General features: G+C 35.2%; 46 protein-coding genes, 16 long non-coding RNA genes and 1 pseudogene across 105 annotated transcripts; 25 read left to right on the forward strand and 38 right to left on the reverse strand.

Moving 5' to 3' along the window:
* Positions 1-745: 745 nt before the first annotated feature.
* On the forward strand, positions 746-5,525 carry LOC124444060. Its single transcript, XR_006947812.1, has 3 exons — positions 746-909; positions 4,348-4,427; positions 5,105-5,525. It is a non-coding gene; the product is annotated as an uncharacterized LOC124444060 (long non-coding RNA).
* Positions 5,526-6,148: 623 nt separating this feature from the next.
* Positions 6,149-94,796, reverse strand: LOC124444168 (MMS19 nucleotide excision repair protein homolog). 2 transcript variants are annotated; one of them, XM_046994747.1, is made up of 37 exons: positions 24,601-25,339; positions 24,475-24,523; positions 23,467-23,570; positions 23,104-23,189; positions 22,550-22,624; positions 21,790-21,859; positions 21,507-21,568; positions 21,369-21,432; positions 20,944-21,005; positions 20,753-20,839; positions 19,920-19,994; positions 19,755-19,832; positions 18,826-18,855; positions 18,693-18,749; positions 18,573-18,621; positions 18,400-18,483; positions 17,415-17,485; positions 17,237-17,309; positions 16,076-16,221; positions 15,162-15,223; positions 14,948-15,048; positions 14,703-14,861; positions 14,542-14,607; positions 13,560-13,652; positions 13,397-13,478; positions 12,904-13,006; positions 12,090-12,161; positions 11,897-12,023; positions 11,241-11,350; positions 10,467-10,523; positions 10,268-10,381; positions 10,120-10,192; positions 9,530-9,612; positions 8,983-9,150; positions 7,795-7,854; positions 7,167-7,267; positions 6,149-6,471 (listed from the first exon to the last, which is right to left on the reverse strand). In XM_046994747.1, exons 1-37 carry the CDS (start codon positions 24,680-24,682, stop codon positions 6,447-6,449), a joined length of 3,060 nt encoding a protein of 1,019 aa, XP_046850703.1. In that variant the 5' UTR covers positions 24,683-25,339; the 3' UTR covers positions 6,149-6,446. The 2 variants fall into 2 exon arrangements, with proteins under 2 accessions (XP_046850703.1, XP_046850704.1); XM_046994748.1 differs by lacking the exons at positions 23,467-23,570; positions 24,475-24,523; positions 24,601-25,339 and adding an exon at positions 94,704-94,796.
* LOC124444175 lies at positions 25,733-27,487 on the forward strand. 2 transcript variants are annotated; one of them, XM_046994764.1, is made up of 4 exons: positions 25,733-26,091; positions 26,209-26,557; positions 26,636-26,798; positions 26,870-27,487. In XM_046994764.1, the coding sequence occupies exons 2-4, from the start codon at positions 26,398-26,400 to the stop codon at positions 27,210-27,212; spliced, it is 666 nt and encodes a 221-aa protein (XP_046850720.1). In that variant the 5' UTR covers positions 25,733-26,091; positions 26,209-26,397; the 3' UTR covers positions 27,213-27,487. The 2 variants fall into 2 exon arrangements, with proteins under 2 accessions (XP_046850720.1, XP_046850721.1); XM_046994765.1 differs by lacking the exon at positions 26,209-26,557.
* On the forward strand, positions 30,479-31,356 carry LOC124444177 (THAP domain-containing protein 1 A-like). The gene is made up of 3 exons (XM_046994767.1): positions 30,479-30,712; positions 30,932-31,157; positions 31,279-31,356. The coding sequence occupies exons 1-3, from the start codon at positions 30,645-30,647 to the stop codon at positions 31,324-31,326; spliced, it is 342 nt and encodes a 113-aa protein (XP_046850723.1). The 5' UTR covers positions 30,479-30,644; the 3' UTR covers positions 31,327-31,356.
* Positions 31,301-33,082, reverse strand: LOC124444179. The gene is made up of 2 exons (XR_006947869.1): positions 32,862-33,082; positions 31,301-31,557 (listed from the first exon to the last, which is right to left on the reverse strand). It is a non-coding gene; the product is annotated as an uncharacterized LOC124444179 (long non-coding RNA).
* On the forward strand, positions 33,324-34,574 carry LOC124444178. Its single transcript, XR_006947868.1, has 2 exons — positions 33,324-33,455; positions 34,043-34,574. It is a non-coding gene; the product is annotated as an uncharacterized LOC124444178 (long non-coding RNA).
* LOC124444170 lies at positions 35,706-44,045 on the forward strand. Of its 3 annotated transcripts, XM_046994754.1 has the most exons (6): positions 35,706-35,827; positions 37,100-37,326; positions 37,713-38,750; positions 42,235-42,486; positions 42,640-42,965; positions 43,034-43,202. In XM_046994754.1, exons 2-6 carry the CDS (start codon positions 37,203-37,205, stop codon positions 43,058-43,060), a joined length of 1,767 nt encoding a protein of 588 aa, XP_046850710.1. In that variant the 5' UTR covers positions 35,706-35,827; positions 37,100-37,202; the 3' UTR covers positions 43,061-43,202. The 3 variants fall into 3 exon arrangements, with proteins under 3 accessions (XP_046850710.1, XP_046850708.1, XP_046850709.1); XM_046994752.1 differs by having other exon boundaries at positions 42,640-44,045; XM_046994753.1 differs by having other exon boundaries at positions 37,138-37,326; positions 42,640-44,045.
* LOC124444174 (polycomb group RING finger protein 1-like) lies at positions 45,261-53,389 on the reverse strand. Of its 4 annotated transcripts, XM_046994760.1 has the most exons (11): positions 53,296-53,389; positions 52,834-52,933; positions 49,935-50,031; positions 49,430-49,485; positions 49,168-49,242; positions 48,733-48,844; positions 48,635-48,659; positions 47,803-47,901; positions 46,565-46,645; positions 46,073-46,484; positions 45,261-45,438 (listed from the first exon to the last, which is right to left on the reverse strand). In XM_046994760.1, exons 1-10 carry the CDS (start codon positions 53,299-53,301, stop codon positions 46,110-46,112), a joined length of 1,026 nt encoding a protein of 341 aa, XP_046850716.1. In that variant the 5' UTR covers positions 53,302-53,389; the 3' UTR covers positions 45,261-45,438; positions 46,073-46,109. The 4 variants fall into 4 exon arrangements, with proteins under 4 accessions (XP_046850716.1, XP_046850715.1, XP_046850718.1 ...); XM_046994759.1 differs by having other exon boundaries at positions 45,261-46,484; XM_046994762.1 differs by lacking the exon at positions 48,733-48,844 and having other exon boundaries at positions 45,261-46,484; positions 47,803-47,890.
* Positions 53,583-72,661, forward strand: LOC124444167 (leucine-rich repeat serine/threonine-protein kinase 2-like). The gene is made up of 17 exons (XM_046994746.1): positions 53,583-53,687; positions 53,839-54,043; positions 54,748-55,028; positions 55,483-55,837; positions 57,408-58,094; positions 58,734-59,376; positions 60,009-61,530; positions 62,253-62,643; positions 63,403-63,607; positions 64,544-64,778; positions 65,062-65,248; positions 66,199-66,497; positions 67,268-67,489; positions 68,685-68,879; positions 69,676-69,930; positions 71,132-71,362; positions 71,660-72,661. Exons 1-15 carry the CDS (start codon positions 53,667-53,669, stop codon positions 69,763-69,765), a joined length of 5,538 nt encoding a protein of 1,845 aa, XP_046850702.1. The 5' UTR covers positions 53,583-53,666; the 3' UTR covers positions 69,766-69,930; positions 71,132-71,362; positions 71,660-72,661.
* On the forward strand, positions 78,388-80,013 carry LOC124444184. Its single transcript, XR_006947873.1, has 2 exons — positions 78,388-78,575; positions 79,786-80,013. It is a non-coding gene; the product is annotated as an uncharacterized LOC124444184 (long non-coding RNA).
* A 4,140-nt stretch (positions 94,797-98,936) lies between the features above and the next one.
* On the forward strand, positions 98,937-102,739 carry LOC124444171. Its single transcript, XM_046994755.1, has 3 exons — positions 98,937-99,636; positions 100,339-100,590; positions 101,484-102,739. The coding sequence occupies exons 1-3, from the start codon at positions 99,162-99,164 to the stop codon at positions 102,542-102,544; spliced, it is 1,788 nt and encodes a 595-aa protein (XP_046850711.1). The 5' UTR covers positions 98,937-99,161; the 3' UTR covers positions 102,545-102,739.
* Positions 102,740-107,240: 4,501 nt separating this feature from the next.
* LOC124444585 (uncharacterized protein K02A2.6-like) lies at positions 107,241-107,744 on the reverse strand. Its single transcript, XM_046995196.1, has one exon. The coding sequence runs from the start codon at positions 107,742-107,744 to the stop codon at positions 107,241-107,243; it is 504 nt and encodes a 167-aa protein (XP_046851152.1).
* Positions 107,745-112,902: 5,158 nt separating this feature from the next.
* LOC124444586 lies at positions 112,903-114,135 on the reverse strand. The gene has a single exon (XM_046995197.1). It carries the CDS (start codon positions 114,133-114,135, stop codon positions 112,903-112,905), a length of 1,233 nt encoding a protein of 410 aa, XP_046851153.1.
* Positions 114,136-114,278: 143 nt separating this feature from the next.
* On the reverse strand, positions 114,279-115,058 carry LOC124444587. Its single transcript, XM_046995199.1, has one exon. The coding sequence runs from the start codon at positions 115,056-115,058 to the stop codon at positions 114,279-114,281; it is 780 nt and encodes a 259-aa protein (XP_046851155.1).
* A 4,577-nt stretch (positions 115,059-119,635) lies between these two features.
* LOC124444180 lies at positions 119,636-122,257 on the forward strand. Its single transcript, XR_006947870.1, has 4 exons — positions 119,636-119,763; positions 120,801-120,856; positions 121,161-121,220; positions 121,981-122,257. It is a non-coding gene; the product is annotated as an uncharacterized LOC124444180 (long non-coding RNA).
* Positions 120,381-133,213, reverse strand: LOC124444169. 2 transcript variants are annotated; one of them, XM_046994751.1, is made up of 4 exons: positions 133,053-133,213; positions 125,358-126,409; positions 122,245-122,502; positions 120,381-122,085 (listed from the first exon to the last, which is right to left on the reverse strand). In XM_046994751.1, exons 2-4 carry the CDS (start codon positions 126,394-126,396, stop codon positions 121,013-121,015), a joined length of 2,370 nt encoding a protein of 789 aa, XP_046850707.1. In that variant the 5' UTR covers positions 126,397-126,409; positions 133,053-133,213; the 3' UTR covers positions 120,381-121,012. The 2 variants fall into 2 exon arrangements, with proteins under 2 accessions (XP_046850707.1, XP_046850705.1); XM_046994749.1 differs by lacking the exon at positions 133,053-133,213 and having other exon boundaries at positions 125,358-126,599.
* A 4,328-nt stretch (positions 133,214-137,541) lies between these two features.
* Positions 137,542-149,802, reverse strand: LOC124444172 (MMS19 nucleotide excision repair protein homolog). Of its 3 annotated transcripts, XM_046994756.1 has the most exons (23): positions 149,307-149,802; positions 148,415-148,476; positions 148,201-148,301; positions 147,956-148,114; positions 147,795-147,860; positions 146,812-146,904; positions 146,649-146,730; positions 146,156-146,258; positions 145,319-145,390; positions 145,126-145,252; positions 144,464-144,573; positions 143,698-143,754; positions 143,499-143,612; positions 143,350-143,422; positions 142,767-142,849; positions 142,235-142,402; positions 141,049-141,108; positions 140,756-140,876; positions 140,419-140,519; positions 140,087-140,111; positions 139,257-139,355; positions 138,090-138,170; positions 137,542-138,009 (listed from the first exon to the last, which is right to left on the reverse strand). In XM_046994756.1, the coding sequence occupies exons 1-18, from the start codon at positions 149,466-149,468 to the stop codon at positions 140,856-140,858; spliced, it is 1,713 nt and encodes a 570-aa protein (XP_046850712.1). In that variant the 5' UTR covers positions 149,469-149,802; the 3' UTR covers positions 137,542-138,009; positions 138,090-138,170; positions 139,257-139,355; positions 140,087-140,111; positions 140,419-140,519; positions 140,756-140,855. The 3 variants fall into 3 exon arrangements, with proteins under 3 accessions (XP_046850712.1, XP_046850714.1, XP_046850713.1); XM_046994758.1 differs by lacking the exon at positions 140,756-140,876; XM_046994757.1 differs by lacking the exons at positions 137,542-138,009; positions 138,090-138,170; positions 139,257-139,355; positions 140,087-140,111; positions 140,419-140,519 and having other exon boundaries at positions 140,748-140,876.
* A 760-nt stretch (positions 149,803-150,562) lies between these two features.
* LOC124444588 (MMS19 nucleotide excision repair protein homolog) lies at positions 150,563-157,713 on the reverse strand. Its single transcript, XM_046995200.1, has 15 exons — positions 157,451-157,713; positions 156,899-156,973; positions 154,981-155,050; positions 154,698-154,759; positions 154,559-154,622; positions 154,134-154,195; positions 153,942-154,028; positions 153,102-153,176; positions 152,937-153,014; positions 152,006-152,035; positions 151,875-151,931; positions 151,755-151,803; positions 151,583-151,666; positions 150,683-150,753; positions 150,563-150,586 (listed from the first exon to the last, which is right to left on the reverse strand). The coding sequence occupies exons 1-15, from the start codon at positions 157,619-157,621 to the stop codon at positions 150,563-150,565; spliced, it is 1,059 nt and encodes a 352-aa protein (XP_046851156.1). The 5' UTR covers positions 157,622-157,713.
* A 30-nt stretch (positions 157,714-157,743) lies between these two features.
* LOC124444182 lies at positions 157,744-159,183 on the reverse strand. The gene is made up of 3 exons (XR_006947872.1): positions 159,102-159,183; positions 158,978-159,024; positions 157,744-158,059 (listed from the first exon to the last, which is right to left on the reverse strand). It is a non-coding gene; the product is annotated as an uncharacterized LOC124444182 (long non-coding RNA).
* A 4,572-nt stretch (positions 159,184-163,755) lies between these two features.
* Positions 163,756-173,751, reverse strand: LOC124444176 (polycomb group RING finger protein 1-like). The gene is made up of 11 exons (XM_046994766.1): positions 173,685-173,751; positions 173,406-173,467; positions 173,276-173,339; positions 169,325-169,421; positions 168,590-168,645; positions 168,329-168,403; positions 166,955-167,053; positions 165,784-165,864; positions 165,283-165,706; positions 164,037-164,140; positions 163,756-163,956 (listed from the first exon to the last, which is right to left on the reverse strand). Exons 1-7 carry the CDS (start codon positions 173,719-173,721, stop codon positions 166,998-167,000), a joined length of 447 nt encoding a protein of 148 aa, XP_046850722.1. The 5' UTR covers positions 173,722-173,751; the 3' UTR covers positions 163,756-163,956; positions 164,037-164,140; positions 165,283-165,706; positions 165,784-165,864; positions 166,955-166,997.
* Positions 173,752-174,473: 722 nt separating this feature from the next.
* On the reverse strand, positions 174,474-176,252 carry LOC124444185. The gene is made up of 3 exons (XR_006947874.1): positions 176,022-176,252; positions 174,991-175,092; positions 174,474-174,712 (listed from the first exon to the last, which is right to left on the reverse strand). It is a non-coding gene; the product is annotated as an uncharacterized LOC124444185 (long non-coding RNA).
* A 1,643-nt stretch (positions 176,253-177,895) lies between these two features.
* On the reverse strand, positions 177,896-178,779 carry LOC124444181. Its single transcript, XR_006947871.1, has 2 exons — positions 178,651-178,779; positions 177,896-178,483 (listed from the first exon to the last, which is right to left on the reverse strand). It is a non-coding gene; the product is annotated as an uncharacterized LOC124444181 (long non-coding RNA).
* Positions 178,780-184,641: 5,862 nt separating this feature from the next.
* On the reverse strand, positions 184,642-185,866 carry LOC124444126. 2 transcript variants are annotated; one of them, XR_006947844.1, is made up of 4 exons: positions 185,324-185,866; positions 185,186-185,251; positions 184,933-185,047; positions 184,642-184,825 (listed from the first exon to the last, which is right to left on the reverse strand). It is a non-coding gene; the product is annotated as an uncharacterized LOC124444126 (long non-coding RNA). The 2 variants fall into 2 exon arrangements; XR_006947843.1 differs by having other exon boundaries at positions 184,933-185,069.
* A 7,761-nt stretch (positions 185,867-193,627) lies between these two features.
* LOC124444575 lies at positions 193,628-194,378 on the forward strand. The gene is made up of 5 exons (XM_046995188.1): positions 193,628-193,702; positions 193,786-193,884; positions 193,954-194,022; positions 194,094-194,162; positions 194,232-194,378. The coding sequence occupies exons 1-5, from the start codon at positions 193,687-193,689 to the stop codon at positions 194,363-194,365; spliced, it is 387 nt and encodes a 128-aa protein (XP_046851144.1). The 5' UTR covers positions 193,628-193,686; the 3' UTR covers positions 194,366-194,378.
* A 5,446-nt stretch (positions 194,379-199,824) lies between these two features.
* On the forward strand, positions 199,825-206,347 carry LOC124444117. Of its 5 annotated transcripts, none has more exons than XM_046994701.1 (6): positions 199,825-200,639; positions 201,610-201,688; positions 201,778-201,837; positions 202,473-203,662; positions 204,450-204,701; positions 205,099-206,347. In XM_046994701.1, the coding sequence occupies exons 4-6, from the start codon at positions 202,621-202,623 to the stop codon at positions 206,160-206,162; spliced, it is 2,358 nt and encodes a 785-aa protein (XP_046850657.1). In that variant the 5' UTR covers positions 199,825-200,639; positions 201,610-201,688; positions 201,778-201,837; positions 202,473-202,620; the 3' UTR covers positions 206,163-206,347. The 5 variants fall into 5 exon arrangements, with proteins under 5 accessions (XP_046850657.1, XP_046850658.1, XP_046850656.1 ...); XM_046994702.1 differs by having other exon boundaries at positions 202,547-203,662; XM_046994700.1 differs by having other exon boundaries at positions 201,610-201,683; positions 201,778-203,662.
* A 568-nt stretch (positions 206,348-206,915) lies between these two features.
* LOC124444033 lies at positions 206,916-208,719 on the reverse strand. Its single transcript, XR_006947801.1, has 2 exons — positions 208,385-208,719; positions 206,916-208,180 (listed from the first exon to the last, which is right to left on the reverse strand). It is a non-coding gene; the product is annotated as an uncharacterized LOC124444033 (long non-coding RNA).
* A 1,016-nt stretch (positions 208,720-209,735) lies between these two features.
* Positions 209,736-215,417, reverse strand: LOC124444589 (MMS19 nucleotide excision repair protein homolog). The gene is made up of 10 exons (XM_046995201.1): positions 215,393-215,417; positions 215,123-215,190; positions 214,116-214,242; positions 213,458-213,567; positions 212,725-212,781; positions 212,529-212,642; positions 212,385-212,457; positions 211,798-211,880; positions 211,255-211,422; positions 209,736-210,122 (listed from the first exon to the last, which is right to left on the reverse strand). The coding sequence occupies exons 1-10, from the start codon at positions 215,415-215,417 to the stop codon at positions 210,072-210,074; spliced, it is 876 nt and encodes a 291-aa protein (XP_046851157.1). The 3' UTR covers positions 209,736-210,071.
* Positions 214,176-218,437, reverse strand: LOC124443690. 2 transcript variants are annotated; one of them, XR_006947721.1, is made up of 9 exons: positions 218,269-218,437; positions 217,356-217,417; positions 217,142-217,242; positions 216,897-217,055; positions 216,736-216,801; positions 215,602-215,857; positions 215,123-215,224; positions 214,309-214,363; positions 214,176-214,242 (listed from the first exon to the last, which is right to left on the reverse strand). XR_006947721.1 is itself a non-coding variant. In XM_046994187.1 (6 exons), exons 1-6 carry the CDS (start codon positions 218,395-218,397, stop codon positions 215,751-215,753), a joined length of 624 nt encoding a protein of 207 aa, XP_046850143.1. In that variant the 5' UTR covers positions 218,398-218,437; the 3' UTR covers positions 215,425-215,750. The 2 variants fall into 2 exon arrangements, 1 of the variants encoding a protein (XP_046850143.1); XM_046994187.1 differs by lacking the exons at positions 214,176-214,242; positions 214,309-214,363; positions 215,123-215,224 and having other exon boundaries at positions 215,425-215,857.
* Positions 218,438-220,257: 1,820 nt separating this feature from the next.
* LOC124444590 (MMS19 nucleotide excision repair protein homolog) lies at positions 220,258-222,829 on the reverse strand. Its single transcript, XM_046995202.1, has 6 exons — positions 222,629-222,829; positions 221,834-221,903; positions 221,551-221,612; positions 221,412-221,475; positions 220,462-220,491; positions 220,258-220,385 (listed from the first exon to the last, which is right to left on the reverse strand). The coding sequence occupies exons 2-6, from the start codon at positions 221,868-221,870 to the stop codon at positions 220,258-220,260; spliced, it is 321 nt and encodes a 106-aa protein (XP_046851158.1). The 5' UTR covers positions 221,871-221,903; positions 222,629-222,829.
* Positions 222,830-223,867: 1,038 nt separating this feature from the next.
* On the reverse strand, positions 223,868-225,862 carry LOC124443697. The gene is made up of 3 exons (XR_006947730.1): positions 225,810-225,862; positions 224,581-224,684; positions 223,868-224,302 (listed from the first exon to the last, which is right to left on the reverse strand). It is a non-coding gene; the product is annotated as an uncharacterized LOC124443697 (long non-coding RNA).
* A 2,644-nt stretch (positions 225,863-228,506) lies between these two features.
* LOC124444591 lies at positions 228,507-231,821 on the forward strand. Its single transcript, XM_046995203.1, has 11 exons — positions 228,507-228,616; positions 228,729-228,870; positions 228,940-229,041; positions 229,462-229,526; positions 229,943-230,252; positions 230,373-230,558; positions 230,625-230,760; positions 230,870-230,989; positions 231,085-231,237; positions 231,416-231,524; positions 231,612-231,821. The coding sequence occupies exons 1-11, from the start codon at positions 228,614-228,616 to the stop codon at positions 231,819-231,821; spliced, it is 1,536 nt and encodes a 511-aa protein (XP_046851159.1). The 5' UTR covers positions 228,507-228,613.
* Positions 231,822-234,148: 2,327 nt separating this feature from the next.
* Positions 234,149-235,179, reverse strand: LOC124443691. Of its 3 annotated transcripts, none has more exons than XM_046994190.1 (5): positions 235,072-235,179; positions 234,851-235,001; positions 234,675-234,747; positions 234,480-234,541; positions 234,149-234,193 (listed from the first exon to the last, which is right to left on the reverse strand). In XM_046994190.1, exons 1-5 carry the CDS (start codon positions 235,158-235,160, stop codon positions 234,170-234,172), a joined length of 399 nt encoding a protein of 132 aa, XP_046850146.1. In that variant the 5' UTR covers positions 235,161-235,179; the 3' UTR covers positions 234,149-234,169. The 3 variants fall into 3 exon arrangements, with proteins under 3 accessions (XP_046850146.1, XP_046850145.1, XP_046850144.1); XM_046994189.1 differs by having other exon boundaries at positions 234,459-234,541; XM_046994188.1 differs by having other exon boundaries at positions 234,149-234,541.
* Positions 235,180-235,192: 13 nt separating this feature from the next.
* On the reverse strand, positions 235,193-236,611 carry LOC124444592. The gene is made up of 6 exons (XM_046995204.1): positions 236,446-236,611; positions 236,185-236,334; positions 235,977-236,105; positions 235,795-235,886; positions 235,434-235,673; positions 235,193-235,366 (listed from the first exon to the last, which is right to left on the reverse strand). The coding sequence occupies exons 1-6, from the start codon at positions 236,579-236,581 to the stop codon at positions 235,193-235,195; spliced, it is 921 nt and encodes a 306-aa protein (XP_046851160.1). The 5' UTR covers positions 236,582-236,611.
* A 3,002-nt stretch (positions 236,612-239,613) lies between these two features.
* Positions 239,614-241,076, forward strand: LOC124444593. The gene is made up of 4 exons (XM_046995205.1): positions 239,614-239,998; positions 240,095-240,461; positions 240,577-240,698; positions 240,816-241,076. The coding sequence occupies exons 1-4, from the start codon at positions 239,717-239,719 to the stop codon at positions 241,074-241,076; spliced, it is 1,032 nt and encodes a 343-aa protein (XP_046851161.1). The 5' UTR covers positions 239,614-239,716.
* Positions 241,077-241,495: 419 nt separating this feature from the next.
* On the reverse strand, positions 241,496-242,212 carry LOC124443694. Its single transcript, XR_006947727.1, has 2 exons — positions 242,042-242,212; positions 241,496-241,971 (listed from the first exon to the last, which is right to left on the reverse strand). It is a non-coding gene; the product is annotated as an uncharacterized LOC124443694 (long non-coding RNA).
* Positions 242,213-245,217: 3,005 nt separating this feature from the next.
* Positions 245,218-263,543, reverse strand: LOC124443686. 8 transcript variants are annotated; one of them, XM_046994177.1, is made up of 6 exons: positions 263,507-263,543; positions 262,429-262,502; positions 249,194-249,253; positions 247,372-248,423; positions 245,921-246,172; positions 245,218-245,524 (listed from the first exon to the last, which is right to left on the reverse strand). In XM_046994177.1, the coding sequence occupies exons 4-5, from the start codon at positions 248,408-248,410 to the stop codon at positions 246,078-246,080; spliced, it is 1,134 nt and encodes a 377-aa protein (XP_046850133.1). In that variant the 5' UTR covers positions 248,411-248,423; positions 249,194-249,253; positions 262,429-262,502; positions 263,507-263,543; the 3' UTR covers positions 245,218-245,524; positions 245,921-246,077. The 8 variants fall into 8 exon arrangements, 6 of the variants coding, with proteins under 6 accessions (XP_046850133.1, XP_046850131.1, XP_046850134.1 ...); XM_046994175.1 differs by having other exon boundaries at positions 262,424-262,502; XM_046994178.1 differs by lacking the exons at positions 262,429-262,502; positions 263,507-263,543 and adding an exon at positions 254,496-255,172.
* On the reverse strand, positions 257,538-261,490 carry LOC124444595. The gene is made up of 3 exons (XM_046995206.1): positions 260,449-261,490; positions 259,411-259,662; positions 257,538-258,502 (listed from the first exon to the last, which is right to left on the reverse strand). Exons 1-3 carry the CDS (start codon positions 261,488-261,490, stop codon positions 257,538-257,540), a joined length of 2,259 nt encoding a protein of 752 aa, XP_046851162.1.
* Positions 263,544-264,653: 1,110 nt separating the features above from the next.
* On the forward strand, positions 264,654-273,263 carry LOC124443688 (polycomb group RING finger protein 3-like). 5 transcript variants are annotated; one of them, XM_046994184.1, is made up of 12 exons: positions 264,654-264,895; positions 265,827-265,949; positions 266,205-266,290; positions 266,774-266,848; positions 267,629-268,068; positions 269,406-269,461; positions 269,646-269,720; positions 270,041-270,152; positions 270,227-270,251; positions 270,978-271,076; positions 272,235-272,315; positions 272,393-273,263. In XM_046994184.1, exons 6-12 carry the CDS (start codon positions 269,419-269,421, stop codon positions 272,657-272,659), a joined length of 702 nt encoding a protein of 233 aa, XP_046850140.1. In that variant the 5' UTR covers positions 264,654-264,895; positions 265,827-265,949; positions 266,205-266,290; positions 266,774-266,848; positions 267,629-268,068; positions 269,406-269,418; the 3' UTR covers positions 272,660-273,263. The 5 variants fall into 5 exon arrangements, with proteins under 5 accessions (XP_046850140.1, XP_046850138.1, XP_046850139.1 ...); XM_046994182.1 differs by having other exon boundaries at positions 265,827-265,930; XM_046994183.1 differs by having other exon boundaries at positions 265,827-265,930; positions 267,629-267,721.
* Positions 273,264-273,800: 537 nt separating this feature from the next.
* LOC124443696 lies at positions 273,801-274,880 on the forward strand. The gene is made up of 3 exons (XR_006947729.1): positions 273,801-273,829; positions 273,938-274,041; positions 274,690-274,880. It is a non-coding gene; the product is annotated as an uncharacterized LOC124443696 (long non-coding RNA).
* An 8,857-nt stretch (positions 274,881-283,737) lies between these two features.
* Positions 283,738-285,317, reverse strand: LOC124443698. Its single transcript, XR_006947731.1, has 3 exons — positions 285,289-285,317; positions 285,077-285,180; positions 283,738-284,429 (listed from the first exon to the last, which is right to left on the reverse strand). It is a non-coding gene; the product is annotated as an uncharacterized LOC124443698 (long non-coding RNA).
* A 386-nt stretch (positions 285,318-285,703) lies between these two features.
* LOC124444596 (polycomb group RING finger protein 1-like) lies at positions 285,704-324,374 on the reverse strand. The gene is made up of 11 exons (XM_046995207.1): positions 324,352-324,374; positions 324,236-324,284; positions 323,084-323,147; positions 319,010-319,106; positions 318,273-318,328; positions 318,013-318,087; positions 288,953-289,064; positions 288,854-288,878; positions 288,036-288,134; positions 286,803-286,883; positions 285,704-286,725 (listed from the first exon to the last, which is right to left on the reverse strand). Exons 1-11 carry the CDS (start codon positions 324,372-324,374, stop codon positions 286,459-286,461), a joined length of 948 nt encoding a protein of 315 aa, XP_046851163.1. The 3' UTR covers positions 285,704-286,458.
* On the reverse strand, positions 290,419-294,410 carry LOC124443695. Its single transcript, XR_006947728.1, has 6 exons — positions 294,291-294,410; positions 293,135-293,238; positions 292,771-292,856; positions 292,221-292,295; positions 291,006-291,445; positions 290,419-290,761 (listed from the first exon to the last, which is right to left on the reverse strand). It is a non-coding gene; the product is annotated as an uncharacterized LOC124443695 (long non-coding RNA).
* LOC124443693 lies at positions 294,897-298,496 on the forward strand. 6 transcript variants are annotated; one of them, XR_006947726.1, is made up of 5 exons: positions 294,897-295,554; positions 296,556-296,629; positions 296,724-296,767; positions 297,490-297,900; positions 298,280-298,496. XR_006947726.1 is itself a non-coding variant. In XM_046994191.1 (2 exons), the coding sequence occupies exons 1-2, from the start codon at positions 297,565-297,567 to the stop codon at positions 298,301-298,303; spliced, it is 360 nt and encodes a 119-aa protein (XP_046850147.1). In that variant the 5' UTR covers positions 297,138-297,564; the 3' UTR covers positions 298,304-298,496. The 6 variants fall into 6 exon arrangements, 1 of the variants encoding a protein (XP_046850147.1); XR_006947725.1 differs by having other exon boundaries at positions 294,898-295,554; positions 296,556-296,634; XR_006947723.1 differs by having other exon boundaries at positions 294,914-295,554; positions 296,724-296,783.
* Positions 303,816-407,055, forward strand: LOC124443684. 4 transcript variants are annotated; one of them, XM_046994172.1, is made up of 6 exons: positions 303,816-304,554; positions 305,543-305,621; positions 305,711-305,770; positions 402,733-403,826; positions 404,841-405,890; positions 406,672-407,055. In XM_046994172.1, the coding sequence occupies exons 4-6, from the start codon at positions 403,682-403,684 to the stop codon at positions 406,956-406,958; spliced, it is 1,482 nt and encodes a 493-aa protein (XP_046850128.1). In that variant the 5' UTR covers positions 303,816-304,554; positions 305,543-305,621; positions 305,711-305,770; positions 402,733-403,681; the 3' UTR covers positions 406,959-407,055. The 4 variants fall into 4 exon arrangements, 2 of the variants coding, with proteins under 2 accessions (XP_046850128.1, XP_046850129.1); XR_006947718.1 differs by lacking the exons at positions 402,733-403,826; positions 404,841-405,890; positions 406,672-407,055 and adding an exon at positions 309,875-310,245; XM_046994173.1 differs by lacking the exons at positions 303,816-304,554; positions 305,543-305,621; positions 305,711-305,770 and adding an exon at positions 402,523-402,583.
* On the forward strand, positions 324,737-325,408 carry LOC124444597. The gene has a single exon (XM_046995208.1). It carries the CDS (start codon positions 324,737-324,739, stop codon positions 325,406-325,408), a length of 672 nt encoding a protein of 223 aa, XP_046851164.1.
* Positions 325,496-327,019, forward strand: LOC124444598. The gene is made up of 3 exons (XM_046995210.1): positions 325,496-325,645; positions 325,692-326,466; positions 326,571-327,019. Exons 1-3 carry the CDS (start codon positions 325,496-325,498, stop codon positions 327,017-327,019), a joined length of 1,374 nt encoding a protein of 457 aa, XP_046851166.1.
* On the reverse strand, positions 346,389-352,766 carry LOC124443683. Of its 3 annotated transcripts, XM_046994171.1 has the most exons (6): positions 352,687-352,766; positions 352,290-352,372; positions 350,978-351,037; positions 349,735-350,829; positions 347,728-348,780; positions 346,389-347,629 (listed from the first exon to the last, which is right to left on the reverse strand). In XM_046994171.1, the coding sequence occupies exons 4-6, from the start codon at positions 350,669-350,671 to the stop codon at positions 347,622-347,624; spliced, it is 1,998 nt and encodes a 665-aa protein (XP_046850127.1). In that variant the 5' UTR covers positions 350,672-350,829; positions 350,978-351,037; positions 352,290-352,372; positions 352,687-352,766; the 3' UTR covers positions 346,389-347,621. The 3 variants fall into 3 exon arrangements, with proteins under 3 accessions (XP_046850127.1, XP_046850125.1, XP_046850126.1); XM_046994169.1 differs by having other exon boundaries at positions 349,735-351,037; positions 352,292-352,372; XM_046994170.1 differs by lacking the exons at positions 352,290-352,372; positions 352,687-352,766 and adding an exon at positions 351,132-351,170 and having other exon boundaries at positions 349,735-351,037.
* Positions 378,821-385,211, forward strand: LOC124443682. Of its 2 annotated transcripts, none has more exons than XM_046994167.1 (4): positions 378,821-378,867; positions 379,654-380,709; positions 383,518-383,775; positions 383,931-385,211. In XM_046994167.1, exons 2-4 carry the CDS (start codon positions 379,668-379,670, stop codon positions 384,956-384,958), a joined length of 2,328 nt encoding a protein of 775 aa, XP_046850123.1. In that variant the 5' UTR covers positions 378,821-378,867; positions 379,654-379,667; the 3' UTR covers positions 384,959-385,211. The 2 variants fall into 2 exon arrangements, with proteins under 2 accessions (XP_046850123.1, XP_046850122.1); XM_046994166.1 differs by lacking the exon at positions 378,821-378,867 and adding an exon at positions 378,897-378,997.
* A 2,439-nt stretch (positions 407,056-409,494) lies between the features above and the next one.
* LOC124443685 (polycomb group RING finger protein 1-like) lies at positions 409,495-417,557 on the reverse strand. The gene is made up of 10 exons (XM_046994174.1): positions 417,461-417,557; positions 416,999-417,098; positions 414,176-414,272; positions 413,683-413,738; positions 413,421-413,495; positions 412,991-413,102; positions 412,893-412,917; positions 412,070-412,168; positions 410,826-410,906; positions 409,495-410,740 (listed from the first exon to the last, which is right to left on the reverse strand). Exons 1-10 carry the CDS (start codon positions 417,536-417,538, stop codon positions 410,312-410,314), a joined length of 1,152 nt encoding a protein of 383 aa, XP_046850130.1. The 5' UTR covers positions 417,539-417,557; the 3' UTR covers positions 409,495-410,311.
* Positions 417,558-418,916: 1,359 nt separating this feature from the next.
* Positions 418,917-436,871, forward strand: LOC124443570 (leucine-rich repeat serine/threonine-protein kinase 2-like). The gene is given in 17 exon segments (XM_046994037.1): positions 418,917-419,196; positions 420,038-420,392; positions 421,910-422,596; positions 423,236-423,294; positions 423,297-423,871; positions 424,491-426,012; positions 426,745-427,135; positions 427,864-428,068; positions 429,075-429,309; positions 429,592-429,778; positions 430,739-431,037; positions 431,808-431,952; positions 431,955-432,028; positions 433,193-433,387; positions 434,200-434,454; positions 435,361-435,591; positions 435,870-436,871. Coding segments are annotated over 17 exon segments (6,618 nt in total). The 5' UTR covers positions 418,917-418,962; the 3' UTR covers positions 436,839-436,871.
* Positions 436,872-438,479: 1,608 nt separating this feature from the next.
* Positions 438,480-446,036, forward strand: LOC124443565 (rho-related BTB domain-containing protein 1-like). The gene is given in 5 exon segments (XM_046994034.1): positions 438,480-438,913; positions 439,272-439,875; positions 439,878-440,668; positions 444,462-444,669; positions 445,241-446,036. Coding segments are annotated over 4 exon segments (1,770 nt in total). The 5' UTR covers positions 438,480-438,913; positions 439,272-439,340; the 3' UTR covers positions 445,477-446,036.
* A 1,617-nt stretch (positions 446,037-447,653) lies between these two features.
* LOC124443566 lies at positions 447,654-458,556 on the reverse strand (annotated as a pseudogene).
* Positions 453,495-455,611, reverse strand: LOC124443567 (cathepsin Z-like). The gene is given in 5 exon segments (XM_046994035.1): positions 453,495-453,927; positions 454,115-454,315; positions 454,528-454,671; positions 454,674-454,762; positions 455,400-455,611. Coding segments are annotated over 5 exon segments (927 nt in total). The 5' UTR covers positions 455,540-455,611; the 3' UTR covers positions 453,495-453,574.
* Positions 456,164-458,568, reverse strand: LOC124443568 (cathepsin Z-like). Its single transcript, XM_046994036.1, has 4 exons — positions 458,362-458,568; positions 457,279-457,514; positions 456,843-457,043; positions 456,164-456,701 (listed from the first exon to the last, which is right to left on the reverse strand). The coding sequence occupies exons 1-4, from the start codon at positions 458,499-458,501 to the stop codon at positions 456,352-456,354; spliced, it is 927 nt and encodes a 308-aa protein (XP_046849992.1). The 5' UTR covers positions 458,502-458,568; the 3' UTR covers positions 456,164-456,351.
* Positions 458,569-461,410: 2,842 nt separating this feature from the next.
* LOC124443820 (inhibitor of growth protein 4-like) lies at positions 461,411-470,593 on the reverse strand. 3 transcript variants are annotated; one of them, XM_046994351.1, is made up of 10 exons: positions 470,305-470,588; positions 470,204-470,230; positions 468,870-468,941; positions 466,352-466,518; positions 466,036-466,132; positions 465,863-465,950; positions 464,745-464,865; positions 463,285-463,323; positions 462,218-462,279; positions 461,411-461,855 (listed from the first exon to the last, which is right to left on the reverse strand). In XM_046994351.1, exons 2-10 carry the CDS (start codon positions 470,226-470,228, stop codon positions 461,816-461,818), a joined length of 711 nt encoding a protein of 236 aa, XP_046850307.1. In that variant the 5' UTR covers positions 470,229-470,230; positions 470,305-470,588; the 3' UTR covers positions 461,411-461,815. The 3 variants fall into 3 exon arrangements, with proteins under 3 accessions (XP_046850307.1, XP_046850308.1, XP_046850306.1); XM_046994352.1 differs by having other exon boundaries at positions 464,745-464,862; positions 470,204-470,593; XM_046994350.1 differs by having other exon boundaries at positions 470,204-470,587.
* Positions 466,094-466,817, forward strand: LOC124443821. The gene is made up of 2 exons (XR_006947757.1): positions 466,094-466,224; positions 466,653-466,817. It is a non-coding gene; the product is annotated as an uncharacterized LOC124443821 (long non-coding RNA).
* A 189-nt stretch (positions 470,594-470,782) lies between the features above and the next one.
* LOC124443819 lies at positions 470,783-477,007 on the forward strand. The gene is made up of 3 exons (XM_046994349.1): positions 470,783-471,508; positions 475,594-475,891; positions 476,205-477,007. The coding sequence occupies exons 1-3, from the start codon at positions 471,226-471,228 to the stop codon at positions 476,446-476,448; spliced, it is 825 nt and encodes a 274-aa protein (XP_046850305.1). The 5' UTR covers positions 470,783-471,225; the 3' UTR covers positions 476,449-477,007.
* A 7,898-nt stretch (positions 477,008-484,905) lies between these two features.
* Positions 484,906-498,924, reverse strand: LOC124443941 (kazrin-like). The gene is given in 10 exon segments (XM_046994490.1): positions 484,906-485,327; positions 489,016-489,157; positions 490,091-490,257; positions 491,174-491,275; positions 491,514-491,567; positions 492,154-492,334; positions 493,944-494,244; positions 494,887-495,045; positions 497,825-498,583; positions 498,586-498,924. Coding segments are annotated over 10 exon segments (2,280 nt in total). The 5' UTR covers positions 498,860-498,924; the 3' UTR covers positions 484,906-485,186.
* A 2,116-nt stretch (positions 498,925-501,040) lies between these two features.
* LOC124443942 (nmrA-like family domain-containing protein 1) lies at positions 501,041-506,360 on the reverse strand. Its single transcript, XM_046994491.1, has 5 exons — positions 506,338-506,360; positions 505,899-506,280; positions 503,575-503,793; positions 503,304-503,422; positions 501,041-501,656 (listed from the first exon to the last, which is right to left on the reverse strand). Exons 2-5 carry the CDS (start codon positions 506,269-506,271, stop codon positions 501,462-501,464), a joined length of 906 nt encoding a protein of 301 aa, XP_046850447.1. The 5' UTR covers positions 506,272-506,280; positions 506,338-506,360; the 3' UTR covers positions 501,041-501,461.
* Positions 506,361-513,186: 6,826 nt separating this feature from the next.
* LOC124444599 (melanopsin-like) lies at positions 513,187-514,116 on the reverse strand. The gene has a single exon (XM_046995211.1). It carries the CDS (start codon positions 514,114-514,116, stop codon positions 513,187-513,189), a length of 930 nt encoding a protein of 309 aa, XP_046851167.1.
* A 7,380-nt stretch (positions 514,117-521,496) lies between these two features.
* Positions 521,497-523,920, reverse strand: LOC124444600 (zinc finger MYM-type protein 1-like). Its single transcript, XM_046995212.1, has one exon. The coding sequence runs from the start codon at positions 523,918-523,920 to the stop codon at positions 521,497-521,499; it is 2,424 nt and encodes an 807-aa protein (XP_046851168.1).
* A 1,161-nt stretch (positions 523,921-525,081) lies between these two features.
* LOC124443986 (endothelin-converting enzyme homolog) lies at positions 525,082-570,534 on the forward strand. The gene is made up of 19 exons (XM_046994547.1): positions 525,082-525,499; positions 538,200-538,384; positions 539,096-539,341; positions 542,694-542,753; positions 548,065-548,175; positions 550,941-551,021; positions 551,706-551,839; positions 552,878-553,100; positions 553,420-553,518; positions 553,699-553,776; positions 557,618-557,721; positions 562,327-562,385; positions 564,409-564,460; positions 564,774-564,841; positions 565,914-566,038; positions 567,365-567,430; positions 568,095-568,190; positions 568,889-568,965; positions 570,207-570,534. The coding sequence occupies exons 1-19, from the start codon at positions 525,211-525,213 to the stop codon at positions 570,289-570,291; spliced, it is 2,238 nt and encodes a 745-aa protein (XP_046850503.1). The 5' UTR covers positions 525,082-525,210; the 3' UTR covers positions 570,292-570,534.
* LOC124443987 (zinc finger MYM-type protein 1-like) lies at positions 528,800-531,387 on the reverse strand. Of its 2 annotated transcripts, XM_046994549.1 has the most exons (3): positions 531,059-531,387; positions 530,319-530,466; positions 528,800-529,918 (listed from the first exon to the last, which is right to left on the reverse strand). In XM_046994549.1, the coding sequence occupies exons 1-3, from the start codon at positions 531,209-531,211 to the stop codon at positions 529,818-529,820; spliced, it is 402 nt and encodes a 133-aa protein (XP_046850505.1). In that variant the 5' UTR covers positions 531,212-531,387; the 3' UTR covers positions 528,800-529,817. The 2 variants fall into 2 exon arrangements, with proteins under 2 accessions (XP_046850505.1, XP_046850504.1); XM_046994548.1 differs by lacking the exon at positions 528,800-529,918 and having other exon boundaries at positions 529,934-530,466.
* Positions 570,535-576,716: the final 6,182 nt, after the last annotated feature.

Below are 576,716 nucleotides of genomic sequence, written 5' to 3' on the forward strand. Positions count from 1 at the left end.
ATCATACTTATTCAATTCAGCGCACGCTTGTTTGTGCGGAGAACCGATGAGGCGATGGTTTTTCCTGCCCACACGGAAATGAAACCGGCCTCTTTACTTACCCATGAATGCTTAACATGCCAGTACGGTGTGATGTAGATGTGATTAGATGCAATTCGTTATTTTATGATACTTACATGATACAAATAGGCATTAAGTATGTATTTAGTTCCCGATGTTTGTGATGGTAACATTTTAGTGGTCATAGCAAACATTTTTCAGATCGTCTTTGGCTACAAAGAGTACATTCCAGTGCATGCATAAAAATGGAAGCGCAGTTAATCTGAACTTTACTTTTTTTTTACCGAAAAGCAAAGCCGGTTTTAAGCCTAGATAAGTTTTTTAACTGCGACTGGCCACCATTAAACTTGAAATATTTATGTTGTAAGGTCATTGTGAAGGCCACGCCCAAAGTTACGCTCTATTTGTCGCTCTTGCTTAAACATTTGCAAATTAGTCGAAATACCAACACGAAAGTTCAATTCTTGAACTTTTGACGCGATTTACTGTCGTGATACAACATAAATATTTCTTTCATCTTTCGACTGGCTTCCTGTCTAAGCAGATATAAATGACTTTAGCTAACTTTGTTTATATTTTCGGTGATTACCGACAACAACTCTCTGTTGTAAATCCAATATAACTGATAATATTGTTCTATTTGTGTAAGATATTAATTGGCTGTTTGTTAGTCACCAAACGGAAATCATCACCAGTACCTGCGTGCTGTACATCAGCTTTCATAAAAACTTTTAATTCCACCGTTAAGTGCTATTATAAAAGAAGACAATCTTTGAGAATATATCCAAACTGCTCTGACATTGCACTTGGAAGCTAGAAGCTTTTGAAAAGGAAGTTTCAGGGTGAGAGGTACAGTGACTTTTACTATTGCAGTTAAAATGAGCTTAATACATCAATCTGTTTCAATTCTAGTTTGCATTGATTCATTGCTTTTGCTACATGTTAAATTTTCAAAATTATTCGTTGGAAATATTTATTCGTTGCCGCTGCATGCTTAACAATCCTATCACACTATGTATCATATATTTGATACAATCTGGTATATAATAAAGGTCTCAAAACATGGAGAAAATGATCTTTTTAGAAGAGCAATATAATGTCGCCCTTCATCATGTAAATTGCTGCTTGTTGGACAGTTTATGTGTGTTGGACAATTTATGTGTGTTGGACAATTTATGTGTGTTGGACAATTTATGTCTGTCGGACAATTTATGTGTGTTGGACAATTTATGTATGTCGGACAATTTATGTGTGTTGGACAATTTATGTGTGTTGGACAATTTATGTCTGTCGGACAATTTATGTGCGCTGGACAATTTATGTCTGTCGGACAATTTATGTCTGTCGGACAATTTATGTGTGCTGGACAATTTATGTGTGTTGGACAATTTATGTCTGTCGGACAATTTATATGTGTTAGACATTTTATGTCTGTCGGACAATTTATGTCTGTCGGACAATTTATGTGTGTTGGACAGTTTATGTGTGTTGGACAATTTATGTCTGTCGGACAATTTATGTGTGCTGGACAATTTATGTCTGTCGGACAATTTATGTCTGTCGGACAATTTATGTGTGTTGGACAATTTATGTGTGTTGGACAATTTATGTGTGTTGGACAATTTATGTGTGTTGGACAATTTATGTCTGTCGGACAATTTATGTCTGTCGGACAATTTATGTGTGCTGGACAATTTATGTCTGTCAGACAATTTATGTCTGTCGGACAATTTATGTGTGTTGGACAGTTTATGTGTGTTGGACAATTTATGTCTGTCGGACAATTTATGTCTGCTGGACAATTTATGTCTGTCGGACAATTTATGTCTGTCGGACAATTTATGTGTGTTGGACAGTTTATGTGTGTTGGACAATTTATGTCTGTCGGACAATTTATGTGTGTTGAATAATTTATATGTGTTGGACAATTTATGTGTGTTGGACAATTTATGTGTGTTGGATAATTTATGTGTGTTGGATAATTTATGTGTGTTGGACAATTTATGCTTGTTGGACAATTTATGTGTGTTGGACAATTTATGTGTGCTGGACAATTTATGTCTGTCGGACAATTTATGTGTGCTGGACAATTTATGTCTGTCGGACAATTTATGTCTGTCGGACAATTTATGTGTGTTGGACAGTTTATTTGTGTTGGACAATTTATGTCTGTCGGACAATTTATGTGTGTTGAATAATTTATATGTGTTGGACAATTTATGTGTGTTGGACAATTTATGTGTTGGATAATTTATGTGTGTTGGATAATTTATGTGTGTCGGACAATTTATGTGTGTTGGATAATTTATATGTGTTGGACAATTTATGTGTGTTGGACAGTTTATGTGTGTTGGACAATTTATGTCTGTCGGACAATTTATGTCTGCTGGACAATTTATGTCTGTCGGACAATTTATGTCTGTCGGACAATTTATGTGTTGGACAGTTTATGTGTGTTGGACAATTTATGTCTGTCGGACAATTTATGTGTGTTGAATAATTTATATGTGTTGGACAATTTATGTGTGTTGGACAATTTATGTGTGTTGGATAATTTATGTGTGTTGGATAATTTATGTGTGTTGGACAATTTATGTTTGTTGGACAATTTATGTGTTGGACAATTTATGTGTGTTGGACAATTTATGTGTGCTGGACAATTTATGTCTGTCGGACAATTTATGTGTGCTGGACAATTTATGTCTGTCGGACAATTTATGTCTGTCGGACAATTTATGTGTGTTGGACAGTTTATGTGTGTTGGACAATTTATGTCTGTCGGACAATTTATGTGTGTTGAATAATTTATATGTGTTGGACAATTTATGTGTGTTGGACAATTTATGTGTGTTGGATAATTTATGTGTGTTGGATAATTTATGTGTCGGACAATTTATGTGTGTTGGATAATTTATATGTGTTGGACAATTTATGTGTGTTGGACAATTTATGTGTGTTGGATAATTTATGTGTGTCGGACAATTTATGTGTGTTGGACAGTTTATGTCTGTCGGACAATTTATATGTGTTGGACAATTTATGTGTGTTGGACAATTTATGTCTGTCGGACAATTTATGTCTGTCGGACAATTTATGTGTGTTGGACAGTTTATGTGTGTTGGATAATTTATGTGTGTTGGACAATTTATGTGTGTTGGATAATTTATATCTGTTGGACAATTTATATGTGTTGGACAGTTTATGTCTGTCGGACAATTTATGTCTGTCGGACAATTTATGTCTGTCGGACAATTTATGTGTGTTGGACAATTTATGTGTGTTGGACAATTTATGTGTGTTGGACAATTTATGTGTGTTGGACAATTTATGTGTGTTGGACAATTTATGTGTGTTGGACAATTTATGTGTGTTGGACAATTTATGTGTGTTGGACAATTTATGTGTTTTAGACAATTTAGCATGTCTGCGAGATCAACCATGCACTATGTGACGCAGAAACGGCCAATCCAAATAGTTTAGTGTGTGAGTTTGCACGTGTCGACGCAATGAAAACCGGAATGCAGTCTTTGATGCATGGTTAATGAAAAGTATTTTCAAGCACTTTTCTACAAACTGGCATGAGTACTGCTGTACTGAGAAGAAAGAACGTAGATCTCATTGTGAAGAACGAAATTGGCATTAATTGACAATTCTAAGTACCATTTTCATACACATGAAATACTTATTGATTTTGAAAATTCTTGCTCGTTTTCTACCACTGGCAACTACTCACTGTTCAATTGATTATTCAAACTCAATCATCCTCCATGCTTATCCACAACCCCACAAATAATTTCATCATGCAAACGCCACGGATATATTAGAAAACATGTATACATCATACATACATTCAGCGAATACTTCATTTAAAGCATGGTGAACTTAAGAATTTAAAAAGGACCATAGTTTCTTCCTCGCATAATCGCATTTGTCGTTTAAGCTGAAACTCGTAACTAAAGAAAGCAAAATATGGTCAGCTGCTGGGCTCCATGCATCTCATGTGAGGGCATGATACTAATACAAGCGAAAATTTAATCATAGACAAAGAATGAGGGTTATTCATGTGTATATCTGTGCAATAGAAACTTGTGCTGATAAATATGTTAGTACCACATAGTAAGTACCCCATCCCACCAAAAAATCAGTCTTCTACCGTCAAACAGTCGAAGACTATTTAAAGTGCTGGAAAACATCCCTGCTTGGGTTGTGCAATAAAATTTTTTTCTTAAACGTATATAACATTGCATTTCATTAATAAATAATGAGTCAACTGTCCTTTACTTATAGAAGAATTCGGCACGTCTTGGTGAACATGATGAAGACTTTTTTGCTTCTCTTTGTGGTGATGGCCCTTTTCGCGTGCAAAGGTGATTCCAAAAGACATATATACAGCTTATTTATTAATCAACATCTTACCGCTAATGATTCCTGGCTTCGGGTTTGCATCTTTGAATCAAAGACTTTGATATATATTCAACGGTAAAACCTGATATCCGTGAAACGTTTTAATAGCCTGTTATCGTGATAACATTCTTTTAGGAGAAATTCACCTCGATCCTTTCGAGCTTCAAAACACCTCGGATCAGTCATTTGTTTGAACAACTATACTTCGGCTATTTTTGTCGATTATTTCTGAAGACAGTTTAAATATACCCCAACGCATAACATGCACGACAACTTACGGGCAGTTAGCTGGCGAGGGCTGTAATCGACTAGATGCGAGTTTTGCTTCATTAACCCTTTGCTGCATGGTGTTGCTCCAGGGCAGCAACCAACGAACGCGATGGGCCTTGATCCGCGAAAAAATTCATGCAACAAAGGGTTCATCTCATCAATTTTCTAGGCATTTCAAAATGCTCTTGTAATTAAGCCTGATAGCAAATGAATTGACAATTTCAACCATGCACGATGATTGATGAGAATATTTCAAAAAAACATCACGAAGACAATCATGTTATAGAATGAAATAAATTCAAAATTCGCGTGAAAATTAATTCGCAATTCGCATTTTTGTCTTAACACAGACTGTTATTGCTTTCTTTAGGTCACACCTTAACCGTTATGATTCCTTGTAGTAAATTGGCTTACAGGAAAGTTGTGAACGTGGGTACCAAGGTCGCTTCTTCACCTAGTATTTCAACAGTAGTTCCGTTGTACGATAAAACTTGCTACAATGAATGTTTGACAATCTGTAGCAGAGAAGGACAAGGACGATGAGACAATCGTGTTTGACAAATGCTACGCTTTCTCTTCTTTTGTTGACCCTTTGTGCTATTGCTTTGGATGGACTGGATGGGGTGGATTGGATTTACCCGACTGGCGTCATGCTGATGGCTTCGAATCGGCCTACTGCAAAGCATAGTTTTCAGGAACAATCTCCAAAGTTTTACAAAAACACTTTCATGATGAATGTAGTTAACTAATACCATTAGTAATATTCAATATTATAAAATAACACAACCAAACCGCGCAAATACGGGTAATAGCAAAAGTGGGTCGAGCAACAGTGTGAATTTTTCAACTTATGAGTTTCCGTGGCTCGGTCGACCTTTTATTTAATAAGATTGAACGAGACTTACCGTTATGTCGAAGTTCGATCATGTTTCTGTCATGTCATCAGTCAGGATTATTGAGTTACAATATAAATTATGAGTTGGGAAAATGGGTCTGGGGCAAGCGCGGAGCCACTATTTTTCTTCCTAACTGCACGTGAAACTAAGGGCCTGTTCATATGAGCACGTTGGCGAGACATCTCGCCTATCTATGATCATGCTTTGCTATAAATTTACTATCAATATTTACTTTGCGTTCGTAAGAGAAAGCGTACTGGCTCAGTTGCCGAGATATTGGCTGTATATAGCCACTAACCCCTCGCAAGAGCGAGCTTCGGCGAGATTGGACAAATAATATTGTTTTATTGTATCGATTACAGGAAGTTAAAAATTAAAGATGGCTGCCAATTTGCAATTCCTCCGTTTGCTAGTAAAATTTGCCGAGGGAGTCATGTTTATTTCATCGTGGCTAGTTTACGTTAATTTGTTCGTCACGTGGGCTAAACGCGGGGAGCACACGCGAAAGATACAAAATGTCAATGAATTCGATGTAATATATTTCAATTCAACAAATTACACAACTCTAAAAAAGTTCCCCATTCTTCGTTCATTGTGATTTGTCGAGATTTCCCTTAATTTTAGCATTTTATCTTTCCCATTGAAGTGAAGCATAGTGCTCCTGCATCCAGCAGATCCCAATGCTGTGAGGTACTCATCCAATTCGACGCAAATATGGAACGCCTTTACTATAGGAGTGTATAGGTTTTATTGAGGGCAAGAACGGGGGGGGGGCACCTGGAATGATTTTCTTCCGTCTGACGTCTGCATGAACAATCAGTCATTAGTGCCGAGCAAAAACCTGCAAACCAAAAGCGAAAACAACATTTTACGAAAACCTCATTTTCTCTGCATGAATTATTTCATTAAATGACCGCAGGACGAACAGCTGTAAACAAGGTTCGTTGATTCTCCAACTAAGATTACACGTTCAAGTCAGCCGCCGGGGCGAAACTAGAACGTTAATTAGAATGGGACGGCTGAATTTTCATGCATTCAGCTCCACATAACTGAGTTGTTATGAATGCGATTGTGATTTAAAAAAAAGTAAGTCGGGCAGAGCTGAATATATGAACACTCCCGGTTTCGCCGAAGATTCAAGTACCAGCTTAAAGAATCGTTATCAACCACAATGCAACGCGCGCTCCATCACACACAGTTTTGAATAGTTATTTGCCCATCCAAACAGATACGCTTATGAAAAATATCACGAGCAAGCTACTGAAAATACACTTTTTCATCCAAAAACGGCACAAATTTTTATACATTCACAAAAGATGCATGGAATATCCACGGAGTACAAACTGAAACAACGTTTGTCTATTTATTCATCCAAGAAATGGCCGTGAAGATCGTTGGAACGCGCGTTGCATTGTGGTTGACAACGATTCTTTAACAAAAAGGAAAGTGTTACAATCACAAGCAATATGAGACAGGTGCGACAGGAAATGACTAATCGATTCCCAGAGTGGACAAGCAAAGGAAATAAGATCCTACCATTCATTTCTACACAGCACTGCCTCTTTCCTCACCAATCTTTTGGGATCGTCCAAACATTTTGATAACGACTTGATAATTTGGTTTTTGTACGGATACAACTTGTGCAATAAAATGGCAAAAAACAAACTTTAGAAAAACGAAAAGTCGTCATAAATTATAAATAACTAAATTAAACAATGCTACTCTGATCGAACAAAGCAACCGCTGCACAGGAAAAGTATTTCCAAGAGCCGATTGCGTGTTCCAAAAAAATGTAAAAATACACGATATTCGTAAGGAAAACGTCATTCTTTCAGCGTAAAACATTGAACTTAATGTAACTGGACGGCTACCTCACGCAAAAATTTGAAGCCAACAATTCAACAGGTCCCAATCTTTCCGCGCGCAGCCCCCAAAAAACTTCATTTACGACGATAAGCTAGAAAGCGGGATTTAAGCCCCAGATACGCGTGTCTGGGGGTGAATTTAGCTTCAAGCAAGTATAAGCATGTTTTTATAAATAAGGTAACCTTCCAGGACAATATTTACTTCAATGGTATAAAACGAGACATTGGTCACGTCAACCAGATAATTTCTTAGCGTGGTTGCTTATGAATAAGAAGAATGTGTAAATGTGTCAACTTACTTCGTGATAAGGTAGGACAGTCAAAACACCGAGACATTTTAAAGACATAGAACGCATTTGCTAAAAAAACCAAAAAATAACGTGTACATGTAACAAGATGAGCGGGGTATATATAGGATCATAACTGAGTTAAAGAACGAGTCTCGTGGTAATGCTTTGCGCGCTTAGTCAGATATATGGCCATTCTTGGGGCACCTAAAAATGGCGACATAATAGGTTGTTGGTGCTGCAATTTGTCTACGTCTATCCCCAAAACTGGAAGATCAAAGTAAAATAGGCCAAGAAATGGAAAAGAAGCAACGAGACTTAGCAAAATATTTTATTGCCGTTATTAAAACAAGGACTAATTTCTTACGCATCAGTAAATACAGTTTTCGAATCGCCTTTTATGGCGTTCTAAAGTTGCCTTTCAACGGATCTTGTTCGTCGTAGCATAAATGCCAGTCTATGCAAATTCTGACCTAGGTAGATGGTATGTATATATATTGCACTGACGAGTCCCTTGAATGACGTCACAAATGTAAAACGTTCCAAACGACAGACAATGTCCATCAAAATGCCAACTTTCAGCAAGCATTAAAATGGAACGATAAGACCAAATCATGAACTTTTACACCGATGTGTTAGAAATCACACCAGATTTAATGTCGCCAATGAAAATTTTTGCTGAAAGGGGAACTTGAAGTATAGCTAAAAGCCTTTCACACTATCCAATTGTTTCGGTTACGACTCTTAGTTGCTTGTTCAGACGGTCCGATAATTTTGTTGATACTTATGTTCGTTTGGATATCTATAGTCATTTGAACAGCGATTTGTGTTATCCAGTACATTTATCGATAAGTTTTTCGTATTTTTGTTCTTGTTTCTCAGTGTTTTTCAATTCTATGTAATTTGACTAGTCGGCTTCCTTTGATCTTGTCGGATGAAAATAGAGCAAGCTCTACTTTCATCTGATTTTTTAGATTGACGGATCCGACTATGGGAGGCTTACTTTATATGTGTTCACACGTTCCGTTTTTAAGATCCCACTGAATCGGATCCAACTGAATCGGATCGTGTGAACGGGCCTTAAGAAAGACGTTATTTTACAAATGGTTAGTCAGAATGTATCTCTGTATCAGACATGGAAAGTAAACACAAGCGCGCAGAGCCTTACCGTGAGACGAATTCTATATAAAGACATCTTACCAAGGATGGTGCATTCCTCGCCAAGTGTAAGTACCTCGGTACGAGTGACGTCACATACTGCGATAAAACTGTGGGCAGCTCGTGCGTCAGGGAATAAAAAGTCTTCAGAGTGGACAATTGGATGCTGCTTTCGTCACATGACAACGATTGAACCAGTAATGGAAATAACTACAGAATGTAAATGACGTCACATGACATAGCTACACAAGCGTCAAAGACATCAAGGACAGAAGCTAAAAGCAGAGAATGTCGCCCTTCATTGCGCATGCAGCAAGGCAGTTAACAGGGCGAAACTAGAAAGCTAATTGGATATTCATAATATACGAATATTCACCTACCAATCAGCGTTCTAGATTCGCCCTCGGCAACAATTACGTCAGGCCGAGTTACATAAAAGCTGTGGGTAAACGGGTACCAACCATCGCGAAGGTTTCCCTTGAATGGGGTTTGTGAGGAAAATTCGAAGTTGAACACTCCAATTAACCACACGCATGTGCCGAAAAAACAATACATCGCCATCAACAATGTGACGGTGATATCAACATACCGTTGGTATTTCGCTGAGTAACACCTGTTTTGGAAGCCCGTTCATGATGTGAGAAAGAGCACATAGATAGAGATGCTTCGTTTCTAAAAATCAATCAAATACGACAACTTGAGCCAAGGTTCGTACAATGCCAAAGTAACGAAGTTTGAGCACACAGAGCAAATGAATTGCACACAAAGTAAAAAGCGATAAGACTTTACCAAAAAATACAAAAACTAAAAAACGTTTCGAAAGAATCGAGAGATAATGGTGCGGTGACATATAACTTGAAAAATATATCACGTTGATCGGTTAGTTATTGTAAAGTTCTGACATTAGACCTTTAGGACTCGAGTTACTTTTTTGAGCAATAAAGGGTTAAGATACAATTTCAACTGCACTTTTGAGTAGAAAGTAGTCAAATGACATGTTAAAAATAACTCGATGAAAAAATATGAACGCAAACACATTCAAGCACGTCTAAATAAATTCAAGTGCTTTCAATGCCTTGAATTTTTCAATTTAAATTCACGGACATTCGAGGACATTCAAGTTCCTCACGTGTTGAGCACGTGCATCTTTACCAACAAGAGAGTGTTTCTGCTATTTACCTTTTCTACTTGAATGAAATAAATTAGTAAGCAGGGGCGAAACTTGAACAAATATTCTCTGCTTGTACATGAGCTGATATGAAATAACGAAAAAAAAAGATCAAATAACGGTTAAAGATTGGATGACGCTTTGTATATGAGTCCGGACCTTCATATTTGCATACGACGCATTGACCATTACGTCATCAGAATCCAACATGACGACGTAAAAACCATCCGCAGCGCATTGACCAATGACTTGATCGTCGAATAACTTAAGCAACTGCGATAAAAGAATAATGATTGCACAAAAAACGTTGTATACTGATCTGGAAGTTCTTATCCAACATAACTTCATCAAAACATACCTTATCAACGAGTTTCAGCCCCAGATTATGACCTCGTATCAGCAACGCTTTAGAAATCTATGAATGAGATCATATCGTCACGTTACTAACTCTTTCCTAAGTCATAGTTTCTCAATTTGGGGATTTTAGCCTAAAACCACTATTTTGTCCAGCGGTCTGTTCTGTATTTATTACCGAAGTCAATTGACCAATCAAAAACGACTCAATAAATATTCAATATATGATGCTCAATAAATACTATGACTGTTTTTAACAGAAGTGGATAAATAAAGAGGTGCACAGTGGTGCTCATCCGTGTAGGCAAGGGTCAACAGGGGCGCATAGAGGGATGCAAATTGGAAAAATAAAATTAAAACCCATCCTTCTTTTAACGGAAAAAGCTTCAATGACTGTATCATTTTAGTTTATTGACTGATTTATTTTTTTAATAAAAAGGCGTCGATAATGTCTATTTTGTTGACCAAAACGGGAACTAGTATCCACCTTTTATAGTGAGTACGTTAATAAATAATTGCTTTCTGACCGCTGAACTTTAGCTGATTACTAAGCCAAGAACACCCCCCCCTAAAAAATCCCTGCTGCATCCAGAACTGACTTATAAAATTATATATTAATTCTTTTCTCTTATCCAAAAATGACTTGGCATAAAAGTTAGTAACGGGGCGATAATAATAAATTCTATTTTTTATCAGAACGTCGCCAGGGGTAATGATTAGCGGGAGGGGCGGGGGCGGGTATTCATTTAACCTTGCCATGATCCCTAAAATTGCTTACCCATATGAGAGAAATGGTTGCTCTCCACTTTTCGTCTTCAGTGCGATCTTTTTCCAACAACGGATCCAGCTTTTCAAGACACTTTCCTACTTCCACGTCGACTTCATTCTCTACATAAAACCCGCTTGCCGTGAAGAGCATCGGAAAGCTACGAAGCCCACGCATCCGCTCCCATTATGAAATATGACGGTTGGAATTGTAATGGTATTTTAAAAGTTTATCAAATACTCAGACTAGATCACATCATACGCAGTAAGATGTTTATATAAAAGAGGAGTTCTTGTGTAAAATTGCCGATATAAAAACAGAAAGAAAATTTTTAAAATCCTCTTAAGAAGTAGAGGACTACATAAAACATTCCCAAGTGTTTGGATCAGGTTATCTAAACACTTGAAACCATTTAGTAATTGTTTTTATAAAAAAAAACATAGAAGAGCATAGCGTTGTAAGCTTTATAAGCGAAATTTCGAAAGCTAAATACCAATGTTGATCTACGTTCGCATTTATTCCGCCAGAAATGCATTCCTAAAATAATTTAGGCGAGAAATCGTCTTTGTTTTCAGACATTTTCGAAATTCTCACATGCCCTGATCCAAGCACGGGCATCGACCAATCAGAGCACGAGTTTTTAATACGTCATTTCATATGATCCTTACCATCTTGTATTCTGTTGATTAGACCAGCCAAGCATTTCGAAGCTTCAACATTAGTTAGTCGATGACGACATTCCACAGTTACGTTAAGCAAGCGTGAATACAACTCTGGAGTACGAGGATGCATGATCTATTAGAAAATGAGCATTTTCCTCATGAAAATTAAATACAAGACGCCGTATTGGATAATATTTACCTTTTTGGGAACGTTGCATAATACGGATTTTAACAGAATGACTAATTGTGTGCGTTGCCACGGCGACGATGTCTAAACAACGAGTAGTAGAACTGAATACATGAAGCTATTCCTATTTAGGGAAATAAAAGATGTTTACTGTGTTTGCACAGGCTTGTGGAAACAAAGGAGACCTTTGGAAGAACTCGAGATCAAATCAATGGAAAACGAGGGTTAACATCTTCTCCAGAGTTTCCGCAAACGTCTCCGAGGTTTGCATTTAGCAAGTGCAAACATAGGCGGCCCAGAAATCTGTTTTACTGTTTAGGCTTTATATGCAATCAATTTAAATAGTAAATATATTCTTGATTCATATGCAATGTTTATCACGCAGGCTATCTCGCGCGACTTCCACGTTTGCATAGTCTGAACAGTCTAATATTTTAACAAGGTTGGCAACTCTCAACATAAAATTACCGACCGTTAACACAATACATTCACAAAACTGTAAATATCTCATAAATACATAGCAAAACACGAAAAACAACTACATCTCGTAATTAACGAATAATTTTATGATATTTTTGCAGTTTTTTAGCATTCAAATGTATTTCTATGCATTTGAAAAACGTGAATGTTTTTAGGGTTTGTGGCAAATATTTTGCAAAACCCACTTATCTTGTGATTCGTCATATTTTTGAATACTCAAACGCAAGGCAGATTGGTTGAATTTGTTTTCGCATACATTCAGATTGGCTGCAATTTTTTTCAATTGTTTTCACATAAAATTTTGCGGAAATCAAACACAGAAAATACATTGACGTTGCGATCTTACATCCAACATGTTCAACATATCATGATCAAATGCTTCGTCGATTTTATCAAATTTTGCATCTACCAAAACTTCAAACACGATGGAGATGATGTCATTACAGCAACTACAACAAGATATAGCTTCAATTACTTGAGTGATAATAAGAGAGTCACATGTTTGTGGATGTAGATCGTCCAGGTTAGTAGAGTCCTGAGAAGGACTGTTGTTATTGATGTTGACTGACGTTTCGAGAACCTTAGTCAACATCAACACAAAGTGTCCTTCTCTCTCAGGACTCTACTAACCTGGACGATCTACATCCACAAACATGGATTGACATAACCGGGTTCAAACCATTTACTTTATTAAGAGAGTCACTGCAATCTTCAATCACAGGAAACCTTCCTCATGAAGAGTATTCTTACATTTTTGTGCAATTCTTTGATCAGTTCCGTTGAACTCCAATCTTGAACTTATGTAATATACAAAATTCAAAACACGCAATAAAACTCACCGCTCAGGCAACTTAGACGAAATTATCCGCAGCAATTTGGAAAATGTTTCAAGTACTGTCGAAGCGAAAACGAATTCCTCATCTTATGAAGAAAAAATACCAAAGGAGGTTCAAGAAAATATAATCAGCATTCGCCAAAACGACGATCACTATATGAACATACTTGCCAGTGAATTTGTGACGGCAAGTTTTAACACGCGAAGGAAGACAACGTCTTTGTAATAATCAAGAACGTTGAATGATTTCTTTAGAGAATCTAAAACACAAAATTTCGAAAGCATTGTTTCAAAATTGGCAGGCAAAATCACATACAATAAATGAACAAAAAATTTTTTTCTTGTACAATCACAGGTCACTGGAGAAACGTCTCACATGTAATTTTAAAAGATGTAGGTAGTTTAGTTGAAAATTAGGGTCTTGCATTATTCGAGTGAAAATTATTTGCTAATGCAATGCTAAATGCTTCGACAATGTTTCGGCCATGATCGGAAAGCATCGCATATTTGCCGAGGTATTTTTGCAATTCACGTTCTCTTTGGTACGAATTAGTGGGCAAAGTAATTGCTTCGAAGAAATCATTTTAACAGACAAACTGTTGACAAGTAGTTTTCAATCAACTTATTTTATCTTTCAATTCGAAAGCTGTATTGAGAAACCAGTCACCATGGTCGGTTTTTTTTTGGAAAGCCCGCTTGGTTACTAAATCATCACGTTCCTATAACTTTTTCGCCTAAGTCATATTTTTTCAATTTTGGGATTCTTGCCTAAAACTACTATTTTGACCTCTGGTGTGCTTTGTATTTACTGCCCGTGCAGAATACACCAGTGTCCACTGGTGTATCAATAAAAAAACGACTCAATAAATGCTCAATAAAAAGTTTGGCTTTTCTAAAGTTATATTGCCTCTTTTCTTGTTTTCTCAAAACCACCAACAATGACTTAAACATAAAAGTTAGTAACGCAAAGAAATTTTGAGCAACGTTATACCTCGGAATGATACTAGATGTTGATATCTATGTGTCGAAGGCCGTAAGCAAAACAGGTGGGGCTACATACGCTCGATTGACCCAACTTATAGAACTAAGCATACATTTTTAACTAAATTTGGTTTTTGCAAGCATTTAAAATCATAGCAACATCGTCACCTTCAAGAATTCCAATCAAACAATCAATTAGCCGGCCGATGCTTGTTTCATGAACGGAGTTTTCATCTAAAAATTATACAGACACGCTATGACAACGATGCATTATGTAATACTAACGATTAAAAAACAAGAAAATAACATTCTTCACAAAGTAAACAAACCTTTACACAACTTTGTAAGATTGTCAACCAAACAGGGTAAAATACATTCAATATTTTCTTGTTCGGTACAAAATATGGTCAAAGTGTCTATAAGGTCTTCGTGGGTGACACAGGAGCTTATGGGGACTTTGTTCATTCCATTCGGGATCGGCAAATCGTCTGTATCGAAACAAATAGTCATTATAGAAAATATAGGTCACGTGATCAAACGCATAGATGTCGCCATTCATAAATGGACAAAGTACCTATCGCAGAAAGTCTATCCACAAGGTTTCCTATGACGTGACGACGAACCAAGAAAGAATATCGGGAAGAAAGATAAGCCAATGCTAGTTTAGTTTCATGCCTTAAAATACACGAACGACGCAGGTCAAAATCCAAGTGCACTTTTTAAAATAAATCGGAAATTGTTGAGCACAAATTAATCCACAACTCCAGCGACATGAGCCATTGACAAACCTCACGATTTTCTCGTCATCTTGAAGCATTATCGCGAGCAAATGACCGAGGAACGATACCAACTGAAGAGCAAGAAAAATGAAACAAGAATAAGAAAGAAACGATTTACAGACATTTTTTGGTTTCTGATGTTCGAATGCGTTGAACCTTTTGTTGAACATAGTACGATTATACATGACGTCCCGAAAAAAACGGAACTCACATAAAGTAATTATGCAATCGCTAAATTTATTATGCACAATAATGCAACTAGCATTCAAAACTGTTCAATGAACTTGACAGTTCTGCGCCTGTGGAATTCAGCACGGTTTGTACAGTATTAGTTAAAGTAAAACAAGTTAAAAGTATTGTCATACACTGATTTTCATCTTAAAATTAATACGCAAAACCTTTGGAAAGGCAAAGCGACATTAACTGAGTTATGATCGTATTTTCCATAAGTTGCAACGAGCTTCGACAAGCGTACGACTAAATCTAAACAGGCCGTACAAACAGCCATCGCCGATTAATAATCTTATGCAAATTTCATTTTAATGCATGCATAATTATTTGTACATGTTCCGTTTTTTTTTTGGAAGGGTGGAGGACACGTTGTATTTTAGAATTGAGATAAGTAATTAAGACTCACAAAGCAATGGTCAAAAAATGGCATACAAATATTATGCAAAAAAACACCATAAAAATGATGGCTAAATGACAACCAAACAACAAGTAGTAATGAACTAAAAATGGCGATAACCTAAAACACAAATACAATGGTCCGCAAACTGAAACACCAATAATAATCTCTATTCATACAGCACAAATAATGTTCGAAAAAAAACTTTACAAGTTGCCTTGAAAAGTGCAATTGACATGGTGGAAGGTCAAAATGCCTATATATTACTTAAATTGTACAATTTAATTTCCAATACCTCATCTTCCACCAGAATTCCACTGGCTGTCATGGCAACAAGGCCGGCTATTCCGGAGCTACGATGAAGAGGATTTTGGTTGACGAGCAACGAGAAGAACAATCCGAGAAGATTTTCTTTGAATTTCATCAGACAATTCAAAGAATCTGCAAACAAAACCATACAGAAACGCTAGCAGGCGTATCAATGGAGAAAATCAGGTAAAACCACAAGCTACAGCTGCAGTTGTATTTATGCTTTTGGTTGGTTAAGCTGCAAGGCTTCTTTCAACTGTGTTATATTCAATCAATGAATCTCAAGATCACAGGGACGATGTCTACTTTTGTATTGAATTGCCTTGTAATGACCAAATACTGAGATTCGTAGTTCGGTTAAACGCATGTCAACAAAATGCGTCATTGCAAATTTTTACCACTATAGAAGATACATGTTATAAACAAACGTATGGACAAATTTGTTGAGTTTTTGAAAAGGAACAACCATGCAGGCTCTTCAATTCCGCAGCTATAAGTTTTTTTCCAGAAACCCGTAAGATAATGATCAAACTAATAAATGGTTTGAGCCCTGGAGTATCGTTAAATGTTTGTAGATGTAGATCGTCCATGTTCGTGGGTCTCGAGGATTGTTGGTGTTATTGTTTACTGACGTTTCGACAATCTTGACGGCAGTCACTCTTAGAGTCAAGTGGGGAGTAAACTATTCGCCGTATTCGTTGTCTGTTTAATTTTACTCTCTATGGCTATTTCGTCAACATACAGTACGATGACGTATGAGCCATACAACAAATAGGACAAACCAAATAGTAGAGTAGAGTGGAGTGGAGTGGAGTGGAGTAATAGAATAGAAATAGTAGAGTAGAGTAGAAAAGAAAGGAAAAGTATACAAAGTAAAGAAATAGAAAGAAAAGTATAGAGAAATAAAATAGAAATAAATAAAGAAACAAATCAAAAGAGATAAATCAAAAAAAAAAGAAAATAGATCAAGAGCAGTAAAATCAAGAGAGTAAAGTAAAGCAGAGTAAAGTATAGTAAAGTAGAGCAGAGTAAAGTAGAGCAGAGTAGAGCAGAGTAAAGTAGAGCAGAGTAGAGCAGAGTAAAGTAGAGTAAAGTAGAGCAGAGTAGAGCAGAGTAGAGTAAAGTAGAGTAAAGTTGAGCAGAGTACCTTTTCCTTCAAATTCTTTAGCGACTTGTAGGAAACCAAGCATCGCATCCAAGATGGACTTTTGATGGCTGACCTTCAAAAACAATAAGACAAAAGCAAGTTAGATTTGGTCTCGACAAAGGAGGTCTTATGCAAACGAGAACTTTTCCAAGCCATACGATTGGATGATAAATCAAACCTGTTTGACCATTTCAAACTGCTCCAGAAAAATTGGAATAACTTCATCCAAAACTTTCCCGCAAATCACATCTTGATAAAAAGAGAGAAAGTGCTAGCAACGACAATTGCTGATGGAAAAGACTAACTTATTTTGCATTCAATGACGAAAAAACCCAACAAAATAAAGAACTAGTTCTCAGCCATGCCAAAGCCATTTGCATACAATTTTCACAACAAAATACGAATTTTATTCGTTTATTCAAGTGTTTATTCGCTTAAAATTTAGAAAGATTTTCAAGCACAGAAAAGCACATGCACTATTGCGAAGAAACATGGAGCTCGTAGACTTAACATGAAAACGAACCACGAAATGTTTAAAATGACAGTTTGTTTGACAGCATGTGCAGATTCTATTGAGACAAAAACATTTTTTGTATTCAAAAAAGACAAACGAGAAAAGTTGCACAAAGATGTTGTGTGGAGGATAGCATCAGCAGATGGATGAGCAAGGAGTATGTTGAATTTCGGTGACGAATCTGACGTTATAAGAATTATTTTGCTCTATTATTGACCCAACGTAGGACCATATAAAATCCACTTTCGTTTTTTCAACAAATTAATATACACGTGCTAGATGCTAGATTGAGTAAACATGCGTCGCGTTGCGTAAAAATTTACAAAGATCCCCTTTATCAACCACAATCCCACCTAATTATTCACCTTAAAAGCAGCAGAAAGCAATGAACCGCAGGGTTTTCATTGAGGAAATACGTGGCAAGTTAGGTTTGAAAATTCTTTACACTGAAAAAGGGGGGTTGAAGACTTTTCACTTTTCCGAACAACTTACTTTTCGAATTTTAAGCTTTCGATATCTAAGTTTTTATCGATGTTTTTCGATACAGCCTTTACGGGCCCTTACGAGGAAATACGAGGAAATACGAGGAAAACGAGAAGAAAGTCAACATTTTGTAGCTACACACAAGCGTAATCTTTAAACTGCTCACCTGAGGCCATCGACGCATTCTGAAGTATACTCGCTGAAGTTTTGAGTATCTTTTGATCCTGCTTCAAAAAATTTCCTTTAATATCTAAGTTGAAAAAAAAAACTCTGAGACAATTTTTCAATTTTCGATATGTTCGCGACGCACTCTAAACCACATGTAACAAAAATACGAACCAGAAAGCATCTTCGTTAAAATGTTGTTCAAAGTGCCACCATGATTTAGCTTAAAAAGTAATATTTAGCATGTTAATGAGTAAAAAATTATGTTTTTCATCACAAGAAACACAACGGTACCTCTTCGGCCAAAGCTATATTTCGCATAATACTCCGAATCGCCTCCAAGCAAGCTGCCTAATTAAAAAACAGAAAAATGTTAGATAACAGCTTTATATTGCAGGCAGGTTAAAAAAGAAATTCATACTCAAACCTCGACGGACTGTTCGGCTGCCATGAATATCTACATAATCAACAGAAAAAGAGAGCAACGCTATAACTCGAACGATACAAGGCTTGTTTATCACGTCACAAGCAGCCATGTTGGTTGAATTTAACACAGAATTTTGCAATTTGGCGTTGACAATTGCAATTTCAACCAACATGGATGAATATTTTTTTGTTTTTCGATTCATGCGAGCCACCTTTCACAGAATTTAACAGATGAGGACTCTGCTTCAATATCGTTGCCTTCAAAAAGCGCAGGAACACACATATCTTCAAGTTTAACGTGAAGACAATACATGATTTGACCGACAATGTTCACGCCTCGAATAAAAAGTGTTTTTTGAATACGTTTGCTTCGTTTCAAAGCACTGTGTAAATCAGGGTTCGTACAAAGCTATAAGAATGAAATTTGAGCACTTTTCAATGACTTTCAAGCTCATCTTTTAAAAAATTCGAAGACGTGGAAGACCTTGAATTGCACACAAAACACAACTTAAGTAAGAAATCATTAAAAACATCATCAACATGAAAGCAAAACAACTTTTCCCATAGCAAATCGAAAGCAAATGGTGTTTTTCCATAAAACTTGAAAGCTTCCAAGATGGTAGGTTACTTCGAACTTTCTAACATTAACCCTTTAAGACATGATTTATTTTTTCGTGCATTAAATGGTTAAGATACAATTTCAGCTACACTTTTGAAAGAGAGTAGCGCGATGACATGTTTACAAAAACTTTAAAAAAATTGAATTCAAGCACATTTTGTAAATTGGTTCGAGTCGCAAGAATCTGGGAACTTTAGTAATTATTCTAACAACAGGAGATTGATTATTTCGATTCTTGTTTACCCCTCGAACATAAATGCAACAATCTCTTATTAAATGCTAGCACATATAGTTTTAACATTACAAAATACCTCTTGTTTTATATGATTCCACAAAGATGGCACCTGCTCGCTAATGAACCGCGCATCGTAAACATTTGCACACGATGCCTTAGAATGAGAAAGTAGTCACATTTCGAAACTCAGATTTTTCAACTTTCAATAACATTTAAGATAACGTCGGATGAAAATACGTACTAGGGTCAACAAAGCATCTTTCTTGGCATAAATCACATCGGAGGATATCTTTTCAATCAGCAACGGAACGCAAAACTAAAAGGAATAAGAAAAAATGAATGAAGAGTCAAAGCGAAAATATCGCTTCGAGAATAGGAAATACCGTAAAGTCTCGAAAGTAACCACCCGCAGGCAACTTTCAAGAATTAATAGCCTCAAAGGTCGGCCGCTTTCAGGAAGGGGGCGCTTAATTTAGAGTTGTTATTTTCGGCATCACTTAACTCCGATGGTTGACTATTAATCTACGCTTTAAAAACGGTATTTTTCAATGTATTCAAAGTTGGGTAATGTTGTGGTAGTTGACACAAATGTACATGATGAACGTTTTATTTGGATAATGAAGTTTAAATGTGATATAGATAAAGAGCGCGGTTACTTTCGAGAGAGCAGTGTCTTTCGACGGAGCAGTTCAGTGAAGTGTAATATTAACTGGAACGCTAACTCCAATACTCGGGCCTTCTTGAAGCCACCCATGATGCCTTTTTGTCTGCGTTTTTAGACATATTACCAAATCTCGTGAGGTAAAACTTATCATGGCCATTTGTTCTACTTTACTTTAATGTATATCGTCGTTAATTTGTTAAAATAATATCACAGAACTTCTAAAAACGCACAAAAACCCTTCAGAAAAACTAGCATGAGTATTGGCTTCAAAGATGGCGGCGTGGTAAGCGTTCCAGTTGATATTATAGTTCACTGAGGCGATTACTTTCAGGAGTGAGGCTACTTTCCACACTCCACGATAATATCGTGGATAAGCAATATTAAAGATGGATTGGTTAAAATGTACTTACAGGTGCAAATATGGATGTGGACGCCAGACATTTTCGAAGCGCTAAAATAAGCTGCTCTCTTGTTATGGAATGGGGATCATTGGGAGGCTAAACAGTTAATGCAAGTCAATTCAAACTAAAGTAGCCGTATAATGATAGTAGAAGTACGATTATTTTATAGATATCTTGGGGAAATATCGAGAAGAACTCACTGGAGTAAAATCAATAGGGAAATAGCAAGATGTCACTTCGAACAAATCTTCGGCCAAATGGTCTAAAAGAAACGTTCTCAGTAAGTTCGCATGATTTTGCAGCAAATTAAAGCGGTGTACACCACATTATTTGAACCACGTAATGTCAACTTCATTTATTTGCTAAGCCAAAATTGTGACTGTCTAATGGCTTTCATTCTTATAGCGTGTATTCCAACAGTCGATTGAGGGACAACTATGGGAATGATGCCCAAGAAAGCTCTACGAGCCACCATATTTTTCTTAGAATGCCTGAATGTGCTTCAAATGTAGTAATCATGAGACGGACATAGCTCTCATGAAAAAAGACAAATTAGCAAACCGCTAAGGAATACAATAGCCCGCACTTAAGGTTTGGAGTACGCTCACATTCGTCTTTTTCATACCAATAGGAAATCTCTTTACGATGATTTGAACAAGCTCGAAACAAACCAGTAAGTTTCTTGGATCCTGAAATTGACGGGACATAGTCGTTAAAATAATGAAAGCGTTCATAAAAACAACGAAATTGCGATAAATTAGACCTTCTCTCCGTCCATGGCTTGAATATAACCAAAAACAAAATCCGTTCCAAGTGTTTGGAGCTCTAGAAAATTAACACGAACGAATCTCAAAACCAAGATAAACCAAACTTGGATGAAAATAATTAAAATCGAACATAATAGAAAAGCCAAAACAAAGGTTTATTGAGTTGACAAACGACTGGATGAACTGGGTCATTGCACAAATCGAAGGAGTTTGCATGTTAATAAGATTTAAAAACATGATGGCGCGATAAAATACAGAAATTTTATTCATTTTATTTACCAGACATTTTCTTTTCAAGTAGTACAGTGAATAACATGAAAACGTTATATCGATCTGCCTGTAATAATGACTAAAAAATTCACAGAAAAACAAGTTTCAAATCACAGAACATGAGTTTTATTTGAAAAAATACATTATGATAAAACACAGGAACAAATAACATAAGCTAGAATAATTTGATACGTTGTTAGTGAAAATGTTATGGCATTGCTACATTTAAGAAATGCACGAAAAACATCTTTTGTTTTTTTATATAATAACAATTATGCAACAAAAACAAATTGAAAACAAATAACATGCATTCATGAATGATTTGCAAATTGCCTTAATTGATTGAATTGATTGAGCTACTATGGTTAAGCTGTAAGATCGGTTTGCACTGGTTGATATAAACTCAGCTATGGACCAATCAGCGAAGGCGTTGTACTGCTGTATAACTCCAAATGGCGCTCCCTTTCATGGATAAATATCCTGGGTCCATGGTAAATGGTAAATGTCATCGTTCTTCAGTAGCTAGAATTTGCAGGCTTTTTAAAAATAAACAAATGGCAATAACGATCTTATTCCATCATAGTAATTTTTGAAAAAGCCTTCATATTCTACTGATGAATACATGTATAGTACTAGTCGAAACGTTTAGAACAAAATTCCTACTTTTTACAGAGTGTGTCAATTATCTTGTGTTTTACAGAGTGCGTCAATTATTTTGTGTTTTACTAAGTTTGTATTTTGCAGTCGTAGCTAATACACACATTGTTACCTGTACGTGAATCTCTTTGAAAATTGCTTGAACTATCCTAAGAGCTAATCCCTCTTGAATCGCCTGATAGCTTACCTAATTGTAAACATACATGAATAATGTTTGGTAAAGGCAGAAATGAGAAATCGGATGTTATCAGCGTATCAATCCCGAAGTACTATATAAAGTAATAATTAATCCTAAAGTACTGCGCTGCATCCCACAATTATCATAACACAAAAAATCGTAATGTTACAAGCGCAGAGAAAGTTGCAAACAATGACTGATGAAAAACGCAAAAGAAAAAAAATTCACAAAGAAACTGCAATTTTGTCAAAAAAACCTTTTTTTCTTGGTTACCAGCTCATATTACTTTACATGGAAACATTATAGCCTTGATAACAGGCTTTTTATACTCACATTGCTTGCTTTTAAATGTTACAATCTGCAGCCCGCAGTAAGAATTAAATGTGCCACATGAAATGTAAAGGCAATAAAATGCATTGCAATAAGATAACAAAAATGCATGATCTGGTTTAAATATTCAGCTTCACACCGATACAATAAAAACATACCAAAGCCAGTAAACCAGAAAAGACGTGAGGAACCACATAGAAATGATCCTTCAGACGATCACAAAAAAAATCCACCAAAACAGTAACTAATAATAAAGTGTAATAACAGTTGTGATTTTGGAAGAAGTATTTTACAAACAGATAAACTCCCTGTAACCTGCAGCAATCCATTCAGAAACTCAAGTTTATCAATTATTCATGTATGTAGCTTATGAATATTTGAAACACTGTTTCAGCCACCAGATTGTTTGTGTGGACAAAAATCCTACAATAGTCTGTGACCTTGTAAATATGAATGTTCAAAATGGCAAAAATTTGTATAAGAGTAAAGTGTGCTTAGTCACTAAATTATCATAAGCATACCTTCTTTGTCGAGGAGTTCCTTGGTTACAAGTCGACAAAGCAACAAGGACAGCAGTTGTGTTCCCTTGCATCTTTTATCTGTTTCTTGATTGGTAAGATAGGGTCTAAAATTGAACAACAATTCAAACATCTCACATTTTACTACAGCCACAATACATCCAAAAGAAAGTTGAGCAATTGTCTTACACAAATAAATGATAGAAACATATATGATATAAATGATGTTGGAAAAAATCGAAAAGTAAATCGTGCAGCATTAAAACACAGCACCTTACATTTAATTTTACATTTGTTAGAGGAAAAAATGAGAGTTCAATCACCAACTGACAAGATTGTTTTGTTCCTGATAGTTTGGGTAGTTGAATCACATATTAAAATGAAATGTAGAATAATTTCTCTATTCAACCCTTTGAAAACATTAATAACTGTGAAGTTATTGTTTGCTATAAAAGGAAATCAATTTATTCTGTATAGCAATTGACCTTTATGAAAAAAATGCCTCAATAAATCATATGATTACATTCATTTTCATACAAAGCAAGAATTCATATGATATTTATTTTCCAACTACAATTATCAACAATAATAAATGTCTTTCAATTTGATGGTGACCAATGTAAACAAACTTAGTTCATGGTTAATAATATCATGCTTCCAGATAAATGATCAAATAATCATGCAAATCTATCACATCACATGTATCAAGTGCAAGTCACTAAATCAACAAAATTGTGAGAAGATAAACTTATACAAAATGGGCCATTTAGTTATGTTCTGGTATATCACCAGTGATACATAGTGATACACAAGTGATACATTTCTGGGAACGTAACAAAATTGCTATTACTTAAGTGAAAGGTGCAAAGTCACATACATTATGACCCCTGACACTATCATGTCAGCCTTGCTAACTGTAAGAGTTAGACTAATCTTTGAATCAGAGATAACAAATTAAATTCTAACTGATAAAATCAATTTAATAAACATTCAAACAAACGCATAAATTACCCTAACTTTTCCACGATCTGCAATAAATTAACCTCTTTTGAGAGAACAGCTAGAATTGGAAAATGAGATGTTTCAACGATTGCATATTCAACTCTGATAGAAACTTGCACTTAAGAAAACTTTAACCTTTGTTAAACTTATTGAGGACTGCACCGCGTTCTTCCTCCAATTCTTCTTTCATATAATGTTCGATTAGCTCGTCGGCCATGATCTTTTCTAAATTCTAATAAACTGATCCAGTGAACGGACTGGACAGTGGACAGGGACGGTCAAAAAGCACTTCTTGAGGGGTGGGGGGGGGAGAGAGATGATATTTGACATGTAATCTCAACATTTATGTTGTCATATCGATTACACAAGTGGTTCATTGTTGAGACAAACCCGATTGCGAATTTTTTTGTGTTGAAAGCATCGGATATTTTTTAATATCTTAAATTTGAGTAAAGTAAAGTAAATTTAAGTACCGTATTTATACCTCATATGTAAACGCCCATAAAAATATCTTGAGTATTTCTTTATAACAGCGATTTGCCGGACGGAGTGAGAGCAATTCCTTGTGACTTTAAAATTTTCTTTCTTGTGACTTTATTTTTACGAATTTTATGGCAAGCCATTTCGGAAAAAAGGTGGTCGAGAAAAAAATCTCCTTTCAGAAAGCAAACCAAACTTGAGAAACACGTGTTTATCATTGAGTATTTGCAGATGGTAGTTCAGTAAAGCGAATATATTGTGAGAAAAAATTCCCGGTCGAGAAAAAAATCTCGGTCGAGAAAAAATCCCGGTCGAGAAATAAATCTCGGTCAAGAAATAAAATGCAAGTCGTAACAACATAATTCTACTACGTAATTCGGCAAAATGCATTACTTACAGTACTGACTATAAACAACGGCTTACATTAGAAAGTTGGTATACCAACTTGGAACAAACCCCCCTGAACGGATCACAGCAATTACCGGCACCTTACAAACGACTTATTCACAATACAAACAAACGATCAACTAAAAACATTACACTTCACACTAATTCACAATGACAATACACAATTGACACCCACACATTACAAAAAAATACATCACAGCTAAAGCCTAGGCCACACCATCGTCCATATTGACGAAAATTAGAACGAAAACTGCCGCAACGAAAACTTTGAACGAAAACTCGACGAAAATTTCGTTTTCGTGCATATTAGAAGAGTTGAATTTTTGACCTTTTTCGTTGACGAAAACGCATACTATTGGCTAATAATACCTTGATAATATTAAGCCTAGGCCACACTATCGTCCATATCGACGAAAATTAGAACGAAAACTTCCGCAACGAAAATTTTGAACGAAAACTCGACGAAAATTTCGTTTTCGTTCAATATTAGAAGGGTTGAACTTTTGACCTTTTTCGTCAACGAAAACGCATACTATTGGCTAAAAATATCTTGATAATATCAGACTTTGTTCTCAAACATGGCGGAGTGGCAAGAGGTTTTGATAAATCTGATGCGAGAAAAACCAATTTTGTATGATAAAAGTCACCCGGATTATAAGGACTCGAGGAACAAGAAAAGAAATCACTGGCAAGATGTTTTAGATGAATTTAATAAAATTACGGACTTGGCGTGGGATAGTGAGTATTATTGATAGTCCGCCGACAAACTTTTTATATCAAATCATTCATTTCCATTACTTTTTAATCATTTTAGCAGTAACTTTTTCTTAAGAAGAGGTAATCTTTTTCTTTTAGAGATCGCCATTGTTTCTAATCCGTCAAAAATGCCGCTTGCTTATTGGCCAATAATGTTTTGGCTTTGCAAACATGCTTGAAATTTTTCGTCGTGTCTGGCATGCATTTCGTGCACGAATTTTCGTTTCGTTTTCGTTTTCGTCAATATAGACGATAGTGTGGCCCAGGCTTTAGACTTTGTACTCAAACATGGCGGAGTGGCAAGAGGTTTTGATAAATCTGATGCGAGAAAAACCAATTTTGTATGATAAAAGTCACCCGGATTATAAGGACTCGAGGAACAAGAAAAGAAATCACTGTCAAGATGTTTTAGATGAATTTAATAAAATTACGGACTTGGCGTGGGATAGTGAGTATTATTGATAGTCCGCCGACACACTTTTTATATCAAATGATGCATTTCCATTACTTTTTAAACATTTTACAGTTGATACTATTATGAAAAAGTGGGCTAATCTGCGTGATTCATTCATGGAGTACAATAGACAGTACGATCTTAGAAGAGCTAGTGGTGCTGCTGCCACTGACGAGCCGAATTGGAAATGGTGGCGACACTTTGATTGGTATTTGTATTTTAACAGAAAAAGAAGGTTTGCTCTTTGTTTAATATCATTTCAATTTTTTAATTATACAGGAAGTTCATTTAATTTTTTAACTACAGCACGTCATCTAATCTACATAAACGAACAAATGCGCCTTCTCCAGTCAATAAATTGGATGTATTAAATACTCCAACAACCTTTCCTGCGATTACATCAGCTCAGTCATCAAACGAACCATCTACATCATCATCTCTTGTAAACTCACCCAGTTTACCCTCACCCATACCTTCACCATCACCATCAATAACAACACCAACTTCAACAGCTCCAACACTTGCACAAAAAACCAAGAAAGCATGCAAGTGGAAAAACTCCATGGATTATGATGAGATGCTTAAGTCCATTGACCAGCAGTTGAATCATGAGGACAAATGGCATGGGGTTCCCAGTTTCATGAGGTAGACGGACCAGTGCTGGAAGATTTATCTGTCCAAGAAAAGATGAAAACATGTTAATATTTTACGCAAGCTTGCCAGTGCAAGATTGGGGTGCCAATAAATTGGAATGAATTTCCAATTTTACTAGAACCATTCATCTTGATTTAATAAGACAAATCTTAAGTTAGCAAAATGATATTATTTGAAGTTTCTCTCTTCTTATTATTTAAAGAAACATAACATAAAAGCACAATACTTGGAATGACATACCTAATAAAAAAGCTTTTCCAAATTCTGATACTTCAAATGTGCCATCATCACTTTGACTACCAGCTTAACCAATATCTACCAAGGTGAATTTGTAGTTTGCATCACAAACAGCTAAGAGAACTATGCTTTCCCTTTGCTTATAGTTGTGAAATTCTGATCCACTGTGTTTTGGCTGAGAAGATTGGCGTCGACGGAAAGGAGAATGCTTAGGATGATGTGTGGTGTAACGTTGATGGATAGGATTCGAAGTGAAGAGATTAGAGAAAGAGTTGGTGTTGAGTGTATCGAGAATTGGGTAAGGCGCCAGCGTTTGAGGTGGTTTGGGCATGTGGAAAGGAGGGAAGAAAGTGCTGAAATTCGTAGAACGTTGCATATGAATGTTGATGGAGTCCGCAAACGAGGTAGACCGAGAAAGAGATGGATGGATGCTGTGAACAGTGATATGAAGGCGATGGGTATAACGAGAGATATGGCGAGAGATAGAGACGTTTGGCGTGGAAAAATTCATGGACCGGTCAACCCCCCTAGCGGGGATTAATACTGGCTGGTATATAAATGTTGTTTGTTTGTTTGTTTTGTTTGTGTTTTGGCTTCTGGATAGATACATGCTTCCCATCGATGCTTCCAATACAATTTGGAACATTCCACCTTTCAAAACTATTGTGTACACAAATTTTATACCCGTGTCATATTTTATTTTATATAGCATAGTTTGATTGTAATTAGTTAGATTTTAGGAGGGCCACTGGTTTACCAAATTAACTAAATTAACATTCCACACGTCAAGCACTTACCCTTTGGCAATTTCTTTGGAAATTTCGTGCACGAATTTTCGTTTCGTTTTCGTTTTCGTCAATATAGACGATAGTGTGGCCCAGGCTTTACTCCTCATTTGACTCTGAAGATGACTACCGCTAAGGTTGTCGAAACGTCAGTCAACAACAACAAAAACAGTTCTTCTCAGGACTATACCAACCTGGACGATCTACATTTACAAACATAATTCTATACGTCATCAGGCTAGGTCGTGTCAAGTTGCAAGAGAGAGCACACAATTGCGCAAGTTAGCTACTTGCATAGAATAGAGAATAATAGAAGGGCAACTCGCAGGTGAAACCATTGAGTTCTATAATAACTCAATGGTTATTATAGAACTCAATGGGTGAAACCAGAGCCCTCTATAGTATAAGAGTTGGGACAAACGGTCTGGGGCGAGCGCGGAGCCGCCATTTTGGTTCCTACTTGCAAAGTGAAACTATAATAATACTATTGGAAATTGGGTTTATATGCAAAAGAAGAAAGCAATTTAAGCTTATTCCATGGTAGTATCAAATATATTAGGAATCATAGCAAGCTCTTTGCGTTTTTTAACGATTTGCGGCAGACCTGATTTAATTTCATTGGTTTGAGCTTCGTTTGCGGTTTACTAGTTCGTGCTTCAAATTGATCGTGACCCATTGTAAGAAGTATTTTTCGTACGTGAACGTGTTTTCTCGGCTTATGTTCCGACTCTGTAACAAGTTTTCAAGATCTTTAAGCTTGGTGGCAAGCGGCAATGTTATCCTGGCATCAGTGTTATCAAATACTTGGACAAGACTTTGTTCGAAACTTCGAATCATAGTAATCATGCAGATTTGGTCCGGAGAGATTTGTGTTCAAGATTTGTAACAATTTAATGCGAGTGAGTGGTTTATGCCCCCCAATTTAATCCAAGCATGATATTTTTTATTCTGAAAGATGACAGACTTATTTACTTTTTAGTTATTGAAATATGCAATGATTTGACCAAGATGCATTTGGCCTTAAATGTTTTATTCCTTTATATGAAGTTATTTCGCCTTTATCACTTTATAAAGAATTAAAGTTTATTTCTAATAAAGTTTGTTATGGATTCTGCTGAAAATTTTGGTGAAGCATTACTTTAAAATGAATACATTATTTCTATAACATGAAACATTTCTGTTGTTGAAGAACAGTCTGTTTGCTATAAATGGTACTGTTTGTAGTCTTTTATACAGCATATGAGTCTGATCCAATCTTTAATTTAGCAAAGAGTTAAATTTATTGGTTGAGGAATGACAAAACTTCTATATGTGTTTAATGATCAAACAGGGGTGTGTTGGAGGGAGCTCAGCCCCGTTTGTTCAAATTCTATGCCTTGTATTGCCAGTGAAATATATATATCAAAAAGCTAGCAGCACCTAAATATATATCAGAAAGCCAGCAATATTTTAATATATATGAGAAAGGCAGCAACAGTTGTAATATACATTAAAAAGCCCAAATAGCTGAAATTATGGAGATATGCCTCTGTGATCTTATAAACCAAAACCTACAATTAAAATATCATCAACAAGTCTAGAAGAGAAGTAATGTTCTACTTTGAGCTACAGAAGTAGGTACATTTGTACAATTCAATACCAAAATATATTGTACTCAGCTGTTTCAGTGAATATCCTAATTATAATTACTTCATTTTAAATGATGAACTAAAATACAAAATACAACATGGAAAATCATAAGAGTTTCTGTGATTTGGTGTAGTTGTTTTAGTGTGGAAGTGGCTGAGAATTGAGAGGTTTGTAGATTGAGCAATTTCAGAACATAATGAGAAATCATCTTCGATTAAAAACAAGCTTTGGAGTAAGAAAACTATTGAAACTGCATCAGCACGAACTTTGCAATGTTATTTGGCCCAAAATGTTTCTCTACTTGAGTTAAGTTAATTCAACCTTATATCAAAAGCAGTTCAGCACAATCACCATACGCATTCAAATTTCGTAAGTTCGACGTAAAGCATTTCTTTCATTTTTTTCACAATCCTAAAATTTCAGATCTAGGGAAATGGCGGAAATTGATCAGGTGATCAATATTGCCCAATCAACGTAAGCTAAACGGATAACAATAGATGTCCCAACTCTTATACTATAGAGGGCTCTGGGTGAAACCATTGAGTTCTATAATAACTGGAGCGGCTATCTTTACTGGGGCGAGGTCGCCAATAAAATGGCGGCCAACGGACGTATTTCCGCTGAAATGATCGCTTTGCAGAAAAATAATATTCTCGACCTCCCCCGGATTGATGTTATTGATTTTCCCGCCTTCAGTTGAAAATTTCAAATTCAATTGCGAGCTGTATGATAAATAAACAATATTTTTCAAGGCCAAAACAATATTTTTTTCAAAAATGCCTAATCGATGTTCAATCGTAGAATGTCGTAATGTTGACAACACGAAGGACATCGCTTTTCACAGGTGAGTTATTCGCTTATATTGTTTGTTCCTTAAAGATTGAATCGGCATTTATACAATTGAAAGCCCCAAAATCTGTTAGGCCTTATGAAAAAAAATTCTCTTAAATACTGCATACACTGATGTTTTCATGTGTGTTTTTTTACAAAATTCAACAATTTTTTTTATTTATTTGTTGAATCAACGCATGAAGCAATAAATTTACTAATCTATTTCAAATAGTTTTCCTGACGAAGAAAAAAACCCTGCACTTTTTTCGGAATGGGTAAATAGTATAAAGAAATGGTCGCCTCTCACAGTTCTAACTAAGTGGAGCAGAGTTTGCTCAGATCATTTTTCCGATAGCATGAAGAGAACAACAGGTAACAAAGTGTGTCTAGAAGATAGTGCCGTGCCCACATTATTTCAACAGGTGCAGGATGTTGAATGCACGGAGAGCACTGAAAAGGTGAGTGGTCATTTTTCTATTCATGATCACTCATATTGTCTTAAGTCTCCCAGGAGTAAAAAATTTGTTTTTGTTTTGAAAACTGAAAATCACTCAAATAGTTCAATTGCATTCAAAACAGGTCAGGAAACTGAAGAGGAATATAACGAAAATGCAAGTGTGTATTTAGCCAAAAATGGTTATACTGTTTAATGATTGTTTTTTGCTTTATTACACAATACAACAATGCATCAAAATGTGCTAAAAATCTACTACTATTTGAGGTGGCTCCAATTCTGAAAACCAAAAAAATAAAGAAGGTAAACAGTGCTTTGTATACAATACTGTTCTCATTCATATATGATATATGCCCATCAGCTCTCTCATGATACTTTTGTCTTTTCACCAAGAGTCTTTTAACCTGAAATTTAATCATACACATAACAAATCAAACAGCACCTAACAAACGATTTGTTTATTTAGAAAGCAATGTCGAAGCAAAAAGTTCATTTAAAGGTGTGGTATAGTGTATACATGTACTAATTGCCTTTGATGCCTGGCTGATAATTGCCATTGCTTTTTAATGAAGGAAGATGTTATAATTGTGGCCACAAAGGCCACAAAATGAATGAATGCAAGAAAAGTAATGACAAAAATGAAATAACATTTCTTTCATGACCATTGTAATTGACAATTATATACTTTTTTTGTAGAGTTTAATCATTATGAGAAGAATTAAGTTTGATTGACCTAGTGATAAAACATCAGCTGATTAGATGGTTGAAAACTTCAAGTTGCATGCATTATTGTTAACAGAAATAAGCTAATGACACAAACAAATAAAAAGTGTCATGAACTACAACTTCCTTATGAATATTTAACAGGAAGACGTTGCTACATATGCAAAAGATTGGGCCATGTTGCCAAGCAGTGTAGGGAGGAAACCCACCAGTCAAAAAGCGTGCTGAACAATTGCAGCAACTGTACAATAAACCTAACAAGGAAATAAATTTTAAATATTTTTTTGACATTTAGTCATCTTTAGCAGAAATACAAAAGATTATTTATTGTTTTTCTCAAAACTTCATTAAAAGAAAATTCTTATTGCAAAATATGTTGTGTAACTTAGTCTGATTTCACTATATACATTACCACATGACATAAATATGACTATAGAGTACTCTTTAAGAGTTAAGTAAAGAACAAATTCTGAAGAAGAGATGAAATGTGAATCAAAACAAGACATGAACTGTAAAATTTCGATTTATTTCAAAGTCATCCACAGACAGAATGATAATCAAACCATGCATACATATATTAAGAAATGGTTTCTTAACACGGGACTTAAGGCTAGCAAAGAATTACAACTCTTCTCTTAAATTACAATACACTCATTCCACCAGTCTGGTCTCTTGTTTCAATTCATCCTTTTAAAATATGACAGCTCTTCCAACTCCGCTTTCGTAAATATCAAACTATTTAATTTCTATTGCTTGACTTTCGTTACTTAATTCATTCATTGTAAATATATATGTGTATGCATGGTTTGGATTATCATTCTGTCTGAGGATGACTTTGAAATAAATCGAAATTTTACAGTTCACTTCGCGTTTTGTTTTCATTCACATTTTTTTCATCTCGAGATATCTCGTTTCTTCAGAATTTGTTTTTTACTATCTTTTTTTAAATTGTCGGCTGGACATGGCTTTAAGACTTTCTCCTTACCTTGAAAAGAGACCACATCGTCCACATCGTCCACATCGTCCACATGTACATTAGACACGACGTTTAAAAACGTTCAAACGCAGCCAACAAAGAGTTCTTTCGTACATAGTTTATAGTTAATATCTTTCCTCGTAGGAGCCGATAACTGGAAAGCTAGGTTGACTCGCTGTTACGAATTGTAGGTTTTTATCGTGATTTTCATCAAAAAATTGCTTGCCGAATCCCAAATACACATATACATTTTCCTCACTCTTTCATCAGGAGGGAGTGGGAAATTGTGAAATTTTCGGAAAAGCGGTCAATTTCGGTAAATCTCAGCGGCAACGGACGAAATCCGCCATTTTTTTGGCGTCACCAGATATCTAAGGCCGCGCTTGAGATAGCCGCTCCAGTTATTATAGAACTCAATGGGTGAAACGCGTGGCATATTTTCAGTGCGCATGCGTTAGGTCCGCCATTACTCTGGGCAGTAACTTGACGCTGGCGTACTATAAAATAATATTGGAAAAGTGCGATTTCGGGATAATAATCGCCTAAAACGCAAACTGTTTTGGAAGATCATGGAATTTTGTGACAAAACGTGAAAGAAATAAGGTGAGAGACCATTATTTAATTGCTAGCAAGTCCGTAAAGGTTTTTTATTGGTAAAAATTACATGTTTCAATGTAGGGTGTTTATGTTACTGCTATAGAGTTGTCAGTATGTTAGGTGAATAGAAGTCCAGAAGTAAAATCTCTTGCGTTTTCGTCCTTTCTGAATTATAAATTTCAAACTTTTGAGATGTTATTATAAATATATTATTTAAAACACAAACTTGTCAGAGTTTTACTTGTACCAACGCTGTAATATTTCAGGTTGCAACTTGCCAACTTGCTGAACTATAAATCAAGTTAATCAACCAGCTAACCAAGTAATCCAATAATGATTCATGATGCTTGTGTGTGAATTATAACTGATAATAATTTGCAACATTCAGTTTCAAACCATGGAGGGTTTGTTTATCATTTTAAGCATGAGTGAAATGTTAATATGTTAATAGTTGGGCATTTTTAATACCAAATGTAGTTTTAGTGAGGTATACACTCTGTTTGCCTTATTTATAAATTTTGCCTTGTTGTGATTTGTGCTCTATTAAATTTATTACAAATAGTTATGATTTATTTTCTGATATTTTTTTCTAGTTGTTATTTTGGCATTCAGTTCTCAAGTGAGGATTATGTTGCAAGTGTCTTGTGTTATGTAGTTTTAGTATGTTGGATTAGATTTTAGTGGCTACTTGTTGCAGTAGCATGTTAAACTTTGTTTGTTAAATTCTATTACGTTTTTATTATGATTTGGTGGTTTTTGTAAGGGTGCTTTATTAAACATTGATCACAATTTCTTCAGCTTAATTGTTTAGTATGCCAATATTTATAGAGAAATTAGCATTTCTTCTGCACCCCCATCTAGCTTAAGCTAGGAGGGCTGCACACCCCTCTCTTATATCCATCTCTGAATAAAGTTGTCATTAAATTTTTTAAATGTAAATATGTGTACTGAATTGCTGTATTTTATTCTGTACATTCTATTGCATGAAATGCACACATTCTAAATTTAAATTGTTTTGTGTTAAAGATTTTTGTGCACCATGTAAATCTTTAATGACAAAGACATGTTTTTAGCCTTGTAACCATTAAGAAAATATAATATTTATTATATTGCTGTTATTTTGTACATATTTTTCACTCAGAAATGTCTTTATCAAAATAAGTTTCCAATGTTATTCAATTCTCAAATCGCCCAAAGCATTGTATATTGGGTTTGCTGTGGATCTTTCTCACGTGTGCGTCTCTACTGCAACTTTTTGATTCGAGATTATAAAGTTGTACTTTTTCCAAAGCTATTTTTAACTGTTTTCGAATTACAAGGAGCCAAATGTTGCTACCAACATAATGAGGGAAAATGCCATTGCATATGTGTCTGGTTTTCTTCTAATGAAGAGTTTCAAACTCCACTCTTGTCTGAAATGCACCAATGCTCTTTCATCTACAGAACTGGATGATAGCAGAAAGTTATTCTGCCACTTTAAAGCATTCGATGAAAAGAAATCTGATTTAGGAGGACTACAATCACCATCTTCTCCTTATCTGGAATACATCATTAAACTTGAAGACACATTTATTAAGACGTTTTCTGTCTACACAAAGAGCGATGGTGTTGGTCAAAGTATATTAGACACCGTCAAGTCCATACCAAAGGAATTTGATTGCTGTACGGAATTCCTATTTGAGTTCTTGCAGAAACTTTTTGTAAGAATGCGTATTTATTACGCCATAAAATTTGCGAACCGCATATTCGCAACAACTAAAAAGAAAGACAGAAAGTACATTAAAGTCACACACCTTTGAGGGCTTTGCGCATATAATTTTTTGTCCTTTATAAAACTAAATTGAAAACAAAAGCATTTTATATCACAATACTATATTTAACATGTAATACATCCAAGTTCATTTAAGTTCTCAGGACTTGTGAACCTCAGAACCTGTTCAAGCTTTCCGACTGAATTTCGCTATAAATATATTAAATAAATGCATTTGTTAAATGATATATACAAAATACTTGCCTTTTTATTTCAATTTCTTTCAAAAAGATGCCAAAAACAGCCAACAGCTCAAAAAATCTACATTTTAACCCACTTTACGGCTTCCACTCCATATATTTTCATAGTTAATGTTGTACACTTTACTGGCCAGAGTAATGGCGGCCGTCACATTTCCGGTATGCGCGAAACAAACTGCGCGCCACGCTTACATCAAAGGTTACCGACGCGAGTTGCCCTTCTATTATTCTCTATTCTATGCTACTTGTATACGTCTTGTCGTGAGGAAAGGAAAGAACGACTTTGAGAAAATTTTTTCTTTAATCCTACTCATCAAGGCGCAAATTTCTTGCTGAGAAACTTCAGAAGGACATTTCACTTCTAAGAGGTAAGTCAATAATAAATTTAGCCATATTTTGTTTGTTTGCGACTTTTTTGTAGCGTATATTATGTCTCAAGATAGACCAGAATCACCGGCTTCTGAGCACGCGGCCTCCTGTTCTTTTACAAACAGTGAAGCAAATTTTCTTTCAGTGCTCACAGCAATACAGGCAAGTATGTCACAAACCAATGACTATTTAAAGGGTATATTTGAGGAACGCAGGACCGTCGAGATACGGTCTCATGATAGCAACACGGCATACTTAGATGAAACCGAAAATGGCGCGCAACCAGCTCCAAAGAGAGCAAAGTACGCCCTAAAGTCTGGGCACAGTCTTGAGAGCAATGACCCGTTAATAATAGAGCAAAATGCTTTAAATGTTAATCATAAATTTAACAAATCTGACGAACAACCTGATGAGATTTCTGACACGTTGAGTATATTTGGGAGGCAGAATTTCAGGAGATACATGATGAGGTTGACAATGACAATCTTCTCGAAAATATAGCTCAAGTTTTGTCTTCTAAATAGCAAACTGGGCCTCCTATTACAGCGTCTCTCGCGAAATTTGGATTAATTCCAAACTTGCAGATGTAATCTATACAAATTTACTGCTTTCCCCAATGGACTCTTTTCTTGCCCTAAGAAAGTTCACTTAACTTTTCAAACCCGTACTAACTTCGCTACGGATGAAAGGGCACATTGTTTTAGTTTATATTGATGGCTTATTTCTAATGGGTCGCACATATGACCGCTGTATTGATAATGTCGTTGAAACATTAATATTATTAGAGAAACTTGATTTTGTCATCCACCCTAGTAAGTTGGTATTTATTCCAACCCAATAAATAGTTTTTCTTGGTTTTCTAATCAATTCACAAACAATGACAGTACGACTTACAACTGAGAAAAAAGGCAAACTTATGTCCCTTACTACAACATTGCTGGCTTCTGAGGTAATTGACATAAGATCTGTTGCCCAAGTAATAGGCCATATGGTATCAAGTTTTCCTACCATAGAATATGGACCACTTTACTATCGCAAACTTGAAAGAGATAAAACCATAGCATAGTTAGGCTAAGCTTATGGAGACTGTGCCCCCCCTGCCTGTACGCTTAGTAGAATATATGAAATATTGGCATTGTGAAAAGGTCTTCTTGAATTAAAAAGGGCCTAAAATATTTATAGTACACCTTACTTTCACAATCCTGACTCCTATGCTTGTATAAAACTTCACACAATCTTATTGGAATTTTTATTTAATACATACGCTATAGGTACGCAAAGCAACAACAACCTATAACCTTTCTGTTAGGTTTTGATAAAGAAACATTAGCAGTGCTGTTTCTTTCAAGTTAAAATCTTTACCATCATTTGATTATGAGTTCTAAGCGGAAATATGGGGAGGCTCTCAGTGATGAAAACTCAGAACAAACTCAAAGAGCATTACCTGATAATCTCATGATGTCAAGTACGCAAATCCAACGCCATGATTTTATTCAAGGTAGGCTTGCTAAATATTATTTCGCTCTTTTGCAAATGTTATATTTGACAATTTTTCGGCATAAGATTTTTCTTTCAAAGTACGACACAAGTAAAAAATTTTTAATTTAAGAAAATATTTTAAAGTTTCAAAATTTTTAGTAATACAAAAGTTCAAAAATTGAAATGTGCAACTTGCTATGGCGTAGCCCGTCACCAAGTTTGGTCAATTGAAGTTAAATGATAATTACAGTGGTCAAAAAAGCCATTTATAAAATGTAAATACTATTTTGCTTAGGTAGAATTTACACAATCTTCTTGGAAAGTTTATTTTGTAAATACATTGAATACGCATTTCATAACAACAATGCTCAACACAGATATTTAAGCGAATGGTGTTTTTGTTAGATTTTGATAAAGATATGGACAGTAACGATTCTTCTCAGTTAAAGCCTTTACCATCATCTAAAGATGAATTTATGGCAGAATTATATGAGGTTATCGAAATGGATGATGAAAATTTAGAACAAAACCCCAGGGCGTTACTTCTTTATTTCCTAATTTCAAGTGTGGAAATTCAACGCCCTTTTCAATTTGCTATGATATTGCTTGTTGGAAGTACAGGATGTGGTAAATCATCTACAATAAATCATTTACTGGACACCGGAGATGGAATCCCAGTTGCTGAGACAAATAGTTATGTATCATCTACGAAAAAAACATCCGAGTATATCATTACTTTTGACGAACCGAAGTATGAAGTGAGTGATTTAGTTTTGAGTGTTATTGATACACCTGGCTTCAACGATGGCGTTGAACAAGATGTATGCAATTTTGTATCTGTGAAAAAATACTTTGAAACACATCCCAAATTTCCTTCAAAAACAAAGTTTTATCCAAATCTTGTGTTCATAGTTGACAAAGCCAATAATAATAGAATGGGAGTCAATAGCACACTTTCAAAATCCTTGAGAGGTGTCAAGATGTTGGATGTTGTTGACATCAGTCATCCCAATCTCGTCGTGATTTTAACACATGCTTGTTCTGTTGGTTACAAGAACGTGAGAAAGTGGCACGAGACGATGCAAGAAAAGATAAATTTTGTGTCAGATCTTGTTTTTAAAATTTTGGGAGTGAGGGCGCCAGTAGTATTGATAGAAAATGATCCTGATGATTATGGACTTGAAAAGGATGGAGATTTCACAATTCTTCCCAATGGTGAAAGACAACCTCTGAATTTATACAATGCTTGCCTTGGCCTACTAAAGGAAAGGAGAGATAAAGCAGATAAATTTGGCCACATGTTGTTGAATGCTGCATTTACACGAAAGAAAAAGGATCGACCAACGAATGGTTATGAAGTTAAAGCCAAAATTGCTGGTGAAGAGCCATTATCAGATGTGGAGTCGAAACTTGTAAAAGATTTTAGCGAAGCTGCAAGAGGAGGTAGGCTTTGCAAAAATTCTTTCACACTTGCGATAATACGTTTTTCTGGGAGAGCGATATTTTAAGCCTGTTTTCCACAAGCCACGTATCGTAACGTATCGTAGCAAAACGTAACACGGCGCATGCGTGCTAGTGTATTTGATGGCTAATAGGCGTATCACAATTTTAATACGCGTATTAAAAAACAAGTTCGCGTATTGTCAACTTTTTTCGTACGAATCTGTAATACGGATATATTCAACCAATCATAGTCGTTCATTTCACGACAAAACAAAATTCATGCTTTCAAAATGGCGTCGCTCGAGGAGCCGTGCATCGAGTTATTTCAAGAAGGGACAGAGGATTCATTAAATAAATCAGATATCAATTTGCAAGATGCTTCGTTTCTGTCAAATTTAATTGAGGAAATACGTAAATATCCTTGCATATGGAATGTTTCTTTAAAAAGTCACAAAGAAAGACCAAAAAAAACTGAAGCCTGGCGTAGGATTTCTACAGCATTGAATGCACCTGGTAAGTTATTCACGAACGAGCTTATACATGATAATGCCATAAGGCAATAAACCCGATAATGAACTTTTCTTGTCGCACAGTTCTTATTATATTCAGTAGTTCTTTTGTTGAAGTAAATATTATAAACTATACTGGCAATTAAAATAACTGCTCACCTACATGTAATATATTAATAGGTTAACATTTGGAAGAAGTGCCAAAACATTACATATAATCATATAGTCACTCAATAAAAAAGAATCGTACATCTAATAAATAGTGGATCCTCCTTTTGTTTTAAATACAGCTTTGCATAACCTTGATAAAAATTGAGCAGTTCTATTTGACTGCCTGTGCATTAATGTTCTTGCTACTACTTTAAACAGCAATCATATTGTTTACAACAACTATTGATATTATATTTGTTAATTAACTAGTTAATATTGTATTCAAAATTCTATTTGGCTGTAAAATTTACAAACATTGGTACTCTACAATCTACATGTGTATAGGTTATAGTATAACATTAAATTTGAAACAGTAAAATTTGTGAGCAGTTTATTTATGAATATTTTACTTTCAATGTAGAAAGTGCATTGAACAAAGAATTTGACAGACTGAAAGATAACTATCGTCGATGCATTCGCAAAAGAGAGCAATTAACTTGTTCTGGAAGTGGCTCTACAAAAAAATTGCCCACCTGTGATTATTTTGTGGAGCTATCATTCTTAAGGGATGTAGTAAGTGGGCGGAAAACTGAAAGCAATGTTGAATATGAAATCATTGATCCTGTGAAGGTTTCTCAATCAAGTAGTTTGTCATTGGATAATCAATCAAGTGACCAGGTTTTTGAACCCAAAACCAGTCAGAAAGCACGCAAGCGAAGATCAGACCAAATTGATGACCTCTTAGCCATCAGTCTTGCTAATGATTTATCCAATGTTAGTAAAACTGGTAGTTGTGAGACAAACAATCAACAAGATGAGGATACACTATTTTGCTTAAGCTTAGTGTCTAGTTTCAAAGGGATGAAGGGAAAAACTAAACAAATGGCTAAGATAAAAGTGCTACAGGTTCTATTTGAGTTAGAAGAAGATGAATGAAATTCATTAGCATCACTGACAAATGTATTACAGAACATTCAATTTGCTTTTTTATTTAAAGTTTGTTGTAACAAGTTATTTTAAGTTTTTGTTTGTGTCTTATAATATATTGATTTGTTCGAACATGTTTAATAATAAGTCTGCCTTATTAGTTATTTTTGTCAAAACAATTTTCAGTGGCATGAACAGATTCCCACTGCCATATAACTTGCCCCTCGTTTGACATAAAATACTTTTTGAAAGCTTCTCTAACTTTTTTTGGCATTACGAGAGTAGTTGTTTGATCCATCTCTATTAATTGATTGCAAGCCTTTGTCGCCTTGCGTTATTTCTCTCCACCGCCCTGGTTGTGTGCCATGTTTTGTATTTTTGTCAATTAGTTCCATGCGAAAATAACTCTCTCCATGAGAGCATGCACCTTCCCTCATGAGATAATTATGAAGGACCACTGCAGCTTGGGTTATCCTGACAACCATTTCAACTCTAGCATGTATTGCACGTCGAAAAATCCTGAAGCGTGCAGCTAGGATCCCAAAGGCATTTTCTATTGTCCGTCTTGCTCGTGACAACCTGTAATTGAACACTCTTTCTGCAATACCTAGAACTTCTCTTGGGTAGGATTTCATTATGTGATGTTGCAGTTGAAAAGCCTCATCTGCTACCATAACATAAGGGCATTCTTCCTGGAAACCAGGCAATGATTTTTCACATGGAAAATTCAAACTGTTGTTTTTCACAGCTTCTCCAATTTTGCTGTAAGAAAATATACCACCATCGCTATTTCTTCCAGCGTCACCTATGTCGACCAGAGTGAATTCGTAGTTGGCGTTGCAAATGGCCATCAACACAATTGAATGATTTTTTTTGTAGTTAAAAAACATTGAACCGGAATTTGCAGGGGCCTGCATGACAACATGCTTTCCGTCCAACGCTCCAAGGCAGTGGGGAAAATTCCATTTTATTTCAAATTCTTCAGCCAATTTAATCCATTCGGACTCAGTTGTAGGTGGCTTTATAAATTTTGCAAGAACAATCCACAGTGCTCTGCAAGTTTTAAAAATGATTCTTCCCACTGTTGTTGGACTCATTCGATAGTTCATAGCTATGGTTGTTTGACAGTCTCCGGTTGCTAAATATCTCATCGTCACGCAAAGCATCTCAGTTGGTCCAATGCAATCTCTAGACACGCAGTTTTTTTTATTTTGGGGGCGACCATAAGTAATAATTCCTCAAATTTGGAAGCGTTCATTCGAAAATACCTGAAAAATAATTCATCATCGAACAAACGTAAATCCTGCACCAAAAGATAAAATTCTCCTTTAGTTTTTCTTTCTTGATAAAGCTTTCGAATCCAATATGATTTTTTATATTTATCTTTCTTCATTCGTCTACTTAAAAGTAAAAGCAAGCGAGTTTTTTTGCTGAGAGGACCCATAACAATAATATTTGTATTGTTTTTGAACTTTGGCGGGAAAATAGTACTACGCGTTGTGCCGAACAATGGAAAACGTTCAACGTATCTGTACTTGCTACGATACGTTACGTTTTGCTACGATACGTTACGATACGTGGCTCGTGGAAAACAGGCTTTACTGTAGAGTACTACGTATCTAAGTATGAACTTAACTTAAAAAAAATTCTCAAGTCTCAAGATTTCTTATAATACAAGAATACGTTCCATTAAAATGTGCAAGACATTGTTGTCGTTAGGAATTATTGTTTTAAGAAACTGTGATTTTTATTTTGAGAATTTTATTCATGAAATGAAAATATATTTTTGTGTAGAGAAAATAACTTACTCCTTGTTGTACATAAACAATAGAAATGTTTAAACCTATGTTTGGTAGCTTTTTTGGAAAGTCGTTCATACAGTAAATCTTTATTCAAAGGTTTTACCAACTCACTTGTCTCGCGTGCAATGCAGTATATTTCTGAGAGCAACATTCAAGAAGAGTCTGTGAAAAAGGAACTTTTAGAGCTGGTGGTAACTATGAATTCGATGGGATTATCGGATGATTCAAAATTGAGGAGTATAACAATTAGTGAAATCAACTGTCGTCATGGCGACGATATCACTGAACATGGCCTTCAAATGTTGGAAAAGAAATTTGGGATAAAATGTGCCGAATCATTTTTTCCAGGTATTTTTAAATGGCTTTATCTTAAATTGTTCTAATAGTTAATTCTAAACAATTATAGCTAATCCAATTCATAGCATATTATTGAATACTTATTTCATCGTATGTATGGTGAATAAACGTAATTTCTAAAAACTTGATGTTTGTTTATTGTAGCTGAATTTATTGGTCAGGGATACAACCTTGTCACGGACGACTTTGTTTCATCTCGGGTTTTGAAACTATCCCTCGTTGATAATAAACAATTTGGCTTTAAAGTTCCTGAATGTGCACAAATATTAAAGTCAAATGAAACTGTAGTTTACGAAATACATCGACATAGGAATGAAAGTTCCATTAAATCGCGCCTTCAAGCCTTGGGCCTAAATGTGAGCATGACACCAAGTATATTGAAGATGGTTCCAGAACTTGATGTAAATCTCAGCTTGGAACGTCAGAAAAATGACTTGGGATCTTCAACCAATACGAAGATGTTGATAGAAGTGAGATTAGCAATGATAAATGTTGGGGAATTTGATTCGACGAAAATTAGTTTTGATGATGTGTTTAGATCTGCTGTGAAAAATCTACCAAGTAAAAATATCAAGAACGAGAAAGTGATAAAGGAGTTCATGGATTTTTTCAATAGATTCGGTCAGTTTATCGTCACGTCTGCTTATGTTGGGGGATCAGTTGAATTTGACAGTCGTGATGATAAGATGGAATTGTCAAACCAAGATGGAAACAGTGTTGACGGTGGTATTGGTGCATGTAATGAAAAAATTTCTGGTGAACGACAAGCATCAGCGAACCAAGAAAGAAAAATTTTTGAAAACTACATCCACTAAATGGAAAGGAGGGCGTTTAGACTTGCAAGATAAAGAAAAAATCTCGGAATGGAAGACATCTGTTGCTAATGATCCAGTGTTTTTAAAAAATATACTAACATTGCAGCCCATTTATACGTTAGTTGGAATGATTGATGAAAAGAAAGGAAATCTTACCAAGGAAGCTTTCCAAAAAATTTTTCAGATTGACATTTCAAATCTTTACAATAATGATTTGTCAAAAGCAAATTTGCAAATTGAAACCAAAGAAAAGCATCAAGAAAAAAGAAATTCCAATACAAGGTTGGAGTGGACGAGAGAGCCGGATAGTAGTGGATTTTGGAAAATATATGATATTCTTAAAAGGCTTTTATCATTTATTGATGTTTTCGATGTCTACGGGACATTGGTTCGATTCATTTCATAAGTCAATCTTTTTTATTTGAAGCATCACTATTGCACTTCTGCGTTGATCTCGTTTGTCTATTTACGTATCATGTATCACATGCATACCATTATAAATTAACCTGTATTTGACTATTTCATTCATTCTGCAATGAAGATAGCATAAGTATACCAAAACATGTACGCATTAAAAACTTTATAAAAAATATGGTTGGTTTTATATTGCGTAATATCACTTTCTGCTTAGCTTAAACACCCAGGATTAGTAGTTTTAGAATGAGAAGGAATTCAGAACATATGTAAAAGCAGCAATTAAATGTTGAAAAGTTTAAGTACATAGTTACCTTACTAGATTTTTTGTAATTTTTCCCATTGTGCATTTTGGTGCTCTTACAGGTTTGGCTCTAAACACCATGATCTGCTTTTTTCTGTCACTACTTTCCTTGCCAGTAGAACGTGTTCTATTGTAAAGGCAAAATTACCTTGAGGAGTTGAGGCAAATAAAGCGACTTTTTAGCCTCCCAACTAGTGATTTGTTTAGATACAGATTTTCTCAGTTTGTCACTTATCCAGACCATCAAAAGTATAGTCAAACATGGACTTTCTTTTTTTATTCATCCTTTAGTCAGCAAGTATTTTTGGAAATGCAAATGTTATTTAATACACAATCATCCAATTTAAACCGTCAAGAGGTATTTCGCTGCGTTAAAATCATCTGCGCTAAACGAAACAGTAACTAGAAATCTTTTGTGAGTTGTTCTTGTCATTGAAACAAATCTCTCGGAAGCCCACCTGTGAAGTTAAATGTGCATTTGATTATGTTTGAAAACGTTTTTGCTTTGCAATTAATTTCGTTTTCCAATTATCGAATAGTGATGAAGCCATGAAGGGTCGCAATAGTTTGTTAGTCATGCATAGGGAGCTTGTGGTGTTTTCCCAATTACTTTTTTAGATGTTACTGTTTTATCTCAGAAAATGCCAATTTGTGAATTAGAGACTTTAAAGTTGAATATATATCATAAACAATCGTTCGTGAAGTCGTGATCATTTATCGACAAAATTCTATTAAAATCTTATCGAAGAACCTGCACCTCTAAGAGTAAACATAAATTCAGCACCCGCAAATCACATTCGCATGAAATGTCTTTGTTTTTTTTTGTGGTTGGTGCGCCATGATGGAATGGACAGTTTCAGCGCCTTGTTACAGTTGTAAAACAGGCGATGTACAAGACAACTGGAGGGGCACCAACCTGAAATTGGAAGAACTGTATAAAGTAAACATTGGAGTGCAAATCAATCGAAGACCATTCAGTTATGTTGAGGATGATGAGATTGAACTACCCGTGTTGACATCTCACCTCGTTTTGTTCCTGAGATGATTAGATCCAATCATCTACCAGGACAAATTCGGTTACATGAAGTATAGCATGCCGTAGATTAGCGTTTTGTATATGCGATGACGTTTTCATCAAGGTTTCATGTGTATCGCACATAATTCAGTTTATCTTGCTTCACGTAACGTTTAGTTTCAATTGTTATTTCTAATCAAGTTATAAAACTTCCAAATTAGTGAAGGAATTGAATTTAATAAAACTTCCAAATTCTTGAAAGCATTGAATTAAACAAAACTAGTATGTCTCCTTAATGTGTGTTAGTTAAATATAACTTGTGAATAGATTTTTTTTAAAAAGTTAGAGTTTTTGCTGCTTTTTTAACCTCTCTTTGCTTGCTGTTACCTTATGTGCTCAGACAAGCAAAAAGGGCAAAAATTTTTCATGAGAAAGATTAGAAAAATCATTGAGTTTTGTGTAAGTTGTATGGATACTACAGTACTGTAAATATTTAACACATTTGCAGTGATGGGCGATATTAAAATATCGATTCGATAACGATTACGACAATACATGGTCTAGTTTATATCATAAGAAAACCGAATTGCTTTTATCGGTTTCTAATCATTTTACAGAAAGCGGAACGTTCAGTGCGGAGGGTAAGGATTAAACTGTGGAAATCGTGAATTCAATCCCTTCCTCCTTGAAAGGCAGATTGCTATCTTTGTAAGTTTAGCCAATTTAGGACCAACAGATTTCTTTCAGTTAAAAATAATGATGAGAGAGAGAAAGAGGGGGGTGGGTCCCCAGGCTCCGCAGTACCTACAATACCTTGCACAAACCATGAGTACATGTTCTACTCTACCCAAGCTTCAGCCCGTAACAAGGAAATACTTGAAGCTACTACAGGAGAATTATTAGTCAACTTCAACCGCAACGTGCACCATTCATTAGGTACACCACACATCCCTATGAGCGGATCACAACTTTCTGGTGGAAATTCATGTAAGGAAAGATAAATGACCACATTAATGTCAAAGGAAATCCCTTGCATAACAGGAAAATCAGTTTCCTTGAACAATCATTACAACCATGTATCTTGCGTCAATGGAGAATGGACACTAGTAGAATTATCCTTCTGAATAATGGAATCTTGCGTCAATGGAAAATAGACAGTTGAAATATCGTTCTGAACGATGGTATCTTGCGCCAATGGAGAATGGACACTAGTTGAAATATCCTTCTGAATAATGGAATCTTGTGTCAATGGAGAATGGACACTAGTTGAAATATCCATTTGAATAATGGTATCTTGCGTCAATGGAGAATGATCAGTTGAAATATCGTTCTGAACGATGGTATCTTGCGTCAATGGAGAATAGAAACTAGTCGAAATTTCCTTCTGAATGATGACGTTGGGCGTTGAATAAACGCGATATTGAAGACACATTGGTAAATCCTAAAACAACAGTTCAAGAATTAAATAAATTGCATAGGAGATCAAAATTCATTCCATGAAAGAGCACAGAATTTCAGCACCTTTAATCCCCAATTCACGACATACAATTGCTTCAATGAGCTTGCACTATTAACCAATTTATTTTCACAGAAAAACTGCAACTGGAAGAGAAGGAATCATTTGAAGAGAACAAGTAGGACAACCGGCTATGATAACTAGCTGGGGGTACGCCCTTTTCAAAAACTTGATCAGATTCAAAGCAATTGAAGAATTTTGATAATATTCATCGACTTAATCAAGATGACTTTCTCCTTATAACAAAGAATTCGTATTGAACAATTAATTAAACATCAAGCAGGGTTTGCACAAGTTGACAGGGAACGCCGAAGATCAATGGTTCAGGAGGCTCACAGGATATTTGAATACATGCATGCTCTACTTTAAAAGTTTCTATTGAAATCAATGGTGATTATGGATTGTAAACAACAATAAAACGCGCGTGCACTGATCGGCAATAGCATGTGCAAACCGTTCTTAGCTCAATCAATTTAATCAAATAGAACTTGCAAATCAATCATGAATACATGTTAGAAGAAAAATTAAAACGTTTGTTTTAAATTTGTCTGTTTCGCATTATTGTAGTTTTATAAAAGAAATAAAAGATGTTTTTCGTGTTTGCACTGGCTTATGAAAATCTCGAAAGAACTATAGAGCAGGTGCAACCCTTGACCTTCGGTCTCGGGCTTACACTGATCTGCTCTCGATAATTTCCACAGGTCTCCACGGTTTGATTAGTCCTGTGCAAACACAGAAAAAATCTTTTATTACTTGATTATAACATGAACATGAGCCCCAAATCATCAATGTTCCTCAGTCCCTCTCTTTTATTACTTGACTACAGCATTTGAACATATAAATATAGGCCGCAAATCGTCAATCTTTCCCAGCCACCTTTTTTATTACTTGATTACAACACATGAACATATGAATATGGTTAGGTGATATTGGTCCCAAATCGTCAATCATCCACGGTCCCTGATACTAGTTCACAATGACATAACAATATCATCAACACCACAAAAATAAAGACAATACGGTGTATATTGAAAAGACAACCTTCAAAAATCGATGTATTGTGATGATGTGAATGCAGGGTCATTATGCTCACGGTGCATAAAATATTATCGACTACGTGGAAATATTACGTATCTTTGTTATTATTACAAAAGCTTTTTCGCTGCTGGTAAATTTCCGAAGATCTTTTTTTACACACCCTGTATACATAGGCACCATTTTGAATGTTCGTGTATGAAATTACCTCTTGTTTTTCCATCAGGTTGATCTTTTTTTTAAACAGTTTTTCAAGGTGCAATATAAGCACACGATGCGAGCAACGTAAATACTGTCTTGATATTACCTTTTTCAAAAAAAAAGACAAAAATCAAGCACCATGAAAACGAGGTTTTTGTAGTCATAACGGGTTAATGACACAAGTGTAATGTGAGACAACTAATGCAAATAAAGTTTTGTCCATTTGGAGTTATCTATAAGTCCATAACTTTGAAACCAAATTCACGACTCAAAGGAAAACAATCGTTGTCTATTATCAGGGAAGTAAAAGTTGGGGGGGGGGTGCACTTGGGGACGGATCCACAGTTCTTACAGCTCAGGGGGCCATCCCCTTTCTACTTCAGAAATCAGAAAGTTATTAATCACAGTTTAATCTGCCGAGCTTGGTCACGTATAGTTCGGTATGAATGTAAGTGTAAGCCTTTTCCCAAAAGTACTAAAGGTAATATTCATACAGAGGTTATGACTTAAAATAACTTATGAATGACGTAATAGTCAACTCAGTGAAATGCTGTGATCACCCATGACGTCATGTATGACTTTTTAAGATTTCGCTGCTTCATCCTTGTCAGACCTTTCCCACGGTAAAACTATTTCTACAGCACTGGCCATAATCAATATAAGTTAATCTTTACTATCCACCAAGTAGTTTGGCCTACTTCGCAAAAAGTCTGCCCAAATAAGATTATGTAATCGCACAACATGCTTTTAATTTCTGCATAATTACCTATGATTTGAAGACAAAATGATCCTATGTATTTTTATAAATTAGCCATTAAAGCGAACATCTTACTACGTACGTGTTTGTAGAGATTTTCCAAAGGTCTAAAAAAAATAAAACGAATCGTGTACGACTTCAAAAAATTGCACAAACAAACGAAATTGCACAACATCATACCCGTCGTACGGCTTGAAGTAAATTGAAATCAACTCATCATCGCGGTAATTGTTCATGTATTCTGTGACGTCGTTCACCAAAGATGAGTGCGATTCCTCGTCGCTTTCGCATTCTAAAACAAAATTACGATGAGGGAGGAGGGGTTAGGAGAGTTGTGGGCTTGTGAAGGGGCTCAGCCGCAGCACTATAACCCCCAAATTTCAACAGCAAATGCAGCCAGCAAAAACCTCAGTTTCATAGTACGCTGAATGTTGTGTTCGGTATAGGCACTGGTAAGGATAGTATTGTCAGAGAGAGTACTTAGCATCTTATAATTCGTGTTTTTCTCCGGGGGGGGGGACCGTACTGAAACCCTAACACTTACTACATCACCGTATTTTGACAGAACTGTGAACATTGAGAGTTTGAACTGCGTGAGCTGACTGTCAGACGAACCTTCAGATTCGATATCTTTCTTTGGCACTGGCATTCCTCTTTCTTCGTAAAATTCATGTTCCCTCACTTCTTCATCTGCAAGATATAGTCAAATTACGTGACGTGAATAACCCAAGTTGACTTAAAACATTTTGCACTGCTCAGAAAAAAAAAACGACTCACTAATCTGGACATTCCACGAAAGGAAAAAAAACAGAGCAAGCTTCTCAGTTTTTCCTTCGGAAGAATGTCGTTCAAGAATGAAAATAAAACATAAGCATACCTTCAAATAAGTTTGGAACAACTTTATAAACAATATCTTGCATCGTCCTATCAAGCCTACAAATAAACAACTCTCAGTCTTACAATATAGGGACCAAAAACCACTGTAGCTAATGACACATTATTAAATGACACGCAAGCGATACAAGGCCATCACATGGTAAAATAAAGAAAGACAAGAGCGTATTTGGAACACTAAAAAGTAAACTTTAATATTATACATTAATTTTACACCACAGGTTAAAGATTGCACATTGGATGCAGCTTTGGATAGCAGATAATACATAAACGTTTGTTTCCAACGCTATCAACAGAGCAACATATATAGCAAATGTAGTTTACAGTTCATGTCTGAGCTGCCGATGTCCATAAACCAAAAACTGGATTCTGGATGCAATTATGAGAAATTAATAGATCGGACGCCATTTTGCTACAATTCAAATGTTTGAACTTGTATATTTAATCCTGTCTTTACGGAGAAAATTATCTAATTTCTTCATTATTACCTGACGTTGAGTAACGGTTGAGTTTCGTGGACTTTCATGTTGCACGTCGGGCAGTATTTGCTGAGTTGCAGGTATTTGATGATGCAACGTCTGCAAACTGGTAAGAAAAATCAGTTTTAATTGAATGTATAGCAAACTATTAACTTGAGCTTGCTTTGCTTGAAATAGTAATGAATGAACAACTTATTTCAACAAGTTAACCATTGTCAACAAGAATTGATTTCCAATTTTACAAGAAAAGTATAAGTTTACATACTATAGCGCGGACTAATTTCCATCAAATAAAGTACGATAAAGCTGGTAAAATAGTTACATTTGCAATCATAAAATTATTTTGGGAAAGTGAGAAGCGATTTTCTCTTGAAAAGACATTGGAGAACTGGACTCTTTAAAGGCTTATTTCCATTCAGTGCAAATTGTCGCGCGATCGACTTTTTGCGATCACTTTCTTTTGAATTGTATGCAATGTGAAACTGTTACCGTCGACAACTTGCAGTTGAAAAGAAAATGATCTCAAAAAGTCGATCGCGCGACAACTTGCACTGAATAGAAATCAGCCTTATGATCAATTAATAATGAGTTCCACGTTAGTGGCCATTTAAACGCGAGGCTTTTTTCCTTGCTCTTTGTTCGTGGTCAGGATAAGCACATTTATACAGACTTGTATAAACTGCAGTACGTGATTTAGGACCCACAACCTGTTTAACAGTTTGAGCATAAGTTTTGCTTTACTTTTGATGTTGAAATAAAGAAAATTCGTGTCGGAAACAAACCGGGAAGGGATAAACACACGAAGATGGCTGCTGAACGTTTGTTCAATGTGGTAAAAGACCACAACAATCCAGTTTTACAGGAAATGTTGGATGCGTCCAACACGTTTTACAGGAAATGTTGGATGCGTCCAACACGTATTACAGGAAATGTTGGATGCGTCCAACACGTTTTACAGGAAATGTTGGATGCGTGCAACACGTATTACAGGAAATGTTGGATGCGTGCAACACGTTTTACAGGAAATGTTGGATGCGTCCAACACGTTTTACAGGAAATGTTGGATGCGTCCAACACGTCTTACAGGAAATGTTGGATGCGTCCAACACGTTTTACAGGAAATGTGGGATACGTCCAACACGTATACTGTTACCAAAAAGAGTATTTGCTGCTTTCCAACACGATCGAGAAGAACTTGACTCCTCCCGCTTGTGACGTCATCACCACAAACTCGTTTAACAGCTGACGTTTATATTGTGAAGGTTTTTTTGCCGGATCTTCGTTTACTTGCTTCTGTTGACGGAGTGATATGAAAATTGAGTTTCATAAATGTTAATCTTCGATATTCTTTTACATTCGAAATTCAAAAAGAATATTGAAGATTAATTAACATTTATAAAACTCAACCTACATACGTCTTGTTCGCAACGTTTGAAATCGTGAACATTTTCTTGCTGTACATCTTCGTTTATCTGCTGCCTTTGACGGCGTGATTTAAAAAGGAATATTGAAGATGGGCTAATTGACGCATTCTTTGCATTTGCAACAAGTCTTCCGTCAATTGAACGTGTTGTTGAATTGCTAAGACATCGTCCGATGTCGGAGTTGTTTCTTGCCGAGCAGTGTGGAAAAGTTAATGCCGAAGATGCAGTATTGACGACGATATTTCAGAACACATCAAACCGCCTTCACCAGCACGAAATTCTTTCATCCATCTCAATTTTTTCTTACCTTCGTCATGTTATAATTGTATGATTATTTTTATGACATCTTTTTTGTTTAGCATAAGAACATTATTTATTCCCAAGAGATAAAGACAACTGAACTATTTAATCATGATATTATAGATAGTATAAAAGCACTGTATATATAACTTTTTCTTTCGCATTAAAGCGTGTCAGTTAAAAACGTTAATTTCTTGCTAAAATATCAACACGTCACGTGCGCGTTCAAGTCGAATGCGAGAACCAACAGAACATCCCACAACGCAAAGATCATCAGTCAAACGTACCCGGAATAGCGTTCTTTATCGTATAAAAGAAATGTGCCGATTTCAACGAAAATATCCTGCTTTCAAAAAGCTCCCAATAGCTTGCTTAACCTGGGCCTATTGCCCATGCATCCATACTAGTCAGGTTGGCCTGGCAATACCTAACTTGTATTCAGGGGAAAAACTAGAACATGAATTGAGTCAGGTCTGAAATTGAAATTTTTTTCAAGTATCCACAATGATGCCAGGCTGTTAGAATTTGATATCCCTCGCTATCATCTAGTATCCCAAATATGAATATCCCCACATAACTTGTGGGCTTTTTTTGTTCCAGGGTCAGATACAACATAACTCTTGGCTTAATTCCAGGGTGACCACACATGAGTAATACATTATCATAAATGCGTTGATCCATGCAGCATACCACCCCCCCTGTTTTAAATGTTGTAATTATTTAATCAATTAAGCTCACCAGAGCGGATCTAGTAATAAAAATTACCAAGTCTTGTAGCATTGTTACTCTCAGAGCATAATGGAAACTGAACCTTTAAGAATATTCCCCCCTCCCCCTAATTAGAGTTCTACTTGCACCCACAGGCGTCAATCCAATTTTAATCTAGGTGACCATATTCATATAATCATGCAAGGATGATCTCTTTTGAAAGTGAAATTCTTCTATTGTTTTGAAAAGAAATTAGCCAGGCATAGCAGAATATATGAATATGGTCCCACACCCTCAATTAACATAGGATTGACGACAATTGTTTTGTCTCCACTTGCATTAACTATACGATAATAAAAAACATCAGCAAAAATCAACGCAAACTTAAAGTTATAATTACAAACAAAGAAATCGACTCATTGGAGCAGATTCAACGATTATGTACAAACATTGCAAAATACACAGTTTAACCTTACATGTATGTAAGCATTCTGTTATCGTTGTAGCATCAATGAAGTATCCGGCACAAAGGCTGCACACAATGTGAGGATTAATCTCTCGGATTTTAACAACTTTCTACAAAAAAATATGTATTCGTTGCCATTGACTGAAAATTTTAACTTTCTAAATAAAATTTCATCGAGTATTAGAAGTCAGGACTTATTTTCCTTCTGATGCATGCCATTGCTTAGAATTGTGGCTTTGTTGAATGTGAAAGATTGAGCAACTGATAGGGAAATTTGTGCATAAGTTATTGAAGTTTATAAGTATGCGTCATAAAGTGAAAAGACAAGTGAAAGCAAAATTGTTATCAAATAAGGTTTGAACACTTTCATTTTAATTTCGTGATGAGGAAACAGCTACATCTGTTCAAAGCGACCGTAAATCTAACAATATTATAAACTTTATAAAACATTTAAAATATATATGATAGTTACATCCATCTTTGCTTTAAGAGATTTGACGAAATATTTGACGAAGTATTGGAGCAACCATTCCACGGAGCCTATCCACCATCCATCTTGAATTTATAATATGTTGGAGGTGTCACGTGAGAAAAAGCAAGCGCCTAAAATATAAAAAAAGCGCCTAAATAAAAGCTGAAACTCTCGTGATTTTTTGAAACTGATGAATTGTTTCGAGTCCTATGGCGAAATACACTGTTTGTTCACAATTTGCCAACGACAATATGCAGTTGAAGTTGTGAAACCGAAGTATGGAAAAGTAGATAAGTTCAGATGACTATATTTACTGTGATTTGCATTCGTATTCAAATTAAAAGCGCTTATGCAGATTATGAGCCTGATTTATGACTCATATCAATCAGCAGGTTTGACGCAAATCTTTGCTTTGTGCATGTTGTTATCTGTAATATTCAACCACCAAAAGGCCTTTGAATCAGACTTAAATAATATTGTGTTAAATATATATAACACAATGTGTTTAGAAACTTTTGTAAGTTAAATAACAAATTTTCTCAGATGGATGAATCAGAAGATAAATCATTTACGTCCTGTGAGGATTCTTTGACGTCTCCAATGAAAAATGACATGGTAGAACTTACCATAAAGATTCTTGGTCAGTTACACAAGGCTGGAGAAAATAAAGCCAAGAACTTAGATGCACTAAAGATACTATGTCAAATCACAGGAGATGTTTTGAAAGATGGTAGTCTGGAAGAGCAAAGTAATTAGATTTTGGTATTTAAGCACTTTTTGAACCTAGACAGAGATTTTGTGGCAGGGAAATCGTGCTAGTTTCAAAAACAACAAAACTTTTTCCTACAATAATATAGCTCAAAGAAATTTTATTTTCAAAACATGAACAAATGAGAATTGTTTTTGTTTTGAAATGCATACCTTAATGATCGGATGTTGATACATCTTTTATGAGACCATGATCTTAGCAAAAATTGGTTTATGACCTGTTTGACTGGCTGGTGTTGAAATTTCTTTGAAATTTGCCAATGAAGGAACAATTTTTTTCACTCGAGTCTTAATTGGGGAAGTCCAACATCACCAATGCTCACCCACACCAGTGGCAAATATAGGGTACCTCAAAATTGATTACTGCAGCGCAGTTTGGAATATATTTACATTTCTAAGGACCTAAGAGACAAGTTCACTGGTAAAATTATATTCTTTAGAAATTCAAAACCAATCATGCTTTTCTGAAAGTACTTTGAATTTAAAATTGAGCTGCAATAATTTATTTTGAGGTACCCTAGATCCGCCACTGACACACACCACACAACACTCTCGGGATACTCATGCTCCACACAAATTTCCCACTTGTCTTTGAACATTTTTCAAAATTTTTATATAGTACATCGCACATTTAAGGTAACTTTATCCTCCATGTAACATTTTACCCTTCTCTTTTATTCAAAGCGCACCATTTTGGTAAAACATTTTGGCTGCAAGATATAGAAACGCTTATGAAAAAATTTAAAGATTCAGTGGCCATTCAAGATGCATCTTGTCGATGTTTGACCATGCTTTTCCAAATTCATCCCTTTTTGTGCGAGTACGTTGGCTCAAAGAAAAGTGAAATACCTCTAGTGAGCGATATTTCTACAGCGTTATCTCGCCATTGTAACGAATCATCGCTAATGAAGAATGCTTGTGAGTTGCTTCATGTGATGCTGTGTAATGCTCCTTCACTAAAACAGGTAATGGCTGTGTTGAAGATCTGTATAATCGATTTTATTGTTGCTTTTTTCGTAAAATAACCCAAAACTGTCTTTGAGGAGTGAGATAAAAAAAAAAACAACAACGAGTGAGGACAACATAAGAGAAAAATGACTGAAAACAATGAAAGAGAACGAAAGAACAACGAGAGAGAACAGCAAGATGCAACTAGCACGCATCATATGAATTGACTCTTTCATGAATATCAATTGTTCATGTCGTGGAGATTAAATGCTTTTCAAAGTAGAATGCACTTGAATCTCCGCATGAATATATTCAGAAATTAATTAAAGTCGGGGTGGGGGACTTGGTGCATGTGTGTCCTTGCGGTGGCTACCTTTGTGGGGACGGTTGAATGCGGACACAGTAGTACAACGACTTTTATCATCTTCCCCTCAGCTAGTAAATTTAACTTCTTTCATTATGTCAATTCAGGAGTTTAACGACACGGATGTACACAAAAAAATTCTCCCAAACGTCTTTTCACAAGACGAGCTGGAGATCTTGAGCGTTTTGAGAGTTCTCATCGACATGTCGCGAGAGAATTTGCCCTTTAAGGAGAAACTGCTTCAAGAGGACGTGCTTTCATCCATGTCGCGTTTGTTTGTTTTGTTTCCACACAACTGCGAGGTGTTAAAAGAGGCTACTTCGCTTTTGGGAACATTAGCGCAGGATTATTCGTTGGTGGTCCATCAATGTATCGTAGAAAAAGTTCATTTGTCTTTATTGTTTATGCTAAAAGAAATGAAGGCGCGTGTTCCTCTTCTGAAAAAGATTATGATCACTATGGGTGAGTACACAATGGGATACGCTGTAGCATAGGGGGGAACCGGGGAAACTATGTTTAGGGAAATGTTATAGAACCAAATCCCCTGGATGTATAAATGCCGTGCGAAGGTGAGGCTGAATTTAACTGGAAGGCTACTTCCAGCCAAAATTAGTAGCCAGCAACCTAACTAGTCCCAATCTTTTCATGCCCGGGGATTTGTGCGCGGGATTTTACATGTTTGGGGGAAAATTTACGTGTTTGGGGGAAAATTTGGCTTGCTGCAAGTACAAGGTAGCTTTCCAGTTATATATTTAGTTCAGTGGGTGAAGCGCTGATGTGAGTCCATTAAGTTATTAGTAAACTGGGACCATAACTCGAATAGTTTTGTCCCGTGATTGGCTGAAGCCGACATACATCAAAGATTTCCTACCCCATGAAATTAAATATATTTTCTTGTGGTGTTTTGACTTTTTAGCGAATACCGTCGAAAAAATTTTTGCCGTTTTTTTTGGACAGTTTTCCTGCATTGTGTCATGCTTAGCTTTTATGTAGCAAGATATTTTCGAAGAGAGACATAATCGGCAAGAATCAAGGTTGATCCGACAAACTATTGTAATAATTTATAAAATACTAGTTTGTAATAGACGGAAAATGCTAAAAAATAGATAAGACGTTTCAATTCAATGAGTAAGGCAAGAACGCCATCTTAAAAGGTGGAAAAAAGCAAAATTCTCATTCAAAAAGAAGTTACTAGAAAGTTCAATCGATCCCTTTAAACATTTTGAAAACAAAACCTAGATTATCAACACTGCAACTGTATATCAACGTAGAAAAGCATATCGTCAATTTTGCCACCTTACAAGATGGCGGCTTGCCTCACTCTTACTGATCAGAGCGTTGTATAAGACACGTGTTGCTCTCTGCATATCGCGTTATAATCGTGATCATTGGGTACATATGGTCACGTGGGTATCTCGCCGCCATTTTTGTGCCAAAAGCGCAAATGATAACCATTTTTTAGACAAATTATAAAAAATGTTGACGATAATTTTATGTTGCGTTATAAGAGTGCCAATCAAAGCGATGAAAAAATAGAAATTTACATGCCTCCTTGTGGCAAAAACAATTTTGGACGATTGCGGACGAAACACGCAAAATTTCGTATTTTATTTTCTAAATATCTCGGCTTCTATTTATTTTTAAGTTTTCAGACTTTGTAAGAAATGTAAAAATTACTTTATCTATAATTTGAGCTCAAGTTGTGGAAAACAAAGACTTCCCCTTTAGTACTGCATACAAATGCTTTTCTACTATTGGCATGTATAAACAACTGAATTCCAAAGGTAGCGATCGCTGCCTATTCATTAATAAGAAAAAAACAGAAAATTTGATATCCCCCCATTTAATGCTCTGTATTGGCTGGCTTTTGGAACAAAAACGGCCGACTCTAAGGCAATTTTACTTCCGGTGTCCTTATTCTTTCGTATGTAGGACTTTTCTAATGAAAAAATTTTGGTAGAGTCTGGTATCTAGTAGACTGGGTTCTAGATCATCGATTCAGTAATATTTTAGTTGTGGGTTTTTTACGTAGGAACGTTTTGCAGCGCTGAGGGAATTTCGGAAATTTTGGTTAATTGTGAAGCGTTTGATATAGTGCTGGATTTGATAAAGACTCACGAAGAGAATATTGACTTTGAAAAGAAAGCGTTGACTCTGTTGCAAAGCTTAACTCGGTCGTCCGAGGATTTTTGCACGACGCTTTTGCCCGTGATAAAGAAAATAATGAAATCGACAAAGTCTGAGGAACTTTTACACCGTTGCTGTGAAATAGTTTACGATTTTGCGAGAAACGATCACGAGACGTCCGTGCAGCTGATCAAACACAGAGTGTCCAGAATCATTTTCAAAATCCTCAGAAATTCGAACGACGATGCGCTGCAAAATATCGCCGCTGACTGCATTTATATGTTGGCACTGGAACACGATTTGAAGAACATGATGTTGAGGAAAATGTGTGCTGTTGGAGATACAGATGCCGTGAACTTACTGCTCCAACTTTCTGCTGACGTCAACTACACCGAAGCTGACGAAAGCCCTCTGAGTTTGGCATGTAAGACCAACAACTTGGATTTGGTGAAGTTGCTGTTGGCGCACGGCGTGTCAGATTTGCACCATCCTCTCACGATATGCTTGGAGAACGACGATCGCCGCAGATTGGCCGGGCTTATTTTGAAATGCATGGGACATGATGAAGCTGCCGGAACCATATCTCTCACAGGTTGGTCGAAATAAATTATAAAATAAACGCAATAAAACGCGTGCGCTGATTGGTCTATAGCTGTGTTTGCACAAGCCTGCGCAAAACACATCTGAGCCATCTGAGCTCAACCACTCTCGAGCAGATGCAATCCTTGACCTTCGGTCTTGTGCTTTCACTGATCAACTCTCAAGTTCTCCCAAACGTCTCCTCGGTTTGAATAATCCTGTGAGAACGCAGTAAGCATCTTTTATTTCAAGTAATGCAGCTGTAGTAATTTCTGGCGATTAAATGGATAGTTGTGTAGACACAGGATATCTCCGTTACTTTTTAACATTTCGGACTTGATCATCTTTGCAGCTGCAATTGAGCAATGCCTACACCAGGGCTGAGTATAGAACACTAATTGGACAATCATTAGAGCCCAATCCCTTAGATGTTTAATTGCCATTTCAAGGCAAGGCAAGGACGCCGTTTTGAAAGGTGACAAAAAAGCAAAACTCAAGCCAAAAAAATAAGCTGAAAAAGTTTCGAAAACCAATCCCATCAACCATTTTAAAAATCAAATTTGGACTATCAACTTTGCAAGCGTGCTTTGCAACTCAGGAAAAGCAGATATTTTTACTGATTATTTTACTGCTATTATCGTACATTACATAGGTTTGAAACTTGGTAGGTTAAAGACGGAATGGCTAGAACCGTCGTTAATGGACGGCGACTCTTTTACATCGCATATTTCAACCACAAAATGGTTGAATTTGATTCGAAGATCTCGGCAACGCTCTTTTGACGTAACAGTGCCAGGCGGAAAGGACGAAAACACACCGCTGGACGTCGGTCCTGCGGACAGAAGTAGCCACGACGATATGACATCAGAGGGTGGGAGCCTAAGCTCGAGTATCATTCATGGCTCGTCGTGTGAATCTATTTTGACGAATATCGACGAGAATCGCTCATCGCCATCAATAAAGATCACCTCGGTGCACAAAACGCTGTCTCAAAGCGTGAGCGATTCTCGCCAGATGACCGTGGAGGAGTGCAATGGTTTTCTCATACCGGACAACAGATTGAATCACGACAAAGCATTTTTGGAGAGGAGTGTCATGACGTCGTCGGCTGGTCAGAGACGTTTTAGTGATATCAGCGGGACCTTGTTCGAAGACCAAGTTTCTCAGAAGTCAAACGTGTCGTTCGTCGCAGGTCAGAAAACAAATCAATCCATGTTTCGAGCAAAATCTGGCAGTATAACTTTCGGAAAAATGAAGGGAGCTTCCTCGACACCTATACGTAAAAATCCAGTGCGGTAAGTTGGTCTTTTACTAAGCTTGAAATGCAGGGATGGATTTTCCGGAGGGTGGGGGTATGGCAACATGTAGATCGTCTACACTTTCCCGGGGATCTTCATAACAATGGACAGGAGCAGCCATATTGGTGTACTTCTTTTCGGGGTATGGCAACATGTAGATCGTCTTCACTCATTTCCTGTGGATCTTCATAACAATGGACAGGGGCAGCCATATTGGTGTACCGAACAAAGAAACTTTGCTGAAATTCTTCTCATTGGTACGTCAACATGGCGGCAATGACGTCAGGGGGGAACGATCTATAACCACCGAAATCTAATCGAAACTAGAACACACGCACACTCTCCCTCCCCCTTTGGGTCGTAGCTAGAACGTTAATTGAGAGGATGTTTGTTCATACATACAGTTGTACATGGCTGATTTTTTTTTAAAAGTGATTTCACTTTCTAAAGAAGTCAGTCAGATACAACTGAATATATGGATAAACACCCCCCAAATTAGACTTCTAGCTTCGGTCCTGCTCACCCCCCCCCAAAAAAAACCCAGACAAATAGCCAATGTGGATCTATCTCTGACGAAATGTGTTCACTTCGTTCAATATTCATACACCCATCGTTTTTCATCTATTCAGTTGCCTAGATTTATCAAGAAATGAAATTATAAACGCGGATGTCCTTGCCGCGCGTTCAACCACGATCTCGCGTCACCTTTTTTCGGTGGAAAATCTCGATCTCAGCAAGAATAAGCTGGTCGAGTTGCCGAGTGGTTTGTACAACAACATGGAACGCTTGAAAAAGCTCGTTCTGAGTCACAATCAGCTGGCTTCCATTCCCAACGATATATTCTACTGCTGCCATCACCTTGAATGGCTCGACCTCTCGCACAACTTCATCGAGAAGGCCGAAAAACCTAAAAACCATTTCAAGACAAGTTTCATATCTCATTTGAACCTTTCTCACAATTCCATCAGAGAGTTTCCAACGTACGTCAGCGAGTGCTTTCCATTGCTGACTCATCTCGACTTGAGTTACAACTACATCAACTTCTTGCCCGAGTCGAAATACGACAGGAGTCCCGCGGGGAAATCCACGATTAACCTCGGCAGATTACAAACGCTCATTCTCTGCCATAATTCCATATCAAACATCCCAGAAAGCTTTCTGAAATACTTGACCAATTTAAACGCATTTTACGCGCGACATAACTTACTGAATCAACTTCCTGATAAAGTTGCCCCATTGTTAAGCAAGTTGGGAATCGTGAAGCTTAGCAGTAACAAATTAACGGAAAAGGCTCCGTTTTACATGACGAAGTTCGTTTTAACTCTTCCAAATGTTCACACGGTCGATATGAGCGAGAACGATTTGAAGTCCATAGCTGCGCCATCGATATGGTCAAGTCAACGGTTGAAGGATCTTAATGTTGCAAAGAACGATATTCGATTCGTTGATCTTACAGGAGGTGCAAGCAAATGGTCTTTTCTCACGCGTCTTGACTTGAGCGAGAATAATTTGAGGGAAATTCCGAGAGGTATAGGAGAAATGAAGTCATTAGGACAGCTCAATATTAGCGGAAATAATCGTATTTCTGCGCTACCGAATGAGCTGGGAAACCTTACAAATCTCTGGGAGTTTTTGTGTACCGATGTAAAATTGGACCTCAATCGATCGCTGCTTCGTGGAAGAACGTGCGACCTCGTCGGTCACCTTCGTGCAAGACTGAAGAAGTCGGTTCCTTACCCGCAAAGGAAGGTCGTTGTGTGCGGCCCGAAGAACTGCGGGAAAACAACTTTACTGCATCAACTTGCTTCGAGTAAAGTGATGAAGAAATCTTTCAAGAGAGAGACGAGACGATCTAAGCCGAGGAACGCGAACGAGGTTCTTCAAACTCAAAAGTGGATCGTGGATAACGTGAAAAGCGATTGTAAATGCTGCCCGCGAAAAAGTGTTTCGCTCAATTTACGCATTTGGGAGTTCTCCGGAAGCGACGCATGCGTGCATCGTTGTTTTTTGAACGACACCGATCTTAATATTGTTGTATTTAATGCGAGTCTTGGTCGAGATGGTTTGAACGCCATACGTCCATGGTTGGCTAATATCCATGATCAATCTCCAGCATCCATAGTTATTCTTGTTGGGACACATGTGGATAAGGTGAGGACGATTTTACTAGTTACTTACGGGCCGCTAAGACAAAACGTTTTCTCATTTAAATTATATTTTCGTTGATGTTATTGAACAGAACTCTTAAAACGACAGCGGACTTCCTGAAACATTTTTGTCGTATCTCCATTTTGAAGTTATTGAATTTTTTATACTTTACAATTCACACGAGCACTGACCTCATATTGCATGATGAGAAAATGGAATAATCTGGAATATTTGCTGGTATGTAGCTTTAACCGTGCAGCGTTCCCGTCCTTGCCAAGTGTCGATGGCATAAAATTCTGCATAAGTATTTTATCCTAAAGTTGTTAGAAAACCGAAGGATATTTGTTTATTAATTTCCAGCTCCAGCAACTTATGCAAAATCACGGCACTAGTTGTGTAAATCGGACATTACAAAAACTTCAATATCTTAATAATGAAACGTCAATAAAATTCTTTCGCTAGAATCGCTACATTATTATATTTTACAATGGCAATTCATATTATTATTTTAAGCTGGGCTTTAATGTTTATAAATAAGATTACGTTTCCCGCCTGGAGAATCTATCGCCACTGTCGTGAAAGGAGATATGAATAAACTGTCCTTGAAGGTACACTGTCATTTTAAGAGTTTTCTTCAATGAAAATACCATTTGAATAGCAAAATCATCATTTTACTGGTCCTTTAGAAACAACCACCTTAAGGAATTCTTCCTTTTTATTTAAAGATCCAAGAATCTCTTAAGAAATCGAGCTTGGAAGATCTATACAGTGAGATTCAGGTAATCCGTAAATCGCCTGGGACACCAGTTATTCACGGCGTGTTTTTCGTCAGCAGAAACAAGACGGCGAACGTGGATGAGCTGGCAAAGAGATTGTTGCTGCTGGCAATGGCGTTCAACGCGGGAGGCAATCAGATTAACCACGCGAATCGTATCAATCATCGCGTGCCGAAGAGTTTCATCACCTTGCAGAATATACTTGAGAAGAAGATGGAGGACGAATTGGCGAACTGTGGTGTTGTTCACGTTGGTTGGTTAAAAAAAATGGCTAAAAACAATAGACTTGAGATTGACGACAAAGAGTTGCGCGAAGCTGTTGCGTATTTGTGTCAGTCAGGTGAGTACATTATATGCTGGGATAGATTTAGGGGAGTGTTGCGGGAATGTGCACCCCCTCTCCCTAACCTTGGTTCCAATGGACGCAGGAGGGGTGCACATTTACCTGCGAATTGTTAATGTATCAAGCAATTAAACTTAGGAAGTTGTCAGCTAATTTCAGTGGAGTACATTTACAACAAAACCTTGCAAATCATGGTGTAAGAGCTCGTTTTCTAGTGATTCGTTTTCCACTGGTATGTTTTCCACTGGTTCGTTTTCCACTGGTTCGTTTTCCACTGGCTCGTTTTCCACTGGTTCGTTTTCCCGCGGGAAGTGAATAACATTTGTCTTGGGTGTAATGTCTCCAAAACTTGTTTGGTAGAATTTTTTTGGTACAATTTGTTTTGTAAGACCAATAATCGGTGCCTTGTCGTAGTGGGATGCGTCGTCGTTTGTCATTAAATAAAATTTCATTGTGAAATGTGGATTGTTACCTTTTGCCTTTAGGGTTTAATAAAAACCACACTTGAGTCTCCAACCCACGTTAAAGTCTGACATGAATGACAAACGACACCAACAAAAGACTACCAAAATTAAATCTTAACTCGACTGATCGATGGACATCTTATGAAACCTAGAACATAACCCACCACCCCCCTCCCCCTCCCGTACAAAATCATTTTGGATCCATCCTTGGATTTTTATTCAAAAATTGCTCGTCAGGAAGTCCTTTCATCCTAATGCACCATATTTACATGTAGTTTTTCTCGTTTTTTAGGAATCTTAGTGAATTACGCAAAGCCAGCTGCCAAATTGAACGAGCTAGTTTTTCTGCGCCCATCCAAACTGGCAGCTTTGATACAAAAGATAGTCTGTTTTATTGTTGATGCTAAGGATCCAACGGAACTCATTAACCGCGAGAAACTTTGCCAACTTGTAATGAAGGAAAATTTCTCCGAAACGCATCTCCTTCAGATATTACGGTAAGCCGTCATCGTATGTCTACATTTTGTAGTTGAACCTCGTGCATTGAACATGTGGTCCATAGTGTTCAACAGTTGAAGTATTTAACTCGTATCTTCAATTGATAGGCTCAGCTATTATATTCTTTGAGAAATAAAAGTTGTTTACTGTGTTCGCACGGGCTATGCAGACCGAGGAGGCCTTTGGGAGAACTCGAGAGCTGATCAGTGCAAACCCGACATTAAAGGTTGCGAGTTCTCGCAAACGTCTCCGAGGTTTGCATAAGACAGTACAAACACTAACAGTATCTTTACTTCTTTTTTAAAATAACAGTAATCTGTAACAGATAAATTTAAGACAAATGTTTGATTTGCAGAATGTTTAACATCTATAAATGATTGATTTGCAAATTCTCTTTAGTTGTATAAAATTGAATGAGCTTCGATCAGTTTTAACAGGCTGATGCAAACTCAGTTATAGATTAATCAGCGCACACGTTGTTTTTATTGTTTTTATTTTATGAACTTATATGAAACGCTATCAATCAATGAAGTTGAACTTTAAAATAAGAAATTTTGATTCGGATCCTTTTCCAGATTGCTTTGGAGCGTGAAATCTCGCAAAAAGCCATTGCACCATTTGTATATCTATAGTTGAAATAAAACAATTCTTCTGCTTTACATAGAAAAGAATACTGTATGTATAAGACAAAAGGAAAATTTACAAACATTTTTGCAAGCAGCCAAAAATAGGACTTTAAAGTTCATCTGAAAGAGACTTTTAAATAGATACCAGTTAACAAGTACCATGGAAATATTAAAAAGATTGTTGCAGTTAACTTTTGCTCTTGAAATCATGGTATATCGACCCCATTTTCCATAACTTTTTACTTTGCAAATGTAATTTACAGATCGTGATAGCAACGCGGCAAACTTTTGGTCTTTCTTCATTTTTAGGTTACTTGAAGACTTTGAAATAGCTTTGCCCGTGAGCAGGTTCAAGTTTTTATTGATATCGAATCTGGGTCGGACTTCGGCGATGCCTTTGGTAGATGTAGAAGCGATGCTCCGTCGTAGATACACAATGCCGTTCGCTCCCGTCGGTTTCTGGCGTCGTCTTGTCACGCATTTGCACGTGCATCGCAAGGAGATGATTTTGGGACAAACACCAGCACTTTGGAAAAACTCAGAGGTGAACTTATGTTTCTTTTTGGAAATGTTTTTGCCAACTTAACATGCTTCTGAATGCATCATTGAATTAAATATATAATTGGAAGGCTACCTTTATAAAATGATGGTAGCCTATTGATCATAAAGTCAAATCCCGCACTCTAGGTCATCGCCGCGCTAAATGAACTTTTTTGGGGGGCCGTGCGTGGAAACATTGGGACTAGTTGAATTGCGAGCTTCAAATTTTGGCGGGAGGTAGATTTCCAGTTATATTCAGTTCAGTGGAATGTATTTATTTTTTACAGGCTCCTTTGTTTAAATTCGCCCGAAATTTTTTCTTCTCATTTTGGACTGCCGAAATCCATTTCACAGTAACCATTGTGGAAAACGTACTCGATATTTTTGTTCCCATAAATCGCGATGGACAAGTTCTTTTGGCAAATCTTGTTTGCCATATTGACGCACTCCTCCAGGAATGGTACCCGAACTTGTGTAAGTATTAGAAAAAAATATATATAGTTAGTTACAAAAAAATATATTATGTAGTTACGAGTAAGGCAACCCACCATCTTGAAAGGTGGCAAAATCAGAGCCCTATATTTTTAGGCCTCTTTCAAACGTCGCATTTTGCATGTGTCCAATAAAATAGTTTGAATTAAGTGCATGCGAAATTTGACGTATGAAATAATTAAATTCGACCGCTTTAATTGAGGTTGACCTTGACTTTAAATTGGACCGGTTTGGTCGCATTATGCGACGAAAGTGCGACGTCGCTTCAAACGCTGAATTTTGCATGTGTCGAATACAATTTGGCTCTCGCGTCGTGTAATAATTGTATTCGACGCATGCAAAATTCGGCGTTTGAAACAGGCTTAAGATTTGGACTCTTATTGTTCTCTGCATTTCGAGGTATGCTTACGGTATTTGCTTAAAATGGTCAACTCATGGGTCACCTGGATATCTAGCTGCCATTTTTGTTCCAAAAGCCCAAATTACTACCATTTTTTTTACATATTAATGGGGAAATTATAATGATGATTTTATATTGCGTTGCCTGTGATGAAGAATAGAAATTTACGCGTTCCCTAGTGGCCAAAACATAAAAAGCGTGTAAATTTTATCCACTGCATTAAATAAATGCTTTTCTATAATCATGACGTCTATAAACAAGTGAATTCCAAAGGTAGCGATCGCTGTCTTCATGAATAAGAAAACAGAACAGAAAATTTGTCTTTCCCCATTTAATGCTCTATACTCGCTGGCTTTTGGAACAAAAATGGCTGACGCTTGGCAGTATAGAGCAATTGCACACTTACGTAATGCAAACCAGATCATTGATGTGGGCGAAGTTTCAGTCAAGATTGACATCGTGGTACACCGTTTGTAATCACACTCGTTCAACCAACTCCACTTTTGTTATAATTTCTGCTTTCGTTTTCTAGGTGGATCTGACAATGATTGGTACAACGTACAAGTCATAAAAAGAACAGCTCTATGTCCGTGCAAGGAGCACGAGTACCAATTGGAAGATTGTGTTACACCTTACATGAAGTGCGAATCTGGTGGCGAAGTACCGCTGGAATTGCTCGCTCCGGATCTATTGCAGTTGCACATAGATCAACGATATGTAATCGAAGAAAGCGAATTGAGGATCGAAGAAGAGAGTGCATCGCGGGTCGGCGAGGGTGGCTTCGGAAGTGTGTATCGTGCGAAGTATAGAAATAAGAATGTTGCAGTAAAGGTGCGATCATCTATTTAACAATTAAATTTCGAGCTCGATATTTCCAAGAGGGGATAGCTGATGACTGATGAAGGTGAAGCCAATGACCTAGAACCCAATCTACTAGATATCTGACTCCGCCGAAATTGTATGGTTACGAGTGAGGCAAGCCGCCATCTTGAAAGGTGGAAAACTGACGATATTTACGACTAATATCTGCTTTTCCTGAGTTTATGTGCAGTTGCAAAGTTGATAGTCTAGGTTTGATTCTTCAAATGTTTGATAGGAGGGGTTTTTTAAACTTTGTTTCATTTTACTTTTCATTTTGAGTTTTGCTTTTTGCCACCTTTCAAGATGGCGTCTTTGCCTCACTTTGACACGGAAGTTGACTGTGGTTAGGTGGTAGTTGGACATCTAGGAGATTGGGTTTGAAATCATTGGGTGAAGCTCAAATCAACTATCTCATCGTGGAAATCGAGATAGAGTAATAACTGGAATAAACTTTTCGTATTCATAAAGAAAAGGTTGCCAGTATAGTTTTCCGTCATTCGCTGTTTCATGCATTTGTTGTTGAACTTGTTGTTGACATAGTTGATGTTGAAAAACGCAAGGCGGTCGGCAGCCATGTTTTCGCGTGCTCTCGCGTGTTCTCCGTGTTCTCGCTACTCGCTTTCCAATGAAAACAATCAAATTAAAGCATTTGCAATAGAATACCAGTATGATTCTACCAACACATCCTATATCATCTTTCTGTCTTTCCATGCTCGATTTGGAAAACCTTTCCACTTTAGATATTTCGTAAGCAGATGGAGTGCGATCCTCGTTTTCATTTCGAACAGGAAATTAGGTTCCTAACGAAGTTACGTCATCCGAGTGTGATCGAATTGGTTGGTTTCTGTTTCAAGTCACGCTACATCGTCGCACTTGAGCTTGCTCCCCTGGGCTCGTTGAATCTCCTGTTTCGCAACAAAAAACCGCTGAGTCGTGGTATTCAACATTTGATTGCAATGCAGGTTTGAAGTTTTCCTTCATCCCTCCGAAATAACTGTCTGTCACTGATGATTGGGATATTTCGATTTTCTATTAGACGAATGTGTAATGTTTTTAAAAATTGTGTTTTCCCAATACGGAGAGCTTATTTTGTAGTTTTACTTGCAAGTTTCCAAGGAATCAATCGTATCTACAGGGGCGTGGGAACCTGGGGGTGTGCCCTTCCCAATAATAAAAGTACCCCCCCCCCCATGATGTACTATTCAAAGTACTTTGGTAGTTTTAGGTAAAATACTTGCTATGTTATTTGGTGATGTTACATTTATTGATACAGTTTGGCATGCATGTACATATTACAGTTGTAAAAGCCGTGGCTTATTTATGATATTTACTGTGTATAATTGATGACGGCGATAGATTTTATTCAAACACGCTAACATCGTCAACATAAGCTGGCTTCCACGAGGGGTGTATAAAATAGAAATTCACAGCACAAAGATAAAATGCATAAAAGCTATTTACAACAACACTAAAATACAAAATGCGCAATCACTTAATTACTAAGTAGTTAAATACTTAAAGACTAAATAGTTAGATACTTAACCATTTAATTACTAAATAGTTAAATACTTAATTACTAAGTACTAAATGCCTAATACTTTTGAAATACAATAGCACTTAAATACATATCAAAAATACAACTTAAGCTCATACTTTTGATGTCGTGTTGTGGTCTCACCCACCCCCTCTGATGTCGGGTTGTGGTCTCACCCACCCCTTCTGATGCCGGGTTGTGCTCTCACTCCCCCGTCTGATGCCGGGCTGTGCTCTCACTCCCTCTGATCCTGATGCCGGATTGTGCTCTCACCCCCTGCTCGGATGCCAGGTTGTGCTCTTCCCTACTCCCTCTGATGCTGGGTTGTGCTCTTCCCCTGATGCTGGGTTGTTCTCTTCCCTACTCCCTCTGATGCTGGGTTGTGCTCTCACCACACCCACACCACCACACCCAGGACTACCTTTTTTCCACGCTACTGACCTATTATTACTACCGTCATCTTTGTATTGAAACGAAAAACTTTAATACAATACTACAAATGGACGCATATAATACAAGTTTATTAATACGAGAATACAAATGGACGCATGCGCATTACATGGAAATGAAACTGGTGCGATCGTTAACTTTTCCACCTCCTCCATTTTAAGTTCTTATTGTAGGTTTGCGATGGATTGAGATATCTTCATCAACATCAAATTGTTTACCGCGATCTTAAGCCTCACAACATCTTGATCTTTTCTTTGGCTGCGGGCTCTCTCATCAACGCCAAGATCTGTGACTTCGGAAGCAGTCGATATGCCACGCCGTGTGGATTCATATCCTCCGAAGGAACGCCTGGTTACCGAGCCCCAGAGGTCTGAAATTTAAGAGATTTTATTTTAATATTTATTTAATGGTGTTGGCGTTTTCACTGTTTAAGGGCCAGTATAACGAAAAATTGGCTTGTGAAATTTTAGTGTCTTTGAAAAAAAAGTCGTAAAATGGCAGTGAACTTTCCAAAACAGTTTATTCATATCGCTTTGCATTCTCAAGATACTGAAGTTTCGCGATTTCCGATTTATGGTGGAAGTAACGAATCGCTGCAAGTTTATAACTATCCTTGCCAGCTTTTGAATAAATCACCCATTCGGAATTTTATACCATTAAGATTCTACAACGATAGGAACTCTGCCCGTTTGTATAACATATAAGCAAATTTTCTTAATAATTCAAGCTCTTGCCGTTGTAAAGCGTCGATGGCATAAAAATTTTCCAGTAAATAATGGAATCGTGTGAAATCATTATGCCGCGATCTTATTTCTTTTGCTAATGGTTTTGCCTGAAGTTTCTAAAAAGAAAATATTTTCAGATTTGTGTTCTACTTTACCTGTAAGTTCAGAATGAAATTGGGTGAATCGTCGTACTAAGCCGCCTGTTTTTGTTGTCATCAAGGGTGCAACTCCTTCGGGCTGAGGGAACATGTCCCGTCCCCTCTCCCCTCACAATAAAAACTTTTGCAACAATCATAAGGAAATCTACTAGTGTACTCTGAGATTCTAGTCCATCACCAGGCCACCTCCTCCCCCCCCACACACACTTTTCAAAGCAAATATGAGTCCTTGGTTGTCATGTCGTCTGAAATTTAGGCGTGCTTTTTTTTCTAACATTCAGGTAGCACGTGGTGACGTCGTGTACAACGAGAAAGCAGATATATTCTCGTTAGGAATGCTACTGTACGAGCTCTCCACGGAGGGCAGATAGCCGTTCAGTGACCTAAAATTTCGTAGTGAATTCGACGAGGCCGTCATCACCGGCCGAGCTATCGAACCTTTGACGTTGGTAGGCGCGCCTCCATGGCCCGATATGCAAAATCTACTGGATGAAATTCTTGTGTCGGAGCCAGATGAGCGACCTACTGCTGAACAGGTCAGAATTTAAGGCTGTTCCTCCTATACTCGTCCGAGTCGTATACGTGTGATTTCGGTTGTGTATACGGAGCTCTGTCGAATGGGCTTGCGTTATATGAAGCTTTGTCAATTGGGCTTGCGTTATATGAAGCTTTGTACAGTGGCTTGCGTTATATGAAGCTCTGTCCAATGGGCTTGCGTTATATGAAGCTTTGTACAATGCCTTGCGTTATATGAAGCTCTGTCTAATGGGCTTGCGTTATATGAAGCTCTGTCCAATGGGCTTGCGTTATATGAAGCTTTGTCTAATGGGCTTGCGTTATGTGAAGCTCTGTCCAATGGGCTTGCGTTATATGAAGCTTTGTACAGTGGCGTTATATGAAGCTCTGTCCAATGGGCTTGCGTTATATGAAGCTTTGTACAATGCCTTGCGTTATATGAAGCTCTGTCCAATTGGCTTGCGTTATATGAAGCTCTGTCCAATGGGCTCGCGTTATATGAAGCTTTGTACAGTGGCTTGCGTTATATGAAGCTCTGTCTAATGGGCTTGCGTTATATGAAGCTCTGTCCAATGGGCTTGCGTTATATGAAGCTTTGTCTAATGGGCTTGCGTTATGTGAAGCTCTGTCCAATGGGCTTGCGTTATATGAAGCTTTGTACAGTGGCTTGAGTTATATGAAGCTCTGTCCAATGGACTTTCGTTATATGAAGCTTTGTACAATGGCTTGCATTATATGAAGCTCTGTCCAATGGCATGCATTATATGAAGCTCTGTCCAATGGCTTGCATCATATGAAGCTCTGTCCAATGGCTTGCATTATATGAAGCTCTGTCCAATGGCTTGCATTATATGAAGCTCTGTCGAGGACCATTTGAGGACCAAGTTTCAGAACGCAACTTTTTGTGACTGGAACCGAGGACGAATTTTCTGTTGGGGGTGCATGGCAGAGGGTTCACTCCTCTGAGTAAAATTTTATCTTCCACGTTTTTTAGCAAAAAAAAAATGAGCAGTTCATTTAAACTCAATTTTTCTGGGCTATATTTCAACTTTCCTCACAACCTTCAATGGCTGCACTACCAGACCGCCACTAAAATTTAGACCCTTGCTTTGTCTTACGTCACTTCCATACCAGCTCACCCCCGTAAAATTTTTAGCACCACCCCTTAAATGTGAAATCCGTCCTTGACTTTTTATGTCGTAATTGCATTTGCCTTCGTAGATTTACCAAAGACTGTGCAACCCGGAGTTCATCGCACTAAAACAAGACATACCCGTGTGTAAGGGTCAGGCGGTAGAATGCATGGCCACACGATACTTCGATGATGGCAATGGAACGAATATGGAAGTGTGGATTGGCCGCGGGGCATCTGATTGGACAGATAAGATAGACGACCAGGCACAAAGTACTTACACGTCCCAGTTGACGCGCGTTGATTTAAGTTCAAAGAAGGTAAACGATAGTCAATAAACCGGGGGATCTGAACTGAAAATATTTTCACGAGTTTTTTTTTCTGGGGGGTGCAGTAAATATTTTCCCCAATTCACCAGACTTTTTGCCTTGATACGTCAGAATCTCTTTGAGAATTTCTTTCACCCTTATTTTTCGCACGAACGACGTTGAAAATTTGCCCAACTTTTCAATCTTCAAATATTCTTGGGAGGGTGCCCCCTCGCCTGCCCCCCTGCCCCCGCCGTCGCCCATCCCGTACGCCTAAGACGCCAGTGGACATTGACAGTTCTTTTGTAGGGCTGTGAAGGTACAGTACTACAAGATGGTTGAATAACATGTATTTCAGTCGTCAGAGAAAATCTTATTGTTGTTGGAACACAAACTGGTCACGTGTGGGTTTACGATGTAACCAAGGCAACGTTTGTTCACGCAATGACTCGTTTACCAGATTCCGTAGTTTCGATGATTTATGTGGAGAGTTTGCAACGCGTGTTTGTCGGTGTTGCGAATGGCCAGTTGGCCATGTACGAGTTGATGGACTTGTATAAACCTCCCATGGCGACTAAGATTCTCGACATTGCCGGATCAATGTGTTGTCGTGATGTTCCGCTCATGTGTTTTGCTCTTTCGAGAAATGGCAAAGACTTGCTCTGTGGTGTTGGCCACAACGTCATCGTGCTGCAACTTGAACGCGATGAGATATCTCCGAAACATCAATGGAGCGTATCACCGGAAAACGAACCACACAAAGGCCTAGTATCGAATATATTGATGGATAAACACGGCGTGTGGACTTCGACGAAAGCCAGCTCGCGCATTTGTTTGTGGAACAAAAGGTCGCATAAACTCGATGGGGTGATCAATTGCGACAGTCTGGCGATTTCCGACGATTTTGAAGACTGGGGCCGAGGAATGCGCGTCGTGAGCATGTTAATGCACAATACGATTTTATGGGTCGGAACAGGCGGAGGCCATATACTACTCTTTGATACTAAAACCACCTCGCTGCTTATGTCGATGAGCCGTCATAAAACCGCCGTTCGCTGCTTGATCACATCGGAGATCCTCCAATCAGATGGCAAACAAATATCGGTCGTGCTATCTGGTGGACTGGGCTTCGTTCCGCGCTGGTCTTCCTCGCATGAGACCTCGTCACGTGACTTCGGCTACGTGCTTATTTGGGAGTCCGGTATTCAAAAAGAAGCCGAGCATTTGCACGAGTACAAGAAGCGCAGGCAAGAATGGCAAAGTCACAATGTGCTTTAGTTCAGTAATAAAGTAAATGGTTTGAACCCGGGAGTATCGTTACATGTTTGTAAATGTAGATCGTCCAGGTTGGTATAGTCCTGAGAAGGACTGTGTTTGTTGTTGTTGACTCTGAAGATGACTACCGCTAAGGTTGTCGAAACGTCAGTCAACAACAACAAAAACAGTCCTTCTCAGGACTATACCAACCTGGACGATCTACATTTACAAACATGTGCTTTAGTTCAATTAATCATTTAGTCGATTTATATTATCCTGTGTGTGGGGTGTCTCAAAAATCGACGATTCAACTTCAACATGCCGTTACGTCAAAACTGATCGTAGTTTTGAAATTATTACGAAAGACCAGGGTTCTTGCTATGAAATTTCATGAACTTGCCCCCTAGCATTGAGAAGGAAAATGAGCAATTGCAAGCTGATTGAGAAATTCTGGTCAAAATTGCATTCTTTCATGCAGATACTGTTTTTGCGGATTCCGTGATGACGTAAAATTGAAGGTGGTTTTTGAGACGGGCAGTTTCTCAACAACGCTGGACGAATTCGGTGAACGTTTTTGTTCTCGGAAATTTTAAGTAATTGGGTGTAACCACGTTTTTAGAATAATGATCAAGTTAAGTGTTTGTATACATGTTTGTGGATGTAGGTCGTCCCTGTTGGTGTAGATGTTGACTGACGTTCCGACAAACCTTAGCGGTAGTCATCTTCAGAGTCAAGCCTCGTGTAGGTGTAATGGCGGATTACTTTTTTGACACCCTTAAAAATCCACTGACCTTAACAAGTTCTATCAATACATGCATGTAATAAATGAATAAGACTGCACTAGATTACCTTGCTGTCTATCTAGTAATTGCCAGTTGCTTAACTGTGGGGATGTTTAGAGGGGGAAGTATTAAGGGTACCGGACAAGAATTACCATAAAGATTTTATTTAATAAATAAAACGCATTTATGAGAAATCAATATTAATACTATCGATAGTATTATGGTACAACTTTGCATTTTAGTGTATGTCAATGAAATCGATTCATTTGTTGAAAAATGTCACTTAAGCTGAGAGTCTTACGAAAAGTTTCAGGTTAGCTGAGACTGACTTAATTTATTTTTCGTAAATTTTGTAAAATTTCCATGCTTTTTCATAAAGGACCCGTGAAATCAAATTTGTTTTTTTGACATCTCATTCATGCTTTCACAAGCCATTCAAAATGGAGTTTCTACTGGTCTACCCATTCTACCAATTGGCTACTTTTTTGCGATTTTCTAATTAAATATATATTGTGAAATTGCTTTGTTTAAATAATAACATGGAATACTAATGCAAAGCTAACCGTTTTACTAAGTTAAACCGTTTTAAAACTGTTCTTTTAGAACAATTGCGTCCGTGTACTGGTTTCAAACACTTCTTTTAAGAACTATTAAGTACAGGGGCGGATCTAGGCCATGGCGAAAGTGGCTTGAGTCACGGTCAGAATTTTTCCACTTAAGTTTTTCCAGGGTTGACTTTTCATGATTAAAAATTTAGCTCAAATACAGCAAAATTCGATCAAAAGCAAAAATTGAATGAATTTTGTAATTTTTTGTCAAAAATTTGTGTTAACAGAACAAAAACGTCAAATTAAACGTCTTGTTAAAATAGTATTATCATCCAGTTAAACTCTGAACTGTAAAATCACCGAAAGCGTCTCGAATCTTGCCGAATACGCCATGAATATGCTCGGAATATGTGGACAACCCAGTCTCTTCCTTAAATTAACTCTATACGCTAATTGTGAAAATACCCTCAAATTGACTCTATAAGTCAATTTAAAACGTCCATTCAAACAACAGGTCTGGTGACTTGCCTGCCTGGTCGCAACCACGTAACCCATCATTTACCGCAATTTACTATCCCGCGAAGTTTTGGATATCCTCAATCGTTTATTGTAAAGTGTATGCTCTTCTGATTGAATTTTTTTTAAAATTCAATTTAAACTTTAATATTAAGTTGCGTGGTTCGCATTATTGCTGAAATGGAAGAAAACAATGGTAGTAGCATCAATATATATGTATGTATTATTGTATTGACTTTCAGGCTTTTGAGAATCAGCTACTGCTGAATCATACAATTTCTAAGTGTCAGCTGATTATAAAAATAAGCAGTTTTTTGTACACCCTATATATACCCATTGCTTTCATTCAAATATGCATGAATCTAATTTTTTAAGTAAAGAACTGATATTTAAGAATTATGTTAAAACTAAAGGAAATTGAAATGATGACCTGTTGTTGTAGTTAAGAAATTAAAAGCAATTACTTTGTTCAACAACTCAACAAGAAAACATATAAATTAGTACAATGCAGGAAATACTGTTTATTAGGTAAGACTCAACGACACACATATAATTAATGCTCTTGTGCTATTCTGCCCCCTCATCGTTATAATATCATCTAGCAAAAGTTTATCACATATCAAACGTCTATAGAGCGTACACTGTGTATTAAAACTGTGTTTTCAATTGTTGCTTTTATTGTGTTTAAATTATGTTTTCAATTGTATGCGTGTTGCTGAAACTGGGTATTAAAAATACACAGTTTTCTTGCACTTTAAGGTTACGTAAATAATGTGATTAGTTTCATGTTTGTAGATGTAGATCGTCCAGGTCAGTAGAGTTATGAGAAGGACTGTTTTGTTGTTGTTGACTGACGTTTCGACAACCTTAGAGGTAGTCATCTTCAGTCCTTCTAAGGTTGACTCTGAAGATGACGACTGCTAAGGTCCTCAGGACTCTACTGACCTAGACGATCTACATCTACAAACATGTAACGATACTCCCAGGTTCAAACCATTTACTTTATTACGATGATTAGTTTCCGTGGTAAAGGAATCACACGACTTGTTACTGCTTGTCTTGTATCTTCACGTCTGTAGTATTACTTTTGTATTACTCGTGTATAAATGAAATTATTTTTTCCTATGAAATACATCCAATTGCCTGAAAGGTTTGTACAGTAATTTTCTGGAAAAAATAATTTTTACCTAATTGGTGGTGCACTTCTATGTTATAGAGGACTAGAATTTTTTTAGACAACTTCTCGAAAGAAAATATGTAGTAATTGCTCTACTGCCGTGGGCAATGCATGTAGCGATGTTCCAACTGTGGACAGCTCATTCCAAAGAAGCCCTCTTCCGTCTCAATACCACAATATTCGACCACGACAAAACAGAAAATGCTGCTGATGAAAAGGGTTAGATTTGTGTTCTTTAATGTATCTTAGGGTATTGGAGCAGATGTTAAAATATCAATGTATAATTTGATTGGTTTCGGAATTGGACTTTTTTTGTAGGCTCAGACTCTTCATGAGAACCACGGTTATCATGTGGTGGTAATGTATTATCACCCATCAACCACTGGAGGTCCAACCGTCTGGGATTATGCTGCAACTCCTGGCTTGGCGACAGATTGTATTAGCAGCAGTGGTGTAATTGGAAAATCAGCCAGAAACTTGTTTCAAACCGGGATGAAGAAGTTATGGCAAGATAGAAATGAAGATAGTCAATCTACAGATCTTTCATCTACAAATACTATCCCTGCCTCTACCTCCCCTTCCGTGTCGTTTTCTGTTCCCCTTCTATTTCAGCATCTTCATCTGTAACTCTTTGTAGCTCTGTTACAACCTCTCTTTCAGTTAGTAGCGCTGTTTCATCATTCATTCCTATACGCAAAGATCTTCATTTTAATACGATTTCCGCGACTTTCGAATCTTCCTTCCTCTCTGCTGCTACAAATACCAATACAAATGTCGTCACTGATTCTTTTAGCACTAATCCCACTCTGGCCTCTTCCAGTGGATGTACCTCGATCGGCAATTCTTCATCTGTTTCAACCTCTTCTTCATCTTCTTCAAGCTCCTTTGTCGCTACAACATCTGTGTCTACCATATCTAACACGACTGCTCCATCTGTCCCTACAGCAACTTTTAGCACAGGTCAGGAATAGTGTGCATAGGTGTTAGCATTGGAATGGTTGATTTTTTAGGTTCTTAGAAGTTTTTAGGTTGTCGCAAAACAAGTTCGATCTTTTGTTGATTAATTTTGTCATCAACATGGAACAAATTTCACAACAATAAGCATGTCCAAACACACATGACTACTTTCAGCTTTAAAATGTTAAAACTTGATTTCGTTCTTTGGCAGCTACGTACATGCCGATAATGCGTAGCAATATTTCTTCTGAAGAATGTTATATGCAGTGCGGTGTTTGAAATTAATTTCAAACACAGCACTGCATATAACATTCTTCATATGACATTCCTTTCACGAGAAAACATGAGCCCAACAAAATTGACCTGCTCTCCACTGTGTGACTTCATAGCTCAGTTGGTCAGAGCACTGCACCGGCACCGCAGAGGCCATGGGTTCGAATCCGTTGAGTCACCTGAATTATTCAGGTTCATGAGACAATTGCTTAAATTGTCCAGCAAAGTGCGAAGATCATATCTTCATTTAATATTTCTTCTGTCATAAATAGTGATCAACGAAGCAAATGGCTATGTCTTGAATTTAAATTGTTTCATGTACACTTAGGAACTGTTGTAGCAAATTCTTCTCAAAGACTCGTCGTTTGGGTTTTTATGCAAAGAAATGCCTGTACTTCTATCTGACTTATTTTACTGCAATCTTGCATGACACAGCGTGTTGAAGGAATGTTAAAAAAAATTGAGTTAAACAACCTTTTAAATCTCTATTTGTATATAGTGTTATATTGTAAACAGCCGCGAGTTAAGACTATGACGTCACAAGCACCTTCCTACATGACAATTCAAATATGGCGCCTTTTAATGGCGGCTTTTAAAGTTCAAGTTTTATCGCTACGTAACTCGAACAGAATTAAATATATTGCGTTAAAATTTCGCCAGAAGGCATTTTTTTACATACACTATTAACCTATGAAAAAAAACGAGAGGCAAAATTTTCGTCATAGTACCACTTTAAGAAATGACAAGAAAGCAATTCAATAACTTGTTATACTTGTGCCATTTCATCGCCCACATTAGTAAGATCTATTGTAAATGGTGTAGATTTTTTTGTCTTGCGTCGTCTGGGAGGTAGGGCCTTATGAAAGATTTGATGGTATTTTGTCTCGGTAACCTTTAATTTTTTTTCACAGGACTCAATCGAAGGGGCAAACCATTTTCTGTGGGAAAGTTTTCTTCAAGAAACTGTTTCAAGCTTTCAGCTTTTTGCACTGCTTCTTGTAGAGTGGTCTCGTTGTCAATCAGGAAGGTCATACTGTGTATTTGGCCCAGTTGTTCTTGCAAGATCTTTCTGAGCCTTTTGGAACTTTTGTTTGAAGTAGTTTCAAACTTAACTGTTTCTTCGTGGGATATGTCGTGGATATATTTTTTGTTATCAGAAGACAACTATTCTTGCAAAACAACGTCTCTTTTGATGGTGCTCCATGATGACGCATTGGCTTCCTCTAGTTCTTCTGGCGTAGTATCTTGTGGCAATCCAAGAGGTTCATTGTCAAGAGTAATGAACACGCTATTTCGGTAGTCTTCTGGAAGACTACCGAAATCCCACTCGTCATAGAAAGAAAAAACTGCGAAAAAATGTTTGCAAGGGAAATGGGTAGTGTGCCATATGTTGCAGGTACAACTTGGTTCTCGGAAGTCTATGAAATGTTTCTTTCCAACATTGCTCTCGCTCTTGACATTGAACGTGCCCTTCTTTAATTTAACCGGAGTTATGTCGCCCTGTTTGTAAATGGCTGAAGCGTATCGATTTTTAAGACAACATTTCAAAAAGTGCGGAGGTCTGTTGTGCAAGTATTTTGGTATTGATGGGTTGTACTTGCAGTAGGCGCTGCTCAGTCGCAGGTTTGCATCCAAATAGTGCTGAAGAACATCGGGAATGAAAGATTCAACCAACATCACCGCAATACCATACACAGATTTGTCAATACTTTGGGGTAAGTATTCGTATTTAAAGACTCTGTTTTGAGCCTCAACGCCATTGTTAGTATTAACAATGTTGGTGACTTGCTGTTTTCTCAAAGCGTGTGCCCATCTGACAGCGCAAGAAAACCGCGTACGGTCAGGTACGATGCGGTTGAGTTGATTACCTGTAACTGAAAAATGTTTATTGCCCCTTGTTTTTGAGTAGTTGTCAGCTTTCACAAACGAGATAGAATCAATTACATAAATTCAAAAACCTCTTTCACTTTTCAAGTATATTAACGCGTGAAATCAATTTATCAAGGTTTACGTATTACGGCCTTTGAAAGTTAACTGTTCAACAATTACAAAAACCTTTTCAAGCCAACAATTTGAAGAATTAAATTATAAAACATACTTCAAAAAACATGATCTTGTAAACTTAGCTATATTAGCTTTATAATGACTTTGAAATAAAGTCAAAATATTGCTTTTAGATTTTGTTTCTTGCTATTATAACTGAAATTTTGAGTTTACATGATAATGTTTTTCGGAATATGTTACCAATTGTTTGCAGTATGGTACAACAATTGAAAACAAACTACGAGACCTGAAACTGTTCAAGAAGTTCTTCTATTTGCTCCACCTTTCCATCAATGTATCCTGTGCAGTAATTTTCCAGAATTTGCAGTTGCGAGTTTTTCTCTAAGGAAGTTTACTTGTTTATTTGAGCATTCTGCAGATTCACGCTGAAGAATTGTCTGCGCCATATACTGAGTATGAAACACGAAATTTGTTCCTTAATATATTTTAGTCTGTTGAAATGTGTAATAATGAGTCAGAGCAAACACTCGAACGCTTATACGTCTTTATATGAATTTCATTCCACGAGCCAGTAATGTGCCCACTATTTTTTTCACTTTTGATGCGAGGTTTTTATATTTTTTCTTAGCTAGGTGGAGTTAAGGCGAGACCTATAAAGCACTTGAAAAGCGAAAGTACCTATACGTAAGAATGAAAAGTGCGCGAATATTCAGCATAATGAGTTATAGGAATTGAGGATAGGCCATTTCCAATGATCTAAGTAGTAGCTTCTAGATGTAATCTCATACGTAAATTTAACGTCACAATGCGCGTTTGAAGCAACATTTGTTATAAAAATGACGACAGGTTTTGTGTCAGGGATGCCAATTTTGTGCTTGATTACTATACCATAAGTAAAATGTGTAAAATTTATTTTATTAGGAGAAATAGTTTGGTATGCAAGATTTGCAAGATAGATGATGGTGAAGACTGGTTGGGATGTGATTCATGTGGGCAGTACTTTCATGCAAGTTGTCTGAATGTTGACTTTGGATAAACTCTGACAGAGTACTTTGCTTGCCCATAATCAGACATGACAATCGTATAATAATACAAAACATAAATTGTAAGATTTAAAAGTGCCGAATAAAAAAGACTTACCGATTAGAATACTTTTGAGCATCATCAATATCTTTTAGAACATATTGCAAGCAAGCTCAATAACAAAGAATAATATACTTCACAATGCGCGTTTGCAGTAACATTCGTTATAAAAAGAGCGCATATTTTGTAAAAGCCAAATGAACATATAATACAATGTGGGCGCTGTGCTGTATACTTTGTGTTGATTTGTGTTATGAAATTTTATACAAGAAACATATTGTACTTATAGCGATTATTATGTCAAGGCCTTTGCCGCTGACCAGGAAGTTAATAGGCGCGTCCCCGATCATCACCCGGTTTATAGCATTCCCCTAAGTTTTTTGGTTTTTTCATTTCGGCAACTGGCAAAGGAGACACTCATGTCACCAGGCCTATTGTTTGAATCGACGTTTCAAATTGACTTATAGAGTCAATTTGAGGGTATTTTCAATTGAGTTCTATAATAACTGGAGCGGCTATCTCAAGCGCGGCCTTAGATATCTGATGACGCCAAAAAATGGCGGATTTCGTCCTTTGCCGCTGAGGTTTACCGAAATTGACCGCTTTTCCGAAAATTTCACAATTTCCCACTCCCTCCTGAGGAAAGAGTGAGGAAAATGTATGTGCGTATTTGGGATTCGGCAAGCAATTTTTTGATGAAAATCAAGGTAAAAACCTTAAATTCATAACAGCGAGTCCACTGTGGTTGTCAGTTATCTGCTCCTACGAGGATGCATTTATAACTATCGATGAAAGACCTATATGTCGGCTACACATGTTTGAATGCAGATGTGCGTCGTTTTCTTACCAGCGTCAAACTTGTTTGATCGATTAAACTCTTTAGTCTATACAAAAAAGTACAGGGTGACCCAAAAAGATTCGTACCCATGAAAATTTCAAGTATGGCTTTAATAAAAAGCTATTTATTTCAAATTACAACCACACATTACGTTTATGGAAGACTATTCACAAGAGTTTCGGCTATTTCTGTCAATTTTTAGTCAATTTATGGCTTTCCCAAGATGTGTTCCAAATGTCCACCATTTCGTTGCAAGCAAACTTGTACTCGTCTGGCAAAGTTTTGAATCAATTTTATACACTCCTCTTTCGGGATGGCTCTTATTTTTGAAGAACTTAAAACTGCCATCACAGCAAAAATAAGAGCTATTCCGAAAGAGGAGTGTATAAAAGTGATTCAAAACTTTGCCAGACGAGTACAGGTTTGCTTGCAACGAAATGGTGGACATTTGGAACACATCTTGGGAAAGCCATAAATTGACTAAAATTGACAGAAACTCTTGTGAATAGTCTTCCATAAACTGAATGATGTGTGGTTGTAATTTGAAATAAATAGCTTTTTAACTAAAGCCATAATTGAAATTTTCATGGGTACGAATTAAGTCTAAAGGCCCGAAGTCACATACATTATGACCCCTTAAACTATCTTGTCAGCCTTGCTAACTGTAAGAGTTAGACTAATCTATGAATCAGAGATAACATATTAAATTCTAACTGATAAAATCAACTTAATACACCTCGATACATTCAAACAAACGCATAAATTACCCTAACTTTTCCACGATCTGCAATAAATTGAGAACTTCTTTTGAGAGAACAGCTAAATTTTGAAAATAAGACGTTTCAATACATATTGAACTCAGATGGAAAATTACATTTAATAAAACTTTAACCTTTGTTAAACATATTGAGGACTGCGCCGCGTTCTTCCTCCAATTCTTCTTTCATATAATGGTCGATTAACTTGGCGGCCATGATATTTTCTTAATGAACTGAACCAGCGAACGGACTGGACAGTGGACCGGGTTGGCCAAACTGGACCCAGTGACTGAACTATCTCGAGGGGGAGGGCGAGGGCGAGGGAGAGTGGAGAAAATTTTTTGACGTGTAATCCATGATGTAATCTAAACATTCTGCTGTCTTATAAAATTATCAAGTTGTTAATTGGTTGTGACAAAGCCGATTGCAAATTTTTTTGTGTTGACACGCAAAGCATTGGCTATTTTTGAAATGAGTTCAACTTGAGAAACGTATTCATACCTCGTATTTCTTGATTTAGGACGTACTCAGTGTGCAGTACATGGTGCAGTACCATTGAATTAAAAAAACATGGAACTCTTACTGTAACAGGGACGCAAGAACCGAAGGCTGAGGGGCGAGGCTGAAGCCTCCCTCCCCACTTATTGCAATGGTAAAAGAAAAAAGATATTTAGACTGAGTTAAAGTTGTTTAGAGCTGTCTTTTAAGACATTATGGTATAAATGAAGACTTAGCCCCTGCAATTCATATGTTGCTCCGTCGTCCTTGTGTAAGAACCAATACTTATACCCAGACACGTAAGATTACAAGCGTGTGTAGTTCAATCAATTTTCCCTTCGCAAGAGAATCTCGAAACACTACACACGCGTGTCTCGGTGTAATGTTGCGTGTGTCGGTGTAAGATTTGGCTTCATTTATTTGCTTCTTCAGATAGCGTTCCATGTATTTTAGTTCAATGTACAGTACCACTCGCACTGGCCATTTTCGAAATAACTTTTACAACAGTTCCCAAACCTCTGGATCCCTTAAGTCTTACAGAACTCAATGGACAGGTAACATGATCGTAGTTGTTCATGTAAAAGTCTATAATAATAACTTGAGTATTTCTTTATAACAGTGATTTACAGGACAGAGTAATTTCTGTTTTCCTAACTTTGTTAATTTATAATCACGTTGAAAAAGAAATCGTTTGAATCAAGAATCTCTGCATCTTTTCGGTGGTTATACCGATTAACATTGCAATCTGACATACCCAACTGACTTACCGCTGGCACCAGTCAGTTGAATAGCACAGTTAGAGACACGTGGGAGTGACTAGCAACGCTGCTTAATTAAACTGTGGAATTTATAGCCATTTATTCGCTCAGCTACAAAAGATGTATGACCATGGCAACACCGCTGGAGTTTGCAGCAGTCATGCCAGTTTCTTATTGCGTGTGATTCTTATCGCAGCTAGAAATATGTTGTCACTTATGACACCTATTTCATCTATGTTGTTGTATTCAATGGCACAACGTGTTTCCTTCATGCACAGTAAATTTTTATTTGCCAGAACTATCTTCTTTGTTCCCGTGTCGTCGGGGTCGATAACACAACTTTGTCACAAATGATGGAGTGGTTTCATGATTCTCATTCCAATCGTTAAAATGGTGGCTTTGAAACTTGAAAGTGTGCATGCAAGCATATTTTACAAAATTCCTCATACACAAGACAGCGTCTCCAGTATTGACGTTTCAACGAGTAATTTTTTCATTTCTATTTGTAGCTATTAATTTTTTTTAGTAAAAAATTATTATATCAGTGAACGTTTGACTGCATTATATATAATCCTGATATCGGATCACGCATCTTTTCTATAAAAGTTATTTCCCACGTTTGCAAATATGTTTTGGAAGCAAGATTTTTCTGTAGAGTACTAAATTAAAAAAAAATACTTCAAACTTCAAAATTTCTTGTCAGAAATACGTTTCATAAAAATATGCATCTTATTTTTAACACATTCTTGTCTTTAGGACTGTTGTTTGTCAGACGCTTACTCTTGAAATAAAAAAAACTTTTTTTAGCAGGAGCAAATAACTTTTTCCTTGTTACATTAACGTTAGAAACTTGTATAGGTAATATAATACCTTGAGATGTTTTTCGACTGTGATTAGTTGACTGAAGTGTAGCTCACTGTGAAATTGTGTAATTGCACTGCAGAAAAGCAATAATTGCACTGTAGATACTGTAACCTGCTTGGCTGAAGAACAGTGAAAGCCAAACGAACTTATTTCAATTAAAAAAAAACTTGGCAGCAGTTGTAAATAAGCGAAGTAAAGAAGATTTTCACAATTGCAATCGTTTTAAAATTAAGAATTACAAAAGAATAAAAAACAGTAAGTAACTACTGTTTTTTTACAAGTATTGCCACACTGCAATTACACATTTTACTGTGCAATTACAGATAAACTGCACTGTATTCAACCAATCACTGCTGAGAAGCACATTGTTATAATTGCAAGTTTTTCTTCAAAGGTTTAACCAACTCTCTCGTCAATCGTGCAATGCTGTATATTTTCGAGAACAACATCCAGGACGAGTCTGTAAAAAAAGAACTTTTGGGGCTGGTGGAAACGAAGAATGTGATGGGATTGTCGGATGATTCAAGATTGAAGCGCACATTAATCAGTGAAATCAACTATTGTCATGACGGCATTATCATTGAGAATGGCCTTCAAATGTTGGAAAAGAAATTTGGGATAAAATGTGTTGAATCGTTTCACTCAGTATTTTTAAATTGTTCTATCTTAGGGCGAGCATCAAAAGCATACTAATAGCCAATTCATAAATAATTGTGCCTAATCCACAGTGGCGTAATTGGGTGTCCAGGTGTCAAGTGACGGGGGCCCCAAAAAATTATAGGCCCCAAACAAAAAATACCATATAAATTTATTAAATAAACAAAGCACATTTATAGGACATCAACAATTACAACTTTGCAATTTTAGTATATAGTCAATGAAACAGAAACATAAATTTGTTGAGGAATCTTTACAATACTCTCAACAAAATAACATGCAGGGTATATTCGTGCACGAAAAAATATCGAGTAAGATGTGAATTATAACAGAAAACACCTTAACTTTTGCATCTGCTCTGTTGACTTATTTTTCATCAAATTTTCTAAAATTTCCATAGCTACTTTTTAATAAAGGACGCGCGAAATGAAAATTGTTTTTAACATTATATGTCTCTAATGCTTTCACAAACCATTTAAAATACAGTTTCGGCTGCCCTTGTGTTTTTTAGCTTGAATTTCTTTTTTTTATAGTTTCTAATTGTGCTGTGGATGCTAAAGTACTCATTCTAGCATAAAAATATGAGATTTTAACTAAAACTATTATATACTAAACATTTAAAATTGGCTAATTTTCTACCCCCACTCTCTATATAACTATACACGAAAAATTGCCTTATTTTTAACATAAGTCATAAGTAGAAGAAAGATAAATAAATGTGTACGATCGTTCAACCTATTTTGTACTGGAACATAACGGGGCTACCAATAGCTATATGACGGAGGAGCCCAAGTGGTTGTATTACGCCACTGCTAATCCAAATCATTGCTTATAAAATACTTACTTCATCGTATATGATGAATAAGCGTAGTTTCTAAAAACTTGATTTTTCTTTATTGTAGCTGAATTTATTGGTAATGGATACAACCTTGTCACAGACGACTTTGCTTTAGCTCAGGTTTTAAAGTTATCTCTCGTTGATAGTAAAAAATTTGGTTTAAGAATTCCTAAATTTGCACAAATATTGAAGGAAAATGAAACTGTAGACAAGGAAATGCATTTACAACGGAATGAAAGTTGCATTAAATCGCGCCTTTCAGCCCTGGGGCTAAATGTGAACATGGCACCAAGTATATTAACGATGGCTCCAGAATTTGATGTAAACTACAGCATGAAGCGTCAGGAAAATGACTCAAGATCTTCAACCAATACAAAGATATTAAAAGAAGTAAGAATCGCAAAGATAAGTGTTGATGAATTTGATTCGAAAAAAATTGCTTTTGCTGATGAGTTTCGGTCAGCTGTGGAAAAACTTCCAAGTGGAAATATCGAAAACAAGAAAGTGATGAAGGAGTTCATAAATTTTTTCAATAGATTTGGTCAGTTTGTCGTCACGTCTGCATATGTTGGGGGATCAGTTGAATGTGATAGTCATAATGACATCATAGAATTGTTAAACCGAGATGAAAATAATGTTGGTAGTAGTATTGGTGCATACATGGCGAGATTTTTTGCTAAACAACAAACATCAGTGAATACAGAAAGCAACGGAGTCTTGAAAATTACATCCTCTCAATGGAGAGGTGGGCGTGTAGACTTACAGTAATGATTCTTCAAAAGCAAATTCGCGAGCGGAGAGAGAGAAACTGGAGCAAGGAAAAGTGTCTTCTTTTGACACAAGGGATCAAGCAAGTGAAAATAATCAACCGAGTTCTGGAGGATTTATTAAAATGGTCCAACTCATGGAATACATTTTATCAATAATTAGTAGTCCTTTTCGACATGCATGGGCAACCTTCAAACAAAAAAATTGAAGCATCACTATTGCACTTTCACCTTTTAATCTACTTTGTCTATTCACGTATAGTATATACCATTATAAACAACTTGTATTTAAATATTTAATTCATTCTGCAAAAAAGGCAATGAAGACAGCATAAGTATGCCGAAACATGTATGAAATAAAACTTTTTAGAAAAATTTTCGTTGATTTTAAATGTCTAATATAACTTTACACATCAACATAATTTTCGAAACTTTATTATAAGTAAACGCATGCTTTCAGGGATATCAGTGATTAAATGTTCCACAAACCGAAGACATTTAATAAACCTTCCTCTCTTTGCGGGACGTGCAATTACTAATATCCCTTAATTAAAGTATGCGTTTACTCATAAGAAGCCATCCAAAACTTTTGGTGGGGACCAAAAAACTTGTGAAGTAAAGGGTAGAGGTCAATACCTTTAATAGATTTTTTGTTATTTTACCCGGATTGCATTTTGCTACTACTGGTTTGACTCAAAATATCATCATTTGCTTTTTTGTGACACATCTCATGGTGACAAATAATCACGTCCAACTGTCCAAGACACCTCTCTGACAAAATTGACAACAATTTTAGCGATTACAATTGTTGGAATGTTATTAAACAAAAAGAATGATAGCACAACGCTATAAACAACAACTACAAACAATAACGACCTTATCTAACAACATTTGAGAAATTAACCTTCCACTCCTCTTCCTTGTAAACGAAACAAGTCTACTCAAAAGCAGAGAGCCTTATACGCTACAAGTCCCGGGCTTGTGACCGCTATACCGGTTATAACGGTATAGCCGTTACCGGTTACGTACGTATTCTAAAAGCTCACTCACACGCACATTCAATGAGTGGGGCTTCAAAGTCACTTCATAATTACTCAAAGAAAATAATTTCACTCAATTGATTGTTTGATTTGAAATATCAAAGAGAAAATTTTGCCATAGATGGAGAAATAACTTTGCCAATGATTACACAGAGCGTGATTTTTACGTCGCACTCAATGAGTGTGAGTATGAGTGAGTTTTTTGAATACAGGTATAACATGTTAATATCTAACTGATCTCATGATCTTTTCTAAATATATTATTATATGTTTCTGTTTATGAGTGAACTGGGCAGTGGATTTGGACGACCAGGACCATCTCTGGAGATGGGTAGAGAAATAGTTTTTTTGACATGTAATGTCAACATTTTTGCGAATTTTTTGTCTTTACGAGCCATGGCTATGTGTTCAATTTGAGACATCTATGTTGTTGCATTCAATAGCACGGCGTGTTTCCTACAGCACAGTAAACGTTTATGTTCCAATATTATCTTCTTTGTTCCCGTATCGTCGTGGTCGACAAAACAACTTTCTCGCAATTGGTGGTTTGGTTTTATGATTTTCATTCGAACAGTTAAGACAGCTAGCCTTTATTATTAATTTGTAACGATGTACGTCACAGATTATTTGTCTCAAACTACACGTTTCCTTCTTTCGATTGTTTTTATTTTGTTCAGCATTCCAGAGGCATGCACACATTCAATACATGTTTTCTACAAATTCCATTTCTCGTTAATCATAATAGCAAGCTCATTTTTAAACACACCAATCCGCTAAAGTCAAATATAAATCTCACATGCTACAGATTCAGATAGCAGCAGCAAAACAAAACATTCCATCTATTGTGGTCATTAAAATGGTGGCTTTGAAAGTGTGCATGCAAACATATTTTGCAAAAGGCCTCGTACGCAAGGGAGCGTATTAGGAGTTAATGACATTTTTCAGCTTTAATGTTTTTGGTCATCATTTATTGATACAATAAAAACGTTAATGAATATGTTTTCGAATTTTGTTTCACAATGTTGACAATCACTATATAGAATGTATAACAACAAATGATTCTATATTGAATGCACACAGGCCTTGTTATTTTAATGACATGCAAATACTAGCTATATTTAGTTTAACTTTACACTGAGTGCTCTTATTTTGCCACGTATATAAATGTGCATTGTTTGATCTCTTCGATCGCTCTTCAAATCAATATTTGCTTTAAGATTCAGGTAACATTGCTTAACGTGTTGTAATATTTTAAAGTAATATAGTTTGTTATTTTATATTTACGTGAGCATTCAATGCTGACATGTTGAATTATAATTCCTATTGCCAGGATTACTGGCTAATTTTAAAGTAAACACAACCACAGCTTTACTAGTTTTTTTAATCATTTATACTTTTTACACTTCATTAAAAGAAAAAGTATTGTCGAAGCTGAAAAAGTTTTAGAAATACTATACGCATTTTTGTGCATGTTTAAAAATAAAGTTCGAGTTGATGTATTAGGCAGAACAGTATAACAATTGTTGCAGAGGGATAGTAGCCGGTTGCGCTACAATTTTCCACAAGACAAAAAAATTACTTTGTCGAAAATGTAATGTTACGCTTTAATAGTCTTTCACGCTTTCTACTAGTGTTTCCTCTAGAGATACAGTAGACATAATTGCTGACGCTGGTGACGTATCGCTGGCGCCATTTCGCTGTCTTCTGATTTAAGTACTTACAAATTAAAATTCATTGCGAATCTTTTTTTCTTGAAATTTGCACTTCTTGCTTATATTTATTAAAATATTCAACGCCAACGTTTTCTTGATCATTGAACAATGGTCATTGCTCACCAACTCACTAAGCAGTTAAGCTGCTCCGTAACTTCTCTCCATGTATAATCAATAATTTTTGTCAAATTTAAAGCTCATTTACTCCTGTACGACGAAAACTGATATTTTTATTCGAAACAAAACAATTGAGAATATCCAATCGTCAGATGTACTCACGTGAGACCGCTTTCTTTATGTAATTTATTGAGATATTAGAACTATTTATTCTTCTGCATGTATTTATTATTTACGAATTGAAAAACTGTGTTATACTTTCTTCATCTTTTTTTATCACGAGCCCTGGTCTATAGTTTGTTTTGTGTTCAAAGCATTTTACATCAAATGATTGTCATGATGCTGACTGCCAAGCAAAGCTAAAATACGTATTTTCATTTTATGTGAAGTCAAAACGACCATGTTGGTAGATTATTTCAAAGCCTGCTTCAAACGTTCAACAGAGCATGTACGACGTGTAGTATTTTAAATGATTGTTTAAATGCACGTTTTAAGAATCATGAAAAACAAAAGTTATCTTTTGACTCGTTTCTTTTTAATTTTTTTGTTTTGTCTAACCTGACGCAGTGGTGAAAAAATGAAATTTCGATGAGAGGTGAAAAAATGAGATTTTTCAACCGGCTCGCATTTGCTCATTTTCTTCCACATGCTTCAAACAATATGATACTCGATAGATAAAGAGCTGGTCTTTAATGACGATGAAATAATATTGTCGTTTATTCAGTAATTTATACACATCAGCATGTTGAAGTTGGATTACCTATTTTTGAAACATACAATGACAGGGTGTATCAAAAAAGGAGATCTTTTGAAATCAACAAATTTTTATAATTTCAATACCTTTCACTACACTAGGTTCACGGGTGGGTAAAGTATTGTCAGTTACAACTGCTACGCAAATATATATTACGTATCTTTGTCACATGCACAAAAGTTTTTGGCTACGAGGATTTTAATATAACTTCAAAAAGCAAAATCTTCACACTAATGCACCTTTGGGAGAAGGTCTTCTTCTGTAAAAAAGAGACCTTCTCACAATCACATTAGGATAAGGGATTTTTTAATACATACGAATAATCTCAATTTTGTTAGGTTTTGACAAAAAAATGGGCATTGCTGAATCTTCCAAGTTAAAGCCCTTACCATCATCTGATGATGAATTTAAAGCTGAATATGACTCTTTTAAGAATTTTGATGAAACTTCAGAACCAATTCCACGAGCGATACTATATCATTTTTTATTGTCAAGCACAAAAATCCAACGCCATTTTAAATCTGCAATGATAATGCTTCTTGGAAGTAGTGGATCTGGTAAATCATCAACAATAAATCATTTATTGGACACTGGAGATAGAATTCTTGCTGCTGAGACAAGTAATTACGATTCAGCTACGAAAAAAACTTCTGAGTATATCATTACTTTTGACGAACCAAAGTATGAAGTGAGTGATTTAACCTTGAGAATTATTGACACATCTGGCTTCAATAATGGTGATAGTGTTGAACAAGATGCATGGAATTTTCTATCTATAAAAAAATATTTGGAAACACATCCCGAATTTTCTTCGAAAACAAAGATTTATCCAAATCTTGTGTTCATAGTTGATAAAGCCAATAATAATAGAATCAAAGGAATCAATAGCTCACTTTCAAAATCTTTGAGATGTATCAAGATGTTGAATATTGTTGACATCAGTCATCCAAATCTTGTTGTGATCTTAACACATGCTTGTTCTGTTGGCCACGCAAACCCGAAAAAATGGCAAGAGACGATGCAAGAAAAGAAAGAACTTGTCTCTGATATTGTTTTTGAAACTTTAGGTGTCATGGCGCCGGTTGTATTGATAGAAAATGATCCTAATAATGAACACGAACTTGAAAGGGATGGAGATTTCACAATTCTTCCTAACGGTGAAAGACAACCTCTGAATTTATACAATTCTTGCATTAGCCTACTAGAAAAAAGCAGAGATGGCAAGGAAAAGAGATAAATTTGGACACATGTTGTTGAATGCTGCGTTTCATCAAAAGAAAAAAGCTCTCAGGAATGGTCATGAATTTAAAAGAAAACAGTCATTAGAAGCGGAAACAAAATTGTTCAATGAGTTTATTCAAGCTACTAATAAAGGTAAGCTTGCTAAATATCATTTCGCTCTTTTGCAATTATTATTTTTAACAAATTTTTGAACGCGACATTTTTCTTCGAAGTAGCTACCATACACAGGAAACTTATTTTTAGAAAATATACACGTATGCAAAAATTAAAGCGTGCATCTTGTTATATAGCATCTTATAAAGCTGCTTTCGTTTTTAATATAAAGTATTTCAATTCATAAAATAATAAAAATATTCTACGGCAATGCATAAGCGATTAAATATCTTTCGCCTTTTTAATTATACTTAATTAGCTACACATAGACACTAGAATTAAAGTTAACATTTGTTCGGCAATCATTGTTCAAAGGGATTACCAACTTACTTGCCAAGCGTGCGAAGGAATATGTTTCCGAGAATAACATTCAGGATGAATCTGTAAAAAAAGAACTTTTTGGGCTGGTGGAAACTATGAATGCAATGGGATTGTCGGATGATTCAAGATTTAAGCACACAACAATCAGTGAAATCGACTATCAGTATGACGGCATTATCACTGAGAATGGCCTTCAAATGTTGGAAACGAAATTTGGGGTAAAATGTGCTGAATCGTTTCAAGAAGGTATTTTTAATTTGTTCTCACTTAATGGCTAACATCAAAAGTATATTAAGAGTTAATCATAAATAATTATGGCTAATCCAATTCATATGATTAATAACTTGATTGTTAATATGAATAAACGTAATTTCTAAAAACTTGATGTTTCTTTATTTTAGCTGAATTAATTGGTCAGGGATACAACCTTGTCACAGACGATTTTGTTTCAGCTCAGGTTTTGAAACTATCCCTCGTTGATATTAAAGAATATGGCATTAGAATTCCTGAATTTGCTCAAGTTTTGAAGTCAAATGAAACTGTAGTAAGCGAAATACACCTACAGAGGAAAAATTCCAATGAATCGCTCCTTTCAGCCTTGGGGCTAAATGTAAACAAGGCTCCAGAGTTTGATGCAAACCACAGCATGGGGCGTCAGAAAAACGACTCGGGATCTTCGACGCAAAAGATGTTAAAAGAAGTAAGAATGGCAAAGATAAGTGTTGATTACGTGAAAATCACTTTTACTGATGAGTTTCTGTCTGCTGTGGAAAATCTTCCAAGTGAAAATATCGAGGACGAGAATGTGATGAAGGAGTTCAAGGACTTTTTCAATAGATTTGGTCAGTTTCTTGTCACCTCTGTTTATGTTGGGGGATCAGTTGATTATGATACTCATGATGAAGAAAGTGTTGACGGAGGGATTTGTGCATCTCTTCTATGTAGGTCTATCCTCAGTTATAAACGCAAAGCAACTCAATGGAAAGGTGGGCGCTCTGACCTACATGTCGATGGTACGTTGCATTCCAATGAAAGATTTCGGGAAAGGAAAATGTCTATTCCTAGATATCCAGCGTTTTTAGCAAATAAGTTAACAATGGAGCCGATTTCTACTTTAATTGGCATGATTGACACAAAAAAGGGGAACCTTTCCCATGGAGCTTTGCAAGAATATTTTCAAAATCAAGATCTAAATCTTGCCCGTGATGATGAATCAAAAACAAAATTGCAAGTGGAAATAAAGCAGTTAAAACAAAAAAAAGAAAAACCCAACAGTAGAGGCGGGTCTATTAAACAACCTGATACTACTGATTGGTGGAAAATGTTTGATGGCTGTGTAGCTAAAAAGAATTAGACCATGCGCATTACAATTAACACAGGCAAAAACGATAGCTAGTTGTCAGCAAGTTTGGCTAGATGCATTATTTTTTCTTCAATTTTTCTTTATGATTTTTGCATTGTTTTTTACACAAGTATCGACGTTAACAAATAAACTTATAATTGCATGACCTTGCGACGACTGACATTATTTATGGTTGTATAAAAAGAACTATTCTGTTTTGATGGAAATACCAGCTTTCTCGAATCGATGCCATACTTCTTTAATATCAGGTATTTTTAGCAGTATCGCTACCAAAGATCGATTCCGTGAAAGCAATTAATTAGACTCATTCAAATTTTGCAATGCTATACCCAAAACGGGCATTTATCATAAGTTTTCTTAAAGCCCATATAAGTAACATAATGACGTGCCAGAATAGCCTATGCAATAACTAATTCCAGTTCGTTAATACTTAATTTTTTGACGCATACAACTTACAAGTTTAATTACATGAAATTATGACATGCGCAATTGCACGTGTCATAGAGATAAGTATAAAAAATTGACTTTATCTTTGAATATAGCTATGAATATCCCCGCAATTAGCGTTCTAGTTTCGTCCTAGCGTCACAATTGTTATCTATTCTATCATTGATACCACTTACTCTTATTTTACGGAAAATAAAACCCTTTTGTGATTTTGGAAACGGTAATAGTAAAATAAATCACCTACAGATTATGGACAATCTCAAATTGATTTAATTATTGAAAAAAGTGAAACGAACTGGATTGCTTAGAATGTATTAACATAATTACCACATTTTCACCGAAAAAAGGCCGTGAAAAAAAAACTTCAAATGATGTCTTCAAGATATATTTGGCTCCAAACATTCAAAAATATAGCTAAGTTTTTGAAATCATGGCGAGAAAGAGTACGGAAGTCAATTGATCACTATAAATTACTATATAATTATGTTGTATCAATCTGCATCAAAGTAAAAATTCACCTGGAGAAATACATTCCATATCAAGAAGAAGTTAAGAAGTCAAAACTACAAGAATCAATGACTTTGGCAGACGAAAATGTCCAAAGGACCGTTTGAAGATATCCATGCTGTTCTTTAAGGTCCTTTACTTTCACGAGCCAGTTGCATGAAGGCTGAATAGCGCTATCGATCGGATAGCTATATTTTTTCGGAACGTTTCAATAATTTCTACGATTTGAACTGGAAAATCAATGAAATAAACTATTGGCTATAAAATTAAAAAAGTTTCATTGTTGTAAAGAAAAAAACCTACTTTTTTAACAATCTTGAAAAATTTACTATCCATTGGGTAACGCTATCCAGGCTTCGTGCAACTTGTCCCAGTTGAGTAACTTTTTGCAGGGGCGTCGTGGGGTAGACACTTCAGGGGGGGCCGACCATAACTTTTTTCCGATACAAGGTGATATATTTCAATAGTATGTATGTATTATATGGCAAGCGTCACTTGCGGCCAAATGGTACAATTTGCTTGGCTCAGAAGCATTTTTGCCGGTCCATTATTTTTCGTAATGGACCATGGGCTAAAACGCGTAATTTTACAGTCAAATGTAATTAAGTTTCGTAAAGCAAACTGCAAAAACACAAGAAAAACGAGACGGAAACCATTTACGAATGTGAGTCGAAGGAAAAAGACTTGAAAAACAGTTTAACTATCCAGACGATACAATTTGAAACGATTTATTTTTTACTTCAAGGACGAGAAAGAAAGCAAGCTTCGTTTCAGGTCAAATAATGCCATGTAATAAACCTTTTAATAACCTCACTTGCTCGGTTATTAAAGGCTTAGTTATAGATTTTGAGGAATTTCGCAAAACGTTGTTTACCTCTGTCTTGTTTTGTAACACTCTATCACTTCCGTAAAACTTCGTTGTGCGAGTTTTATAAACATTTACTGCAAAACAGTACTCACCTTTGCGTTTTTGTTTGCATTCTTTTGTTCTTTATAAATTTCATGAATTGTGTGGACAAAAATCCTACAGTAGTCTGTGACCTTGTGAAGATGAATGTCCAAAATGGCAAAAATGTGTATAAGAGTAAAGTGTGCTTAGTCACTAAATTATCAAAAGCATACCTTCTTTGTCGAGGAGTTCGTTGGTTACAAGCCGACAAAGCAACAAGGACAGCAGTTGTGTTCCCTTGGATCTTTTATCTGTTTCTTGATTAGTCAGATAGAGTCTGAAATTGAACAACAATTCAAACATTTCACATTGCACTATAGCCATCAATACACCTAAAAGAAAGTTGGGAAATTCTCTTACCCAAATAAATGATAGAAACATACATGATGTAAATGATGATTGAAAAAATCGAAAAGTAATTCGTGCAGCCTTAAAACACAGCACATTACATTTAATTTTACATTCGTTAGAGGAAAAAATGAGAATTCAACTGACAAGCTTGTTTTGTTCCTGATAGTTTGAGTGGTTGAATCACATAATAAAATGAATTGCACAACAATTTTTCTTTTCAACCCTTTCAAAACATTAATAACTATGAAGTTATTGTTTGCTATAAAAGGAAATCAATTTATTCTGTATAGTAATTGACCTTTATCAATAGAATGCCTCAATAAATCATGTGATTACAATCATTTTCATACAAAGCAAGACTTCATGATATGATATTTATTTTCCAACTACAGTTATCAACAATAATAAATGTCTTAGATGCATGTCTAGTTAATGGTATTATTAACCAGATAAATGATAAAATAATCATGCAAATCTACCAGATCACATGTGTCAAGTGCAAGTCACTAAATCAGCAAAATTGTGAGAAGATAAACTTATACAAAATGGACCATTTAGTTATGTTCTGGTATGTCACCAGTGATAAATAGTTCTAGCACTTTACAACTTTCTCTAAGCTTAAAATTTTCTGGGAACGTAACAAAATTGCAATTACTTAAGTCTTAAGGCTCAAAGTCATATATTATATGACCCATGACACTATCTTGTCAGCGTTGTTAACTGTAAGAGTTAGACTAATCTATGAATCAGAGATAACTTATTAAATTCTAACTGATAAAACTAACTTATTAAAACCTCGATACATTCAAACAAACGCATAAATTATCCTAACTTTTGAACGATCTGCAATAAATTAACTTCTTTTGAAAGAACAGCTAGAATTTGAAAATAGGACGTTTCAATGCATATTGAACTCTGATGGAAAATTACATTTAATAAAACTTTAACCTTTGTTAAACATATTGAGGACTGCGCCGCGTTCTTCCTCCAATTCTTCTTTCATATAATGGTCGATTAACTTGTCGGCCCTGATATTTTCTAAATTCTAATAAACTGATCCAGTGAACGGAATGGACAGTGGACCAGGATGGCCAAACTGGACACAGTGACTGAACCATCTTGAGGGTGGGGGGAGGGCGAGGGGAGATTGGAGAAAATTTTTTGACGTGTAATCCATGATGTAATCTAAACATTTCCGCTGTCATATAAAATTATCAAGTTGTTAATTGGTTGTGACAAAGCCGATTGCAATTTTTTTGTGTTGACACGCAAAGCATTGGCTATTTTTGAAATGAGTTCAACTTGAGAAACGTATTCATACCTCGTACTTCTCGATTTAGGACGTACGCAGTGTGCAGTACATGGTGCAGTACCATTGAATAAAAAAAACATGGAACGCTTCCTGTAACAGGGACGTCAGAACCGTCAGGGGCGAGGCTGAAGCCCCCCTCTCCACTTTTTGCAATGGTAAAAGAAAAGAGATATTTAGACTGAGTTAAAGTATTGTTTAGAACTGTCTTTTAAGACATTATGGTAGAAATGAAGACTTAGCCCCCGCAATTCATATGTTGTTCCGCTGTCCATGTGTAAAAACCAAATCTTAGACCCAGACACGTGACATTACAAGCGTGTGTAGTTCAATCAATTTTCCCTTCGCAAGAGAATCTCGAAACACTACACACGCGTGTCTCGGTGTAATGTTGCGTGTGTCGGTGTAAGATTTGGCTTCAATTATTTGCTTCTTCAGATAGCATTCCATGTATTTTAGTTCAATGTACAGTACCACTCACACTGGCTATTTTCGAAATAGATTGTACAACAGTTCCCAGACCTCTGGATGCCTTAAGTCTTACAGAGCTCAATGGACAGTAACATGATCGTAGTTGTTCATGTAAATGCCTATAATGATAATTTGAGTATTTCTTTATAACAGTGATTTACAAGACAGAGTAATTTCTCTTTCCTTATCTTTGTTAATTTATAATCACGTTAAAAATGAAATCGTTTGAATCATAAAGCTGCATCTTTTGTGTGGTTATACCGATTAACATTGCAATCTGACATACCCAACTGACTTACCGCTGGCACCAATCAGTTGAATAGCACAGTTAGAGACGCGTGGGAGTGACTAGCAACGCTGTTTAATTAAACTCTGGAATTTATAGCCATTTATTGCTCAGTTTCCAAAGAATGTATGACCATGGTAACACTGCTGGAGTTTGCAACAGTGATGCCAGTTTCTTATTGCGTGTGATTCTTATCGCAGCTAGAAATATGATGTCACTTACGACATCTATTTCATCTATGTTGTTGTACTCAATGGCACAACGTGTTTCCTGCTTGCTCGATAAATTTTTGTTTGCCAGAACTATCTTCTTTGTTCCCATGTCGTCGAGGTCGATAACACAACTTTGTCACATAGGAAGGAGTGGTTTCATGATTCTCATTCCAATCGTTAAAATGGTGGCTTTGAAACTTGAAAGTGTGCATGCAAGCATATTTTACAAAATTCCTCATACACAAGACAGCGTCTTCAGTATTGACGTTTCAACGAGCAATTTTGAAAAACATCTAATTATTTAGAATAAATGATATTATTTTAGTTCCAATCTCTTTTGCTATCATGTGACGATACAGTTAAAAACATTAATGCATATGATTTCAAATTTTGTTTCACAATGTTGATATTCACAATGTAGAATATATAATGAGTGATTCTATATTGAATGAGCACAGGTTTTGTTATTTTAATGACATGAAAACAATTTTGCCACGTATAGAAGTGCATTTTCAGATTTCTGATTTTATTGCTTTTCAAGTCAAAATTTGCCATAAAATTCAAGTAACATTTTTAGCATGTTGTAACGTTTTAATATATTTCGCTATTTTGTATTTATGTGAGCATTTAATGCAAGCATGTTTAATCACCCGTTGCTACAATTACTGTATAATTTTGAAGGAAGCCACAACCAGAGCTTTTCTAGATTCTTTAATCATTTATTTTTTTTATACTTCGTCAACAGAAAAGTATCGTCGAAGCTTCAAAAAGACAATACGTTTTTCGTGCATGTTTAACGATAAAGCATCATATTGCTGTGTGCTAAATGCTTATGTCTACTAACTGGTTCCTATTTCTATAATTTGTTCTATTGCGTGCCAAGAATTTTCATGTTTCATCGCATTAAATTGAACGCTCTGTTTGACTACAGAAATCCCTCAAAGACTTTCTTTCTTAGTATTCAACGCTGTAACATAATTTTGAATTTTTATATTGCATGAATTGAGTTCTCTCCAAAGCGAACATCATGATAAATTTCAATTTGAGGAAAATTGCTGCAGTTAATGTTCTAACAGCACGTCGTATATCGCATCCAATGGTATATCGTGTGTATAAAATTTGTAGTGGTATTGAGCTTTAATTTCTGAAAATGAATGTATATAAAATATGTTTAATAAGGAGTGAGTGACGGGCCAGGTCAACAAGTTTCGTCGATTGCAGTCGTCAAAAAAATCATTTGTAGATTCTATTTAAACTGAAAAAATGCCAAATCTCAACTATAGAAAATCAAAGATACATATTAATTGTCATAATGATTATTGATATGCTTGGAATGTCTATTTTGTAAATACAATAGGTCCGCGGTGTAGAACAACAACGTTCAACACAGATATTTAAACGAGTTGTATTTTTGTTAGGTTTTGATAAAGAAATGGACAGTATCAACTCTTCTCAATTAAAGCCTTTACCATCATCTTTGAATGAAATAGTGGCAGAAATAAATGAGATCCCTAATATGGGTGATGAAAATTCAGAAGAAAATCCCAGAGCTAAACTTCTTTATTTCTTACTTTCAAGTCAGAATATTCAACGCCATTCTCAATTTGCTATAATATTGCTTGTTGGAAGTACTGGATGTGGTAAATCATCAACAATAAATCATTTACTGGACACCAGAGATGGATTCCCAGTTGCTGAGACAAGCAATTATGAATCATCTACGAGAAAAACATCTGAGTATATCATTACTTTTGACGAACCAAAGTATGAAGTGAGTGATTTAACCATGAGAGTTATTGACACCCCTGGCTTCAATGATGATGATGGTGTTAAACAAGATGCATGTAATTTTCTATCTATAAAAAAGTATTTGGAAACACATCCCAAATTTTCTTCGAAAACAGAGATTTATCCAAATCTTGTGTTCATAGTTGATAAAGCCAATAATAATAGAATCAAAGGAATCAATAGCTCACTTTCATAATCCTTGAGATGTATCAAGATGTTGAATATTGTTGACATCAGTCATCCAAATCTTGTTGTGATTTTGACACATGCTTGCGCTATTGGTTACAAGAACGTGAAAAAATGGCAAGAGACGATGCGAGAAAAGAAAAAACTTGTGTCCGACATTGTTTTTGACAATTTAGGTGTCATTGCACCAGTTGTATTGATGGAAAATGATCCTAATGATGAGCACGAACTTAAAAAGGATGGAGATTTCAGAATCCTTCCAAGCCACGAGAAACAACCTTTGAATTTATACAAAGCTTGCCTTAGCTTACTCAAAAAAAGGAAAGATGGAAACCATATCACAGATAAATTTGGACATATGGTGTTGAATGCTGCATTTACACGAAAGAAAAAGGAAAAACCAACAAAAGGTCATGAAGTTAAAGCGAAAGTTGCAAATGAAGAGGAATTATCAGATGAGGAAAAGAAACTTGTAAAAGATTTTACTGAAGCTGGTAAAGGTGGTAGGATTTGTAGTTTTTTTTACATTTCTTTTTGTAGCTATTATTTATTTTTAATAAAAAATTCCCAAATTTGCAAATTTGTTTCAGAAGCAAGATTTTTCTGTAGAGTACTAAATAAAAAAATACTTCAAACTTCAAAATTTCTTATCAAGAATACGTTTCATTAAAATATGCATCTTATTTTTAACACATTCTTGTCTTTAGGACTGTTGTTTGTCAGAGGTTTACTCTTGAAATAAAAAACACTTTTTTAGCAAGATTAAATAACTTGTTACTTGTTACATTAACGTTAGAAACTTGTATAGGCAATAAAATACCTTGAGATGTTTTTCGACTGTGATTAGTCGACTGAAGTGCAGCTCACTGTGAAATTGTATACTTGCGCTGCAGAAAAGCTGTAATTGCACTGTAAATACTATAACCTGCTTGGCTGAAGAACAGTAAAAGCCAAACAAATTTATTTCAATTAAAAAACATGGCAGCAGTCGTAAATAAGCGAAGTAAACAAGATTTTCATAATTGCAATCGTTTTAAATTCAAGAATTACAAAAGAATACAAAACAGCAAGTAGCTACTGTTTTTTTACAAGTATTGCCACACTGCAATTACACATTTTTACAGTGCAATTACAGATAAACTGCACTGTACTCAACCATTCACTGCTGAGAAGCACATTGTTATAATTGCAAGTTTTTTTCAAAGGTTCAACCAACTCACTTGTCAAGCGTGCAAAGCAGTATATTTCCGAGAACAACATCCAGGACGAGTCTGCAAAAAAGGAACTTTTTGGGCTGGTGGAAACTATGAATGCGATGGGATTGTCGGATGATTCAATATTGAAGCGCACAACAATCTTTGAAATCAACTGTCGTTATGACGACATTATCACCGAACATGGCCTTCAAATGTTGGAGAAGAAATTTAACATAAAATGTGCTGAGTCGTTTTATTCGGGTATTTCGATATTTTTCTATCTTATGGCGAGCATTAAAAGCATAATAATAGTCAATTCATAAACAATTGTTGCTAATCCACAGTGGCGTAGTTGGGCGTCCAGGTGTCAAGTGACGAGGCCCCCCAAAAATTAAGGGCCCCAAACAAGAAATACCATATAAATTTATTAAATAAACAAAGCACATTTATAGGATATCGACAACTACTACTTTGTAATTTTAGTTTATTGTCAATGAAATAGAAACATACATTTGTTGAGGAATCTTTACAATACTCTCAACAAAATAACATGCAGGGTATATTCGTGCACAAAAAAGAGCGCGTTAGCTGTGAATGAAAACAGAAAACACTTTAATTATACATTTGCTCTGTTGACTTATTTTTGATCAAATTTTCTTTAATTTCTATAGCTATTTTGCAATAAAAATTTTTTTTAACATTAATATGTCTCTAATGCTTTCACAAACCATTTAAAACGCAGTTTTTAATGCTCTTTTTTTTTTAGCTTGAATTTCTTTTTTTTAGTTTCTAATTGTGTTGTGGCTGCTAAAGTACTCATTCTAGCATAAAAATAGAAGATTTTTGCTAAAATTATAGTATACTAAACATTTAAAATTGGCTACTTTTTTATCCCGACTCTCTAATTAACTATGCACGAAAAATTGCCTTATGTTAACAGAAGCCATAAATAGAGGTAATATAAATAAATGTGTACGATCATTAAACCTATTTTCTATTGGAACATAACGGGGCTACCAATAGCTATGTGACGGAGGAGCCCAAGTGATGGTATTACGCCACTGCTAATCCAAATCATTGCTTATAAAATACTTACTTCATCGTATATAATGAATAAGCGTAGTTTCTAAAAACTTGATTTTTCTTTATTGTAGCTGAATTTATTGGTAATGGATACAACCTTGTCACAGACGACTTTGTTTCAGCTCAGGTTTTAAAATTATCTCTCGTTGATAATAAACAATTTGGCTTGAGAATTCCTAAATTTGCACAAATATTGAATATAAATAAAACTGTTGAGAGCGAAATACATTTACAACGGAATAAAAGTTCCATTAAATCGCGCCTTTCAGCCTTGGGGCTAAATGTGAACATGGCACCAAGTATATTAACGATGGCTCAAGAATTTGATGCAAACTACAGCATGAAGCGTCAGGAAAATGACTCAAGATCTTCAACCAATACAAAGATATTAAAAGAAGTAAGAATCGCAAAGATAACTGTTGAAATTGATTCGAAAAAAATTGCTTTTGCTGATGACTTTCGGTCTGCAGTGGAAAAACTTCCATATGGAAATATCGAAAACGAGAAAGTGATGAAGGAGTTCATAAATTTTTTCAATAAATTTGGTCAGTTTGTCGTCACGTCTGCATATGTTGGGGGATCAGTTGAATGTGATAATTATAATGACATCATAGAGTTGTCAAACCGAGATGAAAATAATGTTGGCGGTTGTGTTGGTGCATACATTGTGGGACAAACATCAGTAAATACAGAAAGCAACAAAGTCTTAAAAATTCCAGCCTCTCAATGGAGAGGTGGGTGTGTAGACTTGCAAGTTAAAGAAAAATTCCACGAATGGAAAAGATCTGTTTCTAATGATCCAGTGTTTTTAAAACATAAATTAACATTGCAGCATATTTATACGTTAGTTGGAATGATTGATAAAAAGAAAGGAAATCTTACCAAACAAGCTTTCGAAAAAATGTTTCAGATTAGTACTTCAAGTCTTTACAGTAATGATTCTTCAAAAGCAAATTCGCGAATGGAGAGAAAGAAACTGGAGCAAGAAGAAGTATGTTCTTCTAACACAAGGCTAGGTGAAGTTGAAGAACCGACATCTAAAGGATCGAGGAAAACGCTCGACTACATCAAATACATTTTATCAAAAATTGGTGATGCTTTTCATCATGCATTGGCTAGATTGAAGAAATAAGTCAACCTTCAAATAAAAAATTTGAAGCATCACTATTGCACTTTCACAGTTTAAATCTTTTTTGTCTATTTGCGTTCAGTATATACCATTGTAAACTACCTGTATTAAATATTTAATTCATTCTGCAAAAAAGGCAATGAAGATAGCATAAGTATGCCGAAACGTGTATGCAATAAAACTTTCGTTGATTTTAAATGTCTAATATAACTTTACACATAAACATAATTTTCGAAACTTTATTATAAGTAAACGCATGCTTTCAGGGATATCAGTGATTAAATGTTCCACAAACCGAGGACACTTAATAAACCTTCCTCCCTTTGCGAGACGTTTAATTACTAATATCCCTTAACAAAAGCATGGGTTTACTCATAGAAACCATCCAAAACTCAAGGTCAAAGAACCAAATAACTTGTGAAGTAAAGGTTAGAGGTAGATACCTTTACTAGATTTTTTATTTTACGCGAATTATATTTTGCTACTGCTGGTTTGACTCAAAATATCATCATTTGCTTTTTTTTGACACATCTCATGATAAAGTAAATGGTTTGAACCCGGGAGTATCGTTATATGTTTGTAAATGATGATCGTCCAGGTTAATAAAGTCCTGAGAAGGACTGTTTTTGTTGTTGTTGACTGACGTTTCGACAACCTTAGCGGTAGTCATCTTCAGAGTCAAATGAGGAGTAAACGTCAACAACAACAAAAACAGTCCTTCTCAGGACTTTATTAACCTGGACGATCATCATTTACAAACATATAACATCTCATGATGACAAATAATCACGTCCAACTGTCCAAGACAGCTCTCTGACAAAATTGGCAACAATTTTAGCGATTACAATTGTATTGCTATTTTTGGGCGGACAACTCGTGTTAATTGTTGTTACTTTTTTCTTGAAATATTTGCAAAAGATTATTTTTGCAACGATTCTACATGTGTTGATTGTGTTGAAAATGATTAATCGAACGCTTGACAACTGATTGCAAAATATTTAATTGTATTTCCTGTTCCAAATTTGACAAATTGAAAGGTGATACGATACTTATTATGTATCACCACAAATAATATTTGTATTTTGTAGTATTTTGTGCAAGCTTCGAACGCTTTAAATATATTCATTTGCTTTTTATGTTTCCTTTAAATTCACCAACAATGTTCTGCGATGAGAGTGAACTAAGCTATTACAAACCATGCTAATATGTATTCACCTTGCACTTAATACCGTTTGCACGAACAAGACATAATTTTAATTGATCTTTATCAAACGAATGTCAAAGAAAATCAAATTATTACGTTTATTTTCATATAAAGCAAGATTTCATGATATGATATTCATTTTCCCAACAATTTAAAACTTGTCAACGCTGATAAATATCTTTCAATTTGTTACAGAGACGAATGTGAACAGATTGTGTTACTGGTAATATTACCATGCTTTCAGATAACGATCAAATAATCTTGAATATTTATCACATCACATCGCATGTATCATATGTAAGACACCAAATTGTTAGAAAATTCACTATACAGCATGAGCCAATTAATCATATTCCGAAATGTCACACCAGTGATATATGGTTCTAATAGTGCGTTCAGACTAAGTGCCTTGGCACGGTGCTCAGGCACGGGCACCATAGTCAACAGAACATTTTGATGATCCCCGAGTGGAAGTGCTCGGGTCTGGGCACCACCAACACACGGTGCTCGAGCACGTGCACCAATGTAAAGGATGACACACAAGTAACGTGTACAGCAAGGCACGTACTCAGCACATGGTTTTAAAACTTGTTTACAATGAAAAATATCAAATTATAAATAGACGAAGCTAGTGGGTACTACGTAGTGTGAACGGCCTGCAGATTTGTGACCGAACCACGGTATCGTACTCCGGCACACAGTCTGAGCGCGTTATAAGTTTCTAACACGTTAAATCTTCGCTATTTTTGGTTTACAAGCTACGTCATGGCCGCCATGTTGGACGATCTTAACAAATAATTTTCATTATTTACGATGCAAATGTCATGCAACGTATGGCGAAGATTTCACTGTTCTCTAACTCCCAGGGGCATGGTTGCACACCACCTTTTCTTAAAAATTTAAGTAAACGAAACAGAATCGCTATGAGAATGAGACTAACGTCTTAAAAAGGGCAAACTGCAAAGTCAGATCATTATCAACCCTAAAACTATCTTGTTAGCTTTGCTTACAGTAAGCCAAGTTACCGGTTACGCACGTATTCTAAAAGCTCACTCACACCCACATTCAATGAGTGGGGCCTCAAAATAACGTCATAATTAATCAATGACCATAATTTCACTTAACTAATTGTTTGATTTGAAATATCAAGAAGAAAATTTTGCCATAGATGGAGAAATAACTTTGCTAATGATTACAGAGTGTGGTTTTTATCTTGCACTCAGTGAGTGTGAGTGAGTTTTTTGAATACGGGTAAAACATGTTAATATCTAACTGGTAAAATCAACCTTAAAAAAATCGATCGTGACAAAGGAACGCATAAATTAGCCGAACCATTTACATTAGCCGAACCATTTACATTAGCCGAACCATTTACATTAGCCGAACCATTTACATTAGCCGAACCATTGTAGTCTGCGTATCGTGATGGAGTACGTATGGGTCGGCTGTATCGGGATGTTTGATGAGGTGCTGATGACTTGTCGGGATTAGGTTTTGACAGCGTTTGCAGGTCATCATAGTTGGTCTTGACTTTGAATGGTTCTTTTGTTGGTAGGAGGTGACGCCTGTTCCTACGGACCATGTGCCCCTTTTCATTCATGACGAGGTATGCTCTAGGTTCCTTACACTTCTTGACTATTTGTCCGGTTTGTGCCCAGCTGTTGTCGTTGTTAGTTCGAATTCGGCCAGTGGTGCCCGGCTCAATATTTGATAGGTCTCGGGCATGATAATCATACGCTGCCTTGACGTAAGAGTTGGAGGGAGTGACATTGATTGTTTGACCTTTTGCTGCGGAAAGTCTTGTGCGTGGGTTCCTGTGATACATTTTGTAGGCGGGGGAACTGCCATCATTTGCGGGTGTTGTATTCAATATTAGTAGTGAGTGAAATGGATCATTCTTAGCTTCCTGGGCTTTCTTCATTGTTTGCTTGACTGTTTGGATAGATCGTTCAACGAGACCATTTGATTGAGGGAAGTGAGGACTTGTTTTGTCATGTCGAATGTCCCATTCTCGAGCAAATTGTTTAAAGGATGAGGCACTGTATTGAGGGCCATTATCGCTGACAACAATTTGTGATATTCCATGTCGGCTGAAGATCTTATTTATGGCACGTACAACTGAAGGAGAATCCACTGGCCTTGGTATGTGAGCTACCTCGATAAATTTTGAGTGATAATCAGTAACTATGACGTAGTCTCGGTTGTAGAGTGTAAAAAATTTTGTGCCAACTTTTACCCAAGGTTGGTCTGGGACTTGATGTGGGATCAATGTCTCCCTTTGATGTCGATTACGATGATTGATGCATGTGGCACATTGAGATACGAGGACAGCTAACTCGTGGTTCATCCCTGGCCAATACACGGCATGAAGGGCCCGGTTTTTGCATTTTTCGATTTCTTGATGCCCTTGATGTATAATCTCTCGGATTTCACGAGGCATCGAGGTAGGTATGATATTTTGCTGTCCTTTTAGAAGGACATCGTTGTTGTACACAATTTCATGACGTTGGTTATAGAATGGTTTTACAGTGTTGTTAATTTCGTCTTTGGATGGCCAACCATTGATTGTGTACTGCTTTAAGATCTGTAGATCTGGATCGACCCGCGTTTCACGTTGCAACTGTGAAAGTCTTGATTCGCTAATTGGAAGTGTATTGATGACCGAGTGGACGTGATGAGCCATTTCCTTCGGATCGATCTCTGGTTTACTGTTAAGAGATGCTCGACTGAGCGCATCAGCAACTTTCATGGTTTTACCAGGTGCATATTCAAACGTGAAGTCGTATTTTTGCAAGCAAAGAAAAAATCGTTGTATTCGTGGGGGACATTGCACAATTCTTTTAGAGAAAACTGCTTTTAATGGTTGGTGATCATTTTGAACCACAAATGCACGACCATAAAGGTGGAATTCGTGGAATCTTTCATATCCAAAAACGACGGACAGGGTTTCGCGCTCTATTTGTGCATAGTTTTGTTCAGACTTATCTAACGCTCTGGAGGCAAATGCAACGGGATGCTAGGTGCTGTTTATACACTGCTCTAGCATTGCACCTAGACCAACTGAACTGGAGTCTGTTCGCATGCGAATTGGGAGGTTTGGGTCATAAAATTGCAGAACCGGTACAGAAGATATGTGGCGCTTGAGTTTCTCAAAAGAGTCAAGCTGAGGCTTTTGCATGACAAATTCGGTACATTCTTTAAGAGGGCTCTGAGTGGTGCTGTTTCGTCTGACAAGTTAGGAATAAATTTTCCCAGATAGTTCACCATGCCCATAAATCGCTGGAGCTGAACTTTTGTAGTTGGAATCGGCATTCGAGTGATTGCCTCATCTTTTTGGGGGTCCGGCTTTACTCCATCTGCTAACATGACATGACCAAGAAATGTTAATTCAGTTGCACCAAAGATGCGTTTTGACTGGTTCAATTTCAGTCCACTTTCTTTGATCTGAGCAAGGACTTTCTGTAAGCGCTGATGATGGATTTCTTTAGTTTCCCCCTAAACAATTATATCATCCTGAGAGTTGGCACAACCTTCGCAGCCAGCAATGATGTTGGAGATTTCAAATTGGGTAATCTCACTAGCTGAGTGAATCCCATATAGCATTCTCTTAAACCTGTATCGCCCGAACGCTGTGCCAAAGGTAAGGAGGTCAGAGGTTGAATCCTCTACTGCTATCTGCCAATATCCATTACTTGCATCGAGTTTACTGAAGACGTTGGCGCAACTCATTTGAGATACTATTTCTTCTGTGGTGGGTAATCGATAATGCTGGCGTTTTATAGCTTGATTTAAGGGACGGGGATCAAGGCAAATGCGTAATTTTCCATCGGGCTTTTCGACGACAACCAAAGCATTTACCCAGTCTGTAGATTTTTCGACTTTTTCAATTATACCCAGTTGTTCCATGTGGTCCAGTTCATTCTTCAGTCGAGCTTTTAGGGCAAAAGGTACCTTACGAGGGGGCACTACCTCGGGTGAGGCACTTTCCTTTAATTCCATGTGGTATGTTGACTTTAGGGTGCCAATCTCTCCAAAGCAGTCTTGATAATCATCAAGAATGGTGTTTGAACTAAATGATTTCTAAGTATTGGATTCTGTTACCTTGTAGACTCGTTTGATCAAACTTAGACGTTCTGATGTAGCCAATCCTATGATGGGTGTAGTATCGGAGTCCACTATGATGAATAAGAGTTGGTACTTCTGTCCTTTATGATTCACGGGAATGATGCATTTGCCATGGACAGGTATTGGAGGACCATTGTATGCAGACAGTTTATTTGTTATGCTTTTTATTGTTGGACGAGGCTTTAATTTTTTGTAAATATTTTTGAGTAAGACATTTACATGGGCTCCTGTATCGATTTTACACATAATATCACAGGACCCAGCATGGAAAGTGACTGACCAGTGTCCTGTCGCAACATCACTGCTTACTGTGTTGACCTGTAGATCATCCTGGTGACGTGGGAAGACATCAGACTTGGTGACAATAATACTGTCTAGTAGAAAGTCATTGTCATCAGAGGAATCAAGTGAAGGATTTTTTTGATCATTATTTATCTTGTCAATCTTCTGTGTACAGCATCTGGCAAAATGATTCCTTCTGTGACATTTGCTACACTTTTCGCCATACGCGGGGCAGTTCCCACGTAAATGACTACCTGCAAAAAATTTGCAGTTTCTGATCAGTTGAGCACTATTTTCTACTGATCCTGAGGAATGAGCCTGGGGTTGTTGTTTCTTATATTTGTTGACGAGTTCAACACGTTACTCGGTAGGACTAGCCAGTTGTCGAGCATGTAGTTTAGTTTGCTCTGCGGCATGACCAAGCTCTACAACCTTTTTAAGGTCAATTTTAGGCTCCCGAGGCATGCGCTCACGAAGCCAATTATCAGTGACACCACAGATGATCATATCTTTAATAAGGGAATCCTTGAGTACATCAAATTCACAGTCAGCACTAAGTTTTTTAAGTTTGGTTACAAAATCATTGAATGACTGACCTTCTGCTTGACGATATGTGAAGAATTTGTGCCTTTGAATAGTAGTGTTGCTACGAGGGTTACAAGGGGCGGATCTAGGATTTTTCAAACATCAGTCATAAAACGTCGGAGGCGCTCCGCACCTGAGGGCGGGTCTGAGGCATTCTCCCCGGAGAAATTTTGAATTTCAGAGCCTTGAGAATGCCATTTTCAGCGTTTTAGAGAGAGCAATACAAAATGTATTTTGTGGGCATCATTTTTACATAAAAACAACACATTTTGCTTAGGTTTTTTTCAAAAAAAATATGAAGTGAACAATACTTGAATGTTTTGCCAAATATTTAGGCTCATTATCACGCCAAATATATGGTGCATTAGCATGTCTAGGAACGTAAAATTCAATTTACAATAATGCTATTCAAAAACAGGTATATTCTTTAAAAATTTCTACCAAGTTGTCAGGCATAGACCCCCTTCAAACCTCTATGTAATGAGTTAAGAAATTTGGTACTATAAGTGACATTTCATAGATATAGAAAAGCTCAGACTTCAAACCATGCAAGTTCATTGTTACCCTTTATCCATCTCCACATCAGTGCCAGCAAATTCACCTTTTGAGAAAAAACTCAAAGTTTTCTTCTGCCAAAGATTAAGCAAAAATTATCAGAGTGAAAATTTGCAGTTAAGGTCAGCTTAATGCCATAAATGTTTATTATGCATTCAACTAGACTATTATCTTCTGCAAGGTGTGCTATATAGCAATCACTAGTAGCATTGTATTTGCAAATACAAACAAAATGTAACCAACATGTCTTTAATTACCGTCAACTGGGTTATTTGGGACAGTGGTGTAAATTGGGACGAATATTTAATGCTTTGCATTCCATACTCTTTGACAAGCACTCAGTTGATTTATTTAAAAAATTCCTTTTGCACAAAGCCAGTAAGCTTTTTTTCTTTGCTCAGTTGAGTGAAACATTTGAATAGTAATATTTTATCTCATGGTTCTTGTATTTTTGATATTTGTTGAATTTGCTACATTTTTCAAGACACGAAAAAAATTGTGCTGTTGCGACGCTTCCAAAATAGTAAAATTTACAAACACTGTAATTTTTGTTACACTACGTATCTCTTTGAAATCTAAGATGAAAGGTTTAGTTTTCTGAGGACTAGTATTTTCGTCAGAGGATAGTTGTTGACTTAGAGGTTTGCACAGGGTAATTTGGGACATCCATGGATGAACCACACCTCTTGTACCTTTTTCTTCAAAGCTCTGCCATGTGGCACTGCTTCGAAGGCTGCCATGTTGTATGTTACTTAGTTGCGACTAAGAATTGAAATACGATAGTTATGCAAATATGAGAACTTACAAAAAGGTGATTGGCTCTAAAAATAAAAGGTATGGCGATTATGCAGAAGACGCTTTAAAAAATGCAGTTGAAGCAGTTCAAGGAGGGATGTCAATTCGAAAAGCTTCTACACTTTTTAACATCCCAAAGTCCACTTTACATCGAAAGTTTAAAGGTATACAAATGAAACCAATCGGACACCCACCAGGATTATCCTCAGAAGAAGAAGAATCTTTTGTCAGACATCTTATTGTTGTAGCAGAATGGGGATTTCCTTTTGCAAATGTTAGTGAAAGCGTATTTGGATAAATCCAACCGTCAGGTAAAACAATTAAAAAATAACACCCCAGGGGAAGACTGGGCTAGAAGCTTTTTAAAGCGTCATTCCAACAAGCTTAGTCGACGAAGTTGCCAAAATATTAAAACTTCTCGTGCCCAATTAAAGCCAGAAGATTTCGAACGATTCTTTGACAATCTTAGTTATGTTGTGCAAGATGTACCAGCTGAAAATATTCTTAATTATGACGAAATAAACTTGTCTGATGACCCAGGACAGGAAAAACTCATATTTAAAAGGGGTAAAAAGTATCCAGAACGAATTCAAAATTATTCTAAAGGTAGCATAAGCATTATGTTTGCAGGAACTGCATCTGGTAAATTGCTACCTAGCTTTGTTGTTTACAAATCTGTAAATCTATGGAGTAGCTGGACAACAGGAGGACCACGAGATACTCGATACAATCGGTCAAAAAGTGGATGGTTTGATGCAGTATGTTTTGATGACTGGTTCAGTACTATTGTGTTACCATGGGCGAGGAAAATTGAAGGCCCTAAAGTAATAATAGGAGACAACTTGTCAAGTCACTTCACCAGTGATGTACTTAAATTGTGTGAAAAAGAAAACATTCGGTTTGTTTGCTTAGTACCTAATAGCACTCATTTTTTGCAACCCCTTGATGTTGCTTTCTTTGGTCCTCTCAAGCGCAAATGGTGGGAGATCTTAAAAGACTGGAAATTTAAGAATCATGGTCAGGCAACACTATCAAAAGATTCCTTTCCTTGACTCTTAAAACAGTTGGAAGGGCATCTGAACCATGCAAACCTGGTTTCAGGGTTTAAAACCTGTGGAATTTACCCTCTGAATGCCCAGGAGGTGCTAACAAAATTACCTAATCAATCACTACCTGGAGATATAAACACTTCTGTTTCAGATGTTATGGTTGAGCAATTGCGATCAATGCGTTCATCCAACAATCCTACCAAAACAGGCAAGAGGAAAAAAGTGAATGTTGAGCCAGGAAAAAGTGTTTCAGCTAAAGACTTCCGAATTGACACTGCTGATGATGAAATATGTCCAGCTGAATCTGATGAAAATGATATGTCTGGTACAGAGTCCACTTGTGATGATGATGGTAAAGAAATGAAAACTGATTCAACACAGATCATTCCCTCTGAACTTAACGAACTGATATACTGTAATGTTTCTATTGGACAATGGGTGAAGGTATTATATGAGGGTGAAGTGTTTTTAGGGAAAGTGTTGAAGAAAGAAAACAAAGAATACTTTGTTTAGTGCCTTGAAAAACCATATGGCATTAGTGAACCCCAAAGTTTAGAAAAAGAGCATGTATCGGCTTTCTATAAGCAAGTTTTTGAGACAGATATTCAACCTAAACTGACAAAAGTTGGAAGAGGCTGGAAATACACATATTAATTAAGCATTTACTGTATTGAAATGGGTTGAAATTAAATTGTTCATGCATTTTTATGATTTCTGATCTGTAATTCACTCGACTAATTGTAGTTAAAGTGTATTTTTCCTGAAGTGTACCCTTTTTCCAATTCACCCCAGTAGCTTGTACATAAGAAAAACATAACTGGGAGATTTGCTTGCACCGTGGCATCTTCTTTAACATGTTGATGAATCTCATTACATAAGCAGTTGTTCGAAGAAGTTTCTTCATGGAGCTATAACGAGTCATGCCGATTGCTTTGTTAAGATCTGGCATGGCTCGTTGTTTGATTTCATTCGAAACTAGTGATCTTACGACATTTGGATGCTCTTTCACAATTTTCCCTCAGAACTTTGTCACTTTGTGATAGGTTGCCAACTGGACGTTTTGGCCACTCTTCTTCGCCCCTTGCCAAGAATTTGGGTCCGTTGAACCATAAGGAAGAATTCGAAAGTAGTTGCCCAGAAATACCTCGTGAGGGTAAATCTGCAGGATTAAGTGATCCAGGACAAAAGTTCCAAGATTCCGTCAACGAAATACTTCGAATCTTGCTCACTCGATGCTGCACGAATGGTTTCCATGCTCGATCGTTTCGTATCCAGTGAAGTGCTGTCATCGAGTCAACCCAATAAAAAACTTCCAGACTCCACTTGAGTGCCTTTAACAAAGACTCTATTAACTTTGCTAGTACAGTCGCTGCCACCAGCTCTAATCGGGGAATCGTTTGCTTTTTCACTGGTGCAACCTTTGTCTTTGAAGCGATTAATTTCACGTCGATGGTACCATTCTCATAGACTATTCTTACATAGACAACAGCACCAATTGCACTTTCAGAGGCATCACTGAATCCATGAACTTGTGTAGTAAAGTATTTCGGTTGGGGTAGATAATAGCACCTCGGTACACGAACATCATTTAGAAACCTTAACCCTGACAATAAAACGTTCCACTGTTCACGTAGATTGCCATGCAGTTCACAGTCCCATTCCAGTCTATCCAAGCACATGATTTGAAACAGAATCTTGAGCCTTATCGTAAAAGGAGACAAGAATCCAAGGGGATCGAAGATTTTAGATGACCATTTCAACAACGATCACTTTGTGACAGGTAATGAATTGGCGTACTCGATTATTTCAGTCAAATTGAACAAAAATGTGTCCTCCACCGTATCACACACCATTCCTAGTACTTTGACTTGAGTGGGTTCCGTGAGCAGTGACTCTTTTGCAATTGCCGACTTTGTAAAGGACTGATCATCTTGAATAACACTTGACTTGTCACTAATCAAGCTCAAATTCTTGTTACCATCTAACGCTTCGATAGACTTCACTACGTTACTGGAATTCGAGATCCATTTTCGCCAGTTGAATCCACCCTTGGCCATCAACTGCTTTGTTCCCTTGTATATTTGCAAAGCGGTTTCATCGGTTTCAGCACCGGACACAAAATCATTAACATATAGAGAATTTTTCAAGTGTTCAACAGTTTCTGGCTCCTGCTTCTCGTGTGTCTTCAAATGATGGTTGATAGTAGCTCCTAGAATTGCTGGCGAAGGTCGTAGACCAAAAACCAATCGACAAAACCTTAGCTTTAATACTTCTGAATGAGGATCCCTAGCATCCCTTAGCCACAAAAAACGAAGCATGTCTCTATCTTCCTTGTCAATTCCAATCATTAAGAATGCTTTTTCAATGTCACCACCCAGCCCAATCTTGTTTTGTGGAAATTTGACGAGCAAATCAAAGATTTGTGGAATGAGGTTCGGCCCGGTCAGTAAGCAATCGTTTAGTGAAAAGTTGCGCAAGTTCGTCGTAGCAGATCCATCATATACAACGCGTAGCTTCGTAGTAACCTTATCCTTTCGTATGACACAATGATGGGGAAGATAGTGAATTTTACCACAGTCCTTATCAGATGCAGGAACCCTTTCGACTATTCCAGCTACCAATTGTTCAGTAATACCATTAATATATTCTTCAAGATTTTGTGGATCCTTTAGCAGTTTTTGATGCAATGATCGCAATCTATTATGACAGAGTTCGTAATCGTCATCAATTTGCACATGATCATTTTTCCACGGCAGACCAACTTCGTAGCGTGTTCCAGTGAATCGAATATTTCGCACAAAATCTTGTTCCTCGGGTGAGTTCTCTGAGTCAAAGGAGTCAATGTCAACGCTCTCACTTTTACAAAAACGCTTCAGTGATATTGTTAACTCATCCCTATCGGTTACGACAGCAGAATTATCAAGGTAGTCAGCTGCTAAAATGAGGCTGTTCAGAGTATGTCCGTCTGATTTTGTGATGACCATCCAGACAAAAGCCATCCCAATTTGCTGCTCATCGCTATTGGACCATTTTTTCCTCGTACGACATCACCAGTGACTACATCCCAATAATGATCAGCTCCTATCAAGATGTCGATTGAATCACAGCTACCATTGCTTTCGGAAGAATCAAAGTCTGCAAGTTATAAACCATGGAGATGTGGATATTCGTCTATATTTATTCTTGTAGGAAGTGGTGCACATATTGTTGGAAATGCGATTGCTTTAATCTCTACTACCTCACCTGCACTCTTGCTTGCAATGCTCACCTTGAACACTTCGCAGCTTTCTTGTTTACTCTTGCTTTGGCCAAAGGTATTTAATTGAAGTGTCTCCTTACCAATTGAATTTAACTTTAACTGACCTTGAAGTGACCTTCGAATGTAAGAACTTTGGCTTCCAGTGTCAAATAGAATTCGTGCTGGAACTGATTTTGATCCATTTGATACGAGAGCTCTGGCCGTCTGCAAAAGAACACTTCTCTTGACAGTTCGTGTGACAGCTGTTGTGGTTGGAGAGGTTACACCTTCTGATACTTTCTGTGGATTGGTGTTATCAATTGCCTTCTCATTTTGGACACCCTGACTGTTGGTAGCAGGATTGCTGCAAATAGATTGGTGATGCCTCCCGGAACAATGTCGACATTTTCTTGTGACGATACACTTGCTTGCTTGGTGTCCCTTTTTCAGACAAATAAAGCAACGGTTGGAGTCCCTTAGAATTTTAACTCGGGCTTCCCTTCCCTTTACCTCTTCACAAGATGCTGAATAATGTGATCCTTGACAGTATACGCATTTAACCTTGAAGCTACAGGCACCACCGTCTTTATTATTTTTTGTCACTACAAATGTTCCAGCTGTCGATGGCTTGTTGGGCTTATCTTTGTTCTGGGCTTTTTCAATCGAACGCGATGACTCCCTCATTTCACGTGCCTCAACTTGAAACTTTATGGTTTTAAGCTACTCGTCAATTTGCCAAACATCACCTTTTCGTAGCTTTTCGTGCGACCTGCAATCTTATTTTACTCGGTAGTTTGGACATAATAATTGGTATTAGCAGACTGCCGTACTGGTTTGCAGATACCCCAAGCGAATCAAGTCCTCACACTTGAACACTTATTTGATCGAAAACATATCTCAATTGCCCAGTACGATTTTTAGAACATATAGATATTTGTAGGATCTTGTCCATATGTGCGGCAATGATCTGTTGGGTTCGACCAAATCTATCTTGCAGAATCGCAATTGCTGCGTCTATCTATCTTGCAGAATTGCAATTGCTTGGGGCTAAATGTAAAAATGGCACCAAGTATATTAACTATGGCTCCAGATTTTGATGTAAATTACTGCATAAAGCGTCAGGAAAATGACTCAAGATCTTCAACCAATACAAAGATATTAAAAGAAGTAAGAATAGCAAAGATGAATGTTGATGAAATTGATTCGAAAAAAATTGCTTTTGCCGATGACTTTCGGTCTGCAGTGGAAAAACTTCCAAGTGGAAATATCGAAAACGAGAAAGTGATGAAGGAGTTCATAAATTTTTTCAATAAATTTGGTCAGTTTGTCGTCACGTCTGCATATGTTGGGGGATCAGTTGAATGTGATAATTATAATGACATCATAGAGCTGTCAAACCGAGATGAAAATAATGTTGGCGGTTGTGTTGGTGCATACATTGTGGGACAAACATCAGTAAATACAGAAAGCAACAAAGTCTTAAAAATTCCAGCCTCTCAATGGAGAGGTGGGTGTGTAGACTTGCAAGTTAAAGAAAAATTCCATGAATGGAAAAGATCTGTTGCTAATGATCCAGTGTTTTTAAAACATAAATTAACATTGCAGCCTATTTATACGTTAGTTGGAATGATTGATAATAAGAAAGGAAATCTTACCAAACAAGCTTTCGAAAAATGTTTCAGACTAGTACTTCAAGTCTTTACAATGATGATTCTTCAAATGCAAATTCGCGAACGGAGAGAAAGAAACTGGAGCAAGAAAAAGTACGTTCTTCTAACACAAGGCTAGGTGAAGTTGAAGAACCGACATCTAAAGGATCGAGGAAAACGCTCGACTACATCAAATACATTTTATCAAAAATTGGTGATGCTTTTCATCATGCATTGGCTAGATTGAAAAAATAAGTCAACCTTCAAATAAAAAATTTGAAGCATCACTATTGCACTTTCACAGTTTAAATCTTTTTTGTCTATTTGCGTTCAGTATATACCATTGTAAACTACCTGTATTAAATATTTAATTCATTCTGCAAAAAAGGCAATGAAGATAGCATAAGTATGCCAAAACGTGTATGCAATAAAACTTTCGTTGATTTTAAATGTCTAATATAACTTTACACATAAACATAATTTTCGAAACTTTATTATAAGTAAACGCATGCTTTCAGGGATATCAGTGATTAAATGTTCCACAAACCGAGGACACTTAATAAACCTTCCTCCCTTTGCGAGACGTTTAATTACTAAAATCCCTTAACAAAAGCATGGGATTACTTATAGAAACCATCCAAAACTGAAGGTCAAGGGACCAAAAATCTTGTGAAGTAAAGGTTAGAGGTAGATACCTTTAATAGATTTTTTGTTATTTTACCCGAATTACATTTTGCTACTACTGGTTTGACTCAAAATATCATCATTTGCTTTTTTGTGATACATCTTACGATGACAAATAATCACGTCCAACTGTCCAAGACAGCTCTCTGACAAAATTGGCAACAATTTAGCGATTACAATTGTATTGCTATTTTTGGACGGACAGCTCGTGTTTATTGTTGTTAGTTTTTTCTTGAATTATTTGCAAAAGATTATTTTTGCAACGATTCTATATGTGTTGATTGTGTTGACAATGACTAATCGAACGCTTGACAACTGATTGCAAAATATTTAATTGTATTTCCTGTTCCAAATTTGACAAATTGACAGGTGATACGATACTTATTATGTACCACCACAAGTAATATTTGTACTTTGTAGTCTTGCTATGTGAATGAGACTAACGTCTTAAAAAGGACAAACTGCAAAGTCAGATCATTATCAACCCTAAAACTATCTTTTTAGCTTTGCTTACAGTAAGCCAAGTTACCGGTTACGCACGTATTCTAAAAGCTCACTCACACCCACATTCAATGAGTGGGGCTTCAAAATCACTTCATAATTACTCAATGACCATAATTTCACTTAACTGATAGTATGATTTGAAATATCAAGGAAAAAATTTTTCCATAGATGGAGAAAGAACTTTGCCAATGATTACATAGAGTATGGTTTTTCGTCGCACTCAGTGAGTGTTAGTATGAGTGAATTTTTTTAATATGGGTAAAACATGTTACTATCTAAGTGATAAAATCAACCTTAAGAAAATCGATCGTGACAAAGGAACGCATAAATTAGCCGAACCATTTACACGATCTCTATAAATTAACTTTTTCTGAAAGAACAATTAGAATTTGAAATTGAGACTTTTTAATGATAGAAAATTCAATTTTGATAGAAAATTGCATTTAATTAAACGTAAACATATTGAGGAAGGACTGCACCGCATTCTTCTTCAAATTCTTCTTTCACATTAAAATCAATTAACTTTAACTTGTGACCAATGCTCGTGATTCCTCAGTCATGATTTTATCTAAATATATTATTGTATAATTCTGTTCTAATCACGACTGAACTGTCGAGTGAACTGGGTAGTGGACTTAAACGACCAGGACCCTCTTTGGAAAGGGGTAGAGAAAATGGTTTTTTTGACATGCAATGTCAACACTATTGCGGATTTTTTGTGTTGACGAGCCATGACTATGTGTTCAATTTGAGACAGCGTTGAGTGATACCGTTTATTTATATATTTTTTGATTGAGGAATGCAGAGTTAGGACGCAGTGTGCAGTACTGTGAACCACTATGGTATCAATGTCAATGTAGAACCAATGGCCATTACCACCTTGGCTTTTACAACAGTTCCCAGACCTCTTGTTCCCTTCAGACAAGTAACCTGATTGTAGTAGTTCATGCATGTAAATGTCTTTAAAAGTAACTTGAGAGTTTTTTTATAAAAGTGATTTACAAGAAAGAGCAATTCCTCGTTTCCTGTCTTTGTTAAAATATAATCATGTTGAAAATGAAATCGCTGTTGAGAGACTCAACCAGGACGTCATAAACCTGCATCTTTTAGGTGGTTGCACCAGTAAACATCTCAATCTGTCGTACCCCAACTGACTTACCGTTTGCTCAGTTGAATAGCACAGTTAGAGACACGTAGGAGTGTCTGGCAGCGCAATTTAATTAAACTCTGAAATTTGTAGTCATTTTCCCGCACAGTTACCAAAGGATGTATAACCATGGAAACACCGCTGGAGTTTGTAGCAGTCATGCCAGTTTCTCATTTCGTCTGACTCTTATCAAAGATAATTTCAAACCCCGGACTTATTACATCTATTTCATCTATGTTGCTGCATTCAATAGCACGGCGTGTTTCCAACAAAACAGTAAACGTTTACGTTCCAATATAATCTTCCTTGTTCCCGTGTCGTCGTGGTTGACAAAACAACTTTCTCGCAATTGATGGAGTGGTCTTATGATTTTCATTCAAACAGTTAAGACAGCTAGCCTTTATTATGCATCTATAACGATATACGTCACAGATTATTTGTCTCGAACTACACGTTTCCTTCTTCTGATTGTTTTTCTTGTTCAGCATTTTAGGGCATACTCAAACTTAATATATGTTTTCTACACATTCCATTTCTCATTAGTCATAATATCAAGCTCATTTTTAATCACACAAATCCACTGAAGTCCAATGTAAATCTCACATGCTACAGTTCCAGATAGCAGTAGCAAAACAAAACATTCCCCATCTATTGTAGCCATTAAAATGGTGGCTTTGAAAGTGTGCATGCAAACATGTTTTGCAAAATGCCTCGTACGAAAGGAAGCGTATTAGTATTGACGGTTTAACCACAGAATAAGAATATACAGAAGAGTCACTCGTGTCGGAAACTTTGATACTTTTGTCTTCGCGCATGTCGTGCTGCGCGTGGTGGCCGCTATTATGCCAGCCAGATGATGAGGGTTTTTGACTTTTTCCCAACCTTTAAAATAATCCCAAGTCATTTCTTGAGTCAAAATATACTCAGATTCATTATTAAGTATTGACGTCATGTAATTTTAATGGTTGGAAACAAGTTAGAAATCCTAATTATCTGGATGGAATAATGGCCGACATGAGGACACGTTGTACACTTGAGTGATCCTTCTGCAAATAATTATTCTGTGGTTAAACGAGCTATTTTAAAAACATTTCTAACATATTCGGAGTAAATGACATTTTTTAGCTTTAATGCTTTTGTTCATCATTTAATGATACAGTAAAAGCGTTAATAAATATGTTTTCGAATTTATTTCACAATGTTGACATTCACTATACAGAATGTATAACAACGAATGATTCGATATTGAATGCGCACAGGCCTTGTTATTTTAATGACATGCAAATACTAGCTATATTTAGTTTAACTTTACACAGAGTGCTTCGATTTTGCCACGTATATAGATGTGCATTGTCTGATCTCTTCGATCGCTCTTAAGGTCAACATTTGCTATTTTTAAATTCAGGTAACATTGCTTAACGTGTTGTAATATTTTAAAGTAATATAGTTTGTAATTTTATATTTACGTGAGCATTTCATGCGGACATGTTGAATTATAATTCCTATTGCCACGATTACTGCCTAATTTTAAAGTAAACACAACCACAGCTTTTCTAGTTTTTTTAATCATTTATACTTTTTACACTTCATTAAAAGAAAAATTATTGTCGAAGCTGAAAAAGTTTCAGAAATACCATACGCATCTTTGTGCATGTTTGAAAATAAAGTTTGAGTTGATGTATTAGGCAGAACATTATAACAATTGAGCAGAGGGGTAAAAAATTACTATGTCGAAAATGTAATATTACGCTTTAATAGGAGATACAATAGACATAAGTGCTGACGCTGGTGACGTATCGCTGGCTGGCGCCATTTCGCTGTCTTCCGATTTAAGTACTTAAAAGTAAAATTCATTGCGAATCTTATAATAATGTTATTTGCACTTATTGCTTATCTTAATTAAATATTCAACGCCAACGTTTTCTTGATCATTGAACAATGGATGAACTCACTAAGCAGTTAAACATATCTGTAACTTCTCTCAATGTATAATCAACAACTTGTTGTCAAATTTAAAGCACATTTACGTCTGTACGACGAAAACCGATATTTTTATTCGAAACAAAACAACTCAGAATATCCAATCGTCAGATGTACTCACGTGAGACCGCTTTCTTTATGTAATTGAATGAGAGAATACTAGCTAATATATTTATGTTTGAACTATTATTCTTCTTCTGCATGTATTTATTTACGAATGGAAAAACTGTGTTCAAATCTTTTATCATCATTTTTCATCGCAAACCCTGGTTTATAGTTTGTTTTGTGTTCAAAGCATTTCACATCAAATGATTGTCATGATGCTGACTGCTAAGCAAAGCTAAAATACGTAGTTTCATTTTATAGTACATGTTGTACATTTTGTAGTACATATTGTTTAAATTCTACATTCGAAATTCAATCACAATAATCTTTAATATGTTCTATCTCATATTAAAAAAGAACAGGTAAATTTGAAAAAAGAAAGATGTCGGATACATAAAGAAGGCGAGAAAGAAGTATGACCTTGTGCAAATTATTTGTTGTGTTATTGTTGTAAATAACATTTCCATTTCCAGGAAAACCTGCTTATAAAAGATGAATAAAAAATAAAAAAAGTCCATGCGTGTACCCTTTGTTTCCTAGCAAATATTTCCATTGAGCTTTCGTGTGCTTCAACATTGTAACATTGAAAATTTTTTTAAATACTTTTTGATGGTCTTGATCATTTTGGACAATATAGGAATATTTGGTTTTTTTCTCGACCCATTTCTTGTGTTGGAATTTCTGTTTGCTTGCTTCTGCTCCTTCCTTTTTTTGTAGGAATCATGATTGTAAACACTTGAAGCCTCAGTATAAAAGATTTTTTGAAACACTTGTTTGGTAAGATTTCCTTTCTTTCCATCAATCATTCCAACTAACGTGTAAATTGGCTGCAATGTCAATGTATTTTTCAAAAACACTGGATCTTTAGCAACAGATGTCCTCCATTCCGAGAATTTTTCTTCTGAATGCAACGCACCATCAACTTGCAAGTCTAAACGCCCACCTCTCCAATAACTCGATGTAGTTTTTGAGACTTGGATGTTTTCCTGGTTCTCTGATGTTTGTCGTTTACCAGAAATTTTTCCAATAAATGCACCAATATCACTGTCGACACTGTTTTCATTTTGTTTTGAGAAATTCGTCGTATCATAGTGACTATCAAATTCGACTGATCCCCCCACATAAGCAGACGTGATGACAAACTGACCGAATCTATTGAAAAAATCCATAAACTCCTTCATCACATTCTCGTCCTCGATATTTTCAGTTGGTAGATTTTCCACTACAGACAGAAACCCATTAGTAAAAGCAATTTTGTTCGAATCAATATCATCTAAACTTATCTTTGCTATTCTTACTTCTTTCAACTGCCTTTTATTGGTCGAAGATTGGAAATCATTTTCCTGTTTCTGCATGCTGAAACCTACACCAAACTTGAGATCAACATCAAACCCTTGCACCATCATTAATATACTCGGTGTCATGTTCATATCCAGCCCCAAGGCGCATAGGCGTGATTTAATGGAACTTTCATTCCTATGTCGATGTATTTCGTTAAGTAGAGTTTCATTTAACCATGATATTTGTGCACATTTAGGAATTTTAAAGCCAAAGTCTTTATCATAAACGAGAGGTAGTTTCAAAACCCGAGATGAAACAACGTCGTCGGTGACAAGGTTGTATCCCTGACCAATAAATTCAGCTACAAGAAACAGACATCAAGTTTTTCAAAATTACGTTTATTCACCATGAACGATAAAGTACTTAATGATATCAATTGGATTAGCCACAATATCATTTATGATTGACTTTTATTATACATTTGATGTCCGCTATAAGAGAGAACAATGTAAAAAAATACCTTCTTGAAATGATTTAAAGTCTGCGCATTTTTTCCCAAATTTCTTTTCCAACATTCGAAGGCCATGCTCAGTTATATCGTTGCCATGACGATAGTTGATTTCACTGATTGTTGTACGCTTCAATTTTGAATCATCCGACAATCCCATGGCATTCATAGTTTCCACAAGGTCTAAAAGTTCTTTTTTCACAGATTTTTCCTGAATGTTGTTATCGGAAATATATTCGTTTGCAGACTCGGTAATTGACTTGGTAATACCTTTAAAGAAAGATCTATAATAAGTAAAAGCACTTTAGTGATATTACTAAGTGATTAAATGTATTTAAAAGCCGAGAGAGATTTTGCAAAATTCCAAAGTACTATGATGGCCGAAATATTTTAGTCAGTGCTTCATACATTATCAATCATGGTGTAAATTAAATTTTTTTGTGTTTTTCGGAATGCTTTGTGATATTTTTTAGTATTTTAAGCTCAAAATTGGAGATTGTTAAAATATTATTTGTAAAGACGCATGCAATGTCGTATAACTTGTAATAATTTCTTTTCATTTAAATAGGCGATTTCTAATTAGGTAAATACGTTATTCATTCGACTCACAAGAACTGTAGAAATTGAGGTAAACTTTGGAACTAGTTTTACTGCAATAATCATTATTTGAAAAAACTATCCAAAAATATAATTTCCAATAAAATACTTTTAAATATTTCTCGACTGTGATTAGTTGATTGCAGTGCAGTTTATTTCCAATTGCAGTAGGAAAATGTGCACAGTAGAAAAGCAGTTATTTAATGTACATGAAAATTTTTTAATTCTTATTGGTTTAGAGCAGTACAATTTAGTAAATATACCAATGCAAAAAGTAAAAAATACTTGCACCAATTTCTGAAAAGAAATTAAAAGCGCAGAAGTTAAATTAATGTTAACAAAATCATTAACAATGGTTGGCGTTGGTTTTAAGAAGATTTTGTTTAATGACCCTGGCTACAGTTCTAAACTTTGCAGCTTATTTCCAAAACTCACTCGCGCAAGTTTTTTCCAATTTGCACTCGAAGGTAATAGCATGGTTTCGAATGAAATTTGGAAAAAAACATGCAGTGAGCTTTTAAAAAACTTAAAGCACTGTACTTTTTTAATGGTCACTGCCTTTGCTCTGTAAAATATAAAGCAGAAAGCCAATTATTGTATTTTCTTGTGAGTCGTAAATGCATTACAAATCTTTTCATGGGTCAAGTGCAGCTTAACTAAAACCTTATGTCGTTAATTAGCAGAAAAGTAACACACGCTCAGACTAATCAAAAAAGGTATGGACATGGTTTATGGTTATGGTCATGGTTATGGTCATGGTCGGGTTATGGTCATGGTCATGGTCATGGTAATATTTATGGTTATGGTCATGGTCATGGTCATGGTTATAGTTATGATCGTGGTCATGGTTATTGTTATGGTTACGGTCATGGTCATGGTCATGGTTATGGTTATGGTTAAGGCTATGGTATTGGTTATGGTCATGGTCATGGTTATGGTTATGGTTATGGTTATGGTCATGGTCATGGTCATGGTTGTGGTTATGGTTATGGTTATAGTTATGGTTATGAGTATGGTTATGGTTAAGGTTAAGGTCATGGTTGTGGTTATGGTTGTGGTTATGGTTACGGTCATGGTTATGGTTATGGTCATGGTCATGGTAATGGTTATGTTTATGGTCATGGTCATGGTCATGGTTATGGTTATGGCTATGGTTATGGTTATAGTCATGGTCATGGCATGGTCAAGGATATGGTTATGTTTATAGTTATGGTTATGAGTATGGTTATGGTTATGGTCATGGTCATGGTTGTGGTTATGGTTGTTGTTATGGTTACGGTTATGGTTATGAATTTAGTTATGGTTATGGTTATGGTTATTGTTATTGCACAAGGTCTGCAAAAACTTTTGGTGAAATAGGTAGTTGGACTTTTAATGGCTTATGTGACTGTAAAATATTTGCACATAGTAACTATTCTGCACATTTTCAGTGCGAGAATAGTGTTATTTTATCGTAGTAATCTTGTGAAATAGTTTGCGCACGAAAATGACAATACTAAAAAGTAAATTAGAGCATGCACTAAAAGGATTGAAGTAAGACACATATTTTTTAAGTTCTGGTAGCCATATGCTTGACAGGCAATTAACCCACATCTCTTAGAATTTACAACTTCCTACTTACAATCGATGCCCTTAATAACCGAGCTCGAGGTCTATACGGAGAAATATCGGACCGTGGTATTTTTATACACACCGAGCCGTAAGGCGAGCGAAAGTGAAGTAATTAAAAGGTTTATCATGTAGCAATATTTCATCTGAAACGACGATTGCATTCTTTCTTGTCTTTGCTTTTTTTTACGCGTTGACTTTCACTCTTCCAGTTTTTGTCAGTAAAAAATAAATCGTTTCAAATTATATAGTCTGGATAGTTAAACTGTTTTCCGAGTGCTTCTCCTGCGACTTACATTCGAAAATACATGTTTTTTGTTTCATTTTTTTCTTGCGTTATGCTGCTCGCATTACAAAGTTTGTTTACATTTGACTGTAAAATTACGCATTTTGGACCGTAGTCGATTACGAGATAATAATAGACCCGCAAAAATGTTTCTGAGCCAATCAAAGCGCGCCATTTTGCCGGAAAGGACGCATGCCATATAAAAATAGTTGGTAATATTATAGTTCCTCGTACAATTACGGCAAAACATGCCATCTTGAGATTAGTAAAGATTGTAAATAGCTCTCGTCTTTCGGACTCGCACTATTTTGTTGCAATCTTTAAAAATCTCACCCGTGTATATTCATTCGTAATTGATTATCTTTATTAATTTCTAATTCTCATGTATTACTGAAAAAAGTTATCTACTCAAGCGTAGTATATTTTTCTTATTAATAAATAAACTTCTGAAAAGAAAAATTACAATTTCTTAAAACAATAAATACTTCACAGCGAGCAAGAGTATCATAAAAAAATTTGCACGTTGAATGAAGTATGTGTGTCTAGCTACTACGTCATACTTCACAGAAAAGTCTCGTTTCCCATAAAAACATTTTTATAAATGTGCGAAATAACTTTTGGTTACTAAGCCTACCTACTTCAGCAGCTTCAGTAAAATATTTTACGAATTTCAATTCCTCAATTGATAATGGCTCTTTTCCTGCAATTTTGGCTTCAACTTCATGATCATTCGTCGGTCGATTCTTTTTTATTCGTGAGAATGCAGCATTCAACACTACATGCCCAAATTTATCTGCTTCAGCTTCTCCATCTTCGCTTTTTGTAAGTAAGGTAATGCAAGCATTGTATAAATTCAGAGGTTGTCTTTCACCATTGGGAAGAACTGTGAAATCTCCATTCTTTTCAAGTCCATAATCATCAGGATTGTTTTCTATCAGTACAACTGGCGCTCTCACTCCCAAAGTTTGAAAAACAAGCTCTGACACAAAATTTTTCTTTTCTTGCATCGTGTCGTGCCATTTTCTCACATTCTTGTAACCAACAGAACAAGCATGTGTTAAAATGACGACGAGATTGGGATGACTATTGTGAACAATATCCAACATCTTGACACCTCTCAATGATTTTGAAAGTGTGCTATTGACTCCCATTCTATTATTATTGGCTTTGTCAACTATGAACACAAGATTTGGATAAACCTTTGTTTCCGAAGGAAATTGAGGATGTGTTTTTAAAAATCGTTTTATAGATACAATATTACATGCATCTTGTTCAACGCCATCAACATCATTGAAGCCAGGGGTGTCAATAATTCTCATCACCAAATCCTTCACTTCATACTCGGGTTCGTCAAAAGTAATGATATACTCAGATGTTTTTCTCGTAGATGATTCATAATTACTTGTCTCAGCAACAGGAATTTCATCTCCAGTTACCATTAAATGATTTATTGTTGATGATTTGCCAGATCCACTACTTCCAACAAGCAATATCGTTGCAGATTTAGAATGGCGTTGGATATTAATACTTGAAATCATAAAATGAAGAAGTGACACCCTGGGAATTTTTTCTGCATTTTCACCACTCATTTTGATAATCTCATTTAATTCTGCCATTATTTCATCTTTAGATGATGGTATGGGCTTTAATTGAAAAGAATCGTTACTTTCCATATCTTTATCAAAACTAAACAAAAACAGCATTAGTTTAAATATCTGTGTTGAACATTGTTGTTATGCACTGCGTATCTAATGTATTTACAGAATAAACACTTCAAAAAAATTGTGTTCAGTATCCCAGCATATTCCTCTCATATGTGTCGTTAATTTTCTCATTGGCATACCTTTGCAATTTGAATAGAATTACAAATATTTTTTTTTGACCACCTTATCAAGTCGATATACATAATGACGTGGTATATATTAGCTTGCGCTACGATGTGTAAATACTAACTTCTGCGATTTTCATCAATTTTACATTTTTCATTTTTTTTGTTCGATAAAGAGATCAATTCATGAAACACTCAAAAATTTTTAAATCCATATGGAATATTTGTTCCCATATGGAATATATGATAGGGTGTACGATTAATATTTTAGGTCCTTTTATACTCAAAACGACCTTATAATTCTCTCTTTCCCAAAGGTGCATTATTGTGAAGATTTTGCTTTTAGAAGTTATTTTAAAATGCTAGTACCAGAAACTTTTGTGCTTGTGACAAAGATATGTAATATGTATTGCGTATCAGTGGTAAGTGACAATACTTTACCCACCCGTGAACCTAGTGTAGTGAAGGGTATTGAAATTATAACAATTTATTAGTTTTAAACGATCTCTTTTTTGATACACCCTGTCATTGTATGTTTCAAAAATAGGTAATCCTACTTCAACATGCTGATGTGTATAAATTACTGAATAAACGACAATATTATTTCATCGTCATAAAAGACCAGTTTTTTATATATAGAGTATCATATTGTTTAAAGCATGTGGAAGAAAATGAGCAAATGCGAGCCGGTTGAAAAATCTCATTTTTTCACCTCTCATCGAAATTTCATTTTTTCACCTCTGCGTCAGGTTAGACAAAACAAAAAAAATTAAAAACAAACGAGTCAAAAGATAACTTTTGTTTTTCATGATTCTTAAAACGTGCATTTAAACAATCATTTAAAATATTACACGTCGTACATGCTCTGTTGAACGTTTGAAGCAGGCTTTGAAATAATCTACCAACATGGTCGCTTTGACTTCACATAAAATGAATTTACGTATTTTAGCTTTGCTTTGCACTCAGCATCATCACAATCATTTGATGTGAAATACTTCAAACACAAAACAAACTATAGACCAGGGTTCGTGATGAAAAATGATGAAGAAGTATAACAAAGTTTTTCAATTTGCAAATAATAAATACATGAAGAAGAATAAACACTCTCAATTGTTTTGTTTCGAATAAAAATATCGGTTTTCGTCGTACAGGAGTAAATGTACTTTAAATTTGACAAAAAGTTATTGATTATAAAAGGAGAAAAGTTATAGAGTTGCTTAACTGCTTAGTGAGTTCAGGGGCGGATCTAGACTATGTCAAATGCGTCGCGCGACCATTGAGTTCTATAAGACCTGGAGGGGAAACGTCGACCAAATTACTATAAATTATCAGCGCGCGGCCGCGTGGTCAAAAACATGGCGGATTTTGGTTGTCAAAGTCAGCGGAAAGACGCGGGCTCATAGAATGAAATTTTTTTCGCCCACCCGGATTTGACAACCACAATTGCAATTATATAAAATATCAATGCCAAGCACAAAAACTGTTAGAAATTTTATCTTTAAAACAGGCTGCAAACTTGTTTGGTGTACGGAGGCTGATGTAATGCCAGAAAAGGAAACATTTCATGACACTGGTAAGAAACGTAAGATTGTTTACTATTTAAAGTGTTCAGTGTTTTGTTTTAAGTCAATACTTGAAGTGTGATGGCATATATTTGTGAATGTTTTTACTCCTAAGTTATAATTTAAGTTATGTTTATCCAGTCTTATTTGTTCTTTACTTAAGTGATTGCTAGACGAGGCAAAGCAACCAGTTCTTATCGAGATATGCATATCTTAAAACTCCTTGTTTCAACTGAGTTGAAATGGAGGATTTTTTCATGATATTTTTCTGAAAATATGAAGCAAATATTAAGGACAGAGCTGTATTGAAATCAAATGCAGTGCAGGATTAATTAATGAGCTCTTTGGTACATGTCGTACAATAAAAATTACCTGTATTAAACAGCTAGCCTGGACAATTTGACAGATTTGGACAAGCATGATGATGGTGTGTAAAGGTTTGCTTTATTCTAAAAGTTTTATAAATGCCATTTGGTGTTTCTGTAAATGAATTGTTTGTTACACAGTGTAGTAAACAGGTTAGTACATCAAAATCAAGATAAAAACTACTTTGTTCAATGTGCCAAATTTTGCTCCTACCTTGAAATATTTGCTCAAGAAAAGTTTATCATGACGTGCATGAAACATTAAATACAGTACTGCATCATCTGACAAAATCCATACGTTTTTCAATTTCAGGTGATTAAAAATTCACATAAGATGCATTGGTTGCAATGAAGTTGAATGTGGAAGAAGCAAAAATTGATGGCAAAGAACTTTTTATGTCTTTTGAAGAATTACGATATCATTTAAAAGAATAAGAGTAGCAATGTAGTAAAAGAAGCCACATCTGCCTTCAACATGAGACTTTTCCAATTATGTATAGTTACTTTGTACAAAATACTATTTTAGATAAACTTGATTTTTAAGTCATTCACTGATATTTTTACCAAAAGACAAAAAGAAAAATTCAAAGGCATAATGTAAAATTCAAAAATTTGTCAAGTTGTTTGAACCTAGAAAAAATTAGTATAGGTAACTGTAATTTGTAAGGACACAAAGAAAAGTAGTGCAAGAAGGTTAGCATTTTTGAGAATTAATAAGTTCTTGACATACATTACACAAGGCCATAATATTATAAATAATGTCTGTATAATAACAATTATACAACATGCTAAATATCTTCACCTACATTATAATTATTTAAACAGGTTTGCCTTCATGCAGCAATAAGAAAAGTGTTATGTCAGAGAAACCAATGCACTTTGATTTAAGAAATAGTATTTTCAATGGGAAATTAACGTAGTTCTGTTCAGTAGTAGATCCATGGTTGTCAATAATAATCCAGTTTCTAATATCTTGGCTTAAAACAGAACCAGCAACATGATTAGAGAATTTCTGAATTTCGTTCTTTTGCTCTCCTAGTTCAAGATATTTTCCTCATAAGTTCTCAGTAGATTTATCAGAACATCATAATACTTTATAAGACATCCAGAATCAATCCTACCAACAAAAACTCAAAAAATTACATACCTACTAATAATATATTTCCAGTCGACTTAAGTCGTAGGGGTAAGCTAACTTTTTTGAACTCCTTTTTGGACATTTTAACTTAGATTTAACCATCTATTCAAGAAAGACAGTAGCACCAAGCTGTTCACAAACAGTCAAAAACACAAGTAATGCGCATGGGATTATGCATTAAAGCTTAACAACACATTGACAGTGTAAAGATTGCCGTTTGATATTTATTTCTAATATAGCTAAAGCATTACTTGAAAAAATATACGTTATTTTACAGTAGATTTACCTCATTTAAATGTGTGTGTCTATTTCACAAAAACCTGAAGCATTATTTTCAATATTTTATGCTTACGGTATCGTGGTTGTCATTATTATGAGCAGTAATAGAGATCCGTTTCGGGAGGGAGCGAATGTTAAAAATTTTTCTCAAAGTGGAAGTTTTGACAACCAAAATCCGCCATTACCGCCATGTTTTTGACCACGGGGTCCAGGCCCCTTTGCCCCTCCAGGTCTTTTAGAGCTCAATGCGCGCGACTGATGTTTGAAATTTAAAAATTACCTATTCATATTAATTAAAAATCGTTAATTATTCTTACTTTCTTATCGCATTTACTTCGTGATAAAAATCCAGCTTTATTTATTATTGAAAACTAATGACTAATCCAATGAATATATCGTTGGTAACCAGATCAGTTGAATTTGAATTGACCTGGAATAACCGACCTATAAGCGGGGTGGCTAAACTAGTTCGACTGATAAAGGAGTCTATGAACGCCAAAAACGCTTATTTTATTGGTCAATGGCCAGATCAGTGGACAGTCTGGAATGGTCTCGACTGATAAGAGGAGTGGCCGAACGTATAAGGGAGTCCAATTGCTATCTTAAAATTGGTTCATTTGAATTTTTGTTTTATTGCGATTGGTTTGACGGATTTCGACTGATAGCCAACTGAACTAACATAGTCAAGCTCACTGTCTGAATTGAATGTTTGATCGTCTCATAGTAATTTTTAAAAGCATGATGGAAACTAAACTACAATCAGATGGAATTTATGGAAATCTTTTACAAATTCATATATTGACATGAATGCTGCTGCTGTCCAAACTGTGAATTTTTTCAAGAGGGTGAAAAATTTATGGATAAATTGTAAATGATTGGCAAAGACGATCTCGCGAGCGACATTTCAGTCATTGATATTCAAAAGAAAGCCAACATTGTTTTGAGTTTTATCAGCAAAAATTTACATCCAAAATCGTAAGTAAAGGACAAGTGAAGTGTATGCATGAATGTAATATATCAAAGTCAATTTGTACGAGTGTGTGATGCGATTAATGTCAATATGGCGTATGGCAAGCAGATTGATGTTTCTAAAATTGTTGTTGACGAAGGACTTTTAGCTATGATTTCTTTAGTGCTTGGGGAATCGTAGCCGTTATATGGCAGCGAAATCCTACATTCATGCAAATATATTTCAATGGACAAAAAATCTGCAGCCAAAAGGCGCCATACTATTATTTACTTTATCATAAACAAATGCTTGGGGCTTTTCAGTTTATGATCATTGATCATTCAATCATTGGACAGTTATACTACATATTGTTTAAGATTTGAGAAAACTAACATTGATTACATGAGAAGCTGTTTACTATAACCTGTGATTTTGAGTCTTCTGATCCACGAAGCTTTTTATTTTGACAATTTAGCTGAAATGGTATTAAACCTGAGCATTTCACATACATGAAATGTTGTCCCATGTCACATATTGTCCCCTTTTCTAACTGAACACCTCATGTAGAGATGTAAAGTTGTGTTAATCTACGACTCATACCAGATTGTTGCCATAAATTCCAAAGGGCTATTGATGTATGAAAAGCATTTTCTATAAAGTAAAAATGTCTTTCTATGTATGCAGATAAACCTTGAAATTTGGCAAAACAGCAAAGTATTTTTCATGATCACTAGGTAATTTTTCTGATGATGATTATAATTTCTAAACTAAATTATTTCAGATTTACATTTCAACGAGCTTTGATCATATGAAAAGATATTTATCATAAACATTAAGCATGACACATGAACCAATTTTAACATTCATGTAATTATATAATTAAAGACATGTTGGTTACATTCTGTTTGTATTTGCAAATACAATGCTACTAGTGATTGCTATATAGCACACCTTGCATATAGGAGATAATAGTCTAGTGAAATGCCTAATAAACATTTATGGCATTAAGCTGTCCTTAACTGCAAATTTTCACTCTGATAATTTTTGCTTAATCTTTGGCAGAAAAAAATTTTGAGTTTTTTCTCAAAAGGTGAATTTGCTGGCACTGATGTGGAGATGGGTAAAGGGTTACAATAAACTTGCATGGTTTGAAGTCTGAGCTTTTCTATATCTATGAACTGTCACTTGTAGTACCAAATTTCTTATTACATAGAGGTTTGAATGGGGGTCTCTAGGGGGTCTATGCCTGACAACTTGGTAGAAATTTTTAAAGACTATATCTGTTTTTGAATAGCATTATTGTAAAATAAATTTTACGTTCCTAGACATGCTAATGAGCCATATATTTGGCATGATAATGAGCCTAAATATTTGGCAAAACATTTAAGTATTGTTCACTTCATATTTTTTTTTGAAAAAAACGTAAGCAAAATGTGTTGTTTTCACGCAAAAACGATGCCCACAAAATACATTTTGTATTGCTCTAAAACGCTGAAAGTGGCATTTTCAAGGCTCCGAAATTCAAAATTTCTCAGGGGAGAATGCCTCGGACCCAGGAGCGCCTCCGACGTTTTATGACTGATGTATGAAAAATCCTAGATCCGTCCCTGAGTGAGTTAGTGACCAATGACCAACGTTCAATGATCAAGAAAACGTTGGCGTTGAATATTTTAATAAGTGATAGCAAGAAGTGCAAATTTCAAGGTAAAAAGTTCGCAATGAATTTTAATTTGTAAGTTCTAAAATCGGAAGACAGCGAACAGGCGCCAGTGATACGTCACCAGCGTCACAATTATGTCTACTGTATCTCCAAAGGAAACATTGATACAAAGCATGAAAGACTATTAAAACGTAATATTACATTTTCGACAAAGTAATTTTTTGTCTTGGGCTACAACCCCTCTGCAACAATTGCTATAATGTTCTGCCTCATACATCAACTCGAACTTTATTTTGAAACATGTACAAAAATACGTATGGTATTTCTAAAACTTTTTCAGCTTCGAGAATACTTTTTCTGTTAATAAAGTGTAAAAAGTATAAATGATTAAAAAAACTAGAAAAGCTGTGGTTGTGTTTACTTTAAAATTAGGCAGTAATCGTGGCAATAGGAATTATAATTCAACATGTCCGCATGAAATGCTCACGTAAATATAAAATTACAAACTATAATACTTTAAAATATTACAACACGTTAAGCAATGTTACCTGAATTTTATAGAAAATGTTTATTTGAAGAGCGATCGAAGGGATCAAACAATGCACATCTATATACGTGGCAAAATAAGAGCACTCAGTGTAAAGTGAAATTAAATATAGCTAGTATTTGCATGTCATTAAAATAACAAGGCCTGTGCGCATTCAATATAGAATCACTTGTTGTTATACATTCTATAAAGTGATTGTCAACATTGTGAAACAAAATTCGAAAACATATTCATGAACGTTTTTACTGTATCAATAAATGATGACCAAAAACATTAAATTAAAAAAATGTCATTTACTCCGAATATTTTAGAAATGTTTTTAAAATAGCTCGTTTAACCGTCAATACTAATACGCTCCATTGCGTACGAGGCATTTTGCAAAATATATTTGCATGCACACTTTCAAAACCACCATTTTAATGACCAAAATAGATGGAATGTTTTGTTTTGCTGCTGCTATCTGAATCTGTAGCATGTGAGATTTATATTTGACTTTAGCGGATTGGTGTGTTTAAAAATGAGCTTGCTATTATGATTAACGAGAAATGGAATTTGTAGAAAACATGTATTGAATTTGCGCATGCCCCTGGAATACTCAACAAAAAAACAATCATAAGAAAGAAACGTGTAGTTCAAGACAAATAAACTGTGACATATATCGTTATTAATGCATAATAAAGGCTAGCTGTCTTAACTGTTCGAATGAAAATCATAAAACCACTCCATCAATTGCGAGAAAGTTGTTTTGTCGACCACGACGACACGGGAACAAGGAAGATTATATTGAAACATAAACGTTTACTGCGCTGTAGGGAACACACCGTGCTATTGAATGCAACAACATAGATGAAATAGATGTAATAAATCCATTATCTTTGATAACAGTCACACGAATTGCGAAACTGGCATGACTGCTACAAACTCCAGCGGTGTTTCCATGGTTATACATCCTTTGGTAACTGTGCGGGAAAATGGCTATAAATTCCAGAGTTTAATTAAATAGCGCTGCTTGTCACTCCTACGTGTCTCTAACTGTGCTATTCAACTGGGCAAATGGTAAGTCCGTTGGGGTACCGCAGATTGAGATGTTTACTAGTGCTACCACCTGAATGATGCAAGTTCATGACGTCCTGGTTGAGTCTCTCAACAGCGATTTCATTTTCAATGTGAGTATATCTTAACAGAGATAGGAAACGAGGACTTGCTCTTTCTTGTAAACCACTTTTATAAAGAAACTCTCAAGTTACTTTTAAAGACATTTACATGCATGAACTACTACAATCAGGTTACTTGTCTGAAGGGAACAAGAGGTCTGGGAACTGTTGTAAAAGCCAAGGTGGTAATGGCCATTGGTTCTACATTGACATTGGTACCATAGTGGTTCACAGTACTGCACACTGCGTCCTAACTCTGCATTCCTCAATCAAAAAATATATAAATAAATGGTATCACTCAACGCTGTCTCAAATTGAACACATAGCCATGGCTCGTCAACACAAAAAATCCGCAATAGTGTTGACATTGCATGTCAAAAAAACCATTTTCTCTACCCCTTTCCAAAGAGGGTCCTGGTCGTTTAAGTCCACTGCCCAGTTCACTCGACAGTTCAGTCGTGATTAGAACAGAATTATACAATAATATATTTAGAAAAAATCATGACTGAGGAATCACGAGCATTGGTCACAAGTTAAAGTTAATTGATTTTAATGTGAAAGAAGAATTTGAAGAAGAATGCGGTGCAGTCCTTCCTCAATATGTTTACGTTTAATTAAATGCAATTTTCGACCAAAACTGAGTTTTCTATCCTTAAAAAGTTTCATTTTAAAATTCTAATTGTTCTTTTAGAAGTTAATTTATAGGGATCGTGCAAATGGTGAGGCTAATTTATGCGTTCCTTTGTCTTGATCGATTTTTTTAAGGTTGATTTTATCAGTTAGATATTAACATGTTATACCGTATTCAAAAAACTCACTCATACTCACATTCAGTGAGTGCGACATAAAAATCTCACTCTATGTTATCATTGGCAAAGTTATTTCTCCATCTATGTCAAAATTTTCTCTTTGATATTTCAAATCAAACAATCAGTTGAGTGAAATTATTGTCTTTGAGTAATTATGAAGTGATTTTGAAGCCCCACTCATTGAATGTGGGTGTGAGTAAACAAAACAAACAAACAACATTTATATACCGGCCAGTATTAATCCCCGCCAGGGGGGTTGACCGGTCCATGAATTTTTCCACGCCACACATCTCTATCCCTCGCCATACTTCCACAAATGAATGTGGGTGTGAGTGAGCTTTTAGAATACGTACGTAACCGGTAACTCGGCTTACTGTGAGCAAAGCTAACTAGATAGTTTCATCTATTTATAATTTCATATTTTTCATTGTAAACAAGTTTTAAAACCATGTGCTGAGAAAATGCCTGGCTGTACACGTTACTTGTGTATCATCCTTTACATCATACTTGGCTACTACTTCTTTTGTGTTGGTGGTGCCTAGACCCGAGCACTTTGACTTCGGGACCATCAAAATGTTGCATTTACATTGGTGCCTGTGCCTGAGCACCGTGCCAAGGCACTTAGAACCATATATCACTGGTGTGACATACCAGAATATGGTAAATTGGTTCCACGACCTTGAGTTTTGTATGGTTTCTTATAAGTAAACTCATGCTTTAATTAAAGGATTTTAACAATCAAACGTCCCGCAAAAGAAGGAAGGTTTATTAAATGTCCTCGGTTTGTGGGACATTTAATCACTGATATCCCTGAAAGCATGCGTTTACTTATAATAAAGTTTCGAAAATAATGTTGATGTGTAAAGTTGTATTAGACATTTAAATTCAACGAAAATTTTTCTAAACAGTTCTATTGCATACATATTTCGTCATAATTATACTATCTTTATTGCCTTTTTTGCAGAATGAAATAAATACTTAAATTCAGATAGTTTATAATGATATATACTGAACGCGAGTAGACAAAATAGATTTAAACGGTGAAAGTGCAATAGTGATGCTTCAAATTTTTTATTTGAAGGTTGACTTAATTTTCAATCAAGTCAATGCATTTTGAATAGCATCACCAATTTTGATAAAATGTAGTTGATGTAGTTGAGCATTTTCCTCAATCATCTAGAACTCAGTTCTTCAACTTCACCTAGCCTTGTGTTAGAAGAACATACTTTTTCTTGCTCCAGTTTCTTTCTCTCCGTTCGCGAATTTGCTTTTGAAGAATCATTGCTCTAAAGACTTGACGTATTAATCTGAAACATTTTTTCGAAAGCTTTATTTGGTAAGATTCCCTTTCTTTTTGAGATGATTAGATCCAATCATCTACCAGGACAAATTCGGTTACATGAAGTATTACAAGCCGTAGATTAGCGTTTTGTATGTGCAATGACGTTTTCATCAAGGTTTCATGTGTATCGCAGATAATTCAGTTCATGTAGGTTTTCATCAATCTTACTTTTGCTTCACGTAACGTTTGGTTTCGATTGTTATTTTTAATCAACTTATAAAACTTCCAAATTCGTGAAAGCATTGAATTTAACAAAACTTCCAAATTAGTGAAAGAATTGAATTTAATAAAACTTCCAAATTCGTGAAAGCATTGAATTTAATAAAACTTCCAAATTCGTGTAAGCATTGAATTTAATAAAACTAGTATGTCTCCTTAATGTGTGTTAGTTAAATAAAACTTGTGAATAGATCTTTTTAAAAAAGTTTGAGTTTTTGCTGCTTTTTTAACCTCTCTTCGCTTGCTGTTACCTTATGTGCTCAGACAAGCAAAAAGCGCAAAAATTTCTCATGAGAAAGATTAGAAAAATCATTGAGTTTAGTGTAAGTTGTATGGATACTACAGTACTGCAAATATTTAACACATTTACAGTGATGGGCGATATTAAAATATCGATTCGATAACGATTACGACAATACATGGTCTACTTTATATCATAAGAAAACCGAATTGCTTTTTTATCGGTTTCTAATCATTTTACAGAAAGCGGAACGTTCACTGCGGAGGGTAAGGATTAGACTGTGGAAATCGTGAATTCAATACCTTCCTCCTTCAAAGGCAGATTGCTATCTTTGTAAGTTTAGCCAATTTAGGACCAACAGATTTCTTTCATATGAATGTTTTATGCAGTGCGGTGTTTGAAATTCCCGTTGAGTCACCTGATTTTTTCAGGTTCCTGAGACGATTGCTTAAATTGTCCAGCAAAGTGCGAAGATCATATCTTCATTTAATTAGATTTCTTTCAGTTAAAAAATAATGATGAGAGAAAGAGGGGGGTGGGTCCCCAGGCTCCGCAGTACCTACAATACCTTGCACGAATTATAAGTACATGTTCTACTCTACTCAAGCTTCAGCCAGTAACAACGAAATACTTGAAGCTACTACAGGAGAATTATTTGTCAACTTCAACCGCAACGTGCACCATTCATTAGGTACACCACACATACGTGCAAACCGTATCGAAACTTTCTGGTGGAAATTCATGTAAGGAAAGATAAATGACTACATTAATGTCAAAGGAAAACCCTTGCATACCAGGAAAATCAGTTTCCTTGAACAATCATCACAACCATGTATCTTGCGTCAATGGAGAAGGGACACTAGTAGAAGTATCCTTCTGAATAATGGAATCTTGCGTCAATGGAGAATGAACAGTTGAAATATCGTTCTGAACGATGGTATCTTGCGCCAATGGAGAATGGACACTAGTTGAAATATCCTTCTGAATAATGGAATTTTGTGTCAATGGAGAATGGACACTAGTTGAAATATCCATTTGAATAATGGTATCTTGCATCAATGGAGAATGAACAGTTGAAATATCGTTCTGAACGATGGTTCTTGCGTCAATGGAGAATAGAAACTAGTCGAAATATCCTTCTGAATGACGTTGGGCGTTGAATATACGCGATATTGAAAACATATTGGTAAATACTAAAACAACAGTTCAAGAATTAAATAAATTGCATAGGAGATCAAAATTCATTCCATGAAAGAGCACAGAACTTCAGCACCTTTAATCCCCAATTCACGACATACAATTGCTTCAATGAGCTTGCACTATTAACGAATTTATTTTCACAGAAAAACTGCAACTGGAAGAGAAGGAATCATTTGAAGAGAACAAGTAGGACAACCGGCTGTGATAACTAACTGGGGGTACGCCCTTTTCAGAAACTTGATCAGTTTCAAAGCAATTGAAGAATTTTAATAATATTCATCGACTTAATCAAGATGACTTTCTCTTTATAACAAAGAGTTCGTATTGAACAATTAATTAAACATCAAGCAAGGGTTGCACAAGTTGACAGGGAACGCCGAAGATCAATAATTCAGGAGGCTCACAGGATATTTGAATACATGCATGCTCTACTTTAAAAGTTTCTATTGAAATCAATGGTGATTATGGATTGTAAACAACAATAAAACGCGTGCACTGATTGGTTTATAGCTGAGCTTGCAATAGCCTGTGCAAACCGTTCTTAGCTCAATCAATTTAATCAAATAGAATTTGCAAATCAATCATGAATACATGTTAGAAGAAAAATTAAAACGTTTGTTTTAAATTTGTCTGTTTCGCATTATCGTAGTTTTGTAAAAGAAATAAAAGATGTTTTTCGTGTTTGCACTGGCTTATGAAAACCTCGAAAGAACTATAGAGCAGGTGCAACCCTTGACCTTCGGTCTCGGGCTTCCACTGATCTGCTCTCGATAATTTCCACAGGTCTCCTCGGTTTGATTAGTTCTGTGTAAGCACAGAAAAAATCTTTTATTACTTGATTATAACATGAATATGAGCCCAAATCATCAATATTTCTCAGTCCCTCTCTTTTATTACTTGATTACAACATATGAACATATAAATATAGGTCCCAAATCGTCAATCATCCACGGTCCCTAACACTAGTTCACAATGACATAATATCATCAACACCACAAAAATAAAGACAGTACGGTGTATATTGAAAAGACAACCTTTAGAAATTGATGTGTTGTGACGATGTGAATGCATGATCATTATGTTGCCACGGTGCATAAAATATTTACGACTACGTGGAAATATTACGTATCTTTGTTACTATTACAACAGCTTTTTCGCTGCTGGTAAATGTCCGAAGATCTTATTTTTTACACACCCTGTATACATAGGCACCATTTTCAATGTTCGTGTATGAAATTACCTCTTGTTCTTCCATCAGGTTGATCTTTTTTTTAAACAGTTTTTCAAGATGCAATATAAGCACACGATGCGAACAACGTAAATACTGTCTTGATATAACCTTTTTCAAAAAAAGACAAAAATCAAGCACCATGAAAACGAGGTTTTTGTAGTCATAACGGATTAATGACACAAGTGTAATGTGAGATAAATAATGCAAATAAAGTCTTGTACATTTGGAGTTATCTATAAGTCCATAACTTTGAAACCAAATTTACGACTCAAAGGAAAACAATCGTTGTCTATTATCAGGGAAGTAAAAGTTGGGGGGGGGACACTTGGGGACGGATCCACAGTTCTTACAGCTCAGGGGGCTATCCAATTTCTACTTCAGAAATCAGAAAGTTATTAATCACAGTTTAATATGCCGAGCTTGGTCACGTATAGTTCGGTATGAATGTAAGTGTAAGCCTTTTCCCAAAAGTACTAAAGGTAATATTCATACAGAGATTATGACTTAAAATAACTTATGAATGACCTATTAATCATCTCAGTGAAATGCTGTGATCACCCATGACGTCATATATGACTTTTTTAAGATTTCGCTGCTTCATCCTTGTCAAACCTCCCCCCCTGTTAAAACTAGTTCTATAGCACTGGCCATAATTAATATAAGTTAATCTTTACTATCCATCAAGTCGTTTGCTCTACCTCGCAAAAAGTCTGCCCAAATAAGATTATGTAATCGCACAACATGCTTTTAATTTCTGCATAATTACCTATGATTTGAAGACAAAATGATCCTATGTATTTTTATAAATTAGCCATTAAAGCAAACATCTTACTACGTACGTGTTTGTAGAGATTTTCCAAAGGTCTAAAAAAAAAAACGAATCGTGTTCGACTTCAAAGAAATTGGAGAAACAAACGAAATGGCTCAGCCGCAGCACTATAACCCTCCAAATTTCAACAGCAAATGCAGGCAGCAAAAACGTCAGTTTCATACTACGCTGAATGTTGTGTTCGGTATAGGCACTGGAAAGGATAGTATTGTCAGAGAGAGTACTTGGCATGTTATAATTCGTGTTATATAAGTGTTACAATCACAAGCAATATGAGACAGGTGCGACAGGAAATGACTAATCGATTCCCAGAGTGGACAAGCAAAGGAAATAAGATCCTACCATTCATTTCTACACAGCACTGCCTCTTTCCTCACTAATCTTTTGGGATCGTCCAAACATTTTGATAACGACTTGATAATTTGGTTTTTTTACGGATACAACTTGTGCAATAAAATGGCAAAAAAAACAAACTTTAAAAAAACGAAAAGTCGTCATAAATTATAAATAACTAAATTAAACAATGCTACTCTGATCAAACAAAGCAACCGCTGCACAGGAAAAGTATTTGCAAGAGCCGATTGCGTGTTCCAAAAAAATGTAAAAATACACGATATTCGTAAGGAAAACGTCATTCTTTCAGCGTAAAACATTGAACTTAATGTAACTGGACGGCTACCTCACGCCAAAATTTGAAGCCAACAATTCAACTGGTCCCAATCTTTCCGCGCGCAGCCCTCAAAAAACTTCATTTACGACGATAAGCTAGAAAGCGAGATTTAAGCCCCAGATACGCATGTCTGGGGGTGAATTTAGCTTCAAGCAAGTATAAGCATGTTTGTATAAATAAGGCAACCTTCCAGTACAATATTTACTTCAATGGTATAAAACGAGACATTGGTCACGTCAACCAGATAATTTCTTAGCGTGGTTGCTTATGAATAAGAAGAACGTGTAAATGTGTCAACTTACTTCGTGATAAGGTAGGACAGTCAAAACACCGAGACATTTTAAAGACATAGAACGCATTTGCTAAAAAAACCAAAAAATAACGTGTACATAAAACAAGATGAGCGTTCGAGACCGGGTACATATAGGATCATAACTGAGTTAAAGAACGAGTCTCGCGGTAATGCTTTGCGCGCTTAGTCAGATGTATGGCCATTCTTGGGGCACCTAAAAATGGCGACATAATGGGTTGTTGGTGTTGCAATTTGTCTACGTCTATCCCCAAAACTGGAAGATCAAAGTGAAATAGGCCAAGAAATGGAAAAGAAGCAACGAGACTTAGCAAAAAATTTCATTGCCGTTATTAAAACAAGGACTGATTTCTTACGCATCAGTAAACACAGTTTTCGAATCGCCTTTTATGGCGTTCTAAAGTTGCCTTTCAACAGATCTTGTTCGTCGTAGCATGAAGGCCAGTCTATGCAAATTCTGACCTAGGTAGATGGTATGGATATATATTGCACTGACGAGTCCCTTGAATGACGTCACAAATGTAAAACGTTCCAGACGACGGACAATGTCCATCAAAATGCCAACTTTCAGCAGCATTAAAATGGAACGATACGACCAAATCAAGAACTTTTTCGCTGATGTGTTAGAAATCACACCAGATTTAATGTCGCAAATGAAAATTTTTGCTGAAAGGGGCACTTGAAGTATAGCTAAAAGCCTTTCACACGATTCAATTGTTTCGGTTACGACTCTTAGTTGCTTCTTCAGACGGTCCGATAATTTTGTTGATACTTATGTTCGTTTGGATATTTATAGTCATTTAAACAGCGATTTGTGTTATCCAGTACAGTTTTTCGTATTTTTTTGTCCTTGTTTCTCAGTGTTTTTCAATTCTATGTAATTTGACTAGTCGGCTTCCTTTGATCTTGTCGGATGAAAATAAAGCAAGCTCTACATTCATCTGATTTTTTAGATTGACAGATCCGACTATGGGAGGCTTACTTTATATGTGTTCACACGTTCTGTTTTTAAGATCAAACTGAATCGGATCCGATCAATCGGATCGTGTGAACAGGCCTTAAGAAAGACGTTATTTTACAAATGGTTAGTCAGAATGTATCTCTGTATCAGACATGGAAAGTAAACACAAGCGCGCAGAGCATTACCGTGAGACGAATTCTATATAAAGACATCTTACCAAGGATGGTGCATTCCTCGCCAAGTGTAAGTACCTGGGTACGAGTGACGTCACATACTGCGATAAAACTGTGGGCAGCTCGTGCGTCAGGGAATAAAAAGTCTTCAGAGTGGACAATTGGATGCTGCTCTCGTCACATGACAACGATTGAACCAGTAATGGAAATAACTACAGAAGGTAAATGACGTCACATGACATAGCTACACAAGCGACAAAGACATCAAGGACAGAAGCTAAAAGCAGAGAATGTCGCCCTTCATTGCGCATGCAGCAAGGCAGTTAACAGGGGCGAAACTAGAAAGCTAATTGGATATTCATAATATACGAATATTCACCAACCAATCAGCGTTCGAGATTCGCCCTCAACAACAATTACGTTAGACCGAGTTACATAAAAGCTGTAGGTAAACGGTACCAACCATCGAATGGGGTTTGTGAGGAAAATTCGAAGTTGAGCACTCCAATTAACCACACGCATGTGCCGAAAAAACAATAAATCGCCATCAACAATATGACGGTGATATCAACATACCGTTGGTATTTCGCTGAGTAACACCTGTTTTGGAAGCCCGTTCATGTTGTGAGAAAGAGCACATAGATAGAGATGCTTCGTTTCTAAAAATCAATCAAATACGACGACTTGAGCCAAGGTTCGTACAATGCCAAAGTAACGAAGAGCACACAGAGCAAATGAATTGCACGCAAAGTAAAAAACGACAAGACTTTACCAAAAAAATACGAAAACTAAAAAACATTTCGAAAGAATCGAGAGATAATGGTGCGGTGACATATAACTTGAAAAATATATCACGTTGATCGGTTATTGTAAAGTTCGGACATTAGACCTTTAGGACTCGAGTTACTTTTTTGAGCAATAAAGGGTTGAGATACAATTTCAACTGCACTTTTGAGTAGAAAGTAGTCAAATGACATGTTAATAATAACTCGATGAAAAAATATGAACGCAAACACATTCAAGCACGTCTAAATAAATTCAAGTGCTTTCAATGCCTTGAATTTTTCAATTTAAATTCACGGACATTCGAGGACATTCAAGTTCCTCACGTGTTGAGCACGTGCATCTTTACCAACAAGAGAGTGTTTCTGCTATTTACCTTTTCTACTTGAATGAAATAGATTAGTAAGCAGGGGCGAAACTTGAACAAATATTCTCTGCTTGTACATGAGCTGATATGAAATAACGAAAAAAAAATGATCAAATAACGGTTAAAGATTGGATGACACTTTGTATATGAGTCCGGACCTTCATATTTGCATACGACGCATTGACCATTACGTCATCAGAATCCAACATGATGACGTAAAAACCATCCGCAGCGCATTGACCAATGACTTGATCGTCGAATAACTTAAGCAACTGCGATAAAAGAATAATGATTGCACAAGAAACGTTGTATACTGATCTGGAAGTTCTTATCCAACATAATTTCATCAAAACATACCTTATCAACGAGTTTCAGCCCCAGATTATGACCTCGTATCAGCAACGCTTTAGAAATCTATGAATGAGATCATATCGTCACGTTACTAACTCTTTCCTAAGTCACAGTTTCTCAATTTTGGGATTTTAGCCAAAAACCACTATTTTGTCCAGCGGTCTGTTCTGTATTTTTTACCGAAGTCAATTGACCAATCAAAAACGACTCAATAAATATTCAATATATGATGTTCAATAAATACTATGACAATTATTAACAGAAGTGGATAAAGAGGTGCACAGTGGTGCTCATCCGTGTAGGCAATGGTACACAGGGGCGCATAGAGGGATGCAAATTGGAAAAATAAAATTAAAACCCATCCTTTTAACGGAAAAAGCTTTAATGACTACATTTTAGTTTATTGACTGATTTATTTTTTTAATAAAAGGCGTCGATGATGTCTATTTTGTTGACCAAAACGGGAACTAGTATCCACCATTTATAATGAGTACGTTAGTAAATAATTGCTTTCTAACCGCTGAACTTTAGCTGATTACTAAGCAAAGAACCTCCTCCCCCCGTAAAAAAATCCTTGCTGCATCCACAACTGACTTATAAAATTATATATTAATTCCTTTCTCTTATCCAAAATTGACTTATGCATTAAAGTTAGTAACGAGGCGATACAATAAATTCTATTTTTATCAGAACGTCACCAGGGGTAATGATTAGCGGGAGGGAGGGGGGCGGGTATTCATCTAACCTTGCCATGATTCCTAAAATTGCTTACCCATATGAGAGAAATGGTTGCTCTCCACTTTTCGTCTTCAGTGCGATCTTTTTCCAACAACGGATCCAGCTTTTCAAGACACTTTCCTACTTCCACTTCGACTTCATTCTCTACATAAAACCCACTTGCCGTGAAGAGCCTCGGAGAGCTACGAAGCCCACGAATGCTCTCCCATTTTGAAATATGACGGTTGGAATTGTAATGGTATTTTTAAGAGTTTATCAAATACTCAGACTAGATCACATAATACGCAGTAAGATGTTTATATAAAAGAGGAGTTCATGTGTAAAATTGCCGATATAAAAACAGAAAGAAAATTTTTAAAATTCTCTTAAGAAGTAGAGGACTACATAAAACATTCCCAAGTGTCTGGATCAGGTTATCTAAACACTTGAAACCATTTAGTAATTGTTTTTACAAAAAAAAAACATCGAAAAGCATAGCGTTGCAAGCTTTATAAGCGAAATTTCGAAAGCTAAATACCAATGTTGATCTACGTTCACATTTATTCCGCCAGAAATGCTTCCTAAAATAATTTAGGCGAGAAATCGTCTTTTTTTCAGACATGTTCGAAATTCTCACGTCAGCATGCCCTGATCCAAGCACGGGCATCGACCAATCAGAGCACGAGTTTTTAATACGTCATTTCATATGATCCTTACCATCTTGTATTCTGTTGATTAGACCAGCCAAGCATTTCGAAGCTTCAACATTAGTTAGTCGATGACGACATTCCACAGTTACGTTAAGCAAGCGTGAATACAACTCTGGAGTACGAGGATGCACGATCTATAAGAAAATGAGCATTTTCCTCATGAAAATTAAATACAAGACGCCGTATTGGATAATATTTACCTTTTTGGGAACGTTGCATAATACGGATTTTAACAGAATGACTAATTGTGTGCGTTGCCACGGCGACGATGTCTAAACAACGAGTAGTAGAACTTAATACATGAAGCTATTCTTATTTAGGGAAAGAAAAGATGTTTACTGTGTTTGTACAGGCTTGTGGAAACAAAAGAGACCTTTGGGAGAACTCGAGAGCAGATCAGTGGAAAACGAGGGTTAGCATCTTATCCAGAGTTCCCACAAACGTCTCCGAGGTTTGCATTTAGCAAGTGCAAACATAGGCGGCCAAGAAATCTGTTTTACTGTTTAGGCTTTATATGCAATCAATTTAAATAGGAAATATATTCTTGATTCATATGCAATGTTTATCACGCAGGCTATCTCGCGCGACTTCCACGTTTGCATAGTCTGAACAGTCTAATATTTTGACAAGGTTGGCAACTCTCAACATAAAATTACCGACCGTTAACACATCACATTCACAAAACTGTAAATATCTCATAAATACATAGCAAAACACGAAAAACAACTACATCTCGTAATTAACGAATAATTTTACGATATTTTTGCAGTTTTTTAGCATTCAAATGTATTTCTATGCATATGAAAAACGTGAATGTTTTTAGGGTTTGTGGCAAATATTTTGCAAAACCTATGCTGGGGACACTCATCTTGTGATTCGTCATATTTTTGAATACTCAAACGCAATGCAGATTAGTTGAATTTGTTTTCGCATACATTAAGATTGGCTACAATTTTTTCAATTGTTTTCACATAAAATTTTGCGGAAATCAAACACAGAAAAACAACACAGAAAATACATTGACGTTGCGATCTTACATCCAACATGTTCAACACATCATGATCAAATGCTTCGTCGATTTTATCAAATTTTGCATCTACCAAAACTTCAAACACGATGGAGATGATGTCTTTACAGCAACTACAACAAGATACAGCTTCAATTACTTGAGTGATAATAAGAGAGTCACGTGTTTGTGGATGTAGATCGTCCAGGTTAGTAGAGTCCTATAAAGGACTGTTATTATTGATGTTGACTGACGTTTCGAGAACCTTAGTCAGTCAACATCAACAACAACAGTCCTTCTCAGGACTCTACTAACCTGGACGATCTACATCCACAAACATGGAACGACATAACCGGGTTCAAACCATTTACTTTAATAAGAGAGTCACTGCAATCTTCAATCACAGGAAACCTTCCTCATGGAGAGTATTCTTACATTTTTGTGCAATTCTTTGATCAGTTCCGTTGAACTCCAATCTTGAACTTATGTAATATACAAAATTCAAAACACGCAATAAAACTCACCGCTCAGGCAACTTAGACGAAATTATCCGCAGCAATTTGGAAAATGTTTCAAGTACTGCCGAAGCGAAAACGAATTCCTCATCTTATGAATAAAAAATACCAAAGGAGGTTCAAGAAAATATAATCAGCATTCGCCAAAACGACGATCACTATATGAACATACTTGCCAGTGAATTTGTGACGGCAAGTTTTAACACGCGAAGGAAGACAACTTCTTTGTAATAATCAAGAACGCTGAATGATTTCTTTAGAGAATCTAAAACACAAAATTTCGAAAAAAATCGTTTCATAATGGGCAGGCAAATTACATACAATAAATGAACAAAAAATTTTTTTCTTGTACAGTCACAGGCCACTGGAGAAACGTCTCGCATGTAATTTTAAAACGATGTAGGAAGTTTAGTTGAAAATTTGGATCTGGCAATTTACAAGTGAAAATTATTTGCTAATGCAATGCTAAATGCTTCGACAATGTTTCGGCCATGATCGGAAAGCATCGTATATTTGCTGAGGTATTTTTGCAATTCACGTTCTCTTTGGTACGAAAATTAGTGGGCAGAATAATTGCTTCGAAGAAATCATTTTGAAAGACAAACTGTCGACAAGTAGTTTTCAATCAATTTATTTTATCTTTCAATTCGAAAGCTTTATTGAGAAACCAGTCACCACGGTCGTTTTTTTTTGGAAAGCCCGCTTGGTTACTAAATCATCACGTTCCTATAACTTTTTCGCCTAAGTCATATTTTTTCAATTTTGGGATTCTTGCCTAAAACTACTATTTTGACCTCTGGTGTGTTCTGTATTTACTGCCCGTGCAGAATACACAAGTGGGCAAAATGAACCAATAAAAAAACGACTCAATAAATGCTCAATAAAAAGTTTGGCTTTTTTAAAGTTATATTGACTCTTTTCTTGTTTTCTCAAAACTACCAACAATGACTTAAACATAAAAGTTAGTAACGCAAAGAAATTTGGAGCATCATTATACCTCGGAATGATACTAGATGTTGATATCTATGTGTCGAAGGCCGTAAGCAAAACGGGTGGGGCTACATACGCTCGATTGACTCAACTTATAGAACTAAGCATACATTTTTAACTATATTCGGTTTTTGCAAGCATTTAAAATCATAGCAACATCGTCACCTTCAAGAATTCCAATCAAACAATCAATTAGCCGGCCGATGCTTGTTTCATGAGCGGAGTTTTCATCTAAAAATTATACAGACACGCTACAACAACCTTGCATTCAGTAATACTAACGATTAAAAAACAAGAAAATAACATTCTTCACAAAGTAAACAAACCTTTACACAACTTTGTAAGATTGTCAACCAAACAGGGTAAAATACATGCAATATTTTCTTGTTCGGTACAAAATATGGTCAAAGTGTCAATAAGGTCTTCGTGGGTGACACAGGAGCTTATGGGGACTTTGTTCATTCCATTCGGGATCGGCATATCGTCTGTATCGAAACAAACAGTCATTATAGAAAATATAGGTCACGTGATCAAACGCATAAATGTCGCCATTAATAAATGAACAAAGTACCTATCGCAGAAAGTCTATTCACAAGCTTTCCTATGACATGACGACGAACCAAGAAAGAATATCGGGAAGAAAGATAAGCCAATGCTAGTTTAGTTTCATGCCTTAAAATACACGAGCGATGCAGTTCAAAATCAAAGTGCACTTTTTAAAATAAATCGGAAATTGTTGAGCACAAATTAATCCACCACTCCAGCGACATGAGCCATTGACAAACCTCACGATTTTCTCGTCATCTTGAAGCATTATCGCGAGCAAATGACCGAGGAACGATACCAACTGAAGAGCAAGAAAAAAGAAACAAGAATAAGAAAGAAACGATGATTTACAGAAATTTTTTGGTTTCTGATGTTCGAATGCGTTGAACCATTTGTTGAACATAGTAGGATTATACATGACGTCCCGAAAAAAAAAACGGAACTCACATAAAGTAATTATGCAATCGCTAAATTTATTACGCACAATAACGCAACTAGCATTCAAAACTGTTCAATGAACTTGACAGTTCTGCGCCTGTGGAATTTAGCACGGTTTGTACAGTATTAGTTAAAGTAAAACAAGTAAAAGTATTGTCATACACTGATTTTCATCTTAAAATTAAAACGCAAAACCTTTGGAAAGGCAAAGCGACATTAACTGAGTTATGATCGTATTTTCCATAAGTTGCAACGAGCTTCGACAAGCGTACGACTAAATCTAAACAGGCTGTACAAACAGCCATCGCCGATTAATAATCTTATGCAAATTTCATTTTAATGCATGCATAATTATTTGTACATGTTCCGCTGTATTTAAGAATTGAGATGGGCAATTAAGACTCACAAAGAAATGGTCAAAAAATGGCATACAAATACTATGCAATAAAACACCATAAAAATAATGGTTAAATGACGACCAAACAAGAAGAAGTGATGAACTAAAAATGGCGATAACCCTAAAACACAAATACAATGGTCCAAAAACTGCAACACCAATAATAATCTCTATTCATACAGCACAAATAATGTTCGAAACCAAACTTTACAAATTGCCTTGAAAAGTGCAATTGCCATGGTGGAAGGTCAAAATGCCTAATTATTACTTAAATTGTACAATTTAATTTCCAATACCTCATCTTCGACCAGAATTCCACTGGCTGTCATGGCAACAAGGCCGGCTATTCCAGAGCTACGATGAAGAGGATTTTGGTTGACGAGCAACGAGAAGAACAATCCGAGAAGATTTTCTTTGAATTTCATCAGACAATTCAAAGAATCTGCAAACAAAACCATACAGAAACGCTAGCAGGCGTATCAATGGAGAAAATCAGGTGAAACCACAAGCTACAGCTGCAGTTGTATTTATGCTTTTGGTTGGTTAAACTGCAAGGATTCTTTCAACTGTGTTATATTCAATTAATGAATCTCAAGATCACACGGACGATGTCTATATTTGTATTGAATTGCCTTGTAATGACCAGATACTGAGATTCGTAGTTCGGTTAAACGCATGTCCACAAAATGCGTCAATGCAAATGTTTCCCACTATAGAAGATACATGTTATAAGCAAACGTATGGACAAATTTGTTGAGTTTTTGAAAAGGTACAACCATGCAGGCCCTTCAATTCCGCAGCTATAAGTTTTTTCCAGAAACCCGTAAGATAATGATCAAACTAATAAATGGTTTGAGCCCTGGAGTATCGTTACATGTTTGTAGATGTAGATCGTCCAGGTTCGTGGGTCTCGAGGATTGTTGGTGTTATTGTTTACTGACGTTTCGACAATCTTGACGGCAGTCATTCTTAGAGTCAAGTGGGGAGTAAACTATTCGCCGTATTTGTTGTCTGTTTAATTTTACTCTCTATGGCCATTTCTTTTACATACAGTACGATGACGTATGAACCATACAACAAATAGGACAAACCAAATAGTAGAGTGGAGTGGAGAGGAGTGGAGTAAAGTAGAGTAAAGTAGAGCAAAGTAGAGTCGAGTAAAGTAGAGTAAAGTAGAGCAGAGTAGGGCAGAGTAAAGTAGAGTAAAGTAGAGTAGAGTAGAGTAGAGTAAAGTAGAGTAGAGTAGAGTAGAGTAGAGCAGAGTAGGGCAGAGTAAAGTAGAGTAAAAGAGTAGAAGTGAAGTAGGAGAAAAGGAGAGTAAAAGGAGTAAAAGTAGAGAGGTAAAAGGAGTAAGAGTAGAATTAGAGTGAGACAGAGTGGGACAGAGTAAAGTGGAGATAAGAGTAGAGTGAATGGAGCAGATTAAAAGAGGAGGAAAGTAGAGCAAGAGTAGAGAAGAGTAAAAGTGAAAAAGTAGAGCAGAGTAAAGAGTAAATTAAAATTGAGCAGAGTACTTTTCCTTAAATTCTTGCGACTTCAAGGAAACTTTCCATCAAATGGACTTTTGATGGCTGACCTTCAAAACAAAAGCAAGTTAGATTTGGTCTCGAGCAAAGGAGGTCTTATGCAAACGAGAACTTTTCAAGCCATACGATTGGATGATAAATCAAACCTGTTTGACCATTTCAAACTGCTCCAGAAAAATTGGAATAACTTCATCCAAAACTTTCCCGCAAATCACATCTTGAAAAAAACGAGAGAACGTGCTAGCAACGACAATTGGTGATAGAAAAGACTAACTTATTTTGCATTCAAGGACGAAAAAACCCAACAAAATAAAGAACTAGTTCTCAGCCATGCGCATACAATTTTCACAACAAAATACGAATTTTATTCGTTTATTCATTCGCAGATTTTCACAACAAACTATTGCGAAGAACCACTTAACATGAAAACGAACCATGAAATGTTTAAAATGACAGTTTGTTTGACAGCATGTGCAGATTCTATTGAGACAAAAACATTCAAAAAAGATTCAAAAAAGACAAACGAGAAAAGTTGCACAAAGATGTTGTGTGGAGGATAGCATCATCAGATGGATGAGCAAGGAGTATGTTGAATTTCGGTGACGAGTCTGACGTCATAAGAATTATTTTGCTCCATTATTGACCCAACGTAGGACCATATAAAATCCACTTTCGTTTTTTCAACAAATTAATATACACGTGCTAGATGCTAGATTGAGTAAACATGCGTCGCGTAGCGTAAAAATTTACAAAGATTCCCATCCCCCTTTACTAACCACAATCCCACTTCATTCTCCTCCTTAAAAGCAGCAGAAAGCAATGAACCTCAGGGGTTTTCATAGAGGAAATACGTGGCAAATTAGGTTTGAAAATTCTTTACACTGAAAAAGGGGGGTTGAAGACTTTTCACTTTTCCGAACAACTTACTTTTCGAATTTTAAGCTTTCGGTACAGCCTTAACAGGCCCTTACGAGGAAATACGAGGAAAACGAGAAGAAAGTCCACATTTTGTAGCTACAGACAAGCGTAATCTTTAAACTGCTCACCTGACGCCATCGAAGCATTCTGAAGTATACTCGCTGAAATTTTTAGTATCTTTTGATCCTGCTTCAAAAAATTTCCTTTAATATCTAAGTCGAAAAAAAAACTCTGAGACAATTTTTCAATTTTCGATATGTTCGCGACGCACTCTAAGCCACATGTAACAAAAATACGAACCAGAAAGCATCTTCGTTAAAATGTTGTTTAAAGTGCCACCATGATTTAGCTTAAAAAGTAATAGTTAGCATGTTAATGGGTAAAAAATTATGTTTTTCATTACAAGAAACACAACGGTACCTCTTCGGCCAAAGCAATATTTCGCATAATACTCCGAATCGCCTCCAAGCAAGCTGCCTAATTAAAAACAGAAAAATGTTAGATAACAGCGTTATATTGCAGGAGGTTAAAAAAGAAATTCATACTCAAACCTCGACGGACTGTTCGGATGCCATGAATATCTACATAATCAACAGAAAAAGAGAACAACGCTATAACTCAAACGATACAAGGCTTGTTTATCACGTCACAAGCAGCCATGTTGGTTGAATTCAACACAGAATTTTGCAATTTGGCGTTGACAATTGCAATTTCAAGCAACATGGATGAATTTTTTTTTTGTTTTTCCATTCATGCGAGCCACCTTTCACAGAATTTGACAGATGAAGACGTTGTTTCAATATCGTTGCCTTCAAAAGCGCACGAACACACATATCTTTAAGTTTGACGTGAAGACAATACATGATTTGACCGACAATGTTCAGGCCTCGAATAAAAAGTGATTTTTGAATACGTTTGCTTCGTTTCAAAGCACTGTGTAAATCAGGGTTCGTACAAAGCTAAAAGAATGAAATTTGAGCACTTTTCTATGACTTTCAAGCTCATCTTTTAAAAAATTCGAAGACGAGGAACACCTTGAATTGCAAACAAAACACAACTAAAGTAAGAAATCATTAAAAACATCATTAACATGAAAGCAAAACAACTTTTCCCATAACAAATCGAGAGCAAATGGTGTTTTTTCGTAAAACTTGAAAGCTTCCAAGATGGTATGTTACTTTGAACTTTCTAACATTTACCCTTTAGGACATGATTTATTTTTTTCGTGCATTAAATGGTTAAGATACAATTTCAGCTACACTTTTGAAAAGAAAGTAGCGCGATGACATGTTTACAAAAATTTAAAAAAAATTGAATTCAAGCACATTTTGTAAATTGGTTCGAGTCGCAAGAATCTGGGAACTTTAGTAATTATTCTAACAACAGGAGATTGATTATTTCGATTCTTGTTTACCCCTCGAACATAAATGCAACAATCTCTTATTAAGCGCTAGCACATATAGTTTTAACATTACAATATACCTCTTGTTTTATATGATTCCACAAAGATGGCACCTGCTCGCTAATGAACCGTGCATCGTAAACATTTGCACACGATGCCTTAGAATGAGAAAGTAGTCACATTTCGAAACTCCAATTTTTCAACTTTCAATAACAATTAAGATAACGTCGGATGAAAATACGTACTAGGGTCAACAAAGCATCTTTCTTGGCATAAATCACATCGGAGGATATCTTTTCAATCAGCAACGGAACGCAAAACTAAAAGGAATTAGAAAAAATGAATGAAGACTCGAAGCGAAAATATCACTTGGAGAATAGGAAATACCGTAAAGTCTCGAAAGTAACCACCCGCAGGCAACTTTCAAGGATTAATAGCCTCAAAGGTCGGCCGCTTTCACGAAGGGGGCGCTTAATTTAGAGTTGTTATTTTCGGCATCAGTTAAGTCCGATGGTTGACTATTAATCTACGCATTAAAAACGGTATTTTTCAATGTATTCAAAGTTGGGTAATGTTGCGGTAGTTGACACAAATGTACATGATGAACGTTTTATTTGGATAATGAAATTTAAATGTGATATAGATAAAGAGCGCGGTTACTTTCGAGAGAGCAGTGTCTTTCGACGGAGCAGTTCAGTGAAGTGTAATATTAACTGGAACGCTAACTCCAATACTCGGGCTAGAGACCATTTTGAAGCCACCCATGATGCCTTTTTGTCTGCGTTTTTAGACATATTACCAAATCTCGTGAGGTAAAACTTATCATGGCCATTTGTTCTACTGTATTTTAATGTATATCGTCGTTAATTTGTTAAAATAATATCACAGAACTTCTAAAAACGCACAAAAACCCTTCAGAAAAACTAGCATGAGTATTGGCTTCAAATATGGCGGCGTGGTAAGCGTTCCAGTTGATATTATAGTTCACTGAGGTGATTACTTTCAGGAGTGAGGCTACTTTCCACACTCCACGATAACATCGTGGATAAGCAATATTACAGATGGATTGGTTAAAATGTACTTACAGGTGCAAATATGGATGTGGACGCCAGACATTTTCGAAGCGCTAAAATAAGCTGCTCTCTTGTTATGGAATGTGGATCATTGGGAGGCTAAACAGTTAATACAAGTCAATTCAAACTAAAGTAGCCGTATAATGATAGTAGAAGTACGATTATTTTTATAGATACTTTGGGGAAATATCGAGAAGAACTCACTGGAGTAAAATCAATAGGGAAATAGCAAGATGTCACTTCGAACAAATCTTCGGCCAAATGGTCTAAAAGAAACGTTCTTAGAAAGTTCGCATAATTTTGCAACAAATTCAAGCAGTGTACACCACATTATTTGAAACACGTAATGTCAACTTCATTTATTTGCTAAACCAAAATTGTGACTGTCCAATGGGTTTCATTCTTATAGCGTGTATTCCAACAGTCGATTGAGGGACAACTATGGGAATGATGCCCAAGAAAGCTCTACGAGCCACCATATTTTTCTTAGAATGCCTGAATGTGCTTCAAATGTAGTAATCATGAGACGGACATAGCTCTCATGAAAAAAGACAAATTAGCAAACCGCTAAGGAATAGAATAGCCCGCACTACAGGTTTGGGGTACGCTCAAATTCGTCTTTTTCATACCAATAGGAAATCTCTTTACGATGATTTGAACAAGCTCGAAACAAACCAGCAAGTTTCTTGGATCCTGAAATTGACGGGACATAGTCGTTAAAATAATGAAAGCGTTCATAAAAAACAACGAAATTGCGATAAATTAGACCTTCTCTCCGTCCATGGCTTGAATGTAACCAAAAACAAAATCCGTCCCAAGTGTTTGGAGCTCTAGAAAATTAACACGAACGAGTCTCAAAATCAAGACAAACCAAACTTGGATGAAAATAATTAAAATCGAACTTAATAGAAAAGCCAAAACAAAGGTTTATTGAGTTGACTAAAGACTGGCTGAACTGGCTCATTGCACAAATCAAAGAAGTTTGCATGTTAATAAGATTTAAAAACATTATGGCGCGATAAAATACAGTAATTTTATTAATTTTATTTACCAGTCATTTTCTTTTCAAGCAGTACAGTGAATAACATGAAAACGTTATATCGATCTGCCGGTAATAATGACTAAAAAATTCACAGAAAAACATGGTTTGAATCACAGTACATGAGTTTTATTTAAAAAAATACATTGCGATAAAACAGAGGAACAAATGACATAAGCTAGAATAATTTGATAGGTTGTTAGTGAAAATGTTATGGCATTGCTACATTTAAGAAATGCGCGATTACTAGCTAGTGCAAACACGAAAAACATCTTTTGTTTTTTTATAAAATAACAATCATGCAACAAAAATAAATTGAAAACAAATAACATGCATTCATGAATGATTTGCAAATTGCCTTAATTGATTCAAATGATTGAGCTACTATGGTTAAGCTAAGATCGGTTTGCACTGGCTGATATAAACTCAGCTATGGACCAATCAGCGAAGGCGTTGTATTGCTGTATAACTCCAAATGGCGCTCCCTTTCATGGATAAATATCCTGGGTCCACCCCTCTAGTAAATAGCTAGATGGTAACTGTCATCGTTCGTCAGTAGCTAGAATTTGCAGGCTTTTCAAAAATCAACAAATGGCAAATAACGATCTTATTCCATCCAGTGTGCGAATTAGTTCAGAAAAAACGATGTGCAATTTTTTTGACAAAAGTGTTTCTTTAGAGGCATAATCAAATCGATATTACGTTAATTATTATATAGCACTAATTGCTAAATTAATATTTTTAAATGTGAACAAATTCATGATTTACGACAGTGTTTTTCGTTAAAACCGCTGATTTTTGCACATCGTTTGAAAAAGTGATGTGCAATTGTTTTCATTTTAGCTAAAACGATGTGCAAATTGCACATCGCACACCGTTAATTCGCACACTGATTCCATCATAGTAATTTTTGAAAAAGTCTTCATATTCTACTGATGAATACATGTATAGTACTAGTCGAAACGTTTAGAACAAAATTCCTACTTTTTACAGAGTGTGTCAATTATCTTGTGTTTTACAGAGTGTGTCAATTATCTTGTGTTTTACAGTGTGTGTCAATTATCTTGTGTTTTACAGTGTGTGTCAACTATCTTGTGTTTTACAGAGTGTGTCAATTATCTTGTGTTTTACAGTGTGTGTCAATTATCTTGTGTTTTACAGAGTGTGTCAATTATCTTGTGTTTTACAGAGTGTGTCAATTATCTTGTGTTTTACAGAGTGTGTCTATTATCTTGTGTTTTACAGAGTGTGTCAATTATCTTGGGTTTTACAGAGTGTGTCAATTATCTTGTGTTTTACAGTGTGTGTCAATTATCTTGTGTTTTACAGAGTGTGTCAATTATCTTGTGTTTTACAGTGTGTGTCAATTATCTTGTGTTTTACAGTGTGTGTCAATTATCTTGTGTTTTACAGAGTGTGTCAATTATCTTGTGTTTTACAGAGTGTGTCAATTATCTTGTGTTTTACAGAGTGTGTCTATTATCTTGTGTTTTACAGAGTGTGTCAATTATCTTGGGTTTTACAGAGTGTGTCAATTATCTTGTGTTTTACAGAGTGTGTCAATTATCTTGTGTTTTACAGAGTGTGTCAATTATCTTGTGTTTTACAGAGTGTGTCAATTATCTTGGGTTTTACAGAGTGTGTCAATTATCTTGTGTTTTACAGAGTGTGTCAATTATCTTGTGTTTTACAGAGTGTGTCAATTATCTTGTGTTTTACAGAGTGTGTCAATTATCTTGTGTTTTACAGAGTGTGTCAATTATCTTGTGTTATACAGAGTGTGTCAATTATCTTGTGTTTTACAGAGTGTGTCAATTATCTTGTGTTTTACAGAGTGTGTCAATTATCTTGTGTTTTACAGAGTGGGTCAATTATCCTGTGTTTTACTAAGTTTGTATTTTACAGTCGTAGCTAATACACACATTATTACCTGTACGTGAATCTCTTTGAAAATTGCATGAACTATCCTAACAGCTAATCCCTCTTGAATCGCCTGATAGCTTACCTAATTGTAAACATTCATGAATAATATTTGGCACATATAGAAATGAGAAATTGGATGTTATCATCATATCAATCCCGAAGTACTCTATAAAGTATTAATTAATCCCAAAGTACTGCGCTGCATCCCACAATCATCATAACACAAAAAACCGTAACGTTACAAGCGCAGAGAAAGTTGCAAACAATGACAGATGAAAAACGCAAAAGAAAAAAACTTCACAAAGAAACTGTAATTTTGTTAAAAAAACCTTTTTTTCTTGGTTAGCAGCTCATATTACTTCACATGGAAACGTTAACCTTGATAACAGGCTTTTTGTACTGTCATTGCTTGCTTTTAAATGTTACAATCTGCAGCCTGCAGTAAGAATTAAATGTACCACATGAAATGCAAAGGCAAATAAAATGAATTGCAATAAGATAACAAAAATGCATGATCTGGTTTAAATATTCAGCTTCACACAGATACAATACAACATACCAAAGCCAATAAACCAGAAAAGACATGAGGAACCACAGAGAAATGATCCTTCAGACGATCACAAAAAAATTCCACTAGAACAGTTACTAATAATAAAGTGTAATAACAGTTGTGATTTTGGAAGAAGTATTTTACAACCAGATAAACTCCCTGTAACCAGCAGCAATCCATTCAGAAACTCAAGCTTATCAATTATTCATTTGTTTATGTAACTTATGCATATTTAAACACTGTTTTTATTCCAAAGCCATCATCAGAGAATATATATAATACATTAATCATAACACGGTTTTAATATGCACATGAAAAACATGCGACTTGGACGAGATTTGAACTTGCACCTTCGAGATAGTAGTCCGCTGAGTAAAACACTGTTTTAGCGACCAGATTGTTTGTGTGAACAAAATCCTACAGTAGTCTGTGACCTTGTGAATATGAATGTTCATAATGGCAAAATGTAGATAAGAGTAAAGTGTGCTTAGTCACTAAATTATCATAAGCATACCTTCGTTGTTGAGGAGTTTGTTGGTTACAAGCCTACAAAGCAACAAGGACAGCAGTTGTGTTCCCTTGCATCTTTTACCTGTTTCTTGATTGGTAAGATAGGGTCTAAAATTGAACAACAATTCAAACATCTCACATTTTACTACAGCCACAATACATCCAAAAGAAAGTCGAGCAATTGTCTTACACAAATAAATGATAGAAACATATATGATATAAATGATGTTAGAAAAAATCGAAAAGAAAATCGTGCAGCATTAAAACACAGCACATTACATTTAATTTTACATTTGTTAGAGGAAAAAATGAGAGTTCAATCACCAACTGACAAGATTGTTTTGATTATGATAGTTTGGGTAATTGAATCACATATTAAAATGAAATGTAGAATAATTTCTCTATTCAACCCTTTGAAAACATTAATAACTATGAAGTTATAGTTTGCTATAAAAGGAAATCAATTTATTCTGTATAGCAATTGACCTTTATGAAGAAAATGCCTCAATAAATCATATGATTACATTCATTTTCATACAAAGCAAGATTTCATATATTTATTTTCCAAGTACAATTATCAACAATAATAAATGTCTTTCAATTTGATGGTGACCAATGTGAAGAAACTTAGTTCATGGTTAATAATATCATGCTTCCAGATAAATGATCAAATAATCATGCAAATCTATCACATCACATGTATCAAGTGCAAGTCCCTAAATCAACAAAATTGTGAGAAGATAAACTTATACAAAATGGGCCATTTAGTTATGTTCTGGTATGTCACCAGTGATACATAGTTCTAGCACTTTACACCTTTCTCTAAGCTTAGAATTTTCTGGGAACGTAACAAAATTGCTATTACTTAAGTCAAAGGTGCAAAGTCACATACATTATAACCCTTGACACTATCTTGTCAGCCTTGCTAACTGTAAGAGTTAGATTAATCTTTGAATCAGAGATAACAAATTAAATTCTAACTGATAAAATCAACTTAATAAACATTCAAACAAACGCATAAATTACCCTAACTTTTCCACGATCTGCAATAAATTAACCTCTTGAGAGAACAGCTAGAATTTTATAATGAGATGTTTCAATGATTGCATATACAACTCTGATAGAAACTTGCACTTAAGAAAACTTTAACCTTTGTTAAACATATTGAGAACTGCACCGCGTTCTTCCTCCAATTTTTCTTTCATATAATGGTCGATTAACTCGTCGGCCATGATCTTTTCTAAATTCTAATTAACTGAACCAGTGAACGGACAGGACAGTGGACAGGGACGGTCGAACAGCACTTCTTGGGGAGAGGAGGGAGGGAGATGATTTTGACATGTAATCTCAACATTTATGTTGTCATATCGATTGCACAAGTGGTTCACTGTTGAGACAAACCCGATTGCGAATTTTTTTGTGTTGAAAGCATCGGATATTTTTTAATATCTTAAATTTGAGTACCGTAGTTATATCTCATATGTAAACGCCCATAAAAATATCTTGAGTATTTCTTTATAACAGCGATTTACCGGACAGAGTGAGAGCAATTCCTCGTTCTCTATCGTAGTTATATACATGTTGAAAATGAAATAGTTGTTTCCACAAGAAAAAAGCACTTTTCAACAAATATAAAAAAGTACAAACACATTCAATGCCATTTAGGCGAGAGCGTACGGACAATAAAGAAAGGTTAAGATAACTGGGCTTATACTGGGCTGTTGAGTTTTGACCAATGGTTGTGACAAAACAGTTGTCTTGTTTGAATTCTTGTTCTGCTACATTGCCGATATCAAGATCGCGAAAAAATAATATTATATAAAAGTAGACGTACATTTTTTCAATTTTCAACCTATTCAGTGATGTCAGATGAAACATTTACAAAGTTTTGTGCATCATTTGGCAGCATTTCTTCACTATCTCGTCTTTTAAAAGGGTGTAATCAAATTTCACTTTCGACCTCTAACGTCATTGAAAATTTGTTTGGTACTAAGCATATTTCACAATCTTGGAGAAACAGAATCATAAAGCCTCATAATATTAAAAATTGCATGAGCAGAATTGAAGGCAATCAATACTAAAATTTATGAAATAGCTGTTTTCAAAAACTTTAAAACATTTTGCGAATGCCATGTGTTATTTTCTAAATTTGAAATTTTCTTTCTTGTGACTTTATTTTTACGGAATTTTATGGCAAGCCATTTCAGAAAAAAGGTGGTCGAGAAAAAAATCTCCGTTCAGAAAGCAAACCAAACTTGAGAAAACCGTGTTTATCATTGAGTATTTGCAGATGGTAGTTTATGGCAAGCCAAACGTGACAAAAGTGTATTGAGAATTCCAACCGCTAGTCGAGAATATCAACCATATGCTCAAAATATGATCTAGCATTTGAGAAAAACAAACTATACGGGTTGAGAATTTTAAGCGATGGTCGAGTATGCGGCGCCAAGCCGGACAAATTTGTCTTTCAGGAAATATAAGTGCTGAACTTCAAATTTGCATTTTCTGAATCGAATTAATCGGTTCTCAACTCAAAATATATCTGATAAACTTAACAATATATGCCAAAATTAAAAAATATAATTAGAGCATACTTTTTTCGAAGAGCATAAATTTTTTAAGTTTAGACTTTTTAAAGGGTATATTTAAGGAACGCAGGACCGTCGAGATACGGTCTCGTGATAGCGACACGGCATACTTAGATGAAGCCGAAAATGGCGCGCAACCAGCTGCAAAGAGAGCAAAGTACGCCCCAAAGTCTGGGCACAATTTTGAGGGCCATTAATAATAGAACAAAATGATCCTTAATAATAGAGCAAAATGCTTTAAATGTTAATCATAAAATTAACGAATCCGACGAACAACCTGATGAGACTTCTGACACGTTGAGTATATTTATGGGGAGGGGGCAGAATTTCAGGAGATAGATGATAAGGTAGACAATGACAATCTTCTCGAAATTATAGCTCAAAGTTTGTCTTCTGAAGAGTAAACTGGACCTCCTATTACAGCGTCTCTTGCGAAAATTATTCATTCCAACACATGCTTGTTCTGTTGGTTACAAGAACGTGAGAAAATGGCACGAGACGATGCAAGAAAAGAAAAATTTTGTGTCAGATCTTGTTTTTCAAATTTTGGGAGTGAGGACGCCAGTTGTAATGATAGAAAATAATCTTGACGATTATGGACTTGAAAAGAATGGAAATTTCACAATTCTTCCCAATGGTGAGAGACAACGTCTGAATTTATACGATGCTTGTCTTAGAAAAAAGCAGAGACGGAAAAGAAAAAAGAGATAAATTTGGGCATGTAGTATTGAATGCTGCATTTAAACAAAAGAAAAAGAATCGACTGAGAAATGGTTATGAAGTTAAAGCCAAAAATGCAGGTCAAGAAAGATTATCAGACGTTACACATAAGCAATAGAAATGTTTAAACCTATGTTTGGTAGCTTTTTTGGAAAATCGTTCATACAGTAAATCTTTATTCAAAGGCTTTACCAACTCACTTGTCTCGCGTGCAATGCAGTATATTTCTGAGAGCAACATTCAAGAACAGTCTGTGAAAAAGGAAATTTTAGAGCTGGTGGTAAATATGAATTTGATGGGATTATCGGATGATTCAAAATTGAGGAGTATAACAATTAGTGAAATCAACTGTCGTCATGGCGACGATATCACTGAGCATGGCCTTCAAATGCTGGAAAAGAAATTTGGGATAAAATGTGCCGAATCATTTTATCCAGGTATTTTTAAATGGCTCTATCTTAAATTGTTCTGATAGTTAATTCTAAATAATTATAGCTAATCCAATTCATAGCTTATTTTTGAATACTTATTTCATCGTATGTATGGTGAATAAACGTAATTTCTAAAAACTTGATGTTTGTTTATTGTAGCTGAATTTATTGGTCAGGGATACAACCTTGTCACGGACGACTTTGTTTCATCTCGGGTTTTGAAACTATCCCTCGTTGATAATAAACAATTTGGTTTTAAAATTCCTGAATTTGCACAAATAATGAAGTCAAATGAAGCTGTATTTTACAAAATACATCGACACAGGAATGAAAGTTCCATTAAATCGCGCCTTCAAGCCTTGGGCCTAAATGTGAGCATGACACCAAGTATATTGAAGATGGTTCCAGAACTTGATGTAAATCTCAGCATAGAACGTCAGAAAAATGACTTGTGATCTTCAACCAATACAAAGATGTTGATAGAAGTGAAATTAGCAAAGATAAATGTTGAGTAATTTGATTCGACAAAAATTAGTTTTGATAATGTGTTTCGATCTGCTGTGAAAGATCTACCAAGTAAAAATATCAAGGACAAGAAAGTGATGAAGGAGTTTGTGGATTTTTTCAATAGATTCGGTCAGTTTATCGTCACGTTTGCGTATGTTGGGGCATCAGTTGAATTTGATAGTCATGATGATAACATGGAATTGTAAAACCAGGTTGAAAACAGTATTGGCGGCTGTATTGGTGCATATAATGCAAAAATTTCTGGTGAACGACAAGCATCAGCGAACCAAGAAAGAAAAAACCTTTTGAAAACTCCATCCACTAAATGGAAAGGAGGGCATTAGACTTGCAAGATAAAGAAAAAATCTCGGAATGGAAGACATCTGTTGCTAATGATCCAGTTTTTTTAAAAATATATACTAACTTTGCAGCACATTTATACGTTAGTTGGAATGATTGATAATAAGAAAGGAAATCTTACCAAGGAAGCTTTCCAAAAAATTTTTCAGATTGACATTTCAAGTCTTTACAATAATGATTTGTCAAAAACAAATTTGCAAAGGGAAACCAAAGAAAAGGATCAAGAAAGAAGAAATTCCAATACAAGGTTGGCGTCGACAAGAGAGCCGGATAGTAGTGGATTTAGGAAGATATATGATATTCTTAAAAGGCTTTTATCATTAATTGATGTTTTCAATGTCTACGGAACATTGGTTCGATTCATTTCATAAGTCAATATTTTTTATTTGAAGGATCACTATTGCACTTCTGCGTTTATTTCAAGTATTCCATGCATACCATTATAAATTAACCTGTTTTTGAATATTTCATTCATTCTGCAACGAAGATAGTATGAGTATGCCAAAACATGTATGCAATAAAAAACTTTGTAAAAATTATGGCTGGTTGTATAAATGCGTAATATCACTTTCTGCTTAGCTTAAAGTTTTCAACATTCAATTGCTGCTTTTACATATGTTCTGAATTCCTTCTCATTCTAAAACTACTAATCCTGGGTGTTTAAGTACATAGCTACCTTACTAGATTTCTAGTAATTTTTTCCCGTAGTGCATTTTGGTGCTACAACGGGTTTGGCTCAAAACACCATGATCTGCTTTTTTATGTCACTACTTTCCTAAACAAAACAGCAACTAGAAATCTTTTGTGACAGTTGGTCTAGTAATTGAAGGTCATTCTCTCAGAAGCCCACCTGTGAAGTTAAATGTGCATTTAATTATGTTTGAAAATGTTTTTGCTTTGCAATTAATTTCGTTTTCCAAATATCGAATAGTGATGAAGCCATGAAGGTTCGCAATAATTTGTTGATCATAAATAGGGAGCTCGTGATTTCGGGAGTATTCTCAACTACTTTTTTAGATGTTACTGTTTTATCATAGTAAATGCCAATTTGTGAATTAGAGCCTTTTGAGTTGAATCCATATCGTAAACAATCGTTCGTGAAGTCGTGATCCTTCATCGGGAAAATTCTATTAAAATGTAGTGGAAGAACCTGCATTTTTATGGCTAAACGTGAATTTAACATCCCCTTAGTACATTCGCATGAAATGTCCGTTTTTTTTAATATTTCCTTACGGTAAAATGTTATCACATATTAGATGCTCCATTCAAGCAACATGCTATTTTTGAACAATAGCGCCCATTATCAAACAGCAGTTTTCATATTACTATATGAGTTGGTATCGATTCAACATCTCAATTTCTGTATCTGTGCAAAAAGGGGGAGGAGTGACAGCCTCATCTTATGCAAAAAATCACAAAAATCAGCTGACTGCTTTAAGGTAATTATCTGGAGTAGTTTGAAATTAAATGGCAATTTACCTAGTCCCAATCCCGTCCCGAGCGCCATGATGGAATGGACAGTTTCAGCGCCTTTTTAGAGTTGTAAAACAGGCGATGTACAAGGCAACTGGAGGGACACCAACCTGAAATTAGAAGAGTTGTATAAAGAAAACATTGGAGTGCAAATCAATCGAAGGCCATTCAGTTATGTTGAGGATGATGAGATTGAACTACCCGTGTTGACATCTCACCTCGTTTTGTTCCTAAGATGATTAGATCCAATCATCTACCAGGGCAGAAGACAAATGCGGTTACATGAAGTATAGCATGCAGTAGATAAGCGTTTCGTATGCGCGATGACGTTTTCATCAAGGTTACATGTGTATCGCACATAATTCAGTTTATGTAAGTTTTCACCAATCTTACTTTTGCTTCACGTAACGTTTAGTTTCAATTGTTATTTTTAATCAACTTATAAAACTTCTAAATTCGTGAAAGCATTGAATTAAATAAAACTAGTATGTCTCCTTAATGTGTGTTAGTTAAATATAACTTGTGAATAGATCTTTTTAAAAAAGTTTGAGTTTTTGCTGCCTTTTTAACCTCTCTTTGCTTGCTGTTACCTTATGTGCTCAGACAAGCAAAAAGTGCAAAAATTTTTCATGAGAAAGATTAAAAAAATCATTGAGTTTTGTGTAAGTTGTATGGATACTACAGTACGGTAAATATTTAACACATTTGCAGTGATGGGCGATATTAAAATATCGATTCGATAACGATTACGACAATACATGGTCTAGTTTATATCATAAGAAAACCGAATTGCTTTTTATCGGTTTCTAATCATTTTACAGAAAGCGGAACGTTCAGTGCGGAGGGTAAGGATTAGACTGTGGAAATCGTGAATTCAATACCTTCCTCCTTGAAAGGCAGATTGCTATCTTTGTAAGTTTGTAAGTTTAGCCAACTCAGGACTAACAGATTTCTTTCAGTTAAAAAATAATGAGAGAAAGAGGGGGTGGGTCCCCAGGCTCCGCAGTACCTACAATACCTTGTACAAACCATAAGTACATGTTCTACTCTCCCCAAGCTTCAGTCTGTAACAACGAAATACTTGAAGCTGCTACAGGAGAATTATTAGTCAACTTCAACCGCAACTTGCACCATTCATTAGGTACACCTTTCTGGTGGAAATTCATGTAAGGAAAGATAAATGACCACATTAATGTTAAAGGGAATCCCTTGCATAACAGGAAAATCAGTTTCCCTGAAAAATCATTACAACCTTGTATCTTGCGTCAATGGAGAATGGACATTAGTTGAATTATTCTTCTGAATAATGGTATCTTGCGTCAATGGAGAATGAACACTAGTTAAAAATATCCTTCTGAATAATGGAATCTTGTGTCAATGGAGAATGGACACTAGTTGAAATACCCATTTGAATAATGGTATTTTGCGTCAATGGAGAATGCACAGATGAAATATCGCTCTGAACGATGGTATCTTGCGCCAATGGAGAATGAACACTAGTTGAAATATCCTCCTGAATAATGGTATCTTGCATCAATAGAGAATGAACATTTGAAATATCGTTCTGAACGATGGTATTCTTGCGTCAATGGAGAATAGAAACTAGTCGAAATATCCTTCTGAATGATGACGTTGGGCGTTGAATAAACACGATATTGAAGACACATTGGTAAATCCTAAAACAGTTCAAGAATTAAATAAATTGCATAGGAGATCAAAATTCATTCCATGAAAGAGCACAGAATTTCAGCACCTTTAATCCCCAATTCACGACATACAATTGCTTCATTGAACTTGCACTATTAACCAATTTATCTTCACAGAAAAACTGCAACTGGAAGAGAATGAATCATTTGAAGAGAACAAGTAGGACAACCAGCTATGATAACTAACTGGGGGTACGCCCTTTTCTAAAACTTGATCAATTTCATAGCAATTGAAGAACTTTGATAATATTCATCGACTTAATCAAGAGGACTTTCTCTTTATAACAAAGAGTTCGTATTGAACAATTAATTAAACATCAAGCAGGGTTTCTACAAGTTGACAGGGAACGCCGAAGATCAATAGTTCAGGAGGCTCACATGATATTTGAATACATGCATGCTCTACTTAAAAAGTTTCTATTGAAATCAATGGTGATTATGGATTGTAAACAACAATAAAACGCGTGCACTGATTGGTTTATAGCTGAGTTTGCATTAGCCTGTGCAAACCGTTTTTAGCTCAATCAATTTAATCAAATAGAACTTGCAAATCAATCATGAATACATGTTAGAAGAAAAATTAAAACGTTTGTTTTAAATTTGTCTGTTTCGCATCAGTGTAGTTTTATAAAAGACATAAAAGATGTTTTTCGTGTTTGCACTGGCTTATGAAAATGTCGAAAGAACTATAGAGCAGGTGTAACCCTTGACCTTCGGTCTCGGACTTGCACTGATCTGCTCTTGATAATTTCCACAGGTCTCCTCGGTTTGATTAATCCTGTGCAAACACAGAAAAAATCTTTTATTACTTGATTATAACATGAATGTCAGCCCCAAATCATCAATCTTCCCCAGTGCCTCTCTTTTATTACTTGATTACAACATATGAACATATAAATGTTGGCCCCAAATCGTCAATGATCCACGGTCCCTGATACTAGTTCACAATGACATAAAAATATCATCAACACCACAAAAATGAAAAGAATACGGTGTATAGTGAAAAGACAACCTTCAGAAATTGATGTATTGTGATGATGTGAATGCATGATCATTATGCCATCACGGTGCATAAAATATTATCGACTACGTGGAAATATTACGTATCTTTGTTACTATTACAACAGCTTTTTCGCTATTGGTAAATTTCCAAAGATCTTCTTTTTTACACACCATGTATACATAGGCACCATTTTGAATGTTCGTGTATGAAATTACCTCTTGTTCTTCCATCAGGTTGATCTTTTTTTTAAACAGTTTTTCAAGGTGCAATATAAGCACACGATGCGAGCAACGTAAATACTGTCTTGATATTACCTTTTTCAAAAAAAAGACAAAAATCAAGCACCATGAAAACGAGGTTTTTGTGGTCATAATGGGTTAATGACACAAGTTTAATGTGAGATAAACAATGTAAATAAAGTCTTGTCCTTTTGGAGTCATTAGTAAGTCCATAACTTTGAAACCAAATTCACGACTCAAAGGAAAACAATCGTTGTCTATTATCAGGGAAGTAAAAGTGGGGGGGACACTTGGGGACGGATCAACAGTTCTTACAGCTCAGGGGGCTATCCCCTTTCTACTTCAGAAATCAGATAGTCATTTATCACAGTTTAATCTGCCGAGCTTGGTGACGTATAGTTCGGCATGAATATAAGTGAAAGTCTTTTCCCAAAGGTACTAAAAGTAATATTAATACAGAGGTTATGACTTAAAATAACTTATGAATGACCTATTAGTCATCTCAGTGAAATGCTGTGATCACCCATGACGTCACATATGACTTTTTTAAGATTTCGCTGCTTCTTCCTTGTCAAACTCCCCCCCCTGTTAAAACTAGTTCTACAGCACTGGCCATAATCAATATAAGTTAATCTTAACTATCCACCACGTGGTTTGGTTAACTTCGCAGAAAGTCTGCCAAAATAAGATTATGTAATCGCACAACATGCTTTTAATTTCTGTATAATTACCTATGATTTGAAGACAAAATGATCCTATGTATTTTTATAAATTAGCCATTAAAGCGAACATCTTACTACGTACGTGTTTGTAGAGATTTTCTAAAGGTCTAAAATGGATAAAACGAATCGTTTTCGACTTCAAAGAAATTGCACAAACAAATGAAATTGCACAAAATCATACCCGTCGTACGGCTTGAAGTAAATTGAAATCAACTCATCGTCACGGTAATTGTTCATGTATTCTGTGATGTCGTTCACCAAAGATGAGTGCGATTCCTCGTCGCTTTCGCATTTTAAAACAAAATTACGATGAGGGAGGGGAGGGGGGGGGTGGGTTAGAAGAGTTGTGGGCTTGTGAAGGGGCTCAGCCGCAGCACTATAACACCTCAAATTTCAACAGCAAATGCAGCCAGCAAAAACCTCAGTTTCATAGTACGCTGAATGTTGTGTTCGGTATAGGCACTTGTAAAGATAGTATTGTCAGAGAGGGTACTTGGCATGCTATAATTCGTGTTTTTCTCCGGGGGGGGGGATCGTACTGAAACCCTAACACTTACTATATCACCGTATTTTGACAGAACTGTGAACAATAAGAGTTTGAACTGCGTGAGCTGACTGTCAGACCAACCTTCCGATTTGATAACTTTCTTTGGCACTGGCAGTCTTCTTTCTTCGTAAAATTTACGTTCCCTCACTTCTTCATCTGCAAGATATAGTCAAATTACGTGATTTGAACAACCCAAGTTGACTTAAAACATTTTGCACTGCTCAAAAAAAAAAACAACTCACAAATCTGGACATTCAACAAGAGGAGAAAAAACAGAGCAAGCATCTCAGTTTTTCCTTCGGAAGAATGTCGTTCAACAATGAAAATAAAACATAAGCAAACCTTCAAATAAGTTTGGAATGACTTTATAAACAATATCTTGCATCGTCCTATCAAGTCTACATATAAACAACTCTCAGTTTTATAATATAGGGACCAAAAACCACTGTAGCTAATGATACATTATTAAATGACATGCAAGCGATACAAGGCCATCACATGGTAAAATAAAGAAAGACAAGAGCGTATTTGGAACACTAAAAAGTAAACTTTAATATTATACATTAATTTTACACCACAGGTTAAAGATTGCACATTGGATGCAGCTTTGGATATCAGATAATACATACACGTTTGTTCCAACGCTATCAACAGAGCAACATATATAGCAAATGTAGTTTACAGTTCATGTCTGAGCTGCCCATGTCCATAAACCAAAAACTGGATTCTAGATGCAATTATGAGAAATTAATAGATCGGACGCCATTTTGCTACAAATTCAAATGTTTGAACCATTGAACTAAAATACATGGAACTCTACATGAAGCAAATAATTGAAGCCATGTCTTACGCCAGACACGCAAGATGACATCCAGACATTCGTGTTTATTGTTTAAAGATTCTTTCGCGGAGTAATAATTGATCGACTACACACGCGTGTCTGGGTGTAAGATTTGCCGCATAAAAATTATTAGGCTTTTCTATTACAGGTAGCGTTCCATGTAGTTTAGTCCAATGGTTTGAACTTGTATTTTATCCCGTCTTGTACTGAAAAATTTCAAATTTCTTTATTATTACCTGACGTTGAGTAACGGTTGAGTTTCGTGGACTTTCATGTTGCACGTCGGGCAGTATTTGCTGAGTTGCAGGTATTTGATGATGCAATGTCTGCAAACTATTAAAAAAATCAGTTTCAATTGTATGTAAAACAAACTATTCATGCGAGCTTGGTTATCCTAAAATAGTAATGAACGAACAACTTATTTCAACACGCTAACCATTGCCAAAATAAAATTGCTTTCCAAATTTACAAAAATAATTTAAGTTCACATACTGCAGTGCACACTAAATTCCACAAAATAAAGTACGATAAAATTAGTAAAATATTTACATTTAAAATTGGTAAAATTACTTTGGGAAAGTAAGCAGCGATTGTACTTTAAAAAGTAACTGGAGAACTACATTCTTTAAAATCAATTGACAATGAGTTCCAGATTTGTGGCCAATTAAAAGCGAGGCTTTTTTCATGCTATTTGTTCGTGGTCAAAGTAAGCACATTTATATAGACTTTAAAAAATACAATACGCGTGACTTAGGACCAACAAGCAGTTTAGCAAATTGAACATAACAGGTTTTGCTTTATTTTTTCCCGTTGAAATGCGTGCAAGAAATAAACTGGGAAGAAGAAAAAACACATAAAGATGGATGATCAACGTTTGTTGAATGTGGCGAAAGACCACAACAATCCAGCCGGACAGGAAATGTTGGATACGTCCAATACCTTTTACAGGAAATGTTACATGCGTCCAACACGTTTTACAGGAAATGTTGGATACGTCCAACACGTTTTACAGGAAATGTTGGATACGTCCAACACGATTTACAGGAAATGTTGGATACGTCCATCATGTTTTACAAGAAATGTTGGATACGTCCAACACGTTTTACAGGAAATGTTGGATACGTCCAACACGATTTACAGGAAATGTTGGATACGTCCATCATGTTTTACAACAAATGTTGGATACGTACAACACGTTTTACAGGAAATGTTGGATACGTCCAACACGATTTACAGGAAATGTTGGATACGTCCATTACGTTTTACAGGAAATGTTGGATGCGTCCAACACGTTTTACAGGAAATGTTGGATACGTCCAACACGTTTTACAGAAAATGTTGGATACGTCCAACACGTTTTACAGGAAATGTTGCATACGTCCAACACGTTTTACAGAAAATGTTGGTTACGTCCAACACTTTTTACAGGAAATGTTGGATACGTCCAACACGTTTTACAGGAAATGTTGGATACGTCCAACACGTTTTACAGGAAATGTTGGATACGTCCAACACGTTTTACAGAAAATGTTGGATACGTCCAACACTTTTTACAGGAAATGTTGGATACGTCCAACACGATTTACAGCAAATGTTGGATACGTCCATCATGTTTTACAAGAAATGTTGGATACGTCCAACACGTTTTACAGGAAATGTTGGATACGTCCAACACGTTTTACAGAAAATGTTGGATACGTCCAACACGTTTTACAGGAAATGTTGGATACGTCCAACACGTTTTACAGAAAATGTTGGATACGTCCAACACTTTTTACAGGAAATGTTGGATACGTCCAACACGATTTACAGGAAATGTTGGATACGTCCAACACGTTTTACAGGAAATGTTGGATACGTCCAACACGTTTTACAGGAAATGTTGGATACGTCCATCATGTTTTTCAGAAAATGTTGGATACGTCCATCATGTTTTACAGAAAATGTTGGATACGTCCATCATGTTTGACAAGAAATGTTGGATACGTACAACACGTTTTACAGGAAATGTTGGATACGTCCAACACGTTTTACAGGAAATGTTGGATATGTCCAACACGTTTTACAGGAAATGTTGGATACGTCCATCATGTTTTACAGAAAATGTTGGATACGTCCATCATGTTTTACAAGAAATGTTGGATACGCACATCATGTTTTACAAGAAATGTTGGATACGTACAACACGTTTTACAGGAAATGTTGGATACGTCCATCATGTTTTACAGAAAATGTTGGATACGTCCATCATGTTTTACAAGAAATGTTAGATACGTCCATCATGTTTTACAAGAAATGTTGGATACGTACAACACGTTTTACAGGAAATGTTGGATACGTCCAACACGATTTACAGGAAATGTTGGATACGTCCATCATGTTTTACAGAAAATGTTGGATACGTCCAACATGTTTTACAGGAAATGTTGGATACGTCCAACACGATTTACAGGAAATGTTGGATACGTCCATCATGTTTTACAGAAAATGTTGGATACGTCCAACACGTTTTACAGGAAATGTTGGATACGTCCAACACGTTTTACAGAAAATGTTGGATACGTCCAACACGTTTTACAGGAAATGTTGGATACGTCCAACACGTTTTACAGAAAATGTTGGATACGTCCAACACGTTTTACAGGAAATGTTGGATACGTCCAACACGATTTACAGGAAATGTTGGATACGTCCAACACGTTTTACAGAAAATGTTGGATACGTCCAACACGATTTACAGGAAATGTTGGATACGTCCAACACGTTTTACAGGAAATGTTGGATACGTCCAACACGTTTTACAGGAAATGTTGGATATGTCCAACACGTTTTACAGGAAATGTTGGATACGTCCATCATGTTTTTCAGAAAATGTTGGATACGTCCATCATGTTTTACAGAAAATGTTGGATACGTCCATCATGTTTTACAAGAAATGTTGGATACGTACAACACGTTTTACAGGAAATGTTGGATACGTCCAACACGTTTTACAGGAAATGTTGGATATGTCCAACACGTTTTACAGGAAATGTTGGATACGTCCATCACGTTTTACAGAAAATGTTGGATACGTCCATCACGTTTTACAAGAAATGTTGGATACGTACATCATGTTTTACAAGAAATGTTGGATACGTACAACACGTTTTACAGGAAATGTTGGATACGTCCATCATGTTTTACAGAAAATGTTGGATACGTCCATCATGTTTTACAAGAAATGTTGGATACGTCCATCATGTTTTACAAGAAATGTTGGATACGTCCAAGACGACGATGAAGACGATATTGAGCAGATTTTACTCTCGCGTTCATCTTGTTTGTGCTGCCTGCATGGTCTTAATCAACTCGCCCGATCATAGATCACAACAAAATGCGGCCGTAGCGCTGTTTGTGTAGGATGGTTTGTTTAGCGAATACGTGCATGGAGTCGCCGGTCGTAGACATGGCCAACACATGTATTTCAAAAAACAACATCTCCCAAGTCATTCGCAAAATCCAACTGGTCATGGTGGGGAAATGTAAACACGTCTTGCGTAAGATGCTAAAAAGAGGGCGGTGCAGTTAGCGTTCCAGTTGATACTATAGTTCACTGGGGAGGTTACTTTCAGGAGTTAGGCTACTTTCCACACTCTACGGTATTATGCAACGTCATCGATGGATTGGTCGAAATGTACTTACAGGTGCAAATTATAGGGGAAATATTAAGGAGAGCTCACTGGAGTAAAATCAATAGGGAAATAGCAAGATGTCCCTTCGAACAAATCTTCGGCCAAATGGTCTAAAAGAAACTTTCTTAGTAAGTTCACATACTATATAGTTTTACAGCAAATTCAAGCAGTATGAACCACTTCACTTGAGCCACGTAACGTCAACTTTATTTATTTGCTACGTCTGAAGCCAAAATTAAATGCTCGTGACTGTCAATTGGGCTTCATTCATAGTGTATCCGGACAGTTGATTAAGAAACATTAGCTACAAGCCTACAACGGGCAACTATGAGAATGCATGATGCCCAAGAAAGCTCTACAAGCCACCATACTTTTTAAGCATGCCTGAATATGTTTCAAATGTAGTAATCATTACATGGACATAGCTCTCATCAAAAAAGACAAATTTGCAAAGTGCTATGGCATAGCCAGGGTATATGCTCACGAGAAATTTGTCCTAATTATTTTTCATACCGATAGGAAATCTCATTACAATGATTTGAACAAGCTCCAAACAAACCAGCAAGTTTCTTGGATCCTGAAATTAACAGGACGTCGACGTTAAAGGCATTCATAAAAACAACGAAATACCAATAAATAAGACCTTCTCTCCGTCCATGGCTTGAATGTAACCAAAAACAAAATCCGTACCGAGTGTTAGGAGCTCTAGAAAAATAACACAAACGAGTCTCAAAAACATGGCAAACGAAACTTGGATAAAATATTTAAAATCGAGCTTAATGGAAAAGTTAAAACAAAGGTTCATTGAGGTGACCAAGGACCTGGACTTGTTCGTTGCACAAATGGATGGAGTTTGCATGTTTATATGATTTAAAAACTATGAGGCTCGATAAAATACGGTAATTTAATTAATTTTTATTACCAGTCATTTTCTTTCCAAGTAGTACAGAGAATAACATGAAAACTTTATATCGATCAGCTTGTAACAATGAATGCAAAATTCACAAAAAAAACAAGTTTCAAATCACAACACATGACTTGTATTTGGAAAAATACATTATTAATAAAACAGAGGAACAAATAAGCTAGGATGATTTGATAGTTTGTTTGTGAAAATATTATTGCATTGCAACAATTACGAAATGCGTGATTACTAGCAAGTACAAACACGAAAAACATCTTTTGTTTCTTTTATATAATAACAACAAATGTTTTACTTTTTGAAAAACGCTTACTTTTTAAGAAATATCGAGTATTTTTTGTTTTACTAAGATACTATTTCGCAGTCGTAATACAATGTTACCTGTACATGAATCTCTTTGAAAATTGCTTGAACTATCCTAACAGTTAATCCTTCTTGAATCATGTGATAGCTTACCTAATTAAACATACATGAATAATATTTGGTACATACAGAAATGAGAAATCGGTTGTTATTATCATTGGTCAATCCCAAAGTATTATATAAAGTATAAGCTAATCCCAAAGTACTGCACTGTATAATACAATCATCATTACCAAAAAACCGTAATTATACAAGCCCAAAGAATGATGCAAACAATGAGGTGAAAAACTGAAAAATCTAAAGAAATAAATAACTATAATGATCTGAGTTTTATCCATAACAAGTCATGCTAGACTGCTGCACAAGCAAATTAAGTGTTTCCAGAATGCAGATAGACTGTTAAACCAGGCTTTTTATGCTGTCATTGTTTGCTTTTAGATGTGTCAACCCGTAGCCCGCAGTAAGAATTAAATGTACCAGATGAAATGCAAAGGCAAAAAAATATGCACGGCAAAAAGATAATAAAAATGCATTCTTTGGCTTTAACAGTCAGTTTCACACAGATACAATACAACATACCAAAGCCAATAAACCAGAGAAGGCATGAGGAGCCAGAGAGAAATGATCCTTCAGACAATCACAAAAAAATTCCACCAAAACAGTAACTAATAATAAAGTGTAATAAATGTTGATTTTAAAAGAAGTATTTTACAACCCGAGATAAATTCCCTGTAACTTGAGGCAAACCAATCAAAAACTCAAGTTTATCAATTACTCATTTGTTTATGTAACTTATGCATATTTAAACACTGTTTTAGCAACCAGATTGTTTGTGTGAACAAAATCCTACAGTAGTCTGTGACCTTGTGAATATGAATGTTCATAATGGCAAAATGTGGATAAGAACAAAGTGTGCTTAGTCATTAAATTATCATAAGCATACCTTCTTAGTCGAGGAGTTCGTTGGTTACAAGCTGACAAAGCAACAAGGACAGCAGTTGTGTTCCCTTGCATCTTTTATCTGTTTCTTGATTGGTTAGAGAGTCTGAAATTGAACAACAATTAAACATTTCACATCTTACTACAGCCATCAATACATTCAAAAGAAAGTTGGGCAATTCTCTTACCTAAATGAATGATAGAAACATATATGATGTAAATGATGATTCAAAAAATCAAAAAGTAATTTGTGCAGCATTAAACACAGCACATTACATTTAATTTTACATTTGTTAGAGGAAAAAATGAGATTTCAATCACCAACTAACAAGATTGTTTTGTTCCTGATAGTTTGGGTATTTGAATCACATATTAAAATGAAATGCACAACAATTTCTCTATTCCACCCATTGAACACATTAATAACTATGAAGTTATTGTTTGCTATAAACGGAATTCAACTTATTCTGTATAGTAATTGACCTCTATGAAAAAAATGCCTCAATAAATCATATGATTACATTTATTTTCATACAAAGCAAGATTTTATATGATATTCATTTTCCAACTAAAGTTATCAACAATAATAAATGTCTTTCAATTAGATGGTGACCAATGTGAACAAACTTAGTTAATGGTTAATAATACCATGTTTCCAGATAAATGATCAAATAATCATGCAAATCTATCACATCACATGTATCAAGTGCAAGTCACTAAATCAGCAAAATTGTGAGAAGACAAACTTTCACAAAATGGGCCATTTAGTTATGTTCTGGTATGTCACCAGTGATACATAGTTCTAGCACTTTGAGCCTTTCTCTACGCTTAGAATTTTCTGGGAACGTAACAAAATCGCTATTACTTATATCTAAAGGTGCAAAGTGACATACATTATGACCCCTGACACTATCTTGTCAGCGTTGTTAACTGTAAGATTTAGACTAATCTATGAATCAGATATAACATTTTAAATTCTAGTTGATAAAATCAACATAATACACCACGATACATTCAAACAAACATATAAATTACCCTAACTTTTCCACGATCTGCAATAACTTAACTTCTTTTGAGAGAGCAGGTAGAACTTTAAAATAGGACGCTTCAATGCATATTGAACTCAGAAGGAAAATTACATTTAATAAAACTTTAACCTTTGTTAAACATATTGAGAACTGCACCGCGTTCTTCCTCCAATTCTTATTTCATATAATGGTCGACTAACTTGTCGGCCACAGAATATATACTATACAGAAGTCCCACTCTTGTCGGAGCCTTTGATGTTTTTGGGGCCGCGCATGCTGCTTCGCGCATCTCGGCCGCCATCTTCCTAGCCAGTCAATTTCTGACAAACAATATAAGGATTCTAAAGACAAGTACAAATATTTGCCTGTATCTCTTCAATAAGGTCGTAGATTTGTTCCTAGCGAGAGTTTGACAAAATTTGAGGTATATTCTATGTCTTTCTTTTTTTACAACGTAATTAAACGTGTTGTAAAGCTCGAAATCTTACATTTCGTTCTGTGACTGTGACCGCTCCTCAGCTTTGTAAACTGCAGTCAATAGAATTTTTCTTATTTTGCCTCGTTAATGACATTAAGTTTGAAATCTCTTGGAATTTTTTACTTACAGTGCTTTGGCACTTTGATGCAGTTTAGAAGTTCAGATGACCTGCATCATAATGTATTGAAAAAGCGTTGAATCTTGACGGTCACTTTCATTTGATTCATCCGAGTTGTATGCGGGTTCATTTATTTTCCTTCTAAAGGTGAGTCACTTTTACGTACTTTTTATTTTTTTTTTGATAGATCACGATGGCTTAGCCAAACTTTGAAAATTGCTCCCCAAATCAGACGTTACTACAACAACATTCAACCCAATTCCTTCAACTTTGTCAATTGCATCCTTCATCAGCTCTTCCATTTCTCTTGTAGGACATCCTCCATTTACCAATACATAACCAAGTGGTTGCTTCCATTTTCCCGAAATGCTTCTGAGCAAGAGGACAAGTGCTGAATTTGCCAGTTTATTCGTTCTTGTGCCACTTCCATATTCTTCAAGGCCAATTATTTTGTCATTGGCTATATCATAGAATAAGTTGGTTTTGAGAGATATCTCGTCCATACACAAATTACATAATTTCTCATTTTCTCTCATATGGTCCACTTTTTTCTTTATGATATTTAGTGCTCCCTGAGATATTCCAGTTGCAGCTGGCATCTTAGAGATGTATCTACACAATGTTGTTTTGGAAGGAAGAATGAATAATTTCGAGAGCATACGATAGGCTCTTCCACTAGCATGATACAAGGACACAGCAATGGACTTCATCTGTGGTGAGTATCGTCTCCCTTTCTTTTTTCTTTCATAAAGCTTAATTTGCATTTGCACAAAATGAGCAAGGTTTTTAGGCAGCTTTTCCAATGCTTTTTCCAAATTTTACGTGTTGATGGATTTTTCTTTGCATGAAACGACTTATTTTCCTTGCCTGGGCTTTTATTAACTTTCGTTGTTTTAGTTTTCTAGGTGTATTATTGGAAAGTATAGCACTTGTTTGGCAAGAAAAATCTGAAGTTTGGCTTTCTGTACTATGTCCTAATTAGTTATATATGAAATTATAATATGATATAATAATGATATTACATGATAGTAGTTGCTATCATGTAACAGACATTAATTAATGTTTGAATCCACAGCTGTTATGTAAAGTTTGCAAGAAGTACTTGTAAATTGTGTTTTCCATATACCACTTCCACTTTGAATTATCATATTTAGGAACAAACTGTAGGAACAAACTACTATTACAGATAAAGCATATACAATCATCAATTCAGCAATGTTGAGCATTGTTTGAGTTTACGAGGAAAATAAAATATGAGCATGGGTTTTCAAGACAATTCACAAAATTAAAGATCATTGCTTTTAATTCTCAGGACAGTTCCGCCATACAGTTTATATTTATTTCTAGTAAAAAACTACAGCAGAAGGATTCTATTAAAATAAAATAAATAGTGGAAATTTGGTCTATGAGATTTACTGCAAGAATACATTACTCAACTACCAACTATTGCTACAACACACAGCATAGATGCCATTTGTCATGGTCAAAGTTGTTTTTTAGTTCAACTAAGATTTATTTGTATACCAAAGGTAAGTAATAAATTATCTTATCATTCAATTAGCTCATGTCTGTCTTTGTAATTGACCAAAATTTAAACAACAGTACAAAACTTCAGTTCAGCCAGTGTGTATGCTCTTATGCAATTCACTATTTCTCAGATACATTATAATGGTATATGATCATTTACAAGATTAATATATCGTATATTTATCTACCTAACCACTGATAAAATGTTAATTACATGTTCAATAAAACTATAACTATATAGAATTTATAGTAATATATTGGTCTTAATGGTATCGTATAATCAGTGCAGCTTTAAATTGGCAGATATTCCTGGATGTTTTCTTCTTAAATAACACAGAAAAATATCCTGAAACACCAAATAAATGTTCTTTAGTTCAATCATCAAAGTTCAGTCGTATGGTGTCATAAAGATTCATAGTGTGATCGTTTGACCAAATCGAAAATGCGATGACGATGAGTCGGCATAAAGTACGACTGAGATTCCTTAAACCTTTCAGAAAAGTTAAAACATACCTTGCTTTTGCTATTTTATAAATTACGCATCAGATTGAACAGCCTCAATTGAAAAAAATCGACGTTTTCCAGTCTTCACTTCGCATCTTACCATATAGTTTTATATACCGCTGCCAGCTATTGACTGGCCAGGAATATGGCGGAATTGGAGCATGCGCATAAAAAATTAGCGACAAGTTAACTCAAGAGTGGGACTTCTGTATAGTATATATTCTGTGTTGTCGGCCATGATATTTTCTAAATGAACTGAACCAGCGAACGGACTGAACGGACTGGAAAGGGGACCGGGATGGCCGAACTGGACCCAGTGACTGAACCATCTGGATGGTGGGGTGGGCGAGGGGAAAGTGGAGAAAATTTTTTGACATGTAATCCATGATGTAATCTAAATATTTCCCAGACCTCTGGATCCCTTAAGTCTTAGAGAACTCAATGGACAGGTAACATGATCGTAGTTAATCATGTAAATGCCTAGAGTAATAACATGATTATTACTTTATAACAGTGATTTACAAGACAGAGCAATTTCCCTTTCCTTATCTTTGTAATTTATAATCACGTTGAAAATGAAATCGTTTGAATCATAAAGCTGCATCTTTTGTGTGGTTATACCATTGTCTGATAATAGACTGGGTATAGCCATTGAGTTCTATAAGACCTGGAGGGGAAATGTCAACAAAATTACTATAAATTATCAGCGCGCGGCCGCGTAGTCAAAAACATGGCGGATTTTGGTGGTCAAAGTCAGTGGAGAGACGCGGGCTCATAAAATAAAATTTTGTCGCCCACCCTGATTTGACCACCACAATTGCGAGTATAGAAAATATCAAAACTATTTATTTTCCTAACATAAACACTTTTTAAAATTTTATTTATTACATTGCCAACTTCTGTGGTTTGTGGATGCTGAAATAGCGACAGAAAAGGGAACATTTCTTGACTCCGGTAAGTAGCACAGTATTAGTTTTACCATTTTGTTTTTAACACGATACTTGAAGAGTGTTTCTACTACTAGGTTTTAATTTAAAGTTATTTTGGTCCAGTCTTGTTTGTTCTTCACTTAATCGCTCGCCAGACGTGTCGAAGCTGTCAATTTTTATCGAGTTTTGCATCCATCTTGTATCATGATCAAGGCATTAAGCTAAATTCTCGTGATCAAGGCATCAAGCTAAACTCTCCTGATTTGAATTGAGTTTACCTCCCACAAATGGGGCATAATTTGTTCATGTTTTTTTTGAAAAGATGAAGGGAAAGTTTACAACAGAGTTGTGTTGAAATTGAATGCAGTGCCATGCAAAATTAATGAGAACTATGGTATATGTTGTATAATAAAAATAACTATTAAACTGTTTGCCTGCTCAATTTGACTGACTGTATAGTGTAGACAATTATAATGGGATTGGAAAGTTGGATTTATGCAAACAGTTTTAAAGTACTACTTAGCATTTCTGTAAATGAAGTGCTTATTGTTATAGTAAACAGCTTACTACTTCAAAACCAAGATAAAAGTAGTGTGTTGAGCAATGTGCTAAGATTTGTTGCATAATATGATTATATCATTAATATGCATGAAAAATTAAACATATTATTGTCTCATCTCATCAAATCCATACTTGGTATGATTCCAGGTGATCCACAAATTCACATTGGATGCATTGGCTACAATGAAGTTGAATGTAGAAGAAGCAAAAATAGATGGCAAAGAAATTCTTTGTGTCTTATGAAGAATTAGTAGAAATCAATAAAAAGAATTCTTTTAACAAATTGTAAACAAATTTAAATTTGCTGATGGTCAAGCTACCTAGTCAAAGAAGCAAAGTCTGTCTTCAACATGTGACCTTTCCAATTATGCTTAGTTTCTTTGTACAAAATACTATTTTCGAGAAACTTGATTTGTAAGTCTTTCATTAATATTTTTTTTACCAAGAGATAAAAGGAACTAATTCAAAGGCTTGATGTAAAATACAAAGATTTAACAAGTTGTTTATCATTTAATTCCCAAATGTTAGTTTGTACATATAAATAATTAGTATTGGTAGCCGTACGTTGTTCAAGCAAAACAGAAGAGTAGTAGTGCTCGAAGGGGTTAGCATTTTTGAAAAATTATATCTTGTTCTTGACATATTACACAATTCCAAAAGACTGTACGTAATACACAATAATATCTATAGAACTTGATAAATTTCTTCACCTACACTGTCAATTAACTATTTTGCCTTCATGCAGCAATAGACAGAGTGTTTTTGTCAGAGAAACCGATGCACTTTAGTTTCCAAGTTTGTAATTTCAATGGAAAATTAATGTAGTTCTGTTCAGTAATAGATCCAAGATTCTGCCAAGCTGTTTACAAAGTACAAATTACCAAGCAACAGTATCATGGTGTTTTGATTTTTTTTCTTTTTTGTAGCTCTTCTAGTTCAACATACTTTCTTTATGAGTTTTCAGTAGATTTATCAGGTAATGACAATACACTTATGACTTATGACACTTATCAATGGTAAATTTTCAGTTGACTTATGTCGTAGGACTGAAGCAAACATTTTATCGCTTCCTTAGGAGCATTTTTACACAGATTTATCCATTTGAGCAAGAAAAATAGTTGCACCAAACTGTTTACAAGCAGTCAAACACACATCAAAATGATACCAATATCTGCAAAATATCGGCGTTCGTGTTCAATTGAAAAATGCACGTGCAAGAATCGAATTTGCCCCATCGTTGCAAAGGCAAGATAATTCACAGCTCATTTTCCAAGTTCAGAGGCAGTTATGATCTAGAATGAGTTTCGATGCTTAAAAAATTCGCTTAGTACCTTTCTTTTATCATTCTTTAATATCTAGACATTGTATGTTACTTTTGCCGTGACTTCATTAGCAGTGTACTGTTGTTGTAGGAACAAGACAAATTTACTAAGCTTTTTTCCTCTCTTTATTCTTATTTTCATTTCTGTTTTTATTTTTTAAAAATAATAAAATCACCACACCTTGCTGTAGCATTTGTAAATGGCCATGAATAAGAATGGTTGTTATTAACGAAAGTATCCAACATTTTTATCAGTTGCAGTCTATACCGTAGCATCAGGAATTGTGGTAATGTGGTAAACTGCCATCTGAAGTTAAAAGCACCTTTCTGTAATTCTGTTTTATTGCATACTTGAATAACAATAGCTGTTCGTTTGAATCAAATTACTCATGTCTTTTAAAGACAGGAAAGCAGATTCACTTTAATATTTTTTTTTCAACCAACAGCTTCTTAATAAGTAGGGCAGGTGGTTTTCTTTGGCAGCATCTGCCTATAAAATTAGCCATGTATGGTATAGCAATCACTTTAAATTCAGAAACAATGGAAAAGCAGTGTGCACTACTATAATCTTGATAATCATCACAGTATATATTTTGTCTACAGAAGTAATTTGTTTCAAACCAACAGCTATCGTTATATCAACATGAAACAAGGCAGCAGGGTGTTTACAGCTTCTGATGGTGGTTTATTTCATGGGAATACAATATCTGTTGCTGAATCTTAGTATACAATGCAATTGATGCACATGTTATGTCAATAACAACTATACTCACTCATTGATGAAGGCCATGTCGAAATGTATTAGCAAAGCGTGGTGATTAAATTATCTCTGCAAAATAAAAACAGAAATGAAAATAAGAATAAAGTGAGGAAGAAAGCTTAGTAAATTTGTCTTGTTCCTACAACAACAGTACCCTGCTAATGAAGTCACGGCAAAAGTAACATACAACAATGTCTAGATAATAAAAATGATATAAAAGAAAGGTATAAAACGAATTTTTTAAGCATCAAAACTCATTCCAGATCATGACTGCCTCTGAACTTGGAAAATGAGCTGTGAATTATCTTGCCTACGCAACGATGGGGCAAATACTACCGTGAAATTGGCACCACATTGGGCACAACATTCAACACAACATTCATCACAACATTCAACACCACATTCAACTAAAATTTATCATTCAAAATGATAAATCGAAAAATCGTCTTTAAAACACGTTTTCCATCAAATAAAACAGTAAAAAACAATTCTTAACTGTTTATTACTATTTTACTGTCTTAACCATCACAAAAATGTATAAAAGTCAAGAAATTGAAGAAAACACTAAGATTTATATTACAGTGTACTTTCCATTTCTCTTAATTAGCGTATAACTTAAAACTACACGGTAGAATTTTTAAACTTGGCCAGAATATAGATAATTATATTGCCTAAAATATATCCAAAATCTGGAGAGTGCACAAAATATAAATGATAGAAAACATCTACAAAGTCGGATGACACGAATACGCGTAATATAATATTATATAATTAACTTCCTATATCAAGGTATTTTTGCAAACAAAGGCCTGTAAATAAAAAACTGCACGGTGGAATTTTTTTAAACTTGGCCATATTGTAGATATTTTTATTGTCTATAACATATCCAAAATCTGGAGAGTGCACAAAAAAATAAGTTGTAGAAAATCATCGGCAAAGTCAGATGACACGAATGCGCGTAATATAATCTTGCATAAATAAGTTAAGAATTCCGGTTCTTTAACAAACAAAGACCTATAAATAAAAAACTACACGGTAGAATTTTTTTAAACTTGGCCATACTGTTGATATGTTTATTCTCTATAATATATCCAAAATCTGGAGAGTGCACAAAAATAAGTTGTAGAAAATCATCGGCAAAGTCGGATGACACGAATACGCGTAATAATATTTAATAATTAACTTCCTATATCAAGGTATCTTTGCAAACAAAGGCCTGTAAATAAAAAACTACACGGTAGAATTTTTTTAAACTCGGCCATATTGTAGATATTTTTATTGTCTATAACATATCCAAAATCTGGAGGGTGCACAAAAATATAGAAGCAATAGTATTCCTTGAGAATAAACCGTGAAGTTGGCACCACATTCGACAAACAGCTTTATAGCTAAAAAACTACACGGTAGAATTTTTTTAAACTCAAGTATATTATAGAATTTTATATTGTCTAAAATATATCCAAAATTTGGAAAGTGCACAAAAATATAAATGATAGAAAACATCGGCAAAGTTGGATGACTCAAATGCGCGTAATATAATCTTGCATAAATAAGTTAAAATTCGGTTCTTTAACAAACAAAGACCTATAAATAAAAAACTACACGGTAGAATTTTTTTAAACTTGGCCATATTGTAGATATTTTTATTGTCTATCATATATCCGAAATCTGGAGAGTGCACAAAAAAACAAGTTGTAGAAAATCATCGGCAAAGTCGGATGACACGAATGCGCGTAATATAATCTTTAATAATTAACTTCCTATATCAAGGTATCTTTGCAAACAAAGGCCTGTAAATAAAAAACTACACGGTAGAATTTTTTTAAACTTGGCCATACTGTTGATATGTTTATTCTCTATAATATATCCAAAATCTGGAGAGTGCACAAAAAAATAAGTTGTAGAAAATCATCGGCAAAGTCGGATGACACGAATGCGCGTAATATAATCTTTAATAATTAACTTCCTATATCAAGGTATCTTTGCAAACAAAGGCCTGTAAATAAAAAACTACACGGTAGATTGTTTTTAAATATATCCAAAATCTAGAGAGTGAACAAAAAATTATTAATACAATTCACTTTTTACTAAATTGTTTAAAAGTATTAAACTCTAGTTGTTAGTACCAAATTAATTATGCAGTGACGTAACAGTGCTGGTTATTTTTTTTGAAAATTTGTTCTAGTTGCTCATCGCTTTAATTTTTTCAAAATTTAGTGAATCTAGTGAAGTAAATGACTTGTTTTTGAGTAGTCGTGACCAAATATTACTTTTATCCAGGACCTTTACGTCACGGTATAATTAGACATGTGCATTATTTATATTGTATTTTTTACAGACTTACTAGAAAATTACTTTACTTTATTGTCTTATAATTAAAAATCGGCTATTATTTTCCACAGTATTTTTTTTTCTATCGCATTTTTTTACGTTGTTGACACGATCAGAATATCGATTAATAATTTCAATTTTTCTGAAAATGTTCCTCTTGCATTCTGAACTTATATGAAGTTACTTTTCTTCGACGATTAATAGAGAATTGAACGTTATTTTTGGCAGATTTCAGTTACTACGCTCTTGCCCGTTTCCGCTTTCTTAACACGTCACTTGTAGCTAAATAGAAATGCAGTTATTAATAGATGATTTAGTATTCTCAATGTATTCTCACAGGTTTATAATGCTTTAGTATATATTTTTTACAATTACAAATCAACACTTACAGTTTATCAGCACAAGTCCTCATTTTTGTCTTCCACAGTATGTTTTTGTTGATTTTGAAGAATTTAATTGTGTTAACAACGGTTACAATTGGAATATCCATGGAGAGATTTTTTTCTGAAAATGTTATTTATGTATACTGAAAGTAAATCAAAATACGTTATTGCAATAATTGTTAGAGAATTGAATTTGGTTTTCGGCAGATTTTAGCAATTACGTACTTGGCTAAATTAATGTGCTTTTACAGGTACATACCAGTAGTTTGAGGCACAAGTGAAGCGGCTATTTTGTGCTGATCATGACATCAACGAACGTCGAAATCTGAAAAGATTTTACCATAAGACGTTTGTTAAATAACTGAGCGTGATTTAAACATTCGTTACGAATACGTACTTTGCTTATTTTTGCTTCTCCAATCGATGCTTGCATTTCAATGGTCAGAATACACACAATGCATATGTAATCAGCAGAAACGCGATTCCTCTATTCCAGTTTCTAGGCGAAGTGCCAAGTAAAACGTTCTTTCCATTCATTTAGAATTTATAATTACAATTTTTTTGTGCTTTTCATTGATTTTAAGTGAATGGCAATAACATGTTCATTTTCACAACGCTGAAAGGAAAGCTGTGTTGAATTTTTTTATTTATTTCGCATGCAATAAAATATGGCTGCCGATGGCCTATATTGAATATATCTATATGTTATTTACATAAATTTTACCAAAAATTACTACATTCTACGGTGTGATGTTAGACTCAACTTCGTGATTGGTAAAAATTTTAGTCTTCAGAAATTGAGCACTAACATATATTTTGACTTTTGGATGTGCTACTGTTTGTCATACAAAAGCAATGACTTTTAGCGAGATAGTTGTTTAGCCATCTGCGCGTTTAAAAATCAATTTTAAAGTAGCCACACTATTTCTTGTCATTTTTTCGTTAGAGGCATTTTGTGCCTTAAATGGTACATGCGTGGATAAAAAATCGCTTTGTGATGAATTTGTTGAGAGAGAAATACGGGCATTGCATATTAAGTCTTTATTGAAAAACTGCATGCCGTATTTCTCTCATTGTTCTTGAAAAATGGGTTAAGATTTGAGAACAGGGCCGAAACTAGAACGTTAAAGATCGCTAACAAACAAAATCAGTCGGACAGACCTGAATATATGAATGTTCACCAGCGCACACCCCCCCCCCCAATCGACGTTCTAGTTTCGGCCCAGTTTGAAAATTCCTAACTATGCTGCGACAGGGCGTTCTCTCAGTTTGAAAAACATCAAACATTAATAAAGCAGCAACAGCGCCAAATGAAATTGCGAGAATTTTCCAAATTTAGTGGGAAAGTTCTCGTTATTTCAAAACAAGTCGCTCACGTTGCGCATTCCTCGTAAGCTGCTAGTCGCGCATTGTAATTCTTACAGTGACTGATTCCACACATCACTTTTTCTTTGCTACAAAACTTTTTTCAATGTCGTTTTTCAATTCACGTATTACTTCCTTTTCATTGTAATTAATAGCTCTTTCTATGCACTCCACATTGCAAGAGCATGTAATTGCTGTTTTCAATGTCATCTCTAGTTGAGACGAAGCATGTGTATGTACCCTTAGTATTTGGTGTTAACTTAAACTTATGTATTTGCTGACGACTTACCACTTCAGATTTATGTCGCCAAATGATTTTTTTTCCTTTTGCTAAAGTACTGCAGTACAATAAAACTTCACCTTCAACATATTGTCGGTAGACTTCGGCAGTGATACACCGATCTTTGTGCCTAATTTTCTGTAAATTTCATTCAGTGTGTTGTCTTTCCTACCAATCAGTAACTCTCCGGCAATTTTGTTTCAGATGACAGTTATATCTTTTCTACATGGGTTGTAAAACGCAGGCCCTAACAGATAACTGCAATACATTAAAACATACACCCCACAACTGAAAGAATCTTGCTGGTAGTTGAATGATTTCTCCCAAATTACCTTAAAATTCTCAACTAAAATACGATTATTTATGGTAACCTCGCATTTCCTTCGCCATTTGAGTACAGCAGCAAAGAAGAACTTGATCAGTTTTACGGCTGTCTCGTTTTGCATCCCCTGTTTCAATGGGTCGTAGTAATGGATAGAGGTCTTGCAAATATCAATGATCATCACAGTCCAATGACCACATTCGTTGTCGTTTATCGGAATGATGATGTAGTTATATGTTTTGAGTTTGTAATCACTTTTTTTTTCAAACATCATTTTTGCTAACTTCTTTTCATCAGCGTGTTTTACCACACAATGATAAAGCCTGGAATAGAAAAGTATGTCGAATGTGAGTACACGGTTTCCATTCTCACGTGCACCATTGATAATCAAATGAGTGTAAGCATTTATTATCTTATCATTCAACCACCCAGTATGTTTTACTGAATAAGTCTGGTTTAATAGTGGTTGCTCTAGTGTAGTCTTCACCTTTAAGTTCGTACCCGTGAGTTGCGTTTAAACAAATTGTTTTATTCTTATTGAGAACGTCGTAAAGTTGTTGAATTTCCTTCCAGCGTACTTCATTACTTTGTTTTCCTGGTACATCATATTTATAATTAGGTGACTCATTTTCGTGCTGAACATTAGCCTTTTCCTCGAATGTCTCATTACAATTCCCTGTTTCATCACCTTTTTCAAACTCATCTAATCCACAACCAGAACTTATCTGCGAAAATAGAGTTAAGCCGTTTCCAACTTTTGTGAAAAAAGTTAAATATACTGTTTGTTGCGCTAGCAATTGCCACTCGCAAGTCACGTCACTACATCTGGTATCATCAATATGCAAAACTTTATTGTCATTAAAATGAGAGCAGTATAATGACCACTTTGTATTCGCGAACCATGATGAAGCACAAGCATGAAGGTTATAGTGGAAGGACTCTGACCCTCTTCTTAATTGATTTGGTAAATTTAAGATTTACCTGATTTTTGCAAATACGTCCATCAGCAAATATGAATCTGCGAAACATATAACCAATGTTTCCGGAAGAAAAATGAACTTTCGGTGTTGGAAATGATTTGTTTCTGATTTACACAAGCTGCAACAGGCATGTACTGTGTCCTCCAAGCAATTTTTAATTGCCTTTTCTAAATCATCTATGCCGTTGCGTGGAGATACAATTAATGAAGTTTGTGTTTCGGGCATTCTATCTTCGAAATTACCACAGGACATGCATGTTTTCCTGGTTTGAGTGCCAATGTTGAATGCTTCGCCCATGGCCGTTTCCTTTATGATGAGACACAACCTTGTGAACGCTTCCTGTATGTCACATTGCTTGCCCAATGAAAAATTGAGTTCTTCTGTAAACGCGTTGAGGAAGACAGATGGATAAAAACTTGATCCCCTGCTACAATGCATCTCTTTGATGCTTTTTCTCAATGCATTTGAAAGAGCACAATCAATTTGTTCTTTAACGTTTTATTCTGTTTTATTTAAGAAAATACGTCTGATGGGCAAGACATACAAACATTGCAAAGAGCATTAACCCAACAAGAATTTCTTTTGTTGATTAAACCACAGAATTTCTTACTTTGTTCTAGCTGTTTCAGGTCATTTTCTTTTGTTAAGTTGTGAATTACTACCTCCTTGCGACATTGTTGTTCTTTTGGCATTATTTTTCTCTTCGATGTTTTTTGTGCCGCATTTGTCCATTCCTTTCCACATCCATTTGGTCCATTTTTGATCTCCTGCTCTCTTTCGCTTTTGACAAACGTTTCTTGCGCTTTATTTTAGTTTCTTTTTCTTGACATGGATCAAGGTGTGCTTTGTTACGCGTTTTGTCCTTCTTTATCACCTGACCATCTTCATGTTTATTTTCTGCTAAATCGTCAATTTTCATCTTCGTAACTGCCACTTTGGAATAGGTACTATCTGCTTCGTTCTGTTTGTACGTCATATCACTCATAAACTTTCTTTTACCTGGTGAACTTCGCATCAATGTTGCATCTCTGTCTGTTTTATCAAGTAGCGTTTTGCTTTTGCTTTTATTTTTTCTTTAAATCTGGAGTTACACTCAGTGGAATTGATGGTGATTGTTGATACCTTCCAAGCTTTGGATTCTGCTTAGGAGTTTCCGGATCTTTCTTACCCCATGTCTCTTGACTTGTGTGATATGTCATTTCTGGCAAATCACTATCAGATTCATTGTTGCTCTCAGCGATATTCTTTGTCCTCTTTTCATACCTTCTCTTTTTCTGTTTTTTCAAGTAAACATGCAATCGATCACCATAATTTCGCTCACGACGTCGTATGCGCTCATAATTTTGCAGTACAAATACGTCAGCTCTTAACCGTCTTTTTCCAGGGAAGTCTTCCTGTTTGAGATTTCGCATGGCTCCTTCTATGTAGCCTTCAGTCTTAGCGTTTGCCGATGTGAACGACAAAAACCTACAAGAGCTACTTTGTTGAATTCCTCCGTTCTCCCCGTAGCGTTTCATATCTCCTAATAAAACACCAGACCACAATGCCATCTCACTCAAATACTTTGTAATGAAGCAGAGAAATTTGGGACAATAGCAACGATTCTCATTTCCTGGTGCTTTGCAGGAATTTTCTGAATCCTTCTCAACACATCCTTTAACTTTCCCAACGATGGTAGAAAACAAATCGACAAAAGGGTTTGAAGATGGGATCACTACACTATCCTCACAGTCGCTGTAATCCAAAGTGGTGTGATTGCTTTCCTTCTGGAATTCGGAAATGTTTACAGAACATAATTTGTCCATGTTTTGGATGCGTGCATTAACTCTTGCATATGCGTTCCTTAACATCTTTGTTTGCTTCTTGCTGCATAAGCATATAATAATGTCTTCTAAAGTCGTTTGAAATTCGTGTAGAGTCCTGGCATTCACAAGCAAGGACATGGCGTACATGTTGAAACGATACCAATTTTCTTCTTTCTCCTTAAGTTCGTCTACAGGCCGTACAAATTTTTCGGCAGAATCCAATTTTTTGAGATACCTGTGAACAATGTGCATGAAGTGACTACATCCAACATGAGGTACTGTAAGAGATAAATCATTGTCAAGACTTCTTCCATTGACTATCCTGAAAGCTCTCTTGAAGAATGCAGCCATTGATTCGTTATTGAATTCCTGCAAAACTGCCATTAATAAAGCCCTTGAATAGTCAGTGTTTACCTGCCTTGGAGATGATAGATGCCCTCTATATAACTTTGACTCATCTCGCCGAAATCTTTCTAAAAATGAGCGAATATTTCCTGTTGTATGATCCGAAGTAATCATTTCTGCGACTGGAAACGATGGTTCATTTTCTACTGGATGGCGTATTACTAATGCATAATAAAGGACGCGCTTCCCGTTGTGATCAGCAACTAATGTTCCTGTTGCGTCAAGATAAGAAATATCATCCTTGCACCTATCGTGCCACAAACGCACTTGATTCTCTATCCACATGTGAACGATGAGAGGATACATTGCAATAGTATGTACGAAACCATCGTGGGCTTTTGATGGTGGAAATTCGCGTGCAATTTCCTTTTCAACAAGCGTTCTTCTTATTTTTTCCAGAGAGCATGAAAGGTCTTTATCTTGTTGCAACAACTGTTTTCCTTCACTTGCAATTTTTCTCATGGTTTCAGGTTTATTGCCACAGCCTGTTCTATTTCCAGATGCCATTGCATCAGGGAAAACATCCAGTTTTCTCTTCTGATACATAACGGATGGCTTAAGAAGGCCACTGCAGAATTCTTCCTTGAGTTGAGCGCGTTCTTCTCCTTTAATGGGACGAGATTTTCTTTCACCATTTGTATGTTTGATGCTACCAGTGTATTTCACATGAACAATTTTTTGAGGAAAATCATCTTTGCTCATTGCGAGAGTAAAGCGGCACGAACAGTTTTCAAATATACATCGACCATTAGCTTTGAAATAGATTTTGTAACGTCGCTTTCGTGAGTTTTGTTTCTGAACATAATGCCTGTCGAAGATGAAACTGCAAAATGGATTAGATAGTTGCAGGTGTCCGGCAATTATCTTAGTCCAATTGTTTTGAAGGCGATTCGGTGATACATACGTGGGTACCATCTGCGACCATTCATCCTGACTTAGTGTAAACGATGCTTCTGATGGACATTCGGCAGTGAAGAATGAATCAAATGTTAGTTTTGGACAATCCATCATGCGACCTAAGGTGTCATGAGGAATTGGCAAAATGTTGACAGTTGGTGGTCTTACATGAACAGCTTCTTTTGCATCAAATGGTTTTTTGTCACTCCCGTTCTCATTCCCAATGGCTTTTTTGTCTTTGGAAACATACGTCAAATCACTCCTTTTTAAGCTGTTGATGTTATAATTCTGTATTAGATCGTCGTCTCTTATTTCTCTGAGCGTTATTGATGCGTCATCTGGCATACCATCATGCTTCACATCGTCTGCCATGTCCTCGTAATTAACGTCATCTGGCATGTCATCGTAATTCACGTCATCTGATGAATAAGAGCAAACTATATTTTCTTCTTTCCAAGCACCTTCAATCTCAGCCTCTTGATTCTCCGCAGTAAATAATTCGTCATTAGTTGGAACATTTGGGCTGTTAAGTCTGCTAACTTCTTGTATGACCGTACATTCATTTTCTTCAGTCAACAAATGTGCATTGGCTCGGTTTGTTTGTTTGGAACTATTTTGCACATGTGGTACACTCTTGTTTTCATCCAGCCACTTGTTTCCTCATCCGTTTTCTTTATGCATACAGGACACATGAATGAAACACCATCAAGACAGTTACTAAAACATTCTCCATCTTCTTTATTTTTCAAGTGCTCCAAACCAACGCATCTAGGATGATAGTACTTCATGCATCCTACCTTCTCAAAATTACACACTAAATACCAGCCAGTGTCTTCTCGTTGGCAAAAGCAATAAACAGCTTGTTCGTTGCAGTTCGAGTGTACACTTTGGGGCACGACGCTGCCTAGTAGAAACACGAATATGACTAGAGGGTGTTGCACATGCTGACTTTTTATCTTGGAGAACAGTTTCCAACGTCTTCACTTCTACTTGCATATTTTCGTCTTTCTTAACTTGTATTCTTGCAGACTTATCATTCTCCCTAAACATGTCAATGGTGTAAAGTCATTTGTGTCAATAAATACGTTCTTATCACCTGATATAGGAGCTTTTTCTGCATCTCCTTTTTCCGTTTCTCTTGTGACTGCATACGACTTCCCGGAATGCTAGAGCCAACAACCTACAAATATATAAAGATTATGACAGGAGTTTTACAATTGACTTGCGTTCTTTATTTTCATGCCTTGCTTGCAAATTAGCTTTGACAATAATAGAAGAAAAAATCTGCTCAGTTTATTGCTCCATAGGACTTTTTCTTGTCCCGATCTCCAATTTTCACTGAATGGGGTGTCTACAAATTTGCAAACGACCGTGCATTAGCTGTAAGAAGGCTTCTGTCAACAAATTTTAAAAAAACCCTCACGAACAGATATGTGCATTTAACAACGTTTTACGTAATGCGGTTAAACATATTTTTTAGCTTCATTTAATCACATGGCTTTATTAGAAAAGGAAGATTTTAGACGTTTTCCTCGTTTCATTATCGCAAAACGTTTGTTTATTCAAATGAAGTCTTTACTGTTAGCTATGTCATTCAAACAATCACTCATGTACGAAGTAAATTAAGTTCAAAATGTTTTCTTGATGAAGATAAAACAGACTATTGAAATGAAATCAACTGAGGTCAAATTAAAGTCCGAAAAAATACAAATTATTTATGAACGCGGGAGAAACACGAGTGATGACGAATGATGACGACAAAGATTTTTTGGCTTCAATTTTTGCTTTCAGGCATCATTGCAGTTGTTTAAATATTGAGTTCACTGTTTGCATGCACAATCGAGATTGCATCGTCATTGTAAAATAAGGGTTAATTACACAAAGAATGTATTAATGTCTTATTCACAATAATTTACCTCCTTTTTAGCGATGTTTGTTTGCCTTTGCTGTTCACTCTCGTATGCATTTTGAAACCCTCCCCAATTTCGTCGCCACATCATATAGAGGTATTTGCGTGAATTTGCTAGATTTGGATGTCCACACTCTTCCAAAACTTTAGCCCAAAAACCATCAATTTTCCACCACTTACATGCATGTATGTTGGCACAATTCAACGATACCATTATGGATGCAATTTCCTTAATCTTCTCCTTTAGAGGAAAACATCCTGCGACTTTTGCTTTTTGAAATCGTGTCTATAAATAGATAAAAAAGTGTCCATAACGATTCATTCAAATAAACGCAAATTACGCAGAAAAGAGAAATTGTTACATACCGACATTTTTATAAACGCAATGCAGTTAAAAAATTCTGTAGTGTGTGAATGCTACCTTAGGAAATGCAAATTGAAATAAAGTGAGTAAATCATAACGGTTTTGTTAATTCGGTGCCAAAAAATCAAAAAAGGCCCACTGCTCACCTGTTCAAAAAAGTATGGTTATCAGCAATGTAACTTTCAAAAGTTAACTACAACCGATGAAATGCTTTTGAATATACTTCAATTAATGAAATATGGAGCTGTTATTGTTCTATTGAGATATGCAAATCATCCAAAAATAGCAGTGCCGTCATTGACTTGTTGTTGTCATCTCGTCTTAAATTCCTAACAACAAAGCATCCTAGAACATAACATCCTGTCACTGTTCACAGCTTACAGACCAGCCAGACGTTGAAATCTGAACAGTTGAGTTAAAGTTAAAAAAAAATATGTCTTCGCCAATGGGTAATATTTTTGAATAGAAGAAAGAAAAGTTCATCAATATTTTTATATTTTCTTCTAACAACAAGACTTATTTTTTATTCTAGATGCTGAAAAAATTGAGGAGGCAATGCAAGGAGTAGCTACCCCAAACAGTGGGGGAAGAACCATAACATTGGACGAAGAAATGCTCCAAAGATTTCGCTGTAAATAAAAATATCCTTTCAAGTCATCTAATGAGCTTTATATAATAGTTATATATTATAATTTTACAGTGTTTGAAGAATATTTGCGGAAAAATGGTGAGGTTCCGCCCAGCGAACAACAAGCTCCACATACCCAAGGTGCAGTTTTATATTGAAAATAAATGTTGGAAAAACCTCATTTTTCTTAGCTGATAAAGAATTCTCTTCAGATTCTGAGCATCAGGAGAAAACAGATCAACCCATGCACCAGGCGTCGACTCAGCCTCCATTTTTAAAAGGTAATTAATCTTTTATAGAAAGTAACGCTAGAACTATTCAAGTAAAATGAGTGGGAACACTTTTTACAGATGTGAGATGCTTTATTTGTGGGCAGCTGGGCCACAAAAAATGGAGATGCCCACAAAACAACAGAAGGAAGCAACGGGGAAGAAGAGGGGGGGCAAAAAAAAGTTATTCATATATATTAATGTATATGACTTAAAAATAAATAAAAACTTTAAATAATGTTGTCAGCTAAATAGGCATGTCGTTTGATTTACAAGTTAGACGCCTTTGTTTCCAATAGAACCGGAACCGCTACTCGCTTACATATTACAGACATCTGTAACCATACATCAACGATGATTTTCGATAATGCTATAGACAGATTTTGGATAGGTTATAGACAATAAGAATATCTCCAAAAATGGCCAAGTTAAAACAATTCTACCGTGTAGTTTTTTATTTATAGGTCTTTGTTAAAGAACCGGAATTCTTAACTTATTTATGCAAGATTATATTACGCGCATTTGAGTCATCCAACTTTGCCGATGTTTTTCTATCATTTATATTTTTGTGCACTTTCCAAATTTTGGATATATTTTAGACAATATAAAATTCTATAATATACTTGAGTTTAAAAAAATTCTACCGTGTAGTTTTTTAGCTATAGAGCTGTTTGTCGAATGTGGTGCCAACTTCACGGTTTATTCTCAAGGAATACTATTGCTTCTATATTTTTGTGCACTCTCCAGATTTTGGATATGTTATAGACAATAAAAATATCTACAATATGGCCAAGTTTAAAAATTCTACCGTGTAGTTTTTATTTACAGGCCTTTGTTTGCAAAGATACCTTGATATAGGAAGTTAATTATTAAATATTGTATTACGCGTATTCGTGTCATCCGACTTTGCCGATGATTTTCTACAACTTATTTTTTGTGCACTCTCCAGATTTTGGATATATTATAGAGAATAAACATATCAACAGTATGGCCAAGTTTAAAAAAATTCTACCGTGTAGTTTTTTATTTATAGGTCTTTGTTTGTTAAAGAACCGGAATTCTTAACTTATTTATGCAAGATTATATTACGCGCATTCGTGTCATCCGACTTTGCCGATGATTTTCTACAACTTATTTTTTTGTGCACTCTCCAGATTTTGGATATGTTATAGACAATAAAATATCTACAATATGGCCAAGTTTAAAAAAATTCTACCGTGTAGTTTTTTATTTACAGGCCTTTGTTTGCAAAGATACCTTGATATAGGAAGTTAATTATTAAATATTATATTACGCGTATTCGTGTCATCCGAATTTGCCGATGATTTTCTACAACTTATTTTTTTGTGCACTCTCCAGATTTTGGATATATTATAGAGAATAATCATATCAACAGTATGGCCAAGTTTAAAAAAATTCTACCGTGTAGTTTTTTTTATATTTGTTTGTTAAAGAACCGGAATTCTTAACTTATTTATGCAAGATTATATTACGCGCATTTGAGTCATCCAACTTTGCCGATGTTTTTCTATCATTTATATTTTTGTGCACTTTCCAAATTTTGGATATATTTTAGACAATATAAAATTCTATAATATACTTGAGTTTAAAAAAATTCTACCGTGTAGTTTTTTAGCTATAGAGCTGTTTGTCGAATGTGGTGCCAACTTCACGGTTTATTCTCAAGGAATACTATTGTTATATTTTTGTGCACTCTCCAGATATATCTTATAGATATGTTTAGATACCAATTATTAAATATTATATTACGCGTATTCGTGTCATCCGACTTTGCCGATGATTTTCTACAACTTATTTTTTGTGCACTCTCCAGATTTTGGATATATTATAGAGAATAAACATATCAACAGTATGGCCAAGTTTAAAAAAATTCTACCGTGTAGTTTTTTATTTATAGGTCTTTGTTTGTTAAAGAACCGGAATTCTTAACTTATTTATGCAAGATTATATTACGCGCATTCGTGTCATCCGACTTTGCCGATGATTTTCTACAACTTATTTTTTTGTGCACTCTCCAGATTTTGGATATGTTATAGACAATAAAAATATCTACAATATGGCCAAGTTTAAAAAAATTCTACCGTGTAGTTTTTTATTTATAGGCCTTTGTTTGCAAAGATACCTTGATATAGGAAGTTAATTATTAAATATTATATTACGCGTATTCGTGTCATCCGACTTTGCCGATGATTTTCTACAACTTATTTTTTTGTGCACTCTCCAGATTTTGGATATATTATAGAGAATAATCATATCAACAGTATGGCCAAGTTTAAAAAAATTCTACCGTGTAGTTTTTTATTTATAGGTCTTTGTTTGTTAAAGAACCGGAATTCTTAACTTATTTATGCAAGATTATATTACGCGCATTTGAGTCATCCAACTTTGCCGATGTTTTTCTATCATTTATATTTTTGTGCACTTTCCAAATTTTGGATATATTTTAGACAATATAAAATTCTATAATATACTTGAGTTTAAAAAAATTCTACCGTGTAGTTTTTTAGCTATAGAGCTGTTTGTCGAATGTGGTGCCAACTTCACGGTTTATTCTCAAGGAATACTATTGCTTCTATATTTTGTGCACTCTCCAGATTTTGGATATGTTATAGACAATAAAATATCTACAATATGGCCAAGTTTAAAAAATTCTACCGTGTAGTTTTTATTTACAGGCCTTTGTTTGCAAAGATACCTTGATATAGGAAGTTAATTATTAAATATTATATTACGCGTATTCGTGTCATCCGACTTTGCCGATGATTTTCTACAACTTATTTTTTGTGCACTCTCCAGATTTTGGATATATTATAGAGAATAATCATATCAACAGTATGGCCAAGTTTAAAAAATTCTACCGTGTAGTTTTTATTTATAGGTCTTTGTTTGTTAAAGAACCGGAATTCTTAACTTATTTATGCAAGATTATATTACGCGCATTTGAGTCATCCAACTTTGCCGATGTTTTTCTATCATTTATATTTTTGTGCACTTTCCAAATTTTGGATATATTTTAGACAATATAAAATTCTATAATATACTTGAGTTTAAAAAAATTCTACCGTGTAGTTTTTTAGCTATAGAGCTGTTTGTCGAATGTGGTGCCAACTTCACGGTTTATTCTCAAGGAATACTATTGCTTCTATATTTTTGTGCACTCTCCAGATTTTGGATATGTTATAGACAATAAAAATATCTACAATATGGCCGAGTTTAAAAAAATTCTACCGTGTAGTTTTTTATTTACAGGCCTTTGTTTGCAAAGATACCTTGATATAGGAAGTTAATTATTAAATATTGTATTACGCGTATTCGTGTCATCCGACTTTGCCGATGATTTTCTACAACTTATTTTTGTGCACTCTCCAGATTTTGGATATATTATAGAGAATAAACATATCAACAGTATGGCCAAGTTTAAAAAAATTCTACCGTGTAGTTTTTTATTTATAGGTCTTTGTTTGTTAAAGAACCGGAATTCTTAACTTATTTATGCAAGATTATATTACGCGCATTCGTGTCATCCGACTTTGCCGATGATTTTCTACAACTTATTTTTTTGTGCACCTCCAGATTTTGGATATGTTATAGACAATAAAAATATCTACAATATGGCCAAGTTTAAAAAAATTCCACCGTGTAGTTTTTTATTTACAGGCCTTTGTTTGCAAAAATACCTTGATATAGGAAGTTAATTATATAATATTATATTACGCGTATTCGTGTCATCCGACTTTGTAGATGTTTTTCTATCATTTATATTTTTGTGCACTCTCCAGATTTTGGATATATTTTAGGCAATATAATTATCTATATTCTGGCCAAGTTTAAAAAAATTCTACCGTGTAGTTTTTAAGTTATACGCTAATTAAGAGAAATGGAAAGTACACTGTAATATAAATCTTAGTGTTTTCTTCAATTTCTTGACTTTTATACATTTTTTGTGATGGTTAAGGACAGTAAAATAGTAATAAACAGTTAAGAATTGTTTTTTACTGTTTTATTTGATGGAAAACGTGTTTTAAAGACGATTTTTCGATTTATCATTTTGAATGATAAATTTTAGTTGAATGTGGTGTTGAATGTTGTGATGAATGTTGTGTTGAATGTTGTGCCCAATGTGGTGCCAATTTCACGGTAGTGGGGCAAATTCGATTCTTGCACGCGCAATTTTCAATTGAACACGAACGCCGATATTTTTCAGATGTCGGTATCATTTTGATGTCAAATTGATTAACACTACTTGTTTTATCCATGACAGATGTTTGAGATACATAAAAAGTCACGAAAGGCCTTAAATATTTGAAAATCCTTGTATATAAAAGTTATCCGCCATACATTTCTATAGTAATTGGTTTCTCTTGTGGTACCCGGAAGTGAATTTCGCATATATAATTAGGCTTCACTTTTGCCACAGAATATATACTGTGCTTTTGCTACCTATAGAAGCTATATCCAGTCTATTATCAGATAAGTGGGTAATACCGATTAACATGGCAGTCTGATGTTTGTAAATGATGATCGTCCAGGTTAATAAAGTCCTGAGAAGGACTGTTTTTGATGTTGTTGACTGACGTTTCGACAACCTTAGCGGTAGTCATCTTCAGAGTCAAATGAGGAGTAAACGTCAGGTTAGCCGTATTTGTTGTCTGGTTCTTACGTCATTGTATTGTGTGTACAGGAAATGTGCAGGAAATGTGTATTGTCATTGTGGATTAGTGTGAAGTGAAATATTTTATTTTTGGTTGTGATGTGTGATTTAGGTGTGACGTTTTTAGTTGTAGTGTGTGGGTGTCAATTGTGTATTGTCATTGTGAATTAGTTTGAAGTGTAATGTTTTTAGTTGATCGTTTGTTTGTATTGTGAATAAGTCGTTTGTAAGGTGCAGGTAATTGCTGTGATCTGTTCAGGGGGGTTTGTTCCAAGTTGGTATACCAACTTTCTAATGTAAGCCGTTGTCTATAGTCAGTACTGTAAGTGATGCATTTTGCCGAGTCCCAGTCAATGTTGTGCTTTGTGATTCGGTGATGTTCGGCAATGTGATTAGTTTTGTCTTGTTTCTTAGTAGCTCGTTTGTGCTCAGTAAGTCTTATGTTTAAGTTCCTGCCAGTTTCCCCGATATAGGAGGCGTGGCAGTCGGAGCAGTTTATTTTGTAAACTGCACCTTGTCGTTCGTTGGGTTGTTCTTTGTCCTTTATGTTCGTTAGTACTTGTCGTAATGTTGTGATTGGTTTATGTGCGACACGTATGTTGTATGGTCGTAAGATACGCGAGATAGTCTCAGACGTACCTTTGATGTAAGGTATCGTTGCTGTTGTCAGTGAGTTGTTCGTTTCGTTGGGTTCGTTGGGTTTGTAAGTGTTGTGTTTGATAAAGTCTGAGTTGTAGTTGTTTTTGTCAAAAACACGTTTGAGATAGTTGTTTTCGTTTTGTAGAGCGTCCGGTGAATCACATATGATTTGTGCACGTCTTGTTAATGTTCTGATTGTGGTGGCTTTGTGAGATGTAGGGTTGTAAGATGATTGGTCTAGTAGTCGGTCAGTATGTGTTGGCTTGCGATAAACTGTTGTTGATAAACTCAGGACTTTATTAACCTGGACGATCATCATTTACAAACATATAACGATACTCCCGGGTTCAAACCATTTACTTTATGGCAGTCTGACGTACACAACTGACTTACCGCTGACACCAATCAGTTGAATAACACAGTTAGAGGCGCGTGGGAGTGACTAGCAGCGCTATTTAATTAAACTGTGGAATTTATAGCCATTTGTTCGCTCAGCTACCAAAGGATATATGACCATGGCAACACCGCTGGAGTTTGCAGCAGTCATGCGAGGTTCTTATTGCGTGTGATTCTTGTCGCAGCTAGAAATATGATGTCAATTAAGACATCTATTTCATCTATGTTGTTGTATTCAATGGCACAACGTGTTTCCTTCATGCACAGTAAATTTTTATTTGCCAGAACTTTCTTCTTTGTTCCTGTGTCGTCGGGGTCGATAACACAACTTTGTCACAAATGATGGAGTGGTTTCATGATTCTCATTCCAATTGTTAAAATGGTGGCTTTGAAACTTGAAAGTGTGCACGCAAGCATATTTTACAAAATTCTTCATAGTATGAAGAATTTTGTTCATACACAAGACAGCGTCTTCAGTATTGACGTTTAAACGAGCAATTTTGAAAAACATCTAATTATTTAGAATAAATGATATTTTTTTAGTTCCAATCTCTTTTGCTATCATGTGACGATACAGTTAAAAACATTAATGAATACGATTTCAAATTTTGTTTCACAATGTTGATATTTACAATGTAGAATATATAATGAGTGATTCTATATTGAATGAGCACAGGTTTTGTTATTTTAATGACATGCAAACAATTTTGCCACGTATAGATGTGCATTTTCAGGATTCTGTTCTTATTGCTTTTCAAGTCAAACTTCGCCATAAAATTCAGGTAACATTTCTTAACATGTTCTAACGTTTTAAGATATTTCGTTATTTTCTATTTATATGAGGATTCAATGCAAACCTGTTGAATTATAATTCCTATTGCTACAATAACTTTATAATTTTAAAGCAAATACAACCACAGCTTTACTAGATTTTTTAATCATTTATAATTTTTAAGCTTCATTAACAGAAAAAGTATTGTCGAAGCTGAGAAAGTATTAGAAATTCTATACGCATTTTTGTGCATGTTTAAAAATAAAGTTCGAGTTGATATATTTTGTGTTGCAGAGGGGTAGCCGCCGGTTGTGCTAAAATTTTCGATATAAATCCACACCAGCAATATTTGTATTTCGTACATGATCTTATCCGAAGCTTTCATATGTATAATATCTTGACTGACTTTTGTTATGACGCTTTTTAAGGAACGTCGTAAAATGTTGTAAAGAGTAAGATTATTCGTATGTTAAGTTCCACTTCAATAGATTGCAACATACAATATCATAAAATTTTGGGTGTGAAACGTGTTGTTATGTATAGTTGAAATTTTTAAACAACATCTTAATAAGGCTTTGTCTCCGACCAACCTTCGCTGTTTGCAAATAATTTATGTTTTTAAAACATTGTGAAAGATAAAACATTGTTTTATCTTTCAACGTAGACGGACGCTTCACGCGACACTCATGAAATAATTGTGCAAAATTTGTCGTATAACGTCCCTCAGACCTGTGACACTGAAATTCCCGTATTCCTACAACACGAGTTTTTTGAGCATTCAAACAATCAGCGTCCGTATTTTCATAAGACTATTTCCTAATATCAAATTTTATATAATAAATGCATGAAATATTGAGTTGCTTTAGAGTATGGAAGGCTTTAGAAGGCCAAATTTTCATCTTGCCTTAGCGTTAGCGTATAACTCATAGCCTTTGCCTAAATATAAGTGCTTTAGTCTATTATAATTTAAATACCTTTAGAATTTCGTTGCTGGATAGTAGATACTTTGGAATTATTGCCATTTAATCGAGTCGGCATTTACGAAGAATTTTAGGTTAGGTAATGTACATTTGCTTATTTTAGTAAAATAGATAAACATTTTGTGAAAACATTCTTAAAATGAGCTTCATTCTTTAATTATATTTTAGCTATTCTGAATAATTTGAACTTTAGCCACGACGTCCACGGGAAGGTACGCCGCTGTAAAGGTATTACTTACACACACACGATATCAAAATATGAGTAGCACATTTTTCTTGTGAAAGACTGCGTTTTTGTTGTATTTATACATAATATTTAAATGTTCAACGTAAGTTTTGCAACATCTCACTTTACATTTCATACTGCAGAAATTTGTGAAACGCGGAATTATTTCATAATAGTTTTTCAAGTAGAATTGACAATATATGGAGTTTATTGTTGTGTGCTAAATGCTTATGTCTACTAACTAGTTCCTATTTCTATATTTTGTTGCATTGCGTGCCAAGAATTTTCATGTTTCTTCGCATTAAATTTAACGCTCTGTTTGACTACAGAAATCCCTTAATACCTATTTTTCTTACTGTTCAACGCTGTAGTATAATTTTGAATTTCTAATATTGCACGAAATGAGTTCTCTCCGAATCGAACAACCTGATAAATTTCAATTTGATTAAATTGCTGCATCATGTGTATCAAATTTGCAGTAATATTTTGCTTTAATTTCTCAAAATGAATGCATAAAATATGTCTAATAAAGAGTGAGAGACGGGCCAGGTCAACAAGTTTCGTCGATTGCAGTCGTCAAAAAAAAACATTTTAGATTCCATTCAAATTGAAAAAATATGCCAAATCTTGACTGTAGGAAATCAAAGACACACCTTAATTATCATAATGATAATTGATATGCTTGGAATGTCTTATTTGTAAATACATTAGATCTGCGGTGCAGAACAACAACGCTCAACACAGTTATTTAAACTAGTTCGATTGGATTAAGTTTTGTTAAAGAAATGGACAGTACCAACTCTTCTCAATTAAAGCCCATACCATCCTCCAAAGAAGAAATAATGGCAGAATTAGATGAGATCAAAATGAGTGGTGAAAATGCAGAAATAATTCCCAGGGCGTCACTTCTTTATTTTATAACTTCAAGTATGAAAATCCAACGCCATTCCAAATCTGCAATGATATTGCTTGTTGGAAGCACTGGATCTGGTAGATCATCAACAATAAGTCATTTACTGGACACTGGAGATAAAATTAGTGTTATTGAGACAAGTAATTGTGAATTATCTACGAAAAAAACATCTGAGTATATCATTACTCTTGACGAACCAAAGTATGAAGTGCGTGATTTAGTTTTGAGTGTTATTGATACACCTGGCTTCAACGATGGCGATGGCGTTAAACAAGATGTGTGCAATTTTGTATCTGTGAAAAAATACTTTGAAACACATCCCGAATTTTCTTCGAAAACAAAGATTTATCCAAATCTTGTGTTCATAGTTGACAGAGCCAGTAATAATAGAATGAAAGGAGTCAATAGCACACTTTCACGATCCTTGAGAGGTATCAAGATGTTAGATGTTGTTGACATCAGTCATCCAAATCTTGTTGTGATTTTAACACATGCTTGTTCTGTTGGCCACGCAAACCCGAAAAAATGGCAAGAAAGTATACAAAAAAAGAAAGAACTTGTGTCCGACATTGTTTTTGAAACTTTAGGTGTCAGTGCGCCAACTGTATTGATAGAAAATGATCCTTATAATGATTACGAACTTGAAAAGGATGGAGATTTCACAATTCTTCCCAATGGTGAAAGACAACCTTTGAATTTATACAAAGCTTGCCTTAGCTTACTCACAAAAAGCAAAGATGGAAACGATATCACAGATAAGTTTGGGCATATGGTGTTCAATGCTGCATTTACACGAAAGAAAAATGAAAAACCATTAAAAGGTCATGAAGTTAAAGCCAAAGTTGCAAATAAAGAGGAGTTATCAGATGAGGAATGGAAACTCGTAAAAGATTTTACTGAAGCTGCTGCAGGAGGTAGGATTTGTAGTTTTTTTTCATTTTTATTTGTAGCTATTAATTTTTTTTAATAAAATTTTATTACATCAGTGAACGTTTGACTGCATTATATATAATCCTGATATCGGATCACGCATTTTTTCTATAAACGTTATTTTCCACAGTTACAAATATGTTCTGGAAGCAAAATTTTTCTGTAGAGTACTAAATTAAAAAAAATACATCAATCTTCAAAATTTCTGATCAAGAATACGTTTCATTAAAATATGCATCTTATTTTTAACACATTCTTGTATTTAGAACTGTTGTTTTTTAGAAGTTAACTCTTGAAATAAGAAAAAACTTTTTTAGCAAGAGCAAATAACTTTTTCCATGTTTCATTAATGTTAGAAACTAGTATAGGTAATAAAATACGTTGAAATTTTTTTCAATTGTGATTAGTTGACTGAATTGCAGCTCAATGTGAAAATGTGTAGTTGCACAGCAGAAAAGCTGTAATTGCACTGTAAATACTATAACTTGCTTGGCTGAAGAACAGTGAAAGCCAAAAATTTTTATTTCAATTAGAAAAAACAAACATGAAAGCAGTTGTAAATAAAAGAACAAACAAGATTTTCACGATTGCATTCGTTTTATTTTCAAGAATTACAAAAGAATGCAAAACAGCAAGTAGCTACTGCTTTTTTACAAGTATTACCACACTGCAATTACACATTTTCACAGTGCAATTACAGATAAACTGCACTGTATTCAACCAATCACTGCTGAGAAGCACATTGTTATAATTGCAAGTTTTTCTTCAAAGATTTAACCAACTCACTTGCCGAGCGTGCAAAGCAGTATATTTCCGAGAACAACATCCAGGACGAGTCTGTAAAAAAAGAACTTTTTGGGCTGTTGGAAACTATGAATGCGATGGGATTGTCGGATGATTCAAGATTGAAGAGCACAACAGTCATTCAAATCAACAATTGTCATGACGACATTATCACCGAACACGGCCTTCAAATGTTGGAAAAGAAATTTAACTTAAAATGTGCTGAGTCGCTTTATTTGGGTATTTGAAATTTTTTTATCTTATGGCGAACATAAAAAGCATAATAATAGTCAATTCATAAATAATTGTGGCCAATCCACAGTGGCCTAATTGCGTGTTTTAGTGTCAATTGAAGGGGACCCCGAGAATTAAGGGCCTCAAACAAGAAATACCATATAAATTTATTAAATAAACAAAGCACATTTATAGGACATCAACAACTACAACTTTGCAATTTTAGTATATTGTCATTGAAAGAGAAACATACATTTGTTAAGGAATCTTTACAATACTCTAAACAAAATAAAATGCAGGGTATATTCGTGCACGAAAAAATATCGCGTTAGCTTTGATACTTACTTCATCGTATATGATGAATAAGCGTAATTTCTGAAAACTTGATGTTTCTTTATTGTAGCTGAATTTATTGGTCAGGGATACAACCTTGTCACAGACGACTTTGTTTCAGCTCAGGTTTTAAAATTATCTCTCGTTGATAATAAACAATTTGGCATTAGAATTCCTGAATGTGCACAAATATTGAAGACAAATGAAACTGTAGACAGCGAAATACATTTACAACGGAATGAAAGTTCCATTAAATCGCGCCTTTCAGCCTTGGGGCTAAATGTGAACATGGCACCAAGTATATTAACGATAGCTCAAGAATTTGATGTAAATTACAGCATGAAGCGTCAGGAAAATGACTCAAGATCTTCAACCAATACAAAGATATTAAAAGAAGTAAGAATAGCAAAGATAAATGTTGATGAATTTGATTTGGAAAATATTGTTTTTGCCGAGGACTTTCAGTCTGCTGTGGAAAAGCTTCCAAGTGAAAATATCGAAAACGAGAAAGTGATGAAGGAGTTCAAAAATTTTTTCAACAGATTTGGTCATTTTGTCGTCACGTCTGCATATGTTGGGGGATTAGTTGAATGTGATAATTATAATGACATCATAGAATTGTCAAGCCAAGATGAAAACAATGTTGGCGGTAGTACTGGTGCATATATTAAGAGAATTTTTGCTAAACGACAAACATCAGTGAATACAGAAAGCAACAAAGTCTTAAATATTACATCCACTAAATGGAGAGGTGGGCGTGTAGACTTGCAAGTTAAAGAAAAATTCCATGAATGGAAAAGATCTGTTGCTAATGATCCAGTGTTTTTAAAACATAAATTAACATTGCAGCACATTCATACGTTAGTTGGAATGATTGATAAAAATAAAGGAAATCTTACCAAACAAGCTTTCGAAAAAATGTTTCAGATTAATACTTCAAGTCTTTACAGTGATGATTCTTCAAAAGCTAATTCGCGAGTGGAGAGAAAGAAACTGGAGCAAGAAAACACAAGGGAAGCTCAACGTGAAGAACCGAGTTCTGGAAGATTGAGAAAAATGCTCAAACGAATCAATTCCTTTTTATCAATAATTGTTGATACTATTCAAAATGCATTGGCTAGATTGAAGAATTAAGTCAACCTTCAAACATCACTATTGCACTTTCACCGTTTATCTATTAATCTATTTTGTCTATACGCGTATAGTATATACCATTATAAACTACCTGTATTTAAATATTTAATTCATTCTGCAAAAAAAGCACTGAAGGTAAAAAAGTATGCCGAAACATGTATGCAATAAAAATGTTTAGAAAAATATTCGTTGATCTTAAATGTTTAATATAACTTTACACATCAACATAATTTTCGAAACTTTATTATAAGTAAACGTATGCTTTTAAGGATATCAGTGATTAAATGTCCCACAAAGCGAGGGCATTTAATAAACCTTTCTCCTTTTGCGGGACATTTAATTACTAATATCCCTTAATAAAAGCATGCGTTTACTTATAAGAAACCATCCAAAACTCAAGGTCAAGGAACCAAAAAACTTGTGAAGTAAAGGGTTAAAGGTAGATACCTTTACTAGATTTTTTGTTATTTTACCCGGATTACATTTTGCTACTACTGGTTTGACTCAGAATATCATCATTTGCTTTTTTGTGACACATCTCATGATGACAAATAATCACGTCCAACTGTCCTAGACAGCTCTCTAACAAAATTGGCAACAATTTTAGCGATAAAAATTGTATTGCTATTTTTGGGCAGACAGTTCGTGTTGATTGTTGTCACTTTTTTCTTGAAATATTTGCAAAAGATTATTTTTCCAACGATTCTACATGTGTTGATTGTGTAGACAATGATTAATCGAACGCTTGACAACTGATCGCAAAATATTTAATTGTATTTCCTTCTCCAAATTTGACAAATTGATAGAAAGTATATTATACAGCATGGGTCAATTTATCATATTTTGGTATGTCACACCAGTGATATATGGTTCTAACAGTGCGTTCCTACTAAGTGCCTTGGCATGGTGCTCAGGCACGGGCACCAATGTGAACACAACATTTTGATGGTCCTCAAGTCTAAGTGCTCGGGTCTGGGTACTACAAACACGAAGAGGGGTGTACCCGAGTACGGTGCTCGGGCAAGTGCACCAATGTGAAGAATGACACACAAGTTACGTGTACAGCAAGGCACGTACTCAGCACATGGTTTTAAAACTTGTTTACAATGAAAAATATGAAATTATAAATAGACGAAGCTAGTGGGTACTACGTAGTGTGAACGGCGTGCAGATTTGTACCCGAACCAGGGTATCGTACTCCGGCAATCAGTCTGAACGCGCTATAAGTTTCTAACACGTTAAATCTTCGCTATTCTTGGTTTCCAAGCTACGTCATGGCCACCATGTTGGACGATCTTAACAAATAATTTTCATTATTTACAATGCAAATGTCATCCAACATATGGCGAACATTTCACTGTTCTCTCACTCCCAGGAGATTGGTTGCACACCACCTTTTCTTAAGAATTTAGGGAAATGAAACAAAATCGTTACGAGAATGAGACTGACATCTTAAAAAGGGCAAACTGCAAAGTCAGATCATTATCAACCCTGAAATTATCTAGTTAGCTTTGCTCACAGTAAGCCGAGTTACCGGTTACGCACGTATTCTAAAAGCTCACTCACACCCACATTCAATGAGTGGGTCTTCAAAATCACTTCATAATTACTCAAAGACCATAATTTCAATCAACTGATTGTTTGATTTGAAATATCAAGGAGAAAATTTTGCCATAGATGGAGAAATAACTTTGCCAATGATTACATAAAGTGAGATTTTTATGTTGCACTCAGTGAGTGTGAGTACAGCACTGGCCATAATCAATATAAGTGAATCTTAGTTAAGTTACTATCAACGAAGTGGTTTGGTTTACTTCGCAAAAAGTCGTCCAAATAAGATTATGTAATCGCACAACATGCTGATTTCTGCATAATTACCTATGATTTGAAGACAAAATGATCCTATGCATTTTTATAAATTAGCCATTAAAGCGAACATCTTACTACGTACGTGTTTATAGAGATTTTCCAAAGATCTTAAAGAAATAAAACGATTCGTGTTCAACTTCAAAGAAATTCTACAAACAAACGAAATGGCTCAGCCGCAACACCATAACCCCACAAATTTCAACAGCAAATCCAGTCAGCAAAAACCTCAGTTTCATAGTACGCTGAATGTTGTGTTCGGTATAGGCACTGGTAAGGATATTGTCAGAGAGGGTACTTGGCATGTTATAATTCGTGTTTTTCTCAGGGGATAGTACTGAAACCCTAACACTTACTACATCACCGTATTTTGACAGAACTGTGAACAATAAGAGTTTGAACTGCGTGAGCTGACTGTCAGGCCAACCTTCCGACTCGATATCTTTCTTTGGCACTGGCATTCCTATTTCTTCGTAAAATTCATGTTCCCTCACTTCTTCATGGGACGGCTGAATTTTTAGCTCCGCATAACTGAGTTGTTATGAATGCGATTGTGATTTAAAAGTCAGTCGGACAGAGCTGAATATATGAATACTCCCGCTTTCGCGAAGATTCAAGTACCAGCTTAAAGAATCGTTATCAACCACAATGCAACGCGCGCTCCATCACACACAGTTTTGAACAGTGAACTCCATATATATATATATCTGGAATGATAACGACAATACATTTTATAGATATAAAATTGAAGCCAAAGTCCTAGTCTCTTGCGCGGTTTGTACGTCAGTTCCAGTCTTTCAAAGTTGAATACTCACGCGGTTTGTACGTCAGTTTCATTCCCCTGAGTGCTAAACATACACGGCCAATATAAATTTGAATACAAATTGCAAAAGCATAAACATATAAACAACATCACGACAAACAACACACGAGGCCAACTTTTCGCAAAAGGTTATTTTTTATAGCTGAAACTTTACTACAGTGAGTTCGTTGTAACTTTCAACTTGCAACGAAGAAAAGCCAACTGAAAATTACACTGTATGCTAAAAAGACAATACAATAAGAAAATATGACGAGAAAATATTGAAGCAAAAATTTTTCTTACATTGGAAGGTAATTTTTCAAAGGTGTTTGTCTTTTTTGTCATTTCAGTGGATTTAAAGATCTGTTTTTCCGAATAAAAAAGAAACTTGAATATCCAGTTTCATAAAAAATATTGAGTCTTACTCGCATTTTTACTTTTTCACAGAGCGATTGCATTTTTCAACGATTTCGATAGTGCTTGAAATACTAAATGGTTGTCATCTCGATATCAATAATTGAATATCCTTAAAGACTTTGATATGTTTTAAAGGAAAACCGCAGCGTAAGAGCAGATCGACTAAGTTCACCTCATCTTGCTTCTCGATTTATCACTTTGATTCACTTTCCGTGAACCTTTTCATTCCAAAAATTTCGTTATTTTTACGCTGTGATCAAGATCCGAACTCTACCATTACCAAGGGACAAATGATTTAAAAAAAATAAAATGAACATGCGAGGACTAGAGCCTGACGTGTGATGACGAATGATGACAACAAATATTTTTTTGGTTTCAATTTTTGGCTTCGGTTATCATTCCAGTTATTCAAATGTCGAGTTCACTGGTTTTGAATAGTTATTTGCCCATCCAAACAGATACGCTTATGAAAAATATCACCAGCAAGCTACTGAAAATACTTTTTCATCCCAAAACGGCACAAATTTTTATACATTCACAAAAGATTTATGGAATATCCACGGAGTACAAACTGAAACAACGTTTGTCTATTTATTCAACCAAGAAATGGCCGTGAAGATCGATGGAGAGCGCGTTGCATTGCGGTTGACAACGATTCTTTAACAAAAAGGAAAGTGTTACAATCACAAGCAATATGAGACAGGTGCGACAGGAAATGACTAATCTGTCGCCAAAATTTGAAGCCAACAATTCAACTAGTCCCAATCTTTCCACGCGCAGCCCCCCAAAAACTTCATTTACGACGATAAGCTAGAATGCGGGATTTAAGCCCCAGATACGCCACCGAGACATTTTAAAGACATAGAACGCATTTGCTAAAAAAAACAAAAAATAACGTGTACTTGTAACAAGATGAGCGTTCGAGACCGGGTACATATAGGATCATAACTGAGTTAAAGAACGAGTCTCGCGGTAATGCTTTGCGCGCTTAGTCCGATATATGGCCATTCTTGGGGCACCTAAAAATGGCGACATAATAGGTTGTTGGAGCTGCAATTTGTCTATGTCTATCCCCAAAACTGGAAGATCAAAGTGCAATAGGCCAAGAAATGGAAAAGAAGCAACGAGACTTAGCAAAAATTTTATTGCCGTTATTAAAACAAGGACTGATTTCTTACGCATCAGTAAACACAGTTTTCGAATCGCCTTTTATGGCGTTCTAAAGTTGCCTTTCAACGGATCTTGTTCGTCGTAGCATGAAGGCCAGTCTATGCAAATTCTGACCTAGGTAGATGGTATGTATATATATTGCACTGACGAGTCCCTTGAATGACGTCACAAATGTAAAACGTTCCAGACGACGGACAATGTCCATCAAAATGCCAACTTCAGTAGGCATTAAAATGGAACGATACGACCAAATCAAGAACTTCTTCACGGATTTGTTAGAAATCACACCAGATTTAATGTCGCAAATGAAAATTTTTGCTGAAAGGGGGACTTGAAGTATAGCTAAAAGCCATTCACACGATCCAATTGTTTCGGTCCCGACTTTCAGTTAGTTGTTCAGACGGTCCGATAATTTTGTTGATACTTAGGTTCGTTTAGATATTTATAGTCATTTGAACAGCAATTTGTGTTATCCAGTACATTTATCAATATATTTTTCGTATTTTTGTCCTTGTTTCTCAGTGTTTTTCAATTCTATGTAATTTGACTAGTCGGCTTCCTATGATCTTGTCGGATGAAAGTAGATCCAGATCTAGTTTCATCTGATTTTTGATTGACGGATCCGACTATGGGAGGCTTACTTTATATGTGTTCACACGCTCCGTTTTTAAGATCCAACTGAATCGGATCCGATCAATCGGATCGTGTGAACGGGCCTTAAGAAAGACGTTATTTTACAAATGGTTAGTCAGAATGTATCTCTGTATCAGACATGGAAAGTAAACACAAGCGCGCAGAGCATTACCGTGAGACGAATTCTATAAAAAGACATCTTACCAAGGATGGTGCATTCCTCGCCAAGTGTAAGTACCTGGGTACGAGTGACGTCACATACTGCGATAAAACTGTGGGCAGCTCGTGCGTCAGGGAATAAAAAGTCTTCAGAGTGGACAATTGGATGCTGCTTTCGTCACATGACAAAGATTGAACCAGTAATGGAAATAACTACAGAAGGTAAATGACGTCACATGACATAGCTACACAAGCGACAAAAACATCAAGGACAGAAGCTAAAAGAATGTCGCCCTTCATTGCGCATGCAGCAAGGCAGTTAACAGGGGCGAAACTAGAAAGCTAATTGGATATTCATAATATACGATTATTCACCAACCAATCAGCGTTCTAGATTCGCCCTCAGGAACAATTACGTCAGACCGAGTTACATAAAAGCTGTGGGTTAACGGGTACCAACCATCGCAAAGGTTTCCCTTGAATGGGGTTTGTGAGGAAAATTCGAAGTTGAACATTCCAATTAACCACACACATGCGCCGAAAAAACAACACATTGCCATCAACAATGTGACGGTGATATCAACATACCGTTGGTATTTCGCTGAGTAACACCTGTTTTGGAAGCCCGTTCATTATGTGAGAAAGAGCACATAGATATAGATGCTTCGTTTCTAAAAATCGATCAAATACGACAACTTGAGCCAAGGTTCGTACAATGCCAAAGTAACGAAGTTTGAGCACACAGACCAAATGAATTGCACACAAAGTAAAAAGCGATAAGACTTTACCAAAAAAATACGAAAACTAAAAAACGTTTCGAAAGAATCGAGAGATAATGGTGCGGTGACATATAACTTGAAAAATATATCACGTTGATTGGTTATTGTAAAGTTCGGACATTAGACCTTTAGGACTCGAGTTACTTTTATGTGCAAAAAAGGGTTAAGATACAATTTCAACTGCACTTTTGAGTAGAAAGTAGTCAAATGACATGTTAACAATAACTCGATGAAAAAATATGAACGCAAACACATTCAAGCACGTCTAAATAAATTCAATTGCTTTCAATGCCTTGAATTTTTCAATTTAAATTCACGGACATTCGAGGACATTCAAGTTCCTCACGTGTTGAGCACGTGCATCTTTACCAACAAGAGAGTGTTTCTGCTATTTACCTTTTCTACTTGAATGAAATAGATTAGTAAGCTGGGGCGAAACTTGAACAAATATTCTCTGCTTATACATGAGCTGATATGAACGAAAAAAAATGATCAAATAACGGTTAAAGATTGGATGACGCTTTGTATATGAGTCCGGACCTTCATATTTGCATACGACGCATTGACCATTACGTCATCAGAATCCAACATGATGACGTAAAAACCATCCGCAGCGCATTGACCAATGACTTGATCGTCGAATAACTTAAGCAACTGCGATAAAAGAATGATTGCACAAGAAACGTTGTATACTGATCTGGAAGATCTCATCCAACATAACTTCATCAAAACATACCTTATCAACGAGTTTCAGCCTCAGATTATGACCTCTTATCAGCAACGCTTTAGAAATCTATGAATGAGATCATATCGTCACGTTACTAACTCTTTCCTAAGTCATAGTTTCTCAATTTGGGGATTTTAGCCTAAAACCACTATTTTGTCCAGCGGTCTGTTCTGTATTTATTACCGAAGTCAATTCACCAATCAAAAACGACTCAATAAATATTCAATATATGATGTTCAATAAATACTGACAGTTTTTAACGGAAGTGGATAAAGAGGTGCACAGTGGTGCTCATCCGTGTAGGCAAGGGTCAACAGGGGCTTATAGAGGGATGCAAATTGGAAAAATAAAATTAAAACCCATCCTTCTTTTAACGGAAAAAGCTTCAATGACTACATCATTTTAGTTTGTTGACTGATTCATTTTTTTAAATAAAAAGGCGTTGATGAGTACTTTTATAATGAGTACGTTAATAAATAATTGCTTTCTAACCGCTGAACTTTAGCTGATTACTAAGCCACGAACCCCCCCCCCTCCGCGTAAAAAATCCTTGATAAATCCACAACTGACTTATAAAATTATATATTAATTCTTTTCTCTTATCCAAAAATGACTTAGGCATAAAAGTTAGTAACGGGGCGATATAATTTCTATTTTTATCAGAACGTCGCCAGGGGTAATGATTAGCGGGAGGGAGGGCGGGTATTTATTTAACCTTGCCATGATCCCTAAAATTGCTTACCCATATGAGAGAAATGGTTGCTCTCCACTTTTCGTCTTCAGTGCGATCTTTTTCCAACAACGGATCCAGCTTTTCAAGACACTTTCCTACTTCCACTTCGACTTCATTCTCTACATAAAACCCACTTGCCGTGAAGAGCCTCGGAGAGCTACGAAGCCCACGCATGCGCTCCCATTTTGAAATATGACGGTTGGAATTGTAATGGTAATTTTAAAAGTTTATCAAATACTCAGACTAGATCACATAATACGCAGTAAGATGTTTATATAAAAGAGGAGTTCATGTGTAAAATTGCCGATATAAAAACAGAAAGAAAATTTTTAAAATTCTCTTAAGAAGTAGAGGACTACATAAAACATTCCCAAGTGTTTGGATCAGGTTATCTAAACACTTGAAACCATTTAGTAATTGTTTTTATAAAAAAAAAACATAGAAGAGCATAGCGATGTAAGCTTTATAAGCGAAATTTCGAAAGCTAAATACCAATGTTGATCTACGTTCGCATTTATTCCGCCAGAAATGCATTACTAAATTAATTTAGGCGAGAAATCGTCTTTGTTTTCAGACATTTTCGAAATTCTCACATGCCCTGATCCAAGCACGGGCATCGACCAATCAGAGCACGAGTTTTTAATACGTCATTTCATATGATCCTTACCATCTTGTATTCTGTTGATTAGACCAGCCAAGCATTTCGAAGCTTCAACATTAGTTAGTCGATGACGACATTCCACAGTTACGTTAAGCAAGCGTGAATACAACTCTGGAGTACGAGGATGCACGATCTATAAGAAAATGAGCATTTTCCTCATGAAAATTAAATACAAGACGCCGTATTGGATAATATTTACCTTTTTGGGAACGTTGCAGAATGACTAATTGTGTGCGTTGCCACGGCGACGATGTCTAAACAACGAGTAGTAGAACTGAATACATGAAGCTATTCCTATTTAGGGAAATAAAAGATGTTTACTGTGTTTGCACAGGCTTATGGAAACAAAGGAGACATTTGGAAGAACTCGAGAGCAAATCAGTGGAAAACGAGGGTTAACATCTTCTCCAGAGTTCCCGCAAACGTCTCCGAGGTTTGCATTTAGCAAGTGCAAACATAGGCGGCCCAGAAATCTGTTTTACTGTTTAGGCTTTATATGCAATCAATTTAAATAGTAAATATATTCTTGATTCATATGCAATGTTTATCACGCAGGCTATCTCGCGCGACTTCCACGTTTGCATAGTTTGAACATTCTAATATTTTGACAAGGTTGGCAACTCTCAACATAAAATTACCGACCGTCAACACAACACATTCACAAAACTGTAAATATCTCATGAATACATAGCAAAACACGAAAAACAACTACATCTCGCAATTAACGAATAATTTTATGATATTTTTGCAGTTTTTTAGCATTCAAATGTATTTCTATGCATTTGAAAAACGTGAATGTTTTTAGGGTTTGTGGCAAATATTTTGCAAAACCCACTCATCTTGTGATTCGTCATATTTTTGAATACTCAAACGCAATGCAGATTGGTTGAATTTGTTTTCGCATACATTCAGAATGGCTGCAATTTTTTTCAATTGTTTTCACATAAATGTTTGCGGAAATCAAACACAGAAAAACAACACAGAAAATACATTAACGTTGTGATCTATCTTACATCCAACATGTTCAACACATCATGATCAAATGCTTCGTCGATTTTATCAAATTTTGCATCTACCAAAACTTCAAACACAATGGAGATATGTCATTACAGCAACTACAACAAGATATAGCTTCAATTACTTTAGTGATAATAAGAGAGTCACGTGTTTGTGGATGCAGATCGTCCAGGTTAGTAAAGTCCTGAGAAAGACTGTTGTTATTGATGTTGACTGACGTTTCGAGAACCTTAGTCAGTCAACATCCTTCTCAGGACTGTACTAACCTGGGCGACCTACATCCACAAACATGGAACGACATAACCGGGTTCAAACCATTTACTTTATTAAGAGAGTCATTGCAAACTTCAATCACAGGAAACCTTCCTCATGGAGAGTATTCTTACATTTTTGTGCAATTCTTTGATCAGTTCCGTTGAACTCCAATCTTGAACATATGTAATATACAAAATTCAAAACACGCAATAAAACTCACCGCTCAGACACCTTAGACGAAATTATCCGCAGCAATTTGGAAAATGTTTCAAGTACTGTCAAAGCGAAAACGAATTTCTCATCTTATGAAGAAAAAATACCAAAGGAGTCTCAAGCAAATATAATCAGCATTCGCCAAAACGACGATCACTATATGAACATACTTGCCAGTGAATTTGTGACGGCAAGTTTTAACACGCGAAGGAAGACAACGTCTTTGTAATAATCAAGAACGTTGAATGATTTCTTTAGAGAATCTAAAACACAAAATTTCGAAAACACTGTTTCATAATTGGCAGGCAAAATTACATACAATAAATGAACAAAAAAATGTTTTCTTGTACAATCACAGGCCACTGGAGAGAAGCGTCTTGCATGTAATTTTAAAAAGATGTAGGTAGTTTAGTTGAAAATTTGGGTCTTGCATTTTACAAGTGAAACTTATTTCTTAATGCAATGCTAAATGCTTCGACAATGTTTCGGCCATGATCGGAAAGCATCGTATATTTGCTGAGGTATTTTTGCAGTTCATGTTCTCTTTGGTACGAAAATTAGTGGGCAGAGTAAATCGTTTTGAAAGACAAACTGTCGACAAGTAGTTTTCAATCAACTTATTTTATGTTTCAATTGCTTTATTAAGGAGCTTTATTGAGGAACCAGTCACCATGGTCGTTTTTTTTTGTAAAGCCCGCTTGGTTACTAAATCATCACTTTCCTATAACTTTTTCGCCTAAGTCATATTTTTTCAATTTTGGGATTCTTGCCTAAAACTACTATTTTGACCTCTGGTGTGTTCTGTATTTACTGCCGGTGCAGAATACACCAGTGGGCAAAATCGACCAATAAAAAAACGACTCAATAAATGCTCAATAAAAAGTTTGGCTTTTTTAAAGTTATATTGACTCTTTTCTTGTTTTCTCAAAACTACCAACAATGACTTAAACATAAAAGTTAGTAACGCAAAGAAATTTTGAGCACCGTTATACCTCGGAATGATACTAGATGTTGATATCTATGTGTCGAAGGCCGTAAGCAAAACAGGTGGGGCTCGATTGACCCAACTTATAGAATTAAGCATACATTTTTAACTATATTCGGGTTTCGCAAGCATTTAAAATCATAGCAACATCGTCACCTTCAAGAATTCCAATCAAACAATCAATTAGCCAGCCGATGCTTGTTTCATGAACGGAGTTTTCATCTAAAAATTATACAGACACGCTACAACAACGTTGCATTAAGTAATACTAACGATTAAAAAACAAGAAAATAACATTCTTCACAGAGTAAACAAACCTTTACACAACTTTGTAAGATTGTCAACCAAACAGGGTAAAATACATTCAATATTTTCTTGTTCGGTACAAAATATGGTCAAAGTGTCTATAAGGTCTTTGTGGGATACACAGGAGCTTATGTGGACTTTGTTCATTCCATTCGGGATCGGCAAATCGTCTGTATCGAAACAAACAGTCATTATAGAAAATATAGGTCACGTGATCAAACGCATAGATGTCGCCATTCATAAATGGACAAAGTACCTATCGCAGAAAGTCTATCCACAAGCTTTCCTATGACATGACGACGAACCAAGAAAGAATATCGGGAAGAAAGATAAGCCAATGCTAGTTTAGTTTCATGCCTTAAAATACACGGACGACGCAGGTCGAAATCAAAGTGCACTTTTCAAAATAAATCGGAAATTGTTGAGCACAAATTAATCCACCACTCCAGCAACATGAGCCATTGACAAACCTCACGATTTTCTCGTCATCTTGAAGCATTAAAGCGAGCAAATGACCGAGGAACGACACCAACTGAAAAGCAAGAAAAAATAAACAAGAATAAGAAAGATACGATTTACAGAAATTTTTTGGTTTCTGATGTTCGAATGCGTTGAACCTTTTGTTGAACATAGTACGATTATACATGACGTCCCGAAAAAAACGGAACTCACATAAAGTAATTATGCAATCGCTAAATTTATTACGCACAATAACGCAACTAGCATTCAAAACTGTTCAATGAACTTGACAGTTCTGCGCCTGTGGAATTTAGCACGGTTTGTACAGTATTAGTTAAAGTAAAACAAGTTAAAAGTATTGTCATACACTGATTTTCATCTTAAAATTAATACGCAAAACCTTTGGAGAGGCAAAGCGACATTAACTGAGTTATGATCGTATTTTCCATAAGTTGCAACGAGCTTCGACAAGCGTACGACTAAATCTAAACATGCCGTACAAACAGCATCGCCGATTAATAATCTTATGCAAATTTCATTTTAATGCATACATAATCATTTGTGCATGTTCCGTTTTTGTTTTTGGAGGGGGGAGGACACGCTGTATTTAAGAATTGAGATGGGAAATTAAGACTCACAAAGAAATGGTCAAAAAATGGCATACAAATATTATGCAATAAAACACCATAAAAATAATGGTTAAATGACAACTAAACAACAAGCAGTGATGAACTAAAAATGGCGATAACCTAAAACACAAATACAATGGTCCACAAACTGCAACACCAATAATAATCTCTATTCATACAGCACAAATAATGTTCGAAAAAAAACTTTACAAATTGCCTTGAAAAGTGCAATTGACATGGTGGAAGAACAAAATGCCTAATTATTACTTAAATTGTACAATTTAATTTCCAATACCTCATCTTCGACCAGAATTCCACTGGCTGTCATGGCAACCAGGCCGGCTATTCCGGAGCTACGATGTAGAGGATTTTGGTTGACGAGCAACGAGAAGAACAATCCGAGAAGATTTTCTTTGAATTTCATCAGACAATTCAAAGAATCTGCAAACAAAACGATACAGAAACGCTAGCAGGCGTATCAATAGAGAAAATCAGGTGAAACCACAAGCTACAGCTGCAATTATATTTATGCTTTTGGTTGGTTGAACTGCAAGGCTTCTTTCAACTGTGTTATATTCAATCAATGAATCTCAAGAGTAGAGCAGAGTAGTGCAGAGTAAAGTAGAGCTGAGTAGAGCAGAGTAAACAGAGAAGGTGCAGAGTAGAGAGCAGAAAGTAGAGCAGAGTAGAGCAAAATAAAGTAGAGTAAAGTAGAGTAAAGTAGAGTTAAGTAGAGTAAAGTGTTAAGCAGAGAAGTAGAGCAGAGCAAAGCAGAGTAGAGAGAAGCAGAGCAAAGTAGCAGAGAGAGTAAAGTGAAAGAGAGCAGAGTAGAGCAGGAGTGAGGAGTAAAGAGGAAGCAGAGTAGAGTAGAGGAAGGAGGAGGAGTAGGAGAGTAGGAGGAAAGAGGAGCAGGACTGGAAACCAAGCATCGCATCCAAGATGAACTTTTGATGGCTGACCTTCAAAAAACCATAAGACAAAAGCAAGTTAGATTTGGTCTCGACAAAGGAGGTCTTATGCAAACGAGAACTTTTCCAAGCCATACGATTGGATGATAAATCAAACCTGTTTGACCATTTCAAACCACTCCAGAAAAATTGGAATAACTTCATCCAAAACTTTCCTGCAAATCACATCTTGATAAAAAGAGAGAAAGTGCTAGCAACGACAATTGCTGATGGAAAAGACTAACTTATTTTGCATTCAATGACGAAAAAACCCAACAAAATAAAGAACTGGTTCTCAGCCATGCCAAAGCCATTTGCATACAATTTTCACAACAAAATACGAATTTTATTCGTTTATTCAAGTGTTAATTCGCTTAAAATTTAGAAAGATTTTCAAGCACAGAAAACCACATACGACTAAAGACAAACACACTATTGCGAAGAAACATGGAGCTCGTGGACTTAACATGAAAACGAACCACGAAATGTTTAAAATGACAGTTTGTTTGACAGCATGTGCAGATCCTATCGAGACAAAAACATTTTTTGTATTCAAAAAAGACAAACGAGAAAAGTTGCACAAAATGTTGTGTGGAGGATAGCATCATCAGATGGATGAGCAAGGAGTATATTGAAATTCGGTGACGAATCTGACGTCATAAGAATTATTTTGCTTTATTATTGACCAAACGTAGGACCATATAAAATCCACTTTCGTTTTTTCAACAAATTAATATAAACGTGCTAGATTGAGTAAACATGCGTCGCGTTGCGTAAAATTTACAAAGATTCCCCTTTATTAACCACAATCTCACCTAATTCTCCACCTTAAAAGCAGCAGAAAGCTATGAACCGCAGGGGTTTTCATAGAGGAAATACGTGGCAAATTAGGTTTGAAAATTCTTTACACTGAAAAAGGGGGGTTGAAGACTTTTCACTTTTCCAAATAACTTACTTTTCGAATTTTAAGCTTTCGATATCGAAGCTTTTATCGATGTTTTTCGATACAGCCTTAACAGGCCCTTAGAGTAAGTAAAATATGAGATGAATACGATGAAAGCGAGAACAAAGTCAACATTTTGTAGGTACAAACAAGCGTAATCTTTAAGCCGCTCACCTGACGCCATCGAAGCATTCTGAAGTATACTCGCTGAAATTTTGAGTATCTTTTGATCCTGCTTCAAAAATTTCCTTTGATATCTAAGTCGAAAAAAAACCCTGAGACAATTTTTCAATTTTCGATATGTTCGCGACGCACTCTAAACCACATATAACAAAAATACGAACCAGAAAGCATCTTCGTTAAAATGTTGTTTAAAGTGCCACCATGATTTAGCTTAAAAAGTAATAGTTAGCATGTTAATGAGTAAAAAAATTATGTTTTTCATTACAGGAAACACAACAGTACCTTTTCGGCCAAAGCAATATTTCGCATAATACTCCGAATCGCCTCCAAGCAAGCTGCCTAATTAAAAAACAGAAAAATGTTAGATAACAGCTTTATATTGCAGGCAGGTTAAAAAAGAACTTCATACTCAAACCTCGACGGACTGTTCGGCTGCCATGAATATCTACATATAATCAACAGAAAAAGAGAACAACGCTATAACTCGAAGGATAGAAGGCTTGTTTATCACGTCACAAGCAGCCATGTTGGTTGAATTCAACACAGAATTTTGCAATTTGGCGTTGACAATTGCAATTTCAACCAACATGGATGAATTTTTTTTTGTTTTTCGATTCATGCGAGCCACCTATCACAGAATTTGACAGATGAAGACGTTGTTTCAATATCGTTGCCTTCAAAAAGCGCAGGAACACACACATCTTCAAGTTTAACGTGAAGACAATACATGATTTGACCGACAATGTTCAGGCCTCGAATAAAAAGTGATTTTTGAATACGTTTGCTTCGTTTCAAAGCACTGTGTAAATCAGGTTCGTACAAAGCTATAAGAATGAAATTTGAGCACTTTTCTATGACATTCAAGCTCATCTTTTAAAAAATTCGAAGACGAGGAACACCTCAAATTGCAAACAAAACACAACTAAAGTAAGAAATCATTAAAAACATCATTAACATGAAAGCAAAACAACTTTTCCCATAACAAATCTTCGGCCAAATGGTCTAAAAGAAACGTTCTTAGTAAGTTCGCATGATTTTGCAGCAAATTAAAGCAGTGTACACCACATTATTTGAACCACGTAATGTCAACTTCATTTATTTGCTAAGCCAAAATTGTGACTGTCCAATGGGTTTTATTCTTATAGCGTGTATTCCAACAGTCGATTGAGGGAGAACTATGGGAATGATGCCTAAGAAAGCTCTACGAGCCACCATATTTTTCTTAGAATGCCTGAATGTGCTTCAAATGTAGTAATCATGAGACGGACATAGCTCTCATGAAAAAAGACAAATTAGCAAACCGCTAAGGAATAGAATAGCCCGCACTACAGGTTTGGGGTACGCTCAAATTCGTCTTTTTCATACCAATAGGAAATCTCTTTACGATGATTTGAACAAGCTCGAAACAAACCAGCAAGTTTCTTGGATCCTGAAATTGACGGGACATAGTCGTTAAAATAATGAAAGCGTTCATAAAAAACAACGAAATTGCGATAAATTAGACCTTCTCTCCGTCCATGGCTTGAATGTAACCAAAAACAAAATCCGTCCCAAGTGTTTGGAGCTCTAGAAAATTAACACGAACGAGTCTCAAAATCAAGACAAACCAAACTTGGATGAAAATAATTAAAATCGAACTTAATAGAAAAGCCAAAACAAAGGTTTATTGAGTTGACCAAAGACTGGCTGAACTGGCTCATTGCACAAATCAAAGAAGTTTGCATGTTAATAAGATTTAAAAACATTATGGCGCGATAAAATACAGTAATTTTATTAATTTTATTTACCAGTCATTTTCTTTTCAAGCAGTACAGTAAATAACATGAAAACGTTATATCGATCTGCCGGTAATAATGACTAAAAAATTCACAGAAAAACATGGTTTGAATCACAGTACATGAGTTTTATTTAAAAAAATACATTGCGATAAAACAGAGGAACAAATGACATAAGCTAGAATAATTTGATAGGTTGTTAGTGAAAATGTTATGGCATTGCTACATTTAAGAAATGCGCGATTACTAGCTAGTGCAAACACGAAAAACATCTTTTGTTCTTTTATGAAATAACAATTATGCAACAAAAATAAATTGAAAACAAATAACATGCATTCATGAATGATTTGCAAATTGCCTTAATTGATTCAATTGATTGAGCTACTATGGTTAAGCTAAGATCGGTTTGCATTGGCTGATATAAACTCAGCTATGGACCAATCAGCGAAGGCGTTGTATTGCTGTTATTTTATAACTCCAAATGGCGCTCCCTTTCATGAATAAATATTTCACCCCTCTACTAAATAGCTAGATGGTAAATGTCATCGTTCGTAAGTACCTAGAATTTTCAGGCTTTTCAAAAATAAACAAATGGCAAATAACGATCTTATTCCATCATAGCAATTTTTGAAAAAGCCTTCATATTCTATTGATGAATACATGTATAGTACTAGTCAAAACGTTTAGAACAAAATTCCTACTTTTTACAGAGTGTGTCAATTATCTTGTGTTTTACAGAGTGTGTCAATTATCTTGTGTTTTACTAAGTTTCTATTTTGCAGAGGTAACTAATACACACTTTATTACCTGTACGTGAATCTCTTTGAAAATTGCTTGAACTATCCTAACAGCTAATCCCTCTTGAATCGCCTGATAGCTTACCTAATTAAACATACATGAATAATATTTGGCACATACAGAAATGAGAAATCGGATGTTATCATCATATCAATCCCGAAGTACTATATAAAGTATTAATTAATCCCAAAGTACTGTGCTGCATCCCACAATTATCATAACACAAAAAACCGTTATGTTACAAGCGCAGAGAAAGTTGCAAACAATCAAAACAAACAAACAAACAACATTTGTATACCGGCCAGTATTAATCCCCGCCAGGGGGGTTGACCGGTCCATGATATTTTCCACGCCAAACGTCTCCATCTCTCGCCATATCTCTCGTTATACCCATCGCCTTCATATCACTGTTCACAGCATCCATCCATCTCTTTCTCGGTCTACCTCGCTTGCGGACTCCATCAACATTCATATGCAACGTTCTACGAATTTCAGCACTTTCTTCCCTCCTTTCCACATGCCCAAACCACCTTAAACGCTGGCGCCTTACCCAATTCTCGATACACTCAACACCAACTCTTTCTCTAATCTCTTCACTTCGAATCCTATCCATCAACGTTACATCACACATCATCCTAAGCATTCTCCTTTCCGTCGACGCCAATCTGCTCCGCTCTGCTTTCGGCGCCCACACTCTGCTCTAACACATGCCATTATTCTCCTTCTGCTTCAACGAAGTCGACTTTCCGCACAACATTCCTGACAACTCTCTCCACTACGCTGCTTGAACTCTGTTCCTCACCGCTTGCTCGCACCTCCACCATCATTTAACATATCGCCCAGATATTTAAACTCCGATACACCTTCCAAACTCACGTCACCCAGTTCAAACCGTTCAATCGCGACTCGCCCACCACTTCGACACGTCCGCACTCAAAATCAGTTACTCTTGTCAATGCACCACGGACACCTGAACATCTTCCATGAACCCACTTACTGCATTTCCACATTATCAATTCACCCAACTCTTTTCCCACACACACCACATGGCCATTTATCAATGTCCTTCACCTCCACCTGCCTCAAGCATCTCATGCCCTTCGTCTTTGCCTCATTCACTTTCAGTCCCTTGACTTCTATTGCCGTTTTCCATTCTCGGTACCATTCCATGACTTTCTGCTTCGACTCCGCCACCAAGACAATGTTATCTGCATACAACAAACACCAGCATCCTTCTTTTCTTCTCACTTCCTCTGTCAGTACATCCATCACACAAGCAAACAGTAACAGTAAGTTGCAAACAATGACAGATGAAAAGCGCGAAAGAAAAAAACTTCACAAAGAAACTGTAATTTTGTTAAAAAAAACCTTTTTTTCTTGGTTACCAGCTCATATTACTTTACATGGAAACATTAACTTTGATAACAGCATTTTATACTGTCATTGCTTGCTTTTAAATGTTACAATCTGCAGCCCGCAGTAAGAATTAAATGTGCCACATGAAAGGCAAAGGCAAATAAAATGCATTGCAATAAGATAACAAAAATGCATGATCCGGTTTAAATATTCAGCTTCACACAGATACAATACAACATACCAAAGCCGATAAACCAGAAAAGACGTGAGGAACCACAGAGAAATGATCCTTCAGACGATCACAAAAAAATTCCACCAGAACAGTTACTAATAAACAAGAGCAATAACAGTTGTGATTTTGGAAGAAGTATTTTATAACCAGATAAATTCCATGTAACTTGAGGCAAACCATTCAGAAACTCAAGTTTATCAATTATTTATTTGTTTATGTAACTTATGCATATTTAAACACTGGTTTAGGGACCAGATTGTTTGTGTGAACAAAATCCTACAGTAGTCTGTGACCTTGTGAATATGAATGTTCATAATAGCAAAATGTGGATAAGAGTAAAGTGTGCTTAGTCACTAAATTATCATAAGCATACCTTATTTCTTGAGGAGCTCATTGGTTACAAGCCTACAAAGCAACAAGGACAGCAGTTGTGTTCCCTTGCATCGTTTATCTGTTTCTTGATTGGTAAGATAGGGTCTGAAATTGAACAACAATTCAAACATCTCACATCTTACTACAGCCATCAATACATCTAAAAGAAAGTTGGGCAATTCTCTTACACAAATAAATGAAAGAAACATATAGAATGTAAATGATGATTGAAAAAATCGAAAAGTAGTTAATGCAGCATTAAAACACAGCACATTACATTTAATTTTACATTTGTTAAAGGAAAAAATGAGAGTTCAACTGACAAGCTTGTTTTATTCCTGATAGTTTGGGTGGTTGAATCACATATTAAAATGAAATGTAGAACAATTGCTCTTTTCAACCCATTCAACACATTAATAAGTGTGAAGTTAGTGTTTGCTAGAAAAGGAAATCAATTTATTCTGTATAGTAATTGACCTTTATGAAAAAAATGCCTCAATAAATTATATGATTACATTCATTTTCATACAAAGCAAGATTTTATATGATATTTATTTTCCAACTACAGTTATCAACAATAATAAATGTCTTTTAATTTGATGGTGACCAATGTGAAGAAACTTAGTTAATGGTTAATAATATCATGCTTCCAGATAAATGATCAAATAATCATGCAAATCTATCACATCACATGTATCAAGTGCAAGTCACTAAATCAGCAAAGTTGAGAGAAGATAAACTTAAACAAAATGGCCATTTAGTTATGTTCTGGTACGTCATCAGTGATATATAGTTCTAGCACTTTACACCTTTCTCTACGCTTAGAATTTTCTGGGAACGTAACAAAATTGCAATTACTTAAGTCTAAATGTGCAAAGTCACGTACATTATGACCCCTGACAATATCTTGTCAGCCTTGCTAACTGTAAGAGTTAGATTAATCTTTGAATAAGAGATAACAAATTAAGTTCTAACTGATAAAATGAACTTAATAAACATTCAAACAAACGCATAAATTAGTCAAGTAGTTCTCACTTATACAGTTATACTTTATACTGTTTACCACTAGTCATGTTTTTAATGTGTTATAAATTGACAATATGCTTGTTGATTGCTTATGCATGAGACACTGTGTAGCAAAACTTTATTAACATCTCGTAGAAATGTGCTCAACAAACATAAAAATATATTACAATAGATATTTTTGAAACAGTGAACATTAATAATTACTGTGTACTTTCTCTTTCAGAGTCATTTGTCACCCACTGGCCACTATACTGGGCTATTGTTACAGCATAGAATAGAATATATAGAAGGGCAACTCGCGTCGGTAACCTTTGATGTAAGCGTGGCGCGCAGTTTGTTTCGCGCATACCGGAAATGTGACGGCCGCCATTACTCTGGCCAGTAAAGTGTACAACATTTACTATGAAAATATATGGAGTGGAAGCCGTAAAGTGGGTTAAAATGTAGATTTTTTGAGCTGTTGGCTGTTTTTGGCATCTTTTTGAAAGAAATTGAAATAAAAAGGCAAGTATTTTGTATATATCATGTAACAAATGCATTTATTTAATATATTTATAGCGAAATTTAGTCGTAAAGGTTGAACAGGTTCTGAGGTTCACAAGTCCTGAGGACTTAAATGAACTTGGATGTATTACATGTTAAATATATTATTGTGATATAAAAAGCTTTTGTTCTCAATTTAGTTTTATAAAGGACAAAAAATTATATGCACAAAGCCCTCAAAGGTGTGTGACTTTAATGTGCTTTCTGTCTTTCTTTTTAGTTGTTGCGAATATGCGGTTCGCAAATTTTATGGCGTAATAAATGCGCATTCTTACAAAAAGTTTCTGCAAGAACTCAAATGGGAATTCCGTACAGCAATCAAATTCCTTTGGTGTGGACTTGACGGTGTCTAATATACTTCGACCAACACCTTCGCTCTTTGTGTAGACAGAAAACGTCTTAATAAATGTGTCTTCAAGTTTAATGATGTATTCAAGATAAGGAGAAGATGGTGATTGTAGTCCTCCTAAATCAGATTTCTTTTCATTGAATGCTTTAAATTGGCAGAATAACTTTCTGCTATCATCCAGTTCTGTAGATGAAAGAGCATTGGTGCATTTCAGACAAGAGTGGAGTTTGAAACTCTTCATTAGAAAAAAACCAGACACATATGCAATGGCATTTTCCCTCATTATGTTAGTAACAACATTTGGCTCCTTGTAGTTAGTAGGACCAATTGCTAAAATTTGTGGTTGCAGAGGTGGAAAGACTTGAACCGTTTTCTTCTGGCTGACTTTATTCTTTGCAACATTTTTGGAATACTCAACCAGCATAGAATCAAGGTCGTTGTCACAATTTCCAGATGAACAGGTTAGAAGGGAACTGAAAAAAAGCTTTCTAAATGCTTGCATAAATTGGGTTGGTGTGGGGTTATCACTATTGCCTCCCTGGCGACGAATAGTACCAAAAACGGAAAATGTACAACTTTATAATCTCGAATCAAAAAGTTGCAGTAGAGACACACACGTGAGAAAGATCCACAGCAAACCCAATATACAATGCTTTGGGCAATTTGAGAATTGAATAACATTGGAAACTTATTTTGATAAAGACATTTCTAAGTGAAAAATATGTACAAAATAACAGCAATATATTATATATCGTATTTTCTTAATGGGTACAAGGCTAAAAACATGTCTTTGTCATTAAAGATTTACATGGTGCACAAAAATCTTTAACACAAAACAATTTAAATTTAGAATGTGTGCATTTCATGCAATAGAATATACAGAATAAAATACAGCAACTCAGTACACATATTTGCATTTAAAAAATTTAATGACAACTTTATTCAGAGATGGATATAAGAGAGGGGTGTGCAGCCCTCCTAGCTTAAGCTAGATGGGGGTGCAGAAGAAATGCTAATTTCTCTATAAATATTGGTATACCAAACAATTAAGCTGAAGAAATTGTGATCAATGTTAAACAGAGCACCCTTACAAAAACCACCCAATTATAATAAAAACGTAATAGAATTTAACAAACAAAGTTTAACATGCTACTGCAACAAGTAGCCACTAAAATCTAATCCAACATAACACAAGACACTTGCAACATAATCCTCACTTGAGAACTGAATGCCAAAATAACAACTAGAAAAAAATATCAGAAAATCAATCATAACTATTGATAATAAATTTAATAGAGCACAAATCACTGTAAGGCAAAATTTATAAATAAGGCAAACAGAGTGTATACCTCACTAAAACTACATTTGGTATTAAAAATGCCCAACTATTAACATATTAACATTTCACTCATGCTTAAAATGATAAACAAACCCTCCATGGTTTGAAACTGAATGTTGCAAATTATTATCAGTTATAATTCACACACAACCACCATGAATCATTATTGGATTACTTGGTTAGCTGGTTGATTAACTTTATTTATAGTTTAGCAAGTTGGCAAGTTGCAACCTGAAATATTACAGCGTTGGTACAAGTAAAACTCTGACAAGTTTGTGTTTTATAATAACACCTCAAAAGTTTGAAATTTATAATTCAGAATGGACGAAAACGCAAGAGATTTTACTTCTGGACTTCTATTCACCTAACCTACTGACAACTCTATAGCAGTAAAATAAACACCCTGCATTGAAACATGTAATTTTTACCAATAAAAACCTTTACGGACTTGCGAGCAATTAAATAATGGTCTCTCACCTTATTTCTTTCACGTTTTGTCACAAAATTCCATGATCTTCCAAAACAGTTTGCGTTTTAGGCGATTATTATCCCAAAATCGCACTTTTCCAATATTATTTTATAGTACGCCAGCGTCAAGTTACTGGCCAGAGTAATGGCGGACCTAACGCATGCGCACAGAAAATATGCCACGCGTTTCACCTGCGAGTTGCCCTTCTATATATTCTCTATTCTATGGTTACAGTTTGACTTTGCATCAAATGTACACGTCAGCAATCCTTTGTTGTTCATGATTATAATGCAAACAAAAGAACAATTATGGTGATGTCAAATTTTATTTCCATAATTTCAATGTTGGGTGTATACCCAACTAAATGATATTACTCAATACTCTTTTTTTGGTGCTATAACCTGCATGTATTTTTTTCTTCAGCATAATTCATTTGTATTTGTTCATCAATATCCCCACCTATTGCTTGATGGCTACGGTTGGATATTGTGCTGCTCATGTGATGCAAATAGAAAGCAATTTGTTGAAGCCCTACCTAATAATATACAATTAGATCCTCAAAAAGGTATGTAAAATAGATGTTACTGAAATGAAATTATTAAAACAGGCCAAACAACATTTTTATACTTGTCAGATATACCATATCCCAGTTGCATACACATATTAGCAATGGAAAAATATCTGGTTGTGTATGATAGAAAGTTTGGTATTGAAGCCAAAGATTTTATTGAAAAAAGTAAGTGTTGTGTGTTACTCTTTCAGGATATAAGGTGTCTGAACAGCTTCACCAAATTTTGACTTACACTTACATACTATTTGTTTGAAGACCCTTGTCAAAGATGTGAGAACTTGTTACATATTAATCTGACATTGCATGAAGTGAATGTCTCAAATTTGTATTTGGCTTATTTTTTCAATGTAAAGTTCTTCATGTTGTATGGGAGGAAATGTCTTCATCCTTAAATATCAGTTTATTGTACATTTCAAACCCTTGTGAAGTCATCCTTCTGTGTTTTTACAAGACCCTTGTGAGACATTGTTCTTATTACATGTGGACGTTAACTAGCATAGCTTTACAAGCAAAAATATTGTTAAAACTTGTGAATGATTATTCACACAACATATTTATCTCATCCAATTTCTTTTATGAATGCAGAATCCACATCCATGATGCAGTCTGTTTTCAGTGATCATTCCTACCATGAGATGCGACCTGAAGAAGTATATTTTGTTATGTGAAAATAACTTTTTTGTACAAATACACGTATAGTTTCTCAACCTTCTAATACCCCACAATTTGTTACCATACATCCTGTGCTTAAGTTCAGGAGCTTCTATAAAGCTATTAGGGTGATAGCCAACAGGGCAAATTGAATTTATTTATGACTATTGAGGTATACACATTCATACTCAAATACATACATAGCCATATACCTACAGTACATACATTAAGTAGTATAAACTAAATGTATGATAAAAATAGTAAAGTCATATTCACCATTAGCTTTACGTGCCTGATATATATATTAAGCACTTTCTAAGGATTTTGTGAAGTCATAATTAATCATAATTATTAATCTGCATACACATACACACACATAATACAACCTTAAGATAAATGATTTTACATATTTTAGGACTTGTTTAGTGCAGTGTGCAGGGAGTTTCAGTGGATTGCTGTAAAACCAGTGAATAGTCCATGGGGGGTTTGTACTTTTGTGTATTCAAAAGTAATGCCGCCCCAGCCCGAGTTAAAATGTTGCAGCTATTCGTCATATCATTGCATTCATGTGACAACCCTTGCAAAAGCCATGCAAATCGTTGAAGAGGATGAAATGGATTCTCCATTGGCACTTTTTAAGTGTTCCTTTGGAATTACAACAGAGATGCGAGACTATTTTGAATTGGCTACACATAGCAAAGAAAAGGTTTCTTTATTTGAAACAGGTATGCAAGATAATCTGCAATGGTGAACATCCTTTTAGCTTTACATATACTATTTCCTTTATCGGTATGGTATTTAGCACTTTCTAGCATTTTGTAAATATTACGATTTAATTATTTTAGGCAATGAGAATGATGCAAGCGATTTTACTGATCTTCCTGAAAAAAATGGTCATAAAATTTTGGCGCCATCTGAAAGTGGTATTTGTTCTTGTGGTGCAGAGTGGGATAAACGTTCTATTCAAGATGAATGGTTGTACGTAGACGTGTGTTCAGTTGCGTACTTATATTCAATCCATGATGTGAAGGGTAAGTTCTGATTTGTTATAGGTTACGCTTTGCTTCATAATTATTTGAATTAAATAAATTATTTAGTGTATTGTAGACCTTGCTCCTCTTGTGCTACGAAAAAGCATTATGATGGCATTGAAAACAGGATTGTATGGTTTGGATCATATGCAATATCTCATGCCGTTCTAAAAGATTACATTCGGCTTTTCATAACGTCGAGGTACTTTTTTAATGAAAATTTGCCGAAGCATTAGTAGCTACGTTTGTCCATTATTTAATTTTCTCGCCCTATCTCTTTTGAATGTTTTTTCTTTTTTATTCTTGTTCAGTTTACCTATGTACAAATATTATGTTGCGTATGTACAAAGGCAAGTGTCTTCGGGTAATTTTAATTTCCCAAAGGAAATAACTTACGCCAAGTTTCGTCTCGCTATCATTGCCATGATACGGTAAGCATCATTTCATTTTCAGCTTTAAAATATGAATATTCCATTGAGATAGTGATCGCTTGTTTTATTAAGTTATTGAATTTTCTCTTATTAAGGTTGCTTAATATTGATTTTGACAATGGGTTTTTTTGTGAATTATTTGGAAGAATTCCCCAAAAGGTGGTGATGGATGGAACAACTCTTGGAATACAGAAAACTTTCTTACCAAATAATTTAAGAGAGTCTGATACTGGATTGCTAGATGGAAGATAAGTATTTTTGAAGTTTATCTGTAATATATAGTATATACAGGTCTGCTAATTAGTAAAATTAGTAAATACGAGTGTTCATCTACGTATCAGAAAGCATTTTATGCATGATGGTGACTTCTCTCACTTTGTTTTTGTACACAGCTTATAGTTATAAAAATAACAACGTGTCCAATACTAGGTTTGAAATGCGCAATTTCATCAACAGGAGAAATGTGCGAGCTTTATTGAAGAAGTACAGTGATTCAAAGCTAAGTTGGGACGAATTTCAAGAATTAAAATCTGAAGTAAGAAGAATTTATTACCTCACGAGTACAAAATTTTGTATGACCACTCCAGAGCTCATTTTATACTATAATTTCTCGTATTTATAGATATCTTCAAAGGGGCTTAGGACTCTACTTGAATGGTTAGAGAAACAAGGATTTATCACTAGTTGTCCAAACTCGTGCAGAAGGTTATTGGCAGCATTGGCTTCTGACAAACCAGTATGCGCAATTGTGCCCCCCAAAGAAGAAGTTTTGGACCTCTTGATAAGGATGTCTGATGGAGCCAATCCAAAGACAATCCTTCGACTGATTTAAAACTTCTTCATGAAGAAGTGCCCTACTGTTTAACGTCATTGAGACTAGCGAAGAAATTCCAATTACTATTCAACCGCTGCTAAAGGAATTGGTACAAAAGGCGATAAGTCCGTTCGAGGTCAAGGACGGTCAGTGGCGTTTGCCACACAACTTACCTGCGGTGTCTCAAAATTCGTCCCATGGATATCTACCTTGTCTGCCAGAACTGGTTCAACGAGGGAATTATGTTCTTGACAATAGGAAGACACAGCAGGGAGATTGTGCCAAAGTCACTAGACCCAAGAAGAAGCATGGCACTTTGATCCCTGGAATATTTTGTATTCTTTGTCCCCACAGTATTTACATGATGAACAGCTCCAACGAAAATTTGTTTTACTATTGCAGTGACATTGCGCCTTCGTTTTTTTTCCAGGTATATGTTATGGATTCGAAATAATGAGGGATCACGAATCACCAAATATCCCATTTACCATTTTACGAACACGTTTTCCTGATGGTAAGTTACGTATGTGTGTACCTTTTATGGTGCTACAAACAGAGTATTATCAGTGAATCGGACAGATTGCGTGACGGTTTAGTCGCCTGACAGAGATGTAACATAACCGAATGTGCCTGATGATATGCTTATGTATTTTTATTTCTTTAGCGCCAGAGTTGGTCATTTACGATAATGCCTGCAGATTGCACGAGTATTGTTTGAACCGAGATTCAGCATTTTTAAGAAAACAAAATTTGTTGTTGATAAGTTTCATTGGAAAAATCATTCAGGTAAACTGCCATATGCTTCCTATTTTACTTGAAGCGAACTTATTGATCCAAAAATGGCCGTTTTTATGTTTTCACAAAATTTGTTGATTTATAACTGTCCTTTATGTGTAGGATGCTGCGAAGGATATAACATGAAATTGTACCCCATGCTCAATATGTACAATAGCCAAGCTGCTGAACAGTGCAATTCGTGTATTAAGCCTCTTGCCTCCATGGTTTCTTACATGGAATACGATAACTTTTTTCTTTTCACAAAACTCCATATTTGGCACAGGAATATGTTACGCATTGTTAAATACAATCCTGAGAGAGAAATAGCCTACAAAGACTATTTTCTCACTCTTAGTCGCGTTATTCATTAGTAACGCGTTATAGTTTCGTTTTTCGAAAAATTTAAACTTGTTTTTATGAATAGTTTTATCTGTACAAAATGTTACTTCATAGTTACCCATATAGTCTCTGCAAAAGTAACAATTATATGTAACGTCGTTATTTGTAAAAAAATTATTTACATCGCTTGTTATAAATATAAGAATGTTATTCATATGCACTAGCTTTAAACTTAAATTCTGCTTCATTACAAATTGCTTTGCTAAATGGCAAAGCTTCGAATCAGTTTTTTAAGGTATGGTCTTTTACTATTTACATGGATATCGACAAGTAATCCAGGACCAACTTCTCCTATCAAAACAACACTATCTTTATATGAACAGAGTAAACAAAGTGATTAAGAATCATGATATCTTTTCTCAACTTTACCCCCTCTGTTATTCTTCTCGCAAATTCTGTCACGAATATGCCACAATCATAACCATTTGCTTGTTGCATCACCTGTCGTCAATAGTTAAGTTATCCCTTTGTGACAATTTAAGCGTGATCTGTTGCCATTGTAAATGATAAGTACTTACGTCGGCATATATAGGTTGGGAAATTTGAGCAATGTCTTCTGGCCATCTTTGCTCTTGCCTCACATGCTGAAAATATCTTTTCACAAGAAAAATGATTTGTGTAGACGTGCTAGAAACATTCACTTTGTCAACATGTTAGATACATGATACACTTCATTCTTCAAGTAAATTGTTATGTACGTCATATACCTTCGTATACTGGATGCAACTTCACTTTTTTGCCACCCCATACTGCATAACACATAGAGTTTGCCTGCTCTAATATTGTATGCAATGAGCCACCAATGCAGCCTATATTTTTTAAATGAACATGGAGTTGGCTCATGTTGGCCTTTGCATCATGAAACAGTAAAAATTTAGTGCTTCCACCCTTACATGTCACATATTGGCACTAGCACACATTCATATTTATTCATTTCTTCAGGTGTGAACATCCCCACTCTTGAAATGAAACATCCTGATAATCTCAGCGGTCTTTCTCCTCTAAAAAGTAGAAAAATACAGCGATGTTTATTTACACGATTTATGAGTAGTTTGATAATGTTGAAAGTTGTGAATATTTTACCAAAATTTGCTACTTAAAATACGTACAGAGGTCCATCTATTAACAGTTTCTGTTGAAAAAAATTGCTAAATGCGAAATATTTTGCATTTCTTTTTTCTGCTATTCTCTCATTTTCTCCATTCCAAGTTCTCCTAGAGAAAAAATAAAAAAATACAAACATCTTAATATACGTATGGCACAAAAGTTTAGAATCACTCAGATTTTTATTTGGCAAGAAATGTTGGGAAAAAAACTGTAATTTAAACTTTTATGCTGCGTTGGGTGTCGAGTTTGTCGTTTTTCCCATTTTGGCTCCAAGAATGCAAACAGGTCCTTCTTTATTTTACAAAGAGTAAAAGCCACACTGCCTACTCCTTGCATAGCTTGGCAAACACACGGTAGATATATTTGAGAAACCTCGTACTTAGGACACCACACCTCCAACGATGCACTAAGTTCCCCAGCAATACACATGAAGTGCGTATCTTTCAAGTCAACATCTATGAAAAAGTTAATTGAGCTTTTATCAGAAAGGCATGTTGTATGAAAATTAAGCTTATGATCACTTTATTCAATTTAAAACCGTAGAATTAAATGGTGTGTACGGCGATTAATTAGGTTATTCGATAATACCTTCTTCCAGGAAATTATGAATTTCAGACACAATTTTCTTGCCTGCGGTTTCCGTATTCGTTTGCCTGGTGCGCTATAATGAAAATCAAATCTCAGTTCATTAGAATTATTAAGGATAAATCTATATGTGAAATAACGTATTATTAAGTAAATTTTTTAGGTAGAGCAAAAGTCACCTCTAGTGCTAAATGATGTTGATGGGAAATTCCGTACAGGAAGGCATCAAGTTTCAACCTGTCAGGATCCGTACTAAGCGCCTCAAAGATATTTCCTGGCTCACTGGCATCATAGCCTTGAGGCACACCAATCGCTTCCATCTTACTCGATCTATAAAATAAATACGTAATCACAAGTAAAATGTTTTAAAAATAATTAAGTATAAACTTTAAATGTGAACCTTAATGCATGAGTTACAGGTTGATGATGACTTTTGGCGGATTGCAACAATTCCTGAGAAATTTCACAATTGTAGCTCATTTTTGCCATCCTGAATCCAGAAACTATACCACATATTTCCCCTAAAAGATCCACTGTCGTATAAAACACTTTGCAAAAGTCTTCCAGAGAAGTAAAATTACTATATTAATTGCGTATTGTTTATCTTGATACATATAGATCTTAACTTTCGTCATGTGAAAACTCAAATTTACCTTTTCATACATATCTTTGATATTTAGGTCTGCGCTTTCCGTCTAAATTCAGAAATTGCACATAAGATTTGATGGTGAAGAAAAAGATATCTAAATATTAATCTCGTTCCTTTTCTTGCATCATGAAATGTTCCTCTGGTCCCATTTCGTCTTCTTCGTTTCCTTCTTCTTTAAGATATTTCTTTGTGTTGTGCTCGTAGTCCATATCTTCATCTTGAATTTCTTCTTCGTCGATATCTTCATGCTTCTTTTCTTGTTTGAACTCGTCTGCTTTCTCCTCGTTTATTTCCTCTATTTCAGTTTCTTTTTCCATGTCCTGGTACTCTTCTTCGATGTTTTCTTCATTAAACTGTACACATCAATTTGTTAATAGGATGTGTAATAATCACATAAAGTGTGGAGAACGTATTGTAAAAATACAATTCTTTTTTTACATTTTTTACATTTGATTATTCAAAGTATTATCTTACGTCTGTAATGTAATTCCAATAGGAAAGGACGATTTCGGTTAGTTCTGCCTTGTTGAGAACTTTCCTGAAAATTTTCTTATCGTTGTTGCCATCTGGAAGAATTGCAATCAATTTTAAACAAGGTTTAGAAAACATAAATAAATAGACATAAAATAAAGACATAAATAAATCATTAATTAAACCTAGTGGAATCTCTTTTCTTGCTGATGGTGAACAAAACGGTATGTGTAACGGCCAAAAAGATGGTTGTTCTGCTTTGGACCAAAAATTTTTAATTCGGGCTACAGGCCATTTGTTTCCTCCCTTAGACCCTTTAGCAGTATAGAAATATTTGTCTCTGCTTATGTTTTACAAACATGAAACTTATTTAAAAATGAAACATGTTTGTGCCTGAAAATGCTGATGAAGGAAGAACCATATTAAGCACGAGGTTTCTGAGTTCTTCACACGACCATTTTCCTCTTCTTATTTCATCAAAAGCTTCAGGGTCGATTAAATCAGTTCGAACTCTTTTTGACTTCAATGCGTTTTCATTGTTTGCTATATAGATATTTTAAACTTCACAATTGTATATGTCAAATGATCATATATATATAACAGTGATGCTTATTTTTAATATCAGAGAATTAAAAAAGCAGTAACAGTATTCACCAGATGACGTTGTTGAAGACCCCAAATCATTTTCAATATATTTGCATACTATGTGGCTGGCAACGTCCAACAAATCTTCGCGCAATCCAGGACTTCCTACAACACAGAATGGGTTTATTTCAATACAGTTAAACATATGCGTGTTCAAGTAGTGAACTCAAAAATCAATAACCTGCTGTTCGAACATTTCCGTGCCCATCCAAATATAATAAAACAAGAGGACCGATTCAATTAGTCTGGGACACTTGATCAATCTAAAATCATGAAATTACATGAAATATTATCAAAAATACAAAATAAAAAATACAAAAGCAAACTTCGCGCTTTACCAGACGCTTTCTCATTTTGTATGCATTCAAACTTTCATTTTTGCTGATTAACTCTTTCCTCTAAACGAATTATTATGTGACATAAACTTTATGTCATAAAGAACGAATCATTATTATTGAAATATTTATCAACATAACAGGAAAGAGATTATATTATATACCGGTCTCTGACTCTTTTTCACACGTGTCTCTCCCCGCGAATTTGTCTTCATTGTATTTTTCAAAGTTATAGAAGTATTCCTAATTGTTGAGTTCGAGTTACTCGCCATATCTCTTTCTTAGTATATTGTATACCTTCGGTAACAACCACGAGTGAACTTAATGATCGAACTGATTTTTATTATTTTACAGAGCAGTATTTATACTCTTTATTACAAACAACAAATATTATTATTGGTCAGAGTAGTTCCTCTGTTTAAGCTATATATGGTACATAAGGAAATTTAATTAACGTCAATAACTGTTTCTTGGCTTTTAGCCGTGTGGGAAAGGATACATTGATATACTGGCATACTTTATATTTCTACCACATTTTTCTAAACACTTTAACACTGTTAGCCTTCTCATCACTCGTTTAAACTCAAACTAACAAGATCTCTGTAATAAAACGTTTTTACGACCATGGTTATATATGCCGAAAACTGGCATACTTTATATTTCTACCACATTCTTCTAAACACTTTAACACTGTTAGCATTCTTATCACTCGTTTAAACGTAAACTAACATTGTCTCTCTAATAAAACTTTTTAACGACCATGGTTATATATGCCGAAAACTGGCATACTTTATATTTCTACCACATTTTTCTAAACACTTTAACACTGTTAGCCTTCTCATCACTCTTTTAAACTCAAACTAACAAGATCTCTGTAATAAAACATTTTTACGACCATGGTTATATATGCCGAAAACTGGCATACTTTATATTTCTACCACATTTTTCTAAACACTTTAACACTGTTAGCATTCTTATCACTCGTTTAAACTTAAACTAACATTGTCTCTCTAATAAAACTTTTTTACGACCATGGTTATATATGCCGAAAACTGGCATACTTTATATTTCTACCACATTTTTCTAAACACTTTAACACTGTTAGCCTTCTCATCACTCGTTTAAACTCAAACTAACAAGATCTCTGTAATAAAACGTTTTTACGACCATGGTTATATATGCCGAAAACTGGCATACTTTATATTTCTACCACATTCTTCTAAACACTTTAACACTGTTAGCCTTCTCATCAATCTTTTAAACTCAAACTAAAAAGATCTCTGTAATAAAACATTTTTACGACCATGGTTATATATGCCGAAAACTGGCATACTTTATATTTCTACCACATTTTTCTAAACACTTTAACACTGTTAGCATTCTTATCACTCGTTTAAACTCAAACTAACATTGTCTCTAATAAAACTTTTACGACCATGGTTATATATGCCGAAAACTGGCATACTTTATATTTCTACCACATTTTTCTAAACACTTTAACACTGTTAGCCTTCTCATCACTCGTTTAAACTCAAACTAACAAGATCTCTGTAATAAAACGTTTTACGACCATGGTTATATATGCCGAAAACTGGCATACTTTATATTTCTACCAGATTCTTCTAAACACTTTAACACTGTTAGCCTTCTCATCACTCTTTTAAACTCAAACTAAAAAGATCTCTGTAATAAAACATTTTTACGACCATGGTTATATATGCCGAAAACTGGCATACTTTATATTTCTACCACATTTTTCTAAACACTTTAACACTGTTAGCATTCTTATCACTCGTTTAAACTTAAACTAACATTCTCTCTAATAAAACTTTTTACGACCATGGTTATATATGCCGAAAACTGGCATACTTTATATTTCTACCACATTTTTCTAAACACTTTAACACTGTTAGCCTTCTCATCACTCGTTTAAACTCAAATTAATAAGATCTCTGTAATAAAACGTTTTTACGACCATGGTTATATATGCCGAAAACTGGCATACTTTATATTTCTACCACATTTTTCTAAACACTTTAACACTGTTAGCCTTCTCATCACTCGTTTAAACTCAAACTAACAAGATCTCTGTAATAAAACTTTTTTACGACCATGGTTATATATGCCGAAAACTGGCATACTTAATATTTCTACCACATTTTTCTAAACACTTTAACACTGTTAGCATTCTTATCACTCGTTTAAACTTAAACTATTAATGTCTCTCTAATAAAACTTTTTTACCACCATGGTTATATATTATTGTAGTAAGTACACAAAACGCCACTTTTGTCATGTGTCACCAATGCGCAATATCTAGCAAGGAGTCTTTTCTACTGATTAGTCCAGTTGTCGTTAGGTCAGTGGTAGGCACGTTTTTGGTCAGCGGAGACCCTCATTTTGATGGTTGTATTTGTGGTTGTATATGCCAGAAAATGGATGCGATACATATATCGTTAATCGACCATTATATGAAAGAAGAATAGACCACTTTGGCGGTTTTATTTGAATAAAAAACACGTGCTCGCCCGCAAGTGAAAAACTCGGACAAACATGGCGGAAGTCATAACAATGACTAATTTGCTATATGAAATAGAAATATTTTTCGCTCTCTTGCAAATGTAGCGACGAATCAAACTTAGTCATAGTTGATGTGCGTCAACGGATATACGATGTGAGTAAGCACAACAACGCGCTACAAGCTAACCACACAAGCCCGACCACAAAGCATGAAAGCATTATAACGCGCTTAGCAAGAACTAAGTCATCCCACTATTACGTGCAGGATATGACGGAGAACACTCCCTTTAGCTACTATATAAATGCACGATAAAATATAGAATAGGACAAGAGATGAATAGAGCATAGCAAAATTCAATGTAAACTCGTATGATTAAATATAATGCAATAATAATAACGATACGTGGCGGAGTAATTTTATAACAATGGTTACGACGAAGAGGTGCGCTTGGGGAACCTGCAAAAGCGATTCGCGGTATCCTGATAGTTTAAAACGAGACGCAAGTAGAAGCAAAGTATTTTTTTTACATTTTCCTGGGGAGAAATACCATAGCGACAAGCGAGAGCGCTGGATTCGTGCGTGTCATCGAGGTGACAGATTTGTGTGTACGAAAGACAGTTATATTTGCAGTCTTCATTTTGTGGGAGAAAATGGTCCTACTGTAGATAACCCAGACCCTATTTCAGCGATACAAAGTATTGAGAATGTAAGTGTTGACTGCTTTTTTGTCATAAATGTGTGAATTATACGAAAGCTTACTGAACGTTTTATAAGCTTATACATTCATTTAAAATTCATATAGAGAAGAAAACTAACGGGAAAACGAAAAACACCAATGACGCGAGTATATAATCCACCACCAAAACGAGCGTCAATCTCAAAAAAAGATGCAGCAGAGGCTCTTCTTTACTTGAGCGAAAGGGAACACGCTAAAAGAGACGCAGCTGACGGCCTCCTATCCTTATGTGAAAATAGTACAACATCCCGTGATATGCAAGAGGACCAAGACGAACTTCTTCTTGTTGTAAAGAAAAAAGATGCTGCTGTTCAAACCAACCTAACTAATAAACATCTTAAAACTTATGCGACTGAGTCATTTGTTAACACCAGCAGTATACAGAAATGCATGTTTTTAGAAAATGTGGTTAATGATTCTGCCCATTATACAGGTATAAAATTTCATTTTTTACTTTGTTGATTATAACGGGATATAATTGCTTATGTTGGAAGCTAGTGGAAATAATAAAGGACTTTGTGAGCTACTCTGAATTAATTTATCTGTAGGCCTATCAGGTGAAATGTTGAAAATACTGTTTGAGTTCGTGAAAGCAAAGGCTTCCAGGCTTATCAAATGGAAAGGGAAGAAAACAGCAAAATATAAACAAGAAAAAAAGAGCAGTGCTAGGGTACAGTAATATATAATCATACATATTGCTCAAGTAAATACTCAAGTTAATAGTTGTGTAATGCAGCTAATAGCTACCTATGTATAATGAATGATAAGCATTTAATCATTTTTATAGATCCACAAAACTTCTACATGGGCTAAACTTTCAGTCTATGAGCAATTTATATTCACATTGGTCAGGATCAAAAGATTCCCTAGTCTCAAGATGTTATGTGATTTATTTGGAGTGTCAGAAACTGTTGGTAGCAGCATATTCTTGACATGGGTGAAGTTTCTTGAGAAGGAATTAAAGTTATTTATTCCATTTACAACTTTGAAAGACATGGAAGGAATAACCCGCCTAAAGTTTACGAATCTAAACCATGTCGTGCAATAATTGATTGCACAGAATTCTATATACAAAAACCTTCTCTTCCTTCAAGTCAACGTCTGACACATAGTAACTACAAAGGCAGAAACACCTTCAAACTATTTATTTCCATGTCACCGCTTCTACATATCAACTATATCTCTACATTGTTCAGTGATTGCATAAGTGACAAGGAAATCATCAAGAGATGTGGATTTTTGGAAGAGTTAGCTGCAGGGGATGAAGTCATGGCTGACAAAGGATTTAATATCCAGGATTTACTTGCCCTTCAACATGTCCGTTTAATTTCACCTCCAATTATGCATAAAGGTAATGTTGGCACTGGTGCAACAACAATGACAAGGAGAGTAGCTACAAAGAGGATTCACATTGAAAGAATTATTCAACGACTGAAGTCATTTAGTATATTACAAGGTGTGATCCCATTAACAATGAAACCATATATTGATTCTGTTGTGTCTATCTGTGCAGCATTGGTTAATTTGCAACCACAGATTATTGCATCACCTTAAAAACATTGTATATAGAAGCTTTAAAAAAATATACAATAAAATATTCCTTTGTGTTAGAGATACACTTAGATCAATGCAGAGTAAACAATGTGTGCAAAGTTTTGTGCCATTTATTTCTTTCCATTGTGGCATCCTTGTTACTGAACCATTTATGTTCCATGAGAATGGAATCATTGGGACATTTCTCATATTTTTCAATATCCTAAAAAATGTTGTGAGATTGAAAAAGTAAGCACTCTTCCCTATGTTATTGCATTGAGTACATCTTTCCTATTATTAGGCTCTAACTTGAAGAAACATGTAGTTTCCATAATTACCTTCAAAAAGTATTTAATAAAAAGTGATACAAAAACAGCACAGAGATTTGAAGAGATTTCCTGCAGTGGAACCTACCAAATAATGCATATAGCAAGAATTATTTGCACAATATATTTTATTGGTGGTATGATAAGAACTCACTTTTAACATATCATGAGAACGATGCTTTCTTTTGATGCTGTGCTTTTGAAAGGTGTAGTCCAAATATCTTCAGAATGAAAAGTAAAAATTCTATTCCAACAGTAACATAGCAATGAGAGTAGTTTCATAGCTTTGAATTTCTCTTCACGTAACCTTTCTTCCATTTTAGCGCTTAAACTCTTATTGTTCTACATTCTGTCAAAATACGGTGATGTAGTAAGTGTTAGGGTTTCAGTACTATCCCCTGAGAAAACACGAATTATAACATGCCAAGTACCCTCTGACAATATCCTTACCAGTGCCTATACCGAACACAACATTCAGCGTACTATGAAACTGAGGTTTTTGCTGACTGGATTTGCTGTTGAAATTTGTGGGGTTATGGTGTTGCGGCTGAGCCATTTCGTTTGTTTGTAGAATTTCTTTGAAGTTGAACACGAATCGTTTTATTTCTTTAAGATCTTTGGAAAATCTCTATAAACACGTACGTAGTAAGATGTTCGCTTTAATGGCTAATTTATAAAATGCATAGGATCATTTTGTCTTCAAATCATAGGTAATTATGCAGAAATCAGCATGTTGTGCGATTACATAATCTTATTTGGACGACTTTTTGCGAAGTAAACCAAACCACTTCGTTGATAGTAACTTAACTAAGATTCACTTATATTGATTATGGCCAGTGCTGTACTCACACTCACTGAGTGCAACATAAAAATCTCACTTTATGTAATCATTGGCAAAGTTATTTCTCCATCTATGGCAAAATTTTCTCCTTGATATTTCAAATCAAACAATCAGTTGATTGAAATTATGGTCTTTGAGTAATTATGAAGTGATTTTGAAGACCCACTCATTGAATGTGGGTGTGAGTGAGCTTTTAGAATACGTGCGTAACCGGTAACTCGGCTTACTGTGAGCAAAGCTAACTAGATAATTTCAGGGTTGATAATGATCTGACTTTGCAGTTTGCCCTTTTTAAGATGTCAGTCTCATTCTCGTAACGATTTTGTTTCATTTCCTAAATTCTTAAGAAAGGTGGTGTGCAACCAATCTCCTGGGAGTGAGAGAACAGTGAAATGTTCGCCATATGTTGGATGACATTTGCATTGTAAATAATGAAAATTATTTGTTAAGATCGTCCAACATGGTGGCCATGACGTAGCTTGGAAACCAAGAATAGCGAAGATTTAACGTGTTAGAAACTTATAGCGCGTTCAGACTGATTGCCGGAGTACGATACCCTGGTTCGGGTACAAATCTGCACGCCGTTCACACTACGTAGTACCCACTAGCTTCGTCTATTTATAATTTCATATTTTTCATTGTAAACAAGTTTTAAAACCATGTGCTGAGTACGTGCCTTGCTGTACACGTAACTTGTGTGTCATTCTTCACATTGGTGCACTTGCGAGCACCGTACTCGGGTACACCCCTTTTCGTGTTTGTAGTACCCAGACCCGAGCACTTAGACTTGAGGACCATCAAAATGTTGTGTTCACATTGGTGCCCGTGCCTGAGCACCATGCCAAGGCACTTAGTAGGAACGCACTGTTAGAACCATATATCACTGGTGTGACATACCAAAATATGATAAATTGACCCATGCTGTATAATATACTTTCTATCAATTTGTCAAATTTGGAGAAGGAAATACAATTAAATATTTTGCGATCAGTTGTCAAGCGTTCGATTAATCATTGTCTACACAATCAACACATGTAGAATCGTTGGAAAAATAATCTTTTGCAAATATTTCAAGAAAAAAGTGACAACAATCAACACGAACTGTCTGCCCAAAAATAGCAATACAATTTTTATCGCTAAAATTGTTGCCAATTTTGTTAGAGAGCTGTCTAGGACAGTTGGACGTGATTATTTGTCATCATGAGATGTGTCACAAAAAAGCAAATGATGATATTCTGAGTCAAACCAGTAGTAGCAAAATGTAATCCGGGTAAAATAACAAAAAATCTAGTAAAGGTATCTACCTTAACCCTTTACTTCACAAGTTTTTGGTTCCTTGACCTTGAGTTTTGGATGGTTTCTTATAAGTAAACGCATGCTTTTATTAAGGGATATTAGTAATTAAATGTCCCGCAAAGGAGAAAGGTTTATTAAATGCCCTCGTTTGTGGGACATTTAATCACTGATATCCTAAAAGCATACGTTTACTTATAATAAAGTTTCGAAAATTATGTTGATGTGTAAAGTTATATTAAACATTTAAGATCAACGAATATTTTTCTAAACATTTTTATTGCATACATGTTTCGGCATACTTTTTTACCTTCAGTGCTTTTTTTGCAGAATGAATTAAATATTTAAATACAGGTAGTTTATAATGGTATATACTATACGCGTATAGACAAAATAGATTAATAGATAAACGGTGAAAGTGCAATAGTGATGTTTGAAGGTTGACTTAATTCTTCAATCTAGCCAATGCATTTTGAATAGTATCAACAATTATTGATAAAAAGGAATTGATTCGTTTGAGCATTTTCTCAATCTTCCAGAACTCGGTTCTTCACGTTGAGCTTCCCTTGTGTTTTCTTGCTACAGTTTCTTTCTCTCCATTCGCGAATTTGCTTTTGAAGAATCATCACTGTAAAGACTTGAAGTATTAATCTGAAACATTTTTCGAAAGCTTGTTTGGTAAGATTTCCTTTATTTTTATCAATCATTCCAACTAACGTATGAATGTGCTGCAATGTTAATTTATGTTTTAAAAACACTGGATCATTAGCAACAGATCTTTTCCATTCATGGAATTTTTCTTTAACTTGCAAGTCTACACGCCCACCTCTCCATTTAGTGGATGTAATATTTAAGACTTTGTTGCTTTCTGTATTCACTGATGTTTGTCGTTTAGCAAAAATTCTCTTAATATATGCACCAGTACTACCGCCAACATTATTTTCATCTTGGTTTGACAATTCTATGATGTCATTATAATTATCACATTCAACTAATCCCCAACATATGCAGACGTGACGACAAAATGACCAAATCTGTTGAAAAATTTTGAACTCCTTCATCACTTTCTCGTTTTCGATATTTTCACTTGGAAGCTTTTCCACAGCAGACTGAAAGTCCTCAGCAAAACAATATTTTCCAAATCAAATTCATCAACATTTATCTTTGCTATTCTTACTTCTTTTAATATCTTTGTATTGGTTGAAGATCTTGAGTCATTTTCCTGACGCTTCATGCTGTAATTTACATCAAATTCTTGAGCTATCGTTAATATACTTGGTGCCATGTTCACATTTAGCCCCAAGGCTGAAAGGCGCGATTTAATGGAACTTTCATTCCGTTGTAAATGTATTTCGCTGTCTACAGTTTCATTTGTCTTCAATATTTGTGCACATTCAGGAATTCTAATGCCAAATTGTTTATTATCAACGAGAGATAATTTTAAAACCTGAGCTGAAACAAAGTCGTCTGTGACAAGGTTGTATCCCTGACCAATAAATTCAGCTACAATAAAGAAACATCAAGTTTTCAGAAATTACGCTTATTCATCATATACGATGAAGTAAGTATCAAAGCTAACGCGATATTTTTCGTGCACGAATATACCCTGCATTTTATTTTGTTTAGAGTATTGTAAAGATTCCTTAACAAATGTATGTTTCTCTTTCAATGACAATATACTAAAATTGCAAAGTTGTAGTTGTTGATGTCCTATAAATGTGCTTTGTTTATTTAATAAATTTATTTGGTATTTCTTGTTTGAGGCCCTTAATTCTCGGGGTCCCCTTCAATTGACACTAAAACACGCAATTAGGCCACTGTGGATTGGCCACAATTATTTATGAATTGACTATTATTATGCTTTTTATGTTCGCCATAAGATAAAAAAATTTTAAATACCCAAATAAAGCGACTCAGCACATTTTAAGTTAAACTTCTTTTCCAACATTTGAAGGCCGTGTTCGGTGATAATGTCGTCATGACAATAGTTGATTTGAACGACTGTTGTGCTCTTCAATCTTGAATCATCCGACAATCCCATCGCATTCATAGTTTCCTACAGCCCAAAAAGTTCTTTTTTTACAGACTCGTCCTGGATGTTGTTGTCGGAAATATACTGCTTTGCACGCTCGGCAAGTGAGTTGGTTAAATCTTTGAAGAAAAACTTGCAATTATAACAATGTGCTTCTCAGCAGTGATTGGTTGAATACAGTGCAGTTTATCTGTAATTGCACTGTGAAAATGTGTAATTGCAGTGTGGTAATACTTGTAAAAAAGCAGTAGCTACTTGCTGTTTTGCATTCTTTGTAATTTTGAAAATAAAACGAATGCAATCGTGAAAATCTTGTTTGTTCTTTTATTTACAACTGCTTTCATGTTTGTTTTTTCTAATTGAAATAAAAATTTTTGGCTTTCACTGTTCTTCAGCCAAGCAAGTTATAGTATTTACAGTGCAATTACAGCTTTTCTGCTGTGCAACTACACATTTTCACATTGAGCTGCAATTCAGTCAACTAATCACAATTGAAAAAAATTTCAACGTATTTTATTACCTATACTAGTTTCTAACATTAATGAAACATGGAAAAAGTTATTTGCTCGGAAATATACTGCATTGCACGCTCGGCAAGTGAGTTGGGTAAACCTTTGAACAAAAACTTGCAATTGTAACAATGTGCTTCTCAGCAGTGACTGGTTGAATACAGTGCAGTTTATCTGTAAATGCACAGTGAAAATGTGTAATTGCAGTGTGGTAATACTTGTAAAAAACAGTAGCTACTTGCTGTTTTGTATTCTTTTGTAATTCTTGAATTTAAAACGATTGCAATTGTGAAAATCTTGTTTACTTCGTTTATTTACAACAGCTGCCATGTTTTTTTTAATTGAAATAGGTTTGTTTGGCTTTCACTGTTCTTCAAGCAAGTTATAGTATTTACATTGCAATTACAGCTTTTCTGCTGTGCAATTACACATTTTCACATTGAGCTGCAATTCAGTCAACTAATCACAATCGAAAAAAATTTCAACGCATTTTATTACCTATACTAGCTTCTAACGTTAATGAAACATGGAAAAAGTTATTTGCTCTTGCTATAAAAGTTTTTTCTTATTTCAAGAGTTAACTTCTAAAAAACAACAGTTCTAAATACAAGAATGTGTTAAAAATAAGATGCATCTTTTAATGAAACGTATTCTTGATCAGAAATTTTGAAGATTGATGTATTTTTTTTAATTTAGTACTCTACAGAAAAATTTTGCTTCCAGAACATATTTGTAACTGTGGAAAATAACGTTTATTAAAAAAAATTAATAGCTACAAATAAAAATGAAAAAAAAACTACAAATCCTACCTCCTGCAGCAGCTTCAGTAAAATCTTTTACGAGTTTCCATTCCTCATCTGATAACTCCTCTTTATTTGCAACTTTGGCTTTAACTTCATGACCTTTTAATGGTTTTTCATTTTTCTTTCGTGTAAATGCAGCATTGAACACCATATGCCCAAACTTATCTGTGATATCGTTTCCATCTTTGCTTTTTGTGAGTAAGCTAAGGCAAGCTTTGTATAAATTCAAAGGTTGTCTTTCACCATTGGGAAGAATTGTGAAATCTCCATCCTTTTCAAGTTCATAATCATTATAAGGATCATTTTCTATCAATACAGTTGGCGCACTGACACCTAAAGTTTCAAAAACAATGTCGGACACAAGTTCTTTCTTTTTTTGCATACTTTCTTGCCATTTTTTCGGGTTTGCGTGGCCAACAGAACAAGCATGTGTTAAAATCACAAGATTTGGATGACTGATGTCAACAACATCTAACATCTTGATACCTCTCAAGGATCGTGAAAGTGTGCTATTGACTCCTTTCATTCTATTATTACTGGCTCTGTCAACTATGAACACAAGATTTGGATAAATCTTTGTTTTCGAAGAAAATTCGGGATGTGTTTCAAAGTATTTTTTCACAGATACAAAATTGCACACATCTTGTTTAACGCCATCGCCATCGTTGAAGCCAGGTGTATCAATAACACTCAAAACTAAATCACGCACTTCATACTTTGGTTCGTCAAGAGTAATGATATACTCAGATGTTTTTTTCGTAGATAATTCATAATTACTTGTCTCAATAACACTAATTTTATCTCCAGTGTCCAGTAAATGACTTATTGTTGATGATCTACCAGATCCAGTACTTCCAACAAGCAATATCATTGCAGATTTAGAATGGCGTTGGATTTTCATACTTGAAGTTATAAAATAAAGAAGTGACGCCCTGGGAATTATTTCTGCATTTTCACCACTCATTTTGATCTCATCTAATTCTGCCATTATTTCTTCTTTGGACGATGGTATGGGCTTTAATTGAGAAGAGTTGGTACTGTCCATTTCCTTATCAAAACTTAACAAAAATACCATTCGTTTAAATATCTGTGTTGAACGTTGTTATTCTGCACCGCAGATCTAATGTATTTACAAAATAGACATTCCAAGCATATCAATTATCATTATGATAATTAAGGTGTGCCTTTGATTTCCTACAGTCAAGATTTGGCATATTTTTTCAATTTGAATGGAATCTAAAATGTTTTTTTTTGACGACTGCAATCGACGAAACTTGTTGACCTGGCCCGTCACTCACTCCTTATTAAACATATTTTATGCATTCATTTTCAGAAATTAAAGCAAAATATTACTGCAAATTTGATACACATGATGCAGCAATTTAATCAAATTGAAATTTATCTGGTTGTTCGATTCGGAGAGAACTCAATTCGTGCAATATTAGAAATTCAAAATTATACTACAGCGTTGAACAATAAGAAAGATAGTTATTGAGGGATTTCTGTAGTCAAACAGAGCGTTTAATTTAATGCGATGAAACATGAAAATTCTTGGCACGAAATGCAACAAAATATAGAAATAGGAACCAGTTAGTAGACATAAGCATTTAGCACACAACAATAAACTCCATATATTGTCAATTCTACTTGAAAAAATAGTATGAAATAATTCAGCGTTTCACAAATTTCTGCAGTATGAACATGTAAAGTGAGATGTTGCAAAACTTACGTTGAACATTTAAATATTATGTATACATACAACAAAAACGCAGTCTTTCACAAGGAAAATGTGCTACTCATATTTTGATATTGTGTGTGTAAGTAATACCTTTACAGCGGCGTACCTTCCCGTGGACGTCGTGGCTAAAGTTCAAATTATTCAGAATAGCTAAAATATAATTAAAGAATGAAGCTCATTTTAAGAATGTTTTCACAAAATGTTTATCTATTTACTAAAATATGCAAATGTACATTACCTAACCTAAAATTCTTCGTAAATGCCGACTCAATTAAATGGCAAAAATTCCAAAGTATCTACTATCCAGCAACGAATTTCTAAAGGTATTTAAATTATAATAGACTAAAGCACTTATATTTAGGCAAAGGCTATGAGTTATGCGCTAACGCTAAGGCAAGATGAAAATTTGGCCTTCTAAAGCCTTCTATACTCTATAGCATCTCAATATTTCATGTATTTATCATATAAAATTTGATACTAGGAAATAGTCTTGTGAAAATACGGACGCTAATTGTTTGAATGCTCAAAAAACTCGTGTTGTTGGAACACGGGAATTTCAGTGTCACAAGTCTGAGAGAAGTTATACGACAAATTTTGCGATCGTGACTAAAACACCACACGAGTACATACGAGTACATACGAGTACATACGAGTAACATACGAGTACATACGAGTGACATACGTGTACATACGAGTAACATACAAGTACATACGAGTAACATACGAGTACGTACGAGTGACATACGACTATTTTCTGGTCAACAAATGAGAAACAACACAATTTCTTCAATACATTGATATTTGCGTTTATTTTTCCTTGTATTTGTGTGGACTTTAGGGCAACCAATTGATGGATTTAAATGCTGAAAAGGTATTTTACTTTCATACTACATTCATTTGTATGTTTTAGTTGAATTTGTTATAGATATTTTGTCGATGCGATTTGCCAGTATTTGAGCGCTTTTTGACACACTTTCACCTAGGAAATACATATTTATGAAAGCGATTAAATAAACAACGTATAAATAATGCTTTCAAAACGTGCTATATGAAATAAATGTACATTATATATATTTGAATTAAATGAGAGTTGCACTGTGTTACGTATAGTCCTGAGACGGACTGTTGTTGTTGACTGACGTTTCGACAACCTTAGCGGTAGTCATCTTCAGAGTCAAAATGAATGTATAATCGCTTTCATAAATATGTATTTCCTAGGAGGAAGTGTGTCAAAAAGAGCTCAAATACTGGCAAATCGCATCGACAAAATATCTATAACAAATTCAACTCAAACATACAAATGAATGTAGAATGAAAGTAAAATACCTTTTCAGCATTTAAATCCATCAAATGGTTGCCCCAAAGTCCACACAAATACAAGGAAAAATAAACGCAAATATCAATGTATTGAAGAAATTGTGTTGTTTCTCATTTGTTGACCAGAAAATAGTCGTATGTCACTCGTATGTTACTCGTATGTACATGTTACTGTATACACGTATGTCACTGTATGTACTCGTATGTTACTCGTATGTACTCGTATGTACTCGTATGTACTCGTGTGGTGTTTTAGTCACGATCTCGCTGTTTGCAAATAATTTATGTTTTTAAAACATTGTGAAAGATAAAACTTTGTTTTATCTTTCAACGTAGACGGACGATTCACGCGACACTCATTAAATAATTGTGCATAATTTGGATCGTGACTAAAACACCACACGAGTACATACGAGTACATACGAGTACATACGAGTAACATACGAGTACATATGAGGTACATACGAGTACATACGAGTAACATACAAGTACATACGAGTAACATACGAGTACATACGAGTGACATACGACTATTTTCTGGGGCCGGTTGTATAAAAACGTAGTTAACTTTAACTATAGTTAACGCTAACTACCGTAGTTAACTCCTTAACTGTAGTAACTTAACTGCTCGGCTTAACTGCGTTGCACAAAACGTAGTTTGTCGGATAGTTAAGTAACTGCGTAGTTAACTTGCGTTGAAATTGCGTGGAGTGTTGTTTACGTTAAATGACATAAAGTTAAATCAATTTATCTTTGTAATGGCGGGCAAGTGAACTATAAAATGACTTCAAAATCAAGAAAAATCTCTTGGCTTATGTAAAAATTTTAAAATATGGCAAAGTATTGTCGTTTTTACGGATGTTGATGATGCGAAAAGAAAATTTAATAAATAATTCACGGTGACATGGTAACCGAATTAAATTGTAGCATATACTTTGGACTTTTCTCAAGAAAATCGACCCTTATCTTCTGTGTAATACAGTACGATGTTGATGAATGATATGAGTCTCGGCAAGGACTGCTTTATTTCAAGTACCTATGGTATATAATGGACTTGGGCAAACGAAACATTGAACTCTTCTCAAATTGATTCATATTGTGTTTTATGTGCAAGGATTTAAATATTTAAATGGCCTTGCTCTTACAGAATTTAAAACTGAGAGATTGAGGGTAACAAAGGAAAAGGTAGTTTCGTTTCTCTTTATAACAGCTGAGTAAAATGCTTGAAAGAAATGTGTCTGTACAGACATAAGTCACACATATTTGTAAAGATGACAGTGATGGACTTTTTTATTATTAGAAAACATTTCTTTGAGTCATCATAGTTAGTAGCCATGTAATCCAGCAACTGTCTTTTCTCTGCTTGTGACATGTTATATTCACAGCTATACACAAAATACTTATTTGTTCTTATTCTGCCTTGCAAAACTGAGTTATAAAACTCTTGGGTATTTGTTAATGAGCCTTAGCTATGAAACTTTTATTTATGCCTTTGTTATTTATTAGCCTATTTTTGTCTAAAGCTTGGGAGTTTTAATTTTTTTCATATTTTTTAAATCATCAAACAGCAGCTAGAGCTTTCTGCTTCTTAGAAAAATATTGGCAGCCAAGAATGTATGTACATTAAAAATAAACATTTTTACATAGGAAATATATGATGAAATATCAATGAAACCCACTAATTGACTGTCATGTATATTTTCTGCTTGTGCTATAAACCATGTGCAATGGATAATGTACATATATCAAGCAATATATACCTACACCATGCATGCTAATGAAATGTTTTATGTATTTAAAACACTAAGTTCATTGTACCTCATGCAGCTGATACACAACAGAGTAGTCATGAATTAAAACTGTTGTAACGTTCATGTATCTATATGTATTATCATTGGTATATTTAGCACAACATTTATACTGTAGTACCTCTTTGTTTTAACATAATCTAGTTTATTTTCCATGGAGCAATAAGTTTATATGATGCATATGATATTCAATCAAGCAAAATGCATAGGGAAAACCCCGCAATTTGAGCATTTGATACATCCAAAGGCAATAGGGTTCAATGCTCGATAAACATTCTTTCTTTTTTTTGTCATTGAACGAATTGTACGTGGTTGTAAGACAATGTCAGCGAGTTATGTGCACTAATCTTAAAGAAGTGGCTCTATCTCAATTGAGAGTCTCGTTTATGAGTTGCAGAGCTACCGGACGCAAGAAAGATAATACAAAATGCAATTTCTCTTGTGTAAAAAAGGATTTGTTACGCGGATAAATTGTTGGCTGTTTTTCGTCAGCAAAACTTGGGGTGTTTACAGCACTGACGAATGTAGTAAATTGTCCATAAAGCTCTTATCCTAAAAGCCTTTGCCATGGAAGATACATATGTGATTAAAAACTCAAGGTAAAACCTTGTTGATCAACAACATCTCGCCCATAATTGTCTTTGAGAAGGTAAGCCGCCATATTTAACTGTGTTTTGAAAAGTTAACTATGCTCCATAGCAGAGTTAACTTTAACTACCTTTTAACTGCAGTTAGCGCTAACTACTTTTTTATACAACCGACTTAACAGCGTGGTTAAATTTAACTACTTTTTAACTGCAAAAAGTGTAGTTAAAAAGTAGTTAAGAGCTTTATACAACCGGCTCTTGGTCAACAAATGAGAAACAACACAATTTCTTCAATACATTGATATTTGCGTTTATTTTTCCTTGTATTTGTGTGGACTTTGGGGCAACCATTTGATGGATTTAAATGCTGAAAAGGTATTTTACTTTCATTCTACATTCATTTGTATGTTTGAGTTGAATTTGTTATAGATATTTTGTCGATGCGATTTGCCAGTATTTGAGCTCTTTTTGACACACTTCCTCCTAGGAAATACATATTTATGAAAGCGATTATACATTCATTTTGACTCTGAAGATGACTACCGCTAAGGTTGTCGAAACGTCAGTCAACAACAACAGTCCGTCTCAGGACTATACGTAACACAGTGCAACTCTCATTTAATTCAAATATATATAATGTACATTTATTTCATATAGCACGTTTTGAAAGCATTATTTATACGTTGTTTATTTAATCGCTTTCATAAATATGTATTTCCTAGGTGAAAGTGTGTCAAAAAGCGCTCAAATACTGGCAAATCGCATCGACAAAATATCTATAACAAATTCAACTAAAACATACAAATGAATGTAGTATGAAAGTAAAATACCTTTTCAGCATTTAAATCCATCAATTGGTTGCCCTAAAGTCCACACAAATAAAAGGAAAAATAAACGCAAATATCAATGTATTGAAGAAATTGTGTTGTTTCTCATTTGTTGACCAGAAAATAGTCGTATGTCACTCGTATGTTACTCGTATGTACTTGTATGTTACTCGTATGTACACGTATGTCACTCGTATGTACTCGTATGTTACTCGTATGTACTCGTATGTACTCGTATGTACTCGTGTGGTGTTTTAGTCACGATCAAACAGCGAAGGTTGGTCGGAGACAAAGTCTTATTAAGATGTTGTTTAAAAATTTCAACTATAAATAACAACACGTTTCACACCCAAATTTTATGATATTGTATGTTGCAATCTATTGAAGTGGAACTTAACATACGAATAATCTTACTCTTCACAACATTTTACGACGTTCCTTAAAAAGCGTCATAACAAAAGTCAGTCAAGATATACATATGAAAGCTTCGGATAAGATCATGTACGAAATACAAATATTGCTGGTGTGGATTTATATCGAAAATTTTAGCGCAACCGGCGGCTACCCCTCTGCAACACAAAATATATCAACTCGAACTTTATTTTTAAACATGCACAAAAATGCGTATAGAATTTCTAATACTTTCTCAGCTTCGACAATACTTTTTCTGTTAATGAAGCTTAAAAATTATAAATGATTAAAAAATCTAGTAAAGCTGTGATTGTATTTGCTTCAAAATTATACAGTATTTGTAGCAATAGGAATTATAATTCAACATGCTTGCATTGAATGCTCATATAAATAGAAAATAACGAAATATCTTAAAACGTTACAACATGTTAAGAAATGTTACCTGAATTTTATGGCGAAGTTTGACTTGAAAAGCAATAAGAACAGAATCCTGAAAATGCACATCTATACGTGGCAAAATTGTTTGCATGTCATTAAAATAACAAAACCTGTGCTCATTCAATATGGATCACTCATTATATAATCTACATTGTGAATATCAACATTGTGAAACAAATTTTGAAATCATATGCAATAATGTTTTTAACTGTATCGTCACATGATAGCAAAAGAGATTGGAACAACAAAAATATCATTTATTCTAAATAATTAGATGTTTTTCAAAATTACTCGTTGAAACGTCAATACTGAAGACGCTGTCTTGTGTATGAAGAATTTTGTAAAATATGCTTGCAAGCACACTTTCAAGTTTCAAAGCCACCATTTTAACGATTGGAATGAGAATCATGTAACCACTCCATTATTTGTGACTAAGTTGTGTTATCGACCCCGACGACACGGGAACAAAGAAGATAGTTCTGGCAAATAAGAATTTACTTTGCATGAAGTAAACACGTTGTGCCATTGAATACAACAACATAGATGAAATAGATGTCTTAATTGACATCATATTTCTAGCTGCGACAAGAATCACACGCAATAAGAACCTCGCATGACTGCTGCAAACTCCAGCGGTGTTGCCATGGTCATATATCCTTTGGTAGCTGAGCGAATAAATGGCTATAAATTCCACAGTTTAATTAAATAGCGCTGCCAGTCACTCCCACGCGCCTCTAACTGTGCTATTCAACGGTAATTCAACTGGTGTCAGCGGTAAGTCTATTGGGTACGTCAGATTGCAATGTTAATCCGTATTACCACACAAAAGGCTCAGCTTTATGATTCAAACGATTTCATTTTCAACGTGATTATAAATTAACAAAGATAGGGAAAGGGAAATTGCTCTGTCCTGTAAATCACTGTTATAAAGTAATACTCATGTTATTACTATAGGCATTTACATGAACAACTACGATCATGTTACCTGTCCATTGAGTTCTGTAAGACTTAAGGGATCCAGAGCTCTGGGAACTGTTGTAAAAGTTATTTCGAAAATGGCCAGTGCGAGTGGTACTGTACATTGAACTAAAATACATGAACGCTATCTGAAGAAGCAAATAATTGAAACCAAATCTTACACCCACACACGCAAGGTTACACCCAGACACGCGTGTGTAGTGTTTCGAGATTCTCTCGCGAATGGAAAACTGATTGAACTACACACGCTTGTAATCTCACGTGACTGGGTATAACATTTGGTTCCTACACATGGACGGCGGAGCAACATATGAATTGTGGGGGCTAAGTATTCATTTCTACCATAATGTCTTACAGAACAGTTCTAAACAAAAATTTTAACTCAGTCTAAATATCTTTCTTCTTTTCACATTGCAAAAAGTGGAGAGGGGGGTTTCAGCCTCACCCCTAAGCCCCCGATTCTGACGTCCTGTTACAGGAAGCGTTCCATGTTTTTTAAATTCAATGGTACTGCACCATGTACTGCACACTGCGTAGTTCCTAAATCAAGAAATACGAGATATGAATACGTTTCTCAAGTTTAACTCATTTCAAAAATAGCCAATGCTTTGCGTGTCAACACAAAAAAAAATCGCAATCGGATTTGTCACAACCAATGAACCACTTCATAATTTTATATTACAGCAGAAATGTTTAGATTACATCATGGATTACATGTCAAAAATATTCTCCACACTTTCCCTTCGCCCCCACCCTCCAGATGGTTCATTCACTGGGTCCAGTTCGGCCATCCCGGTCCACTGTCCAGTCCGTTCGCTGATTCAGTTTAGAAAATATTATGGCCGACAAGTTAATCGACCATTATATGAAAGAAGAATTGGAGGAAGAACGCGGTGCAGTTCTCAATAAGTTTAACAAAGGTTAAAGTTTTATTAAATGTAATTTTTCATCAGAGTTCAATATGCAATGAAACGTCCTATTTTCTTGTGCAGCGGTCTAGCCAGCCTTGTTATGGATAAAACTCAAATCATTATAGTTAATTCTTTCTTTAGTTTTTTTTAGTTTTTCACCTCATTGTTTGCGTCATTCTTTGGGCCTGTATTATTACGGTTTTTGGGTAATGATGATTGTATTATACAGTGCAGTACTTTGGGATTAGCGTATACTTTTGAAGCATGAAATACAATTAAATATTTTGTGATCAGTTGTCAAGCGTTCGATTAATCATTGTCTAGACAATCAACACATGTAGAATTGTTGGAAAAATAATCTTTTGCAAATATTTCAAGAAAAAAGTAACAACAATCAACACGAACTGTCTGCCCAAAAATAGCAATACAATTGTAATCGCTAAAATTGTTGCCAATTTTGTCAGAGAGCTGTCTTGGACAGTTGGACGTGATTATTTGTCATCATGAAATGTGTCACAAAAAAGCAAATGATGATATTATGAGTCAAACCAGTAGTAGCAAAATGTAATCTGGGTAAAATAACAAAAAATCCAGTAAAGATATCTACCTCTAATTCTTTACTTCACAAGTTTTTTGGTTCCTTGACCTTGAGTTTTGTATGGTTTTTTGTGAGTAAACGCATGTTTTATTAAGGGATATTAGTAATCGTCCGGCAGAAAGCTTATTAAATGTCCTCGGTTTGTGGGACATTTAATCACTGATATCCATAAAAGCATACGTTTACTTATAATAAAGTTTCGAAAATTATGTTGATGTGTAAAGTTATATTAGACATTTAAAATCAACGCAAATTTTTCTAAATTGTTTTATTACATACATGTTTTGGCATATTTATTACATTTTCATTGCCTTTTTTGCAGAGTGAATTAAATATTTAAATACAGGTAGTTTATAATAATATGTACTGAAAGCGAATAGACAAAATAGATTTAAACGGTGAAAGTGCAATAGTGATGCTTCAAATTTTTCATTTGAAGTTTGACTTATTTTTTAAATCAAGCAAATTTATTTTTAATAGCATCACCAAGTGTTGAGAAAACGTTTTGATGTAGTCGAACATTTTCCTTAATCCCTAGAACTCGGTTCTTCAACTTCACTTAGCTTTGTGTTAGAAGAATCTGCTTTTCTTGCTTCAGTTCCTTTTTCTCCGAATTTGCTTTTGAAGAATCATTACCGTAAAGACTTAAAGTATCTAAAGTATCAATCTGAAACATTTTTTCGAAAGCTTGTTTGGCGAGATTCCCTTTCTTTTTATCAATCATTCCAACTAACGTGTGAATGTGCTGCAATGTTAATTTATGTTTTAAAAGCACTGGGTCATTGGCAACAGATTTTTTCCATTCATGGAATTTTTCTTCAACTTGCAAGTCTACATGCCCACCTCTCCATTTAGTGGATCTAGTTTTCAAGACTCCGTTGCTTTCTGTATTCACTGGTGTTTGTCGTTTAGCCCAAAGTCTCACAATAATTGCACCAATAATACCGCCAACATAATTTTCATCTCGGTTTGACAATTCTATGATGTCATTATAATTATCACATTCAACTGATCCCCCAACATATGCAGACGTGACGACAAACTGACCAAATTTATTGAAAAAATTTATGAACTTTTTCATCACTTTCTCGTTTTCGATATTTTCACTTGGAAGTTCTTCCACAGCAGAACGAAATTCATCAGCAAAAGTAATTTTTTTCGAATCAAATTCATCAACATTAATCTTTGCGATTCTTACTTCTTTTAATATCTTTGTACTGGTTGAAGATCTTGAGTCATTTTCCTCACGCTCCATGCTGTAATTTACATCAAATTCTGGAGCCATCTTTAATATACTTGGTGCCATGTTCACATTTAGCCCCAAGGCTGAAAGGCGCGACTTAATGTAACTTTCATTCCGTTGTAAATGTACTTCGCTGTCTACAGTTTCATTTGTCTTCAATATTTGTGCAAATTTAGGAATTCTCAAGCCAAATTGTTTATTATCAACGAGAGATAATTTTAAAACCTGAGCAGAAACAAAGTCGTCTGTGAGAAGGTTGTATCCCTGACCAATAAATTCAGCTACAAGAAAGAAAAATCAAGTTTTTAGAAATTACGCTTATTCATCAAATACGATGAAGTAAGTGTTTTATAAGCAATGATTTGGATTAGCAGTGGCGTAATACAAGCATTTGGGCTCCTCCGTCATATAGCTTTTGTTACCCCCGTTATGTTCCAGTAGAAAATAGGTTGAATGATCGTACACATTTATTTATATTTCCTCTACTTGCGAGTTTTTTTTAACATAAGGCTATGTTACGTGCATAGTTAACTAGAGAGTCGTTGTAAAAAAGTAGCCAATTTTAAATGTTTAGTATCCTATAGTTTTAGCAAAAATCTCGTATTTTTATGCTAGAATGAGTTCTTTAGCATCCACAGCACAATTAGAAACAAAAAAAAGAAATTGAAGCTAAAAAACAAAAGAGCAGCAGAAACTGCATTTTTAATGGTTTGTTAAAGGATTAGAGAGATAAAAATGTTAAACTATCTTTATTTCACGGGTCCTTTATTTCAAAGTAGCTATGGAAATTACAGAAAATTTTATAAAAAATATGTCAACAGAGCAGATGCATAAGTTAAGGTGTTTTCTTTTTTACATCACAGCTAACGCGATATTTTTTCGTGCACGAATATACCCTGCATGTTATTTTGTTGAGAGTATTGTAAAGATTTCTCAACAAATGTATGTTTCTATTTCATTGACAATATATACTAAAGTTGCAAAGTTGTAGTTGTTGATGTCCTATAAATTTACTTTGTTTATTTAATAAATTTATATTGTATTTTTGTGGGGCCCTTAATTCTCGGGGCCTCCGTCACTTGACACCTGAACACCCAATTACGCCACTGTGGATTGGCCACAATTATTTATGAATTGACTATTATAATGCTTTTGATGCTCGCCATAAGTTAGAAAAATTTCCAAATACCCGAAAAAAACGACTCAGCACATTTTATGTTAAATTGCTTTTCCAACATTTGAAGGCCATGTTCGGTGATAATGTCGTCATGACAATGGTTGATTTTACTGATTGTTGTGCGCTTTAATTTTGAATCATCCGACAATCCCATCGCATTCATAGTTTCTACCAGCCCAAAAAGTTCTTTTTTTACAGTTTCGTCCTTGATGCTGTTCTCGGAAATATACTGCATTGCACGCTCGGCAAGTGAGTTGGGTAAACCTTTGAACAAAAACTTGCAATTGTAACAATGTGCTTCTCAGCAGTGACTGGTTGAATACAGTGCAGTTTATCTGTAAATGCACAGTGAAAATGTGTAATTGCAGTGTGGTAATACTTGTAAAAAACAGTAGCTACTTGCTGTTTTGTATTCTTTTGTAATTCTTGAATTTAAAACGATTGCAATTGTGAAAATCTTGTTTACTTCGTTTATTTACAACAGCTGCCATGTTTTTTTTAATTGAAATAGGTTTGTTTGGCTTTCACTGTTCTTCAGCCAAGCAAGTTATAGTATTTACATTGCAATTACAGCTTTTCTGCTGTGCAATTACACATTTTCACATTGAGCTGCAATTCAGTCAACTAATCACAATCGAAAAAAATTTCAACGCATTTTATTACCTATACTAGCTTCTAACGTTAATGAAACATGGAAAAAGTTATTTGCTCTTGCTATAAAAGTTTTTTCTTATTTCAAGAGTTAACTTCTAAAAAACAACAGTTCTAAATACAAGAATGTGTTAAAAATAAGATGCATATTTTAATGAAACCTATTATTGATCAGAAATTTTGAAGATTGCTGTATTTTTTTTTAATTTAGTACTCTACAGAAAAATCTTGCTTCCAGAAAATATTTGTAAATGTGGGAAATAACGTTTATGGAAAAAATGCGTGATCCGATATCAGTATTTTACATAATGCAGTGAAACGTTCACTGATGTAATAATATTTTATTAAAAAAGATTAATAGCTAGAAATAAAAATGAAAAAAAAAACTACAAATCCTACCTCCTGCAGCAGCTTCAGTAAAATCTTTTGCAAGTTTCCATTCCTCCTCTGATAACTCCTCTTTACTTGCTACTTTAGCTTTAACTTCATGACCTTTTAATGGTTTTTCTTTTTTCTTTCGTGTAAATGCAGCATTGAACACCATATGCCCAAACTTATCTGTGATATCGTTTCCATCTTTGCTTTTTGTGAGAAAGCCAAGGCAAGCTTTGTATAAATTCAAAGGTTGTCTTTCACCATTGGGAAGAATTGTGAATTCTCCTTTCTTTTCTAGTTCATAATCATCATAAGGATCATTTTCTATCAATACAGTTGGCGCTCTGACACCTAAAGTTTCAAAAACAATGTCAGACACACGTTCTTTCATTTTTTGCATCCTTTCTTGCCATTTCTTCGGGTTTGCGTAGCCAACTGAACAAACATGTGTTAAAATCACAACAAGATTTGGATGACTGATGTCAACAATATTCAACATCTTGATACTTCTCAAGGATTTTGAAAGTGTGCTAATGACTCCTTTTATTCTATTATTACTGGCTCTGTCAACTAGGAACACAAGATTTGGATAAATCTTTGTTTTCGAAGAAAATTCGGGATGTGTTTCCAAATATTTTTTTATAGATACAAAATTACATGCATCTTGTTTAACACCCTCACTATCATTTAAACCAGGGGTGTCAATAATTCTCATGGTTAAATCACTCACTTCATACTTGGGTTCGTCAATAGTAATAATATACTCAGATGTTTTTTTCGTAGATGATTCGTTATCACTTGTCTCAATAACACTAATTCCATCTCCAGTGTCCAGTAAATGATTTATTGTTGATGATTTACCACATCCACTACCTCCAACAAGCAATATCATTGCAGATTTAGAATGGCGTTGGATTTTCATACTTGAAGTTATAAAATAAAGAAGTGACGCCCTGGGATTTATTTCTGCATTTTCACCACTCATTTTGATCTCATTTAATTCTTTTATTCTTTCATTTTCAGACGATGGTATGGGCTTTAATTGAGAAGAGTTGATACTGTCCATTTCTTTATCAAAAATTTAACCAAACACAATTCGTTTGAATAACTGTGTTGAACGTTGTTGTTCTGCACCGCGGATCTAATGTATTTACAAAATAGACATTCCAAGCATATCAATATTCATTATGATAATTAAGGTGTGTCTTCTATTTTCTACAGTCAAGATTTGGCATATTTTTCAATTTAAATAGAATCTAAAATGTTTTTTTTGACGACTGCAATTGACGAAATTTGTTGACCTGGCCCGTCTCACTCACTCCTTATTAAACATATTTTATGCATTCATTTTCAGAAATTAAAGCACAATATTACTGCAAATTTGATACACATGATGCAGCAATTTCATCAAATTGAAATTCATCAGGTTGTTCGATTCGGAGAGAACTCAATTCGTGCAATATTAGAAATTCAAAATTATATCACAGCGTTGAAAAATAAGAAAAATAGTTATTGAGGGATTTTGTAGTCAAACAGAGCGTTTAATTTAATGCGATGAAACATGAAAATTCTTGGCACGAAATGCAACAAAATATAGAAATAGGAACCAGTTAGTAGACGTAAGCATTTAGCACACAACAATAGACTCCATATATTGTCAATTCTACTTGAAAAAATATTATGAAATAATTCCGCGTTTCACAAATTTTTGCAGTATGAACATATAAAGTGAGATGTTGCAAAAGTTACGTTAAACATTTAAATATTATGTATACATACAACAAAAACGCAGTCTTTCACAAGAAAAATGTGCTACTCATATTTTGATATCGTGTGTGTGTAAGTAATACCTTTACAGCGGCGTACCTTCCCGTGGACGTCGTGGTTAAAGTTCAAATTATTCAGAATAGCTAAAATATAATTAAAGAATGAAGCTCATTTTAAGAATGTTTTCACAAAATGTTTATCTATTTTACTAAAATAAGCAAATGTACATTACCTAACCTAAAATTCTTCGTAAATGCCGACTCGATTAAATGGCAATAATTCCAAAGTATCTACTATCCAGCAACGAAATTCTAAAGGTATTTAAATTATAATAGACTAAAGCACTTATATTTAGGCAAAGGCTATGAGTTATACGCTAACGCTAAGGCAAGATGAAAATTTGGCCTTCTAAAGCCTTCCATACTCTAAAGCAACTCAATATTTCATGCATTTATTATATAAAATTTGATATTAGGAAATAGTCTTATGAAAATACGGACGCTGATTGTTTGAATGCTCAAAAAACTCGTGTTGTAGGAATACGGGAATTTCAGTGTCACAGGTCTGAGGGACGTTATACGACAAATTTTGCACAATTTTTCAATGAGTGCAGTAGCGTGAAGCGTCCGTCTACGTTGAAAGATAAAACAATGTTTTATCTTTCACAATGTTTTAAAAACATAAATTATTTGCAACCAGCGAAGATTGGTCGTAGACAAAGTCTTATTAAGATGTTGTTTAAAAATATTAATTATACATAACAACACGTTTCACACCCAAAATTTTATGATATTGTATATTGCAATCTACTGAAGTGGAACTTAACATACGAATAATCCTACTCTTCACAACATTTCACGATGTTCCTTAAAAAGCGTCATAACAAAAGTCAGTCAAGATATTATACATATGCAAGCTTCGCATAAGATCATGTACGAAATACAAATGTTACTTGTGTGGATTTATAATGTGTGGATTTATATCGAAAATTTTAGCACAAACGGAGGCTAACCCTCTGCAACACTGTTATAATTTTCTTCCTAATACATCAACTCGAACTTTATTTTTAAACATGCACAAAAATGCGTATAGAATTTCTAATACTTTCTCAGCTTCTACAATACTTTTTCTGTTAATGAAGCTTAAAAATTATAAATGATTAAAAAGTCTAGTAAAGCTGTGGTTGTGTTTGCTTTAAAATTATACAGTTATTGTAGCAATAGGAATTATAATTCAACATGCTTGCATTGAATGCTCATATAAATAGAAAATAACGAATTATCTTAAAACGTTACAACATAATAAGAAATGTTACCTGAATTTTATGGCGAAGTTTGACTTCGAAAATCAATAAGATCAAAATACTGAAAATGCACATTTATAGGTGGCAAAATTGTTTGCATGTCATTAAAATAACAAAACCTGTGCTCATTCAATATAGAATCACTCATTATATATTCTACATTGTGAATATCAACATTGTGAAACAAAATTTGAAATCATATGCATTAATGTTTTTAACTGTATTGTCACATGATAGCAAAAGAAATTGGAACTACAAAAATATCATTTATTCTAAATAATTAGATGTTTTTCAAAATTACTCGTTGAAACGTCAATACTGAAGACGCTGTCTTGTGTATGAAGAATTTTGTAAAATATGCTTGCGTGCACACTTTCAAGTTTCAAAGCAACCATTTTAACGATTGGAATGAGAATCATGAAACCACTCCATTATTTGTGACTAAGTTGTGTTATCGACCCCGATGACACGGGAACAAAGAAGATAGTTCTGGCAAATAAGAATTTACTGTGCATGAAGGAAACACGTTGTGCCATTGAATACAACAACATAGATGAAATAGATGTCTTAATTGACATCATATTTCTAGCTGCGACAAGAATCACACGCAATAAGAACCTGGAATGACTGCTACAAACTCCAGCGGTGTTGCCATGGTCATATATCCTTTGGTAGCTGAGCGAATAAATGGCTATAAATTCCACAGTTTAATTAAATAGCGCTGCTAGTCACTCCCACGCGCCTCTAACTGTGTTATTCAACTGATTGGTGTCAGCGGTAAGTCAGTTGTGTACGTCAGATTGCAATGTTAATCGGTATTACCAAACAAAAGATTCAGCTTTATGATTCAAACGATTTCATTTTCAACATGATTATAAATTAACAAAGATAGAGAAAGGGAAATTGCTCTGTCTTGTAAATCACTGTTATAAAGTAATACTCATGTTATTACTCTAGGCGTTTACATGATTAACTACGATCATGTTACCTGTCCATTGAGTTCTCTAAGACTTAAGGGATCCAGAGGTCTGGGAAATATTTAGATTACATCATGGATTACATGTCAAAAAATTTTCTCCACTTTCATCTCGCCCTCCCCCATCCAGATGGTTCAGTCACTGGGTCCAGTTCGGCCATCCCGGTCCTCTTTCCAGTCCGTTCAGTCCGTTCGCTGGTTCAGTTCATTTAGAAAATATCATGGCCGACAAGTTAGTCGACCATTATATGAAATAAGAATTGAAGGAAGAACGCGGTGCAGTTCTCAATATGTTTAACAAAGGTTAAAGTTTTATTAAATGTAATTTTCCGTCTGAGTTCAATATGCCTTGAAGCGTCCTATTTTAAAGTTCTACCTGCTCTCTCAAAAGAAGTTAATTTATTGCAGATCGTGGAAAAGTTAGGGTAATTTATATGTTTGTTTGAATGTATCGTGGTGTATTATGTTGATTTTATCAACTAGAATTTAAAATGTTATCTCTGATTCATAGATTAGTCTAAATCTTACAGTTAACAACGCTGACAAGATAGTGTCAGGGGTCATAATGTATGTCACTTTGCACCTTTAGATATAAGTAATAGCGATTTTGTTACGTTCCAGAAATATCTAAGCGTAGAGAAAGGCTTAAAGTGCTAGAACTATGTATCACTGGTGACATACCAGAACATAACTAAATGGCCCATTTTGTATAAGTTTATCTTCTCACAATTTTGCTGATTTATTGACTTGCACTTGATACATGTGATGTGATAGATTTGCATGATTATTTGATCATTTATCTGGAAGCATGGTATTATTAACCATTAACTAAGTTTGTTCACATTGGTCACCATCAAATTGAAAGACATTTATTATTGTTGATAACTGTAGTTGTAAAATGAATACCATACAAAATCTTGCTTTGTATGAAAATAAATGTAATCATATGATTTATTGAGGCATTTTTTTTCATAGAGGTCAATTACTATACAGAATAAATTGAATTCCTTTTATAGCAAAGAATAACTTCATCGTTATTAATGTGTTGAATGGGCGGAATAGAGAAATTGTTGTGCATTTCATTTTAACATGTGATTTAACTACCCAAACTATCAGGAACAAAACAATCTTGTCAGTTGGTGATTGAACTCTCATTTTCTCCTCTAAAAAATGTAAAATTAAATGTAATGTGCTGTGTTTTAATGCTGCATGAATTACTTTTTGATTTTTTCAATCATCATTTACATCATATATGTTTCTATCATTCATTTGGGTAAGAGAATTTCCCAACTTTCTTCTGGATGTATTGATGGCTGTAGTAAGATGTGAGATGTTTGAATTGTTGTTCAATTTCAGACCCTATCTGACCAATCAAGAAACAGATAAAAGATGCAAGGGAACACAACTGCTGTGCTTGTTGCTTTGTCGGCTTGTAACCAATGAACTCCTCAAGAAAGAAGGTATGCTTATGATAATTTAGTGACTAAGCACACTTTACTCTTATCCACATTTTGCCATTATGAACATTCATATTCACAAGGTCACAGACTACTGTAGGATTTTGTTCACACAAACAATCTGGTTGCTAAAACAGTGTTTAAATATGCATAAGTTACATAAACAAATGAGTAATTGATAAACTTGAGTTTTTGATTGGTTTGCCTCAAGTTACAGGGAATTTATCTCGGTTGTAAAATACTTTTAAAATCAACATTTATTACACTTTATTATTAGTTACTGTTTTGGTGGAATTTTTTTGTGATTGTCTGAAGGATCATTTCTCTCTGGCTCCTCATGCCTTCTCTGGTTTATTGGCTTTGGTATGTTGTATTGTATCTGTGTGAAACTGACTGTTAAAGCCAAAGAATGCATTTTTATTATCTTTTTGCCGTGCATATTTTTTTGCCTTTGCATTTCATCTGGTACATTTAATTCTTACTGCGGGCTACGGGTTGACACATCTAAAAGCAAACAATGACAGCATAAAAAGACTGGTTTAACAGTCTATCTTCATTCTGGAACTCCTAATTTGCTTGTGCAGTGGTCTAGCCAGCCTTGTTATGGATAAAACTCAGATCATTCTAGTTATTTATTTATTTAGTTTTTTTTAGTTTTTCACCTCATTGTTTGCGTCATTCTTTAGCTTGTATTGTTACAGTTTTTTGGTAATGATGATTGTATTATACAGTGCAGTACTTTGGGATTAGCTTATACTTTATATAATACTTTGGGATTGATATGATGATAACATCTGATTTCTCACTTCTGTATGTACCAAACATTATTAATGTATGTTTAATTAGGTAAGCTATAAGGTGATTCAAGAAGGATTAACTGTTAGGATAGTTCAAGCAATTTTCAAAGAGATTCATGTACAGGTAACAATGTATTACGACTACGAAATAGTATCTTAGTAAAACAAAAAATACTTGATACTTCTTAAAAAGTAAGCGTTTTATTTTAAACGTTTCGACAAGTACATGTAATCAGTAGAATATGAAGGCTTTTGAAAAATTACCATCATGAATAAGATCGTCATTTGCCATTTGTTTATTTTTCAAAAGCGCTCACACTCTAGCTACTTACGATGACGTACGTATTTAGTACAGGTGTAGACCCAGGATTTTATCTGGGGAGGGGAGCGTCATTTGGAGTTGTAAAATGACAGCAATACAACGCCTGCGCTGAATTGTCCGTGGTTGAGTTTTCATTAGCCTGTGCAAAATCTTAGCTTAACCATTGTAGCTAAATCAACTTATTCAATCAAAGGGAATTTGCAAATCAATCACGAATGCATGTTATAGGAAAAATTAAAACATTTGTTTTAAATTTATTTGTTTCGCATAATTGTTATGAGATGTTTTTCGTGTTTGTACTTGCTAGTAATCACGCATTTCTTAATTTTTGCAATGCAATAATATTTTCACGAACAAACTATCAAATCATCCTAGCTATTTGCTCCTCTTTTTTATTAATAATGTATTTTTCCAAATACAAGTCATGTGCTGTGATTTAAAACTTGTTTTTTTTTGAATTTTGCAGTCATTGCTGCAAGCTGATCAATGTAACGTTTACATGTTATTCTCTGTACTACTTAATTTATCGGTATTTCGTTGTTGTTATGAATGCCTTTAACGTTGACGTCCTGTCAATTTCAGGATCCAAGAAACTTGCTGGTTTGTTTCAAGCTTGTTCAAATCATCGTAAAGAGATTTCCTATTCGTATGAAAAATAATTAGGACGAATTTCTTGTAAGCAAATACCCTGGCTATTCTATCCCATAGCACTTTGCAAATTTGTCTTTTTTGATGAGAGCTATGTCCGTCTCGTGATTACTACATTTGAAACACATTCAGTTATGCTTAAAAAGTATGGTGGCTTGGAGAGCTTTCTTGGGCATCGTGCATTCTCATAGTTGCCCGTTGTAGGCTTGTAGCTAATGTTTCTTAATCAACTGTCCGGATACACTATGAATGAAGCCCAATAGACAGTCACGAGCATTTAATTTTGGCTTCAGACGTAGCAAATAAATAAAGTTGACGTTACGTGGCTCAAGTGATGTGGTTCATACTGCTTGAATTTGCTGTAAAACTATATGGTATGTGAACTTACTAAGAAAGTTTCTTTTAGACCATTTGGCCGAAGATTTGTTCGAAGGGACATCTTGCTATTTCCCTATTGATTTTACTCCAGTGAGCTCTCCTCAATATTTCCCCTATAATTTGCACCTGTAAGTACATTTCGACCAATTCATCGATGACGTTGCATAATACCGTAGAGTGTGGAAAGTAGCCTAACTCCTGAAAGTAACCTCCCAAGTGAACTATAATATCAACTGGAACGCTAACTGCCCCGCCCTCTTTTTAGCATCTTACGCAAGACGTGTTTACATTTCCCCACCATGACCAGTTGGATTTTGTGAATGACTTGGAAGATGTTGTTTTTTTGAAATACATGTGTTGGCCATGTCTACGACCGGCGACTACATGCACGTATTCAATAACCGAACCATTCTACACAAACAGCGCTACGGCCGCATTTTGTTGTGATCTATGATCGGGCGAATTGATTAAGACCATGCAGGCAGCACAAACAAGATGAACGCGAGAGTAAAATCTGCTCAATATCGTCTTCATCGTCGTCTCCATCATTTCCTGTAAAACATGTTGGACGTATCCAACATTTCCTGTAAAGCGTGATCGACGCATCCAACATTTCCTGTAAAAAGTGATGGACGCATCCAACATTTCCTGTAAAACGTGTTGTACGTATCCAACATTTTCTGTAAAACGTGTTGTACGTATCCAACATTTCCTGTAAAACGTGTTGGATATATCCAACATTTCCTGTAAAACGTGTTGGACGTATCCAACATTTTCTGTAAAACGTGTTGTACGTATCCAACATTTTCTGTAAAACGTGTTGGACGTATCCAACATTTCCTGTAAAACATGTTGGACGCATCCAACATTTCCTGTAAAACGTGTTGGACGTATCCAAATTTCCTGTAAAACGTGTTGGACGTATCCAACATTTTCTGTAAAACGTGTTGGACGCATCCAACATTTTCTGTAAAACGTGTTGGACGTATCCAACATTTCCTGTAAAATGTGTTGGACGTATCCAACATTTCCTGTAAGACGTGTTGAACGTATCAAACATTTCCTGTAAAACGTGTTGGACGTATCCAACATTTTCTGTAAAACGTGTTGGACGTATCCAGCATTTCCTGTAAAACGTGTTGGACGTATCCAACATTTTCTGTAAAACATGTTGCACGTATCCGTTCGACTGTTCCAAACACAAAACCGTCTTTCGTTATTTTACCACGTGAAGGATTTGATGGTCTTGCATCACTTGCATGTCATTTAAGAATGTTCATATCAGTGGTTTTTGGTCCCGATATATATAAGACTGAGATTTGTTTATTTGTAGACTTGATAGGACGATGCAAGATATTGTTTATAAAGTTGTTCCAAACTTATTTGAAGGTAGGCTTATGTTTTATTTTCATTGTTGAACGATATTCTTCCGAAGGAAAAACTGAGATGCTTGCTCTGTTTTTTCTCCTCTTGTTAAATGTCCAGATTTGTGAGTTGTTGTTTTTTTAACAGTGCAAAATGTTTTAAGTCAACTTGGGTTATTCAGATCTCGTAATTTGACTATATCTTGCAGATGAAGAAGTGAGGGAAGATGAATTTTACGACGAAAGAGGAATGCCAGTGCCAAAGAAAGATATCGAAACGGAAGGTTGGTCTGAAGTCAGCTCACGCAGTTCAAACTCTTATTGTTCACAGTTCAGTCAAATAACGGTGATGTAGTAAGGGTTTGGGTTTCAGTACGGTCCCCCCTGAGAAAAACACGAGTTATAACATGCCAAGTACCCTCTGTGACAATATTATCCTTACCAGTGCCCATACCGAACACAACATTCAGAGTACTATGAAACTGACGTTTTTGCTGGCTGAATTTGCTGTTGAAATTTGGGGGGTTATAGTGCTGCGGCTGAGCCCCTTCACAAGCCCTCGACTCTCCTAACCCCTCCCCCCCTCACCGTAATTTTGTTTTAGAATGCGAAAGCGACGAGGAATCGCACTCATCTTTGGTGAACGACATCACAGAATACATCAACAATTACCGTGATGATGAGTTGATTTCAATTTACTTCAAGCCGTACGACGGGTATGATGTTGTGCAATTTCGTTTGTTTGTGCAATTTCTTTGAAGTCGAACACGATTCGTTTTATTTCTTTTAGACCTTTGGAAAATCTCTACAAACACGTACGTAGTAAGATGTTTGCTTTAATGGCTAATTTATAAAAATACATAGGATCATTTTGTCTTCAAATCATATGTAATTATGCAGAAATTAAAAGCATGTTGTGCGATTACATAATCTTATTTGGGCAGACTTTTTGCGAAGTAGGCCAAACCACTTGGTGGATAGTTAAGATTAACTTATATTGATTATGACCAGTGCTGTAGAACTAGTTTTAACAGGGGGGGAAAGTCTGACAAGGATGAAGCAGCGAAATCTTAAAAGTCATATATGACGTCAGGGGTAATCACAGCATTTCACTGAGATGATTAATAGGTCATTCATAAGTTATTTTAAGTCATAACCCTGTATGAATATTACCTTTAGTACCTTTGTGAAAAGGCTTACACTTACATTCATACCGAACAATACGTGACCAAACTCGGCAGATTAAACTGTGATTAATAACTTTCTGATTTCTGAAGTAGAAAAGGGATAGCCCTCTTAGCTGCAGGAACTGTAGATCCGTCCCCAAGTGTCCCCCACTTTTACTTCCCTGATAATAGACAACGATTGTTTTCCTTTGAGTCGTAAATTTGGTTTCAAATTTATGGACTTATTGATGACTCCAAATGTACAAAACTTTATTTACATTAGTTATCTCACATTGCACTTTTGTCATTAACCCGTTATTAATACAAAAACCTCGTTTTTATACTGCTTGATTTTTGTCTTTTTTTTTGAAAAAGGTAATATCAAGACAGTATTTACGTTGCTCGCATCGTGTGCTTTTATTGCATCTTGAAAAACTGTTTAAAAAAAAGATCAACCTGATGGAAGAACAAGAGGTAATTTCATACACGAACACTCAAATTGGTGCCTATGTATACAGGGTGTGTAAAAAAGAAGATCTTCGGAAATTTACCAGCAGCGAAAAAGCCCTTGTAATAGTAACAAAGATACGTAATATTTACACGTAGTCGATAACATTTTATGCACCGCGATAACATAATGATCATGCATTCACAACATCACAATACATCAATTTTTGAAGGTTGTCTTTTAAATATACACCGTACTGTCTCTATTTTTGTGGTGTTGATGATATTGTTATGTCAATGTGAACTTGTATCAGGGACCGTGGATGATTGACGATTTGGGACCTATATTTATATGTCAATATGTTGTAATCAATTAATAAAAGAGAGGGACTGGGGAAGATTGACGATTCGCGGCCTATATTTATATGTTCATATGTTGTAATCAAGTAATAAAAGAGAGGGACTGGGGAAGATTGATGATTTGGGGCTCATGTTCATGTTATAATCAAGTAAGAAAAAACTTTTTCTGTGTTTGCACAGGAGTAATCAAACCGAGGAGACCTGTGGAAATTATCGAGAGCAGATCAGTGCAAGCCCGAGACCGAAGGTCAAGGGTTACATCTGCTCTATATTTTTTTCGAGGTTTTCATAAGCCAGTGGAAACACGAAAAACATCTTTCATTTCTTTTATAAAACTACAATAATGCGAAACAGGCAAATTTAAAATAAACGTTTTAATTTTTCTTCTAACATGTATTCATGATTGATTTGCAAGTTCTATTTGATTAAATTGATTGAGCTAAGAACGGTTTGCACAGGCTAATGCAAACTCAGCTATAAACCAATCAGTGCACGTGTTTTATTGCTGTTTACAATCCATAATCACCATTGATTTCAATAGAAACTTTTAAAGTAGAGCGTGCATGTACTTAAATATCGTGTAACCCTCCTGAATTATTAATCTTCGGCATTCCCTGTCAACTTGTGCAAACCCTGTTTGATGTTTAATTAATTGTTCAAACTTTTTGTTATAAAGAGAAAGTCGTCTTGATTAAGTCGATGAATATTATCAAAATTTTTCAATTGCTATGAAATTGATCAAGTTTTAGAAAAGGGCGTACCCCCAGTTAGTTATCATAGCCGGTTGTCCTACTTGTTCTCTTCAAATGATTCCTTCTCTTCCAGTTGCAGTTTTTCTGTGCAAATAAATTGGTTAATAGTGCAAGCTCATTGAAGCAATTGTATGTCGTGAATTGGGGATTAAAGGTGCTAGATGTCTGTGCTCTTTCATGGAATGAATTTTGATCTCTTATGCAATTTATTAAATTATTGAACTGTTTTAGGATTTACCAATGTGTCTTCAACATCGCGTTTATTCAACGCCCAAGGAGGATAATTCGACTAGTTTCTACTCTCCATTGACGCAAGATACCATCGTTCCGAACGATATTTCAACTGTTCATTCTCCATTGACGCAAGATACCTTTATTCAAATGGTATTTCAACTAGTGTCCATTCTCCATTGGCGCAAAATACCATCAAAATACCATCAACGACACAAGATGTCATTATTCAGAAAAATAATTCTACTAGTGTCCATTCTCAATTGACGCAAGATTCCACTATTCAAAAGAATGATTCTACTAGAGTCCATTCTCCATTGACGCAAGATTCCAGTATTCATAAGGATACTTCAACTAATGTCCATTCTTCAATGACGCAAGATACATGGTTGTAATGATTCTTCAAGGAAATTGATTTTCCTGTTATGCAAGGGATTTCCTTTGACATTAATGTGGTCATTTATCTTTCCTTACATGAATTTCCACCAGAAAGTTGTGATACGGTTTGCACGTATGTGTGGTGTACCTAATGAATGGTGCACGTTGCAGTTGAAGTTGACTAATAATTCTTGTGTAGTAGCTTCAAGTATTTCCTTGTTACAGGATGAAGCTTGAGTAGAGTAGAACATGTACTTATGGTTTGTGCAAGGTATTGTAGGTACTGCAGAGCCTGGGGACGCACCCCTCTTTCTCTCTCTCATCATTATTTTCTTAATTGAAAGAAATCTGTAGTCCTGAGTTGGCTAAACTTACAAAGATAACAATCTGCCTTTCAAGGAGGAAGGGATTGAATTCACGATTTCCACAGTCTAATGCTTACCCTCCGCACTGAACGTTCCGCTTTCTGTATAATAATTAGAAACCTATAAAAGCAATTTGGTTTTCTTATGATATAAACTAGACCATGTATTGTCGTAATCGTTGTCGAATCGATATTTTAATATCGATTGCAAATGTGTTAAATATTTACAGTACTGTAGTATCCATACAACTTACACAAAACTCAATGATTTTTCTAATCTTACTCATGAGAAATTTTTTCGTTTTTTGCTTGTCTGAGCACATAAGGTAACAGTAAGCAAAAACAAGTTAAAAAGCAGCAAAACTCAAACTTTTCAAAACAATCTATTCACAAGTTATATTTATCTAACACACATTAAGGAGATATACTAGTTTTATTAAATTCAATGCTTTCACGAATTTGGAAGTTTTATAAGTTGATTAGAAATAACAATTGAAACCAAACGTTACGTAAAGCAAAAGTAAGATTGGTGAAAACTTACATAAACTGAATTATGTGCGATACACATGAAACCTTGATGAAAACGTCATCGCGCATACGAAACGCTTATCTACTGCATGCTATACTTCATGTAACCGCATTTGTTTTCTGCCCTGGCAGATGATTGGATCTAATCATCTTAGGAACAAAACGAGGTGAGATGTCAACACGGGTAGTTCAACCTCATCATCCTCAACATAACTGAATGGTCTTCGATTGATTTGCACTCCAATGTTTACTTTGTACAGTTCTTCCAATTTCAGGTTGGCGCCCCTCCAGTTGCGTTGTACATCGCTTGTTTCACAACTCTAACAAGGCGCTGAAACTGTCCATTCCATCATGGTGCCTGAGACGGGATTGGGACTAGGTAAACTGGCATTTAATTTCAAACTGCTCCAGATAATTACCTTAAAGCAGTCCGCTGATTTTTGCGATCTTTTGCATAAGATGAGGCTTTCAATCCTCCCCCATTTTGCACAGATACAGAAATTGAGATGTTGAATCGATACCAACTTATACACTGTATAATATAGAGTAACATGAAAACTACTGTTGATAATGGGCGCTATTGTTCAAAAGTAGCATGTTGCTTGAATGGACCATCTAATGTATGATACATTTTACCGAAAGGAAATATTCAAAAAAAAACAAAGACCGTTCATGCGAATGTGATTTGCGGGTGTTGAATTTATGTTTACCCTTAGAGGTGCAGGTTCTTCGATAAGATTTTAATAGAATTTTGTCGATGAATGATCACGACTTCACGAACGATTGCTTACGATATGGATTAAACTTAAAAGTCTCTAATTCACAAATTGGCATTTTCTGAGAGATAAAACAGTAAGATTTAAAAAAAGTAATTGGGAATACTCCCGAAATCACAAGCTCCCTATGTATGATTAACAAATTATTACGAGCTTTCATGGCTTCATCACTATTCCATATTTGGAAAACGAAATTAATTGTTAAGCAAAAACGTTTTTAATCATAATCAAATGCACATTTAACTTCACAGGTGGGCTTCCGAGAGATTTGTTTCAATGACAAGAACAACTGTCACAAAAGATTTCTAGTTACTGTTTCGTTTACCGCAGATGATTTCAACGCAGCGAAATACCTCTTGACGGTTTAAATTGGATGATTGTGTATTAAATAACATTTGCATTTCCAAAAATACTTGCTGACTAAAGGATGAATAAAAAAAAAGAAAGAAGTCCATGTTTGACTATACTTTTGATGTTCTGGATAAGTGACAAACTGAGAAAATCTGTATCTAAACAAATCACTAGTTGGACGCTGAAAAGTCGATTTATTTGCCTCAACTCCTCAAGGTAATTTTGCCTTTAAAATAGAATACGTTCCACTGGCAAGGAAAGTAGTGACATAAAAAAGCAGATCATGGTGTTTTGAGCCAAACATTTAAGAGCACCAAAATGCACTATGGAAAAAAATTACGAAAAATCTTGTAAGGTAACTAAGTACTTAAACTTTTCAACATTTAATTGCTGCTTTTACATATTTTCTGTATTCCTTTTCAATCTAAAACTACTAATCCTGGGTGTTTAAGCTAAGCAGAAAGTGATATTACGCATTATAAAACCAACCATATTTTTTATAAAGTTTTTAATACGTACATGTTTTGGTATACTTATGCTAAATTTATTGCAGAATGAATGAAATAGTAGAATACAGGTTGATTTATAATAGTATGCATGTGATACTTGATATGTAACTAGACAAACGAGATCCAGGGACGCCGGAACGGGGGGGGGCAAGGGGGCAACGGCCCCCTGCCTTTTCTGAAGATGGGCAGGGGGGGCAAAAGTGCCCTACAGGTTGAAAATTTATTGTTTTTAATCCAAGACAAAGACTACTTAACCGTTGTGGGATATTGCATTCTTTTAGCTCAGCAATAAAATTGTCGTAACTATGTTAGTTTTCCTTTAACATTTCTTTGTTTTAAGTACGTTTTGTAAGTTCTTTGTTTGTTTAGTTAGCTCTTCTTTTTTGTTGCAACGCGCGAGAACTTGAAACGCAATGAAAGAGTGAGTACTGCTTATGACGTAAAGGAAAGCTCGACTTATGTAATTACCGATAGTATAAATAACATGTAAATAATTGATTAACTCTAATAGAGTAATGTACTTGTAGATTGTTTGGCTTGTAAAATAAAAGGTTCAAAACGAAGAGTGTTAGTGAACCAGCTGAGGAGCGAGTTCCTCGACAAGAGAGCTATTGGCTTTACTTGAGAAGCTTTTTAAAGAGCTCCAAGCGGTTGATATTTCAGCTGAGTACGCTCTATTTTCAATAAGACATGTCCTGCAACGTCTTCATTGAGATGAGAAGCGAAAAAGAGTTTGAGCGTACACTTGATGACGCTAAGAAAGTTTTCGTGTTATGATGTCGTTTCCACTTGAATTTAGTGAAAATTTTGGCACTGGTACTAGACTAAGAAAAGTTCCAAGACGGATGAATAATGAAGAAATGTTAATAACAGAAAGCCTTCACGTCACAGATGCCTCAGTTTACAACAGTGCGAATATAACACCAATGCAAAGCTCGTACTACCAAGCCATTGATGCAATCATCTCAGGTCTAGGATCGCGATTTGAACAATACGATCTTTTCCAGATCAAATGTATCGAGGAACTGTTACTTATCACCATGAATGAAGAGTATCTTTAGATGGATTAAGCAATTTTTGTTTGATAAAGATGTTCTAAGAATGCAGTTTGATGATCTTCCTACCATTCTTGGGCTTTACAACGCGGATCAGAAGAAGAAAATAACAGAAGTCACGCGTATTTCAGCAATAGCAGAGATATTCAATGCCATGCCGTCAGCAAAGAAAAGGTGCTCAGAGATCCACAAACTACTTATACTATACTACACAGTGCCAGCGTAATGCGTCGTCTCAAAACATGGCTGCGGTCAAACACTGAAGGAAATCATCTGAATGATATTATGTTCTCCAACATTCAGAAGCAACACATGAATATGGTTGAAATAGACGTAATTGCCAAAGAGTTTTCACAGAGAAATGAAAGAAGAATTAAATTATTTGGAAAATAATATACATGACAAATTGAAAATTAGTGACGTTACATCGTTTGATAGTTACATTATCGTTAATATTCATCGACTAACATTGCGGACATGTGCTTCTGTACAGTGTATTGCATGTAGCACATCTCTTTGCTGTTTATCACAATTAGATAATTTCTGGAATATTTCACTAATGTGCCCTTCCACAAAGGCTTGCCCCTCCTGCCCTTTTGCCGTTCCGGCGTCCCTGATTCTTTATCTTAGTTATATACATGTTGAAAATGAAATTGTTGTTTCCACAATAAAAAAAAACATTTTTCAACAAATATAAAAAAGTGCAAACACGTTTAATGTTAATTAGGCGAGAGCCTACGGACAATAAAGAAAGGTTAAGATAACTGGGCTTATACTGGGCTGTTGAGTTTTGACCAATGGTTGTGAGAAAACAGTTGTCCTGTTGGAATTCTTGTTCGGCTACATTGCCCATATATTAAGATCGCAAAAAAATAATACTTTATAAAAGTAGACGTACATTTTTTCAATTTTCAACCTATTTAGTGATGTCAGATGAAACATTTACAAAGTTTTGTGCATCATTTGGCAGCATGTCTTCACTATCTCGTCTTTTAAAAGGGTGTAATCGAGTTTCACTTTCGACCTTTAACGTCATTGAAAATTTGTTTGGTACTAAACATATTTCACAGTCTTGGAGAAACAGAATCATAAAGCCTCATAATATTAAAAATTGCATGAGCAGAATTGAAGGCAATCAATACTAAAATTTATGAAATAGCTGTTTTCAAAATTTTTAAAACATTTTGCGAATGCCATGTATGATTTTCTAAATTTGAAATTTTCTTTCTTGACTTTATTTTTACGGGATTTTATGGCAAGCCATTTCAGAAAAAAGGTGGTCGAGAAAAAATTTCCGTTCAGAAAGCAAACCAAACTTGAGAAACACGTGTTTATCATTGAGTATTTGCAGATGGTAGTTCAGTAAAGCAAATATATTGTGAGAAAAAATTCCCGGTCGAGGAAAAAATCCCGGTCGAGAAATAAATCTCGGTCGAGAAAAAATCCCGGTCGAGAAATAAATCTCGGTCGAAAAATCCCGGTCGAGAAATAAATCTCGGTCGAGAAAAATCCCGGTCGAGAAATAAATCTTGGCCGAGAAAAAATTCCGGTCGAGAAATAAATCTCGGTCGAGAAAAATCCCGGTCGAGAAATAAATCTCGGTCGAGAAAAAATCCCGGTCGAGAAATAAATCTCGGTCGAGAAAAATCCCGGTCGAGAAATAAATCTCGGTCGAGAAAAAAATCCTGGTGAGCAATAAATCACGGTCAAGAAATAAAATGCCAGTCGTAACAACATAAATATATAATTCTACTACGTAATTCGGCAAAATGCATTACTTACAGTACTGACTACAAACAACGGCTTACATTAGAAAGTTGGTATACCAACTTGGAACAAACCCCCCTGAACAGATCACAGCAATTACCGGCACCTTACAAACGACTTATTCACAATACAAACAAACGATCAACTAAAAACATTTCACTTCACACTAATTCACAATGACAATACACAATTGACACCCACACATTTCCAATACACACAATACAATGACGTAAGAACCAGATAACAAATACGGCTAACCTGACGTTTAGCCTACGGCTTCACAAGACCTAGCCTGATGACGTATAGAATTATGTTTGTAGATGTAGATTGTCCAGGTTGGTATAGTCCTGAGAAGGACTGTTTTTGTTGTTGTTGACTGACGTTTTGACAACCTTAGCGGTAGTCATCTTCAGAGTCAAATGAGGAGAAAAGCCTGGACCACACTATCGTCTATATTGACGAAAACGAAAACGAAACGAAAATTCGTGCACGAAATGCATGCCAGACACGACAAAAAATTTCAAGCATAATTGCAAAGCCAAAACATCTTTGGCCAATAAGCAAGCGGCATTTTTGACGGATTGGGAACAATGGCGATCTCTAAAAGAAAAAGATTACTTCTTCTTAAGAAAAAGTTATTGCTTTTAAAGTTGAAAACAAGCAACAGCAAACGTCGATACTGGATTCATCCAATTAATAAACAACGTGATCGCCTTGGACTATTTAACAACTTGATTAAAGAATTACGAGAGCCGAACAATGAGAATAGACACATGGGTGGTGAAAATGCAGGACAAATTCCCAGGGCGTCACTTCTTTATTTCCAACTTTCAAGGGTGGAAATTCAACGCCCTTCTCAATTTGCCATGATATTGCTTGTTGGAAGTACAGGATGTGGTAAATCATCAATAATAAATCATTTACTGGACACTGGAGATGGAATCCCAGTTGCTGAGATAAATACTTATGAATCGTCTACGAAAAAAACATCTGAGTATATCATTACTTGTGACGAACCCGAGTATGAAGTGAGTGATTTAGTTTTGAGTGTTATTGATACACCTGGCTTCAACAATGTCGATGGCGTTGAACAAGATGTGTGCAATTTTGTATCTATGAAAAAATACTTTGAAACACATCCCAAATTTTCTACCGAAACAAAGATTTATCCAAATCTTGTGTTCATAGTTGACAAAGCCATTAATAATAGAATGGAAGGAATCAATAGCTCACTTTCAAAATCTTTGAGATGTATCAAGATGTTGGATGTTGTTGACATCAGTCATCCAAATCTCGTCGTGATTTTAACTCATGCTTGTTCTGTTGGTTACAAGAACGTGAGAAAAGAATGCAAGAAAAGAAAAATTTTGTGTCAGATCTTGTTTTTCAAATTTTGGGAGTGAGGGCGCCAGTTGTATTGATAAAAAATAATCTTGACGATTATGGACTTGAAAAGAATGGAGATTTCACAATTCTTCCCAATGGTGAAAGACAACCTCTGAATTTATACGATGCTTGCCTTAGCCTATAAAAAAAAGCAGAGACGGAAAAAAAAGAGAAAAATTTGGGCATGTAGGATTGAATGCTGCATTTAAACAAAAGAAAAAGAATCGAACGAGAAATGGTTATGAAATTAAAGCCAAAAATGCAGGTCAAGAGCCATTATCAGACGTGGAGTCGAAACTTGTAAAAGATTTTAGTGAGGCTGCAAGAGGAGGTAGGTTTTGCAAACGTTCTTTCACACTTGCGATAATACGTTTTTCTGGGGGGGAAGCGACATTTTACTTTAGAGTACTACATAACTACAACGTACTACGTACGTTTTTTTTTTACTCTGAAGATGACTACCCCTAAGGTTGTCGAAACGTCAATCAACAACAACAAAAACAGTCCTTCTCAGGACTATACCAATCTGGACGATCTACATCTACAAACATGTAGAGTACTATGTAGCTAAGTATAAACTTAATTCAAAAAAATTCTCAAGTCTCAAGATTTCTTATAATACAAGAATACGTTCCATGAAAATGTGCAAGACATTGTTGTCGTTAGGATTTATTATTTTAAGAAACTGTGATTTTTATTTTGAGAATTTTATTTATGAAATGAAAAAATTTTTTTTCTGTAGAGAAAATAACTTACTCCTTGTTATACATAAACAATACAAATGTTTAAACCTATGTTTCGTAGCTTTTTTGGAAAGTCGTTTTTACTGTAAATCTTTATTCAAAGGTTTTACCAACTCACTTGTCTCGCGTGCAATGCAGTATATTTCTGAGAGCAACATTCAAGAAGAGTCTGTGAAAAAGGAACTTTTAGAGCTGGTGGTAACTATGAATTCGATCGGATTATCGGATGATTTAAAATTGAGGAGTACAACAATTAGTGAAGTCAACTATCGTCATGGCAACGATATCATTGAACATGGCCTTCAAATGTTGGAAAAGAAATTTGGGATAAAATGTGCCGAATCATTTTATCCAGGTATTTTTAAATGGCTCTATCTTAAATTTTTCTAATAGTTAATTCTAAATAATTATAGATAATGCAATTCATAGCTTGTTTTTGAATACTTATTTCATCGTATGTATGGTGAATAAACGTAATTTCTAAAAACTTGATGTTTGTTTATTGTAACTGAATTTATTGGTCAGGGATACAACCTTGTCACGGAAGACTTTGTTTCATCTCCGTTTTTGAAACTATCCCTCGTTGATAATAAACAATTTGGCTTTGAAATTCCTGAGTTTGCACAAATATTAAAGTCAAATGAAAGTGTAGATTACGAAATACATCGACATAGGAATGAAAGTTCCATTAAATCGCGCCTTCAAGACTTGAGCCTAAATGTGAGCATGACACCAAGTATATTGAAGATGGTTTCAGAACTTGATGTAAATCTCAGCATGGAACGTCAGAAAAATGACTTGGGATCTTCAACCAATACAAAGATGTTGATAGAAGTTAGATTAGCAAAGATAAATGTTGGGGAATTTGATTCGATGAAAATTAGTTGTGATGATGTGTTTCGATTTGCTGTGAAAAATATACCAAGTAAAAATATCAAGAACAAGAAAGTGATGAAGGAGTTCATGGATTTTTTCAATAGATTCGGTCAGTTTATCGTCACGTCTGCTTATTTTGGGGGATCAGTTGAATTTGATAGTCGTGATGATAAGATGGAATTGTCAAACCGGGATGAAAACAATATTGGCGGTGGTATTGTTGTATAATTTAGGATATTTCATTTATATTTTTTATTGCATGCCAGATTTTATAAGTTCCCATGCAGAGTTTTATGTGTGCCAAAATTATAATTAAATTAGGCTGTATATACTTAACACTTCCTAAGTATTTTCTCTCTTAATTAATTCACGTTGTAGTAGTGCACGTAAGTCACGAAATGTAAACATATAAATAGACTCAAATTTGTAATAGTCGGAGAGATTGTGTAGATTGTTCATTGCTAATAAACTCCATAAAACAAACCGAATCAGAGTGCAGATCAATTTTCTGGACGAACTCAGTGAATTCTGCGACAGGTATTCGTGCATGTAATGTAAAAATTTCTGGTGAACGACAAGCATCAGCGGAACCAAGAAAGAAAAAATTTTTTGAAAACTGCATCCATTAATTGGAAAGGAGGGCGTTTAGTACTAAAATATACTAAAATTGCAGCCCATTTATACGTTAGTTGGAATGATTGATAAAAAGAAAGGAAATCTTACCAAGCAAGCTTTCCGAAAACTTTTTCAGATTGACATTTCAAGTCTTTACAATAATGATTTGTCAAAAACAAATTTGCAAAGGGAAACCAAAGAAAAGGATCAAGAAAAAAGAAATTCCAATACAAGGTTGGCGTCATTAAGAGAGCCGGATAGTAGAGGATTTAGGAAAATATATGATAGTCTTAAAGGCTTTTATCATTTATTGATGTTTTCGATGTTTACGGGACATTAGTCGATTGATTTCATAAGTCAATCCTTTTTATTTAAAGCATCACTATTGCACTTCTGCGTTGATCTCGTCAGGGACGCCGGAACGGCAAAAGGGCAGGAGGGGCAAGCCTTTGTGGAAGGGCACATTAGTGAAATATTCCAGAAATTATCTAATAGTGATAAGCAGCAAAGAGATGTGCTACATGCAATACACTGTACAGAAGCACATGTCCGCAATGTTAGTCGATGAATATTAACGATAATGTAACTATCAAACGATGTAACGTCACTAATTTTCAATTTGTCATGTATATTATTTTCCAAATAATTTAATTCTTCTTTCATTTCTCTGTGAAAACTCTTTGGCAATTACGTCTATTTCAACCATATTCATGTGTTGCTTCTGAATGTTGGAGAACATAATATCATTCAGATGATTTCCTTCAGTGTTTGACCGCAGCCATGTTTTGAGACGACGCATTACGCTGGCACTGTGTAGTATAGTATAAGTAGTTTGTGGATCTCTGAGCACCTTTTCTTTGCTGACGGCATGGCATTGAATATCTCTGCTATTGCTGAAATACGCGTGACTTCTGTTATTTTCTTCTTCTGATCCGCGTTGTAAAGCCCAAGAATGGTAGGAAGATCATCAAACTGCATTCTTAGAACATCTTTATCAAACAAAAATTGCTTAATCCATCTAAAGATACTCTTCATTCATGGTGATAAGTAACAGTTCCTCGATACATTTGATCTGGAAAAGATCGTATTGTTCAAATCGCGATCCTAGACCTGAGATGATTGCATCAATGGCTTGGTAGTACGAGCTTTGCATTGGTGTTATATTCGCACTGTTGTAAACTGAGGCATCTGTGACGTGAAGGCTTTCTGTTATTAACATTTCTTCATTATTCATCCGTCTTGGAACTTTTCTTAGTCTAGTACCAGTGCCAAAATTTTCACTAAATTCAAGTGGAAACGACATCATAACACGAAAACTTTCTTAGCGTCATCAAGTGTACGCTCAAACTCTTTTTCGCTTCTCATCTCAATGAAGACGTTGCAGGACATGTCTTATTGAAAATAGAGCGTACTCAGCTGAAATATCAACCGCTTGGAGCTCTTTAAAAAGCTTCTCAAGTAAAGCCAATAGCTCTCTTGTCGAGGAACTCGCTCCTCAGCTGGTTCACTAACACTCTTCGTTTTGAACCTTTTATTTTACAAGCCAAACAATCTACAAGTACATTACTCTATTAGAGTTAATCAATTATTTACATGTTATTTATACTATCGGTAATTACATAAGTCGAGCTTTCCTTTACGTCATAAGCAGTACTCACTCTTTCATTGCGTTTCAAGTTCTCGCGCGTTGCAACAAAAAAGAAGAGCTAACTAAACAAACAAAGAACTTACAAAACGTACTTAAAACAAAGAAATGTTAAAGGAAAACTAACATAGTTACGACAATTTTATTGCTGAGCTAAAAAGAATGCAATATCCCACAACGGTTAAGTAGTCTTTGTCTTGGATTAAAAACAATAAATTTTCAACCTGTAGGGCACTTTTGCCCCCCCTGCCCATCTTCAGAAAAGGCAGGGGGGGCCGTTGCCCCCTTGCCCCCCCCCGTTCCGGCGTCCCTGGATCTCGTTTGTCTAGTTACATATCAAGTATCACATGCATACTATTATAAATCAACCTGTATTCTACTATTTCATTCATTCTGCAATAAATTTAGCATAAGTATACCAAAACATGTACGTATTAAAAACTTTATAAAAAATATGGTTGGTTTTATAATGCGTAATATCACTTTCTGCTTAGCTTAAACACCCAGGATTAGTAGTTTTAGATTGAAAAGGAATACAGAAAATATGTAAAAGCAGCAATTAAATGTTGAAAAGTTTAAGTACTTAGTTACCTTACAAGATTTTTCGTAATTTTTTTCCATAGTGCATTTTGGTGCTCTTAAATGTTTGGCTCAAAACACCATGATCTGCTTTTTTATGTCACTACTTTCCTTGCCAGTGGAACGTATTCTATTTTAAAGGCAAAATTACCTTGAGGAGTTGAGGCAAATAAATCGACTTTTCAGCGTCCAACTAGTGATTTGTTTAGATACAGATTTTCTCAGTTTGTCACTTATCCAGAACATCAAAAGTATAGTCAAACATGGACTTCTTTCTTTTTTTATTCATCCTTTAGTCAGCAAGTATTTTTGGAAATGCAAATGTTATTTAATACACAATCATCCAATTTAAACCGTCAAGAGGTATTTCGCTGCGTTGAAATCATCTGCGGTAAACGAAACAGTAACTAGAAATCTTTTGTGACAGTTGTTCTTGTCATTGAAACAAATCTCTCGGAAGCCCACCTGTGAAGTTAAATGTGCATTTGATTATGATTAAAAACGTTTTTGCTTTACAATTAATTTCGTTTTCCAAATATGGAATAGTGATGAAGCCATGAAAGCTCGTAATAATTTGTTAATCATACATAGGGAGCTTGTGATTTCGGGAGTATTCCCAATTACTTTTTTAAATCTTACTGTTTTATCTCTCAGAAAATGCCAATTTGTGAATTAGAGACTTTTAAGTTTAATCCATATCGTAAGCAATCGTTCGTGAAGTCGTGATCATTCATCGACAAAATTCTATTAAAATCTTATCGAAGAACCTGCACCTCTAAGGGTAAACATAAATTCAACACCCGCAAATCACATTCGCATGAACGGTCTTTGTTTTTTTTTGAATATTTCCTTTCGGTAAAATGTATCATACATTAGATGGTCCATTCAAGCAACATGCTACTTTTGAACAATAGCGCCCATTATCAACAGTAGTTTTCATGTTACTCTATATTATACAGTGTATAAGTTGGTATCGATTCAACATCTCAATTTCTGTATCTGTGCAAAATGGGGGAGGATTGAAAGCCTCATCTTATGCAAAAGATCGCAAAAATCAGCGGACTGCTTTAAGGTAATTATCTGGAGCAGTTTGAAATTAAATGCCAGTTTACCTAGTCCCAATCCCGTCTCAGGCACCATGATGGAATGGACAGTTTCAGCGCCTTGTTAGAGTTGTGAAACAAGCGATGTACAACGCAACTGGAGGGGCGCCAACCTGAAATTGGAAGAACTGTACAAAGTAAACATTGGAGTGCAAATCAATCGAAGACCATTCAGTTATGTTGAGGATGATGAGGTTGAACTACCCGTGTTGACATCTCACCTCGTTTTGTTCCTAAGATGATTAGATCCAATCATCTGCCAGGGCAGAAAACAAATGCGGTTACATGAAGTATAGCATGCAGTAGATAAGCGTTTCGTATGCGCGATGACGTTTTCATCAAGGTTTCATGTGTATCGCACATAATTCAGTTTATGTAAGTTTTCACCAATCTTACTTTTGCTTTACGTAACGTTTGGTTTCAATTGTTATTTCTAATCAACTTATAAAACTTCCAAATTCGTGAAAGCATTGAATTTAATAAAACTAGTATATCTCCTTAATGTGTGTTAGATAAATATAACTTGTGAATAGATTGTTTTGAAAAAGTTTGAGTTTTTGCTGCTTTTTAACTTGTTTTTGCTTACTGTTACCTTATGTGCTCAGACAAGCAAAAAACGAAAAAATTTCTCATGAGTAAGATTAGAAAAATCATTGAGTTTTGTGTAAGTTGTATGGATACTACAGTACTGTAAATATTTAACACATTTGCAATCGATATTAAAATATCGATTCGACAACGATTACGACAATACATGGTCTAGTTTATATCATAAGAAAACCAAATTGCTTTTTATAGGTTTCTAATTATTATACAGAAAGCGGAACGTTCAGTGCGGAGGGTAAGCATTAGACTGTGGAAATCGTGAATTCAATCCCTTCCTCCTTGAAAGGCAGATTGTTATCTTTGTAAGTTTAGCCAACTCAGGACTACAGATTTCTTTCAATTAAGAAAATAATGATGAGAGAGAGAGAGGGTGCGTCCCCAGGCTCTGCAGTACCTACAATACCTTGCACAAACCATAAGTACATGTTCTACTCTACTCAAGCTTCATCCTGTAACAAGGAAATACTTGAAGCTACTAAACAAGAATTATTAGTCAACTTCAACTGCAACGTGCACCATTCATTAGGTACACCACACATACGTGCAAACCGTATCACAACTTTCTGGTGGAAATTCATGTAAGGAAAGATAAATGACCACATTAATGTCAAAGGAAATCCCTTGCATAACAGGAAAATCAATTTCCTTGAAGAATCATTACAACCATGTATCTTGCGTCATTGAAGAATGGACATTAGTTGAAGTATCCTTATGAATACTGGAATCTTGCGTCAATGGAGAATGGACTCTAGTAGAATCATTCTTTTGAATAGTGGAATCTTGCGTCAATTGAGAATGGACACTAGTAGAATTATTTTTCTGAATAATGACATCTTGTGTCGTTGATGGTATTTTGATGGTATTTTGCGCCAATGGAGAATGGACACTAGTTGAAATACCATTTGAATAAAGGTATCTTGCGTCAATGGAGAATGAACAGTTGAAATATCGTTCGGAACGATGGTATCTTGCGTCAATGGAGAGTAGAAACTAGTCGAATTATCCTCCTTGGGCGTTGAATAAACGCGATGTTGAAGACACATTGGTAAATCCTAAAACAGTTCAATAATTTAATAAATTGCATAAGAGATCAAAATTCATTCCATGAAAGAGCACAGACATCTAGCACCTTTAATCCCCAATTCACGACATACAATTGCTTCATTGAACTTGCACTATTAACCAATTTATCTTCACAGAAAAACTGCAACTGGAAGAGAATGAATCATTTGAAGAGAACAAGTAGGACAACCAGCTATGATAACTAACTGGGGGTACGCCCTTTTCTAAAACTTGATCAATTTCATAGCAATTGAAGAACTTTGATAATATTCATCGACTTAATCAAGACGACTTTCTCTTTATAACAAAAAGTTTGAACAATTAATTAAACATCAAACAGGGTTTGCACAAGTTGACAGGGAATGCCGAAGATTAATAATTCAGGAGGGTTACACGATATTTAAGTACATGCACGCTCTACTTTAAAAGTTTCTATTGAAATCAATGGTGATTATGGATTGTAAACAGCAATAAAACACGTGCACTGATTGGTTTATAGCTGAGTTTGCATTAGCCTGTGCAAACCGTTCTTAGCTCAATCAATTTAATCAAATAGAACTTGCAAATCAATCATGAATACATGTTAGAAGAAAAATTAAAACGTTTATTTTAAATTTGCCTGTTTCGCATTATTGTAGTTTTATAAAAGAAATGAAAGATGTTTTTCGTGTTTCCACTGGCTTATGAAAACCTCGAAAAAAATATAGAGCAGATGTAACCCTTGACCTTCGGTCTCGGGCTTGCACTGATCTGCTCTCGATAATTTCCACAGGTCTCCTCGGTTTGATTACTCCTGTGCAAACACAGAAAAAGTTTTTTCTTACTTGATTATAACATGAACATGAGCCCCAAATCATCAATCTTCCCCAGTCCCTCTCTTTTATTACTTGATTACAACATATGAACATATAAATATAGGCCGCGAATCGTCAATCTTCCCAGTCCTCTCTTTTATTAATTGATTACAACATATTGACATATAAATATAGGTCCCAAATCGTCAATCATCCACGGTCCCTGATACAAGTTCACATTGACATAACAATATCATCAACACCACAAAATAGAGACAGTACGGTGTATATTTAAAGACAACCTTCAAAATTGATGTATTGTGATGTTGTGAATGCATGATCATTATGTTATCGCGGTGCATAAAATGTTATCGACTACGTGTAAATATTACGTATCTTTGTTACTATTACAAGGGCTTTTCGCTGCTGGTAAATTTCCGAAGATCTTCTTTTTTACACACCCTGTATACATAGGCACCAATTTGAGTGTTCGTGTATGAAATTACCTCTTGTTCTTCCATCAGGTTGATCTTTTTTTTAAACAGTTTTTCAAGATGCAATAAAAGCACACGATGCGAGCAACGTAAATACTGTCTTGATATTACCTTTTCAAAAAGACAAAAATCAAGCAGTATAAAACGAGGTTTTGTATTAATAACGGGTTAATGACAAAAGTGCAATGTGAGATAACTAATGTAAATAAAGTTTTGTACATTTGGAGTCATCAATAAGTCCATAAATTTGAAACCAAATTTACGACTCAAAGGAAAACAATCGTTGTCTATTATCAGGGAAGTAAAAGTGGGGACACTTGGGGACGGATCTACAGTTCCTGCAGCTAAGAGGGCTATCCCTTTCTACTTCAGAAATCAGAAAGTTATTAATCACAGTTTAATCTGCCGAGTTTGGTCACGTATTGTTCGGTATGAATGTAAGTGTAAGCCTTTTCACAAAGGTACTAAAGGTAATATTCATACAGGGGTTATGACTTAAAATAACTTATGAATGACCTATTAATCATCTCAGTGAAATGCTGTGATTACCCCTGACGTCATATATGACTTTTTAAGATTTCGCTGCTTCATCCTTGTCAGACTTTCCCCCCCTGTTAAAACTAGTTCTACAGCACTGGTCATAATCAATATAAGTTAATCTTAACTATCCACCAAGTGGTTTGGCCTACTTCGCAAAAAGTCTGCCCAAATAAGATTATGTAATCGCACAACATGCTTTTAATTTCTGCATAATTACATATGATTTGAAGACAAAATGATCCTATGTATTTTTATAAATTAGCCATTAAAGCAAACATCTTACTACGTACGTGTTTGTAGAGATTTTCCAAAGGTCTAAAAGAAATAAAACGAATCGTGTTCGACTTCAAAGAAATTGCACAAACAAACGAAATTGCACAACATCATACCCGTCGTACGGCTTGAAGTAAATTGAAATCAACTCATCATCACGGTAATTGTTGATGTATTCTGTGATGTCGTTCACCAAAGATGAGTGCGATTCCTCGTCGCTTTCGCATTCTAAAACAAAATTACGGTGAGGGGGGGAGGGGTTAGGAGAGTCGAGGGCTTGTGAAGGGCTCAGCCGCAGCACTATAACCCCAAATTTCAACAGCAAATTCAGCCAGCAAAAACGTCAGTTTCATAGTACTCTGAATGTTGTGTTCGGTATGGGCACTGGTAAGGATAATATTGTCACAGAGGGTACTTGGCATGTTATAACTCGTGTTTTTCTCAGGGGGGACCGTACTGAAACCCAAACCCTTACTACATCACCGTTATTTGACTGAACTGTGAACAATAAGAGTTTGAACTGCGTGAGCTGACTTCAGACCAACCTTCCGTTTCGATATCTTTCTTTGGCACTGGCATTCCTCTTTCGTCGTAAAATTCATCTTCCCTCATTTCTTCATCTGCAAGATATAGTCAAATTACGAGATCTGAATAACCCAAGTTGACTTAAAACATTTTGCACTGTTAAAAAAACAACAACTCACAAATCTGGACATTTAACAAGAGGAGAAAAAACAGAGCAAGCATCTCAGTTTTCCTTCGGAAGAATATCGTTCAACAATGAAAATAAAACATAAGCCTACCTTCAAATAAGTTTGGAACAACTTTATAAACAATATCTTGCATCGTCCTATCAAGTCTACAAATAAACAAATCTCAGTCTTATATATATCGGGACCAAAAACCACTGATATGAACATTCTTAAATGACATGCAAGTGATGCAAGACCATCAAATCCTTCACGTGGTAAAATAACGAAAGACGGTTTTGTGTTTGGAACAGTCGAACGGATACGTGCAACATGTTTTACAGAAAATGTTGGATACGTCCAACACGTTTTACAGGAAATGCTGGATACGTCCAACACGTTTTACAGAAAATGTTGGATACGTCCAACACGTTTTACAGGAAATGTTTGATACGTTCAACACGTCTTACAGGAAATGTTGGATACGTCCAACACATTTTACAGGAAATGTTGGATACGTCCAACACGTTTTACAGAAAATGTTGGATGCGTCCAACACGTTTTACAGAAAATGTTGGATACGTCCAACACGTTTTACAGGAAATTTGGATACGTCCAACACGTTTTACAGGAAATGTTGGATGCGTCCAACATGTTTTACAGGAAATGTTGGATACGTCCAACACGTTTTACAGAAAATGTTGGATACGTACAACACGTTTTACAGAAAATGTTGGATACGTCCAACACGTTTTACAGGAAATGTTGGATATATCCAACGTTTTACAGGAAATGTTGGATACGTACAACACGTTTTACAGAAAATGTTGGATACGTACAACACGTTTTACAGGAAATGTTGGATGCGTCCATCACTTTTTACAGGAAATGTTGGATGCGTCGATCACGCTTTACAGGAAATGTTGGATACGTCCAACATGTTTTACAGGAAATGATGGAGACGACGATGAAGACGATATTGAGCAGATTTTACTCTCGCGTTCATCTTGTTTGTGCTGCCTGCATGGTCTTAATCAATTCGCCCGATCATAGATCACAACAAAATGCGGCCGTAGCGCTGTTTGTGTAGAATGGTTCGGTTATTGAATACGTGCATGTAGTCGCCGGTCGTAGACATGGCCAACACATGTATTTCAAAAAAACAACATCTTCCAAGTCATTCACAAAATCCAACTGGTCATGGTGGGGAAATGTAAACACGTCTTGCGTAAGATGCTAAAAAGAGGGCGGGGCAGTTAGCGTTCCAGTTGATATTATAGTTCACTTGGGAGGTTACTTTCAGGAGTTAGGCTACTTTCCACACTCTACGGTATTATGCAACGTCATCGATGAATTGGTCGAAATGTACTTACAGGTGCAAATATTATGGAGTAAAATCAATAGGAAATAGCAAGATGTCCCTTCGAACAAATCTTCGGCCAAATGGTCTAAAAGAAACTTTCTTAGTAAGTTCACATACCATATAGTTTTACAGCAAATTCAAGCAGTATGAACCACATCACTTGAGCCACGTAACGTCAACTTTATTTATTTGCTACGTCTGAAGCCAAAATTAAATGCTCGTGACTGTCTATTGGGCTTCATTCATAGTGTATCCGGACAGTTGATTAAGAAACATTAGCTACAAGCCTACAACGGGCAACTATGAGAATGCACGATGCCCAAGAAAGCTCTCCAAGCCACCATACTTTTTAAGCATAACTGAATGTGTTTCAAATGTAGTAATCACGAGACGGACATAGCTCTCATCAAAAAAGACAAATTTGCAAAGTGCTATGGGATAGAATAGCCAGGGTATTTGCTTACAAGAAATTCGTCCTAATTATTTTTCATACGAATAGGAAATCTCTTTACGATGATTTGAACAAGCTTGAAACAAACCAGCAAGTTTCTTGGATCCTGAAATTGACAGGACGTCAACGTTAAAGGCATTCATAACAACAACGAAATACCGATAAATTAAGTAGTACAGAGAATAACATGTAAACGTTACATTGATCAGCTTGCAGCAATGACTGCAAAATTCAAAAAAAAACAAGTTTTAAATCACAGCACATGACTTGTATTTGGAAAAATACATTATTAATAAAAAAGAGGAGCAAATAGCTAGGATGATTTGATAGTTTGTTCGTGAAAATATTATTGCATTGCAAAAATTAAGAAATGCGTGATTACTAGCAAGTACAAACACGAAAAACATCTCATAACAATTATGCGAAACAAATAAATTTAAAACAAATGTTTTAATTTTTCCTATAACATGCATTCGTGATTGATTTGCAAATTCCCTTTGATTGAATAAGTTGATTTAGCTACAATGGTTAAGCTAAGATTTTGCACAGGCTAATGAAAACTCAACCACGGACAATTCAGCGCAGGCGTTGTATTGCTGTCATTTTACAACTCAAATGACGCCCTCCCAGATAAAATCCTGGGTCTACACCTGTACTAAATACGTACGTCATCGTAAGTAGCTAGAGTGTGAGCGCTTTTGAAAAATAAACAAATGGCAAATGACGATCTTATTCATGATGGTAATTTTTCAAAAGCCTTCATATTCTACTGATTACATGTACTTGTCGAAACGTTTAAAATAAAACGCTTACTTTTTAAGAAGTATCAAGTATTTTTTGTTTTACTAAGATACTATTTCGTAGTCGTAATACATTGTTACCTGTACATGAATCTCTTTGAAAATTGCTTGAACTATCCTAACAGTTAATCCTTCTTGAATCACCTTATAGCTTACCTAATTAAACATACATTAATAATGTTTGGTACATACAGAAGTGAGAAATCAGATGTTATCATCATATCAATCCCAAAGTATTATATAAAGTATAAGCTAATCCCAAAGTACTGCACTGTATAATACAATCATCATTACCAAAAAACTGTAACAATACAAGCTAAAGAATGACGCAAACAATGAGGTGAAAAACTAAAAAAAACTAAATAAATAAATAACTAGAATGATCTGAGTTTTATCCATAACAAGGCTGGCTAGACCACTGCACAAGCAAATTAGGAGTTCAGAATGAAGATAGACTGTTAAACCAGTCTTTTATGCTGTCATTGTTTGCTTTTAGATGTCAACCTGAGCCCAGTAAGAATTAAATGTACCAGATGAAATGCAAAGGCAAAAAATATGCACGGCAAAAAGATAATAAAAATGCATTCTTTGGCTTTAACAGTCAGTTTCACACAGATACAATACAACATACCAAAGCCAATAAACCAGAGAAGGCATGAGGAGCCAGAGAGAAATGATCCTTCAGACAATCACAAAAAAATTCCACCAAAACAGTAACTAATAATAAAGTGTAATAAATGTTGATTTTAAAAGAAGTATTTTACAACCCGAGATAAATTCCCTGTAACTTGAGGCAAACCAATCAAAAACTCAAGTTTATCAATTACTCATTTGTTTATGTAACTTATGCATATTTAAACACTGTTTTAGCAACCAGATTGTTTGTGTGAACAAAATCCTACAGTAGTCTGTGACCTTGTGAATATGAATGTTCATAATGGCAAAATGTGGATAAGAGTAAAGTGTGCTTAGTCACTAAATTATCATAAGCATACCTTCTTTCTTGAGGAGTTCATTGGTTACAAGCCGACAAAGCAACAAGCACAGCAGTTGTGTTCCCTTGCATCTTTTATCTGTTCCTTGATTGGTCAGATAGGGTCTGAAATTGAACAACAATTCAAACATCTCACATCTTACTACAGCCATCAATACATCCAGAAGAAAGTTGGGAAATTCTCTTACCCAAATGAATGATAGAAACATATATGATGTAAATGATGATTGAAAAAATCAAAAAGTAATTCATGCAGCATTAAAACACAGCACATTACATTTAATTTTACATTTTTTAGAGGAGAAAATGAGAGTTCAATCACCAACTGACAAGATTGTTTTGTTCCTGATAGTTTGGGTAGTTAAATCACATGTTAAAATGAAATGCACAACAATTTCTCTATTCCACCCATTCAACACATTAATAACATGAAGTTATTCTTTGCTATAAAAGGAATTCAATTTATTCTGTATAGTAATTGACCTCTATGAAAAAAAATGCCTCAATAAATCATATGATTACATTTATTTTCATACAAAGCAAGATTTTGTATGGTATTCATTTTACAACTACAGTTATCAACAATAATAAATGTCTTTCAATTTGATGGTGACCAATGTGAACAAACTTAGTTAATGGTTAATAATACCATGCTTCCAGATAAATGATCAAATAATCATGCAAATCTATCACATCACATGTATCAAGTGCAAGTCAATAAATCAGCAAAATTGTGAGAAGATAAACTTATACAAAATGGGCCATTTAGTTATGTTCTGGTATGTCACCAGTGATACATAGTTCTAGCACTTTAAGCCTTTCTCTACGCTTAGATATTTCTGGAACGTAACAAAATCGCTATTACTTATATCTAAAGGTGCAAAGTGACATACATTATGACCCCTGACACTATCTTGTCAGCGTTGTTAACTGTAAGATTTAGACTAATCTATGAATCAGAGATAACATTTTAAATTCTAGTTGATAAAATCAACATAATACACCACGATACATTCAAACAAACATATAAATTACCCTAACTTTTCCACGATCTGCAATAAATTAACTTCTTTTGAGAGAGCAGGTAGAACTTTAAAATAGGACGCTTCAAGGCATATTGAACTCAGACGGAAAATTACATTTAATAAAACTTTAACCTTTGTTAAACATATTGAGAACTGCACCGCGTTCTTCCTTCAATTCTTATTTCATATAATGGTCGACTAACTTGTCGGCCATGATATTTTCTAAATGAACTGAACCAGCGAACGGACTGAACGGACTGGAAGAGGACCGGGATGGCCGAACTGGACCCAGTGACTGAACCATCTGGATGGGGAGGGGGCGAGATGAAAGTGGAGAAAATTTTTTGACATGTAATCCATGATGTAATCTAAATATTTCCCAGACCTCTGGATCCCTTAAGTCTTAGAGAACTCAATGGACAGGTAACATGATCGTAGTTAATCATGTAAACGCCTAGAGTAATAACATGAGTATTACTTTATAACAGTGATTTACAAGACAGAGCAATTTCCCTTTCTCTATCTTTGTTAATTTATAATCATGTTGAAAATGAAATCGTTTGAATCATAAAGCTGAATCTTTGTTTGGTAATACCGATTAACATTGCAATCTGACGTACACAACTGACTTACCGCTGACACCAATCAGTTGAATAACACAGTTAGAGGCGCGGGAGTGACTAGCAGCGCTATTTAATTAAACTGTGGAATTTATAGCCATTTATTCGCTCAGCTACCAAAGGATATATGACCATGGCAACACCGCTGGAGTTTGTAGCAGTCATTCCAGGTTCTTATTGCGTGTGATTCTTGTCGCAGCTAGAAATATGATGTCAATTAAGACATCTATTTCATCTATGTTGTTGTATTCAATGGCACAACGTGTTTCCTTCATGCACAGTAAATTCTTATTTGCCAGAACTATCTTCTTTGTTCCCGTGTCATCGGGGTCGATAACACAACTTAGTCACAAATAATGGAGTGGTTTCATGATTCTCATTCCAATCGTTAAAATGGTTGCTTTGAAACTTGAAAGTGTGCACGCAAGCATATTTTACAAAATTCTTCATACACAAGACAGCGTCTTCAGTATTGACGTTTCAACGAGTAATTTTGAAAAACATCTAATTATTTAGAATAAATGATATTTTTGTAGTTCCAATTTCTTTTGCTATCATGTGACAATACAGTTAAAAACATTAATGCATATGATTTCAAATTTTGTTTCACAATGTTGATATTCACAATGTAGAATATATAATGAGTGATTCTATATTGAATGAGCACAGGTTTTGTTATTTTAATGACATGCAAACAATTTTGCCACCTATAAATGTGCATTTTCAGTATTTTGATCTTATTGATTTTCGAAGTCAAACTTCGCCATAAAATTCAGGTAACATTTCTTATTATGTTGTAACGTTTTAAGATAATTCGTTATTTTCTATTTATATGAGCATTCAATGCAAGCATGTTGAATTATAATTCCTATTGCTACAATAACTGTATAATTTTAAAGCAAACACAACCACAGCTTTACTAGACTTTTTAATCATTTATAATTTTTAAGCTTCATTAACAGAAAAAGTATTGTAGAAGCTGAGAAAGTATTAGAAATTCTATACGCATTTTTGTGCATGTTTAAAAATAAAGTTCGAGTTGATGTATTAGGAAGAAAATTATAACAGTGTTGCAGAGGGTTAGCCTCCGTTTGTGCTAAAATTTTCGATATAAATCCACACATTATAAATCCACACAAGTAACATTTGTATTTCGTACATGATCTTATGCGAAGCTTGCATATGTATAATATCTTGACTGACTTTTGTTATGACGCTTTTTAAGGAACATCGTGAAATGTTGTGAAGAGTAGGATTATTCGTATGTTAAGTTCCACTTCAGTAGATTGCAATATACAATATCATAAAATTTTGGGTGTGAAACGTGTTGTTATGTATAATAATATTTTTAAACAACATCTTAATAAGACTTTGTCTACGACCAATCTTCGCTGGTTGCAAATAATTTATGTTTTAAAACATTGTGAAAGATAAAACATTGTTTTATCTTTCAACGTAACGGACGCTTCACGCTACTGCACTCATTGAAAAATTGTGCAAAATTTGTCGTATAACGTCCCTCAGACCTGTGACACTGAAATTCCCGTATTCCTACAACACGAGTTTTTTGAGCATTCAAACAATCAGCGTCCGTATTTTCATAAGACTATTTCCTAATATCAAATTTTATATAATAAATGCATGAAATATTGAGTTGCTTTAGAGTATGGAAGGCTTTAGAAGGCCAAATTTTCATCTTGCCTTAGCGTTAGCGTATAACTCATAGCCTTTGCCTAAATATAAGTGCTTTAGTCTATTATAATTTAAATACCTTTAGAATTTCGTTGCTGGATAGTAGATACTTTGGAATTATTGCCATTTAATCGAGTCGGCATTTACGAAGAATTTTAGGTTAGGTAATGTACATTTGCTTATTTTAGTAAAATAGATAAACATTTTGTGAAAACATTCTTAAAATGAGCTTCATTCTTTAATTATATTTTAGCTATTCTGAATAATTTGAACTTTAACCACGACGTCCACGGGAAGGTACGCCGCTGTAAAGGTATTACTTACACACACGATATCAAAATATGAGCACATTTTTCTTGTGAAAGACTGCGTTTTTGTTGTATGTATACATAATATTTAAATGTTTAACGTAACTTTTGCAACATCTCACTTTATATGTTCATACTGCAAAAATTTGTGAAACGCGGAATTATTTCATAATATTTTTTCAAGTAGAATTGACAATATATGGAGTCTATTGTTGTGTGCTAAATGCTTACGTCTACTAACTGGTTCCTATTTCTATATTTTGTTGCATTTCGTGCCAAGAATTTTCATGTTTCATCGCATTAAATTAAACGCTCTGTTTGACTACAAAAATCCCTCAATAACTATTTTTCTTATTTTTCAACGCTGTGATATAATTTTGAATTTCTAATATTGCACGAATTGAGTTCTCTCCGAATCGAACAACCTGATGAATTTCAATTTGATGAAATTGCTGCATCATGTGTATCAAATTTGCAGTAATATTGTGCTTTAATTTCTGAAAATGAATGCATAAAATATGTTTAATAAGGAGTGAGTGAGACGGGCCAGGTCAACAAATTTCGTCAATTGCAGTCGTCAAAAAAAAACATTTTAGATTCTATTTAAATTGAAAAATATGCCAAATCTTGACTGTAGAAAATAGAAGACACACCTTAATTATCATAATGAATATTGATATGCTTGGAATGTCTATTTTGTAAATACATTAGATCCGCGGTGCAGAACAACAACGTTCAACACAGTTATTCAAACGAATTGTGTTTGGTTAAATTTTTGATAAAGAAATGGACAGTATCAACTCTTCTCAATTAAAGCCCATACCATCGTCTGAAAATGAAAGAATAAAAGAATTAAATGAGATCAAAATGAGTGGTGAAAATGCAGAAATAAATCCCAGGGCGTCACTTCTTTATTTTATAACTTCAAGTATGAAAATCCAACGCCATTCTAAATCTGCAATGATATTGCTTGTTGGAGGTAGTGGATGTGGTAAATCATCAACAATAAATCATTTACTGGACACTGGAGATGGAATTAGTGTTATTGAGACAAGTGATAACGAATCATCTACGAAAAAAACATCTGAGTATATTATTACTATTGACGAACCCAAGTATGAAGTGAGTGATTTAACCATGAGAATTATTGACACCCCTGGTTTAAATGATAGTGAGGGTGTTAAACAAGATGCATGTAATTTTGTATCTATAAAAAAATATTTGGAAACACATCCCGAATTTTCTTCGAAAACAAAGATTTATCCAAATCTTGTGTTCCTAGTTGACAGAGCCAGTAATAATAGAATAAAAGGAGTCATTAGCACACTTTCAAAATCCTTGAGAAGTATCAAGATGTTGAATATTGTTGACATCAGTCATCCAAATCTTGTTGTGATTTTAACACATGTTTGTTCAGTTGGCTACGCAAACCCGAAGAAATGGCAAGAAAGGATGCAAAAAATGAAAGAACGTGTGTCTGACATTGTTTTTGAAACTTTAGGTGTCAGAGCGCCAACTGTATTGATAGAAAATGATCCTTATGATGATTATGAACTAGAAAAGAAAGGAGAATTCACAATTCTTCCCAATGGTGAAAGACAACCTTTGAATTTATACAAAGCTTGCCTTGGCTTTCTCACAAAAAGCAAAGATGGAAACGATATCACAGATAAGTTTGGGCATATGGTGTTCAATGCTGCATTTACACGAAAGAAAAAGAAAACCATTAAAGGTCATGAAGTTAAAGCTAAAGTAGCAAGTAAAGAGGAGTTATCAGAGGAGGAATGGAAACTTGCAAAAGATTTTACTGAAGCTGCTGCAGGAGGTAGGATTTGTAGTTTTTTTTTTCATTTTTATTTCTAGCTATTAATCTTTTTTAATAAAATATTATTACATCAGTGAACGTTTCACTGCATTATGTAAAATACTGATATCGGATCACGCATTTTTTCCATAAACGTTATTTCCCACATTTACAAATATTTTCTGGAAGCAAGATTTTTCTGTAGAGTACTAAATTAAAAAAAAATACAGCAATCTTCAAAATTTCTGATCAATAATAGGTTTCATTAAAATATGCATCTTATTTTTAACACATTCTTGTATTTAGAACTGTTGTTTTTTAGAAGTTAACTCTTGAAATAAGAAAAAACTTTTATAGCAAGAGCAAATAACTTTTTCCATGTTTCATTAACGTTAGAAGCTAGTATAGGTAATAAAATGCGTTGAAATTTTTTTCGATTGTGATTAGTTGACTGAATTGCAGCTCAATGTGAAAATGTGTAATTGCACAGCAGAAAAGCTGTAATTGCAATGTAAATACTATAACTTGCTTGGCTGAAGAACAGTGAAAGCCAAACAAACCTATTTCAATTAAAAAAAACATGGCAGCTGTTGTAAATAAACGAAGTAAACAAGATTTTCACAATTGCAATCGTTTTAAATTCAAGAATTACAAAAGAATACAAAACAGCAAGTAGCTACTGTTTTTTACAAGTATTACCACACTGCAATTACACATTTTCACTGTGCATTTACAGATAAACTGCACTGTATTCAACCAGTCACTGCTGAGAAGCACATTGTTACAATTGCAAGTTTTTGTTCAAAGGTTTACCCAACTCACTTGCCGAGCGTGCAATGCAGTATATTTCCGAGAACAGCATCAAGGACGAAACTGTAAAAAAAGAACTTTTTGGGCTGGTAGAAACTATGAATGCGATGGGATTGTCGGATGATTCAAAATTAAAGCGCACAACAATCAGTAAAATCAACCATTGTCATGACGACATTATCACCGAACATGGCCTTCAAATGTTGGAAAAGCAATTTAACATAAAATGTGCTGAGTCGTTTTTTTCGGGTATTTGGAAATTTTTCTAACTTATGGCGAGCATCAAAAGCATTATAATAGTCAATTCATAAATAATTGTGGCCAATCCACAGTGGCGTAATTGGGTGTTCAGGTGTCAAGTGACGGAGGCCCCCGAGAATTAAGGGCCCCACACAAGAAATACAATATAAATTTATTAAATAAACAAAGTAAATTTATAGGACATCAACAACTACAACTTTGCAACTTTAGTATATATTGTCAATGAAATAGAAACATACATTTGTTGAGAAATCTTTACAATACTCTCAACAAAATAACATGCAGGGTATATTCGTGCACGAAAAAATATCGCGTTAGCTGTGATGTAAAAAAGAAAACACCTTAACTTATGCATCTGCTCTGTTGACATATTTTTTATAAAATTTTCTGTAATTTCCATAGCTACTTTGAAATAAAGGACCCGTGAAATAAAGATAGTTTAACATTTTATCTCTAATCCTTTAACAAACCATTAAAAATGCAGTTTCTGCTGCTCTTTTGTTTTTTAGCTTCAATTTCTTTTTTTTGTTTCTAATTGTGCTGTGGATGCTAAAGAACTCATTCTAGCATAAAAATACGAGATTTTTGCTAAAACTATAGGATACTAAACATTTAAAATTGGCTACTTTTTTACAACGACTCTCTAGTTAACTATGCACGTAACATAGCCTTATGTTAAAAAAAACTCGCAAGTAGAGGAAATATAAATAAATGTGTACGATCATTCAACCTATTTTCTACTGGAACATAACGGGGGTAACAAAAGCTATATGACGGAGGAGCCCAAATGCTTGTATTACGCCACTGCTAATCCAAATCATTGCTTATAAAACACTTACTTCATCGTATTTGATGAATAAGCGTAATTTCTAAAAACTTGATTTTTCTTTCTTGTAGCTGAATTTATTGGTCAGGGATACAACCTTCTCACAGACGACTTTGTTTCTGCTCAGGTTTTAAAATTATCTCTCGTTGATAATAAACAATTTGGCTTGAGAATTCCTAAATTTGCACAAATATTGAAGACAAATGAAACTGTAGACAGCGAAGTACATTTACAACGGAATGAAAGTTACATTAAGTCGCGCCTTTCAGCCTTGGGGCTAAATGTGAACATGGCACCAAGTATATTAAAGATGGCTCCAGAATTTGATGTAAATTACAGCATGGAGCGTGAGGAAAATGACTCAAGATCTTCAACCAGTACAAAGATATTAAAAGAAGTAAGAATCGCAAAGATTAATGTTGATGAATTTGATTCGAAAAAAATTACTTTTGCTGATGAATTTCGTTCTGCTGTGGAAGAACTTCCAAGTGAAAATATCGAAAACGAGAAAGTGATGAAAAAGTTCATAAATTTTTTCAATAAATTTGGTCAGTTTGTCGTCACGTCTGCATATGTTGGGGGATCAGTTGAATGTGATAATTATAATGACATCATAGAATTGTCAAACCGAGATGAAAATTATGTTGGCGGTATTATTGGTGCAATTATTGTGAGACTTTGGGCTAAACGACAAACACCAGTGAATACAGAAAGCAACGGAGTCTTGAAAACTAGATCCACTAAATGGAGAGGTGGGCATGTAGACTTGCAAGTTGAAGAAAAATTCCATGAATGGAAAAAATCTGTTGCCAATGACCCAGTGCTTTTAAAACATAAATTAACATTGCAGCACATTCACACGTTAGTTGGAATGATTGATAAAAAGAAAGGGAATCTCGCCAAACAAGCTTTCGAAAAAATGTTTCAGATTGATACTTTAGATACTTTAAGTCTTTACGGTAATGATTCTTCAAAAGCAAATTCGGAGAAAAAGGAACTGAAGCAAGAAAAAGCAGATTCTTCTAACACAAAGCTAAGTGAAGTTGAAGAACCGAGTTCTAGGGGATTAAGGAAAATGTTCGACTACATCAAAAACGTTTTCTCAACACTTGGTGATGCTATTAAAAATAAATTTGCTTGATTTAAAAAATAAGTCAAACTTCAAATGAAAAATTTGAAGCATCACTATTGCACTTTCACCGTTTAAATCTATTTTGTCTATTCGCTTTCAGTACATATTATTATAAACTACCTGTATTTAAATATTTAATTCACTCTGCAAAAAAGGCAATGAAAATGTAATAAATATGCCAAAACATGTATGTAATAAAACAATTTAGAAAAATTTGCGTTGATTTTAAATGTCTAATATAACTTTACACATCAACATAATTTTCGAAACTTTATTATAAGTAAACGTATGCTTTTATGGATATCAGTGATTAAATGTCCCACAAACCGAGGACATTTAATAAGCTTTCCTCTCTTTGCCGGACGATTACTAATATCCCTTAATAAAAACATGCGTTTACTCACAAAAAACCATACAAAACTCAAGGTCAAGGAACCAAAAAACTTGTGAAGTAAAGAATTAGAGGTAGATATCTTTACTGGATTTTTTGTTATTTTACCCAGATTACATTTTGCTACTACTGGTTTGACTCATAATATCATCATTTGCTTTTTTGTGACACATTTCATGATGACAAATAATCACGTCCAACTGTCCAAGACAGCTCTCTGACAAAATTGGCAACAATTTTAGCGATTACAATTGTTTTGCTATTTTTGGGCAGACAGTTCGTGTTGATTGTTGTTACTTTTTTCTTGAAATATTTGCAAAAGATTATTTTTCCAACAATTCTACATGTGTTGATTGTCTAGACAATGATTAATCGAACGCTTGACAACTGATCACAAAATATTTAATTGTATTTCATGCTTCAAAAGTATACGCTAATCCCAAAGTACTGCACTGTATAATACAATCATCATTACCCAAAAACCGTAATAATACAGGCCCAAAGAATGACGCAAACAATGAGGTGAAAACTAAAAAACTAAAGAAAGAATTAACTATAATGATTTGAGTTTTATCCATAACAAGGCTGGCTAGACCGCTGCACAAGAAAATAGGACGTTTCATTGCATATTGAACTCTGATGAAAAATTACATTTAATAAAACTTTAACCTTTGTTAAACTTATTGAGAACTGCACCGCGTTCTTCCTCCAATTCTTCTTTCATATAATGGTCGATTAACTTGTCGGCCATAATATTTTCTAAACTGAATCAGCGAACGGACTGGACAGTGGACCGGGATGGCCGAACTGGACCCAGTGAATGAACCATCTGGAGGGTGGGGGCGAAGGGAAAGTGTGGAGAATATTTTTGACATGTAATCCATGATGTAATCTAAACATTTCTGCTGTAATATAAAATTATGAAGTGGTTCATTGGTTGTGACAAATCCGATTGCGATTTTTTTTTGTGTTGACACGCAAAGCATTGGCTATTTTTGAAATGAGTTAAACTTGAGAAACGTATTCATATCTCGTATTTCTTGATTTAGGAACTACGCAGTGTGCAGTACATGGTGCAGTACCATTGAATTTAAAAAACATGGAACGCTTCCTGTAACAGGACGTCAGAATCGGGGGCTTAGGGTGAGGCTGAAACCCCCTCTCCACTTTGCAATGTGAAAAGAAGAAAGATATTTAGACTGAGTTAAAATTTTTGTTTAGAACTGTTCTGTAAGACATTATGGTAGAAATGAATACTTAGCCCCCACAATTCATATGTTGCTCCGCCGTCCATGTGTAGGAACCAAATGTTATACCCAGTCACGTGAGATTACAAGCGTGTGTAGTTCAATCAGTTTTCCATTCGCGAGAGAATCTCGAAACACTACACACGCGTGTCTGGGTGTAACCTTGCGTGTGGGTGTAAGATTTGGTTTCAATTATTTGCTTCTTCAGATAGCGTTCATGTATTTTAGTTCAATGTACAGTACCACTCGCACTGGCCATTTTCGAAATAACTTTTACAACAGTTCCCAGAGCTCTGGATCCCTTAAGTCTTAGAGAACTCAATGGACAGGTAACATGATCGTAGTTGTTCATGTAAATGCCTATAGTAATAACATGAGTATTACTTTATAACAGTGATTTACAGGACAGAGCAACTTCCCTTTCCCTATCTTTGTTAATTTATAATCACGTTGAAAATGAAATCGTTTGAATCATAAAGCTGAGCCATTTTTGTGGTAATACGGATTAACATTGCAATCTGACGTACCCAATAGACTTACCGCTGACACCAATCAGTTGAATAGCACAGTTAGAGGCGCGTGGGAGTGACTGGCAGCGCTATTTAATTAAACTGTGGAATTTATAGCCATTTATTCGCTCAGCTACCAAAGGATATATGACCATGGCAACACCGCTGGAGTTTGCAGCAGTCATTCGAGGTTCTTATTGCGTGTGATTCTTGTCGCAGCTAGAAATATGATGTCAATTAAGACATCTATTTCATCTATGTTGTTGTATTCAATGGCACAACGTGTTTCCTTCATGCACAGTAAATTCTTATTTGCCAGAACTATCTTCTTTGTTCCCGTGTCATCGGGGTCGATAACACAACTTAGTCACAAATAATGGAGTGGTTTCATGATTCTCATTCCAATCGTTAAAATGGTTGCTTTGAAACTTGAAAGTGTGCACGCAAGCATATTTTACAAAATTCTTCATACACAAGACAGCGTCTTCAGTATTGACGTTTCAACGAGTAATTTTGAAAAACATCTAATTATTTAGAATAAATAATATTTTTGTTGTTCCAATCTCTTTTGCTATCATGTGACGATACAGTTAAAAACATTAATGCATATGATTTCAAATTTTGTTTCACAATGTTGATATTCACAATGTAGAATATATAATGAGTGATTCTATATTGAATGAGCACAGGTTTTGTTATTTTAATGACATGCAAACAATTTTGCCACGTATAGATGTGCATTTTCAGGATTCTGTTCTTATTGATTTTCGAAGTCAAACTTCGCCATAAAATTCAGGTAACATTTCTTAACATGTTGTAACGTTTTAAGATATTTCGTTATTTTCTATTTATATGAGCATTCAATGCAAACCTGTTGAATTATAATTCCTATTGCTACAATAACTGTATAATTTTAAAGCAAATACAACCACAGCTTTACTAGATTTTTTAATCATTTATAATTTTTAAGCTTCATTAACAGAAAAAGTATTGTCGAAGCTGAGAAAGTTTTACAAGTTCTATATGCATTTTTGTGCATGTTTAAAAATAAAGTTCGAGTTGATATTTTTGGGAGAACAGTATAAAAAGTGTTGCAGAGGGGTAGCCACCGGTTGTGCTAAAATTTTCGATATAAATCCACACCAGCAATATTTGTATTTTGTACATGATCTTATCCGAAGCTTTCATATGTATAATATCTTGACTGACTTTTGTTATGACGCTTCTTAAGGAACATCGTAAAATGTTGTGAAGAGTAAGATTATTCGTATGTTAAGTTCCACTTCAATAGATTACAATATACAATATCATAAAATTTTGGGTGTGAAACGTGTTGTTATATATAGTTCATATTTTTAAACAACATCTTAATAAGACTTTATCTCCCGACCAACCTTTGCTGGTTGCAAATAATTTATGTTTTTAAAACATTGTGAAAGATAAAACATTGTTTTATCTTTCAACGTAGACGGACGCTTCACGCGACACTCATGAAATAATTGTGCAAAATTTGTCGTATAACGTCCCTCAGACCTGTGACACTGGAATTCCCGTATTCCTAGAACACGAGTTTTTTGAGCATTCAAACAATCAGCGTCCGTATTTTCATAAGACTATTTCCTAATATCAAATTTTATATGATAAATGCATGAAATATTGAGTTGCTTTAGAGTATAGAAGGCTTTAGAAGGCCAAATTTTCATCTTGCCTTAGCGTTAGCGTATAACTCATAGCCTTTGCCTAGATATAAGTGCTTTAGTCTATTATAATTTAAATACTTTTAGAATTTCGTTGCTGGATAGTAGATACTTTGGAATTTTTGCCATTTAATCGAGTCGGCATTTACGAAGAATTTTAGGTTAGGTAATGTACATTTGCTTATTTTAGTAAAATAGATAAACATTTTGTGAAAACATTCTTAAAATGAGCTTCATTCTTTAATTATATTTTAGCTATTCTGAATAATTTGAACTTTAACCACGACGTCCACGGGAAGGTACGCCGCTGTAAAGGTATTACTTACACACACACGATATCAAAATATGAGTAGCACATTTTTCTTGTGAAAGACTGCGTTTTTGTTGTATGTATACATAATATTTAAATATTTAACGTAACTTTTGCAACATCTCACTTTATATGTTCATACTGCAGAAATTTGTGAAACGCGGAATTATTTCATAATATTTTTTCAAGTAGAATTGACAATATATGGAGTCTATTGTTGTGTGCTAAATGCTTACGTCTACTAACTGGTTCCTATTTCTATATTTTGTTGCATTTCGTGCCAAGAATTTTCATGTTTCATCGCATTAAATTAAACGCTCTGTTTGACTACAGAAATCCCTTAATAACTTGTTTTCTTATTGTATAATTTTGAATTTCTAATATTGCACGAATTGAGTTCTCTCCGAATCGAACAACCTGATAAATTTCAATTTGATGAAATTGCTGCATCATATGTATCAAATTTGCAGTAATATTTTGCTTTAATTTCTGAAAATGAAGGCATAAAATATGTTTAATAAAGAGTGAGTGACGGGTCAGGTCAACAAATTTCGTCAATTGCAGTCGTAAAAAAAAACATTTTAGATTCTGTTTAAATTGAAAAAATATGCCAAATCTTGACTGTAGAAAATCAAAGACACACCTTAATTATCATAATGATAATTGATATGCTTAGAATGTTTATTTTGTAAATACATTAAATCCGCGGTGCAGAACAACAACGTTCAACACGGATATTTAAACGAGTTGTATTGGATTAAGTTTTGATAAAGAAATGGACAGTACCAACTCTTCTCAATTAAAGCCCATACCATCGTCCAAAGAAGAAATAATGGCAGAATTAGATGAGATCAAAATGAGTGGTGAAAATGCAGAAATAATTCCCAGGGCGTCACTTCTTTATTTTATAACTTCAAGCATGAAAATCCAACGCCATTCTAAATCTGCAATGATATTGCTTGGTGGAAGTACTGGATCTGGTAGATTCATCAACAATGAGTCATTTACTGGACACTGGAGATAAAAATAGTGTAATTGAGACAAGTAATTATGAATTATCTACGAAAAAAACATCTGAGTATATCATTACTCTTGACGAACCGAAGTATGAAGTTAGTGATTTAATTTTGAGTGTTGTTGATACACCTGGCCTCAACGATGGCGATGGCGTTAAACAAGATGTGTGCAATTTTGTATCTGTGAAAAAATACTTGAAACACATGCCGAATTTTCTTCGAAAACAAAGATTTATCCAAATCTTGTGTTCATAGTTGACAGAGCCAGTAATAATAGAATAAAAGGAGTCGATATCCTACTTTCACGATCCTTGAGAGGTATCAAGATGTTAGATGTTGTTGACATCAGTCATCCAAATCTTGTTGTGATTTTAACACATGCTTGTTCTGTTGGCCACGCAAATCCGAAAAAATGGCAAGAAAGTATGCAAAAAAAGAAAGAACTTGTGTCCGACATTGTTTTTGAAACTTTAGGTGTCAGTGCGCCAATTGTATTGATAGAAAATAATCCTTATAATGATTACGAACTTGAAAAGGATGGAGATTTCACAATTGTTCCCAATGGTGAAAGACAACCTTTGAATTTATACAAAGCTTGCCTTAGCTTACTCACAAAAAGCAAAGATGGAAACGATATCACAGATAAGTTTGGGCATATGGTGTTCAATGCTGCATTTACACGAAAGAAAAATGAAAAACCATTAAAAGGTCATGAAGTTAAAGCCAAAGTTGCAAATAAAGAGGAGTTATCAGATGAGGAATGGAAACTCGTAAAAGATTTTACTGAAGCTGCTGCAGGAGGTAGGATTTGTAGTTTTTTTTCATTTTTATTTCTAGCTATTAATCTTTTTTAATAAAATATTATTACATCAGTGAAAGTTTGACTGCATTATATATAATCCTGATATCGGATCACGCATTTTTTCTATAAACGTTATTTCCCACATTTACAAATATGTTCTGGAAGCCAGATTTTTCTGTAGAGTACTAAATTAAAAAAAAATACATCAATCTTCAAAATTTCTGATCAAGAATACGTTTCATTAAAATATGAATCTTCTTTTTAACACATTCTTGTATTTAGAACTGTTGTTTTTTAGAAGTCAACTCTTGAAATAAGAAAAAACTTTTATAGCAAGAGCAAATAACTTTTTCCATGTTTCATTAACATTAGAAGCTAGTATAGGTAATAAAATGCGTTGAAATTTTTTTCGATTGTGATTAGTTGACTGAATTGCAGCTCAATGTGAAAATGTGTAATTGCACAGCAGAAAAGCTGGAATTGCAATGTAAATACTATAACTTGCTTGGCTGAAGAACAGTGAAAGCCAAAAATTTTTATTTAAATTAAAAAAAGAAACATGAAAGCAGTTGTAAATAAAAGAACAAACAAGATTTTCACGATTGCATACGTTTTATTTTCAAGAATTACAAAAGAATACAAAACAGCAAGTAGCTACTGCTTTTTTACAAGTATTACCACACTGCAATTACACATTTTCACAGTGCAATTATAGATAAACTGCACTGTATTCAAACAATTACTGCTGAGAAGCACATTGTTCTAATTGCAAGTTTTTCTTCAAAGATTTAACCAACTCACTTGCCGAGCGTGCAAAGCAGTATATTTCCGAGAACAACATCCAGGACGAGTCTGTAAAAAAAGAACTTTTTGGGCTGTTGGAAACTATGAATGCGATGGGATTGTCGGATGATTCAAGATTGAAGAGCACAACAGTCATTCAAATCAACAATTGTCATGACGACATTATCACCGAACACGGCCTTCAAATGTTGGAAAAGAAATTTAACTTAAAATGTGCTGAGTCGCTTTATTTGGGTATTTGAAATTTTTTTATCTTATGGCGAACATAAAAAGCATAATAATAGTCAATTCATAAATAATTGTGGCCAATCCACAGTGGCCTAATTGCGTGTTTTAGTGTCAATTGAAGGGGACACCGAGAATTAAGGGCCTCAAACAAGAAACACCATATAAATTTATTAAATAAACAAAGCACATTTATAGGACATCAACAACTACAACTTTGCAATTTTAGTATATTGTCAATGAAAGAGAAACATACATTTGTTGAGGAATCTTTACAATACTCTAAACAAGCTAAAATGCAGGGTATATTCGTGCACGAAAAAATATCGCGTTAGCTTTGATTCTTACTTCATCGTATATGATGAATAAGCGTAGTTTCTGAAAACTTGATGTTTCTTTATTGTAGCTGAATTTATTGATCAGGGATACGACCTTGTCACAGACGACTTTGTTTCAGCTCGGGTTTTAAAATTATCTCTCGTTGATAATAAACAATTTGGCATGAGAATTCCTGAATGTGCACAAATATTGAAGACAAATGAAACTGTAGACAGCGAAATACATTTACAACGGAATGAAAGTTCCATTAAATCGCGCCTTTCAGCCTTGGGGCTAAATGTGAACATGGCACCAAGTATATTAACGATGGCTCAAGAATTTGATGTAAATTACAGCATGAAGCGTCAGGAAAATGACTCAAGATCTTCAACCAATACAAAGATATTAAAAGAAGTAAGAATAGCAAAGATAAATGTTGATGAATTTGATTTGGAAAATATTGTTTTTGCCGAGGACTTTCAGTCTGCTGTGGAAAAGCTTCCAAGTGAAAATATCGAACACGAGAAAGTGATGAAGGAGTTCATAAATTTTTTCAACAGATTTGGTCATTTTGTCGTCACGTCTGCATATGTTGGGGGATTAGTTGAATGTGATAATTATAATGACATCATAGAATTGTCAAACCAAGATGAAAATAATTTTGCCGGTAGTACTGGTGCATATATTAAGAGAATTTTTGCTAAACGACAAACATTAGTGTATACAGAAAGCAACGAAGTCTTAAATATTACATACACTAAATGGAGAGGTGGGCGTGTAGACTTGAAAGTTAAAGAAAAATTCCACGAATGGAAAAAATCTGTTGCTAATGATCCAGTGTTTTTAAAACATAAATTAACATTGCAGCACATTCATAATTTAGTTGGAATGATTGATAAAAATAAAGGAAATCTTAAAAACAAGTTTTCGAAAAAATATTTCAGATTAATACTTCAAGTCTTTACAGTGATGATTCTTCAAAAGCAAATTCGCGAATGGAGAGAAAGAAACTGTAGCAAGAAAACACAAGGGAAGCTCAACGTGAAGAACCGAGTTCTGGAAGATTGAGAAAAATGCTCAAGCGAATCAATTCCTTTTTATCAATAATTTTTGATACTATTCAAAATGCATTGGCTGGATTGAAAAATTAAGTCAACCTTCAAACATCACTATTGCACTTTCACCGTTTAATCTATTTTGTCTATACGCGTATAGTATATACCATTATAAACTACCTGTATCTAAATATTTAATTCATTCTGCAAAAAAAGCAATGAAGGTAAAAAAGTATGCCGAAATATGTATGCAATAAAAATGTTTAGAAAAATTTTCGTTGATCTTGATTGTCTAATATAACTTTAAACATCAACATAATTTTCGAAACTTTATTATAAGTAAACGTATGCTTTTATGGATATCAGTGATTAAATGTCCCACAAACCGAGGGCATTTAATAAACCTTTCTCCTTTTGCAGGACGTTTAATTACTAATATCCCTTAATTAAAGCATGCGTTTACTTATAAGAAGCCATCCAAAACTCAAGGTCAAGGGACCAAAAAACTTGTGAAGTAAAGGGTTAAAGGTAGATACCTTAACTAGATTTTTTGTTATTTTACCCGGATTACATTTTGCTACTACTGGTTTGACTCAGAATATCATCATTTGCTTTTTTGTGAAACACCTCATAATGACAAATAATCACGTCCAACTGTCTTAGACAGTTCTCTAACAAACTTGGCAACAACTTTAGCGATAAAAATTGTATTGCTATTTTCGGGAAGACAGTTCGTGTTGATTGTTGTTACTTTTTTCTTGAAATATTTGCAAAAGATTTTTTTCCAACGATTCTACATGTGTTGATTGTGTAGACAATGATTAATCGAACGTTTGACAACTGATGGCAAAATATTTAATTGTATTTCCTTCTCCAAATTTGACAAATTGATAGAAAGTATATTATACAGCATGGGTCAATTTATCATATTTTGGTATGTCACACCAGTGATATATGGTTCTAACAGTGCGTTCCTACTAAGTGCCTTGGCATGGTGCTCAGGCATGGGCACCAATGTGAACACAACATTTTGATGGTCCTCAAGTCTAAGTGCTCGGGTCTGGGTACTACAAACACGAAGAGGGGTGTACCCGAGTACGGTGCTCGGGAACGTGCACCAATGTGAAGAATGACACACAAGTTACGTGTACAGCAAGGCACGTACTCAGCACATGGTTTTAAAACTTGTTTACAATGAAAAAATGAATTTACAAATAGACGAAGCTAGTGGGTACTACGTAGTGTGAACGGCGTGCAGATTTGTACCCGAACCAGGGTATCGTACTCCGGCAATCAGTCTGAACGCGCTATAAGTTTCTAAAACGTTAAATTTTCGCTATTCTTGGTTTGCAAGCTACGTCACGGCCGCCATGTTAGACGATCTTAACAAATCGTTTTTAATAGTTACAATGTCATCCAATATATGGCGAACATTTCACTGTTCTCTCACTCCCAGAGATTTGTTGCACACCATCTTTTCTTAAGAATTTAGGGAAATGAAACAAAATCGCTACGAGAATGAGACTGACATCTTAAAAAGGGCAAACTGCAAAGTCAGATCATTATCAACCCTGAAATTATCTAGTTAGCTTTGCTCACAGTAAGCCGAGTTACCGGTTACGCACGTATTCTAAAAGCTCACTCACACCCACATTCAATGAGTGGGGCTTCGAAATCACTTCATAATTACTTAAAGACCATAATTTCAATCAACTGATTGTTTGATTTGAAATATCAAGGAGAAAATTTTGCCATAGATGGAGAAATAACTTTGCCAATGATTACATAGAGTGAGATTATTATGTTGCACTCAGTGAGTGTGTGAGTATGAGTGATTTTTTTGAACATTTTGATATCTAACTGGTAAAATCAACCTTAAAAAAATCGATCATGACAAAGGAACGCATAAATTAGCCTAACCTTTTGTACAATCTTTATAAATTAACTTGTTCTGAAAGAACAATTAAAATTTGAAAATGAAACTTTTTAATGATAGAAAATTCAATTTTGATAAAAAATTTCATTTAATAAAACGTAAACCTATTGAGGGAGGACTGCACCTCATTCTTCTTCAAATTCTTCTTTCACAAAAAAATCCACTAACTTTAACTTGTGACCAACGCTTGTGACTCCTCAGTCATGATTTTTTCTAAACATTATATGATTCTGTTCTAATCACGACTGAACTGTCGAGTGAACTGGGCAGTGGATTTGGACGACCAGGACCCTCTTTCGGGAGGGGTAGAGAAAATGTTTTTTTTTGACACGTAATGTCAACATTTTTGCAAATTTTTTGTGTTAACGAGCCATGTCTATGTGCTCAATTTGAGACAGCATTGAGTGATACCGCTTATTTATATATTTCTTGATTGAGGAATGCAGAGTGAGGACGGCAGTGTGTAGTACTGTAAACGACTATGGTACCAATGTCAATGTAGAACCAATGGCCATCACCACCATAGCTTTTACAACAGTTCCCAAACCTCTTGTTGCCTTCAGACAAGTAACCTGATCGTGCAGTTCATGCATGTAAATGTCTTTAAAAGTAACTTGAGACTTTCTTCATAAAAGTGATTTACAAGAAAGACAAATTCCTCGTTCCCTATCTTTGTTAAAATATAATCACGTTAAAATGAAATCGCTGTTGAGAGACTCAACCAGGACGTTATAAAGCTGCATCTTTCAGGTGGTTGCACCAGTAAATATCTCAATCTGTTGTACCCCAACTGACTTACCGTTGGTCCAGTTGAATAGCACAGTTAGAGACACGTAGGAGTGACTAGCATCGCTATTTAATTAAACTCTGGAATTTATAGCCATTTTCCCGCACAGTTACCAAAGGATGTATATCCATGGAAACACCACTGGAGTTTGTAGCAGTCATGCCAGTTTCTCATTTCATGTGACTCTTATCAAAGATAATGTCAAACCCCTTACTTATTACATCTATTTCATCTATGTTGTTGCATTCAATAGCACGGCGTGTTTCCTACAGCACAGTAAACGTTTATGTTCCAATATTATCTTCCTTGTTCCCGTGTCGTCGTGCTCGACAAAATAACTTTCTCGCAATTTATGGTTTGGTTTTATGATTTTCATTCGAACAGTTAAGACAGCTAGCCTTTATTATGCATTTGTAACGAGTACGTCACAGATTATTTGTCACGAATTACACGTTTCCTTCTTTTGATTGTTTTTTTGTTCAGCATTCCAGGGCATGCGCAAATTTAATACTTGTTTTCTACACATTCCATTTCTCGTTAGTCATAATATCAAGCTCATTTTTGATCACACCAATCCACTTAAATCGAATATAAATCTCACATGCTACAGATGCAGATAGCAGTAGCAAAACAAAACATTCCATCTATTAGGGTCATTAAAATGGTAGCTTTGAAAGTGTGCATGCAAACATATTTTGCAAAATGCCTCGTACGCAAGGGAGCGTATTAGTATTGACGGTTAAACGAGCTATTTTAAAAGCATTTCTAAAATATTCGGAGTAAATGACATTTTTTAGCTTTAATGTTTTTGGTCATTATTTAATGATACAGTAAAAACGTTGATGAATATGCTTCCGAATTTTGTTTCACAATGTTGATATTCACTGTATAGAATGTATAACAACAAGTGGTTCTATATTGAATGCGCACAGATCTTGTTATTTTAATGACATGCAAATACTAGCTATATCTAGTTTCACTTTACACAAGAGTGCTTCAATTTTGCCACGTATATAGATGTGGATTGTCTGATCTCTTCAATCGCTCTTTAAGTCAACATTTGCTATAAGGTAACATTGCTTAAAGTGTTGTAATATTTTAAAGTAATATAGTTTGTTATTTTACATTTACGTGAACATTTAATGCGTACATGTTGAATTATAATTCCTATTTCCACGATTACTGCCTAATTTTAAAGCGAACGCAACCACAGCTTTCTAGATTTTTTAATCATTTATAATTTTTACACTTCATTAACAGAAAAAGTATTGTCGAAGCTGAGAAAGTTTCAGAAATACTATACGCATTTTTGTGCATGTTTAAAATAAAGTTCGAGTTGATGTATTAGGCAGAACAGTATAACAATTGTTGCAAAGAGGTAGTAGCCGATTGCGCTACAATTTTCCACAAGACAAAAAAAGTACTTTGTCAAAAATGTAATATTACGCTTTAATAGTCTTTCATGCTTTACATAAGTGTTTCCTCTGGAGATACAGCAGACATAATTGCTGACGCTGGTGACGTATCGCTGGCGCCATTTCGCTGTCTTCCGATTTAAGTACTTACAAATTAAAATTCATTGCGATTTCTTTCAGTTAAAAAATAATGATGAGAGAGAGAAATAGGGGGATGGGTCCCCAGACTCTGCAGTACCTACAATACCTTGCACAAACCATAAGTACATGTTGTACTCTATCAAAGCTTAAGCCTGTAACAACGAAATACTTGAAGCTACTACAGGAGAATTTTTAGTCAATTTCAACAGCAACGTGCACCATTCATTAGGTACACCACACATACGTGAAAACCGTATCACAACTTTCTGGTGGAAATTCATGTAAAGAAAGATAAATGATCACATTAATGTCAAAGGAAATCCCTTGCATAACAGGAAAATCAGTTTCCTTGAAGAATCATAACAACCATGTATCTTGCGTTAACGGAGAATGGACAGGATATTTATGCTATTGAATAATGGAAACTTGCGTCATTGGAGAATGGACAGTTGAAATATCGTTCTGAACGATAAAATCTTGCGCCAATGGAGAATGAACACTAGTTGAAATATCCTTATTAATAATGTAATCTTGTGTCAATGGAGAATGGACACTAGTATTGAAAAGACAATGAATGGACAATTATCCTTCTGAATAATGGAATCTTGCGCCATTGTAGAACGGACTGTTGAAATATCGTTCTGAACGATGGTATCTTGCGCCAATGGAAAATGAACACTTGTTGAAATATTGTTCTGAACGATGGTATCTTGCGCCAATGGAGAATAAACACTACTTGAAATATCTTTCTGAATAATGGTATCTTGCGTCAATGAAGAATGAACAGTTGAAATATCATTCTGAACGATGGTATCTTGCGCCAATGGAGAATAGACACTAGTTGAAATATTGTTCTGAATAAAGGTATCTTGCGCCAATGGAGAATGAACATTTGAAATATCGTTCTGAACGATGGTATCTTGCGTCAATGGAGAATGAACATTTGAAATATCGTTCTGAACGATCGTATCTTGCGTCAATGGAGAGTAGAAACTAGTCGAAATATCCTTCTGAATGATGACGTTGGGCGTCGAATAAACGCGATATTGAAGACACATTGGTAAATCCTAAAACAACAGTTCAAGAATTAAATAAATTGCATAGGAGATCAAAATTCATTCCATGAAAGAGCACAGAATTTCAGCACCTTTAATCCCCAATTCACGACATACAATTGCTTCAATGAGCTTGCACTATTAACCAATTTATTTTCACAGAAAAACTGCAACTGGAAGAGAATGAATCATTTGAAGAGAACAAGTAGGACAACCGGCTTTGATAACTAACTGGGGGTACGCCCTTTTCAAAAACTTGATCAATTTCATAGCAATTGAAGAATTTTGATAATATTCATCGACTTAATCAAAATGACTTTCTCTTTATAACAAAGAGTTCGTATTGAACAATTAATTAAACATCAAGCGGGTTTTGCACAAGTTGACATGGAACACCGAAGATCAATAGTTCAGGAGGCTCACATGATATTTGAATACATGCATGCTCTACTTAAAAAGTTTCTATTGAAATCAATGGCGATTATGGATTGTAAACAACAATAAAACGCGTGCACTGATTGGTTTATAGTTGAGTTTGCATTAGCCTGTGCAAACCGTTCTTAGCTCAATCAATTTAATCAAATAGAAGTTGCAAATCAATCATGAATACATGTTAGAAGAAAACTTAAAACGTTTGTTTTAAATTTGTCTGTTTCACATTTTTGTAGTTTTATAAAAGAAATAAAAAATGTTTTTCGTGTTTGCACTGGCTTATGAAAACCTCGAAAGAACTATAGAGCAGGTGCAATCCTTGAACGTCGGTCTCGTGCTTGCACTGATCTGCTCTCAATAATTTCCACAGGTCTCCTCGGTTTGATTAGTCCTGTGTAAACACAGAAAAAATCTTTTCTTACCTGATTATAACATGAACATGAGCCCCAAATCATCAATCTTCCCCAGTCCCTCTCTTTTATTACTTGATTACAGCATATGAACATATAAATATAGGCCGCAAATCGTCAATGTTCCCCAGTCCCTCACTCTTTTATTACTTGACTACAACATATTGACATATAAATATAGGTCCCAAATCATTAATGATCCACGGTCCCTGATACAAGTTCACAATGACATAACAATATCATCAACACCACAAAAATAAAAACAATACGGTGTATATTGAAAAGACAACCTTCAGAAATTGATGTATTGTGACGATGTGAATGCATGATCATTATGTTGTCACCGTGCATAAAATATTATCGACGACGTGTAAATATTACGTATCTTTGTTACTATTACAACAGCTTTTTCGCTTCTGGTAAATTTCCGAAGATCTTCTTTTTTACACACCCTGTATACATAGGCACCATTTTGAATGTTCGTGTATGAAATTACCTCTTGTTCTTCCATCAGGTTGATCTTTTCTTTAAACAGTTTTTCAAGATGCAATATAAGCACACGATGGAAGCAACGTAAATACTGTCTTGATATTACCTTTTTCAAAAAAAAGACAAAAATCAGGCACCATGAAAACGAGGTTTTTGTAGTCATAATGGGTTAATGACACAAGTGTAATGTGAGATAACTAATGTAAATAAAGTCTTGTACATTTGGAGTTATCTATAAGTCCATAACTTTGAAACCAAATTCACGACTCAAAGGAAAACAATCGCTGTCTATTATCAGGGAAGTAAAAGTTGGGGCACTTGGGGACGAATCCACAGTTCTTACAGCTCAGGGGGGCATCCATTTTCTACTTCAGAAATCACAAAGTTATTAATCACAGTTTGATCTGCCGAGCTCGGTCACGTATTGTTCGGTATGAATGTAAGTGTAAGCCTTTTCCCAAAGGTACTAAAGGTAATATTCATACAGAGGTTATGACTTAAAATAACTTATGAATGACGTAATAGTCAACTCAGTGAAATGCTGTGATCACCCATGACGTCATATATGACTTTTTAAGATTTCACTGCTTCATCTTTGTCAGACTTCCCCCCCCTGTAAAAACTAGTTCTACAGCACTGGTCATAATCAATATAAGTTAATATTAACTATCCACCACGTGGTTTGGTCTACTTCGCAAAAAGTTTACCCAAATAAGATTATGTAATTGCACAACATGCTTTTAATTTCTGCATAATTACCTATGATTTGAAGACAAAATGATCCTATGTATTTTTATAAATTAGACATTAAAGCGAACATCGTACTACGCACGTGTTCGTAGAGATTTTCCAAAGGTCTAAAAGAAATAAAACGAATCGTGTTCGACTTCAAAGAAATTGCACAAACAAACGAAATTGCACAACATCATACCCGTCGTACGGCTTGAAGTAAATTGAAATTAACTCATCGTCACGGTAATTGTTCATGTATTCTGTGACGTCGTTCACCAAAGAAGAGTGCGATTCCTCGTCGCTTTTGCATTCTAAAACAAAATTGTGATGAGGGGTGGTTAGGAGAGTTGTGGGCTTGTGAAGGGGCTCAGCCCCAGCACTGTAACCCCAAAAATTTCAACAGCAAATGCAGCCAGCAAAAATGTCAGTTTCATAGTACGCTGAATGTTGTGTTCGGTATAGGCACTGGTAAGGATAGTATTGTCAGAGAGGGTACTTGGCATGTAATTATTCGTGTTTTTCTCAGGGGGGGAGACCGTACTGAAACCCTAACACTTACTACATCACCGTATTTTGACAAAACTGTGAACAATGAGAATTTGAATATCGTGAGCTTACAGTCAGACCAACCTTCCGATTCGATATCTTTCTTTGGCACTGGCATTCCTCTTTCTTCGTAAAATTCATGTTCCCTCACTTCTTCATCTGCAAGATATAGTCAAATTACGTGATGTGAATAACCCAAGTTGACTTAAAACATTTTGCACTGCTCAGAAAAAAAACAAGTCCCAAATCTGGACATTTCACAAGAGGAGAAAAAACAGAGCAAGCATCTCAGTTTTTCCTTCGGAAGAATGTCGTTCAACAATGGAAATAAAACACAAGCTTACCTTCAAATAAGTTTGGAACGACTTTATAAACAATATCTTGCATCGTCCTATCAAGTCTACAAATAAACAACTCTCAGTCTTATAATATAGGGACCAAAAACCACTGTAGCTAATGACACAATATTAAATGACACGCAAGCGATACAAGGCCATCACATGGTAAAATAAAGAAAGACAAGAGCGTGTTTGGAACACTAAAAAGTAAACTTTAATATTATAATTAATTTTACCCCACAGGTTAAAGATTGCACATTGGATGCAGCTTTGGATATCAGATAATACATAAACGTTTGTTTCCAACGCTATCAACAGAGCAGCATACATAGTAAATGTAGTTTACAGTTCATGTCTGAGCTGCCGATGTCCATAAACCAAAAACTGGATTCTGGATGCAATTATGAAAAATTAATAGATCGGACGCCATTTTGCTACAAATTCAAATGTTTGAACCATTGAACTAAAATACATGGAACTTTACATGAGGCAAATAATTGAAGCCAAATCTTAAACATAGACACATGAGATTACTTCCAGACACGCGTGTTTAGTGTTTAAAGACTCTCTCGCGGAGTAATAATTGATTAACTACACAAGCGTGTCTTTGTGTATGATTTGGCATATAAAAATTATTAGGCTTTTCTACTACAGGTAGCGTTCCATGTATTTTTGTCCAATGGTTTGAACTTGTATTTTATACCGTCTTTTACTGAGAAAATTTCAAATTTCTATATCATTACCTGACGTTGAGTAACGGTTGAGTTTCGTGAACTTTCATGTTGCAAGTCGGACAGTATTTGCTAAGTTGCAAGTATTTGATGATGCAATAACTGCAAACTATAAAAAAATCAGTTTCAATTGTATGTAAAACAAACTATTCAGGCAAGCTTGGTTATCCTCAAATAGTAATGAACGAACAATTTATTTCAACACGCTAAACATTGTCAAAATAAGTTGCTTTCCAAATTTACAAAAATATTATAGGTTCACATACTAGAGTGCACACTAAATTCCACAAAACAAAGTACGATAAAATTGGTAAAATATTTACATTTAAAATCATGAAATTACTTTGGAAAAGTGAGCAGCGATTGCACTTTGAAAAGTAATTGGAGAACTACATTCTTTAAGATCAATTGGCAATGAGTTCCAGATTAGTGGCCAATTAAAAGCGAGGCTTTTTTTCATGCTATTTGTTCGTGGCCTAGGTAAGCACATTTATATAAACTTAAATAAACTAAAGTACGCGTAATTTAGGACCAACAAGCCGTTTAGAAAAGTGAACATAACAGGTTTTGCTTTATTTTTCACGTTGAAATATGTGTCAGAAATAAACAGGGAAGAAGAAAAAACGCATGAAGATGGCTGATCAACGTTTGTTGAATGTGGCGAAAGACCACAACAATCCGGCTTTACAGAAATATTGGATACATCCATTACGTTTTACAGGAAATGTTGGATGCGTCCAACACAATTTACAGGAAATGCTGGATACGTCCAACATGTTTTACAGGAAATGTTGGATACATCCAACACGTTTTACAGGAAATGTTGGATACGTCCAACACGTTTTACAGAAAATGTTGGATACGTCCAACACGTTTTACAGGAAATGTTGTATGCGTCTAAAACATTTTACAGAAAAAGTTGGATACGTCCAACACGTTTTACAGGAAATGTTGGATACGTCTAACACGTTTTACAGAAAATGTTGGATACGTCCAACTCGTTTTACAGGAAATTTTGGATGCATCTAAAACGTTTTACAGAAAAAGTTGGATACGTCCAACATGTTTTACAGGAAATGCTGGATGCGTCCAACACGTTTTACAGGAAATGCTGGATAGGTCCAACACGTTTTACAGGAAATGTTGGATGCGTCTAACACGTTTTGCAGGAAATGTTGGATACGTCCATCATGTTTTACAAGAAATGTTGGATACATCCAACACGTTTTACAAGAAATGTTGGTTGCGTACAACACGCTTTACAAGAAATGTTGGATGCGCCCAAAACGTTTTTCAGGAAATGTTGGATACGTCTAACACGTTTTACAGAAAATGTTGGATACGTCCAACACGTTTTACAGGAAATGCTGGATGCGTCCAACACGTTTTACAGGAAATACTGGATAGGTCCAACACGTTTTACAAGAAATGTTGGATGCGTCCAAAACGTTTTACAAGAAATGTTGGATGCGTCCAACACGTTTTACAGGAAATGTTGGATACGTCCAACACGTTTTACTGGAAATGCTGGATACGTCCAACATGTTTTACAGGAAATGTTGGATACATCCAACACGTTTTACAGGAAATGTTGGATACGTCCAACACGTTTTACAGAAAATGTTGGATACGTCCAACACGTTTTACAGGAAATGTTGGATGCGTCTAAAACATTTTACAGAAAAAGTTGGATACGTCCAACACGTTTTACAGGAAATGTTGGATACGTCTAACACGTTTTACAGAAAATGTTGGATACGTCCAACTCGTTTTACAGGAAATTTTGGATACGTCCAACACGTTTTACAAGAAATGTTGGATGCGTCCAACACGTTTTACAAGAAATATTGGATGCGTCCAAAACGTTTTACAGGAAATGTTGGATTCGTCCAACACGTTTTACAAGAAATGTTGGATGCGTCCAACACGCTTTACAAGAAATGTTGGATGCGTCCAAAACGTTTTACAGGAAATGTTGGATTCGTCCAACACGTTTTACAAAAAATGTTGGATGCGTCCAACACGCTTTACAAGAAATGTTGGATGCGTCCAAAACGTTTTTCAGGAAATGTTGGATACATCCAACACGTTTTACAGAAAAAGTTGGATACGTCCAACATGTTTTACAGGAAATGCTGGATGCGTCCAACACGTTTTACAGGAAATGCTGGATAGGTCCAACACGTTTTACAGGAAATGTTGGATGCGTCTAACACGTTTTGCAGGAAATGTTGGATACGTCCATCATGTTTTACAAGAAATGTTGGATACGTCCAACACGTTTTACAAGAAATGTTGGATGCGTCCAACACGCTTTACAAGAAATGTTGGATGCGCCCAAAACGTTTTTCAGGAAATGTTGGATACGTCTAACACGTTTTACAGAAAATGTTGGATACGTCCAACACGTTTTACAGGAAATGCTGGATGCGTCCAACACGTTTTACAGGAAATACTGGATAGGTCCAACACGTTTTACAAGAAATGTTGGATGCGTCCAACACGCTTTACAAGAAATGTTGGATACGTCCAACACGTTTTACAAGAAATGTTGGATGCGTCCAACACGTTTTACAAGAAATGTTGGATGCGTCCAAAACGTTTTACAGGAAATGTTGGATTCGTCCAACACGTTTTACAAGAAATGTTGGATGCGTCCAACACGCTTTACAAGAAATGTTGGATGCGTCCAAAACGTTTTTCAGGAAATGTTGGATACATCCAACACGTTTTACAAAAAATGTTGGATGCGTCCAACACGCTTTACAGGAAATGTTTAATGCGTCAAACACGTTTTACAGGAAACGTTGTAAACGTCCAACACGTTTAACAAGAAATGTTGAATGCGTCCAACACGTTTTACAGGAAATGTTGAATACGTCCAACACGTTTTACAAGAAATGTTGGATGCGTCCAAAACGTTTTACAGAAATGTTGGATACGTCCAACATGTTTTACAAGAAATGTTGGATACGTCCAACACGTTATACAGGAAATGTTGGATACGTCCAAGACGACGATGAAGACGATATTGAGCAGATTTTACTCTCTCGTTCATCTTGTTTCGTGCTGCCTGGTCTTGATCAACTCGCCCAATCATAGATCACAACAAAATGCGGCTGTAGCGCTGTTTGTGTAGGATGGTTTGTTTAGCGAATACGTGCATGGAGTCGCCGGTCGTAGACATGGCCAACACATGTATTTCGAAAAACAACATCTCACAAGTCATTCACAAAATCCGACTGGTCATGGTAGAAAAGTGTAAACACGCCTTGCGTAAGATGCTTCAAAGATGGCGGTGCAGTTAGCGTTCCAGTTGATATTATAGTTCACTAAGGCGGTTACTTTCAGGAGTGAGGCTCCTTAGCACACACTACGGTAATATCATGGATAAGAAATTTCAACGATGGATTGGTAAAAATGTGTTTACAGGGGCAAATATCAACGTGGACGCTAGACATTTTCGAAGCGCAAAAATAAGCTGTTCTCTTGTTATGGAATGGGGATCATCGGGAGGCTAAACAGTTAATGTAAGTCAATTCAAACTAAAGTAGCCGTATAATGAATGGCAGTAGAAAAAACAATAATTTTTATAGATATTTAGGGGAAATATCGAGAAGAACTCACTGGAGTAAAATCAGTAGGGAAATAACAAGATTTCCCGTCGAACAAATCTTCGGCCAAATGTTCTAAAAGAAACGTTCTTATTAAGTTCACATACTATATAGTTTACAGCAAATTTAAGTAGTATGAACCATTTTTTTTGAGCCACGTAAGGTCAACTTTATTTATTTGCTACGTCTGAAGCCAAAATTAAATGTCTATTGGGCTTCATTCATAGTGTATCCGGACAGTTGATTAAGAGACAATAGTTAGAAGCCTACAACGGGCAGCTATGACAATGCATGATCCCCAAGAAAGCTCTCCAAGCCACCATACTTTTTAAGCATGCCGGAATGTGTTTCAAATGTAGTAATCTCGAGACGGACATAGCTCTCTTCAAAAAAGACAAATTTTCAAAGTGCTATTGCATAGAATACTCAGGGTATATGCGCACAAGAAATTCGTCCTAATTATTTTTCATACCGATAGGAAATCTCTTTACAATGATTTGAACAAGCTCGAAACAAACCAGCAAGTTCCTTCGATCCTGAAATTGACAGGACGTCGACGTTGAAGGCATTCATAAAAACAACGAAATACCAATAAATAAGACCTTCTCTCCGTCCATTGTTTGAATGTAACCAAAACCAAAATCCGTACCAACTGTTTTGAGCTCTAGAGAATTAACACGAACGCATCTCAAAAACATGACAAACCAAACTTTGATGAGAATATTTAAAATTGAACTTAATAGAAAAGCTAAAACAAAAGCTCATTGAAGTGACCAATGACCCAGACTTGTTCCATGCACAAATCGAAGGAGTTGGCATGTTTACATGATTTAACGACTATGTGAGGCTCGATAAAGTACGGTAAGTCAATTAATTTTAATTACCAGTCATTTTCTTTTCAAGTAGTACAGGAATAACATGAAAACTTTTATATCGATCAGCTTGAAACAATGAATGCAAAATTCACAAAAAAAACAAGTTTTAAATCACAGCACATGACTTGTACTTGGAAAAATACATTATTAATAAAACAGAGGAACAAATAAGCTAGGATGACTTGATAGTTTGTTCGTGAAAATATTGTTGCATTGCAAAAATTAAGAAATGCGGGATTACTAGCCAGTACAAACACGAAAAATATCTCATAACAATTATGCGAAACAAAGAAATTTAAAAAAAATGTTTTAATTTTCCTATAACATGCATTCGTGATTGATTTGCAAATTCTCTTTGATTGATTCAGTTGATTGAGCTACAATGGTTGAGCTAAGATGGTTTTGCACAAGTTAATGAAGACTCAATCACGGACAATTTAGCGCAGGCGTTGTATTGCTGTCATTTTACAACTCCAAATGACGCTCCCCCCCCGGATAAAATCCTGGGTCCACACCTGTACTAAATACGTACGTAATCGTAAGTAGCTAGAATGTGCGCGCTCTTCAAAAATAAACAAATCGCAAATGACTATCTTATTCATGATAGTAATTTTTCAAAAGCCTTCATATTCTACTGATTAAAACATATACTTGTCGAAACGTTTAAAATAAAACGCTTACTTTTCACGATATGTCAACTATTTTTTCTTTTACTAAGATACTATTTCGCAGTCGTAATACATTGTTACCTGTACATGAATCTCTTTAAAATTGCTTGAACTATCCTGATAATTAATCCTTATTGTGGTCAATAGGGTGACCACGTCCTATACGTAAGCTTTTCCTGTTATTGTGGTCAACATACACATGCATGTATGAGTAAGGCATTTTACAAAGAGCACTAACTAGTTAACTAATAATATATTTAAGTATATAACAATAATAAGTATAATTTACATAATTATGGATTATCATGTAACAAAAGTGTAATAACTGTCGTGATTTTGGAAGAAGTATTTTATAACCAGATAAATTCCCTGTAACTTGAGGCAAATTATTCAGAAACTCAAGTTTATTTATTATTCATTTGTTTATGTAACTTTTTCATGCCGTGTGGTTGCCGGCTTAGAATTGCGCCAACGTATCCTCTGCGTGTCGTAAAAGACGACTAAAAGGGGTTGGTGTAAGGAAGGGCATCCTACCGTAAAACTTTTGCTCCAACAAAATTCATGAACTTTGGAAAAGAAGATATGGCCCCCAGTCCCCAGCAGCCCTTCAGTGCGCTGGGGGTGCGAAGAATCTCCGGATCGAATGTTGGTGGAAGTGTCACTCCTCGGGTAGGCACAGTGAACGTTGGGACAATGAAGGGAAGGAGTGCAGAAGTGGCGGACATGTTGAAGAGGAGGAAAGTTTATGTGTGTGGGTTTCAGGAGGTAAGGTTTAAAGGTGAAGGTACGAGAGTCATAAAGGGTGAAGATAATGGAGCGAGATTTAAGTGGTTTTGGAAGGGAAACGGAAGTGGCACGAATGGTGTTGGCTTTGCGATAAGAGAGGATTGGGCGAAGTCGGTTGTAGCAGTGAAGAGAGTTTCGGACAGAGTCCTGAGAGTTGATGTAGTTATTGAGGCCGAAGTTGTGGGTTTCGTTGTGGTGTATGCTCCGCAGGTTGGACGAAGTGCGGAGGAGAAGGAAAAGTTCTACGACAGCGTGTATGCAATGAGAGCAGACATTAGAGGGCGATGTGTGATACTTGGTGATTGGAACAGTCATGTGGGAAGCGTAAGAAAAGGATACTGTGCGCATGGAGGTTTTGGAGTTGGTGATATGAATGCTGAAGGCGAGGCGATATTGGAGTTAGCAGCGAGTTGTGGGATGGTGGTAGTGAATACGTGGTTTATAAAGGGAAGCAAGTGTGACTTATGAATCTGGTGACAGTAGGACGGTGGTGGATTATATACTGGTGAATGAAGAAGAGGAAAACGTGAAGGATGCAAAAGTGATTGCAGGAGAATGTGTGACCAGCACAAGCTGCTGGTCATGGACTGGAGAATCAGGAAGGTGAAAAGGAGAAAGGTTGAGGGTAAAGGCAAGTTATGGAAGTTACGATCGAATGAAAGGAAGCAGTGTTTCCGTGACGAAATTACGACATTGAATGTTGAGGTGAGACGGTGGAGAGCGATGGACGCTTGAGAAGGGTGTTTTAAAGGCAGCGGAGAAGGTATGTTGTAGAAGTAAAGGCGGTGTAGTAGAAGAACAGGCATGGTGGTGGGATCAACGAGTCAGCGAAGTGATTGGCGCGAAGAAGTTGGCATTTAAAAGGTGGAGAAAGTCGCGGACTGAAGCAGATAGGATCGATTACACCCGGTTCAAGAAAAAGGCGCGAAAGGAGGTGGCTAAAGCGATAGAAAGGCATCAGAAAGAGCTTCTCGTAAAAATGCAGGAGAATGGACGAAAAGCGTTGTTTAGAACTGCTAGAAGGAGCAAGAAGGAGAGGAACGATATTTTGGGTGCTCCCGGCGTGCAGAACCACGATGGGGAGTTGAAGGTGTTATTGGAAGACAGGTTAGAAGTGTGGAGGGCGTACTGTGACCGTTTGATGAATGTAGAGAATGAGTGGAATGGAGAAGTTGAAGCGGATGAAGTTTTGGGGCCGTGGGAAATAGTGACTGTTGATGAGGTGGCGGCGGCTCTGCGCAAGATGAAGAAAGGAAAGGCGACGGGACAGAGTGAAGTGGGTAGCGAAATGTTGGACAATGAGCTATGCGTGAGAGAGTTGTGTAATGTAGCGAAAGAGGTTTTGAGGGGCTCAAAGATGCCGAGTACATGGAGAAAGAGTCTAGTGGTCCCGCTGTACAAAGGAAAAGGAGCAGCGACGGTATGTGGGAATTACAGGACTATTAAGCTGATTGAGCATGCGTTGAAGATAGTAGAGAGAGTGTTTGAAAGAAGGTTGAGGGAAGTTGTTCGGATGGGGAAGAGCAGTATGGATTCATACGGGGAGAGGAACGACGGATGCGTGTTTTGTGTTGAGGCAGCTGCAGGAGAATTTTGGAGAAGGACAGAGAATTGTATATGGTGTTTGTAGATTTGGAGAAGGCGTTTGATAGAGTTCCGAGAAAGGTGATCGAGTACGCGCTGCGTAAGAAAGGTGTGACAGAGAATATGGTTCGGGCAGTTATGGAGACTTATGAAGGTGTAGAGGCGGTGGTTACGGAGGAAGGTGTTAGATCTGGTGTTTTTGAGGTAAAAGTTGGTGTTCATCAAGGTTCAGTCTTGTCGCCATTACTGTTTGCTTGTGTGATGGATGTACTGACAGAGGGAGTGAGAAGAAAAGGATGCTGGTGTTTGTTGTATGCAGATGACATTGTCTTGGTGTCGGAGTCGAAGCAGAAAGTCATGGAATGGTACCGAGAATGGAAAACGGCAATAGAAGTCAAGGGACTGAAAGTGAATGAGGCAAAGACGAAGGGCATGAGATGCTCGAGGCAGGTGGAGGTGAAGGACAGTGGATGTGTGGGAAAAGAGTTGGAGTGAATTCGATAATGTGTGGGAAATGCAGTAAGTGGGTTCATGGAAGATGTTCAGGTGTCCGTGGTGCATTGGTAACTGATTTTGAGTGCGGGACGTGTCGAAGTGGTGGGCGAGTCGCGATTGAACGGTTTGAACTGGGTGACGTGAGTTTGGAAGGTGTATTGGAGTTTAAATATCTGGGCGATGTGTTAAATGATGGTGGAGGGTGCGAGCAAGCGGTGAGGAACAGAGTTCAAGCAGCGTGGTGGAGTTTTAGAGAATTGTCGGGAATGTTGTGCGGAAAGTCGACTTCGTTGAAGCAGAAGGGAGAATTGTATAAGGCATGTGTTAGAAGTGTTTTGGGATATGGAGCAGAGTGTTGGGCGCCGAAAGCAGAGGACCTTAGAAGATTGGCGTCGACGGAAATGAGAATGATTAGGATGATGTGTGGTGTAACGTTGATGGGTAGGATTCGAAGTGAAGAGATTAGAGAAAGAGTTGGTGTTGAGTGTATCGAGAATTGGGTAAGGCGCCAGCGTTTGAGGTGGTTTGGGCATGTAGAAAGGAGGGAAGAAAGTGATGAAATTCGTAGAACGTTGCATATGAATGTTGATAGAGTCCGCAAACGAGGTAGACCGAGAAAGAGATGGATGGATGCTGTGAACAGTGATATGAAGGCGATGGGTATAACGAGAGATATGGCGAGAGATAGAGACGTTTGGCGTGGAAAAATTCATGGCCGGTCAACCCCCCTGGCGGGGATTAATACTGGCCGGTATACAAATGTTGTTTGTTTGTTTGTTTGTTAAGTAACTTTTTCATATTTAAACACTGTTTTAGCAACCAGATTGTTTGTGTGAACAAAATCCTGCAGTAGTCTGTGACCTTGTGAATATGAATGCCCATAATGGCAAAATGTGGATACGAGTAAAGTGTGCTTACTCACTAAATTGTCGTAAGCATACCTTCTTTGTTGAGGAGTTTGTTGGCTACAAGCCAGCAAAGCAACAAGGACAGCAGTTGTGTTCCCTTGCATCTTTTATCTGTTTCTTGATTGGTCAGATAGGATCTGAAATTGAACAAAAATTCAAACATCTCACATCACACTACAGCCACAATATATCTAAAAGAAAGTTGGGAAATTCTCTTACCCAAATGAATGATAGAAACATATAGGATGTAAATGATGATTGAAAAAATTGAAAAGTAATTTATGCAGCATTAAAACACAGCACATTACATTTAATTTTACATTTGTTAGAGGAAAAAATGAGAACTCAATCACCAACTGACAAGCTTGTTTTGTTCCTGATAGTTTGGGTGGTTGAAACACATATTAAAATGATATGTAGAACAATTTCTCTTTTCAACCCATTCAACACATTAATAACTATGACGTTATAGTTTGCTATAAAAGGAAATCAATTTATTCTGTATAGCAATTGACCTTTATGGAAAAAATGCCTCAATAAATCATGATTAGATTCATTTTCATACACAGCAAAATTTCAAGATATGATATTTATTTTCCAACTACAGTTATCAACAATAATAAATGTCTTTCGATTTGATGGTGACCAATGTGAACAAACTTAGTTAATGGTTAATAATACCATGCTTCTAGATATATGATCAAATAATCATGCAAATCTATCAAATCACAATCACATGTATCAAGTGCAAGTCACTAAATCAGCAAAATTGTGAGAAGATAAACTTATACAAAATGGGCCATTTAGTTATGTTCTGGTATGTCACCAGTGATACATAGTTCTAGCACTTTACACCTTTCTCTACGCTTAAAATTTTCTGGGAACATAACAAAATTGCAACTACTTATATCTAAAGGTGCAAAGTGACATACATTATGACCCCTGACATTATCTTGTCAACTGTAAGAGTTAGACTAATCTATGAATCAGAGATAACATATTAAATTCTAACTGATAAAATCAACTTAATAAACATTCAAACAAACGCATATATTACTCTAACTTTTCCACGATCTGCAATAAATTAACTTCCTTTGAGAGAACAGCTAGAATTTGAAAATAGGACGTTTCAATGTATATTGAACTCTGATGGAAAATTACATTTCATAAAACTTCAACCTTTGTTAAACATATTGAGGACTGCACCGCGTTCTTCCTCCAATTCTTCTTTCATATAATGGTCGATTAACTTGTCGGCCACAGTGAACTCGACATTTAAATAATTGGAATGATAACTGAAGCCAAAAAAAATTTGTCATCATCATTCGTCATCACCATTGAGTTCTATAAGACCTGGAGGGGAAATGTCCACCAAATTACTATAAATTATTAGGGCGGTCCAGGTCCCTTTTCCCCTCCAGGTCTTATAGAACTCAATGGTCATCACACGTTAGGCTCTATTCTCTTGCGTGTTTATTTTAATTTTTTTAAATCATTTGTCCCTTGGTAATGGTAGAGTTCGGATCTTGATCAGAGCGTAAAAAAAACGAACTTTTTTGAAGGAAAAGGTTCACGGAAAGTGAATCAAAGTGATAAATCGAGAATCAGGGTGAGGTGAACTTAGTCGATCTGCTCTTACGCTGCGGTTTTCCTTTAAAACATATCAAAGTCTTTAAGGATATTCAATTATTGATATCGAGATGACAACCATTTAGTATTTCAAGTATACAATCGCTCTGTAAAAAGTAAAAATGCGAGTTATAGACTCAATATTTTTTTATGAAACTGGATATTCAAGTTTCTTTTTTCTTCGGAAAAACAGATCTTTAATACCACTTAAATAACAAAAAAGACAAACACTGTCTGACACCGTTTGAAAATTTACCTTTCGATGTAAGAAAAATTTTTGCTTGAATATTTTCTCGTCATATTTTCTTATTGTATTGTCTTTTTAGCATACAGTGTAAATTTCAGTTGGTTTTTCCTCGTTACAAGTTGCAAGTTACAACGAACTCACTGTAGTAAAGTTTCAGCTGTAAAAAATAACCTTTTGCGAAGAATTGGCCTCGTGTGTTGTTTGTCGTGATGTTGTTTAAATGTTTATGTTTTTGTAATTTGTATTCAAATTTATATTGGCCGTGTATGTTTGGCACTCAGGGGAATGAAACTGACGTGCAAACCGCGTGATTATTCGACTTTGAAGGACTGGAACTGACGTACAAACCGCACAAGAGACTAGGACTTTGACTTCAATTTTATATCTATAAAATGTATTTTCGTTATCCTTCCATATATATATATATATATATATGGAGTTCACTGGTAGGCCATGATCTTTTCTAAATAAATTGAACCATCGAACGGACTGGACAGTGGACGGGGATGGCCGAACTGGACCCAGTGACTGGACCATCTGGAGTGGGGGGAGGGCGATGGGAGAGTGGAGAAAATTTTTTGACATGTAATCCATGCTGTAATCTAAACATTTTTGCTGTAATATAAAATTATCAAGTGGTTCATTGGTTGTGACAAAGCTGATTGCGAATTTTTTTGTTTTGACACGCAAAGCATTGGCTATTTTTGAAATGAGTTAAACTTGAGAAACGTATTCATATCTCGTATTTCTTGATTTAGGACGTACGCAGTGTGCAGTACATGGTGCAGTACCATTGAATTAAAAAAACATGGAACGCTTCCTGTAACAGGGACGTCAGAACCGGGGACTGAGGGGCGAGGCTGAAGCCCCCCTTCCCACTTTTTAGTAATGGCAAAAGAAAAAAGATAATTAGATTGCGTTAAAATTATTGTTTAGAACTGTCTTTTAAGACATTATGGTATAAATGAAGACTTAGCCCCCGCAATTCATATGTTGCTCCGCCGTCCATGTGTAAGAACCAAATCTTACACTCAGACACGTGAGATTACAAGCGTGTGTAGTTCAATCAGTTTTCCATTCGCGAGAGAATCTCGAAACACTACACACGCGTGTCTGGGTGTAATCTTGCGTGTGTGGGTGTAAGATTTGGCTTCAATTATTTGCTTCTTCAGATAGCGTCCATGTATTTTAGCTCAATGTACAGTACCACTCGCCCTGGCCATTTTCGAAATAACTTTTACAACAGTTCTCAGCCTCTGGATCTCTTAAGTCTTACAGAACTGAATGGACAGGTAACATGATCGTAGTTGTTCATGTAAATGACTATAATAATAACTAGAGTAATTCTTTATAACAGTGATTTACAAGACAGAGGAATTTCTTTTTCCCTATCTTTGTCAATTTATAATCACGTTGAAAATGAAATCGTTTGAATCATAAAGCTGCATCTTTTGTATGGTTATACCGATTAACATTGCAGTCTGACGTACCCAACTGACTTACCGTTGGCCCAGTTGAATAGCACAGTTAGAGACGCGTGGGAGTGACTAGCAGCGGTATTTAATTAAATTCTGGAATTTATAGCCATTTATTCGCTCAGCTACCAAAGGATTTATGCCATGGCAACACCGCTGGAGTTTGCAGCAGTCATGCCAGTTTCTTATTGCGTGTGATTCTTATCGCAGCTAGAAATATGATGTCACATAAGACATCTATTTCATCTATGTTGTTGTATTCAATGGCACAGCGTCTTTCCTTCATGCACAGTAATTTTTTATTTGCCAGAACTTTCTTCTTTGTTCCCGTGTCATCGGGGTCGATAACACAACTTAGTCACAAATAATGGAGTGGTTTCATGCTTCTCATTCCAATCGTTTAAATGGTAGCTTTGAAACTTGAAAGTGTGCATGCAAGCATATTTTAAAAAATTCCTCATACACGACAGCGTCTTCAGTATTGACGTTTAAACGAGTAATTTTGAAAAACATCCAATTATTTAGAATAAATGATATTTTTTTACTTCCAATCTCTTTTGCTATCATGTGACGATACAGTTAAAAACGTTAATGCATATGATTTCAAATTTTGTTTCACAATGTTGATATTCACAATGTAGAATATATAATGAGTGATTCCATATTGAATGAGCACAGGTTTTGTAATTTTAATGACATGCAAACAATTTTGCCACGTATAGATGTGCATTTTCAGATTTCTGATCTTATTGCAAATACACCATAAAATTTAAGTAACATTTCTTAACTTGTTGTAACGTTTTAATATATTTCGTTTTTTTCTATTTATGTGAACATTTGATGCAAGCATGTTGAATTACCCGTTGCTACAATTACTGTATATTTTTAAAGGAAACCACAACCAGAGCTTTTCTAGATTCTTTAATCATTTATTTTTTCTACAGTTCGTCAACAGAAAAGTATCGTGGAAGCTTCAAAAACACTATACGCATTTTCGTGGATGCTTAACAATAAAGTTCGAGCTCATGCATCAGGAAGAACATTTATAACACTTGAGCAGAGGAGTAGCCACTGGTTGCACTAAAATTTTCAACAAGACAAAAAAGCGATACGCTGTGCGTACATATGGGTAGCTTGTCAAGTATATGGTTATAAATTGAAGCCCATTTAACACAGATATTTAAACGAGTTGTATTGGGTTAAGTTTTGATAAAGAAATGGGCAGTACCAACTCTTCTCAATTAAAGCCTTTACCATCATCTGATAATGAAATAAAGGCAGAATTAAATGAGATTATCAAAATGGGTGATGAAAATGCAGAACAAAATCCCAGAGCTATACTTTCAAGCCGGAAAATTCAACGCCATTCTAAATTTGCTATGATATTGCTTGTTGGAAGTACTGGATGTGGTAAATCATCAACAATAAATCATTTAATGGACACTGGAGACAGAATCGCAGTTGCTGAGACAAAAGTTATGAATCATCTACACAAAAGTCGTGACCTTAACACATGCTTGTTCTGTTTGTTACAAGAACTCAGAAAATTGGGAAAAAACGATGCAACAAATGAAAGAACTTGTGTCGGACATTTTTTTAGCAATTTAAGAGTCAGTACGCCAATTGTATTCATAGAAAATAACCCTGATGATTATGGACTTGAAGAGAATGGAGATTTCACAATTCTTCCCAATAATGAAAGACAACCTCTGAATTTATGCAATGCTTGTCTTAAGCCTGCCGCACACTGGTGAACTTGCCGACGTTTTGAACATCATTTGTCATTCGTGGCAGATGAGTCAAATAGCAAACGCGTTTTAAACGGGTTAACGCGTTTTAAACGGTTTTAAACTCATCTTAAATTAAGATATGATCTTCGCACTTTGCTGGACAATTTAACCAGTTGTCTCTTGAACCTGAAAAATTCAGGTGACTCAACCCGATTCGAACCCATGACGTCTGCGATGCCGGTGCAGTGCTCTGACCAACTGAGCTATGAAGTCACACAGTGGAGAGCAGGTCAATTTTGTTGGGCTGATGTTTTCTCGTGAAAGGAATGTGATATGAAGAATGTTATATGCAGTGCGGTGTTTGAAATTAAATTAAGATATGATCTTCGCACTTTGCTGGACAATTTAAGCAGTTGTATCATGAACCTGAAAAATTCAGGTGACATCAACATTAAATGATATGATATTCATTTTCCCAACAACTTAAAAGTCGTCAACGCTGATAAATATCTTTCAATTTGTTACAGTGACCAATGTAAACCAATTGTGTTAATGGTAATATTACCAAGCTTTTAGATAACGTTCAAATAATCATGAATATTTAACACATCACATCACATGTATCATATCTAAGACACCAAATCAGCCAAATTTTAAGAAAATATGCTATACAGCATGTGCCAGTTTATCATATTCTGGTATGTCACACCAGTGATTTATGGTTCTAATAGCGCGTTCAGACTAAGTACCTTGGCACGGTGCTCAGACACGGGCAACAATGTGAACGCAACATTTTGATGGTCCCCGACTCAAGTGCTCGGGTCTGGGAACCTCGAAAATAGGTAGTACCCAAGTACGGTGCTCGGGCACGTGCACCAATGTGAAGGATGACACACAAGTAACGTGTACAGCGAGGCACGTACTCAGCACATGGTTTTAAAACTTGTTTACAATGAAAAATATGAAATTATAAATAGACGAAGCTAGTGGGTACAACGTAGTGTAAAGGGCGTGCAGATTTGTGCCCGATCCAGGTTATCGTACTCTGGCTATCAGTCTGAACGCCTTATAAGTTTCTAACACGTTAAAGCTTCGCTATACTTGGTTTGCAAGCTACTCACTCACACCCACATTCAATAAGTGGGGCTTCAAAATCACTTCATAAATACTCAAAGACCATAATTTCACTCAACTGATTGTTTGATTTGAAATATCAAGGAGAAAAATAGAAGGAAAAATAACTTTGCCAACGATTACATAGAGTGAGATTTTTATGTCGCACTCAGTGAGTGTGAGTATGAGTGAGTTTTTTGAATACGGGTATAAAATGTTACTATCTAACTGGCAAAATCAACCTTAAAAAAATCGATCATGACAAAGGGACGCATAAATTAGCCTAACCATTTGCGCGATCTCTATAAATTAACTTCTTCTGAAAGAACAATTAGAATTTGAAAATGAGATTTTTAATGATAGAAAATTCTATTTTGATAGAAAATTGCATTTAATAAAACGTAAACTTATGGAGGGAGGACTGCACCGCTACAATCTTCCACAAGACAAAAAAATTACTTTGCTGAAAATGTAATATTACGCTTTAATAGTCTTTCATGCTTTCCATAAGTGTTTCCTCTGGAGATACAGTAGACATAATTGCTGACGCTGGTGACGTATCGCTGGCTCCATTTCGCTGTCTTCCGATTTAAGTACGTACAAATTAAAATTCATTGCGAACTTTTTATCTTGAAATTTGCACTTCTGGCTAATATTTATTAAATATTCAACGCAGATATTTAATAACTAGACGTATATGGCTAGAACTTCCTATATCTGCAACTTACAGTCCCTTTTCCCTTGCAACATATCTGTTCTCCATATCATTTTCCCATTAAATGAATTAGTCCGGGGCTGAAACGCTGTTTTTAAAGGGTACCTCGACAAAAATACTAAGTGCAACTTTTTTCCAGAAATGTGTTCAGGGACCATATGAAAGTATTTTAGGAAATGTTGCCACTTCCCAAACCCTGGGCAAGTCCTAGATATTGACCTCCTGTAAAAATCACCAATATATGATAAATCGCACATATTATGAACCGATGTTTCAAAATGTTTGATTAGAATACTATCCTGAGAGTAATTTACGGGATTCTGGTCAAAGTTTTTTTAAGTTCTACAAGCACTTGAACATTCTTAAATGAAGTATAAATAATTTTAATAAAAATCAGGTCATTATTTCACCTGAAATGGCTTAAAAGAGAATGAGTATGACACTTAAACTTTTTTGTTGTCAAGCTTTTATAAAATGTATTTTATAATATATTTGTTAATAGATTTCCAGACAGCAACAAAACTATTACTCTGATTTGAGATAATAAATTAACGAATCAATATTTACATTTATGCTAATAATAAATTAGTTGGTTTTATTTAAAATATCAGTTAAAAGGTTAAAAGGTTTGAGAAATTTATCGATAAGATTTTTTTATTGATAATTCTGCGTTAGTTCACATCTTTGTTTTTTATCTTTGTCTTTTACAATATCTTCTTTTTTTTCACATTGTTTTTGTGTTCTTTCAGTACAATAAAATAATAATTACGAACGAATAAAAAAAAATTACAAAATGGATGGTTCTCCACAGGAAAACTTATGCATCTTTAAACACATACTGGAGTGTTCGATTACTTGTGAATTATCGGAAGCTTGTCTTTCAGAAGCTCGGAAAGAGAAAGTGGTTCAATGTAGGTTCAGGCGAAAAGACAATTTACATGCGGGACTAGATTGAAGTAGTATTCATTATCACAAAAGCTGCTACCTTACCTATACATCTAATGACCACATTAACAGATATTTAAAACGAACTCATTCAGAAGAAGCAGGTACGTCTGACGTAAAGCGAAGTAGAAGATTGTCAACTGAGAAATTTGATTTCAAACAAAACTGTATTATATGTGGTGAATATTGTAACGTTATCAAAGACAAAAAACATCCAGATCGATGGAAGAAAAAACAAGGGATTCCTATGTAGAACAGCTGACAGAGGAAAAGGAAAGTTATCATTTAAAGAAACACTGCTGAAGGTAAATGACAATGTCCAAGCTTTGTCTAGGGAGACTTTTTTAATCCAAATCTAAAAGTTGGGGGTCACAATTTTCCATGTTTTTAAAAATTTTATGCTCATAGTAATGTACTCATATTTACATGAAAACAATGAAATTGGGGAAAAAGAATATTTCGACAACTACTAGAGGTAGAAGGAGCGAAGAGGGTAGTGAATTTCTTTTAGAAAATGGAGATAAAATCAACCCAGGAGGATACTGGTCAGAAAAATTTGACTGCAAAGAAATATTTTTTCCCTGAGGAAATAGTATCTGTATATAGCAGTTCAAAATTTGCGTATGTGAATGAATTAAAATTTTTAAGGTTTTTAATGTTGTTGACCTTTTTTAGAAATGTCTGGAGCGTGGAGATGCCACTGGAGATATGGTTAGGATTAGGATTGAAGGTGCCTGTAGTGACTTACATGCCAGGGGCGGATCTAGAGTATGTCTAATCGGTCGCGCGACTGATGTTTGAAATTCAAAAATTGCCTATTCATATTAATTAAAAAATCATTAATTATTCTTACTTTATTATCGCATTTACTTCGTGAAAAAAATCCAGCTTTATTCATTATTGAAAACTAATGACTAATCCAATGAATATCTCGTTGGTAACCAGATCAGTTGAATTTTAATTGACCTGGAATAACCGACTGATAAGTGGGGTGGCTTGACTGGTTCGACGGATTAAGGAGTCTATGAACGCCAAAAACGCTTATTTTATTGGTCAATGGCCAGCTCAGTGGACGATCTGGAATAATCTCGACCGATAAGCGGGGTGGCCGGACCTATAAGGGAGTCCACTTGCTATCGTGTAATTGGTTCGTTTGAATTTTTGTCTTACTGTGATTGGTCTGACCGATTTCGACTGATAGCCAACTGAACTAACATAGTCAAGCTCACTGTCTGAATTGAATGTTTGATCGTTTCATAGTAATTTTCTAAAGAATGATAGAAACTAAACTACAATCAGATGGAATTTATGGAAATCTTTTACAAATTCATATATTGACATGAATGCTGCTTTTCAAACTGGGAATTTTTTCAAGAGGGCGAAAAATTTATGGATGAATTGTAAATCTTGGCAAAGACGATCAAGCGAGCGACATTTCAGTCATTGATGTTCAAAAGCAAGCCATCATTGTTTAGAGTTTTATCAGCAGAAATTCACATCCAAAATCGTAAGTAAAGGACAAGTGAAGTGTATGCATGAATGTAATATATCAAAGTCAATTTATGCGAGTGCGTCATGCGATTTATGTTAATATGGCGTATGGTAAGCAGATTGATGCATCTAAAATTGTTGTTGTCGAAGGACTTTTAGCTATGATTTCTTTAGTGCTTGGGGAATCGTGGCCGTTATATGGCAGCGAAATCCTACATTCCTGCAAATATATTTCAATGGACAAAAAATCTGTAGCCATAAGGCGCCATACTATTATTTACTTTATCATAAACAAATGTTTAGGTCTTTTCAGTTTATGATCATTGATCATTCAATCATTGAACAGTTATATTACATATTGTTTAAGATTTGAGAAAACTAACATTGATTACATGAGAAGCTGTTTACTATAACCTGTGATTTTGAGTCTTCTGATCCATGAAGCTTTTTATTTTGACAATTTGACTGGAATGGTATTAAACCTGAGTATTTCACATACATGAAATGTTGTCCAATGTCACATATTGTCCCCTTTTCTAACTGAACACCTCATGTAGAGGTGTAAAGGTGTGTTAATCTACGGCTCATAATAGATTGTTTGCCATAAATTCCAAAGGGCTATTGAGAAATGAAAAGCATTTTCTATAAAGTAAAAATGTCTTCCTATGTATGCAGATAAACCTTGAAATTTGGCAAAACAGCGAAGTATTTTTCATGATCACTAGGTAATTTTTCTGATGATCATTATGATTTCTAAACTAAATTATTTCAGATTTACATTTAAACAAGCTTTGATCATATGAAAAGATATTTATCATAAGCAGTAAGCATGACACATGAGCCAATTTTAACATTCATGTAATTATATAATTAAAGACATGTTGGTTACATTCTGTTTGTATTTGCAAATACAATGCTACTAGTGATTGCTATATAGCACACCTTGCATATACTTACAGAAGATAATAGTCTAGTGAAATGCCTAAGAAACATTCATGGCATTAAGCTGTCCTTAACTGCAATTTTTCACTTTGATAATTTTTGCTTAATCTTTGACAGGAAAAAATTTTGAGTTTTTTCTCAAAAAGTGAATTTGCTGGCACTGATGTGGAGATGGGTAAAGGGTTACAATAAACTTGCATGGTTTGAAGTCTGAGCTTTGAATGGGGGTCTCTAGGGGGGTCCATACCTGACAACTTTGTAGAAATTTTTAAAGACTATATCTGTTTTTGAATAGCATTATTGTAAAATAAATTTTACTTTCCTAGACATGCTAATGAGCCATATATTTGGCATGATAATGAGCCTAAATACAGTATTTGGCAAAACATTCAAGTATTGTTCACTTCATTTTTTTTTTGAAAAAAACGTAAGCAAAATGTGTTGCAAAATTTTTACGCAGAAACGATGCCCACAAAATACATTTTGTATTGCTCTAAAACGCTGAAAATGGCATTTTAGAGGTTCTGAAATTCAAAATTTCTCAGGGAAGAATGCCTCGGACCCCCCCCCCGGTGCGGAGTGCCTCCGACGTTTTATGACTGATGTTTGAAAAATCCTAGATCCGCTCCTGAATTTGTTTTTGACGAATCATTATTGTAAAGATTTGAAAAGTCAATCGGAAACATTTTTTCGAAAGCTTGTTTGGTGTGATTCCCTTTCTTTTCATTAATCATTCCAACTAACGTATAAATGTGCTGCACTGTTAGTTTATTTTTATAAAAACACTGGATTATTAGCAACAGATGTTCTCCATTCCGAGAATTTTTCTTCAACTTGCAAGTCGAAACCCCCTTCTTTCCATTTAGTGTATGTAATTTTCAAAACTTTTTTTTCTTCGTTTGCTGATGCTTGTCGTTAACAAAGATTTTAGTTAACATAGTTAATACTGTTTAAGAATTAATGAAGTATGTAAGAACATTTGCAGATTATTTCAAATACACAAACTGGAAATACACAGCCATCTTTATGCCATATAATTTTTGAATTTTCAAAGGATTTGTTCTTAAGCGCATTTTATGTTTTGTTATAATATACAAGCCGCAACTTGGAGTATTAAAATCAATAAAAAAATAAAACATCCGCTAATCATTCATGATTACACAGCACCCACGCTTCGAAAAAAGACGAGGCTGCTCGCGTTTTTCAGGGGGCTGTCAATGTCTGACAGAACTTTGGCTTCATCCAATCACAGAGCATTCATAGAGTTATCCTTCCAGTATATTTATAATTCAATGGTTATTATAGAACTCAATTGTTTTGACAACCAAAATCCGCCATTACCGTCATGTTTTTGACAATCGGGTCCAGTCTCCTTTATACCTCCAGGTTTTTATATAACTCAATGGTTATAACCTGCAGATATCGAGAATTATCTGCAGGTAGTTGACCAATCACAGCAGAGAATGCTCACATAGTGAATAATAATTTGTGTTAACAGATGCTAAGTACCTTAAATATAATGTATTTTATAAATAATGCCAAAAGAACAGCTAAGTTTGAAAAAAGAAAGATGTCGGATACATAAAGAAGGCGAGAAAAAAGTATGACCTTGGGCAAATTATTTTTTGTGGTTTTGGTTGTGAATAACATTTGCATTTCCATGAAAACGTTCTTATAAAAGATGAGTAAAAAATAAAAAAGTCCATGTTAGATTATATTTGATGTGTTGAATAAGTGAGAAACAGAAAAAAATTGTATCTAAACAAATCAAAGCGACAATTTTTATATAACTTTTGTTGCATACATGTTTTGGCATACTTATTCTGTTTTCATTGCAAAATGAATTAAATATCTAAATACAGTTAATTAAACAATAATGGTATAATTAAAGTGAAAATACACAGTGATATCTCAAATATAAAAGGATGAATTACGAAAAGAAAATTACAATTTAGCCTGCACTTTAACCCTTTCTTTCCTAGCAAATATTTCTATTGAGCTTTGGTGTGCTTCGTCATTGAGACTCCTATTTGTTTTCAATGAATTTGTTTAAAAAGTTTATAATGGCGTTGATTATTTTGGACAATTTAGGAGTATTTGGGTTTTTTCTCGACCCCTTCCTTGTGCTGGAATCCTTCCTTTCTCTGTAGAAATCATGATTGTAAAACATTTTTTCAAAAACTTGACTGGTAAGATTTCCTTTCTTTCCATCAATCATTCCAACTAACGTATAAATTGGTAGCAATTGCAATTTATTTTTTAAAAACACTGGATCTTCAGCAACAGATGTCCTCCATTCAGAGAATTTTTCTTCTGAATGCAACGTACCATCAACTTGCAAGTCTAAACGCCCACCTCTCCAATGAGTCGATGTAGTTTTTGAGACTTGGATGCTTTCCTGGTTCACTATTTTTTGTCGTTTACCAGAATTTTTTGTAATAAATGCACCAATACCACCGCCGACACTGTTTTCATTTTGTTTTGAGAATTTCGTCGTATCATAGTGACTATCAAATTCAACTGATCCCCCCACATAAGCAGACGTGATGACAAACTGACCGAATCTATTGAAAAAATCGTTAAACTCCTTCATCACATTCTCGTCCTCGATATTTTCAGTTGGTAGATTTTCCACAGCAGACAGAAACCCATCAGTAAAAGCTGTTTTCTTCGAATCAAATTCATCTACATTTATCTTTGCTATTCTCACTTCTCTCAACTGCCTTTTATTGGTCGAAGATTGGAAGTCGTTTTTCTGTTTCTGCAGGCTGAGATCTACACCAAACCCTTGCACCATCATTAATATACTTCGTGCCATTTTCACATTAAGCCCCAAGGCGTATAGGCGTGATTTAATCGAACTTTCATTCCTTTGTCGATGTATTTCGTTAAGTACAGTTTCATTTGACTTTAATATTTGTGCACATTCAGGAACTTTAAAGCCAAATTGTTTATTATCAAAGAAGGATAGTTTCAAAACCCGAGATGAAACAACGTCGTCGGTGACAAGTTTGTATCCCTGACCAAGAAATGCAGCTACAAGAAACAGACATCCAGTTGTTTAAAATTACGTTTATCCACCATGAACGATAAAGTATTAAATGATATGAATTGGATTGGCTACAATTATTTATGATTGACTTTTATTATACATTTGATGTTCGCTATTAAGATAGAACAATATAAAAATACCTGAGTGAAACGATTCAGCACATTTTATCCCAAATTTCTTTTCCAACATTTGAAGGCCATGCTCAGGAATATCGTTGCCATGATCATTTTTGATTTCACTGATTGTTGTGCGCTTCAATTTTGAATCATCCGATAATCCCATCGCATTCATAGTTTCCATTATGTCTAAAAGTTCTTTTTTCACAAATTCATCCTGAATGTTGTTCTCGGAAATATATTCCATTGCAGACTTGGCAATTGAGTTGGTAATACCTTTGAAGAAAGATCTATTATAAGTAAAACCACGTTAGTGAGGTTACCAAGTGATTAAATGTATTTGAAAGCCGAGAGAGATTTTGTAAAAGTCCGAAGGACTATGATGGCCGAAATGTTTTAGTCAGTGCTTCATACATTGTCGATCATGGTGTAAATTAAATGTTTTTTGTGTTTTTGGGAATGCCTTGTGATAATTTTTAGTATTTCAAGCTCAAAATTGGAGATTGTTAAAATATTATTAGTAAAGACGCATGCAATGTCGGATAACTTGTAATACTTTCTTTTCATTTAAATAGGCGATTTCTAATTATGTAAATATGTTATTCATTCGACTCACAAGAACAGTAGAAATTGAGGTAAACTTTGGAACTAGTATTACTACAATAATCAATATTTGAAAAAACTATCCAAAAATATAATTTCCAATAATATACTTTTAAATATTTCTCGACTGTGATTGGATGATTGCAGTGCAGTTTATTTCCAATTGCAGTGGGAAAATATGCACAGTAGAAAAGCAGTTATTTAATGTGCATGAAAAATTTTTCAATTCTGATTGGTTTAGAGCAGTGCAAAAAGTAGGAAATACTTCCACCAATTTCTGAAAATAAATCAAAAGGGCAGAAGTTAAATTATTGTCAACAAAATCTTTAAGAATGGCTGGCGTTGGTTTTAAGAAGATTTTGTTTAATGACCCTGGCTACAGTTCTAAACTTTGCAGCTTATTTCCAAAACTCACTCGCGCAAGTTTTTCCAATTTTCACTCGAAGGTAATAGCATGGTTTCGAATGAAATTTGGAAAAAACATGCACGAGTGAGTTTTTAAAAAACTTAAAGCACTGTACTTTTTTAATGGTCACTGCCTTTGCTCTTGAAAATATAAAGCAGAAAACCAATTATTGTATTTTCTCGTGAGTCGTAAATTCATTACAAATCTTTTCGTTGGTCAAGTGCAGCTTAGCTAAAACCTTATGTCTTTGATCAGCAGAAACGTGACACACGTTCTGAATAACAAAAAAAGGTATGATTTTGGTTATGGTTATGGTTGTGGTTGTGGTTATAGTTATGGTTATGGTTGTGGTTATGGTTATGTTTATGTTATTGCACAAGGTCTGCAAAAACTTTTGGTTAAATAAGTAGTTGGATTTTTAATGGCTTATGTGCCTGTAAAATTTTTGCACATAGTAACCATTTTCAGTGCGAGAATAATGTTATTTTAGCGTAGTACTTTTGTGAAATAGTTTTCGTACGAAAATGACATAACTAAAAAGTAAATTGGAGCATGCACTTAAAGGGTTGAAGTAAGACACATATTTTTCAAAGTCTGGTAGTCATATACTTGACAGGCAATTAACCCACATCTCTTAGAATTTACAACTTTCTACTTCCGATCGATATATGCATTTATTGTATATTATTACTATTGCAAAATTGTAACCTAATTGGCTAAAAAGCAGTAGAAGGCAAACTAAAATATGGTGAGAGTTGCAGGTCAAAAAGATTTCTGCAATCGTATGAAATTTACGAATAACAAAAGAATGCAAAAAAAAAACACAACAGTGAGTACTGTTTTGCGGTAAATGTTTATAAAATGCGCGCAACGAAGTTTTACGTAAGTGATAAAGAGTTACAAAGAAGACAGTTATGGACTTTGAGGAATTTTGCAAAACGTTGTTCATCTCTAACAAAAAAAGAATAAAGTCCTTAATAAACGAGCTCGAGGTCTTTACGGAGAAATAAGGACCGAGGTCTTTTTGTACACGTCGTATATGCTCTGTTGAACGTTTGAAGCAGGCTTTGAAATAATCTGTAGAAATTCACAATAAATATTTTATGTTTTACCTTTTTCGGGTGTGAGACCAAGGAGAGGTTTTGCTTCAAAGCGGCTCACGGCCAATACCAGCATTAAAACCAATACAGTCTTCATATCGAGATGTGAATTGAACTTCTGAATGTCTTCCAAAACAAAATTATGTCAGATCTTAACGTTGTGGTAAGAACTATGTATAGAGAGAGTTTATGAAAGGATTGACTTGCTAATAAAACAGAAATTTATATGCGCATAGCTAAAGCCTTCCCACACTCATCAATTTGCATTTATCGGATACGTGTACATATTTTCAAATAATATCGACGCGAAAAACTTCCTTCTTCAATTGAAAATTCTCATATCAAATCACAGCGAAGAGATTAGGTTCATGTATTCACTTCAATGATGGAATTAAACAAAAATGAAACTTGATAAAAATTATTTATTCAGAAGTAAGTTAAAAAAAACGCAAAATCGTTCACATATAACGAGGCTCTTTGCGATTGGTCAACTCTACTTGAAGTAGAGTTGACCAATCGCAAAGAGCCTCGTTTCATTTTAACACGAAACTAGTTCCGTCTTATATAAAATATTGCAAGCATCATTTTTTATAGTCAATCATGAGTAAATAAGTGTACTTTTTCTTCCCCAAGACTTGAAAATAATTCTTATCTTGCCTTATATATGTTTTCTTTGCTTAGCTTCTCACAAATTTAATTTAGCTTCTGCTGGCTGTTTTCATGTGCAACATTTTGTTCGATGTAAAAAAGCTTTTAATGTATCATGAACACAGTTGAACACAGAGCTTAATATCAAAGCTCTTTTAAATTGTCACTTTATAATAAAATGACTTGGGGTGCTTTTTTCCTATATTATATTAGTATGAAAAAATAAATTTGAGGGTTTTATATTACTATTTAATACATATTAAATAATTGTTTTATCTTTAGTGTTGTTTGATGAGTAGATGAAAGCCTGCACTCCAAATATGAAATAGACGTAGTTGTTGTATTTTTGTCTTCTTCATAGTTTCATTTAAAGCTTAGGTATGATACATTGATTCGTATATTACGATATAAATATAGTTAGTGTGACTCTATCACAGAACTATAGTGTCTGTCAATGCTGTCTCAAATTGAACACATAGCCATGGCTCGTTAACACAAAAAATTCGTAAAAATGTTGACATTACGTGTCAAAAAAACTATTTTCTCTACCCCTTCCCAAAGAGAGTCCCGGTCGTCTAAATCCACTGCCCAGCTCTCTCGACAGTTCAGTCGTGATTAGAACAGAATCATATAATATTTATTTAGAAAAGATCATGACTGAAGAGTCACGAGCATTGGTCACAAGTTAAAGTTAATTGATTTTAATGTGAAAGAAGAATTTGAAGAAGAATGCGGTGCAGTCCTCCCTCAATAAGTGTACGTTTTATTAAATGCAATTTTCTATCATAATAGAATTTTCTATCATTAAAATTTTCATTTCAAATTCTAATTGTTCTTTCAGAAGAAGTTAATTTATAGAGATCGTGCAAATGGTTAGGCTAATTTATACGTTCCTTTGTCATGATCGATTTTTTTAAGGTTGATTTTACCAGATATTAACATGTTATACCTGTAATCAAAAAACTCACTCATACTCACACTCTCACTGAGTGCGACATAAAAATCTCACTCTAAGTAATCATTGGCAAAGTTATTTTTCCTTCTATAGCAAATTTTTCTCCTTGATATTTCAAATCAAACAATCAGTTGAGTGAAATTATGGTCTTTGAGTAGTTGTGAAGTGATTTTGAAGCCCCACTCAGACCATCATAGTTATTTATTTCTTTAGTTTTTTTAGTTTTTCACGTCATTGTTTGCGTTATTCTTTGGCCTTGTATTATTACGGTTTTTGGATAATGATGATTGTGTTATACAGTGCAGTACTTTGGAATTAGTTTATACTTTTGTAGCAGGAAATACAATTAAATATTTTGTGATCAGTTGTCAAGCGTTCGATTAATCATTGTCTAAACAATCAACACATGTAGAATCATTGGAAAAATAATCTTTTGCAAATATTTCAAGAAAAAAGTAACAACAATCAACACAAACTGTCCGCCCAAAAATAGCAATACAATTGTAATCGCTAAAATTGTTGCCAATTTTGTCAGAGAGCTGTCTTGGACAGTTGGACGTGATTATTTGTCATCATGAGATGTGTCACAAAAAAGCAAATGATGATATTTTTAGTCAAACCAGTAGTAGCAAAATGTAATCCAGGTAAAATGACAAAAAATCTAGTAATGGTATCTACTTCTACCCCTTTACTTCACATATTTTTTTGTCCCTTGACCTTGAGTTTTGGATGGTTTCTTATAAGCAAACACATGGTTTAATTAAGGGATATTAGTAATTACGAAGCCATCATCAGAGTATATACATAATATAATAATCCTAACACGGTTTTTAATATGCACATGAAAAACATGTGACTTGGACGAGATTTGAACTCGCACTTTCGGGATACTAGTCCGCCGCTCTACCTGTTGAGCTACCAAGCCCACAGGGATTGGAGACGAGACAGGTAGAGCGGCGGAGTAGTATCCCGAAGGTGCGAGTTCAAATCTCGTCCAAGTCACATGTTCTTCATGTGCATATTAAAAACCGTGTTAGGATTAATATATTAGTAATTACGCGTCCCGCAAAAGGAGGAAAGCTTATTAAATGTCCTCGGTATGTGGGACATTTAACCACTGATATCCCTGAAAGCATGCGTTTACTTATTATAAAGTTTCGAAAATTATGTTGATGTGTAAAATTATATTAGACATCAACGAAAATTTTTCAAAATTAAAATCAACGAAAATTTTTCTAAATTGACTTATTACATACATGTTTTGGCATACTTAGACATTTAAAATCAACGAAAATTTTTCTAAACTGTTTTATTGCATACATGTTTTGGCATGCTTGTACTATCTTCATTGCCTTTTTTTTTTCAGATTGAATTAAATATTTAAATACAGGTAGTTTATAATAAATGTGTACTATACGTGAATAGACAAATTAGATTAAACGGTGAAAGGGCAATAGTGATGCTTCAAATTTTTTGTTTGAAGGTTGACTTATTTCTTCAATAAATACAACAAATTTTGAACTAAATCACTGATAAAATGTATTTGATGTAGTCTAGCATTTTCCTCAATCCTCTAGAACTCTGTTCTTCAACTTCACCTAGTCTTGTATTAGAAGAACATACTTTTTCTTGCTCCAGTTTCTTTCTCACCGCTCGCGAATTTGCTTTTGAAGAATCATTACTGTAAAGACTTGAAGTACTAATCTGAAACATTTGTCGAAAGCTTGTTTGGTAAGATTTCCTTTCTTTTATCAATTATTCCAACTAACGTATAAATTTGCTGCAATGTTAATTCATGTTTTAAAAGCACTGGATCTTTGGCAACAGATCTTTTCCATTCATGGAATTTTTCTTTAACTTGCAAGTCTACACGCCCACCTCTCCATTGAGAGGATGGAATTTTTAAGACTTTGTTGCTTTCTGTATTCAATGATGTTTGTCTCATAATGTATGCACCGATACCACCGCCAGTATTATTTTCATCTTGGTTTGACAATTCTATGATGTCATTATTATTATCACAAACAAATGATCCCCCAACATATGCAGACATGACAAACAACTGACTAAATTTATTGAAAAAATTTATGAACTCCTTCATCACAATCTCGTCCTCGATATTTTCAGTTGGTAGATTTTCCACAACAGACAGAAACTCATTAGTAAAAGCAATTTTCTTCGAATCGAATTCATCTACACTTATCATTGCTATTCTCTCTTCTTTCAATTGCCTTTTTTTGCTGTAATTTACATCAAAATCTAGAGCCATCATTAATATACTTGGTGCCATGTTCACATTTAGCCCCAAGGCAACAACTTTCATTCCGTTGTAAATACAATTCGTTGTCTACAGTTTCAATTATCTACAGATAAATTGTTTATTATAAACGAGAGATAATTTTAAAACCTGAGCTGAAACAAAGTCGTCCGTGACAAGTAAGTAAGTATTCTACAGAAAAATCTTGCTTCCGAAACATATTTGCAAATGTGGGAAATAACTTTTATAGAAAAAATGCGTGATCTGATATCAGGATTCTATAAAATAAAGTCAAACGTTCACTGATATAATAACTTTTTACTAAAAAAGATTAATAGCTAAAAATAAAAATGAAAAAAAAAGCTACAAAACCTACCTTCTTCAGCAGCCTTAGTAAAACGTTCTACGAGTTTCAATTCCTCATCTGATAACTCCTCTTCATCTGCAATTTTGGCTTTAACTTCATGACCTTTTGTTGGCTTTTCCTTTTTCTTTTGTGTAAATGCAGCATTCAACACCATGTGTCCAAATTTATCTGTGATATCGTTTCCATCTTTGCTTTTTTTGAGTAAGCTAAGGCAAGCATTGTATAAATTCAGAGGTTGTCTTTCACCATTGGGAAGAATTGTGAAATCTCCATCCTTTTTAAGTCCATAATCATAAGGATTATTTTCTATCAATACAACTGGTGCCCTCACTCCCAAAATTTGAAAAACAAGATCTGACACCAAAATTTTCTTTTCTTGCATGGTCTCGTGCCATTTTCTCACGTCCTTACAACCAACAGAACAAGCATGTGTTAAAATAACGACGAGATTTGGATGACTGATGTCAACAACATCCAACATCTTGACACCTCTCAAGGATTTTGAAAGATGGGTATAGACTCCTTTCATTCTGTTATTATTGGCTTTGTCAACTATGAACACAAGATTTGGATAAAACTTTGTTTTCGAAAGAAATTTGGGATGTGTTTCAAAGTATTTTTTCACAGATACAAAATTGCACGCGTCTTGTTGGACACCATCATCATCATTGAAGCCAGGTGTGTCAATAATTCTCATGGTTAAATCACTCACTTCATACTTTGGTTCGTCAAAAGTAATGATATACTCAGATGTTTTTCTCTTACGTGATCCATAATAACTTGTCTCAGCAACTGGGAATCCATCTCCGGTGTCCATTAAATGATTTATTGTTGATGATTTACCACATCCAGTACTTCCAACAAGCAATATCATAGCAAATTGAAAATGGCGTTGGATTTTTGCACTTGACAATGAAAAATAATGTAGTATCGCCTGTGGCAATCGTTCTGAAGTTTCATCAAAATTCTTGAAAGTGTCATATTCCGCTTTAAATTTATCATCAGATGATGGTAAGGGCTTTAACTTGGAAACTAGAGCATTGCTCATTTCTTTGTCAAAACCTAACAAAATTGAGACCATTCGTATGTATTAAAAAAGTAGCTATGGCAATTACAGAAAATTTGATGAAAAATAAGTCAACAGAGCAGATGCATAAGTAAAGGTGTTTTCTGTTTTAATTCACAGCTAATGCGATATTTTTTCGTGCACGAATATATCCTGCATGTTATATTTTTGTTGACCGTATTGTAAAGATTCCTCAAAAATGTATGTTTCTATTTCATTGACAATATATTAAAATTGCAAGTTGTAGTTGTTAATGTCCTATAAATATTCTTTGTTTATCTGTAATTGCACTGTGAAAATGTGTAATTGCAGTGTGGCAATACTCGTAAAAAAACAGTACCTACTTGCTGTTTTATATTCTTTTGTAATTGTTGAATTTAAAACTATTGCAATTGTGAAAATCTTGTTAACTTCGTTTATTTACAACTGCTGCCATGTTTTTTTAATTGAAATAAGTTTGTTTGGCTTTTACTGTTCTTCAGCCAAGCACTAAAATTACACATTTTCACAGTTAGCTGCACTTCAGTCAACAAATCACAGTCGAAGAACATCTCAAGGTATTTTATTACCTATACTAGTTTCTAACGTTAATGTAACAAGTTAAAAGTTATTTGCTCCTGTTAAAAAGTTCTTTCTTATTTCAAGAGTAAATTTCTGGCAAACAAGAGTCCTAAAGACATAAATGTGTTAAAAATAAGATGCATATTTTAATGAAACGTATTCTTAATAAGAAATTTTCAAGTTTAAAGTATTTTTTTAATTTAGTACTCTACAGAAAAATCTTGCTTCCCAAACATATTTGCAAATGTGAGAAACAACTTTTATAGAAAAAATGCGTGATCCGATATCAGGATTCTATATAATGCAGTCAAACGTTCACTAATATAATAATTTTTTATTAAAAAAACAATAGCTACAAATAAAAATGAAAAAAAAAATTCAAATCCTACCTCTTTTAGAAGCTTCATAAAAATCATTTGCGAGTTTCAATTCCTCAACTGATAATGACTCTTTTTTTGCAATTTTGGCTTTAACTTCATGACCATTCGTCGGTCGATTCTTTCTCTTTCGTGTAAATGCAGCATTCAACAACATTTGGCCAAATTTATCTGCTTTATCTCTGCTTTCTCTTAGTAGGCTAAGGCAAGCATTGTATAAATTCAGAGGTTGTCTTTCACCATTGGGAAGAATTGAGAAATCTCCATTCTTTTCAAGTCCATAATTGTCAGGATTATTTTCTATCAATACGACTGGCGCCCTCACTCCCAAAGTTTGAAAAACAAGATCTGACACAAAATTTTTCTTTTCTTGCATCGTCTCGTGCCATTTTTCCATTTTCTGGTAACCAACAGAACAAGCATGTGTTAAGATCACGACGAGATTTGGATGACTGATGTCAACAACATCCAACAACTTAATGAATCTTAAGGATTTTGAAAGTTGCGTATTAGGTCCCTCAATTCTGTTATCATCGGCTTTTGTGACTAAGAACACAATATTTGAATAAATCTTAGTTTCCTCTTTTAATTCGGGATGCGTTTCAAAATACTTTTTAATACATAGAAAATTGCATGCATCTTGTTTATCACCATCACCATCATTGAAGCCAGGAGTATCAATAATTCTCATGGTTAAGTCACTCACTTCATACTTTGGTTCGTCAAAAGTAATAATATACTCAGATGTTTTTTGTGTAGATGATTGATTATTACTTGTCTTAGCAACTCCAGTACCCAGTAAATGATTTATTGTTGATGATTTACCAGATCCACTACTTCCAACAAGCAATATCATAGCAAATTTAGAATGGCGTTGAATTTTCCGGCTTGAAAGTATCAATTTATAAAGTTTAGCTCTGGGATTTTGTTCTACATTTTCATCACCCATTTCGATAATCTCATTTAATTCTGCCCTTATTTTATCATCAGATGATGGTAAAGGCTTTTAATTGGAAGAGTTGGTAGTGCCCATTTCTTTATCAAAACTTAATCCAATACAACTCGTTTAAATATCTGTGTTGAACGTTGTTGTTCTGCACCGCGGATCTAATATATTTACAAAATAGACATTCCAAGCATACAAATAAGTTACGTTGAACATTAAAATACTATGTATACATACACCAAAAACGCTGTCTTTCACAAGAAAAATGTTCTACTCATATTTTGATATTGTGTGTGTGTAAGTGTATACCTTTACAGCGGCGTACCTTCCTGTGGACGTCGTGGCTAAAGTTCAAATTATTCAGAATAGCTAAAATATAATTAAAGAATGAAGCTCATTTTAAGAATGTTTTCACAAAATGTTTATCTAGTTTACTCAAATAAGAAAATGTCAATTACCTAACCTAAAATTCTTCGTGAACTCAGACTCGATTAAGTGGCAAAAATTACAAAGTATCTACTATCCAGCAACGATATTCTAAAGATATTTAAATTATAATAGACTAAAGCACTTATTTTTCGGCAAAGGCTTTGAGTTATGCGCTTACGCTAAGGCAAAATGAAAATTTGGCCTTCTAAAGCCTTCTATACTCTAAAGCAACTCAATATTTCATGTATTTATTATATAAAATTTGATATTAGGAAATAGTCTTATGAAAACACGGACGCTGATTGTTTGAATGCTCGAAAAACTCGTGTTGTAGGAATACGGGAATTTCAGTGTCACAGGTCTGAGGGACGTTATACGACAAATTTTGCACAATTATTTAATGAGTGCAGTAGCGTGAAGCGTCCGTCTACGTTGAAAAATAAAACAATGTTTTATCTTTCACAATTTTTTAAAAACATAAATTATTTGCAACCAGCGAAGGTTGGTCGGGAGATAAAGTCTTATTAAGATGTTGTTTAACAATATTAACAATACATAACAACACGTTTCACACCCAAAATTGTAAGATATTGCATATTGCAATCTATTGAAGTGGAACTTAACATACGAATAATCTTACTCTTCACAACATTTCACGAAGTTCTTCAAAAAGCGTCATAACAAAAGTCAGTCAAGATTTTGTTAGTAAAATGTCAAGAAATGGCAGTTGATCCTGTTCTTCAGTTTCAAATGAAAATCTAATGTTTTCGTGCTGTGTGTTAATGTAATTATAAAACTTCATGGCCTCAGTTTCATTAGTAAAAACACAAAAAATATTGTCGACGTATCTGCGGTAAAATAGTTGTTTAGTGTCATTGTAATTGTTTAGCCAGTTTCAAAAGAATCTATCGTTCGACGATTTAGGTGACCAAGGTGACCATTTAGGCCTTAAAGTCCAAATATTATGAAACGCTTCTGTACAGATATTGACATTCGACTAATTTTTACATCATTCAAAATCAAAAACCATTTCTCATTCAAAGACCCAACCCCTGATTCAATTAAATGTATGGTGGTGTATGAATTCAATTGCGCGGAATGTAATTCCCGATACATTGGCGAAACTTCGCGCCATTTATCCACCAGAATCAGGGAACATACACAACAGACAAAAACTCTCATATCTACCGACACCTTCTTAAATCTCACTGATGTAAAACCACTATTCACCCTCTCTTGCTTCAAAATCATCGACACTGCCGACACTTCATTCTCCTATAAAACCAAAGAAGCACTCCACATTAACAAAACTAACCCTGACCTCAATGTTCAAGTTTTTAAATTCAATACAATATTTAGTTTATAATACGCTCGACGCTCCCCATTAATTTATCTTATTTCCTTATTAATATTGTTGTAATTTATGTATCATATTACTTTTATATAAACCTTGTATTATTTATTATTTCACTTATACCGAAGATGGTATCATGAGATGTCGAAACATGTCTATTTTAAAAAAACTCGTCGTGTATATTAAATACGCATTAGCAATAGTGCTTCTACGACATTATGTTAAGAAATGTTACCTGAATTTTATGGCAAACTTTGACTTGAAAAGCAATAAGATCTGAAATCTGAAAATGTACATATATACGTGTCAAAATTGTTTGCATGTCATTAATACAATCACTCATTAAATATTCCACATTGTTTAATAAAATTTGAAATCACAAGGTTAAATAGTTGGAATGTTTGTACATTATTCATCTAGATTTATGTATAGATTTATTTATCTAGATTTATTTATGCAATAGAGGAAATAGCCAATCCTACACTTACTCAAACGCGCTACTTAACCTTACGCATTTAACTTTACAATTACGTAAAACTACTCAAATTTCAAGTACATTATCCGCCTTGTAATAACTACACCTTGTTTAGCTAAAGATATAAAAAGCCTGTAAATAAATTGTAAAAGATAGAATATTCACGACTGTTGTAAATAACTTTTTCGCTAGTGATTAAAATAATCACAAAAATTTATTAGCGTTTTAGTACTTAAATGAAGATATGATCTTCGCACTTGGCTGGACAATTTAACCTGAAAAATTTCAGGACCCTGAAAAATTCAGGTGACTCAACGGGATTCGAACCCATGACCTCTGCGGTGCCGGTGCAGTGCTCTGACCAACTGAGCTATGAAGTCACACAGTGGTGAGCAGGTCAATTATGTTGGGCTCATGTTTTCTCGTGAAAGGAATGTCATATGAAAGAATGTTTTATGCTGTGCGGTGTTTTGAAATTAAATGAAGATATGATCTTCGCACTTTGCTGGACAATTTAAGCAATCGTCTCATGAACCTGAAAAATTCAGGTGACTCAACGGGATTCAAACCCATGACCTCTGCGGTGCCGGTGCAGTGCTCTGACCAACTGAGCTATGAAGTCACACAGTGGTGAGCAGGTCAATTCTGTTGGGCTGATGTTTTCTCGTGAAAGGAATGTCATATGAAAGAATGTTTTATGCAGTGCGATGTTTTGAAATTAAATGAAGACATGATCTTCGCACTTTGCTGGACAATTTAAGCAATTGTCTCATGAACCTGAAAAATTCAGGTGACTCAACGAGAAAACATGACTTTCACGAGAAAACATCAGCCCAACAAAATTGACCTGCCACTACTGTGTGACTTCATAGCTTAGTTGGTCGGAGCACTGCACCGGCACCGCAGAGGTCATGGGTTCGAATCCCGTTGAGTCACCTGAATTTTTCAGGTTCATGAGACAATTGCTTAAATTGTCCGGCAAAGTGCGAAGATCATATCAAGTGTAACTCATTTCAAAAATAGCAATACAATTGTAATCGCTAAAATTGTTGCCAATTTTGTCAGAGAGCTGTCTTGGACAGTTTGACGTGATTATTTGTCATCATGAGATGTGTCACAAAAAAGCAAATGATAATATTTTTAGTCGAACCAGTAGTAGCATAATGTAATCTGGGTAAAATAACAAAAAATCTAGTAAAGATATCTACCTCTAACCCTTTACTTCACAAGTTTTTTGGTCCCTTTACCTTGAGTTTTGGATGGTTTCTTATAAGTAAACGCATGCTTTTGTTAAGGGATATTAGTAATTAAACGTCCCTTAAAGGGAGGAAGGCTTATTAAATGTCCTCGGTTTGTGGGTCATTTGAACACTGATATCCCTGAAAGCATGCATTTACTTAAAATAAGGTTTCGAATATTATGTTAATGTGTAAAGTTATGTTAGACATTTAAAATCAACGAAAATTTTTCTAAATCGTTTTATTGCATACATGTTTCGGCATACTTATGCTATCTTCATTGCCTTTTTTTTGCAGAATGAATTAAATATTTAAATACAGGTATTTTTTAATGATATATACTGAACGCGAATAGACAAAATAGATATAAACGGTGAAAGTGCAATAGTGATGCTTCAAATTTTTTATTTAAAGGTTGACTTATTTCTTCAATCAAGGCAATGCATTTTGAACGGTATCATCAATTATTGATAAAATGTATTTGATGTAGTCGAGCATTTTCCTCAAACCTCTAGAACTCTGTTCTTCAACTTCACCTAGCCTTGTGTTAGAAGAACATACTTTTTCTTGCTCCAGTTTCTTTCTCTCCGCTCGCGAATTTGCTTTTGAAGAATCATTACTGTAAAGACTTGAAGTATTAATCTGAAACATTTTTTCGAAAGCTTGTTTGGTAAGATTTCCTTTCTTTTTATCAATTAGTCCAACTAACGTATGAATTTGCTGCAATGTTAATTCATGTTTTAAAAGCACTGGATCTTTGGCAACAGATCTTTTCCATTCATGGAATTTTTCTTTGACTTGCAAGTCTACACGCCCTCCTCTCCATTGAGAAGATGGGATTTTTAAGACTTCGTTGCTTTCTGTATTCATTGATAATTTTACCACAATGTGTGCACCAATACAGCCGCCAACATTATTTTCATCTTGGTTTGTCAATTCTATGATGTCATTATTATTATCACATACAACTGATCCCCCAACATATGCAGACGTGACCACAAAGTGACCAAATCTACTGAAAAAATTTATGAACTCCTCCATCACTTTCTCGTTTTCGATATTTCCACTTGGAAGTTTTTCCACAGCAGACCGAAAGTCATCAAAAAAAGCAATTTTTTTCGAATCAAATTCATAAACATTTATCTTTGCGATTCTTACTTTTAATATCTTTGTATTGGATGAAGATCTTGAGTCATTTTCCTGACGCTTCATGCTGTAGTTTACATGAAATTCTGGAGCCATCGTTAATATACTTGGTGCCATGTTCACATTTAGCCCCAAGGCTGAAAGGCGCGATTTAATGTAACATTCATTCCCTTGTAAATGCATTTCGCTATCTACAGTTTCATTTATTTTCAATATTTGTGCAAATTTAGGAATTCTCATGTCAAATTGTTTATTATCAACGAGAGATAATTTTAAATTCTGAGGTGAAACAAAGTCGTCTGTGACAAGATTGTATCCCTGACCAACAAACTCAGCTACAACAAAGAAACATCAAGTTTTTAGAAATTACGCTTATTCATCATATACGATGAAGTAAGTATCACAGCTAATGCGATATTTTTTCGTGCACAAATATACCCTGCATTTTATTTTGTTGAGAGTATTGGTTCTGAAGTTTCATCAAATCTCTTGAAAGTGTCATATTCTGCTTTAAATTCATCGTCAGATGATGGTAAGAGCTTTAACTTGGAAAACACAGCAATGCCCATTTCTTTGTCAAAACCTAACAAAATTGAGACCATTCGTATGTATTAAAAAAGTAGCTGTGGCAATTACAGAAAATTTGATGAAAAATAAGTCAACAGAGCAGATGCATAAGTTAAGGTGTTTTCTGTTTTAATTCATATCTAACGCGATATTTTTTCGTTGACGAATATACCCTGCCTGTTATATTGTTGAGAGTATTGTAAATATTCCTAAACAAATTTATGTTTCTATTTCATTGAGAAAATATTAAAATTGCAAAGTTGTAGTTATTGATGTCCTATAAATGTGCTTTATTTATTTAATAAATTTATATGGTATTTCTTGTTTGGGGTCCTTAATACTCGGCGGCCCCCGTCACTTGACACCTGGACACCCAATTACGCCACTGTAGATTAGCAACAGTTATTTATTAATTGCATATTATTATGCTTATGATGCTCGCCATAAGATAAAAAAATTTCAAAATACCCGAATAAAACGACTCAGCACATTTTATGTCAAATTTCTTCTCCAACATTTGAAGGCCATGTTCTGTGATATTGTCGTCATGACGACAGTTGATTTCAAAGACTGTTGTGCGCTTCAATCTTGAATCATTCGACAATCCCATCGCATTCATAGTTTCCTCTAGCCCAAAAAGTTCTATTTTTACAGATTTGTCCTGGATGTTGTTTTTGGAAATATACTGCTTTGCACGCTTAGCAAGTGAGTTGGTTAAAACTTTGAAGAAAAAATGGCAATTATAACAATGTGCTTGTCAGTAGTGATTAGTTGAATACAGTGCAGTTTATCTGTAATTGCACAGTGAAAATGTGTAATTGCAGTGTGGCAATACTTGTAAAAAAACAGTAGTTACTTGCTGTTTTGTATTCTTTTGTAATTCTTGAATTTAAAACGATTGCAATTGTGAAAATCTTCTTAACTTCGTTTATTTACAACTACTGCCACGTTTTTTTTTAACTAAAATAAGTTTCTTTGGCTTTTACTGCTCTTCAGCCAAGCAGGTTATAGTATTTACATTGAAATTACAGCTCTTCTGCAGTGCAATTATTTCCTGTAAAACGTGTTAGACGTATCCAACATTTCCTGTAAAACGTGTTGGACGCATCCAACATTTCTTGTAAAACGTGTTGGACATATCCAACATTTCCTGTAAAACGTGTTGGACGCATACAACATTTCCTGTAAAACGTGTTTGACGCATTCAACATTTCGTGTAAAACGTGTTGAACGCAATCAACATTTCTTGTTAAATGTGTTGGACGTTTACAACATTTCCTGTAAAACGTGTTGGACGCATTCAACATTTCTTGTTAAACGTGTTGGACGTTTACAACATTTTCTGTAAAACGTGTTTGATCGCATTCAACATTTCCTGTAAAACGTGTTGAACGCATTCAACATTTCTTGTTGAATGTGTTGGACGTTTACAACATTTCCTGTAAAACGTGTTGAACGTATTCAACATTTTTTTGTTGAATGTGTTGGACGTTTACAACATTTCCTGTAAAACGTATTGGACGCATTCAACATTTCTTGTTAAACGTGTTGAACGCATCCAACATTTCTTGTTAAAGGTGTTTGACGCATTCAAAATTTCCTGTAAAACGTGTTGGAATTCAGAATCCAGTTTGTGGTTTAAGGAAATAAGCAGCTCAGACATGAACTGTAAACTACATTTACTATGTATGTTGCTCTGTTGATAGCGTTGGAAACAAACGTTTATGTATTATCTGCTATCCAAGCTGCATCCAATGTGCAATCTTTATTCTGTGGTATAGAGTATAGAATATTATAATTTACTTTTTAGTGTTCCAAACGCAAAACGTCTTTATTATTTTATTACGTGAATGATTTGATGGATTTGCATCTTTTGCATGTAATTTAAGAATGTTCATTTCAGTGGTTTTTGGTCCCGATATATATAAGACTGAGATTTGTTTATTTGCAGACTTAACAGGACGATGCAAGATATTGTTTATAAAGTCGTTCCAAACTTATTTGAAGGTAAGCTTGCGTTTTATTTCCATTGTTGAACGACATTCTTCCGAAGGAAAAACCGAGATGCTTTCTCTGTTTTTTCTCCTCTCTTGGAATGTCCTGATTTGTGAGTTGTTTTTTTTTCTGAGCAGTGTAAAATGTTTTAGTTAACTTGGGTTATTCATATGACGTAATTTGACTATATCTTGCCGATAAAGAAGTGAGGGAACATGAATTTTACGAAGAAAGAGGAATGCCCTTGCCAAAGAAAGATATTGAATCGGAAGGTTTGTCTGACAGTCAGCTCACACAGTTAAAACTCCCATTGTATACAGTTCTGTCAAAAGACGTTGATTTAGTTAAGGTTAGGGTTTCAGTATGGTCCCCCTTGACAAAAGGACGAAATTAAAAGATGCCAAGCACTCTCTCTCTGACAACACTATCCTTACCAGTGCCTATACCATGCCAAGCACTCTCTCTGACAATACTATCCTTACCTGTGCCTATACCATGCCAAGCACTCTCTCTGACAATACTATCCTTACCAGTACCGGACACAACATTCAGCGTACTATGAAACACTTTGCTTTACCTGCGGATTAAAAACACAGACCTACTTTTTTGCTGGCTGATATTGCTGTTGACGTTTTTGGGACTACAACGCCCAGGGCTTAGAATATCGCCTGAAATGTTCTGGTCAAGATGACCGGTCAATTTTATTTAGCTCGTTCAAAGTAGGTTTTTTACTTATTGCTAACGCACACAACTGGCAGCAAATAACGTGAAAAAACATATATCTTCGAGACTACAGATTCTCGTACTTGACGTCAAAGCGTTCCTTACGTTGCTATGCATCTTCTTCCTATACTAATTTACTTTAGGGGAGGGAAAACATGAAAATGGGGCCTGTCAAAATGACCGGTAAAGTAAAAATTTGGCCGGTCTCGAACCATTTTCGATCTGTCAAACAATTTCTGTTGACCGGCCGTTATTTTGAGCCCTGGGAGCGCCCCTTTCACAATCACACAACTCGCCTCCCCCCCCCCCCGCTTTGCAGCTACTTGTCTGATTAGAATTTTGTTTTAAAATACGAAAGCGACGAGGAATTGCACTCATCATTGGTGAATGACGTCACAGAATACATAAACAATTACCGCGATGATGAGTTGATTTCAATTTTCTTCAAGCCGTACGACGGGTATGATGTTGTGCAATTTCGTTTGTTTGTGCAATTTCTTTGAAGTCGATCACGTTTTATCCATTTAGACCTTTGCAAAATCTTTACAAACACGTACGTAAGATGTTTGTTTTCAAGGGTTAATACATAGAAATACCTATCATCATTTTAAGTTTAAATCGTAGGTAATTATACAGAGATTAAAAGCGTGTTGTGCGATTACATAATCTTTTTTGGGCAAAGGCTTTGCGAAGTAAACCAAACCAGTTGGTGGATAGTAAAGATTAACTTATATTGATTATGACCAGTGCTGTAGAACTAGTTTTACCGGAGGGAAGGCTTGACAAGCATGAAGCAGCGAAATCTTACAAAAGTCATACATGACTTCATGGGTGTTCACAGCATATGAGATGATTAACAGTCATTCATTAGTTCTTTAAGTCAAAGCACCTGTATAAATAATACGTTCAGTACCATAAGGAAAAGACTTACACACACATTCATACCAAACAATACGTGACCAAGCTCGGCTCGGTAGATTAAACTGTGATTAATAACTTTTTGATTTCTAAGCTAGAAAGGGGGATAGCCTCGCTAAGCTGTACGTAAGAACTGAAAATTCGTCCCTAAGAGCTCCCCTCCCCACTTCTACAGCGCTGATAAAAGAAAACGATTACTTTCCTTTCAGTCGTGAATTTTGTTTCAAAGTTATGGACTTATAGATGACTCCAAATGTACAAAACTTTATTTATACTTGTAACTTTAGACTTGTGTCATCAGCCTATTATGGCTACAGAAATCTCTTTTTCATGGTGCTAGTTTTTTGTCTTTTTTTTTAAAAAGGTAATAGATAGATAGATAGATGATAGATAGATGATTTATTTCTTAAAACTGGCAGCCATATTGCTGAAATACGTTTAAGATTACATATAATATATACATAAATAAATTAACTAAATTACATCTTCAATGAGTTATATGTTATAAAACTATTTCTAAAACGTTTGGTATTAAAATTAGTATTAAATGAGGATTGAGTCCTAAGTTCCATAGTTGAACGTTCTAAACGAGGAGGCAAAAGGTCATGAAGCTTATGTGAGGAATCTGCTACTATCTTCTGAAACAACGCTGTTGTTATATCATTCCTCCTTTCGCTAAGGCGTTGCAAATTAGTAAACTGCAGAGCGTTTTCATATTCTTCATGAGGCAGGATTATTTTTAATGCTCGCTTTTGGACTGACTCTAGGTCATCTGACAGATACAATGTCAGACTATTGTGGAACACTGGGCAAGCATACTCCAAGACAGGTCTTATACACGTTTTGTAAAATTGGAGCAATTCCTTGACTTCGATATTTGCTCGTTTTAGTTGAATAAGATAATAGAGGCGTTTACGGCATTTCTTAATTATTTCATTTACGTGGATGTTCCACTTAAGGTTGCTGGCTATAACCAATCCCAAAACTTTCGCGTGTTGGACAATATCCAGTGTAATGTTATTGATGGTAATTGGTTGAAGGTCATTGGTATTAGATCCAAAACAAATTCGCATCTCTTTACATTTGGTTTCATTTAACTGGAACTTATCACGCGAGATGCTGTTCGCTAATGTGTCCATTTGGTTTTGTAAGTTACTTGTTTGATCTTTCTCAATTACTTCACTAACAGTGGTATCGTCCACGAATTTCCACATTTCATTATTTGGTAACTTGAGATCGTTAATCATTATCAAAAATAGCCAAGGCCCCAATTTTGTGCCCTGCGGAACGCCTACAGGTACGAGTTTCCACTCTGAAAAGCAATCGAATTTCAGCTTTACTCTTTGTTTCCTGAAGGAGAGGAAATCCATAATCCAGTGTAGAACCCATTTCGGTATATGAAATGAACGTAGTTTTTCAACCAATAAGTTATGATCAATCAGATCAAAAGCTTTCTTGAAATCCAATAACAGCACACGAACGGCCGCCCCGTTACCATCAGTTGCTTTACTCCACGACTGTAACATACTAAGTAAAGCTATAGTTGTGCTTGAATTTGGGATTGCCCCATACTGATTAGAGTCTATCTTCTTAAGTACAGCTGGCTTGACATAATTTTCCACAACAAACTCCTCGGCTACTTTTGATACAATCGCAGTAAGTGATATAGGCCTTAAGTGTTTATTAATATCTCGTACAGGTTTCTGCTTTGGAATTGGTGTAATATTTGCTTTTTTCCATGATTCTGGTAACCGGGCCTCTCTAAAGGAGCTGTTTATAATATCTGCCACGGAGCGGCCAATAAATCAGCATTCTCTTTTAGAACCCAGGCGGGAATACCGTCTGGGCCAGTTGCTTTCCTTGCGTTAAGAGCTGACAACATCTTGAAAGCAGTAACTCAGTGACAGGTAATAACCTCGGAAAATCGTCATTCTCATTATCAAAGCATAAATGTTGGGGCAGTGGGTTAAAATCTTTCATGGGTGTTAGAAAGGATTCGTTGATCATGTTTGCAAGTTGCTCAGGAAAATGATCAGAGGGTGTTAGTGCATTATCAATATTTTGCAAGGTTGACATCGCAATTATGTGCGATACACATGAAACCTAGATGAAAACGTCATCGCACATACGAAACGCTAATCTACGGCATGCTATACTTCATGTAACCGAATTTGTCTTCTGCCTTGGCAGATGATTGGATTTAATTATCTCAGGAACAAAACGAGGTGAGATTTCAACACGGGTAGTTCAACCTCATCATCCTCAACATAACTGAATGGCCTTCGATTGATTTGCACTCCAATGTTTACTTTCCAATGTTAACTTTAAAAAAGGCGATGTACAAGGCGCCAACCTGAAATAGAATTCTTCCAATTTCAGGTTGGCGCCTTGTACATCGCCTTTTTTACAACTCTAATAACAAGGCGCTGAAGCTGTCCATTCCATCATGGCGTTCGGGACGGGATTGGGACTAGGTAATTTGCCATTAAATTTCAAACTACTCTAGATAATTAAAGCAGTCAGCTGATTTTTGTGATCTTTTGCGTAAGATGAGCCTGTCACTCCTCCCCCATTTTGCACAGATACAGAAATTGAAATATTGAATCCATACCAGCTTATACAGTGACATGAAAACTGCTATTTGCAAATGGGCCGCCATTGTTCAAAAATAGCATGCTTCTTGAATGGAGCATCTAATATGTGATACATTTTACATTAAGGAAATACTTAAAAAAAACAAAGACATTTCACGCAAATGTAGAAGGGGATGTTCAATTCACGTTAACCCATAAAGGTGCAGGTTCTTAGACAACATTTTAATACAATTTTCCCGATGAATGATCACGACTTTAGGAACGATTGTTTACGATATAGATTCAACTCAAGAGGCTCTAATTCACAAATTGGCATTTTCTGAGATAAAACAGTAACATCTAAAAAAGTAATTGTGAAAATTCCCGAAATCACGAGCTCCCTATTTATGATTAACAAATTATTGCGAATCTTCATGGCTTCATCACTATTCGATAATTGGAAAGCGAAATTAATTGCGAAGCAAAAACATTTTCAAACATAATTAAATATACATTTAACTTCACAGGTGTGCTTCCGAGAGAATTGCTTTCAATGACAAGAACAACTGTCACAAAAGATTTCTGGTTACTGTTTCGTTTACCGCAGATGATTTCAACGAAGCGAAATGCTTCTTGACGGTTTAAATTAGATGATTGTGTAAAAGTTCATGTTTGACTATTTTTGATGGTCTGGATAAGTGAGAAACTGAGAAAATCTGTGTCTAAACAAATCACTAGTTCGTAGGCTGAAAAATCGCTTTATTTGCCTCAATTCCTCGGGGTAATTTCGCCTTTACAATAGAATAATAGAAAAGTAGTGACTTAAAAAGCAGATCATTACGGTGGCCTATAAGTGTCACGGCAACATTTGAATACAAAAATCTCACGGCAACATTTGAATACAAAAATCTCACGGCAACATTTGAATACAAAAATCTCACGGCAACATTTGAATACAAAAATCTCACGGCAACATTTGAATACAAAAATCTCACGGCAACATTTGAATACAAAATCTCACGGCAACATTTGAATACAAAATCTCACGGCAACATTTGAATACAAAAATCTCACGGCAACATTTGAATACAAAAATCTCACGGCAACGTTTGAATATAAAAATCTCACGGCAACATTTGAATACAAAAATCTCACGGCAACGTTTGAATACAAAAATCTCACGGCAACATTTGAATACAAAAATCTCACGGCAACATTTGAATACAAAATCTCACGGCAACGTTTGAATACAAAATCTCACGGCAACATTTGAATACAAAAATCTCACGGCAACATTTGAATACAAAATCTCACGGCAACGTTTGAATACAAAATCTCACGGCAACATTTGAATACAAAAATCTCACGGCAACATTTGAATACAAAAATCTCACGGAAACATTTGAATACAAAATCTCACGGCAACATTTGAAAACTCACGGCAACATTTGAATACGAAAATCTCACGGCAACATTTGAAAATTCACGGCAACATTTGAAAACTCACGGCAACATTTGAAAACTCGCGGCAACATTTGAATACAAAAATCTCACGGCAACATTTGAAAACTCACGGCAACATTTGAATACGAAAATCTCACGGCAACATTTGAAAACTCACGGCAACATTTGAAAACTCGCGGCAACATTTGAAAACTCACGGCAACATTTGAATACGAAAATCTCACGGCAACATTTGAATACAAAAATCTTACGGCAATATTTGAAAATTCACGGCAACATTTAAAAACTCACGGCAACATTTGAATACGAAAATCTTACGGCAACATTTGAAATTCTTACGGTGGAAGCAAAGTGAAGGAAGTTAAATCATTGACTTATAGTCTAAAAAATATAAAATGGCGGAAAACATTGAACAATACGATGTCGATGACCATGAAAATCTTGAACAAAGCAGTGAGGAAGAGATCATACGTTATTATTTCCTAAAAGAATTTCAATACAAAGAAATTCTTAACTTCATAAGAAAATATCACGATAAGCAGATTAGCATGAGTACATTAAAGCGAAGAATAAAACATTTTGGTCTTCGACGAAAAAACAGCCATTATGATATGGACGTTGTACGTGATGCAATTCGTGCAGAATTAGACGGTCCAGGAGGTTGCCGAGGTTATCGTTTAATATGGCATGCCCTTCAAATGAAGGGAATAACTGTACCTAGAGACGTTGTGGCAGGATTGTTAAGAGAGCTTGATCCAGAAGGAGTGCAAGAAAGATCTAGACGCAGATTGAAGGGAAGGATTTACTGGAATCCTGGACCAAATTTTTCCTGGCATTGTGACGGATATGACTTTTGCTCCAAAAAAATTTAAATGAAGTAAAAGAGCTTTGGAATTCACATTACATCCGAAAATCAAGGTATGACACTCTACAAGGAAGGCCAGATTCTCTGTACTATTTTCCAGAACTTCAGAATGGTGAATGTAATTTGATTTTACCTGTTCTGAGCTGAGTCTGAAAGACTATATGCTAGAGAGCATATCATATGTGAACATGATGCACCAAACAACTATCAGAGATATTTTTTGTATGTGATGGAAAATTGCTCATTAAAGAAACCCCATCACTGGAGGCAAGCTCTAGAATTGTTTGTTACACTAATACGGCATGCAAACATTGTGGACTGAGAATAGCATAGATTTTTATTGATAACATAACAAATTCTGACTGATTTACTAAGCTTCTTGTTGTTAAAATGAAAACAAAACTTTAACATAAGTGACATGATTAGTTTCATTAGAGGGCTCTAATTTTAAGTTCTCCAGCTTATTAAAAGTTCACGTAAAACAGTTCATTAAAAAATTTAACAAAATGTGAACATATTTCTTTCTCAATTTTAAAATGTCAATCTTGTTTTAATTCATGCTTTAGCAAATGATTGACCTTTACAATATGCCATGACAAAAATTTCTTTAAACTTCCCTGACTCGCACATATGTACAACTGGTATGGTTAGCTCTCTCCCACAAGCTCCAACTAACGGAAAACACGTCGTGTGGTTTGGATTTCTTACCAGGCAATCATGGTCAAAATTTAGAGTAATTGAAGGTTTCTCTTTAGGTAGAATATGTTTATGTCTTTGGCCAGTGAGCCATCCCATAACAACCTTTTACAGACATTTCTGGCATTTCAAATAATTCTTCTGTGTTTATGTTAACATTCTCTTCTTCATCATATTTCCAAGCAACTGCTGTTGAATACCCCGGTACTAATGTGTCCTCTAGTGAAATAAAAAAATCTTGAAGGTTGTCCACTATAGTGTGTTCTAAGGCTCGCCTTGAAGATCCTTCCTCTGAAAGCACAGGTTCAACCAAAGAAAAAAGATAATCTGCATCAGGAACTATATCAGCACAAAATTTTTTCACAAAAAGAGAACGGCAACCATCTGGATTTTTATAATCATATCTCCAAGTCCATAAACATCCAGACCTTTTTTAAACTCATTCATGTATAGTATGCGATTGCTAACAAACTTTACTTTCAGGGAATTTATAATATCTTCAACATGACTTCCCTCAACAACTACAGTGTAGCCATTATCCGAAATGAAATCACAGTATTTGGTACAATTAAGTCACATGAAGAGGAATGGGGAGGTCTACAATTCCTTTTTCAGCCAGATCTTTAAAAAAATTGATCCACCAATTTGCATGATCTTTTCTCAGGAATGACCACCACCCTTCTATCCTTTGGTTTTTGGGTGAAGACACATACTTATGACTGCTTGGGTCATTACGAAAAAATGAGTGAATGGCAGCGGCAAGGCCATTTTCCGTACCAAGATATGTAATAAAATCTGCAGGACAGCGATTAAATTGTTCCACAGCCTCCAAATAATACGTTCCAATAATACTTGTTAGATTATTTGACTTAGTAACATATAACCAAAGGACTTTACGGCTCCATCCGTCTATACATCCATGGATTGGAAAGCCATATGGTTTTAACTAGTCATATCCGTCACAATGCTAGGAAAAATTTGGTCCAGGATTCCAGTAAATCCTTCTCTTCAATCTGCGTCTAGATCTTTCTTGCACTCCTTCTGAATCAAGCTCTCTTAACAATCCTGCCACAACGTCTCTAGGTACAGTTATTCCCTTCATTTGAAGGGCATGCCATATTAAACGATAACCTCGGCAACCTCCTGGACCGTCTAATTCTGCACGAATTGCATCACGTACAACGTCCATATCATAATGGCTGTTTTTTCGTCGAAGACCAAAATGTTTTATTCTTCGCTTTAATGTACTCATGCTAATCTGCTTACCGTGATATTTTCTTATGAAGTTAAGAATTTCTTTGTATTGAAATCCTTTTAGGAAATAATAACGTATGATCTCTTCCTCACTGCTTTGTTCAAGATTTTCATGGTCATCGACATCGTATTCTTCAATGTTTTCCGCCATTTTATATTTTTTAGACTATAAGTCAATGATTAACTTCCTTCACTTTGCTTCCGCCGTAAGAATTTCAAATGTTGCCGTAAGATTTTCGTATTCAAATGTTGCCGTGAGTTTTTAAATGTTGCCGTGAGATTTTTGTATTCAAATGTTGCCGCGAGTTTTCAAATGTTGCCGTGAGTTTTCAAATGTTGCCGTGAGTTTTCAAATGTTGCCGTGACATTTTTGTATTCAAATGTTGCCGCGAGAATTTTATATTCAAATGTTGCCGTGACACTTATAGGCCACCGTAGATCATGGTGTTTTGAGCCAAACCCGTTGTAGCACCAAAATGCACTACGGGAAAAATTATTTCGCACAATCTGTGCGAAGTGCTGGTTCACTGTTCTCAAAATTCACTCTAACGATGGGACTGTATTTTGAATATAATATTTTAACAATTCAATAGGATATTTACAGTGTTGTGCATGATTTTACGTTCCAAGCGTTGGTTCTTCGCGATACGGAATAATTAAATTGATCTCGTTAAGATTACCGACAACCGTCAATCTTTAACTGCGTTTTCGAACTTCTGCAATACGACTCTAATTTATCAAATTTATATGACCAGTTCATACACCAATAACGTCAACTTTTCCGAGCTCCCGAACCAACGCTTGCAAGCTTATATAATTATTAGGAAGTGGTTTAGGCGTTTACATGACTTGCAACTTTGCCATTCCGTTTCTACCTACATCCTACCGCAATGACGCATTGCAGTGAGGAAGTGTTCTCTTAACATGACTGTACTATTTTACATTAATTTATTATCAGTTATATCTTATAATCTATAATAAGACACAGTCACACGCCACATAATTTGACATGACAATTTACAACAAATTACAAAAGGTAGCTATGTACTTAAACACCCAGGATTAGTAGTTTTAGAATGAGAAGGAATTTGGAACATATGTAAAAGCAGCAATTGAATGTTGAAAAGCTTAAGCTAAGAAGAAAATAATATTACGCATTTATACAACCAACCACAATTTTCACAAAGTTTTTTATTTTTCAAATTTCTTTTTTCTTGATCCTTTTCTTTGGTTTCCATTTGCAAATTTGTTCAGGGGCGGATCTAGAGTATGTCTAATCGGTCGCGCGACTGATGTTTGAAATTCAAAAATTGCCTATTCATATTAATTAAAAAATCATTAATTATTCTTACTTTATTATCGCATTTACTTCGTGATAAAAATCCAGCTTTATTCATTATTGAAAACTAATGACTAATCCAATGAATATCTCGTTGGTAACCAGATCAGTTGAATTTTAATTGACCTGGAATAACCGACTGATAAGTGGGGTGGCTTGACTGGTTCGACGGATTAAGGAGTCTATGAACGCCAAAAACGCTTATTTTATTGCTCAATGGCCAGCTCAGTGGACGATCTGGAATAATCTCGACCGATAAGCGGGGTGGCCGGACCTATAAGGGAGTCCACTTGCTATCGTGTAATTGGTTCGTTTGAATTTTTGTCTTACTGTGATTGGTCTGACCGATTTCGACTGATAGCCAACTGAACTAACATAGTCAAGCTCACTGTCTGAATTGAATGTTTGATCGTTTCATAGTAATTTTCTAAAGTAATTTTCTCTGCATATACTTACAGAAGATAATAGTCTAGTGAAATGCCTAAGAAACATTCATGGCATTAAGCTGTCCTTAACTGCAATTTTTCACTTTGATAATTTTTGCTTAATCTTTGACAGGAAAAAATTTTGAGTTTTTTCTCAAAAAGTGAATTTGCTGGCTCTGATGTGGAGATGGGTAAAGGGTTACAATAAACTTGCATGGTTTGAAGTCTGAGCTTTGAATGGGGGTCTCTAGGGGGGTCCATACCTGACAACTTTGTAGAAATTTTTAAAGACTATATCTGTTTTTGAATAGCATTATTGTAAAATAAATTTTACTTTCCTAGACATGCTAATGAGCCATATATTTGGCATGATAATGAGCCTAAATACAGTATTTGGCAAAACATTCAAGTATTGTTCACTTCATTTTTTTTTTGAAAAAAACGTAAGCAAAATGTGTTGCAAAATTTTTACGCAGAAACGATGCCCACAAAATACATTTTGTATTGCTCTAAAACGCTGAAAATGGCATTTTAAAGGTTCTGAAATTCAAAATTTCTCAGGGGAGAATGCCTCGGACCCCTCCCCCCCCGGTGCGGAGTGCCTCCGACGTTTTATGACTGATGTTTGAAAAATCCTAGATCCGCTCCTGTTACATGCTGCAGATGCCAGGTAAATCATGTTGAACATTTTGAATTATGGTTTTATCATTTATTATCTATATTTATTTATCTATATTTAATTTATCATTATTTATTTATATTTTTGTTAAAAATTATATATGAAATATTCATATATATTAATCCATTATCTAAACAGTATTCAGGTAAAAGGCTCTTAAAATTTTTGTTCTGTAGGTACCACAAAAATGTCTGGAATTGTTTGAAAATCCAAGAGGTACAGTCTGCTCAACGTAATGACCCAGACAAATTACCTGCTGAGGAATATGCTATGCGATATGTAGCTCGATCCATTAGAAATTTACCTGATAAATTTTGGACTACAGTAGAGTTGCATAATTTGTACAAAGAAAACAGGGGAGGGGAAAATCACCGCTCAAGATTTCTAACTAAGTTGACTGCCCATATGCAAAATGAGCTTTATGTTTTTTCATCGCCTGGATTGGCAGGCATTGTTATGCTTACAGAAAAAGCATCTTCAGTTTTTAAGATAGTCTCTGAGAACAACAACGATGATGACGATGATGTTTCAATGCAAAAAATTGCTAACAGGACAAAAAAAGAAATCAAAATGATGACAAAAAGAAAAACAGACTACAACGTTATCAACACAGAAAACCTTTTTGATGAATGTAGCAGCACTTTAATGACCTTTTTAGCAAAACTTTCTCCTGGCTTTGACAAAAGTTTGAATGCAGCTCTGATAGGTGCAATTATAACATCTGTACTAACAAAATCATTTACTCAACTGCAGTTAGCGCTTGGTATATTGGTTCATGATAAAAAATTAATTGAACATTTACACGAATAAGGGGGTAACATCTACTTACCAAGAAGTTAGGAGATACAAAATATCTGCAGCTGTAGATAGTGATGAAAGGGGCGAAGAACTTCATTCATCTGATGGCCTTGTGCAAGCAATTTCTGACAACTTTGATGCTTTCATTCATTCACAAAATGGATTAAAGGAAACTCATAGTCTTGCTACAATTATTACCCAACCACAGAGTAAGACCTCGGTAATTAGAAATCCTATTCCAAGATTAAAACAAGAAAAACTAAAATCTGTAAAGATAAAAGATATTGAAATGAAATACTTCCAGGGCCAAAAAATCCACCAATGCCAGAATCATTTTGCAAACAACAAGTTCTTTCACTAAAATTTTTATGTCATCAGAGACTAAGTCTTCAGAAAAGTCAATGTGATGATTTGTCATTTGTAAAGAAGTATCATTCAACAGAAGCATGTCCTGATTTTAATGGCTTCAACACAACACAATTACGTGAAGCTGGTGTATCACTAAAGCCAAAATCCAAGGTAATAAATCAACCTCTTATTGATAAAACTCCATCTGATTCATCTACAACATTAACTGCCATGTATGAAGTAGAAAGAATAACTCAAAAAAGTGGACAAGCAATCACAATATTTACATTAGATCAGCAACTTTACTGAATAGTTTTAGATGTAATATGGTCAGATACTTGGAGATGGAATCATATGATACCAAGACTTGGTGGTATGCACTAAATAATGAGCTTTGTGGGCTGTGTTGGTGTCTTGATGGAAAATAGTGGCCTTGTACCTTGGCTGCAGGGGCGGATCTAGGATTTTTCAAACATCAGTCATAAAACGTCGGAGGCACTCCGCGCCGGGGGGGTCTGAGGCATTCTCCCCTGAGAAATTTTGAATTTCAGAACCTTTAAAATGCCATTTTCAGCGTTTTAGAGCAATACAAGATGTATTTTGTGGGCATCGTTTCTGCGTAAAAATTTTGCAACACATTTTGCTTACGTTTTTTTCAAAAAAAAAATGAAGTGAACAATACTTGAATGTTTTGCCAAATACTGTATTTAGGCTCATTATCATGCCAAATATATGGCTCATTAGCATGTCTAGGAAAGTAAAATTTATTTTACAATAATGCTATTCAAAAACAGATATAGTCTTTAAAAATTTCTACAAAGTTGTCAGGTATGGACCCCCCTAGAGACCCCCATTCAAAGCTCAGACTTCAAACCATGCAAGTTTATTGTAACCCTTTACCCATCTCCACATCAGAGCCAGCAAATTCACTTTTTGAGAAAAAACTCAAAATTTTTTTCTGTTAAAGATTAAGAAAATTATCAAAGTGAAAAATTGCAGTTAAGGACAGCTTAATGCCATGAATGTTTATTAGGCATTTCACTAGACTATTATCTTCTGTAAGTATATGCAAGGTGTGCTATATAGCAATCACTAGTAGCATTGTATTTGCAAATACAAACAGAATGTAACCAACATGTCTTTAATTATATAATTACAAGAATGTTAAAATTGGTTCATGTGTCATGCTTACTGGTTATGATAAATATCTTTTCATATGATCAAAGCTCGTTTAAATGTAAATCTGAAATAATTTAGTTTAGAAATTATACTGATCATCAGAAAAATTACCTAGTGATCATGAAAAATACTTTGCTGTTTTGCCAAATTTCAAGGTTTATCTGCATACATTGGAAGACATTTTTACTTTATAGAAAATGCTTTTCATACATCAATAGCCCTTTGGAATTTATGGCAAACAATCTGGTATGAGCCGTAGATTAACACACCTTTACATCTCTACATGAGGTGTTCAGTTAGAAAAGGGGACAATATGTGACATGGGACAACATTTCATGTATGTGAAATACTCAGGTTTAATACCATTCCAGTCAAATTGTCAAAATAAAAAGCTTCATGGATCATAAGACTCAAAATCACAGGTTATAGTAAACAGCTTCTCATGTAATCAATGTTAGTTTTCTCAAATCTTAAACAATATGTAGTATAACTGTCCAATGATTGAATGATCAATGATCATAAACTGAAAACCCCAAACATTTGTTTATGATAAAGTAAATAATAGTATGGCGCCTTATGGCTACAGATTTTTTGTCCATTGAAATATATTTGCAGAAATGTAGGATTTCGCTGCCATATAACGGCCACGATTCCCCAAGCATTAAAGAAATCATAGCTAAAAGTCCTTCGGCAACAACAATTTTAGAAGCATCAATCTGCTTACCATACGCCATATTAACATAAATCGCATCACACACTCGCATAAATTGACTTTGATATATTGCATTCATGCATACACTTCACTTGTCCTTTACTTACGATTTTCGATGTAAATTTCTGCTGATAAAACTCAAAACAATGTTGGCTTGCTTTTGAACATCAATGACTGAAATGTCGCTCGCGAGATCGTCTTTGCCAAGCATTTACAATTCATCCATAAATTTTTCACCCTCTTGAAAAAATTCCCAGTTTGGAAAGCAGCATTCATGTCAACATATGAATTTGTAAAAGATTTCCATAAATTCAATCTGATTGTAGTTTAGTTTCTATCATGCTTATAAAAATTACTATGAAACCATCAAACATTCAATTCAGACAGTGAGCTTGACTATGTTAGTTCAGTTGGCTATCAGTCGAAATCGGTCAAACCAATCACAGTAAGACAAAAATTCAAATGAACCAATTGTAAGATAGCAATTGGACTCCCTTATAGGTCTGGCCACCCCTATTATCGGTCGAGATTATTCCAGACTGTCCACTGATCTGGCCATTGACCAATAAAATAGCGTTACTGGCGTTCATAGACTCCTTTATAAGTCGAACCAGTCAAGCCACCCCGCTTATCAGTCGGTTATTCCAGGTCAATTAAAATTCAACTGATCTGGTTACCAAGGAGATATTCGTTGCATTAGTCATTAGTTTTCAATAATAAATAAAGCTGGATTTTTATCACGAAGTAAATGCGATAATAAAGTAAGAATAATTTTTAATTAATATGAATAAGTAATTTTTGAATTTCAAACATCAGTCGCGCGACGGATTTGACATACTCTAGATCCGCCCCTGCTTGGCTGCAAGGCGCTTTTGCAGGAGTTCCCAAAATGATAATAGTAAAGAAATTTCCGATGAACGTTCGTGCATTAAGACTATTAGTATGAATGTTTTATGCAGTGCGGTGTTTGAAATTAAATGAAGATATGATCTTCGCACTTTTCTGGACAATTTAAGCAATCGTCTCAGGACCTGAAAAAATCAGGTGACTCAACGGCATTCGAACCCATGACTTCTGCGGTGACGGTGCAGTGCTCTGACCAACTGAGCTATGAAGTCACACAGTGGTGAGCAGGTCAATATTGTTGGGCTCATGTTTTCTCGTGAAAGGAATGTAGTATGAATGTTTTATGCAGTGCGGTGTTTGAAATTAAATGAAGATATGATCTTCGCATTTTGCTGGATACAATGTTCTGATCAGGTGACTCAACGGAAGCTGAAATGTTGCTGACACTGAGCTGAAGTCACACAGTGGTGGCAGGTCAATATTGTTGGGCTCATGTTTTCTCGTAAAAGGAATGTAGTATGAATGTAACAATATTGACCTGCTCACCACTGTGTGACTTCATAGCTCAGTTGGTCAGAGCACTGCACCGGCACCGCAGAGGTCATGGGTTCGAATCCCGTTGAGTCACCTGATTTTTTTCAGGTCCTGAGACGATTGCTTAAATTGTCCAGCAAAGTGCGAAGATCATATCTTCATTTAATTTCAAACACCGCACTGCATAAAACATTCATACTATATTCCTTTCACGAGAAAACATGAGCCCAACAATATTGACCTGCTCACCACTGTGTGACTTCATAGCTCAGTTGGTCAGAGTACTGCACCGGCACCGCAGAGGTCATGGGTTCGAGTCCCGTTGAGTCACCTGATTTTTTCAGGTCCTGAGACGATTGCTTAAATTGTCCAGCAAAGTGCGAAGATCATATCGTCATTTAATTAAGACTATTAGTCTTGGAATTGTTGAGAGGTTTCACTGATGATATAGCTTCTTTTGATGAATTTGAAGAAAAGCTTGAGACTGTATCTCAAGAAAATGCCTTGGCTGAACATTGGGTGAAAAATCTTATTCGACCAGTATTTCTCATGATGCTGTTTATTCGTGCTGAGAGGGAAGGTGAATTCCCCTTACACATCTATGCTTGCAAAGAAATGCTCCCATATTTTTTCGCTGCAGGCCACATAAATTATGCAAGATATGGGCTTTGTTATCTACTAACTATGACAAAATTACCTCCAAATATTTTGGACAAATTTTTATCAGGAGAGCATGTCTTACATCACAAGCAAGGAATTTGGAACGGAATATGGTCAGACATGATGATAGAAACGACGTTTATGAAGTTTGGGAAAGGTCCCACTGGAATTATTGGGAAAACAACGAATCCAAGAACCATACAGATATGGGCAAAAAGTCAACACAGATGCAATGAAGTGCTACAAAATTTAGATGAGTTGCGGAATAAGGATGAGAAAATCATGACAACACATAAAGAAGAAACATCTGGTAGAATTAAAAATGACCAAGTTGATCAAACGAAGTTAAAGAATTTTCTCATAACCTGCATTCACCCACTTGATAGTAAATCCCACACTTTATCTAGCCTCTGTAATATATACACTGGTCAGATAGCAGGAAAAACTATTAATGTTAACAAAGCAGTAGACATTGGTAAAGAGCAAATGAAATCATTTCAGAGTAATTTACCTGAAGGTTTCCGGTCGAAATTAAAGAAGGAAGTTGTAACTATGAAAACTCCAAAAGAGGTGAAGAATAAAACCGCTGTGGAGGTATATAATACTGAAATTATTTTCTCAAGGGTTCTCTACTTAAATTCAGCGAATAAAATCAACATAAATGATCTTTTTTCATATGAGTTAGCACCTATACCTACCGCTTTATTTAAAGACACTGGTGAAGGTAGATACCCCACAGCTAAAGCTGATTTAAAAATGCGTTAGTAGAGGTTTCAGTGAGAAATATTAAACCAGAAGCAACACTGATTGATGGATGTGCAATGATCCATAGCGCTTTATACTGGCCAAAAGGTGGTAAAGTGTCTGATTTATTGGTTTCTTTACGATCGTATATTTTAAAGATCTTAGCTCAAACAGATGTTTATCTTGTGTTTGACAGGTACCATGATTATAGCATTAAATCAGATACCAGACAAGAAAGGTTATCTCAATTCCGACGATCTCATAACCTTAGTTCTTCAAGTCCTCTTCCAGCAAAAGAGATAGCCATGAAAGTGACAGATACTAAAAAGCAATTAATTGAGATGGCAAAAGATGACTTGCTCAAGAATATTCCAAACCATTCAAACAAACTGATCATTACAGCAGAAGCTGAAACACCATATCAAGTACATTTAGGAGTTCAGACGATAAGAAATGATCTAAAGTCAAGACAGGAGGAAGCTGATGTGATTATCCCTTACCAAGTATCAGAAGCAATAGCCGATGGAAAAAAATCTGCTAAAGTAATTTGTGAAGACACTGATGTTTTTGTTTTGCTTTGTCACTGTTATAACAATAAAAACTGGAACATAGATGTTTATATGACTGATTTCACAGAAGGAAAAAACATTATATCAATAAACGATACAGTAAAGAAACATAAACCATTGATCCTTGAATTGTTATCTGTACATGCTCTATCTGGTTGCGACACTGTACCAATGTATTTTGGAATAGGAAAAAAGAAAGCTCTAAAAGTCGCTGCCACGTTGAAGTTATCTTTTCTTGGTGAAATAGATGCCACTGAAGATCAGTACTTATCAGAATCAAGAAAATTTATTGCTGCATGTTATAGTGCAAAATATGAGAGTTTCCTCAAAAAATAGGTACATCCAACTATTATAGTACATAATTTATTTTGAAGATAACTTATGTTTCTTTCAAAATGTAATAATAAGCCTCTAATTATTGCTGTACTAATCTAAACAAATTTTGTTTCGATTGTCTTTCTAATAAACTATGAGTTTCTGTTTCTTGCTGTAAAAAGATTAGGACGCTATTAATTTTGCTTCCATTGATGTTGAAAATAAAACTTACATCGTAAACATATAACTGAGAGCTGACTATATGTTTTAGCTTTGGTAATTATATGTTTTGATATGCTTTTTCTCCTGTTTTTAACCTTAGACAGGTAATTTGGCAACGAAGAACCAAAGGAGCCAAAATAACGTCAAAACCTCCTGCTTTGAAATCTTTGCCACCAACAGATGACGTCCTTGATTTCATTATCAAACGTGCAAGATACCAACGTCTGATTTGGGGCTCCTGCCTTCAGTGTGATCCTCCGGCATATGATCCATGTAAGGTAGGGAAAAAAGACTTCTTATATCAATAACATATTGTGTCATGGAGGTGGGAAAAATGAATTTTACCCACAAATATATGTGATTTAAGAATTCTTTTGTACTTTATTATCTTAGTATGGTTGGTTAAAAGATACTGAAACCAAAACGTTACAACCAATTATGATGCCTAGGGGAATGAAAGCTGCTCCTGATGAAGTGATCAAAATTAACAGCTGTGGCTGCTCAGGTACTACTTTTAAATATAAAAGCAATTCTTAGAAAAATATTCCCAATCAAATACCTTCAATTTTAAATTAACTTGCAAACTTCAACGTTCATAAACATTGATTGAAGTTGTTATTATAGTTTTTCTTCTGAATGAAGTGTCATTAATATTTCATAGTAGGATTGACCATCACAACTAAGCATTTAAGGTAAAATAAATGCTGGGAAAATATGCTTTAAAAATTATATTTAATATTTAGTTTCGAAATGCAAGTCAATGGCCTGTTCCTGTGCAAAGTCACAGATTGGATGCACAGAACATTGTAAATGCGAGGGAGATTGTCGAAATATATGGAATGCTGGTGGCTATGCGGAAGATGATGGTGATAATTCTAGAGAAGAATCAGCAAGGGAAGATGAAAATGAAACATGATAGACAATGTGATAGGATAATGTTTTATTAACCTGTTTTCAAAAATTAATGAAACATATATTGTAAATGTCACTTAATCGGTGTATATTTGGGTTTTTTAGTGAAAAAATGTTATGAATTGGCCTATCCAAAAGTTTTAATATCATCTAAATATATTAATTTGCATTAAGATTCGCTAAATAAAACGTCTTACAGGAGCTTATGCTAAAAAATTGATATAAGAAGTATTTTTGACTATCAAGTATTGAAATTTTGGTACCAAGGAATACACGGTTTTTCCGATTTTTCCCATTTTGCTAGTAGGTTATGTTTTGCACTTGCCCAGGGTTTGGGAAGTTGCAATATGTCCTAAAATACTTTCATATGGTCCCTGAACACATTTCTGGAAAAAAGTTGCACTTAGTATTTTTGTCGAGGTACCCTTAACTCAGCCCCTGACTAAATATAAATATATTCAACGTCATAACATCTCTCAGAAAACTATAAAATCCTCATCATACATCGAAAATCTATGATAGACACTAACGATCAATCAATCTGTCAGATAAATACCAGGAGAAGTGGGGAAGTAATAGCATCAGAAAAGGGCGCAAAGAAAAGCTCAAAAATCACCTCGTTTTCCAAGGCTCATTTTACTCAAATATGATTAGCTAACATAGGCGTACAAGGCGGAGGTGCTGGGGGTGGTGCAGCACATCAATTTTGAGCTAAAGCAATTTTTACTCAAAAGTCGGGAAATATTCGGTCTTTTGTGGACAAAATAATAGACAAATTAATCACTTTAATTAACAAAACTAATTTTAAGTAAAAAATAGGAAGAAATTTTATAACAGGGCAAACTCTATTTGACATTTTCCTTTGCTTTTTATATTAACAATGCTGTCTGGTTAAAGCATTTGCGCGTAGCTTAAACATGGAAAAAAGTATTTTTATCTACACCATATTTGAGGTGCAGGAACATTAAAGCTTTAAAATTTAACTGGTAATATTTGCCATCCCTCATTACGCCTTTTCGGCTTTCACATTTAAATTGAATTGAATTTATTAGTCGAATACGTTGACAATTTATCTCGTATGATAATTAAAAGAAAACTATAAAAACGTTTATATTCATAGCGGCTGTATTGAAAAAAATGCTGTATCTTCCACTTTACATAAACTCTTTCTCTTTGAGGCCAAGGTAATCATGAACATCCAGTAACAAAGAAATGCAAAAACATTGAAATTGAAAGTATGTAAAAGTTTACAAACTGCCCGCCATAATTAAATTTCCTATGTTATCTTTTGGGTAACCCTATGATAATCAATTGACGAATTCGCACTGATCTCATTTGTATGATGTTTGACTAATGAATTCATAGTCACAGAATAAATTATTTGACAAATCTTGTAGTATAAGCCCTTGCTCCCGGACCCTCTTTTTACTATATCATTGCTTATTTAATTTCTTGTTTGTTTTTTAGCCATCCATGGACTTCTAGTCATTATTTGCAATAAGTTAAAGCTTTTTCTCGTTCTTACGAGTATTTTGTGCCGCTTTTGTGCAAAATTTTCAACCCGTTAGAAATGAGCAGCAATCGGTAACCTTAAAGCTTATGATAAATGGACAGAATATTTTATCTACAAATTGCTAAGTTAAGTACGATATCAGTTGGTAAAAGTTAAACTACTCAAGCGATGAATACAGAAATATGAAGTATTAAAACAGTTTAGCGATATTATATTGACGTTATTAATATGCTTCACACAAGCAACCAGGCATATAGTGTTTTTTACATCAATGAAAGTCATGTTGGGCAGTTTTCGTTTTAGTCGAGCAAAAAAGTGTCAACACCCCCATTTTTTTCGCCCCGTACGACCAGGATTATTAAATATTCTTCGTAAGCGGCTATCGCAAAATTCATCGAGGCAACGTGGTCATATGTACTAAGTATTCTTCCTAAAAATGTTTTTCAAGCATTCAAACTATCAGCGTTTGTGTTTTTAAAAGCCATTCTACAATATCGAATTATTTATAAAAAGGCTTTAGAGGCCCAAATTTTATCTTGCGGCCTTAGTGCATATAACCTTCCCTTTTAAGGCAAATCCCTTCATTAATATGCCAAGAAAAATATGCATCTTTAATCTACGATAATTTGAATTTCTATAGAACAACATTGCTAGATATTTTGGAATTCTTGCCACGCAGTCGAGTCTGCATTAATCAAGAACTTTAGGTAATGTATTTGATCATCATGGTAAAATAACTCATATTGTAAAAATATTCTTGAGCTTCATTCTCAGTTTATATTTTGGAGCTGCTTGTCATTTCTGAATAAGATATAAGGTGGTTTTTAGCCACGACGGGTAAGTGCGCCGCTGTGAAGGTATTGCTTATACACACACACATATATTATGTAGCTCTAAATCAGCAAGCTCAAAGTATGAGTAGCACATTTTTCTATTTATGAAAGCCAGCGTTTTTGTTCTATGTAATCTTTCAATGTTTGAAGTAACTTTAGCAACTTCTCAGTTGACATGTTCATACGGCAGAAATTTGTGGAACGCAGAAATATTTCGTTGCCAGTTTTATATTTTTTGAGTATAGACCTAACAATGTAGACTGCATTTCTGTTTGCTTAAGGCTTATGTCTCCTGGCTTTGTACTTCTTGAAATATTTCTATAATTTGTTGGATTAGATGCCAAGAATTTTCATCTTTGCATGATTGCATTAAATTAAACGCTTTGTTACATCACAGAAATCGTTCAAAGACTTTCTTTTTAACAGGCTGTTATGGCGCGCCGAACATATCTTTATTCGATTTACTTAATATATCTCAATCATTTAAAAACATTCTATTTTGGATTTAAAATATTCCATATGGATTTAAAATATATGAGAGTAATATGCTGAGATACTGAACACAATCTTTTTGGAATGTCTATTCTGTAAATACATTAGACACGCAGTGCATAACAACAATGTTCAACACAGATATTTAAACGAATGTGCTTTTGTTAGGTTTTGATAAAGATATGGACAGTAATGATTCTTCTCAATTAAAGCCCATACCATCATCTAAAGATGAAATAAAGGTAGAATTTAATGAGATTATCAAAATGGGTGGTGAAAATGCAGAACAAATTCCCAGGGCGTCACTTCTTTATTTTATAACTTCAAGTATGAAAATCCAACGCCATTCTAAATCTGCAATGATATTGCTTGTTGGAAGTAGTGGATCTGGTAAATCATCAACAATAAATCATTTAATGGTAAATGGAGATGAAATTCCTGTTGCTAAGACAAATAATTATAAATCATCTACGAAAACAACATCTGAGTATATCATTACTTTTGACGAACCCGAGTATGAAGTGAGTGATTTAGTTTTGAGTGTTATTGATACCCCTGGCTTCAACGATGGCGATGGTGTTGAACAAGATGTGTGCAATATTGTATCTGTGAAAAAATACTTTCAAACACATCCCGAATTTTCTTCGAAAACAAAGTTTTATCCAAATCTTGTGTTCATAGTTGACAAAGCCAATAATAACAGAATGAAAGGAATCGATAGCACACTTTCAAAATCCTTGAGAGGTGTCAAGATGTTGGATGTTGTTGACATCAGTCATCCCAATCTCGTCGTGATTTTAACACATGCTTGTTCTGTTGGTTACAACAACGTGAGAAAATGGCAAGAGACGATGCAAGAAAAGAAAAATTTTGTGTCAGATCTTGTTTTTCAAACTTTGGGAGTGAGGGCGCCAGTCGTATTGATAGAAAACAATCCTGATGATTATGGACTTGAAAAGAATGGAGATTTCACAAATCTTCCAAGCGGTGAAAGACAACCGCTGAATTTATACAATGCTTGCCTTAGTCTACTCACAAAAGGAAGAGATGGAAAAGAAAAAAAAGATAAATTTGGCCACATGTTGTTGAATGCTGCATTTACACAAAAGAAAAAGAATCGGCCGACGAATGGCCATGAAGTTAAAGCCAAAATTGCAAGAAAAGAGCCACTATCAGTTGAGGAATTGAAATTCGTAAAAGATTTTACTGAAGCTGCTGAAGAAGGTAGGTTTAGTAAGCAAAAGTTTTTTCCCACATTTTTAAATATGTTTTTATGGGAAACGAGATTTTTCTGTGAAGCACCACGTAGTAGCTAGGTACTCATATTTCATTCAACGTGCAAATTTTTTTATGATACTCTTGTCCGCTGTGTAGGATTTATTGTTTTAAGAAATTGTGATTTTTCTTTTGAGACGTTTATTCGTTAATATAAAAAATATATTAAACTTGAGCAGATAACTTTCCAGTAATACATGAGAATTAGAAATTAATAAAGGTACTCATTTACGGATAAATATACACGAGTGAGATTGCTAAAGATTGCAACAAAATAGTGCGAGTCCGAAAGACGAGAGCTATTTACAATCTTAATTAGTCTCAAGAGGGCATGTTTTGCCGTAATTGTACGAGAAACTATACTATTACCTGCTATTTTTATATGGTATGCATCACTTCCGGCAAAATGATTGATTGGCTCAGAAACATTTTTGCCGGTCTATTATTTTCTCGCAATCGACCACGGTCCAAAACGCGTAATGTTACAGTCAAATGTAAACAAACTTCGTAATGCGAACAGCAAAACGCTAGAAAAAAATGAAACAAAAAATCACGCATTTTTGAATGTAAGTCGCAAGAGAAACACTCGGAAAACAGTTTAACTATCCAGACCATATAATTTGAAACGATTTATTTTTTACTGACAAAAACTAAAAGGGTGAAAGTCAACCCGTAGAAAACAGCAAAGACAAGAAAGAAAGCAATCTTTGTTTTACATGAAATAATGCTATATGATAAACCTTTTTAAAACTTCGCTTTCGCTCGCCTTACGGGCTCGGTCTGTACAAAAATACCGTGGTCCGATATTTTTCCGTAAAGACCTCGTGCTCGGTTATTAAGGGCTTAGTTATAGACTTTGAGGAATTTCGCAAAACGTTGTTTACCTCTGTCTTTTTTTGTAACTCTCTATCACTTCCGTAAAACTTCGTTGCGCGTGTTTACCACAAAAACAGTATTCACTGTTGCGGTTCTTTTTGCATTCTTTTGTTATTCTTGAGTTTCATACGATTGCAGAAATCTTACCAACCTGCAACTATCACCATCTTTTTATTCGGCTTTCACTGCTTTTTAGCCAATTAGATTACAATCTTGCATGGGTAAAAATGTACAATTAATGCATGCATCGATTGGAAGTAGGAACTTGTTCGTTCCAAGAGATGTGGGTTACTTGCCTGTGAAGTATACGGCTACCAGACTTTGAAAAATATGTGTCTTAGTTCAGCACTTTAAGTGCATGCTCCAATTTACTTTTTAGCTTTGTCATTTTCGTGTGCAAGCTGTTTCACAAAAGTGCTGCACTAAAATAACACTATTCTCGCACTTAAAATGGTTACTATGTGCAAAAATTTTACAGTGACACAACCCATTAAAAGTCCAACTACCTCCTTCACCAAAAGTTTTTCCTGACATTGTGCAATAACCATAAGCATAACCATAAGCATAACCATAACCATATCCCTAACCATAACCATAACCACAACCATAAGCATAACTTTAACCATACATATTTATAACCAAAGCCCTAACCATAACTATAACCATAACAATAACCATGACCATAGCCACAACCATACCATAACCATAACCATGACCATAGCCACAACCATAATAATGACCATAACCATAACCAACACCATATCTATAGCCACAACCATAACTATAACCATAACTATAACCATAGCCATAACCATGATCATAACCTTAACCATTATACCTTTTTGATTAGTCTGAGCGTGTGTTGCGTTTCTGCTGAACAACGATTAAGGTTTTAGCTAAGCTGCACTTTACCAACGAAAAGATTTGTAATAAATTTACGACTCACGAGAAAATACAATAATTGGCTTTCTGCTTTATATTTTACAGAGCAAAGGCAGTGACCATTAAAGAAGTACAGTGCTTTAAGTTTTTTAAAAACTCACTCGTGTATGGTTTTTTCCAAATTTCATTCGAAACCATGCTATTACCTTCGAGTGAAAATTGGAAAAACTTGCGCGAGTGAGTTTTGGAAATGAGCTGCAAATTCAGAACTGTAGCCAGGGTCATTAAACAAAGTCTTCTTAAAACCAACGCCAGCCATTGCTAATGATTTTGTTGACAATAATTTAACTTCTGCGCTTTTGATTTATTTTCAGAAATTGGTGCAAGTTTTCTCTACTTTTTGCATTGGTATATTTACAAAATTGTACTGCTCTAAACCAATCAGAATTGAAAAATTTTTCATGTACATTAAATAACTGCTTTTCTACTGTGCATATTTTCCCACTGCAATTGGAAATAAACTGCGCTGCAATCAACCAATCACAGTCGAGAAATATTTAAAAGCATATTATTGGAAATCATATTTTTGGATAGTTTTTCAAATATTGATTATTGTAGTAATACTAGTTCCAAAGTTTACCTCAATTTCTACTGTTCTTGTGAGTCGAATGAATAACGTATTTACATAATTGAAAATTGCCTATTTAATTAAAAAGAAAGTATTACAAGTTATACGACATTGCATGCATTTTTACAAATAGTATTTTAACAATGTCCAATTTTGAGCTTAAAATATTAAAAAATGTCACAAAGCATTCCCAAAAACACAAAAAACATTTAATTTACACCATGATCGACAATGTATGAAGCACTGACTAAAACATTTCGGCCATCATAGTCCTTCGGACTTTTGCAAAATCTCTCTCGGCTTTCAAATACATTTAATCACTTAGTAACCTCACTAACGTGGTTTTACTCATAATAGATCTTTCTTCAAAGGTATTACCAAGTCAATTGCCAAGTCTGCAATGGAATATATTTCAGAGAACAACATTCAGAGAAAATCTGTGAAAAAAGAACTTTTAGACCTCGTGGAAACTATGAATGCCATGGGTCTATCGGATGATTCAAAATTAAAGCGCACAACAATCAGTAAAATTAAAAATCGTCATGGCAACGATATCACTGAGCATGGCCTTCAAATGTTGGAAAAGAAATTTGGGATAAAATGCGGAGACTTTAAATCATTTCAAGAAGGTATTTTTACATTGTTCTCTCTTATAGCAAACATCAAACGTATAATAAACGTCAATCATAAATAATTGGGGTTAATCCAATTCATATCATTAAATACTTTATCGTTTATTGTGAATAAACGTAATTTTGAAAAACTTGATGTTTGTTTTTTGTAGCTGCATTTATTGGTCAGGGATACAACCTTGTCACCGATGACGTTGTTTCATCTCAGGTTTTGAAACTATCCCTCGTTGATAATAAACAATTTGGCTTAAAAATTCCTGATTGTGCTCAAATATTAAAGTCAAATGAAACTGAAGTTAATGCAATACATCTACAGAGGAATGAAAGCTCCATTAAATCACGCCTTTCAGCCTTGGGGCTAAATGTGAACATGGCACAAAATATATTAATGATGGTGCAAGGGTTTGATGTAGATCTCGAGTTTGGTGTAGATCTCAGCATGCAGAGTCAAGAAGACGACTTCCAATCTTCGACCAATAAAAGGCAGTTGAAAGAAGTGAGAATAGCAAAGATAAGTTTAAATCATTTTGATTCGAAGAAAACAGCTTTTACTGATGGGTTTCTGTCTGCTGTGGAAAATCTACCAACTGAAAATATCGAGGACGAGAATGTGATGAAGGAGTTTAACGATTTTTTCAATAGGTTCGGTCAGTTTGTCATCACGTCTGCTTATGTGGGGGGATCAGTTGAATTTGATAGTCACTATGATACGACGAAATTCTCAAAACAAAATGAAAACAGTGTCGGCGGTGGTATTGGTGCATTTATTACAAAAAATTCTGGTAAACGACAAAAAATAGTGAACCAGGAAAGCATCCAAGTCTCAAAAACTACATCGACTCATTGGAGAGGTGGGCGTTTAGACTTGCAAGTTGATGGTACGTTGCATTCAGAAGAAAAATTCTCTGAATGGAGGACATCTGTTGCTGAAGATCCAGTGTTTTTGAAAAATAAATTGCAATTGCTACCAATTTATACGTTAGTTGGAATGATTGATGGAAAGAAAGGAAATCTTACCAGTCAAGTTTTTGAAAAAATGTTTTACAATCATGATTTCTACAGAGAAAGGAAGGATTCCAGCACGAGGAAGGGGTCGAGAAAAAACCCAAATACTCCTAAATTGTCCAAAATAATCAACGCCATTATAAACTTTTTAAAAAAATTCATTGAAGACAAATAGGAGTCGCAATGACGAAGCACACCAAAGCTCAATAGAAATATTTGCTAGGAAAGAAAGGGTTAAAGTGCAGGCTAAATTGTAATTTTCTTTTCGTAATTCATCCTTTTATATTTGAGACATCACTGTGTATTTTCACTTTAATTATACCATTATTGTTTAATTAACTGTATATTTAATTCATTTTGCAATGAAAACAGAATAAGTATGCCAAAACATGTATGCAACAAAAGTTATATAAAAATTGTCACTTTGATTTGTTTAGATACAATTTTTTTCTGTTTCTCACTTATTCAACACATCAAATATAATCTAACATGGACTTTTTTATTTTCTATTCATCTTTTATAAGAACGTTTTCCTGGAAATGCAAATGTTATTCACAACCAAAACCACAAAAAATAATTTGCCCAAGGTCATACTTTTTTCTCGCCTTCTTTATGTATCCGAAAACATCTTTCTTTTTTCAAACTTAGCTGTTCTTTTGGCATTATTTATAAAATACATTATATTTAAGGTACTTAGCATCTGTTAACACAAATTATTATTCACTATGTGAGCATTCTCGGCTGTGATTGGTCAACTACCTGCAGATAATTCTCGATATCTGCAGGTTATAACCATTGAGTTATATAAAAACCTGGAGGTATAAAGGAGACTGGACCCGATTGTCAAAAACATGACGGTAATGGCGGATTTTGGTTGTCAAAACAATTGAGTTCTATAATAACCATTGAATTATAAATATACTGGAATGATAACTCTATGAATGCTCTGTGATTGGATGAAGCCAAAGTTCTGTCAGACATTGACAGCCCCCTGAAAAACGCGAGCAGCCTCGTCTTTTTTCGAAGCGTGGGTGCTGTGTAATCATGAATGATTAGCGGATGTTTTATTTTTTTATTGATTTTAATACTCCAAGTTGCGGCTTGTATATTCTAACAAAACATAAAATGCGCTTAAGAACAAATCCTTTGAAAATTCAAAAATTATATGGCATAAAGATGGCTGTGTATTTCCAGTTTGTGTATTTGAAATAATCTGCAAATGTTCTTACATACTTCATTAATTCTTAAACAGTATTAACTTTGTTAACTAAAATCTTTGTTAACGACAAGCATCAGCAAACGAAGAAAAAAAAGTTTTGAAAATTACATACGCTAAATGGAAAGGAGGGTGTTTCGACTTGCAAGTTGAAGAAAAATTCTCGGAATGGAGAACATCTGTTGCTAATAATCCAGTGTTTTTATAAAAATATACTAACAATGCAGCCCATTCATACGTTAGTTGGAATGATTGATAAAAAGAAAGGAAATCTTACCAAGGAAGCTTTCGAAAAAATTTTTCAGATTAACTTTTCAAGTCTTTACAATAATGATTTGTCAAAAACAAATTTGCAAATGGAAACCAAAGAAAAGGATCAAGAAAAAAGAAATTTGAAAAATAAAAAACTTTGTGAAAATTGTGGTTGGTTGTATAAATGCGTAATATCATTTTCTGCTTAGCTTAAGCTTTTCAACATTCAATTGCTGTTTTTACATATGTTCCAAATTCCTTCTCATTCTAAAGCTACTAATCCTGGGTGTTTAAGTACATAGCTACCTTTTGTAATTTGTTGTAAATTGTCATGTCAAATTATGTGGCGTGTGACTGTGTCTTATAGATTATAAGATATAACTGATAATAAATTGATGTAAAATAGTATAGTCATGTTAAGAGAACACTTCCTCACTGCAATGCGTCATTGCGGTAGGATGTAGGTAGAAACGGAATGGCAAGTTGTATGTCATGTAAACGCCTAAAACCACTTCCGAATAATTATACATAAATATAGCTTGCAAGCGTTGGTTCGGGAGTTCGGAAAAGTTGACGTTATTGGTGTATGAACTGGTCATATAAATTTGATAAATTAGAGTCGTATTGCAGAAGTTCGAAAACGCAGTTAAAGATTGACAGTTGTCGGTAATCTTATCGAGATCAATTTAAGTATTCCGTATACGCTTGGAACGTAAAATCATGCACAACCACTGTAAATATCCTGTTGAAGTGTTAAAATATTATATTCAAAATACAGTCCCACCGTTAGAGTGAAGTTTGAGAACAGTGAACCAGCACTTCGCACAGATTGTGCGAAATAATTTTTCCCGTAGTGCATTTTGGTGCTACTACGGGTTTGGCTCAAAACACCATGATCTGCTTTTTTATGTCACTACTTTTCTATTATTCTAATGTAAAGGCAAAATTACCCCGAGGAATTGAGGCAAATAAAGCTATTTTTCAGCCTACGAACTAGTGATTTGTTTAGACACAGATTTTCTCAGTTTCTCACTTATACAGACCATCAAAAGTAGTCAAACATGAACTTTTACACAATCATCCAATTTAAACCGTCAAGAAGCATTTCGCTGCGTTGAAATTATCTGCGGTAAACGAAACAGTAACTAGAAATCTTTTGTGACAGTTGTTCTAGTCATTGAAAGCAATTCTCTCGGAAGCCCACCTGTGAAGTTAAATGTATATTTAATTATGTTTGAAAATGTTTTTGCTTTGCAATTAATTTCGCTTTCCAAATATCGAATAGTGATGAAGCCATGAAGATTCGCAATAATTTGTTAATCATAAATAGGGAGCTCGTGATTTCGGAAGTTTTCCCAATTACTTTTTTAGATGTTACTGTTTTATCTCAGAAAATGCCCATTTGTGAATTAAAATGCCCATTTGAGACCCTTAAGTTGAATATATATCGTAAACAATCGTTCGTGAAGTCGTGATCATTCATCGGGAAAATTCTATTCAAATGTTGTCCAAGAACTTTATGGCTTAACGTGAATTCAACATCCTCTTCTACATTTGCGTGAAATGTCTTTGTTTTTTTTAAGTATTTCCTTAATGTAAAATGTATCACATATTAGATGCTCCATTCAAGCAGCATGCTATTTTTGAATGGCGGCCCATTAGCAAATAGCAGTTTTCATGTGACTGTATAAGTTGGTATGGATTCTATATTTCAATTTCTGTATCTGTGCAAAATGGGGAGGAGTGACAGGCTCATCTTACGCAAAAGATCACAAAAATCAGCTGACTGCTTTAAGTAATTATCTAGAGTAGTTTGAATATTAATGGCAAATTACCTAGTCCCAATCCCGTCCCGAGCGCCATGATGGAATGGACAGCTTCAGCGCCTTGTTAGAGTTGTAAAAAAGGCGATGTACAAGGCGCCAACCTGAAATTGGAAGAATTCTATAAAGTAAACATTGGAGTGCAAATCAATCGAAGACCATTCAGTTATGTTGAGGATGATGAGGTTAAACTACCCTTGTTGACATCTCACCTCGTTTTGTTCCTGAGATAATTAAATCCAATCATCTGCCAAGGCAGAAGACAAATTCGGTTACATGAAGTATAGCATGCCGTAGATTAGCGTTTCGTATGTGCGATGACGTTTTCATCAAGGTTTCATGTGTATCGCACATAATTCAGTTTATGTAAGTTTTCACCAATCTTACTTTTGCTTCACGTAACGTTTGGTTTCAATTGTTATTTCTAATCAACTCATAAAACTTCCAAATTCGTGAAAGAATTGAATTAAACAAAACTAGTATGTCTCCTTAATGTGTGTTAGTTAAATATAACTTGTGAATAGATCTTTTTTAAAACGTTTTTGCTGCTTTTTAACCTGATTTTGCTTGCTGTTACCTGTTTTTGCTTGCTGTGCTCAAACAAGCAAAAAGCGCAAAAATTTCTCAGGAGAAAAATTAGAAAAATTATTGAGTTTAGTGTAAGTTGTATGGATACTACAGTACTGTAAATATTTAACACATTTGCAGTGATGGGCGATATTAAAAAATCGATTCGATAACGAATACGACATTACATGGTCTAGTTTAAATCATAAGAAAACCGAATTGCTTTTTATCGGTTTCTAATCATTTTACAGAAAGTGGAACGCTCAGTGCGGAGGGTAAGGATTAGACTGTGGAAATCGTGAATTCAATCCCTTCCTCCTTGAAAGGCAGATTGCTATCTTTGTAAGTTTAGCCAACTCAAGACTAACAGATTTCTTTCAGTTAAAAAATAATGATGAGAGAGAGAAAGAGGGGTGGGTCCCCAGGCTCCGCAGTACCTACAATACCTTGCACAAACCATAAGTACATGTTCTACTCTACTCAAGCTTCAGTCCGTAACAACGAAATACTTGAAGCTACTACAGGAGAATTATGAGTCAATTTCAACCGCAACGTGCACCATTCATTAGGTACACCACACATCCGTGTGAGTGGATCACAACTTTCTGTTGGAAATTCATGTAAGGAAAGATAAATGACCTCATTAATGTCAAAGGAACTCCCTTGCATAACAGGAAAGTCAGTTTCCTTGAAGAATCATTACAACCATGTATCTTGCGTCAATGAAGAATGGGCTCTAGTTAAAATATCCTTCGGAATGATGATATCTTGCGTTGATGGAGAGTGGACACTAGTTAAAATATCCTTCTGAATGATGGTATCTTGCGCTGATGGAGAATGGACACTAGTTAAAATAGTCTTCTGAATGATGGTATCTTGCGTCAATGGAGAATAGAAACTGGTCGAAATATCTTCTGAATGATGACGCTGGGCGCCGAATAAACGCGACATTGAAGACACATAGGTAAAGCCTAAAACAGTTCAACAATTAAAAATTGCATTGGAAATAAAAATTCATTCCACGAAAGAGCACAGAATTTCAGCTCCTTTAATCCCCAATTCACGACATACAATTGCTTCAATGAGCTGGTCCTATTAACCAATTTATTTTCACAGAAAAGCTCCAACTGGAGGAGAAGGAATCAGTCGAAGAGAACAAATAGGACAACAGGCTGATAATTAACAAGGGGTACGCCCTTTTCAAAAACTTGATCAATTTTATAGCAATTGAGAAGATTCATTGCCTTACTCAAGATGACTTTTTCTTTATAACAAAGAGTTCGTATTAAACATTTAAACATCAAGCGGGGTTTGCATGAAGTAGTTGACAGGGAACGTGGAAGATCAATACTGCAGGAAGCTTACATTATTTTTATATACCTGCATGCTCTTTGTTACAAGTTTCTATTGAAATCAATAGTGATTATGGATTATAAAATAACAACACCCAAATTGGTCTATAGCCGAGTTTGCATTGGCCTGAGCAAACTGATCTTAACTCAATCAATTAAATCAACAAAGAGAAACTGCAAATCAAACATGAATACATGTTAGAGAAAAATTAAACGTTTGTTTTGAAAGAAATAAAAGATGTTTTTCGTGTTTGAACTGGCTTATACAAACCTTGGGGAAGTTTGTGAGACTCTTAGGTTGGCACTGATCTGCCCTTAAGTTTTCCTAAAGGTCTCCCAGGTTTGCAAAAGCCTGTGCAAACACTGTAAACACCCTATATTTCTTTATGATAGCACTTGAATATGGGCTCCAAATCATCAATCTTCCACGTTGTTATCACAAAATCACGACCTCCATAAAACAAGACAGTACGGGGTGCATAAAAAAGACGACCTATAGAAATTGTGATGATTTCAATGTCTATCACTGTGCTACCAAGGTGCAAAAAGTATTGTCAACTACGTGCAAATATTACATATCTTTCCTACTATTGCAAAAGATTTTTTGCTGCTGGGAAATTTCCGAAGGTCTTTTTTACATATTTTGTATACATAGGCACCATTTTTTCAATGTTCATGTATGGAATTACCTCTAGTTCTTCCATCAAGTTGATCTTTTTCTTAAACAGTTTTTCAAGGTTCAAGATAAGCGCACGATGCGAGCAACGTAAATACTGCCTTGATATTACCTTTTTCAATAAAAAGACAAAAAACTAGCACCATGAAAAAGAGATTTCTGTAGCCATAATAGGCTGATGACACAAGTCTAAAGCGAGTTACAAGTGTAAATAAAGTTTTGTACATTTGGAGTCATCTATAAGTCCATAACTTTGAAACAAAATTCACGACTGAAAGGAAAGTAATCGTTTTTTCTTATCAGCGCTGTAGAAGTGGGGAGGGGAGCTCTTGGGGACGAATTTTCAGTTCTTACGTACAGCTTAGCGAGGCTATCCCCCTTTCTAGTTTAGAAATCAAAAAGTTATTAATCACAGTTTAATCTACCGAGCAGAGCTTGGTCACGAATTGTTTGGTATGAATGTGTGTGCAAGTCTTTTCCTTATGGTACTGAACGTATTATTTATACAGGTGCTTTGACTTAAAAGAACTTATGAATGACTGTTAATCATCTCATATGCTGTGAACAACCATGAAGTCATGTATGACTTTTGTAAGATTTCGCTGCTTCATCCTTGTCAAGCCTTCCCTCCGGTAAAACTAGTTCTACAGCACTGGTCATAATCAATATAAGTTAATCTTTACTATCCACCAACTGGTTTGGTTTACTTCGCAAAGCCTTTGCCCAAAAAAGATTATGTAATCGCCCAACACGCTTTTAATCTCTGTATAATTACCTACGATTTAAACTTAAAATGATGATAGGTATTTCTATGTATTAACCCTTGAAAACGAACATCTTACTACGTACGTGTTTTTAAAGATTTTCCAAAGGTCTAAACGGATAAAACGTGTTCGACTTCAAAGAAATTGCACAAACAAACGAAATTGCACAACATCATACCCGTCGTACGGCTTGAAGTAAATTGAAATCAACTCATCGTCGCGGTAATTGTTCATGTATTCTGTGACGTCGTTCACCAATGATGAGTGCAATTCCTCGTCGCTCTTGCATTTTAAAACAAAATTGTAATCAGAAAAGTAGCTGCAGAGCGGGGGGGAGGCGAGTTGTGTGATTGTGAAGGGGGCGCTCCCGGGGCTCAAAATAACGGCCGGTCAACAGAAATTGTTTGACAGATCGAAAATGGTTCGAGACCGGCCAAATTTTTACTTTACCGGTCATTTTGACAGGCCCCATTTTCATGTTTTCCCTCCCCTAAAGTAAATTAGTATAGGAAGAAGATGCATAGCAACGTAAGGAACGCTTTGACGTCAAGTACGAGAATCTGTAGTCTCGAAGATATATGTTTTTTCACGTTATTTGCTGCCAGTTGTGTGCGTTAGCAATAAGTAAAAAACCTACTTTGAACGAGCTAAATAAAATTGACCGGTCATCTTGACCAGAACATTTCAGGCGATATTCTGAGCTCTGGGCGTTGTAGCCCCAAAAACGTCAACAGCAATATCAGCCAGCAAAAAAGTAAGTCTGTCTTTTTAATCCGCAGGTAAAGCAAAGTGTTTCATAGTACGCTGAATGTTGTGTCCGGTACTGGTAAGGATAGTATTGTCAGAGAGAGTGCTTGGCATGGTAAAGGCACTGGTAAGGATAGTGTTGTCAGAGAGAGAGAGTGCTTGGCATCTTTTAATTTCGTCTTTTTGTCAAGGGGGACCATACTGAAACCCTAACCTTAACTAAATCACCGTCTTTTGACAGAACTGTATACAATGGGAGTTTTAACTGTGTGAGCTGACTGTCAGACAAACCTTCCGATTCGATATCTTTCTTCGGCACGGGCATTCCTCTTTCTTCGTAAAATTCATGTTCCCTCACTTCTTTATCTGCAAGATATAGTCAAATTACGTCATGTGAATAACCCAAGTTAACTAAAACATTTTACACTGCTCAGAAAAAAAAAACAACTCACAAATCTGGACATTCCACGAGAGGAGAAAAAACAGAGCAAGCATCTCGGTTTTTCCTTCGGAAGAATGGCGTTCCAGAATGAAAATAAAACACAACCATACCTTCAAATAAGTTTGGAACAACTTTATGAACAATATCTTGCATCGTCCTATCAAGTCTACAAGTAAACAACTCTCAGTTTTATATATATCGGGACCAAAAACCACTGTAGCTAATGACATATTATTAAATGACACTAAAAAGTAAATTATAATATTCTATACTCTATACCACAGAATAAGATTGCACATTGGATGCAGCTTGGATAGCAGATAATGCATAAACGTTTGTTTCCAACGCTATTAATAGAGCAACATATATAGCAAATGTAGTTTAAAGTTCATGTCCGAGCTGCTTATTTCCATAAACTACAAACTGGATTCTGAATTCCAACACGTTTTACGGGAAATGTTGAATGCGTCAAACACCTTTAACAAGAAATGCTGGATGCGTTCAACACGTTTAACAAAAAATGTTGAATGCGTTCAACACGTTTTACAGGAAATGTTGAATGCGTCAAACACGTTTTACAGGAAATGTTGTATGCGTCCAGCACGTTTTACAAGAAATGTTGGATGCGTCCAACATGTTTTACAGAAAATGTTGGATAAGTCCAACACGTTTTACAGGAAATGTTGGATATATCCAACACGTTTTACAAGAAATGTTGGATGCGTCCAACACGTTTTACAGGAAATGTTGGATACGTCCAACACGTTTTACAAAAAATGTTGGATGCATCCAACACGTTTTACAGGAAATGTTGGATGCGTCCAACTCGTTTTACAAGAAATGTTGGATGCGTTCAACACGTTTTACAAAAAATGTTGGATGCATCCAACACGTTTTACAGGAAATGTTGGATGCGTCCAACTCGTTTTACAGGAAATATTGGATACGTTCAACACGTTTTACAAAAAATGTTGGATGCATCCAACACGTTTTACAGGAAATGTTGGATGCGTCCAACTCGTTTTAGAGGAAATATTAGATGCGTCCAACACGTTTTACAGGAAATGTTGGATACGTCTAACACGTTTTACAGGAAATAATTGCACTGCAGGAAAGCTGTAATTGCAATGTAAATACTATAACCTGCTTGGCTGAAGAACAGTGAAAGCCAAACAAACTTATTTTAATTAAAAAAAAACATGGCAGTAGTTGTAAATAAACGAAGTAAACAAGATTTTCACAATTGCAATCGTTTTAAATTCAAGAATTACAAAAGAATACAAAACAGCAAGTAGCTACTGCTTTTTACAAGTATTACCACACTGCAATTACACATTTTCACAGTGCAATTACAGATAAACTGCACTGTATTCAACTAATCACTGCTGAGAAGCACATTGTTATAATCGTAATTTTTTCTTCAAAGTTTTAACCAACTCACTTGCTAAGCGTGCAAAGCAGTATATTTGCAAAAACAACATCCAGGACGAATCTGTAAAAATAGAACTTTTTGGGCTAGAGGAAACTATGAATGCGATGGTATTGTCGAATGATTCAAGATTGAAGCGCGCAACAGTCTTTTAAATCAACTGTCGTCATGACGACAATATCACAGAACATGGCCTTCAAATGTTGGAGAAGAAATTTGACATAAAATGTGCTGAGTCGTTTTATTCGGGTGTTTTGAAATTTTTCTTCCTTATGGCGAGCATCAGAAGCATAATAATATGCAATTAATAAATAACTGTTGCTAATCCACAGTGGCGTAATTGGGTGTCCAGGTGTCAAGTGACGGGGGCCCCCAAGTATTAAGGACCCCAAACAAGAAATACCATATAAATTTATTAAATAAATAAAGCACATTTATAGGACATCAATAACTACAACTTTGCAATTTTAATATTTTCTCAATGAAATAGAAACATACATTTGTTTAGGAATCTTTACAATACTCTCAACAAAATAACAGGCAGGGTATATTCGTCAACGAAAAAATATCGCGTTAGCTGTGAATTAAAACAGAAAACACCTTTACTTATGCATCTGCTCTGTTGACTTATTTTTCATCAAATTTTCTGTAATTGCCATAGCTACTTTTTTAATACATACGAATGGTCTCAATTTTGTTAGGTTTTGACAAAGAAATGGGCATTGCTGTGTTTTCCAAGTTAAAGCCCTTACCATCTGATGATGAATTTAAAGCAGAATATGACAACTTTCAAGAGATTTGATGAAACTTCAGAACCAATACTCTCAACAAAATAATATGTAGGGTATATTTGTGCACGAAAAAATATCGCATTAGCTGTGATACTTACTTCATCGTATATGATGAATAAGCGTAATTTCTAAAAACTTGATTTGATACAATTGGTCAGACGACTTTTGATTTAAAATTATCTCTCGTTGATAATAAACAATTTGACACGAGAAATCCTAAATTTGCACAAATATTGAAAATAAATGAAACTGTAGATAGCGAAATGCATTTACAAGGGAATGAAAGTTGCATTAAATCGTGCCTTTCAGCCTTGGGGCTAAATGTGAACATGGCACCAAGTATATTAACGATGGCTCCAGAATTTCATGTAAATTACAGCATGAAGCGTCAGGAAAATGACTCAAGATCTTCAACCAATACAAAAATATTAAAAGAAGTAAGAATCGCAAAGATAAATGTTGATGAATTTGATTCGAAAAAAATTGCTTTTTTTGATGAATTTCGGTCTGCTGTGGAAAAACTTCCAAGTGGAAATATCGAAAACGAGAAAGTGATGAAGGAGTTCATAAATTTTTTCAATACATGTGGTCACTTTGTCGTCACGTCTGCATATGTTTGGGGATCAGTTGTATGTGATAATAATAATGACATCATAGAATTGCCAAACCAAGATGAAAATAATGTTGGCGGTTGTATTGGTGCACACATTGTGGTAAAATTATCAATGAATACAGAAAGCAACGAAGTCTTAAAAATTCCATCCTCTCAATGGAGAGGAGGGCGTGTAGACTTGCAAGTTAAAGAAAAATTCCATGAATGGAAAAGATCTGTTGCCAAAGATCCAGTGCTTTTAAAACATGAATTAACATTGCAGCAAATTCATACGTTAGTTGGGATGATTGATAAAAAGAAAGGAAATCTTACCAAACAAGCTTTCGAAAAAATGTTACAGATTAATACTTCAAGTCTTTACAGTAATGATTCTTCAAAAGCATATTTGCGAGCGGAGAGAAAGAAACTGGAGCAAGTAAAAGTATGTTCTTCTAACACAAGGCTAGGTAAAGTTGAAGAACAGAGTTCTAGAGGTTTGAGGAAAATGCCTGACTACATCAAATACATTTTATCAATAATTGATGATACTATTCAAAATGCATTGCCTTGATTGAAGAAATAAGTCAACCTTTAAATAAAAAATTTGAAGCATCACTATTGCACTTTCACCGTTTATATCTATTTTGTCTATTCGCGTTCAGTATATATCATTAAAAAATACCTGTATTTAAATATTTAATTCATTCTGCAAAAAAAAAAGGCAATGAAGATAGCATAAGTATGCCGAAACATGTATGCAATAAAACGATTTAGAAAAATTTTCGTTGATTTTAAATGTCTAACATAACTTTACACATTAACATAATATTCGAAACTTTTATTTTAAGTAAATGCATGCTTTCAGGGATATCAGTGTTCAAATGTCCCACAAACCGAGGACATTTAATAAACCTTCCTCCCTTTAAGGGATGTTTAATTACTAATATCCCTTAATTAAAGCATGTGTTTACTTATAAGAAACCATCCAAAACTCAAGGTCAAGGGAACAAAAAACTTGTGAAGTAAAGGGTTAGAGGTAGATACCTTTACTAGATTTTTTGTTATTTTACCCGGATTACATTTTGCTACCACTGGTTTGACTCAAAATATCATCATTTGCTTTTTTGTGACACATCTCATGATGACAAATAATCACGTCCAACTGTCCTAGACAGCTCTCTGACAAAATTGGCAACAATTTTAGCGATTACATATGTATTGCTATTTTTGGGCAGACAGTTCGTGTTGATTGTTGTTTCTTTTTTCTTAAAATATTTGCAAAATATTATTTTCCAACGATTCTACATGTGTTGATTGTGTAGACAATAATTAATCGAACGCTTGACAACTGATCGCAAAATATCTAATTGTATTTCATGCTCCAAAAGTATAAGCTAATCCCAAAGTACTGCACTGTATAACACAATCATCATTACCCAAAAACCGTAATAACACAAGGCCAAAGAATAACGCAAACAATGACGTGAAAAACTAAGAAAAACTAAAGAAATAAATAACTATGATGGTCCGATTTTTATCCATAACAAGGCTGGCTAGGCGCAAAAAAATAAGACGTTTCAATGCATATTGAGCTGTGATGAAAAATTACATTTAATAAACTTTCACCTTTGTTAAACTTATTGAGAACTGCACCGCGTTCTTCCTCCAATTCTTCTTTCATATAATGGTCGATCAACTTGTCGGCCATGATCTTTTTTGAATGAACTGAATCAGCGAACGTACTGGACAGTGGCCCGGAATGGCCAAACTGGACCCAATGACTGGACCATCTAGAGGGGGGGAAGGGCGAGGGAAGAGTGGACAAAATTTTTTGGCATGTAATCCATGATGTAATCTAAACATTTCTGCTGTCATTATTATTAAGTGGTTCATTGTTTGTGACAAAGCCGATTGCGAATTCTTTTGTGTTGACACGCAAAGCATTGGCTATTTTTGAAATGAGTTACACTCATTGACCTCTATAAGACCTGGAGGGGCAAAGGGGCCTGGACCCCGTGGTCAAAAACATGGCGGTAATGGCGGATTTTGGTGGTCAAAACTTCCACTTTAAACATTTTTTTCAATATTCACTCCCTCCTGATTTCTAATACTGTTTGTATGAACGAAAACAAGTGAGCAAAAAAACAATTACGATACCGACAGCATATCATGTGAAAATAATGCTTCAGCATTGCGTGAAAAACACAGTACAGACACACATCAAAATAAAGAAGATCGACGGTAGAGAAACGCATATTGTGGATGTAACATTTAAGTTATTTTATGACATTTTAGCGTTTTAAAAGTGAAAATCAAACGGCATTCTTTACTTAGACCTGTCAATCTTGTCAAACTTATGCATTATTTCATGCTTCTGTATGTTTGACTGTTTGAAAACAGTTTGGTGCAACTATTTTTCTTGCTTCAAATGGATAAATCTGTGTAAAAATGCTCCTAAGGAAGCGATAAAATGTTTGCTTCAGTCCTACGACATAAGCCAACTGAAAGTTTACCATGGATAAGTATCATAAGTGTATTGTCCTTACCTGATAAATCTACTGAAAACTCATAAAGAAAGTATGTTGAACTAGAAGAGCTACAAATAAGAAAAAAATTCAAAACACCATGACACTGTTGCTTGGTAATTTGTATTTTGTAAACAGCTTGGCAGAATCTTGGATCTATTACTGAACAGAACTACATTAATTTTCCATTGAAATTACAAACTTGGAAACTAAAGTGCATTGGTTTGTCTGACAAAAACACTTTCTATTGCTGCATGAAGGCAAAATAGTTATTTGACAGTGTAGGTGAAGAAATTTATCAAGTTCTATAGATATTATTGTGCATTACTTACAGTTTTTTGGAATTGTGTAATATATGTCATGAACAAGATATAATTTTTCAAAAATGCTAACCCCTTCGAGCACTACTACTCTTCTGTTTTGCTTAAACAACTTACAGCTACCAATACTAATTATTTATATGTACAAACTAACATTTGGGGATTAAATGATAAACAACTTGTTAAATCTTTGTATTTTACATCAAGCCTTTGAATTAGTTCCTTTTATCTCTTGGTAAAAAAATATTAATGAAAGACTTACAAATGAAGTTTCTCGAAAATAGTATTTGTACAAAGAAACTAAATAATTGGAAAGGTCACATGTTGAAGACAGACTTTGCTTCCTTGACTAGGTTGCTTGACCATAAGCAAATTTAAATTTGTTTACAATTTGTTTAAAGAATTCTTTTTATTGAATTCCACTAATTCTTCATAAGACACAAAGAATTTCTTTGCCATCTATTTTTGCTTCTTCTACGTTCAACTTCATTGTAACCAATGCATCCGATGTGAATTTGTGGATCACCTGGAATCATACCAAGTATGGATTAAATGAGATGAGACAATAATATGTTTAATTATTCATGCATATTAATAATATAATCATTAGCTACTGTTGAACAAAAATTTCAAGGTAGAAACAAGTAGTAACCTGTTTACTATAACAATACATACTTCATTTACAGAAACGCTAAGTAGTACTTTAAAATTGTTTGCATAAATCCAACTTTCCAAATCCATTATAATTGTCTACACTATACAGTCAGTCAAATTGAGCAGGCAAACAGTTTAATAGTTATTTTTATTATACAACATATACCATACTTCTCATTAATTTTGCATGGCACTGCATTCAATTTCAACACAACTCTGTTGTAAACTTTCCCTTCATCTTTTCAAAAAAAACATGAACAAATTATGCCCCATTTTTGGGAGGTAAACTCAATTCAAATCAGGAGAGTTTAGCTTGATGCCTTGATCATGATACAAGATGGATGCAAAACTCGATAAAAATTGACAGCTCCGCAACGTCTGGCGAGCGATTAAGTGAAGAACAAACAAGACTGGACCAAAATAACTTTAAATTAAAACTTAGTAGTAGAAACACTCTTCAAGTATCGTGTTAAAAACAAAATAGTAAAACTAATACTGTGCTACTTACCGGAGTCAAGAAATGTTCCCTTTTCTGTCGCTATTTCAGCATCCGCAAACCACAAAAGTTGGCAGTTTAATAAATAAAGTTTTAAAAAAGTGTTTATGTTAGGAAAATATATAGTTTTGATATTTTCTATACTCGCAATCGTGGTGGTCAAATCAGGGTGGGCGACAAAAATTTTATTTCATGAGCCCGCGTCTTTCCGCTGACTTTGACCACCAAAATCCGCCATGTTTTTGACCACGCGGCCGCGCGCTGATAATTTATACTAATTTTGTTGACGTTTCCCCTCCAGTTATTATAGAACTCGATGGTTACACTTGAGAAACGTATTTATATCTCGTATTTCTTGATTTAGGACGTACGCAGTGTGCAGTACATGGTGCAGTACTATTGAATTAAAAAAACATGGGACGCTTCCTGTAACAGACGTCAGGACCGGGGGCTGAGGGGTGAGGCTGAAGCCCCTCTCCCAATTCTTGCAATGGCAAAAGAAAAAAGCACCTACTTGCCGATATGTATAAGTATAATGACATTGTTAAATATTTGGAACAATCTATGTTTAAAATAGATTCATTCTTTTCCAGTGGAAAGCGGGTGCTTTCACTGAAGGGCAATGATGTATTGTCTAACATTAACAACGGATTATGTTACTGTTTCTTTAATATGGAATTCGAGCTTTGTCCATATGAACTGTTCAACATGCTTCCAAACAAATATGAGCTGGAATATTCAGTTGATTAATCTATGATAAAGCTTTCACCTTTTAACTCTGCTATACCGGTCACAAGCCCGGGATTTGTAGCATATAAGGCTCTCTGTTTTTGACTAGACTTGTCTCGTTTACAAGGAAGAGGAGTGGAAGGTAAATTTCTCAAATGTTGTTAGATAAGGTCGTTATTGTTTGTAGTTGTTGGTTATAGCATTATGCAATCATTCTTTTTGTTTAATAACATTTAGCGTTATATCAATCTTTCGTATGAGCTCCGAACGTGAGTTCAATGTACTAGAACGCTATTAAATTTTTGTGATTATTTTAATCACTAGCGAAAAAGTTATTTACAACAGTCGTGAGTATTCTATCTTTTACAATTTATTTACAGGCTTTTTATATCTTTAGCTAAACAAGGTGCAGTTATTACAAGGCGGATAATGTACTTGAAATTTGAGTAGTTTTACGTAATTGTAAAGTTAAGTGCGTAAGTTTAAGTAGCGCGTTTGAGTAAGTGTAGGATTGGCTATTTTCTCTATTGCTAATACATAAATCTAGATGAATAATGAACAAACGTTCCAACTATTTAACCTTGTGATTTCAAATTTTGTTAAACAATGTGGAATATATAATGAGTGATTGTATTAATGACATGCAAACAATTTTGACACGTATATATGTGCATTTTCAGATTTCAGATCTTATTGCTTTTCAAGTCAAAGTTCGCCATAAAATTCAGGTAACATTTCTTAACATAATTTCGTAGAAGCACTATTGCTAATGCGCATTTAATATACACGACGAGTTTTTTTAAAATAGACATGTTTCGACATCTCATGATATCATCTTCAGTATAAGTGAAGTAATAAATAATACAAGGTTTATATAAAAGATACATAAATTACAACAATAAAAAGGAAATAAGATAAATTAATGAGGAGCGTCCGAGCGTATTATAAACTAAATATTGTATTGAATTTAAAAACTTGAACATTGAGGTCAGGGTTAGTTTTGTTAATGTGGAGTGCTTCTTTGGTTTTATAGGAGAATGAAGTGTCGGCAGTGTCGATGATTTTGAAGCAAGAGAGGGTGCATAGTGGTTTTACATGAGTGAGATTTAAGAAGGTGTCGGTAGATATGAGAGTTTTTGTCTGTTGTGGTATGTTCCCTGATTCTGATGGTAAATAGTGCGAAGTTTCGCCAATGTATCGGGAATTACATTCCGCACAATGGAATTCATATACCACCATTGATTTAATTGAATCAGGGATTGGGTCTTTGAATGAGAAAAGGTTTTTGATTTTGAATGATGTGAAAATTAGTCGAATGTCAATATCTGTACAGAAGCGTTTCATAATATTTGGACTTTAAGGCCTAAATGGTCACCTTGGTCACCTAAATCGTCGAACGATAGATTCTTTTGAAACTGGCTAAACAATTACAATGACACTAAACAACTATTTTACCGCAGATACGTCGACAATATTTTTTGTGTTTTTACTAGTGAAGCTGAGGCCATGAAGTTTTATAATTACATTAACACACAGCACGCAAACATTAGATTTTCATTTGAAACTGAACAACAGGATCAACTGCCATTTCTTGACATTTTACTAACAAAATCTTGACTGACTTTTGTTATGACGCCTTTTAAAGAACTTCGTGAAATGTTGTGAAGAATAAGATTATTCGTATGTTAAGTTCCACTTCAATAGATTGCAATATGCAATATTATACAATTTTGGGTGAGAAACGTGTCGTTATGTATTGTTAATATTGTTAAACAACATCTTAATAAGGCTTTATCTCCCGACCAACCTTCGCTGGTTGCAAATAATTCATGTTTTTAAAACATTGTGAAAGATAAAACATTGTTTTATTTTTCAACATAGACGGACGTTTCACGCTACACTCATTGTATAATTGTGCAAAATTTGTCTTCTAACGTCCCTCAGACTTGTGACACTGAAATTCCCGTGTTCCAACAACACGAGTTTTTTGAGCATTCAAACAATCAGCGTCCGTGTTTTCATAAGACTATTTCCTATTATCAAATTTTATATGATAAATACATGAAATATTGAGTTGCTATAGAGTATAGAAGGCTTTAGAAGACCAAATTTTCATCTTGCCTTAGCGTTAGCGCATAACTCATAGCCTTTGGCGAAAAATAAGTTCTTTAGTCTATCATAATTTAAATATCTTTAGAATATCGTTGCTGGATAGTAGATACTTTGGAATTTTTGCCACTTAATCGAGTCTGCATTCACGAAGAATTTTAGGTTAGGTAATGTACATTTGCTTATTTTAGCAAAATAGATAAACAATTTGTTAAAACATTCTTAAAATGAACTTCATTCTTTAATTATATTTTGCTATTCTGAATAATTTGAACTTTAGCCACGACGTCCACGGGAAGGGTACGCCGCTGTAAAGGTATACACTTATACACACACAATATCAAAATATGAGTAGAACATTTTTCTTGTGAAAGACAGCGTTTTTTGGTGTATGTATACATAGTATTTTAATGTTCAACGTAACTTATTTGTATGCTTGGAATGTCTATTTCTTAAATACATTAGATCCGCGGTGCAGAACAACAACGTTCAACACAGATATTTAAAAGAGTTGTATTGGATTAAGTTTTGATAAAGAAATGGGCACTACCAACTCTTCTCAATTAAAGCCTTTACCATCATCTGATGATCAAATAAAGGCAGAATTAAATGAGATTATCAAAATGGATGTTGAAAATGCAGAACAAAATCCCAGAGCTAAACTTTATAAATTCATACTTTCAAGCCGGAAAATTCAACGCCATTCTAAATTTGCTATGATATTGCTTGTTGGAAGTAGTGGATCTGGTAAATCATCAACAATAAATCATTTACTGGGTACTGGAGTTGCTAAGACAAGTAATAATCAATCATCTACACAAAAAACATCTGAGTATATTATTACTTTTGACGAACCAAAGTATGAAGTGAGTGACTTAACCATGAGAATTATTGACACACCTGGCTTCAATGATGGTGATGGTGATAAACAAGATGCATGCAATTTTCTATCTATTAAAAAGTATTTCGAAACGCATCCCGAATTAAAAGAGGAAACTAAGATTTATTCAAATATTGTGTTCTTAGTCACAAAAGCCGATGATAACAGAATTAGGGGAGTCAATAGCACACTTTCAAAATCCTTGAGAGTTATCAAGATGTTGGAAATTGTTGACATCAGTCTTCCAAATCTCGTCGTGATTTTAACACATGCTTGTTCTGTTGGTTACTACAACGTGAGAAAATGGAAAGAGAACATGCGAGAAAAGAAAAATTTTGTGTCAGATCTTGTTTTTAATTCTTTGGGAGTGAGGCGCCAGTTGTATTGATAGAAAATAATCCTGATGATTATGGACTTGAAAAGAATGGAGATTTCACAATTCTTCCCAATGGTGAAAGACAACCTCTGAATTTATACAATGCTTGCCTTAGCCTACTAAGGGAAAGCAGAGATAAAGCAGATAAATATGGCCAAATGTTGTTGAATGCTGCATTTACACGAAAGAAAAAGAATCGACCGACGAATGGTCATGAGGTTAAAGCCAAAATTGCAAAAAAAGAGCCATCATCAGTTGAGGAATTGAAACTCGCAAATGATTTTAAAAAAGCTGCTAAGGGAGGTAGGATTTGTATTTTTTTTCATTTTTATTTGTAGCTATTAATTTTTTTATAATAAAAAATTATTATATCAGTGAACGTTTAAATGCATTTTATATAATCCTGATATCAGATCACGCATTTTTTTCTATAAAAGTTATTTCCCACATTTGCAAATATGTTTGGGAAGCAAGACTTCTGTAGAGTACTAAATTAAAAAAAATACTTCAAAATTTCTTACCAAGAATACGTTTCATTAAAATATGCATCTTATTTTTAACACATTTATGTCTTTAGGACTGTTGTTTGCCAGAAATTTACTCTTGAAATAAGAAAAAACTTTTTTAACAGGAGCAAATAACTTTTTCCTTGTTACATTAACGTTAGAAACTAGTATAGGTAATAAAATACCTTGAGATGTTTTTCGACTGTGATTAGTTGACTGAAGTGCAGCTCACTGTGAAATTATGTAATTGCCCTGCAGAAAAGCTGTAATTGCACTTTAAATATTTTAACCTGCTACGCTTAAGAACAGTGAAAGCCAAACAAACTTATTTCAATTAAAAAAAACATGGCAGCAGTTGTAAATAAACGAAGTAAACAAGATTTTCACAATTGCAATCGTTTTAAATTCAAGAATTACAAAAGAATACAAAACAGCAAGTAACAACTGCTTTTTTACAAGTATTGCCTTTCTGCAATTACACATTTGCTGTGTTTTCCAAGTTAAAGCCCTTACCGTGCAATTACAGATAAACAAAGCACATTTATAGGACATCAACAACTACAACTTTGCAATTTTAATATATTGTCAATGACATAGAAACATACACTTGTTGAGGAATCTTTACAATACGGTCAACAAAAATATAACATGCAGGATATATTCGTGCACGAAAAAATATCGCGTTAGCTGTGAATTAAAACAGAAAACACCTTTACTTATGCATCTGCTCTGTTGACTTATTTTTCATCAAATTTTCTGTAATTGCCATAGCTACTTTTTTAATACATACGAATGGTCTCAATTTTGTTAGGTTTTGACAAAGAAATGGGCATTGCTGTGTTTTCCAAGTTAAAGCCCTTACCATCTGATGATGAATTTAAAGCGGAATATGACACTTTCAAGAATTTTGATGAAACTGCAGAACCAATGTCACGGGCGATACCATATCATTTTTCATTGTCAAGTGCGAAAATCCAACGCCATTCTAAATTTGCTATGATATTGCTTGTTGGAAGTACTGGATGTGGTAAATCATCAACAATAAATCATTTACTGGACACCGGAGATGGAATCCCAGTTGCTGAAACAAATAGTTATAAATCATCTATGAAAAAAACATCTGAGTATGTCATTACTTTTGACGAACCGAAGTATGAAGTGAGTGATTTAGTTTTGAGTGTTATTGATACCCCTGGCTTCAACGATGGCGATGGCGTTAAACAAGATGTGTGCAATTTTGTATCTGTGAAAAAATACTTTGAAACACATCCCAAATTTCCTTCGAAAACAAAGTTTTATCCAAATCTTGTGTTCATAATTGCCAAAGCCAATAATTTCAGAATGAAAGGAGTCAATAGCACACTTTCAAAATCCTTAAGAGGTATCAAGATGTTGGATATTGTTGACATCAGTCTTCCAAATCTCGTCGTGATTTTAACACATGCTTGTTCTGTTGGTTACAACAACGTGAGAAAATGGCACGAGACGATGGAAGAAAAGAAAATTTTGGTGTCAGATCTTGTTTTTCAAATTTTGGGAGTTAGGGCACCAGTTGTATTGATAGAAAATAATCCTAATGATTACGGACTTGAAAAGAATGGAGATTTCACAATTCTTCCCAATGGTGAAAGACAACCTCTGAATTTATACAATGCTTGCCTTAGCTTACTCAAAAAAAGCAAAGATGGAAACGATGTCATAGATAAATTTGGACACATGGTGTTGAATGCTGCATTTACACGAAAGAAAAAGAATCGACCGACGAATGGTCATGAAGTTAAAGCCAAAATTGCAATTAAGGGGGAGTTATCAGATGAGGAATTGAAACTCGTAAAAGATTTTACTGAAGCTGCTATAGGAGGTAGGATTTGTAGTTTTTTTCATTTTTATTTGTAGCTATTAATTTTTTTAGTAAAGAATTATTATATCAATGAACGTTTGGCTGCATTATATATAATCCTGATATCGGATCACGCATTTTTTCTATAAAAGTTATTTCTCACATTTGCAAATATGTTTGGGAAGCAAGATTTTTCTGTAGAGTACTAAATTAAAAAAAATACTTCAAACTTCAAAATTTGTTATCAAGAATACGTTTCATTAAAATAAGCATCTTATTTTTAACACATTTTTGTCTTTAGGACTGTTGTTTGTCAGAAGTTTACTCTTGAAATAAGAAAAAACTTTTTTAGCAGGAGCAAATAACTTTTTCCTTGTTTCATTAACGTTAGGAAATAGTATAGGTAATAAAATACCTTAAGATGTTTTTCGACTGTGATTAGTTGACTGAAGTGCAACTCACTGTGAAATTGTGTAATTGCACTGTAGAAAAGCTGTAATTGCAATTTAAATAGTTTAATCTGCTTGGCTGAAGAACAGTGAAAGCCAAACAAGCTTATTTCAATTAAAAAAAAACATGGCAGTAGTTGTAAATAAACGAAGTAAACATGATTTTCACAATTGCAATCGTTTTAAATTCAAGAATTACAAAGAATACAAAACAGCAAGTAGCTACTGCTTTTTACAAGTATTACCACACTGCAATTACACATTTTCACAGTGCAATTACCGATAAACTGCACTGTATTCAACCAATCGCTGCTGAGAAGCACATTGTTATAATTGCAAGTTTTTGTTCAAAGGTTTTACCAACTCTCTTGCCCAGCGTGCGATGCAGTATATTTCCGAGAACAACATCCAGGACAAGTCTGTAAAAAAAGAACTTTTAGAACTGGTGGTAACTATGAATTTGATGGGATTATCGGATGATTCAAAATTGAGGAGTATAACAATTAGTGAAATCAACTGTCGTCATGGCGACGATATCACTGAACATGGCCTTCAAATGTTGGAAAAAAAATTTGGGATAAAATGTGCCGAATCATTTTATCCAGGTATTTTTAAATGGCTCTATCTTAAATTGTTCTAATAGTTAATTCTAAACAATTATAGCTAATCCAATTCATAGCTTATTTTTGAATACTTATTTCATCGTATGTATGGTGAATAAACGTAATTTCTGAAAACTTGATGTTTGTTTATTGGTCAGTGATACAACCTTGTCACGGACGACTTTATTTCATCTCGAGTTTGAAACTGTCCCTCGTTGATAATAAACAATTTGGCTTTAAAATTCCTGAATTTGCACAAATATTGAAGTCAAATGAAAGTGTAGTTTCTGAAATACATCAACATAGGAATGAAAGTTCCATTAAATCGCGCCTTCAAGACTTGGGCCTAAATGTAAGCATGACACCAGGTATATTGAAGATGGTTTCAGAACTTGATGTAAATCTCAGCATGGAACGTCAGAAAAATGACTTGGTATCTTCAACCAATACGAAGAAGTTGATAGAAGTGAGATTAGCAAAGATAAATGTTGAGGAATTTGATTTGACGAAAATTAGTTTTGATGACGTGTTTCGATCTGCTGTGAAAAATCTACCATGTAAAAATATCGAGGACGAGAAAGTGATGAAAGAGTTCGTGGATTTTTTCAATAGATTCGGTCAGTTTATCGTCACGTCTGCTTAAGTTGGGGGATCAGTTGAATTGGAAAGTCGTGATGATAACATGAAATTGTCAAACCGAGATGAAAACAGTATTGGCGGTGGTATTGGTGCATGTAATGTAAAAATTTCTGGTGAACGACAAGCATCAGCGAACCAAGAAAGGAAAAAAAAATTGGAAACTACACACACTAAATGGAAAGGAGGGCGTTTAGACTTGCAAGATAAAGAAAAAATCTCGGAATAGAAGGCATCTGTTGCTAATGATCCAGTTTTTTAAAAAATATACTAACATTGCAGCCCATTTATACGTTAGTTGGAATGATTGATAAAAAGAAAGGAAATCTTACCAAGGAAGCTTTCCAAGAACTTTTTCAGATTGACATTTCAAGTCTTTACAATAATGATTTGTCAAAAACAAATTTGAAAAGGGAAACAAAGAAAAGGATCAAGAAAAAAGATTTTCCAATACAGGGTTGGAGTCGACAAGAGAGCCGGATAGTAGTGGATTTAGGAAAATATATGATAGTCTTAAAAGGCTTGTATCATTTATTGATGTTTTCGATGTCTACGGGACATTAGTTCGATTGATTTCATAAGTCATTTTTTTTATTTGAAGCATCGCTATTGCACTTCTGCGTTTATCTCGTTTGTCTATTTACGTATCAAGTATCACATGCTAACCTGTATTTTATTATTTCATTCATTCTGCAATCAATATAGCATAAGTATACCAAAACATGTACGCATTAAAAACTTTATAAAAAATATGGTTGGTTTATAATGCGTAATATCACTTTCTGCTTAGCTTAAACACCCAGGATTAGTAGTTTTAGAATGAGAAGGAATTCAGAACATATGTTAAAGCAGCAATTAAATGTTGAAAAGTTTAAGTACATAGCTACCTTACTAGATTTTTTGTAATTTTTCCCGTAGTGCATTTTGGTGCTACAACGGGTTTGGCTCAAAACACCATGATCTGCTTTTTTATGTCACTACTTTCCTTGCCTGTGGAACGTGTTCTATTGTTAAGGCAAAATTACCTCGAGGAGTTGAGGCAAATAAAGCGACTTTTCAGCCTCTTAACTAGTGATTTGTTTAGACACGGATTTTCTCGGTTTGTCACTTATCCAGACCATCAAAAGTATAGTCAAATACGGACTTCCTTTTTTTATTCATCCTTTAGTCAGCAAGTATTTTTGGAAATGCAAATGTTATTTAATACACAATCATCCAATTTAAATCGTCAAGAAGCATTTCGCTGCGTTGAAATTATCTGCGGTAAACGAAACAGTAACTAGAAATCTTTTATGACAGTTGTTCTTGTCATTGAAAGCAATTCTCTCAAAAGCCCACCTGTGAAGTCAAATGAACATTTATATTGTTTGAAAATATTTTTGCTTTGCAATTAATTTTGCTTTCCAAATATCGAATAGTGATGAAGCCATGAAGATTCGCAACAATTTGTTAATCATAAATAGGGAGCTCGTGATTTCGGGAGTTTTCCCAATTACTTTTTTAGATGTTACTGTTTTATCTTAGAAGCGCCATGATGGAATGGACAGTTTCAGCGCCTTGTTAGAGTTGTAAAACAGGCGATGTACAAGGGCCAACCTGAAATTGGAAGAACTGTATAAAGTAAACATTGGAGTGCAAGTCAATCGAAGACCATTCAGTTATGTTGAGGATGATGAGGTTGAACTACCCGTGTTGACATCTCACCTCGTTTTGTTAAGATAATTAGATCCAATCATCTGACAGGGCAGAAGACAAATTCGGTTACATGAAGTATAGCATGCAGTAGATTAGCGTTTCGTATGCGCGATGACGTTTTCATCAAGGTTTCATGTGTATCGCACATAATTCAGTTTATGTAAGTTTTCACCAATGTCACTTTTGCTTCACATAACGTTTGGTTTCTATTGTTATTTCTAATCAACTTATAAAACTTCCAAATTCGTGAAAGCAATGAATTTAATAAAACTAGTATGTCTCCTTAATGTGTGTTAGTTAAATATAACTTGTGAACAGATCTTTTTTAAAAAGTTAAAGTTTTTGCTGCTTTTTTAACCTCTCTTTGCTTGCTGTTATCTTATGTGCTCAGACAAGCAAAAAGCGCAACAATTTCTTATGAGAAAAATTAGAAAAATCATTGGGTTTTGTGTAAGTTGTATGGATACTACAGTACTGTAAATATTTAACACATTTGCAGTGATGGGCGATATTAAAGTATCGATTCGATAACGATTACGACAATACATGGTCTAGTTTGTATCATAAGAAAACCAAATTGCTTTTTATCGGTTTCTAATCATTTTACAGAAAGTGGAACGTTCACTGCGGAGGGTAAGGATTAGACTGTGGAAATCGTGAATTCAATCCCTTCCTCCTTGAAAGGCAGATTGCTATCTTTGTAAGTTTAGCCAACTCTGGACCAACAGATTTCTTTCAGTTAAAAAATAATGATGAGAGAGAGAAAGAGTGGAATGGGTCCCCAGGCTCCGCAGTACCTACAATGCCTTGCACAAACCATAAGTACATGTTCTACTCTACCCAAGCTTCAGCCAGTAACAACGAAATACTTGAAGCTACTACACGAGAATTATTAGTCAACTTCAACCGCAACGTGCACCATTCATTAGGTACACCACACATACGTGAAAACCGTATCACAACTTTCTGGTGGAAATTCATGTAAAGAAAGATAAACGACCACATTAATGTCAAAGGAAATCCCTTGCATAACAGGAAAATCAATTTCCTTGAAGAATCATTACAACCATGTATCTTGCGTCAATGGACAATGGACACTAGTTGAAGTATCCTTATGAATACTGGAATCTTGCGTCAATGGAGAAGGGACACTAGTAGAATTATCCTTCTGAATAGTGGTATCGTGCGCCAATGGAGAACGGACACTAGTTGAAATATCCTTCTGAATAATGGAATCTTGTGTTAATGGAGAATGGACACTAGATGAAATATCCATTTGAATAACGGTATCTTGCGTCAATGGAGAATGAACAGTTGAAATATCGTTCTGAACGATGGTATCTTGCGTCAATGGAGAATAAATAGTTGAAATATCGTTCTGAACGATGGTATCTTGCGTCAATGGAGAGTAGAAACTAGTCGAAATATCCTTATGAATGATGACGTTGGGCGTTGAATACACGCGATATTGAAGACACATTCGTAAATCCTAAAACAGTTCAAGAATTAAATAAATTGCATAGGAGATCAAAATTCATTTCATGAAAGAATGAAAGAGCACAGAATTTCAGCACCTTTAATCCCCAATTCACGACATACAATTGCTTCAATGAGCTTGCACTATTAACCAATTTATTTTCACAGAAAAACTGCAACTGGAAGAGAAGGAATCATTTGAAGAGAACAAGTAGGACAACCGGCTATGATAACTAACTGGGGGTACGCCCTTTTCAAAAACTTGATAAATTTCATAGCAATTGAAGAATTTTGATAATATTCATCGACTTAATCAAGATGACTTTCTCTTTATAACAAAGAGTTCGTATTGAACAATTAATTAAACATCAAGCAGGGTTTGCACAAGTTGACAAGGAACGCCGAAGATCAATAGTTCAGGAGGCTCACAGGATATTTGAATACATGCATGCTCTACTTTAAAAGTTTCTATTGAAATCAATAGTGATTATGAATTGCAAACAGCAATAAAACGCGTGCACTGATTGGTTTTTAGCTGAGTTTGCATTAGCCTGTGCAAACCGTTCTTAGCTCAATCAATTTAATCAAATAGAACTTGCAAATCAATCATGAATACATGGCAGAAGAAAAATTAAAACGTTTGTTTTAAATTTGTTTGTTTCGCATTATTGTAGTTTTATAAAAGAAATAAAAGATGTTTTTCGTGTTTGCACAGGCTTATGAAAACCTCGAAAGAACTATAGAGCAGGTGTAACCCTTGACATTCGGTCTCGGGCTTACACTGATCTGCTCTCGATAATTTCCACAGGTCTTCACGGTTTGATTAATCCTGTGCAAACACAGAAAAAATCTTTTCTTACATGTTTATAATATGAACATGAGCCCCAAATCATCAATGTTCCCCAGTCCCGCTCTTTTATTACTTGATTACAGCATAAGAACATATAAATATAGGCCGCAAATCGTCAATCTTCTCCAGTCCCTCTCTTTTATTACTTGATTACAACACATGAACATATGAATATTGGCCCCAAATCGTCAATCATCCACGGTCCCTAACACTAGTTCACAATGACATAACAATATCATCAACACCACAAAAATAAAGATAATACGGTGTGTATTGAAAAGACAACCTTCAAAAATTGATGTATTGTGATGATGTGAATGCATGATCATTATGCTATCACGGTGCATAAAATATTATCGATGCCATGGAAATATTACGTATCTTTGTTACTATTACAACAGCTTTTCCGCTGCTGGTAAATTTCCGAAGATCTTCTTTTTTACACACCCTGTATACATAGGCACCATTTTGAATGTTCGTGTATGAAATTACCTCTTGTTCTTCCATCAGGTTGATCTTTTTTTTAAACAGTTTTTCAAGATACAATATAAGCACACGATGCGAGCAACGTAAATACTGTCTTGATATTACCTTTTCAAAAAAAAAGACAAAAATCAAGCACCATGAAAACGAGGTTTTTGTAGTCATAACGGGTTAATGACACAAGTGCAATGTGAGATAAATAATGCAAATAAAGTCTTGTACATTTGGAGTTATCTATAAGTCAATAACTTTGAAACCAAATTCACGACTCAAAGGAAAATAATCGTTGTCTATTATCAGGGAAGTAAAAGTTGGGGCACTTGGGGACGGATCCACAGTTCTTACAGCTCAGGGGGCCATCCCCTTTCTAATTCAGAAATCAGAAAGTAATTAATCACAGTTTAATATGCCGAGCTTGGTCACGTATGGTTCGTATGAATGTAAGTGTAAGCCTTTTCATAAAAGTACTAAAGGTAATATTCATACAGAGGTTATGACTTAAAACAACTTATGAATGACGTAATAGTCAACTCAGTGAAATGCTGTGATCACCCATGACGTCATATATGACTTTTTTAATATTTCGCTGCTTCATCCTTTTCAGACCTTTCCCACGGTAAAACTAGTTCTACAGCACTGGCCATAATCAATTTAAGTTAATCTTTACTATCCACCAAGTAGTTTGGCCTACTTCGCAAAAAGTCTACCCAAATAAGATTATGTAATCGCACAACATGCTTTTAATTTCTGCATAATTACCTATGATTTGAAGACAAAATGATCCTATGTATTTTTATATATTAGCCATTAAAGCGAACATCTTACTACGTACGTGTTTGTAGAGATTTTCCAAAGGTCTAAAAAAAATAAAACGAATCGTGTGCGACTTCAAAAAATTGCACAAACAAACGAAATTGCACAACATCATACCCGTCGTACGGCTTAAAGTAAATTGAAATCAACTCATCGTCACGGTAATTGTTCATGTATTCTGTGACGTCGTTCACCAAAGATGAGTGCGATTCCTCGTCGCTTTCGCATTCTAAAAGAAAATTACGATGAGGGGAGGTTAGGAGAGTTGTGGGCTTGTAAAGGGGCTCAGCCGCAGCACTATAACCCCCAAATTTCAACAGCAAATGCAGCCAGCAAAAACCTCAGTTTCATAGTACGCTGAATGTTGTGTTCGGTATAGGCACTGGTAAGGATAGTATTGTCAAAGAGGGTACTTGGCATATTATAATTCGTGTTTTTCTCCGGGGGGGGGACCGTACTGAAACCCTAACACTTACTACATCACCGTATTTTGACAGAATTGTGAACAATGAGAGTTTGAACTGCGTGAGCTGACTGTCAGACCAACCTTCCGATTCGATATCTTTCTTTGGCACTGGCATTCCTCTTTCTTCGTAAAATTCATGTTCCCTCACTTCTTCATCTGCAAGATATAGTCAAATTACGTGATGTGAATAACCCAAGTTGACTTAAAACATTTTGCACTGCTCAGAACAAAAAACAACTCACTAATCTGGACATTCCACGAAAGGAAAAAAAACAGAGCAAGCTTCTCAGTTTTTCCTTCGGCAGGAATGTCGTTCAAGAATGAAAATAAAACATAAGCATACCTTCAAATAAGTTTGGAACAACTTTATAAACAATATCTTGCATCGTCCTATCAAGCCTACAAATAAACAACTCTCAGTCTTACAATATAGGGACCAAAAACCACTGTAGCTAATGACACATTATTAAATGACACGCAAGCGATACAAGGCCATCACATGGTAAAATAAAGAAAGACAAGAGCGTATTTGGAACACTAAAAAGTAAACTTTAATATCATACATTAATTTTACACCACAGGTTAAAGATTGCACATTGGATATCAGATAATACATAAACGTTTGTTTCCAACGTTATCAACAGAGCAACATATATAGTAAATGTAGTTTACAGTTCATGTCTTAGCTGCCGATGTCCATAAACCAAAAACTGGATTCTGGATGCAATTATGAGAAATTAATAGATCGGACGCCATTTTGCTACAATTCAAATGTTTGAACTTGTATATTTAATCCTGTCTTTACGGAGAAAATTATCAAATTTCTTTATCATTACCTGACGTTGAGTAACGGTTGAGTTTCGTGGACTTTCATGTTGCACGTCGGGCAGTATTTGCTGAGTTGCAGGTATTTGATGATGCAACGTCTGCAAACTGGTAAGAAAAATCAGTTTTAATTGAATGTATAGCAAACTACTAACTCGAGCTTGCTTTGCCTGAAATAGTAATGAATGAACAACTTATTTCAACAAGTTAACCATTGTCAACATGAGTTGATTTCCAATTTTACAAGAAAAGTATAAGTTTACATACTACAGCGCGGACTAATTTCCATCAAATAAAGTACGATAAAGCTGGTAAAATAGTTATGTTTGCAATCATAAAATTATTTTGGAAAAGTGAGAAGCGATTTTCTCTTGAAAAGACATTGGAGAGCAGCAATGTGAAACTGTTACCGTCGACAGCTTGCAATTTAAAAGAAAATGATCTCAAAAAGTCGATCGCGCGACAACTTGCACTGACTAGAAATCAGCCTTAAGATCAATTAATAATGAGTTCCACGTTAGTGGCCATTTAAACGCGAGGCTTTTTTCCTTGCTCTTTGTTCGTGGTCAGGATAAGCACATTTATACAGACTTGTATAAACTGTAGTACGTGATTTAGGACCCACAAGCTGTTTAACAGTTTGAGCATAAGTTGTGCTTTACTTTTTGAAGTTGAAATAAAGAAAATTCGTGTCGGAAACAAACCGGGAAGGGAAAAACACACGAAGATGGCTGCTGAACGTTTGTTCATTGTGGTAAAAGACCACAACAATCCAGTTTTACAGGAAATGTTGGATGCGTCCAACACGTTTTACAGGAAATGTTGGATGCGTCCAACACGTATTACAGGAAATGTTGGATGCGTCCAACACGTATTACAGGAAATGTTGGATGTGTCCAACATGTTTTATAGGAAATGTTGGATGCGTCCAACACGTATTACAGGAAATGTTGGATGCGTCCAACACGTTTTACAGGAAATGTTGGATGCGTCAAACACGTTTTACAGGAAATGTTGGATGCGTCCAACACGTTTTACAGGAAATGTGGGATACGTCCAACACGTATACTGTTACCAAAAAGAGTATTTGCTGCTTTCCAACACGATCGAGAAGAACTTGACTCCTCCCGCTTGTGACGTCATCACCACAAACTCGTTCAACAGCTAACGTTTATATTGTAAAGGTTTTTTTGCCGGATCTTCGTTTACTTGCTTCTGTTGACGAAGTGATATGAAAATTGAGTTTCATAAATGTTAATCTTCAACATTATTTTACATTCAAAATTCAAAAAGAATATTGAAGATTAATTAACATTTATGAAACTCAACCTACATACGTCTTGTTCGCAACGTTTGAAATCGTGAACATTTTCTTGCTGTACATCTTCGTTCATCTGCTGCCTTTGACGGCGTGATTTTAAAAAGAATATTGAAGATGGGCTAATTGACGCATTCTTTGCATTTGCAACAACTCCTCCGTCAATTGGACGTGTTGTTGAATTGCTAAGACATCGTCCGATGTCGGAGTTGTTGTCGGAAAAATCAATGCCGAAGATGCAGAATTGACGACGACATTTCCGAACACATCAAACCGCCTTCACCAACACGAAATTCTTTCATCCATCTCGAGTGTCCAATTTTTTTTTACCTTCGTCATGTTATAATTGTATGATTATTTTTGACATTTTTTTTTGCATAAGAACATTATTTATTCCCAAGAGATAAAGACAACTAAACTATTTAATTATGTATATTATAGATAGTATAAAAGCACCGTATATATAATTTTTTCTTTCGCATTAAAACGTGTCAGTTAAAAACGTTAATTTCTTGCTAAAATATCAACACGTCACGTGCGCGTTCAAGTCACGTGCGCGTTCAAGTCAAATGCGAGAACCAACCGAACATCCCGCAACGCAAAGATCATCAGTCAAACGTACCCGGAATAGCGTTCTTTATCGTATAAAAGAAATGTGCCGATTTCAACAAAAATATCCTGCTTTCAAAAAGCTCCCAATAGCTTGCTTAACCTGGGCCTATTGCCCATGCATCCATACTAGTCAGGTTGGCCTGGCAATACCTAACTTGTATTCAGGGGAAAAACTAGAACATGAATTGAGTCAGGTCTCAAATTGAAATTTTTTTCAAGTATCCACAATGATGCCTGAAGGCTGTTAGAATTTGGTATCCCTCACTATTATCTAGTATCCCAAATATGGATATCCCCACATAACTTGTGGGCTTTTTTTGTTCCAGGGTCAGATACAACATAACTCTTGGCTAAATTCCAGGGTGACCACACATGAGTAATACATTATCATAAATGTGTTGATCCATGAAGAATACCACTCCCCTGTTTTAAATGTTGTAATTATTTAATCAATTATGCTCACCAGAGCCGATCTGGTAATTAAAATTACCAAGTCTTGTAGCATTGTTACTCTCAGAGCATAATGGAAACTGAACCTTTACGAATATTCCCCCCCCAATTAGTGTTCTACTTGCACCCACGGGCGTCAATCCAATTTTAATCTAGGCGACCATATTCATATAATCATGCAAGGATGATCTCTTTTGACAGTGAAATTCTTCTATTGTTTGGAAAAGAAATTAGCCAGGCATAGCAGAATATATCAATATGGTCCCACACCTTCAATTAACATAGGATTGAAGACAATTGTTTTGTCTCCACTTGCATGAACTATACAATAATAAAAAACATCAGCAAAAATCAACCCAAACTTAAAGTTATAATTACAAACAAAGAAATCGACTCATTGGAGCAGATTCAAAGATCATGTACAAACATTGCAAAATACACAGTTTAACCTTACATGTATGTAAGCATTCTGTTATCGTTGTAGCATCAATGAAGTATCCGGCACAAAGGCTGCACACAATGTGAGGATTAATCTCTCGGATTTTAACAACTTTCTACAAAAAAATATGTATTCGTTGCCATTGACTGAAAATTTTAACTTTCTAAATAAAATTTCATCGCGTATTACAAGTCAGGACTTATTTTCCTTCTGATGCATGCCATTGCTTAGAATTGTGGCTTTGTTGAATGTGAAAGATTGAGCAACTGATTGGGAAATTTGTGCATAAATTATTGAAGTTCACAAGTATGCGTCATAAAGTGAAAAGACAAGTGAAAGCAAAATTGTTATCAAATAAGGTTTGAACACTTTCATTTTAATTTCGTGATGAGGAAACAGCTACATCCGTTCAAAGCAACCGTAAATCTAACAAGATTATAAACTTTATAAAACACTTAAAATACATATGATAGTTACATCCATCTTTGCTTTAAGAGATTTGACGAAATATTTGACGAAGTATTGGAGCAACCATTCCACGGAGCCTACCACCATCCATCTTGAATTTGTAATACGATGGAGGTGTCACGTGAGAAAAAGCAAGCGCCTAAAATATAAAAAAAGGCCCTAAACAAAAGCTGAAACTCTCGTGATTTTTTTGAAACTGATGAATTATTTCGAGTCCTATGGCGAAATACACTGTTTTATCACAGTTTGCCAACGACAATATGCAGTTGAAGTTGTGAAACCGAAGTATGGAAAAGTAGATAAGTTCAAATGACTATATTCACTGTGATTTGCATTCGTATTCAAATTAAAAGCGCTTATGCAGATTATGAACCTGATTTATGACTCATATCAATCAGCAGGTTTGACGCAAATCTTTGCTTTGTGCATTTTGTTATCCGTAATATTCAACCACCAAAATGCCTTTGAATCAGACTTAAATAATATTGTGTTAAATATGTATAACACAATGTGTTTAGAAACTTTTGTAAGTTAAATAACAAATTTTCTCAGATGGATGAATCAGAAGATAAATCATTTGCGTCCTGTGAGGATTCTTGGACGTCTCCAATGAAAAATGACATGGTAGAACTTACCATAAAGATTCTTGGTCAGTTACACAAGGCTGGAGAAAATAAAGCCAAGAACTTAGATGCACTAAAGGCACTATGTCAAATCACAGGAGATGTTTTGAAAGATGGTAATCTGGAAGAGCAAAGTAATTAGATTTTGGTATTTCAGCACTTTTTGAACCTAGACAGAGATTTTGTGGCAAGGGAAATTGTGCTAGCTTCAAAAACTACAAAACTTTTCCTACAATAATATAGCTCAAAGAAATTTTATTTTCAAAACATGAATAAATGAGAATTGTTTCTGTTTTGAAATGCATACCTTAATGATTGGATGTTGATACATCTTTTATGAGACCATGATCTTAGCAAAAATATGTTTATGACCTGTTTGACCTGCTGGTGTTGAAATTTCTTTAAAATTTGCCAATTAAGGAACAATTTTTTTCGCTCGAGTCTTAATTGGGGGAGTCCAACATCACCAATGCTCACCCACCCACACCATTGGCGGATCTAGGGCACCTCAAAATTGATTACTGTCGCGCAGTTTAGAATATATTTACATTTCTAAGGACCTAAGAGACAAGTTTACTGGTAAAATTATATTCTTTAGAAATTCAAAACCAATAGTGCTTTACTGAAAGTACTTGAAATTTAAAATTGAGCTGCAATAATATATTTTGAGGTACCCTAGATCCACCACTGACACACACCACACAACACCCTCGGATACTCATGCTCCACACAAATTTCCCACTTGTCTTTGAACATTTTTCAAAATTTTTATGTAGTACATCGCACATTTAATGTAACTTTATCCTCCATGTAACATTTTACCCTTCTCTTTTATTCAAAGCGCACCATTTTGGTAAAACATTTTGGTTGCAAGATATAGAAACGCTTATGAAAAAATTTAAGGATTCGGTGGCCATTCAAGATGCATCTTGTCGATGTTTGACCGTGCTTTTCCAAATTCATCCCTTTTTGTGCGAGTACATAGGCTCAAAGAAAGGTGAAATACCTCTAGTGAGCGATATTTCTACAGCGTTATCTCGCCATTGTAACGAATCATCGCTAATCAAGAATGCTTGTGAGTTGCTTCATGTGATGCTGTGTAATGCTCCTTCACTAAAACAGGTAATGGCTGTGTTGAAGATCTGCATAATCGATTTTATTGTTGCTTTTTTCGTAAAATAACCCAAAACTGTCTTTGAGGAGTGAGATACAAAAAAAACAACAACGAGTGAGGACAACATAAAAGAAAAATGACTGAAAACAATGAAAGAGAACGAGAACAACGAGTGAGGACAACATAAGAGAAAAATGACTGAAAACAATGAAAGAAGAAGAACAACGAGTGAGGACAACATAAGAAAAAACTGAACGAGAATGATAGAACAGGACAAAATAATTGATCGAGTGAGATCGCATCATCAGGAAAATGATCTGTCTTTCAATCTTATAATTGTAATCATTCTATTTAATTGCTTTTCGGAATAGAAATTTCAAAATCTCCGCGACATTTCAATGTTCTATAAAATTGAAATACCACATGAATGAAAACAATGAAAGTGAACGAAGAACAACGAATAAGAAAAATGCAATGAAGAGAAAAGAGAACAACGAGTGAGGACAACATAAGAGAAAAATGACTGAAAACAATGAAAGAGAACGAAAGAACAACGAGAGAGAACAGCAAGATGGATGCAACTAGCACGCATCATATGAATTGACTCTTTCATGAATATCAATTGTTCATGTCGTGGAGATTAAATGCTTTTCAAAGTAGAATGCACTTGAATCTCAGCATGAATATATTCAGAAATTAATTAAAGTCGGGGTAGGGGGACTTGGTGCATGTGTGTCCTTGCGGTGGCTACCTTTGTGGGGACGGTTGAATGCGGACACAGTAGTACAACGACTTTTATCATCTTCCCCTCAGCTAGTAAATTTAACTTCTTTTATTATGTCAATTCAGGAGTTTAACGACACGGATGTACACAAAAAAATTCTCCCAAACGTCTTTTCACAAGACGAGCTGGAGATCTTGAGCGTTTTGCGAGTTCTCATCGACATTTCGCGAGAGAATTTGCCCTTTAAGGAGAAACTGCTTCAAGAGGACGTGCTTTCATCCATGTCGCGTTTGTTTGTGTTGTTTCCACACAACTGCGAGGTGTTAAAAGAGGCTACTTCGCTTTTGGGAACATTAGCGCAGGATTATTCGTTGGTGGTCCATCAATGTATCGTAGAAAAAGTTCATTTGTCTTTATTGCTTATGCTAAAAGAAATGAAGGCGCGTGTTCCTCTTCTGAAAAAGATTATGATCACTATGGGTGAGTACACAATGGGATACGCTGTAGCATAGGGGGTAACCGGGAAAACTATGTTTAGGGAAATGTTATAGAACCAAATCCCTGATGTATAACTGCCGTGCGAAGGTTTTGGCTTAATTTTTCTGGAAGGCTACTTCCCGCCAAAATTTGTAGCCAGCAACCTAACTAGTCCCAATCTTTTTGTGCGCGGGATTTTACACGCGTGTTTGGGGGAAAATTTGGCTTGCTGCAAGTACAGGCATGTTTATACAAGGTAGCTTTCCAGTTATATGTTTAGCTCAGTGGGTGAGGCGCTGATGTGAGTCCATTATGTTATTAGTAAACTGGGGCGATAACTCCAATAGTTTTGTCCCGTGATTGGCTGAAGCCGACATACATCAAAAATTTCCTAACCCTCCATGAAATTAAGTATCTTTTCTTTTGGTGTTTGTTTTGCCGGTTTTTTTGACAGTTTTCCTGCATTGTATCATGCTTAGCTTTTATATAGCAAGATATTTTCGAAGAGAAACATAATCGGCAAGAATCGAGGTTGATCCGACAAACTATTGTAATAATTTGGAAAATAATAGTTTGTAATGGACGGAAAATGCTAAAAAATAGATAAGACGTTTCAATTCAATGAGTAAGGCAAGAACGCCATCTTGAAAGGTGGAAAAAGCAAAACTCTCATTCAAAAACAAGTTAAGCGATTCTTTAAACATTTTGAAAACAAAACCTAGATTATCAACACTGCAACTGTATATCAACGTACAGAAAAGCATATCGTCAATTTTGGCACCTTACAAGATGGCGGCTTGTCTCACTCTTAATGATCAGAGCGCTGTATTAGAGTTGAGACACGTGTTGCTCTCTGCATATCGCGTTATAATTGTGGTGATTGGGTATATATGGTCACGTGGGTATCTCGCCGCCATTTTTGTGCCAAAAGCGCAAATGATAACCATTTTTTAGACAAATTATAAAAAATGTTGACGATAATTTTATGTTGCGTTATAATAGTGCCAATCAAAGCGATGAAAAAATAGAAATTTACATGCCTCCTTGTGGCAAAAACAATTTTGACGATTGCGGACGAAACACGCAAAATTTTGTATTTCTTTTCTAAATATTTCGGCTTCTATTTATTTTTAAGTTTTCAGACTTTGTAAGGAATGTAAAAATTACTTTATCTATAATTTGAGCTCAAGTTCTCGAAAACAAAGACTTCCCCTTTAATACTGCATACAAATGCTTTTCTACTATTGGCATGTATAAAACAACTGAATTCCAAAGGTAGCGATCGCTGCCTATTCATTAATAAGAAAAAAACAGAAAATTTGATTTCCCCATTTAATGCTCTGTATTGGCTGGCTTTTGGAACAAAAACGGCCGACTCTAAGGCAATTTTACTTTCGGTGTCCTTATTCTTTCGTATGTAGGACTTTTCTAATGAAAAATTTTGGTAGAGTCTGGTATCTAGTAGACTGGGTTCTAGATCATCGATTCAGTAATATTTTAGTTGTGGGTTTCTTACATAGGAACGTTTTGCAGCGCTGAGGGAATTTCGGAAATTTTGGTTAATTGTGGAGCGTTTGATATAGTGCTGGATTTGATAAAGACTCACGAAAAGAATATTGACTTTCAACAGAAAGCGTTGACTCTGTTGCAAAGCTTAACTGGGTCGTCCGAGGATTTTTGCACGACGCTTCTGCCCGTGATAAAGAAAATAATGAAATCGACAAAGTCTGAGGAACTTTTACACCGTTGCTGTGAAATAGTTTACGATTTTGCGAGAAACGATCACGAGACGTCCGTGCAGCTGATCAAACGCAGAGTTTCCAGAATCATTTTCAAAATCCTCCGAAATTCCAACGACGATGCGCTGCAAAATATCGCCGCTGACTGCATTTATATGTTGGCACTGGAACACGATTTGAAGAACCTGATGTTGAGGAAAATGTGTGCTGTTGGAGATACAGATGCCGTGAACTTACTACTCCAACTTTCTGCTGACGTCAACAACACCGAAGCTGATGAAAGCCCTCTGAGTTTGGCATGTAAGACCAACAACTTGGATTTGGTGAAGTTGCTGTTGGCGCACGGCGTGTCAGATCTGCACCATCCGCTCACGATATGCTTGGAGAACGACGATCGCCGCAGATTAGCCGGACTTATTTTGAAGTGCATGGGACATGATGAAGCTGCCGGAACCATATCTCTCACAGGTTGGTCGAAATAAATTATAAAATAAACGCAATAAAACGCGTGCGCTGATCGGTCTATAGCTGTGTTTGCATAAGCCTGCGCAAAACACATCTGAGCCATCTGAGCTCAACCACTCTCGAGCAGATGCAATCCTTGACCTTCGGTCTCGTGCTTTCACTGATCAGCTCTCAAGTTCTCCCAAACGTCTCCTCGGTTTGAATAAGCCTGTGAGAACGCAGTAAGCATCTTTTATTTCAAGTAATGCAGCTGTAGTAATTTCTGGCGATTAAATGGATAGTTGTGTAGACACAGGATATCTCCATTACTTTTTAACATTTCGGACTTGATCATCTTTGCAGCTGCAATTGAGCAATGCCTACACCAGGGCCGAGTATAGAACACTAATTGGACAATAATTTAGAGCCCAATCCCTTAGATGTTTAACTGCCATTTCAAGGCAAGGCAAGGACGCCGTTTTGAAAGGTGACAAAAAGCAAAACTCAAGCCAAAAAAATAAGCTGAAAAAGTTTCGAAAACCAATCCCATCAACCATTTTAAAAATCAAACTTGGATTATCAACTTTGCAAGCGTATTTTGCAACTCGGGAAAAGCTGATATTTTTACTGATTATTTTACTGCTATTATCGTGCATTTCATAGGTTTGAACCTTGGTAGGTTAAAGACGGAATGGCTAGAACCGTCGTTAATGGACGGCGACTCTTTACATCGCATATTTCAACCACAAAATGGTTGAATTTGATTCGAAGATCTCGGCAACGCTCTTTTGACGCAACAGTGCCAGGTGGAAAGGACGAAAACACACCGCTGGACGTCGGTCCTGCGGACAGAAGTAGCCACGACGATATGACATCAGAGGGTGGGAGCCTAAGCTCGAGTATCATTCATGGCTCGTCGTGTGAATCTATTTTGACGAATATCGACGAGAATCGCTCATCGCCATCAATCACCTCGGTGCACAAAACGCTGTCTCAAAGCGTGAGCGATTCTCGCCTGTTGACCGTGGAGGAGTGCAATGGTTTTCCTCTACCGGACAATAGATTGAATCACGAGAAAGCATTTTTGGAGAGGAGTGTCATGTCGTCGTCGGCTGGTCAGAGACGTTTTAGTGATATCAGCGGGACCTTGTTCGAAGACCAAGTTTCTCAGAAGTCAAACGTGTCGTTCGTCGCAGGTCAGAAAACAAATCAATCCATGTTTCGATCAAAATCTGGCAGTATAACTTTCGGAAAAATGAAGGGAGCTTCCTCGACACCTATACGTAAAAATCCAGTGCGGTAAGGTTGTCTTTTACTAAGCATGAAATGCAGGGATGGATTTTCCGGAGGGTGAGGGTATGGCAACATGTAGATCGTCTACACTTTCCCGGGGATCTTCATAACAATGTACAGGGGCAGCCATATTGGTGTACTGCTTTTCGGGGGTATGGCAACATGTAGATCGTCTTCACTCATTTCCTGTGGATCTTCATAACAATGGACAGGGGCAGCCATATTGGTGTACCGAACAAAGAAACTTTGCTGAAATTCTTCTCATTGGTACGTCAACATGGCGGCAATGACGTCAGGGGGGAACGATCTATAACCACCGAAATCTAATCGAAACTAGAACACACGCACACTCTCCCTCCCCTTTGGGTCGTAGCTAGAACGTTAATTGAGAGGATGTTTGTTCATACATACAGTTGTACATGGCTGATTTTTTTAAAAGTGATTTCACTTTCTAAAGAAGTCAGTCAGATACAACTGAATATATGGATAAACACCCCCCAAATTAGACTTCTAGCTTCGGTCCTGCTCAAAAAAACCCAGACAAATAGCCAATGTGGATCTATCTCTGACGAAATGTGTTCACTTCGTTCAATATTCATACAGCCATCGTTTTTCATCTATTCAGTTGCCTAGATTTATCAAGAAATGAAATTATAAACGTGGATGTCCTTGCCGCGCGTTCAACCACGATCTCGCGTCACCTTTTTTCGGTGGAAAATCTCGATCTCAGCAAGAACAAGCTGATCGAGTTGCCGAGTGGTTTGTACAACAACATGGAACGCTTGAAAAAGCTCGTTCTGAGTCACAATCAGCTGGCTTCCATTCCCGACGATATATTCTACTGCTGCCATCACCTTGAATGGCTCGACCTCTCGCACAACTACATCGAGAAGGCCGAAAAACCTAAAAACCATTTCAAGACAAGTTTCATATCTCATTTGAACCTTTCTCACAATTCCATCAGAGAGTTTCCAACGTACGTCAGCGAGTGCTTTCCATTGCTGACTCATCTCGACTTGAGTTACAACTACATCAACTTCTTGCCCGAGTCGAAATACGACAGGAGTCCCGCGGGGAAATCCACGATTAACCTCGGCAGATTACAAACGCTCATTCTCTGCCATAATTCCATATCAAACATCCCAGAAAGCTTTCTGAAATACTTGACCAATTTAAACGCATTTTACGCGCGACATAACTTACTGAATCAACTTCCTGATAAAGTTGCCCCATTGTTAAGCAAGTTGGGAATCGTGAAGCTTAGCAGTAACAAATTAACGGAAAAGGCTCCGTTTTACATGACGAAGTTCGTTTTAACTCTTCCAAATGTTCACACGGTCGATATGAGCGAGAACGATTTGAAGTCCATAGCTGCGCCATCGATATGGTCAAGTCAACGGTTGAAGGATCTTAATGTTGCAAAGAACGATATTCGATTCGTTGATCTTACAGGAGGTGCAAGCAAATGGTCTTTTCTCACGCGTCTTGACTTGAGCGAGAATAATTTGAGGGAAATTCCGAGAGGTATAGGAGAAATGAAGTCATTAGGACAGCTCAATATTAGCGGAAATAATCGTATTTCTGCGCTACCGAATGAGCTGGGAAACCTTACAAATCTCTGGGAGTTTTTGTGTACCGATGTAAAATTGGACCTCAATCGATCGCTGCTTCGTGGAAGAACGTGCGACCTCGTCGGTCACCTTCGTGCAAGACTGAAGAAGTCGGTTCCTTACCCGCAAAGGAAGGTCGTTGTGTGCGGCCCGAAGAACTGCGGGAAAACAACTTTACTGCATCAACTTGCTTCGAGTAAAGTGATGAAGAAATCTTTCAAGAGAGAGACGAGACGATCTAAGCCGAGGAACGCGAACGAGGTTCTTCAAACTCAAAAGTGGATCGTGGATAACGTGAAAAGCGATTGTAAATGCTGCCCGCGAAAAAGTGTTTCGCTCAATTTACGCATTTGGGAGTTCTCCGGAAGCGACGCATGCGTGCATCGTTGTTTTTTGAACGACACCGATCTTAATATTGTTGTATTTAATGCGAGTCTTGGTCGAGATGGTTTGAACGCCATACGTCCATGGTTGGCTAATATCCATGATCAATCTCCAGCATCCATAGTTATTCTTGTTGGGACACATGTGGATAAGGTGAGGATGATTTTACTAGTTACTTACGGGCCGGTAAGACAAAACGTTTTCTCATTTAAATTATATTTTCGTTGATTTTATTGAACGGAACTCTTAAAACGACAGCGGACTTTCTGAAACGTTTTTATCGTATCTCGTATCTCCATTTTGAAGTTATTGAATTTTTTATACTATACAATTTACACGACCACTGATCTCATATTAAATGATGAGAAAATGGAATAATCTGGAATATTTGCTGGTATGTAGCTTTAACCGTGCAGAGTTCCCGTCCTTGCCAAGTGTCGATGGCATCAAATTCTGCATAAGTATTTTATCCGAAAGTTGTTAGAAAACCGAAGGATATTTATTTATTAATTTCCAGCTCCAGCAACTTATTATGCAAAATCACGGCACTAGTTGTGTAAATCGGACATTACAAAAACTTCAATATCTTAATAATGAAACGTCGATAAAATTCTTTCGCTAGAATCGCTACATTATTATATTTTACAATGGCAATTCATATTATCATTATAAGCTGGGCTTTAATGTTTATAAATAAGTTTACGTTTCCCGCCTGGAGAATCTATCGCCACTGTCGTGAAAGGAGATATGAGTAAACTGTCGTTGAAGGTACGCTGTCATTTTAAGAGTTTCCTTCAGTGAAAATACCATTTGAATAGCAAAATCATCATTTTACTGGTCCTTTAGAAACAACCACCTTAAGCAATTCTTCCTTTTTATTTAAAGATCCAAGAATCTCTTAAGAAATCGAGCTTGGAAGATCTATGCAGTGAGATTCAGGTAATCCGTAAATCGCCTGGGACACCAGTTATTCACGGCGTGTTTTTCGTCAGCAGAAACAAGACGGCGAACGTGGATGAGCTGGCAAAGAGATTGCTGCTGCTGGCAATGGCGTTCAACGCGGGAGGCAATCAGATTAACCACGCGAATCGTATCAATCATCGCGTGCCGAAGAGTTTCATCACCTTGCAGAATATACTTGAGAAGAAGATGGAGGACGAATTGGCGAACTGTGGTGTTGTTCACGTTGGTTGGTTAAAAAAAATGGCTAAAAACAATAGACTTGAGATTGACGACAAAGAGTTGCGCGAAGCTGTTGCGTATTTGTGTCAGTCAGGTGAGTACATTATATGCTGGGATAGATTTAGGGGAGTGTTGCGGGAATGTGCACCCCCTCTCCCTAACCTTGGTTCCAAGGGACGCAGGAGGGGTGCACATTTACCTGCGAATTGTTAATGTATCAAGCAATTAAACTTAGGAAGTTGTCAGTTAATTTCAGTGGAGAACATTTACAACAAAACCTTGCAAATCATGGTGTAAGAGCTCGTTTTCTAGTGGTTCTCTTTCCACTGGTTCGTTTTCCACTGGTTCGTTTTCTAGTGGTTCGTTTTCTAGTGGTTCGTTTTCCCGCTGGAAGTAAATAACATTTGTCTTGGGTGTAATGTCTCCAAAACTTGTTTGGTACAATTTGTTTTGTAAGACCAATAATCGGTGCCTTGTCGTAGTGCGATGCGTCGTCGTTTGTCATTAAATAAAATTTCATTGTGAAATATGGATTGTTACCTTTTGCCTTTAGGGTTTAATAAAAAACCACACTTGAGTCTCCAACCCACGTTAAAGTCTGACATGAATGACAAACGACACCAACAAAAGACTACCAAAATTAAATCTTAACTCGACTGATCGAAGGACATCTTATGAAGCCTAGAACATAACCCCCTACCCCCCTCCCCCTCCCGTACAAAATCATCTTGGATGCATCCTTGTATTTTTCAAAAATTGCTCGTCAGGAAGTCCTTTCATCCTAATGCACGATATTAACATGCGGTTTTTCTCGTTTTTTAGGAATTTTAGTGAATTACGCAAAGCCAGCTGCCAAATTGAACGAGCTAGTTTTTCTGCGCCCATCCAAACTGGCAGCTTTGATACAAAAGATAGTCTGTTTTATTGTTGATGCTAAGGATCCAACGGAACTCATTAACCGCGAGAAACTTTGCCAACTTGTAATGAAGGAAAATTTCTCCGAAACGCATCTCCTTCAGATATTACGGTAAGCCGTCATCGTATGTCTACATTTTGTAGTTGAACCTCGTGCATTGAACATGTGGTCCATAGTCATCGTATGTCTACATTTTGTAGTTGAAGCTCGTGCATTGAACATGTGGTCCATAGTCATATGTCTGTTAAAGTGCATTGAACAGTATTGACAGTAGTTTACTCGTATCTTCAATTGATAGGCTCAACTATTATATTCTTTGAGAAATAAAAGTTGTTTACTGTGTTCGCACAGACTATGCAGACCGAGGAGGCCTTTGGGAGAACTCGAGAGCTGATCAGTGCAAACCTGACACCAAAGGTTGCGAGTTTTCACAAACGTCTCCGAGGTTTGCATAAGACAGTACAAACACGAACAGTATCTTTCCTTCTTTTTTAAAATAACAGTAATCTGAAACAGATAAATTTAAGACAAATGTTTGATTTGCAGAATGTTTAACATCTATAAGTGATTGATTTGCAAATTCCCTTTAGTTGTATGATTGAATGAGATCCGATCAGTTTGAACAGGCTGATGCAAACTCAGTTATAGACCAATCAGCGCACACGTTTTATTGTTTTTATTTTATGAATTTATATGAAACGCTATCAATCAACGAAGTTGAACTTTAAAATGAGAAATTTTGATTCGGATCCTTTTCCAGATTACTTTGGAGCGTGAAATCTCGCAAAAAGCCATTGCACCATTTGTATATCTATAGTTGAAATAAAACAATTCTTCTGCTTTACATAAAAAAGAATACTGTATAAGACAAAATGAAAATTTACAAACATTTGTTGCAAGCAGCCAAAAATAAGACTTTAAAGTTCATCTGAAAGAGACTTTTAAATAGATACCAGTTAACAAGTACCATGGAAATATTAAAAAGATTGTTGCAGTAAACTTTTGCTCTTGAAATCATGGTATATCGACCCCATTTTCGATAACTTTTTACTTTGCAAATGTAATTTACAGATCGTGATAGCAGCGCGGCAAACTTTTCGTCTTTCTTCATTTTTAGGTTACTTGAAGACTTTGAAATAGCTTTGCCCGTGAGCAGGTTCAAGTTTTTATTGATCTCGAATCTCGGTCGGACTTCGACGTTGCCTTTGGTCGATGTGGAAGCGATGCTCCGTCGTAGATACACAATGCCGTTCGCTCCCGTCGGTTTCTGGCGTCGTCTTGTCACGCATTTGCACGTGCATCGCAAGGAGATGATTTTGGGACAAACACCAGCACTTTGGAAAAACTCAGAGGTGAACTTATATTTCTTTTTGGAAAGGTTTTTGCCAACTTAATATGCTTCTGAATGCATCATTGAATTAAATATATAATTGGAAGGCTACCTTTATAAAATCATGGTAGCCTATTGATCATAAAGTCAAATCCCGCACTCTAGCTTATCGCCGCGCTAAGTGAACTTTTTTGGGGGCCGTGCGTGGAAACATCGGGACTAGTTGAATTGCGAGCTTCAAATTTTGGCGGGAGATAGCTTTCCAGTTATATTCAGTTCAGTGGAATGTATTTATTTTTTACAGGCTCCTTTGTTTAAATTCGCCCGAAATTTTTTCTTCTCATTTTGGACTGCCGAAATCCATTTCACAGTAACCATTGTGGAAAACGTACTCGATATTTTTGTTCCCATAAACCGCGATGGACAAGTTCTTTTGGCAAATCTTGTTTGCCATATTGATGCACTCCTCCAGGAATGGTACCCGAACTTGTGTAAGTATAAGAAAAAAATTTATATAGTTAGTTACAAAAAAATATATTATGTAGTTTCGAGTAAGGTAACCCACCATCTTGAAAGGTGGCAAAATCAGAGCCCTATATTTTTTAGTCCTGTTTCAAATGTCGCATTTTGCATGTGTCCAATAAAATAGTTTGAATTAAGTGCATGCGAAATTTGACGTATGAAATAATTAAATTCGACCGCTTTAATTGAGGTTGACCTTGACTTTAAATTGGACCGGTTTGGTCGCATTATGCGACGAAAGTGCGACGTCGCTTCAAACGCTGAATTTTGCATGTGTCGAATACAATTTGGCTCTCGCGTCGTGTAATAATTGTATTCGACGCATGCAAAATTCGACGTTTGAAACAGGCTTAAGATTTGGACTCTTATTGTTCTCTGCATTTCGAGGTATGCTAACGGTATTTGGTTAAAATGGTCAACTCATGGGTCACCTGGATATCTAGCTGCCATTTTTGTTCCAAAAGCCCAAATTACTACCATTTTTTTACATATTAATGGGGAAATTATAATGATGATTTTACGATGATTTTATATTGCGTTGCCTGTGATGAAGAATAGAAATTTACGCGTTCCCTAGTGGCCAAAACATAAAAAGCGTGTAAATTTTATCCACTGCATTAAATAAATGCTTTTCTATAATCATGACGTCTATAAACAAGTGAATTCCAAAGGTAGCGATCGCTGTCTTCATGAATAAGAAAACAGAACAGAAAATTTGTCTTTCCCCATTTAATGCTCTATACTCGCTGGCTTTTGGAACAAAATGGCTGACGCTTGGCAGTATAGAGCAATTGCACACTTACGTAATGCAAACCAGATCATTGATGTGGGCGAAGTTTCAGTCAAGATTGACATCGTGGTACACCGTTTGTAATCACACTCGTTCAACCAACTCCACTTTTGTTATAATTTCTGCTTTCGTTTTCTAGGTGGATCTGACAATGATTGGTATAACGTACAAGTCATAAAAAGAACAGCTCTATGTCCGTGCAAGGAGCACGAGTACCAATTGGAAGATTGTGTTACACCTTACATGAAGTGCGAATCTGGTGGCGAAGTACCGCTGGAATTGCTCGCTCCGGATCTATTGCAGTTGCACATAGATCAACGATATGTAATCGAAGAAAGCGAATTGAGGATCGAAGAAGAGAGTGCATCGCGGGTCGGCGAGGGTGGCTTCGGAAGTGTGTATCGTGCGAAGTATAGAAATAAGAATGTTGCAGTAAAGGTGCGATCATCTATTTAACAATTAAATTTCGAGCTCGATATTTCCAAGAGGGGATAGCTGATGACTGATGAAGGTGAAGCCAATGACCTAGAACCCAATCTACTAGATATCTGACTCCGCCGAAATTGTATGGTTACGAGTGAGGCAAGCCGCCATCTTGAAAGGTGGAAAACTGACGATATTTACGACTAATATCTGCTTTTCCTGAGTTTATGTGCAGTTGCAAAGTTGATAGTCTAGGTTTGATTCTTCAAATGTTTGATAGGATGGGTTTTTTAAACTTTGTTTCATTTTACTTTTCATTTTGAGTTTTGCTTTTTGCCACCTTTCAAGATGGCGTCTTTGCCTCACTTTGACACGGAAGTTGACTGTGGTTAGGTGGTAGTTGGACATCTAGGAGATTGGGTTTGAAATCATTGGGTGAAGCTCAAATCAACTATCTCATCGTGGAAATCGAGATAGAGTAATAACTGGAATAAACTTTTCGTATTCACAAAGAAAAGGTTGCCAGTATAGTTTTCCGTCATTCGCTGTTTCATGCATTTGTTGTTGAACTTGTGGTTGACATAGTTGATGTTGAAAAACGCAAGGCGGTCGGCAGCCATGTTTTCGCGTGCTCTCGCGTGTTCTCCGTGTTCTCGCTACTCGCTTTCCAATGAAAACAATCAAATTAAAGCATTTGCAATAGAATACCAGTATGATTCTACCAACACATCCTATATCATCTTTCTGTCTTTCCATGCTCGATTTGGAAAACCTTTCCACTTTAGATATTTCGTAAGCAGATGGAGTGCGATCCTCGTTTTCATTTCGAACAGGAAATTAGGTTCCTAACGAAGTTACGTCATCCGAGTGTGATCGAATTGGTTGGTTTCTGTTTCAAGTCACGCTACATCGTCGCACTTGAGCTTGCTCCCTGGGCTCGTTGAATCTCCTGTTTCGCAACAAAAAACCGCTGAGTCGTGGTATTCAACATTTGATTGCAATGCAGGTTTGAAGTTTTCCTTCATCCCTCCGAAATAACTGTCTGTCACTGATGATTGGGATATTTCGATTTTCTATTAGACGAATGTGTAATGTTTTTAAAAATTGTGTTTTCCCAATACGGAGAGCTTATTTTGTAGTTTTACTTGCAAGTTTCCAAGGAATCAATCGTATCTACAGGGGCGTGGGAACCTGGGGGTGTGCCCTTCCCAATAATAAAAGTACCCCATGATGTACTATTCAAAGTACTTTGGTAGTTTTAGGTAAAATACTTGCTATGTTATTTGGTGATGTTACATTTATTGATACAGTTTGGCATGCATGTACATATTACAGTTGTAAAAGCCGTGGCTTATTTATGATATTTACTGTGTATAATTGATGACGGCGATAGATTTTATTCAAACACGCTAACATCGTCAACATAAGCTGGCTTCCACGAGGGGTGTATAAAATAGAAATTCACAGCACAAAGATAAAATACATAAAAGCTATTTACAACAACACTAAAATACAAAATGCGCAATCACTTAATTACTCAGTAGTTAAATACTTAAAGACTAAATAGTTTGATACTTAACCACTTAATTACTAAATAGTTAAATACTTAATTACTAAGTACTAAATGCCTAATACTTTTGAAATACAAAAGCACTTAAATACATATCAAAAATACAACTTAAGCTCATACCTCTGATGTCGAGTAGTGGTCTCACCCATCCCCTCTGATGTCTGGTTGTGGTCTCACCCACCCCTCTGATGTCGGGTTGTGGTCTCACCCACCCCTTCTGATGCCGGGTTGTGCTCTCACTCCCCCGTCTGATGCCGGGCTGTGCTCTCACTCTCCCCTCTGATCCTTTGATGCCGGATTGTGCTCTCACCCCACCCCCGCTCGGATGCCAGGTTGTGCTCTTGCCTACTCCCTCTGATGCTGGGTTGTGCTCTTGCCTACTCCCTCTGATGCTGAGTTGTGCTCTCACCACACCCACCTATTATTACTACCGTCATCTTTGTATTGAAACGAAAAACTTTAATACAATAATACAAATGGACGCATATAATACAAGTTTATTAACACGAGAATACAAATGGACGCATGCGCATTACATGGAAATGAAACTGGTGCGATCGTTAACTTTTCCACCTCCTCCATTTTGAGTTCTTATTGTAGGTTTGCGATGGATTGAGATATCTTCATCAACATCAAATTGTTTACCGCGATCTTAAGCCTCACAACATCTTGATCTTTTCTTTGGCTGCGGGCTCTCTCATCAACGCCAAGATCTGTGACTTTGGAAGCAGTCGATATGCCACGCCGTGTGGATTCATATCCTCCGAAGGAACGCCTGGTTACCGAGCCCCAGAGGTCTGAAATTTAAGAGATTTTATTTTAATATTTATTTAATGGTATTGGCGTTTTCACTGTTTAAGGGCCAGTGTAACGAAAATTGGCTTGTGAAATTTTAGTGTCTTTGAAAAAAAGTCGTAAATTGGCAGTGAACTTTCCAAAACAGTTTATTCATATCGCTTTGCATTCTCAAGATACTGAAGTTTCGCGATTTCCGATTTATTGTGGAAGTGACGTCATATTGCTTAACGAATCGCTGCACGTTTATGACTATCCTTGCCAGCTTTTGAATAAATCACCCATTCGGAATTTTATATCATTAAGATTCTACAACGACAGGAACTCTGCCCGTTTGTATAACATATAAGCAAATTTTCTTAATAATTCAAGCTCTTGCCGTTGTAAAGCTTCGATGGCATAAAAAAATTTCCAGTAAATAATGGAATCGTGTGAAATCATTATGCCGCGATCTTATTTCTTTTGCTAATGGTTTTGCCTGAAGTTTCTAAAAAGAAAATATTTCCAGATTTGTGTTCTACTTTACCTGTAAGTTCAGAATGAAATTGGGTGAATCGTCGTACTAAGCCGCCTGTTTTTGTTGTCATCAAGGGTGCAACTCCTTCGGGCTGAGGGAACATGTCCCGTCCCCTCCCCCCTCACAAAAAAACTTTTGCAACAATCATAAGGAAAACTACTAGTGTACTCTGAGATTCTAGTCCATCACCAGGCCACCTCCCTCCCCCCCCACACACACACTTTTCAAAGCAAATATGCGTCCTTGGTTGTCATGTCGTCTGAAATTTAGGCGTGCTTTTATTTCTAACATTCAGGTAGCACGTGGTGACGTCGTGTACAATGAGAAAGCAGATATATTCTCGTTAGGAATGCTACTGTACGAGCTCTCCACGGAGGGCAGACAGCCGTTCAGTGACCTAAAATTTCGTAGTGAATTCGACGAGGCCGTCATCACCGGCCGAGCTATCGAACCTTTGACGTTCGTAGGCGCGCCTCCGTGGCCCGATATGCAAAATCTACTGGATGAAATTCTTGTGTTGGAGCCAGATGAGCGACCTACTGCTGAACAGGTCAGAATTTAAGGCTGTTTCTCTTATACTCGTCCGAGTCGTATACGTGTGATTTCGGTTGTGTATACGGAGCTCTGTCCAATGGGCTTGCGTTATATGAAGCTCTGTCCAATGGGCTTGCGTTATATGAAGCTTTGTACAATGGCTTGCGTTATATGAAGCTCTGTCCAATTGTCTAGTGTTACATGAAGCTTTGTACAATGGCCTGCGTTATATGAAGCTCTGTCCAATGGGCTTGCGTTATATGAAGCTCTGTCCAATGGGCTTGCGTTATATGAAGCTCTGTCCAATGGGCTTGCGTTATATGAAGCTTTCTACAATGGCTTGCGTTATATGAAGCTCTGTCCAATGGGCTTGCGTTATATGAAGCTCTGTCCAATGGGCTTGCGTTATATGAAGCTTTGTACAGTGGCTTGCGTCATATGAAGCTCTGTCCAATGGCTTGCATTATATGAAGCTCTGTCCAATGGCTTGCATTATATGAAGCTCTGTCCAATGGCTTGCATTATATGAAGCTCTGTCCAATGGCTTGCATTATATGAAGCTCTGTCGAGGACCATTTGAGGACCAAGTTTCAGAACGCAACTTTTTTGACTGGAACCGAGGACGAATTTTCTGTTGGGGGTGCAGGGCAGAGGGTTCACTCCTCTGAGTAAAATTTTATCTCCCACGTTTTTTAGCAAAAAAAAATGAGCAGTTCATTTAAACTCAATTTTTCTGGGCTATATTTCAACTTTCCTCACAACCTTCAAATGCTGCACTACCAGACCGCCACTAAAATTTAGACCCTTGCTTTGTCTTACGTCACTTCCATACCAGCTCACCCCCGTAAAATTTTTAGCACCACCCCTTAAATATGAAATCCGTCCTTGACTTTTTATCTCGTAATTGCATTTGCCTTCGTAGATTTACCAAAGACTGTGCAACCCGGAGTTCATCGCACTAAAACAAGACATACCCGTGTGTAAGGGTCAGGCGGTAGAATGCATGGCCACACGATACTTCGATGATGGCAATGGAACGAATATGGAAGTGTGGATTGGCAGCGGGGCATCTGATTGGACAGATAAGATAGACGACCAGGCACAAAGTACTTACACGTCCCAGTTGACGCGCGTTGATTTAAGTTCAAAGAAGGTAAACGACAGTCAATAAACCGGGGGGTCCGAACTGAAAATATTTTCACGAGTTTTTTTTCTGGGGGGTGCAGTAAATATTTTCTCCAATTCACCAGACTTCTTGCCTTGATACGTCATAATCTCTTTGAGAATTTCTTTCACCGCACGAACGACGTTGAAAATTTGCCCAACTTTTCAATCTTCAAATATTCTTGGGAGGGTGCCCCCTCGCCTGCCCCCGCCGTCGCCCATCCCGTACGCCAAAGACGTCAGTGGACATTCACAGTTCTTTTGTAGGGCTGTGAAGGTACAGTACTACAAGATGGTCGAATAACATGTATTTCAGTCGTCAGAGAAAATCTTATTGTTGTTGGAACACAAACTGGTCACGTGTGGGTTTACGATGTAACCAAGGCAACGTTTGTTCACGCAATGACTCGTTTACCAGATTCCGTAGTTTCGATGATATATGTGGAGAGTTTGCAACGCGTGTTTGTCGGTGTTGCGAATGGCCAGTTGGCCATGTACGATTTGATGGACTTGTATAAACCTCCAATGGCGACTAAGATTCTCGACATTGCCGGATCAATGTGTTGTCGTGATGTTCCGCTCATGTGTTTTGCTCTTTCGAGAAATGGCAAAGACTTGCTCTGTGGTGTTGGCCACAACGTCATCGTGCTGCAACTTGAACGCGATGAGATATCTCCGAAACATCAATGGAGCGTATCACCGGAAAACGAACCACACAAAGGCCTAGTATCGAATATATTGATGGATAAACACGGCGTGTGGACTTCGACGAAAGCCAGCTCGCGCATTTGTTTGTGGAACAAAAGGTCGCATAAACTCGATGGGGTGATCAATTGCGACAGTCTGGCGATTTCCGACGATTTTGAAGACTGGGGCCGAGGAATGCGCGTCGTGAGCATGTTAATGCACAATACGATTTTATGGGTCGGAACAGGCGGAGGCCATATACTACTCTTTGATACTAAAACCACCTCGCTGCTTATGTCGATGAGCCGTCATAAAACCGCCGTTCGCTGCTTGATCACATCGGAGATCCTCCAATCAGATGGCAAACAAATATCGGTCGTGCTATCTGGTGGACTGGGCTTCGTTCCGCGCTGGTCTTCCTCGCATGAGACCTCGTCACGTGACTTCGGCTACGTGCTTATTTGGGAGTCCGGTATTCAAAAAGAAGCCGAGCATTTGCACGAGTACAAGAAGCGCAGGCAAGAATGGCAAAGTCACAATGTGCTTTAGTTCAGTAATAAAGTAAATGGTTTGAACCCGGGAGTATCGTTACATGTTTGTAAATGTAGATCGTCCAGGTTGGTATAGTCCTGAGAAGGACTGTGTTTGTTGTTGTTGACTCTGAAGATGACTACCGCTAAGGTTGTCGAAACGTCAGTGAACAACAACAACCTGGACGATCTACATTTACAAACATGTGCTTTAATTCAATTAATAATTTAGTCGATTTATATTATCCTGTGTGTGGGGTGTCTCAAAAATCGACGATTCAACTTCAATATGTCGTTACGTCAAAACTGATTGTAGTTTTGAAATTATTACGAAAGACCAGGGTTCTTGCTATGAAATTTCATGAACTTGCCCCCTAGCATTGAGAAGGAAAATGAGCAATTGCAAGCTGATTGAGAAATTCTGGTCAAAATTGCATTCTTTCATGCAGATACTGTTTTTCCGGATTCCGTGATGACGTAAAATTAAGTTGGTTTTTGAGACGGGAAGTTTCTCAACAAGGCTGGACGAATTCGGCGAACGTTTTTGTTCTCGGTAATTTTAATTAATCGGATGTAACCACGTTTTAAGAATAATGATCAAGTTAAGTGTTTGTCTACATGTTTGTGGATGTAGATCATCCCTTAAAAATCCACTGACCTTAACAAGTTCCATCAATACATGCATGTAATAAATGAATAAGACTGCACTAGATTACCTTGCTGTCTATCTAGTAATTTCCAGTGGCTTAACTGTGGGGATGTTTAGGGGGTAGCATTAAGGGTACCGGACAAGAATTACCATAAAGATTTTATTTAATAAATAAAACGCATTTATGGGAAATCAATATTAATACTATCGATAGTATTATGGTACAACTTTGCATTTTAGTGTATGTCAATGAAATCGATTCATTAGTTGAAAAATGTCACTTAAGCTGAGAGTCTTACGAAACGTTTCAGGTTAGCTGAGACTGACTTAACTTATTTTTTGTAAATTTTGTAAAATTTCCATACTTTTTCATAAAGGACCTGTGAAATCAAATTTGTTTTTTTGACATCTCATTCATGCTTTCACAAGCCATTCAAAATGGAGTTTCTACTGGTCTACCCATTCTACCAATTGGCTACTTTTTTGCGATTTTCTAATTAAATATATATTGTGAAATTGCTTTCTATAAATAATAACGTGGAGACTTTGTTGTGGTCTATTTTATTATTGTGATGGCTTTTTTAAAAGTCTTATGTTGGGCTATTATGTTCATATTGAAAATTCGCTTTCCGCCTGGCAAATCTCTGGCCACGATTTTAAATCACCTTGGAGTTGATAAAAGAACTGTTTAAAACCGGAACACTTACCCAATAATTCTAAAAGAACTATTTTAAAGCTAACTGTTTAGCAAAGCTAACCGTTTTACTAAGCTAAACTGTTTTAAAACTGTTCTTTTAGAACAATTGCGTTCCGTGCACTGGTTTCAAACACTTCTTTTAAGAACTATTAAGTATTAAGAACTATTAGGTTATTATTTTTGCCATTCACTCACCGTGGTATTTGCGAGTTTAAAACAATTTTTAAATCCTTCTGTTTGCCATCCAAAAATATCGAATATGTTTTATTTTTGTCTCACATGGATATCGAATGACCAAAACTGCTGAAGTAGCCGTCGTCCACATAGCTTTCGTTTGCGCCGGAAAGAGCATTTACATAATGCTTGTTTGACAGGTAAGGCAAAGGCTTGTTTATGTTGCGTATTTTACAAGTCAAAGTTTCTCCATTTCTGATCACGCAACGCGTTTGTAAGTGTTCATTTTCTTGTTTTCTTGTCAGTCACCAGTTTAATCCTGCGAGTCAACAGCTCACTCCCGAGTACAAATTTCTGTTTTTTCAATAGTCGGTAGAAAATCAAAGAAAGAATAACTAGTAAACATTCGTTCAGAGGGTGGTACGAGCCTCCACCGATATGTTTCAAACATACTTTAAATGGGTAAGGTATTACGGCTGTAACTGTAAACATGCAAATTATGAATGATGCAAATTTGTTGAAAGAAAATAGCCGAAGAATATTGTATAGTTCTGTATTTTCTGCGTCGTACGAGGTAAGTCATTTATAGCTTTTCTTTTTTATCTGAAACGATTTTCGCCGTCGATTCGACACTGAATGCAGAATGCCTTGTGAAATTTTCGCATTCGAAATTTTTCTTTCAGAGACCATATTCGCTTCATGTGTCTTGAGTTTTGATAAGTTTTGATTAATTTTGTAAGCAATTCTACTGTGTTTGTGCGATTTGTCTTGGACCGTTTACATTTATGAACGCAATGAGTCATTATTGTCATGCTATTTTGAATTTGATTTCGCTCATTTTCTGACATTTTTCTAATTACTGATACGTGAGAGGCTTTGGGTCGCAAAATATCAGGATTTTCTGGCGCTCACATCGTCCATGTTTCATTTAGACGGATGTTTAATGTGCAAATGTTTATGAATGATGATCGAACTTCTGTTTATCTAAACTCCTTTTCCTCATGGCTCTCGAATTACCAGATGGTGAATCTGGTCGGGAGTTGATAAAGTGTGTTGTGGTGGGCGATAGTGGCGTGGGAAAGACAAAGTTAATATGCGCTCAAGCACTTGGACAATGCGTACAACCAGAACCAAGACGAAAACATGTGCATTGTATCCATGGGTCGCACGTTCCTTCAGTATTTGCGATAGACAGGTACTACAAGTCAGTTGAGATTCAAGCAAGAAGCAATATGGTAGTCGATGGTGTGCCAGTGGCACTGCGACTTTGGGATACATTTGGCGATCATAACAATAATCGAAAGTTCGCTTATCAACATTCCCATGTAGTTGCCTTATGTTTTGCAGTAAATTGGCCCACGTCTTTGGAAAGTGTGAATCGCTTTTGGTATAATGAGATAAAAAACTATTGTCCAAAAACACCAATTGTTCTGGTTGGTACCAAAGCAGATCACAGAGCTAGCCATTCACCCGTCGAAGAAATGCCCAAACAAGGGGAAATTTATCAAGAAGAATCCGGGAGTGCAAAACGGTCACTCCGATGATGGGAAGACAGATTGCTCAAGAAATCGGAGCACATTACTATGAATGCAGCTCTTTGACAATGTGTGGACTGCAGGATGTTTTTCAAAACACCATTCGTTCAGCATTATGCAATGAGCGAGCAAAGAGGCTGCTTTCTAAACATTTGCGAAAGGTGTTAATGCCACAGTTGCAAGTTCCACAATTGCCTCCATGTCCGAAAATGCCTGAGATTGTTGTGCCACAGTCCTCCTATTACAAAGATTTTGCAGCTCTTCTTGATACACAATTATACTATGATGTGATCATAGTAATGCATGAAAAAAAGTTTAAACTACACAAAGCAATTCTCTGTGCTGCAGGTTGTGAAATACACGAACTATCTTGCAGGGAATGTGGTATTGATTATGAACAAGAACAAGATGCTCAAACATTAGTCTTAACAGATTCAACTCTTAGCATCAACTCGTTCAATAATCTTTTTTGTTATCTTTATTCTGGTTCATTGCCTGACAATACATCTATCTCTGAACTAACTGAGTTTGTAGAATGCTTAAATGCATCAGAATATGCTTCAAAGTCATCACTTTGTTTTGATAAGGATTGCAATATTTTTGCATCTTGGAAGAGGAATATTGCTACGAACATGTGGAAGCTAGTGTTTCAAAAGCAACTTGTGCCCCCTGATGTTTGGTTTGAGTTAGAACAGACAATCATCCCTGCGCATAAAGCAGTTGTGGTTTCGAGATGTCCAATGATGGCTGCCATGTTTCAAGATGGACACTTTAAGGAGGCAAACCGACAAAATGTAAGTGTTTATACAAATGAGATTTCTTGCTGAAATGAAGTGTTTTATTGCTAGTAAAGTCTCTCTTTTTAAATATGTTCTTTCTTTCAACCTTCCTTTCTTGTTTGCATCATCAAACATGTCAACATTAGATTTTCCTTGTATTGAAGGTAATTAAGTTAAGAGGGGGGTACCTCCACCCTCCTTTAGTACTGTATGCAGATCAATATTTGGGAGGGAGATATTCATTTAAGAAACCTAAGATGTTTACTGTGAAAACTGAGGAGACTAAGACCTTTGGGAGAACTCATCATTGTAAGCACTGGCTTGAGAGTTCACACAAATGTCGCTGTGGTTTGCATAAGTCTGTGCAAACACAAAAAACATCTTTTTATTCTTTTATGAAATAACAGCAATGGGAAACAGACAAATTTAAGACAAACATTTAATAACTCTTCCAATATGTATTCATTATTGATTTCTTCATCAATTCTCTTTGATTGAATAATTTGATAGCTTCATTAGGTTGAGCTCAGATAGGTTTGCACAGGCTAATGCAAACACAACCATAGAGCAATGATCTCACACGTTTTGTTTTTATTTTATAAATATTCATGATATGCCACGTTAAGCTCCTTTGAAATTGTTTGCTTTTTATGTATTATAACTTGCATACATGTATATCTCTCCCTCTACCCCACACACACACACACACACACACAGAGATATCGATCTGTGTACAGCACTGCCCTCTCTTATGTGCACTTAACTAAGAGAGAGATTTTAATATCTCATTATCTTAACAAAATGGGAACGTTGCAAATACTTCAAATTTGCATGTTGTTCAACAATTTCATGTTTCTGTGCTTTTCAACAATTTCATGTTGCTGTGCTATACAATACTTTCATGTTGCTGTGCTATACAATACTTTCATGTTGCTGTGCTATTACAATACTTTCATGTTGCTGTGCTATACAATACTTTCATGTTGCTGTGCTATACAATACTTTTATGTTGCTGTGCTATACAATACTTTCATGTTGCTGTGCTATACAATACTTTCATGTTTCTGTGCTATACAATACTTTCATGTTGCTGTGCTATACAATACTTTCATGTTTCTGTGCTATACAATACTTTCATGTTGCTGTGCTATACAATACTTTCATGTTGCTGTGCTATACAATACTTTCATGTTTCTGTGCTATACAATACTTTCATGTTTCTGTGCTATACAATACTTTCATGTTGCTGTGCTATACAATACTTTCATGTTGCTGTGCTATACAATACTTTCATGTTTCTGTGCTATACAATACTTCTCATGTTGCTGTGCTATACAATACTTTCATGTTGCTGTGCTATACAATACTTTCATGTTGCTGTGCTATACAATACTTTCATGTTGCTTTGCTATACAATACTTTCATGTTCTGTGCTATACAATACTTTCATGTTGCTGTGCTATACAATACTTTCATGTTGCTGTGCTATACAATACTTTCATGTTGCTGTGCTATACAATACTTTCATGTTGCTGTGCTATACAATACTTTCATGTTGCTGTGCTATACAATACTTTCATGTTTCTGTGCTATACACTCTTTGTTGCTGTGCTATACAATACTTTCATGTTTCTGTGCTATACAATACTTTCATGTTTCTGTGCTATACAATACTTTCATGTTGCTCTGCTATACAATACTTTCATGTTGCTGTGCTATACAATAGTTTCATGTTTCTGTGCTATACAATACTTTCATGTTTCTTTGCTATACAATACTTTCATGTTGCTGTGCTATACAATACTTTTATGTTTCTGTGCTATACAATACTTTCATGTTGCTGTGCTATACAATACTTTCATGTTTCTGTGCTATACAATACTTTCATGTTGCTGTGCTATACAATACTTTCATGTTTCTGTGCTATACAATACTTTGATGTTTCTGTGCTATACAATACTTTCATGTTTCTGTGCTATACAATAGTTTCATGTTTCTGTGCTATACAATACTTTCATGTTTCTGTGCTATACAATACTTTCATGTTGCTGTGCTATACAATACTTTCATGTTGCTGTGCTATACAATACTTTCATGTTTCTGTGCTATACAATACTTTCATGTTGCTGTGCTATACAATACTTTCATGTTGCTGTGCTATACAATACTTTCATGTTGCTGTGCTATACAATACTTTCATGTTGCTTTGCTATACAATACTTTCATGTTTCTGTGCTATACAATACTTTCATGTTGCTGTGCTATACAATACTTTCATGTTTCTGTGCTATACAATACTTTCATGTTGCTGTGCTATACAATACTTTCATGTTGCTGTGCTATACAACACTTTCATGTTGCTGTGCTATACAATACTTTCATGTTTCTGTGCTATAAATACTTTCATGTTGCTGTGCTATACAATACTTTGATTGTGCTATACAATACTTTCATGTTCTGTGCTATACAATACTTTCATGTTGCTGTGCTATACAATACTTTCATGTTTCTGTGCTATACAATACTTTCATGTTTCTTTGCTATACAATACTTTCATGTTGCTGTGCTATACACTTTCATGTTTCTGTGCTATACAATACTTTCATGTTGCTGTTATACAATTTTCATGTTTCTGTGCTATACAATACTTTCATGTTGCTGTGCTATACAATACTTTCATGTTTCTGTGCTATACAATACTTTCATGCTGTGCTATACAATACTTTTTGTTTCTGTGCTATACAATAGTTTCATGTTTCTGTGCTATACAATACTTTCATGTTTCTGTGCTATACAATACTTTCATGTTGCTGTGCTATACAATACTTTCATGTTGCTGTGCTATACAATACTTTCATGTTTCTGTGCTATACAATACTTTCATGTTGCTGTGCTATACAATACTTTCATGTTGCTGTGCGTACAATACTTTCATGTTGCTGTGCTATACAATACTTTCATGTTGCTTTGCTATAATACTTTCATGTTTCTGTGCTATACAATACTTTCATGTTGCTGTGCTATACAATACTTTCATGTTGCTGTGCTATACAATACTTTCATGTTGCTGTGCTATACAATACTTTCATGTTGCTGTGCTATACAATACTTTCATGTTGCTGTGCTATACAATACTTTCATGTTTCTGTGCTATACAATACTTTCATGTTGCTGTGCTATACAATACTTTGATGTTTCTGTGCTATACAATACTTTCATGTTTCTGTGCTATACAATACTTTCATGTTGCTGTGCTATACAATACTTTCATGTTGCTGTGCTATACAATACTTTCATGTTGCTCTGCTATACAATACTTTCATGTTGCTGTGCTATACAATACTTTCATGTTCTGTGCTATACAATACTTTCATGTTGCTGTACAATACTTTCATGTTCTGTGCTATACAATACTTTCATGTTGCTGTGCTATACAATACTTTCATGTTCTGTGCTATACAATACTTTCATGTTGCTGTGCTATACAATACTTTCATGTTGCTGTGCTATACAATACTTTCATGTTGCTGTGCTATACAATACTTTCATGTTGCTGTGCTATACAATACTTTCATGTTGCTGTGCTATACAATACTTTGATGTTTCTGTGCTATACAATACTTTCATGTTGCTGTGCTATACAATACTTTCATGTTGCTGTGCTATACAATACTTTCATGTTGCTGTGCTATACAATACTTTCATGTTGCTGTGCTATACAATACTTTCATGTTGCTGTGCTATTCAACAACTTCATGTTGGCGTTCGAGTGTAGAAATTCTTCATAAAATCAGTTGATGCATTTTAGGTTAATCTACCGGACATGAATTTGAAAGCTTTTCTTGCCGTTTTGGAGTACATATACACAGATGAAGTGAACCAAAGTTATCAAGGAAGTAAAGTTGCCGTACTCGCCGTCGCGAACTTCTTTTGCCTTCCGCGTTTGGTTGCGCTGTGCGAGAAATTGATTGTTAAAGAACTGCAGAGTGAAATACTCAACTTAAATAATGTCGTTGGTAAGTGTCACTTATGACATGAAATAATGACATATTAGCCAGCTCTTCCCACGTGAGAGGCCATCAAACGGTGTGTTTGTGCGAGGACAATCAGGGTATTTTCTATTGCAATAAAATTTACATTACCATTGGTTAGCTTTTCGTGGCAGAAAGACAAAACTGATAATTAGTTGCGGGGGGGGGAGGGTATTATTCATATATGTGCATGTTCTATGGTATGCTTCTGATATTTGTACATGAATATTACATGTTTGTAGATGTAGATCGTCCAGGTTCGTAGAGTCTTGAGAAGGAATGTTTTGGACATATTGTGACAACCTTAGCGGTAGTCATCTTCCGAGTCAATATCCTCAGTCAAAAAATCAATAGTCATTTTCAAACCATTCATTGAATATTACTCCACTCCCACACACACACACTTTTTTAGCTAGTGTCGCCGCTGTGCGCAATCAGTTGCCTGTGTGTGTGCGCTCTAAAGTTACATATATTTTAAGGCTGGTATAAGTTGTTGTATATACTCTAAGTAGAATGAACGCATATCTCTCATGACTTACAGCAACCTCTCTCTTAGAGTACCTTATGGTGGCCGAGATGCACAATGCAACACAGCTCAAGGCATGGGGCGAGCATTGCATCATCATTAATTACGATAAGATTAACACGACCGCTCTCAACGCACTCCCGGCGAAGACTTCAAGAAGTTTGGCGTCCAGACGATGGCCACCCGTATGGTACTTGCTGGAGAATGATTGGTATGAAAAAGCCGCGCGAAAGCAAAGTGTCATGTCGCCAAAGAAATACAAGTAGTCCTTGCTGTCTTCCACTCACCCGACATATACTGACCTGTGTTCAACTCAGGTTCAAGATTAACCTAGGTTTATTTTGTCGTTTATACACTACTGTTTATTCTGGGTTTAGTCTACCCATCTCGAGAGGTAGGTAATACATGGGTTAGTAGTGCTTAGGCGCAAAAAAAATTAACCTCAGTTGTTTTGAACGCGAGTTTAACTCAGTTTACTTTATGTCGTGTGAATTGGATCTTTGTCACCCAGGAGAGTTCGCTCGAATTACTAATATAAAGTTAAAACATAATTTAAACGTACTTTATCAATAGAGTAGATTTTTGATATTTTGCATAAAAAAACTAAAAAGGACCTAAAAAAACTCTTGTTCATGAAGTCAAGTATACTTTAATAATTCGTATAACAATGTATATTAATGTATATTAACGTATGTATAAATATATTTATATTCAGTAAAAATATATGCGAATATGGTTGACGTGCGTGCTTTTTTTAAATCGTCTTCGGTAGAAGATGTCTTAAACTTGCACTAGGTCTGCTTAGATTATTTCATTATGTTTAAAAGTTTAAAATGTTTATTATTGGAGGGGAGCCGTCAAAGATATACTTGATTTTTGCATTGATATTTTATTGACGGGTCGAAAAGTATTTGCGGGTCGAAGAGGAATTTTAGGGAGGGCTGTGAGAGGCTTAGCAGCACATAAAAGCGATAGTACTTTTATAAGAAATCTGTAAGGCAGAGTTGAATATGTGAATATTCAATCCCCAACCTCCATTTACAGCGTTCTAGTTCGGCCCTATAGTTGTGTCGGCCTAATATGGCACTTTGCACTAAAAGACCTCACTAGCTCCTCCGAGCTGACTACGTGAGAAATTGGCTCAGAAGTAACAAAAAGAAGACATGATAATGTGGCGAAAAAGTATGTCCATTGGGAACGGCGTAGGAAAAATGGATTTCATGAGCATACTTGAAGCGGTATGAACTTGTTCCAGATGGTGTAGGAGAAAATGAAAATGTTGAAGTTTTTGTGGGATATTTATTTTCCCTAAGAAAATGTGATAGAGCCTAGAGGCACACGGAGACCAGATGCCATTTGAATTGAATAAGAAAGAGCGAAAGAAGATAATTATGGATATTGTAGAGCAGCTGATGTTAGAACAGTGGAAAAAGGAAAAGAAAAAAGTGGGAAAATACCAGCTTTTGAAGAAATGCGTTGAAAGATTATGGCAACCTAAAATTGTGGAAGTAGAGGCTGTCGCGATAGGAACCCTCGGGAATGTCACTATGAAAAGTGAATTGAGAAGTTGGGATAAGAATTGACGTCGGATTGTTCCTAATAATGCCTCGTAAAGAGAGGAGAGAACATGCTGTTAGACTTTGGTCATTGATTAGGCGTCGCCCCTTGCAGAAGGAAACGATGGAAACGAGAACAGCCGGAATACAATGTTAAATTAGCAAAAATGACAGCAATAATAATCCCCATACCTTGTTAATGACTGGCGTGGCATAGCTTGCCTGATGATCAGGGAATAGTCAGTGGTCATGAGTGGCAAACCTCCTTGACATAGTGCCATGATGAAAATACCAGTGGCTATATAATCTAAAATTCACCAACTCATAATGAGTGAACCAAAATGAACCAAAACAACGTGTGTGGAACACAAGCTTGTGATGAAGATGTCTCGTCTGGCTGTTGTTTGTGGTTAAATCCACGCAGATCCAGTCGTCATTGCCCCCTAGCGTCCTTATAGATATATGGGCGGGGAGGCTATTTCTAGGTCAGGGGCCTTGTGAGTTTCTCAAACGCTAACCTTAGTCTAAAATACGCATGTAGTTATGGTTGACAACGGCAAAAGAAAATACGTTATCGCTGACGTTGCTCTTGATTGGCGAAAATGAGAAGTCGAAAGGATTTGCGATAATTGCAATTTTGATTATCGGAGCACTTTGGAGTGTGAGGAAAAAACATGGTGGTTTATTTGATTAGGGAAAATGGATATCACACTTAGCACCTCTGCCAAAGACAACATCGTTAGGAACAGCCAGTATTTTGAAAAAGTACTGAAAAGCTGAAAGATGATGATACCCCACAGATGACCCTTGCCATTGATCTTGGCATGCTCCCCTGCGATGTAAAATGTTCTTTTGCAAAATGCCTGTTTTATGGAGGGTGAAAAAAATTTTCGAAAATCGATGGCAATTTTAATTAGAAACTAAAATAATTACAGTGATATCCTTCAGATTAAATCACGTAGAAGATAATTCATTGACGACCGGAACGGCAAAACGCACATCGTCTCGATGCCAAGATTGAATTTGTTACCTCGGCCTTCTTTGTAAGCACTTGTGACAATTCTCAACCATCCTTTCTCACCCCACGGTGTTCCCCAGGAGTTGCGCACTATCCAATACTCGACACCATTGGTATCCACGCCCCACCCGGCAACAGAAATGGCGTGATTTATTAAAATTTCGTTACTGTACTCCGAATACAGCCCACCCCTATACTTGTCAAACTTCGGAGTCACCATAATGCCACAAGCTATTGGACCGCGTTCGTATATTTCTGCTTTCATTTTATCTTTACCACTGACACGACCTAAGAAAATAACGTTGATTTTTATACTCAGTTCTCTGCATGGTATTTCTTTTATTCTGGAATTACTGTAGCGAAATTGTTCTCATGTTTACTAACCACAAGAAAGGCAGACGATTATGACAAGAATCGAGAAAATTGCAAGCATCACACAAACCGTATTCCTTGACTTTAAATCTTGTGTAGTTTGTTAAAGCAAAACAATGTCCCGGGTATGTACAAGTTTTACATTGATGTTCCTTATTGCAACCTTGGTCTTCTGCTTCATAGCTGTTGCACGTTTCATCGGGGATACCCTTTCGTTGTGCGTATTCATATACAGGTATCATGTTACCACCTTCACATGAGCCTGCGTTACCTGTTGCGATCAGAATTCAAATTTGAATTGGTGTAATGTATTACCCCACCCCCCACCCCCACCCCTTTTAAACGCTCATCTTTCAACAAACTTTCGGCGTATATTTTATAGCCACAGTGCCACACATTGTCAACAATGTCGAAGTGGAGATTTTAAAGCGAATACTTGACATTATAATTGTAATTTCTTTCAAGAGTCAAGACTGTGAATTTTGTGTAAAAGCGTCGTTAGCTGGATGTTTTGGTTGTTAAATAATTTTCCTACTGTTAAAAGTCAAGCTGTTTTAATTCTTTATTAGCAGTAAAACTAATGTCAACCATCAGCAAGCCAAGGTGGGAATACATGGTTAGTTTTTTGCACAAATCATGGTAAACATACTTCTCTTTACTGTCTTCTCAAGGTTTGCAGCCAGCCAACAAAGTTAAAATATAAAATAAGTTTCATTTATAGAAAGACAAAACTTGCAAAATCTTCTCAGCTGCATCAACAAATATCCAGTAACATAACGGCCCAGTAACATGTGTTAAAAATTCCCCAGAAATAACAAATAAACAATAACATGAAATGTATTTTTCTCAATGAGATGAATGTGATCAATAAACAAATCAAAGTTCTTACCACAGTCAAGTACGTTTTGAACAGAAAGATAATTTGATGGCCATTTTCCTTTTCTCTGAATATTAATACGGTCAGATAGTGCACTTGTCGTTGCCATGGCCCAACACGAACCGCAGTATTGTGGAATGTGTTGGTTTCGTGTAACACTGGCATAATTCACACCATTCGCGTTTCTCCAATCCCATGTAACTGGAAGATCTTCAAGCTTCAGATATTCGTGAGGTCGAGGACTTTTACTTAATGCAAAGAAAACATCGTCGTTGATAGTGAATCATGCGAAGAGCAAACTTAAAAAAGGCTACGTCATGTACTAGTTGAAAGAATCGCTCAATAGCCGATCAAAAGAAAGTGAGTTGATGAACAGATTTCAAATTAGTCCTTGCTATTTACAAAATTAGTATCGGTAATAGTATGTTTTTGAGTGCCCCTACGAATAAAAAAAGCGAGTATGCTTTTTAAGGACTGCAATGGAAGAGTAGTAGACATGTAACGAGTGAGTTTTTTAAAGATAGACACGCAACTGAGAGAGTTTTTTAAACACTGCAACCAAGATTAGTCCATATATAATATATTTCAAGATATTTCTCGACTGTGACGGATTGATTGCAGTGCATTTTATCAGTAACTGAACAGTAATAATGTGTATTTACTGTGCAAAAATGTGTTTATTACTGAAAAGCAGTGGAAAGTCTAACAAGCTTCTTTTTAATAGAAAAAAAAACATGGCGGCAACTCTATAAGTAAATAAGTAGCTAAACAGAAATTTTCACAACTGCACTGAATTATCCAAAATTCAAGAATTACTGGTGAAACAACGCAAATAAAAGCGCAACAGCAAGTACTGTTTTTGGTGAATGTTCACAAAATTAGGCGAGAAAACGAGGCTTATTTGCAGCCATTGCAGTGATTTCTGCTGAAGCGATAGAAAGTTATTAAGAGAGACCGACATAGACGGCTTTTTGCGACTGAAAATCTCTAGGTATATTAATAAAAAATAAGTCTTCGGTTCTATTATATAAATTTTAGTGTATTATTATAACTCATTTCTTCATACATGAACAAATTTAACAGACGAAACACTAAAAGTCTTGCATACATTTATATAGTGTTATTATTAAGCGGAAAATCTTGGAAAACCGATTTGTGTTCACGTCATAGTAATTTTCTTTGATTCGCCTTTCAATTGCGAAACGTTATTTTAAAATATTATTTTGTAAGATGATGAAAGAGTAAAATATTATTGCATACTGAAGCAGCTTTTGCTAGTTAAGTTGTGTCCATGACAACCGCAAGCAGGCACTCACCAAAGGTGCTTTCATTGTAAAAATATTTTAAGAAATGCACGTCGGCTTGCTATGCACCCAACTGGCTCAAGTGCTGGACCAAACAGGGTAAAAGTATCATCTGCCATGTTCAACAGGATTATTTATTTAACTTCTGACTATAGGTGAACGGCCACGTGACTACTGCATGCTTGGGACGGGGCGGGTGGCTGAATGGTTAATTGCGTGAGTTGCAAGCCAGACGGCGCAGGTTCAATCCCGGCTCGTGGCACATCTGGCAATGTGTCTGTAAACCTAGCCCGGGTTGACCAAAGCCATGTGAGGGAAATTTGGTAGAGGAAACTATGTCCTCGGATGGACTGTATCTGCATCTGCAATGTTGCAGCCTTGTCACAATGTGTCACGCTGATATCAGCGTTGTAGTTGCGTGAAAGGTACGAGTGATTGTAGTCTGGTCAGCTGCCTTCACTATAATTTAAGTAACCAGGATGTTCCACTTCGTGGAACCCTCATATGTCGAAATCGACGGAGTCCATTATTATTATTACTGCATGCATGGGCAGGTGATCGACCACGTGACTACTGAATGTATTTGCGCCTGCAGGGAGATTGCCTCCACAATAATATTTTCAAGACAAATTCTTCATTTCTCTGAAAACTAAATATGTCTTAATCACGTACATGTCCGGAGCAATTTTTGGCGTTTTCTCACCCCCCATCCCTTCCCCGTCCTCATAAAAACTAAGCCGGCGCCACTAACTGTTGCGATTTCCGAAACATGGTTAACAGAGCCATGCATGAAAAATGAAAATTGCCAATGAAGCTACCTTACGCATGAACAATATGCTTGAATTAAATGTTTGAGAAACTCTCGAGCAGCCTTGTAATGCTACTGCTTTGACTATCATGAGAGTTACAGCCGGCACTGTTTGCCTTGATTTGTATGAAATTGAGGCTTAGTTAGCCCATAAATATTCTTTGAAAGAAACGTAAGCATTTCAGTCGGATTTTGACCTGCAAGGGAGGGAACACTAATGGGTTAAAGACAGGCTCCAGCACATCAATTTCGTGCTGTTACGGATCCCCACAGACTGAGTTGTTTCGCCATTGTATCATGGCGTTGCATCATGCAAGGACTATGCATGGCCTCTTCGACCAATGAGCCCGCGATGATTTGACAATCATATCGAAACATCTTTCGATTCTGTCAAACCTGCATCAGTATAGGCACTGAGGTATGTTGAAGTAAAAGTAGCTCAACCTTCCGCACGATTTATATAAATTTCGTGGTTGATTTAACTTCTTTTCTTGCATGATAAACTGTTTGATTCATAGCAATTGCGCAATCTTTAGTCCGCACAGCTCACTTTCAATTCCCAATGGTACAAACATTGTATTTTAAGCAAGAATTTTCACAGTCAATCGCTCGATCGTTTTTGCTCCTATTGACTAAAAAGACCTATCATAGGAAACATTGTAACTTAGTATCACACGGTACACAGATAAGATTGTCTACATGTAAGCATTACAACCAAAATTAAACACAATACAAGAAAGGAAATTTCTCCAAAAACATATTATTATAAATTTGAAGTATAAATGAATATGGAAAAATTCCGGAAAGCACTTATTAGGCTTACAGTAACTTTTGCTAAGTGCCTCGCCTCGTGACGAATGAGATCACTCGTGCTTTAAGAAAGAGCGTATCGTCCTTGAGCTCAAAAATGAAAGAGCAATAAATTACATCGGAAGAATCATTATTAAAAGACTTAAGAGTCCCACTCGATCTATCTACAAGTATTATAAATTCATGTATAATAAACGGTGAAATGAAGACACCGTTCCTTATACATTACAAAGCGAAGACAACTTTACTTCTGTGTTAAACTTACATCACTTCCTTGTAATTTTTGTCTAGCTCTGGATCAGAGTAACAGAATCTTCGTCGGCCAGGAATTGTGTTTGTACGGACAGAGAAGCATTGGAGAATTAATAAACTGAGGCAAAACCAACATAAGTACAAGGTATGCATTTTATTTTTCAAAGGTACTTTAAGATGTTTCTCACAAGTAGAGATGAACTGTGGACTATGTATGAAACGAATTACCATCATGTGATAACCGCGCCAACATTGCATAAGAGAGTGATGTCAATCCGTTTTTGGTTTGGCGTAACACACAGGGACTAGTATTAACTATATTTACAAACAGTGAATACAAGTGAAATTACTATGATTTCATTTACAAATTTCAATCGGGGATAACACCACGGCACAGGGAACAAAGTAAAGAAACAACTTCTTGTGTCACGCATATCTTATTATACGCATGTGATTACCATATTATGACAGCCGCTCGATTGTAGTTTCTGACCAATAAGAACGCTGAGATGGCTAAAAGCATACAATAATCAGCGAGTTTTAGAACGAAGTGGTCTGACTGTCTATTCCTTATATAATGAGATATACCAATGTACGAAGTACAAGATACATCAAGATAATAGTGTAGGGATTGGGAAGAATTTACCACTTCAAGTTGAACGCATGGTGTTAAAATGTTAAAAAAGAATATATATTTACACTGACACACAATCCTTACTCACATTCACATTCACTGATAGCGACACAGAAATTGCGCTCCCACTAATCCATTGGATGGCAGGATTTTTGATAAAATGTTTCTAATCCGGCTAAGCAATCAGTGGAGAGAAAATACCGCTTTGGAAAAGCAATTTGCAATGATTTTGATGCTCCACTCAATTACCGTGAGTGCTAGGGATTTTTACAATACAAGCGTTCGTCTTCGTACAACCAAAAGAAAGTATGCATATTTGCGCTTCCAACGTCATTTTCGCCGCTCTCATTCATGTCTCTCTGACATTCGTGTAACGGTGTGTATATTAATTTTCATGTACACTTCTCAATCGTTCTCGATATGTCTGGTTTTCTTCGTAAACTGGGGCGTTTCCTGATATTCGGGTCAGAAATATTGACTTTTTGAGGACAGACTTGTGTTTAGGTCTCGTGCTAATTTTCCTATTCATCACATTGCAATACTGCAAAGTCAGTAGATGCTAAAAACAGGGCCTTTATGTGATTTTAATGCTATAGTGTGAGTAGTAAGCCACTTGAGTAACATTCAATAAACAAAAAATTGCACGACTGTACTTCGGATTGAATGTTATATTTTGTTTTTTTTAAAGACAGTTTTTAATTAGAATAATTACACTCATTTACTTCGGTTAAAATCATGCAGATAATTCATCAGTGACCTCCGGAACGGCAAAGACGCACATCGTCTCGATGCCAAGATTGTATTTGTTACCTTGGCCTTCTTTGTACGCGCTTGTAACAATTCTCAACCACCCTTTCTCACCCCACGGTCTTCCCCAGGAGTTGCGCACTATCCAATATTCGACACCATTGGTATCCACGCCCCACCCGGCAACAGAAATGGCGTGGTTGATTTCGATATCGTCACTGTACTCCGAATAAACCCCGCCGTGATATTGGTCTATCTTATGAGTCGCCATTATGCCACAAGCTATTGGACCGCGCTCGTATATTTCTGCTTTCATTTTGTCTTTACCACTGACACGGCCTAAGGACGAAAAACGTTGATATTTAAACTCAGTTCTTCACTCGGTTCTTTGTATGGTATAAACTTTTGATCTAGAACCACTTAATCGAAATTCCTTCTTGGACATTTAATAGCCATGGGAAAAGAAGACGGTTTTGAATAACTTTGCAAAAAGAAGAATGGAGAAGATTACAAACATCACACAAACCATATTCTTTGACTTTGAATCTTGTGTAGTTTTGAACAGCAAAACAATGTCCAGCGAATGTACAAGTTTTACATTGATGTTCCTTATCGCAATCCTGGTCTTTTGCTTGATAGTTGTTGCACGTTTCATCGGGGATACCCTCTTTCTTGGCGTATTCATATACAGGTATCATGTTACCACCTTCACATGAGCCTGCGTTACCTGTTGCGAGTTGAATTAAAATTTGAAGGTGAAATTTGCAATCACATATGCTGTAGGACCCAGGTTGCTCAAGTTTAGCCCGCAGAAACTTGCATAATTTTTCGTTTCTCAACTGGAGCTATTATTGAGTATTATTCAGCAGCAATTCTACTGTAGCCCTTACCAAAAGTTGATGAGATGAATTTTTCTCTAAAACAAATCAAAGTCCTTACCACAGTCAATGACGTTTTGAACAGAAAGATAATTCACTGGCCATTTTCCCTTTCTCTGAATATTTATACGGTCAGATAGTGCACTGGTCGTTCCCATGGCCCAACACGAACCGCAGTATTGCGGAATGTGTTGGTTTCGTGTGCGCTGGCATAATTCACACCATTCGCGTTTCTCCAATCCCATGTAACTGGAAGATCTTCAAGCTTCAGATATTCGTGAGGTCGAGGACTTTTACTTAATGCAAAGAAAACATCATCGTTGTCAGTTAATAATATAGTATGATAATTTATCATGTTTCATATAAAATGGTGAAGGAGCAAAGAAATAAGTTGAACAGTTGACTTACTGAGCTTACAAAAAAAATAACATTTGCAATGCATCCGATTATTTCCTGCCACGATACATAGAAGTCAAGCTCGACAAACATTCACCGACTTGAACAAGAAAAATCTTCTTCGCGAGTGCGTCTTACCATTTGCGTTCAGTCTGCGTTTTACCACTAGCCATGTAATAGATACTTTGTTTGACCTTGTGCGGTTGTTCTTCACAATACCCAAATGTTCAAACAATGCGCAATAAAAATTTGTATTATTTTACACGCGCGTGTTTGTGTATAATGGACGGTCTGCCAACGCTCAATTTTATATAAGTATGCAAGATTATAAATTTGAAGCAAGATTTTTTAAGAAGCAGATTGCTGCATACAACAGTACAAAGTTTGTGAAAATGCGCGCCTTCCTACACCAAAAGAATGAGTTGAAGGAGTCTTTTGCAATCTATTTCTATTGCGCGTTGATATTAGACGTCATTATCAAGATATCATTCCCTTTATCACAAAGCAAAGACAACTATAATTTTGTGTTTGACTTACATCACTTCCTTGAAATTTTTGTCCAGCTCTGGATTCGAGTAACACGAATGTTTGTTGCTTGCTTTTATTGTAGTACGAGCAGAAAAGCATTGTAGGATTAGAGAACAGAGGCAAAACCAGCATAAATACATGGTAAACATTTTTGACGCACTCTATAAACAAGATGTCGCTCAGTTAACGTTCGCCGGTTCGAAACTTCAAATGAATTACTGTCTGATTAACGTAATTATCATCATGTGACGTGTGTGACGATAATATAACACATTGTGATTATGTATCATCAAGCCGTTTTTAGTTTGATGCATAAATACGGGTACAGGAATGCCGGAAAACGGGCAACTAGGTATTTTCACTAGCGGTCGTTCATTTAGTACGTATGGAAAGAAATGGGGGGAAGGGAAAAAGTATATGATAAATGCGTACATTTGTGTACAAAAAGAAAGGTGGGCTACTACCTTTTGTTTAGTTGAATGGGATTTTGGAATTTAGTTTTCACTCACAAAGTAAGCATACTATTTGTACGTTCTGACGTAAGAACCAGATAAAAATACGGCTAACCTGACGTTTACTCCTCATTTGACTCTGAAAATGACTACCTCTAAGGTTGTCGAAACGTCAGTCAACAACAACAAAAACAGTCCTTCTCAGGACTATACCTACCTGGACGATCTACATCTACAAACATAGTATGATCATCATAGTAAACTTTGGTCTTGAAACAATTCAAACGTTAAAGTTTGAGAAGTAAGCCGCTTGAACCAATCTTGAACCGAGTAACATTTATTAAGAAAAAAAATCGCACGACTGTTTTTTCGATTGAAATTTATAGTTGTTTTCAAAATTAGTTAATTTTTAAGTAACAATAGTTGTACGTAAATGATAAAAAAAACTAAAGCGTTTATTCCATTACAGTTATAATGAGAATAATTGCAGTGACGTCATTCGTGTCAAATCATGGAGATGATTCAGCAGTGGTTGGAACGGCGAAGGTGCACATTGTCTCGATGCCAAGATTGTATTTTTTACCCTGGCCTTTTTTGTATGCGCTAGTAACAATTCTCAACCATCCTTTCTCACCCCAAGGTCTTCCCCAGGAGTTGCGTACTATCCAGTATTCCACACCATTGGTATCCACGCCCCACCCGGCAACAGAAATAATGTGATTGATTCCTATATCAACATTGTATTCAGAGTACAGCCCACCCCTATACTTGTCTAACTTCTGAGTCGCCATTATGCCACACGCTATTGGACCGCGTTCGTATATTTCCGCTTTCATTTTGTTTCGACCACTGACACGACCTAAGAAAATAACGTTGATTTTCATACTCAGTTCTCTGTACGGTATTGGTCTGACAAAATCGCTCCCATGACAATTAGTAACCAAATGAGTGAAAAACGATCATGACTAAGAATCGAAAAAATTGCAAGCATCACACAAACCGTATTCCTGGACTTTAAATCTTGTGTAGTTCGCTAAAGCAAAACAATGTCCAGCAAATGTACAAGTTTTACATTGATGTTTCTTATCGCAATCCTGGTCTTTAGCTTGATAGTTGTTGCACGTTTCATCGGGGATACCCTCTTTCTTGGCGTATTCATATACAGGTATCATGGCACCTCCTTCACATGAGCCCGCGTTACCTTAAGTTGAATACAAATTTTAAATTCAACTTTACATATAGAGAAGAACCCATAGATACACTTCAAATAACTCGAACTCTCTCCACTCAAAATTCATTAAATAAAACAATTTGCCGTCTTTGTGTTCGAGTAAACCGGGTTTTTAGTGTATCTGTTGTATAATCTCGACAGGGTTGGCTTCATTTTCTTCGATGTGTTAAATCAGCTTAGCCGCAAAACAAATTAAAGTTCTTACCACAGTCAATGACGTTTTGAACAGAAAGATAATTTACTGGCCATTTTCCCTTTCTCTGAATATTTATGCGGTCAGATAGTGCACTGGTCGTTCCCATGGCCCAACAAGAACCGCAGTATTGTGGAATGTGTTGGTTTCGTGTAACGCTGGCATAATTCACGCCATTAGCGTTTCTCCAATCCCATGTAACTGGAAGATCTTCAAGCTTCAGATATTCGTGAGGTCGAGGACTTTTACTTAATGCAAAGAAAACATCGTCGTTGTCAATGAATCAAGTGAAGAACAAACTTTAAAAATTGTTACGTTGTGTGCAAGTAGAAAGAACCGCAAATTGAAACAAAAAGAAGTGATTTGATAAACAGGGTTTATAAAAGTGACTATCTTTCTAGACAAATGGCATTTTATTCAATTTCTGTATGTTTCGCACTTTTGGTCCAAGCGTTTTACTTATCGAGTCCAGTCATCATTTTACCAAGTTAGTACAGTCCGCGTTTTCTTATTCCAATGCAGTGCGCTTTTTCTTAGTCCAGTCCAGTCCGCATTTTCTTAGTCCAATACAGTGCGCTTTTTCTTAGTCCAGTGCAGTCCGCGTTTTACTACATGCCATATAAAAGGCCCTTCGTAACGCAAAGACAATGCGCGATAAAAATCGTTACAAAGAACAGCAGCTGCAAACTGTTTCATAAAACTCTAATTATGAATACGAAATTGTAAACACGCCGTGGAGTTCAAAAAATTTATCATGTGTAGGTGTCACATATCAACACTCAAAACTACGTATATCAAAGTTTTATATTTAGTACAGTTCGAATGGGGGGTATGATTATATGAGGATTACGTTCAATATCGTATTATACATAATTATGCAAGATTATGGATATGACAAAAGGCTTTTACATTGACGGTTTATTGTCGACAAAAATTACGTGAAAATGCGTTCTGAAAAAGTGAAGTAGTAATTGATACATCGAAAGAAGTTTGGCGCAATCTATCCATTGCGCATTTATAATAAACGTCGAAATCAAGACACCGTTCCTTATACATTACAAAGCGAAGACAACTTTACTTCTGTGTTAAACTTACATCACTTCCTTGTAATTTTTGTCTAGCTCCGGATCGGAGTAACAGAATCCTTGGCTGCCAGGTATGGTGTTTGTACGGAAAGAGAAGCATTGGAGAATTAATAAACTGAGGCAAAACCAACATAAGTACAAGGTATGCATTTTTACGCACTCAGAAACAAGGTGTTGCTCGGATCACGTCTTCTGGAAATGAACTGTTATCTGATTATCATCATGTGATGTAACCGAAGCATCACATGACGATAATCGTCACGTGTTGTAACTGAAACATCACATGACGATGTGATGAAGATATGGTTACTCTATCGTCATCAATTCTTTTCTGTTTGATGCAAAACAACAGGCAACGGAAAACGGATAAATAGATATTTTTACGTGAATAATATTTGGATGGTTAGGTGCAGACGCGGTTGAGCGAGGCTTAGTGTCTTACCACACGTCTGCACCTTATCACTCCAATTATTTGGTGGAAAAGCTACAACAACAGCACGAAATAATAATGCTGTGTATTCTGCAACGTACTTTCTAAAGACAAGCTCCTACACTCGTATTATTATATATCTTATACTGCGTGCTAAGCGCTGGGGGTCTCGTGCCCATATCCGCGCGCCGCTCTTTTGCTATTATCCTTGGTTACTCCATAACCTCATTAAAATTTTTCGATAAAATTTTGATGATCAATTAAATTGATCAATCCGGGATATTACTAACTTACAAAATGTACTAAGATACTGATATTCTGGTGACAATCTACCATTTGTGTTAAAATATTAAATACAGAATATGTATAAAGCTTTAGTCATGTCTGAATATATAAGAATTTTGATCGAAAAATTACTGTCTTCGTAATGGCAAAAGAAATTAAGTGAAATTCAGCGAAAAGGTCTTGACAATTGTCTACAGCGCTGTTTATCCAAGCTACGTGCGAGAAACTTGCGCGCGTTATTCGAGACCGAAAGTCAGAAATAGGATGTTTAATAAAGCTTTTATATTTACTTTAATCATCGATAAGCTCATTAGGATGTCGAAGAATAAATATGAAATGTCACGAAACGACCATTGAGTACTACCCGACTTACCTTGTTTGTCCTTACTACATTTTGACTCTGAAGATGACTACCGCTAAGGTTGTCGAAACGTCATTCAACAACAACAAAAACAGTCCTTCTCAGGACTATACCAACCTGGACGATCTACATCTACAAACTTGTCTTTTGCCACGCTGGGTATTTGATGTTTTGGCGGTACCAACTCTCAAAGCCGCCAGTAAGCTATGTGTATTACAATCGATCGTAATTTGAAATGAATACTTTATATAGCAACTGTTTGCTCAACGATATACCGACATAGACATGTAAATTCAAATTGTTCAAATTGCGTTAATAAGCTGGCTGCACTGCGCTTTGTAAGTAGATTAATACCCTACGTTTTATTCAGGCATAGCATCCATTTTCAAACATTTGTTTCACTTGTTTCTTGGCAGACAAAAACGAAAAAATATATAGTTTATGGCATATTTTGCTCCATTCATGTATTGAGCACTCTTTTCTTAGGGTATATTTACACTCAGAGACGCACATCAAGGGGAGCTGGGGTGATATCGCCCAGGTTTTACACAAAATTTAAGTCGTTTCAGAAATTGATAGAGGATGAAAAAGTCGGTCCGGCAAAAATCTAAAAAATATTAGTTTTGAAAAAAAGTTGAAGATAGTTTGATAGAAACGTAGATATGAACGCCTAAAAAGAATATATGCGTATCATCTTATACAAGCAGAACGTAAAAGCTCCGTTTTGCGACAATTGAAAGAACATACGTAATATTATAAGGTTGAGGGCCTCTTGGTTTTAAATGTAAGCTCATTTACGCAAGCTATCTCAACAGTTTTCAACCTCACTAAACCGAAAGAACTCGGGACAAGGAAGTAATGACCAAGTTAACTTGTTTCCCAATTCCCACGCATGTAATCTTAATGTTGTTTCATTGGTATTTATTAAGGTTCAACCAGCGTTTATATACGTAACTAGAACGTTAAATTCACTTTCAAAAGAAATCGATCGACGGACGGCACAACTGAATATGCGAATATACACCACACCCACCCACCCACTAATTTACCTTTCAGTTACGCCGCTTCTTGCGGTATTGGTTAATTTGTCTCACCCCAGCAATAGTTGATATAACTCGACCCATGTAATTGGCCCTGAGTGTTAGTACTTATCGTGGTCTTGTGTCGTAGGGAAAAACATGAATTAGAAATAGATAACGCCAACTTGCAATGTTTGATGACGATCAATACAATTAACAAGAAAATATTAATGATCTTACATTACTCTAAACACGAGCTTGCGACGGATTAAAGTTGTTTACTTCAATATCAGACAATGCTTCATATGCTACGTATGTGTTAAGAGTGCATTGTTTCCCTGATCAAAACAAAGTAAAGTGGATATTTAGGGCCTGTTTATATGGAGCCGAGTTACCCGGCTAAGCGAGTTACCGCTCAACCGGGTTTGACAAAGTGATCTGTTTGTATGGCACCGGGTAACTCGGCTAGTACTTCCGTTCATTTGTCTTAAATGAAGTTTGGCTATGCTAACTTCGAGTAAAGACGCGAGATTTTAAAAAGCCTCACAGTTTCGCAGCAAAAATGGAATGGGTGAATATGAAATTGAAAATTATGACATGTGTATGTTTTTGTATTATAATACTGCAGTACAAGGCTTAGTACGCATGCGTACCAACAGAGCCAATTTTCTCGCCTCGCCGAGTTACCCGGCAAATGCGTTTATATGAAGAAATTCATCCCGCCTAGCCGGGTAACTCGCTTACACAAACCGAGTTCCCGGCAAGGCGAGTTTTTCGGATGTATCATATAAACGATCCACCGGGAAATGCATTCATTTTATATAAGGCCGAGTTACCCGGCTTGGCGAGTAACTAGCTCAGCCGGGTAACTCGGTTCCATATAAACAGGCCCTCAGATCACTATATTAAAATTAGCATTTGAATTTTAAAAATGGATGTCGGTAAAAACACAAACCGTTAAATATACAAGATTGCTTACGCACTTTTTAATCGAACCCACTGATTGCAATCATATGCTTTACAAATTTTTGCAAAAAAAACTGCAGAGAGCTAGTTTCAACTAGTTTCCAAATACCTAAGTAAGACCTGGCTACTTCTCGGTCAAGTATGCCGGACGGATGGCATAGAGAATTTACAAGACCGTTACATACACAATGTAACTGTTACTTATATACATTTACACTCGTTCTTTAAAAAAACCGAAATAATGTAGCCAATAACGATTTGATCATCGACATTGTCGGTTATTCTCAGGTGAATTGCGGTCCAGACGTAAACGTCACCAAAATATTACAACGTTGCCATGCAAATGCACAATACTTGCAGCTTCCAATGCTGTTGTACATTTCTCATCTTTAAAGCAATGCTCTCATTTCTTCTTCTTTTCAATATTGCACTTTGGACAATACCTTTCAAAAGTTAAAGGAAACCATTTAAATGAAGAAAACGGAAAATTAAAATAACGTGGTCAAAAACACAAAAGAAAAAAACCCCGGAAAACAAGAATCACGAACGTTTTCTCTTTCATCAACAAAAACAAAAGTAGATTTGGAGGCGAAGAGATATAACTTAACCTTCGTCAGATTTGCATAAAAAGAAATACTTTAGTTGTTAGAAATCTCTCATACGGAACTACCGCCAAAACTACGTATCAGTTTTGACAGGTAGTAAATACGAATACGCAATATTTGCTGGCTGAGTAAGCTTTTCCAAACTGGAATTCATTTAAATTACTAAAAATAACGAAAAAGTTGAACATAGAAAAACTTACCATTTGCCTTTTGGTTTCGTCGTCAGACCAACACAAGGAAAGTGAAACCATTCGATTGGACACTAAAAAAAACATCTGATGTTTTGTCTTCTTTTGTTGAAAACATGATAATCAATAGACGTGATGATTATGCTTTGAAAGATAAAGTTATTTCCACTTTGACACAAAATTTCATATAACTTTTCGTCACATGTTACGAGTTCTCTAAAAGTTCAGGTGTTTCTTTTCAAGCTCATAAATATTAGTCAATCAAATTGTTTACTTAAAATAAAAACCAGTTATGATTAAAAGGCTGTTTACATGATCCCGGCTAACTGAGATTCAATGAGGCGTGAAACGATTTCGAGGCACTGAAAGGAGACAAAACTTTAAGCCTAAAGATTACAATTGTTTGTTAAGCGCCACAAGTCATTCCTGTTGAAATTCACAAATTTGGCCAAATTGGTTATTGTAATTTTAAATGTTTTGCGTAGTTATTAAATCAGAATGACGAGTATTGAATCGTTTCCATTTGCCAAAATCATTTAATACTAGTTTGAATCTCGGCTACCCGGGCTCATGTAATCAGCCCCTAAAACATGGACAAGAAAATCTGAACTTTTGCGCTAATTCGTTAATCTACATTAAGGCCCGTTCACACAATCCAGTTGTTTCGGTTCCGAATTTTCGTTACTTGTTCAGACGGACCGATAATTTTGTTGATATTTATGTTCGTTTTTAAAGTCGTGTGAGAAGCCATTTGTGCTATCCAGTACATTTATTGATATATTTTCGCATTTTTGTTCTTATTTCAAAGTCATTCAAATCTATGCAACTTGACGAGTCACCTTCCTTTGATCTTGTCGGATAAAAATAGAGCAAGTTCTATTCCATGCGATTTTTTAAATTGACGGATCCGACTATCGGAAGCTCACTCTATATGTATTCCAACGATTCGTTTTGTAGGATCCAAAAAAAATCGGATCCGACAAATCAGATCGTGTGAACGGGCCTTTACACAGAATACTAAAATGTCAGATTTGCACCTTAATAATTCATCTCAACTTATCGTTATTTCTTAACTATACCTCCAAATTATCGCAGCCAATCATCTCTCCATAAGAAACCTGCGAAAAGAAAAGCACAAAGCAATGGACTGACTGTTCAGTGCAAGTATAAATGCGAATACCCCACGTGCAATATTTATGTGAAAGCTAAATGCAAATTGTACAAATCGCTAAACCCGTATGCGTGCTTTACAATTCTTTGATCTATTAAACAGGTGAACAAGACATTGCAAAATTGAGGAAACTATCTCCGCCACCCCCACGTATCCGCCACTGATTACCTTCCTGTGCAGATAGTATAAAACAGAAAAACCAGCCCATGCACTAGGTTCAGAAAACGATGTTAAGCGTTGAAGAGATATTGAGGTTTTTTACTTAATTTGAAAATTATTTCATTTTGCAATTCGACTACCTGAAATAAACGAATGGATTCCTGTTTCCGATAAACCTTACATTAAGATAAACTATATAGTAGATAACACTACTATATAAATTAACAGATAATGCACATTTATATGAGAAACACAAACACACTGCGGAAGAAACTGTGCATAAACAATCGCAATAGCTGTTATTATAATATAGATAAGCACGAACAAGCTTTTTGTAAGAAAAGTCGTTTTATGTAAAGTATTTGCAAACGTGAGGAGATTACTACACGAGGCAAAAACCTATTGCAGTTATGAAGGTAAAAAGTGTCTACGCATGTTTAATGTGGACATCTGATCGAAATTTTCTGACCCTCACGAAAAACCTCGTGTTCACCCAAAACCTACGTAGCTACATTTAATTCTCACTGAGCTACATACAGGGTGTATAAAAAGGTTTGGTTGGGTAGTTGGACTTTTAATGGTTAATCTGATAGTAAATTTGTCGTAAATAGTAACCCTTTTTAAAGTGAAAATTGTGCTACCGAGAAAAGCACGTTTGAAAATACCTTGCGCACCAAAATTGCAAAGCTAAAAGCAATTGGAACACGTAGGGTTATAATATGGCACATTATAGCGAACAAAGTTGTGGAAATTTTGACCAAAGGGTACACGAACGAACTCTAGACACCCAAATGAGAGATTATTTTTCGCTTTTCATTTTTTAATAAAATTTTTTAAAAGACATTTATTATTCATGCTTGGACCAAATAAAGCTCGCGTTCATGCATAAATGATGAAAATGATATTTAAAAATCAAAAATTCAAAATAACCTGCAATTTGAAAGGCTAAGCGTTTACGTAAGCGAAAGACAAAATTCCTGTGTTCCAATAGCTTTTTAGCGGTTTCATTTAGGAGTAAAAGCTATTTCAAAAGTACTTCTCGGCAACTCTTTTCATCTTAAAAATGCTTATTATTTACAACAATTTTACTGCCACACCATTTCCACCAAGAGTTTTGGCAAATCTTGCGCACTGATGACTTTGTTGACGTTTTCCCAACTTCTCATTTTTTACACGCCCTGCATTGCAAGAATTACCGGGAGTACATACCTGGTGACAAAGACAGTAGGTGGGTTCATTTGGATCAACAGGCATATCCAAAACTTGTACATCAGGACTGGGTAAAAATGCCGTGACTGCAGCTAGTGGTGGAATGACAGGTTCATCACTTCTGAAATGCAAAAAATCAATTATTAATTATGCCCAAACTATTAGCGGTTAAAATAATTAGACTAAATTGAGGTTAAAAACTACTAAAACTTAAGCTTTTGCCGTTCTACATCGTCATGGATGTGTATACTTAATGATATTCTAATGCAAGAGAATGGCGTAGGTGGGATTTTAGACCCCGTTCACACGATACCGGTAGAGTTTGAAAACGATCCTGAACTCTTACGGTTAGCATGGGGTAATGTTCACACGACGCCCGTATGAAAAAATATGAACCCGTAACGCTAACCGTAATACTTTAAAAACGGTATAAAGCTATACCGTTTTAATTACGTGTGAACACCAAACCGTAAGAAGTTCATTACGATTCAGCGAAACTTTTTTCTCTGATAAAAATGCCAGGATGAAATACTGGAACGCAGTCGTCACGACGATAGATGTGGTGAGAAAAAATAGATACACTTCAAATAAATATAACTCAAATAAATTAAAGCCAGCGTCAATCCAGGGTGGTATGAACACAACGCCAAAACGGAGCAAAACTCAAATACTGTTCACACCATCACTAGCATGGTGAACAGTACAAAACTGTATGAAACTCTAACAGCAGAGTTTAGTAGCGGTATCGCCGTGTGAACGTAGTCTTAGGTATAGCTTAGGCGCAAAATGGTAAGGAAAGATAACATCTGAAAAATACACGTAAATATCTTTCGTTTAATTAAGGAGTGCATTCCTTAAAAGAAACGCAGTTAACTTTTCTCGAGCAACTCTCGAAAGCAACAATATATTTGTCCGGTGTTTTTTTCCAGAAAAAACCAAGTGTAAAACTCTCTCTAAATGCCACCTTAGCATGCAAACCAGGTTATTTGTATGCTCACGAAACGTTGTTGCCAAGCAGAAGTAGTCTTTCTTGTCTCTAAACATCAGTTCGCTATTTTAGAATGTTAAAAGCAAAAATGATAAACTGATTTTAATTATGGTTGCCATAACATAGCTACCGTTTCTTCTTTCGTGCACTTTCAGCGCCAGTCGACTTGCCGCGCGATTTCTTTCGCTTTTTCTTCCTCGACTTGGAATCCTTATTTTCTAAAATTATTCAATCATGCAATTAGAGACGGAACCACTTTGAGATGTTGTGAATTTCGTGAATCAAGAGTTGCATGTCGCTTACCTTCATCAGAAGCGGCGAGTTCTTGTTCATGCTGCTCTTTCAAGTCTGCTTCAAATCGTGCAAGATCGAAGTCCAACTTACGAATATGTTTGTCAACCTACAAAATTTCAAGGAAAAAAGAACTCAGAATATTAGAATGTAAGAAAGCTCACGCAAAAGAGAAGGGATTCGACCAATAAAGGAGTGGAGGTATTTGAAATATAGAAAAATTGCAGTAAAGTTTTTCACTACGTAGCCAAGCACTACGTACACTCCCCTCCCCGAGATAAATACACCGACCAACTTTCCAAACTAAATAACGAGTAATTCAACTCACCATTTCGTATGTCTGCATGGCAAGCTGGACTTTGTCTTCTGATAACTCTTTTGCCTTTGCAAAAGATTCCTCGATCTTCGTCAGCTGCTCTGTCTTTTCACTTGGAGAGAGATTCCTCGCGCATTCTGTGTAATTATCAGCCATGTCATCAATCTCCTTGAGGATATCTACAAATGATAAATATCAAGATGTTATTTAATTAATGTCATTCATCAATGTTGCAATTTACATAAAACTCATTTCAATGATCAATCTCTATAGATAATTAATAATCTCAATTAAAGTGTCGTATGTATTTTAGTGCGAGAAATCAAGAAATCCGAAAATGATGCAGACTATGATCTTACAGGATTTATCAGATGCTCAATGATCCTCAATAATCTAGTGTGAAGCCAAATTGCACATAATATTATGCACGATCTAACATGATTTTATTGATTGCCTAATATAAGCGAACTTTAACAGAGCCTACGTGTGTTGTTATATCAGCGTACATAATCTTTAATCATCGGGAAACCATTATAGTAAGTAGTCCGACACTTTGTACTTTGTGGAACATGTGACGGACACCAGGGGGGGGGGCAAAATGATTTAATTGATAATTTTAAGATTTGAACATAGAGGCTAAAACATTGGGCTCAAAGAATAATTTAATTAAACAACTCAAGTCAAACAAAAAAAAAACTTGATACGTATGTGATTATTTGAAAAATAATGTGGGGGCACAAACCAAACCACATGTCTGCCCTCTTGCAAAATACGTAGTTCTAACAACCAATTTACAGAACTGTTTCTTTGCTTACTTCTCGAAATTATTAAAACCTTCAAATAAACACTGGGTTGTAATTATAAATGATAAAAAAACTGTAGATTGTTCCGTGATACAACATGTTGTGAATCATGATTGGCTGCAAGTTCATAAACTCTATCCACTCTGCTAAACAGGAGTAAAATAACGGACAGTCACATATCAAGTCTTCCTAAACAATCATTCATCGATTTTTTTTCGATGTTTATTGTAACTTTATTTGAAGTATTGAACGTCAACTTTTCTAGAGAAAACAATATTTGCTTTCGTAATTATGTGCTGGGTGAGCTTGGATAGAGGCCTTCGATTCCGCTTTCATGTAGTGTTCTGATTAAAATGCTTGGCTCATTCATCAACACCTATGTAAATTTCTATTTGTATGTTTGATGATATTATTATGAGGTGATGTCGTTAGCGCACATCATAAACGGTAGTCTCAAAAAGTCTCGGACACATTTTTGCGCTTATTTTAAAGAAATGCTAAATTATTATCAGCCATACACTGAGTAAATTGGTTAAAACAAGTGTTCTGCAATAACCATAAATCTTTTTTTTCTTCATTTTCTCACTCCAACAATGTTTTTACCTTATCTACATATATAGTCTAATAAAGAACATCTCATTCAACCTTGTCACAAATTTTTGTGAAACAATTCAAAACGAAAAAGTAAAGTAAATTAAAAATGACAAAGTTTTTTAACATAAACTTGTTTCGGCCTTTTATAAGTCTTCTTTAGTTTTAATGAAGAAGAATATTACAGTGTTAGATATATAAAATAAGGATATATGATATATTTTCATTATGAACCGTACATCAAGTGTCCTAAGTGCAGGAGTCACCATTGCACTATGGTGATAGCCGGAGCACATTGTTATACACATTGTAAGGATATATGATGTGTATGAATTACTAACTAGTAAAAGGATGAATTGTGAAAATGTGTTAGGCAACATATTTACATGGCATGTGTATGAGTATGATAGTCATGAAATGTTGCATATATTTGTCTAAATCAGGTTTGCGTTTGCATATGTGAAGGGCTTATGGGTATATCCTTACACTTAATATACCTAACACATTCTACTTCTTCATAACAAAGATGACTTAATGTTAAATCAAAACATGTTCATGCTAAAAAATTTCATCATTTTTTCCAAATGCCTCATCAATCTTGTGATTTTTAGATCATAAGGTAAAAGGCAAAGATTCGATAGTGAAAAAAAAATTAAGAAATGGTACCAGGATGACTATTTTGCCACTTCTTTGTGGGTGTTTTGTCTTACCATTTCAAACATATTTTGTTAAATTCTGCAACTCATTAACTTGATTGGAAAATATTTTTTGGAAGTTAATTGCTTCTGCTTCTACTTCTATTTCTTGGTATATTACAATTTTGTAAGGAAATCAGCACCCGACCTGCCCCCCTTTAGCTAAGGCTAGTAGGCATGCACATGCCACCTGTACCCAAGGGTAGGAGACATACACATCCCAACTGTACCCCATGTAGCAAAGGCTAGGAAGCATGCACACCCCATCTGTACACCCTCTAGCCAAGGCTAGGAGGCAAGCACACTTATCCTGACTGCATTCCAAATCTTACACATGGATACAGAAATGTATGTCGTACAATAAATGTTTCAAAGCAAGAACAATATGAAAACATATTTCTTGCCAAACATCACATCTAGTACCAATACAAACATTATTACCTTGGGTTCTCTGGTCAAGATCCCGCATGAGTGTGAAGTTTCTTTGAAGTTCATAAGGAAGATTTTCAATACCTTAAACAATAAAATAACGCACCTTGTTATAATGTGAAAATAAATGAAAAAATTGACTGAGTGAGAAAATGATACAGTAAGCAAAGCAAATGGATATTCATAGTGAAGAAGCTGCTTCTCGGGAGACAGTTACCAAAAATAGGTCAAAATCAATGTAGTAAGACATTGCAAAGAAATGACATGCTTTAATTTACAAAAAAGCTTTCTGAAAAATATTTTCAATATTTTACACACAGAGGGCAAGATAATCAACTAGTTATCCAATTTACTCCTTCCACTAGATGAAGACATTTGAGTTGGTGGCAAGTCTCAGTGGTTTCATTATTAAAAGAACCAAGTTATGGATCAGAGCTTGCAGCAAGACATTTTAATAGAAGAAGAACACTAATTTAAAACTTTGTAATGAAACTAAACTTTTATTAAAACTAAAAATTTTAATATAACATACAAAGTAGCCAGCAGTGACATTGGAAGTACAAATTGCTGGGTGCCGGCTTCTAATAAAAGACCTGATTTCCACCAAATGGCCCAACAATGTAACGATAACAAAATCTCAATATAAAAAACTTTCAACTTTTTGCAAATCTTATGAAAAACTTGTTGCAAAACAAAGTTTGTATATACATATCATTTGAAAATAAAATCTAGATTTTCAAAAATTTATCCTTGATATCAATTAACTCTGAAGAATATTACTTCGCAATGTTGAAAAGAAAGGATGTGCTTATTGCTATCTGATTTATTTGTGGCATGTTAGTACTCCCCAGGCAATGTAAACAAAGGCATGGTTTCAATATCCTAGCAGTGATCCACTGATCCTTGATACGTACTTGGAAAAGTTTACACAATTTTATTTAACTCTGAAAGGTGCCTCACTGGCAGAATCTTGGCAAGTTTTTATATAATTATCAACGACCCGAGGACATTTTACGAGCAACACCTGGACACAACCTAGACCATTTGCTTTACAATTTTCCAAGCCGCCAAATGTCAAGACAAAGCCCTACAAATGAACCGCTGCGGCATAAGATATCCCTATGAGCTGCTCTATATTTCCAACTATATTCACACAGGTCAGATTTTTCGTTCTTCTTATACGCAGAGTTAAGAAAAAGCAAAGTTACCGACGCCAAAACAATGGGATTTAATCCAAGTTTCACAATTCAAAACAAATGAAATGGCGGGAACCTACAAAGCTATCTTATTCAATGATGAAAAAAATAACGACATATGACTTTCGATATGAAATTCAAAATACTTACTGTCTAAGTAGTGCTCCAAGTACATGACTAAATATAAATAATGTTCCAAAATAAATTCACATTTTTGACAATTGACATTTAGTTCGCCGTCTTCCACAAACCTTTAATAAAACTTGTTACATTTATGACGTACGCTCGTTAAACAGTCGTCACAAGGATCGGTCTGCTGTCGGACACTCGATCTTAAAAAACGACTGTGTGAACGATGGCCTCGAATAGTAGATGTTTTCAAGAGATATGATCATGACGTGGCGGCAATCGCAATAAAATACACTTTTGCCCAAATTTCCTAATTTTCCGGCTAATCAGGATGAATCTTGTTAACTATAGCTTAAAAAATAATTTGTCCGTCTCGAAGCAGGCCTTGTGTTACCAATAATACTGAATGCAGACTCAACTCCAGTGACGTATTTTTTGCTTCGCTAAGGAGAAAGGTCAAATTTCTGCTCCGCATCAACTGAACTAAAGTCGATATACCTTAGGATATCAACACGATCTATTAAATTGAAAATGCAAATTTAAATGGAAAAACACAAGTAATAACACAATTTCATTTCTTTTAATTGCAATTGATATGTTCTATTTTTACAGGTGATACAGCGTGTGCTGATGACAAGGCAAACAAGGCGTTCGTTCTTTTGAATTTTTTCACAAATTAATGAGTACATGAAGTAAATATTTTCTAACTCGTGTGAAAATTGTAAACGAAATCTCATAATCAAGCAACAGTGAGCGGCCAATCAGATTCATGATGACGTATTCCAACCAATTAAAACGCAGCCGACACTTGCTACTCCGTTGCAGTGGAAACCATGTAAACAGTGTGTGTTGCCTTTTAGTTGTAATGGAAGTGCGGCACTAAAGTCTTATAAACTTGTAGGGGTTTTGTTTATATCACCCCAACTCCAAAATCAAAAATCATACCGAACAATCATTTAAGAATTTCATTGTCGCATAATTGTTCGAAACGTTTGGCGAACATCCAGCATTATTGCAAGACTATGTAAAGAATTATCAAAAATATGGCCGTTGTAAGTATTCATGACGACTTGAAATTCAGAGAAGTTTTTCCTGACAAGGATTTTGATCACTGGAGGCAACCTGAATCTCCCAAAGAAGGGAAACCGCACTCGCCTGGGTCCGTACAAGACAAGAGTTCGGCTGGCTTGAAGGACTTGTCGAGACTGACTCGAAAACGAAGGTGTTACCTTTCAGCGAAAGGGGCTCGACTATCGTCGAGGAAGCGTATTGATGATAAGATGTCAACGTCAAGCAGCGATATGAAAACCAGGTTTGCTAGAAAAGGTAAGTATCTACAATTAAATATATTTCACTGTAGAAAATATCACATATGATCATTTTTTTGGGTCCATTTTTCCTATAAAACGTTGTATATTCAACCGTCGAGATCTTATTGGGCTACAAATGTGCTCTTTCTACGAGAAGTTCTAACTCGAACGTGCCGAAATACATAATAATCATGCCTAACGTAGCGAGCGACTATTATCCATTGACGACGTATATTTAATTCGTTCGTTGAGATTGAGTATTGCAAAATAATTCGCCTTGATTATATAGGATATGGCTGCACAGCAAATAGTTGGTAAATATTTTAGAGGGAGGAAAGTTCGCATGGAGTTCTCGAGTAATTTTGCTCTAAGCATTTCTCTGATGGGGGATCATTGAGTACGCGTCATAAAATGTCACAATTGCTATGACGTAATTTGTGAATGTAATAACAATTCTCGCGACTCCGTTCTACCACTATTTTGTATGATGTGAGAAAATGGTTGATGATAGTTGAGTTGAGAAAGTAACGATAACTAGGTATTATCAACAAATACGAAGATATTTGAACATAACGAGCGAATTCTAATGGCTACGTTCAATTTAAATACCTGTTCTAGTGATATTTAAATTTTAATGGGTCATTAATCTTTCTTTGTACTTCACTTGTGAAATCGAATGCATATTTTAGGATATTGGATCGTCAAATAACATTGTAATGAAGAGCAAATTTTGTGTTTACACAGCGATTCCACTCGCATTTGTTGAAAATTGCTTTTTATGTACAAACGATTCCAGAGTTATAACGAAAATTCGAATTGATGTCTTCCACGACAAGTATAGACGATGGAAATTGTATGGTTTTATAAAGCATCCTTTCATTAGAAGACATGAGTCATGACAGCCTATTCTGTCTATAACGTAGGCTGCATTCAAATGTCGTTTTTGTTATTCAAACTTTTTTTGTACGTAATCTGGTTAAAAAATCATTACGGAAACATACTTCGCAAAATTTAATGTTTGTGATAGCTAGGTGCATTTTGCTTCGTCGATAACTTAAGACGATCCTCTGCTCTAACTCGCCAGTGTTTCCACAAAACATACATTTCATTTGACTGAAGATTTCTCAATGTACGTTTTTGTTTAAAATTAAAAATGCGCACCTCGTCACAATCGTTCGAATTCTGACATTGCATGTTTCATTAAACTATTGCATATCTTAATACTCCTGTAATACGTGGACAAATGAACAAGATTTATCGTTTGCATGTGGTCAAAATTTTTCATCCAGAATTCTCCAACGCACTTTCAGCCGCCAATCATTTCTATTCAAACGCTGTTATTTTCTAGGAATATTTCAGAATTGCCCTAAATCTCTCTAACACAATGCAGATCTTTTTCCCAAACATCGTTATTGCCCAACGCGATTTGCGTTGGCTATGTCCAGGCACAAGGAAAATTGATATAGTTAGGGAATTCGCGCAGACATATTTTCTGATGGAGCAGGTGCAAAAATAGTGACAAATAGCCTATATCTTCGGGGGAGAAAATTTTACACACTTTGTTGTAATACAGAATATCCGAAGTTTTAAAATTTCTTCTCGAACCTATTACCATTGCTTTAACTCAATCGGAAGACTACTCTATAATCCAATCATTCTATAAATTATCGATTATTCTCATCGTCATGAGATCAAGCGTTTGTTTCTCGTGATATGCAATAGATATACGATTGTGTTTAGTTGTGAGAAATTTGCGTGGGCTTTATGAAAAGCATTCACAAATCAATGATTTCCTGGCAAAAACTTTGTATTTGGGCGAGGCCTTTATAATATTCTTATTAAAGAATACGCCCACTCGGCGTTCACTGAGGAATTATTGTTATATCAAGTAATGACAGGCAGTGAACATCGAAATGTTATCACATTAATCGTGAAATGACTCGGCCCAGTTCTTCGCCCGACTTATATGCTGGTGAAATCTCGATTTGCTTCTGTCTGTCTGTCAGTGGACTTTTCAGGGGGGTATTTTACGGAATGAGAGGGAGCGTATGCTGGAAGAAAGATTTTGCAATGCGCACGCAGTACCTATGTGTTCTTCCATTCGTATTGAATCAATACGGTTGATAAACATAAACGATCATTTTAAAACTTAACTTTTTGTAACTTTGATTTAACGAACAAACGGGAAGAAAATTTGCGAAGATTATCTGATACTAGTGGTGGTATGCCTTTATTAACGGCTGCTGATTTGCACATGAAGGCGATCCACTCGGATAGAAAAGCAAAGTGCTTTCATGTTATTATCGGCTGTTTTAATGGAACGAATATATCATTCACCGCATCACACATAGTGGACAAAAGTACATTTTATAATAATAGCAGTAATATGGCTTTATCAACGGTTGCTGATTTGCATTAAGGCGATTCACTCGGTTCGAAAAGTGATGTGCTTTCATGTTATTATCAGCGCTTTTAACGGCAAGAGCATTTCATTGACCGAATCACTCATGGTAGACTAAAATACATTTTAATACTACTAGCAGTAAAATGGCTTCATTAACGGTTTCTGATTTTAGTCGATCAACTCGAAGAGAAAGCAATATGCTTTTATGTTATTGACGGCACGAATATTTCATTGACCGCACGGTGGACAAAAGTACATTTAATGTGTTATTACAAATAAGTAAAAGCTCTCAAAATTGACCTTTATTGTCCTAGAAACAATGATTCATCTAGTGCAATTTAGTCATACACAAGTAAGAAAATACTAAAAAACTGCACGGCCTGTGCCCCATTAGTGATACAGTCAGTTGTATATAATCTTGTAAACATTATTGACTCAGTTCATATACAGAACTAAATTTTGTTCGATTTATCCGTGAACGACAATTTTACTCTTCACAAAGCCCCTAAATGACAAATGAAGATACAGTATTTATCTAATAGAAATGGTTTTCAATGAAAATAGCAATAAATTTAATGTTAAATTTGCGAGGCTGTCTCTATAATCAATGCAAGCCGAGCACCGGAAGCGGATGTACTTATGCTCGCTCAAGCTTACCGTCGGCTATCCGCGCGCGTGACTTCGTTTCTTCCGAGCACTCACCCTTTTAGTGAAAATGGGGGGAGCAGCACGATAGTAACTTCTAGTATATGACTAAATTATCGCACGGTAAGATGCATTTGGGAACTACAACTATCACGACAGGCATATCTTTCATTGTACATTTCTCACGTCGTTACAGCAGGTCTTCTATAATGAGTCCGAATGCAGTTTCTTATTCATGTTTTGCTATCAAACTTTAGTTGAACAATCGTCTACGCAATGTTCGAACTTCCACACCTTTTCTTTATTATGGCCGATTTTCATTCAGTGCAAATTGTCGCGCGATCGACTTTTTGAGATCACTTTCATTTCAGTTGTAAGCTCTCGGCCGTAACATTTTCACATTCGCACAATTCAAAAGAAATTGATCGCAAAAAATCGATTGCGCGACAATTTTCACTGAATGGAAATCAGCCTTTGGAAGCCTTTTCTTGTGGTTTTTCTTGTTTGCTATCATTTCACGAGAAGCGCAGTCTATTTGTACACGCAAGGAAAGGCTGCTGTGGTGTATAACCTTTATTTTGCTTGTAGTCCCTCGTAAGCCTGTGCGTTGTAGCTTTTCCATTATTAAATTTTAACTCTTCGGTCGAAATGCGGGACCTTATGGCCTTGTTTTAAATACGAGAAAATACCGTTTTAAAAAAAATGTATGTCTTTTCCAATTTTATTGTTGATATGGGAGATGTCAACTTTATCCGCCGGATGATCGCGCTCCTTGGAAACCCGATTGCAAATGGCGCTCAATAAAAGTGAAATATTTCGGTTGTTTTCCTTTTTTTACTTTTAGCGTATCAATGGTGCAGTAAAGTGTTACGCAAATTTTTCCTGTTGGAAATTTTGCTTTATCTTATAGATGCCAATTCAACGTTGCTGCATTGAACAATGGCCGTTTGTGACTAATATAGCTAATAGATAGAGCACTTCAAGTTTCACTGCATTTCAAACGTGTTTGAAAATCTCGTTATAAGATCACAATATTTTTTCCAACCAACCAGAACCATTACCAATGAAACAACGGTCGCTACCACAATCATTTTGGCTTCAGCCCAATTCGATCAAGTCAAGTTCCATGGCTCAAAATACGTATTCCTGCCTGCCCCCACTTTTTCCGGAAGATCACAACCCCGACAAGGAATTGATCGAGAGGCCAGTCAGCCCTTCTGATGAGAGACAAGAAAATCCCAGGCCACCAAAGAGAGTGGTCACATCAGCACCGGACACTGAGTTACTATTCAGTCTTTTTGAAAAAGTCAATGGTAATCCATTAGAAAAAAAGCTCATAAAGAGAGGAAGGTATGTAGCTATAAACTCATTTTCTCAGAGGCCACTAATTAGGTGTGAAAAGAGGAATATTCATATATTCGGATCTGCCCTATTGATTTCTATGAAATAAAAATAGCTTTCCAACCAAATTAGCATTATTTGGTAGAAATTCATTGTTTTACAGTGAGAGAAGACCAGAATATTTACCTATCACGACTAAACTTGTGAGCTGGCTACCCCACAGGTTTTCCGCTTTTACTAGTTTAGGTTAATTAATGATGCAGCCTCCTTATTTTTACAAAGGAAGCTACGTGCAATAACAAATGCAATTTTTTCTTATTAGACCAAAAAAAGTTCACTCGGAAAAACATACTTTACCGACATTAAGTTACGATGATGATCCTTATATTGTCGAAAATCTCACGGGAAGGTTATTTCCACAACTTTCCATCGAAAGCCATCGAAGTCCCAACGTGAGACTTTCCTCATTAACATTGACTACTGGAAGTAATTGCATCGAGCTGCCTTCACTCGCCGTTGAAAATAACTATCCTCAGATGTTGAGTCAACTGGCTCAGGTTTTGTGAGTTTTTAAGCATTGAAAGTCTTTCTTTTAACAAGAACTATTTGGAAATAGTCATCTACGAGTCTACATTAGAAAACTTAGACGATAAATTTATTTAATTCAACTGGGGGGCTTAAGCCTCGGAAATAATGTGTTCTTGCTTGATTTACCATCGCTTTCATTCAGGTTTATTACAGAAAAATTGTCTCTGGATAAGAGCTGTTTTCCATTGTAAACATTTCATCCTATATTCAACAATTATATTGCAGTACCACCATTGATTGATGAACTATAGGAAACGCTGTAAGCACTGTACTGTACTGCAGTGTGACATAAGTTGTTCTTTTCTTGCGTTTCTTGTTTGTGATCTGAAGCGTTTAAAAGACTTCCATGTCATATTATTAGTCCCGCATGATAAAATCATATTTATTGTAATAATTTTTCCTTGTTTTCAAACAACATAGTACCCTGTCTGGTTACATATTTGACTCCATCTAAAGGGTTGACAAAAACCTAGATATTACAGTTTTAAGTCGTGAAGGGTTTACATTAAAAGTACCCATATAAGGGTGAGAAAAATATCTTTTTTAGATCATTAAAATTGATTTTAAAAACATTTGCAACATATATGATTCGTCAAAAATTTCATCTTCATGGGCCTTTGGTGCCTTGAATTAGGGGACTCTGCACTGTATGTTACGTAAAACAGAGAAAATGCAGCTCTACTTTTTGAACGTTTTCTTCTGTTATTCACTCAAGTGACGTAGTCAATCTATAAATCTTTGCGGCATCTTAAACTTGTAGTGTGGTTTTTTAAGAAAATTTGCAATAACAGCTCTGTTCAGTATGATAAGTGTGTATTAAATGCATACGTTCTCCTTTTGACGTCACATCCGGTACGGAGTCACATACTTCTAGGCTACAAAAACCCATAAAGATAAAATATTACTCCTGTCAAATGTATATTGCAAATGTTCAGGAATTTGATTTAACTGTTAAAAGAATTTAATTTCTTGACCCTGATATTGGCATTTAAAGAGGAATAATTACATGAAGCATTTTTTCCCTGCAGGGTCGAGTTTACTGAGTATAGTCAATACTCAGGATAGCCGGGACAGTCGCATCTTATAATAAAGTCCCTACGTGTTAGCTTTTTTACTAAGCCAGGCATATGCTCTGTATTTAAGATTAAGATGTTTTAGATGTATACTGCTGCAATACACAGAATATTTGTAACCAGGCTTGAAAAGCACGGTAAAGTGTTACAAAAGCAAATATTCAGGACTTGCGAATTGCAAACTGTACATTATGGAAAAATCCTGTAAATATATATGTATAAAAAGATGGTATATATTTAAAATTAATAAAGAATTCCATTCAGTGAATGTAACGTCTTCGTCTATAGTAGAAAGCAGTTTAAATGCGCAATAAATTTTGACGATGCAAATTGAGTGAAAATTTATGAGCAACTTTATAATCGCAATGCAAAAGAAAAGTTATCTCTGTGAACAACAACAATTATACGCATGCGCTGATTGGTCTCTAGCTGAGTTGGCATTAGTCTGTGCAAACCGATCTGAAGCCTGGCGCACACTGGAGCTTTATCTGCTCGGCAATATGTCATTCGTGGTATCGTGCTTATGCAGGAAGCTCCAGTGTGCGGTTGAATTTTGCGAGTTTTTGTCATTTGTAACAAGTGGCACAAATGTTCAACATGTTGAATTTTTTTCGTCACGAATAACGATCTCCAGTGTGTGTGCGCTGAAAGTAAAGGAGTATACTTTTAACAAATCAATAAAGCGCTTGCGTAAAAACTCAATAAACTAAAACAAAATGGCGCGTCAAAGTGAATTACTTAGTGAAGTCATTTTAGAGGACAAGATCTGGGATATATGGCCCGAATACCCGTGTTTTTCTTATGTAAAAACCATTAAAGAACGGAGATACGGAAGTCAAGCAATAAAAAATGAAATAGAGTACTATTTAATCCACGCGTTGTAAATATATATGTGTATGTATGGTTTTGAATATCATTCTGTCTATGGATAACTTTGAAATATAAAAACATTTTCTGATGTAAAAACCATGTCCAGCAGACAATTTAAAAAAATAAAGTAAAAAACAAATTCCGAACAAACAAGACACCTTGAGATTACAAAATATGAATCAGAACACGACGCAAAGTAAACTGTAAATTTTCGACTACATTTCAAAGTCATCCTCAGATAGAATGATACTCAAAACTATCAATCAGACGCCAAATTCATTTATGAAGCCATCAAAAATGCAACATCTGCATATAGAAAAAAACGACACCACGAACTTCATCGAAAATTACAAGAATCCAGATCTTAATAAAGTAAATGGTTTGAACCCGGGAGTATCGTTACATGTTTGTAAATGTCGATCGTCCAGGTTGGTATAGTCCTGAGAAGGACTGTTTTTGTTGTTGTTGACTGACGTTTCGACAACCTTAGCGGTAGTCATCTTCAGAGTCAAAAAATAAAAAAAAATATTTTTTTGAGGTAATACCAAATGCTAGTCTGAAAGTTATTAATGACCGAGATGTAGAATAAAAAGTAAAAGCTAAAGCAATAAAAAAGAAATTTTCTAGTTTTGACTTTATTTTTGCTCTTATGTTCATGCGAATCATAATAACAAAAACATAAATCCTAATCAGACAACTGCAGAAGGAGGAACTAAATATAGTAGATGCACTTAACCTGATTGATGCTACAGTAAAAGATGTTGATGCAGAAGACTGCTGTATGAGTTGGAAATTTTCAATAATATTGTGTCATCACAATATAAGTCAGAACCCAAATCGTTTCAAGACGTTGCTTTATTTGCTTCCAAACACAAAGAAGTCTTTCCAACGGTGTGCGAGGCGTATAAATTATTGCTGACCACTCCAGTGTCCATGGCAAAAGATGAAAGGTGTTTCAGCATGCTTAAGATTGTCAAAAACTGCCTGAGATCCACAATGAAAGATACGCCATTAAATGACTTAATTGTTCTTGCATGTGAGAAAGATCTTACGGACAATGTTGACTTAAATATTATTTTAAAAAATTTTGCAACTGCAAAGATGCGAAAACTGCTATTAAAGATTTAATAATACGCTAAAGTGCGTTCTGCCACAAGAATACAACATGTATTACAAAAATATATAGTGAAAATCTGTTCAATCAACCCAATATTTCATTATTGAAAAAGTACTGTTCCATACGATCTGCGGGGCATCTTGTTTCCTTGTAGGGAAATTTCATCCCCAGCGTCTCCCCGTTAAAAAGGTGCTAGTTTCGCCCATGATAATCACGTTTCTCATTCAAGAAATTACTTTGACAAACATAATTACACCGTCTAATGGGTGCCTTATAGTCCTTGGCTGGAAGATTTCGTGAAGTTATAACGTCAAACAGACGATAAAATATGCGAATGAGTTGCAACGCATCCTTTGAATTGAGGAAGTTTAAGCGTACATTCACAGTAGAATACTATACTACACAAGCGTAGAATACTAAAGCATCCGCTACGCTGCTACTCTGTGATTGTATTGCAAGGTTTATGTTCATTTTTTGAGATTGCCAGTGGATGTGAGAAGTACAGAGATTGTTGGCTAACTAGAAGCCCTCTGATTCCTGTAACTCTACCAGTTTAACCAAGTAATTCCACTTAATAAAATCATTAATTGCATCTTTCAGCTCTCCCAACTGAGTCAATGCACCTCTTACAAACTTGATCATGTGACATGCATCTAAAAAAGTATAAATTTTTGATTGTGAGTCACATGGATGCAAAAAGCATGCTTGAAAATCATCTTGTGAAACAACTTCATCATCATTTGATGAGGAAATGGACCATCAGCAGTTATGCTGGTTACTGTCACAACAACATCATACAGTCTTGAAATACATTCCTTTGACAGATCAGCTTTTATTTGCCCTGAAATGCCATCAATGAGGAAATACCCAACAGGGACAACGAAGAGTCAAGTGCAACAGTCATGTACACTAAAGCCTCTGTTGCTTCAGGCAACGAATCATTATCATTGACACCTGTTCTCATATCAACATATCCAAGAATTTAATTTCCATCAAACTCTACGTGTTTGCGAATGGCCATTTCATCCAACAGTAAAGCACAAACAAGTTCTTTGCCTTTCTTTTTTTCTGCTTCTGCTTTTAATTTCATTGCAACAAATGCATCCCGTGTGAATCCTGGATCACCATCATAGAATTGTACCAAGTGCGGATTGTTCTTGGATTAGGCAATGCTAAATTTTTATTTCTCAGGAACATAATCATAAGCTTTCCTGGAATAAAACTTCAAAGTAAGTGCAAATGACCTTAGCTCAGCTGGATGCATTGCAAATTTTTTACATTGCTTTTAAGACATTAACAAACTCATGACATCCCCAGGCACTTCAGATACAGTTTTGTTAAGAACTTCCGCTTGATATTATTAATAAGGCCATTTTCTGTCAAGTTACAGACTATTAGGGATAAATCATTGACCTCTCTATGTAAACTACAATTCTGTGCCCTGCTTATGCACAATTTCTTTTTCATAGAATCAACTTTTTCAAACGCCTCCTCCAAATGACGCTTCAGACGAAGTGGATATTTACAACAGTAATTGTGATCAACCAAAGCATAATTAGGAAAAGTTACATAATCATCATTTGACAATACAGCATCTTTATATGCTTGTTCGTATAAGATACATGTTTGAATAATTACCTCCTTCTCAGTTTAACTTGACAATATTTTTTTATTCATGTATAGACTAAACATTGAAAAATCTTTTCCCCTATCAGATTCATTTTTTACTATCTGTCATAAAATTATAAATATATGAAATAAATAACTGAAAAAAAAATGACAAATTCAAAAAAATGTTCTCATTTTGTGAGACATACCACATCACTCTTGAAAATTGTTGGCACCGCTTTTGGTTCTAGCAATACTCTATTTCCACTGTTTGCTTTGCATGATCTTCAGAGAAATGCTCAGAACAAACCCTACTACACTTTTTTGGGGTAAAACCAATCTCTGCACCAGCGGACAAATTTTACTGAATATTTGTCATCCACAATTTAAAAAGAGAGGAGTTTTTTGTGTCACTTGGAAAGCTTAAATGTTTTAACTAAATTACCAACTGTTGAAAAAGTCATGAAAATTGAAAATATGCCATAAAATAACAAAAGATAAATTATAATGTGAAAAACGATAAAGAAATGATGCATTTGAAAAAAGCTACTGGACTGAATTGAAATGATGCAAGCAAAAAAAGCATCGGAAAAGCATGAACAATACGAAAAAGAAGTAATAAAGTACAGTACATTATAAAAGTTACAATCCATCTTTCTTACCGGTGCATTGAAAACTTTCCGTTTTTATCATTATTGCGACACCCAGGTAAAGGACAATATATTGGCATTTTGAAATTTGAAGAAAAAAAGACTTTGAAGATGTTTGCAAGTACGTTATCGCACAATAAAAATATGAAATTTAAAAATTTTCCTGTGCGTGAAAAAGTTTTAATTTTGCAAGCCGGCGCTCTTCCGCTGACATTTCATCTAAAATCAGCCATGTTTTGATAACCGGCCGCGCGTTAATAAAATAGACAGCTTTAGCAAACACAACGCGACGTCGACGCAAACGTAAAAATGGCGTGGCATGGCGTGCTTGTGTTTCCGGTCAAGTTTAGGATGGCGTTTTTGAGGATTTAAGGAAGTGAAAATGGGAGAGAGTCAGAGAAGGGAGTTTGTTGTGAGACGTATGTGACCGAGACGGAGTCCATTGCACAATACAGTAACGAATGTACTTTATAGAGTTTTACTAGTTAAAATACCTTTGTAAACCTTACTGTCGCGTGATTTTATTTAGTTTACTTTGATCGATTGTGACTTGTCGAGGACTACAAACTTGGAGGGACATTTCTCGACACATTGATCATGAATTCCAACTCACTATTTTTTTAACAAACATTTGTATTTCGTGAGCAATATGTGTTTTTTACTCGTCTCATCGAAGAAAATAAACTCTTTGAAAGTGAACTATAAATTTTCACATCCTCGACTCCCCGTCTCAAAAATGCTAAACCAAAACAAGTTGACAACACAACGTCGCCCTCGACTCAGTTCTCCTCAACATTTAGACGTCGTAGATGACGTCACGTTGCGTTTGCTAAAACTGTCTAATAATTTGGATGAGGATTTCCCGTCCAGGTAATTACTATACAGGTCAGTGAGCATGACGGACTTTCGTTGGAGTTGTGCGAAAAGTGGAAACACTGTTCTCAACTTCTGACGCCTATTTCATTCCATAAACATTCGCTGGTGATGAAAACTTTCCATGTTCAATTTGTCTCAATCGAATGTGTCAACATGCTTGAATGTATTTGTCAACATAACCTACATATTTTTTGTCTTTAGTCTATAGAAGGAGCATCTACGAGTTATGGACAAAGATGTGCTCAGTGACAGTGTCAAGACAGTTTGACAGTACCTAAGCTTGCAGTCAAATTCTCTTGACATTGTTGTACATACACGATTATTGGCTACGGCAGCGGTGGTTTTCCTAAATTGATACATGTTGAAGATCTTCGATTGTGGTAAATTGTTTTTGTCGATTTCAGTTAACTTTTCAAATGGCGGTTGCCAAGTTACTTTCTAATGTTGCCAGTTACATTTCCAAATATGGAATATTCGATATGAACTTGTCAACTTGAGTTGACAAGTTGTGTAATTGAGTACTGAAGTTGTGTACTTGAGTACTGAAGTTGTGAACTAAAGTTGCGAAGTACTAGCAAACGCGAAAGGTCTTTGTACCCTGTAGACATTTGGCAATGAATCTGTTCAGTAAGCAAGGAAAAGCTTTACCAATAGAAGTAAGAAATGAAATACTTGAAAGGTGGTTAAATAACGAGCGTTTGACAAACATTTCGAAACAACTAAACCTAATTCTCTTGGTTTTATAGACTTCACGAGGTTCATAGTTATTGTTTCTTTCTCTGTGATCTTTATATTTTCTGAGCGTAGGATATTTTATGGTGTTGGGCTGACTTACATGCTTATTGCTATTGTTTTCAAAAGCTAATTTATTTTCTTGGTGAACAACAGATTTGTTTCATAAGATTCTTTATTTGCTCTCTTATTAATCTTATAGAGTTGGTGTTTATTTCGTTGGCCTTGTTGGTAATGTAATAGCTGTAAATGGAAAGCCTTACTTTTAAAAGCAGTTGAACTAGTCTTTTCCACATCAGTTTTACTTGGAGAGGCTATCGAAGTACAAACAAGCCACTTCTCATTTCCTTCAGTTGGCTCGGTTTGTGATAGACATCGTAACCGCGCATGAGATTTATTTCTCATTGGTGAGATGCACGGGTGGGTTTTTATCTTGCAATCAATCGTACGGGGGAATCAATCTAATGAGATTTAAGAAATATCTACCGACAGTTCTTAAATCTCATTTATGTAAAACCAACTATTCACCCGCTTGCTTCAAAATCATAGACACCGCAGACACCTCATTCTCCCTTAAAATTAAAGAAGCATCCCACATTAACAAAACTAACCCTGACCTCAACGTTCAAGTTTTTAAATTCAACACAATATTTAGTTAATATGTATATATTTATGTTACTGTATCATATCAAGGCCGGGTGAAACGCATACAACATTGCATTCAACATCAATCAAAATTGTTGAATTCAACACGTTGAGTGCGTTTGGCCACATGTGTTGAAATATGTTGAAAAATGTTGAACGATGTTGAATGATGTTGAATGACATAATTTGTCCGTTTGGCCAACAAATTTTGAGAAACTTTCAACATGATTCAACAATGTTGAAGACAATGTTGAGCGTGTTGTTGAAAGCGTTTGTTCCGGCCTTTACTTTTATATAAACTTTGCATTATATATGTAATTATTCATTTATACTGAAGATGGCATTCTGAGATGTCGACACATGTCTATTTAAAAAAAAATTGTGGTCTGCATTAAATGCGCACTAGCGATAGTGCTTTTACGAAATTATGGTAACAATATTTATAAGACTATTTGGTACAGGGTATGTGTGGGTGTGCATGTGATGTATCTAAGAAATTTGATTGGATATCAAACCTGTTAAATATTCATAAATCTCTGTTGAAACTGCTCTCCGCGTCTTCAGTGTTTTCCATGCAATATTTTATAGCGTGTCTAAATAAAGATTTTTTACACAGCGTGTCAAAATAAAGATTTCCATTTATTTATTCATTTATCCATTCGTTCGTTCATCTATTCATTCATCGCCGCATTTCCCTGGTAGACGCCATTGCTGGCAAAAGCCATCAAGGCTGAAAAAACAAGGTAAACTGATTTCATGAAGGTTGTGGCAAGCGTTTTTCGCAAAATTTTCTAATGAGAAAGAAAGTTTCGGTAGCATCATCAAGTCGAACTATCGGATGTTTGCGATATTCACAGCAAAAAGGAAATATACAAAATTTATTTATTAAACTGAACAAAAATTCAAAGCATCGTCATAAAAAGTACATCAAGAGCAACAATATGAACGCAACATTGCAAGAAGAAACGATTTCTCCAACCCGGTTCAGCGCTGTAAAAATTTTTGTGCACGACGCAAGGCTTAAAAATTTGAACAACGAAATCATTGTTTGAAGCACTAACTACGCTTACAGTGCAATTAAGTTTTGCTGTACAAATAGTGGTTCGTTTTGGAGTGCATGCGATTTGCCATCAAAAGCACATATTTTATTCCACAAGATGACGTTCGCAATCAGTAGACTTGGGTCGCTGTATCCTTAATGACCACCTCTCGAAGGAATTTCGCTTCGTAGGATCGCCCGGCGCGACATTATAAACGTCCTGGTTACATCCATTCAATTCAAGTAACTAAAGAAAAGTTTCACAAAATCAATGTAACACAGCTCTGCAGTAATTTGATATGAACAAGTAGGAGTTTATAGCTAGCTACATGAAAGAAACTCGTTTTGCATTAATACATGAAAATTTCGAGCTTATGTTATACTACGTAATTTTTATTGTCACTAAGCAAACTATAATGGATCGACGCAAGACTTACACGAATAGAGACTAGATGAGCGAGGAGGCACCATAGCTTCCCCCACCCCCACAAAATACACTAGAGATTGAGCTATGTTTAATCATTTATACTTGATTTGTTCAATAAATTACACTTTCAGGCCCTTTGTTCAAAAATTCAAATTATCACATGACTAATTTTACCTCTCACCCCCCTTTATTTCGGGGGAAAATAAGATGGGAATGAAAACCTCTGCGAGTGAATGAAAACTAAGTAGAGTGAACATTTTTCATTGCAAAATTATTCCCATTCCACACACGAGAATTGTGACTTTCCCGAAGCTATTCTACATAAATGAAGATTTTGCCGCTCTAAACACGACAGCATTGGTCGGGCAACTCGAGAATAATATTCTAATACTAGTCTGTTTACTTTTATTTTCATTTTGAACAAACTCCTACCAAATGTCAAAAAAAGTAATACGTACTATTATACGTAAATTTAAATTGCTGCACATGCGTTTGTTGCCATTCTTAAATTACTGGCATCTAACAGGTATGACAAAGCAATTTTTGATGCTAGTTAAAAATAAACATGCAAAATTTACCTTTAATAATAAAATATGCAAAGAAACAATAGTTACAGAACAACACTGACAATGATATGTTATGCTTTGCTCTATGCTTACTCAGTATAAATACACAAACAATTAAAACTTTGTGGAAAGTAAACACAATGTAAGCAAAACATTCAATCATTTCTACGTGTCGAGTTTCGACGACTAAGGTGGATATTAGTTTACACGACCAATTGATAATACAAAATCTGCATGGTAGTAAAAATCACTGCAATGGCTTTTAGATCGGTAGGAAATTTGGGCAAGTAAACCACTACCCCCTCAAAACTTAAAGCTGCCGTACGCCTATGGTTGTCAATGCCGTAATCATTATTACCATTTTTAGGACAGAAATTTCACTTCTTCAATTGTTGAGTGGCATATACGGCTGCATATTCTTCATTATGACGGAATAAAATATTTTAAAACTGATCATTTATTTTTTAAAATTGAAAGTTTGGAAGCCATTACAGGAAAATAACAAATTTCAGGAAAATTTGGAAAAATGTTCAGGGGCCGGTTGTAATGCGTTTAAACTAAACGACGTTTGGCCTCTATAAACCGTATAAAGTTCTTATCCGGCGGATAGTTAAACGATGGATAAACTTGAGTTGCACGTTTGAAATAGCGTTTAACTATAAGCTGAAATTTAAACGAGGAAAACAAGAAAAAACCGGTTTTTACTGTTTAATCATTTGGCAACTAGGCGGGAAAACTCGAGAAATATAATTTTAGTATATTTATTACAGTCAGTAAATTTGTTTACTTGCTGAAAGCCTTCGGGTGCAAAAAATTGTAGCGTTATGAAGGCTTATTTTGTCCCAGACGTTGGCTGACTGCAATTTAGTGGACTTTCTTCGTTTTTTCATACGACATGGTGTAAAGAAACTGCCAAAAAGACATAATATCTTCATATAAAATATAGAATACGATTCAAAGTTTCATATGAGTCTTGTAAGACGCCGATAAATTTTTTTTTTACTCTACTCCTATTGTTTGGACATGGTTTTTGACAAGACGTGTTATGTATAGCCAGTAGCTTTTTTACTGAAGCGACAGCGTTCATGCAACTCGTTACTCGTTGCCACTGTAGTACGTTGAAGCGCAGGTCGTCTATTTTACATCGCATTTCACACCTATAAATTCGATCAGCCGGTCTATTTACTTTTTGGAGAGCGTAGAAATGAATGCCATGTAATCTGAAAGTCTTTTGAGAAAAAAAACTGCAAAACAACAACGCTTTATCTGACGTTTAGCGACTTAAACGGTCTCATGAGACCGTTTAAATTTATACGGTGAATTGGCAAAATTTAACTGGTGAACGGGCTTTGTACAACGGGATTTTCAAGTGTTTTAAATTTATAGGGTGGACTGCAATTTAAACGGTAATTAGCGACTTAAACGCCTTTCGTACAACCGGCCCCAGGTAGATATTTGCTACCCCCCCCAAACTGAAGGTCTTTGTGACGTCCCTGGTCTAGCAAAACCATTTTCAGAATAACTGCTTCTAATCTTCATTTCTAAAAATCAGAGCACTGCGACAGCGCACAGAAGTGTGAATCGACAAAAAGGAACGAAAATCGACGAAAAGAAACTATTCAACTGGTCTTGAGAATTACGTAAAGTGCCCCTTTTGGCAAAAATAGCAAATTTTCGAAATTTAGTGAAATTTAGAGGAAAAAAGTTTTTAAGTTGGTCAAATTGTCCCATTTTTAAGGCTGTTTAAAGCTAGAAAAAATGCTTCTTGTAATGGACCTTTTCCATCGTACAAAAAGTCTGAAATAACTTATTTTTGTGACGTCATGCAAAGGACTCATCGATGCAAGATGCATATACCAACTACCTTGGATGACGTCAGAGTTTGGCTAGACCCAGATTTCATGCTACGCCGGACAAAGTGCATTGAAACGCAACTTAAAACCGTCATAAGAAGAAGACAGTTTGACCAACTTCGATAAACTGATAAGTTATATACACCAAGTTTCAATGTTGCAAATAAACGCTTTTACTGGTAGAGACACTTTAACGGTTGCCGTGTCGTGTTTTGATGGCCTGTTCCAAGCACAGTCTTTGACTAACCAGGGCACGCATTATACATAGCTATGTTATGTTATGAATTTATGTTCGTAGTCGCTCTTTTAAATTTTTCCGTTAGTTGTTATCGTGCAACGAAATCTTAACTTCTCTACTACAGCCACGTTCATCACAAAAAATTTAAAAGTAGACAGAGATTCCCTCTGGGATATCTGTAAAAAATCTGCAAGAAATAATTATATAATAACTAGAAGAATTTGAGCAATTTCATTGGTCGAGAGCTATGATCTATAAGAGGACATAAGGACGTCACAGAAAATTTCATGTTTATAAAAACAAGCAAATGGCAGATATATTTGAAAATTTATCGCAATACCTCCCTGAATGGGAAAATAAAGATATTCACGAAGACCTAGTTGAGGCAGTTAACGTATTTGAGCAAAAAGAAAAGAAAAAACCCGGTTTTCAAACATTAATTTGTACTTCGTCTTCGATAACAAAATTTCAACAAAATTGATCAGCCATTGCTTGTTGCTTGTTTATTTTGTGAGCCAATCACATTTTATCACGTGATTCATGTTTGGAATTGATGTCACTTGAATTGTATTCCAAAATATTATCACGTAATTATGCTAGCCAACAGCATTTCTTCAATACTATAGATCACGTAAGCGTTATATTTGCAAAATCAAGACTTTTCAATGTTCCAAGTGTTGGGAGATAAAGAAAACAAAATGTTTGACCGTTTAATTTGAGAATTTTTTTGATTTTATTATAAAAAACAAATAGATAACATTTAACCGTTGTCTATACAGTTAGAGATACACGGGTAAGACGTCATTTGTGATAAAACTAAAAGTGACACTCGCCCCCGACTATCAACTAACCTTGGTAACATTGTCATCTTGGCTGTTACCAGTGACTTCATACTCTCCTGCACGTTGACTGTGACGATAAAGACTTTTCGATCTTGGACGAAAACTACGTCGACTGAAGCTTCGCGATCGTAACCACCCGCTCGAATTAATTCTATACAACAAAAACAGTTTGATTTAAGAAAAGTAATGGTGAAATTGCAAAATGAGAGCGTCAATAGCAAGGCCAAATCTCGTTAAATGCATTGCTTTGAGCCTTCTTGATATAGTTGTTTTAGATTGAAGTGCCTACATAAATGTTAGATCGAATTTAAGAACATTTGCTGTATGTTTGATAGGTGCAAAATTTTATCTTTGTGAACGTTTTAAGGGTAAAAGAAGGCGACTTCGCACCGGAAGTGACGTAAAAAAGATACATGAGCTATAGATGTAGCTTTATAAAGAGGTTTAAAGCTGTTTTAAGCTGTTAGAAAATCTTCTTAAAAAACAGCAATGTAAACTTCATATGCCGAAAAGGTGTATAGTTTAACAACATCTTTTGAACGAATACTCAAAGAAAACGTTTAAAAAGTAAAACAGTTCGGAGGCTATTTCCCACAGAATTGTAATCTTACTGTACGGTATTTATACTTTACGAAAACGAGTGTTTTCTCCTTTTTACGTCACTTCTGGGGCCAAGTCATACTTCTAAATTCGAGAAGTCCAGGAATATAAAGTTTTCGACGTATCAAATATGTTGAAAAAAGAAGTCATTTTCCTGACCCTGGAATAAGAACTTTAAGTGCACAAGAATAATCAAAATTGAATAAACAGCGAGGGAAACAACGTTTGAAAAACCCGATCACTAGCTTTGCGAAATGTGCATCATTTTACGACAAATTTGAACTTCTACTCTAGGATGTTTTCAAAGGATTTTTCATGGATTTTATATGCATACCAGATTTCCATCTTTCAATTCAAAGCCATTCGATGATCAAACAATTCATACGCGAATGCTGGCGTCTATTATTTTATGCTTATTTTCCATCGTGAGGAAGGCTAAAACAGTTAACGTTAAAGGTTGCAATAAATTGCTAAACAAGAATACCTTGCATTGATCATCAATGACGATAGTTCTCCAACTAAATGCTTCCGTATGGCCGTTTTCTCCTCGGGAATATTTAGACATTTGGCAAATTCTTCGGGACCAAACGAATTATTTAAAACAAGAAGACCACCAAAGACACCACTGGAGCGTAAATTACTGGAGTATTCCTGTACAACAGAGATATAGTTGTTGAGAAATGGAGCATAAAATCGTTGAGAAATGAAGCAATTTGATTGGTCAAAGCTATAACCAATAACCCATGTTGTTAAACAATGACATTGCATTCTCGATTGTGATAGGTTAAGAGCCGACTGATGATTCTCAATGTTTACCAGCTACAAAACATTGAAAATTCACTGTACGTGACGTAATTTTTATGTTACAACCAACACCGCACTAAACGTATTATGTTTCAATCTTTTTTGAGACTTGCAAGCGTTTTGCAAACAAATTTGGATAGGATTTTTAAGAATAATGACTCAAAAAAACACAAGCATAGCTACACTGTCTATCAGAAAAGTTTTTGCGAGATAAACAAGGAAGCGAACGACTAAGATTAGTTTATGTGGAGGCACGGAAAACTTTATGACTTCCGTACAAAATAGTTTAAAGTCTTTTGCATTTATAATTGTATTATAAAACAATTGAATTCAGCTTTCCCATGATATCAAGAATCATTCAGACCTCGGTCAAAGTCATCCGCCTCAGATTCGCGAAAGCAGATAACATTGTCCTCGGTCTGAATAATTACTGACACTATCCACAACCTCACCTCATAGTTGTTTAATATAGACCAAGTAATGACGTCAAGTTTATTTGTACTTAGTTTTGGACGTGTTTTGCACTCTGTCGAAAGTCAGTGATGAAAATATTTTTGGTAAAAAAACACTTCCCAATAAAATGAAATCGATAATATTTAGTTATACTAAGATAGTGTTTGAGTCACAATACTTAGTTATAACTGAAACAAAAAGACTACAATACACGTACATCACAATGCATATCCATATCAAAGAGTAAAATTTACTCGCTGGAAAACATTTCCGATCGTTCAACGTAAATTATTTTCAAGGAAATGATTACCTTGAGGTTAATGGCATCACACCAACGAATCACTCTTTCGTTACTCCAAACCAACGGGTCATGATCGTACTCATCGCACTTCTCTTTACGTCTCGCAAGAACCTAGACAAAATCATGCATCGTCTGCAAGTATTTGTGAAGTCGATACAATTGCACATCGATGGGGGAGAGAGGCATTCATGGTAGTCCTGGATAAAACATTCCCCCTTCTTGCGAGCAAATTTCATAAATTAATGTTTACTGCAGAAACTTTAGTTTGCACAACACAGTTATTTCTCGTACTTATCATGGTGATATATACCATAGCTACATGAAGTAACTGTTTTGTTCAAGTTCTTACCTCGCGATCGTAGTCAAGATGCTTGAGAAGATCAACCCCAAAAAGTATGCTTTCCTAAAAAAGTGTACATTTTATAAAAAGGGATTACTGAGATATGATGTTTACTTTCAATGACTGGTATTTAATAAAACGAACAAGAAAGTGAATCAATCTCAAACATTACATCCGTTTTTTTGGTTGGGAAAAACCAATGCGATGTCTTATATAGCCTTGAAAAAATGAGTATTGTTGTTTTGTTTGGTTTTGCATGTTGTAGAGAACAAAAAATGAAATAATTATTTTCGCTGGCTATTAATATATCTGAAAATATCCAGATTAGGCATAAGCAATATGGTAACATCAACTTCTTGCGACTTCAATGTTTTGCAAACCAATCGCTTTAAGAGAATCTAACAACTTTAGGTTCTATACAAAGAGAAAGTGAGCAGACAGACATCAAACCTCCAAAAAATCGGTAGAACTTTGCGCATTTTGATTAAATGAAGATTGTATAGTTGATGACTTCTAACAAACTGAAATTTTAATGATAACTTATTTAGAACATTTCCAGAAAGGTATAGGCTAAATTGAAAAAACCAATGCCAGACACTTTTTTCCCAAAAATTAGTTTCGGAAATATTTCTCGATCAACTAAGCTTACCTGATGAAACTTTGAGGTAATGTTCAAGTATTTTTCAATATCCTTTCTCGTTAATGCAGTGAGAACTCGACCGTCAACCATTTGCGTTTCGAAAGTGAAAGAGTATTGGCTAAGACCAATATGGGCGAGCCAATCGTGAGCGATAAAATGATGATTGATTTCACCTATCTTCGAGTATTTTCTATAGAAACGTTAGAAATTGCACAATATGTTAAATCGCATCATAAAAGATTGTTTAGTACTTAGAAAACACCAACCGTAAGGCTAAATTAATATATTTTGCATAAAAATGTCAATTGCTCCCAAGTTATTTTGTCGAAGAGGAATAGGGTTAGGTCAGCGGCAGTGGCATGCTGGTAAAACACATACATACATATATTTTGTTTCTTTATTAAATTTTGCTTGGGTGAGAGGTAGCCAGCCCCTTTAAAAACGAGCGACTAAGGCCGGTGTCGAGTACTGCAGATGGGAGTCGTAAGGCGGTCTGTACACATGCTCCGTCAGAAAATTTTTAACTTAAGAGGCTCTAAAATTGCCTGGGCTTTACATTATTTCAAATGCATTTTCTAACCTAAATTAAAATTCCACGCTTTAAATTCTTTTTTGTGCCAACCTCCACAAAAAACAACATCAAAAGGGTGGCCCTCTCCCCGCATGCCAGCACACCACTGGTCAATGGTCAACAAACGCAAAGTTGCATACATACATATACAACACATCTATAAATAAATTTAGAAGTCGCGCAGTTTACATTAGTTTTGTGATCAAGTTTGTGATCAATGAGAAAGAGAGCATGATATAATAAGCATTTTACAAATATAACTCGCTTACATTAAACACGCATGCATAAATTCTTAAATATAAGGTGTAAGCGCAGGCAATACAGGTCACGTGACTTTCTTCGGGATAACATCGTTGCAATTCATACACAGGCAGTGAAAAAGGACTGGTCAGGCAGAGTTAAATGGGATAGTAAAGATAATCGTACTCGGTAAAGATTAATTAACTTGACATACAGCATGGGTAATCGATACAAAACTGTAGTTAATTAAAGCAAAATAGTACGTAGTAGTTACTATACATACCACTGTTCTTTGTTTGGCAACTTGTTTATAATCTATTGGCTCTTTGTCCCATCACTAACCTATCAAACTATTTTCATGCCGATGAGCAGTTTCTTTTTAGTGCCTGTATATGATAATGGTTGATAATCACAATATGGCGCTTGTGATCGTTGCTTTATGCGACAGGCATACGTCTGCAGTCGAGTGAAAACACTAAGTGTGGAAAAAATGAAAAACTAGCTGCTAAGGCTTTCTAAAGGACTGCGTTTCTTGTGCTGCGTTTGCAATTCGTATACAAATAAACAGGGACGTGTTCGCGAGGCAGCCGTGGGGGAGCACTGTTATGAATAAACACGTCAAATTTTGAATATTAAACAACTAAACAGTGGCATGCTGGCTGAGAGGCTGGGAGTGCTCTAATGAATAAGGGTCGCCAAATTTTGAATTTATTGCTGGAAAAATTCAAATTTTGAATTTATTGTATTTGAAACTATACATTAAGTAGTATTTTACATGCAAGAGTTCAAGAAATGACATTTTAGAGCTTTATCATATGAAAATTTTTGGGAGTAGCATGCCCCCAGTCCTCCCTAGTACGACTCACACCTTTGGTGCTCGACACAGACTCAAAAAAATGCCATATCTTGAAAGCGCGTTTTCAGTGAAAAATTGTTTCCATCACGCCAAGGAAACTATAGATTGCTTAAACTCACATAAATTACATACACAGAGGCGGGATGGCGAAAATCCTCGATCGCCAGGCGTATCTTCCTTCGATGCATATAACTTATGATTCCCAGACTCCTAGATAACTCGGCGTCACTCATGTCAGCAAGAATTCGGCCACTTTTCACGTTCTCCATACACCGATCTGTATACATAGGCATCTGAAGGTGTACATGTAAAAAAGCGATGACTGCGGGTGACTTCCATTGTGATATAGGATTCGATTTATTGTTCTCCCACAATTGAACAAGATCCGACACTTCGCTGTCGAAATCGTCGCTAACAGACGATACCGGAAGACCTTTAAGACAGAGAGTTGTCACGATGGAGGGAAGATTAAGGTTTTTTACAGTGAATGTAAGGCTGTTAAATTAAAAATAAGATAATTACTGTGTTCGTACAGGTTTATTATGCAAACCAATTAAACCAATGAAAGCCCTGGACCGCAGGTCGAGGGTTACATCTGCTCGAGAGTCCTCTTAAACATCTCCGTGATTTTTAAAAGCCAGTGCAAACATGAAAACCATTTTTTTATTTCTTTTATAAAATAAAAATGATGCGAAATTTTGAAATTCATGTTTCTTAGAAGCCAAATACACAATTTTACCCATTTAAAGCGTACACTAAAATTGAATTAATTTTAATCTGCTTTGCATTTTGATTTCGAATTAATTTTGAGTGAAATTTAAGAAGTCAGTTTAAAAATTTAGAACTTAATGTCAAATTTTTGCAAAATTCAGATATTTCACCATCTTACGGAAAAAGCACTTTGGCATGACACACAGGTCCGCACGAAAAGGTGAGCCAGGCTGGCCCTGCCTCATTTTTACGGAAGTCAGATTTTCATCCCATCTTTAAAAACGGTGCGCTGCCACTGTTGCATAACATCCAAATACTCTGTCTTTAAAAGATCATTACATTTTCACTTCATCGATTAAGTTACCTTTTAAGTCCACCGATTTCCTTTTACTTCGGCTGAACACTCGTACTAGTCCCAAACGGCCGTATCGTTTCCTCTTTTTGAAGTAAGTCGACTCATTTTCGTCAGCATTCCCGTGATTCGAAAACACCTCGCAGATGGTGTTTTCAGATGCCAATGAATCTAGAAATATTGCAAAGACAATCAAAAGAAAACGCATGACAAAATAAGGAAATTTGCATGAAATAAATTGACAAACAGTAAGGTAAAATTGATACAAGGCTATCTAATGCATTCAGGATCTAACATTTAGCAAATAGATTTTAAGAGAACATCATTCTTCAAAATATAGACATTTCAAAACATCGTGTTTAAAGACCTGAAATGGAGTTTTAACAACAAAGATTTGATGCTTTGAAAACTGAACAACAATACATGCTATCACTGTCATTATGGCATTTTGAATGAGAATTGAGCAAGTGTAACATATTTTGACTACAGCTGAGTCTCCCACGGAGAACGAGTACATGCCAAGAGTGCGTGCTACTAAATCAACCGTAAATAACCAAGATTCACCATTTACTTTAAACACATCAATATAATGCAGTTTTGAGCTCATTGAACGTTTTGGCCGATTTGTGTGACGAAATATACTCCACGGCATTGTCATACAAATCAGGAAGGGCAAGGCGACATAGTGGGGCAAGCCGACTCTTGTACAATTTGTGACAAATTTAGCTCAATATCCGTGCATATCACAAGCACGTCACAAAAACAGGAAAATTCAAACAACATATTCCCATGTCGTTGTACTATTTTAAAATCCTACTTTTTTGCACAGCTTTTAAAAGGAAACTTGTAAAACTGTTGAGTACCACAATACCACAAAAGTACCACAATATTCTAAAGCCATCATCATCATGAAAGAAGTGTGATATAATTCTAATCTTGTTTCCACAACATTATTATTCGTATTTCTATAATACTTCCACGTTGCTCTGCGGGGTTTTTTTGCCATTCTTATTATGTTATAAATGCAGACTTAGCAAATTGTTTATAACACATTCCATTTTATAACTATGGACCATAACATAAAACGATTTACAGCCTTCATTAACAATTTTGAGCAATACACAATTGTCGACGATGTTTTAATTTAAAACTTATCGTATTATGTACACGATGTTTCACACAGACGTAGAAACATCAGGATGAGCAAAAACAAAGATAAATGATAACCCATCATATGAACATAAAGAAGCCATCGCCAAAACAAGGTTTTTGCACTTCAGAAAGACAGAAATCGCAAGCAATAGCCAACACCTAAAAACCGCATAGATCTTGTTGGCAGCTCTATAACCTCTCTTGTGGTTTTGAACACACCAAAAACCGACATAATAGACATATCATGTTTGGAATTGATGTCACTTGAATTGTATTCCAAAAGACTTTTCAATGTTCCAAGAGTTGGGAGACAAAGAAAACAAACTGTTTGACCGTTTAATTTGAGAATTTTTTTGATTTTATTATATAAAACAAATAGATAACATTTCACCGTCGTCTATACAGTTAGAGATACACGGGTAAAACGTCATTTGTGATAAAAACTAAAAGTGATCACTCGCCCCTGCAGCTCGTGGCCACTTTTTGCGTTTTTATCACAATTGACGTCTAACCCGTGTATCTATAACTGTATAGACAACTGTTAAATGTTATCTAATTGTTTACTATGTTATGTTAAGTATATATTTACGAATATAATTAGCATGAGGTTATTCGGATAATCTAGACGAAATAGTGTTAGCGAACATGTTTCAAACTTGTTGTCGAAATATTACAAATGACGACTTTCTTAATATTCATTGTATTGTTCTTGAAAAAATTTATGCGAAACGAAACCGCACCAGATTCATTTTAACGATAAAATCCTTTCAAGCATACAGTACTGCTCAAAAGTAACTGCGTTCGCGTTCCATTTGCGTTTCGAACGCGTCCCGAACGCGTTCCAAGAAAATTTGAGGACACGGTCTGAACGCGCTCCCGATTGTTCAAATAAACTCGGTATAACATGGAACTTTCCGAAATTGAACACTTATATAGCGAGTGTAAATGATAATTACCGATCAATGGAACGCAACTGGAACGCATTTTGGAACGAGTTCGGTACGCGTTTTCGGTAAACTTACTTCTGAGCAGTACTGTACAGCGAGAGCACGTTCTTTATTTCTAGAATCATCCATCTTGTCAAGCGAATATGATTACCGCAGACATGAATTTTAAATTTTATGTACTGTCTTTTCAACTTCATCGTGTGGAAAAGGCTATTGTGCCCATGTAGTTCGGAGAAAATAAGCGCATACAAGGATCTTTTGCCATATATTATAACATTTATCTTGATTCGCGCGGCTTTGGAAAATGTTTACGTTGTTGCTAATGCATTTTTATACGATGTATCTCGTTAATACAAGATTATCGTTGCATAATTCAAACAGAAAATGAAACCTTCATCAGAATATGACTGTCTCCCGCATGAATAATGACCGCATAGGGTGAAAATCAAGTCGCTATTTACAAATGAACTTCTACCACGTTTTCGTTGTGAAAGGGATTTGTGTGAAGCACAAAAGGGAAAAGAAAGGAAAGCACGCGTTGTAATATCGACAAGCAAAATATGCGAAAAGGCTTTTAAAAATTTTTGCCAGCGATCAATATCGATAGACAGCTTTAATGCAAATTCAAACAGCAATCAATCGAATTTAGTAAAATAACGACGAGGCTAATGGAGTTCGTGAATATAGCAAAGATAATCGCAGTCTAGTGTAAATAAACTTTCTAAACAATAGTGTAAACAATCGCAAAATGTATTGCACACATAAACGCACATCCGAAATCCTTGCCTATAAATTTCCAAACAAAACGGCTGGTAAACTTAGTAAATTTCTGAAATATTACGCCTACATACCTTCTCTACGAGTTGTACTTTCAACGTGGCTTAAAATGCCCGAATCGTGGGCGGTTGTTGCAGCATTAGAACGGTTCGTTTTATGATTGTCCGATTTGGAAACGGGACAGTTCAAAGTCAACTGGAGTCGCGTCAGTTGATCTTTGACTTCTGAAAGTTCTGTTTGTAGTACTTTTACTTCGATATCTTTAGTGTCCAAGACTTGTTTAAGCTGTGATATTTGATTCGGTTGTGTGCTATGCAGTAGTTTTTTTTCTTCCATCCATGAAAGTCTTTCGTTCGTGATATCTTCAAATTGTCGTTCGGACTCTCGCATTCTCGCCTCGTAACTCGTAATGAAGTCCCTCAGTTCGCTTTCCTTGTCTTCAATAATGCAATAAGCTTCCCTCAGCTGGCCAAGCAAATCATGCTTTTCGGACTTCAATCTTCTTCGCTCGTTGTTGATACAGTTTATCGTTTCATGTGCACGAGCGATGTCGTCCTTGTAGGAGCGAACTTGTTCATTCAATCTCTCGACGTTTTCAGACTTAACCAAAAGTTCTTGAAAACAGACATTCAAAGCATCATATTTCGCTTGAATTTCGGCCTTCTCGGCTAAAACTCTTCGTAGCTCGTAGTCGTCCGAGTTTCTTTCGTTTGAAATATCCTTCATTTCGCCCTTTATATGAAGCGCACCCAAACGACGGTCTTGTTTCTGAAGTTCGGCTCGTAATTGTTCAACGTCGCGATTTACTGCACCCAAAGCAGTGCCGATTTTGTCGATATCAAGAATTTCTCCTGCTTCAGTTTCTTATTTTCGTTCTCTGCATCTTCCATGAGTCTTCTCATGACACCCAAACAAGAAATCAGTTCATCGCCAAACTCCTGAAAGGCTATCTTCTCGTTTATTTTACCGGTCGTCTGAGAGGAGACGCGTGTAAACAATTGATGCTTCTCTCTCAACTTCTCAAATTCGGAAATAGCAGCATTTAGCTTCGGGCAAGGGTTATCCGTTATTTGAGCCGAGCTTTTGTTTCTATTCATAGATTGGGCCATGGTTTGCGGCCTTTTGTTCGAAGAAAGAGCTTGAAAACAACAATAGTGTCACCAGAAATAGTGACAGAGGAAAATAATATTTGAATATTGGAGAATATTGTGCGAAAAATCGTCACTTCCGTTATGCAAATTCAGGTTTTGCTTGCTAAACACGGTGTCTCAAAAAAACCTTGAGAAATTTGTTTATTGTTGAAATTTTAATGGGAATGAGTGTATTACTGTGCAGATTTTGCTGTTAGAAGTTATTTTATGTTCCTTAGGGCTGGAAGCCGAAAAGCTCGTGTGCTTGTTAGAAAAATACGTTATGTATGCAGCGCATAATGCACATAGCAAATTATCACAAAACGTCAATTTGTTTAAGGTATTGTTTTTTATACACTCTGTCTGTAATAAGACCACAGTAAAGTGTGGTAGAAATAATTTGGAAAATACCAAAATACCACAAATTCTTTTGATATCCTTTAAATTACGTACTTTTGACGACAGAAATTTATTCACAAACGAGCTTAATAAATAAGAAGCGCCAATATAAACAAAACCGAATACGACGTCCGGCTGTTTTTCGACACTTGGACGAGTGAAGGTGTCCCTGCCTTTCTCAAAGCCAATTTAAAAGAATGCAGACTAAAATTTCTCGCCGTTTTTGTTATTAAATACATGCACGATGAAGAAAGCTTTCTACGTAGCTATGATGTTTGTAGATCAAGTGATCATACTCATTTAAGTTGAAAACTAAAAAAAATTAAGCTGCTACAAAACGTTACTACTAAAAATAAAATTATTTTTTAAATTAATGGAAATAATCCATATTGATGATAGTTAACTGTTTACAGTACATTTTGATTTTACGCTAAATTTGGCTCGGAAACTTGAAACTAATCAACTCAGAGCAATGTTCTTGTATGATTTAATTAACAAATAGTTAACATTTAAGCGTTGTCTATACAGTTGTAGATACAAGAATCAATTGTGATAAAACGCAAAAGTGGCCACGAGCTGCAGGGGCGAGTGTCACTTTTAGTTTTTATCACAAATGACGTCTTACCCGTATATCTCTAACTGTATAGACAACGGTTAAATGTCATCTATTTGTTTTATATAATAAAATAAAAAACTTCCCAAATTAAACGGTCAAACAATTTGTTTTCTTTGTCTCTCAACTCTTGGAACTATGAAAAGTCTTGATTTTGCAAATATCACGCTTACGTACTAAATGTACCAAGTGCCTGTCCTCTGGTGCTCCTATCTAATACGTATATGCATTACACCCACGTGATCATTAACCAATCATTTAACGCAATTATTGCCAACTAATTAAATCAATTAACAATTTCTACAGTTAGATTTTATTGGGAGGAGGGAGTTCAAGTAAACTCTCAATTAAAAATGAAGTTCTTTGCCTTTTATCAGTTAATTTTACAAACTATCCATTCTAAAGTTTCGTGCAACCGACGCAAGAACGTAAATTTTTGTTGAAGCGCTATAGCAAGAGCTAAAGTCAAATCCAAGAGTACATCGTATGGTACGAAAAACCGATAAACTCTAAAGTTTACATCTAAACTGCAATGAATCAGTGTCTAAATATAATCGCAAGATTTTATACTCCGTTGGTGCGGTGCAAAGGCAATCGCGTAAAAAATCTATCCAGAGGGGTAGCTAATTGCTTTAGAGTAAAAAAGATTGACAGTAAAATTTCTGCAAATACTAACCATTTTCAGAAATGAGAGAGGAAATTATAGTGCAGAACATTAAACTCTTTTAAAATAGCCTGTGCAGTGCTTGCGCCAGACAATGATGCAACTTAAAAGCAATTGGATCACACGTGGTGTAAAATATAGCATATGCTATTTACGACGTATCAAAATTCTGGAAATCTGGCTAATGCGTACCCAAACACTAGGCATCCAAATCACGAATTCATTTTCAAATGCCATTCCTAAAGTAAGCGTGTTCATATATTTAGGTTTATTCAATAACAAATCATGCATAATTAATAAAACTGGAAATTAAACCTTTTCACAGTAATATTTTTGACTGACTTCATTTCGTTTAGTTATTGTTGCCAATTGACAACTGTTCAATATAAAGGGTCGAAAAATAAAAATGCAAATGTGACAATAGCGTTCTACTTATGCCAATTTTCAGAGCTATAGCTGTTTCAAAAGTTTTTCGTCGGCGAAATTCTCAGTCGAAAAATGTTTATTTTTATGTCACAAATTTACATTCAAATAAAGTCCCTGTATTAGAAGGACATCAATTATAGTATGCAAAACTGATAGCAACAAATAAGTGCAAAATATATTTCCCTTTTACATATATTGAGAACTGTAAATTATCGCTAAGTTCATAAATAAGTATTTTTGCTAGTTAAGTTAGTTAAGTCATAATTAAATTTATCTTTTACAGTGAACATGTGTTTTGCATAAATAAATTAATTTATTGCCTTCAGTGATGAACTACAGTTAAAAGTTTCATTTTTCGTATTATTTAGCACTGCTTTGCTTGCGTGACTGACAAAGTTAGAAAGTCTAAAATAAATCACAACATTCCATGCCTCGAAAACGTTAATAAATGTAACTAAAATCTTTTCATGAAAGCTTTTCTACAATGCGGTGAGTTCTTTTTTGTGACTTTGAACAAACTTTTCAAAGGAGCAGACTTTGGGATTGAGTTTCTTTGTTAGTTCAACACTTCGCTCAAAGTCAATTCCCTCTTGATAAAATCGATACATACTTGCCATCTCCACGCCAGCAGGATAAGGTAACATAGCATGTCGTTCGAGTGTCTGTTTCGAGTCCTAAGAAAATTAATAAAGGCATGTTATTTGTACATTTAAAGGAGCAGGGTCATCGTGTGCGCATGTTTTCTGCGCGCATAAGAAATGAAAAACCTGATTTTATTGACTAAATCGGGCTGAAATCAGTGCGACCGTTAATGAATAGTTTATAATAAAAAATTCGTTGATTGGTGCAAAACGCTTCTCCCTTTTCCAAATGTTGCAATAATCTAATCAGCTGGAGCTATCTAAGCTCATTAGATCTGGTAATAAAAATTACCAAGTCTGGTCATACTGGCTAATATAAATCACATCCGTGATATTCGCCATCTTCAATTGACTGAGTCGAAATTCTGCTAAGAAAGAATTCAAAATTTTAGTGTACTCATAATGATTATGCCCTTTAGGCAATATAAACGCTGATAAGCCTCGTCACAATAATTTTAATTTAAAACTTTACCAATCGAAAAGAGTAAATAAATTCATCGCGTTAGTTGTGATATATTGTACTATTATACTTCACCCCACCGTGCCTATTTTTATGACATTATCAAGGCGTTGGAAAGACATTAACCAAGGTGAAGTTGGGAAAAATTAAAAAGGAAGTGAATTGTAGTAAATTATATGCAACAAACTGCACGATATCGTGATTGCTGACAATGGATGTATCATAGTATTGGGCATTGCCATATATGAAAATTGAGGGTAACTTCCACAACTGAAAAAGATTGCTGAACGTTTAGAAACTAAAAAAATTACCTTCATTAACAGCAATAAATTTAAAAAAGTTTGAGCCCGAGAGTATTGCTGCATATTTGTAGATCTAGATTGTCAAGGTTAGTAGAGCCTTGAGAAGGACTGTTGATGTTGATGTTGACCGACGTTTCGACACCCTTAGTCATCTTCTGAGTCAAGAGTCAATAAGGTTGTAGAAAAGTCAGTTCTTCATCAACACAAACAGTCCTTCTCAAGACTTTACTAAACCAAGGCAATCCACATCTACAAACAGGTAATTAAATGCAAACTTGGTTGAAAATTTGCAAGAGTCTGCAAATAGTTATCCAGAGCCAAATGTGATAAATCATGGTGATCCATTGACAAATAATGGATAGCGAAAGAAATGAACAACTCAAATTTTTCGGCTATTATATTTTGAGAAGGTTGTGTTTCATATTTTTGTAGGGCATTTGAAGGGAGAATGTGAACATATGTGCATTTTTTCAGCAAATAACAGCTATCAAATCCATCGTTTGTTTACCAAAATTTACACGTTTGCCATAGTCAACGCTAGACTAGCTCAACGTTCAGTTATGAGTGCTAAGTTCCATTGAAAATCAGTTGTTTTCTGTGGATTATATGGCATACAAAAGTGAATATTGCCCTCCCTCCCTCGAATTATCAATGCTAGCTACGGAACTGACGCCATTTGGTCTACAGGAGATGAAAAGAAGGGCAAAAACAGCACATGTGAAGAAAAGAAAAGCAAGGAGTGATGCTACTGGACAAGGGGGGTTACATGCATAAATGCATGTTACAACACGTAAAAACTACGCTCGCTATATGAATTTTGCCCACTCCCACCCCAATTACTGATTCTCCTTCAACAGCCTGGCTGCTCGTCAAGATCACTGCTTGGTTCATTAATTGAAACAATATTCCAATATTTACCTTGAAAACAAGAGGAGTAAGGTTTTTTGTGAGTATTTCGCAATATTCATTCACCGTATGGATTCCACCAGCTAATCCCAGCACTCTTTTTGCGTATGTTTCTGGATCATCCAAAATCGCTGTTTATTTAATAAAAAAATACCACGGATTATTGAGCACTAAATATCAATCAACTGAAGGTGACACGAGATACACTCTTTAAGTTTTAATTCAATCCACAGACAAGTCTGGATTAATTATTGTTATATATCGATGTTGGTGTATTACTTACTGATGACGCATCTTCCTACGTCACGCACGTCAATTCCAGGCAAAGGAGAATTTCCCATGGGTATTGCGACGTTTCTCGTACCATCTGAGCTTGGAAGAGGTTTGTTAGATGTCAGAAAGGTGTTGAAATAAATCGGTAATCGAATAATTGTCCAGTGCTTGGTTGACGGGAAATTGTTTTGAATGTATTCTTCGATTCTTCCTTTGGCGTCAAAGTGAGCTAAACACGACAAAAATATAGTTACATGAAAAGTATCATCGGTAAATTTACGGAAGGAACCATCTGGAAATCTTTCATTTTCCATCAACGTCAAAAACGAAAGGCATCTCAAAAAACCCTGGTCATTTATAGTTGTAGCAATTTTCTCCTTTGCGCGTTGGCACAAAGCAGTTATGAGTCTGCCGATTCGTTTTTGGGACTGTATGCTTTCCAATTTGTATGCGCAGTCGACACACAATTTGCAATTTTACTTATAACTATTTCAATATAACTATTTTATATCACAAATAAACATTTTAAGCTTTTGCATTCACAGCCAGGAACGGAAGAAGCCTGACATTGTGTGACAACTAATAAATGTTTTTCATAAGTTCCTATTTCCGTTCTTCCTTAAGTTCATAGTATCGAATTACAATTATCCTATTATTTATTTAAATAAGTTCCGATAACAGTGGCGTAAATTTGAACCAGGCTTCCAGTGGTGATTCAGGGATTGGTTGCCCCCTCCACCAAAATCTGACGATATAAAACATCTTCTTAATAATTGCTAAGAGACATAATATAAACTGGATTTTAATTTGTATGCATAAAAATACCAAATATAGTGCTTTCAAAAAGCAAACAGGAACACAAATTCACGAACGATATGAACGCACTTTTTCATTTCGATTTTCATAAAGAGCACATTCCAGAAGGCACCCCTTGCAAGCTAACTAATGCGGGCCTGTTGCTCTCCTGCCCACTTAGAGCTCATAGCAGTTATGCCATTGGTCATTTAATTTGCCCTTAAAAGCTCTCTACGTTGTTGACTTATATCGAAAAAAGGTCCCACAGTAAAGCAAAATATACTAAAATCAGTTACCCGCATATTAAAGTAAAGAAGCTCCGAATTTATGCCATATATGCACTTATACAGCTGTTAAGAAAACATTTTCTAGATGGTCGTCAGTAAAAACCCATATGCCCTTGTTGCCCACCAAGTCAGTTACCCTGTTGGATTATTAAATGCCTTGCACTTTAATATATATTTGGTCCGTATATCATAGATCCTGCGATCTTACTCCGCCGCCATCCCCAAAAGAACAGTCCGAACTGCCCGTTCACAGGCGACTACTCAATTTTATCGTCAATTAACTTCTTTATTTCTGCAGGAAATATCTGAAATTTTACGATGTGAAGTGTTTGTTGAGAGAAAAGGCATGTTCATTTCCTGATATTGACAAACTAAGATAGCAAGTCCTGAAAACAAAGCATGTAGAATAACATGTTGCTCAAATATGTTAAATTCTTTCATTCTATTTTACAAGAAGAGTATTTCCTGATACTGACAAAAATTTTAAAGACAGCAAGTCCCAAGAACAATGCACGTAGAATAACATGTAGTTTAAATACGTCAATTTCTTCGATTCTTTTGTCGATAGCTCAAAAACGAAAACCTTTCAGTCATTGATTACATCATATCCTTTCTATGATCGTTAAGGAAAAAAGACTTCCGTAGTAACCAAAAATCTTTAAGCATTCTACTTTACATTTTTACAATATGTTAATTCTGCTCGATATGAACAAAGAGGTATTCAATAATTATCTTGATGACGTCGTAGGTGAAAGAATGTCCAGCGAAAAAGCTCATTGAAATATCCTAGCGTAAAGTTAAAGTAAATTCTACAACCTACTATTTTGTTTGCTTGCTTTCTTTCTTATAACTCTCCTGACTGGAAAGTTTGAGCGGAATTCATACGTTGGCGAATCTCCTGTCGTGACAAATTTGTATAAAACATTCCTCCTAGTATCAACAAATTAATCGACTACGATACAAACGCAACCATGCGTTCGACTTTTATCTTATTTAAATGCCATTCATTAAAACTTCACTTAAACCAACAAAATTTGCTGACATTTAGAGAAACTATTCGGGAGCCATATTTGGCATTAGTATTATACGTGATTTGAATAGTTCTCCGGAAAACAGTCGCTGCATTTACATGCCAGCTTATCAAACTTGTGTGTATCACTCAGAGTTGAATTAGAAAATAAAAATAGTGTGGTAAAAATTAGCAATAGTGTCACAATTATTTCTGTGTAAAATACTAAACAAAAAAACTTACGGCATGGATAGCCTCGTAGTTTTTTGACATATTCCTGGCCGCTGAAGACTAAATGTTGTACACCTTCTTCGATACAAGCATCTATGACGTTCTTTCCTTGCCGATACTCTCTTTCCTCATCGTGATGCTCCCAGAAATTTGTCACAAGAAAAACACCGTGAGCATCTTTCACAGCTTTCTTACATGCCTCGATGCTATCGAGGTTGGCCCTCATCAACTCGGCTCCTTTCCCTCGAATGATCAACGCTTTTCTGTTATCGGTGGACTTCGCAACAGCTCGTATGCGGTATTTACCGTGCTCCAACAACGCACTCACGACACTGAAACCCTGAGCTCCGGTGCCACTAAATACGGCTATCGTCTTACGCGGCATTCTATTGAACTGTGAAGAAGAACTATTGATAATGTATAAGGTAGTGGCTGATGACTCTTAAAATACCTGGCTTTCAAACAAATGGCTCAATCATTCACGATCGCGCGTCTATGTAGGTATAACGTATTCACATGCAAATATACACAATAGTTTGTAAATTACAAACGCCCCCACCACTTAAGAACCACTTAGGGACACATACATGCAATAACCTGAATGCTCGAGAAGAGAACAATGTCACTAATTGCAGGAACTGAAGTCAAATGAGAATAAATCAACATTTTAAAGAGATAAATAGAACAATTTTCATACCAAATTGTCGATCTTGCCCAAACAAGAATGTTCTTTGCATGACAATCGAGTGCTAGCTAGTTCTTAGATTAAATTACCATGTTGACCGAAATGAATAATAAACTGTGAAGGCAAAGTACAACTCCACATCACACGAATGCTATTAGCTTACACAGTACAATTAGTTAGAAATCAATCTTTGTTTTATGGTATTTTCAATGAAATTCCTGAAAGCTGAAAAGTGACATCACGAAACTTTATAAAAATTCAACCATATCATAGGGTTGTAATATTTTCATGTTGACTTTTTGTGGAAACCTTTTTATCTTATTATCAAAATCCCTTCATCTTTTCTCTGTTCCAACCAACAATTAGAGACATTTTATTGAAAGAATTGAAAGTTCTGCAGACTATTTTAAATTGAATTGTCAGTCGAAGCGCCAAAAACGTGAGCATAACGAAAACCAACTAATCAGTTTGATTATTTGTCGTTCGTGACTCAATATTGATTCATCAATTTATTCAATGTCTAGTTCCTTCGTCCAACTTTATAAGTTCATTGCTGTTCATGCATGTACAGAAAAAAACTATCAACGATACTTGTTATGTTGTGTTGTCAAGTGCATGATTTCATTCAAATCGTAATAAGCAAAACTTACCCTTGGAGAATCACGTTCTTGCAGTAATTTATAGTGACTGGTTTCTCATTTATAGGTTAGACAGGCAACGAAAGTTTCTTTCCAAACACAATGGCCATATATAGCTTCTTTACACAATTACGACTACTGCTGTTCTTTTAATGACACACATGTGACTCTGATAAACACCTGATTATCATCTGATCACTACCTCGTATGACACAATCTTTGACCCGTGTATCTTTACACGACATAAACTGAACTGGGCTCAACCCAAGTTAAAATTAACCTGGGTTTAGCACAGGTCAAATAATTTCTGAGTTTACCTAAGCTTATCGCATTTTCTAGAGTGACAAAGTTGCTGTATTTCATGTTGTTTGACTTGTCTCATCGTAATTTACTTGTTGACAATGGTAAGGACCGTTTTAAACGTACAACCTCACATGAGCCGAATTCACATTTAAAACAAAGGACAATTATAAATTTTATCTCATTTTCTTTTTTCTTCAATTCATTATGCGCATGTAAAGCTTAACATCTGAAACGGGCCTTAGCGGGCTGAAATAAATTATTCAAGAAGAATCAAAGCTATTGCAAAAATTAAAGCGGGTCAGGTTTCAGCTTTAACTGAAAAGTTAGAGGGATGACTCAAGAAATGCTGAGCAAGAGTTTTTCATTCTAGTTTGCGTCATCAGCATCATTACAACGACGTCATTAGTATTTCCGCTGTCAGAGAAAAATGTCCGCTGCTGAACGAGAAAACTTGCACAAGCAAACTCAATCACCCAGTCATAAAACCATTTTGGGCAATTCAGACCTTCCTAAATATGGATTACTGCATATTTATGTACAATTTTTATGCTAAACAAGATAATTTTAACCAAGGTTGTTGATAATTTTGTTTGTTGATAATTTTAATCAATGTTTATCAGCGAACCGATAGGTGGTAGTTCTTTGTATAACCCAAAGAATTTTTTAACCGATATTTTGAATCTACCTCTAAACATATTTCGAATGGAAAAACTATTTTTATAGGGTGTATAATAAAATTAGATGAAATACTTAACTATTTGCGTAAATGCATTGAAATACATAAAAACATTCTTGAAAGAATAAGAACATAAAAGCTTTGAGTTAAAACAAAGAACAACTCAAGTTTACGCATCTCCCGCGACTACTTTTTTACTCTTCATCACATTTTCTGAAATTTTCATATTTTGTAAACCAACATTAAAACCTATAGTACAAGAAAACAAAATTGATTTTTATCATCTTAATCCTGCTTCCACAAACCATTTGGAATGCAGTTTCTGTACACCGCTCTCCCGGTATTTCGATACTACTTACTTCACTTTTCTAAATTTGTATTTTGCTCTATCTATAAACATATGAGTGAGTGCTTATAGTGCTTATATAAACTATAAAGAGTGCTTATATAAACATATAAGCATTCTTTTATCTTGTGTACTTTTCATTTAATCTTACATTTTTATTGTCATATATAGATCAAATCGAGAATACTATAAACTATGAAAGTAGCCATAATAACATAAATCTTTGAAATGTTAAACTACGGTTAAAGTTTACTAAGGCTTGTTTCAAACGTCGCATTTTACTTGAGCCGAATGCATTTAAAACAAAAGAGAATGAGATAAAATTCCTCATTATAGTTTTTATATACCTGTAGATCACGCAAAATCACTCATACATATATATGTCACGCATCCGTAATAATTTACCCCTAATTAAAATGACCTAAATCAACATTCAGTGAAAAATGATTTATTGCATGTTAATGACCTCTCATAAATTGAAGAAAAGCTATCAGCCATTAACTCCACATAGGCCTATGCAGCATCGCTCCCTGCTTGCAGCACGCCACTGGGTTATGAATTTCTTTAAAATAAAATTTTGCCGATCGAGTGGATTTTAATGTGTCTGGTATTTTAATTAAATGCAAGAATGAGCTTCAGTAATTTATTTTAACATACCGTAGATCTGCCATTTTAGCTAAAAGAGAGTTTCTGTGTGCAAAATGATACATATATGTCCTTATTTTTGCTCTTTATTTTTTAATGTTTTGCTAAGCAATTAAGGAGCCAATTACTAAAAGAAAATATAAACACATGCAAACACATATCCTTCTCACCTACATATGACGCATGATCAAGCTACACATAAATTGGTTAATCTAAAAATAATGTTTCCCCAAGAGTCTGAAGATGAATATCGCTCATCTGAGATCAAAACGTCCGACTGATTTATGATCTAAAAATTTATACATATAATTTAATGACCGTTTTGACGAACAAAAAATAACTCAATAACTGAGCTCAGACAGCTGCAGTCATTTACCTGTCTTTAGATTACTATATATACTTCATTCACATGGAAGCATGTGAAAAAAAAGTTAAATTGAGTTGTTATTTGCATATACCTCGGTGATTTACCAAAAATTGACTTGAGATAATTTTTTCTTTACTCTTATACTACACCCATGAATTTTCTCAATTTAGCAATAAGATATATACGTGAGGAAATTCTCTGCCAAGGGATGCCATCTCCCAACAATCGTCAAACGAAATTAGAGTCTAATAAAATAATAACACCATTTTCGTAACATCACCAACTAATCAACTAAAACGCTCTCTTAGTGTTAAGACAATGTGAGTTTTTAATACATATATTTTAATACATGTATTTAATACATACACATAATTTCCATTACAAGTATTTAAAGCAATAACAGTTTTGCAATTGGTTGTGTTCTTTTAGTCGCTCATAAAATAATTCGAACGCTCATTGCTCTGCAGTCAACAAAAACTACAGTTTTTCAAAATCAGGCAGTAGTTATTCACGATACGAATTTGTTGTTTGACACCTTCATGTCCATATTGCTTTCTGACGTCAGGAACGATACATGTAGAAATAAATGCATGGATTAAGCAGATCTGATGTTTTAGAAAACATTGATTGATATTCGCGATGCCAACTCTCGCTTTTTAATGCATCTTCTATAATTATCTTTCAGCATGTCAAACTCTTTACAAACTACACTCTCTAGATTTTGAAAAGTAAAAACCTGTATATCAAACTTTGTTAAATGCATTTGTCAGAAGATGTTATGCCCTTCATAAACATAGTTGTTTAGTAGCCAATGAATATCAACTTCCATATAAAGCTCATTTAATACTATCATTTCTTAATTAACTGGCATTTTGATGATCAGTGTCACGTCACTGTTATAATTGTATGGGTGAGTATCACATATGAATAATATAATGTTTTAATAAATAGAAGGTGTAATATGTACTGCTTGCTTATTTTTACTCATAACGGCTCTGTTGTATAAGTTTTGTAAACTGAACATATCGCTTCTCACAGGTGAGATAGCTACTTGTTTTGTTAGACCGTCAACGATTGAAAAGCAATTATACATGCACTTGAAAAGCCATAAAATACAAATTAAAGATCGTATTTTTTAAGACTGACTTGAACGCCAAATATACTGATGTTTTCCTGTTTTTTTTTATAAAACTTAGCATACTTTTCTGTCATTTGTTAATGCATGAAATCGTAAACTTACCAGTCTATTTGCAAAATAGTTTCCCTAAAGCAAAAAAGACCCTGCACACATTTTGCTCTGTGAGTAAGTATCAAAAAGAAACGATCAGCTCAAACAGTACCCATGATTTGGAGCAGAGCTTGTTATGTTCTATTTGCTGACAACATGCAGGGAAGATCAAGGAGTAAAGATGACTGGAAGATGTTATTGACCAGGCAGAGTCTTATAAAAATGATAATGCTGTAAAGGTAATTGATTTATTGTCTTCCCTATCCAGAGTTATTTAATTTGATCATGGTCAAATTCTATGGATGGAGACAATGGATTCACTAATGAAACCTTGAATGCTTTGAAGTGAAAGTTCATGAAGCAAAGAAAAATGGCAAGAAGGTATTGTGTGTTTTGATGCTTAATGAAATTTCAATTCACAAACATATAAAAGGGGAAGGCCATAAAGTTTGTGTCTATGTAAACATTTGTACTGAGATTGATGATGGCTTGATGCAGATGTAAAGCTTCAAACTGTCTAAGCCATTGGGTTTTATATAACTTAATGTTTAAATCATGCCATATCTTTATCAAAATATTTTAGTTGAGTGTTGTTTAAATGTTACTAATATCTAATGCACTGTACTGAAGCATTAAAGATTTAGTTATGAAACCTTTAAAGTTACTGTACTGTATATTTCTTCATTATTACAGTTTCTGCTTTAAGAAAAAGTTTGAGCTTATTTACCTATTAGAGTACAGAATGGAGATTTATCATATGCATTATTGCTGCTTTTTTTAAAGAAAAGTTTTTTCACTTTTCAAAGCTTTTCCACAATTTTTTGCTTCTTATTTCTTTTCATGAGATTGATGATATAGAGGTAATATAATCCAATAACTTTATAATTTCTAAAAAGCTTTTAAGCTTCTACCATAAAAGTGCACTACTAAAGGTATTTCATCCATTTGGTTTTATTGCCTTGCTAACTCTTTGCGCAAATGAATTTAAAATTCATGAAATCATTCGTTTAAAAAAAAGATCATGTACGAGATCTGAGCTCTCACCTTCAAAATTGTAGCACGCCGCTCGACCTCTTGAGCTACAAAGCCCACTTGTATTGGAGACAAGTCAAATCTCTTTTTAAACTGCGTGCTGAAGAGATATTCTTGCCACGATTTTCAAAAGGTGTGAGTTTAAATCTCGTCCAAGTACATGTGCGTATAAAACCGCGTCGGCATTCATATTACGATTATTCTCTGATAATGGCTTTCTTAATAATGATGCTTTGGGCTATGACAGCACCATTTTAGAAACAATTTTTCTGGGAAAGGCACAGTTGCGTTTCACTAAATGAATGCCCTGAAAAATATAAAACTTGGGAAGCCCAGGGCATACTCTCTTGGAAAAGTTTTAAATGAAGAACCTCTAAAACACTAACAGTACGTTGATAAATGTGGCAGCATCGCCACCTGCCAGCACGCCATTTGGTCATAAATTTCTAAAATATAGTATTCATGCTGATTGAGATGCTTTTAATGAGTCTGGAATTGTAATTATGTCCAAGAATAAGCAGCAGTAATTTCTTTTGACGTACACCAGATAGTTCGCCACTTAAAACAGATATTATAAAAATAGTTTCTTATTTAGCATGACAGTGACACATTGCTCTTATCTTTGCCATTTCTTTTTTTAATAATTTGGTGAGAAATTACAGAATCAATTATCAAAAGAGAATAAACACATATATATCCTGTACACCTACATATGACGCATGATCCAGCTACATGAAACCATGCGTAAATCAGTTAACTTAAAATTAATGTTCCCCCAAGAGTCTGAAGATGAATATCGTTCAAGAGATCAAAACGACCAGGTGAATTACGATCTATGTATAATTTAATGACCGTTCTGACGTACAAAAAGTAGCTAAAATAACAACAGACATAAACCTGTCTTCGAAGGTAGTTTTTTTTTAACTTCATTTACATGCAAAAAACTGACTCGATTGTACATAGCTACTTCAGTGATCCACCAAAAAGGTGACTTGACACGATTTTTTCTTTGCTCTTAAAAACAGCTACGAATTTTCTCCATGTATCGACAAGCTATACGTTGAACTTTTCTTGCAAGGAATGCCACCACCCAACAACTGTTGCACCAAATGATAAAAAATGAAATAACAAATTCGATACTTAAAAAGGATTAACACCATTCTTGTTAGCTATACATCGCTTGTTCGTCGCCCAATTTAATTAAAACGCTCTTTCAGGGCGCGAAAAATGGAAGTTTAAGTAAATGTTATTTCTGTTTACTACAGTAGTGAAAGGAATGACAGTCTTGGTGGCGTTCTTTTTAGTTGTTTACATAGTAATGCCAGTGAACATTCTACAGTCCACAAAAAAAAAACAATTTGTCAAAACCAGCTCGTAGAGTTACTCAGGATAAGAATCAGTTGATCGACACCTTAATGTCCACAATGCTTTCTGACGCAAGGAACGATACATGTAGAAATATATACATGGATTGAGCAAAACTGATGTTTTAGAAAACATTGAAGGATATTCCCGATGCCTGACGGATAAGCTTCTACCGTAAGGGATAAGTTGACAGGAAGCCATGATTGCATAGGGCGTCCATGCCAAAAAAAATACAAAAATCGACACAGAAAGTCGCCTTGCCGTTTTCACCTGAGCAACGTAACTCTGTTTTGTAGCCTGGGCATCAGGTCCCCATATTCTGTTTGCATTTCTAAACATGCGACGTACGATGATAAAAGTTTTTATACCGGCAACCACAATGGTAACAGCAGGAACGGCAAAGAAAAACGTTATAAGAAAGAGACAAAAAGTAATGTTTGAAGTTGATCTGCTTTCCCAATTAATTGAACAATGGAGTCCAAGACCTTCCAATGCAAAGTTAGACCAGCCAAATAACGGCAAGCAAGATACACCTAGGCTTAACATCCAACTTGCCAGTATCAGATGACAAGTGCGCCGAATCGTTATCATATTCGGCATTGGACTGCTTAGAGTTATGAAGCGCTCAACAGTAAAGATTAAAATTTGAGAAATGGATGCTAAACCGACCCAAGTCGTTACAAACGCGTACCAAGCACAACCAAAATCGCCCCAGATCCATTTCTGTGAGACGGCAGAAGTAAAAGCCAAAGGGCATTCATGGAAAGCTTGTACAAAGTCACCAACGGCTATGCTGAGAATTATAAGGTCCTTCGGCTGAATCGTCATCTTTTTCCAGTTCCATGCGTAAGTCAAAAGGATCAAGCCATTCAAAAATGACCCAAATATAAACAAGATAGCAAAAGTAGAAGCTATAGTATAAGACTCAAACGACGACACCGACATCGATTACCATTTATGGTTTGTCTTATTGTGGAAAAATTTTTCGATGAAATTTGAAGAAATTAATACTGAAATTCGTCTAAAAAACAGGTAAAAGGATAATTGTGTTATAAGATTTTGTCTACAAGATAGCAATACAGTTTTTCAAAACATAAGTAAACAAGTGTAAACTGTTACATATGACACCCACAACCCATCCCACTCTTCAGCGCATAAATACACTTTATTAAAAAAGACGTAGTTTGAAGTTGAACGTATCGTAAGAAGACATTTTTACCCTTATATATTAAACTTAAACAATCTTTGCATCAGGACAATCGAGTGTTGATTTCGATGTCGGCTTCATTTGAACGCACTTTATTTCGTCGCACTCAGTTAGGAAGCAGTTCAAGAAATTCACGCCACGTAGATTTTGCTGGAATGTTTATAACAAACGTAAGACTGCAGTTCGTAAATTTCTTTTTCAGATTTATTACGGAAGATGATGTATAATTAAAAACGGCGCAAAAACATTGACTCAATGTTGTTTTCTGTTAATCTCACGATTAACACCTGTCTCTGCATGAAGGCGGATCTTCATCAGACGATTTTTATAATGACAGACTGAAAATAATAAAGCTGCAAATGCGCAATACAATCCAAAAAACGATCGTTACGCACCAAAGAAAAGTAGAAGTGCTTCGACTATAGGTTGATTACGCTGGAAATTTTTATTTGTACTGCGTATGTATCGTTACTTCATATGCCTTTAATTTCTTTAATGTAAAAGACGTGGCTTATTTGAAGCTACATTGATGTAGCTGAGGTTTTTCTGCATCACAAAAAATTTCTTGTGAGATCAGAAAAATTTCCTGGCAGCATGCTGCCCAGCTGGCGAATTTCCTCAAACCGTGCCAGCTCGTTATTAGTGTTCGTTTTGCCAAGTCTTCACACGAATATTGATGATTTTTGAAGTGCAAACTTTCATCAAGCACTCACAACAAATGATGTACATTATACTTTCACGACAAGTAACTAAACTAGCAGATGTTATAAAGAAGTTTCATTATAAATAACACATTCAAATTATTTACAAATCAGTAGCAGGCGGAATCTTACCTTTTTAACAATCTTCTTGGTTGTAGCAGCAGGCAGATTTTTACTATCTCCGACTGCGGTCCGGATTCCTATAGCTAAATATTTACGGGAAGGGTTGTTTTGTTTTAAAAAGGAAAGGCCGACGCTTAATTGTAATAATCTACTTTTAAGTGAATTTTGAGTTTTTCAAAGTAAAATGAACAGCAAGTTTTGATTGTTTTCTTTGCCGCCATTGTTGAATCTGACTACACAATCTAATAATATCGTTGGCTTTAAAAAAAATAAACACGATATGTACCGTTCATAGGTCGGTCAGGAGAGTAAGATCTCCCCATTCTCAAAAACGTCCCTTGGCCTTCAGTCTCGTGCTTTTTAAAGACTTCAGAAAATATTTTTCAATGCAGATCTTCCAGCTGCTAAATAAAAACATTTACACTTGTCTTCAATTTCGGTCAGAGAGAATTCAGAGAGAATTTGAAAGCTTTCAACTGTAACTGGGCGGCAGCTGCAGGACGCGATTTTGAGGTTTAACGAGGTTTTCATGCAGGATAAGTGACAAATTATAGAACAGTCATCTTCCCATTTATGTGTTGCAATTAGAAAAAAATATATAAATATTTTGAAAATAGCCATATCTTAAATATGTTTATTAAATACGTTCTATGCTTTAAGTGAATGCTGTCATCAATTTTTTCAGTCATTTTCAAACTAGCAAGAGAATGGCAACAACGTTATGACTGATTATGAAAATGAATGCATGCATATTCAAGTAAATCAAATGACTGCTTATCATACATAAATCACATTACATAGAACGTATAATAAGAACAGATTTGCTAAAATCTCAGCCAAAATAATTGATACATATGATAATTAACTGATAATATTTAACTTTTTTAGCACATGCCGATCAGTAAAAATTTTTCATATGAACGACAAAAAGTATGCATGCTATCTTGCGCACAGTACATGCATTTTTTTATCAAACGACTACAAACAAAGATATGTCTTGGGAATAGTTCAAGTTTGTTAGTAAGCAGTTTTGATCTGAGCTTCTTACGGAGCAATAACACATTGCGCATAATAAATGCATTAGCTCCACGAATCCATGTGTCCAAGACTTGAATCATGCTGTGCTAATGGGAAAAGAAGAAGCAGTTAACTAGACAGTGATTCAGCATTTTATGCATCATACCTAATTCATTAAATGGGAGTAAGTTGCTATGAAATGAAGGAGAATTATGATGATTGAAAAGTACTTTCACGAGTCAATAAGGTACTTGGTGACTCATCGATCAACCCATGCAATCATTTTTTGAACTCTCTGAAAGGTGTTGCTGCATGTGCAGAAACATGTGGCTTGACGGTGTACGTAACTTGGATGATCTACATCTACAAGCATGTTATGGACGAAATGCTGTGAAACAAGAATATAAAATTGGCAAGATAAAATTGCTTTCTATGTGATAATAACGTTTTACCTTGAAAAATCCTCGATGAACGTTGACCGTGGTTGTAATTCGTCGAAACTTTTCTTAAATCTTGAATATTCTATTCATGAATAAATAACAAGTTTCTTAATAAAGCGCTCTATGTGTCAAGTTCGGTTTGGTTTATTTGCTCTTGTCACAGTGCGTAGGTGACAAAAATGTAAAGCCAGAAAGAATGTACTTTTTTCAACTTTTTGTGAGTACTGAGTATTCGCTACGTCTTTCTTCATTGTGCTAGCATTCTTTCGGCACTTTTGGGATAAATGAGTACTGTTACATAGGTGTGTAGCGTATAATAAACGAGAGTTGTTTATGTTTAAAGAAAGGTGAGGCAGTTACAGGGCGTTTTCACCAATCAGTTTGCACTGAGGATATTTTTTTCATGAAGGAAAAGTGTGAAAAGGTTATAATAAATTCGTTTGACAAAAAATATTACATGTTTGTAAATGTAGATCGTCCAGGTTGGAATAGTCTTGAGAAGGACTGTTTTTGTTGTTGTTGACTGACGTTTCGACAACATTAGCGGTAGTCATCTTCAGAGTGAAATGAGGAGTAAACGTCAGGTTAGACGTATTTGTTATCTGGTTCTTAGGTCATTGTATTGTGGGTACAGAAAATGTGTATTGTCATTGTGAATTAGTATGAAGTGAAATGTTTTTATTTTTAATTGTGATGTGTGATTTAGGTCTGATGTTTTTAGTTGTAATGTGTGGGTGTCATTTGTGTATTTTCATTGTGAATTAGTGTGAAGTGTGATGTTTTTAGTTGATCGTTTGTTTGTATTGTGAATAAGTCGTTTGTAAGGTGCCGGTAATTGCTGTGATTTGTTCAGGGGGGTTTGTTCCAAGTTGGTATACCAACTTTCTAATGTAAGCCTTTTTTTTATAGTCAGTACTGCAAGTAATGCATTTTGCCGAGTCCCAGTCAATGTTGTGCTTTGTGATTCGGTGATGGTCGGCAATGTGACTAGTTTTTTGTTGTTTCTTAGTAGCTCGTTTGTGTTCAGTAAGTCTTATGATAAAGTTCCTGCCAGTTTCCTGATATAGGAGGCGTGGCAGTCAGAGCAGTTTATTTTGTAAACTGCACCTTGTCGTTCGTTGGGTTGTTCCTTGTCCTTTATGTTCGTTAGCACTCGTCGTAACGTTGTGATTGGTTTATATGCAACACGTATGTTGTATGGTCGTAAGATACGCGAGATAGTCTCAGATGTACTTTTGATGTAAGGTATCGTTGCTGTTGTCACTGATTTGTTCGTTTCATTGGGTTCGTTGGGTTTGTAAGTGTTGCGTTTGATAAAGTCAAAGTTATAGTTGTTTTTGTCAAAAACACGTTTGAGATAGTTGTTTTCGTTGTGTAGAGCGTCCAGTGAATCACATATGATTTGTTCACGTCTTGTTAATGTTCTGGTTGTGGTGGCTTTGTGTGATGTAGGGTTGTAAGAGGATTGGTCTAGTTGTCGTTCAGTATGTGTTGGCTTACGATAAACTGTTGTTCGTAGTTTTTGTTTGTCATGTTTTACCAAACAGTCGAGAAAAAAAAGAGTTCCGTTTTCTTCAACATCTTTGGTAAATTTTATGTGCCTGTTCTGTTTGTTGATATGAGTGTGAAAGTCATCAATCTCGTGTGCATGTAGTGCTGTGATTGTGTCATCTACGTAGCGAAACCAAAAAGGTAGTGCATGTTTGTAAGTCGTGAGCGCCCTTTCCTTTATAGATTGCATTACAATTTCAGCAACTACAACAGAAACGGGTGAGCCCATTGCTGTTCCATGTAGTTGTTTGCAGTATGTACCTTTGTACTGGAAGTAAGTCGAGGTGAGGCAGAGCTCCAGTCGCTCCATAATGTCTTCTGTCGGTAGTAGGAGTACGTTTCTAGATTTTTCACTGAAACTTGTTGTATCTTCAGTTGTTTGGTCTTGACAATGTAGCTACGTATATTGCAGGCATTGCGTTTGACCTTTTTTTCGCTTTTCATGTGGAAATGAACTTATATCAATTGGTTGCGATTTCCCCTTTTTGAAATATTTGTTCCTTCAATAGTAAAAAACTTACCAAACACGATTTCCAGCCAACAACTTTATGTAGTATAATATGAAGCATGATACGAATAGAAGACTCACGATTTGACAAAGAAACAAGAAATCTTTTATTTGGAAAGTTATATTTTGAATTTGTTACAAATTCATCATCAGACTATATTTACAAGGCAACTGGTGCTCTACTTATATGTGCGTTACATTATTTCAACGGAAGTGCGGAAAATATGAATTGGATGGGAGGGTTTAGATAATTGTGAGCCTGTGAAATCAAATAGTGACAGATCTTTGCTGGCTTTAAGCCCATTATTAAGTTAATCATGTTTGGGCTTTCTTCTTTTTCAACAGACCTTATGCGTAATGACGTCAAGGGTGATGCGTGCTGTGAATTGTGGTCTTAGTAATCACGCAAATGTAAACATAAAAATATGGCTAATATAATTTATAATAAGTCTGTGTCTGTCTCTCGTTTTCTTTTCCGGGCTTTTAATCCAAATAAATAACTTAAATCTATTATAAACTGTTGCACGGGTTATCAGGGATTTGGCTGTCTTCATTTAATTTCCCTCTGAACGGGAAAAGTCCAGTTTCTGTGCCGATTTCGGCCGAGCAAAGTGGAGAGTACAGTGACTTTACTTCATGTGTTCCTACGTTAACAAATTGCATACCGAGCGTTTGTTTTATTATTTTCCAAAATGTAAATACATAGAATACACAATCTTTATAAGAAATGTGTAAATTTTGTATCGTAGAAGAATTTTTATCAAAAGCCCGGTCGTATAGTAAGCTGTCATTTCGCATTCCTAAAAGACTATAAATATCACACGCGAGTGTTTTAGTTTAAGTGGCTAAATCAACTCCTACCGTCAACAAACTGTACTTTATGACCAGACGTTAGACAAAAATTCTTCTGTGATACCATAATTACCTATTCCACTTATAGATCTGTGTATTCTGTACGATTACAGTTCAGAAAATAAAAGAAAACTCGGGATGCATTTTGCTGTTGTAATAACGCAACAAGTGAAACCACCGTACTCTTTACTATTTGGTAGAAATTCCTTAAGATCTGTGCAAGAATTTATAAGAGAATTAAGGTTGTTGTTTAAACTAAAAGCTTGTAATACACGTCGAGAAACAGCGGCAGACTAGCTATCAATAGTAGCTATAGTGCAATGTTTACTTTCGCGGGACTACTAAGACCACAATGCACAACGCGCATCGGCCTTTTGACGTCATCACGCATAAGGTGTGTTGTGAGATGTTTTCAAATTTTGAATAGACCTGGTTTTGCTTACAAAGGAGTAAGAGCTTGAGGTCTAACTTCCTTTCTCCAAATTTATTTAATTTTTTTTCTCAAATATTGAGTTAAACATGAGTTAAGCATGTTCTTCATAATGGCGGACATCTCATAAAATTGGAACTATTTGTGTCCCTTCTTACGACAAGACAATTGATTTCTATAACGAGTAAACAATATACGTGTGATTAGAGACTATAAAATATAAATTAAGTCAACAAAAAAATCGTTGCATTTGTTCTTTAAAACTGCTCTTTGCCTTTCAAAACTTAGCTTTGCCTCTTGGAAAATTTTCTAGAATCAGTCGAGCAAGCAAATGAAATGACAACTGAAAAAGTGTAAAGAAAACAATCTGAGTATCTTTCTGCATTATTTTCTGGAGAAGGCAACGAACGCCTTAAAATAGTGACATTCATTGCTACCGTTCGTACGTTCTACTATTACAGAGGATTACGAAAGAAAACCTAACGGATACTTTTGCAGTGTAACTTATACCTGGAAATTGCTGTGCTCTAAATAATGTTACTACAAGCAGGCTAATACTAAGGTTGTTCCATATGCATGCATTTTGCATGTGTGAATGCAATATTGAAGAAAAACTTGCCGTCATACGTCACATCCATTAAAGCTGTTTCGTAGCATGTGTCCTCCAGCAGTTTTTCTAGAATACTGGCATCATTTTCTTTTTCATCATTTTTTAATAAATTGTTGAACTTATAACGATATTGCACTTCATTAAGAGCCGAGTTTATTAGCACATACACGTTAAAATTTATTTCTAATTTCAATAGTCTCTCTGCCATTTTGGTTTGTTTTCGTTTGGTTTTAGAAGTGATGGACACATAGAGAAATAAAGAGGTATCGTGTTGGCATCGATTTTTCATGGTGTCAACGAACGTTTACGAAACGGGAAATTGCAACGTAGCCAAAGCGGCTTTTTACTCCCACCACTATACAAATAGTTTTGTGTGCATTGACCAGAGAACATTAGATTTCTAAAGGAATGAATGATGGTAATCTTTCAGAATTTACATTGCGGATGTAAATCTGAAAGCTGGCTACGTTACTGCGAGCAATTAAGCACGGAACTTGCTAAATATGAAACGATGAATAAATCTTCATGTTTTATTCGCCAGCAAGATGGAATTAATGTTGGCGATTGCAGTATTTACTGACTTAAAAAAGACGTTGTTTATGCTATATCAATTAGGATCCCAAAATGAAGCAAACCTTCTGAAAAGTTCTACTTTTTGTGATTGTGCACTCCCAGGGACGACGGAACGGCAAAAGGGCAGGAGGGGCAAGCCTTTGTGGAAGGGCACATTAGTGAAATATACTAAAAATAATCTCATATTGATAAACAGCAAAGAGATGTGCTACATGCAATACACTGTACAGAAGCACATGTCCGCAGTGTTGGTCAATAAATATTAACGATAATATAACTATCAAACGATGTAACGTCACTAATTTACAATTTGTCATGTATTGTATTTTCCAAAATATTTAATTCTTCTTTCATTTCTCTGTGAAAACTCTTTGGCAATTACGTCTATTTCCACCATATTCATGTGCTGTTTCTGAATGTTGGAGAACATAATATCATTCAGATGATTTCCTTCAGTGTTTGACCGCAGCCATGTTTTGAGACGACGCATTACGCTGAATGTGCGTTCGCACGAGGCAGATGAGAGTGGCACTGTGTAGTATAGTATAATTAGTTTGTGGATCTCTGAGTACCTTTTCTTTGCTGATGGCATGGCATTGAATATCTCTGCTATTGTTGAAATACGCGTGACTTCTGTTATTTTTTTGTTCTGATCCGCGTTGTAAAGCCCAAGAATGGTGGGACGATCATCAAGCTGCATTCTTAGAACATCTTTATCAATCAAAGAATAGCTTAATCCATCTAAAGATACTCCTCTTTCTTTCATAGAGTTAAGTAACAGTTCCTCGATACATTTGATCTGGAAAAGATCTTCTTGTTCAAATCGCGATCCTAGACCTGAGATGATTGCATGAATGGCTTGGTAGTACGAGCTTCGCATTGGTGTTATATTCGTACTGTTGTAAACTGAGGCATCTGTGACGTGAAGGCTTTCTGTTATTAACATTTCTTCATTATTCATCCATCTTGGAACTTTTCTTAGTGTAGTGCCAGTGCCAAAATTTTCACTAAATTCCAGTGGAAACGACATCATAACACGAAAAACTTTCTTAGCGTCATCAAGTGTACGCTCAAACTCTTCTTCGCTTCTCATCTCATGAAGACGTTGCAGGACATGTCTTATTGAAAATAGAGCGTACTCAGCTGAAATATAAACCGCTTGGAGCTCTTTAGAAAGCTTCTCGAGTAAAGCCAATAGCTTTCTTGTCACGTTTAAGTTAAAGATGACGATTAAGGAAGACAGTTGTCGCCTTAATATTCCTCTAATCTTTGCTTTTGTGTCTGCCGAAATGCTAGGATCTTCCTTCAATTTTTCAAGGGTTGCATGTAGTTCAGCCGATTTCTCGAAAATGACGTCAGCAGCCTTTACTCTTGTTGTCCATCTCGTTGTAGAAAGACTTTGGAGTCGTAGAACTTTGTAATCGTTTGTTCCTGTTTCGTTTCTAAAATCTGCCTGTATTTCTTCGAACAATAAAATACGTTTTGGATGGGCACCTACGATTGCATACAGAGATTGGCATAAATCCAGTGATGTAGACAATAAATTAGATTGCTTAGCTGCATCCTGTATAATAAGTTCATTGCAGTGACTGAAACAATGAACATAAATTCCGTTTGGTGCAATATCTTCCTTGAGCTTTCTTGCGAGGGATTTCATTGCTGAAGCCCCATCAAAGCCCATAGCTGCCATTTTGTGACCTTCCATGCCACATCTGAGAAGGATATCTTTGGTGTAGTGCAGTAATGCATCAGATGAAAGTCCTTGCGAACATTCATAAATTCCAACAAAATCTTCCGATACTTCGTAATTATCATCACAGGTCCTTACGGAGAAAGACAGCTGTTCTTTCTTAGATACGTCTGATGATTCGTCAGCTAGAATTGAAAATGATTCTCTTACGAGAATTTTATCAATCAAATGTCTTCGAGCATTTAATACAATCATCTGTTTCTGCTCGTCCAGGATGTCGTGTGCAGTAACGTATCGGTTCTCGTCAAGTAAAAGTTTTAGTGCCTTGTCGTTGATAGCTTTATCAAGATTGAACTGATGAATATTAGATTCAAAATCCGTTCTACCTCTAATCGCAATACCTTGGCGTAATAGTGTTTTTAATGTTTGAAGATGTGAAATTAACCCTTTCCGTCTTAACTGCTGCGTTTCAAGAGCAAGCGAACTGCAGGCCATGCTAATAGACAATTGCCTTTTGTCTGATGTGGCATAAGCTTCTTTATGAGCGTAACTGTTTTCATGTTCGTTGAATTTCTCACAGCCTTTTTTCCAGTTATCAAATCCAACTTCATAACTGCCAAACACTCCCTTTATCTTAGAGTGAGTAGAACAAATTTCGCAAAAAGCCTTATTTTTTTCTTGATTGTACACTAGCCACTCATAATTTCGTAACCACTGACCTTGGAAATATCGACCATGCTTCACACTACTTTTCTTGTCTTCACTTGTAAAGTCTTTCTCATGTTTTACCCATGTCGTTTTCATGCATATCTTTTCTGTTTTACAAATCAGACTTTTCGGTTTGGACCATTTTTGTGACTCACAGTCTGAGACTTTTTCAGTGTTGACAGTTATTACAGTGTCAATTCCGCCTGTTGAAGCAGAATCAAAATCATGGCCTGTGTTTCCTTTTGCAAACAGCGATGTTATTTTAGATTGACCTGGTTTAGCCGCTGCTTTCGCTAATGCTTTTGCTGAATCTTTTTTACATCTTTCTGCTCTTGGCATTGCTGAAAAAGCGATAAGATGCAATAAATATCCCTTTCAAAATCATCAGTGTTTAGGTAACTGAGCCATTTATGCCAGCAGATGTTTACCATTAAAAATATCTTTGCTATACGTCATGTTCCTGGCACTATTTTGGATAATAATGAAAGGAATTTGCAAACGTATTGTGATTTTTAGTTGTTTACATTTAAAAAATGACGTTTCACGGTTGTCGAGGAATCCGCTCCTCAGCTTGTTCACTAACACTCTTCGTTTTGAACCTTTTATTTTACAAGCCAAACAATCTACAAGTACATCACTGGAGTATTCTTACGTTATCTATTAAAGTTAATTATTTACATGTTATTTATACTATCGGTAATTACATAAGTCGAGCTTTCCTTTACGTCATTAGCAGTACTCACTCTTTCATTGCGTTTCAACTTCTCACGCGTTGCAACAAAAAAGAAGAACTAACTAAACGAACAAAGAACTTGCAAAAACGTACTTAAAACAAAGAAATGTTAAAGTGAAACTAACATAGTTACGACAATTTTATTGCTAAGCTCAAAAGAATGCAATATCCCACAACGGTTAAGTAGTCTTTATCTTGGATTAAAAACAATAAATTTTCAACCTGTGGGAAACTTTTGCCCCCCTGCCCATCTCCAGAAAAGGCAAGGGGGGCCGTTGCCCCCTTTGCCTCCCAGTTCCGACGTCCCTGTGCACTCCCCCATCAATCCGTAAAATCCCCGCTGATAATGATACCAACAGACATCCACAAATCGAGATTTTAACATTATATAGGTCAGAAAAGGACTAGGCCGAGTCATATCAAAAATGGTGAGCTTCTATGCTGGTGCATGGCAGCAATAAAATTTTAAAATTTCGTTTGTTTTTTAAATAATCGTTATGATATTTTGTATAATCGCAAACGAGTGCTTTTAAAATTCATGTGGGCCAAAAAAATTTTTGTCAGCTGCATATTTCCAATGAAATTGGTAACCAAAATTCACCATGTTTTTGACACAACTGTCAGGCTGAATTATAGGAATTTGGATGGCACGCCTTCTTAAGTCTTAATATAATTAAATAAAAATAGCATTCATTGAAGTTTGACGTAGAACCCATTGAACTACAAGAATGAGACTCAGTATGAGACAGTTGCAGCATCTCGGTCTTCCGCATTCCTTTGTCACACCTCGTTCTATATCATGTAAAACTTAGCAGCTGGCTTATAATCCATATACATTGTTCTTACACTAATAGTTTTGTACGAGTTTGCTATCCTGATCATCATCTTGCTCTGACATGGAGGAAATGGACGGATCGAATTACAATCTTGTTACAGGAACTCTTCGCCCTTCAAAATCAAGAATTATCACCGGGATTTTAGTAACATTTGTTGCTTTGTTGCTTGTTCTGTCGATTACCTTCGTCGTTCTTTACATTCATGAGAAAAATACTGGAGATGCAAATGTTGGCAACTCACCTGGAGCTAGGAAAGTGGTTAACGTGCCTACAACAAGTGGGAAAACATTTAGGCATTCCAAAATCGATAAAGTGTGCTATAATAAATCTTGCATTGTGGCAGCTGGAGGTATGGTTGCACTATTATGTCTAATTATGTTTATTTGTCGCAAAAATTTATTATTGATGAGAAATATTCCTGTTTGCGTAAAAATTGATGAAAACTATTGCTCAAACTGTTGTTGAAATTTGGAAAATTTGACAAGTTGTACTTGTGTGTTCAGCTATGTTCAATTGTATCAAAAAACAAACATAATCCATCAATCGTTCTATTGACTGTGCGATTTCGGATTTTTGTTGCTTATCTTCCGTTAACTTAAGTTCAATAAACTCGTATTTACGTTAAAAATCAGTGCAAATTGCGAATTAAATGCCTATTGTGAGTCGGCACCAGAAAGCCGTATGTATAATCCCACGCGTTATAAGCAAAAGCTTAACTCAGTTGGCATTTAAGCGATAAAAGCCGTTATATAACCCACGTGCTGTCACTCATTATGTGAATTGCTTTAAGTTATTAAAGCAAAACGAAAGCAGATAGCGCACGCATTATCGATGTAGACAACAATAATTTGTCAAAAAAAATGATAGACCAGGAAGAACGCGTGATTTGGGGGAAATTTGAATTTTTCAATATATTTGCAAATATTTACATGACAAAGCAACTTGTTTCACAAGCTGTGGTCCGATTCAAAAGAAAATAATTCACTGCTCAAGACACCTTCCCTTCGCTATAAGCTGTCATAAATATCAACATATTTTGCTGGTCGGATATTTTAACATATAACTACCGAATAACATCAAACAATATAGAAGACAGCAATAAAATATTTTATGCTATATTTTGAAACAACGGTTGTCTTTTAAAGTGGAAAAATTGATTGTGAGAATTAGTGCCTGAAGACCTCCTAAAAGACATACAATTTTGCATTCTCACATCCAGAAAAACGCCCTCCGAGACCTTAGACATGGCAGAAAATATAAACACGCAATGCCACGTCATTATAACTTCCTCGTCAATGTCGCGCTGTGGTTGCCAAACCTTACCTATATATACTTTATCTCCATAAACAATAGAGAACAGCTTCATTAATGCTAATATACTACAGAGCTTTAAAAGCTTATATTAAATGGTTTAGTTTAAATTAAATACGGGCTGCAACAATTGAATCCTGCATTATAACAAATGTACTGAGCAATGTGAGAAATTTATTAAAAATTTTGCATGGACAAAGGACAATAGAAATAAAAACACTGTTGCTAGGTTAATTTTTCGTTTACATTTCTTTAGGAAGTACGTTATGTAAGCTCTTTTTTGTTTAATCAATTTTTCTTTTAGTTGTAAACGTGAGAACTTGAAACGCAATCAAAGATTAAGTATTGCAAATGACGTAAAAGGAAAGATCAACTCGTGTTTATTTTAAAATAATATTACTCTGCAAAAAATGATTGATTAAAATAACTATAGGATTGATTAAAGTAAGCATAAAAATATTGGTTAAAGTTGTTAAATACATCTGAGGTAAACAATTTTTCTGATTATTTTAACTGATCATTTTTTACACCGCTAGTATAAATAGATAAAAATATACAAGGTGCATCAAAAAAGAAGACTCATGGATAAAGTTCTTTAAAACAGGCAGGATGCGCGTGGAATCAGCCAGAAAGTTTTACCTCTGAAATATCTGTTGTTTATAAAGTCCTTCAAAACAGGCCTTGCGCACAAAACATAATCATAAGAACAACAATTTAATCCTCTTGATTGATAACATGATCAGTGTTGTACAAGATACTTTTTTTTTCGACACATTGTTCTTTGAGTTAGATTGTCATGAAAATAGACTGGATTGAAAGAAATAGGAAATGAAAAATTTGAAAAAAAATAATTCGGCACAGAATGGTCATTAGAGAATCGTAAAATTGATCGTAACTGTAGTTAGACAAATGATAGACAGTGCCGCAAAAGATAAAAAGCTGTTACACGACTTCAAAACCAGATTGAAAGATCAGCTGCTAGGCATCCAGTCACTTCACGCTAAAGTATTAGATAGTTGCTTCACTCCCGCTAACTTTGCGACGTCGTCTTTGTTGATATCACGACGCAAAGTAAACAACTTTCACGTCATCTTAAAGACGCCAGTGTTTCAAGCTTTTTTTTCTCTCTTTAGAAGGTAAGTATTTAAAATATATGGCTTTTGCATTTAGATAACGTAGTATCAAATCCATGTTTTTTCGTTAAAAACATATCGAAATTGTTATAATATATTTGTACATGAGTTATGTGACTTATGTCATGTTAAATGTAAGCTTTTTTAAATCATCAATCAACTAAAAAGTCATATTGCACATTTATTTTTTCGACTTAAAATTAAGCCCCATGGAGACACAATGAGAAAGAAGCGGCAAAAAAAGATAAAAGAAGAAAATCTATTCCATCAGAAATTTGTCGACAGTACTTACACTGATAATATTTATTTACAGTAAGTTGACAGATAAGTGAAGAATTGGCATCATGTTTATTACTTTCTTCTTTCTACAATTAACAAATTTCTATTTCAGACGGGTCATTGAATGGAACGATGACACAGAATGAATGCTTCTGAAGGAGATGGCAGGCCAAGGGATAATGCAGCCCAAATTGAGATCGAGAGAATGGGGGGCAGCATGGCAGAGCGTGACTAACAGTTTGGTACCGTCATTTTCTAATGCGAAGATGACTTCAAGAGCTGTTAGAAATCACTTGAAAGTAATGGAAAGGAAGCATTGGTTTAAAATGAGAGAGGAAGAGAGAGCATCAGGTAATGCAGGACAAGAGTTTAAAGAAGCAGAGGAGCTACTTGAAGTGCTAATAGAGATGAGTGACGATACAGTAAAGAGAGTTAAAGAAGAGAATGAGACAAGAAAAATTGGTGTGGAAAAGGAGAAGATACAAGAAATGGAAAGGAGAGAAAGAGCAAAGGAAAAAATTGGTGAATCGAGAAAGAGAAATGATTTAAAGAAAAAAGAGAAGAGTGGGAGAGTAGAAAGGAAGAGCGAGTTATGTATGCTCAGCAGCTGCAAATGATGCATGAAAACAACAACATTCAGCCCCACCAGTTCATGAAGCAACATCAAGAACAGTATTGTCACCAACAACCAGTGGCGTAGCTAGCGAAAAACATTTGGTCGGGCTCACGAGGCGCCACAATGGTTGGCGCCGAGCGAGAAAATTTTCCGAATTTAGACTCACTAGAACGTCGGAAACGGCTATCTTAGAAAGCAAATGCGTGATATTTATGCAGGAAATAGAACCATTTTGGTTAATTTAAATTGCAGGAAATAGAACCATTTTGGTTAATTATAGTAAAGCATAGAAACAGTTCAAAAATAGTTGCAGATATGTGATTTATTTTCTCAACAACACATACATAAATAGATACCTATGTACATCTTGTAAAGAAACTTTGGCAAAAGAACCGAAAAAGGCTCAGATTTGTCATCAACAACTATCAAAAGTTGTGATGAAATTGTCGTGCTGAAATGACAATCATCATTGACTGCATTAAAAAGTTCCCGGAAAAATTCTCACATGCCATGGACGTAAGACATCATCAGCAAGCTGATGATGTCTTACATAGTGAGATGTAATATATATGAATACCTATTTGTATAAGAAAGCAAGTCTTCGTGGTTTTTCAATGAACTTCTTTACTACCTCATCATGCAATGTGTAGGCGTCTTCTTTCTCTGACATTATGTCTTTGTGAATGGAAATCCTGCAAAGAGAACTAAAACGTCCTTGGCTCATAGTATTTCTAAGACAATTTTTTACCCTCTTCAAACAAGAAAATGACCTCTCAACTGAAGCACTTGTAATTGACAAAACACCATTTATCTTTAACAGTTTTACAACTTCTGGAATACTAGATTGATAATGGAACTGAAAAATATATTTCAATAATTCATCGCATGAATCACAGTGAAAGTCTTTATCTCTGTAAATAAAACAAAGTTGGCTAACTAGCATTGGTATGTCAAACATATCACCATAAACCTCCTTTAGAAGACTTATCTTTTCTGAGGGCACTTCACCTTTCCACATCTTAAACACCCTAGGTTAACAAGGTCAAAAATCTAAAACGCTCCATATCCTGAAATCGTTCAGTCAGCATAGTCACAATTGTGTCAAGAATTTCAAAATACATTTGTTTGTAATTATGCCGTTGGTCATACCTGGTTACTGGTGGTCCCACTTTCTCAACATCCAGGTCATACACCTGTCAACATCCAGGTCAACATACTGTATCATTTCTCAGAGAAGCAACAAAGGCCTTGAATCTCTCAAACCTACTCATTCCATAATGAAAGTCAGTGTCCTTGTCTTGCAAGATAGAATAAAGTATGGATGACTGCTAAAGAATTCTCTGGAAAACATGTACCAAGAAACAAAACAAGAAGCAATTAAGGTAGCCAAGTAAACCAGTAACCTTACTTAACGTTTCATCATCCCAACCTTTTGGATTATCAGTAAGATTTTCAAATATGTCTATCAGTAAATAGTTAGAATGCAAGACATTGATGACATGAGCCCTATAATATCATCTTGTATCACCAGGACTAGGAAACTCAAGCGTATGGGATGATATTAAAGCTTTTCTTTTGGGGGGAATTGCTTGTAAAGTTGCAGAAAGCACTAATATTAACAAAGAAAATCTTAACAAGTGAGATGGAGGATGCAGCTTGACAAAATCCTAGATTTAGTCTATGGGCAGCACAGTGAACAAATTGAGCATAAGGATAATCCTGCTGAAATTGAGCTTGAACACCATTGAGATGACCAGACATAACAGATGCACCATCATAAGTCTGTCCAATAAATTTCTCTTTCACATTATTGTACTGACTTAACTTACCCTTAACTACTGATGATATAGCAGTTGCAGTCCTATCACAACTAACATCAACAAACCCAAGCTGTCTTTCAATGACACTTTCCCCTTTGTCCATTCGAACAATTACACTCAATTGTTCTTTGGTAGAAACATCAGTTGCCTCATCAACCTGTATAGTTAAGAAAGTGCAGCAATATATTTCCTTTAAAATCTCATCCTCTATTATCTTATCAAGACAATCAATCAAATCATTCTGAAACTCAGGAGAGACTCCAGTAAACCGCCCTCCCCCAGCAAGGTGGGTTTCAGCAAGCCTTCCATGTAATCGCCTTTCAAAAACAGAATCCATCTTGGCAAAACTTTCAAGTAGCTCTATATAATTTCTGTTGAAAGTACAGTCATAAAACAAACACAGTATCGAGTAATATAGTTTATTAAACGTGCAATCCAAACAGCAACATAACAGAATAGAAAAGTATTGGAATAGAAATTAAACAGTAAAGATACTAACTATATAAAGCATGCAACAGTATCAAGTAACAAACCAATCATCATTCACATAGATATGTGACCTTTGTAACCCACGTTCTTATAGTGTGATCATTACATGCAAACTACGTCACTTAAAATATCACTTCTTAACAATTTCCTCTATTCATGCTGCTACTAGATTCATCATGCCCCCTAAATGCAAGCTCTTGCCTAGACAAGTATAAAACAGCTTCTGTTATGGTTTTCAACATTTCCCTGTTTTGCCTTACCTCCTCGTTATGACGCTGAATCTCTTCACGTCTAGTTTGTGACATGATACAGTCGATACGAGGCTGAAAACCGTAGGTCTTCCAGGTCTTGTAGGCACCCATGTGCGATTTTGCCTTCTCATGCTTCTTACAATCGGATAGGAAATTCTTCATGTTTTTAAATCCCGTCTGCGTCCATGAAGATGACGATCCAGGGCAAAATAAAAGACAAGGCCAACAGAATAATGCATTCTTTTCTGAGCTACCACAAAGCCAATCTTTCTTCGAGTACCAACTTTCCTGAAAGCTTCTATTGCCTGTAGTCGCTTGTAAATTTGGAATTGGCCGCTACTTTACAAGTATATTTTGCTCGCCTGATTGTCGAATAGAAAAGAGTTTCTTTTGTAGTTCACTTATTATATCGATTTCATTAGCCGAAGCCATTGTAATGTAAGTTATCACGATTTCCGAACGTATAATTCGAAAACTCAAGATTCAAGTCACGCTTTTGAAAATGAGCCCGACTAGATGTTGTTAAACGTTTGAGTGTGTTCACAGCTACTCTCAACCAATCAGATTAAAGATATTCCCACTATAGATTTTATTACTTGGTCGGGCTGAATTTTCAGAGCCCGACTAGATGTTGCGAAACAGCGCATTTGAGTTTGCTCAGTTGCTGTCAACCAATCAGATTGCAGATAATCCCACTATAGATTTTACTATTTGGTCGGGCTGAATTTTCAGAGCCCGACTAAACTGAGTTATTCCTGGCACTAGAAATGCACTAGTCATTGTTGCTAAGTAACTTTTAAAAATATGATAATTTTGCTAATAACGACGCAATTTGACAAATATTACACTAATAGACTGTGGATTATTCCAAAAAGAGTCGCAGAATTTAAAAGTTTCGCAAATCCAATTTTAAAGAAAACAAATTTTTCATTTTTGGGAAAATATTTGGTCGGGCTGGGCCCGACCAGCCAGACCGCTAGCTACGCCACTGCCAACAACAACAATTTGCCATGCTGCAACAAAAGATGCTGGCCATCATACAACAGCAGCAACAGCAAATGCAAGTATTAACCAATTTAATTAAAAATAAACGTAATTAAAATTATCCATTTTTAGCAATTATATTTTGCATGTATAGTAGAACCTGTATTTTGCAGCTTATATATATTTACGGACCACCTGCTTTTTCCAACATTTTTTTTAAGCAGATCGCTTGTAACATTTAAAAGGATTTATTGCAAAACACACATTTTACTATAATAAGAAATGAATTTAATAGTTATTTATGAAGTATGTTTGAAAAATTGAATTTTTTATTGTTATTTACAAGTTATAATTATGTATTCTATTAATGAAAATGAAAATTGTTATGTACAGTGTAATATATTACTTACAATGTTGAATTTTAAATAATTAATATATGTTTAAATAATAATTAATATAATGTTTTATTCATGAAAAATGAAATAAAAATTTTTAAAGAATGTTATGTAGTACAATGTATAACATGCTTGAAATTTGTCATTTATAACAAAAGTGCTACCAAAAGTATTCGTTTATTGAAGGTGGGTCAAGCTTAAAAAACCTGAAACTATGTTGCCATAAAGGCATGTGTGAGAATTTTTAAGCAAAGCACAAACAATATACACTTTGCCAACGGCACTTAACTTGATCTTCGCTCGTCTTGTAAAATCAATGAAACTGAAAAATCTTGTAATGTCACTAAACATCCATTCCACAACCACCCTGACTTCACTCATTGCACTGTTCTATGCTTCCATTGGTTACGTAAGATGGGCATTTTTAAAAGGCCCTTGAAGTTGAACGCCTAAAGGATATGCAGGGTCACATATAAACAAAGTGGCTCCTCATTGTAGAAAGAAACACGTGGTAAATTAAGCAATACTCGAGATTCTTGCAGTATGGTGAAATCATGTTCTATGCCTTCATATAGACCAGATCAATTTGCAATCAAACCATTTGGTGAAACAATACTTTGAAATTTAATGGCATGGACGCCTTATGGCCATTGTGCATTATTCTTTGGTTGTATTTTGGGCGTGGTACTTTTTGAACAGTATCACCAACAAATCCAAAGCAATTAAGTGATAGAGTACCACGATCATTTACTGTATGTGCAAAGCTGTGCAGCTTTTTCTGAGATAAGAAAGGTTGGTTCCAATTTGCCAAGCGATGTTGATTGTTGTTGTATATTATATCCAACACTTTATTAAAAATAAGACACAACTCTGATTGGCTTCGTCCAAATCTATGAGCCATATCTCTATATCGACATGGTTATGCCAACCGCTTCATTTCAATACACAGACTTTCTATACCACTGTACACTGTACCTTGATCACATACAATTGTATCTGGGATGCCAAAACATCTCATCAGTGATGACAAATCATCTTTCTGAAAACGTAACTCAGTCACACATTCAACATCATCCCAACTGCCAATGTTAAACTTATTAAACTTCACGTAAGGAAAAAGTGGTTTTGACATTTTATAATTATAAAGCAATACGAATTCATCGTCGTCAAATTGTCGGCATACGAAAAAATTAAAGTATTACGAACATCTTAGTTATTAGCCTGGATTAGTGTGAAGTGTGGATTAGTGATTAAGTTTCTCGTTTTTGTGGGTGGCCGCTGCGCATTCGACTAACCACTATGCTACACTGAAAAAGTGTCTGTCCGTCTGTCTGACCGTCGTAATCCTCGCTAATAGTCGGATATACGAGCGATAGCGAACAATACCGTTTTGTGCGTTGGTCGCTTTGTCGGAAAAATAACGTGAGTTGTTTTTCATTCGACATAAATCAAGTCTATAACGATGAATCCAAGCGCATATACAATAATAGGAATAAAATAATACTTTTCTTATGCATGAACTGTGAAGCGTCTGGCCGCGTACAAAGATCAAGCAGAAGTTTTTTGCAGTAAGCACAGAATCTTCGGATCATAATCCAAAAAAATGTTGTTATTTTGAGAAATATTAGCTAAAAACATTACAACCCGAAAATTGACGTGTACAGTTGTACGATATTTTTTGTCATCTAGTAGCGGATCCAGACTACGTCAAAATAAATTACTGCAGAACATTTTGGCGTATATTTAGCTTTCTAAACACCTTAAAGAGTAATCCATTGGTAAAATTATATTCTTTAGAAATTAAAAACCAATCGTGCTTTTCTGAAAGTGATTTGAATTTAGAATTGAAGAGCTATAATTTATTTTGACGTACACTAAATCAACGGAACTAAGCATGAGCTCGATTTATGGGATGTAAAAACAAATAAATTAACAAAACTTCACGTAAAACTAGTAACTAAAAATCAAGATATTATTCAAAATAATGCAGGCTAGCAATCGATCACAATTATTAATTATATCGCGTTCCAGCGACCAATACTAGCAACTTGTACTTAGTAGGATGTATTGTCTGGTATATAGTCCAATTCGGCATTATTTACATTACTTATACATTGTTTGGTTTACTCATAAAGACTAACAGTACTCTGTTGGTGAAATTAATCAAACGCTGAAAGGAAAAAATTGTTATTTTGAGAAACCAACGTTCTTATCGCAAACCAACACACACTGACCAATTACTAGACCAATCATCGTAAAACTCTACATAACACAAAGCCACCACAATGAGAACATTAGCAAGACGTGCGCAAATCATATGTGATATTTACCAGACGCTTTACACAACGAAAACAGCTATCTAAAACAAACAACTCAATGACAACAGCAACGATACCTTACATCAAAGGTACGTCTGAGACTATCACGCGTATCCTACGACCATACAACATACGTGTCGCACATAAACCAATCACATCGCTACGATACATACTTACAAACATAAATGACAAAGAGCAACCCAATGAACGGCAAGGTACAGTTCACAAATGCTCCTCCTTTATCGAGGAAACTTTCACCTTAAACATAAGACTCACCGAGCACAAACGAGCTACTAAGAAACAAGACAAAACCAATCACATTGCCGAACATCATTAAACAAAACACAACATTAACTAGGAATCGGCAAAATGCATTACTTACAGCAGTGACTATAAACAACGACTCACGTTAGAAAGTTGGTCAAAGAATATCAACTTTGAGCAAAACCCCCTAAACAGGTCACAGCAATTACCGGCACCTTACAAACGACTTATTCACAATACAAAAAATAGAACAACTTAACACATTACACCTTACGCTAATGCGCGATGACAATACACAATTGACATCCACACATGTTTTGGACACACAATACAATGACGAAAGAACCAGATAACAAATACACCCAACCTGACGCTTACTCGTCATTTTACTCCGAAGATGACTATCGCTAAGGTTGTCCAAACGTCAGTCAACAACAACAGCAACAGTCCTTCAGGACTCGACTAATTATTTCTATAGAATATGCACACGTTCATGTGTAGTTCACGTTTTTTTAGATATTTTCTTGCTTAAAGCTCCCAGTAATTTTTTTATATTACTGGCTAAACAATCAATAATTAAACAAGCCATTATTAATCTATTGTTATATAAAGGTAATTTTTTTAAATGCTGAATTATTTATGGGACAGCTTATAATAAGCAATTATTGAATAAGAATGAGCTTGATATCAAGAATTATAAAGATCTCGGTCAATTCTTTTTATTCACTTTAAGGCCCCGTTCAAAAGTGGCATTTTACATGCGCCGAATCAAATGCAAGAATTATATGCATGTAAAATTTGTTTGATCGATTAAACTATTTTGTCTATACAAAAAAGTATATCATAGTTCATCTCCACGGTTCACGAGAGAGAAGTTAGCTTATTTGTTATCATTGCTATTTTGCTTCTTTTCATGCAATGGGCAATGGCTTTTTTCGCCACAATTGTAGGATTTTTACTTGTTTCTTAAAAAAGTAAATATTAAATCTCTTTATATTTACGGATTTTCTGCAATTGAGTTTCATATTAAATTTCAAAAAGACTCAAGTCTGCATAGGCTTGTTAAATGAAAACAAACAATATTGTATAGAAATTACTTTATGTAACCTTTTTGTGATGTTCTGAAGTGCAACTGCATCAAATACTTGTGAAGTTGTAGCACATTTTGATTTTGTTGTATTGATATATGAATTGGGCAAAATGCAAATAATCATCAAAACACTTATGCTTCCAATGGTGTTTATAATTCATTTGTAGTTTTAATACTTCTATCTTACTTTTTCACTTTGTTTTGTTTTTCCTATATTTGCAATATAAGTGCACTATAATTTGAATGATTAACACAGTCTTCACCTCAATAATAAATTTCATAAGCAGTTGGTAGTGCATTTTGTTCTCTGAGTATCCACATCTGGTGTTTTGTTCATACAAGAATGATGAAGTGCAAGTAGATATGTCATAGCAAGGCAATATAACCAAATGAATCAAATACCTATAGTGTACTTTTATGCTAGAAGCTTAAAAGCTTTTTAGAAATTATAATATTATTGTATTGTATTAACCATATATCATCAATCTCATGAAAAGAAATAAGAAGCAAAAAATTTGTAGGAAAGCTTTGAAAAGTGAAAAACTTTTCTTTAAAAAAGTAGCAATAATGCATATGATAAATCTCCATTCTGTACTTTACTAGGTAAATAAGCTCAAACTGTTTCTTAAAGCAAAAACTGTTATAATGAAGAAATATACAGTACAGTAACTTTAAATGTTTCATCACTGAATCTTTAATGCTTCAGTGTAGTGCATTAGATATTAGTAACATTTATACAACACTCAACTAAAATATTTTGATAAAGATATGACATGATTTAAACATTAAGTTATATATAACCCAATGGCTTATACAGTTTGATGCTTCACATCTGCATCGAGTCCTCATCAATCTCAGTACAAATGTTTACATAGACACAAACTTTATGACCTTCCATTTTACATGTTTGTGAATTGACATTTCATTAAGCATCAAAACACACACAACATTCTTGCCATCTTTCTTTGGATCATGAACTTTCTCAACTATCTCACCTGTGAGAAGCGATATGTTCCTTTTTGTGGAAACTACGACATCCAACAATTGAACGATTGAAGTGTTGGCATTATAAAAGAAATGCCAAAAAAGAATCGTCACAGAATATGGAACTAACGATATCTATATTCTGTGATATCGTGTTTGTTTTTGAAAAGTTCTTTATAATTTACTATAGACACCGGGGGTCGAGAATATTATTTTTCTGCAAAGCGATCATTTCAGCGGAAATACGTCCTTTGGCCGCTATTTTGTTGGCGTCCTCGCCCCAGTAAAGTTAGCCGCTCCAATTATTATAGAACTCAGTGGCATAAGCTAAACATTTTCCTATCCGCCATTTTAGGAAATTAGTGCAAGAAAATGATTAAACTATGAAAAAGTGGAAGCATGACTATAATAAGCGCGACTATTAATTTCGACGTCTGAAACAAACTACGCATAAACTATTTTAATCGACTAAAACTCAGATTTCATTCGGCGCATGTAAATTGCGACGTTTGAACCGGGCCTAGCTGTTGCTATTCATTTTAATTAATTGAAATAATATTAGAACATATAAATATAAAACACTTTTCAAACCTTCGCTGTTTGTTTTTGTCAGACAGTCTATTTAAGCTTGTCTTTTTTAAATATGTTGTAAATGTGTTCAAAACCAGCTTGGCTGCTTTTTTAGTGTTTTCCGCAGCCTTTTTTCTTAAAAGCTTTCACGTCCTTTTTAGAAACTGCGGAAAACGTTGCTGCTGTTTGATTTGTTTACAAAATCGGCTTTTAATGGCGGCCATATTTGTTGAAACACTTATCTGTAGGTTATGACGTCATTACCTACTGATATCGTGACTTATCTGCAGGTAGTTGACCAATCACAGCCGAGAATTTTCACATAGGGAATAATAATTATAATAATAATAAACTTCCGCAGATAACAATGACATCGGTCTGAATAATTCTTGATATCATGTTCAACCCAATAATTCCTTATTAATTGTCTTTCTTAAATAAAAAAGTTACTCAATTGCACAGTCACTTATAAAGCCGCTCGAACAATTTTTTTGAAAAGTAAACCATGTTAATCATTCCATTTTCATTTTTCTGATTGTTTCCAGAAATATCAAAAAAGCTAGATCCAACTGTAAACCCATGTGACGACTTTTACCAGTACAGCTGTGGAGGCTTTGTAAAGAATAACTTCATACCGGATGAATTTAGTTCACTCTCATCTTTTACCATTGTCAATGAAAGAGTTCAAGACAAGATTGCAAATTTTCTCAATAATGGTTATTCAAAAAAGGTGAAGTTTCGTCTATTATGTAGTTGGGATTTTTATGACAATCTTTTTTTTACAATCAGCATGAGGGCAACTCTGTTTTTTTGACAAATGAATTTTTTTCCTTTTTATGATGCTGACAGTAATCATTTATGTCTAATCATATTTCAGTACGAATCACCGTTTAATAATCAATGGAGTTTATCTTATTTTACACTGTAATTTAATTGACTTTTCATTCAGTATCGTATTAAATATTTGCATTGCTAACTCAATGTGAAAATACCAAATGAATAATAAAAGATGAACAGTAGCGCAGCCAGCCCGCAAATTGCGCTCTGCTTTGTTATATTTTTTGAGTTTACTCACATTAAAAAAAATAGATTTTTAAGAAATGAATAATGTTAATACCTAAAATTTAAATAGCAGGACAAAAATATGCGAGCTAGCTACGCCACAGAAAAAGTATTATATTAATGGTATAAAACTGACATATATAGTACAGTATACGGTACAGTTTTTAACTTTTTTTCGTGTTTTTACACAAACACAAGATATCATTTTTCTTTATCTTATTACAAAGTTTTTGCAAATAAAATTAGTGATTAGTGATTGTTTTATTATAAAAAAAAGTTAAAAAAATAAAAATACTTTCTTCTGCATTTTAATTATAACTGACGTGCAATTTTTTCCTGAATGTCAACACACTAATGTCTGTCGCTCATTTTTTATCAGATTTCAGGTACTGCTATTGGCAAGATGTTTGACTATTACCATTCATGCATGAATGTAAAGTACATTGAGAATTCCGATCAATTTCTCATACACAAGCTGTTGAATACTTATGTTACAAATCTTATAAATGAATTACCCTCTCTCGAAATAACTTTGGGTCGTGTTTTGGGGAATTTTGGACAAGGAGTGCTGGTTACTTGTGGGGTGACTCCCGTGCCAGAAGATACATCTCGTAACAAACTTGCTGTAAGTCCTTCAAGTAGTATGTATGCTATGTAATGTCTTTCATCATAAAATGAATTTATCAATGATGGCTATCGTGCTAAACAGTTTTGTGATAGATCCATTGTTTGAGATAAAAAATTCAAGAAAAAATGTCTTCTTAAAGTGTTACTGTAGCGAATTTCTTTTCTGCTTTTATTCGCTCAATAAAATATTCAGGTATATACAAGCAATTTAATGAAAAAATGACTGTCATAAACTCAAAAAAGTGGATTAGTTTGGCTTCCAAAGCTCATTGCTGCATGCGAACTTTATTGTCTCTATGTGACGTCACAACGATGATTAAGGTCGATATGCTAATATTATAATTGTAAAGCGCTCGCTTTACTCTGTGAATTCTTTTGATTTTAAAACAAATATTTTTAAACAAAACTAAGTCTACATCGAAGAGAAATATAGCGTCGATAGCGTTGTAGCGTTGAGCACTACAACGTTGAGCACTACTACTAGCTTCTGATAGCGTTGTAGCGAAGAGCACTACAACGCGAAAAGAAGTTAGTCTTCCCAAACGCACACCACATTTGTGACAAAAAAAAGCTTTGTCACTTGATTGTGCACCACATTTGGCACAAAATATAACTATACAAGGAGCGTGTGGTGCTATTAACGCTAGTTATTTCTCTTATTTATTTTTCGCTTCAGTGTCGCAACTCGCAAGAGCTTGCTTTCGATTCCTTTCCAAATGTAATTTCAAATACTTCGCAGTTAAAACAGTTAAATACGACGACAAGTCAACCACATGTTAAAATCACAATTACACATATCTGATTACAAACTGATATACAATAAACGGATATTCAGACTATCCGACTTTGCAAGCGCCCGTAATCTTAGTTTGTGTGAGTACTGTTATTTCGTGTGTGTTTAATGCATTTTGTGTGTGTATAATGTACTTTGTGTGTGTATTAATATCTTTGTTTTGTATGATTCTTATTATTTTGCGTGGTGTCCTTTGTGAGCCACCGTAATTGGAGGATTGCTGCTTTAAAGAAATGGGACCAGTAGTAAGAATGACAACTTTTGATGACAGCTTTGATTCCATTGAACATATCAATTGCATTACTGCACATGATTTTGTACCAATGACCTTCCAAAATTCTTGTATATTGTTGACCAACTTTTGGACAGAAATGGATAACCTTATCGATGACGCGGATACCACACCAGGAATGAATGATCACAAAAAATAGGAAATCAAATGAGCTATTTGCACCTTCAAGTTCCATAGAATTACTGCTTCCAACTTAATTGGCTTAAGCAAAGTAAACAAATTTTCCAAAATCAGACATAATAAACAACACATTCATGTCATAAGTACAAAAGAACTCACAATAAATGGAATTATCACGAAACTATCCAGTGATATTGCACTATACCGGAATAAGTTTAAAGTAGACTAGTTTTAATGATGAATTATTAAACAATCTGTAAGCACCATGTTTTGCATTGTGACCCATTCAATCAAGACATCCATCTCCTGACCATGCCTGAGATTCATCTTCCTTGTTCTTTATTTGCTCAATCAAACTAAACTTGTAAGCTTCCCAATGTTTGAAAATAGATAAAGATAAGAATTCTCTTTGAAGGCTGTGGTATACTGCAATGGCTTATAAATTCATGTGTCAAACATCAACATAACATGACTAATATTGAATAAAGACATCAAAATGCCAAAGCTTGTCATGATATTGCCAACTGGAAATATGTCTAGCGTACGTTGACTTCTCCATGTGTTGTTCTTCAAAAGCATTTACTGCATGCTCGTTCCACATCTACACAAAACCAAACGCAGTTGATATGGACCGATGGATTTTGAGATTTACAATAAAAGCAGAACGTTCCAAACAGGCCCTTGAGACAGTTGTAGTAAATAACAAACTTTAATCGTTGTATGGATTAGTTATAATTTCTTCATCAACCTTATAGCAAAAAAGTACATGCATTTGTATCTAATCTGAACACCATTCAAAATTAATTTGATTGTGTCTATACATAGCTTGTCAGCACTACAGGTTATTTCAAGAACATATTTTGAGCAAATTTACATATTACACCTAAAAACATGTTACCAGCCTGACAGTATATTTCTTGTGTGAACTTTATTTTCTTCTATAGACTGAATTTATTCTTCAAGAGATGAATAGTCTATTAAAATTCCACCATCAGAATATTCACTGAATTCGTTGCTGTGCGCATTCATATCAACTTCAGTCAGTCCTGCCAAGATTTTAGTTATTTTTGCTTAGCTGATTCAGTAAAATTAACCATTTACTCTCCTCTTCCAGCCCCTGTACTTTCCTCTGAAACTTTTCTTAACACTTTCTAATCGATGTGTTCGACTTCTGAAGGCATTTAATTCTCCTCCTCACGTAGTGGCATGATGTGCAAGAAATACTGTCATCAGCTAGAGGGTCATCAACATGTAAGTGAAAACCATTTGTAGTCATGCTTTTTGTTGCGTGCTAAGTCATTGAATAAAAAAACACGAACTTTTGAGAAGACAGTTTTTTGCGGTGACGCACAAGCTTAAAAAATGAAATATCAGTAAACAAACTCAACAATAATATCATACTGAAATCAGTATGTGCAAACATGCTCGTCCATAATTCGAGCCGAATAATGCATACCTGTCCTTGTTTTCTCTCTGTTGTTAACTCCTCGGCCACAGGAAAAATTCCTGCCACATCAACAGTAAGAATAGGATTACCTTTCAACATTGCTTTAGTTTTGAGCGACTTAATCATCAAAATATTCACGTTATAGCATGAATCATCAAAGTGGGCTGAACAAAAATGCAATGTAACCGAAGCATGAAAATTTTTTCCATGTTTTCGGGCAAATTTTTCCCAATTTCTCTTTCGTTTCGTATCTTTTTTTTATGAAAAGGATGCACTGATATTTCTTCTGCAAAGTGCGCATTCGTCCAATTTTCTATCTTTGGATGGCCAGCAACACAACTTCTACCTCTACGAAAGAGTTTATCACTATAAGTTCTATAAACCATATTTGGGATTGATCATCGTGTTGATGTCACGAGACAAAAAAAGTTCACACAATATTTACCGAAAATCACAACTTTAAACAAAGCTATAAAAACTTTTAAAAGTGACCAATCCTATTTCCATTTCCGACTAATGTGTTTGTAAAGCCTATACTTTGAACCAAGTAAATGTGAATTTTGAAATTTTATTCCAACTATGCGCACATATCGTACTTTTTTGTGGTCTGAAAAAGCATTGTGATAATCGCTTGGAATAATTCTATTTTAATATTTTCCGTAACGTATCTAACAAGAAAGTATTAATTTTATTTTTAGGTCGGTGGAGGAGTCGTAGGTATGATACAGAAATTGTCAATGACTGATGAAGATCAGCCGGTAAGTGTTTCTTATTTGTTTTTGAAGGATTATGTAGATTGGCTTATCTGTATTTATCAAATTTCTTTTTCAAATTCTTCGTATTAAAATTCTCGAGTTATTCTATCCATTATAAAAATATATTCAGTTGGTTTTTTAATCTTTCATAACACATTTTTCATCTTTTGCATTCATTAAACTTATGTAAACAACTGTAAATCCGGCACTTGAGTCTAACAAATTAAATCAATCTTTCTGTTAAATTCGTGTTTTCTTGTCTGAAGCAGGTAGTGCACTGCAGTCTAGTTAAATCAATCTTTCTAGAATTAACAAAGTGAAAAGATGTCATGATAGCTGCAAAAAGAAACATTGGCACAAGCGTTATAATTTTGTGAGCCGTTAAATTCTTACATAATTACATAGTATTGCTTGTTAATCAGTTATATTATTCATTATGTAAGCAATGTCGGCTGTGACTGGTCAAATACCTGCAGATAATTCTTAATATCTGCAATTAGCTATGACGTACGTCTTATACATATTACAGATAATAGTTTCTACAATTATGAACACCATTAAAAAAAATAAAACAAATGCAATGTTTTCCACAGTTTCTAAAAACGGAATGCAAAAGTATTAGAGAAACAGACAAAAAAAGATAAAAGAGAAAAAGAGAAAAACTTGAACAAACCGTCTGACAAAAACAATTTGGCAAAATTTTGAAAAATGTTTTATATTGATATGTTTAATAATTTTTCAGTTAGTTAAAGTGGATAATAAAACAATTATTAAAGTAAATGGTTTGAACCCGGGAGTATCATTACATGTTTGCAGATGTAGATCGTCCAGGTTAGTATAGTCCCGAGAAGGACTGTTTTTGTTGTTGTTGACTGACATTTCGACAACCTTAGCGGTAGTCAAATGAGGAGTAAACGTCAGGTTAGCCGTATTTTTATTTGGTTCTTACGTCATTGTATTGTGTGTACAGGAAATGGGTGGGTGTCAATTGTGTATTGTCATTACAAATTAGTGTAAAGTGTAATGTTTTTAGTTGTGATGTGTGATTTAGATGTGATGTTTTTAGTTGTAATGTGAGGGTGTCAATTTTGTATTGTCATTGTGAATTTAGTGTGAAGTGAGATGTTTTTAGTTGATTGTTCGTTTGTATTGTGAATAAGTCGTTTGTAAGGTGCCGGTAATTGCTGTGATCTGTTCAGGGGAGTGATGATGATGACGACGATGAAACTTTCTTAAAAGAGGGTAACACGTGACACAACAAGTGTGAAAATTTTGTGGCTCTCAAACTAACAAACTACGAGATCAATAACAATTTAAAAACCAGAATTACACAAGACTAAAATACTAAAAAAACTAAATAATAAAATATTCTGTGAGCATATCTGTATTAGCTTTATCATAAAGTTTCTTTTTAAAAAGTGTAGCTGATGAATGTTTACTCATAGTAAGAGGTAAACTGTTCCAAAATCGACTTGCAGTAGCAGCAAAAGATCTCCCACCATCATTTTGTCTCTTTATTTTGGGTAAACAAATAATTAAGTCTTTATAACGAGTATTTCTATTGTGGCGACTGGCATTTGTTGGTAGAATATCAATAATATAAGATGGACAGTTACCATAGAAACGTTTATGACAAATCATGGCCTTTCTAATTTCCACTTCTTTACTAAAAGGTATCCAGCCCAATTTGGAAAAGAGTGGAAAACTTCTATCGCGTGTTGAGGCATCTAGAATTACGCGAGCTGCTCTCTTTTGTAATTTTGTAATTTGATCCAAGTTATCTTTTGTTGTATTTGACCAAACACAGTTACCAAACATCATAGCAGATTTAATAGTGGCATTATAAAACGCAATGCGTTCATCCAATGGTAGATAATATCTTAACTTTTTAAGAAGGCCAATTCGTTTAGCTAATTTGGAACATAGCTTATCAGTATGATTTGAAAAACTTAGGTCTTCATCTAAAATGATTCCCAGAAGCTTCTGGTGAGAAATCTGCTCTAACATATTCCCATAAATATAAACACACAATAATGTAGATGAATTTACCACTTTCTTTGCAATTCTTTTTCCAGTGATAAGCATAGTTTTTGATTTTGTAGAGCTAAGCACCATTAAGTTTTCATGTGCCCACGAGTTCAAATTAGTTGTATCCTCTTGTAAAATGCGTTCAATAGAAGAAACATCTGAATAATGATTAGATTTAATAAGAGTGGTATCGTTAGCAAAAATATTCGTTGAGGCATTTTTTATTGATTTAGGGAAATCATTAATAAATATGATAAACAACAGGGGGCCCAAGACTGAACCCTGTGGTGCACCATGATCAATAATAGTTGTAGCAGAGGAGACGCCATTCACTGACACGTATTGATACCTGTTCGACAAATATGAGTTGAACCATTTGATGGAATTAGTACTAAGACCACAGGCTTTAAGTTTACCCAAAAGTAGTTTATGATTCACCATATCAAATGCTTTTTTAAAATCATCAAACAGCAAGCCACTAGGATTGTCATTATCGAGATCAGATAATATCTGATCAACAATTTTAATAAGAGCCGTTTCAGTAGAATAGCCATTCCTAAAGCCAGATTGAAGAACATAAAACATGTCGTTGGATTAAAATTCGCGAACCAAATAATTATAGACATGACGTTCAAGAACTTCGGAAATTATCGGTAGCGTAGAAATAGGTCGATAATTATCTGGATCTGTAGCATTTCCATTTTTAAACAGGGGAAAAACTTTAGCTGTTTTCCATGACTGTGGAAATTGACACGAAGTAATACAATGATTGAAAAGCTTTGACAACGATGATAAAATAATTGGGGCAGCAGTCTTCAAGATCTTTACACTAATATTGTCTGGACCAGTTGCTTTTGATAAGGGAATATCTTGAATTATTTGAATAACTTGCTCAGCATTTATTTCAGGAAGATCTAAACTCAAATTGCCAAAAGATAAAAAATCATTATCATTTATAACAGTGGTATCATCTAAAAGATTAGAAGCCACATTTGCAAAGTGCAGATTAAGCGCTTCCGCAATTTCGTTGTTATGATGGAAAAGAGATCCATTAAATAATAATTCCTTCACTTGAACGGGATCATTTGTATCACCAAAAAGAGATTTGAGTATTTTCCAAAACAATTATTGATTCACTGGACGCTCTACACAACGAAAATAATTATCTCAAACGTGTTTTTGACAAAAACAACTACAACTCTGTTTTCATAAAAAGTAACACTTACAAACCCAATGAACCAAACGAAACGAACAACTCAGTGACAACAGCAACGATACCTTACATCAAAGGTACGTCAGAGACTGTCTCGCGTATCTTACGACCATACAACATACGTGTCGCACTTAAACCAATCACAACGTTACGACAAGTACTAACGAACATAAAGGACAAAGAACAACCCAACGAACGACAAGATGCAGTTTACAAAATGAACTGCTCCGACTGCTACGCCTCTTACATCGGGAAAACTAGCAGGAATTTGAAAATAAGACTTACTGAACACAAACAAGCTACATAGAAACAAGACAAGACTAATCACATTGCCGAACATCACCAAATCACTAAGCACAACATTGACTGGGACTCGGCAAAATGCATTACTTACAGTACTGACTATAGACAACGGCTTACATTAAGAAGTTGGTATACCAATTTGGATCAAAACCCCCTGAACAGATCACAGCATTTACCGGCACCTTGCAAAACGATCCACAATACAAACGAACGATCAACTAAAAACATTTCATTTCACACTAATTCACAATGACAATACAAAATTGACACCCTCACATTAAACTAAAAATATCACTCCTAAATCAAGCATCACAATTAAAAACATTACACTCCACACTAATTCGCAATGACAATACACAATTGACACACCCCCATTTCCTGTACACACAATACAATGACGAAAGATTTAGATAACAAATACGGCTAACCTGACGTTTACTCCTCCTTTGACTCGGAAGATGATTACCGCTAAGGTTGTCAAAACGTCAGTAAATAACAAGAAAAACAGTCCTTCTCATGACTATACTAACCTGGACGATATACATCTACAATTATAAAACAATTATTGAATTCGGCTTTCGCATGATATCAAGAATGATTTAGACCTCTGTCAATTTTATCAATAATTATCTATTATACGAAATGGTTGAAGAGTGGATGCACGTACGTGTTAAATTTATTGAGGGAATATAATTTAAATGACAATTAACGACAATATGGTAACAATTGCTTGAGTTTTAAAAGTGCAGGATGAAGAAATTCATTTAATAGTGTCACTAAATTAAAGGAAGAGTCTGAAAAGTGCATGTATGGTTTGAAATTTATAACTTTTTGTACATTATTTAGAAGCTAAATAGTTGTAAATAGAAAAAATAAGAAGCTTCCCATACACGTTTTTAGTCAATGAAGGCAATGCTGATGAAGTATGACATAAACCGAAGAGCATGATTGTATTCTTATTTATGAACCTTCTTCAACGACTAAATATCAAAAAGTGCAATGGCATTGGAAGTTCCCGTGTAGTTTGCTACTTAAGAAAAAGAAGTTATGATTTCAAAAATTGGGAGGGTTTTCTTTAAAAAAGAAAATCACTTTCTTGTTAAACAAAATTTTTATAAAACTCCACTGCAAAATAATTAGTTGGATTCAAGTCGCCATCATAAGTTGTAATCAGTAAATATACCTTAGTTCAATTAAAAGAGAAACAACACGAAATGCATGCTTTATTAAGAAATAATATGTAAGCTAAATAAAGTAATTTGTTATTCTTTCAATTCATCTAGAGCTATTAGAGCTATCAATTAATCTAGAGCAACTTATGAAAAAGTTGTAAAACACAAAGAACAATTTCAGAAATTGTTAAAGCATAAGATGGTTGTACCCAAAAAAAGTTGTTAAAAGCGTTAAAGTCAGCAAGAAATTTGCAAATAAACTAGTCCAGCCATGAAAGTGTGCTACCAAAGATAAAATTCACCTTTTTTATTGAATAGATTTTAACAGCTTAGCATTAGGATTTACTACTCAACCACTGGCACAATCAAAGCCAAAATTTACATACAAATCTTGTTCTTGCAATTTTATAGAATAAAAATATTATTATTATTGTGCAATGAGCATACACAAAACTTAAGGATATCTTCCTTATGATATTACCTCTATTATAGTAAACTATCTCGCTTTTTTTCTTTGTTAAATTTAAATTAAAAAACAGATGTAGTTATCAATTGCTAACTTCTTAGGTTTAATTTCTTTAATTATGTCGATTTGCAGGAAGAAAACGTGTTAGAAGAAGGTTACAAGCAATACATGAACAAAACTTTTCAATTGCTTGGATATTCTTCCTTCGTCGATGTGCTGCAAATAGAAAAAAAGTTCTTATCTGTAAGTGACTGAGTTGACCAGACACAAAGACCTAGTTGAGGCAGTTAACGTATTTGAGCAAAAAGAAAATAAAAAACCGGGTTTTGAAACATTAATTTGTACTTCGTCTTCGATAACAAAATTTCAACAAAAATGACAGCCATTGTTTGTATATTGTGTTAGCCAATCACATTTTATCACGTGATCAAGCTAGCCAATAGCATTTCTTCATTCCTATAGATACGTAAGCGCGATATTTGCAAAATCAGGACTTTTAAATGTTCCAAGTGTTGAGAGACAAAAAAAACAAACGGTTTGACCGTTTAATTTGGGCATTTTTTTATTCTATTATATAAAACATATAGATAACATTTTAACCGTTGTCTATACAGTTATAGATACACAGTAAGACGTCGTTGTGATAATAACAAAAAGTGACACTCGCCCCTGCGGCTCGTGGCCACTTTTTTAGTAACGGTTATTTGTTTAGTATATCACACTGGATAACGCAATCCTGTATGAAATATTGTACGAAAATTGAAGACGTATATTGGCTTATTGCTTACGATTTTCGGGGAGGGATCGGTCCTACTTTACTAAAGTTTTGTGTAACAAAATCTCATATTTGCGTTTTAATTCGTTCAACAAACTTTTGATTTAAGCAAAACTTTCATGAAGGGGACAGGACGACCGGCAAAGATATTTAATCCTAAAAAGTTTGTATTCTTGGCATTATAATGCCAGAAAATTGAGAGAGTGAAAGGTAACTGCATTGTTTTGAAACAAACTGGAGATTGTATGATGATGCTGCTTCTAAAAAATGTAGAAATATTACAGAATCCTCATACTTCCAACAAAACACTTCGGTTTCTTGACAAACTTAAACGCCTTGTTTTGCGTTATTTATATTGCCGAGATCATAATGATTTCACAATACGTCTTTATTAAAACAGTAAAGGAACAAAAGAAATCAACATAGAAAAATAGTTAAAAAGACAGTTTAATGAAAATCAATAAGTTGAAAACGATGTCCTCAAACTATACAAGATGCACATCATCAAAATATGCGAAAGTGCCTCTCTCGGTTGCATTAAGCAAAGCAAAGTTGTAAACCAGTTGCTTTGTGAACAACTTCAATATCAATGAATTTATTGAAGATATAAATACCTTTGTCCGTATTTTGATTAAATGATGAATTCATCTTCGAAAAATGACTCGTAGAAATGAAATTGTAATCGTCACCTTCAACTTTCAATTTTCAATACAACTTGCCATGTTATTTTTCAGTCGTTACAAAGCCAAGAAGATGGAGCTTTAGGGTTAAAACTGTCTACCAATCTACCTCTACATCTCATTTTGCATTAATCAGAAGTTTGTAAAAGGAATAAAAATGTGATTTTGTAATACAATAGTATGGTAAAGTCGGACCGATACCCCCCATGAAGTCAAGAGAAAATGATCGAACTTGAGGCTTCAATTTTCACAAGAGATGCGTTATTCAGTCCAATATACATATCTGTACTTAGTAGAGTAATTTGCCAAACACGACATTTCATCTAAGACGTCGTCAAATTTTTGAGAGGAATCTGGGTCTAGGACACCACCACGTCGTAAAGTATTTGGGACTTAGCAGACCTTCTTCAAAGAATAGCATGAAACAAGTTTCATCCATTTTAGCATTTTCCTACTGGCCAGTTTTTCCTATGACTTAAAACTTTTTTTTTTATCAAAAATATACTGCAGTATATTTATTTGAATAAAAGCAAAATCATTGACATAGAGCTTTTTGACTAAAATTGTTTGGACTCAAAGGAACCCCCTGAAATTATGAATATATGCAGACCTATATAATCTTTTAAGATGCAAATATCAGTAATATTTCGTTATTTTTGTTCAAAAATTGAGTTTGTTTCTGCCGTCGTCGATAAGACGTCAAATTCTTTCTTTTCACATCGTTGTTGTCAACAAGACTGCCGTTGTAAATTGAACCGGAAGTAAAAGGAGCATGCCACGCCATTTTTAAGACATCTCAAATAAAAGTAATCAGGCTTTTGTTGACATTTTGGGCTATGAGCGCAAGAACGCATTAAATGACAAGAATATAAACATAACAAGTGCTGCGTGCAACAAAGTTGCTGCAATTCACCATTTAGTTTTTGAGAAAAAAAAAAAACGCTTGCATACGATAAAGTGAGTACTTTTCTTCAACTTTACCCTGGGGATTTTTTTAAGTTGTCATGGGTGGCTTGTGTCCGATAAATTAAATATTTTTGGGCTTCTCGGTAGGTTATGATGTATAAATGTACCAAGGTGCCTTTGGAAGTCAAAGCGTGATTATTTATAGCAAATTGTTGGAAAATCCTGAAGAGTTGAATTTTAGATAATGTGGATATAGCATTTTAAAGAGTAAAATCATTATATGAAGTAAAACCGTACATAATTTTGTATTTTGAATCCAGCTAAACATATTTGAAGCTAGGGCATCGATAACATATTTTTTGACAAATTTTCTCTTTCTGTTTTGATAAATGACTTATTGCAGTGTTAGCTTTTAATTTCAGCTAGTTTATGTTTATATTTAGATGAACACACCTACAAAACTAGGCGTGTTTTCTTGCACGTTTCAAACACTTTATATAAATTTTATCGTGGTAAAGAAAGTCTTTTTGTGTTTGCTTCAACGAAGAAAAATTGTATGACTTAAATACGCTAAAGAAGTTATAGTACACCCTATATACATCTTATGAGTCGCCTTCAATAAATAAATTTATGATTGAATTTTTTAGATAAGGTATCATGGAGACAAAAAAAATAATTACCCCAGGGAGATGACTGTGGCTAAGCTAAAGAAGTACACTGAACACAAGGTTAGAGCTAAATTTTTAACTCAATTTAAATTGCAAGATTTCATAGAAATGAATTACAAGCAATTAAAGAATAAATTAACAACTGACTTTATGTCCATACTGTATGCTTATTTGTATGCCCTTGCTTAAAATTGTGTTGACTTCACTTTAAACATGTTGAACTGTAGTATTCTGCTAGAAACGGATTCTTGCTTTTTCTAATGGTTGGAAGTTTAAATCACTCCTACGTGAGACATTATTTTTTCACCCTCTCAGTGTGCATTTTGTACTTTCTAACATTCATGCATTTTTGGGCCCAACAGTTTTGCTCTTGCCGACAAACTTCTCTTTTTCTCTACTCCCTTCTTCCTTCAGACATATAGTTCCTAAACCTGTAGTTAAAAAAGTTGTCTTACAAAGGTGAACATCTCGTTTCTATTTGATTTTAATTTTCCATTTTTTTAAGAAATCCTCCTCAATTGATTTTTTTCTCCAATGGACATTAAAAAATAGGATTAGTAAAATAAAGAAAGCACAATAAAAGAAGTCTGATCAAAAAATTAGCTAAAGAATAAGAAATTAGTTAGATTGTACCCAAATAAACTAACTATCGCTCAAATTTTATTTCTAATTGAAACATTTGTGTAGAAAACATTGGATTTATTTATGATCAAATGAATCACGAAATATTTTGTTTATCTGTAGTTTGACTGGTTGGTCTATTTGAACGAAGTCATGAAAGTAGCAGGAAAATCAATTAATGAAGATACAGAAGTGTTAGTTTACTCACCAGCCAAGCTAAAGTTGATTATAGACTTTATGACTAAATACCAAGCAAGGTACCTTTGAGTTTTTTACTGTAATAAACGATTGCTCCTGTACAGTTTTCTATTATGATAGGTCAATGGCACTTACAAATCTACGTAAGGCACAAATGTGTTAATACAGACGATATAATGTTTTTAGAAAAATGACTAGTTTGCTTTAAATATTATTTGCAGTGTATTTCTCATTTATTTTAAGGATTCCGTATCTTTATTCTTCTAGTTTCAAAAAAAACTTTCCGTAGCACAGAAAAGCAATTATTAATCTTACAAACTTTCTTCTTTTTTGTTTGTACAGATGAGTTTCTTCAGTTACTATGATTATTTTGTAAAATTTCGTTCGTATTTTGTTGAATAAATTATTGCTTTATTTTGATTAGTTTCATGTAAAACAGAAGATACTATAAACAAAACCCATTCCATTTTTCAAGTTGTGATTTCACTTTACATTGACCTAATATTAGAATATAGTTTTCAGTACTGTCCAAAGAACATTTTGCATTTTCTTATGCCAGGATAAATTAATATGGTCTCGGTATATCTAACGAAATCTTTTTCGAGACTTATCACTACTGGCTTTCTAATAAAGATTATTTTCCTAAACAATATCAGAAATTGTTGAACTTTATTTAAAAAAACACATGTTGAGGAATATTTTTTCATTAAATATTATCACCTCTTAATTGATTTCGTTACTCTCAATGTCAAATGTTACCTCGTTCATAAGTTTCAAAAATTTGTTTTAAATTTGTTATCAATTTTATGCAAGCAAATATTGGTAGCAGTATAATTATAATAGTTACTACCTACATTAAGAAGAATTTCCATAATTTTTCAAGACCATTCACATCTTTTTGTGATATCTCATGCAGCAAATACTTATATGCAACATTTACATATAAGTATTTGCTTCATGAGAAGAAAAGGTAGATTTTGTCCAAAGTTTTTTTTTCAAGTTACATTATGAAGCGGTACAAGAAAATTTTCAATTTACATCTATTTTCATTAAAAGCAGCTTTTGCAATATTTTTGAATGTATGGTTTTATTTTAAGAACGATCGCCAATGAAATCGCCTGGGTTATTGTAAATTCCATGATGACAGCATTACCCAAGGGTTTTCGAGATGCACGTAATGATTATGTAAGCTTGGTAACAGGGGTTGAATCTCCACTAACAAGACGAAGAACATGTGTTGAAGAAACGAATTTATACTTCGAGTACCCCATCGCAAAGTTGTATGGTGAAAAATATGTTTCAGAGGAAGCCAGGAAGAGGGTACTGTATTTAATAAAACTAGCTACAGATAAAGAAAACTTCTCACAAAAAGTCATTAAAAAAGAAAAAACTCTTAGTAGAAATTTTGATGAAAAATACAGCAAATAGTCTCTTTTCAATTTCCATTAATAAATAACATTCGATGCTATTTTCAACATATTTTGGCAAGAACAGAAAGAAGCCGTACGTGTACGTGTACGTGTACGTGTACGTGTGTACGTGTACGTGTACGTGTGTACGTGTGCGTATTAGGTGTACGCATGTACGTTTGCTTTATTAAGCATATAATGCCAGTAAGCATTCTTTTTCTATTTATTAGGCGTTTAATCTTTTTCACGAAATACGAATGCAGTTCATTGAAGGATTAAACGAACTTCAGTGGATGGATTATACATCTAGGGCTAAGGCCCGTTTAAAGGTACACAGCTGCGTATTGAGAATTCCAGCCTCAGAAGGATTTTTGTCTACGCCGTGTAGTTATAGGACCTGTAGGAATAATATTTTTCTATTTAGATATGCTGCATGCTCACAACTATTGTTAAAGACACACAATTGAGCAGTTGTTAATTTACTTCACAATAAGTACTTTCCCTTATAGTTAGAGAAGATGAAGGAAAGCGTTGGTTATCCTTTATTCGTTAAAGACACAGCAAAATTGAACAAAATGTACAAAACTGTAAGTCGTTATTTATAAAGCCCAGCGCACCCGACAGTTATTTGCTGGCAAAATAGCATTCGTGCCAAGTGGCTTAAGCCAGTTGCTCTCGTGAGCGCGTGCTTTTTTCAGTGACTTTTGCTATTCCAGACATGACCATTGAACTAAAATAAATGGAAGGTTACGTCAGTCGATATTTTGATGCCAGTAGCGTGCAGTCTTGTAAACACAAAGGCCAATAGAAGCAAACTAAATAACAACGTATTATGAATCTCCAAAACTAAAACAAAAATTCTTTTTTGTTTTTACTGGCAATCAAAAACTTTTCAAATGAAACTTAACATCAAGCATACACAATTTTTCGACAATTAATTATTTTTGAAGGAAGCCATAGCCAACCATAACCATAAGGCATTTTGCAAGAGTTGCTTGTTTTTGTATGTCTGTAAACACGACAAAAAACTAAAGCTTTTTTGCTCCAAAGTAGCAACTATTACGCGCAAATCACTTTACGAATTTCGTATAACATAAAAAAGCAAATGAAATTTTAAACAAACATCAGCTTTAGTAATGTATTTTAACCCAAACCATTAGTAGTAGTTCGCTTCCGTGGACGTATAAATTTACAGAACAACACAATTATAAGTACAAACTTACATAGGATTTAATTTTAAAAGATAAATTGAATACTAACCATCACATGTTACAAAAATTTATGCACGGCAAAGGAAATCCTCTAAAGGCATTTTATCTTATAGGTATCTCATAATTTTTTGTCTTTCAGAACTTTTAGTAAATTTAGCTTTGTGATCGAAAAACAAACATACATTCAACATTATTTCAAACATCATTTTTCTCGTCATTTTTAAAAAACTAATCAATTCTGTAAATTTATAGTTTTACGTACAAATCCCGAAATATTGCTAGGAGAAACACATGTAAATTATTGAATACACTTAGTTAAATTCTTTCGAAATAAACTAGTACTAGCTGCACTGTTTAAGATGTGTATGAAATGAACGATATCATTGTTTTTCACAGTTTCCAAAGTTAATGGCTTCCATTTCAAAATACGTATTTAATGGTGAGAATCATTATCGACCGAATATAAATCAAGCCTTATCACCTTTAATGCTACAATACCTTTCCTTGTTTATTCTTTAAACAAAATCAAAAAAAGACTTCGGTAAAGACATGTTTTATTAGAAATCTTACATGACGTGTAGCTTTGCGCGTGTGATACACGTAAATTGGCAAGGGTGTCTGGAGGTCAAATTTTTGTTCAAAAAATAATTTGGCTTTTCTATTGAAGGTAACCTTCCATGTACTATACTTCAGTGGGCAGGACTGGCAAATATCGAACGTGTATGAAACTTTTTGCCACGCGTTGCATATGCTTTGTCAATTTGTCCATGTACGCCGTCTTGAAGCAAATTGTTTTTGGTGTTTCTACCTCAGTGTGTGCTCAATGAATTTCATATCAAACCAAAATGGAGGCTTCCTTAAATGAGTAGAATTCTGTGTCATTTTCTGATGCCGAAAAAAAAGACGAAGTAGCACTTTTATGCCTGTTTCTAATTCGTCGTTGAAGCAGACTCTCTATAGTCTCCGTTTATAAAATTTGCTGATCAAACGTGATATATGCATAGGTAATCAGGCAAGAGATCACTTGTTTATCATCTAAAATTGCTCCTTCGACTAAATCATGTTGTTCAGCCATTGATATGTATATTACACACCGATATGTATTAAACTGGATAACGCAACTTTGACTTTCTGAAGCCAGTGGCGGCCATATTGGACTGTCCACTTTTGTAGTATTGATTGATAGGTTTTTAGTAGTAAATTGTTTTTTGCAACATTTTTTCGCATTATATGTCACATTCTTGGGTTCGAAATGATTAATTGTAATGGCACGACTATAAAAGGAATGATATTGGAGGAAAAATGGTTATTTTGTCTTAGATACGTCTAAAACTTCGCGCTAATAAAGATTCTATGATAAATCGCTGAGCAAACATGGGTGGATTTTCGAAACTTTTTAAAACTTTCAGTAACAGACCTCGTGAAAATCTCACTAAGGACATGATCTTATAGAAATTTTATCTTGGTGACAAACTGCGACTAAAATGCACTTTGTATAGCGCGTGAATGGTAATTATGTAACATAATTTTGACTTGTTTGTATCGAAGTAGTTCCGCAGTTGCATTAAAATAAACATAATGTTTTGTACAGGCCGTCAAAAATGGCTTAGATTTACATTAATAAACCAAGATATTGTATAATATAATTATGGTTTCACAAAAAAATGAGATGTACATGACTGATTTCTGTCGAGCTAAAGATCGTGATTGCAGATTGGGTTGCTTGATTCTTCTCTGTGAGTCCTATAACTGATATTTGTCATTGTTTCTTTGAAGTAAATGAACTTATTGCAATTTTTTTAACAGAAAATTTGTGTGTTGTGATTTCATCATGCTGAATGAAGCATCACTTAGTAGTAGAATGCTACAGAATTTTTAATGTTGCATAAACATGCTTGTGTCACACATTCCAATAATAAATGTAATAATCCAGTTCTAGACACAGAGCACTAAGAGAAGACTCATATACAATCCAAAACGCTGCTCTTGCAATAGCTTAGACTTTGGGAAGCTTTTCAAAATTACTCGCCGACATTTTATAGAAACTCTTAAAACAAAGAAGAGCAATAATGGGGAACAGCTTCATTAATTTTTCATTAACTTTTACTTTCATAATCTTATATGTGCACCAGTGAGTGTGAAAATTTGGCCCTATCTCGGCAGGAGAAAATGGAAAAATCTCGAGTGTGTAATATAAAATATACACTCAAAGTAGATAGTCTAATATGGCCGCCGCTGTCAGAAGTTGGCTTCAAAAATTTTCTAGGCATTGTATTAAGTTGTGTTATCCAGTCTTTATATATATCAGTGATATTACATGGATTGCGCATTCCCAATATAGAGAGTGCAAATATTTGAAGTCGGAAGTAGACAGCTATAATTAGATAGGCCGCCAAATTGAACAGTCTCACTCAATAATAATCTATAGTAAAGAACCAAGATAGCAAAGAATTTTAGATCGCATTGTACTTATACACCGTAAAATATGATTGAATGTGAAGCTACAAGCATTCTCTTGCAATAATATTTCTCAAATGGTGTCACGAAAATTTTTGAATAAATTCTTTCTTAACAGCACAACTGCTTCCTACACTTAATCTTGTTAAAGCTAATAAGTAGCAGTTTTTGTCAATACACCACAAGACACGATTTTCGCAATTTTTTATGTCATAAATTGACATACTTTTCATGTCAACCTCGTGAAATGGGGCTGTTTAATATGGCGGCCTTCTGTCTTCAAGTTTCATTAGTGATGCACAACCATGTAATATAAATATCAGTGGTTCAGCCAGGACCACCATTTTCGTTTGATATAAAATTTATTGAGCATGCGCTGTGTTAATAACACACAAAAGCAATTTGCTTCAAGACGCTGCATATGGAGAAAAATATCTAATATGTTAGATATTTTCCAATCCTTCCTGGAATGGCAAAAGTCGCCGGCAAAAGCACTTGCGCACATAAGCAACTATGGCACGAATGACACGTGGCTACGCACATAGCTCTCGTGTGGGACGGGCTTAGTTATCCATCCTGAGCAAGGGCAGTTCCTTATTTTCTTCAGTTTCAAGAATATATGTAGCATTATAATAAACAATAAATTAACTCATCAATGTTAACGTAATTTTACCATAGAAAATTGGTCGAAAGTTTATCAAAAAAAAAATTTATAAATTGCCTTAATCACGGAAATAATGCTGTTCTATTATTTTTGTAGTATCTTGTGGACGGCAATGACTTCTTCAACAACAAATTGAGAGTTTTGAAAGCTCGGTTTGTTGAATACTTGAAGACGATGGATAGTCCACCTGATGACAAAAGGTTTGTGTATGGACACAAGTTTGAATTCACGTTAACAACGTCAAAACGTTTTTGCTACCAATCCTCCTATAAATATAAGATGGCAGAAAGTCATTTTAAACCAGTATTAAAGCATAAAAATGAGCAACAGCACGCTATTTAGTGATCAGAAGCAGCAATTAAACTATTTGATAAAAGTCATAGGTAGTAAGATAGCAAAGCCATAAACAATAAAAATCAATACTAGAGAATGATAGTAATAATTAAAATGTAAACTAAATAAAACTATCGTTATTGTTAAACGGCATGCGTCTTGAAAATTCGGAAACATTCTTAAGGTGTATAAAGTCAATTTTGGAGATTAGTAACGCCAGGTTGGAGTGTGCTTGTGTTAGTTGTGCTGAGAGGACGCGTATACGAGCGTGTTTCCCGTTTATTTCTTCTTGAAGGAGTTTATTTTGGCATTGGCGATAAGCGCTAGAGTTTTGTAAGCGACGACTAGCTACTTTGAACCACAGGAATCTTGGTATCACAGAGCGCTTTCTGCATGTCGTAAGAAAATCCAAGTCGAGTTTTGCTTTTCCTAGCTTGAGTTCAAGTCGTTGGAATTTTCTAAATGCTTCGAGTGCTCCATCATTATAGCGATGATTTAAAATTGTAGCGAGAGACTTGCCGAGCGGAAATCGAATACATGTGATAAAAATTAATGCCCAACATAAAGTTCTGATTAGAGCCATAGAAATAGACCAAAAAAAAAAAAATTGTAAAATTTAAATTTATTGTGACGTTTCGTCTTTACTCAAGACATCTTCAGACAAATAATAAATAGGACGTTAAGACAAGGTACTATATTTACAAAAAGGTGTTAAATTACTACTAAAGGAAGCAGTGTCGAATGAATACATGATAAGGAAGTTTGGAAGTGAAATGAAAAGAAATTAAAAGAGGTTAAGTGGAATGGAGTTTCCTTGCACATTAAGTGAAGGCTTGTGTTTATTGATTAGAAGGCTTTTTTAATGGAGAGTTCATAAGTATCGTTGGAAGAGGAGATTATTTCAAAGTCGTCTAAGTTGGGGGTGTGTCCAGTTGCGTTAATGTGAGCAAGAATGCTTGATGATGCAGGGTGGGAAACTTGGTTGCCTGTAAAGGGGGATATTGCCAAGTGCTCCGAAAATCTGGTGTGTAGATGACGCGTGGTTTGACCCACATACGAAGCGTTGCAGCTTCGACACTTGAATAAATAGACTACACCAGATCTCAGAAGTTTGGGAATTTTGTCCTTAAAGGGGAAGAAAGAAGAGATACGTTGAGAAGGGCGGAAAACAAATTTAATGGATATATGTGAGAAGGCTGCAGCACAAAGGTTATTGATTTGTGTGCGAATTTGAAGGGAGTGTATGCCGGTGAAAGGAAGACAAAAATAGATGGGCATTTTGTGAGCAGTCAAGACAGGTGGTTTAGGGGCAAATGTGTTGTTAAGGAAGCGACGTGTGATTTGGTCAATTATACGTGAAGGAAAACCGGGTTTTTTTTTACTTTTTCATAAATTTTCTTTTTTTTACTTTTTCATTCCTCCGATCACGTCCCTCTCTTTCTTGACTACCTGAACCGACAACACCCTAACATCACATTCACATCTGAAGTCGAACAAAACAGAAAGCTCTCATTTCTTGACATTGATATCTCTCGTACTAATGGAAAATTCACCACTTCCGCCTACAGCAAACCTACTTTCACTGGCCTCTTCACCAACTTCCACAGCTTCATCCCACTTACTTACAAACTTTCATTAGTCTCCTGCTTACTTCACCGCATCTTCAATCTTTGCTCTACTTACGAAAATTTTCATACACAACTCGAATTTACCAGAAAGTCACTCACCAAAAACGGTTTTCCTTCACGTATAATTGACCAAATCACACGTCGCTTCCTTAATAACACCTTTGCCCCTAAACCACCTGTCTTGACTGCTCACAAAATGCCCATCTATTTCAGTTTTCCTTTCACCGGCATACACTCCCTTCAAATTCGCACACAAATCAATAACCTTTGTGCTGCAGCCTTCCCACATATATCCATTAAATTTGTTTTCCGTCCTTCTCAACGTATCTCTTCTTTCTTCCCCTTTAAGGACAAAATTCCCAAACCTCTGAGATCTGGTGTAGTCTATTTATTCAAGTGTCCAAGCTGCAACGCTTCGTATGTGGGTCAAACCACACGTCATCTACACACCAGATTTTCGGAGCACTTGGGAATATCCCCTCTTACTGGCAACCAAGTTTCCCACCCTGCATCATCAAGCATTCTTGCTCACATTAACGCAACTGGACACACCCCCAACTTAGACGACTTTAAAATAATCTCCTCTTCCAACGATACTTATGAACTCTCCATCCGTGAAAGCCTTCTAATCAATAAACACAAGCCTTCACTTAATGTGCAAGGAAACTCCATTCCACTTAACCTCTTTTAATTTCTCTTCATTTTACTTCCAAACTTCCTTATCATGTATCCATTCGACACCGCTTCCTTTAGTAGTAATTTAACACCTTTTTGTAAATATAATACCTTGTCTTAACGTCCTATTTATTATTTGTCTGAAGATGTCTTGAGTAAAGACGAAACGTCACAATAAATTTAAATTTTGCAATTTGTTTTTTTTTTGGTCTTTTTCTATGGCTCTAATCAGAACTTTATGTTGGGCATTAATTTTTATCACACGTATTCGATTTCCGCTCGGCAAGTCTCTCGCTATAATTTATTCACTTTGTGTAACTTACTTACTCAACTATTTGAAACATATGTCTAAATTAATAAGAAACCTATTTTACATCAGTCACTGTCAAACTCCCCCATGAGATCTAAAAATTGTTAGAAGGTGAAAAATGTCAGTTAAATAACAGGGAGGCAAAAACTTATTAAGTCAACCTTGACAAAAGCAGTACGTTTTGGTACCTGTATTGATGATCAACAACAGCTTGGAGAACAATAGAGTAGAATCCTTTTTGATTGTAATAATCTTGTGCAGAATTTAAAGGTTCTACAATTTGAATATGAGTGCCATCAATTGTTCCAACGCATTGAGGGAAGCCCTATGTCGTTAGAAAGGCATCAATGATACTTTGCAGTCTATCGCCCGTTGGCCATTTGATAACAAGACGCAGTAACACGTCAACAATAGCTTGGCAAACCTCGTTCACGATTTCACAGGCTGTACTTTTTCCTATACTAAAACGCCAAGCTAAAGAACGCAAATCTTCATTGGTAGCCAAGTGCCAAAAACAAATTCCTACTCTTTTTGGCACAGGGATAGCCTTTCTGAAATTTGTATCTTCTTGCAAAAGAGTGTCATTGATCTTGTCGCAAATGAAATCGAATGTTCCCTTAGACATACGAAAACTTTCTAGCCACAACCCATCATTTTTCCACATATCGATAGTTTTTTCCCAGAACAAACCGGTGCCTTTGCTTTCATCCACCCATAAACGTCTTTCACTCGTTAATTTATTTCCTAGAGCGCCAATAAACCAAAAATAAAACTGGCCATCCCTTCTTTTACTTCGCTGCTTTCTCAGTTTCAAAAAATATTTCTTTCTTCTTTCACGACGCATTCGCATCTTTTTGTGGTATTTGGATGTAATATTGAAAATGGTTACGATCACTCCGCCATATTTGGATTGCAATAATATAAATATTACTCTTTGTTGTCAAGAAAACTAGCTCGGCTTACGTGTAGCGCCAGTTAAGTGTGAACGCTCACAAAATTGAGCTTAGCATTCACAAGATCGATCTCAGATCGATCTTAAAGTGAGCTAAGTGTGAACAGGCCATATATCAACCAAAAGTTTCCTTGAATTTAAAGAATGTTTACCACAACGACACATTTTGCAAAATGAAGTCACAAGTTGTGTATATCTAACTTCATACATTACAAAAATTTCAATATCCTAGACATTTAAAGAGATAAACATAAACTTATTTAAAAAATGCTCTGTCCGTTTCAAAGTTCTTTTCAATAAAAATATAATTCACATAGTAAAGTTTTCGAGATGCATGCACTTTAACGTAATTGGAGACAAATTGTACGGGCCACACCGTTTCTACACGTATTTGTATGTTTTGTACTCAATAAACAGATTATTTTTTAAATAGATACGATCCTATCAAAACAGTAAACCGACAGACAAAAATATTTGATTAACATCAAACAAACTCCATACACCAATTGTGGTTTCTTAAAAAAATCATACACACATCCAATCAATCAATTTAAATGTGACTTAGAGCACTATTTGTTGCTTGGTTTCTTATACAATATAGATGAAAGATAGATGAAAATAGATGAAAAGCATTGGTCTCTTATAATTTCATTGAGGATATATAGAGAGATAAATAGATAATTTGTTGCTATCTCTATTAAAAATCAATGCTAAATCACTAACGAGAATAATGTGCCTCAAGTACATATTGTAGCACACTATACCTGATCTATTATTCCGACTAGAGAAATTGATAATTAGCCATATTTAACTTGGATAAGTAAAATACAATATAAAGAGCATTAAATTTTTATAGAGAATTGTTGTTTTCTAATAAAAAGATCAATTTTTCTTTATTCTATATCAGGTTTCCATCACCTCCGACTGCAGTGAACGCCTATTATTATCCTTTAAAGAACAAGATGTGTAAGTATATTAAAATAAACGTCAATCTTTTCAATTTTTCATTTCATAAAACTATATTGCGAAACTGTGTGTAAAAGAAATCTTCCACTTCCTCTAACATGTTTCCGGATAAACATTTCGAAGTTTATGCATAATGAACTGACAATGTTCTGAAATGTATGTTTATTATCGGCAGTGTGACTAGACTTGGTAATGTTTATCACAAATTTTGCTCTGGTGAGCTCAGACAGCCCCTCTAATTAAGTAACTGCAATAATAGGAAGCATTCTGCACGGATTAATGGAATTTTTTATAATTAATATTTATGTGTGGCAACACTAATGATTGGTGATTATTCTTTAAAATATTGTTGATAATAACTTTAATGCTATGTTTTACAAGCAGGAACTCTTTCATGTGACCATTATCTCGAAAAGTTCACAGTCGAGACTTTTATACCCTTCTTAATTCCAAAAAGTTTAATGGTGTTATGTTGTTGACATTTTCTTCGTTCTCTGTACACATAAAGTACCTCAACTTCATTCTCTGATAGTTGACTCTTTTTCAATAAAATGAAAGAAAGCTGCAAATATTTAGATTAATTGTTCGAATATACATTAAATGCGTAGAAAAAGTAAAGAGAAGCTATAACAAGTATTGCCTGTATGTTGAACATAAAGCAACTTAAACTCAACCAGATATGTTTATTGACAGCTAAACTGATCCTCGTTCACAAATTTTGTGCAAACAGTAACTATTGATGCAAACTGACGCAGATCAAAAAGCTTTTTTTGCGCCTCAAGTTTAAAACAAGCATTTCTTTTATTTATGATTCCCAATGACGGAAATTTATTAGCCAATTTGCTTCAAAACTTTGTCTACTATACGAATATAAGATTTGATCCCATTCACATGTTTTCACTTAACGTCAAATTGACATCTAATGAAAGGACTTGAAACTTTCTTTGTAATACGATGATTCATTTGATAGTTAAAACCTGATCTTCCCTGTTGGGATTTTTTGTATTGCTTATGCAACACAAATGCGACACTTTCATGGAAAATATCTTCCTTGTAAGTATCCCTCAAAAGCGCGGTGGCCCTTTTTACTGTCCATGATGCCCTCACCTTGATCCGACCCTAGTGATAGGAGAGAAATGCTATTTCAATAGTTATTAAGAACGGATTATGCACAATTAAAACACAGTTTTGAATGAATTAATAACTATTCTGGTCAAAAAATAAGTTTTTATATTTTCAAACATATGGAAGAAAAAACTATAATTATACCCTATTTTATCTATTCATAATTTCCAAGCAATGGACATTGTTTTTATCGAAAAAACGAGAGATTACATTTCACGTACTTTCCTTCAACATACACTAATTGCCGTGTTTTACGCTTTTTACTGCCGAAATTATTCGTAGATTTCTGTACATTTACCAAATTCTTCACTCTGGACAACATGTTTATCTTAATTGAAACTTTGTAGAACAATGCATTGTAGTGCAGTGCAAATTAAAAAATTTAAAATACTAGAGTTTCTTTTAGAGAAAAAAACTTTACGAAGTGTTTCGCCTTTTTCCAATTCTATCGTTGTTAATTATGTGTAGCATTATATTTCTTATTATAAATAATAAATCAAAACAAATATTAAATTTAGCTGTGCTCATTTAAATTCTTATATTATCACATAATGTTGTTTTATTATAACTTGGTTGTAGAGAAAAAATGGTGCATTGTGGGTAAACATTTCTATTTTGTGATTATTGATCTGTATTTATGATAGTTATTAAGATCCGTTGGATACGTTTATATAATATATTTCATTTATTGATGACTTTAATATACGTTACAGAAATATTACAAACTCGTCCCTCCCTCCCCCCTTTAAACTTTTGAAAACTATGACTTCTCTGTTAGATCTCTATTGTATTTGTTATTTGCAGTTTTTAAGTAAACTCTTCGTATTCCAAGCTCTTTCTAAAAGCTTCCTCTTTCGTCCACCACTCAAGTTAGAAATTTCCTTTTACCTCGTTTTAGATATTCTCGCTGGAATTTTAGAAAAGCCTTTTTACGAACCTGATCATTTGAAGTAAGACATTTTAAAATCGTAGAAATTTGTCTTTAAATACGATGAGCCTGCTTGCGCGTATTTTTTTGCATTCAAAATGGATTTGAATATTGAGATATAAAATGGGAATAAGTGGTTACAGGGTGAAATAAAAAATAATAGGAAGGGCCTGGAGTATTTTTACAAACGAGCAATTTCAGTACGATAAACAAAGATGAACGAAGAATTCAATTCGTAACATATTTTCAACACTGTTTTTGAGGGGCTTTCAAGTATTTCGTCTTGCAATTTCATTTTTACCGATGACCATTGAATTCTCCTCACTTTATATTAGGGCGTTGAATTATGGTAGTATTGGCATGGTCGTCGGTCATGAAATGACGCATGGATTTGACTTTAAAGGTAATTGCTTTTTACTTCGGTGTTGTTTTGGTAATATGCTTCGCATACTAATCATTTGGTAAAGATATAGAGTAAATGAACCTTCTTAGTAGCACGTAGTAAAATTGGTCGTTTCTAGATGGCGAGTTATAAATTAAGTTATCAATGTATAATGTATTACTTATTATTTGTTATTGTCGGGCTCAGTTTTGAGCTTCATTTTCTTACCTCAGTACATTTCTTCAATTGTTTTTGATTATTAATCATTTATAATCTTAAGATAATTTTATTGTGTAATTTCACATATGAATTATTTTTCACATGTGAAAAATTCACATATGAAGAATTAAATGTTATATGTGAAACTGACTTTTTATATGTGAAATTAGCATTTTATGTGTGAAAGTGTAATTTCACATATGAATTGTTTTTCACATATGTAAAATTCGAATGTGAAGAACTAGATGTTAAATGTGACATTTAAGTTCCACATATGAAAATTTAATTTCACATGTGAAATGTTTTCTTTCATATATAAAAATGTCTATTTCATATATGAAATGCGTTTTCTTATATGAAATCAAATGTGAAAGTTTTGTTAGGGCAGCCTGTACATATTAGTTTAAATCAGGGGTCTCCAAACTACGGCCCGCGGGCCAGATGCGGCCCGTTGGGCTTCTCAATCCGGCCCGCAGAGGCACTTCAGAAAAAAAATATTATTAAACAAAATAAATTTTGTGCAGAAAGTTCACGTTATGTCGCAAGCTAACTAGCAAGAGTGGCTTACGTCAATTTTTCTCCCAACTTCCTACTTCCGTTTCAAGCACATTGCGAAATTTAAAAAGCTGAAGGATAATGTGGAAATATTTTATATTCTTTGGCCCTCAACATGCTGGATAAAAGTTCATGTGGCCCTCTGGCTGTAAAGTTTGGAGACCCCTGGTTTAAATAATTAGCTCATTATTGGTATTGTAGTTATAAAGTCGTGCATTATCGCTCAAAAGGTTGCATGATTTAAGTGCTCGATGTTTAAAGTTATTAATTGTTTGCAAAACCTCTTTAACATTAAAATTTGAAACTTTCATTTTATCAGGACGTCTTTATGATGAAAAAGGAAATCTTAAGCCATGGATGACGACAAAGGCAAAACATAATTTCTTAACTAAAGCAATATGCCTGCTAAAAGAGTACAACAATACGTATGTCTACGGTAGAAAGGTTTGTGTTTATTGTTTTTGTATAATCCCTTATCTAACTCCGCAATCCTACAATGAAAACAAGATGTATGAAACTGTTGATATCTGAAAGTGAAAAATAAATGATGCAACGTTGGTAAACATTTTGTAATTATTTATTTGTAAAGAGAGGTCTTGACAAATTTTTGGTGATTGGTCCGAAGCCATGTTGAATCCCAGCACAAACGCAAATTAAATCGTTGTTGATACTATTGCTATTTTATTCTCTCATGTTTTAAAGAACTAACAACTTTGCTTTTAATTACATAACAAATAAAAGATGTTTAATGTGCACACATTTAAGAGAACTCGAGAGTAGATCAATGTAAGCCTGAAACCAAAGGTCGAGGGTATTACTTGCTTGGGAGTTCTTACAAACGTCTACGAGGTTTGCATAAGCCAGTACTAACGCGACAAACATTTTTTATTTCTTTTATTAAATAACATTATTATATTGCTAGCGTCACTTCTGGCAAAATGGTTTACTTTGATTGCCTGAGAAAGATTTTTGCAGCTCCATTATATTCCCGTAATCGACCACGGTCCAGAACGCGTAATTTTATTGTCAAATGTAAACAAACTTCGTAATGCAAACAGCAAAACGCAAAATAAGCGAAACAAAATACTATTTACTAATGTGAGTCAAAGGAAAAAATCTCGGAAAACAGTTTAACTATCCAGGCGATACAATTTGAAAGGATTTGTTTTTTACTGACTAAAAATATAAAAGTGAGGGGCAACCCGTAACAAACAGCAAAGATGAGAAGGAAAACAAGCTTCGCCTCAAATCAAATAATGCCATATAATAGAGATTTTACTAACTTCGCTTTCTAGATCTTTACTGAGAAATAACTAGCCTCTGTCTATTTGTGCAAATATTGCCTTACTGGCTTGGTCGGTACAAAAAGACCTCCCTCCGATATTTCTCCGTAAAGACCTAGAGCTCGGCTATTAAAAGATTAATTATGCAAAACATACAAATATAGTGCGAATGTTTTAATATTCTTCTATATAAAGTTTATTCATGATTGATTAGCAAATTCTCTTTGATTGATTGATCGATTTGATTGGTTGAGCTCAGACCATTTTGCAACGGCTATTGCTAACACAGCTAGTAACCAATCAGTGCACGTGTTTTATTGTGTTTATTTAATATTTATTTATAACGCATTTAACATTGTGTAAAGAAATAAATTTAATGATACATATGTAATCGTCGGAAAATCGCTGAATGCTTAATTTTTACATACCCATACTCTTATATTTTCGCTCATTTACAAACAAGATTACATCATGTATTTTTTTATAGTTAAATGGACTGTTGACACTCTCTGAAAATATTGCCGACAATGGTGGACTCAAGTATGCCTATCGCGTAAGAGAAATAATTTGATAGCATATACACAGTGGCGTAGCCAGCTCACAAATTTGGTCCTGCTATGTTAATTATTCTGTGTTCACTCACTGTTGAAACAATGCATTTCGAAAAAAATGAATAATGTTACTATTCTAAAATTTCCATAAATAGACCGAAAGTTGCGGGCTGGCTACGCTGCTGCATATACCACACAGCACACTGTCATATCAATGCAATTCAGAGAAAAATTTTGTTTTATGTTGGTTAGAGTCTGTAGCCTGCAGAAAGTTGAAAAAACTTTAGCGAGACAATATGATATTCCTGATGATGTCTTCTTAATATATTTTTCTTTAAATCAGCTGTTTAAGCGTTCGTATCATGTAATGTCTTGCAGTTGAGACTTTCATGTTGTTATTACTTTAAAAAGAAGCCCGAAAGTTAAAGCTTGGCAATAAACTTTTGTTAAATCTGTTGTTTTACTAGGCTTATGCAAAGTTAACTAGACTTTGCTCATAAAAAAGCATTGAAGTATGTTTAGGTTAAAGATTACAGAGTTTCTGCCCACTGCAAACGAAAATAATTTGGATTATCGCTAAGATAGGACATCGTATTTCTCAATGAAATGTGAAATTTTTACTTTTCTATTTATATGCTTGTTAATGCCTTATCTTCTTTTCACCAGGCGTACATGAAGTGGCGTAAAACAAACGGAGAGGAGGCAAAATTACCAGGATTAAATTTTAATAATGAACAACTTTTCTTCATTGCTTTTGCTCAGGTAAAATTGCACAAAAGTATACGCAATTGTTGCCAGTGAGGTTCCAGGCGGGAAACGGATTCTCAATATAAATATTATAGCCCAAACTATAATTTTGAACATATTCCTATCTCAGCATTTTCCAATCGTTCACGTGTAATCTAATGAAAGGAGAAATTTTAATAGATTTTTATTGCGTTGTTTTTCAATGTTTCGTTTCATTTTCTCGACATGATGAACCTTTTATTTGTTTTTGCTAGTTTCGTTTAGTAATGTTATTTGTTAAATGGGATGTAATAGTTATTTATTGGTCTTTTGATAACTTGTTGCTTTTGTTTATTGTTCTCAGCCTTAATTTGATGTAGCTTTTCATCTATTTTATTGGTATGTTTCTTTGGCATAATACTGTGTTCCATAATAAGCCATGTTTTTCCATCACTTTTTGTATTTTATTAAACATAGATCACGCTTTTGTATATATTAATGGATGGCCGTACAAGTAAATGCTATTGTGTTGAATTGTGATATGTGCTGCTCGCCCTTTTACCTCATTTCTTCTATCTCCTTTAATGTAGATTTCTTTACTCTTTATTAATGACCATTATCATCAATGATTGGATAAAAATTTTACTACTAAAATTTGCAGGTTGCAAACATGCCTTTGCACAATGCTCTATCTTATTTCACTTTAACTTTGACTCTGACTGTCTTGTTTTTAGACTTGGTGTACAAAATATCGTAACAAAGTGATTGACTATAATTTGAAACACGATCCACACTCTTTAGATCCAGCAAGGTAAAAGCGCTATGTATAAGATAGTGTTTTTAATTTATGAATACAGTGTTCACATAGAAAAGAAATTGTTTAATATTTATAGAATGTTAGGAAAGCAGAAAGTTTGTTTTTGAGAAAAAATTTAGAAATAACAAATACAAAATATCTTTTGACAATCAGTTATTTCTTTTTAATTTGTTATTTAGCCTATATCAGATCGAAATTTTAAATCTTTCTAACAAAAATTTTACTTTCTTTCTACAATTTCATTGCAAAACTTTTCAATTTGTTGCATTTTTGCATAGACAGAACATCTTTTAAACTTTTATTACTTTCCATGATGTCTTTTCAATGTTTCGGATAATTGCAACAATTTAATTATCTAAGCATTCAGTAGCACAATATAGTAAAAAATCAATAAAGATCATAATAAAAAAGTGCTCAATAGATAGCTGCAGTATCTGAGTTATACTTCCTATACTATTGAAATATCTTCTTCCAATCTAAACAGTTTGTGTATATGTATTCAGTGCCAATATAAATTAATTAAGAAATAAAAGTGTTTATTTTGTTTGGGAGAGTGCAAACCGAGGAGAACTTTCGTAGAATTAGAGAGCATGTCATTGCAAGCCCTAGACCGACAGTCAAACTCAGCTCAAGAGTTGTTAAAAAAATCTTCTAGGCTTTCATAAGCCAGGGCAAATACAAAAAACGTCTTTAATACCTTTTCTAAAATAGCAATAATGTAAAACCGACAAATTTAAAGCAAGCGTCTTAATTTTTTTCTGCAAGATGTATTCATGACTGATTAGCAAATTCTTTTTGATAGATGGATTATTTAATTTTTTTTTACCTCAGATTGGTTTCCACGGGCCAATCCAAACTCTGATTTAGATCAATAAGTGCTTGCATATCATTTTTTTTGGATAAATAATAAAAAAGATGCACCTAACTCTGACATTTGCAAAATGCAATACTAGTGTGGCGTACATGATTCATCGTTTAAACTGTTTTAGTGAATAAAAAATTTTGATTGAAAGAATTTCTCGACATTCTGTGGTTGTCGGAAGTACAGAAACGCAGAAAACTTTTTTCAATAAATTTTACATTAAATTATATTATATTGCATTGCATTTTTTGTTATATTATTTCATAATATCATGCTTCGTTTTTCATGTTATTGTATATTATATTCTAATGTATTATATGGTATAATATAATGGATTAAATCATGATATATTCTTGTTTCAATATATTCTTAGGGTGCGTGTGCCGTTATCAAATTTTCCACAGTTCAGCAAAGCTTTCAACTGTAAAGCACCAAAACACACCTGCGTTCTTTGGTAATATGTCACCGAAATTATGTTTCATATTTTTAAATCTTCTAGTTTTGAACTTTAAAAACAGGCAATAGTTTTAAAAACTTTTTACACATATCTAATTTAGTATTCATAATTTTTACTTAATCCAAGCACTTCTCCTAAAGACGAACGCTATTTACAATTATTAAAAAAATCACGATTGTATATTTAGCCATATGTGTTACAAAAACCTATACTAATACTTAAATTGCGTTTACAATACCCAGAAGTTGACTGCGTTTACATTGATCCGCTTAAATTCCACTAATGTTTTGTTGGAGTTTACACATAACGTCTCTTGCTGTCAAAATTCGTTAGTTGTTTGCAGTCTACTTGGAGTTTATTGGTTGTTTGTGAAAGATAGTGCCATTTTGTATTGGCATATTGCTATATGTTTCTAGCTATATGTCATAAGAAAATGATCTGTACAAATTACAGAGGAATCAGTCATTAAAAGCATTCCATAATACAAAGTGATCAGTTTTGACTATGAGCCACAATATGGGACGAAGTAATGAGAACTGGTATCTAAAGTGTAGCGAAATATATATATATGTTGTTCACCGGCTGTGAGGTCCGTACAGAAGAATGTTTTCACGAGGTCTCAAAAGCTGCCCAAGGTGGAAATTTATTTTCTATTTTTATTATGAATAAATTTGCATAGTGAAATGGCCAATGCAACATGATGTTGAGACTAAATTTAGATTGTTTTTTGCAAACTTACAAGCTTCAATTTGTTTTGATACTAAACTTCACTCTTGCTATGATAACTTTTATCAGAAAACACTTTGCTTTCTTGTTGAATAATTTACATCGCGTCCAAATCATATTTAAAAAGGGTGAAGGGAAAAGGAAAATACTTTTTGATTCGACAAATGAGTGTGTAAAGGACAATGAAAAAAATTTAAAGTAATTTATAAGGAAGGAATATCACGTGCTAGCCAACAAAATGTATTTTTAAACAAAGAAATGAAAAATTCACATTTAAATTTAATAAACCAATTATATTAGATGATCTTTTTTTAAACTCCATGTGGTTATTTTTTAGATTGATTTTTTATACAAACCAATTGTAAAATTTCGACATCCTTTTATGATGACTATTTGTGGACCATCACAATGTGAAAAAAAATATTTTATTAAAGAATTATTAAAATTTAATGATGAAATCTTTGATCCTTTTACAAAACTTTTTGACAAAATAAAATCTACTATTAATGAAGAAAAAAAATGCAGCCCTGCAAAATTAAAAATTTATCAATTATAAATTGCATATACCCTCTGTAACTGACATAAAACAAAAATTAGGGAAACAAACATTAACAATATTGGATGATTTGAAGATTAATGCAACGGACAATAAATACAACACAAAATGATTGGACGAAATTGCTAGACAAGGCTGTCATCATGAGGAGTTTTCTATCATATTCATTTGTCAAAATTTAAATCACGGAAAAAAAGTAAAGAACAGCTAGAACGAATAGTAAATACATTATTGTATTCAAAAATGTATAAGATGATAAACATCTAAAATCATTACTGTTTAATAAAGAATTATTAAAAAAATTTATGGAATGGTTAATAAATCATGTGAATGAGAATAATCATGGTTATATTGTTTTTAGCAATCATTTAAAAAGTATATGGCGAGATATGGCGAGAGATAGAGATATGGCGAGATATGGCGAGATATGGCGAGAGATATGGCGAGATATGGCGAGAGATAGAGATGTGTGGCGTGGAAAAATTCATGGACCGGTCAACCCCCCTGGCGGGGATTAATACTGGCCGGTATATAAATGTTGTTTGTTTGTTTGTTTGTTTGTTTGTTTGTTTGTTAAAAAGTAAATATAATGTAAGAATTAGAAAAGACATTTTTCCCAATGAATTGAAAACATAAATGATGTAAATATTTAATTTTATTTCTTAAATATACTTTTTATTAAATAAATACAATTCTTTTCTTTACGAATTAATGACTTATATAAATTGAGGGTAAATTTTTAAATTTGGTATAACACTTCTAACAAAAACAAGAAAATGCTAGCAACTTTTTTTAATGTAACAATCACATTCCATTTTTCAATGTTAGTGAGAATTTGATTAGTTTAAAAGCATAGTAAATAAAATAGAAAAAAAATTGTAGAGGTACCATTTATTAATGAAAAAAATGAAGAGATATACCTTGATGAAATTTTGTCATGAAAGTTTGGAAGCACTTTCTTGATAATTCATTGATTCCTGAACATCTAATCAATGGTGTTATACAAGTTACTGAAATTTGTATTTCATATAAAGAAGGTTTTGAGAAGAAGAAGAAAGAAAAAAAGTAAAATTTTGATGAAAACATCTTACTTAAAAGAAATGATTTTCACTTTTTTAAATGTAACAATTCCATTTCAGTTTTTCAATGTTTAGTGTGAATTTGATGTGTTTAAAGACATAGTAAACAAAATAGGAAAAGAAACTTTAGAAGTAACATTCTTTAATGAAAAGGACAAAGAGATATACATTAGTGAAAATTTTATCATGAAAGTTTGGAACCACTTTCTTAACTATTCATTTTTTCTGAAGTTCTATTCAAGAAAGAGTTATGAGTTTCTGACTTCGTGTTTCATATAAAGACTTTGAAGAAGAAAAAGAAAAAGAAAAGAGATGTCAGTGATAGTAAAACCTTACTTGCAAACATATGAAAAAGCAAATTTTACTGTGAATCTGAACGTATTTTTGAATATGAAAGACATGGTTGATCCTAAATTCAATGAATATACATACGATGAACTTGAATTTTTTCATTATGAAAAATATAATTAATTATATACTAATAAAGAATTTTTTAAAGAATTTTGGAAGTTATGTGTTACCTATGAATACATAACCAAAAATATTGATGAATATCCTGATAGAAAGTTTGCATATTATAGATAATTTATTACTTAAATATTTTTTTATAATAACATATTTGAGTATTTTTATTCTCATTCTTACATTTTCGTTCACAAACTTTTTTAATGCTTGGTAAAAAGATTTTAGATAAACTTAACAATTTTTTATCACTTTCTAAAGTCAATTTATTATTACTTACATTCAGAATGCTCATTTTTAAACATTTTTGTAAAACAAAAAAACGAAGGCAAAACACCACAAGTAGCTATATTAATATTATGATGACTTTCATAACAAAGTATTTCAAAATTTACTTCTTTATCATTTGCAAATTTTTTCCATCATTTATTTTTTATCGTAATGTTCTAAAATTACACTTCTAAATAAAATTTTTTATGATATGGATTTATTTCTTCATGTAAAATTATTTTGTCATTTAAAATATTTTTTAAATAAAAATCAAATTGTTTAATGTATTTTTATTTTTAACTAATTTTATTTTATTTTGTACTCTATTTTTTGTTTTGAAAATTCAACTAATTTGACAATTGCTTTTAAAACCTCTTTATGTATAATATTTTATTTCTCATCATTATCATCGTCATCATTACTATCATCAGTATCAAATTATTTTTCATTATCATTCAATTCGTCAAAGTTATTTTGAAAATCACAATATTCCCCCTTATATTTTTTCTTTAATTAAATTTTTTTATCTTTATTAATTTCTTCCATATTTTCTTCAATATTATCTTAATTTGCAATATCATATTTTCCTTTTTCATTTTCACTTTCTTTAAATAATACATCATCCATAATAGAAAATTACGGTTTATTACTGGATCAACGTATATAATTTGTTTTTGTAAGTGAAAATCAAGATCATTTACTTTTCTATTTTTTCCTTTTAATTTTTTTATTTAATTTTAATTTATATGATATTTTTGCTCTTTTCATGTTGAATACACAACAATAATGAAAAAATTAAAATCAATATACAAAATATATTTGTATTTTTTATTCATAATTCATTTGATTTCTAAATTCTCCAAAAAATATAAGCATATGTAATTGCTTTTTTTTAAATTAATATTAAATCTAAAATCACTCGTATTTTGATGTGATAAAACTTTGGTAAAACTATCTTGATGAGGAGATAAATCAAATGCAATAAATTTATTTTCAGCCTTAAATCGGTGAAAATCAAAATTCATTTTTTCATTTTTTTATTTAAAAATTTGTTTAAATTCAAATATGCTTCTTTTCATTCATAAGACTCGTGGGTTACAGCATGACTGGTACGTGCTCAACAATAAGTGAAACTTAATAATTTATATAAGCTACAATTTTTTGATATATACAATTAAATCTTGCTGCATCTTAAAAAATTATAAAACTCTTGATAGTAGACCACCTAAAAATACATCATAACAGTGAAATGCTTTGGATCCAGTGGGAAGGGTTTTTGTAACAACTTTCCTATTCATTACAAAATAAGGACACTCTGTATTTTCTTGTATCAGTTTTTTATGTATTTCCACACTCAGATGATCATTTGGCTTAAATATTCTAGTATTAATTTTCAAATTACTAAGAGAGATATTGTAATTTTGAGGATTATCAGCAGTTAAACCAATCAAATAATATTGTTTTTTTAAAGCAAACATGTTTTGGCATACTTTATGCCATCTTCAGTGCAAAGTGAATAAACATAGGAAGTTTACATTATATATTATATTTATAAAGCAAAAATATCGATTAGTTATGAATAATTTACAGTTGAATAAGGTCTTATAAAATGTTTGTGTTGGGTTTTATCAAAGGAGAAAAATACAGAGAAAATAAATAATACCTGATTAGGTAGTAATAGCTATTTACAGGTCAAAGATAGTGTTAATATGTTGTATTTGTTTGTTGAGGTTAGATTTACACTTCTTGATACAAAGGGCTTCTTTGAGTTTAAGAGCAAAAGGAGTGTGAGTGGTGTCTAAAGTGTGGAAACAGGATTGCGTGTAATTGTTTTCTCAGTGTGGCGACGAGAGTAAGTGTCTGAATATGTGTGAGTTTTTGTCCGTGGCTGTGTGTTCTTTAATCTGTGTCAAAAGATGGTGGGTGGTCTCCCCAATGTAACTTGAATTGCATCCAGCACAAGAAAATTCATAAACCACGTTGGATTTTAAAACAATGGGAATAAGTTGTTTGAAGCTAAAGTGATTTTTGATTTTGAAAGATGAAATAACTAGTCTGATGTCTAAGTCTGTGCAGTAGCGTTTTATTAGTTTGTGTAATTTTCGTTCTGTGATTTGTAAAATGTAGCCAATGTAGGGTAGTTTGAAGAAGTAAGTCTCGAGTTGGGTAGGTGTGGGTTCTTTTCTGGTGTTTATTTTGTTTGTGTTTTTTCATGGTCATATGATTTAATTATTTTCCTCTTAAAGGCGAGGAAAAGGAGTTTTGTTTGAGATTTTCAATGAAAGCATTCAAATCATGATAGTAGCCAATTGACGTGATGTTAATCTTCTGTAAGCGGTCAATAAGAGTTTTAATCAGTCTTGTCCTATACTTTGTGAGGTGAAGCTGAAAAAGTTAAGTAATAGGCCAGTGTAAGTTTTTTATGAAAAAAAGATGTCGTGTATGTGTTCATGATTGTGTTTTTAGTAATGAGTACGTCTAAAAATGGTAACTTGTTGTCGTGTTATTTTTCTATGGTAACGTCAATGTACTCGTTGTTAACAATACAAAATATGTCATCTACGTAGCGTCTGTAAAACAATACTTTAGGTCTGTCATAGTTCTTGATCCAATTCTTTTCATGATATCTCATGAAAATATTGGCAAGAAGTGGTGCTAATGGTGAGCCCATCGCGACTCCATCAATTTGGTCGAAAAATTGTCCATTAAATAGGAAATGAGTTTGTTAGGGGGCAATGAAAATAAGTTATTTTTCAATGATAAGGTTGGGCTGGTGTGAATAAATCAGATATAATGCAATATCTAGCTATCTAGCTGAAAGATCCTTTTCCCACTCTTTTAAAATCCATTGTGGTTTATGAATTTTCTTTTTCTGGATGTAATTCCAGTTACATTGGGGAGATCACCCACCAGCTTTTGACACGGATTAAAGAACACACAATCACAAACAAAAAATCACACACAATCAGACACTTACTGTCATCACCACACTGCGAAATCAATTACACAAAATCCTCTTTCCATCTTAACACTATCTTTGACCTGTAAATAGCTATTACTACCTTATCAGATATTATTCATTTTCTTCGTATTTTTTTCTCTTTTGATAAAACATAGCACAAACATTTTATAACACCTCATTCAACTGTAAATAATTATTTATAGCTAATCGATATTTTAGCTTTATCACTATAATATAATATCATTTAAACTTCCTATGTTTATTCACTTTGCACCGAAGATGGCATAAAGTATGCCGAAAAATGTTTGCTTTTAGAATACTTGTCGTTTATTTTAAATATCACATAACCATTTTGCTTTTACGAAATTATG

This window comes from Xenia sp. Carnegie-2017, unplaced genomic scaffold (assembly GCF_021976095.1).
Source record: "Xenia sp. Carnegie-2017 unplaced genomic scaffold, XeniaSp_v1 HiC_scaffold_21, whole genome shotgun sequence".
Classification (NCBI taxonomy): domain Eukaryota; kingdom Metazoa; phylum Cnidaria; class Anthozoa; order Malacalcyonacea; family Xeniidae; genus Xenia; species Xenia sp. Carnegie-2017.

Coding starts and splice junctions, on each gene's coding strand:
- LOC124444168 (XM_046994747.1), bottom strand. CDS start 24,682: ATGGCCGACGAGCTAATCGAACATTATATGAAAGAAGAATTGGAGGAA. Junction 21,860..22,549: donor TCAAAGAGATTCACGTACAG/GTAACAATGTGT, acceptor TGAATTTTTTAG/TCATTATTACAGGCAGATCG. Junction 12,162..12,903: donor ATATGTTGAACATGTTGGAT/GTAAGATCGCAA, acceptor CTCGTTGTTTAG/ACATCGTCGCCGTGGCAACG.
- LOC124444175 (XM_046994764.1), top strand. CDS start 26,398: ATGGCGGAGTGGCAAGAGGTTTTGATAAATCTGATGCGAGAAAAACCA. Junction 26,558..26,635: donor TACGGACTTGGCGTGGGATA/GTGAGTATTATT, acceptor AACATTTTACAG/TTGATACTATTATGAAAAAG. Junction 26,799..26,869: donor TATTTTAACAGAAAAAGAAG/GTTTGCTCTTTG, acceptor TTTTAACTACAG/CACGTCATCTAATCTACATA.
- LOC124444177 (XM_046994767.1), top strand. CDS start 30,645: ATGCCTAATCGATGTTCAATCGTAGAATGTCGTAATGTTGACAACACG. Junction 30,713..30,931: donor AAGGACATCGCTTTTCACAG/GTGAGTTATTCG, acceptor TATTTCAAATAG/TTTTCCTGACGAAGAAAAAA. Junction 31,158..31,278: donor GCACGGAGAGCACTGAAAAG/GTGAGTGGTCAT, acceptor CATTCAAAACAG/GTCAGGAAACTGAAGAGGAA.
- LOC124444170 (XM_046994752.1), top strand. CDS start 37,203: ATGAGTTCTAAGCGGAAATATGGGGAGGCTCTCAGTGATGAAAACTCA. Junction 37,327..37,712: donor ACGCCATGATTTTATTCAAG/GTAGGCTTGCTA, acceptor TGTTTTTGTTAG/ATTTTGATAAAGATATGGAC. Junction 42,487..42,639: donor TGCCGAATCATTTTTTCCAG/GTATTTTTAAAT, acceptor TGTTTATTGTAG/CTGAATTTATTGGTCAGGGA.
- LOC124444174 (XM_046994760.1), bottom strand. Junction 50,032..52,833: donor AACAGAATGCTTACATACAT/GTAAGGTTAAAC, acceptor TTTTCTTACCAG/TTTGCAGACGTTGCATCATC. Junction 48,845..49,167: donor GAAAGATATCGAATCTGAAG/GTTCGTCTGACA, acceptor ATTTTGTTTTAG/AATGCGAAAGCGACGAGGAA.
- LOC124444167 (XM_046994746.1), top strand. CDS start 53,667: ATGACTCATATCAATCAGCAG. Junction 55,029..55,482: donor ATGCTCCTTCACTAAAACAG/GTAATGGCTGTG, acceptor ATGTCAATTCAG/GAGTTTAACGACACGGATGT. Junction 62,644..63,402: donor TGCGTATTTGTGTCAGTCAG/GTGAGTACATTA, acceptor CTCGTTTTTTAG/GAATCTTAGTGAATTACGCA.
- LOC124444171 (XM_046994755.1), top strand. CDS start 99,162: ATGTTGAATATTGTTGACATCAGTCATCCAAATCTTGTTGTGATTTTG. Junction 99,637..100,338: donor TACTGAAGCTGGTAAAGGTG/GTAGGATTTGTA, acceptor TTTTTTTCAAAG/GTTCAACCAACTCACTTGTC. Junction 100,591..101,483: donor TGCTGAGTCGTTTTATTCGG/GTATTTCGATAT, acceptor TCTTTATTGTAG/CTGAATTTATTGGTAATGGA.
- LOC124444585 (XM_046995196.1), bottom strand. CDS start 107,744: ATGGAATTAAAGGAAAGTGCCTCACCCGAGGTAGTGCCCCCTCGTAAG.
- LOC124444586 (XM_046995197.1), bottom strand. CDS start 114,135: ATGGCTTTTGTCTGGATGGTCATCACAAAATCAGACGGACATACTCTG.
- LOC124444587 (XM_046995199.1), bottom strand. CDS start 115,058: ATGAGGGAGTCATCGCGTTCGATTGAAAAAGCCCAGAACAAAGATAAG.
- LOC124444169 (XM_046994749.1), bottom strand. CDS start 126,426: ATGCTGTTTTTGTTTAGTTTTGATAAAGATATGGAAAGTAACGATTCT. Junction 122,503..125,357: donor TACTGAAGCTGCTGAAGTAG/GTAGGCTTAGTA, acceptor CTTTCTTTAAAG/GTATTACCAAGTCAATTACC. Junction 122,086..122,244: donor CTTTAAATCATTTCAAGAAG/GTATTTTTTTAC, acceptor TGTTTCTTGTAG/CTGAATTTATTGGTCAGGGA.
- LOC124444172 (XM_046994756.1), bottom strand. CDS start 149,468: ATGGTTTTGTTTGCAGATTCTTTGAATTGTCTGATGAAATTCAAAGAA. Junction 147,861..147,955: donor TCTTACAAAGTTGTGTAAAG/GTTTGTTTACTT, acceptor TATAATTTTTAG/ATGAAAACTCCGCTCATGAA. Junction 145,253..145,318: donor TATGCAACGTTCCCAAAAAG/GTAAATATTATC, acceptor ATTTTCTTATAG/ATCGTGCATCCTCGTACTCC.
- LOC124444588 (XM_046995200.1), bottom strand. CDS start 157,621: ATGGATTGCTGCTGGTTACAGGGAGTTTATCTGGTTGTAAAATACTTC. Junction 154,196..154,558: donor CGTAAAGAGATTTCCTATTG/GTATGAAAAAGA, acceptor CGTTTCTTTTAG/ACCATTTGGCCGAAGATTTG. Junction 150,587..150,682: donor AGTTTGAAATGGTCAAACAG/GTTTGATTTATC, acceptor TTTGTTTTGAAG/GTCAGCCATCAAAAGTCCAT.
- LOC124444176 (XM_046994766.1), bottom strand. CDS start 173,721: ATGTTATTCTCTGTACTACTTGGAAAGAAAATGACTG. Junction 169,422..173,275: donor TGTAATGAGATTTCCTATCG/GTATGAAAAATA, acceptor TTTTTTTAATAG/TTTGCAGACATTGCATCATC. Junction 167,054..168,328: donor GAAAGTTATCAAATCGGAAG/GTTGGTCTGACA, acceptor TTTTTGAAAAAG/GTAATATCAAGACAGTATTT.
- LOC124444575 (XM_046995188.1), top strand. Junction 193,885..193,953: donor AATGCTCCAAAGATTTCGCT/GTAAATAAAAAT, acceptor ATAATTTTACAG/TGTTTGAAGAATATTTGCGG. Junction 194,163..194,231: donor TCAGCCTCCATTTTTAAAAG/GTAATTAATCTT, acceptor CACTTTTTACAG/ATGTGAGATGCTTTATTTGT.
- LOC124444117 (XM_046994701.1), top strand. CDS start 202,621: ATGGACAGTACCAACTCTTCTCAATTAAAGCCCATACCATCCTCCAAA. Junction 203,663..204,449: donor TACTGAAGCTGCTGCAGGAG/GTAGGATTTGTA, acceptor TTTTCTTCAAAG/ATTTAACCAACTCACTTGCC. Junction 204,702..205,098: donor TGCTGAGTCGCTTTATTTGG/GTATTTGAAATT, acceptor TCTTTATTGTAG/CTGAATTTATTGGTCAGGGA.
- LOC124444589 (XM_046995201.1), bottom strand. CDS start 215,417: ATGTTTGTGGATGTAGGTCGCCCAG. Junction 212,458..212,528: donor CGTCGTATGCAAATATGAAG/GTCCGGACTCAT, acceptor CGTTCATATCAG/CTCATGTATAAGCAGAGAAT. Junction 211,423..211,797: donor TACTCAGCGAAATACCAACG/GTATGTTGATAT, acceptor TACCTTCTGTAG/TTATTTCCATTACTGGTTCA.
- LOC124443690 (XM_046994187.1), bottom strand. CDS start 218,397: ATGAAATTCAAAGAAAATCTTCTCGGATTGTTCTTCTCGTTGCTCGTC. Junction 217,418..218,268: donor GAATTCTGGTCGAAGATGAG/GTATTGGAAATT, acceptor CTTGCTTTTCAG/TTGGTGTCGTTCCTCGGTCA. Junction 217,243..217,355: donor GATGACGAGAAAATCGTGAG/GTTTGTCAATGG, acceptor GTGTATTTTAAG/GCATGAAACTAAACTAGCAT.
- LOC124444590 (XM_046995202.1), bottom strand. CDS start 221,870: ATGTTATTTACTGTACTGCTTGAAAAGAAAATGACTG. Junction 220,492..221,411: donor CGTAAAGAGATTTCCTATTG/GTATGAAAAAGA, acceptor GATTATATGTAG/ATATTCATGGCAGCCGAACA. Junction 220,386..220,461: donor CAGCCGAACAGTCCGTCGAG/GTTTGAGTATGA, acceptor TTTTTTAATTAG/GCAGCTTGCTTGGAGGCGAT.
- LOC124444591 (XM_046995203.1), top strand. Junction 228,871..228,939: donor ACAATTAGATCCTCAAAAAG/GTATGTAAAATA, acceptor TATACTTGTCAG/ATATACCATATCCCAGTTGC. Junction 230,253..230,372: donor GGTTTCTTTATTTGAAACAG/GTATGCAAGATA, acceptor TAATTATTTTAG/GCAATGAGAATGATGCAAGC.
- LOC124443691 (XM_046994188.1), bottom strand. CDS start 235,160: ATGGCAAAAATGAGCTACAATTGTGAAATTTCTCAGGAATTGTTGCAA. Junction 235,002..235,071: donor CCTGTAACTCATGCATTAAG/GTTCACATTTAA, acceptor TTTATTTTATAG/ATCGAGTAAGATGGAAGCGA. Junction 234,542..234,674: donor TCATAATTTCCTGGAAGAAG/GTATTATCGAAT, acceptor ACTTTTTCATAG/ATGTTGACTTGAAAGATACG.
- LOC124444592 (XM_046995204.1), bottom strand. CDS start 236,581: ATGTTTAACTGTATTGAAATAAACCCATTCTGTGTTGTAGGAAGTCCT. Junction 235,887..235,976: donor AAGAAAAGAGATTCCACTAG/GTTTAATTAATG, acceptor CAATTCTTCCAG/ATGGCAACAACGATAAGAAA. Junction 235,674..235,794: donor ATTGGAATTACATTACAGAC/GTAAGATAATAC, acceptor TGATGTGTACAG/TTTAATGAAGAAAACATCGA.
- LOC124444593 (XM_046995205.1), top strand. CDS start 239,717: ATGGTTACGACGAAGAGGTGCGCTTGGGGAACCTGCAAAAGCGATTCG. Junction 239,999..240,094: donor CGATACAAAGTATTGAGAAT/GTAAGTGTTGAC, acceptor AAATTCATATAG/AGAAGAAAACTAACGGGAAA. Junction 240,699..240,815: donor AAAAAAAGAGCAGTGCTAGG/GTACAGTAATAT, acceptor TCATTTTTATAG/ATCCACAAAACTTCTACATG.
- LOC124443686 (XM_046994177.1), bottom strand. CDS start 248,410: ATGGACAGTACCAACTCTTCTCAATTAAAGCCCATACCATCGTCCAAA. Junction 246,173..247,371: donor TACTGAAGCTGCTGCAGGAG/GTAGGATTTGTA, acceptor TTTTCTTCAAAG/ATTTAACCAACTCACTTGCC.
- LOC124444595 (XM_046995206.1), bottom strand. CDS start 261,490: ATGGACAGTATCAACTCTTCTCAATTAAAGCCCATACCATCGTCTGAA. Junction 259,663..260,448: donor TACTGAAGCTGCTGCAGGAG/GTAGGATTTGTA, acceptor TTTTGTTCAAAG/GTTTACCCAACTCACTTGCC. Junction 258,503..259,410: donor TGCTGAGTCGTTTTTTTCGG/GTATTTGGAAAT, acceptor TCTTTCTTGTAG/CTGAATTTATTGGTCAGGGA.
- LOC124443688 (XM_046994184.1), top strand. CDS start 269,419: ATGCAAGATATTGTTTATAAAGTTGTTCCAAACTTATTTGAAG. Junction 270,153..270,226: donor TACTTCAAGCCGTACGACGG/GTATGATGTTGT, acceptor TATTTCTTTTAG/ACCTTTGGAAAATCTCTACA. Junction 270,252..270,977: donor TGGAAAATCTCTACAAACAC/GTACGTAGTAAG, acceptor TTTTTGAAAAAG/GTAATATCAAGACAGTATTT.
- LOC124443693 (XM_046994191.1), top strand. CDS start 297,565: ATGGACAGTATCAACTCTTCTCAATTAAAGCCCATACCATCGTCTGAA. Junction 297,901..298,279: donor TTGACGAACCCAAGTATGAA/GTGAGTGATTTA, acceptor TTGAAACTTTAG/GTGTCAGAGCGCCAACTGTA.
- LOC124444596 (XM_046995207.1), bottom strand. CDS start 324,374: ATGCCTTACTCATACATGCATGT. Junction 319,107..323,083: donor TGTAAAGAGATTTCCTATCG/GTATGAAAAATA, acceptor ATTTTTTTATAG/TTTGCAGTTATTGCATCATC. Junction 318,329..319,009: donor CAACCGTTACTCAACGTCAG/GTAATGATATAG, acceptor GTTTATTTGTAG/ACTTGATAGGACGATGCAAG.
- LOC124444597 (XM_046995208.1), top strand. CDS start 324,737: ATGGCCCCCAGTCCCCAGCAGCCCTTCAGTGCGCTGGGGGTGCGAAGA.
- LOC124444598 (XM_046995210.1), top strand. CDS start 325,496: ATGTGTGACCAGCACAAGCTGCTGGTCATGGACTGGAGAATCAGGAAG. Junction 325,646..325,691: donor TTACGACATTGAATGTTGAG/GTGAGACGGTGG, acceptor GGTGTTTTAAAG/GCAGCGGAGAAGGTATGTTG. Junction 326,467..326,570: donor TGTTCGGATGGGGAAGAGCA/GTATGGATTCAT, acceptor TGGTGTTTGTAG/ATTTGGAGAAGGCGTTTGAT.
- LOC124443683 (XM_046994169.1), bottom strand. CDS start 350,671: ATGGGTGATGAAAATGTAGAACAAAATCCCAGAGCTAAACTTTATAAA. Junction 348,781..349,734: donor TTATGAAGCTTCTAAAAGAG/GTAGGATTTGAA, acceptor CAATTTTGTTAG/GTTTTGACAAAGAAATGAGC.
- LOC124443682 (XM_046994167.1), top strand. CDS start 379,668: ATGGACAGTAATGATTCTTCTCAATTAAAGCCCATACCATCATCTAAA. Junction 380,710..383,517: donor TACTGAAGCTGCTGAAGAAG/GTAGGTTTAGTA, acceptor CTTTCTTCAAAG/GTATTACCAAGTCAATTGCC. Junction 383,776..383,930: donor CTTTAAATCATTTCAAGAAG/GTATTTTTACAT, acceptor TGTTTTTTGTAG/CTGCATTTATTGGTCAGGGA.
- LOC124443684 (XM_046994172.1), top strand. CDS start 403,682: ATGTTGTTGAATGCTGCATTTACACGAAAGAAAAAGAATCGACCGACG. Junction 403,827..404,840: donor TAAAAAAGCTGCTAAGGGAG/GTAGGATTTGTA, acceptor CAATTTTGTTAG/GTTTTGACAAAGAAATGGGC. Junction 405,891..406,671: donor TACTGAAGCTGCTATAGGAG/GTAGGATTTGTA, acceptor TTTTGTTCAAAG/GTTTTACCAACTCTCTTGCC.
- LOC124443685 (XM_046994174.1), bottom strand. CDS start 417,538: ATGGTGGTAGGCTCCGTGGAATGGTTGCTCCAATACTTCGTCAAATAT. Junction 413,103..413,420: donor GAAAGATATCGAATCGGAAG/GTTGGTCTGACA, acceptor ATTTTCTTTTAG/AATGCGAAAGCGACGAGGAA. Junction 412,918..412,990: donor TACTTTAAGCCGTACGACGG/GTATGATGTTGT, acceptor TATTTTTTTTAG/ACCTTTGGAAAATCTCTACA.
- LOC124443568 (XM_046994036.1), bottom strand. CDS start 458,501: ATGCATACCTTGTACTTATGTTGGTTTTGCCTCAGTTTATTAATTCTC. Junction 457,515..458,361: donor AAAAATTACAAGGAAGTGAT/GTAAGTTTAACA, acceptor CTTTGCATTAAG/TAAAAGTCCTCGACCTCACG. Junction 457,044..457,278: donor TCAAAACGTCATTGACTGTG/GTAAGAACTTTA, acceptor ATTCAACTTAAG/GTAACGCGGGCTCATGTGAA.
- LOC124443820 (XM_046994351.1), bottom strand. CDS start 470,228: ATGTACTTGGAGCACTACTTAGACA. Junction 468,942..470,203: donor CTTGGAGCACTACTTAGACA/GTAAGTATTTTG, acceptor TTATTGTTTAAG/GTATTGAAAATCTTCCTTAT. Junction 466,519..468,869: donor TCTTGACCAGAGAACCCAAG/GTAATAATGTTT, acceptor TATCATTTGTAG/ATATCCTCAAGGAGATTGAT.
- LOC124443819 (XM_046994349.1), top strand. CDS start 471,226: ATGGCCGTTGTAAGTATTCATGACGACTTGAAATTCAGAGAAGTTTTT. Junction 471,509..475,593: donor AACCAGGTTTGCTAGAAAAG/GTAAGTATCTAC, acceptor CCAACCAACCAG/AACCATTACCAATGAAACAA. Junction 475,892..476,204: donor AAGCTCATAAAGAGAGGAAG/GTATGTAGCTAT, acceptor TTTTCTTATTAG/ACCAAAAAAAGTTCACTCGG.
- LOC124443942 (XM_046994491.1), bottom strand. CDS start 506,271: ATGCCGCGTAAGACGATAGCCGTATTTAGTGGCACCGGAGCTCAGGGT. Junction 503,794..505,898: donor ACTACGAGGCTATCCATGCC/GTAAGTTTTTTT, acceptor TGTCGTGTTTAG/CTCACTTTGACGCCAAAGGA. Junction 503,423..503,574: donor CGTAGGAAGATGCGTCATCA/GTAAGTAATACA, acceptor TTAAATAAACAG/CGATTTTGGATGATCCAGAA.
- LOC124444599 (XM_046995211.1), bottom strand. CDS start 514,116: ATGTCGGTGTCGTCGTTTGAGTCTTATACTATAGCTTCTACTTTTGCT.
- LOC124444600 (XM_046995212.1), bottom strand. CDS start 523,920: ATGCCAAGAGCAGAAAGATGTAAAAAAGATTCAGCAAAAGCATTAGCG.
- LOC124443986 (XM_046994547.1), top strand. CDS start 525,211: ATGGAGGAAATGGACGGATCGAATTACAATCTTGTTACAGGAACTCTT. Junction 551,022..551,705: donor AGAAGTACACTGAACACAAG/GTTAGAGCTAAA, acceptor GTTTATCTGTAG/TTTGACTGGTTGGTCTATTT. Junction 553,101..553,419: donor CAGAGGAAGCCAGGAAGAGG/GTACTGTATTTA, acceptor TCTATTTATTAG/GCGTTTAATCTTTTTCACGA.
- LOC124443987 (XM_046994548.1), bottom strand. CDS start 531,211: ATGAAGAATTTCCTATCCGATTGTAAGAAGCATGAGAAGGCAAAATCG. Junction 530,467..531,058: donor TTCAGCGTCATAACGAGGAG/GTAAGGCAAAAC, acceptor TTAACTATACAG/GTTGATGAGGCAACTGATGT.